The sequence below is a fragment of the Pseudopodoces humilis genome, chromosome 6 (assembly GCF_049639895.1).
Source record: "Pseudopodoces humilis isolate 2021_Gansu_Grassland_sample_001 chromosome 6, ASM4963989v1, whole genome shotgun sequence".
Lineage (NCBI taxonomy): Eukaryota > Metazoa > Chordata > Aves > Passeriformes > Paridae > Pseudopodoces > Pseudopodoces humilis.
Window position 1 is genome coordinate 19,954,038 of NC_142205.1, and position 576,716 is coordinate 20,530,753.

General features: G+C 34.6%; 1 protein-coding gene and 1 long non-coding RNA gene across 3 annotated transcripts; one reads left to right on the top strand and one right to left on the bottom strand.

The window, feature by feature from the left end:
- Positions 1-28,146: 28,146 nt before the first annotated feature.
- Positions 28,147-293,707, top strand: PCDH7 (protocadherin 7). Of its 2 annotated transcripts, none has more exons than XM_088057037.1 (3): positions 28,147-32,909; positions 151,634-151,850; positions 289,362-293,707. In XM_088057037.1, the coding sequence occupies exons 1-3, from the start codon at positions 29,739-29,741 to the stop codon at positions 289,739-289,741; spliced, it is 3,768 nt and encodes a 1,255-aa protein (XP_087913163.1). In that variant the 5' UTR covers positions 28,147-29,738; the 3' UTR covers positions 289,742-293,707. The 2 variants fall into 2 exon arrangements, with proteins under 2 accessions (XP_087913163.1, XP_087913164.1); XM_088057038.1 differs by having other exon boundaries at positions 151,634-151,826.
- Positions 293,708-303,274: 9,567 nt separating this feature from the next.
- LOC148184122 (uncharacterized) lies at positions 303,275-320,484 on the bottom strand. Its single transcript, XR_015772815.1, has 3 exons — positions 320,377-320,484; positions 306,098-306,162; positions 303,275-303,400 (listed from the first exon to the last, which is right to left on the bottom strand). It is a non-coding gene; the product is annotated as an uncharacterized LOC148184122 (long non-coding RNA).
- Positions 320,485-576,716: the final 256,232 nt, after the last annotated feature.

Here is a 576,716-nt window from a genome sequence, read left to right on the forward strand (position 1 = left end):
GGTTTTTTGTGTTCCCTTGCTTCCTGCATTAGCACACAATAAAGCAAATGGGCATGAAATTAAAAGGTTTGCCTTTTCTGTGAGAGGTGACATTAGTATTATTACACGTCTTAATATATATAATTAGTATTATACTGTATGTCTTCATTAACCCCTGTTATTATGAAAAAATATAAATATATTTTTCATACTTTAGAAGAATGTTGTATGGTATTAGATGAGAACACATGTAATAAAGTGAAGTTGCATGCTGCTTACCTGTATGAATAAAGGAAAGCAAATAAAGGATATAACCTTTCTCCCCTTTCTTTTTCTGAACTCTGTGGTATAAGAGGACAAAAGTTGTGAAGAAAAGTTATTTTGTTCATTAGACATGAAGTGGGCAAAGAAAAAGAGTAGTTTTTTTCCTCAAAAACCTTTCTTCAGATATAAGCACTGAAACCTCTTTCCCTGAATTGCTGGCTAGGGAGTAAAGAATGTGAAGTGTTCCTTTCATGCACCCTGTTTCTGCTACTGCACTCAAGACAGCAAGGTGTAAAAGTTTTCTGTAAAAGTCACCCGTTAAAATTATACTGTGGTATTGCAAATATTAATGGCTGGTTGGTGCCTTGAAGGTACAATCATCCATTCTGTTGTGCTTCCACTGAACATTATGAGTCCTCTTGAGAATGGCGACCAAAGGACAGTCAGTCTCAGCTCATGTCTTCCTCTCTGTTGTCTGCTTGCCCCAATGCCTGCACATCTTGTCAAATTTAATTCAAGTCAAACAAGATGGAAACAGGGGTTAGAACCGTGTTTCCTAACCCTGCACATTTATTTCAGTAATGAACAATAGCAAGCTTGTTTTATAAATATATTTGATTCTTGTTATCAAGAATATCTTTCTATACAAGTAGAAACAGGTACATACTGCCTAAAAGCTTTCCCAAGATCCACATGCATGCAAGTATTCTTCAGAATCTTTTCAATTGGCTATTTCATCATATTTTGAAAACAAATATTTGCATGCAAAATATGGCTTTTAAAGTCCCATGCAAGACAAAGACATCACAGTCCAGTCTTATATAAGGTGTGATAATCACTGCCACAACTTGGAGCAAACCGTGCTTTAAGATTCTAAAAAGTGTCAGGACAATTGTTCCAATTAAATTTCCGTTATGTATGGGACATTAATCCTTTAATTCCCAAGAACCAATTTCACACCAAAATAAGCACAAATACTATCCTAGCATTTTTTTAACTATACTCTCTGTTTGATTTTACCCCATTTGTTGCATTATATCTAAATCTAGGGACATATTGGCTCTGTGTAATAAAAATAAATAGAAAAGAATTCCTGAGATAATAATCAAATGAGTTTCCTTTATTGCTGAGAACCAACAAAATACACTGGATAAAATTACATTGCTATAACACAAGCATCTGAAAGGTCTAGAGTAATTTGTACTCTAATTATCAGAGTTTGCAGAATGATACACCATGTCTTGTAGATTATTGAAGATATCTTCAGGTTTTATCCTCTGATAGAATAGTAGGAAAGTTCAAACAGGTCCAAAATTCTATAAATAACAATACTGTATTACAGTGTTCTGAGAATGTGTCAAGTCTTGAAGAGCCAGATTGTGATCCTGGCTTTGTGCCCACACCAGGAATTATGAGGCTGTTCAGCATTCATACTGCCTACATTTGCTGCCTATATAACTGCTAGCAAGTATGGAAGAAATGAGCTTCTGTAGAGCCATTGGTTTGCCCTCTTTGCGGGTGGAACTAGAAAATTGACCATAAATGGTGTAGAACTCTCCAGTTCACAGGAGTTCTGAAAAGTAACCCACTCTAATTACAGGACTGATACATACTGGCACATTTCTCTACCTGAAAAAGAGAGTGGGGTAGAAGTGTGAGAACACAGAACTCTGTGGCTTTGAGTCATAATGTGATTTTTTTTTTTAGGCTTGTGTATTATCATTGTTGTTAGCCTATGAGTCAATGCTTATTTACTCCATGCACTATGGGCAAAGAACCCTTTCCTGACTCCTGGTATCTACAGTTCCATCTGTCCTAAAAAATGAAAGAGGAATGTTGTTTAAGCACTAGACCTCTGTACATCTATACCTGCTTATTTGATAATTCTTTCCCTAGTTATGCTTTAGACTGCTCCAAATACCTCTTTTTAAGACAAGACCTGCACAGGCTTCTAGAAAAAGTTTTCTTCATGAGCAAATCTCAAAAGTGTATGCAGGTAAAACTCAGTCAGATTTCCACCAGTTTTCCCTCCATATATTTTACAGATATATATATTTATACACATATATATATTTTACACATATAATTTATATGTCTTTGAATATGGTCCTCACAAAATTATCACACAGACATTCATCACAAATCCACATGTCACACCTCAAAACTTCCAATAAAAGGATCTTCTCTGTTTCTTCATAGAAGTTGCTAGTATAGGAAGCTGCAAGATAATTTTCACATTAGTTCTGGCATTTTAATCTGGGTGAAGATGGGGAAAACCCACCTGCCACTATCCCTTAGACATGTAAATTAAAGATGATCTCTCAGGGCCTTCAGGGTTTGGCTAAGAGAGTAAATCGTGCACTATGTAGTGTGGATCAGGTAAAGCTGTGCAAGACTGGCTGTCTCTCGTGTGGAAATGAGCCAGTCCTTTCCACTTGACCTCAGAAACTCAGAACTCTCAGCCCTCAGAAAGTCTCATTCCTTGACTGTTTTTACATAGTACTGTGGGCATAGTCATGTTACATTCACTGGCCATTACTATCTGTCTTCCCCCTGTTCTTTGACTACTAACTTCTTAAGAAAAATATCATTACTACAGCACTGCCCTGAGAAAGCAATATGGTGAATGTGGGGATCCATAAATACGATCCATAATTTTAAAAAGTAGTCATTTACATCATTTTGGGATTTTTTAGACACTGTTTATCATATGCTTCTTCAAATGCAGTAACAGATGACTGTAACAACTTCTAGTGCTATTGTGAAGGCAGACCTCTCTTTTATAAGCTGAACACTCCAGTCGTCTTCCCACTCATTACATCCTACATGTTGTCAATCTTAGTTTCAAGAGCTGTCAATCAGAAATGCAGTGGATGATATGTGCAGTATTTTTTAACAACCCTAAGGTGGGCATTTCTTTGATTTTTCTTTATTCTCTTGATTGCAAAGTGCAGTATATGTCTTGCATACATTCAAACACAAAAGTACATGGAAAACAGTATTTTGAAAAATGGAAACAGAACTTTCGTACAGTAACCCCTACAGCTAATCAAAGCTTTATTGTTAGTCTTGATTATTTCATATAGTGGTTCCTGATATTATAATTACCTCTTTAGGCTTAAGGTTATTGATTTAGTAAGAGCAATTATGAAACATTAAAAAAAGAAAGAAATGTCAAAATAATTTGTTGAAGCACATTGTAACTTTTACAGTTCTATCAGTAATAATAATCAAGATGCCAGAAGAAGGGGAAGAAGAAGAAGAAGGAGATGGAGAGAGAAAGGAGAAAAAAGGAGGAAAGGGTGGCACAGGAGCGGAAATAAAGACAGTATTAAATGTGTGATTGACTCAATATCTGATTTTTTATTTTAATATTAATAAAATTACTGCTGCTATCCTTAGAGATGTACAGATATCTCATATAACAATAAACTACAAGAAAAATGCTGTTCTTATGTAATTCACCTACAGAATTTCTGTGAAAATTGTTTTTTTTTACTGTTTCAGGGAACATATTTTTGACAAACCTTTCAAAAAAATCTCAGGAGACTTACCTGCTGCCATTCGTATCAGAAAATGACAGTTTCACTTATCCTTATAAAGCCTCTGATGACATGTAATTTAAATAACTTGCCAGACTTGCTGAGCTGGTTTGTCTCAAAAGCATTGAGACTGACCAGTGGGTGATCTATTATGGTGTTATGGAATTGATACTGATATTATTTCAGCAGCAGTATATACAGAACAAAAAGCATTTGGTAGGGAACAAATGAAAACAAAATTGCATGCTCTGTTCTGGTGCTAAAAAACATTTTCTTTCTGTCTTCCCAAGTAGCTTGACTTTTTTCCATGACGATTCATGATGATTCAGTGGGTATTTCAGCAACATCACAAATTTCCAGTTCAGACCTGAACAACTTAATGAATTTTGTGGGGTGACCAAGAAGTTAATCACTGATGGTAGTATTACAGCTTTAAAAAATACATACTTACACAGCTTGAAATAGCAAATGTATTGTCATGTCTGAAAAACGTTGCTCATAATGAATATATGTAGATACTCCTGACTACAGAGACTATCAAATGTTGCTAGAATTGCCAGTGCTGAACAATACTGAAGGCAAAATTAAAGACTGTCAGTCATTCTGTGTTCCAAAAAGCCTTATCAACTCTAGCTTCTCATCTTTTTAAAACTCCTTTCTGGGTCTCAAAAAGTACTGATTTTCTATAATGGAGCATTATAATTTCTCGTCCAATACTTGACCCACAGGATACTAGCAGAATTGACTAATTTTCAATTTGTCTGACTGCTGTTTTCTGCAAGGGCTCTTTGGACTATAATCTATTTTATGGCTAATTCTTATATTTTATTCTCTATCTATGGGTATAACTGATGAAATGAAGGCAGCTAAATAGCTTTCCAAGCTCCTCACCCTATTAAGTGGTAAAGGAAGGTAAGTACACAGAGAATGCAGATATGATGCAGGTGAGCTTTCACACACCAGCTTTTTTAACACTTTTTTGAACCTCTCCAGCATTTTTATCCACAATTTGATTTTCAAGGTTTCATTGCTTCATTTCTAGTAAGTAGCAGATACCTGTTTCCCATCTAGGGCATGGTAGATGAAAAAAATCCCCTGATTATACCTCTGTGTCACCATCCTCTGCATGTCACATACAGGAAAGATGGCCAATTCTAATAGTGCTTCAAAATATAAGGAAAATAATAGCTCATGTGACCAGAGTACATACTAAAAGTGTGGACTGGAGCTAATTTATGAACAACTGTTCAGAGGCTGTACCTTTTTCATACCTGTTCTGAAGTGTTCCTGACCTTACTTCGCCTTGCCTTTCTTACTTTTGAGAGCTACTTACAGATTTTTTAAAGAGGGCCTATGTAAGAGCTAGATTTTTAGTTCAGTGAGATTCCCATGCATTGCAGGAAGGGAGATTTAAAGGAATACAAGATTATGCAAAACTAAGTGTATGTTGCACATTCTTTAACTCCTTCTCATTCTAGAAGGCAAAGATGTAAGATGAAAAGGATCATCATCTGCCTGGAGTTGGTGAATCGAAGTAGGAGTGAGAAATATGACTTTAATTTGTTGCTGGTAGTTGTAAGTAACAATCCCCACAAATCTAGTGCCAGTGGGGAGCAGAGCTGATTAAGGCTTCCTAGAACCACACACATACCCCTGGAGTGCTTAAATAGGAGGAATTCTTGTTTCCGTTTACTGAGTTGTGGCCCAACCTAGCACTAAGTTAACAGATAAAAATGGCAGTTTCTCAAATAAGTGTAAATAGGATAACTAGAAATATATTTAAAGTACTCCACAGTTAAGTTTTTTCACAAAAATGAACCATAAACAGCACATTAAATTTTCACTTCATAAATAAAGAAGGAAAAAAGTAAGAAGAAGTAGCACTTTTGGAGGAGAAGGAAGAATAGCTCTTAGCTATCTGTCCAAATCCAATTGCAATAAGGTATGATTCTTCTTGACCCCTGAATTTCTTCCTGTTTGTATTTCCTTTAAAAACATGGTTGTACAGATACTGAGTGAATACACTGAGACACAAGTTATTTTCATTTTAAAAATCCAGTGGAAAAACATGTGCTGAGAAATTGATTAAATCATGCAGGTGACAACAAATTCAGAAATTCTATAAAAATTTCATATTTATATAATAATCTGTTAGCATAGGCGATTTTGAATCTTTACCAAAATCTTTCAACATTGTGTAGATTGCGAAAAGGATATCCTACAGATCTTACAGATATAGACTGTATGCCTTTCTGCACATTTTTGCCTCTGACAAAAACACCAAGTAAAAGAAGGTTCTCCCAAGTACTAAAATAGGCTGTAGGAAAAAATTGGCAAAATGATGAAACACATACATGCCAGATGGCTGTGTTTCCATGTTCCAGTAGAAGGGTGTTATAATTCCATTCTTGACTGCAGTTCTTTACATAAAAGACACCAAAAATAGAATGTATTGCAAAACCATATTCAACCATGAGTATGAATTTTAGGAGTCCCAGTACATAAAAGGAAATGACTGCTACATCACAATTTTAAAATATATTTAACACCTCTTTAAAATAAAGTTAAACACAGGCCACACAAAACAAAAAAAATCTCTCTAAAGCTATCTAACAAAAAAAACCAACTGAGTCTGAGCTTGCAGTGCTTTTTTGAGATGTTGGGTGTTTTGTTCAATCAGAGCACTCTTATCTCTTGAGACAGCCTAGAACAAAATTTTAAACAGTGGCTGGTTGTCCTGTTTTGCACGAAAATTACATAGAAATCCAGAAAGGGGTTCAACAAACCAAGAGATATTATAAATTCATCTTACATCTTAAGATGTAAACCTTATTACATCTCAGACCTATACTTCCTATAAAGGCTGTAAAGCCACATATGCAGGTATTTCCTGACCTAAACAAGAGCATGCAATTTCTGTAGCACAGCAGACAAAACATTTTGCATATGGCGTGAATTTTGAGATCATTTAATATCAGAGATATTCTGAACTAAAAAACAAATTAGAAAAGGGAGTTTGGAAATTTAGCAGTTGGGTTTTCTCCTGCCTGTTCTGGCCAAAGCCTTCTTTGTCCCTCTTACACAGCGTAACAGAGATTCAGTAATCCAAAATAAGAGTTTCTCCATTATGAGTTATTGCTAATAGAGACATTCTGAAGTGTTGTTTTGAATGTAGAAGTTTAATTTGAGCTTTAAAGTTCACTTTGATTGTCCAATACTAATCTGACCGTGAATGCTTTATTCCAGTGCCTGAAAATTCATATTCTACTGCTAGACATATTCTTTCTACAGTATTTTAAGAAGGTAGAGTTTGAAATAACAGGACTTTCCAAAACACAGAAATACTTCAAATTTATTAGAAACTTACAATTTCTTATGGTTAAAGAACTTGAAAAAGAAAGATTTATGGTTTACAGTTGCATGTTCCCAAAATATAGTTTATTTTTTTTCTGTCTAATCTCTACAAAGTGAATGAGGAAAATATTTCTGTTTAAAAGACAACTACAAATTATACATTCCAAGATGAATACTGGTAAAATTTGACACTCTTGATGAAGATTCTTTTAATGAAATAAAATTTTTTATATAATTCTGGATAAGGGGAAGGTAAAAAAGAGAAATACAATTTTCAAATAGCTGGTTAAAGCTAGATAAAAGTAGGATTTGAGAATAAAAACTGTGAAAAAAAATTAACTAGGAAGCTAAAAATACAATAAAACTAATGGAAATAGTCACTTTGAAATTTATTATATGCAGAAAGAGTGGTCTTTGAAAATAAGGCTGCCTTCTGGAAATAATGATTCACAATAGAAGTAAATTCTCCTTTAATTTTTCTGTGTTGTATCAGAGTTGCATTGAAAAATGAAAAGTAAAGTATTTTGAGGATAAAAAGCTGAGTAAATACATGAGATATGAAAGACATTGACAGCAAAATATCTTCAAAAATGAGAAGGCGCACACAAAAAAAAGCCTAGTTACAGTATGCATGTCTTTGTACAGGAATCTTTGCAGAGTTAACTCGAGATACGAGAATGGTGTTTCAGGGTATGTCTCCTCAGGACATCACTGCCATACAGATACAGTTGACAAGCTACATTGATCTAAGTCACCTTTGCATGCTGTCAAACAACTTAGCACTCCCTTTCTCTTCACTCTGCAGTTCATTGACAGTTCACACTGCTTGTATGTCTGTTTGCTCCTGGGCTCTCTTTTGAACTGTCACAGCTAATTTTCTCTCAGGGAAACTCCAGGTGGGGATAATTTACTCCAAAGTAAACCTATAGACAATATGAATAAGACCACAACAGTTCTGTCTGCACATCTGCACCACCACAGTCACACATGAGCACACCTGCATGGTACACACCAAGCCCTCCACTGTAAAGCCAGACCTTGGCTGCTCAACAGTTCTCTCACATCATACTGCCAGCCATACAACACACATATTTGGTACAATTTTATAAAATTACCTCTTGTGGAATAAACGGGGTCTTAGCTTTCCTCTGGCACCCTAAGACCTTTGGGGATGGATGGTGACAGCAATGTAGATCACCAGCCATACCAGAAGCAACACAGGTACCATTAGTGAGGTACTTAGTCCAGACCAGAAACCCTCCTACTAGCTGTTCTTCTACACTGAATACATTCATGTTTAGAATATCCACTCCTGTGCCTGAAGCAATATAGCAGGGTTCATAGAAGAAGACAGAGGGCTTGCTGCATTCTGGCCTGCTCCATGCTGTGCACAAACACTGGTAGTTCCTCAAAACTAATATTTAAATTTAAAGGTGTAGAAGTTCATTATTCACCCAGAACGTGCTCCCAGCACAGATGTACTTGTTGGTGGATTGTTTCATTTTCTTCAGCTCAGAACATAAAAACTTCACACTGTCAGTGTCATACATATAATACTGTATAACATTTTATTGAAATACATGTCAAAGTTATTTACAAAGGAAGCTACTGTCTTCCAAATACTATCACTACCATAAGAAAACACTATTGAGTGCATGATGAGTTTTTCATTCTCTAACTTATTTTCCTATTCACAGCACAGGGAGCTGGAGGATGCAGTCTGAAGAGTCTGAATACACAGTTCATTCATGGAATGAATTTCTTTAAAAAATCAGGGTGTATATTAAATATCCAGGGTCACTGGAAATAATCTTTAACATGATAATATGTTAAAGACATCATGATAGGACTAAATGAAGATTCTGAAACTATTTCTATGTGTGAGTACTTATCTCATAAATTATATCTTCTATTGCTGTTTTATATTTATTTTTAGCTAACACAACAACCTTGTTATCAATGTCCTCACTCAAATAAATATACCTGAACTAAAACCTCAGCTTTATAATAAAGGCTGTCTTTTTCATAGGAATAAGATTATCAGGCTCAACACCACATATTTATACCTATAGCCAAAGAATTAGTGTTACTTTCATTTCTTTTCAACATTTTTTCATACGAAAATGACAACAACCTGAAACTAGTTATATAACTGAAATACTGCCAAAATATATTTGAAATCATTTGGATACTTATCACATTATTTATCTCCTTTCTCTCATTGTAGGAAAACTTTACAATACTCAGACAGTAAAAACAGATGAGGGGAGGAGTACAAATCAATAAATATTTCCGATAATGGGACTGAAATATATTCTACTGTGGTTTTCTGTTTCCTTAGAGGAGAGGGGGAAAAAAGAAGGGAAGCAAAAAACCCCAAGCCAAACTAGAAATAATGATGAGAAAGCAAAAAGTAAAAATGCTTTAAAAATAAAGTTTCAGTCTTCATGGCTTTGACATAATGCTGGCTTTCCCCCAACATTTCTGCAGAAGTGTGTGGAGGCAGAATGTTCTGCACCCTCACACAGACAACACATGGTCAGTGTTTAAACTTTACTCTCAAAAGATCCACTCATTAAATTCAAGGGAAATCAGTGCTCACATCTCAAGGAAGATTTCACTCAAACCTAACTCAGGTTAAATCATTGGCTCAGCAAATTCAGACATTTCCATTATGTTTAGAACGTTAAGCCACTCCTTCCAGCAATGCTTGAAAGAGACATTTCTTCTTCCTTTCTTCCTTTCCTTTGAAATCAGTTCCTTTCACCATAAGAAGCATGCTGGAAAATTGTGAACTGCAAAGAATTATTAAGATAAGTTAGTGAAAGAGGTGGGAATAGAAATCAGGAACTCTAGGCCTTATTCATGTGCCTTGAGGCTAAAAGAGAATTACATAATATGAGTTTTCCTATATCAGACACCCACTATTATACATTACAGAAAAGCATGCCTCTAAGAAATTTTTATGGTAATCCTTTTTTCCTTGATTGGCAATGTCAAGACATCAGCATCTTTTAAAAAATGAAAGAAGAAACTACTCTATATTCCATGCATCTTAGTGTTTCAATCTATATAAAGCATTCACTAAGTTTATTATACCATCTTGACTTGAAGGGGGAGGAATTAATAAAATGACAAAAATCTAGTAAAGCAAGTCTCAAAAACTTACTGATTAAATTACTTGTTCTGTCACTGCAATGATAACATTTGTTAAAGTCTTTACTGAGATAAAAGAACATATTTCTTATCACAGAAATCTATCTGTGGGAAAGGTAAATTATTTGCTATAATCTATATTCAATATATTCTTTCACAACTAGAAAAATAAAGTCATTTATAAAAGAATCCTTTAAAAACAGAAGGTAACAGGAAAGACAGTCATTCCCAAAGCAGTAGTTGCTTCTGGTCATTTGGGCTCAGCATAAAATTAATCCTTAGAAGAATTTCACACTACCCTGTAAAGATTAGAGTACATTTATATATATATATAAGACTTACACAGAGATGATTTGGATGTTTTTTCTTCCTTTGACTTTATTGGGGTCCTTTGTAAGGCCTTTGGTCTTAAGATGGAAAAGTAGGGAGCTTTCTACTGCCATCTGTTGATGAATTAGGAATAGAATTGAAGTCCATGGGTGAGCAAGCTTGGTCCCACCGTGCTTTGGTGAGCATGAGTAATTGAAGCTTGGAAAATAGTCAGTCTGCATTACCTTTCCCTGGGAGGCCCTCCAGGACTCATCAGAACAGCATGCTAACTCCCAGTGGCATGGAGAGAAAGAAAACGTTCTGTTTTGTGGTTAGGACTCAAAGGTCACCTGATTGATCCCATCTTGTCACTAAAAATTTTGTGAGGAAATGATACAAATGTGATTGTAGGAAGTCATCTTTGCAATAGAAGAGCACTGTGTTAAACTGGCAGAAGGTAGCAATAGAAAATCTAATTATGGCTGTTAAAATCCATTCTGACAGGTCCTGAAGACTTCAGATGGTAACCTAAAGGTGCACTGGATTGAAGCACTTTTTCAAAAATCTATAACGTCTCAAAGTTACTACATCACAAAAAAGATAAAGCAGCCACATATACTCAGACTCAATACTTAAAGGACAGTGATTCCAATGGATTAAAAATGTTTGGTAGATAGTTTTTGCAAAGCACACTGACTGAATATGTCTACATTTGTATTTGTTACCAATTCTGGACAGAAATATAGTAAGATTACTACTGCAGCCAGTAATCACAGTAATGAAGCCAGTAGGAGGAGGGTATTTTTATAAACATATACCCTTAATATATTATTTTTGCAGAGAATTATCAAAATATTTTCTGTATTAAAATCTGAGTTATAAGAAAGCACAATTCCTAAAAGAAGACTAATAAATCTACTTTTGTTGCTTGGTTATAGAAGCAAGTCAGCTCCTGTAATGCTTTCTTCAGTATTCACTGTAACCTGACTGAACATCTGAACATTCATTGGTACTTCTACATTTCTAGGGAGGATTTAGTTAATAGCCCATTTCTTTAGCCTTTCTGGGGAAAAAAAAAAAAAAAAAGCTTTACATAAAGCTTTTTAAAATTTTAAAATTAACTGAGGCTAGCAGAAATCTGCCCCAAGTACCAGTTTAATAGATGTAAGATAGTAAAAAAGTTGATATCTAGCTTCAACTTCTCATTAATAGAATAAAGTATATTGTGTTATTCTTGAGGGAAGTTTATTAGTTTCTGTTCTGCTCTCTGCTGCACTGGTGATGTGACACATATCTGCAGACTTATTGGCTGGGAACCAATGATTTAGAAAATTCATGGGGTATTCTCATAAACAACGAGCTAATTTGATCCTGGGAAACTTTTTCATGCCCAGTTGTCAAAGCTTTGCAAGGCTTATAGAAACCTAGGTTTAATCAGTGAAAGAAAAAATTAATCTCGAATTAAAATTTAAGTTCTCTTCCTGAAACTCAAATACTTCACATAAAACACAGAGGACTGATAATTTTGAATGTGAATGATCACTCATTCTGTATTGCAAGCTGAGTACTGCTGCCCTTGTAAGCTGCTTAGACCATGTGAAGATTTGATCAATAATGCACCATCACCTTAGCGTAACTCAGCTCTCCAGGGTAATACAACGTGCCAACACCAAGCTTCAACTAGCATTAGGAAAATGAGTTCTATGGCAAGGGATGTTAGCTCATTTAATCTATTTTACTGTGAGCAGAGAGACGAATCACTGGTACCAAGCTTTCCTGGACACTGTGGTGTCTTTTTCTCCACCATTACTCTTTTTTCCACACTACTGTACTTGACCATCTTCTTTCCTTCAGTTTGCTACTGCTGGCAACGCCACTCTGGGCACAGAGCCTCAGCTAATACACTCATTGGACTGTACCCTGTTCCGTGCTTTACCTTTAATACTGCCACAGCTCTCTAGTGAGAGCAACCCTACTCTTTGGGAAACATTGACCTGCAGGGCTAAAGTGCAATTTCTTCTTTTACAGCACATAAACCAGTGGCTGATGTATTCTTCTGGAGCTTTCCCCATATAACTTACTGGATTCTTTTATGCAATGTTGTTATATTTGTCTCTGGCTTATATCTCATTAAGTACTTGCATCTGAATGAACATTGTGAGGTAACAGGCACAGAGAAGGCACTTAATTTTCCTAGGCCTTTTAAATGGAGGTTGAATTTAGATGTCCTTGCAAAGGCCAAGTAGAGCTCCATGAAATTTCTTTCAGATAACCTGATAGAAAGATGAAAGTACTTTTGATTTTGAAATTCAAGTACAAATCCCGTAGTAAAATATGTTTATTGAATTTCCTTCATCATTTTTCTCCAGGATGATTTTTCTTCAAAAATTTGCTTGATGATGGGTCTTTCTAGAATAGAAGGTACATTTCTTTGCAATGTCTAATTCTTTATTTGTCTAACAACTAGAGCAGTGAACAGCCCAAATTTGATCCATATTTCATGCTTTCCGTTATTGTATGTGAAAGGCATAGTCTTGCACTATTTTCCTTATTTCCTCTACCACTGCCTCCACAACACAGTAACCTTCACACTGAATGAGAATAGCTGGATACAGCTTCCTGCATGGCTTCTCAATTGCTGGCAATTTAGTTGGCCAGATGGGGTTTCTATGGAGAAAGGCTAGGCTATGTGAAGGCTAAGTGTGCCCCTGCAGAGCTCTTGGCTCCTGCTGACTCAGCAAGTTAAGGACACAATCAAATAGTAAAACTTCCACCTCTTTTCTCCCCTCCTTTCTAACCCCTTCTATTTTTCCTTCTTCCACTCATCCAGGACTGTGTCTGTACTACTATTTCAGGTGACATGCTTTTTTCCCAATTAGGATCTGCAGTATCTTGCAATTAAGGGAGTCTTTAGCAGTGTTACTCTAAGTTCCTACAGGGAAACGGTGCAGTCATAGAGACTACAGAGAGGCATGAAGCTTTAGCAGACACACAAAGCAGCAGCTGTGTGTGTAGATAATATGAAATGGTAGGACAGAGCTCTTCAGCCAGGAATGGAGGATAGTGCAGTGTCTGCATATTGTCTCTGTAAGAGTATCAGAATGAGGCATCAGTTGGTTTCTGCTCTTACTGAGACTAGGAAAGCATTAAGAGCAGGAGTAGCAGCTGAGATATATTTTTTTTTCCTAGAGAAGCCTTAAAATAGACTAAGTGAGGGCACATATTGAGGGAAATGAGATTTAAGCTGCATTATAAATGGAAATGTCTTCAAATGGTATAATTTTGAAAATGTGCTGAGGCACCAGTCCTTTTAAAAGTCATGGGAACACAGTCATTAACCACACTAAAGTAGAGGAAAGTCCCATAATACAAGCTTACATTTGCAACTGGTTGACTTTAGAATGCCTTAAATTGGCACATAAATATTTTTATGAAGGAGAGACAACTCTGGGAAACAAAACACCAAAGAAAGTCAGCCAGTAAAACCACACACCTTATCAAGAACAGGCTACCAGCAAGTGAGATTTTGGCCACAATATACTTGTACATCAGATATGAGAGTTTCACTCTCCGTCATGCTTCTTTAAAATGGAAATATGCCCTCTGTTTTAGAAATGTAAGTTTTTTCTTCAAAATTTTATCTCAAGTTCAAAAAAAAAACAGCCACAAGATGGGAATATTTTTGTCTCTGCCCAACTTACAACCAGATTTAATGAAGAATCACTAACAGAAATATTACTGTTGTAATTATAATGCACAAGCTGAATATTTAGAAGTTTTCCCTTTATGGAGAGCAAAATATGATTTTTAAAACAGTATTTCATGATTGATTAGTCCTCACTTTGGCCCAGACTTCTTTTTCTTTATTTGAATTAGCAAGTCAAAGTGACAGAAGCCTTGAATGGTTTTGATGAGAGCACGTGTAGTGAGAAAGCACTACTACATGGGCTGTTCTTCGTCTCAGACCATAAATTTCCAGCATGAATGGGGATCAGTAATTATGTTTGCATTCTTCTACACTCATTTAGTTGGCATCTAATTTTAGTTGGCTTTCTTATTAAAGCCAAAACTATTTTCTAAAAACTACTCCTGCTTATGAAGTATATATAAAAGGAAAAAAAACTAACAAAAATTATTTACTCCAATTCTTTGTATTGATGAATCTGAGAAAATTGACCATATTCCATGTATTGTTGATAAATAATCCCAATGTCTTATTGACAACTCTTGCATTTTATGAAATTTTACAGCAGCAGCTATTTGTCAAATATTTGCTTGCTGTAATCAGGTGACCATATATATAGAAATACATTTAAATATACACATACAAGCATATGTATATATGTTATGCAGGAGCCTCTGAAATGAGGTCTAGGTAAATTAATTTTTCCGGTATGACTTTATTCCATTTACCTAGAGTGGAAGACAAGAGAAATAGAAGTTTATTTCCATGTTGAAGTTTACTGACCTGCTTCATTAAGGTACTTTCTTTCCTACCAGACATATACTGCATAGTGGATATGAGGCTTGCTGTAGGTTGAAAAGGTGGAAGTTCTGCTGTAACCTAATATACCATTTAATTGAATATATGACTTTAAATTAGTTTTCTTAACTGCTAATATGTTTTATGTTATATATATATATTCATTTGAGAAAAGCAGAGATATCCTTGAGTGAAGAGAATTTATTCCTGTCTTTTCTTTCACAGAACAATATTTAGTTATTACATCTATGGATAGCTAAGGCCTCTCTGGACCTGACCCCTTCCTTTCAGGGAATACATTTCATGTCTGAATCTTCTTTCTTTCAAGACTTTCCACTAAATTACATTCCATCTGTGAAGCCTACAAACCCTTAATCATGCCTTCTAACAAATGTTATCACACTTATATAGCAAAAGATGCCCAGAGAGAATCATAGAACATTTGGGAACTTCTACCATCTGTGCATCTCCCACTTATGCTTATTCAAGAGTTCTTCCCCACACCCCAGTTCCTTCTTCTCCAAAGTGCTGCATACCTAAGTACATTTCCTTTTGTAGAGATAGAGATCTGTGTCCTCCTGTTTGCAACAGAAATTACTATACGCCACAAAATTATATTAAAAGAACATTTTTAGGGTCAAAAAATTAAGTGTTCTTTTTGTAGTTATAAAATTATGAAATGAAGCTATATGTGTAATCATAGTTCCTGTATAAGTACCGTACTTGTGAAGTCTGACATAGTCTATCATTAGAGCCATATTTTTCTTCTCAAGATCCCTACTTGCTGCCTTGTACAGATCTGACCTTCTCCTATGTTAAATCAATGCAAAATCCAAGATTTCATAGTGTTGGAATGTTTTGTTTAAAAGCTGGAGATTGACATTCAATTCCAGGATAGAATTCCCCCATGATATCACAGAACAAAGCATTTTGATTGTGATTTCACCATATCTGAGTTCTTACCTGAAACCATGAGACTGTTTGGCTGAAGAGAACATTTCCAGACACACCTTATGTCAGTGAGAGTTGGGCTTGGATATGTAAAAACTCTACGGATTTTTTTTACCTCAATCCCCATAGTACCTTCCCATTTTTAATATTGGAATCATGATAGCCTGCAGAATAATACAATTTTCCACAAATTATATAAAGTTTATAAATTTTTTACACAATGCAGTGATACACATGATAAAAAATTCCATTTAATAATTCTGTGTGCAGGATACTGTTCTAACAGTGGGCAATAAGGCCATGAGACAAATACTGAACATGAAGAAAAAGTTTATTAATAAGTCCAACCTTATATATTTCTGCTGTATATTAATGTTTCAAATATTTTCTTTATTCTATTTTTTATATGCACTTTCTTTTTCTTTCTTTCTTTCTTTCTTTCTTTCTTTCTTTCTTTCTTTCTTTCTTTCTTTCTTTCTTTCTTTCTTTCTTTCTTTTATATTATTTTATTATAAATATATATGTAATTGAAATTCAGTGCAGAAAGAGTACATGAACATGTAATTAGATTGCAATCACTGAATTAAAGGTGCTCTGAAAGTATCATTCTGATATTTTCTGACTTCTGTGGGCTATATTAACTATTCATATATTAATATTAATAACAATATTAATATTGATATTAGTTTGGGGGGAAGGTTTGTTTGGGTTTTTTTGTTTTGTTTCTTTTTTTTGCTAGGTCATTTCCCAGCCAAAACAGCAATAAAAAAAAAATGAACGAAAAACAAAAGTCAAATGTTTTCTTATTGATACTTATATGATTGGTCCGTAGCAAAAACCTTTGCAATTTGAACTAAATATATACAGTGTCACCATTGTTTGGAGAGAGAACGAATGGGATAACTTCATAGCAAATTTCACAGCTACTTTTTGACATCACTGATACCTGGAACAGTCAATAGCATTTCTTCATCTTTTTCTCTCTGTTCAGGTCTAACTTTTATCCTTCTGTGTTCAAACATGGAAGCTACCTGCTAGCATTGTTATGTCCCAGAAGAGAGGTCATGGAATATGAGAGTATTGTAGTTTCTGGACAAAGAGATTAAATTGTCAACAGAGCATTAGCTCAGCATATTTTGGGATACATAAAATGTGAAAAAAATATTTGAGGAACTTATTCTCGATGAGTGTCAAATCCTTAACACTTATGTAAATGTAATATTTCAGTGCATTGCAATTTCAACAAATTTGGATGGATAGATTTTTATATTCAGATGAAAAAACTCCCAAAAGTTAGACTCTTAAAAGCTCAAGTTCATAAAAATACTGAAAATATTTAAATAAGATTGCCTATAAATTTCATCATGGGTAAATCTCGCCTCACTATCAGATATCATTGAATCAGTCTGACTTTTTTCAAAAATTTGAATATACCTTTGGACTTGTAAAGAAGTTATATGCTAAAACTCAATAAAGTAATAAGCAACTAAAAAAAGGGATCTATTATTTGAAGTGTCATGAAGTCATAATAGTTATCATCCTTACTTACAACTTTCAGAGGAATAATAATACCAAGTTAAGCTAATAACTTCTTCTAAGAATGACAAATGATGAAAACTAAAAAAGTTTTCTTATCAATACTTTGTGTTTATAAGCTTTTTGAAACTGCAATAAATTAAATATATCCTTCTTAAGTCATGCTATGAGTCATACAGTCCCCCTTGAAAAAAACAATAAACATTTAGTACAAAAATACAAAAATCATTCTAAAAGAAAAACAAAAAATTAATAAATAAGATACTAATAACTTAAGAATTAGCCGTGTTTATGCAATAAAATTGGTACTTCATCAATTTATGGAATCTGTTTTTTCTCATTTCTCCCTTATAAATTTTTTACTGTATTAATTCACAAAATTTAAAACAAACACTTCCTATCTTCACCACCCTATTATTCTATTTCTAATTTTCTCATTCTGATATATCTCTCTAAACTTTCCTAAGGTATTTGATACAAGATTCTTTATGAAATATTTCTCATCAAGGACTTCATATCTATATATAAATATACACTTTCTTTATATTCTGCTTGATAAAACCTGGCAACTGATAGTATTGCTTGTCATTTGGATTGACTATTGACATTCTGGATGGTTCTGTTCTTGTAAGTGCCAAATCCATGTTTTCAGATTCTTTTATATATCTGTGTATTATTCAACTCTTTTAAAGTGCAAACTTCCTTCTGGTCAGGTATAGCTTCCATTGTTCTGGAATGATCTAGTTATCTTCACTTTCATTGCCCTTCCTCCAATATAAAGCATTCAGACATCCAAAATAATGAATTTTCAGAAGATAATGTAGATGATATACAGGTAACACATGGAGATGACCGACAAGAAAACATGCAGTAGCAAAATAGTCAAATATGTTCAAAATATTACATCTTGTACTCTTTAATGAAGTGTCAAATGTAAACCTTTAGATCTTATTTAAAAAACTTCTAAAAAAACACTGGCTCCACTTTTGCAGAATGTGCAATAAACTCAAAAATACAAAAATTATAATTATTTACTTAGAGATACCCAAATAAATTGTGTACATTGTTTCAGGATTGATTCACATTGATTCAGGTTGTTTCACAACCCAACAATGATTGTGATATGGAAAGGAAGAAAATGATTAATGAAAGCAAAGTCATAAAAGAAGAATTATCACATCTGAAATGAAATTAATTTAAAGACTACAAAACATTCTAAGTCAATAGTCCAATAACCTTTGCTGCAGAATTTGGAAGGAATTAATGCATTTATCTGAAGAAATTTTAGTAAGGATATCTGTTTCAAAAGGGAAAGAGAGGAAATAAATAATGTCTCATTAAGATTTTTTGATGGGTTTAGAATGCAAACTTTCAAAATAAATTTTGAAGGTAAGAATGAGTAACTGAACAGAATCACAGAATAATTTAGGTTGGAAAATAGCTCTGAGATCATCAAGTCCAACCTCTGACTGATCACCACCCTGTCAACTAGACCGTGGCTCTAAATGTCACATCCAGCCATTTCTTGGAGGAACACCTCCATGAAGGACGACTCCACCAAGTTCCAGGGCAGTCTATTACAATGTTTAACGCTTTCAGAGGTCCAGCCTGAGCCTCTAGTGGCACAGCTTGACTGTGTGCCCTCTTGTCCTGCAGCTGGCTGCCTGGGAGAAGAGGAACCACCACCTAGATAAAACCTTTGTTCAGACAGTTGTAGAGAGCAATAAGGTCCCCACTGAGCCTCCTTTTCTGCAGGCTAAACCCCAGTCCTGTGCTCTCTTTCTTAGCCACTCCTCACAGGACTACCCACTAGACCCTTGCCCAGCTCCATTGCCCTTCTCCAGAAACGCTCCAGCCCCTCAATGTCTTTCTCGTACCGAGGGTCCCATAACTGGGTGCAGTACTTGAGGTGTGGCCTCGCCAGTGACAAATACGGGGGGACAACCACTTCCCTGGTCTGCTGGCCACACCATTCTTGATAAAAGAATTACAAAGAAGCATAAAGCAAGCTTAATAAAATCTATCCAAACATATTCCAGATATAAACTACCATATATCAATATCTTTAATAATTTATCATTCAAAGCAAGAATTATTTATTCAAGGCAAGAAATCTCACATATCTTGACTTGAAAACAATTTCTGACACAGTACGATACGAAAATAATTACTTAAGACAGAGAAGATAAGGAATCGGCTAATCAGGAGAGGACAACAGGTTGTGTTAGGTGTTTGCATAATTAGATGGAAGCTTCTAAGGGGTTCTTTATGGAGTGTCTTGCCATAGAATTTTCTGATATTTAAGTGAAAAACTAGATCATAAAACCTCAGAGCTCACTGCTGAAATTTGCTGGTAAAGCAAGTCTGAAAACCATCAAAATGACCATCAGATGACTTGGTGACTTTCATAATAGAAATGGAATTATGTTTAATAGTACAAAGAGCAATGTAACTAGATTTTCAGCTATAAACTGTAAGTTTATCACCTGAAAATGACAGAGAAAAAAAATATGCAGCCAATCTACTAAAGAAGGGCTACTAGTCAACAAAACATGATGTAGCTATGAAAAATGCTAATATGGAGTATTAAACAATATTTCTGGGTTAAAGAAAGAGATGTTTAACACTATCACATGAGGTAGAGTACATCTTCATGATGAAAATCATCAAGCACTAGTGTCCTCCATATTTACCAAGGATTCACTGAAAACATCAGTAAAAATGGAGTGGAGGGAGGTGAAGTGGAAGCTCATTAACACAATGTCAGGAACACAGAACTTAGATCTGAAAGGAAATTGAAAAATCTTGTATTATTCTGCAGAAAAAAACTCCAACCCTAAGATGAGAGAAATTTGCTCTGTAAATAACTGAATGGGTAAAAAGACCCTGCAGATGTTTATAATGTATTGAACTTTGCAATTAGTATTAACATAAGAATTTTACATACATATATACAAACAAATATTTTGAAGATATGCTTTTCATGCAACATGAATTCTTGAACTAATGGAGGATAGGACTCAGTGCCCAAGAATGTCAGTTTATTCTGAATCATAAAGATCACCTCTGGGATCAGCAAAATAACATTTACACCAAGTGTTTTAATGGCATTTATTTTTATTCAAATGCACATAATTTTCTTCTTCACACATCTGTTTAAGATCTACATGAACACTTTAAACATCATTCACTCACTAGGTGCCTAATGCAAAGCTTATTTAGTCAAAGTGCTTCCATTGACTTCTGTGTGCTTTGGATTAGATTCTATATCCTTACCCATAGCCAGCTGCTGCAGGCTGCAGTTTTATCACAATATTAGACTGCTTTTCTCTTTTCCCCATGATCTTAAGAGGGAAAGAAAGAGGTATACTTTGGCTTGCCCTGTCTGTTCTTTAATGTGCTTAGGTTGCAGTTATTTCCTGCTGAGCCCTGGATGAGGTTTAGTTTGTTGAAGAGCAACTTTTTAATCATCTCACAGAATGAATGAACTAGAAGATATGTCAGGTTTCTATCAGAAGATGAAAAATGTAGAAACTTATCAGTACCTCTCTTCCTCTAGATATATTGTAGGTCATAAAAACCCACTCTGTACAGTACTTATTACTCTTATAAAGGACACTAAAAATGTAATTATGCAAAGGATGATCACCAAGAAACTTTGCAAAACAGCTAAAGCAGACATAAAAGTATGGCTGTCTCTGCATGGCAAAAAGTGCAAGTGAGACAGCAGGAGGTCAGATGATTTCAATGTCAGGCTATATCATCTTCCTCACAGGAAGGGTGCCTACAACCCCTTCATTCTTATTTTGGAAAGTTCAGATAGCAGTGCAAAACATTTTAGAAGCAAAGCTGATCAGGTATGCACCAGCGCTTAACAGCCTAAAATATATTTAGCTACTCCTATTGGTTCTAAAAGGATCCTGTTTTAGGGTGATAGAACCAGGGCCTTCTTCAGCTTCTAATTGCCATTTTGGCTAAATACCAAAGCTGTTCAGTAGACCTGTACAGTATAGGCATGGATATATAAGTTTATGTTTTAATGTAAGGCGCAAGGGACTCCACTTCTTCATACTTTCTCACCATTAACAGTTGATTGCAGCAGGGGAATAGCCCTTACTGTTTTTCAGTGAATAGTCATGTTTCTGATAAGTCAAACAATGAATTGAGGGAAAACTTTGTCTTCTTCTCCACTGTACAGCTGAATAAGGTTTATAGAAAAATGACCTCTAAGGATTCTAATGCACTTTTCATATGAAAAGAAAGGACAAGACTAACATTATAAAATACCTAGTAAAGAAGTTTTAAACATTGCAGAACAAAGCCAACTAGCCTGTCCAATAAGCAATCAACAGCTTGATCCCATTCTAAATTACTTTCCATATTTATTTCCCTAATATAGAACAACTGTGTTCTATACCCTAGTTGTTCTGTACAACTATTACACTTTTTTTTCCTGCCGGAGCAGTAATTGTTTTGATGAAGCAGACAGAAACATTAAAGATACCGACTAAGTGAGTATATGTGTAGATTTATAAATTTCATCTCAGATGTAGTCAATAACATATATTGGCATTAACTTACAGAAAGGAATAGAGCTGCACAGCATTCAATTATCTGTAACAGTTTGAATTATAATATCAAAGGTTCTTCTTCAGAACTTCTCAGAGTTGCCATCTTGCTTGAGTATTTTATCTTCTGCTCAACAGGCAGCTGACACAGTACAATCATGAAGACATGCCAGATCTTTTATGCTCTCCTGAATTATATTAAAAATAAATTAAAGCTGTACAGGATGCACTTAGAATATTAGACAAAAGATTTTACGCTCTCATGATTTTCATTTAAAAATGAAAGAAAACTTTAATTCAGAGGAAAATTATTTGTAGCATCCTTAAAACCAGCAAAAAATGTAGGGCATAGAACTGAAAAATCACACTAGGTCAAGAGGTCTTCAAGACTACATTGAAGCAAAATGATTTTACGAAGTCTGTGTACTCAGTTTGGTATATAAAGGATATCTGGCAGAAGAAAGTGAGAGCACAAGCTAAAAAGCATCTGTATTTTAATATATCTCTAACAGTTTAGTAACATTCTACTGGTATCCATCAAATTTCATGACACAAGATTTTCTTGTATGTGTAGTTCTCTGGAATACAAACCTGTTTTAAAGGCTTCAGAAAGAGAGTTCTTTGACTTTCCAGCAACCCACCAAATAAAACAGAAATGATTGCCACATATTTAAAAACAAACCTTGATGCAAATCCATATTAAAATAACATAAAAAATCTTGAAAGAGTAATTTTTTTCAGTGGTTTGCCTGGGTGACTGAACAGGTAGGTCATACCACTTCTTTTTATCTCATGGGGCAATTTACAAAGCACTTTGAGACCTTCAGTGTGTTCACTACCGATATCCACCTTGGAAACATTTTATTTTTAAAAAATCCCAAAATTATTTCCCAACTTAACTGTCCTGTTCTCCACTAGTGAATCTATATACATATCAACTGTACACATTTAATATTTTCAGTGACAATGAACATATTTTTTCTTTCTTTGGCAGTGCTACCTGGCTCTCATACGTTTCATTTAAATAGAGTCCAGCTTTAATTATCTCTCCTGAATGTCTCATTGTAACTCTTTATGTAGAATATATACTAATGACTCATAATTTCCTTCTATTTTTACAGGAACTCATGAAAGCTCACCCTATTTTTTCCTATAGTTTACTTTGCCTTTAGAGAACTTGAACAATAGTTTAATTTAAAAATAAATTTATAAAATAGTGGGGCTGGGTCCAGCACTCATTTACATCCCTGCAAATCCGGGAAAGTGAAACATATGCATATGAAACAAATTTAACAAAAATGTACTTCCCCTCATAAAAATTCATATGAGTTTTTAAAGACCTTTCAGTAATATTTCCTCCTGATTTTAAGCATATTCCATCTGTCATTTCCGCATGATTATGAGTGGTTAGACTTTTTGAGAAAAAGAAAGAAAGAAAGAAAGAAAGAAAGAAAGAAAGAAAGAAAGAAAGAAAGAAAGAAAGAAAGAAAGAAAGAAAGAAAGAAAGAAAGAAAGAAAGAAAGAAAGAAAGAAAGAAAGAAAGAAAGAAAGAAAGAAAGAAAGAAAGAAAGAAAGAAAGAGAGAGAAAGAAAGAAAGAAAGAGAAAATCTCAATAATTGTGATTTGTAAGAAATATATATGCACACTGAAAAAATCACTATCTCTTTGGCTAAATATTATTTTTCATCACTCTTTATAAATGTGAGAACTCAGAAATTCTGGTGGAATCATGCCTACGCAAGAACCTTTGAACAGACTTCAGATATGAGAATAAGAATAAACGATTATAATCATAAGAGATTTAACCACTGTTATCCAACACAGATTAATTCTGCTCTGTCAGTAACTTTTATGGTGCATAATCTAGCTCAAAATTCTCAGAGAGTAAAAGACAGAGGATTTAAAGAAAGTAACTGGTTTCATGCTTAGCTAGCATTCAGTTAAATAAGCACAGATGTGGGTTTTATCTGCTTAAAAGTGAATCTGTGGTTTTCTTATTTAAACTCTTACGTTTTAACGTCCATCAGAAAGGCTGTTGCTGCAATGAATTATTTAATCACTGCTGCCTATTACATGCTACTACACAGCAGGCACATTTGCAAAGCTGTGAAAGGCACTGGCCAAGTGTCAGCACTCCCTGTAACTCAGCCGGCCTCCCAGTATATTCACTGCGAGGAATTCAGGGAGCTCCGAGGCGGCCAGAGGGCACTTGTGGTACGGAAGGGAGTGAAGAGGTCACAACAGAATTGCACCAGATCAGCAGGACACTTTGGAGAGATGAAAGGTCACCGCGGGCTCCGTGCTGCTGTGGTGTCATTTCAGCTGCTTGTCCCTTGGTGGAGTTCTTGAGTTAGTTTCGCCTTTCCGGCAAATGTCTTTAAATGCTTCATGTGGGGGTTCTGTCCTTGTTTTTACCCTGCTTTCGAATTTTCTGTCCTGTTTACCGTACTTAATCTTTTCCACGTATTATCATGAATACATTACTTTCAAGGCAATTATTTTTTTTTTCCTTCTGAAGCTTATTTTTCCTTTGTGAGTGCAAATAGTAACATGCAGTATGTATTTGTTAATGTATAGAGTGGTATGAATAGGTAAATAATCTGTCTCTCTTTAACCAGAGACTGACTCCCACTGCAGATCCCAGAAGTAATTTTCCAGTGAGAGCCACTGACATTCCTAAACTGTGAAAACCAAATTGTCGTGGGCAGAAAGCGCCAACTGCGGACGCGAGTTCGGCTGCCGGCGCCAGAAGCTGGGCTCAGCCAACACATGAAGATAAACCAGCCATTAATTATATCTGCATATTTTTACGATGACCCCTGTCTTTCCAATCAACAACTACAACGACAACAAAGCCCCAGTGCAGAGCACCGGGAGCCTGGGGGATACAGAGAGCCGGGGAAGCTCCCAGGCTGCTTTAGGCTTTCCCCACGTACAGCAGGCTGCGATTGTCAGCAAGACGGATTCCTTCCCACACGCAAGATGCCACTTCGGTGGCCTTATCAGATGTTCCCTTTAAGGACACAAGCTCCTATTTCCCCTCTATATATCACCAGCATCTCGGGCTATTTTATTTATTACAGACGATTACATTTGTGATCCCTCTTCCCACTTGATCTCCCCAGATCAGGAGGACAAATGCCGTGTCGTGTCTGAGCGCGTGTGGGCGTCTGTGTGCATCGGAGGGGGGGGAGCAGCCGGCAGCGGGGGGAGCTACACTGCGCAACAGATTTGCCCGGGAGGGACAAACCTCCCCCGCCTGAAACAGCTGGGCTTGCTCCTACCGACACCCGGGAGGCTGGGGGTGCACGGCTGAGGGACCGGGACTCTGCGGTGCCGGGGAGGCGGAGAGAGGGTGCGGGGTTAATTCTACTCTCTCCCCGCTCGAAGGGGTGGGATGCGAGGGGGGAGCGGGGGACGCAGGGCCAGCACAGCCCCGTCCTCCCCCCGGCAGCCGGGGCACGTGGATCGGGAACAGCGCGGCCATCCACCATGCAGCGCACGTCGGGCCCATTTCCCACGCCGGCCGCCTGCCCTGGGGGAGGAGGGGAGGAGGGGAGGGAGGAAGGGAGAATGATAGAAAAGGGGGGGCCGTTACCTCTGCTCCGAAAGAGGAACCAATCCACTGTGAAGGACGCAGCACTCCCGAGCAGGAAAGACATTGCACATTCAGAGAGAGATTGCATGTGAAGACACTGCAAAAAAGAAAGAAAGGAGGGGGGGGACTGGGGGCCGCAGACCGCGTGTGAAAGGCATAGTGTGTGTAAGAGAGGCCAGCGAGGGTAGGAAGGGAAGGGGGAGCAATTGCACATGGCAAGAGAAAGAAATCACTCATTCGCTTGAAAGAGGCACTCGCAAGCAGACCGTAGTAGGAACAACGGGGAAGGAGACGCAGGCGAGAGGCGAGCGTCCATGCCGTGCAACAGCCCGGAATCCGATTAAAGTTTATGGCGGGGAGGTTAAAAAAGCTCTCATCCCGCCCCTTCCCTGGCGAATACATTAAGTTTCCTGGCTGCGTTTAAAAACACAAAGGACGGGAACAGCGGGAGCTGCCGTTAGCAGTTGCATTTCCTGCGCAGGGAGCCAGTGAAATGCAGTATGCTGGTATTCCTACGAACTGGCATGTGTGGATCTTACACTGTGAGCAAAATTTCCTCCTCACGGAGCTCCAGAACAGCGAGGGGGAATTTTGATAAATTCAAGTTGCTCGGCAAATATAATAGGGATTTGGTACTAATCCTACTTAACCCGCTGCGAAGATGCTGCGCTCCCGAACCCCCCTCCTCCGTCCGGGACTGCGGCGGTGAGCACTGAGCCTGCGCCGAGCTGGGCTTTCTCGCTGATGCTGCAGATAGAAAGACGAGTGTCTCCAGCATCGGCGGGGGAGGGTTTTCGTGTTCTGGCGAGGCAGAGAGAGCGGCCGGGGCCGGTGCCAGGGCCGGAGGAGGCGCCGGAGGAGCAGCTCTGCAGCCCTCCGGAGAAGGGAGCAGTCCCTCCCTCCCTAGCGCCGACTCCATGCGGCGCGGCTCTGCCCCTCTGTGTCTCTGGACTCCTCAAGGAAAGAGGTGGAAACCTTCCCTCCCTCCTATAATCACTCACCGCCCCAAATGACAAAGACACGCTGTGACCGTTGCTTTGAACCACCTCAACATATCCGGCAGCTTTCCGCTCAAATATATCATCTCGATGAGAGAGACATTTCATTACATTCGTCTGCATGCTTTTTTTATTCAAAAGAGCCACATATAACGAGGAATGCACACACAAACACATACAGAACGCGCAACAACTTGTTTTCCCGCATGTGCTCACAGAGGGAGACGGAGCAGCTGGATTCCTGCCTTCCCCTGGCTGCGCGCACGCACGCACACACATGTACCCGCACACACACGTGCGCACACCCGCACACACACACACCCCAACACGCTCCTGCCCTCCCCGCTGGCTGCCCCAACCTAGCCTGCCCCCTGAGTCTCCCTCTTTTCCCTCCGGGCTCCGAGCAGAAAGGACAGGTAAGAAGCCAGGCAGCACCAAGGGTAGGGCGGGAGCACACAAAAGCCATAGGCGATTAAATGGCTCAAAGTCAAAAGGAGACACGAACTAGGGACGTCAGAATAAGCAAAGTTGAGCCGGAGAGCTTTACCATTAAAGTTTATTTCCCACTTACCCAGGTAGGTGACGCTACATTTTAGCAATCATTGAAGCAGCAAGTCTCTGTTCGGAAATAAATCTGTTACTTCTTACATGTGGTTATTCTACTAACCCTCTCGCTCCCATCCTGAACATCTCCGAGGATTTTTTTTTTTTTTTTCTCCTAGGATACCCACAAACATGCTGAAAAGACACATTCAAAACACGGTAATAGGAAGAGCACAATCACAAAGACCGAGAGGCTGAAACAGCACTGGGAAACAGGACGAAAGTCTGAGATCTCAGGCAGTCCCCCTTCCTCCCTAGAGTTTTATGCAGTTACAGTGACTGCAGCTATTTCACAAAAGCACGGACACAACAGGGGAAGGTGGGAATCTGGGAAACGAGTTTCCTTACCAGCTTGATTCCGCAAAAGGCAGAATAGAAGAAAAGAAAGGCGAACAAACATTTGCTCTAAAAATCGTTGCTCGATTCACGGTCTATAGCGGACGTGGGGAGGGAAAGGGTAGGAGAAAATCACTACAGATCACGGGTTTGAGAAAGCAAGAGAAGCAACACTCGGGCGTGAAATGAGGATCGGTTTTGAGGACTAAACTGGTGCTTTGTGATGAGCAGCTATCCCACTTGCAGCACTAGCAGCAGAGACAGAGGGTAAGACTGAGCTTTCTGGAGTGCAGCGCTTGACTCGTCCTCCCTCCTCCTCCTCCTCCTCCCTCCCTCCCTCCCTCCCGCCCTCCCTCTCTCTCTCGCTCTCTCTCTCTCTCTGCTCTCCCTCTTTCTCTCTCTCCCTCTCTCTTTCTGTGTGTATGTAGCGCAGGCGGCTCTGCTGCTGCAGCGTCAGGGAAGAGCTACCGAGAGAGGCTTCAGCAGCTCCCTCCACTTTGGGCAAACTTGTCGGTTTACCGCTTCTTCTTTTTTTTCTTTTTTTTTTCCTTTTCTTTTTTTTTTTTTTTCCTTACGAGTGGGAAGCTTCTCAATTGCCATTCAACATTTTAAAGCACAAGCCGCTCTGCTGTGAAAGCGCCTGATCCACACTTCTCTGAAAGACACAGGAGGGAATACACAATTGCAGATTTCACCCACTGTGGCGGTGCAGATCACAGGAAACAACTGACCGATACAATTTTATTTGCAAATAGAACTCTGTACTATTATTTTTTTTTTTAATCGCGCCGCGGCTCTTTTCCCCTCCCCTTTGCCATTCCGCTTTATATGGATGTAATTCAGAATCTGTGTTAATTCACATGGGGGATCCAGTTACATCTTGTTCCGCTCCGGGTATAATTACGAGAGACCAATAACCGCCTTTGGACACATAGTTTTGTTGCTAACCTTTGAACTGAAAGGATCAAGTTCAGATCTGGTTACCTGCATTGGGACGGGAAGGAAGAGGAGAGAGAGAGAGAGACTGCAATCTCATTTGTGAATCGCTTTCAGTGCTGCAGATCCAGATTGCTATAACACATGCAGTGCAAATGCAGGTAAGGCACACACACAAACTGCGGATGCAAAAACAAACTTGGAACTGTTGTGTGTCTATGTTCTTATCTTCAGCCTTGCAAATTCTGGGCAAACGGCTTATGCAGTTTCTGTATCGTTGCTTTGTGACTAATGACCTTGCGCAGAGTTGTTAAAAAAAAAATCCGCTCCGGAGAAAGAGCTGAACATTTTAGGCGATCTCTGAAGATGGATTTGGGTGCTTTTCTGCCAACGAAAGGGGATATTCTGTGGACTGCACTGTAATACTCGGGGTTCTTCTCCTATCAGCTGTGCAGCTACCGACATTATTGGGATTTTTTTTATTTTTTTACTTTTTTTTTTTTTTTTTCAGAACTGCCCATTGCTAAGAGGATTTGGTATTTTCCCGGACCCAAGCCCTTTGAATAAAGCGAATCACATTTTTTTTTTTTTTTTTTCCCTGTGTGTGCAGAGAGGGGGAAGAATAAAGCTAATGCCTTGGTCGTAAACGGCTGAGCGAGAGGGAGAGAGAGAGCGAGAGAGAGAGAGAGAAAAGAGAGAGTGTGTGAATTGTAGTTAACTCTAGTGTTGAAGACGACGACCTGGGGGGCTTCGAAACGTACAGTACAGCTCCTGCTTTTATTGCAAACCTTGCAAAGTGATTACAGTAAAATCAGAGAGGAGGAGGAGGAGGGGGAGGAGGAGGAAAATCCCATGCTATCTCCTGAGATGAATCTTGAAAAAGCAAAATACACTGTCCCGTGAACTGTAAGTATATCGCAACTGGAAGGCAGGGAGAGCAGCAGAGGAGCCAGCAGCAGGATTTTGACCACCAACTGCACCAGTCATGAGACAATAAGTTTCCAGAAATAGAAGGATTTTATAATCGATCACCTGGACTCTCAGCCGCTCTCTTAGCTTATCGGGGGAGTTTACTGGGGGGCAGGTGGGAGTGAGAGGAGGGCGGGGGGTTTCGGTACGAGGAAGATGAGGAAGATGAGGACCCTCCTTCGCTTTGTGCATTGCTGCTGCTGCTGCTTCTTGCTCCTCCTGCCTCCGCCGCTCTGGGTCAGCCTGGCAGCCGCTAAGCAGCTCCTGAAGTACCGGTTGGCAGAGGAGGGACCCGCCGACATCCGCATCGGCAACGTGGCTTCCGACCTGGGGATCGTAACGGGCTCCGGAGAGGTGACATTCAGCCTGGAGTCGGGCTCCGACTATCTCAAGATCGATAACATGACCGGGGAGCTGAGCACCACAGAGCGGCGCATCGACCGCGAAAAGCTGCCGCAGTGCCAGATGATCTTCGACGAGAACGAGTGCTTCTTGGACTTCGAGGTGTCGGTCATCGGCCCCTCGCAGAGCTGGGTGGACCTCTTCGAGGGCCGGGTCATCATCCTGGACATCAACGACAACACCCCCACCTTCCCTTCCCCCGTCCTCACGCTCACCGTGGAGGAGAACCGGCCCGTGGGGACCCTCTACCTCCTGCCCACCGCCACCGACAGGGACTTCGGCCGCAACGGCATCGAGCGCTACGAGCTGCTGCAGGAGCCCGGCGGGGACGGCGGCCGGCGAGGCGGCGGGGGCGGCTCGGCCGCGGCGGCCCCCGAGAGCGCCCCCTACCCCGGCGGCAGCAAGCGGCGGCAGGAGGCGGAGGCGGCGGCCCGAAGCAGCGTCTTCGAGCTGCAGGTGGCCGACACCCTGGACGGGGAGAAGCAGCCGCAGCTGATCGTCAAGGGGGCGCTGGACCGAGAGCAGCGGGACTCCTACGAACTCAGCCTCCGAGTGCGGGATGGCGGCGACCCGGCACGGTCCTCGCAGGCCATCCTGAGGGTGCTGATCACCGACGTGAACGACAACAGCCCCCGCTTTGAGAAGAGCGTCTATGAGGCTGACCTGGCGGAGAACAGCAGCCCTGGGACCCCGATCCTGCAGCTGCGAGCCACCGACCTGGACGTGGGAGTGAATGGGCAGATCGAGTACGTCTTCGGGGCAGCCACTGAGTCCGTCAGGCGCCTACTGCGGCTGGACGAGACCTCGGGCTGGCTCAGCGTCTTGCACCGCATCGACCGGGAGGAGGTGAACCAGCTTCGCTTCACTGTCATGGCCCGAGACCGGGGCCAGCCCCCCAAGACAGACAAGGCCACTGTAGTGCTGAACATCCGGGATGAAAATGACAACGTGCCCACCATCGACATCCGGAAAATCGGGCGCATCCCGCTCCGGGACGGGGTGGCAAGCGTGGCCGAGGATGTGCTGGTGGACACCCCCATTGCCTTGGTGCAGGTGTCAGACCGGGACCAAGGTGAAAATGGTGTGGTGACCTGCACCGTGGTGGGCGATGTGCCCTTCCAGCTCAAACCAGCCAGTGAGGGTGAAGGGGAGCCACAGAATAAGCGCAAGTATTTCCTCCACACTTCGGCCCCTCTGGATTATGAAGCTGTCCGTGACTACAATGTGGTGATTGTGGCTGTGGACTCAGGCAGCCCCAGCTTGTCCAGCAACAACTCCCTGCTGGTGCGGGTTGGGGACACTAATGATAACCCTCCCATGTTCAGCCAGGCTGTGCTGGAGGTCTCCTTTCCAGAGAACAACTTGCCTGGTGAGAGGGTGGCCACAGTGGTTGCCACAGATGCAGACAGTGGCAAGAATGCTGAGATCACCTATTCCTTGGAGGCTTCGCCCCTCTCCTCAGAGGCACCGGGCAGCATCTTCAGTATTGACCCTGACTCTGGGGATGTGTCGGTGCAGGCAGTGCTGGACCGCGAGCAACGTGACACCTACGAATTTCAGGTGACAGCTCGGGACAAGGGGGTGCCATCACTGCAGGGCTCCACCACAGTGGTGGTGCGAGTGTCGGACCGCAATGACAATGAACCGCGCTTCATGCAGGATGTGTTCACCTTCTATGTGAAAGAAAACCTGCAGCCCAACAGCCCCGTGGGCATGGTGACTGTGATGGACTTTGACAAGGGCCGCAATGCTGAGCTCAGCCTCTCCATCCAGCCCGGAGATCACGACCAGGCAGCTGGCATCTTTTCCATTGAGAATGACACCGGAACCATTTTCTCCACTGTCTCTTTTGACCGTGAGCAGCAGACCAGCTACACCTTTAAGGTGAAGGCAGTGGATGGGGGTGAGCCACCACGCTCTGCCACAGCCACCGTGTCTCTCTTTGTGATGGATGAGAATGACAATGCACCCACTGTCACCTTCCCCAGCAACAGCTCCTACACTGTGCTGCCACCCTCCAGCAACATGCGCACCGTGGTGGCCACAGTAGTCGCCACCGATGCTGACACCGGTCTCAATGCTGACCTCAACTACAGCATTGTTGGGGGTAACCCCTTCAAACTCTTTGAAATAGACCCGGCCAGTGGTGTGGTGTCACTGGTGGGCAAGTTGGCCCCCAAGCACTACGGCCTGCACCGCCTGGTTGTGCAAGTGAATGACAGTGGGCAGCCACCCCAGTCCACCACTGCTCTGCTCCACGTCTTTGTCAATGAGAGCCTGTCCAACGCTACTGTGGTGGAGAGCCAGGTGGCCCGTAGCCTTCACACCCCACTGGCCCAGGACATTGCTGGTGATCCCAGCTATGAGTTGAGCAAGCAGAGGCTTAGCATAGTCATTGGTGTGGTGGCTGGCATCATGACAGTCATCCTTCTTATCCTGGTGGTGGTCATGGCCCGCTACTGCCGATCCAAGGGCAAGCATGGCTATGAGGCCGGCAAGAAGGACCACGAGGATTTCTTCACACCTCAGCAGCACGACAAGGCCAAGAAGCCCAAGAAGGACAAGAAAGGCAAGAAGGGCAAGCAGCCCCTCTATAGCAGCATTGTTACCGTAGAGGCTTCCAAGCCCAACGGGCAGCGCTATGACAGCGTCAACGAGAAGCTCTCGGACAGCCCCGGCATGGGCCGATATCGCTCGGTCAATGGTGGCCCGGGCAGCCCCGACCTGGCCAGGCACTACAAGTCGAGCTCACCGCTGCCCACCGTCCAGCTGCACCCACAGTCCCCCACCGCTGGCAAAAAGCACCAGGCTGTGCAGGACCTGCCCCCAGCCAACACCTTCGTGGGCGCTGGCGACAACATCTCCATCGGCTCGGACCATTGCTCCGAGTACAGCTGCCAGGCCAGCAGCAAGTACAGCAAGCAGGTAAGAGCGCTGCACACCTCGGGCCCAACACGCACACACACGCACACAGAGCGGGTGAGGGAGCCGGGATGCCCGTCCCCCCGCCTCCCACACTGGCACAGGCACACACCCCGTCAGCTTCAGTGACCCGTTCAGTCTGGTGCCCCCGCCCCCTTCCTCCAGGCAGTCAGTCAGGTGCACAGACCAACAAGCAGCTGAAAAGGACAGTCAGACATCTTTATTGCTATTACTATAATTTTTTATCATTCCCTCCTCTTATCAGATCCGGCAGCCAAGCAGCCGGACGGCGCTGCCCCGCCGCAGGAGCAGCGGCAGGTGGCCGCGGTGGCCGGGGGTTCTGTGGCCAGTCCCGACGGCGAACTGCACGGCAGCCTGAGATGCCTTTATCAGCCGCGCTCACGGAGGCCAAACCCGGCGGTTTTGGAGGGGTCTAGGTCTCAGAACCCCCCCACCAGGCGGAGCCGCCATCCCCCTCCCTCCCCCCGGCCCCGCCTCCATCAGCCCGGCCCGCAGCTTCCCCCGCCGCGATGCTTCCCCAGCCTTAGGGACGTGTCAGCTCCGGCTGAGCAGGAAAGTTTCTCCCCGGTAGCCAGTTGTTTCGGGGAAAGGGGGGTTGCTGCCTGCCTGGCGCTTCCTAAAGCTGTGGGTGAGAGTGGATTTGCAGCCGCCGCGGTGAAGCGTTAATGGCTGTAATTACCGTGTCTTTCATTAGCACCAAAATGCTTAAATAATCTGCGCAGCCTATCCGCGCTCTAATTTACACCACAGAGATTTGCACTCATTGCAGCAGTTGCTCTGAATACACATAAGAGTTAGTGAGTTTTGAATCACATCTCAGTATGTTATGATTTCATTGGTTTTGGGTTTTATTTGGTTTTGTGGTGTGGTTTTTTTTTTGTTTGTTTGTTTGTTTGTTTTTTATGCCCCTCTTGCCTATCTCATGAAATTTCATTCACGCTGAGAGGCCCTAATTTGCTCGCCCAGCTGCCGCATAGTTGTGTTTGTAGTGTGACTGCCGTGAGTCCTCTCGGAGCCAAATGTGCCTTCAGGGGTGCCACGAGTGACTGGCTCTGGTCTCGACTGTGTTGGTGGAGCTTGGTTCAGTGAAGCTCCAATAGCCTAAAACTGGTGATGGTAGGGACAGTCTTTACAGTCCTTGAAATAAGATAGGGATAGTACAGAGGGGAATTCAGCTTCTAATTGAAGGCTTCAGTTTATTTTACAAGACACAAATATACCCTGAACAGAGGTCCCTCTTTTTTTGGTGGAATACTTTTTGGGTGATAGTACGTGTAGGTTAATATCCTGAAAGTTTTCTCAACTACAATTCGTGTTGCACAAGAAGCTAGAGGCAAATGAATGCTGATTCATGCAACTACACACCTAAATCTGGAACAGAAAAATTCTGACTAGTTTGACAAAAACGTTTTCCACTTATTAACAAGCAAATATGCTACATGATGACATTTTTTTTATACTTTGAAGTGTTTGCTAGTTTACTAAAATTGAAGTTTTACAAGTGTTGCCTGCTCAGAAATACTTAAAATATAGTAGCATAAAACAAATTGTATGAGCCAGCCCTTCCAGTCTTTCAGGTCACCAAAATAGTGTGATTGTACTATCCACCAGTGCTTTTGTGTATGTGGTTTTGCAAGTGATACAGACTTATAGAACATTTGACACAGTAGTTTCTGTGTGATACATTTCATTAATGCTCTCCCAGAGAGCACATCACAATTTCAGTTTGAGAATAGTCTGTATAAAGTACAAATTACTAAATTCTTTATCTTTCATCTCCTAAGGCTTGCTAAGCACAGAGTAGATTATGCCATTTTAGCAAGCACTGGAATAAAAGTAGCAGTGGAATGTATGCTAATGAGATACCACTTCTTTCTTAATGCTGCAATTCATCTAAACATATGGATTATAATCTGTTAAAGTGTAATTTAATTTCAGTGTAAAAGAATGATTTGCATTCTAAGTGTAGGAATGGTAAAAGAATACACATTACAAATTACTGTTTTGCTTGACAAAAACCCCCAAACTTATTTAAGGTTATAATACAGAATTACCTAATATTATCTAAGTTTTTTTTTTTTTTTTTTTTTTTATATAAATATATGAGAAAATATAGGAAATTGCTTTATTGCACTTTTGCAATGAAGTGCACCTTGAATTGCTCCATTACTTGCTTGCTGCAAACCAGTTTTTCAGTGTTGATAGTTCTCTTGTTAAATATTTAGCCTGTTATGAATGTTCACTTATTCAAGTAGTTTATAGCCAGTATTCTGATGCCTTATCTATTCATTTTTAAATATGTAGACAGTATTTTCGCAGTTGTAAAGCAGACATATAAATTGGAAATTGTCCAAGAAAACAGTAAAGGTAATGTTAAATAACAGACTTTATGGGAGAGTCTAGCAGTCACAAAAACCCTCTGTTACCACTTTCCTATGTGCTCTCACCAGCTTGTTGCTGAGTGACATTTGTATACTTTTGTTCATTTCATACAGTAGTGAGTATATTAAGACTTGCATAAACAATATGTACACTTTTCACATCTCAAACATTGACAGTGCAGTATTTCTCAGTTTAGCAGGCAAGACACCTGTAGCTTTTTAATACCCAAACCATGTGGAGCTCTTGTTCAGCACAATTGTTTAGAGAGAAATGTGAAGCGGATGCAGATAAAGGGTTCTGATGGGGTGTTTATCAGATTGTTTCATAGCTCTGCTGTACATGTGGAACAGAACCAGTAGCATTATGGTGGGGCTATGGTAGGCAGACCTGCTTGAAATATCTAAGACTGCCTTTATTTATTCATTGTCACTTCCTTTTGTTCTAAGGAGACATTAGACAGTGTATAAAATTTTAGAGCAAATAAGTGGATGCAGCAGAACATACCTGCTCTAAGTTACTGGAGATGAGAGTGATGCTGATTTCCCATTAGTGTAATTAGAACTGGTAACTGATACTTTCCTATATCCACAATACAGCAGTCAGGAAATAAAGTCTCTGCTTACATGAACGATTGGTGTACCCCAGGGAACACAAGTTGTTTTCATTCCAATGTTTTGATACTTCATTTTTAAGGTGATGAATTGAATCATGTGAGTTTCAAAATATGTCATACAGGACTGTACAGGAGAAAACTGCAAACAATTTGTAACTGTCCTCCTGACATGTCTTTCATATAAAGTTTAAAACAAAATTCTGTATTCAGTAGATTTCTGGCATTTCACAGTCACCGTTTTTTTAGGAGGACTTTAACATGTTTAACTCTTATCCTTGTCTTTCTTAGCATGGTATTACTCTGAAATATTCTTCTAGCCTCTCACACATTGTCTCCTTTTCAGTAAAGCAGTACAAATGTTTAAAACACTTCGTATTCCACAGGTCTTAATCACTTGCCAAAAGTTAAAGCTGTATAGAAGTGTTTAACTGAATGGGGATGAGTTTAAGTAAGTGTTTTTCTGGATCACGGATTTAAAATTTGCAACCTCCAAGTGCTGAACATTGCCTGTGAAGAGCCTGAATATTGGGATTTCCAGCAAAGACAGCCAAAGATAATAAAAGCTCAGTGCCTAAGGGGAATCACTTAACAGCTTGAAGAGCTACATGCTTAATCATAGATCTCATAATAAATTTTAATTGTAAATAATAGTTTATTTTATCATTTAGTTACAGATATGTATTTATAATATATGCTTCTCCACCTCTTTGTCTCACAGTGTAAAATAGTGGTACATAAGCAGTTTTATTTCAGTGAAACTGTTAATCACGAATCTGCCTGTTACCAACCACTCTTTGAAGAACAGGCCTTTTAAACACTCTTCACATGCTTATATTTCTTGGCCATCATCTTGGTTTCTTTTTTACTTGCTCTACTAAGCAATGATTATTGACTCTTTAAAACACTCCAGTTATGATGCTGAGGGCTTTTTTGCTTGTTATATTTTTAGGAGATATTGGTCACTATCAGTAGAACTAGTAGAAGCAGTAAACAAATTTCTGAGCAGAATTATTTCTGTACTTCAGATAATGGCTTCTTAGCCAACTCTGTAACTCTTTATGAAAAATCCCAATGCCTTTTCTCATTGAAAATGTACTGTTTCATGAAGAAAAATGTTTATCAAACCAGTGTGCAGACACTAATCAAAATTATATGCCTTTCCTGTAAAGTCTTACTTCCCTGAAAATGAAATACATAGAAACTAATTTCTGAAAAAAAAAAAAAAAAATCCTTTTTCAGTAGACAGTTAATTTGTTTCATAAAATTTCAAACATTAATCAGTCTGCTGAAATATTGCAGAAGCATTTTGACTAGTTGGTTATCATGTATGTCAATTGTATCTATAAACTAAATGGATCAATCTCCTCATAAATATGCACATATACCCAGCAGCCTCTACAGGACCCCAAATTGATCCATGAAGGAGGCAATCAGTTTAACCATACAGGAAGGCATCATGTTTCCTCCTGTTTATATACAGACACACACAGACGCAGAGAGGCTTATCTCAAAGACTGTTTTGTATATTCCCAAACATAAAAATAACAATGTCATGGTGGCACTAACTGCCATATCAAAAAAAAGAGAATATTGTTATTGTGTATAAACATTTACATTGGTGACTTCTTTCACACATTTAACTTTCCTACTGTTCACTGAAAAGTGCACAGAAGTATTTATGATTTTCTGTTCTCATTTTGCATGTGTTAAATATTTTACAATTAGTTTTAAAATTGACCCACATTTGACCTTTAGTACCAAATTATGATGAGAGAGGGGCTAATTAAACATGAAATGGATGTATCATTGATGCTTTAATTAACTTTATTTAAGAGAAACTGTTCCACTGATAAGTGCAGCTTTTATTTCTTTCCTCTCCAGTAAAATCATCTTGAACAGTGCTCAAATGACAAAGTTACCACTGAATCATTCTGCACTCCCAGGAGATGTGCAGAGCCAAAAGGGACAGGATCTGAGTAAAGGAGGATACATGCTCTGAATAAGTAAAGAACAGTACTATTATAGGAAAGGGGTAGCAAGAAACATGTTTAAAAGGATAGAATCTGATTTATCAACTCAGACAGCTCTCTGGTGTTGTACATAGCAAGCTTGGGTTATAACCATGGTTAGCAGCTTTACTATTGCTCAGAAACAGTCTTCTGTTTCTGAGTTTTTTCCTCTTTCTTTTTATTTTTCTTTTTATTTTTTTTCTTTTTCGTTTTGTTTGTTTGTTTGTTTGTTTGTTTTTGTTTAGCTGTCTGGTTTTCTTGTATTTGGGATAGTTGCTAGTTTAACCATCAGTACAGCTTTGTTTCATATCTGCAGCTTCAGACTCTTTTCCCTTTAAGTATTTTTTTTTCAAAAGTTTTAGAAGGTTTATGTACTTAGTAATGTGTTGGGCTACTCTGAGAGATAAAACTAATCAATTTGGTTTTGCATTAAAATATGAAAGAAAATCAACAGACCTCAGAAGTAGTTAGCAATATAAATCAACTAAATCTTTGACAAGCACCGTGAACTCTTCACAAGTCAAAATCTCAAAATATGATTATGCTGAAGTACCAGTTAGTCAAGTTCCTGAATTATGTCAGTGATACACACTGAAGTTGTCCAACTGTGTGGACATGTGCTTAGTATGAATCATTTGCTCAATCTTACGTGGCCATTTTCCCTGACAAGAGATTTAAAATTAAAATTAAGAACAACTTTTGAAGGTACTAAAAAACCAAGGAATTAGCTATATATATCACATACGAGCAGTGTGGAGGAACCACTTATTACTATTTTCTGTGAAAGGGGAATACGGAAAAGCTTGAGAGTAAATCTTGGAGTTTAGAAGTTCAAACTTCCCCATTTAAAACTGTAAGGTAGCTAAAAGTGATGTGATTTCTGTTTTCATTGTTTATGCCAGTAAAAAAAATCCTCTCATTTAGGCAAAAGGTTGTTTTAAAATCATTAGTTTGTAAAGTGATGCAGCATAGCCCCAAAAGTTCAATTTCATTCAGAGTGGATCACAAGCAGCACAATTATAGGAAGCTGAAGAAAAGCATTATCTTTGTATTCCAAAACCTAATTTACTTTATTAACTACTGACAAGAGTATATTTTTTAAAGGCAAACATATTTCTGTCAGATGAGATTTTGCTACAGATTTAATGTTCTAATGTCTGAGTTTGTAACTGAATGAGAGGAATGTGTGCTTACAAATATCATTCTTGCAGTATTAGGAAGCAATAAAATTGGTATTTATCAATCTGTTCAATAAAAGGTCTTTTATTATCTACAGATAATTATCGATAATGTAAAGTTAGTTTTTAAGGCTAACAGGTACAGAAGGTAGGTACTAACTGAGGCTAAAAATTGCTCATAGATAGAACCATAATGAAGAAATACTGATTCCACCTGCCAAAAATTCAGAGAAAATATTATCTTTCAGTCACATCTGAACAAATTCCTTTATGGTACCACCTTGTAAGTAAAAAAAAATTGCCACTTGACAGCATAAAAATTCCTGAATTACATGGTCATGTGATGATTATGAAGAATCTACCATAAACTCCATGAAAATTATATTCTTGACTGGTGGTGTGGCCAGGAAATTTATTGTGTGTTATGTGTCAAATGTTTTATCTTCTGTAGTACTTCTGAAAGAGAAAGGGAGGGGCTGCTGTAATTTATTCTGTTTATCCATGTAAAAATGTCAAGGTCTCTTCAGCCCTGGAGCAGTGTAAAATATGAGAAGTAGCCCCTACTCACTTTGGATACCAAATCTTTAGAGGCAGAATTAGTTTAACACAGAGATTTTTCCTTGGATAAAAAAAGAAATAAAACCCTTCATCAGGACAATGCTTTTAAAAGGGATGCAATTTAGGGTAGAATTATGTTTCTGACTTCAGTGTTGTGCTGGAAAATGAGCTAAAGAAAGTTATGGAGACTATCATGACATTCTGGTTATGATTCAGCTATCTAAGGGTGTGCATCCTAAAGTCAGTTTAGGTACCTGAAAGTTCCTGCGCCATCTGTACAGAGCTGCACACATAGGGTGTGTGGCACAAGACCTGGGTGTCTTCTGTGACACTCTTGTAGCTGCAGCTCAAGGCCAAATAAAAAAAGCAATCACTGAATCCTTTGGTTTACTTAAAGGAACAATACTTAAAATAAAATTAAGCAGTCTGTGCATGTAGTGCACTTTGGCAGGGCTGAAAATTATTTTTCCTGTGAGAACTTCATCACAATCTTCAAATGTGTGTGCCATACACATGCCAATTAATAGAACAGAATCTGCATGTGCAGATATCTGATCAGATATAAGCAATTAACTAAATTTCCATTCATCGTCAGACCTCTCAGGTTGGCGTTTATCTCTGGTGAAACTACAGGTAATTCCAGTAAAGTCAATAGAATTTAACTAGTATTAACTGCAGAAAATAGTATCAGGTGTTGTAATATTCAGAAAATGCTTCATATTAAAATAAAATATAGATAGAGAACACCAATTTATCAGTTTGGATATTAATCCCCTGCATTTAAGTTATCAGCATATAATAATACATCAGTATATATATCAGTATATAATTTGTAAAATAACAGTGTAGGTTTTCATCATGTTTTACATCCAAATGTAAAATTATCTTTCTAAAAGGGTCTGGAAATGATGTGGCTTTAATGACACTTCAAAAAAGTAAGATTTTACTATCGAACACATTCTTGCTCAAACTAATGGTACAGCAGTACTACATATGTCAAGCTACTTTTGTTGGTCCCCAGTAGGTCATGGTGTTTGTTCATGGACCTGTGCGTTACCCCTCATAGGCATATTTACAAGTAAGGCTTGGCCTTAAAGTTCTTATCAATTTCATAATGCAAAACTTTGCTTCAGATGAAATCTGGCCATTTGCTTAGGAAAATCTGCTTAGTTTATTGTAGGTCCTACTTAAAACACTAGATTTCACAAGACAAAATACTTCTGTAATTTGCAGTCTTTCCAAAGGTGAAAGACAAAAATGGAAATACAGATAATAAAACCAACAGAAAACTAAAGCATTAGCTCATCTGCTCCTAATATTTTCAGAGTGATATTTTAAGCCCCTATTATACACCTTTGCTATTCACAACTTGTATGGTTTTGCTGGTTTCAACAGACATCTGATCTCATCATGTCACACCTGCTCTAAGTGAAGTTACATTGTCATAAAATTTGAGTAATGAAATAGTTAATCAGTTTCCTTATCTCCATCCATGTATTCCAAATTGGTTATAATGACATAACGTGTGCCTCGTGTGATAGTGAGAGAGGATATCCATCATTCTGCTGGATTAGAAAAGTGCTATTTTCAGTGAGCATGTAATTATATTCCAATTGCAAAACAAGTTTACAGAAGAGCAGTCATTGATTTACTTGAGAGAGAAATATTTGTTGAATTTTCAAGTATCAGTGTTGCGAGTTCTTATATGGAGGGAATAATTGAACTGGAAACTAGAAATATCTACTTAACAGGGCACTACATGCTCAGCCTCTGAACCTCAGCCCAGATCTTGGGTAAGATCTGTCACACTTTAATAAATTTAGAAAATTCACTCAGATGGCTCCTCTGACTATATACTGAATGTTTTACTTTTCTTCCTGCAGCTTAAGGCCCTGAATTTTAATTTTATTCAGAAAATAATTCCATCTTATTTTAATGGATTTTTTTCTGAATATGAGTAAAATTCAGCTATTTCTAGAGCAGGTAATGATTCTGATGAGTAAAAGTGACAGCAGGATGAAGCAGAGGGCAGTACCTGTTTTCACAGAGTCTTTAAAATATGAGTGTTTTTCCAAGGAATTGAAAAACACAAAGTCTGGGTCATGTATTTTGCTCTATTTGTTACTATATGCATATGAAACAGATTAGTATGACACATCTGAACTAACTGCTGTGCAGAAGTGAGTAACACTTTATAGCCTGACAGAGAACTACCACTGAGGCAGGGTGGGTGTTTCACCAGGGTTTGTGGGTTTGTGTAACGGGTGGGCACACTCAGTGGGTTCAGTCCTGGCACTGGAAGATCCTTGAGCAGACATGAAATCACTAGGGCTTGGTGCTCCAAAGTCATTCGTTCTCTTTAAATTCACCAGCTTCATGGATAGAAACAATAGGTATGCTACTAAAATACTTGCTGCTTGTGGTATTTTTCTGTGCTTTTATATAAGAATTAAAAAAAAAATGCAAGACTGCTCTAGTTTAGAAGGAAAGGAAACTTATGCAAGTGTTTACAAAATGGCTCTGCATTTTCCATCCTGTGTTTTTCAGAGATCACCAGACACTTATATATTTTATCCTTTTTTGTGCAACATTGGTTTTTTAAATAATTATTTATAGTGTTGCTAATATTCTGGATCTTCCTGTTTGTTCTTTAATGCAGAGGAGAAGATAAGAACCAGTGTGAAATTCCTCTGTGCAGCATAAATTAAGAAGATTTTGTTTTCATTATATTGCAAAATGTTTTATCACTTATGGTCTCATATTCAAGGAGACTGGGTGATGTTTTATTCAGTTGGCCCTTCAGAAGCTGCTGAATGAATTGAAAATTTATCTTGGACTTTCTAATACTGCACATTAGTGCACCTTTCTAGGAACCTGAATACTAAATATATGTATTTTTTCTATACTAGTTCTTAATTAAATATATGAAGGGACTGAACTCTTTAAATTATATGGTAAACTTCCTGGAGAATTAATGTTACAGAAATATGAAAGGGCTGGCTAAAGCATCAATCTACCAAATGTTTCTAAAAGGCTTTATATATTTATAAGACTTCATGATCTACTATTGATGCAAATTACTAAGGATAAAAGAAAATCCATCTGTTATCAAAGAAAAAAATAAATTAAATAAGTCCAAGGATTTGAAAGACTTAGCATTAAGGACTAAGTATTCATACTTTGTGATGGGTTTATAGTAATTGACAGTAGAAAAGACTTCCTTTTAGCATTTACAATAAGGGGTTTTTTTTTAAACTAAAGAAAATGACTTTGCCATAAAAGCTTCTCATGTAATGTATCCTGTCTCATTTTATAATTTCCTATCCTTCACTGAAATGTCTCAATTAAAATATGAACTAAATCATTTCATGTTGTGTTGGACATTACTAGTTTTATTATTACCCTTACATTTAATCAAATTGTCAGTAGCTAAATAAATAGCATTTCATCAAGAGCTGTTGGTTTTCAATCAGCTAGGAAACAGATTACAGGCCTGAGAACAGATCTAAGGCTAGTGTCTCCAATCTGCAACTAATTGTGCACTGATAATAGCACTGCCCACAGGCAAATCTTACTCACTGTCCTCAACTATGATAGATTTTCCTGTATGTTAAGATTACATCAGATGGAGTAATTTTGTTGCAGTTCCCACATTTAACCTTTACTTTTTAATTGGAAATATGTGTTTGGAGATACTACCTTCATGTTTAATTTCTGAAAAGAAATGCATAAAAGAGAAAGCTCAAGGGAAACATTATAGCCATGCTTTTCTCTTTAGCTTCTCCTCTTAAAATAGTTGCTTCTTTAGAAGATAAAGTACTGTTGATACTTAAGGAAGTATTTACATGTAATATTACATATTCTATGGCTTATCAGCAGCAGGAAGTGGTGCTTCACCCTCTCTTGGTGTGTGTGGACTAGCTGTTAGGGGTGTGGATGCTAGAGTTCTCTCTGGGTCAATTGCAGATAACATATTAATGGTATATAGTACATGTGCTGATTACATTATTAAGACATTATGAATATTCACATTTTTCCAGCGTGAACTTGATGAGAGTGATTAAATACACAGCAGCCCCAGTACTGTGTCAAGACTGCATCATTTCAGGTGCTTCACAAATACAGAACACACTGTAAAAGCTGCTTTTAAACAAGCATACATAGAGGGTAGAATAGCAAATACTGTCTGTAGTCAGCACATTACAGTGTTCTGGAAGAAAACTGTCTTCTGGGCTGTGTACATTGTTCTTGTGAAATGATTCCAACAGTTTCAAATCTTTTTTTTTTCACCTTGCTAGTTATGCAAACAGCTCTTCACTTTTTTCACTAAAGCAAGTGGGAATTGTTCACTGTCACAAATAATAAATAACAAGAGCACCCGATCTGCAGAGCATGGAAGTGATAAAAACACATGCTTATGAGTGCTTGAGATTTCACAGCTATTAATTTTGAACTTTTTGATTGCGATTCTGTTTTACAAGAGTGGATGCTGTTAGGTCAGCAGTACACAGTGACAGTGAAGGATTATGACAACATGCATTTATCACTGTGAGCTTGATAAATTCAGTGTAAGAGATGGTCAGAAAACCTGAAGTCATAAAATGTGTCTTGTCTTTACTGAAAGTTAGTGAACATTTTCGTGTTACTTCTAATGATCTTTTTTAATTAGCAATTTAACATTAATATGAATATGCTTGAGAAGGTTTCTTTGTGCATAATGAAATGTGTAGCTCTTACCAACATTTGTGAATTCTTCAACATGCACACAACTGAGGGAATCCAGGAGTTTTGTGCAGAATTCTATTGTATATACAACATGTAATAACATACAAAAGGTCCTTTATGAAAGGTCAGCAAATACTATAGCAAGTTTGGCATTAATAAAAGTCAGAAGGACTTTTCAGAATGCTTTAAAGCATTTTTTAAAGTTATCTAGCACTTAAAGTCTAAATAGCAAGTTTGTCTAAAAGAATACACCCCAACTACTTCTATGTAAATCAAAATGTGGGAGATCATGTCTTCCATTTTGAGATTGCAGCATTCAAAGGTAATAGAAGTGTTTCAAATCTGAAACCACATCTGAAATATTTATGCTCAATTTTCAAAGTTATAAAAGAGAAAATAAATCCTAAGTTATACAGTAGAAAGTCCTGAATAAGGGAAGCAATTGAGTAAGAACATGTCTAGAAATGTTAGTACTTTGTTTTTTAATCTTTATCATTCTAGGGAATTAATCTTCAGCCTTTCTGAAATCCTCACTGAGCTGGTAATTTTTTTTCACATTTTCAGGACATCATCAAAGCCATGCTAATCTGGACCAAGGGCATGTCTCAGAGTCCTTGAATCTCTGAAGAAAACATTTTGCTGTCTTTCCTATTTTTAACATAATCAAGATTCACTTCAAACTTTTATAAAACCTATAGAGACAAGAGTTTGATTATTTACAAGACAGGTTTTATAGGATGCAGTCAACAACTTACAGTTCATTGCAAGATTAATAAGGAAAAGTTGCAAATCCAGGGGCCATATGTTCTTACTGAATGTCTGGCTCAGTAATTAGAAAATCTGGCTACTGAGTGAGGTACGTTTGTGATAAATTGTAATGTACATCCCATGTTTAAGGCATTGTAAGCCTGTAATCTGGAGGAGGAAAAGAAAAGATCTCATGAGAAAAGGAAATCCAGATTTTTTTTTCCTGTAACATGAACCTGTAGGTATTTGTTTTGTCTCTCAAAGGAAAGGCCTAGCATTTGAGCAAGATTTTTCTCATAGAAAAGGAGAACAGTTGGAGTTGTCATTTTAATTTTTCTTTAACTCTAGAATTTCTTTTGTAATGAAGAAAATCTAGTTTTTAATCATTCAACATCCTATGTTCTGGCAAAGTCTTTCATTAATTAATATTTGTATATAACTTTGTCAAGAAAAATTTATGCTCTCTACCTTCCTCATCATCTTCATCAAAAGCAGTGTACTGGGGCAGATAGAGAGGAAAATTTAATCTTTCTATATTTGTAAGACTGCCTACTTATTTTTTCTATGCTTATATTTGGAATGATTTTGAACAGACTTTACAGAAAGCATAGACTAAATAACTACTACTGAGACATAAAGGAATAAAATAAAGAGAACCTGTGATGGAAAAATTGCTTTCAAAATATTTTTCCCCCCTGTTATTCTTTTGTTTAAATAGGAAGATTATGGTTTAAAAAAATCAACCTAGTGAAACTTAATTTACTTAATTTAATTATATTTACTTATATGTTGGCTTTATGGAAAGCTGTTTTGAGAACCAGATAAAATCAATCTGCAAAATTGTTTGGAGTTTTGGACAGAGAGCTTTTAGTGAGGAGGCAGTAGAATACATATGCTGACATAATGAGAATTTCACTCACATATATCATGGACTCCTATACTCTGTTCTCTAGTTCCAGCTTTGTGCTCTGCATTTATAGTCTTATTGTCCCAGTAGAAGGCTGAAGGTTTTTGGATTTTTGTTTCAGTCTCTGTTCTTCCCACCAAACCAGTTTATTTTTCCACATTTTATCCACAGATACCACAATAAAAGATCAAATATTATGAAAATGTGGAGACTGAATATTATTTCAATTTTGTTCCTTTGACTGGATTATAGAAGGTGTTGTAGATCTATACGTATGTTACTATCAGTTTTTTGTTGTTTTTGTGTTTGTTTGGTGTTATTTATTTTTAATAATTAAATTATATTCTAAAACCTTAAATATTTGAAGATCTGAGTGTATATGGTGAAAGGTAAGACAGTGAAGACAGTGAAGATCTTAATTTACATATTTTCCCTGTCCCATGGAATAACAGCATGTCTTTATGACTTCTTGGATACTGTTTTCCTGAAGAGGGGATTTATTTTTGTTATAATAATAAAACCAAGGGAACAACAAAAAAAAATTTAAAAAAATCCTACAAACACCAAAAAAACCCCATATCAACCCAAACCTCCAAAATTGTTCCCCAGCTCAGCCTGATTTCTGTTTCCATGAATCAATACCCCTAGTCAAATTCACAGTCAGTCTGGCAAACACCTATGGCTGACCTATGCTGTGGAGAACAAACACAGACGATGTCAGTTTTATGACTAATCCTCTGTCTTTCATGAAACCTTTTCTTTCCAAAAGAGGCTTAAGTATTTTGAGTACAAATTAAATAGAGCCCATGTTCTCTACTTTTCCATAATTCAAGAGCTAGGAAGCCTGATTTGTGAGAAGCTTATTCTGTGACTTTGTGTGTAATTGACAGTGAAGGGGGAAAATGAGGCAATGTTACGCCTTTGCCAGTTCTTTTTAAAGGAAGGAATATACTTACTCATTAATGATCCAAGCTATGAATAGATTCATGGTTTATAGCACAGCCTTAGAGTGGGTTAAGAGAATTTAAGGGTTTATCACACAGTCTTAAAAGAGGCTAAGAGAATTTAAAAGAAAGCTATTCAGACTGGAAAATTCTGGGTAAACATTTACCTATCTTCTTGGCAGTTCATTATTAAATTATATGTTGGCATTTTACAGGCATAGAAAGAAAAGAGAGGTACAGACAAAGTAATAGAAACACTCTGATGACCTATTATTAGAGTTTAAGCTGAATAAATATTTAGCATCTAAAGTATGGAGCAGAGGTAATAAAAATCATTGCAAACTACTATCCACGGTGCATAATATCCAGTAATAAAATTTAGTTCATTACATTAATACATGATGTAGTACTGTATGGTGCAGAATTATCACACTCTTTCTATGCCCTGGGCTTAAATTTGTTCAAAGTCTTAGAGTAGTTCTAAATAGTAGATGTTTCATGATGACTGGCAGATAAATGCGTTACTACTATAGCTGTAAAATAATGAAATCACATCAAGATGTGTGGGGGTTAAATTTTTATTTTTTTTTTAAATCAAGTATTCTCATTTGTATTTAAGGAGAGCAGAGGAAGAATCTGTGTGAGAAGGAATCCATGTGAGAAATACAGAACCTTGTTAACAGTGTGCTGTCATAAGTGTCCTTTAAGATATATTCAGGTCTGTCTTATTATAGACATGCCCTTAATATCACCCTTCTTGTTTCTTGTCCAATAGGAAGCAGATAATAACATTTTTTTTTTTGCTTCATGATCATGTTACAAGTTTGCAGAGAGGTCAGTAAATGAACCAGTGTTCTTGTTGCATGCAGAATTTTGTCCACAACCTGGATTCTAGTCTGCAAGTCGGAGTCCAACACGTTGTGAGAGTCAGGTTCTCTGATCTGGTTGTGCTGTACATCCTAAGGGAAGTGCAAACAAGCACAAATTGCTAGGTTACTGTATTCAGCTCTTAGAAATGTTGGAACACATTTTGTAGGACAGTTTGAAATTACCCTGGTGAGATATCTCATATATGTTTATAGAGATGGCTTGCAATACACTGAAGTATGAATTGTAATGGATCATCTTAACAGGGTTTAAATTTGGTTCTCTTGAGAACATAGTGTCTTACTAAATTTCTTTTACGTTTTACTTTATTTAATACATCGAAATTAAATTCCTATTTACTGATGTTGATAGTAGGATAATAGATCTCTACATTCTTTATATATTCAGTTTGTGTTTAATTATTGGGATATAGTAGATATTCTATCCTGATATTAGAACACACTGGCCTTATTTAGTATTATTGAAATAAGCTTAACTTCATACATTTTGACTGAAGAGGGATCAGGTTTTCAAAATTTCCCTTTATTAGTCTAACTCTGTGTTACCATGAAAAGATTTAAATAATTTGGATAGAATTCTGCTTAACTCATTTCTATGAAAGTATTTCAATCAACAAAACAATTGTTACATTCTTATGTGTATATCAGATTTTGGTCTCCTGACAAGAATGAGGTAAAAATGCCAATTATAATGAAGAACATATATTTTAAAGTTTGTTACTGAAAGGTGTATTTTAGCCCTTAGGGCAATTTATGTCACCTCAGCTTGCTGGTCATCTAGTCCAAGTTATTTATCTAGGGAACAATTCACATGAAGAGGAACAGATGCCATAAGAAGTCAAGCTCTCCTCCCCGCTTTAGCTATGTACTGTCTCCTGGTCCTCTCCACTGACCATAGCAGAAGAGTAGTTTTGGTGGCTTCTAGGTCACCCACACGGATTGAGATTCCAGCTGCCCTGTGGTTTTTCAAAAGCAAGTCTAATTTTTGCCTTTTTTTGGTGGTATATTTCATCTATACATATGATGACACAGATCTATAATAAAAATATTTTAAGATATTTCTGTGTGTTTTGACTTTTGGAACACAGACAAATGCATTTGGTAGTGGAAGCAGGTGATCAGAGCACAGGGACTAGGTCTCCTAAAGGGGTGTAGCTGTGCATCCTTCTGCCCTCTCACCTGTTGCCTGTATGTACTTTCTGGAAATGTGGAAAATGACTGGGAGAACTAGGAAAGCAGACAAAATGCAGATGCTCTATAGATACTCTCTCCAAATACTGGTCATATAATTATTTCTGCACATTAGAAATTAGCTTTTTACCTTACTTATTTTAAGTAAAAAGTATAAATGATGGAAATGAAAGCACTTAAGGGATGGTGATACAGGAGATTGTGAATTCGTCACCACCAGGATATATGCATGCTTAAATTTCACCTCACATTTGCAGAGAGTTTCGATGCTTTGCTTTGTCCTCTTGCCCTAGGCAATTTTTATAGTCAGTAAACATCAAAGTTAATTAAAAAGAAAAAAAGTCTTGTAGTGTTCATCACATGTCATAAATAGCATTGATGGATTCTGTTCTCTCTGTATCTAAGCCTAGAAAATGGGGAATATGCAAACTGATATTCTAGAAAGTATTTATAGCCTTTCTAATAACTAAGATAACATGCAGCAGCCACAGTGTCTTAAACTGTTTTATGTTTTGTCCTCTATTTGTCATTTATTTAACAAATACAGCTTGAACTGTAATAGTCAAGAAAAAATAGTAGGTAGATAAATTTTGTATCATGATACAGACATAGAAGTTGTATATAAATGTGCCAAAGATGGGGATTGTATTTTGTTGACATTGTAGGAACATCAGATTTTAATAATGCCCTGGTTTTTTCTTCATCATAGTGTCGGTGCTGAAGATTATGAAAGAGGTTTGGTAAATTTTCCTATAAGTTGAGCCTCTTCAGGGAGAAAAAGAGAAACAATAATGAATTAGAAATGTTAGCAATGGGCGTATCCAAAACTTAATAATTACAACAACCACAAACTCAAAGAAATTGGAAAGGTAATTTAAGGAAGTTCAAAGAAATAAAATTCCTGTTTGCAAAATTAACCCTGTTTTTTTTGAAAAGAACTTTGTGACAACTGTTTCTTAGAACAAAACACTGTCCTGGCTTTGTGATAACACAATATAATGTTTTGATATAATTTCTTCAGTGGTATTTATATGGCAACTTTATATAAACTGTTTCTGCTACTGATCTTTCTTTATCCTTAAAATACATAATATACTTGTAGAAATACAATATGAAGTAAAAATAGTAGTGCAGGTGTTCTAACAAAGCTTTAGGCTTGAAACCAGAACTGTAGTGTTCTGAGTGTCAGATGAATATATTCCCAAAATCTGTGTCTGTACAAAGTTATTCCTGTTCTCTCTTTGCTGAGAAGCAGCTGATGTTTATGAGGTAGAAAAAGTCATGAGGCAGATCAAGGAGATTCTAGTGAGAAGATGAAAAGTATGCATTTTTTTTTTCACTAGGATGAAAAAATCACAAATGAACTTGGAAATACTGGCACACAGGAATATAGTGGCTGAACAGGGAGACACAGAGACAGGGAGACAGGGAGAAAGGGAGACAGGTGCAGCAGGAATTTCACCTGAAATGTTTTAGAGAGATCCATCCAACTAGGATGGATTTGTATGTCCTTGATAAGCGTCTACCAAGCTGCAGATGAGGGCTATATGGTTCATCAGTGGATATGTCTTTGTGAAGAATAAGATGCTGTGACAGACAGGCCCTTCCAGACTCTTGCAGGGTCTAAGGTAAGAAGCAGTAACTCAGTACCATGATTCTTACAACAGATTCTGTAGACATTTAATTTCACACAAGTTATGCAGGATACCAGGATGTGGTTGTTATATTATAATTGCTTATACATGACCTATAGACCCTTTATTAACCCTTATTTCTTCAAATGTATTTCTCACATAGACATGGTTATGTTACACAAATCAATCTCCTCTTATTAGTCAGCTTTCACAAATGTTTTAAGTCTAGTCTATGAATTTTTCGGTGTCTATAGAACACAATCTGATAAAAAGAATTTTATAAACTGTGTAATTACTTCCTGTGGCTGGTTTCTTTAACATTACAGGACATTAATGCCAATCACTGCAAAAATTTGTAAGGCCACATCTTAGTTCCTGTTCTCCTGGATTTGTCATAGAGACATAAAACAGGCAAAGAGCCAGACTGAGCACATAATTAGAAATGTCATCACTCTTATGTTATTAGTGCCTGGTTTAGTGGATTTTGGAGAAGTCATTGAAGATTTAGTTCTGCTTGTCTCCAAGCTATTGCCTTAATGCAGGCTTGACTACTAGCAAAAGACCATTTGGGGAGCAGTGCACTGCTGATACAGAGCTGTGTCTGTCACTCAGGCTGGGGGGAGGTGACTTGTAAAGTGAAGATGGTTTTTGAAGTGGTTTGAAGAGATATTTTCTATTCCATTCTCTGATCTTGAACTGCATGTATTTTGAAAGGAAACACCAGTGTATCAGTGGCTTAGTATTTTTATCTCCCAGTTTTAAAAACAAAGAAACTCAGTTTGTGTGTGAAGCATACAGAAAAAAAATAAAAGGCACGGTCCTACATATTCTGATAAATATTGTGTTTACAGGACCTCGAGTTGATATTTTTATATGCTGTTTATTTTAAGACTTACTGTTAAATCAATAGAGTTATTTTCAATACTTAAAAACCATGTCTTTCATTACTTAATGTTTTGTCCAATAATAATCAAAAGGTAATTTTTATTTGGCACCTCTGATGTAATTAAAAAATTTTGTTTACTTTATAAAATTAATTATTATTCTGCAATGTTTAATTTATATTCTGCATTACAATTTAAATATTAATTATATAGAATTATAAATAAATATATTTAATTATATAAATATGATAATATTTTAATTACTTAAATTAGAAAAGGAATAAAATATATTTTTTAAAACTTATTATCCTGGATTTTTTTCCATTAGCTAACAGATTAAGGAACTTTTGAGACTTAGCGTCTCCACATGCATATAAGCTTGTTTATTTCAGTATAACATTTATTTTTATTTAGCATTTATTTCAGTAGAACATTTCAATTCATTTAGTGGATAATTTAGAAGAAAAATTATTTACTATATGTATTCGAAGTGTATTAATTTTTTATTTATATCGATATTTTTCCATTTAAAACTGTATTTTTTTAATCAAACATGGCATTCATGCAAAATGTGTTATTTTAAAGAAGAGTACTCAAATGATGTAAACAAGGTTAAATGGTTGTCTGCATTAAAAAGAAGCATGAGAAATATCTCAGAATAGAGAGAGTAGGAGCTTGAATGGATTTGCAGTATGAGTGTTTTTACAATTGTATTAAACATCATTTAAACTAATATTTTATAGGACTGAACATTGATGTTACTTGATCACCAGGCAGGGTACTCCCTGTTTGTTTTTTTTTTTAATTTGTGGTTTTTGTTTTGTTCTAAGAAGCATTATATACCTGAGCACAGGGCTACAATTTTATGCACTATTTGATCACTGCTGTGTTTCATTGGTTGCTGGTGACACAGTGTTAGTGCAAGGCATTGAAATAATTCAATACTTTCATAATAATTCATAATTTCTAGCAGCTACAGAAAAGTGTTGTACTTTGATATTTCTCTGAAAATTTAAAATTTTTTAACATAAAAATTCTCATTGACCTACCTAAGGAAACACTCTGGCAAGTCATAATTCTATAAGTGTTTGATTCAACAGCTGTGAAAGTGATCGGGGACCAAGTACCTTATGTGAGAGTCTGTCTGCTGGCTTTTGTAAGTGATCGAAATTCGCCGTGATATATTCAAGAGTATCCCATTCTTCACCAGTAATCCCAGCAGACAAAGTCCAGTAGAAGAGAACAGCTAATAGAGTATCTGTGATAAGGAGTTACAAATGTCAGCATAGTCTCTTCCAAGTTATCACATTCCCAGAGGATGCCAGAGAAGTTAGTGTATTGCTCATTGCAGTTTCAGTATTTATCCTCTCATGAGACCTACTTGAGGACAATCTTCCTTATGTGTTCTGTTTAGTACCCTGCAGTGTAATATCAGTGTAGAATTTCATTTTGATACTATCTTGGTAGAAGAAAGGTAGAGATTTTGCTTTCTTTTAAAGTAACCTGTGATATATGTAATTTGTTTCAATTTTTTTATTAAAAGTTGACCTTATATGCTGGGCTTTGATTTTTTTTCTCTCTATGCATATGAACTGTGGCATTAGTCAGTATTTCAAGGAAAAATACAGGTCACATTTTTACATAAATATGCAGGTACACTGATAAAATATGACAATGTCTACTTGCTGCTTTTATCCCCAGGTAGTAGGCAGATAGCTAATGCTATGGTTGCAGCAGGCATTTTGAAACCTTATTGCAGATTTTTTTTTCAGCTTTTTACATTTTTATGCCAAAAAATATTTAACTAACATAATTTAACTCATATGATCACACCTGTTCTTTGTCAGACTGGCTACCATGCTTCTCTTACCCTTCAGAACAGAATGACTGTGTTCAAACTATGGATTGGGAATGATTTCTAGGCAGTGGTGTCTGCTGAACTGTGGCTGAGCACTCTTGGGGACCAAGTGCTGGTTGGCATCAACCAAAATTGTACTAAAGGTCATGCAGATAATTTAGTGCTATGGATGCTCACTTATCAGAAAATGAGAATGTGCCATGACCCTGCACAATTTATTACTATAAATAATACTTTACTGTCCTCTCAGAAAGCTTTTAGTTTATTGCTGTAATGGAATTCTTTAAAAATAAAAAAATATTTTTTGTATTGCAGCTACATGCTAAGATGCTAATGTATAACTATATTTCCATATGGAAAATAAAGTTTTATGTGATGACTGAATATAGATATACTTAAAAGATCAAGTAGACTTTTAAGTGACTGCATTCTCACTTTTTTTTTAATGCAGCATATTTTTTGCATGAACTTAGAAAAATGACTCATAAACATCAGGCTTGGGATTTTGTACAGACTATTACTTGTAAGATCATTGTTTTTCATTTCAGATCTCAGCTTAAAGAAAAAGTAAAAACAAGAACAAAAAGCAAAGTAAAAATATACCTATAATATTGTTTAGTAAGTAAGATTATTCTTAACTAAATTTACCTTGGTGTTTTGAGCCTCTTTTAAAAGTTTAAAAAAGGTTGGTTTTTGATTTTTTGTTGTTTTTTGTTTTATTTTTTAAAAAATCTTCCTAATGTAAATATCAGCATTGCTACTCTGATTACAGTGCTCTACAGAATCAGGATTCTTTTGCTCTTTCCAATATATGACTATTAAATAAAATCTCATGGGAAAAATAATGCCCACAGCATTTCCTACTACCCACTTGGAATGGTTTTCTGTAGGAATATTACCAATGGAACTACTAACTCTAATTCTCATTTCAGCTTAGGTATAAAAGCACACTAGAAAAAATATTCTAAATTTACATTTATATAACTGAAAGTAGAATATGTCCCGTGATACTTTTACATCTATTCCTGCAAAGTGGCAATTGAAACATTCTCTCAACACTAAAAATGAAATCCCTACAGTTGTATAGGAACTTAAATTCCTGTCACTGGGAAATACATTATCTCAGGATGGCCATGGGTACCACAAGATGCTGAGAGCAGTCCCTGAATAGGATGTAAGTAGTTATCAGCAGGCATTGGTGGCATTGAGCGAACCTCAGGAAATTCTTACAATGTAATGTTATGACAGGTTCCTGTTCAGTTCTTGAGGCACAATTGGAATTTCCCACTGCAATAAGCTAATAAAAATGCATTAGGGTTAATGTAGATATAAAAGCTCTGAAATGGTTACTACCAGTAGAAAAATATAGTACAACTGCTAATATCAGGGTTTGATGCATGCTTAAATACCTAAGAAAAGAAGTATTAAATCATTTTTTAAGAGGAAAAAAACCCACTTAAATATCATTCTTTTTCACTCTGGTAATTCCGAGATGTCTTGAGGGGAAGTAGTCAAATTAGGGGGAAAAAATCTGCCCAAGTATGAAAGTTTTTAGAACTCAAAATACATCGAGGATTAAATGAAAAATAGATGCTGGGAATAAAAGTGCTATTTCAACCTCATAATGGATAAAACTCACAAGAGCAGTACACGAAATACAGATAATTCTAGCTACATAAAGCAGTTCAGTGAGACTATTGTGCTGTGCCATTCCAAGCCCCATGATGCACAAATTCAAATACTTCTGGTTTCAATCAATCTTTATTATCCACTTATGTGCTTGGGATTGATGAAAACAGTTGGCAATGCTTGAAAAAAAGTATCAGGTGTGTGTGAGCTACTAGCCTTTAACATGGTTCATTAGAATATATCCTGAAATCCCTTTTGCCTTATACAAGATAGGCTGTTGTACACACACAAGTCATCCATCAAATAGCTGGAAAATTGACTGTAACATGGCAACTGCAGTAGTGATAGAAGCCCAAATGTATCACTTCATTCTTTTTTTTTTTCTTTTAAATGGGAGAATATGTTTTATTTCAAATTGCTTGAAATCTAAGAGGTTTTCTTTTCATGAGAGTTATTCATAATGCATTACATTACAAGCTTTTAACAGGAAAGAGATTGTCATGCAATGTAAGAGCATTTAGTCTGAACAAAAATCTTGACAAAATCGGGGTATTTTTTTGTCTGAAAAAAATTAAGATCACATGATAATTCCCTCCTGGAAATTATATTAGATTTAAAAAGACAAGTATTACACGCTGATATTACAAGTAACAAGTATCACACACTGATAAATTTTCAGTAATGCAGGAGTTCTTATGAGGTTTACATCTTTAACATTCATTGATTTTTGTTTAGTTACAGTAAATTATTATAAATGGCCATTATTGCAAGATGACCCCAGACAGCAGTCAAGCACCCACATAGCTGCTTACTCACTCTCCTCTCCATGGAGAGGGAGAAAATAAAAGGAATATGAGAAGACTTGCAGATTGAGATAAAGGCAGTTTTGCGGGTGAAGTGAAATCTCTGCACACAGAAAATGCAAAATAAGGAATTCATTCACTACTCCTCATTGGCAGACAGGTGTCTAGCAACTTCCCCAAAGCGTGCCTGCATCACACGTAGTGGTTTCTTGGGAAATCACATGCCGTAACCCCAAACTTCCCCCTTTTCTTCTGCTTTCCCTGAGCTTTTCTTGCTGAGCATGTCATCATATGACATGGGATATTGCTATTGGCCTATTTAGTCTGCTGTCCTGGCTGTGTTTCCTTCCACCTTCTTGCTCACCCCAGGCCTACTTGCTGGCAGAGTGGGGAAAAAGAGAAACTCAGCTCTGTGCGAGCTCTGCTCAACAATAGACAGAAGATTGGTGTGCTATCAACATAATTTCAGTCACAAATCTGAAACACAGTACCATATGTGCTGCTGTGATGAAAAGGAAGTCAGTCTCAGACAGACCCCACACAGCCATCTAATTATTTAATTACCTTATATTTTAAGATTTTTTTTCTAAGGAGTTAGGTGATCTTTGATTTCCTGTCATTTTTTCCTCAAGTTACTAAGTCGTAATGATAATTTCATCATAATAGTAATAAAAAACTGCAATTTAAAAGTAATGAAATAATTGGCTCAAATTAATTGTTTTGGCTAGTGTCATGAGGCAGCACAGAGGATTCGATGGAAACTGGTGATTCTGTCTCAGAACTTAATGTAGTTTGAATATTAAAACCATTGGAAGTCTGAACACTGACCTGAAAGTCAGCTGGATAAGCACCTATTTATAAGTTCTCATGAACTCAGGACAGAATGTTCATAATTACACATACTTACTGATAGCAAAAAAGAGATTTATCAAACTATTTTTATTTGGACTGACTTGAAATGTATTTTTTCACATTTATTCAGTGCTAGTAGCTTCTATGTTATGCTGAACAACATCTGTAAATTGTTATTTCTGAAGTTACATCAAATGTCAAATTGTATCAAATGTAGTGATAGAATCTTTTATAACAGAGTTCCTGAAGGCTTCTGTATAACCTACAGTTGGACAGAGAAATATGTTACAATCATACAGAGTAATGATAAAGAAAATCTAAAAGCGTGATGTATATTCACTGGTTTGGATAAGCAACATGATGATATATGATGATGATATCTTAATATGTCACAATGCTGTCTACAATCATATATGAAGCCAACTGCATAAGACAGCATGATATGCTGTAAAATATGTCAATATTTGATTTAGTAGAAAAGGAACAATTTATTTACCTTCAGATGTTCCATATTTTAGCCCCTGAACATTAAAGAATGAGTCTTGGAAACCATTTGGGAAGTGTAAATTGATTATCATTGTTTGTCATTGTTAACAGAAGCTTTGATTTCTGAACTTTAAAGATAAACTGCCTCTAGGACACATTCAGACAAGCAATTCTATTTTAACTTAAACACTTCCTAAACAGATATTGTTTGGTTTATGTTTTGTTGGTTGGTTGGTTTGGTTGTTTTAGGTTGTTTTTTTTTTGTTTGTTTATTTGTTTTGAGGCTTTTTGGGTTTTTTTTGAAAAGGAAACCATATTGACAGAACTGAGTTGAGAAGTGCACATATGGCTCTCCTGTCAGATGTGAGGAGCTTCTTATCTCCAACAGCAAAGAGTCAGGAGAAGCAGCTGGTAAAAACAGGGGGCAGTAACCTCCTGGCCCAGAACAACATGCTTAATTGTCATCCTGTGGCAGAGATTTCAAAGTGCACATAAACGTAGAAATGGTGTTCTGAGGAAAAAGGAAAGGAAATAAGGGATTGGATTTTAACTGGGTATCATGCTAAATACTCTTTTTATTATATACATTTCTGAGAAATTTTAAAATGTTGAGATTGTTTGTTGTATAGATGACTGCAATGCCTGGTTTTGGAAGCTTATCCATGTATAGAGTCCTCTCAGTGTGAAAGTAGTAATTCAGTTAGGCTTCTTAGAATAGGGATGTGAAAGAACTTCTTATTTTCAAATGTTCCTAAATGGCATGTTATGAACATTGGATAAATTTGTGGAACAGATTTCCAAACAAAATAGCTGGCTCAAGATCACAGCAGCAAATCACAGGACTGATAGAGTAAATGGAGATCTGTATTGAGAGACTAGTAATACAAAATATATAGCTGGACTGTTTCCCCCCAGGCTATAATTATTAACTAAGAGAGTTTTATCTATTAAACCAATAACTTTACGAAACTCATAAATGAGAAGCCATAAAAATCCATTCTGTTTATGTTTACACTACCTAAAAGGAACAAGGGGGAAAGGCTAATGGAATATATATTAAGCACATGCTGAATGGTGCCTTTTTACATTTGATTTCCCTCATAAATGTTTATTCATTAAGTGTTTTAGCTCTACTTTTTCATAAATTTAATATAAGGTAATGGATGTTGCTTTAAATACTTTTTATACTTTGCTTTGACCACAAACTTGGAAACTCAGAATGAACAGGAGAGGCACAGGAAACTTTGATGTTACCTAGCATATTATTTTCTAGATATTTTTGTCCAAAGATACAAAACTTGCAGAATTATTAGCGGTGTAGTGTCAGACATCTTGCATCTATATTCTTCAAAACCTTTAAAAAAAGGAACATTCAATGTCTGTCTAGGCAGAATGTAATAGAATTTATAACTGTATTTTTTTTTCATAAAAGCTTTGCTACTGCTGTTGTGGTTCTTTGTGCTGCTTAAGAGTACTTCACCTCTGTCCCTAATGCCTTCTCCATATCTGTAGGTCACTTCTGTTGGCTTTTTTTTAATATTCTTTGAGTGTTTAAAACAAACAAAAAGTGTTTAATGGAAACATTTGACTGAGAGAAAAAAATGTGAGAAATAGAAAGCATTCAACAAACAGCAGACAAAAAGAGTAGTCAGTGAATGGGGTGTGAAGAAGGCAACAAATGCCTTAATCAGCATATTGAAGTGGAAACCAGGGTAGTTTCATTTTTGCCTCTCCTTGGTGTGCACAGAAAAAAAATCTTCATTGTCCTTTTATAACAATTTGAAGAATCTTATGTGTTTTTGTTATGTTTTGATAAGGTTGCATCAAGAAAGGGAGATTATGTTTCACAGGCTTCTAATTATTGTCCTCTGGGTTCATTCTTACCTGTCATTATGTCTGAGACCAGGTGCCAATACAGTCAGAAAAATTCTACTGCCTAGCAATGCTTTTTATTATAACTGAAGTCTTATAATTTCTTAATAGAAAATCAGTTTCTTGGTGTCCCATGTACTACCATTCCTTTTCCTGCATTCTCAGTGTTTGACTATACATCTTGGCTTAATTTTCATTGTCATTCTGCTCTATTTTTTGTTCCATTGGAACAACTCCTGTCTGTGAGGCAGCATAAAATAAGATTTCTTATGTATTTGTGATTTTTTACCCTTTTTTCAGTGCTACAGTTCCATTACAGAGTTAGTCTGTGGATTTGTCAAGGTCATTTGGATTCAAATCCTGTTCTTTTCCTGGTGCTTACAGCCTTTCCCTGTTTTGGGTCATCCATAGTTTCCACAGGAGTATACCATTGTTCAAGATTAAAGAAATATTGAGCCAAATGCAAGAAATATTCCTATAGCATCTCATTTGCAGTTTCATCTTTTCCTGCCAGAAAAATGTGGATAGCTACCAAATGGCATTTTTTTCAACTAACTGAATATCAATGCCATGGAGAGCACTAATACTGTGGTTATTTCATCTGGGCAAGTTAATATTGCGCCTCTGCTTTATATCCTCTTTCAGTCACTTAAGATTATTTTAATTCTGGCTTTAGATCAGATGGTGTTTGAATAAACTAACCTACTTACAAAGAATGACTGTTAAGCAAAATAAGCTAAGCTAGTACAACCCTTAGAAAATCCAAATCAAAACACCTCCTAGAAAAGAATGACAGAGTTTTGTATTTTTGTATTTTCACTTCTAATCAAGTGAAAATCTGAATGTTCTTTGAAAAAATGTATGAATTAAATTTAAGAGAGTATGGTTTAAAAACACATTAACTATCAGACACAGAGACAATTATTAGATACTTAATACATTGATTATATTGTTGTCATACCCTAAATGGGGATATAGCAACATAGCCAGTTTGTTTAGGTAGTAATGGCAGTATAGAATTCAGAATGAACTGCAAAAAAAACCCCACAAAAATACGTGTTCAGTGTTTTTGTAGTTGCACACAGCCATACATTGCTAATCAGTTGGTTAACACTGTAACTAAGCTAGTTCCATTACCTACACAATCCAATCTCACTGGGCCCTGCAGCATAAGCCTACCTGTAAATCACAGAGAAAACTATGGAACTGCTGCCAAGCTTGGCAGTCACAGAGACACTGGCCTGATCCTATGGGCTAAAATACTTACTACTGCTATAAAGCCTATTTTTATTATTAGTTCAGTCATATGCTGTCCTGTTGATTCAAACTCTTTTGTTTGTTTGTTAGTATGAGTTAATTTGAGTTCTTCTAATGTTGAAAAACTAACTCTGTATATAATAGCTGATAGTTAATTTTGTGTATCAGCCATTAATCCAGTGGTCTGGACTTGCTAATTAAATCCATCTGCATTGCTGCTCTTCTGAAGTTAGGAGAGCAGGAGTGAAGTAAATCAGCTGTAGCAATTCTAGTTTCTTCCTGCCATGGAGGTAGGCACGTCATTGCTATTACCTTGGTTAATGCAAGGCTTCCTTTCCAGTTTGACTTCTTGTAATGGAAGCTACAAGGAATGGATTTATTTGTTCATGGGTTACGCTCATGGGCTTCTATGACTCTCTTGTAATTCCTAAAGGAGATATTATATTTTATTCATTATTTTTCCTCTCATTCCCTTCTGAAAATTTTCATTGTCTTCAGAGAGAGATCTTAATGCATTTACAATTTGTTCAGCTCTTAGCTGATAGAGAAGAACGAGAAAGAGTTTTGCTGTTTTGTTTCCACATCATTTTTGCTTTGCCATTTATTCGATTGTCAGCCTTTTTTATTCTTTATACCTCTTTTGAGCAGGAAGTGACTGAAGGAGAAAAATCTGACTGAGAAGACTTTAACAAAGCTGCTCATAGAAAGAAAAGGAAAAGTAATATCTGCTTCAAGAGAGAAGAGAACCAGTGGAGATACCTCAGTCTTGTGGGTACATACATATGTGATCAGGATATCAGTATATGCCTCTTATTCGTCAGCTGAACCCTTTGCCAAAATGAGGTCTTAATTCCTGTGGGCATGTGTTTGAAAGTAGTTTTCAAAATGGAATTTATTTTTTTCAAAATCACATTACCCTTTGGAAACACATGGCTTTGATTTTTAAGTTCAACCATAGAAAAAAATTTTCGTTTAATATACTGGATTTTTAAGTTCCATTAAAAAAAGTGTGATTTAAAAGCAGCTTTCAAAAATGCTGCATAGATGTGTTCCTGCACTTTTTTGCTATTCTTTGAGTAAATGCAAATGCTTCTATATTTTGTATTTCATGATCTACTGAAACAACAAGTCTAAGATTTGGTCAAAGAAATGGGAAAAAAGAATCACTTTGTTTCATTAAGAAGAAAATACTCAAATATTTCCTCATACTTTTCACAATGAGTATTTTCACTTACTTTTTTTACCTTATTTCTCATATTTATATGAATCCAAAGAACAATTACCTTTATTTTTACTCCATTTGATTGGACAACTCCTTTAACACTTTTATTAAAATTTAATGTTTGTAATGAGTGAAAGTAGTCCAAACCAAATGACCAACAATGAGAAGGAATCCAAAGACTAGAAGAAAAACACCTGTTATTTGCCATATTGGCATAATTTACTTATTTCTATTTTTTCATTTGATCATAATGTAAAATTCAAAGTAAAAGTGAGATAATTGAGGAAATAGAATTTAACTTAAAAGTACAAAATTGCTAGTTAGAAAAAATAGTTTATAAAATAAAGTTGCATTAAGCTAGGTCATTAAAACCATGCTTTTCAGGCAGAAGAATAAAGACAGTTCTCATTACAATTGACGAAGAGCAGTGGGTGATTAGTGCCTCCAAAGGTAACTCCTGCAGGCTAGATCAGATCCATGTTAATTGTTAGGATGAAAGAATTAGAAAAGGAAAAATATTCAGAGCTGGAGGAAGAAATGTTTACTCCAGAGGTCTGTACCAGTCAGCTGCTCCATATTCCATCTACACAAGATTTTATTGAAGGGAATCTTACAATGAATATCTTCTGTACAATATATTTTATTAAAAAAGAAATAAAAGGATTTTGGAACACAGCCTGAAATAGGGATTATATTTTAAAGTATTTTCTGTATGGAACTGGGACTAGTTTAAATTTTCAGGCTGGGGATGTAAAAATTGCTTCTTTTTGTTAGTTGAAGAAGCAGTTCAGTATGCTGGAACTGTTCCTTAGGGAGGAAAAAGAAGCAAGTGCAGACTCCTGGCTGGAGCCCAGCTGCCTGTTAGAGTTCCAGAGCATGTCCTGATTCACTTCTATTTGTTCTTCTCTCACTTGTTCATTCATATCCTTTCCACTGAATCATGAAACAAGAAACTGTGAAATCTTTGGGTCAGTGGATTTTGGTATACTCTTAGATCTCCAGGCATTCTGTGATTGAATGTAGTTGACAGTGGATTTAATACTGTGTTTCCTTAGAGTTTGTTTTTTTTTCCCTAATGTGGGCAGTACTATGTGGCAGACTTTTTGTGTCTAGAAACACTGGACTGAAATGCTGTCACTGATATCAACAGTTTTTCCAAAATACTAACACCATCAAAGAAAGGATAAATAAATACTCCTACATACATTTAATAATGTATTTATAAACAAGATTTACAAAACAAATCTTTTAAAATCTATTTTGTAAACTAAATTCAGATCCATTACTGCATAAAAAGAGTAGCTCAATTTTCATACTGCAAACTTGTTTATTTGTCATTTGTCTGTGACAACAGTCTGCAGGACTGTTGCTGGTTGTGGTGTAATGAGGCATGGACCTGTAGAACTTTGGATCTGCCTGAATCTAAAAAATAATTCCTTGGCATTATCACAAAAGTCTTGAATTTGAAGTATCTGAGTACATGCTTGAAAAAGCAAGTATATAGTTTATGTTAAATGAAAAAATAATTGTTTTCTTAATTTTCTAGTTACTAATGAAATAAACATATAAATGTATAGAAAATATTAAGGAAATAATATATTCTTAAAATAGAAAGGAAGATAGGTGAAGAAAGTCTGGATGGCTGGTATTTTGAGCCTTAGGTCTAACAGGTTTCCAAAGTCTGGTCATGTTTTCTTGAATTGTCATTCTGTTGGACTCTAGAAAATTTAGAAGCTAAGTACATGTGGGTATAAGGGAGAATAAAATAGTGTAATACTGCTTCTGCTTCCTGAAAGCACATTACATTTAGAGTTCATACCCAGTCCAACTTAGAGGTCTGATTCATGGGTGTGAATGTCTAACTTTGTGGCACTTACCACCTCTTCTATCACTTTGCTGCTCCTGAGCAGAGGAATTGCACATGCAGCTGTTATTGGGTCAGTGCAAGTTGAAGCCCAAATATTAAAGAATCAGTGCTCTTTGGCCTCACTATATCAGGTTGTAAACTGCAGCTGTTAGCTGCCGCCTCATAAAGAGTTTTGCTTTTCTCGGTGTGGGTGTAGATACCTGTGAGGAGGCAGAATGTTGGAGAGCTGAAGCAAAGACAACTTCTATCTGCCTCCAGGAAAGCTGCTCTTTTTCTTGAAGCAGAAGCTCTCAGGGCTCAATTCAAGCCCACATCCAGTTGGAAACATTTTTTTGCTACTTAGATTTGCCATTTGATTTTAAGACAATGCATACAGCACACACCTACAATAAAATGCACAGAGAAAGTCTGAAAGAATGTAGAAAGTAACAAGTTTGCAGCCATAGAACAGACTTTTCTGTTTATCCCTCTGATAAGTACCCAGTGCCAGTGCAGGGAACCACCTTTCCTCTCCTCTTCTGCGTCAGTTTAGCTCCCATGTAATGTCTAACATGAAGCTCACAGTGGCTTGCAGAGAACTGATCTCATGAATTCAGGTCAGAGTTGAAAGGAGTTTTCCAAGTTTGAATTTACACTTGTGTTACTCTGAAGTCAAAATCAGTTTTTATTTTAGTCTGGTTCAAAGGCATTGAAATCAAATCCATCAGGATTTTCCAGAATATTTAGACTTTGGGTTTGTTTTTGGCTGGTTTGTATTTTGTTTGTTTTTTCTTTTTTTTGTTTTGTTTTGTTTTTTCCAGAGTGAGTGAGACAATTATAAGAAATTCCAAGTGCTCTTGGAAGGCTCTAGAGGTCTTTTGTGGAGTTCAAAGAATCCCTTGGGTACTGAAATAAACTCTCGCTTTAGAAACTTCAGGGTGTTTAATTTGTACTCCTTTCTTTGTTCCTGGTTTGCAACAAAGACTCTTTGTCAGCTTTGGGTTAAACTATTAATGAAAAGGGTGTGTTAATTAAACAACTTGCTTATTTCTAATTGGCAAAAGTACTCTCCCGAGACTTACAGACAAGCGCAGCAATTTCTGCTAAGAGATACTCATAAGCTTGTGAGAGATGCCATAGAAAATATTAACACATCCAGGAAAACTAGCAATAGTAACAATCTTGTGTGGGAAATGCTTCTCAAGAGACAAAACATGGATATTCACATTCTCAGGGATATTCCTATTTTTTTCTTTTTTATTCTTTTCTTTTTCTTCCCAGGATGCAAGTTGCATGACTTACAGCTAAAACACATTATTTGGTGGGGCATATGCAAAGTCATTTGAAATTTTCAGGTTTTATTGCAGCATGTAGAAACAATATTCAGCTTTTTTTTTTTTGTGGCTGTTTTTTTTTGTTGTTGTTGGGGTTTTTTTAATCTTTGCTTGTTTTAGATGTCATTAATTGAGAGAAAAGAGAGCAGCAGATGTATGGGAACAACCTCTGAGATGGAATGCAATGATTTGACACAGCAAAGTTGCAGCATTGCTTCTTTTGAGGTTTTTATTTTTTTTTGTGTTTATGGCCACTAATGTATTAATGGAAAGCCATACTGATAATCCCCTCAGTTTAGTTAGTATTAGGCAAGCTGGCCAGCAGCTGGGTTGACAGGATGACACGCAATCAGCCTATCACAGTATGTTATGTCATTACAAAGAAAAAATTCATGGGATTCAATAGGTTTTAGTTTATATTTATTTGAAGAAAAAATGTTAACTTTTATCTCTCAGTGAGATGACCTATGCTGCTACCTTAGAAACACATTAAATATTTTACATGTACTTTTTTTACATGCAAGTGTTTATTACAATTTCAATACTGGTACAATTATTATCTCACTTATATAAATCATTTGGAGAATAATATTTATAAAAAGTATTGAAGAATCCCATTTTTACAGCAATATTTTGTTGTATACTAAAGCATATTGTAATGAATAAAACAACACTAAATTTCATAAGAATCCAGTTAGAATTTGCTGATCTGTGCTGGCCATTTGCTGTTTAACTGAGAAAATAACTAATTTTCATATGGATTAGGAAGACTTTATTTTATGAATTTAAGTAGTTAATGTACCTTAATGGAAATGTGAGTATTGAGAACTATAAATCTTTGGTTTTTGGCAAGGCTTTGGAAATATACAGGAATCAGGTGTGCAGTGTGTGTTTCTGTGTGTGTCAAATGTACATAGCTTTGAAATCCAGAGGTTGAGAAAAGACAGTGATCTTTCCTCTGCCAGCTTCACAGCAGCTGAAGTTTTTAAAAAATGTTTTTTTTCTGTTAAACATCCAAGTAATCTCAGATTGGCCAGTATGTATTGCTTATCCAAGGGTGGAACACAAACAATCAACACTTGTTATAGATTTGGAAAATATTTTTAAGATTTAATTGTGAGAACATGCTGATGGGTTTTTCTCATCTGCAATTTTCCACTGATGTCAGAAAGGTTAATAACTTTGTCTCCAATTCTTGTAATGTGCTGCAGAAACATTTTTTAAAAATAAGAAATTGTCTCCCTTGTAGCAGTCCCAATATTTAGATGATCATATGAGTAAATGGATGAAGTAATCTTTAGAAGAGATTTTTGTACCTGAGATTTGAGATATTATTGTTTAATTATACTAAAATTTTTATTTTAGGTTATATTTTTATTTTTTTATCTTATCCTGAAAGATTTCATCAAGGGCTGTGTGAGTGATGATCTAGGTGGGAAAGAGTTGTCAAAAAAATCTTGAAAATGTGTGGTAGAATTTAGAGCAGTGCATATGCAAGTGTCCTTATTCAGAAGGGGACAGCTAAATGACTTTTAACTTCTCTGTTTACTTCCTATGTTTGATTGAATGAAATTTGAAAAAAAACCATTTATTTACCTAGGACTATTTCCTTCTTAGTAAGAAACTTAAAATTGATTTTAACTTGACACATCTCTTCCCTGAAGCAATACAAAATCTTTGTCTAATACATGTATACAGAGGCTTTGTGGCTCATCAGGGTGCCATGACATTCCAGTGTATTGATTCCGTGGTGTTAAAGGGTGACATACTTGGTGTTAATGGGCCATCAGAGTATTGGGATTTGAACTGTACACAGTAAGCACTGACTTTCCTGTAACATGACAGGTTTTCTGAAGTAGTAGGGGTAGCGTTAGTCTTACACAGTTCCTCATGTATAAACTTCAAAAATTAATATGATTTTTGTATAATTAAATTAATAAAATCAGAAAATATTTTAAAAATTCCACAAATAAAATTTTAAATATTTACTGGTTTGTAAGAGCCACCACCATTCTGCATTTTTTCATTTGAAAAATTTATTGGCATCCAGACTTAAAAGTTCACTCTTGAAAGAAACATCTTATTTTATACTGTGTTACATCTCTTTTTTTTCTTGCTTTTTTTTTCTTCTGCAAAATGTAATCTGTCTTAGGTAAAGATCTTAACATATTTTTAGTGTCATTTTTAGTGCTATATAGGATTTGTTTGCATTTCATGTAATTGCTGTTCTCTTTATATTGGAGGCTAAAGACACCTAAAAGCTGTTCCAGTTTGTGTTATCTTGCAGGGCATCAAATACAGACCAAAAGAGCATCAGAAAGAACCTCAGATGCTTAAAACTGAGCATCTTTTGGTTTTCTGTCTTTCAGATTAAGTGTTTTTTAGTTTTAATGACCTAGTGTATTTTATTTGGAAATAGCTTTTTGATTATTTTATTTTATAGTGTTGATTATAATTACTGTGAAAAAAATCAGCTAAGTAAAAAAAAAAAAAGTGAGCTAATTCTATCATCTTTGGAAATTAAACAGATTTATGGTTTAAAAGGGTGTATAGGACTCAAATTACAGGTGTTTACATATTCATTCTGTTTTGTGTTTGAATACCAGTTATCCTGCAAAGAAATGTAGATTGTATTTTATGTCATATGTTTGCTCTGTTTTCTAACATAAGTATTTTGCTTAAGCAGATTTGCTAGGAAGTGACAGCTCTGAGAAATTGGACACAGTGATGGCTGGAAGTATTTCAGTTCCCAGCAATCTAAATAGTGCAGAATCTAGAATAGTGCAGAGAAGATGAAATATCACCATATTTTAAAGATGGCAGCTTTGTCAAAGATTGCTTTTTGCTCTTAAATAAGTTTGAGTAAATCAAATAGATCTAAAATGTCTGCACTCATTGAACACGCAACACCTTTTTAGTTCCTTTTATTTTTTTCCTTCCCTCCTCTCTTTATAAGCATATGGTAGAACAATGACTTCTTAAACATAAAACACTCAGTGAGCAGCATAATTCTTCTGGTTTAATTATTTTTAGATAGTTTTGAATCAGAACATGCTCTCATGAAAGACAGTTGCATAGAGAAAATCTATTTAAAATTTGATAAAATTAAATTGAAATGAGGTCTTACAGTCTTCAGAACTAGATTTGTAAATAACTTCAGAATGATATTTTTGCCAGATCCAGTTTTCTAACCACTCAGTTTCATGGGTTCCTGCTGCACTTCTGTGGATCATGAATCAGGAAGGTGATGTGACCTGCATGTTTCAACCTTTTAGAGTATTAGCAAGCATCTATAAGGACATGTTTTGTAAATACTGTCCTTAAAATAGGGCAGGGGAAATGTTTATTGGGCATGGCTCTCCACTTGAGCAGATATAAATGCTCATGATGAAACTCATGTTCATCCCAGCAGCAGTGGGATAAATTCCCAGTGTATGTTGCTTTTCTGTTACTTTTAAATGTAGCAAGAAACTTGCTGCAAGTGTACGTTCCCTTCACATTTAACTCAAAAGAAATAATTTGCGTAAAGACTTTTCTGAGGTTTAAAGTTCTGTTGGGAGTGGAACTCACTATCCGTAAAGCAAAAGCCCTGTGTGCTACCCACAGTCTGTGCAAATACTGACAAGGAGACACCAGAGTTCATGCTGATGCTGCTTGCTTCGTGTTCTACAATGAATTAGTCTTATTTGGAAATCTGCTCCAACACAGCTTAGCAATTGTATTATACTAAAACCTGTCAAGATATTTTCCTTCTTTTTAGTCCTTTCTACAATATCGCAAAATGAATTAGCATTATTTTAAATGTAGCACATTCAAACAAAAGATCTACAGCCTTGAATTTCTCAAGTTCCTGCCTGATACACAGAATGGACTTAAATATTTTTCATCCTACAAAGCAGAGGGTATTTATGGTCCTACACCATTTGTTTCTAGGAAATCCAGAATTTGAAGTAAAGCATTAATGTTTTTTACCTCAGGTACATTACATGAAGTCTTTAAAAAAAATATCTTTGAAGGTCTCTTAATTTCTTGAAGAAACTAAACCATTATTTAGAAATTTGTCAAAAAAATTCTACGTTTGTGAGCATCCAAGGGAGGACTCAAGTTACATGAAATAGCTACTGAAAAGGCATCAGGAAAAAGATCATGCAAATTTTAAGATTAAATCAGCTCAGGAATCTTGCTATCTGAAGAGAGACCTTTCATTTGTAAAATGCTCTACACTGATGCAGAAAACCAAGTAAAATATACATGAAGTATACACTCATTTTTAATTTCTGAGGCCTCCTTCTGTTTGAAAGAGAAACCCCACAAATCAATATCTAGAATTGTAGCCTATCATTCTTGGCTTGTGTTCTCTGCTTGCCAGCCAGGCTAGGCACAGTTTCATTGGTGTACATGTGCCTCCTAAAACTTAACTGGAAAATTTTGTTTTCATCCCCTCTCCAAGATATGGGGCAGCCTTTTTAACATGTCTTACTCCTGAGTACTAAAGCTGGTAATATTCTGAGTAGGGGCAGCCATGTAAAAATAAACTAGACTGTCCTTCTGTAACTTGCCTGGACAGAGAAAAGCCTTTTCCCTCTGCATATTAGATGTAATTTAATACAAAAGTGGAGATGCACTTTAGACTGATTTTGGGTCCTACAATAAAAATTTTGCTGCTTTTTTGTTGTTGGATACAAAGTGAGTCACATGGACACAGTTTGAGGTGTGGTGAAGGAAAGAGCGAATTTTATTTTTCCTTTCAGTATTTATAAATTTCTGACCATGGCCAGGGATTGGATAGTCAGGTTAACACCTTCTCAACCACACTGGCCGTGAGAGATGTCCATCAAAAGATATATCTTTAATGGAATGTACAAACACTTATTTTTATAGTTACTTTCCTGGGAAAGTGGCTCGAGCGTGTAGAAAACCAATACCGAGGGCCTGATTCTCAAGGTGACACTGCTTCAATGGAAAAAGTGATTATTTTTGATCAAATATAAGAAAAAACCCAATCCTAAATACTAAACTAAACCAATTTATAGTGTTAATTTAATGCTTCCATTTGAAAATTCTGTACATATATTAATTGGCCATGAGGAATTTATAAGCAAAAGGATTAGTAGTTACCTAAAATCTATAAGTGTGTAAACTGTGCTATTGTACAAATCACCAGAGTGCAATCTAATGTTAGGTAATTCAACCGATCTTACAAATATTTGAATGCAACATGTGTTGCTTTGCACTGTTCAGATATTTTACATGTGAATTTTAAGCATGACAGCCTAATTTTGATATATGACATTATTTCACATATATAACCGTTGTCAAATCTAGCTAAATTCTGGTCTTTTTAGATTTAATTTAAGAGTGTGTCTAAGAAATTAAAGGTCACATCATTAACAGCTTCTTTTTTTTTCTTCATTCTACATTATCTATAAAAGATAAAAATAACTTTCTCTGTTTCCATTAAAAAGAAAGTGAATAGAGAAGAAAAAGCAGTTATTTGCAAAATGCAAAGAAAAAAGTGTGATAATTTGACAGACTTCAGTTAAAGCAATCTACCATCATGTACTCATAAGGCACACTATAAATAAGTTCTCATTTGTTAGGAAACACCATACTTCTCCTTGATAAAGGACTTCAAAAGTTGCAAGTGGTTTAGAAGCATAGAATTTATGTTACCTTTGAAAGGGAAGACATAGATACCAAAAAACCCTTCTTGCTTTGAATTTAATTTTAAGAAAGCGAATAGTTGAAAATGCAGACAGGCTTATGGTAATGTTGCAACAATTTAGTGTTCTGCATGCATATAGAATCTCAGAATAGCTCTATTCCTTATCTACTTAGTTTATCATTATGACGCTTCCATAACATAAGTGATTTTTTTAGATGAATGTACAGAATAACCAAGAATTTGTACCTTTTAAAATCCTTTTGATTGTAACTTGGAGGTACAGTTAAGAGGGATTCTGGAAGCCTAATTCTATGTTTTGTTTACTAATGAGCACTCTCCTTTAATGTAATTTTTTGAATCTGTACTTTACATCCATATTTTCTGTGATCTGTTCAAGCAGTGGGCTCAACCTATGCCTATTGTGACATTTCTTTTCACATGGCTGGTGTGCTGGTAAAAGTGCTTTCTTTCATCTTCTGACATTTTCTTCATAATTTTTTTTTTTTTTTTTTTTTTTAAACTGAAATACTGAAACATCCCTACCAGGAGAAGTATTGCTGTGATCAGTGAGTTTTTTAGGTGAGAGTGATATCTGCTTGTACTTTGGAATTTGATATAAAGGCTGATAGGTCTGTCATTTCCTGCCTAAAGATCCCATATAAAACAGTTCAACCAACTTCCCTACATCTTTTACTCTCCCTGCTTTCCATAACTTTTTCTTTTAGTTTTGGCTGCTGTGTAGTCTCTACCTTCAGAGCCCTACTGTGCCTTTGGGATAATCACCTTTGCTGCCTGATGGATGGAGTTTTATTCACCCGAGAAGGAGCAGCAGGTCTCTGCTTCACACATGCATTAGTGCATTTTGACTAGAGAGGGGAATAAATGCCTCTCTCATTCAAGGGCAAGCAGGGGGGCTGGGGAGTGGTGCTGGGGCAAGAGAAGCCCCTGGAGTCTGCTGTAGCCCAGGTGGAGTAGGAGTGTCTCTATTGAACAGGGATTACTGGCACCGTGTCTCCAGAGGCTGAGGTATACAGCTTTCCTGTGAAGTCCCTTGTGCCCATGAGATGAAAAATAAGACTTTCCTTAACAAAGTAAGCAATAAATGCATCATCTTGCTATTTTACATCACAGTATTATGCTTTGAATATATCTATAAAGTATTTAATCCTTTGAGTAATTCTTCCGCCTCATGAACATTTCACTAAAAGTCCTTTCTGGCCTTGTTATGTGCAAATGGAAACCTTAGGAAGAAACAAATTTAATTGGCAGCTACCATTCTGTGTAGATTATATATCTGGAAATTATTTTAAAAGTCACCTTTAAAACAACCAAATATGAATGTCTCTAAAAAGTAAAATTACATTACCAAAAACATATTTGTCTTTTACCTCAGCTTTTTTATACATTAGGCACTGAAGTCTTGCCATTCTTAATTTTCTTTCTGTCTTGGTGAGTACAGTATGATGGCTAGAGAAATTATAAATAAATATAATACTATGTTTGAAATTACAAAGGGTCATTAATAGAGAATACAGACATTTTGCCTCTAGGCAGATTAATTCTGGGACTTGGAAAAGTATGTCCCCTGTTCAATCAATACAGTTTATTCTCCTCAGCATTGGCCTTCAGTAGCAGGGGTAGGCAATGACTTTATATACACTGACAGATAGGAGGAAAGTGGGGATTTTGATACAGAAATATTCTTCATACTTCTCTGTGAAGTAAGATATCTCAAATTCCTTCTCAGAGTCTCAGCTGCACAGGTGTCTATTCCATGTAGATGCATGAGAAGATTTTTTTTTTTCTAATGGAATAAGTTACAAGATCAGGAAATTGCAATGAGTGGGAAGAAGAGGGAGACAGGAAGTCAGATAATCAGAGATGTACACTGTAGGGGTGTGGTCACCATCAGGATAAAGTGCTGACAAATGACAACTGAGACATTAAAGAGATGATTAAAAAAGAACTTTTTATTAAGCTATGAGAGCAAGGGAAAGAATCAGGGTAATTATTACCCTTAGAAGTGAAATGTTATGTAGGTGTGATAGAGAGGTACTTGGGAGGCAAAAGCTGGAAGCATCTGAGATTAAAACAAAACCAGGAGTCTGATGTAAGTATGTCAAGCAGGACCAGATAGAAGTCACCACAGAGTTCTGAGTGATATACAGCAAAGCATGCCATGTTTTCTTTCAAATAAATCTGTTAGGGGAAAAAAAAAGGTACTGTTTTGGAGGATAATAGCAAATAGAGTATTTATATTTAAGTAGTGGAGAAGATGGAAAAGAAGGGATAAAGGTCTCAAAGTGCGACCTCACCTTTTATCAAACAGTAGAGCAGAGTTTATATGAAAAACAATTAAGTTTCAGACATACAGAGCGAGGGAAGATAGCATGAAAATTGAAAATGCCTTTACTGAAAAGAGTTCATACAAACCAATCTGATAACTTTCTTTGAAAAGATAACCAATTTTCTAGACAAAGAAAATTTAGTAATCTCTCTCCTTGGACTTCAGCAATCAGTTGATACTGTGCCACCTGGGAAATTATTTGTGCACCTGAGGAAGATGGATACTACTAAAGGAATCAAAAAGTGTAGAAAAAATTCACTTAAATGAGATGACAATTGGTTTTCTTGCAAATGTAAGCATTATAAGAAGTTACTTGAGTCAAGAATCAGTCTCAAGAATATTTTTGCTTTATATTTTAAAGCAAAATTAGTGTAAATTTAATAAGGAGACTTGATTATGGAGCAAATGTGATAAACATCATGAATTTGTGTGAGAATTAGATTGTATTAGATGAAGGACTAGAAAACATTCTAGACTTTAGAAGTTAAAACAAGAACAAGTTGTAAATTCAGTTATGAAATAATTTTATAGGAGCAGTAGGAAAAGAAGAATTTGATCAATTAGGCAAGAGTTACTAGGAGCACTAGTGACACAAACAAATTTATTTTTGCAGTATAAGGCTGCATCAATTTGGGTGCTGCTGTGAGAGAAACAGACATAGTCTGGTCATTTGAGAAGTCATTCATGAGACTTCCTCTGAAAAATCATTCTGTTATTCTAGTCAACCATTTTCAGGAAGAATTAAGCTTGCTTTTAAACATTCAGAAAAAGCTGTTTAATAACCATGGAATATAGACTTAGCTGTGGAAGAGAAGACTAAGAGGGCTTTGCTTATTTTGACTTAAGTCTCTGAGAGACGTGCTGTGGCAAGTTAAAATTGGATGGCAGAAGTTGTTACTACCCTCAAGGCATGAATACTTGAAGCTCCTTTGAATCTTTGTGAACCACCTAATAATGTATATTAGGGTAAACCAAAACTGGAATTCTTTTACTTTAATACACCCAGCTGAAGACTGCAATAGTACATGAGTTCTTTCACAGGCATGTCATATAACCCTGCCCTGAAGGCTTTAGTGCCCATCAGAAGGGTGGAGCAGATGGTAACTAATGGTCTGGCTTTAAGCCACTGCTACGTTTACCTTAGAGCCTTAAGAAAGTAAGTGGGGAGAGGAGATGTGATTGCTGTTCATAAATATATTAGGTATGAATATCAGAAGTACTTTTTAAAGAACAATATTGTCATAACAGCAAATATGTATCACTATATATTTATTTTAGAAACTGAAAAAAAATTCAACTCTCTGAGGTTGAGGAAACATAAAAATATCTAGATAGTTTTAAAATAGAACTTCATCTGTTTAGAATAATAGGATTACACAAATATTTTCCTTCCAGTAAGTCCGTGTATTCCTAAGAAATAGGGAAAAAGAAAACAGCAACAAAATGTGGGCCATGTTTTAAGGCCCTCATTCCATAATGGTGGATTAAACTGTTAGTAGCATTATCTACACCAAGGTCAAGCTATGTTTTGTAAGCTGTTTAAGGAGCAGCACAAACTTCTCAGTGTGAGATTTGCATCAACACAGGCACCTAAGGATATAGGTACTTGTGCTTCTGTTTTTCCGTGAACTTTTTTTTCTTGACGTGACAGTATTGTTCAGTTTCTAAGGAGGTCCAGAGTTTCTGTGGCTTGATTGTAATAAATAATTTAAATAGGTGTCATTCTTATCATTCCAGTGCTTCTTAATGCAGTACATCAATAAGCAAGGTGACTGAATTTTGATAAATGTTTTACATAAGTCGAATGCAAACCATAGGGAAGTTTGCATTACTGAGACTTTTAGGTAGGTTAATGCTATATTATTCCACTCTGTGCCTTCAAAATACTGTTAGCAAGTTATATTCTGGATATGCATAGGTACTGAAGACAGAACACTGATATTTTTATAGGGGATTGTAATGAAGATAGTTCTGTGCTTCAGGAACGGCAAGTCATTCTAGTAAACAGTACTAAATAAGCAATTTTTTAAATTTTATACTGCTTCTATGTGAGTGGATTAGAGAGTTAAATGGGTTATATCTTATTTTAGTTTTCATTCCGACCTACTACTAATAGAAGGTACATGCTTATCATAAATGAACAATATTTTGTGTTTGTTTAGGAAGAACTGATTACTAAACATTTAAGTGGATGCATTTTTTTTTTTTAAATTCTAAATTCTGAATTCTTTATTTTGTGGTGATGAATTAATTACTTTCAGGTCAATGGCATGTTCACAGTTCTTCCATCTATAACCACTGTCTTTGTGAGCCAGTAGTCTTCTAATGTTTAACATCAAGAGTGGTTGATATGTCACCATATCATTGCAAAGTGTGACAATGAAAATAACATCAGTGGTGAGATTTTACCAATTCCTAAATGTTCAAAAGTAATTTATAAGCATAGTATGAGAAAGAAATCAATAAGACAGGAAGTTTGTAAAGATAACGGATGATAGATGTTTATTTTATCAATTTTATGCTTGTAATGATGGGTTAAAAGGATAATTTTTTTTGTTCATTTGTTTTTTGTTTTGCTTTTGTTTTTGTAAGGACTAAAGCTATTACTTTTGATGGACTTGATTTACATAACATGCAAGACTCAGAAGTGGTCACACAAAGGAGATGAAATATTTAATTTGTATGAGATTAGATGAGAATACAATTATGTTAAACTGTGTACTAGCTCTAGGTGTGTTTCCCTTTAAAAATATTTTCTTTGATTTCTCTTTTTTTAAACTTCTATTTTCAGGATTATTACATTTTTATATTAATTTAGACCATATCTACTACAGAAATTTGAATTATCAAAATCTATACATCCCTTTGTGATCATGAGTAGAAGTCCTTGTTAATTTCTTATTCAGAAAAAAACCTCATGAGTTCCATTTTGCCTATTTTTTGCTCTATATGTGGCCCTTACATGTGTATAAAAATGGTACAGCATAAAGATAGTGAATATTTTATTTACTGATTAATTTTTTTTGTTTAAGATATGAGAATTAGCTTTCCTTGTGCAACATGTACATTCTAAAGAAATATAGTCAATACACTTTCTGTAGTTCCCCATATCTTATTTTTATTTCTGCCACAAACTGAAAATGAAGTTACATGTGTATAATAAGTTTAAAAATAAGTTGGAAGTATCTTGTGAAATGTAACAGGAAATCTACAGAGATATATTTTTATCTGGCATTTTCTGTAGTGGGCAAAAATGAGCATGTTGTGCCTTTCAGTTCCGTTTAAGAATGTTGGAGAAACTTGTAATCTGTCACATTTTTAGTCATGTGCACATGTCAATCAGATGAATATATAATATATATTGCAATCATAACATATTTACAGACAGAGATAAAGTTCTAAGAATAAAGTGAAATGAGTGGCAAACCCCCCCCCCCCCAATAAAACTGTACTTGCAGAAGTTAAGGATTCTGAATTTGCATGCAGCAGTATTTTATGCCTGGGTCCACTGTACTCTGTTAAATTGAGTGGTTTCTCAGTTATTTAATGAAAAATAATTACAATTAGGAGCAAAGATACATCACTAATACTAAAAGGTTGCTTCCCAATGGCAATGGATATGTAAGTTAAGGAAAAAGGAGAAGTAGAAATAAAGATCCATGAATAAATTTGGGATGTACTGCAGCATTGAAATTCTAGAAACAATTTCCCATCTAAATATTCAGGGAAAAGAATTTTAACATATCAAGAAATTATGTGAAATTATGCCTGTGATAATGCAAGTGTACTCAGCATGTAATAAGAAACTTCCAGGCCTATATTTTATTATTATGGACTGGATTAATGGAGAACTTCAAGCATCTTGCTCATGGCAACCAAGTAGTAACTCTCAGTTCCTCATTTAACTCTGCTCCATGTGCATTTTTGTGCAAGGCGATGGAAGGAGGAACAAGACGGTAGTATCAATTTCATGGAAATTAGCAAGATTTTTCAACTGCCATGAAAAATGGGGAAAACAGCATCTAATTTAACATATTTTTGGGGAGAAAAGATAATTTTCTAATTATTTTCTGTCTATTATTATGTATGGATGCATCTACTAATGAGACAGAGCATGGGAATGTGATTTGGGTGTGAATTTCTCTTCAGTCTATGTTTGGAGTCCTTCTGTACATATTTCTGCGCACCACTGAGCATTTTGAAGCATTGATTTGTTCCAGCATTGTCTTTAGATTGTCATGTAATGCACAGCACTTGTGGTGCAGGTTCAAAGCCTTCCATCATTTTGCTCTCTATGCCTGCACAGTGTGTGCCAAAGATTGTCAGGTAATGCAGGCTTTGTTGCTCGTTAGGATATAATGGATAGGGGCACAACAAATTGCATGGTCATCCTTCCCTTCGTATGCTGCATCAGGTGTACTGCAGGTAATACACACACACACACACACAGACTTCCATGACTGCTTGAAATTTAATGATGTAATATATTGCATTTGTGATAAAAAAGATTCAACATTTTGTCTAGCATGTGCCAGGTAATTTGTTTTGCTTGTTTTAGCTTTTCTCTCACGATTTATGACTTGATTTGTTAACTGAAAAGAAAAAATATTATCAGTATCTGTCATACAAGAAAGCTTGAGTTATAGAAGGTTCATAGATGTTACATCTATGAACTTTTTCTGCCTCAGAAATATCTTATGAATGCACTGAATGCTCACTACTGTGTTTATATTTTAGAGAAAGATATTTAAAATACATATTAACAGATCCCCATTTATTGCATACTGGACAAATCTACGATTACAGTGAATGTACTCTCCTTCAAGTTAGCAAAACTTAATTTTTATACAAATTCGAATAGCTGGAGTTTTGAGGTACTCAATGAACTTAAATGAAAGGTACAGATAGAGCAATAAAAACAGGTAGGTTGGTAGGTAGGTAGGTAGGTAAGTAGGTAGATAGATATATAGTTACATTACTTGTATTTTTATTGAATGTTTTGTCCTATTTAGTGTTTTTGCTGTTTTTTCAAGTTAAGTCAGTGTAAATTGAATAAAGATATTTGTGTATAATTTGGCTGATGATGATGAAGAATTTTACTGAGGTGTAAATATATTTCTTCTGCAACCAAAACAGAATGTTTTGCTTCCTTGTCCCAGATGGCTTCCTTTAAGAAGATCATATTTAGATTGAGGAGCAGACGTTATTATTTGAGGACATTTGGGAGTCTTTTATGGATTATGTTCATAGAGTAAAAGATGTTTTATAGAGATGCTTGACTTTGCTATCCTTTTGTGTAATTTGGTTTTAAATTTACATATGTGTAACAGATTAGAAGAAATGATTCATTAAAATAAGGATGCAATAGTCAGTGATGTAAAATAAATATAAATTATTAATAATTCAACAGTACTATAAAAGCTGAAAAGACTGATGAAGGCAAATGAAATGTGTTATGTAACCAAAAAATAATGGGTTAATGTTTTTTTTTTTTTTTAATGTGGATGACCCAAATCCAAGTGATATTTTAAACACTGTTTCTGAAGAATATATTGGACAGAAACCTTCACTGTTTATCACTAGATGTGCATGTCTCTTTAGTGTCTCAGTTCCTTCACAAGCATATTGATCAAGGTGATTCAAAGGGAGTAGGTTCTCCCCTAGTTCTCCATTTCATTATGTCCACCTTAGGGCAAGATAGTTGATATCTGACATTTGAAGAACATAGATGTTCATAGAATTGTCATTGTATACTGTATGTTACCCTTAAAATCTGGCTTGCTCACTCCATTTTATCTGGTGATTGGGTGAGAGAGATGAAGGAAAAGATGAGTTACCTGTTTGTTTTCTTGTAAAATTATTATTTTTTGCTTATTTCAACTCTCTGTACTGCACTATTTACCCCACCATTTAATGACGAAGAGTTATGCTCATCACTGATACATCTGTATTATTTTTTTGCTCTGCAGTAACTCTGAGTAAGAAAAGGAAAAATTTATAAATCACTCCAATTTGTCTATAATTTAAAACCAGCCTGTTTCTGGGCATAGTTCACTTAATTTCTTCTTTTTCTTAAGAAATATGAAACAGTACATTTCTGTTCATGTCTGTATGAAACAGACAGTTCTAATTATGTTTAATGACAAAATAATTATTCTGTGGAATATATTTGGACTTAAGGCAGAGAAATTTTTTGCTCACTAGTAAGATCCATGGTAAAGGATTAAGTTAGCCAAACCCTACTCACTGCCCGGTAAGCAGACATATATTTCTGTATTTTTTGTAGGTGGATACAGTGCAGACTACGCAGCACCCTGGCCACATTGAGGAATCATGTAAAATGAATGTATGTGCTCGTAAGTGAATTATTTATGAAATGACACTCCAACTCTAAAGGATGTTGGATCACAAAATCCATGAACTCTCTTTACTCTTATGTTAAGACATTGATTCCTAGGGGACAGGGTTACTGCAGAACTAAGTGGACCTTTAAAGCAAAGCTATTAGGAAAAAAACCATGATAAATCACAATAAAAAATGCTGAAAACAAGAAATTCAGATTACATTTTGGATGCATTTGGAGAGATATTAAATGGAGTAAAGAATCCAAAACAGGAAAACAAATGGTACATGAGAAAGGTTTGGTCAGCAGAACTGATTGTAAGTAGAGGAAGAAGATCAAATACCATCTAATTCAGGAATTTGAATAGGATGAAAACACTCACCATTTTCTTCTTTGTTCCAACTTTGAAAGGACTGAAATTTGATTAGATGATTTGTTGAATTAGTATCAGGGACATGAGTATGAACAAGTTTGAATTTTCAGTGTTTGAATCAATGAAATATTTGTGGTTTGCTAAAAAAAACAAAAAACAACCCTGATGATATGCTAGATAAACAAAGGAAAAAAAACATACCTCATGACTAAAATTCTGGAAATGCAGAAAGGGTCTTAGTATTTGAAAATCTTTGTCTTGCTTGGGGGCATGACAGCGAGTGTGGAAGAGGATTCGAGTCAAGCAGCATTGTGTCCTTCAGGTTGTGCTGAGAGAAATGGCTCGACAAGGATTTTGAGGTAGATACAAAGAAGAAACCAAACATGCTAAATGACTATCAGCAAATAGGGAAATCAAGTCACTCACATGGGACACATAAATTTGGCTGCTAAAGACAACTGAATTCACTTGGCTAGAGTGCTCCGGACCAGAATAATTGCAACAAGGATTGTACAACTGCCAGTATCAAAACCATATATGCAGAAAACCTCTGACTTTGCAGTCACTACTAAGCTATATACATCACATAAAAACAAAGGCTATAGTGCCAAGTCCAATTACATATATATATATGTGTGTGTGTGTGTGTGTATTTCTATATGTACACACCAATTTTTATATTCATTTTATATATGTATTTGGATATTACTCTATATATCATCTTATGATTTAGAGAAAGGCTGAATATTTTCTCCCAAATAATTTGTTTAGTCATATCCTTCATCATAAGAAGAAACAAAAGAGGATATTTGAATAATAATTTTCCAACAAGGTCTTTTTCTTAGGAATAACGTATAACTTCAGCCCATTGAAGTTTGTGATGCAAATCTGGTATAGCTGTGTGAGAAAACTGCTTTATATTTGTAACAAGACTGTATATTGTGACTTGTCTTTATAGTATGACTTTTCAACTGTATGAACAAAAATGCTGAAAAATACTTTTTCGCTCCTGATTGTTATGTATTTATGTCTGAATTAGCTCATCCTTTGTGTTTATCCCTTCAAAACTGATAGTCTGCCACATTTTTCCATTTGGAGTAATTAGTTCTGAGTGGAGGAATTTATGATACAGTAGGGGCTTTGACCTCTTTATTGTACTGAGATATATTATCAAACTTCCAAGTCAGTAGGCTGCTAACATATTGATTTTGTTTTCTGTGAACAAAATCAATGAGCAAAATTAAAATAAAAAAATCAATTCTTTCATTTTTGAATTGATTCAGGTTTTCTGCACGTACATGGTTTATTTAAACTTGATTGCTAGTCTGGAAATTTAGTAATTCTGCATAAAAATAAATTAATAACATATACAAAGAAAGAAAATTGCAGTAAAGACATAGAGGGATGAGAAGGAAAAAGATGCAAAAGAGATCAAGAAAAACACAGTTTTCTATTAGAATGCATTGTTTAGGAATATCAAAGAACTATAAAGATTGGTACCAACAGCTCTGTCAAAAAAATCCACACACAGGTTTTGTCCTTTGCATTTTCCATCCCTTTTCTTTAGTTCAGCTGATACTTAGAAATGGTGTATTAAATATCTACAGTCCATGCATATTTTGTGAGTTCAAGTTTGCAAATCTTACCTAAAGATGAGAAAAAAATAGGAAAAAACCACCAAAATATTTAAGATGTAGCATTTTTCAGAAATAAATCCATTAACTATGCAAATATATTTGTGAAATTTTCAGCCTTTTTCTGAATATAGACATTATCTTAGAAAAAATTTTAATCTGGAACATGTAAAGGCATTGTTAAATACCTCTGATCAGATTCTTATCTCAAATATAGAAATTTTATTTCAATAAATTTTTTCTTCAACTGGAAATGAAATCAAAATTGTGTCTTCTGTGTTAATTGCAATTTCATTCTTTTGTATTTAATTTTCTGGTCAGAAGCAATTGAGAAGAAAGTACCCTAAAAAAAATAATTGTGCAACTATTGTAATTTTCAGATTTCAGAGAGTTTAGCAGTCAAGCAATTTGTATGGAATAAAAGCACTTTTATATTGCCTCCTGCTACAATACCAGTGGGGAAAGGGCACCAAAACAGTGGGAGGCCAAATGAAGAGGTTTTTTCTTCTGTTGCATTAACTTGCAAGATACTGCGAGCTTCAGAATTGCAAGTGGTAATATAGCTTTTATGAACTATTTCTTTCCTCTTTGCCTCCTGCGGCTGCTTCGTTGTTGGGTAGTTGTTGCGTCTTTTTTTATGTCAGAAAGAGGGAGTGAAAGATATTTGTGACGAGTGGCATCCTACTTTCTGTTTGCCGTTGTCCTGCTTGGATGAAAGAAAAATACATCCATCTGACTCATTTTCCTATCTTTTAGGAAGAGGTTAATTTAAAGCTTTTAAAGCCAAATCTGAATTGTCTTACTCATATGACCAGGTCACATATAACCAGAGATTGTAAATATACCCAGCATCACTTTATTTTCAATTGTTTTACACAAGAACACTAAAGAACTAGATATGTCAGTAGAAAGCTATCAGGGAAGATGTGATATGTAATTTTTTTAGCTAGTTATAAAACAAGTTAGATAAATTATTAATAGGAATATAATATGAAGTGGCAACCAGTGGGAAAGGGGGCTGTATGGCACAAGATCTCTTTTCCTCCTTGGAGTCATTCTTTTTCTGGTGAATGTGGGCTGTTACAATTTGTAGAGGAACTCTCAATGGAGCCAAACACAATTTTACACATAAATGGAGAAGTAGATATGTTTTTTGCAGTAGTACTGAGCTTGCTAAACTATCTGTCAAACCTAGACTAAAGGATTAAATTAAGTAAACTTGCACCACCCAGATCACACATTAGTCTCAGGGTGAACAATACAATTCAGTTCAAGTAAATTGTTTTTGCAAAGGCTCATAAACAATTTAAAACCTTCACCTGAGATTTCTCAAGCTTATAAACAAACTTCTGTCTCTACTCTTCCTGCAAGCTTCATGTAGGCCTATAAGCACAGACTCTGATTCACCCACTCATCATTTAAAAACTCTGGACAATCTATGCTTTAACCCATTACTCATTTTATTCTTTGAGATTCATTCAATTGACTGAATTTTGCTGAGCCAGTAAAAGATAGCTTTGTGCTATCAAATGCACTGTCTAGATTTAAATTTCCAATGTATACTTAATTATGCATTCTTACAAACTCTGTATTATCTCCCTTTTCATTGGGGAAAAATTAAGCTATTGTGCCTGCAGATGTTATATCTGACTTTTGACATTTCATTTAGGGAAAACTATAAATATGTGAAATGCTGTTCCATCTTCTATGTTCTCAATATTTTACCAGAATCGACATTAAGAACATATATGATGAATGTGACAAATATTTTAATTCCTTTCTATCACCATGAACATGCTTACAATTTCATTATTTAGCATTAAGCTCTTTGTTTTTGTTGGAATGTGTTCATGAAATATCAAGAAGCCACAATCAAATTTTATTCTCTGTCGTACCCTAGTAGATTATTATTTCAGCCATGAGTTTTGCTTTGGTCTGTAGTTCCTAGGAATGGCATCTATCACAGGAAAACAGTTTGTTGCCCTTTCTAAGGAATTTATGGTGCTAATGAGGAAAAAACCAGAAGGTTTGTTATGACCCCTGATAGTCACCACAGAGCCCTCAATATTCTTCAGTGGTGGAATTAAAGAAAGGCATTAATGTTTCTACATTTAGTTTAAAATTAATTTTCTTCCAAATCAGATTAGTTTTCACATTTAAACAGCCTTAGTCTAGCCCAGTAACACTATTTTGAATTGCAAGTGCCAATTAAGCCAATTTAAAAAAATCCATTTTTTTATTATTTACACATATAAATACTATATATACTTATATATTACTATGAGAAATATGACAGAGAAAAATGTTCTACAAGACTTTAATAAACCTGATTATGCTCTATAGCCTATTTTATCAGGCTTAATTATCTGTTTATGTTACATTTTGCAGAGTTTTATTCAGGAAAGCAGGATTTTCAATTGGCTTTTGACACAAAATGACCTTTCTTTAAACTATGAAACTGTGTGCAGACAATTGTTTCTGCATAAAAGGCATCACTTCTTGAATATTGTCTAGAGAAATTTTATTTTAGCAAATAAGAGCAAAAGAGTGGTATATAAAGTAATTAACCTCATAAGAAGTGTGGGCAGAGTTCAATATCATAAATGTCCATCTGCTTTTCCTTTTTCTAAGAGTGATCTTTTTCTGTTGCTATCCAGCCCTGAACTGTGAGAATGGAAGAAGCATACAGGGAGTAAAAATAACTCTAGCCAGTCTCGTCTTTCACCTCTGAGAAGGGAGTTAGCATGTAGCCTGTTATCCAGGTGTTAACAGGTGAATTATGATTATTGTTAAGTTTGACATCTCACTTAGCTTCACAATCAGTAGGAAGTAGGCATATGTAGGGACTCTTTCATTCAGCCTAAGTTGTTTTTCTAATATTTAGGATGAAACCTTCTTTGGTGTCTCTCTGAAAGTCTACAGAGAGACCTAATCTCAGAGGAATTTTATGTGTTCAAGCTCAAAATCTTTCTGCATATAAAGTATATATGCCAGTTAACATGGAACACTTTTAAGTAGAAATGTCTCATCTCACTTGGTTTGTTTTAGCATACATCTAATGATGAAGTTGTATATTTGACTTTACTGACAACACCATTTGTACAGAGGGGCAGAAAACCAACCTACCTGTTGAAGGGCTAGAAAACAGGAAATTCAGTCTTTGTTCCTAGATCTGCCACTAGTATTCACTTCTTTGGGGTTACACCTGTGAAAAGAGTAATTTCCCTTGTCTCAGTCATAGAAAATTCTTTGATCCATTTTTTACTGTGAATTAGTTAGAAGGTGTAGTGAAGAGGTACATAGAAATGCCTGTAAAGAGTAGGACGATGTTGTAGAAATGCTTCAATGTCTTCCATTTCACTAAAGATAGGAGAATTTTTTCAGAGCAAATCCTTTTTTTGCTTAACAGCTGTGAACTGCCTCCTGGTCAAAGTATTTGAAAAAGATATTAATTGTCATGACTATGTATATGGGACAGTTACACACACACACACATATATATATATGTTTCAGTGCACTTTTGTCAAAAAATGCTTTAGATTTAACCATTCTGCAATTAAGAAAGAAAAAAACCTACATTTTTCATGTTTAAAAAATTAATATTAAAATTTATTATTAAATTAATATTTTATGTTGGTTTTGAATATAGATATCACATCTGTTTTTATACAAGTATTTCATGACTGTGAAGTATGACGATATTGACATGGTTAGTGGGTGAAGTCTCAACAAATTGGAGAGAAGACATGGGAGTAACTAATTCAATAATATTGTGAAACCATTGATTAAATACTCAGTGCTGGCAGTGACACAACAATATATGAGCTTTGTCCTGAGAAACTTACATTATAAAGGGAAAATTAGACAAGCTATGGGTGACTCAGTGTTTTTCTTGTTGCCTTCATCCCACTTCCATCCCTCATTTTGAAATACTCCCCGTGGAGGGCATTAAAAAGTTGTGAATTAAAGCTCCAGGGAGCCTGAAAGAAGCAGCTATAGGCAGTGTTGTGGAATAAAAAAGATAGATTTCCTGATGCAATTAGTCAGGTGTTTCCTATGCATGATAAAGAGTTTACACTGCAAAGAAGATGGTGAAAGGAGAATGCAAATAGTACAGTTACTCATGTCTGTAAAATTTATGTCATGTTGGGACACCATGTCATGCTCACCTTGTATGTAAAGGTAGGTGAAGTCTGAGCATCTTGCAGTGATAAGGAGTTGATAATTCCTGATTACCTATTGAGTTCAGTTTTTGATCTTTCAGGGAAGATCAGTTTGAATATTTTTATGAATCTGACCATAGCTCTTGAGCAAAGCATGTGCCTTTCTCATGTACAGACATTGGGTCATTCCTAAAGAACTTGAAGTGTATGCAGGGAGCTAAACCAAATAAAATGTCTTGAAGCAGCCTCTAGTTTTCCTCTATTTTTCTTGCATTGATGGTGTTGATTTCTGGCATTAATTTTGAAATAATGAAAAGGTAAAGACATAGGGGAAATACTAATAAAGTATTTTTAAATTTTTAATCTCCCATTTAAAAAGTAAATTTAATTTTTGAATATAGCATTAGGTTTTTAATATGACACCATTTTGTACTGTGGTATGGAGCACTTCCATGCAGCCTTCTGCACTTTGCTTTTGATCATTCTCACTGAAATTAGAACTGTCAGTGAGCAGCACCAGACAGATTTTGATTTCACTCAAAGAGTTATTTTGGACAGGATAACTTTTGAAAAACACATATTATTTTTATACATGTTTTTAGGGTGATTTTTATAGTAATTTTTTGTACATTTGAGTTTGTGGCTTATTGTAATATATTTCAAGGTAAAAAGTGCATTTAGAAAAATAGGATTTATAACTATGGGAGGTCAGACAGTAATGTTAGAATCTCTGCTTTACAGAATTCATTACTGTAAGTAATGATAGAAGATGATATATTAGCAAGTCTTGAAACAAGGCAGAAAATTTTTGAACTGCTATTTAGTCCATTAACTTTCTAGGATTCCCTTGATATTTTTTCTAGCTATCTACTTATGTGTAAAACATGCATACAACAGGACATATTTTTATCTTACTGCCTACTTCAGTAGAGGCTGCATTTCTACCATGAGCTGCATTAATTTCAAATAAATAATCTGTTTACTATGTAGAACTGGGAAGTGGGAATTGGTGATCTTTTTAATGACACTGACCTACTATCCTGAGGTGAAAGAAGCCACCTTAGACCTCTGTGCCTTGACTGGTGTATTAAATACATATAGGACAGCTTACATTGTTAAGAATTGCATAAAATACATGTTAAGAATTGCTTAAGGAAACTCTATCCATGATACATGAGTGTCAATGGAAATTTGTTGATTTTTGCCCTAATATAAAATTTAAGGAAACTCCTCATCTGCACGTGTGCAGTGTTTTATATGTTGAAGCTAAAAAGTAGAATCATGAGGTCTGGCAAAATAATTTCAGCTTTGCCATTCTCAGAATAATCATTTTTTTCTCCTACTAATATGATGGAAAAAAAGGGAATTGTCCTTAAAATGTAAGCATTTCATTTTTTGCATAATTTTTTGGAAATATAATACAGCATTTCTCTTATAGTGCACTGACTCTGCTGGATTTCTGGTATTCTGGCCACGTTGAACTGTGCCAGTTGAGACTTATAATGGCTATTATAGTCTCTGTAGGAAATAGTGTTGAATTTTCAAAAATCTTTCCTATTACTTCAGTGATTAACTCAGAAACAATATGACCCTTAAGTGTAGCTACCAGACAGATGGACAGATGGTTATCCACATCTTATGACAACAAGCAGTGTGAATTCAGCCAGGTGTCAGGTGGGAAAATTCTGGACATCTGTTTCATCTGTCTGGCTTGTTCATCTGTCTCTCAGGACCTGTACAGGTGCACTGGCTGCTTCCCTACATACCAAAAGCAGGAAAGATAAGGCAATTGGAATTCTTGTTCCCAGACACGGATATCAATGGCTGGAACATAAGACTTGATTCATAACTCACCGTGTGCACTTCATGATTTTTGCACATCAACAGACTTTATGTTGCACATACCTAATACCTCAGTGTACATATCCAAACTTTCATAATACTTTGAGCTACTGCATGTTAGGGTATAAATATGACAAATCTCTATTTTTAGGGAAAAGTAGAGTGAATAATGTTACATGAAGAGGTACTACTCTTTAAAAAATGGAAGATAAAATTATCACTAAATCTTTTGATACTTAGTTCTGCAATCCATTGAAATTCTGCTGAAGAGATTTGTACTTTGTGTGGATGGAATGGCTGCCAATCATTCTTTCCTCATCTATTATCTTATTCAAATTAATACTGGTAAGCTTGAAAAATCATAAGTAGCTTTAGCCACTCTGTAATCTGCTTTTAATAGGAATAGGAATGGAATATAGCCCATATGGTAACCTGGATGATCTATCTTGAATTATTTCTGGGATAAGATCAAATAAATACATACCTGAGTTTTGGTTACATGCCCAATCTCAAATTATTTTCATTAAAAAATAAGATCTCCTTTAAATACACTTGGGCTGAGGCCATCTGTTAATTTCATAAACCCTAGAGCCTCATCCTAGGTTTTTATACTGAATAAACCTTTCCTACACTATCTTACCATGGAGGTCATAGCATCAGAGAAGGCAGTTGAGAGATGAGCTTGGTGTGCTGCATACTGGAGTGAAAGGATGAAGAGCATTTGACTTTTAAAAGACTTCTGACTCAAGAAAGTAAAAGGAAAGTGTGAGTCAGTGACTTCAGGAGGGTTTAAATCAGGTTTTAATGTGGTAAACTGTCAAATTGTCTGATGTTATATATGACTAGGTGGGGATAAACAGTATGCTACTTCTGAGTAAAGGCTTTTCTAAATACTGGTATCAACCTATAATAGAATATTAAAATACTTTGTATTTTTAGTAAGTGATGGGTTCTGTTATTGCAAGAGTAGGTGATTTCACAGAAAAAAAGGTATTTTTTTAAAAAAAAATCGAATATTAATCTAAACTTCTAGGGGTTTCAGGCTTGTGTTTAAAACAATAGTCATACGTTCCTGTTTCTGAACTAATTGTTAAGAAGAATATACAGCAGAGAAATAATAATTTTGACTTCACTTTATAAGTATGGGCCCATATCTGTATTACACTGTTAAGAGACTACTATAGCTGCTTAATAAAAAGAAGCCTTGCTTCAGCAGTGAAAAAGCAGCAAATCACGATTAAAGCTAACAGCAAGCATGCAAATCCTAAAATGATTTATCACCAGGGTAGTGTTGGGGCACTTCTAAAACAGAGGGTTCCAATCAAGCTGTGTGAAGTCTGCAGTGATACAAAGGAACATTTTTCTGATTGTCAGATGGTGCTACAGCCTCAAAGTTTGCTTCTGCATTTCAATGGCAATATGAAATACTGTGAAAATACAGAATCTTAACATGTATAAAAGTTTCTCATATTTATCTTTTTTTTCCATGTAAACTCCAGCCAGTTTAAAATGCAAGAAGAAATTACACTTCCTTAAACTGTTTCATTAAAGTTGATTGATTTCCCAGAGATATTGCTACCTGTCACTGAGAGCTGTTGCTGTGACAATTTTTTATTGTGGTGTAACAATAGCATCACATTCCATAGAGTAGTATGTGAGAATTGGATAACATAATGGACTTCCAGGGCCTTTGTGAAACACCATTTTTTTTTTTGCTGATTTTGTATTAGATAAGTACCAGCCTGTGTTTGTGGGTTAATATATGCATACCATTTGGAATGTACTTAGTGACATTATGTAATTCACAGATGTTTTATTATTCATAGTACTGTGCATTCATAGCTCTCTGTAGTCACTATTGTGCAAAAAATCTAATGAGGGAGAGTCTGTGTGTGTTTTGCTGGTCCTTTAGTCTTTTTAAATTCTCATTTACTCAATTCACAGAGAGATGTGGTACCTTTTCCTGCATTTTGACTCATAGAGTGGAAAGGATTTTAAATACCAATTCCTCATAATATGTGCATGTTTATTTCCCATTGTAAAAATACAGGGCAAGACAAAAAATCCCAAGATCTTATCTTTCCACTGTATTTGGATTGTGCTGTAATTTATCCCTTTGAGAGGAGGTGGTTAGTCTAAGTATTAGATAAGGATTTTATGCACACTTTTTATAGGCATAAATGAAATCACACTGTTACAGCCAGAAGTGAACCAAAGAAAATGAGAAAGCTCCTCTGTTTCTGTTTTGTTGTCTTAAATCATATTAGAAATGCCTTCTCCAGCTGGTTTACCAATTCACTTGCCTTGATTTCATCATCTGATCAGCACCAGACCACTAGCTGATGAAAGAGAAAATCGTTGTAACTGATTGCAGTGGCATTAATCATTTTCTATTAATAAAAAACCCAGTGTCTCAGTGCAGTAGTTCTACTGAAGAACTAATAAATCACAAGGATTAAATGAACTTCAAAAATCCTCATTGGAATCAGAATTTTTATTCAGAATTTTTATACCCTTTGTTTTTAAACATCTTTCTTTGTTTTTTTTATGAGATATCCTTTTATTTCTTTTGCTTTTTCCTGTGACTAATGCATTCTTTGTCACACATTTTTGAACCAGCTTTTATCTTTATCCCTGCTTGGTTGGACTTTTTGGCCTGTATAACCATAAAGCCTTTAATTTTTTTTTCTACCACCATATTTATCATTATTTTATTGCATTTTATATTATCATTTTAATTATTACCGTGAAATGCAGTAATTGGTAAAAAATTATTCTCACTCAAGCATTCAGTTCTTTAGATTTAGCTTGTGTGTTTTTTACATACAGTGGCAAGTTTTTGGGATACTGTTTTTTCCTTTTTTTCCTGTTTCTCCATGGGGAATTTTTCTTCCCTGGGAATGTTTTTGGTGAAAATTGAATCTCCCTGTGTTTAAGTTCCGTGGTGTACAGCTCTGTCACCTCTGACTACCTGACTTTGTGGAAAAGAAAGTTGTAGTCCTATGTAGTTTAACCTATCTCTGACTAATATCTTGCAGGAAAAACAAAGCAGTTTTCAGTGTCCCAGCTTCCTTTGTTGGGCTAGTGCTAGCCTTGTCTTTGCAAAGTCTGAGATCAGGATTAGGAAATTAAATACAGTGAATAAAAAATTTGACAGTTTTGTAAATGTGGTACCTTTCCACTTTAAGTCTTTTGAATCTATGCTTTTTGATTTATTTAGTATTCAGTCATTCACTTTGAAGTTCTATTCATTTGTATACCACTGCAGTAAATACACATGTAAAGCCCTTTAGAGCAAAACATAAACTTCAGTCAAAATGCTGATAAGGAGAGTGCTGACAAACCCAAGGAGTGCAAAGACTAATGTAAAATCTGAGGCAGAGATGGAAAAGTTGAGCTTTCTGTCTCATTTAAGAAGAGTTATTGTAAGAAACCCTTAAGAAAGTGATTTCTTTTTTAATCACCTATGTGCAGTGAATTTTATTAATATGAAAAATGCTCCTGAAAACAGCCTTCATTCTGTGCTGCCATTCTGGCTTCCCCTGACTGTGTTAGTGATTGACAAGCTGCAGTCTTCATTCTGGATGAAGTTATAATATCCCAACTTGGTTTTCAGAGCTGTATCATCTTTGTGGTATTTTCTAATAAAACTTTGATAATGGGGTAGTTGGGTCCAAAGCCCCACCTTGAAGTCTAGCAGTGGTCCATGTTTAAAATTTTAGGATGTTTCTGCTTTCTGAACAGAAGGGGCAGAAAACACAAAGCACTGTTCATTTTGATTCAACTGACAAAATTTATGGAATGTCAAATGAATGATGTTTTGGCAAAATGGCTTACATAAGGTCCCCCAAATCGTGAAAAAGGCCATTTTAGGAGCTCCAGGGGATATCTCAGAACAGGCTATGCAATTAATACTAATCGTGTGCTCTCTTTCATTTTGTGTTGACTTTGTGAAGAGTAATGGATTAAAGCTTTTAATGGTTTAATATCAATACTTGAGAAGCAACTGAAAATATTTGATTAATTCCTATTACACGCAAGAAAATATTTTAAAAAAAGTATTTCTTTGTGGACACTGGTATTTTCTAGCTTTTTAGTTCACTCCCCCTCACATCAGAGTTCAAAACTGAAGGGATGTTGCTAACCTTACTCAGGCAGATCGATACCATCTTCACACTGTACAAGGGTACCAAGTAAATTTCCAGTCATGGCAATAATACTATCATACACAGGAGCAGCACAGGAGTTAGATTCTGTCTGTGGTTCTTTGTCGGCATAATAGCAGTCTCCAGATTTAGGTCTGATGAATATAAATGGACAAGAATATGTATTCTACACAATGTATAAAGCAAAATGCCCAGGGCAAACTCGCTGCTGTTTGGCTTTATGTAGAGGAATATATAAAAAGCAGCAGTTAGCTTCTGCCTGTGTTTGTCCCTCTAGAGTTTCTTCTTCATTCACTAAGATCACCTATTGGAGACAGCTTGGGATTTTTCTGTTTCAGATTTTTGTTTTTATATATGTAGAGAGCACTGCAAGGAAGAAAAACAAAGAGAATGAGACAGCGGATACCTTGAAACAGGGCTGCTCACTGTAATGCCAAAGGAAGATAGGTGGAAAAATACAAATAATGAACAAAGCTCAACACAGAGCTCTCTAAAAGGAATAAATTTTGTCTTTTGTAACTAGATTCCAGTTACAGAATCACAGAATCACAGACTAGTTATGGTTGTGAGTGACCTCTAGAGATCTCAGTGTCACTTAGAGCAGGTTACAGGAACTCATCCAGGTGGGTTTTGAATGTCTCCAGAGAGAGAGACCTCCACAACCTCCCTGAGCAGCCTGTTCCAGTTCTCTTCCATCCTCAATGTAGAGCAGCTCTTCCTGCTGTTGAGATAGAACTCCTTGTGTTTTATTTTATGACCATTGCTACTTGTCCATTCACTAGCACCACTGAAAAGAGTCTGGCACCATCCTCTTCTCTTGATACCAGATTTTAAAATATTTGTATGTTTTGATGAGGTCCCCTCTCAGTCTTCTCTTCTGTAGACTACACAGGCCTGGTTCCTGCAATCTATCCTCACAGGGGAGATGCTCCAGACCCATCACCATCTTTGTGGCCTCTGCTGGACCCTTGCCAGTAACTATTTGTCTTTCTTGGACTGTGGAGATCAGAACTGAGCCCAATACTTCAGATGTAGCTGGTAGGGCAGGGCAGAGCAGGAGGATAACATCCCTGAACCTGCTGGCCATGCCCTTCCTGGTGTACCTCAGGACTGGCCATACTGGCTGTAACAGCATTGCCAGCTCATGGTGACCTTGTCATCCACCAAGACTCTTGGGTTCTTTGCAGAGCTGCTGTTTTTATTCATTTTTATATAACATATTTTTTAATATGTGTTAAATTAAAAATCTAAGACAATAAATGTCCCGGAGCACAAAGTTAGAATTCCTTGATGGATCTTCACTGTTGATGATACACATTTCAGGAGGACAGTTTTGTTGTACTCTCAATTGAGGTGCTGGGAAGAAGCCCAATACTTGAGTAGAATGAATAAGAGATTGCTACATTTTGGTATAATACATTTATCCTTATATAGAAACAGAAACTTAAAGCAATTTATTTGTTTAGGGAGATGCTTGGAGACAAAATATTCTATAGATTTATGACTTGCCTAATGGTCTCTTTCCAATTACTTAGTGTTCTCATTTGTATGAGGCTAGAAATATTATTCTCTTCCCAGTACTGCCAAGGCAAGCAATCTCTAATGTGTTAATATTTTTAATCCTGAGCTACTTCTTGTCCTTAATGCATATAGGGGTTTCATCCTCTTAACATGAGTTTTCCTCTTTGAGGAGTGCCTGTCTCAATAGAGAAGCTGGGTCTATTTTGTAAGATCAAAGAACTGTTGTCTATTTTTGTTTCCCCAAAAGGGCTAGGGCATTTCTAACTGTTCAGAAAGCTACTACATATCATGTATGGTTGTATCCCAGAGCTGCTGCTTTAGGTTTTTGGTGGCTTTTTCCCTTCTTTTATGTTTTTGATGAAGATTGTCTGCTGAAGGTCTTCAGGAAACAACAGCGAAACCCAACCAAATTCAAGCAAAAGCATAACTGTCATGGTATGTGTATTTGGTTAAAATAAGACATCCATGTAGTGACCAATCAATGTACATAAATAAAACCTGCTGTTATTAATATTATGCTCATTTTTATTACATTATAATAATTATTAATTATTTTTTATTATTTTATTAAGTTATTATTAATAATATTATAATTATAGTTTTTATGTTTGTCAGGCTGGTACACATAGTAGCAAATGTAACTTAAAGGTTTGCTTACCGTCTTTCATGTCTTTTGGGGGATGAATTCCAGCCTATAAATCTAAACATATTATACACAACGTGATGTATGAGGGATAATGGGATGAAGCCCCTTTAGTGTACACTTAGACATGAGTATAAAAAAACAGAAGAAAAGAACTAAGGAACTAGGTGTAGGAAAATTAAAACTCATCACTGCACATTCTACAGATGTTTCATACTTAATTCTGTGGTTTTTTGTTTGTCTGTGATTTTTACCCACAAGACAAAGATAAAGCAGCTGTTCTAATTGTTACGAATTATTTACCTGTTTGTTTCAAAAGCACTGATATTTGTTCTTTAGGAAAAAAAAAAGGAAAAAATGTACTTTAAAAGAAATGGTAAGCAGAATACTTTCCTAGTCCTTACGATGAAATATTTCCTGTTTGTTGACTATATGACAGCTCTGGCAACATTATAAATCTTTCTAACCTTCCTCTTCCAATTTAGCTATACTTGTGAGGATATATGTTGAGGGCATCTTAAGCATAAAGAAAACAAAGATGGTAAGATATAAAACAAATATGACAACTAGTATTTTTAACCTGTGTGGATTTGGAAAGGATTTATACTGTAAATCAAAGGGTAATTTCTTTGTGCCTCGCTGCTGTTTAAGAAATTCACCTATGTTCCTCAGTGCCAAGATTGCTCTATTCTGTTTCTCAACTTTTATATTCCAGAAATGCATGGATAAGTTGGTTATTTAATAAATTAAAAGTATTGTCCATGTTGGCACACATAGGCTCTCAAAGTATTTGGCAAGTAGATTCATGTGCTAGTGTAATGATACAGAAGAATCTCACCACTTTCATTATGGAGCATCAGGGAAAGCTATGGAAGTAGCATATAAGGCAGCCAGGAGAATTCACCCTTCCTTTGCATTCAACTGCAGCCATACTGGTGAGCCTGTAAGGAGGCTGAAGTCTCCCTTTATGACTTTATGCTGGACTTACAGAAATTAGAAGGTTTTATGGTTGTAGGAGGCCAGGTCTTTAAATAGATACAGGAACACAGTGAAACAGAACTTGAAGTGAAGAAAAAACTACCCTCCACTCCCCATGAATAGCCAAAGGAAAGAAATAAAGGCACCAATAAAAAATTTAATAAAGGTGTATAATATGACAAATAAAGTATTTTTCTTAGATAGTGTTTAAATGACTTTGCAAAAAAAAAAAATCATTAAAAAATGAGATGTTATTTTTGGTCAGAATAATAAAAGTGAAGTTTGAAACAACCTCCTATATGATGATGCAAGCACAAACCAAAGAACAGAAAAAGGCTTCAAAGGGTCTGTAGCTCATGGAGCAAAGGAAGTGGTGTATTTGTTGATGCTTCTCCCTAGCCCACAGAAACTCTTCAGTATATATACCTCATAATTAGGGCTTCATGTGCCTGCGGGGTGGGTACATAGCCAGGGAGCAGCCTTTATGCACAGCATGCTATCCTAGCAACCTGATAGATTTCCAGCAGAAATTTGTGTGGGAGTTAATGCTGATCTTTGCAGAGTTAACCCATTTTTGGAGAGAGAAGTATGCACAGCTGTTTTGGACTAGACAGCAGAGTTTGCCTTCTGTAATCTATAAGAAAAGAACTTAGTCACTATGTTCATATTTGGATATGTACCTGGAATTTCCTTGCTCATCTACCAAAACCCTTTGTGAGGAATAACGTGGCATCAGCCACATGGGATGATACCCACGAACTGTGCTCTTGACATCTCTTAGGTTTGGCATTTATCTGTCACCTAAGCGTGATATGAGTTTTGAGTCTGTATTTTGCTCAGTCATACCAAAATAACCTTTTTAAAAGTGAATTTACCATCTGAAGCTGAGCTCTGTCAGTCCTAGCCAGAGCCCTAGGACTAATACATGAGAGCATGTAAATGAGTACACAAGTGAGTGAGAAAAGGATGAGGAGAGGAATTATGTTTCACCAAGAACTCCAACAATAGATTTTTGGGACCAGAATATTTATATCTCTTGTTCTTGTACTTAGGCCAGAGCTAGAAAAACATTACTACTACAGAGTGAATAGCATATGTGTCATGTGGCTGTGTTAATCTCATGCAGTATTTTAAGAACATAGAGGAGAATATCCCTTTTGGTTGTGCAGAGAGTGGGAAATTGCCTCATGGTCAAGTGTCAAAGAGTAAGGCTGTGGAAGAGACAGATTTCCGAATCTCTGATAAACTGTAGGGACTATTTGCAGCTTGTATAATTGAATTTTGAACCACTTGAAGAAAAATTTATGTGCACAATTTCTGCTGCTTTCCATCACTAGAGGAAAACTTCACTGCATCACAGTCTACCCAATCATCTGATATCCTCATTACTCAGCAGAAAAAAAGATCTGTGTGATAGGAAGTGCATGTTTGCATAAAGTCTCAATGACATTAAGCTGTAAAAATTCTGATTTTAGCTGTCCATTTTATTGTTAGGGTAATGAAGAGACTTTCACCTTTCATACTCAGGTGCAAAGCTAAGAGAGTCACATAAAACAGGGAGCTAAGATTCCAGCTTTACTAAACTTCAGTGGGTTTATCAGAAGTAAAGTTGAGAGCCTCTCACTGAAAGTTTCATCTTTCCTTTTCTTAGCACATAAAATCTTAAAATCTTGTCAGTGCATTGCTATTAGGACTGCTGAATGGTTTCCTTGGATTTACAAATCTAATTTAAGTGAAAATTGTTGAAGAAAATTTGACCTTATATCCCCTGCTATTTTCACAGAGAAAATTTGAAATTGGTTTATACATTAAGCTTTTTTGGAGCTCCAGATCCTTTTTGTCTGGTAATTGACTACCTAGTATTACTTAAAATACCAGGGCAGAGTAGTAAAACCTGAACTTGAAGGGAAACAGACTGGTCTGTAAGAAGTTTTCTGTACATCTTCCTCATGTCCTTGGGGTACTCAACTCTTCTCCTCACACAAGAATTATACAGGTGTCCACATAACCAATGCATAAAGGACTGTTTATTTGGCCAAAACCAAAATGAAGCCGAGGATGAAGAGTCCCTGTGCTGTACCAGTCTGCCACAACTCAGATCCACTGTGCTTAGAGAAGTCAAAGGTATTCCCCCTCTTATGCTGCACTGGAAAAGAGGTAGTTCTGTATCACTTTAAGGCAAGAATGCTGTAAGCAACACGGTAGAATTTTAGTTGTTTTATAGTATATTAACCACAATTTTATTTTATTCACATGGAAGTGTGGGGTTGGTTTGAACTATTACAATCAGCTTTATAGATAAATACATCTTTTTTTATTATCCAGTTCCCTATCAGTCTTTCTAGCCACTTTGAAATTTTATATTGATACCCTTGAACACTATATATTTTTATCATTTTCCACAATAAAATAAATAGCTTTGCTGAAACCCCTGCCAGAACTGAAGGACTGCTCACTGGAATAGCAAGAAGGAAAGCTTTACAAGGTTTTTGAAGATGTCTGTCTGGATTTGCTGGATCCATTGTGGAGCATTATTGCTAGAATTCATAAAAATATCTTATCACTTGGACCACACTACAAAGGAACCATGACATTAAGTTTTCATTTTGCACCTTAAATACTTAAAATTAGAATTCAAAGTGATATTTTTCTCTTCTAAATTTGAAAGGTCCGTGAATAGATTCTAAATGAATTTTATCCTGGTGGAGGGAGGCTTTTTGGGTGGTACTCATCAGTTGCTATTCTTGTTCAAAACACTGATGAATAAGAATATAGTCATTATAATTTAGACTAGTTCTGTCCCCTTGAAAATAACACATTAAAGTAAAAACTCTTCATCTCACACCTGGATAAGATCACCAGGCAATTAAACATGGAAGATACAATTAATATTTTTCCTCTTCAACATGATTTACATAACTGTTAAATTAATCTCTCTTTTTTCTAAATTAGGACAGGTATCTTAATAATATAAAGTTAATTCTATATGTTTCTGAACTGGGCCCTTATATGTTTGTTCACATTAAGCTTAAAGTCTTCCATGCCTGCAGCAATTAATATATACAAAGAGAAAATTTTACTATTTGGCAAAGAGGGTCTAGAAGCCCTGAATCCCTTTTGACTCCAAATTTATGCTAGTATGATATCAGAATAAATCATATATATTGTATGACCCCAAACTGAATGGTTCCTCATATATTCAGTCATTACAGACAAATTATCACCTGAGTTGTTCCATTTCTCATATATACCCTTAGGAAAGACTGCTTTGCTTCTTTCCCAGTTCGTTCAATCTTAAGAAATTGACTTCTGTGTCCAAATTTTGACAATGGTTTTCTGTATTTCACAAACACCAATAATAACCACGAAAATTTATTAATTACCACTGTGGAAACGGCAGCTGGATACTCATGCTTTTCCACTGACTCCCATTCAAATTCCAAATATTTTAAAAGCTTTTCAAACATTCATCTATCTTCATTTGCTTTGCTTCTCATCCAGTTCCTCCACCACCTGCCCCATCCTTCCTACAGTAATGCCTGCTGGTGTGAAAATATGTTCTTTTGCATAGTTCTGTGAAGCAGCCTACTTGCATTTTTCCTTCTGATCTAGCCTTAATTGCCTTTCTAAGCTTAAAAATCTGCATTTTTATTTTATTTTATTTTATTTTATTTTATTTTATTTTATTTTATTTTATTTTATTTGTCATTTCTTTCTCTAATGCTGTTTTGGGGGTATGTTGCATTGCACATACTCCAGTCTGCTTTGCTTTTGTAATACATATATTTTTAATAGTGCAGAAAATATATGTGATACAACCTGGGTCCTGTGTCCTGACTCTGTGTGTGTATTCTAGTATGGCTGGACTTATTTAAGTGTTTAGCAAATACTTACAATGCTATCTATGCTTCTATTCTGCATGGATATAGGATTTTGTGTGACAGAGTATGTATCATATTTTGGCATGAGTTTGTCCACTGTGGCAGCAGTGCTACGTGTGCTTTTACCTTTGTTCATGTCTTTTCAAACTTATATTTCATAAGTCCATATTGCAACAGAAGAAGAGATAATGGCATAGAGTTTGAGAGCACTTTAGGACACTGAATAAATCACTGAACCACTTCAGCCAAGGTTATTGATGCAATCAAACAAAATTTGTGATTCTGCGCCTGTACTTTGCTCTGGTGAAACCCCACCTGGAGTACTGAGTCCAGCTCTGAGGTCCCCAGTGCTATAAGGACATTGAACTGTTGGACTGAGTCCAAAGAATAGCCACTAAGTTTATCAGAAATTTAGAATGAAGTGGTAACTTTACTTACAGCATGATTCTGAGGACAGAAGAGCAGGAGTAAAAACATTTAAGATGGATTCAACTTTCTTTTTCAATTGTATTTAGCCAGTAAAATTTTCATCATACATATATGGGCACTGTGACAGAATCACAAATACCTTTTCAGTACTTTCTTGACAGGCATTTGCAGCAAACTTGGCAGGTTTCCTGTAGGACTTTTTTTTCTAGAGCTGGTGTGTTGCTTCACTGTATTGCAGAGACTTTTTCAGAGTGGCAATATCCTTCTCCTTGCCCATACCTGCTTTTGTTCAAATGCTGTCCTACACATCTCATTTTACACAGAATGGTGATCAGGGTATCCCTGTCGTAAGACATTTGAAATTCTTCATGCAGTCTACACTTTGAAACAACATGCTGTGAACTGGAGGGATAACCCTGTGGTCCATATTTCAGCTGGTGGCATACTTCCTTGTTTTTAGGAAGGCTGACAGTTCTTGCCCTAAATCAAGACTGGCTCTGCTGCTGAATAATGACATTGTGCAGTAATTTGGGTGTTTGGTTCCCCTGGAACTGAAGTAATCCTTTCCGTGACAGGTTATGTAAGTGTAGTTGGCTTCTGTTCCTTTTTCAGTAGGTACAAAAACCATAATTATTTTATAAAAGTTAATATTGTTTGTAATTAGTTATTATTTTTATTGTTTATTTTTCCCCCCAGTTGTGTTCCAAAGTCTGTTACTATCTGAGCTTTTGTTGAGAATATAGATCTTATAGATCTTATTGTCAGGTGTAGTTTCCATCCATATTGTAGTTCCATCAATATCAAATACACTGTTTTTCAGCATGTTATGGGATTTTCAGGATAGAAAGAGACTGTGCATACTGATGTTTTTCATATGACAAAGTACCATGATGATGCTGTTATTACAGAATGTTTCAATAAAAATATTCATATATAATATTATAAAATTCATAACTAAGGTTCTTTAAAATAATTTTCTGTGTGAAGGTTTCTATAAAGCTCTGAAGTAATATAATCTTTTTATACTGTATTTATTCTAGGTTTTTCATATAGGTTTAAGTATTTTAAGTATTATATTGCCAATGATGTATATCCATCTGATTGTTAATACTTCTGCTGGCACTAAGATGAAATGCAGAATCTTTTCCTTAAGAGTCCATAAAGAGAGAGGACACAGGCAGCTGTTTTTAGATAATAAGATCTTTACTGACTTTAAGCAGACATATAGATTCACATAGAGAGGAACAGGCCTATAAGATCAGTTTTGTCCAGGAAAAAAAAATAATAATTTCTGTTTCTTTCACTGTGTTATTATTTCTACTGTACTCTGCTTACAGATCTGAGGCAATCACTGCTCTTCTCAGTAATGAGTAATTGCAAGAAAAATTTAAAAGCTGAAAGAACTAGTTATGGCACTTAATTTGGGATTGAGACAATTCAAGATGAAAGGACTAATAAAAAATATTTAAGAAAGAAAAAAAAAAGTAAAATAAGCCGGGGTTTTTTTTTTTTTTTTTTTCCCTTCATTGAAAGCAATAAAATATGAGTGTCAGCAGAAAATTCCCACTTGGTCTTTTGGATTTATGTCTTTTCCATTGACTTGACTTCAACAGCATCAGACCTACTTGCTTCTTTAAGCAAAATAGCAATAAAGCCCATTTTCTACTTTATCAGATCTTTACTTTCTTGGGTATTGCATTGTATGTTTAAATCTGTGTTTAGCTCAGTTGGCTTCCATGTGGCTGTTCCCTTTCTGTGAATTTAGTACATATGCAATACTGGGTCTCTGTTATTTGCTTTAATAGATTTTCATGGATTAAAAAGGAGGTGATATACCTGATTTCTCAAATTTAGTAAACCTTCCCATACAAAATTATCCTAACTGCTATAAATTTAATCATACTTTTGATTAGGAAATGAAGAAGATGTTAATAAGTAATAAATTAATGATGCAAGGTACACAAAAGCAAGTAAAATAATGAAAACTAATTGCAGTGCTGTGAAAGAAGAAAACCTGCTTTATATTGATAAGTATTTCCTGCAATGTAAATAATTTTGCCTTTTAAGCATTAAGTAAATGTTGGGTGAGGAACTTTTTTTCCCATGGGGATGACATTAAAGTGTGAATTCATTTAAAATACTGCTTGTCTAAAATGGAATTGATTTTTTTCATCAAATGACAAGGGAAAATCTTCCAGATCTTCTAAAGAATATAACCTGCTGTCTGACCTGACAGACTAACCACATACACTTCAGTACCAGTTAGAGATGCATAGTAATAGACATGCATATATGAAATGAAGGTATGAACTATCATGTTTATTGACATATTAAGGCACATCTTGGTTTCAAGGAAATCATGAATCACTGAAGTGTTGCAAAGGATTCAATGACAAAATCCATTATTTATTATACATATACTGAGAATGTTTTGTTGTGTATACATTTATCCTCCTGCAGCTTTCTCCTCCTCTGTAACTTGAAGATAATCTTCCTGCAGTACCACTTTTTGCTTCCTGCTCATTAAATGTCTTTTGTTTTGTACTTCACTGCATGGTTTACGTTTGAAATGCAGTTGAATTTTCATATAATCTGTCCCTTCTTCTCTGACAACAACAACAACAACAATAAACAATAATAATAATAGTAATAATATTCAATTTTTACTTTTTATACAGTATCTTCTGCTCAATTAAGATTTTCTCTTTTACATTTTTGGGCTTTTATTTGAAAACACACACCTTGCAGTTGATTATCATACTAGAAGTGGTTCTGGTTCGTTTTTGTTTTGTATTTTTTTTTTTCTTTTTTTTCAATGTGCAGGTGCAGCATGTTTTCAATATATAAAATTTGTTTTTAAAATACATCTGTATACTAAAAATTATTTTAATGTTTATGAAGAATTTCTGTAAAATATATAAACATGTATTTCAGTAAACCTAAAAACTTTTTAGTTATGGATTCCTATCTTAGGAATTTTGTTGTTTGTTTCAAGAAAACTAAAGAAAAGATGCTTTTAAAGTATGAAAAGTGAAACTTAAAAATTTTGCATACAGTCAAAATGAATGAAAGCAATTTTAAAATATATTTATAAAACTATCTACTCATATAACAACTAGACTTTAGAATCACTAGGAATATAAAAGAATTATGAACATATTCAACAGCTATTTTTTAGTTATTTTGTGTCTTCTTTCTCATTATGTTTTAAATTGTATTTTACCTTTCTTTCCTTATCTTGTATTCTACGTTTTTGAAACCTTCAATGCATGTCATATTTACTTGACATTCAAAGAGAAGTTTCAACAAGCTCTATTGACATCTTTTAATAGGATTTCAGCAAAAAACCTTTTGAATATAGAGGGTGTTTTGTGGGTGTGGAAGGTATTTTAAATAAATAGCTACATAGGTTTAATTTTCGTCTTCTCAAGAGGGTGAGATGACATTCACTATTTAATATACAGATTTGTAGCTGTCAGGATTCCACTTACAATCAAACATAAATCCTAAATACTCCACTCATTTGTGCAAATAGAATTATTACAAAGCTGTATAGATCTAAATGAGAAAAGAAGATTTAATATGATTAAAATAAAATTTATGTAGATTTAAATAATACAATATAATATTTAAATAATAGAATTGTTAGACTTTTTCAGTGTTAATAAATCACATACACAGTGCTGTACTCTGTCTTCATGGTAGCAGACATAGCCAAAATAGTCAAAGCAAGAAACATCTTTTATTTACAGATGAATGAGGAACACCTGTACACAGCTGAAGAGTTTTATAAAGCATATTATTCCAAGAGAATGTTAGTTTATATTCTACAAGAACATGAATTACAGGAATTAAAACAATTCAATTTTTCAATCGACATTTTCACGCACAAGTTCAGAATGCATTTTAAAACCTGTGTTTAAATCCCTTTTATTTCCCTACCCTGGCTAATTCTTTCATTCAGTGTAAAATTCAATGAGCTCACTTTTACCGTTTTTCTTGATTTGGAAGTATTCAGTCATAGACTGGCAGCTATTATTGCAGGCATATTAAAACCAAGTGCCTTGTGGGTAATGAAGACATTCGAAACTGAGAAATAAGGACCATAACTTAATATTTTTTTCCCTAATAAATTTATCACTACAACTTGATATGGTTTAGAAAAATCAAAATACCGAAAACATAAACAAACCTTTTAAGACAAATTGTTCTAGTTTTCTAATAGTTGGGGTTTTTTTCCCCCAATATATCTTGTGGCAACCTGAAAACAGGCATTCTTTATGCTCCGTAAATGTGTGTAGAGGCTATTCAACTAAATCAGGTGTTATTATTAGGCTGTATGTGTAGACCTGCATTCAGTTTGGAGAGTCTAGTGTTTATTTGGGTCATTACAAAAAAATGTTACAGGGTATGGTTTGGTTTATATAAATCAAAGTTGCATGTGAACAAGTATGAATCAATTCCAACTGCACTTAAGATCCAGAACTGAATTAAGTTAATTCAATAGCTTATGAATTCTGTTGAAAATTATTAATTTCTCTTCCCTAGCAAATGGATGAGTTATAATAGATTTTTGTAACAGATTTTTATAACAGATTTTTATACTAATGGTAAATACCTCAGCCTCTGGTTTACAACATAGTGCTCTATCTAATATGTGTTTAAAGAAAAGGTATAGAAATATGCACATTTTGACTGGAAGACTTGTAATGAACCTTTTAATATAACAAAACATCAATATCCATTGAAAATTAGTTTTAATTGGAATGATAATTCAATTCAGCAGTAAAAATGCCTTTTATATTGTTTTATTGGAGACTGGAAATCTGACTGAATTGCCTCATAAACTAATCAGGAATACAAAGGAATAGCTCATGATAGCAATAAAGGAATAGTTCATTATATAAATTTCACTAATTTTTGCTCTTTAATATTTTTGAGAAATAGCTATCGATTTCACCCTCACAACTGTTTTCTAAAAGAGAAGTATTTTTATTTCCTGTGCTCTTGGCTTGCCTTATCCCTATGAATTCCGTAAGGGAGTCAAGTGCAACATCTGGGAGAGTATGTAACTGTCGGGTTAAGAACTTTTATAGCTGACATTCTAAAATGGAATTTTTAAATGTAAACCGTACATTGATTATACACCAGTTAATACACCCGTCTTCAAGAGTCACATGGCTTTCACCATGAACATTATTTCAAACTCTGGATGGCGAAATCCTATATTTCAGCATTTTCAGATCAATCTCTGACCTCAAAACCTTGTCTTTAATGAATGTTTCATGGGTAAGGGGAACTTCCTTCAGCAATATATCCCCATTAGATTAGCATTTTACCATAATTGTTACTGATTTCCATGGAATGATAGATCAAGTTTATTTGTCAGGGTATCAATTTAGTGATATAAATTTGGAATTGTGCTGGCCTGATGATGGTGCGGGGATGGAGTATGTGAAGAATTAAAAGCTTATTTTTGATGGTAATATAAGAGTTTCGACTTGTTGAAATGGAATTTAAGTAGACAAAAATAGAATTCTGTGCCTTTTCTAAAAAGGACAAATGAAATGATTCATCTGCAAATTGCATGTACCCAAAGTAACTGAAGACAAAAGTTATGTTCTGTGAATAAATAGGTTCAGTGTGGGTTACAAAGTCTTTCTTTTCAAAGGCAAATTGTAAAAAAACCCTATGTCAGAGGGCTTTCCTGACTAATTTTGGTCACTGGATGATTCCTCATGAGCACATTCCCTCTCATATGCCATCATCTGCAGTGGTTTGTGCAGTTATAAGTCCGCTTGATATATCCTGCTTAGTTCTGCAGAGCAGTGTGCTGGAGTTCTCCACACTGGTGTGGTGTTCCAGTATGCAGTTTGAAAGATTGCAGGCTAGTCAGCAATCCTGTGGTGCTAGTTACCTCCTCCTTCATTCATCACTGTTCAAGTGAAAATGAAGTATTCATAGGCAACACAGTGACAAGGACATATAAGGACATATTCACACAGAAGTGCAACACTAAGCATGCCTGTATATACCTTCTATTTTTTATTAATTCCTGAGGTCAATTGGCTGAAGATTGAGTTCTTTTGCCTTCTTCTGCCTTAAATGCCAAATCTTCATTTCATTTTCATAGACTGCAGACCTGCACTTTCTTTTGCACATCAACCCCATCTTTGATGGTTATTCAGTTATCCCTATAATTCTCTATTTTCCATACTTCTCTACAAAACATGATTGTAACATGACCAGATTTGCATAAATATTCAGTTTTATTTTTGGAGAATATATATATCTCTGTCAAAAAAGTAAGCAGGTGGTTCCAAGCATTCTGAATATGCTTGGAATGTACCTTCATGAAAACAGAGAAAAGTAAAAATATAATCAAAATATGTTTATCAAAATTATTTGGTATTTTTTCTGACAGCATTTATTTAAATACTTAATAAATACTTATAAATACTTATTTACATTAATACTTAGATAGATTAGCAAGTTTATTGTTATTTTTACTACACAAAATGAGACAGGGATGGAAACTATTTTCAACTAATTCAGTTAAGACCTATTTACTTTCCAAGCTACTTCATAATGGTGGGAGAGAGTATTTCAATCATGACATTTGTTCTGATGGCCCTTGCTCTGAAGTGCTTTTGCTCTTTCATGTAGACACTGAAGTAAGCAGCTGGTTGTGACTCTTTAGCAACTGTGATTGAAACATTATTTTACAGGAAAGCAGGAGAGAAATTCTCTTCCCATGGAATGAAAAGTGAAGTTAGTACATTTTAATTGTCTTGAGGGACTATTTCCAGTTCTTTCTCATCTGTCTCATTGTGGTAATGATTTAATGTTATAATAACACAATGCAATATGACAACCATAGTCTTAACAACAGGCTTTATTGTGAGCCTCCTCTATGGCTGCAAAATTTGAAATGAAGATAACACTGTGATGGCCTTATCTATGTTTCAAATCTTCATGGAGGGTGAATATTTACTGATTTTTATACAGATTTTATGTCAGTTAAATTATTTTATATAGGAGCATGATATTTTTTCCCAATGGAATTGTATAGCATTAACATGTGTGCAGTTATACCAGCTTGCAATAATTGCTTTGGTGATTGGTGATGCAAAAGATATTGTCCCTTTCCTTAAAGCTGTAAGGAAACCTGAACTAGATCTGGTTTCTAATATCAGAATCTTACCTACAATCAAGGTAAGCATGGCTTTAAGTGCCACGAGTATTTCCAAAGGGGTCAAGCTTTGTGTGTAAATAAAACCAGTGTTTTATCAGGAAGAAGGATCTTCTCCCGCAATTATGTCCCAGCACCTCTCTGACAGAAGAGCTCACTCCAGGAAGGTGCACTTTAGAAGCAGCCAGTACATCCTCAGAAACAGAGTTCTGCTCTCTGCAGTACATTAGACAGTTTTTTTGGTTTCTGATAATACATGATTTTTCACACCCCTCTGGCCTGATTTAAAGGCTGAGACAAAATGGAACCGGGAACATAGCTTCTCAGTGACTAGCTTAAAATGATGATAAATTACTTCCTCCTGATTCAATTAATCTAGAGATTGGTAATACGATAACTCTCATTTTAATTAAAACCACTTCCTTTTTCTTTTTTTTTCCCAAATCTATTAAGAAAACAAGAAAGTCAGACTTTCGGTGGTGAAGATGCATGTATTATTATATTTAAGAAAATATTTTAAAAGTTTCTTGTTGCTTCTAAGCAATCTAGATAGCTTTACAGTCTATTTCCTAAATAATCCCGTGGCCTGGACAACATAACACAACAGCATTAGTAAAACAGTGCATGAAGATCTTTTCAAATTTGCTTGTTTTTAGGTAAAGCATGTATTTGTAGAAGTCAGTAGCATACTGAAGTGCCAGTTAAACATCAGTGAAGGACTGTATTTTGCAGAGGGTTAGGCTTGTTCCCTGAATACAGCTGCTGGTATCGCTGAGGTGGCAGTAAATCATTACAGCCATTTTTATAGCCTGACAATATTTTCCAGAGGAGGCAAGATCTTCTCCACAGTCTTGCTATGTAATCTACATGCAGAAAATGACAAACAGAAGCAGATGGCAACCTCTTCTACTTTCTTCCTGGAGCCACAAACTGGAGTACAACAGGCATGCTGTCTTAGTGCTACACCTTTTGCCAGATGGCACTAACATTGTTTAGCCTGTATATATGACAGTCATAACAGAAATCTGTCCAGTTAAGAGAATATTTGATGTGGCAATGATGGGGCGTGCAGTACATTTCTAATGGTCTCTGGCATCTCTATTTTCTCCTTAGTTGACACAAACAAGGGAAAAAACCAAACTATGTAATAACATTCCTTTTCTCTGACCTGTGCTGCATCAGAATCTTACTCAAAAATGTATGAGTAGATCAGTCCCTGTAGAAATATGAGAATTATTGAAACAACAATATTGAGTAACAAAATCTTAATAAAGCTTTTTTTCCAACAAAAAATCTTCAATAGGAAACTTCAAAGGATGAAATGATACCTGTACAGAATCTGTTAATTACTGTGGTATTGCAATCTTGTCTGGAGTTAAAAGCATCTACTGTTCTAATACTACTTAACAGATTTTAGGATAAAGTGTGAGTGAGAGTATAGCATGCCACAGATTTTTAATGGGAAATATTGTGAAATATAATTAGCATACTGAATAAGAGCATAATATTCCTCGTAGTACTCCTCATGCACCCTTCCTTGCTTATCCACACAAATGAAAGAAAGTACAAAAGAGTGCATTCTCAGCACCAGTGGTTTTTGACATGAGTCTCTGTTCACATGAGTACCCCCATTGACTTAATGGGTCTATTCATGTCAAAAAAGAGATTTCTCATGTGACCATGGTTTGCAGGGCTCCTCTCAGGTTCTTTAAAGCAATTCAAATCATTAAGTAAGTGAATTATAGGTTGTTTCTTACTACACAAGCCTTTGATTTCAATGATTTGGTAATCTGAGACAGGTTGAAACTAATTACTTGAGGCTTACTTAGCTCAAAAATGTCTAAGTGGTAAAGAATGCTCATGAATACAAGTGACCGAGCTCTTTGAAAACACACTTGCCCTCATCTTCCTTATAAATGAGATTCAGGTGTAATTATTGTTTCCTAATACAATTAATCTTAATGATGAATGACACACATTAATTGACAGAGAATAATTTCTAATTAACTTATTTCTTGTAATGGTTCTGTGTTTTTGATGGTTTAAAGCAGGACAGGAAGTATAAAAAGTTACATTATTCAGGGATATCCCACTGAAACACTCAATTAATAGTGTAAAGAGAAAAGGAGGAATGGGAATTATAAACTGCATGTTCCAGAGGACTACTTATGAGGTTTCTGATGTTTCTGAGCTGGCCTCTGATGTTTAGCTTGTATAAAGTAGCCAATTAAGAGAACAGTGTAATGGCACATAATACAAAAATGTGCTTTGAAACATTTCTTCATCTAGTAATAAAGCTGTCAACTTTTTGGTAAGTTTTAAGGACATAAAATTAATATTTCAGAAACCCACTCTAACTCTTGGTTTCCAAGATTTGGTACTATAGATCTAACTCATCAAATTAACATTGTTCTGAAAGCCAGCATCAATAGAAGCCAATGGAAAGACTCCATAGATTTTGTATTTTTATTAGCTTTTTATTAGACACATTTCACTAACAATCCTGACTAATTAAACCCATGATAGTAAAACAAAAGATCCCATTAGCAGCATTGCAATTTAAAAGAGTGCAAAGTTAGAGAGCTACTCTTGTGTCTGGCATTTGTTAGCTTGTTTTTTTCTTAAGTAGTGACTCAGCTCAGAGTCAAACTCATATTCACAGACTGGAATGAGGGAGAGGGAACCCAGTTTTTTTTTTGTCCTTAAAACCAACAAATGTGTAAGTGCAATATTCTCTCCGGTAGATTAGGATGCACTTTATGCTTTTGTGGAGAATTAAGATTGATACTTTGCTTTGAAAAAAAAAATTAGGAAAACGTCTACTAAAATTTTATTTTGCAGTAGGTTTTTAGAAGATGTTGTAGGTCTAAAAACTTATACGTGCTTCATTGGTTATATGTAGCATTTTATTCCTATCTGGAATTAGTGATAAAATTTTGGTAAGCAGAATTTTAAACTGTAAATACTATTTCAGATGGAAACAGATTTTTATCTGTGCATAATGTGACCAGCTAGAGTACTTCTTGCTGTAAGACAGGCATGCTATGAAGGTTTCGTAATCTTAGCGTTTCTGAAGATCTCAAAGTCTCAGTGGTTCTGGACAGACTCCCAGTTTTAGGAGGAGAGAAGCTGATCAACACTTTGCCAGTGGTAACAGAAGTCTTTAATCAGAGTCTGGAAAATTAGTTCTCTGTAAAAGCATCTGGATGCTTTTCCTGCCTTGTATTCATCTTCTTTTGCAGTATTTTATGTTTCACTTGTGGACTCTATCATAAACTGAAGTTTAAAAAAGATAAGCTAAAGCAAACTTGCTGCCATCAGCAGAAGACAACAGATGCCTTTGTGGGAAATGAGTTTCAAAGTGAAAATTAATACAATGAGTGGTACAGCTACAACATGTGGAATATAGAGTGAATTACAATAAGGAAATTGCTCTTTCTACTGAGCAAGCTTTTTGCCGTATTTTTATTCATGCATTTGATAACACTGTTATCCTAACATTGTTCTGCCTATAAAGCTTTTCCAACCATAATATACAAGGGCTTTGTTTTTTCCTTCACTGTGATGACTCTGTCCTTTGGTATTTTTCATAGCTTGACATGAGGCAGTAATGGTTCTATTAGCTGCACTGTATCTGCTGAGCTTGCTGTTTTCAGGGAGCATGTCATCACCAGTGCCTTTCTGCAGCTTCCTTATTAGCATGTGCCCTTTACTGACTCTGCAGGAGCTATCACCTAGAATTAAATATTTTCTGCTAGACCTGTCCTTACTCTGTGCAAAAATGATTACAATCCATTACGCCACCCTTTTGCTGACAGGCAGATACCACTGAGATTGCAATAAAATTGCTCTACATTTAAATATGACACTTGCTGCACTGAGTATTTTGATAAAAGGAAATGTTGGAAAACATTCTTTCAGTTCACTAATTGGTGATGAACTTTTGAGAAGGAAAATGTGGATACTTATTAAAATTATTGTATCAGCTATTCTGTATAGTTGTGATAAACATAAAAGTGGAAAACAAACATTTTTACTTCATTAAGATTGCTAATAAGTTGTAGAATAGCACAGACATTTAGAAGGTACAGATACTATAATGGAAAACAAAAGCTTTGAAATAATTCATACTTAATTTTTTCTTTAATACAAAAGACAAATGAGGCAATATTCAGCATTTTATAGTACAGGTTCTTTACACATCAAAAAAAATCCTTTATGCAGCCTATTTTTAAGATTTTTCAATGGAAATTCTATCATTGTCATTATTGATTGGAATATAAACACTTTTTTTTTTATATATCTCTCTTCCTTTCAAACCCTATTCCAAGGGTGACACTGTACAGTCACCTTTATTTTTAGCAAGACACCACCAGCAGCATTGTAGAAGATTGTGATGTGAGCTTCTCTCAGTGGGTGTAATGCTCTTGCTGCAGCTTCTTTAGAGCTGGTAGGAATTGTTGCTGTGAACATGAGAGAAAGCAGCTAAGCTCCCCCAAAGTTGGTGCTTTCTATTTGTCTATTTTACTTATGGAACAAATAAAATACTTTTGAATTTAAAGCCTCTTGCATCACTACACTGCCAGATAGGCAGGTCTATTCTTACATGGCTCAGTAAAGTCCTTTTTGAATGTGAAAACCTAAGGACCCATTCTGTAATTCCAACACTCATTGCTTGTATGACCATGTTGCTTTCCTTTATCTACATCTCCCACTAGCCTTAATAATTTTAACTGTGATCGGACTCAGACCTTCTATTTGTGAAGAATGGCACTTTATAGGTGCAATAAGGAAAGCTGAGGATTTTATCATATAACATATCTGTACATTCCTAACCTATATTTTGTAAAATGTTTTACATTTTTAGCCTCGAGGGCTAAAATCTTAGGATCTTTAAGATCCAGCTGCTTTTTCATGTTTTACACATGAACCTGCATGCACCAAAAGGAAAGACAGATCACTGTCACATTAAAATTTGTGTGCCTGTTTCATAAAAGTCATATGGTTTATTTACAAGGGGTGATCAGCTACAAAGAAATACATTGTGTCATATATCACTTCAAAATTAATATCCATTTTGGAGAACACCTGTCTTATTATGACATTGCTGCTTATGTATGAAGTGTCTGAAGCCAAGAAAGGGACCAGTTTGAATAGGTCTTCATAGGATTTGGCAATGTTTAAGGACATTTTCACCACAGCATTTTTGTATCTAAAAAGGAAAAAAAAAGTGTTATATCAGAGATTCTCTGAATTCCAAAAGATAATTAACTTCATGTGTTTTCTGCCATCCCATTTTGCCTGTGAAGTTTATCTGATGAATCTCTGTATATTTCTTTATACTGTGTTTCTGATATCAGTGCCTTACTAAGACTTATTTCCCTATTTTTTCCTGAAAGTTGATTTGCTTTTTGTTGAAACACAGAACTAGAACTATTAACTATAACCACTTTATATTACAATTACAATTAAAAGAACCCCCCAAAATTCAACCTATATATTATTGTCTCTATTCTTCTGGATATACAGTATGTTTCAAAGAGAGACCCTGCATCCCATATTCACATTTAAATCAAGCTGAAATTAGGGTGAAATTAAGTTAGCCATTCTTAACATGATTGGGTTATGAAATTAGGGTGGACAGCAAGGCTAGGTGGAATATACAGCTTAAACTAATTCGAACGCGGTTTCCTCATAGGACTCATGTCAGTGGTAGGAGACCTGTACTGAATCAGGGTAGTCTGAATCAAAGACAGTTGATCATAAACTTCTCATTAAAATGAGATTAACAACAATTCTGGGACCACCCTGATGCTCAGAAAGTTCCGTTCTGCACTTGAGCTTCCAGGAAAGACTCTGAGGCACCATTAGTTAGTTACTGCCTACCTGTGAAGTATGAGCCTCCTCTTCGACCACTGAACATATATTGCACGTCTCTTGGTCAAATGGGCATTTTGGTATAGTCTGTAAGGTCCTACACCAATGGCACAGCATGGGATCTAGAATCTCTTAGTGCTGAAGTTCATGGAAAAGGGCCATTAAACTCAAGGACTCCATATGCAAACATTCTGTGTAATATACCTGAAAAGCCTTTTTGTATCAGCTAGGATTTGATGCCCTTTACAGAAAATAATCATGTAGATCCAGCAAATCTCTTAAACCAGTACTGCTGTGAACATGCACTAAAATGGAGCTAACTGCCTGCAGGGAGGCACCGACAGAAGCTGGGACCTGCTTTCCCATTATATTTTCTGGCAGCTTCCAGCTCATGTCTTCCAAGTGTGTAGGAAGATATGTGTCTGGATTTATTTATTTATTTTCCACTGCACCTGTTTTGTAGACTGTTTGCTGCTCCCTGAACTACCAGTTATCTGTAGACAAAGCTGAAACAAGAATGCATTAGTGGAGCTTGGTGTAAGCCCAGAATGTGGCCATGTATTGTATCTTAGGTCTCAAATTATTTCTTTAGTTGGGAAAAGCAGTGAGATATGCTCACCATATTGAACCACTAGAGACAAATACTTTATTGAGATATTCTAGGAACCAACACTCCTAAGGGCCTATATCAGTGAGGCTTCAAGTTCTACCTTCACTGAAGGGAAAACAGGGACAAAAGTTGTAGCAACAGAAAAGCCTGTGAGACTGGAACTAGCACATAGGGAATATGTAAACATATGGATCCAGCATGACCCGAGCACAGATGACTGTCCAAGTCAGAAAACTCCAACAGAGCTGTAAGTGTCCCCAGTTATTTCTGCAAAGTGGAGAGTACACAGTAGATTAACTTGTCCCTGTGATAGATTCACCTGAATCAGAAATGATTGACAGGTCTTGTCTTACATAGAAATGAATATCTTAGCTCCAGCTTTATGTTACTATTCACAGGTCTGTTAGTTCTACATATAGTCTTCTCAGATTCCTAAAGCACAGTCTTCCTTGGAGAAGGAAGGATGCATCAGATATTCTCAAACTTAATTACTAAGGTGACAACAGCTCTTCTGCCTTCATTCAGTCATCTGTTAAATTTCTCTAGTTCTGATAGCAAAACAAAAAGTTTTCCAGAGTAAAACACTTCCTACAAATTTACCACTCTTACTTAAATGTGCATATTCATGGATAACACTGTGTTTATTTTCAGTTTCTCCTTTTTGTTTTTAAATGCAAAACAAAACAAAAGAAGAAAAAAAAATGGATTTCTGTATTTGATTTTGGTCTAGATGTCATATACTTCCTGATGTGACAGTTGCTCCATTGACGTTAAGTTCTTTATAGGCTATATATATACACATATATATACATATGTACAATCATAAATATTAAACACAGGCTAATGATAGTTTTTGTACGTCTACCCATTTAGATGATATGGCGATGGTTGAAAGGTTCTGACTTTTTTTTATTTCTTTGTATAATTCCATGGGGGAAAAATGCCTAGGATCAGGAAATCAGAATTTAGAAACAAGGAATTATAATACAGTAAAATTTTAGATATTTAAATAAATTTATTAAAACTAGCAATTAAAGAAACCATTAGTCTGTTAGATGAGTTTTACCTTCAGTATCTGTTACATATGAATAAATAAAATGTGAATTGTATCAAAATTTTTCTACAAAAGAAAAACTACTTTGCTTTCTAGTACATTCAATTGTTTAATAATCTTATACTAACCTCAGTTGTGGTGACATTCAACTACACAAGATTTTCCTGTACAGATGCATCCATAACAAAAGGTTTACAAACCCCTATCAATTACAGGCAAAATTTTCAGATGACAGGTTTGTAATGTCACATTTAGAATTAGAAAGATAATTTTCCATTTAAATTTTCTGAATGCTATAGGGGTTCAACTCATCCATCATTTTTTTTTTAGTATTTAACTGTATAGACCTTCCAGAAAAGAAAATTTGCCCTTCTGCCCAAGAAGTGTTGACCAGACACTGTGATTTTCTCTATATTTTTAGGAAACTTACAACAGTAAGGTCTAACCAGGAGATACTTTTCTACATTACCCTAAATATTGCATCATTTACATAATAGATTAACAGTCTGTTTCACACCTTGCAATTCTCTGCATAATTTCCACTTGAAGCTTTAGAGTTTTAAATAGCTCATGGCTTGAAATTAGATAGAACTGCATTCTGGATGTGCATGAAGTAGGTACATTGTCTATGGTTTCAAAAACGAAGGCCTGCTTATGGAAGTATTTCCTTTAATTTCGTACTTTTTGTGCGTGGATAGTTTCTGCTCAGAATTTTTCACCTTTTATAGGTTAATTTCTACTGAGCTATACCTTTCATTAAGAGTAAATAAATTGAATGGCAAGCGACATGAGGTATGTTCTGACTGATATCTAATCCAGAAAATTACTATTTTTTCAAAGAGATACTCTTTGTAAATAATTTTCATCCTAAATTTTTGGGTTCTTATTGTGCATGAAACAAGGTCCAAAGTATCTAACAAGGAGCAACTTCATGGTTTCAGTGAGGAAGATGTTATTGTTCTGAAACCATTAATTATTTCTAGTCCTAAAAATAAGGAACTTCTGCCTTTAGAGAATGCATTTGTAAAAATGAAAAAAAGTGCAGCAATGTGTATATGTGCATAATCTGCATACTTACATGCATTTGAATTTAAAGTATGTAATTTGCTTTATGTTAGACAAACAAACAAACAAACAGCTTACACATTTCAATTTGCATTTTTATTTAATTTGTAAGCACCAAAGAAGAAGCACAGGGGTATTTAGAAATCCAGATTTAATTTTTTGTATACAAAACCCTTTCCAAACTTTTTCTCCACCACTGTTCAGCATCATGTTTTATGAAAGAAAATGCAAAAGAATGGGAGAATTGACAGAAGAGAGAGGACAGAGCATAATTAGCTTGTCTTTTGCAGCAAGTTCAGCAGCAAGTAAGGTGCTTGGTGTCTGCTGTGTATCTATGACTGCCAGTCCTGGCCCTGATTCACTCTCACATGGGAGTAAGCAAAGCGAAAAAAAAGACAGTTTATTAAAGTGCTTTTCACCATGTTTTGAAGTAACTCTTAACATGCAAAGGAATAATTTAATAGCTCTTATTTCTTTTTCTTATATCATATCAAAGGTGAACATTAAAACCAAGAAATATAAAATAAAGTGTGTCATGCAAAAGACATTTCTGCTTTGCTCTCTTCAGTAAAACATGCTTTGTAAATTCTGTTGATTTATAAAAACACCTATTATTTCAGGTATTTGTCTGTACTATTATCCTTGGATTTGTTTAATTTGCTGGGAGGATCAAGGTTGTTTTATTACATTTGAATAGATGTATAGTTGTTCAGGTGATCCACGAGTCTCACCTAACATTCCAAAACAGTGATTTTAAAAGAATGACCTCAAACTTGCTGCCAGACAGCCTTTGTTACCTCAGTGTTACTTCAGTTGGAATATACTATTACTGTATACATGCAGCTCTTGCTTGTGTAGTGTGAATAATGGACATATGGAACTGTAAATACTACAGCAAAAGTGTGGAATTTTTTTGTAGTGAAATCTTGCTCAACCCATAGATAGACATCAGAGATAGCTGTCTTTCCACTCTATGAATTAGAACTGAAATTCTCAGTGTCCTGTGAGAGCTGTACCTTGTTTCTGCAGGTGACAAGAGTGAGGGGTAAATTGTGGCATTCCTGTGTTGTCATGTCTACTTACACCGCTGATAAAAATGCCAGCCTGATTAATGTGTCTGTTCTAATGACCCTCCTTTTGAATAAGCTTCAAAAGGTCTTGATGTTTTACTTCAGTGCTTCTTGAGGCTGATTGTATCTGACATACCTCAGGCACAGAGGGTTGGTTTGTCTGCTTCAGCACACTGGAATGTTCTTGGCTACTTGATAAAAAATTAAGATCTTTAAGGCGTAGAAACAAGAATTCAGTGCAACCTATAGTGCAGGGAAGGGAATCATAGAGGAAAGCCTTTTTTTGCTTTCAGATGTTTTGGGAATTTCCAGCAGGAGTCTACAGCATTCTTTGAGCAGAGTGATCAATTTTGTGGTAAAGAAAAATGAACAGAGAAAAAAATATAAATATATAAAAGGGGGAAAAAATCCCAAAGAAGACTTTAAATTGATCTTGATTGAGTGGATTTAGACATAATTGAAGAGCTGTTGTTGCTGGTAGCTGCCTGCAATGAAAAGTTATGCTTTTATAGCTTCCTACAGGGGCATGAGAGTCATTCCTGGTTTCACATTAGACAGTATCAAGAACAGACAGGAATGTGGAGAAGGGGAGGGAAATTATCGAGAGTTATTCATTACCAAGCAAAGTTTTTGAAGACTGATGATCAATTTGCTTAACAGTATGAATGGCTGGATAGCTTTAAAAATGTGCTAATTTTTGTTTGTTCCACCAGGTTTTCTGTAAGTTTTGAAAGAATATGCATTTAATATTTAGAAAGCCAGAATGCTTATGTATGCTGAGAAAAGACAGCAACAGCAACATAAAATTTCCAGGGAATTAAAATAAAAAAAATTATTTTTTTTTATTAAGAAATCTTAGAATTTACTTTGAGATAAATTTCTACTGTGAATCCTTCAAATTTTTATATTTTCTTCAACATCTGTTTCCAGATTTGTTTTGTTATGTGACTGCTACATGTGACGTGTTATAACAAGATATTATTGGTGTATCAGTGTTTTCTGAAATGACTAATTGTTCTCAGCAGTCACTCACTGATAAGAATAGTGAAAATAAAACAAAAAAATTGAACATCTATCAAAAAATTTTCTTTGTTTGATCCTCCAACTAATTTTTCCTTAATCTTGAAGTATTTTCTAGTTATTTCTAGTTTAAATAATTAAAAAAAAAAGTTTCTTCAAACAAATTTTTCAACCAATTGCACCCAATAAGTAGCAGAAATTAAGGACTTTTCAGAGTTGACAATCTCAATTTTTATTTAATTCCTCCTTAAAAAAAAAGAACTTGCACAACTGAGAAATTTATGAAAAGACAGAAAAGATGGAACAGGTAACAAAATCACATACTTTTTTTCGTGTCAAGAATAGTGGAACTTTTTTTGAATATTTACAACAAATCAGAATATTTGTGACAGAAAAATCTTTTATCTCTTCAGGAGCTTTGTATAGTGAAATACTGACAGACTTCTGAAACTATATCTACTACTAAAATGCTTTGACTATAATGAGTTTTTTGATTAAATATTTTCTTATTACACTAAAAAAACCCAAAAAACAGATGTGTGATCAATCTTAGTGTTTTATGGTACTGAATTTACTAAATTTTAATCTGAAAATACTACATTCTGAAAGAGTTACTGCAGATGATTTACTATGATTGCTTCAGCTGTTAGATTTTTTTTTTTATAACTAAGTACTAAGAAAAGTTGCAAGGTTTTAGGAATATCACTCTCTCCAGTTTATTATCCCTAGTGTCAACAGTGCAAACAATGTTTAATCATGTACTTAGTCTCGAAAAAAACATATTAAACGTGAGTAATCTTTTATACCTAGTATAGACAATGATAAAATCTGAATTTCAGGGGATCAATACAGTTGAAAGAGAAAGTTTTTGCATGAAATCTCTCGAATCACTGTGGATAAAGAATCAATTCTTATAAATAAAAAGGTTATTCCTATAAAGATTCAGTAAGAAACCAGTATTTTTAGATATTGGTTACCTGCAACTCTTCTTCCTATCTGAGCTCTGCTAAATTGAGTTTAAATGTAGGAGTTGGGCTACTCTTGCAAAGAAATGCTAGGGTAGACTACCTAAATATAGGCCACTTAGATCAGCGATTAAAATGAAAAATGTTTTGGATTTTAGTCATAGTGCTCAATACAGGAAAATGTGAATGTTTTTGAAGTTGAAATCAATAGATACTCAGTTTTTTGGGGGGTATTTTTCTTGTTATAAAGGGGCAATTGTTATCAAAATATTCTTACAGATATTTATTCTAATTAATCCCTGGAATTTGTATAATTCCCTCTTTATTTATTTGTATTTTTAACCAGAATCAATACTTTTAGGTATTTTTTTTTCCCTCTTGAAAACAAGCCAGAGCTACCATTGTAACACATTTTGTGTAACATGGGCATTTTAACAAAAAAAGTTGCTGTAAACCATCATGATCTAACTGTCAAAATCATTTGGGTTGATTCTTGGATTCTTACTCTGCATAGTGTCTTAGTCTTTAAAAAGTCATACTAATTTAATCGTGTAAGTATTCTGAAAAATAACAGTCTGCTGCTCAGATTTAAATTTATGGAAAGTCTCTGAGAAATTTGGAAAACAAAATGAATCATTAACACTAGGAATAGAATTATCATTCATTTAGATTTTAATCCAAAATAAGCACTCCAGGAGAGAACTAAGACTTTGAGCAACCTTGGCATGTATTTTAAAATATAATGTAGAGACTGAAATAAATAAAGCTTCCAAAAAAAGCAGCAGTCTTCTGTCCTCCCACTCTCTAACACCCCATTTAATTCCTAGTCATAAGACCTGCACACCTCCATCGCACCTTCCCACGAGATATCCCACCCATTACTGCCTCAGTCAGCTCACACAGATGGACCTTGTGGCATACCCAGAATGTCAACAGTTTATGGCTATTTTAGACCTTGGCAAGGAAGAGCATTCCAGAGGAAAAGTCCCTTAAAAAAGAATGCTTTGCCAGCAGCTCTGCAGCCTTTCACAAAGAGGGGAATCAAGTTTGAGGGCATCTGCAGGTGTCACAAATCTCAATGTAAATTGTACAGACAAGTGCTGACCACAACTCACATCAGCATTTTTGCACAAAAATCTCTCTACTCTGTCTAATTGAGGACTTTTGGATTTGGGTTCTTTTTCCCTTTGAACTGAAGATTGGGTCAAGATGCCAGTTTGTTATATATTGAGAAAAATGGTCTCATTTTTTCAATGACCTTTCTACCTATGCTTTGATTGTTACCAGCTGCTTTTCATTATGTTTAATAGATCATTTGCTTTTCCCTCCTATTATTTAATATAATAATATTTAATAATATTTCCACTTGTGATGATGTTAAGCAAAAATTAATAACTGATTAAAATAAGCTATTCCAGAAATTCGTATTTTCTTCTAGATTGTCATTGTGTCCATTGACCGGTTTCCTATTGTTTTTTCTCCATAATACTACAATTTATGTTAATCATAAAATTTTCCTAAATCATACTCTACTAATATTTGTTAATTTATAATTAAATTGAAAATTATATGATATAATGAAACTACTGTCTTTCAGAGATATTTATGAAGCCTTGATATTCATTGCTTAAAGGTGAATGTAGTGCTTAAGCAGGGAAACTTTTTCATGCTTACAAGCCTTTTTAGGATTTTATGTTAGACCTATACATGTTAAGATAGTTTATTCCTAGAGAAAAATTTTGTGGAAGATATCAAAGACCAATACAAGTCTACTGTGTGGGTCTGTATGCATTTTATGAGTGCTCATAAGAAAAAGGTACTCAAGATTCTAGTGGGGAGTTGAGCTGGACCTTTCTCAGAGGAGTCAGTAACAAGAAAAGGAATAAGTCTCACAAGCTGCAACCAGAGGAATTTTAATTAGATATTGGGAATTTCATCATGAAGTTAGCCAGAGACTACAAGAGGTTGCCCAGAGAAGTTATGGAAACTCCATTCTTGGAAACTTAGCTAGTCAAGACCTTAAACCCACTGCTTTTAAGACATCTCAGTTTGGGGCAGGAGGATGAACCAGGGGGTCTACTTAGTCAAATCATGCTGCGATTTACTGTGTAATACAGACAGCAACTGGAAGTTCATGTTCACTACAAATGAGACACAAGCTCCCTGGAAAGGCAAAGAATAAGATTTTCATTTGACATAAATTGGTATCTGAAATTATTAAACCCTAACTAATTTAGTGTAGGTGAGGCTCTGCTCTTGTATCCTTTGAAATATAATTTGTGGATCACATTAAGTTTGATTTCTTTTTTGTTGGAAGTGGCTAATCTGAAGTTTTAGGAAATACTCTGTTCTCATCATGCTGTAATGTTATCATGCTGTTCCACATCAGCCTTTCAATTATAGAAGGTAGGATTTGCCCATGAAAAGCTATGCTAACTTCTTATGCTTTGTCCCTAAAAATTCTTGAATTTTTGAAAGAACCAGGTACTCAGATCACATTGTCATTCTGCTTTGACATTTCCAGGCTAAATTCTCTCCTGACTTATAACCTATTGATTTAATTGGACAGTTTGGGCCCAGAGTTTCTCAGCACCAGTTGATTAAATTAATTATCCCTCTTGCCTTTTATTTTTCCATTTCACCTCTGCCTTGATCTCAATAAAAACTTTTCTTCATTACCCTTACTCTAGTACCAAACTCGGGCTAATGGTGAATCACATTATGAATTTTAGGTTGTTTAACTGAGGAAACCTTTGTCTCTGGTTTCTCTGCTCCTTTTTTAGGAGAAATTTGTCCATCTAGGAAGCAAAAACTATAAGGGAAAAATATTTCTGCAGTAGGTTTTTTGTTGAGAGTGTGTATGTTTTGGTGGGGATTTTTGTTTGTTTGCTTGTTTTTCAATTGTCAATGATGTATGATGAAATATATGTTCAGTCTGCACTTTCAGGGAAAAGGAATGCCTAAACAGTTAAAATATTATTATTCTGTATTAAAGCTCAGAATTTATTGCAAACTCTGAAAATAATTAAAGCACCAAAATACACAACAGTTAAAAATTTAGTTCAATCATTCAGATTTTTATTACATGATTTCAGAGATCTATGAACAATTTGGGAGACTGCTTTTGTGCAGGCCATTACCACACTGTTATCAGACATTTGTGCACATAAGTGGATATATTGTACTAATTAGCTAAGACAGTTTTACAAATTTGCAAATGGTTCACCACTGAGCATGGAAAAGTCCTCATGAAATTCAGCTCTTACAGAATGAAAAGCTAATCATTAAATTATCAAGCATAGGTTTCACAACATAAAAGCAGTAGTATAATTCTCATCATTTCTATAGTAATAGTTCCAGTTTGTCTACATGAAAAGTCATATAATAAAAAATTCAATGTAAGAAATATCTCAGTTCTCAAAACCTAATTAAAAATTAATAATAAACCATGCAGAAACTGATGATAACAGAAAAAATGCTGGTGCCATTTCACTCCAGTCACTGATCTGGAATGACAAGAATCTCTGGAGTGATTGTATCCTTTAGCTTCTTTCCTGACACAGAAGAATATACTTGAGGACGTCTATAGAGGGTCTGGAGTATAAAAGGAAACCAGAGCTTTCAAACAGAGTTTTTCCGCTTACTTAAGAGTAGGGGGATTTGTTATGACAATTCCTAGTTGTAAAAGGCAATTCAGTTCACATACATAAGAAATACAGCTGGAAAAAATATATTCTGTCACCAAAACAAGTCCCTTTTCTTGAAGCCAAATATACAATCCCATTTACCAGTCACCAAATGCCATCTTAAAACTATTGTTTTCCCTGACTCTTCTTAGTTGAAACAAGCTATTTTATCTTCTAATCTGAAAATTTAGAAAACTTTCTGGTTTCTAAGTTTTCTTTGTTATTAGGTTGAAATAATTTAAGTTTTTGGGGTTTTTTTTGAAAATAGTTTTGTTTGTTTTTTTGTCTTTTCTCATTTGCTATTTCACTCGATATTTGCAGAACTGTTAGGGCAGTTTATGTACTATAAGCTTTTATATGAAGTAAATTTTCTGACTCTGGGACACACATTTACAATAAAAAGATGGAGTTTTTAATATATAATATAATATGTTTTTGATATACTGTGACTTTTTCCTGCTCTGGAAGTAGAACATGACTATTTGATTTAACAAAGTTTAAGGAAGTGTGACTTTGAGAATACAGGAGTTACTGTGGTTAATTTAAGATTTTTACAGTTTTATTTCATTCAGAGTTTTGCACAGGTTGTTGGTCTTCACAAAAAATATCAATCTGCTCAGTACCTTCTAAAATATTGAAAGAACACCTCCTTTTAAATTAGCATTAACAAAGACTCCAGTATTCAGCCATGCACTTAGGAGAAAACAATAAAAAGCTAATATGATATAGCCTATGAACATTAAAGTCGAAAGTTCTTGTTTGTCAGTTTGCACATTGTTATCCATTGTAGGGAGGTATACAAATAAAAATCAATCAATCAATAAATAAATAAAAGGAAAAAAAAGAAAAATCCAAACCAGTTTTCTTTTTAGTAATGGGAATAAAAAGTATCCCTTTCTTCAAAAATCATTATCAATTTTCTGGTTTAAACACATTTAGTACACTAGATTCTTTCAATTATGATCACTTTAAGAGCAAACTATTAGTTTGAAAAAACACCTTCCTTGATATAATTCCTGCTTTTTGGTAGTCAATATCTGTCCCTTTGAGGTAAGAGTAGACCTTATAAAGTAAGAATCAGAACAAATGTTTTTTCCTCCTTGTAGACCTTTGACAAAGAGAAACATATTCCCATATTTAAGAGTAAGATAACTCACAGTAAAACATATCCAGAAAATTACTACAGGAGAAAATGTCAACCAATATTTTGTGTTGACTGATTTATGGAAAATTTACCTGAGGAAGAACTAAAATTTGGTGTGCTTAAAAGTATCTTGCTTGTCTTTTTTGCCACTACAGGATATTACTCAAAAATTAACAAAATAATAATTCCGCTAATAATATATTTATATTCTTTATAGCAGAAACTTATTGGAGAAATATATAGTAAAAAATAAGCTAAAAAAATATGTGCATCAGAAAAACCCAAAAAATTTCCAACATTTATGTATCTTACAGTAAAAAAATAAAATTAATATTGGGATTTACTTTTGTGTTCTTCTTGAGGAAAGAAACTATGTATTTTTTCCTTATGCTGAAGTCTTTCCACAGACAGACATAGCATAATGAAATAATCCTAAAACCTCTATGTTTCTCATTTAGTTTATGAAACCAAACAGTTACCACTTTAGTGAACAGGTCCCCACTGTTTCAAATTCCTTTGTCAGCAGTCCTTAGAGCCAATATTGGACCTTTCGTACTCAGATACCACTCAAATTTAGGAAATGGTTCATGCTGGTTAAAACTAGGGCATGTAGGCAATGGGGAAACAAAATCTGTGACACAAAAAAAATCCACCAAAACTTAAAACCCCAAAACAGCTGAACTATCTGATCTCTTCTTAATATTCAATATGCATTAGCCTGAGGAAATAGTTTGCCATCTTAATTTTTTAGTTGGTTACATCAGTTTCATGTGCTGTATCTCCACTGAAAATGAAAACAGCACAGTCAACAAAAGTAATAAAAACAACTGTAAAATCTAGAATTTGATTATTATGATAGTAAAGAAGCATTAATAAGTTTTATCAACTTGTTACTATGTTCATTAATTTTTATATTATTCAGTAGAGTAATTAAATGCTTACCATTAGTGTTTATAGATCACTCGAAAACAGCAGATAATTTGTCAAATGGACTTCTGTAGTAGTTAGTAAAGCTACTAATAGAATTGCTTATAATAATGGCACCTATAATTCTGTTACATATTTATGTAGTTCAATTTGGAATGTAGATTCTTAGCCTTTAATTAAAATGATCAAGACTTCAGTTAAACATTGAAAGAAAATTGATTTTAAACACCTATCAAATTTCTTGTGCTCAGAACAAACCTGTATTTCAATGATCTAGCTTTTAGTATTTTTTAGCAGTTGTATTTTCAAATTTTACTGTTTATATATTCTATGCAGTCTATTTTTGTCAGTATTACTTACAAGCATTGTTTGCTAACGTTTGTAGGCTTCCATCTTACATATTAGATTCTGTATTACTGATTTTATGATTTAACCTATCTTTTGCTCTTCAGTTTGTTACAGTAGGAAGTTTCCAAATGTCAGACTCAGCATGATTCTTCTCATAATTCAGCTCTATAGTAATATTTATGTAGAAACTGAAATGCTTCCAAGCAAGTTCAGTGAGAAATTTTGCAGGTAATTTTACGTTTATTTACTCACCAAATTTTTTTCCCAAGAAAAATTCAGAAATATAGACTTAACAAAGATCCTCCAGTAGTTAAACCTCCCTTGCTACATGGTTATGCACACAAGGGCTTTTTTTTCCTTTGTCATTCTACAGTAGAAAGAAAGAAGAAACGACAGAAAATTATTAAAAATAAAGAGCACTATTTTGAATGTGCTTAGAATACAGATTATCCTCTTCTTTTTCATCTCTTCTTAAAAGAGCTGAGATAGGAATTCTAGTTTTCTTTCAAGAACTGTGTTAGAGTATGACCAAGAGACATTCAAGACGCTAGAGATTAGGTCTGTCAGCAGTTCCATTTATAACCCCACTCTGTCTCTCCACACTCTTTTAAAAGTTTTTAAATTGATTTTTAGATGCTTTGGCAGCATCCATCTTATCACTGGTTATGAACAACATATAAAAATAAAATTAAAACTTAATGAGGTTGGTGATAAGTGAACAAGTCCATTGAACTTCACAGAGCAATGCCTATCCTTACAGGGTATTAATAGCAGCTTCTCCTCCTTCAGCAGCTGTACATTCAGGCCATTAACAAAGAGTTTATCTGAGGTCAAAACTGATTCAGATATTTTAAATTTTATTTCAGAGGTACATATATATGTTTATATTTACCTTCAACATCCCAGTCATTTTTCATAAAATTAAGGTTAAATTTTATATGGGAAACTTACCCTCAAACAACTTAGTGTAGTCTCTGATAAATAAAGAGGTTTATGGACCATATCTTACTCTGTTATTTTGAAGCCTCACATGAAGAACTTTTCAAATTTGTCTAGGAAGACAGTCATTTATGCATTTTTCTGCTTAGCTCAGAAGCACAACAAAATGCCTGTTCTTAGATATGCCAGTGTCTTCAGCCTCCTGTGGAGTTTTGGATACAATCATGAGGTATCCAGCACGGTACATCAAATTTAGGTATTCAGTGCTTTGTATTGATTTTGGACACTGTCAGAAATGCTTAGCTAATGCTAATGCTAGCAGGCAAGAAGCCTGGATCAGCATATGAGGTACAACTATTTGAAATCTATCTGAAGTTCCAGGTTTATTGCAGAAGAGCTAAAATGTGACCAGTCTCATTCCGGTATCCCTGTGAAACATGAAGGCTGTACTAATTTGATGTAGATTACCTGTGTGATGAATTACCTGGTTTTGACATAGTTTGTAAATACACTAGTCATTTGTGCTTGATCCAAAATAATTTGGTTTTCCAAATTTTGATTTTAAAGACACAGACAGTGAGTCACTTCATATCAAAGTGCTTTAATCTAGTAAGTCAGAATGAACACAAACCAGGAAATTTCTTCTTTTACAGATCTAATTAGAAATAAAACTAACCTGTAAGTCAGGTGTTCATTTAGTAGTTTCCTATCTTTGTAACTAAAAATATATTTTTCTTTTTTTTTGTGACAATGATGATTAATATATTGTCTCTACAGAGAATAAGCAGTTTGCTTTTTTCTTGTCTTTTGTAGAAACTGTTTTGTTTTTTTTCTAGAAGATACTGCCAATAATTCATACTTTATCCTAAGTATTAGCTCACTGAATTTTTCAGCAAAGCTGAGCGCAAGGGTTTTCAACAATTCTTGAGAAGGTAAATGTTTAGATGGAATTATTTTGCATAAAACATGTAATAAAGTAGTTACTCCAGATGTGGGGAGAGATTCCAAAGGCTTAGTCAGCCTCAGAACTGTGCTAGCAGAGAATGTGTCTTCCTGTGTCACTGTTCTGTCTAATCAACTTCAATTCTGAGATATCTCTGAGTGTACTTGAAATTCAGTAAACTTTCTGTGAGTACTCCAGATGCAAAATACACCAAAAGAACAGAAGGTGACCAGCCAGAAAAATGCCATTGCAGCGAATGTGTCAAAGATCAAAGTAGCAAAGATATTGCTTGTAGCCAAAAAATACTTGGCACATATTTTCATCTACTGTTCAAAATAATCAAATGAGTAAAGCTAGTAAAATATTATTGTTGTAAACATGACCAGAAAGATTTATGAAGCACATACAGTGAAAGGGTAAAGCACACATTTTTGTTAAGCTCATTCATGTTTCTTATATTTTCATTAATGTAGTTATTTTCTTTTAAAACAAGCAAAAGTTAATAGATTTTCAAGATTTAGGGTTTTTTCAAGGTTAAAAGATTTCTTTTCAATGTTATTTCTGTCATTTGGAGATAATTTTTCTAAGGATGTAAAATACAAAATAAAACCCAAAAATAAAACAAACAAGCTAAAAACTAAAACACCAAACCAAAACAAAAACAAAACAAAAATCCCAAACCTAAACCAACAAAGATGCAAAATTTTCTCTTTCATGTCTCAATTTCTTTGGATTATTTCTACTTTAAAGATAATCAAATACTGGTGTATGATTTCATGAAGCCAAAAGTCACCAGTGCTGTCCCCACGTTTTGTTTGGTGTACCAGTGCAAAATCCAAAGGGTGATAGATATCAAAAATGAGAACTCTAGGGAAAGTCCAAAGAACAGGCAAATTTTTATGACGAAATAAATTAGATATTTGCTATGTAAGATTATAAAAAGAAGATTTTTCTTATATTATTTGGAAAATTCTGGTTTGCCTTAGTTGGAACCATTTCTAGGTCTACTTCAAAAAGCTTTTGTTTTTAACAAACATTTGAGAATAATGAGATATCCTGCTTTTCAACTTAGAAAATAAAAGTTAAATGCTTGACTTAAAAATAACTTTTCATTCTGGAAATAAGTTAGTAATAGTAGTACAGCATATATTATAATGACACATTTTGAATATGTAAGATGAAATTCTGATTGACCTCTTTTTACTTTTTTCCCTCCAGTTATTATTTAATAAGAAACATCTGAAATTTATCAGTTTTTTATTCCAACTTGGAATGGGAAAATGATATCAAAAAACATTAAAAAGGAAGAACTAAGTAGCAACACCATTCTAGTTTATGGCCTACATGTCTCCAGAGAAATGAATGAGGTTTACCATCTTCGATTATATATTCAAAATATATATAATAAACAGTATTTTCAGTACATTGCCTCAGAGAAAATCCTAATCAAAGTAAGGTAACTATAAAGGAAAATACTCCATAAACTTTTAACTTAATTAATATTTCATTACCAGAAAATGTCATAAACTTAAGTACAATTCCATGCGAATTTTTCCATTACATGTTTTCATATAGAAGTATTTTACATAGTAGACTTTTTTAAATTGTGCTAACATTCTCAAGAACCTCTTTTGCACAAAAGAAGCTAAATTGCACAAAAAAGTGCAATTTGCACCTCTCTGTGGTTTATGATAAAACACATAATGTGACCAGTCATTTTTTCCTTTCAATAAACGTTGATTAGATAAAAGACATATGAGTTGCCCTCTGTGCTTACGTGGCAATATTGTAGGATAATGTAAACTTTTGATTAAGTCACACTATCTTACAATACAATACAAGGAAAATCAAAATATATTTTATTTCACAGTGTTTCCTAAAGGTTTCTGAATTGTCTTGGTCCTTCAAATTGCTTTGTTTCCCCATATAACTCAGTTTGCGCTGCCTTCTTTTGCAATTTCTCTTATTCCCTTTTCTTGTGTGAGCGTAAGGAGGAATTTGATTTCCCACCTAACCAGTAGGATACTTCTGATTTCACAGTTAGAACCTTCCTGACAAAATGAAAAACATTAATTCTGCAATAGCATTAATTACCTGTGGAATAAACCCTTCCAGGAAGTCGGTTCAATTGTGAATTGCAATTAATGCACCTTTATGAGGAAACAAAATGAGACTGTATAGTAATACATTTTTATTTGCTTTTTATCCCTAAATAAGAAAAGGTTTACATTCACAGTCTTTGGATTATAGTAGTAAATTTATTTATGTGGCAACATGAGCTGCAAATATAAAAGTCCTTTAGAGCCTAATCTTACTCCTTTTCTTCTAAAAGCAACGGAAGAGTAACTTGTTGTTTGCTTTCAGTAGAGAAGGAGGAAGCTTCTGAGTCTATCATTTAAAAGTATGAAGATATTATGAGACTAAATCTACACTGACTTTTGATCTGTTAGACAGTCATTGCCATCAGTAAAATATGTCAACTTTATTAATGCTGAAGACATGAATCAGGTAATCAGCATCTGGAAGCAATGACATAATTTTACCTCAGTGTATACATAAAGATTATTATGTGTGTTTGGGGTGTTTTTAAAATATATTTATTCTACCTCTTTAGTTCCTGTTTGGCAAAACTGATTCTGTTATTTTTGTGAAATATGTATCACTGTTTACTCTAATTTCTGGTGTTTCATGATCCATCAAGATACAGGTAGATTCCCAAGTGATTTAATACCAGTGATTTGAAATATCGCTTAGTTCCCTCATTGTAACTCCTTCTTTATTCTTTTTTTCCTCATCGCCATTTTACTTTTACTCATTGCTATTACTGTTCTATTGGAGATATTGGAAGTTAAACCTGTCTTAAATTGCAGAAGGACAACATCAAATGGCATGAGATCAACAAGACTAAGAGTGTAGTGGGTCCAAAAAGTACAGTTGAACAACTTGATTTCAGAATGGCTGCCATCAAACTTTCGTTTTTAGAATGAAGTGTACTAATGATAAGAATATTTATCTTTAAAAAAAAAAAATAATTCAAAAGTTCCAGAATTTATCTATGTCTATTTATCAGGCAACTTGATGACAAGTATATCTGGTGAGGCTGCCATAATTTTTGTTTCCAAAAAAGTTAAAAATCTTGTAACTGACCAGGAGAAATCAGCATTGTAACCACAAAGTTTAATTATTAAAAAATTAAAAAGTTTTTTTAAAATGAAACATTTTTACTTCTGGTATTTGATGTCATTTTCATGATGCTTAAATTCCATTTATTTAATTAATGTTTAAATTATAGTGGGAAATCTGTGCACGTATAATTTAGAAACATCTGGAATGTATGCTGTTTTAAAGCATTAAATCTTACTTCATTTTTTTCCTTCAAAATTTATTTTGATCAGAAATATTTTCAGAAAAAAATAGGTTATTTGTTATTCAGATATACAAATGTGCATATGAACACATAGGCAATGCTGCTGAAGTGCTTATAGAAATTCTTAGGATCTGTCTGTGAGAACGTAGAATGTCAGGGAAAGGCTGAATTGCATGAAAGACTGAAAAGGGCTGGTGCTTAGAGCAATTAAATCTCAGGTGTGTTGGTTAATTCTGACTTGGATGTGAGATACAAAACAAGAAACACTGAACACTAATGGTTCTGTTGCTTCCTTGAAAATTATAACACACAGCAGGGTGTGTGATTCTTGATTAATAAACAGGCACCTAAAGTGCAAGATGAGTCACAGGCTAAAGCCAAATGTTTTCAGACACCCTGCTAAGCGGTTGCATATCCAGATGCCAAGATACTGAGAGTGTAAGAGTATAATCGAAATTGTTCCGCAAGTAGTTAAGAAAAACCAAGCACCCACAAACCTTGTTGTGCTTTAGGTCGGTCTGTGCAGAACACAAGTGAACATTCAGTTTGTGGTAGACAGTGGGGTTTTTTAAGTAGTGGTGTTTACTGTTGATATGCATGATGTTTTCTAATCCTCATACTCTTTTCTGAGAGCACTCATGACATCCCTCTCTCTCTGTTGCTCTTTGCTGCCCCGTGCCAGTCAGGGTAAACTAAAGGATGTCCCATCTGCTACCTTTAATTTTACTTCGACAGCAGAAGACTTCTTGTGATCTGCCTGTGCAGTAAAGCTTCTATTGCTGGCTATTTTAGGTGAAATACTATGGCAGACGTAGCAGTGGTTTGTTTGTTTTTTGGTTTTTTTCTTCCATTGGAAAAACGTGTCTTGGTAGCTAGAGTCTTTCTATTTGAGAAAAATGTGTCTCCTAATATATAGCTTGAATTTTTTGTTTTCCTGAGGACATGAAATTATAAAGGACACTTGCTTCAAAATTTGAACATGATATTGTTGTTTCACATCAAATCTGTGAAAAAAAGACTGGTTTTATTCAATGATAGGGGCAAAGTCATCAGTAACATTGAATCCTAGACACTAGTACAGCAATTGATCTGAAACAAGTGGGCCCAGGAGCTCCACTTCAGCTCAGACATAGCTATTTATGAATAGATTTTTCAGTTTTCTGGGCTGATCTTAGCTGGCATTAGCCCGATGCTCCTTATGCTGTTGGTGGGACCTGCTGGTGTCACCACCCTTTTCTTGCCTGGCTGAGGAGCAGTGGGGCTGCTCCCACTCAGTGCTGTTACTGCCTGGCCTGTGTTAGAGGCACCCTGGGTTCCTGGCTCACTTTCCTGGAGGGATCAGCTCAGATCTTGCTACTCACAGGTATTAAGCATTTCTGCTGGAACTGGTCTGAGAGGCCTCCTTTCTAGTTGACTTCAGAGACATTCTGGAGTACCTTCTGGGCAGAGTGGGATTGCAAGGCATTATTTAAACTTAATTGCTATACATTTCCTAATGGGATTTGGCAAGCACTAGTGGAGTGGGTGGGAGGCAGTATTTCACTGTGAAGCACTGAGTCAGCATAAGAGTGAATCACAATAGCTGACTAGCCAGAATTACAGTGGTATGTATTTGACATGTCACTTTATCCATATTGATCCAACAGGATATACTTACCCTATTTATCTTGTTGGTATTTTTATTCCCTGTGTTCAGCAGAAGACCAGGCTACCTCATTAGACCATTGACATAGAACTTCAGGCCCATAACCAATGGTAAAGCATTTCCAGTTTGACACCTATTGTTGCAATTTTATACTGTTTATTCTCATTGTAATGCTATTGATATTTCTTACATGCAAAAATTTCTTCTACATGCTAGTCAGATCACCTACTTTTGATAATATTTTTTTTCCCAGGAAGCATGAAATAGCATTTTAATCTTTCTCAAAATATTACATTCTTCTTCTCCTTATTTTAAAACTTTTTCAATCAAAGAAATAAAGGCACTTGAGGCATTCAAAACTAAATTTTACTTATACGATATTTTGCCAGGAGAGCACGTTGCTGAAAGATTTTATCCAGACAATGGTTTCATACTTCCATTTGAAGAAAATCAGTATACCTCTCTTTACCATAGCAAAAAAAGAATAAATCACAAAAGTACAGGTCAGTGTTTATTTTATGAAGAGGACTTAGCCATTATGATTTTGCATTATTTTTTTTCCTAAAGCCTGATTTAGAAAATTGGCTAATTATTTTATTTGAAAGAATGACAGCAGATATCATGTAGCACACATTTGTGGTTTATCAGCTACATCTCCTATATAACTGGCTAGCTTCACTCAAGTTCAGATGACCACAACTGCCTATGTCAGAAATCTGCCATTATAATTCAGTAGCTCTTAACAAAGGTTAAGCTCTTAAGACTTATTTTCTGGATTCAATAACATGTACAGAAGAACATGTTGCAGCTTCTGATTACATGAAGAAGCCTGTATTCATGTCTGCCTTCCCAAATAGGTATGCATTTCTCTTCACCTACTGTGCTGAACTCAGAAAAATACTCAATCTGCTATGCATTTAGCACATAGAGTATTTTGTTTTAATGTTAAAAATTGTTTCTTTGATAGAGCAAGCTGTCAGTATGAGCCACATTATTAATCCTGTTAAGAATCCTCAGACTGTGGATTGAATGAACAAGTAACGGAGATTTTTAGACAGAGATGGCTATGGATAGTGTTCATATTCTCATCTGTCCACTATTTATGTTTTTTTTCAAAACTGTGTGGAACTACAAGGTGTATGGGTGGATGTCATAAACAATTTTGTAATAAATAAAATTATTTTCAGTGACTAGATAGCATCTTTGTGGCATTACAAAGAAGTGACATCAAGTGGAGCATGTTCCATTTTTCACATGGAACATTTTGCTATTGGAAATAAGTTTAAAAGAGTTTAAAGAAGTGTCCTAATACTTGTTTTTCAAGAAAACAAAAGTCTGATTTTTTATTTCTATTATTAAAATAGGCTGGGTCTTTTTTTTTTCATTTCAATATTATAAATTAAAAAAGAAGCATCCTAGCCACTTATTCAAACAATATGCCTTAATTTTTCTGAAACAAAATATACCAGAATTTTCTGTGGAAAATTTATTCCTAAAGGACAACATGGTACAAAAATCAATGCAAATCTCTGCTATAATTAAGACTGAGTCAATATGTATAAAGGAGATTTTGCATTATTACATTGAAACAAGACTGAGACTGGAAGTAAGATGTCTGTGTCCAACACTTGTAAAAATTTCCAAATTATTCATTGTAACTTCTTTTAGATTTGTAATTTGTCCTTTTCATGTTTCTAATGAAGACTGCAAAAAAACACTTCCATAATTCAATTTTGTAAAAAATTTTCAGGTCTTTTGTAAGCCTTCTTTCATGATTCAAGATCAATAACACTAAGGATGCCTGGACTTCTCTTGCTGTCTTTGCTTCCATGTGCAGCTATGCTCACTATAATTTCAGTCATATTTTTGATGCTGCTTTACCCTCAAATGTATTATTGCAGCTCTGGGACAGAATGTGCATGCTAATGTCTCCAAAGAATAGTAAAAGAAATCAATGTTACCATAAAATGTGCATGAAGAAGGAAATAGAACTGAGTAGGAAGAAAAAGAAAACACAGGAAAAAGACTCTGAAATTGCAGCAGAGTTAAACAAAAAACTTAGTGCTGTTCTTAGTCATTCTTCTCCAAAACAAAAACAAAAAGATAATTCCTGGAGGAAAATCATTGACTACTCTTTTCATTACACATTTTCAAATGTCTCTCTTCTAGAACTACTTATCTTTGAAGGTAGCTCTTCTTAAGACTAGCACTCAGCACCTCAGTAAATGATTTTATTTCTCAGCACTGTTTGTCTTCCTCTCCCCTTGAGAGCCTACTCAGACACCCACCCACACAGAGATATTTTCTGACCTTGCGAATTTTAAGACATGCATTCTAAATAGCAGAGAATTGCAGTAGCTGAGGTTAATAATTAACTATGCCCCTTAAACCCCTAGGAGGCATTCACTTGCTCACTTACTAGAGACCCATCACCCCCAAGAGACACCTGTTACTGTGCTTGCTCACTTGAAATTTAAGTGTTCCTATTTCTGTCTCAAATGTTGGAGAACAGGTTAGTGCAGACTCAAGGCATATTGCTGCCAAGGGTTTACTTCCAATTTACAATGACTTGGAGAGAGAGAGAGATCTGGAAAAAACAAATAACGTTCCAGATTGCTACTGCAAATGGATTTCAGTGATTTAGAATTCAGTTGCGCAGTTGGCCTTTTTTCTCTCCCTTTTAAAAAAAATATTATTTATAGCTATATTGAGAGGCAGGGTTAATGTTAGATATGTCAAACCCAAAAAAATCCCTCTACCTGGAAACCAGCTAGTGAGGCTTCAACATATGTAGTCTGGCACATGGAACTAATTTTCTTTTGATCCTAACCTATTTCTGTATAAACTGGTAGGGAAAAATTGTGCTGTTAATTATTGATTATTAGTTATTAAGATGAGTACAACCTGTACAAAGATTTCTCAATTCTAATAGCCCTCTGTGGTTTTTCAATGCCATTGTAGCTCTTCAATCTCTTGTGAGGCTTGAGTGTAATTCACTATTTGTTGTAATCAATGTGCTTTTCATTTACAGCCTGAAGAGGAAATCAGCCTCCTTTAGCCATTAGTCTTCCATGAGAATATGAATGGAAGCTGATCCTCCTCTTTTGACCTCTAGACTGTTCTCTGATGCCTTTGGGAAGAACTAGCTGTACAGCCCCTAACTCTCCCCTCACATTTTGGAAAGCTGGTTAAAGAAATAGAGAAGCCTTGTAACTACCCTTTCAGTCTAGCATTGTCAAGTTTACACTGAACAGAACATATTAGGAAGCCTGTTCTGGAATATATATTCTGGTAGATACAGGAGGTTAAATAAAGTAGAGATTCTTTGCAATTTGGAAGGCTGATTTTGACCTCACTCATGCTCTTGTAACAGGATTGAAGTCACCCTCTGATTTAAATTGCTCTGAATTCCAGAATCCCTTTCTAAAACTGTCTCCATGTTCCATTTCTGTCAAGGATCCTACTCTAGGATCACAAAGGGGTGATTTTTGATATTTATCTTAACTAATGATGCCAGTGACTGAACAGGAAGAGAGATGTCATTGACCATCTGTGAAAGACCACAGTCAGAGCTAAAACTTGGCTATTTATCAACTGGCCTGGAAAGAGGAATGCACTGTGGTACTGTGCATGTGGTACTGAGAAGTAATGTGAATCAAAGTACCTTCTACTGCTCTGAAGATTCAGGCAACTTACTTCATATGATTACTTAAAAAAAACAAACCAAACTTACTCATTCATATTCTGAATTACTTGCAAACTACAACATCATGGCCTTGTCTAAAATTATAACTTGTTCAGAAACTTATTGTTCAGAAAGTTTAAGTACTGACAAATCTCTTGATTTTGACACGTGGGTACTTATTTACTGTGAAAAGCTATGTCCAGGGTTATCTTTATGGTGAAACACTGAATGCTAAAAATGTTGGACATAAATGTTGGATATAGGAAACTACCCATGATTATGCTATTGCTGAGTAAACAGGTAACAGTTTCAAAGAGTTGACAAAATGTCTGAAAGTATATGAGTGACTGATGAGTTTATATTTCAGAACTATGAAAAAACATTGGAATGATAAAGTTTTCTGAGCTTCCTTCCTACAAATATTTCTGCTCTGACTGAATGTCACTTTAACATTTTTCAGTATTTTGACAGCAAACATGGCCATCTGCATTGTTAATGTATGTTCCTGTAATACAATTTTTCTGTCAGTACTTTCTTATTCTTTTTTCAAGTCTAAATGTGTTTGAATCTATTATTTCCTTGTCAATTATACTTCCTCTAAAGTCTAATTCTGGGTTTGATTGTGAAACACCAGTTCAGCAGCATCCAAAATGGAGAATAATATGAGTCAATGGAGGTTATCTGTCAGACACACAGTGGGTATAATATAAAAGTAAGAAGAATCACAGAATCACAGAATCACTAGGTTGGAAGAGACCTTCAAGATCATCAAATCCAACCCATGCCCTAACACCTCAACTAAACCATGACACCAAGTGCCACATTCAATCTTTTTTTTAAACACATCCAAGGATATTAACTCCACCACCTCCCCAGGCTGACAATTCCAGTACTTTAATCAATCTTTCCTTAAAAAACTTTTTCTTAATATCCAACCCATATTTCACTTGGTGCAGCTTGAGACTCCTTGAGATGAGAACTTCTCGTTCTGTCAGTGGCTGCCTGGAGAAAGAGACCAACCCCACCTGATTACAGCCATCCTTCAGGGAGTTGTACAGGCCAACTCTGAGTCTCCTTTTCTCCAGGCTAAACAACCTCAGTTCCCTCAGCTGTTCCTCAAGGGTTTGTGTTCCTCACAGCCCCTCACCAGCCTTGCTGCCTCCTCTGGACGTGCTCAAGTGTCTCAATGTCCTTCCCAAACTGAGGGCCCAGAACTGGACACAGAACTCAGGTGTGACCTCACCAGTGCCCAGTACAGGGGGAGAATGACCCCCCTGCTCCTGCTGGCCACACTTCTCCTGATCCAGGCCAGGGGCCATTGGCCTTCTTGGCCACCAGGGCACACTGCCGGCTCGTGTTCAGCCTGCTGTCACCAGCACCCCCAGGTCCAGCCACAGCATCCCCAGCCTGTAACATTTCAGGGGGATATTGTGGCCAAAATGCAGGACTTGGCACTTGGATTTATTCATCGCATTATTCATGCAATTCGATTCTGCCCATCTATCCAACCATTCCAGGTTTCTCTGCAGAGCCCTCCTACCCTCCAAGAGATGGACACACGCTCCCAGTTTAGTGTCATTGGCAAATTTACTAATGAAAGACTCAATACCTTCATCCATGTCATCAATAAAAATACTGAACAGGACAGGCCCCAGCACAGACCCCTGAGGGACACCACTGGTGACTGGCCCCCAGCTGGATGCAGCCCCACTCACCACCACTCTCTGGGCCCGGCCATCCAGCCAGTTCCTAGCCCAGCACAGAATGCTCCTGTCCAAGCCCAGGGCTGCAGCTTTTCCACGGAATGCTGTGGGAGACAGTGTCAAAGGCTTTGCTGAAGTCCAAATAGACAACATCCACAGCCTTTCCAGCATCCACCAGGTGGGTCATCTGGTCATAAATGGAGACCAGGTTGGTCAAACTTGACCTGTCCCTCCTAAATCCATGCTGGCAGGGTCTGATACCCTGGCTATACTCTAAGTGCTGCATGATGACACTCAGTATAAACTGCTCCATTACCTTACCAGGTACTGAGGTCAGGCTAACTATAATTACCAGGATCCTCCTTCCCACCCTTGTTGTGAATGGGTGACTGCTTCCTGTCATCTGGAACCTCACCTATGAGCTAGTACTGTTGGTAGATGATGGAGAGAGCTTTGCAAGCTCATCTGCCAGCTCCTCATCACCCTGGGATGGATCCCATCTGGGCCCATAGATTTATGAACATCCAAGAGGCTCAGCAGTTCTCTGACTGCCTCCTCCTGGATAACAGGGGGAACATTCTGCTCCCTGACACCATCTACCAACCCAGGAGAGCTGTCCAAAGGACAAGACATCTTCCCACTAAAGACTGAGGCAAAGAAGGCATTAAGCCTAAAATGAGAAGCATGAATGAACAGTGAATGTAGTAAAAATGTTTACACAAATGATTCTTTGTGTAAATACACTCATGCCCAGGGTGTGTGTGCAGATTTATGAAATTTCATAAAGGTTGTATGTGTATACTTTAAATAAAGTTGTGTGGATTAATATCTCTATAGGATTAAGTAGAGAGGGATCTTCTACCCAAAAAGTCTCATTACATTAGTAATGTAATGAGCATGTGAATTCTGTGAAGGGGTCACTGAACTATAGAGGTTCTGACACCTTACAAAATCAGTAGTGTTCTTCCACTTATAAGCAGTAAGGAGAAGAGAAATATATGGAAAAGAAAAAGCATTGGATTTATCTGAAAAGATACTTTTTTTTAATCAAAATGTTTGGGGTAAACACAGAGTTAAGAAAACTGTTGTGAAAACATTTATCTTTTATAAACATGTATTCAGAATGTATGTTTCTCAATTCAGCATAAAACCCAGTTAAATTCAGAAAGAAGAAATATTTTATTTTTGAACTTAGTGATTTAAATTCCTTCAAAATCACTTCCTTATCTTTTCACAAAAACCTGAATAAAGTTTGCCCTGATGTAACATTTTGTTGACCAAACCACTTGCAGAGGAAATTTGCTATGCAAAAAAATGAAAATTCAGCTTTAATGTAATTAAATGTCTCAGTGTTACAAAAAATTATGTTCTTAGCAGCAGATATACTTTAAATTGTTTCAAGGCATAGAGATTTACCAAAAAACTGTAAGTATTTTTATCTATACAGGAAATATTTCTGATATTCACATACCTAATAGTAATAATAATTTCTCCTTTTCTACATTAAAATGGGATAGAAAAGCAAGTAAAAAAAACTCTTATAGTTTTCTTGGACTTTGATAATTTGTTTTTTTTTTTAATGAATAGTCTTTCAACACTTTAAATGTTTTCTTTCCTTTTGATTTACCATTTATTTTTGTATACATAAAAATATCTACTTGTGCCATGTTAGATGCTTGTAATGTCCTATTTAGGTAGTGAAATTAAAGGACAGTGACAAAGGATATCCGTGAGCTCAACCTTGATCTTAAAATTAGAATTTGAAATATTATCATAATTGTGCAGCCACAGAAATTGTAGGTTTAGGTGGTTTTGTAGTTTGGTGAGCTTTTTTGAGAGCACATATACTCCACTGAGGCAGAGTAGCCTCAGAATGTATTCTTCAAGTTGGGACACAGTCAGTGTTTGTAAAATCCTGGTGATGTGCCCCTTGCTTTTAGTTATGCTTGCTGTGCTTATTTGCAGAAGCTTATTATTTGGAAACAACTGAAAAAAATTTGCATAATGGTATACTGTATTGGAAACATTTTACCAGGGATATGTTTGCATATTTATAGTAGTGTTGTTGGCCAGAAATTGTCATAGATGTTTGTTCCAGTTCCCAAGAAGATTCATAGCATAAAAAATTCAGTAGTATCCGCCATGTTCTGGACTCCTAGGGTTGTGGTGGCCCCCTGCAATGTCTTCAGTTATTTGAAATCCTGTTTCATTAGCTTGTGCAGTTTTTCCCATCTGTGCTCCCAACAGTCTTTACTATAGGCTTTCAAATTCTTCTCATGAGGTCAAGGAAATCATTATACAAAGGTAAAGGGTAATCCTTGTCTTGAATCTACAGATGGGTGAAAGACGTTGCCAAAGCAAAACATGACATTTGTGCAGAGCCAGGAATTAAACCCAGACGTCCCAACATTCTTTTCCTTTCCTTTCAACGTCCTTCCTTCTAGCTGAAGAGTGCTGTGGTAAATGCAATTACATGAGCATCACTTAATTATTTTACACTTAGAAAATTGTGCACTTTCTGTTACCTTTTACATAATGACTTCAACAGGTACAATTTCATCTTTGAAGGCATGAAATTAAAGGAAACAAAAAGTTAGTTGGTCTAACTGCTCCATTTAGAGTTCTGAATAAGAGCTGTACATTCAATTCTACACAGACTGTGGCTTTACATCTGTTTTGATCCAATAACCTATAATCATCTGGAACAATCTGAGAAAGCCATGTTATTTAACATGAAGACATCTGCATAAAATCAATTATAATTTATTTATTCAAATCTGTCCAAAAGTCACACAAGTATTGAATTTCTTTTTCACTGTAATGTTCTTGAATTAAGTTTCTTTCCCCTACATCTGCCCAGACTTTCTATTTTGTTTGTCCTGAGCTGGAAAGAGAAATATTTTTTCTACCACTTATCTAGGAGAATTTTTGGACAAAACTCAAACATAAATATTTGTTCTTTAGAAGTTACAGACATAAAACTGATGCAGTGCTAAATAATTTTGTTGTCCAGATGGCATAGTGGCAGCAAAAAAAGCAGCAAAATGGGAGAGCAACATTTAATTCTGGACTTTGCAATAGAGGTCTGCTCTTGGTGAGATTGATACTGTTTTATTTTTAGAGGGCATTGACCAGAAAGTGTTTTGTTAATGCCAGCTGGCTTTATGAAGTACATGCTGCCTCATGCAATCAGGATCCAAGACTGTCTGCAACCATGACAATGCTGTTGCCTGTTATGTTGTTTTGTTTGAAGAAGAAAAAAACATCCTAGTCTAACTAGGAAAAGAACAGACATCTGGAGTCAGACAACAAGAGTACATTGATTTATATCAGCCAAGGGTTTGACCTCTGTAATCTTATTCATTCACATGAGGTAAATGAAGAATAAATAGTGAAATTAATCCTGAAAGTTGCAGCATACAAAGTGGAAACTGAGCACATTCTACTATATGGTATTGTATAAATAGAGACAAAAAGCCTTTAAGAAGCTCACAAGTAGCCTTCCAGTGCAATTCATTAAGAGCAGGCTAGGGTGACTTCTCACAGCAAAACAATTTGTGGTGTAGATGTATAGCAAAGTTTAGACTGAAGACCAGATTCCTTGTCAGAAAGGCTCTCTCTGTTGTATACAGAGAGAAAATTGAAGCGTTGCTGTTGCACTGCTGAATATTAAGAATGACCATGTCCTGTGAGGATCCCAGTATTTGCTGTCCATGCAAGTACACTGTCCCCAGCCTATGAGGTTGCAGGAGGGTTTTGTGGCCAAAATGCATGACTTGGCACTTAGACTTACTAAACTTTATCTTATTGGACTCTGCCCATCCATCCAACCATTCCAGGTCTCTCTGAAGAACCCTCCTACCTTCCAACAGAACCCAGTGGAAGATGTGATTCTTTTCTAAATTACATGATATTTTCAAGATGTGATCCTAATTTCTTTCTGAATGACAACACTATAAAAACTAGGTTTTAGGATGAAAAATTCTTACATCACATTTGAATTTCATGTTTGCTTCAGTCAAATGTTACTCTTTTTTTTTTGACACCGAATTATCCCAAAACTTTATGTTCTTTATCCCGCTTTATGTTCTTCATGACATTGTACAATAAAAGGATGGAATTGCATCAAGTGTCCAAAGAATTTCTTACTCTCACTGCTTCCCATATTTTTTTTATTTTTTGCAAAGAAAGAAAGATGGTTAAGCACAAACACTCCATCTGTATATGTCATTTTTAAATGGTAGAAGCAGTGAAGGTTTATTTCGCCTTGGCACATTTTTTTAATAATATCTTAATATTTAAAACTTCTTTGGAAATGATAACAAGCATCAGAATGTCTTGAATTACAGTCACAGCATTAAAAACATTCCTAGATGAATATTTGAGAAAACTTATAGTAAGAATGAACTGGGATGTCTGAAAAGACAACATGGATTTCTTTTAATCATCTTTCAATCACAGCATTGTTCTCTGGGCCTGTAGTTTCTTACAGGAAATTCATCAGGCTGTTTCCTTGTGATGTTCAAAGCTACCCATTTGGTCTACAGTTGTGAAGTGAAAGAATATGAACTTCAGTTTGTGATCTCTTTTTAGAACTTTCTAGAGACTCAGTGTATTTATGAACAATCTTGATAATGTTCTTATGATCAAGAAATATCTGTAAAAATGTGATTGACAGGGATGACTATGCAGTGACTACTAAAACTGTTGGGTTTTGTGAACCATAATTTGGGCATATCCTTCATCAGTCACATAAGAAAATGTATCATGAATCCTTTTTTGTCTATTTTATTTATATGAGACATTTAATCAAAACCAGTCATTTATTAAGCTAAGAGTATTTTTCTTTCCACTGTCTTACTTTCAGAATGCCTTAAAGTGATTAAAGGAGCATGAGATCTAGCAAGTACATGTTCCTGTTAACAAAAATTGGTGCATCTGTCTCACAAACAAATAATCAGTCTGAGTAAATGTCTGTGAATATTTCTGCAGTTGAGCTATGCAGAAAAGGTTTTGGAAGGGAAGGAAATGACCTGAATCTTTTAAAAGAGAACCTTTGCACCAGTCTGTGATTCCACTCATTGAAGGACAACCTGCATTCATCAACAGAAGAAAGTATTTTTGCATAACATATTGCTGTATAATGATGGTTGTCATACCTGAAGTTTTATCCTTCAACTTTGTTAAATTGTTGGTGCAATCTGACATGTATAGCCAGCCATATTTTTAATTGAGATGTTCTTTTTTTTTCATGTGAACCAGTTAGACAATATTTCAACTAGCATGACAATTAAAACCTATTGATAATAACACTCCATGAAAAACAGATTTATAGTTTTACCCATGAGTAATTTGAGTTTAAATATTTTTATTATAGCTCATGCTTTTCTGTTTATATTTTATATATTTTATGTATGCATATTAATTTGACTTGTATTCAGATACATAAGTTCTTTGATGATTTTTCAAACTGTATGATGAAAATATTTTGAGCGATTAGCATATGTCTTTCTTGTTTGAGGCCAAATCTGAAGTGAAAGATAAAAGTGATTTTGACATGAAAAAATGAAAATGAAACTGTACATGTGAAAATCAAGTCCTCGGGTAATAAAAGTAGTTACATTCAAGGACTTAGTGAAGACCATGCTTTTTTTTTTCCAGACAATTTTCTCATTGGTTTTTTCAAAAGTCATACCTCTAATATTTGGCTAGAGCACGCATTGACAAACACATGCCAGGAATGTTTTTATTAGATAACACAAGTTAACATTTGTTTTAATAGAATTTCACTGCCAGACTTTCGAAGAAAAAAAATAAAAATGAAATCAAGCCACAAAGATGTTCTTGTGTGACATTACACTGTTTTCTCACTCAGAGTTGCATAACAAGTTGATGTCTGCAATCAATTCCACAGGTGAATATATCAGTACTTTTATAAGGTTGCACATATAAAATATCTTTAATATGTTAATTACATTCTCAAATAGTTAGGAACATTTTGAGTCCAGTGTAAAGTAACAGTTTAACATTTCAGTATTTTTAAGCAACTTGCTTTAAACAATGTTGCTGACAATTAAAAGTAACTTTTAACCTACAGCAACAGGCATGGTGTTCCACATGGCCATAAAAGAAAATAGGCTTCATATCTGCAGTTTTTTAATTTATTAATTTTAAAAAATACATATTTTCCTTTTGTGAATTTTGGATATTTTTGCAACAATTAGTTTATTAGCACCTAAATGTCTTCTCTTAATTATTTTTTTTTATAATATGCATTGCACTTCAAACATTTTCTTACAACAGAAGAAAACGCATATTCTATTTTTTCAGCAATGTAATATTTAAAGTATTTTTCTGTACAAAATGTGAAAAAAAACCCCAACAATTAACAAGTATTGCCACATCTTTGGCAAGAGTTTTAATTATACAAGGTGGCTGTATAGATAAATATGCTTGGAGTGTAGTTCTGGACATGGACACTGCTATTTTGTCTGTATCTACCTTTTATCAGTTTCCTCTTCAATTACCTTTTCAAATGTATTTTTTCCAACAATTTTTCTGTCACAATGAAAGTGTATGTAATCCTGATTAAAAAGTACTAATGGAAAAAATTGTATTTTTACATTCATCCAAGTCTTTTTTTTTTTTTTTTTTTTTTTTTCCTATATAGCAAAATCTATAGTGCTTTTCCAAATATCTAAATTCTGGAAAAAATTAATAATTTTTCCTTTCAAGGCCTTGTATTTTGAGCATGTGTTATGTTTATTATTATAACTTGCATAGCTACAGTGTTTGCCAAGATGGCATTTGTTTCATCTGACTTGAGTGATCTCAAATTATGTAGCTAACTTAAATTCCTCAATATGTAGTGAAGAATATTTCCATTCATTAAGTGTCTTCCAAGAGTTCTGCCCTTTCATTTTTGCAGAGATGTGTAGTTGACTATCTGATATTTTATGCCTGAGCTTAGGTAGTCCAATTTATAGAAAATGTATCAGTCCTTAAAAAATCACTGTCTTTGAAATTAAGACATTTAAGCTTAAAGAATAATTTGGACAACTTAGATGAATAAACAGTAAAAAAAAAACATTGAGGACTAACTTGTAGATAAAAATAATACAAAATATTGAATATATTACCTAATTTTGGAAAACATTTCAGCTGCAGATTTTGGAAAATATGTCATCATCAATGAAATTTTGATGACCAGTGCAAAAGTCCTTATCCTTAATCACTCAGAAAATGAATGTGTCTTTGTATCTGTATTGAATATATTTACATATCTTCCTTATTAAACTGGAAATATCTTGTTTATGCATTCATATACATATAGAATTTGGTCTGATTCTTCCAGGCGTTATTGCTGAATTTTCCTAAAATTTTATGCTGTGACACTCATGTTCATATTGGGCTAGAGTCTTGTGAGTAGTAACTAAAACTAAAATATTCCAAATAATATTAATCACTGGTCTTTTTAACAGTGACAGCACGTAGGTGAGACTTAAGACAAAAAATTCTACTTTGATTCAACATATGTATTAATAATTCAAGACTTTTCCAATGGCCATTTATTTTCTTTTATTTTTAACTAATCATTTTTATATAGAACACCGGTGTATTTTCTATTTATTTAAAATATTTCATCTCAGCAGCAAGATTTTTTTAAATTACATAGAAGACATTACTTATGCATCAGTGATTTGCTAATACTACGGTTTCATATTTTGAAAGGTTCATATATGCTTTATTTATCTGTATCTGTGATTTCAGTGGCATTTTGGCAGCTTCCTTTGCAGACAAGCCTCTCTTTGAGCAGGAAAACAAAACAAAAAGAAAGCAAATTTTAAAAATTGTCTCTGTCTAAAACAGAAATAGAATGGCTCAAGAGGAATTGATTAGCATGGTGAAACAGTGGGCTCTGAGACTTATTTACTATATGTATTCTGTGGAGACTCACTGCAGAGTATCTTGTCTGATACTGTGAAGTGAGCTCCTTTTAGTTCAAACTATCTAGAGAGGCTTTGGGATCATTTCCTTCTTTGGAATTTGATCCAAAAGGATCCAATATATTTGCTTCGTGATACTTCTTCCAAGGATAGCAAAGTACAAATTTGGAGATGGTAAGGAGATTAACTTCTGTGTCCATTTAGGTGAACTAAAATACTATAAATGACTTGTGAAATAGGTTTATGAAGCCTTTCCTCCATTCTAGGTCTTGTAAGTGCCTGATAACTAGTGTTAAGAAGTGTATTATTTTTCTTTTCTACACATTGAATTATTTAATAATATTCCAGATTCAAGAGAAGATGATGATGTTCACAACCCAAACATTCGGGTGATTGAGCTGCTAGGATGAAAATGAGGGGTTTGTTTTTTTAATCCAATTAAAATCTTAAATGAAACTTTATTATCTTTTAGCAAATATAAAGATTTCTTGTAGTGAAAGACAGGAGCTGAGAGACACAACACCCTATGAACTAATATCCCTGGAGTAGTTTCAGGCAGCATATTCTCTGCTGAAAACCAAAGAAAACAAAACAAAGTCCTCCAGGAAAGACAGGCATTCCAAATATTTCAGCAAAAGATAATGTCACAGAAAAGTTTGAGAGAACTTAAGTCAAGAATGTGAAGGTGTGAGTAGTGAATAGTACCAGATAGTATTTTAATGTTAGATTTGACTCAAAGTGTTAAGAAGATTTGAAGGGAAATAGTTAGAAAGAGTAGAATACTGGAATCTAATGCATTAAGTTCAGAAAAAAACCTACTAGACACACTGAAGTTCTGTTTAATCTTCATGAAAGATATAGGAGAGGCTTCTGTTTTAAGAAAATAGAAAGAGATATGATAAAAATCTTAATTCATGTTGTAATTGTTCTTGGTAAGAGATAATGCTACTTCATCCATTTAATTTTGCAGTAGAATAATAGGAGAGCACTTCAGTGTCATAGATGCTTTGTGTTTATAATTTTCAAACAATTGGACACTGAAGTGATAACAAAAATATATTTTTATGAGCAGTCAAAAGAGTATTCTAAAATTATTTTGACTGTCTGATGCAGATTCTCATTTTTTCTTGGTTTCTTTATACTCACATTTCAACAGTTAGAAAGATCTCTTGTGATGCTAAGAATATTGGTAGACAAGTCTTCTAAATTTTATCTAATTTTTCTGAATGAGCTTGTGTTTTGTATTTTGATAAGAAAATTCTGTCATGAAAGAGGATTATATATTTGAGTTTGAGAGTATCTTAAATAAGAGGTGTTCTTCAAATTATTGGTTCTTCTCTGGTGATATTCACTGAAATAAAGGAATGCCTTTTATTTATTTACTTAGAGACAAGAATTAATATACATTTATTTAATGAATGTAGCTAGATGAATAAAAATAATTTTGTCCTGCTCAGAAGTCTTTGTTGTGATTCAGAAAGGGAAATTTGGATAACAAGAAAGAAAATATATTTGAGAAAAGCACTAAATTTTAAACTAAACAGGAAAAAGGTATGTTTGAATATTACACTGTGATATCCATAATGTAAAATTAATGATGAAATACTATTCTTGAATAGCAAATCTTTACATGTAGCCTTGGGCTTAAACAAATAGATATTAGTGGATGAGTATTTCAGCTTTATACAGAACAAAAAAAATGTGGTTCTGGTTCATGACCAGAAGAACACTACCACAAAAAAAATTAATAAAAGCGAAGCCAAAATAAATGAAAGTAAGCTAATTGCAGTTCATCACAGGCAACGTCTGCTGTAGAGATGTAATATCAAAACTTTTTTTAAATTTTATTTAAGTCCTGTCAAAAGTTACAATTCTCACTGCATTTTGCTAAACTAAAAAAAAAAAAAAAATTCTAATCTTTTAGCATGCTACTCTAATATTAATCTCAGGTGTTTCAGTCTTCTCGTTGAAAAAATAATGCCTGTTTAATTTAATTTCCTGCCAATTTTATATTAACTACAATGACAGAAGTTTAGAACAGTAGAAATATGTCATTTGAATAGGAAAAAGAGCTGTGTGGGTTGAAACTATTCACGCAGAATAGGAATCATTCATTAGTATTTTGTTTGTCTTCCAACAAGCTTCCAGCAATTAAGAATGAATAGAAAGAAAAGGATAATGACATGTTGTATCAGAATTCAAGCGCTAAAGAAACACTTTGAATTTATGTGATCAGTTGATTTATATCTTCTGTTTTTCAGATATATCCTATACAAACCCCAGAGTCACTGTGTTAGTCTTGCAAGCAGTTTGACGTTGATTGACTTTCTGAAGCTAACAGTAATTATAATATTATTTTGGCCTGACTCATCACTGTTGCTTTTCATGCTGGATACAAACAGAAAATACAGAAATTCCATTGAAACTTAAGAGAAACTTCCTTTACTATTATAGCTGCAAAACTGTAGAGGAGCTTGCTCAAAAAGGCCATGGAGTCTCTGTTCTTGAAGATATTAAAAACCTAAATGATCACATCCCTGGGCAAAGTGGTCTAGCTGGCTCTACTTTGAGCAGGAGAGTTGGACTAGATAATCTCCAGCTAGCCCTTAGACCACCTCAAATTCCTGCAAATACCCCATGATATCATACACTGTTAACTTGTGGAAAGTCATCTGATTTGAAAGTCAGGGAAAAATAAGAACCTTAATTCCTTCCAGGGTTTGGGTAAGGTCCAAACGAATAATGAACAAACTGTTAGAAATACTTGAAATAGTAAAGCTTGCTTTAGCTTGGTTCTCAGTTTAGGCTAATTTTTTTTATGCTTCTTTAAATGTTAATATACATCTTGGACTGCATTTTACAGTTGATTAAAATGTTTTCAGTCCTTATAGTTTTGAGATGTAGGTATTGTGACCTCAGGAAGGCCTGGAAGTCTTACAATTTTTGTCCAAGTATTAAATAACTAAGATAGTTATACTTTAGTGCGTACACTTCGTACACAGAATAAGTTGAGGAGCAATAGGCTGAGAATGGTTGATGGTTGCAAACTTATCTCTCTAAACAATTAAACATAAAAAGGATTTACTCTGCCACTCTGCTTCTACGGTTCAAATGCACCAACATTTTTGAACGTTTATATTGAACATTGAATGTTTATAATGTTGATAGCAACTGATACATGGTACAGAAACCATGAAAGAATATAATCCATGAGCAGTGTGATATATCAGGAATCACAATGCAAAACTTTAAACTTCAGGATATGAAAAAAAAAAATCTCTCTCATAATGATGAAAAAGCGTCACAGTTAAGCCTTGTGGAGCTGTATGGATATATTGCTTTTCACCAAGTCTATTCAAACTCTGTCCCTAAAGTCCAGCTCCAAAACTAGGATTCTTCATGTACTGAAAATATCATTTTAGCTTCCAGCTGGGATAAGGGAGAATTATTTAATACAGGTTAAGGTTATAAACTCTGTATCACAGAATAAGTTAATAGAGCTAAATCACTACAGATAGCAGGAAGATTGGCATTGCAGTGTTTTTTGTTCTATGGATGAGTGGAAAAGAAACTATCCCATTTAAGAAATATAGTTGATACAAGGAAGAAGTGGAGGTTTACCACTAAGGTATAATGCAAAGGTATACTTTTTCTCTGTGATGAGCTCATCTCCAAGATAGACACAATTAGGAAGAACTCCATATGCTGTTCACAGAAAATATGATCTCAGTTTTCAGAGGGCAAAAATGATCAAACCTAGTCTTCTTACTAAACCTACTTACTAAATCTGAATATCCTAAGACCCTACCAAAAGGCTAATAAAGGCTTAAGATTGCTTTTTTTACTGGGATGGACAAATTCAACTGTTGTGGTCTTATTTGGGTAAAAGTAACTTGACCATGTTGATTCACAGTGGTGGCAGATGCAGCTGTGTTAATTTTGTGCATTGAAAAATGAATAAAGTTAAACATAACCCTCTCCTCTCATATGTAGGTGCCTTAAATTGTCAGCATTTGGAAGTTTCCCATCTCAGTTTTTTCTGAGAAATTACTGATGTAATTTTATAAATGGTAGAACAAAATTTAGTATGTAATCTGTCTTTGCTTGTTAAAGTGAACCTTATTATCCTTTTTTTCTGCATGGATATAGATGCATAAGAAGACCAGCATTTTGCCACTATTTTTTTGTAAATATTAATGCTAGCATTCTTCATCTTTCCCTCTTGTTTGTTTCATTAATATACAGTTTTATGTGAAACCTCAACTGTTTTACAGATTAGGATATAAACAAAGATTAGAGTATATGAAGAAAGTTCTTGGTTTTGGAAGGGGTTTATTGCATTTATAAAAACTAATGCATAAGTAGTATTTGTTATGTATTAGTATTCTAGACTTCATAACTTACTTCATAGGGATTTAGACTCAACTTAAATGCTCTTATTAGTAACAATTAAAGGACTAATATGAGTTTCATGACCAGCAACATGTACATGCATATAAAGGGTTTATTCAGAGGCAATTTAGGGCAATCCCTTACTTACTGCTGTGTTTTTATCAACTTTATCTCTAAGATGTCCTAGTTCTTATGTGTAAAAATGAGGAGACATAATTCACTTAGCCCAAATATTCAAAGTATATAAAAACTCAGTATCTTTTATAACAGATAGTTCTGCTTTGACACATTTTTATCCAGATTATACTGTCTAAAGTATATGGTAATTTGCATATCAGAGATGATGACATGTGGGAAACAGTCAATGCAATACAGATATCTACTTTTCTTCTTAAAATTCTTTATATTAGTCTTTAATCCTTTATATTAATCATGGAGTGTTTCTAACTATGCAGGTAACAGACATGCATTATGATCCAAGTCCATTTCTTTTTATTGGAAAAGGACGGGCCATGATGTTATTCCATGAGGCTGGATGCATTCAAAATTTGCAATAGATTTGCCTGAGAATGTCTGGTTGTCAGAGGTAATGCAATAGAAAGGTCAGAATTCTGATGTTTATACTGAAAGTAGAAGTGTAATAAATCCTGCAAAATAACTATTAACATGCACATCATTCTTTCAGAAAGAATTTTATGACCATTATGTCATTCTCATTGATATTCTGCAGAAAGGGCAGAACTGGCTTTACTGAACTGAATACTCTGTATTAGTTTTGTGTTAGATAATTCCTATTCAGTACTGCATTTAAGAAAAAAATCAAGATTAACACCCAGATCTGCTAAAAAACTATTATTAACAACTTAGTAAAAGTACATAAATTTATTTTAGTTTCAAGGATATATAGTGATGTTCTTAGGGAATTTTACGCCTCAGCTATAAAACAGCCCAGCTTTGCATCTGTCACATCTCTTCCCTACATGCCAATTAGGTAAGGCATATAGCTTTTAAAGAATATGTGAAAATGAACAGGATACTCCTATATCTTTTACAGCTTGTTCCAAAACTTACTTAAGATAACTTTGCTATGATTCTTGTGGTAGCTACAGATATGATAAAAAGGTGTTCTGTTCTTGTGATCTAGTTAAGACTTATTTCTAAGAAATCAATAAGAAGTGGACCATAAAGTTCCAAATATTTGTTGGCTTTTTTTTTTTTTTTGTAATTCCCATTTTAAGTTACATCACTGTTTTTGCAGGAATTGTAGATGATGCAATGTCCTTATGATGCTGAGGAATATAGTCAGTGTAGGTAGCTTGGTGAGCAGCTGCAGTGGAAGCTCTGGGTGTTAGGAGTCAAGAGTCCATGGACCTCTAACCCTTTGCATAATAAAGGTCGTGGGGTGCCCTGTGCCCATCCAGGTGACCAGACACTCAAAGACACAGCAGCTGAAGAGCCCAACTTCCATGCACTTAGACTGGGAAAGTATAAAAGCTCAGGTTTTCCTCAGTTCAGGGTCCCGCCTCAAAGGTACCAGCTCGAGCTTATTTACTTTTTTTATATGGTTATTGCGCCAAGATTAAATCATTTTAAGGATTGGGACATCTAAGACACTGCTATAGGGAATTTGGGTTTGAGACAGTAAGGAAACCTAATATGACTGTGTGAATTTGATGTGTGTAGATGCCAAAGGGCCTTGCTCCCAGCTCAGCTGGTCTAAATGTGACTGCCAGAATAGTATGATATTCAGGAATAGTCTGTGTGATGATCTAAGTGAATTCAGATCTCTGGGTTTCACAGTTTGTGTCATCGACCCACAACTAAGTAGTAATTGATGCATAATTACAGATTACAACATCTCATTGCATGAAGTTTTGGTCCATCAGTTACAGTAAAGTATTTCTGGTAACTATCACCTGTTTAAATTTTTGATCTACTTGTGCCAGGAAGGTTTAGCATTATATTTTTTGTCCAACCTGTCCATCATCAGCACTAATTACCTTTATAACTTCAAAGTTTTGTACCCTCAAAAGAATTTTGTACCCTCAAAATGAAACTCCACTTACCCCTCTGCTTGTAAACCTGATGTGGACTTCTGTTCTTCAGGGCTTGTGTGAGAGGTTGCAGTTGCTATTTTCTCCCTTCTGTCCTGCATATAGATTTCCATCCTATAGTGATTACAGTTGCAAGTGGGAATGATGTATGCTTATGTCTCATTCTAACATAGAGCTTGAAACACATTTTAATCCAAATGACAGCACTGTCAGACACCCCATTTTAAACACAGGAAAACTTGCATGGTGTCTTATGAAATGAATCTGATGGTGTTTGTTTCAGAAGGTGCTTTCTAGAACAACAGACATTTTTCTGCAGTTCTCTAGCCTTGTGAACAGCAAGTTATTTAAAATGTATCATTAAATTATTTTAAATGAATAATTGCTGCTTGAGTGTAGTTCAAATCCTAGGAGAATCCCCTAACATCTCACTGAAAATCCTGCACATCCTAATCGTCCTCTGAAATGTGAAGGATTGACTCTTCCACTTCCTGGGATTCTCCTTGGTGCCAGGGTTCAGCATGTAGGCTTCCAGAGCAACAGTAATATCTGTCATTTTGAATGAATACAAATCTCTAACAATCCATGTTTGTACAGTCCCAGTGGAAGCGTGTTGTGTCAGCTGTGCTTGCGGTACTTTAAAGGCTTTATTAAGTCAGTTGGCAACACACCCTGTCTCCAGGCACCAGCTTTTATGGCAAAGGACCTAAGAGACTTTTTTGTCCCTTTCCTTTTTTTTTTTTTTTTTCCTTTTCCCCCCCTCCTTTTTCATGTTAACTAGCTGTCAGAAACACAGGTAGTGAGTTTATAGAAGTCTTATGGGTGTGTTGATATGTTTGTAATATCCACAATATAGTTTGCAGATGAGCATTTTTACCCACCCACACAATCTTACACACACATGTGCACACACTGTCAAGTACCTTTATGCAGTCTGATATTAATTCTGATCAACTTATTACAACTGATTAATAGAGAAACTGTGCAAAATTTATAAAGAATTATAACCAGCTTTCTTAGCCCATGTAGCAATTTGGAAGGAGGCTAAAATAAACTGTGGGAAGGTTCTGGACCATGTATTACAGTAAAATTCCATGCATACTCAGTCCAGTGGCCTTTTATGTAAGAACTGTACTTTCTGTTTGCTTTAATGTAGACAAAATTGTTTAATTGGTAAATGTTAAAATATGAGTTTGCTTAAGTCATGTTTTGAGAATCAGATGTTCAAAGACTGAACTTTCCAGTGACATTCAGAATCTTTTCTCTTGCAGCCGTTTCGTAGAGTGACGTTTTCTGTTGTGAGTCAGCCTCAGGACCCGCATCAAGGGTCATTGCAGAGTTGCTATGACAGCGGTCTGGAGGAGTCAGAAACACCAAGCAGTAAGAGTTCATCAGGGCCAAGACTGGGTGCCCTTCCACTCCCAGAGGACAACTACGAAAGGACTACGCCGGATGGCAGTGTTGGTGAGGCAGAGCATATGGAAAATGGTAGGGGCAAACACAACATTCACACACATAATCTCACTAGCAAGTGATACTAAGTAGACTTTTGAAAGGTCAGTCCAAAACTATAAATAAATATATTAAATAATTAATATTACAGTTATTTGATTTTAAAGTTTGTTAAAATGCAGATATACAAAATAATGGAACATAACACCACTAATTATAACAGCACTTTCTATTTTCTGTCATGACTTAAAATCTATACTGCAGAAGCAGTTAAAACACTGAAAAAAAAAATTATTAGTAGAGGTGTGGGGAAATGGTAATTGAATAAAATTACATACTTTTCATTTTAGATAAAGGACCATAAAGGACATATATTTTCATTTCTGTCCATTTTTGAGTCAAAACCTACTTATAAAATTTCCCAGAATGTAATAGATACATCATCAGGAAAAGAAAAGAGCATTTTAAAACCACATTCTAGAGAATTCTCTTTTCCCAAAAAGCGTTGTATAGACTGTTTCCAAAATAAAACCCAATGTCAAGTCCATTCTTCATTTTTCAGAACAGAAGAACATTACTTTCCTTTTCTTCACACTTTATTTTGTACAGTACTTTTACAACATCTCATTTAAGTTTGGGGTCCATTTATGTAGAAGGGGAAAATTTTAAATACTTATTTATTCCATAGTAATTTTCCTATTATTAAAAACCAAAAATGTTAATATAAATCTCAGGTTAGGTTCTGTTTTTCTTTCTATTTAAAACTATTCAGGATTAAAAAACCAAAAATACTTATTCATTTTGAAATGTACTTTATAAAACATGGATATTTCACTATTTTCCATGTTTTGGCCTTGATCTAAAGTTTTATGAAGTCAGAGACTGACTTCATTGTAACTTCATTTGCCCATAAACAAGAAAATAAATTAATACACGTCAAAGTGTACAGATTTTTGATAACCAAAGAAATAATGGGTTTTCTAATCCAATTGTAATCAGTGGGTACATGCAAGAAGGGTGGTGTTTTTTTGTTATAGAATGAATTAATTAGTTTGGCTAAGTGCATGTTAGCTTTTCAGAGATTACAAAACAGAATAATTGTTCTTGGGGTTTTGTCTTATCTGAGTTAGACATGTCAACCCATTAAAACTATGTTACTTTTCATGGTAAGATACTTCCAAATCTAGTATATATTACTGAAGAATGGCTACAGCAGTCTATATATTCCTAAGATGTATATCCCAATAGCAAAAAAATTAATTCACTAAAAAGAAAGACAGTATTATCCATCTAAAGATATATTAGGTAATGTATGCTTATACATTTGCATTTATATATTCTCCTTGGTTGTTTATATGAATATATTTGTTTACATTTCATATTTCTGGGGATGTGGTAGGGGGAAAAAGTGATAATGGTATTACTGGAAAAAATTTCAGAAAAAAAAGCTTATAGAGTTTGTACCTAAATTGGGCTGATTATTTTATTGTCTGTTTTGTTGTGATTAGGATAATTAAATTATTTGTAAATTCCCTTGGACATCCAACAATGAAAAGAATTTGTAGACATGAAATTCAGAGTTCAAAAAGTATTTTTACATGGGATATGCCTGATCCATGCTGGAGAAACTGTAGAATCACAAATGAATATAAATTTTAATGTATTTGGTAGCAAATAAAAAAGAAAATCACACTAACTGAAGTGCAATTGAAAATGAAAAGCACTTAATCAGTGTCATAAGTTAAAGCAAATTAGTTTAGGTTTTCGTATTGATGTAAAAAACTTGGCATTGCATTCTAATAGCTAAGAATTTTTTTAATAGTTTATTTTATATTTGGTAGAATAAATTTCTTGGATTTGGTTTTGAAAATAGTATTCTAAAGTTAATAGATAGATAGATAGATAGATAGATAGATAGATAGATAGATAGATAGATAGATAGATGGAAAGATAGAGGTAGATATACATTAGTTCATTACAAACAAAAAAAAAAAATCTCCAGTAAAAACTTTTGTTTGGGACATGCATAGGATTTCCTCCTCCTTTAAAAACCTTGAAGAGATACCTTTAAAAGATCGGTGATATTGTAGTGAAAATTATACTCTACAGACTTCTAGATTTTGCTGTCACATTTTAAAGACAAGATTTCAACACTGACATGCCAACTACCTCCAGAAATTTCTGTTAACATTAATCTATAAATACTGATGGAACAGGATGGAATGTACTTTTGTTCCTTCATACATGTGATGCCTGATATTTGAGTGAGAGTTTTCTGTCATATGATTCTTAAGTCCACTTGTATTTTAACTATTGCATTGTTGAAATTCTGATAGTGTAGTTTTCAACATTAATGGATCATTCTGACAGAAATAGAATTTAAATTTAAGTCTGTCAAGCATTCATTTGTCACATTTAATTGGAATCTAGGTAATCTGCAGTGTTTGGCTAAGTTAGGTTTTAATCAGGATTTATACTGGATTTTTATGAAGATTTTCCATGGAAACAGCATTTTGGAAGTGATTTTGGTTAAAAATTTTTACTTCAAATATTTACCATTTAATTTCAGCTGGTGTGAAACAATACAGTTATAACTAATTGTTTTGGATTTCCTTTCATTTTAGAATTTAAAATAAGAATCTCCAGCACAGCATATGAAACCTTCCAATATGTTTCCTTCTTATTTTTTCAAGCCCAGATGACTAAGTAATCTTTATAGTTAAGGCAAATTTAAGAAGCTTCAGTTCACAGGCAGATTATATAGGAAATTCAGCTTTCTATTTGCTGTTAGGAGCTTCTTTAAATTTTCTCAGTTGAGAATAAAACACTGGAAAACTGGAAAAAAGGGGTAAGGGCGTTGATTTTCTTAGAATATGGTGTACATTGCCCACCAGCCTACTGACTGTCAGATGTAGATTGAAGTTTTATTCTGCTGATTAGCTGTGGTGTCAGATGTGGGAGAAAAAAAAAAAAGAAAGAAAAAAAGAAATGTTAGCAGATTGACTGTGAAAATTCAGTATGCAAAGATCTTGTTAATTAGTAAAATCTGCAGAACCAAAAGTAACTTCTGAGTTAATTTATCCCCTGCCCTTGGAGCTTTCCTTACAAGGAAATTCTGCTCATATGTGCAGCCTTCTCTGATTTTGCTGTTAGAATTGTACTGTCTTAATGTAAATTGCACAATAATTTTCTGAAGAACATTTCCATTACATACATATTTGTATATCAAGGGCAAATACATTACCATGCTAAATTCGTTTCCTGGTCTTTTGTCATAGCTTTCTAGTTCTGATCATGCCTAATACGACATCTCAAAAGAAAATTTAAAAAACTCTGTGACAGAAACTTCCAGAATTACCTCTCCTCCTGACCCTAACAGTTTATAGTCAGCATGTGATTTTCTAAATAATAATAATAGTAGTAGTACTAAAAACCCACTAATTTACCACAAGCCAAGTTACTGGCCTGAAGGATGTCTTTCAACAGCAAAATCCTCTGAAGGCTACCAAAATTGTTTGGTTTTGTTTATTTTTAACTCGTATTTAACTGTCTTAGTGACTATTCATTTTTTCATTATGAGAAGGACCATGGAAGCGTTCCATTTTAGTTTTTAAATGTTATGGATTGTTATGTTTCCTTATAATTTTACTTTCCTTGGAATTATAAATCTTCCTAGCATCTATTTCTTGTAGCAAAGGTAGGGATAGCTGGAGATGTACTCTCACAATTTGAGAAATGGACAAGACAGTCTTTTCATACTAATTCCTATGTTATTAATTACAGATATGATCTTTAAGCAGAGCTTTCATTGTTCTGTTTCATTTCCCTTCACCTGGTTCTACTAGGTCTATCTCAGATTTCTTGCAGCTCACAGAAATATTTAATTATATTCCTTCTCCCTACCCCTGATTTCTGCATATCTACAGTTTATTTATGCATGTAGTGGGCTAATCAGTTTTGTTTCTTGTTTAATTTAGCTAGAAGACCTATAGTGGTGTAACTGCAGCACTGCAGGTTATGGCTTGTATGATCTTCCCTCGAGATTTGTTTCAATGCAGTCCTAATTAAACTGTTTGCCACACCTGAGATACCTGCCTTCTAGCTCAGGTACTTCTACATGAACATGTCTTTGATCTGCAGCACAGAATTTTAAGTTAGCCCATGTTTCAATATCAAATAGGGTTGGAGAAGAGCACTCATCTCTGTGAAAGAAGGAATAAAAATGAATGGTTTACAGCTTCCATTTTTGCAGGAGGAAATGGAGTAAAGAAAGATTAAGTGGCATGTCTGAAGTCACAGATAAAGTAAGGAGCAGAGCTTAAAAAGGAGCTCAGAATTTTTGTGATTCAGTTACTTGACTCCCACAAAGAAATCAGTAGATAAATTACTCTCTGACTGACACATGAAGAAATAAAAGCCAGGGAAGAGAAGTGCATTACCTCGGTTGAAACAGTCTGATAACATGCTCTGTTTTCAATGACAATTTTAGATTTAGGTTGCAAGTGTCAAAGTTCCACCCTCAGTATAGAGAAGGGGTTCATGATGATGAAATGAAGGCTTGAAAATGTGAATTTTGACAATTAATAAATGTAATTAATTTTATCTATAAGAACATTTTCTCACTTTTACTTGTGAAACAGATTCTTAATCCTTTTTCTGGACCAAAGTGTGAAGAAAAGAACCTATTAATTTAGAGAACCTGTGTTTACAGAATCTATTTTCCTTTAGCTTTTTGTAGGGCAAATGACACAGCTTAATGTTCTTGAGGACTTAACTGTACTTATTGTATAATGACAAACAGACACTCATTGACTTATTTCAGAGAATGACTACATTTTTGCAGTTTCCAATATTTTCAAATGTTCTTTCCTCTTGAATTCAGGTCCTAAAATTTCATGAGAGTAATTTTGTTTTAAAATTGTGTCCTGAAAATATTGATGTAAGTAGCCCATCTGAGAGGGTGAGTCAGTAAAGGATTTCAGTGTAGTAATTAGACAGTAACAGCTCCTTTTTTGTTTGGTTGGTTTCTTTTTATTCTGTCATGGCTTCCACATCTACTTTTTCTTAAATATCACCCTGCATGCATGAACCTGAAATACAAGAAAGTGCTGCAAAAATTATTATATAATGCAAATACATAAGAATTCTTATCCTTGTTTCTGATGAATCCTAACCTATAATTAGGTACATGATGAATTTTGGATTCTGTAACACTAGCAACATACATGGGTAATGTTTTGGAACACATACATATTCAGTGATAAATTATATCTTGAACAAGTTTTTTTTTTTTTGAGAATACATTATTCTGATAAGATCTTGAAAAGACATTTTATAAGAGGAAGAAAAAAAGCCCAGCTTGTAAGACAGAAGACAAACTGTGCAGGAGTCCCTGATACACTAGTGCAGTCTTATATAAGGCAGAGAACCTGGCTGGGAAGAACATTGGCTGCTTTTCTCCTTGATTTTTTCTTTTCATTTGTCATCTTTTACTGTGTTCCTTTAGATGACCCTACCCCATATGTCTACGAATTTTTTCAACAGAAGAATAAATTTGATAGCCTTTACGCACATTAATATTTTACATTTCAAAACTATATTGGGCCTGTTCTTTAAGAATTATATTTTGAAGTGTTATGTATATATCCTTGTAATAGAAATGAGGGAAAGATATTTTATGTTAAATTCCTAGTGCTGATACATATTTTTTACATATACATTTGCTTTATTAACTCAATAATTTACCACACAAAGCTGAGAAATTATTTTAGGTTGTCCATTGTATATCATTGCACTAAGGTTTATTGTATATTAAGTACTATTCTATGTTTATATTGTACTTCAAATGCACAGTGCATAGTAAAGCTACAAATATACACCAAATACGATCAGAAAAAGCTCTCATTGAAGACAACAGAATAGCATTTTTCAATACCTTCTCTATTTTCTTTGGCTGTCCAGACAAATATCAACAACTTCTATGTTCTGCTCATGAAGCGTACCTCAGTTTTCTGTGAATGGTTTTGTGCTTGATCAGGATTTTAACTGCTCAGAGAACATATGCTTGGATCCGCTGGAATCAAAGGAATGCTTATTTCTATATTGGAAATCCACCCCCACACATTGGTAGCAAAACAAATTATTCAGCACTTTTCTGATTTTCTGAATAGAATTGTACATCTCTTCCTGTTCTCACTGTTGCTTTCTCATTGTATTTGTTCTAGCTCCTTTTGTGCTGCAGAGTGAATAGCATATGCCTATTTTCTGAAAAATCATGAGTTCTTCCTCCACTCCTGATTTCTGTATCCTGCTCTTAAAAAGAAAATACACACAGCAATAAATGTTCACCACTGTTAAAAATAACCTATTGATAACAGATAACTTGAAATGCCATGTACTAAAACTTTGATTTCTTTTATTACCCCTTAAAAAGGAAATCTATGTTTACATTCCATCATTTTGCCAGTAAGGTGCAAAGTGGAGTAAGACTTTGGATTTTTAAAGAACCATACCTGCAGTTATATCTATTAGGATGAAGCAGTGAGGGAAGAGTTTGTATGTGCATGTGGGTGTGCACACTTGTACACATCTCAGTGAGTCAGTTCTCACTGCAAATACTCATGAGATCAAGACAGTTGCAGTTATATAACCTTCCTCATCTATGAATTTCAAATCAATTCACTGAGGTGGATATGAACGAACTATACTGACAAGTGGAGAACTAAATGATCAGAAAGTAAAGCAGTATGTCCATTGTCATGCTGTGAATTGATCCAAACATTGTGTACCCCTCAAAAAGTAATAATTTGAACATCAACTTCAAGCTTGATTAAGGTTTTGCAACTGACTTAGTGAAGTTAGGCTTTTGTCCAAGTCTTCCGTGCCAGCTGCTAGCTCAGGCAGCCTCCCACTGATGCAGATTGCAGAACTCCCTTTGATACTGTCGCAGTCCTCAATGTAGATGGAAGGCAAAATGCATTCCAGAATTTACAGACTCAAGGAAGAACAGACATCTGGTTTATGAATGGAATATTTAGCAACCTTTGCATCCAAGGCAGGCTCTTTCCTGAAAAAAATCTAATGCTAAGATTCAACGGAAATTTATTTTTCCTCTGTTCCAATGAGCCCTTTCAAGATACTCTATTTCCCAGTTGGCTGTATTTAATGACAGATTCTTCAGTTTCCTGGACAACATTAGATCTTCCTATCCCTTCAAATCTTCAAGTATAATGAAGATCCGAAACAAGTACTTTATAAGGCTATTTAATCTTGATTTCAGTGAAAAATACTTTTTCCTCTAAATATGGGAAATCTAAGTAAGGTATAGGGTCAAACCAAAGATCATCTTATGACCAAAATAAGGTGCTCAGGGAAAAGTATAGCAGGACAAATAAGCTGATTTGTTTTCAAAGTAATCTTCTATACATCCGCAGTTGGGAATTCTGATTCCCTGAGCCATATAATGTGCATTTAGTATATTTATGGATTTACATGTTCAAATTTGTCCGGTTTCCATTGCATGCAACTATCAATATCTCTTTTTTCCCAATGAGGGTTTTCAAAGTGATTGTGTGTCCCTTTAGTCTTGGATTAGACAAAGGAAAAATAAACTTCTGAGCCTGCAAAGGAACAGCAGATAGGAATTTTTTCATGAGAATGAGTTGATTTGTACCCATACTAAAATTTACTGTTATATAAGAAGTCCATTATTCAGTTGTTATTGCAACCCCAAAGATCGAAGGGAAGTGTGTTTATCTCTTACGTATTTTAGCAAATACGCTAACTTTAGTATGCCAAAATCTACAGATTGGTATTTAAAGGAATTAGAACCTCCAGTATGATATGTGTCATCTGTAGTTCTGAAAATTCTATTTTGTATTTATATTTTATAACCGATTTTCAGACAAATGGAACAACTTCTATGATGACAAGAGGATTTAAATGAAAACATGATATGAATTCGATATTTAAGTATTTCTGAATATTACTACAGTATCACCTATATTGCTCTTTTTGCCTCAAGAGCAACACAGCATTTCTTGTGAATGCCAACTCCAATGTCTTGAATAAGTAAAAAAAAATTCATGGCATATTCTAGAACAAGACATACATTAGAATTTTAAAAATTACTTCAATTTATTAGTACAGTAACTTAGTATTTCAGGACTTCTTGATTTGTTTTGAGCAAGGAACAACAATAACAACAAAAGCCCCACTACCAAAAAACCCAGGGGTTTTATGCTCCAACACAATTTTAGTGCACAGATAAAAGCAAAAGTAAAGACAGCATTTATTATGTAAGGAAATGTATTTTAGTAATCAGTATTTTATAAGATTTTTTTTGTTGTTTTTTTTTCCTGTAAACTAGAGTAATAAATTCTGTTAATATTAATTGCAAATCTTTTATTGTAGATAACTTGCCATTCATGTTAAAAAGAGCTGTCCATGCTTATACAGCGTTTAGGAAAGGACAAAAACATCTCTCAGTAAATACAGTTTATAAAGATTGTTTTGATGGATTATTCAAATCTGTACTTTTTTCTAACATCTAAAATAGAAAATTAAGTCATAAATGTAAACTACTGTTTGGATGATAGGAAAGGTAAAATGTAAAGGCAGTGAAGGAAAAACAGTATTGATAATTAATTTGTTTTGATTATTGGGTACTTTCTTGCTATCATTCTAGTCCGTACTAGCTTCCCCAACTTGCTGGTTTTAACATGTTTTTTAGCTGTATCTAAGGAACAAATCAGCCCTGAAGTGCCCTGCAGGGGCACTTGTTCTTTTACAAAGCAATCTGCATTTCATCAGAAAGGGAAGAAAAATCAAAGTGTATCATACCTAAAACTGTATGTAAACAAGACATAGGACTGCCTCCCACCAAAGTGTTTGCTTTCTCCCTCTATGGTTTTATGGCAGATTTATTTTCTTGATCCATGGATTTTTCTGTCTTTTTCTGAAACGGTAATAGTGCTATAAAGACCAGTATTGTCCATGGAAAGAATTCTGGGAAAAGGCTTTTTAAATTAAATCTCATTAATTCAAAAAGTGTGTGGTGTTTGTGTCCTGCTGTCCTACTGTCTTTAAATTATTTCAGCTGCACAGTCAGTGGTTTTCTTATGTAGTTTCTCTGTTCAAATTAATTCATATACTCTTTGAAGAGGAGAATAGGTCCCTTTTTGGGGCAGTGTAATGATATTCACATCATCATGAGATATTAAAGTAACATTATCAGTGGAATATGACACTGCAAACTTTTATTACAAAGAGAAGGCCAAGAGAGCTGATGTAATTTTATCTTCTACTGTTGTTAGTCAATAACAGAAACTTCTATTCTCTGAGTGAAGAATAGAAACCTCTTAGTTTTCTTTAACAAAATCTTTGAGAGATAAACTTATATATGTATGGTATGGGTTAGGGTTAGGGTTAGGGTTACTTTTTAATATCTCTCAATGTCTAATTCTATCAACAGTGGCCATCATTCCCTGCTACTGAATTAGAAAATTTGTTCCAACATTCTTTTCATATTATGTTATGTATTGCAATAATATTATGTGAATTATTGTAATATGTCAGTAGATTTGACAGCTCTGGAATTATGCTTGTTCTAGGTATCTTATACACAGCCATTATTCAAGTGTGTGAGAGAGTAGTAAGATAGTTAACTTTGTTTGTTTTATAGGTTTCTGGTGGTTTCCAGGGCTAAGGGGGCTAAATAGACAAAAGTGGAATAATTTGTAACTTATGGTTATATGGTAACTTACATATGCTGATTTTTAAAATACAAGAAATCTAAGTATTTCAGTTGTGTTTGAGGATGTCTGATTCAATGCCCCACAGCATATACTGTAGTTAATGAAGTTTAATTATTTAGTTAAATTATTTTTGGTAAAAAAAAGGGTGGTCAAAGGTTAATTATCTGTACAAAAAGTTTTCATGTTTATTGAAGGCTTGTAATAACACGATAAAAAACATTTTATAAAGACACCTAAAGCATGTAAGAAAAAATTTGAACAGTCCTGGAGAACTAAAAAAATGGTGACTGATCCATTTGACAATATGCAAGGAACCTGCACAGTATGACTCAAAAGTCATGAAATCTGCCTGGATGACTCACATCCTTCCTGAAGCCCTCTCTCCAATGCGGTGTTGTACAGAAGTACAGCGAAGAGGCAGAGGAGAGAAACAACATGGACTTTGGTTCTACTCTTAGCATGCTCCAGATAGCCCTCTCATATTCTAACAATTAACATTGGCCTGAGAAAAGTTGTAAGAAAAATGAGGTTTAATAATTTTGACACCATACTATCTTTTCTTTTTCTTGGAAGAAATTCTAAAATAATATATTCTGCCTATAGTTCTTTACTTGGATGACACCAAGGATGAAGGCTAAAGGGTGATAGGAAAAAAATCAAATTTAAGTTACACTGAAATGTCTTTATGTTATTTTTATTCAGCATGAGGGAGTCAACAGCAGTGTGTAAGGAGTATGAATAGAATTGGTTTTTCCCAGCCATATTTTCCTCCTGTACTGGAAATGGTCATATCCGCAGAATTAAACTTTGGGAAATAACAGTGGCATAAGAAGCTGGCTCACAGAGAACGATGAAGCAAAATAGTTGTGAGTCAAAGAGGAATACATCCTAGATTTTATAAGTGACAATACAGAGGACAAGCTCTATGCTGCCACAGCACACCATTCCTAACAAAGGATGTTGCTTAGAGGCATAGCTCACTTGCCAGGAGCATAGATATGGAAACTTGAGACACAGTCAGATCTAATCTCACAAATAGTAATGGGAAAATGCAGAAAAACCCAAGATGCCCCCAAAGGCTTAGATAAGTGAATATTTTTCTCTTGCTTTTCTCTTCAAAAGGAAACAATTGCCTTTAGCTTTTAGCAGGTAGAGTCCCACATGCTGTTGTTCATGGTATGAATTTTAAATGGAAAAAACTTTTCCAAAACCTAAAAAAAGACCTTATCCTGAAGTTTCTTGATAAATGTTATCAAGAATATTATGTTAATTGAGGAACGTAAGGAATTTATAAAACCAAAATATTCTCTCTACTGCCCCTCCTGTCTAGTACTGTTGTATTTTCTGTCACATGGAATAGACATTTAGAAGGTTCTTTTTCAGAAGGGCCTAAGCAAACAAACTACTGACAAGACAAATTTGTTTATTACTGTGAAGATAAATAGTAAAAGAATTGAATCAAGTTCAGTTCAGTAGTGATAGAAAGTCATTACTCTCAGGTGACAGTTAACTGGCTTGTATAAAATGAGTTAGCACTTTGAGAATATTGCCTACTGGAGAGCTGCTCTTGCTCCCACAAGCATTAACTAGCATCCTGTTGAGACTGTCAGCTCAGGAAAGAGGAGAGCAAAGAACAACTAAGGTAAAAGGATCTGATACAAAGTCCATTAGTCTTTGGATAGCAATGGCTGCCAAGTGCTATTTTTTGGGCTGGCTCTGTCTGCTCACAGTCTGGTACTTCCTGTCAGCACTACGTTTACGTGGACAGAAGAAATCCACCTAGGGTTGAACTTCAGCAGTGGATTAAAATATTTTCACACATAATTATAGTGAAGGACACTAGTCATGGCCTAAGCTTCAAAACAGAATTGATTCCTATATTTCTTAGTACCTATATTAATCTAATTTTAAATGTTCTTACATACACTAGTTCAGATCACCTCATTGTAAAGAGGTGTTTAGTAATACTAAAATGTAAAATGCTTACTGTCACCTCCTAGAAAGCAATAGTACTTTACAATATTGTAACGCAGGAGTGCTTGTGCTCTATTAGCTGAAAATAACATTAGTTGTTCTTTGTGAAGGGTGGAAAACAGAATTAAACAAAAAAATTTTCTAGTGTCTAGATTTTCAACCAATTCTAATATCCTGCCAAAAAAAATGTTTCTATTTGCTCTCACAAATATTTCTTGAAACTCTCTTGTTAAGTGAATTTCCCAGTTCCTTGATAACCTCTTCAAAGAATAACCCCATCATTTCCAATTATACAAATTCACATATAAATTCACACAAGTGTATACAATATAGTTTCCAAAGAGATCTTGAAAGAGAAACTGAATATAAAGAAATTACATTAAAATTGCCTTTTAAAGTGTTTGTTGTTTCATTGGTTCTGTTTGTTTTTTTTTTTTTTCTTTATTCACTGACAAAACTTGGAGAGCAAAGAGTCTCTGTTATGCCTCCTAATTTGGTGTCAAAATCTTAAAATGCCTTGAGCACCGAGAAAACATTGTGGGACTTTCTTGCATCATCTTTTTTACTAGTAATCACAAAAGGATTATCAGTTTACAACAATTAAACAACAAACTCATTTAGACAGCCTAGATCTGAGTTATTCTTGCCTTGATATATCTCACACAGGACTAAAATTTCTTTAGCATAATGCTACAATAGCTGCTTCTTTTTCCAGAGGAACTACACTCCAAAAAAGGGATAAAATATTTGAGCATACAGTATTTCTGAGATACTGTTATACCAAAATAGATTAAAAATTCATTCACATTACTATAACTGTGTAAAGAAAGGATTTACAACCATTATAAACAGCTAAATACAGTTCATTCCTTAAGGCCCTATATTTTGCAAATGCTCTTCACTTAACTGGCACTTTATACTGAGACATCATGAAAACAGTGCAAGTAGTATATGTTCAACCAGACATCCCATCATCTAGGAGTTTCAAATTACAAGATTGTGACTAATGCTATCAATAGGGGTATAGAATTGCAGTAAATATCTAAACCTGTTATATTTTATGCTTATGGATTCCAGACACTTTAGATCAAACACTGTATGCTTCAACACATTGCTTAAATCCTAGAAGTCTAAAGATGCTCATATATATAATAGAATATCGCTGCCAGAATTGATTGAAAGCCCCCATAAGAAAAACAGACATTAGATTGATCTCAAAGCAAAATACAAACATATACAAATTTCTGATAGTTTTTATTTAACTTCACATATTTTTGTATCTCTTTTCCATATTTCTGTGCTTCATTCACAGCCTCTGAAGGTTGGATCTTTTTGTATAACTTTCTCCTAACTTTCATAAACATGACTTTAGAAAAATAATAAAGCTGGGCAAGCTGGTACTTCTATTTGTGCAAAAAGACACTCCCCTGGGAAGCAGAGAAGAAAAATATGTATGAAGTTGAAATGAGTAATAAAGATAATTATAATTTTTTTACTATAAAATAATGTAATACTTCTTTCTATACAGACTCCTTATATTTTTTATTTGTCTTATTTATGCATACAGTCAGTTACAAAATAATGTGACATTTTCTCTTTTAACATTATATTAAATGCTGCTGACCTTAGTGAGAGTTGTGATGTTTTGTGACATGAAATATCTGACAAAATATACAAATAAATGTGCCTTTCCAACCTCTGATCCCTAAGCAAATTGTAAAATTATTTTTAAGTAAAGCACATAAAGAACTATTTATTTAGATTTTCCTCAATTTTCTAGTAGATAAGAGTTTTCACAAAAGTTTTAGTGTATTTCTTACTCTCTGACATCTAAACTTGAATAGCCTTTGAAATCTTTGCATTTGCTACTGTAGCTAACTAGAGAGAACTATATTTATCAGTTTAGCAGATCTGTCTTGCAAAGACCCTTCCTTGGGTGAATGAGAAAATAAAACCAGAAATGTTTCTGAAATAGGTCCAAATAATAGGTTTTAAAAAATAAAAAAATTTCAAAAATAAAAAAGAAACAGTTTACAAGTAAATAAAATGGCAGCTATGTTCAAATATCCACGATTAGTCAGCAGCTTGGGTAGCCAAATAGAAATCTTTGCAGGAGAAGCTCTTGTATAGTGCTGCATCAGCAAGAAATAAGCTGTTTCCACTTTGGAGTCCAACTTAAGAATTCATTTCACAGCATGATTTGGAATAGATATTGGGAGATTCTATATTCTGCTTCCAGCTCTGCCACAACCACTGTGAGAAAGTGAAAAAAAAATTCTTTATGAAACGTGCAAAATACATTTCATAAATGAATAGGAAGTTCTTTGTAAAGATCAGTGAGCTAAAGGGAAAGCTGCTGATAATTGTCAATTTCAAATTACTTCCAAGTTTTAGTTTCATTGAGCTCAACCTTTACTCCAACTATTCTCATCTTCTGAAAAATGTCTTTATATTCATGGTGATTTGCAAGCGCATAATTTTTCAACAAAAGGAGAAAAATATTAAAAGTGAAGAAAAGGGTGCTATACAGGGTTAATATGGACCAATACATTCATTTTCCTAAATAAGTATTTTTCCTCAGAGTTGAGAGAACTGTATTTAATAAGCTAAGCTTTACATGAATATCTTGTTGACTTCAAAAATCAATTGGCAATGTTTAATTTCAATAGAATTGCTCTGACCCTTTTCAAGCCTTGCTGGTCTTTCCAACCCCCACTAAGTAATTATTTGTTGTTAACAAGTACATCTGATATCTGGAGCAGGAGGGAAGAGATTTGCAAAGCTTGCACTACTCCAGCAACATTTGTGAAAGGCCTTTCCTTTTTTGACTGAAACTTCATGCAGTGGAGTAGTTTCCAGAATTTGGAGAAGTGTTTGAATTTAGATGCTCAGGTGAAAACAACTTGTTGAGCCATAACTTACCTTTGGTGTAATGTGTAGTAATGTAAATAGCTAGCAATTTAGTGAAGGTTGTTTTGCTGAATATGGTTAAGGCTTAAGGCTTAACTACCCTTTTCTTACACATGAATAAATAGTTAAAATTGTAATTAAGGCAATCCTAAACCATCCCTCCAGATGTTTCAAAAATATTTTTTAAGCTTTTTAGCAAAGTGGTGGACTATTTACGGATAATGTTGGAGTTCAAAGCAAAAAGTGGTGCCTTTAGTGATGATGTGTATTAGTGAAGATGCCTCTTTGTGCTTCAGAAAAGCAGACAGGTTTCGGTTTGGGTTTTTAATAAGTTCAAAGATACTATTTCTTCTACATACCTTCCAGAAACATATTTTCCAACATAACTGTATCACTTAAATTTTTATATTTGCCATAAGAAATAAAAAAAAACTTGCAGCAGATGATTATGTGACAACAGTACAACCACTAATGTGAGAATGATTTCAACAAAAGTAGCATTCCAGCATTAATTATAATAAATGAGATTCTTTAGCTGGAGAGAATGAAAAGGGCATTTTATATTTATGCTAGAATTGTACTTAACTTCTTTCTACATTTTAAAGTGTTATAAATCTAGCATTTTAAATTATTTTTTACATTTATTCAAAGGTTAAGTTCAGCTTTTTAAGAGTAATGATAATCCAAATTAGAAAAAAAAATGCATTAAATGCTTCCTTAATGCAGTTTTTTAAAAGAAAATGGATTTTAATTATTTCAAGCACATAAATACTTTCATGTAGATTGCAAAGTTTTTCTATTCTATCTTTCTCCTGAATTAGAATAGTCTGTTTTCCTTGAGTGATAGATAGTGCTCTGTTTCCAGAAGATCACTGAGAGCTTCTCTCCCAGTGTGTCCTTACCCTAAACCTATCATTGTATAATTATTTATGGAAGTGCTTATCACAGCCCTGGTGACAAAATTACAGCTGTTTTCATGTATATGAAATCGCACTTATCTTTCTATATTTTTATGTATATAAATTCTACTTTACAAGATTTTCTTATGCTCAAGGTGGTAGTTTTTAATCCTTCTGTATAGATACTCCAAAAAAGCCACAAAAACCAAAAAACCCAGGAAACAATTATAAAAAATTCCCTTACAAAAACCCAGAATTTTTAGAACATATTGCCATTCTAGAATTTTGGGGCTTTTTTGTTTTGTTTTTTTTTAAGGGAGCGAGGTTTTGTGGGGTAGTGGGTCTTTTCAGGGGAAGTATGGGGGATTTTTGGATTTTTTTTTCAGAAAAAAATAGTTTCAGAAATTTTGTTTTAGTCAAAGATGATTGAAATAATTATTTTCTCTAGAACTTAATTCTATGTATGAAAAAATTATTCCTCCTTCATATTTCAGGCAATAATAGCATAGAGCATATTTTTTTTCAATACCTTGCTTGAATATGCAAACTTTTGAGGACTTAAGACTTTCCAATCCTTTCTTTTTCTTTTTTTTTTTCTTCTTCTGACAGGATTTCAATAATTATGTGGATTACTCTTTTGCGAAATAGCATAATCATTGGTGTTAACTTTACATTGTACAATTACTTGTAATTTTTTTTTTATTATATATGAATGAAAGAGTTAAGGGTAAATTCCATTATTTTTAATGTACCTTTCTTTGCAAAACAACTGTTTTTTTTTTTTCTCAATTTCCAGTTACATCTAGCAGCTTTGTAGCTTTCTTTCCTTGTTCTAAAAAGATTTTTGTAGTCAATAGTTGATTATGCTAATAGTGAAGGAAATGATTTGGCTTTGAGTATAATAAATAGCAAAATACTTTGGTTTCTCGTCAGTGTTGCCCTCACCTCATGATGATAATATATCATGTAGCTTATTAGCCTTGCAGGGGTACAGAAATAAAACAGCAGGATATGCTGCAGGAGAAATATTTATATCACTGCATGGTGGTTTCCTGACTCATAGTAAAATGTCATGCAAACCACTAATATCAAATCAAGGCATTCATAAAAAATAATTTTAAAGTTATTTTACCTATTGGTTTGGAGAACTGAAAATTAAAACCTCAGAACAAAAACTAAGGTAGACATAATAGCTTTTCCTTCCTACCTGTCCTAACCAAATCTACCACGAAAAGATACTGCTATACATGAGACCTAGTAGATCACCTGATTCTTTTCTCTGTTGGATCATGCCCTAATGTCTATTTTTAGGAGAAAAGGAGGCTGAGAGGTGAACCTTTTTCTCTATGCAGCTTCCTGGGGAGGGGAGGTGGAAAAGTGGATGCTGATCTCTTCTCTTTGGGATCCAGTGACAAGGATGCATGAAAGTGTTTCAAAGCTGTGCTAGGGGAGGTTTAGGCTGGGCATTAGGAGGCAATTTCTTTCCTGTGTGTGTAATCAAACACTGGATCAGGCTTCCTAGAGATGTAATCAATGCCCAGGCCTGTAAGTGTTAAAGAAGTCTTTGGAGAATGCCCTTAGCAACATATTTTAACTTTTTGTTAAACTGGATGATAATTGTAGGTCTATCCCTTCCTACTACAACTATTCTATTCTAATTACAAAAAATTTAATGTAACACAATGGAATATTATGTATAAGGAGGGGGAATAAAAAGGAGAATAAAGAGGAAAGAAAACCAGATCTAAACTCTAAATTGCTTTTCTGGGATTTTATTTTATTTTAATGGTATGTTTTCCAGATCTCTTTGTTAAGGATGTCTGGTTCAGAATACATTTCTAAAGCTCAGATTTTTTTAAAATTTCTCATCAAACTAGGAAACTTACTCTAATGTGACTAGTGTTGATTTCAATATAATACATACTTAAAATCTTGTCAGAATAATTCTCAAAACATAGGAAAGATTTATTTCATGCTGCATGGATTTACCAAAGGAAAATACAATAATAAAAAATTTTTTAGATCCAAATAACCTTTTAAAAATATTATATTTAAGATTTATTTTTTCACAAAATAGAGGCTGTAGGGACTGGAAGAGGCCTCCCACTCAGCAGTTCCATTCTCTCATAAACTTTACTGTATATTTGACATTGTGAATTTGTTTTATGAATTACTACAAAAAATAGAAAATTGTTTTTACAAATTTTGCAAGTTCTAATTTAAAGCCATTATCACAAAAAGAAAGCCAATTTCTACAGCTCTCTTGTAAGATAGACAGGAACTACAAGTTTGAAGATGAAAAATATCAGTCTGTTCATTCCTTTTTTTTCCTTATGTTTTTAGATTTTTCCATTCCAGGGCTATGCGATATTCCAAATTTCTAAGTAAAAAATGTTTTGTTGTTCAAGCCTTCCTGGATCAGCAAGCATCAAACCCATGATCTTCCCCTGTGCCTATGACACGTGAGATCAAACCATCCTTTTTTCTCCCCTTATGTTTTTCTTTTGACAGCTAACATGGAAATTCAGTCTTGGAAAATGGTTCAGAAGGTTTTAGATGAAGAGTTACACGTGCAGTTTTTTAGCTGACTTGTTATCACAGACCAGTCCATCTGTGATGTGTAAATATTGGTGCACGTATTTAGATATATATTTATAGAGATAGAATGTATATACTAGAAAAAGTGTTTCTATTGAGTAAATTAACAAATTAGAAAGATTTATTTTTTAAAATATGGACTGTGAGACAACAGCAATCACCAACTTGGAGCTCAGATTACTACGTGTGTAAGTGGATAATCCTACTTTGTTCTAGCTGTGTTGCCAGTTTCTAAAATCAAGCCATTTAAGAGAGATCATTACCAGAACTAAGCAGGTTTATTAACACAGAAAAAGCACATAACTTTACTGAAAGATAATAATTGCACCTGGCTTCTGCCCACAAAAGAGTTTGAGTTGGGTTGTTTTTCCAGCTGTAACATTCACCTGACCACAGAATCAACAGTAACAGGCGGGGCTCAGCCAAAACTTATGCTGTGAGGAAGCCAGATTCAATATTACAATATAAGGAGAGCCAGCATTCCTTTATGTTCTTTTCCCTTGGTTTCAGTACCAGCTTTTGTAATTCATTCCCTCAGTACCTATACCCAGATCACTGGGCTTGCAGGAGAATATTCTTCTTACTTGTTTATACCAAATGTTGAGTGTAATCAGCCTCAGCTGTCCCAGTGAGTCATAAGTAATTAACCTGAAACTCCCTGGAGGGTTCTAGCATCTACTAGTAGGATAATAATTTTGCTGGTTTGGACTTATATGTTTCCTCCTTTCCTTCCTGAAAAAGGTGAGAAGTAACAGTGGAATTTCACATTTTTGTCAGGCAACATTAGAAGACATCTAAAGAATCATGTAAGTTTGGTATCAAAATAATGGTCATATTTAAGATGTGTGAGCAGGAACAGTAACACACTCAGGTCTTTCTGGAAATAGTATTACTAATAACTTTACTTGTAATAAACTTGGTATGGGAAATATTCAGATAAAAAGACATTGAAATGAAGTAGCACAAACTAGGTCAGTGACATGGGAGCTAAAATCTATAGGAGACTCAGGAACAAGATCTACTTGTGTATTTTTCTCTTCAGGCAACCATCAAGAGTAGACTTCCAAACTCAGAGCTTTGTGTTTTGTGAAGGGAAACCTAAACAAATAAATTAACTAGGGAAAACAAAACAAGCAAAGAAAAAAAACAAGAGCAAAAAACCAAAACAACAACAAGAACCCAACCAAAGAAACCCCAAAACACCATATATGAGCCAAGTGATCTCTCCAGAACTAGTCAACATAAAACTCTGGGCACATCTACAATGCCTCAATTTTTTAAGGTTACACTAGTAAGGTAAGGTGGATGACAAAGACATTGAATTTTGTCTTCATAGTAAATACATTTTTGGTGGGTTTTGGTGTTGTTTGGGATTTCTTCATAAAAACAGATTATTTAAAAATAATAGCAGAGAATGGTATCCAAGACCATATTTTATATCACTATAATAATATATATTTTTACTGAATGATTATTAGAGTATTTACACAGGAAATAGAGAAACTCTTTTTGGAGTTTCCTCAAGTTTGTTTTCTTCTTTTATGGGAGGCAGTAGGATTGGATGAAGTATCTTCCTTCACCTGAATGTGTGACACAATGAAGAAAGGAATACAAAATTCATTAAATTGGAGGAAATAACATACAAAAGAAATGTAATTCTGGGAGGTAGGTTTCTTGCACAGGTGGTGGGAGACCTGATTTCTGAACTGCACATTCAGAAACTAACAATTTTAATATGCAAGTTTTGATGAGACTGTTGAAAAATCAAAAATTACACATAAAAAATATGATTTTTTTTTAAGTTCCTCAAACAAGAAGCTTCAATAAGTCATTATGTTGTGTTTGTATAAAATAAATGTCAGGAAAACTTGGAATTTTATATTTCTAAAAATATAGTTCAGATGTGCTTCTAAAGCCTTAAAAATGGGTACTAAAAACCCATTCCATAAACCAAGACTGACAGAATACTGACACTTTTAAAGGCATAGGGGTTTTCTTGTAGAACAAACAAGGGCATATAATGACAGAAGAAAGGATAATGGTATTAAATTGAAAGACTGAGTTCAGATTAAAATATTAGAAAAAAACCCCACCTTATTTTCTGCAAGGATGGTGAGGCACTAGAACAGGTTGTCCAGAGAACTTGTGGGTGTCCCATCCCCGGAAGTGTTCAAAGCCAGACTGGATGAACCTCTGAGCAGCTGGGTCTAGGGAAAGGTGCCCCTGCCCCCGGCAGAGGTGCTGGAGCTAAATGCTTTTCAAGGCTCCTTCCAACCTAAGCCATTCTAAGATTCTAAGAAATACTTACATTTTTTTAATTTTGTGGCATACTGAAGGACTGCTCATAAAAGACAGTTATTTCTGAGATTATGCTCCAATGAAATGGATAAAGCACAGAAGTATTTCAGATGGTATTGAAAACCCTGTGTTGAAAATTGTTGATTACATCTGAAATGGAAAGGAATTCGATTTTCCTGGATTCTTTGAGGATATCTATGTAAAGCGCCTCTTATTTCAAAGTAAGAAGTGAAATACACTTCTATTACATAATCTACTTTTAATTTTCTTTTTTACTTTATCAATTTTAGCTCATCTTTAATGTGTGTCACAGGGAGGGTGAGCACAGAGAGGGTGGTTTTATATGTTTAAAAGATTTACATTACCCTTCAAACAGCATATTTGAACATTTTTAGTCAGTCAGGCTCTTTGAGTAGAAAATGAAGGATTTTTTTTTCTATGAAAATGTCAGAAAAGACTTAATATACTTAAAGAACAGTGGAGAAACCTTCCAGTCACTCTTAGTGCTTAAAATCTTTGTATTCAGATCAAACAGCATATGCAGTGCTCTGCTTTTAGATAACAACATTTACCAAAAGTCTTTCCATTTTAATGTCAGAAGTAGTTTAGGGCAATGAATCCTGGTATATGCTGACCTTTGAAATTTTTCTCAGTGTAGATACATATACACATATATAATTCAAGTAATACTTCAAAATACATACCCACATGTTGTTTAAATTGAAAGTTCAACTATCAGAGTTTGAAAAACAATGACTTGAATTCGTCCTACCTAAAAATTCAAATCAAAATACGCTCTTTGTAACTCTCATCATTTGTGGAACAATATTTCCATGGCAAAAGTTTAACAAATTAACTTTTTACTTAATTACTTTTATCATATCATTAAAAGGAAATGCTTATATGAAACTGCCCATGGAAGGACAATTGCAGTGGTGGTTATGATACTTAAAGACCAGAATTATCAACATGGAGGAGATGACAGCAAAGGTGCTGCAGTCCCTTTAGTATCTCCCTGTAGTATGGTTATGACCGTGAAGATACAAAAATTACTCACAGTACTTTTCAAAAGGGCAGCTACCCTCCACTGTGGAATAAAAAATTAGTTATCTACACCAAATTTTTGTGGATAGTAAACTAGGAACACCTTTTAGTCTTTCCTTATGTTAAAGTATGAAAAGTATAATTTAAAATAAATCCTAGTATTGCTCTTAAATACAAAATGGTTATGATGTTTCAAGATAATTTCATATTAGCAGCTTGTTTTCGGATTACAGAAATTAGTCTCAGACATAAGTTTGTCTTTTTTGGGTTCTCAAACTGCCCAAATCTACTTAATTTTTTTTGTGCAAGTTTCTGTATTTGAATGCTCACTAGATTTTTTTCTTAAAAATTTCTGGTCTCAATGATACATGTAGCATGTGACATGCCTGTTGAAAAATATTTAATGTCCAATAAACAAGAATTCTGAAAATTGCAAGTCAATTATGATATACTGTAACATCTTTTTTTTTTTAAATTCAGATAGAAATTTTTTGCTTATATTGAATAAACAGACTATTAAGTTACTGCTGTTTCACCTGTGATTTGAACTGTTCAGGTCTACTCATGGCATAAACAAGAATCTAATTATGCAGCTGTATTTTTAATTTACTCAGATACTCTCAGATTCAAACTGAAACCTTTATGAAAGGAAAACAAAGACTTGGAAATGCAGAAGGCATTCTCTTCTGTAATTGTTTTAGGCTTGACTGTTGGTTGCAATACAGAAGGAAATAACATGGGTGAGACATGTGGCTAAGTTAAAAAGTGCCCTAAATTAAATTTGAAAATCTTGTAGTCATACTAGTAATCTGATTGGGATTTTTGTTGTTGTATGACTAGCAATGTTTAGATCTCCTTTAAGGCAGTTTCTATTTTAATTACATCAATAGTCCAGGCATATATATCTGTTTTCTCTTGAAAGTTACATTATTGTTGTGGCTATTCACTGTGGGTTTTTTCAAAATACTTGAATGAATAAAGTAGTCCTGATGTAGAATTTTCATGGAAAAAAGAAAAATAAAAGGAAGATAACACTATGCCAACGTTTTCCATGATTAGAAATTATTTCCACTGTTTCTAGGAGAAACCTCTTCACTGAAGTATCATCTCATTTAATGTACTCCATTAGCTATTTAATATATACAGTTACTACAACTTAAATTTTAACCAAAATATGACTGTGTTAACAATGGAAATTTCAATTTAGTTCCATTACTTTTAGGTGGTTTTAAACAAGCAGCTTCTCTGTTTCCCCAGCTTTTGATGTAATGATATCAGATGGATGAGATGCAGAGTGATTCACCACTTCTTTTGGCTTTGTGCCTAAACTGAATCAGTCAATACTAAGTTTCTAAGTGCAGAATATCATGCCAGATGTTGACTAAGCTGTTGTTTTGAGGCTAAAAGTAATTTGATATTTCATATTATCAGTAAATTTAGCCAATTTTTATTTTCTTTTGAAAAGAGAAATGAAGATAGATTTTTTCCCATGTTTTTGTCTCCAATTATTGAAATGACCTATTCTTTACTCTTTTTTATGAATGTGATTTTCTGAACTAGTGATTAATAAATGAGTTAATTGATTGCATGATGTTTCTAGGTTACATACTGCCGTTGGGCTTTTTTCTTGTTTTCCCTATAGTTAGTGATAAACTGAGGAGAAATTTATTTTATGGAAATATGCTTGTACTAGTGTTCTAAGAGTTTTACAAAACCTGTCAGATATGAATACAGGGATAAGAATGTGCTTGGTTTTTGGTTTGGTGTTTTGTTTTGTTTTGGGGTTTTGTTTTTTCTGTTTTTTATCTCAGAAGAGAATTATTTCAGTGTGACTCTAGGCAGCTCTAGCTTACATGACCCACACTCAGCATATTGTTGAAGGTCTCATTGCCCTTGGCATCAAAAGCCAATTTACATGGGTTAAGCTTTACAGGAAACTTGCACATGTTGTACCTAGCATACACTTTTTTCAGAAAGATATATGCATGTCTTATCTTTCTACCTAATTACTTCCTCAGCAAATACTTTTATTTTGGTTACTGAATGGAAAATTAGATTTTTCACTGAACGCTTGAGTTTGCTTGCATATTATATCATGTTACTGATTGAGTAACAGCCCATACTTTGCATTTCTCTTTTCTTTCTCGCAACTCACTTTTTAAACTTTACTATTCAAAATTTTGGAAAGGGTCACTGGTGTTATGCAATATTCCTTCAGTGAGTATCCTTTATCAGGACACTGAGTTTCATTGTTTCTAAGTTTGCAACTCTAGCAACAACATACAAACTAAAATGTTTTCGTGCGTAATATCAAATGATTATTTAGGTTCACTCTTCTTCCTGATAGAGAAAAATAAAACAATCACCAAAAATCTCAAATAATCCCAACAACCCCACAAAGATATATTTTGAAGCATAAAGATGTCACTATCGAAGGCATCATTATAGGAAACTGCTCAACTCCTCTAACAAGTCAATTTTATTCCTTAACTTTTATGTGAAGTTTAATGAGTGTGAATAGATCTATATATATATATAGATAGATAGATAGATAGATAGATAGATATTGTCTAGTCACCAAATGCATATTAGAGAACAATTTTCTATCCTACAGGAATACACAGTGGTCTAAAATACACATACCTTACATTTCTCCCACACACAAAATTTTGTCTGACAAGATTGTCAGAGCAAGATGCAATTTTATTTCTATTTTTATTTTCCTGAACTACATTGAGTGAATCAATGATGAAACTTTGCAATTCAATTCTTTGTCCAATGTATAGTAAGAAGTCTTAAGCAGCACTTCCTGAAAGAGATATAACAGTATCGTAATAGTTCTCTGCTTTAACACAGGTATATGTAGTAATGTAAGGACTCTATACTTTGGGATGGAGGCAGGCACTTTGTATCTCCATCAATTAAAATTCACATGCTGCTTAAAATAAGCAAAGGAATTTTCCAAGATGCTGTCAAATCATCATTCTTGCTTTGGAGTTTTTGCAGTTAATAATAAGAGTAAGCAACAACTTTTTAGCTGTACACATAATTCACAGATTTTGTTAACACTCTTAACATAGTGAGGGGGAGAATTACAGTGCAGAACTAACTTACTCTTCATCTAATCCTTCAGACTATTATGCAGATGACACTAGAATTTATTTTAAGATTATTTTAATCTTACAGTTATGCTTAGTAAAAGAAATCATCTCCCCAAGTTGTTCTAGAACTGGAAGGAAGAAATCTTTCTATGTTAACACGAATGTTTAAATATCTTTATTTAGGAACTTTAATATTAAAACAATTAGAAGTAGAATATGTTTTCACTTTATAAAGCTTGTCATCATTTTGATGATCATTCAAAAATGTTTTAAATAATCCTCTTTAAAACATAACAAACTAACTCAAGTTATTTTATTAAGTTTATTTGAAGATGTAGTTCAGTTTTTGATTTGCAGCATGTGGTCCTAGTGTCGAAAATCATTTCAATGCTGCACAGGCTTAAAGCTTCTAAGATTTATAAACTGAGTTGGTAGTAGCCATAAAACTTCAAAATAAGATTTTCAATTAACTGTCATGCAAACTAATAATAAGTGGGCAGAAAAGCCTTTATCTGGGAAGTAGTTTTCAATTTCTACTTTAAATGCTTTCCTGGGTAGCCAGTGTTGATGCCCAGAGAGGAAAAGGAAGTTCAAAATAGTCTTTTCTGTTAATCTTTATTGAATGAGTGTAATATATTAGAATACCATGTATTATTCAGAGGAAACCTATTATACTTGAGATGGATGCTAGGAAAACGTAAGATAAATATCTGTAAATTCCTTAAAAAATAACATTCAACAGTGTATTTTTCTATAGAAGATTAAAGAATAATATGAATTTTCCTTTAGGTTTATTGACATTAAACCTGATCTCAACTAGAGAAATAGATTAAATTACTTCTTAGTTTTATTATATATGGAAGCAAATGAAAGACAGATCCTTGCATTGCATCTCCGTGTTTTTATGTATGTGTCATTTAATTCTCCTGAAGTAAATCTGTTGATAATTATGACAAATCCAACTGTAGCATATAAGTTCCAATGACGATGAACAATAGAGCTGAGAGTTTCATGGGAACAGACTGGCTGTAAAGGCTTTTGTGGTTGGAACATCTTTTATCTTAAACCTCTTTCCTCTTGTCTTCCCACCATGCAGCACTATGTAAAACCTGTCTTGAATATCTTTATTATAATAGATGCCTTTTATTAGGATATCTGAGCAAGGACTTCCTAAAAAATACAATCAAATATCGTAGTATAGAAGCCTTTTTTAAATAGTTATATTTCAAAAGAAAAAGGGTAGAGTCATATCATTTAAAGCCCTTATTAATCAAGTAAAGGAACTGTATTATGTTTTTAAAAGGGTGCTTAAAAAGGTTATATGAAAATGTCCAAATTTACAAGAAATTGTTTAGAAAATTCATGAGACCCTTTTAACGTTTTGAGACTTCATGGCAAAAGTAGCTTATTTTAATATTTTGAAAATTGTCGTATTTCCATATGAAGGATTCCCACATGATTCTGTTCTTGTTTTCAGTTTGTTGGGGGTTTTTTGGTTGAGGTTTTTTTCCTTTTTCTTTCTGGAAATCTGATAAATGTTTTCCATTTCACAAAATACTTAGTTTCGAATGTAACATAGTAGTAAGTAATATATTAGAGATGTTTGCAGTGATAGCAAGTATATAAAAAAAATGGATAATTTAGGGAACTCATAGGAGTTAGAGGGATGATAAGTCTTTGATTCATAATTTTCATCATATTACATTTAGACTTTTAAATAATTTTAACAATAGGTAAGATTTAAAAAATATATATAATATTTCACTGGAGCCAGAGGTGCCTGACAAATCAGGGTTAAATTTACATTATATAATAATTTTTAAGTCCCCTTGGAACTGAAAAAAAATATTAATGCAATATTTTTTTGCAGGCCAAGATAAACTTGTGTGGAAAAAGACATACAGACTCCCAGAACCTGAGAATATCTTTAGACCTACAGTAAAATATTGAGTGAAAAATTTACTAGTGATACAAATTCAGTCCAGTAACATTTAAATTCTACAGCTTTGTTATAGGTTGTTTTTTTTTTTAAATTAAGTATTTTATATGTAAAAACTTGGTGCTTACTTTATCACTGTAAATCAGCAGTGTAAAAATCATCCTGCCCATTTCTAATTTATTATTTATCATGTGAATTGTCTTTGTTTAAAATTGAAGTAGATATAAGTGTTTCTGGCTATTCCATAACAACATGGAACTTGATCATCGTACAAAACTTTTCATGTGTGAATTATTCTCTGTAGGAATCTGCCTTTCTCTGTTGAGAGAGATATCCCACATTGAGCTTATGTTTCCTTCTTCCTTTTAAAAAGTCAAAATTATACAGATAGATAGATAGATCTAACAAAACAGAATTCATAAATTTATAAATTTCAGAAGTCTTTGATTGTTATTCCCTTGTTCACAGAATCAATTCACAATGGAAGAGCATTTGTGAAATCCATCTTTGACTCAAGGTTTGATCAGCTCTGAATTCAGTCCTGATCTGGACTGTGTTCAACTGGATCTTGAAAATCTCTTAGGACAGATTCCAGAACCTCACTGGGATACTTGCTCCAATGTTGATATCTTCAGTTACATTATTTCCCCTTTTGTAGTCAGAACTTTCTCTGTCTCACTATATAACCACCACCTCTTGGCCTCCCACAGCGCATCTCAGTGAAGAGTCTCACACTTCTCAGTAACTTTAAAATCTCCAGCAAATTAACTAATGGTTTTAGTAGCAACATTTCAATTCAGTTAGCTATTTATTATTTTTAACTAAAGATTTTGTTCTGAAGTTCAGGAGGGGAAAAGTACTTAGTTTATGGATTAAACCATCCTTGGACTTCTTCAGTCAAACAACTTGCTGATTTTCGGTAATGTGGATTGAAGCTGGGATGAGAGGTTTTCTTTCCTGTCTATTCCTTGCTTCTTGTGGATTGTTAAAGTATCATCTGTAGCATATTAAGCAGCAGGTGGTCAATAGGTTATGCACTGAAACACATCATCAGGTTGCTACAGTGCAGAATATTCTTGGTCATCAGAGAGAGCACAGATTTCAGAGTTGCTTGTCAAAAACCCCCACACATTTAATGAACCATGTTTCAATTTTCATGGTCTTCACTGCATTAATACCAGGTAATGGGTTACAGAAAATTGCAGTCAGATTATTTGTTTAGCCAGACCTGATCCTCATTCAATATAGTTCATGTTGGTTTACTGGGAAGCTCAGATGGGCACTTTCTGAAATGTCCTTATTATATCAGCATCCATTGGGGTAATTTTGTCTAATAATATTTTGGGGTTTTTTGTTTTGTTTTGTTTTTGTTGTGGGGGGTGGTTTTTTATTTTTGTTTGTTTGTTTGTTTGATTTTATTTGACTTTATTTGGTTTTATTTGGTTTTGATTTTATTGGTTTTTGGGGTTTTTTTATGATACTTTTGTTTGGTTTTTTTGTTTGTTTTTGTTTTCTCTGTGGGTTTTTTGTTGCTTTTTGGTGTTTTTTAATATTTTTTAAATTATTAATAAACCTTCATATGAAGGAGATATGAGTATGAATGTAGTAGTGACAACAAATTATTGTAATCTGATGTAATAAACATTAGACAAAATAAAATTTTCTTAATCTTTTTGTGTTATTCTAGTTTTCCTATTGAGCCCATTAAATTAATTATTATTATTATTTAAGAGTTATAGAAAAAGCATTTCCTTATAGATTCTAGAGATGGATAACTAGTTACCATGACATAGGTGGCCTTCAGTTTAACAATTTTTCCTCTCTATAGAAAAAGAAAAGGAAAGTGAGTAATTTATTCTTTAGTTAAATCATAGCACTTCTTCATCTTCCAATCTAGAGATATCAGAAGTCACTTTGAAATGCTGTCCAAGGTGTCTGGACGATGATCTCAGGTGTGTGGTGCAATTCCTGGGACTGTCCTGTGTAGAGACAGTAGCTGGGCTGAATGATCATTGTGGGTTCTTTACAGCTCAGGATATTCTCAATTCTTTGATTTTCTGGATGAAAATTTTTCAACTCATAAGCATGAGAAGATAAATCTTTCAGGACCATATAATGCTGACCCAAGTTTTATCTGGTTAAAGTCACTGTGTTGCAATTTTTATATAACATGAGTTAGTGTGTTAATACAAATTCAGCCATCTCCTGTTTTGTCCTTTTGATGAGTTGGCAGCTAAAAGGCTTGAAATTAGGTGTGGCAGATGCAAAGTAAGTTCTTATCATTAAATTAAGAAAGAAAATTAACTGCCAAGATTTTTGTGCTTGCAGATAAAAAGTAGAATATTCTTGTGAAAGAAGAGATAGAGGCCTCATATGAACATTTGTAATTGTAGAGTAAGGAACATTTCTTGCTTGAAGGCTATTTTGTTAACCCAGGAGGCATTTCTAGAATTATTTTATGATAAATAGTTATATCTAGCAACCACTGCTAAGATTTTTCATAGATATGTAGTTGTTTATCTCCCTTCTTTAAGTGCTCATCTATCATTTAAGTGTCACTGATAGCCTCAAAACAACTCAGCTGAATCTAATCGTTCAGGCATTTACACTCTTATTGGTGGCTATATACAAAGTCATTATACTGTTGCTGCCTTCCTACACCCTTAAGCTCTGGTGTTAGACAAAATCCCAAAATTGCAAAGAAAGATTCTCAGAATAAGTGTCTTCCTTCCCTTTCTTTTCCCTGATTCATTTAGCTTGCTTTAAGATCTTCTAAGTCATCTGTATGTGTTTCTCCTATGCCAAATGACAAAAGAATTCAGCTGTAAAGACAATCTGGGATTCAAGTATTTTTATTTTTTGCCGAGTCTTGAAATTCTGACTCCCACAAACCCTGGGAATGTCTAAACCACCAAGTGTTTACAAGTGACTGTCTTGGGTAAAATGAATTAAAAAACTCCTGGGCTGCGATACAAGATTCCCCATCTTTAACTGCTGTAATCACAGGCAAATTGTAGTTTCTCTTCCCAGGACTGGGTCAGTAATATGTGCTCAACAATGGTGAGATGAAATAAAGAGAATTTCCAGAGAACAAGGGTTCACCCAGCTGAGAGTCCAGCACTAGGACACTGATTTCTGCTTTCTCAGTCTATCTAGCCTTTTATCTTTACTTCAAAGAGTTTTTATTTTTACCATAGAACAACAGCATTCAGTGGACTGTCCCTTAGAGTTTCCTCAGATTAGCTTGTACCTTCATGGTTAGCAGAGCTTTCTGTGGTTGTGACAGATCTTTATGAAAGTAAAATATTAAATACTGGTGGTTAGGCTTTTACTTTCATACAAAGGGTCAATGGGAGTTTTCCCTTTAATATGTTTCCTTTAATTGATTAATATTATAATTCCTGAAAAAATGCTTGCTTTCTTTACACAACTTATGAAAGGCTTTCCTTATCATAGAATTATAGCATAGTTTTGGTTGGAAGGGATTTTAGAGGTCATCTAGTAAATCCTCCTGATGAAAGGATTTCCATCATAAACAGCTGGAAAATCTGCCCTACAAAGGGTTTGGTTGCAAAATAGATGCCAAATTTTTCAATCTGTACAGCCTGTGGGATGAACTGTGTTTGTATTTGCTGATATCAGGCCTGAAGAAAACACTGAGTTTTGTAAAAATAAAAAGGAAAAGAAAAGGATGTAACATTTGGAACAAGAATAAAAGAGCAAAAGTTGCATCTGAGAAGAGAAAATGTAAAAAGGATAAAGAAAGCAGTCGTCTTTGGTTGATGTTCTTCTATACATGGCATAAACCAGAAGTAATCATAACCTTGTGCCATTCTTCTTTAGTTTTGCATTTTGCTTCTCTCCTTTTGATTTTAGTTTTCTAGAATGATTTTTCTAAAAATAAACTTTTATTTGTTAATTGAATTACTTTTTTTTTTTCTATAGTGACATATAAAGTGTAATTTCCAAATTCAGTATTGGATTTCTTATTTTACAGACATGACAGATGTTCAGCTTCTCATCAGGCTTAGCAATACAACTCTTTTTCAGTTAAATGAATCTCTTTTAGTTATTTTCTTTTAAGAACATGTTGTTAAAGAAAGTTCCAGCAGATCTGAGTATATTTTTGGTAATTGAAGTGTTCCTCATGTAAAGACAATGTTAATGTGTTTGCTCTTAAAGGATATAATTTTGCATTAAATGAATACCTATTTGAAAATTACCCTTCTGTATTATTTTCCAAGACAGAGTTCTGGAATGGGAACTGATCTTGTCCTTTTTAGTAGTACAAATTGGATAAACAAATAATCAGTGTACACCCTGAAATTATTAATGTTGAATGCACTTTAAAATGAAAATAAAGCTCTAAAGTGCATAAGTGTTAATGCTTAACTCTGAATTATAACTTGCTGACTTCAAACAAAGCAGGGAGTAAGCACCTGAAGATAATAGATTACTATCCTTTGTATTAAAAAAAAATTAATAAATCTACCAACCAGAAAGATCAACATAGAAGACCTCAATCAAATCAAAATAGCATTCACTTGCTATTCACATTGCTATTCTAGCACCCAGAAAAACCTCAGTCCTTATGAGCTTCTCTTTATTAATCACACCGCATTATCTGGCCATCTGCTCTCTCTGCCAGAAGAGCAGCATTCCTTTGGTGGTCATTATTGGAAATCAAACAGATTTCAGTAGCTTTGTAGTTTATTTGTGCTGCCTGCTGTTGCCTACAAATCTTTCTTTCTCAAAAGAAAAGGGGAGGAAACAAAAATGGGTGGAAATCCCAGCAACCAAGGAAGATTAGCCCATATGACTAAATGATGCCATGTGAGTTATTGAAAAACTAGTCTTTTTCCTGTTGATTTATGGTCAACATTTTGAAACTAGTTATAGCAGAAAGACTGCCTTCAGTTCACACCCAGTGACAGAAAAAAAACCAGTAAGTTAAAGAAAATCGTATGTCTTGTTTACTTGCTCTTTCTCTTGCATCTGTTCCCAAGGAATCTTCATAGCATGTACATTCCACAGGCGCTTTGCCATTTCTGGATGAGCATCATGTGCTTAATTTTTCAGCTCTGCTGGATGTTTTCTACTAAACCAGTAAACTAGTTTGTGCATATGACTTGCAATTCCTCTTTGAAAGTCTTTTTCTCTCATGGGAAGCTCAGTGCACTAGAATCTCAAAGGATGAAACTAAGCTGAGTATATGAAGAGTCCATACCAGTGCAATTACTTAGACTGTTGTGAAAGTTAAATGTGAAGGAATTTGGCTTTTTACTTTCAGGCACTGTTACAAGTTCCTCTAAACTACAACTAAACTACAAACATAATCATTAGAACAGCTCTCTGGCTTTTGTATTTGTTATGCTATTTCACTTCCATTTTCTTGATTTTTGGGAAAAAAAATTATGTCAGAAGATAGCCATGAGTATGTGAAACATTAACTCACATCTTGTTTGTCGTTTGTCTAATGTAGTTTCCTTCTAGCTCAGTGTGGGTTAAGAAACTTGAATGTAATGTGTGCAGAAAAAGAATCCTTCATGGCATTCATACAGCTGTGCTGTCGACAGACAGTGGTTTGTACTTGCCAGCTGGATAGCTAGCAGACGGATTTCGGGGGCAGACCACCCAGCACGGTTAAGTAGATAGAGGAAACAGAATAATTTACTAATCCTCTTTTACAACTCAGCTATTTTGTCCTCATCCTTTGGGGGTGTAAAAAAGAAAAAAAGACAAAGAATGTTTTACAAATTAATTATTTTCAAATTGTGTACATAAAAGTTTGGATAAACTAGCCGTGATACCTCAGCACCTTCTAATGTTTCTGCAGCACCTTGACATGTACATTAAGAATTTATGCTGTGCATGACAAACACAGATGAAATATTTATTTCATCTTTATCTGAGTTGGCAACATAATTTCTCCTCTGATTCACTAATATATCAGACTCTTCCCCAATAAAATGCATTTACAGTGCTAGTCCTCAAGACATTACTAGTATAAAGAAAAAAAACTAGGTCATTTAATTTGATCTGATTACGTTAGTTATTAAGCTTATTTAATTTACTACTATAAATCGTTTGGAAGCAGGAGATGGGCTTGGATTAGCCTTCAGATAAATGACATCCAAATCTAGCTCACTGAATTTGCCAAGTTCTTTCTTCATGCTAAAGTTATTATGAAATGCCAAAGTAATAATATTTATGAGCAGCTCTGTACTTGCATGTGGGAAGGGAACATCTCAGATTATGATTCCTATCCCTATGTCTATTTTTACTTCTGTGTCCCACAGTTAGTGGATAAAACACTAAGTTAACATGCAACAAGATCCCCTTTCACTTCCATTCTTGCATGTATGATAGTCAGATGTTTTAATGACTCATATGGAACTATGTTTTGTGTGTTTGTTCTTTCTCTTGCCCAGATTGACCATAAGCAATGTCCAAAGTTTAGCAAGAGATAAAAGTTCTAGAAGTAGAGTAGACAGAGTGTTTGTGTGTCATCACTGTGGAATGAAGACATGGTGTTTAAAGCTCTCTGACTAAGAACTGAATGTTTCTCACACATATTGGAGTGAATGCTTCCCTTCTCCTTGTAGGTGGAACGCCTGATTTCCAGAAACTGATAAGGTGCAGCTATACACTTAGCTCATACACACCTAGCCCTGTCAAAACCAATGTAGTTCTGAGTGTGACTGGAGGTGTCTTTTAAAACTTTCTAGAGGCTAAAAAACAAAGTGCCGCAAAAAGACAAAACCAGGTTTTGCTCTCACAGCTCTGGACTTTGGGTATATCTATGTATAAATTCTACTTTGTGCAAGAGCATTCTTTAAACTGCTGACGGTCATGACTTAAAGAGGTTTGCTATTGCAGAGCAGTGTTGTAGCATGAGGATTGAATTCCTTTTAAGTGAAGCTAGACAAAATATACGTTGCAGAAAAAATCATAACATATCCCAACTGGCAGTAGGTATTTAATTCATAGGACCAGCATACCTGGAAATAAAATTCCCCAAATGTTTCATTGTAGAGTTCTCATCAGTTATGAGTTTTCCTTTTGCAAGTGTGTAAAAATTTTGGCTGTACTTGTTTTGATACTGTTCTGGCCCACAATTTCATGACTTTTATTTCTGTGGGTTTCTTTACCTAGATTTTGATTAAATATTTAGTTAATAAAAGTCTCCATGATTTTAGCATCATATGAATATCAGCTCACTTGGATGCCTGACTAATTTAATTACACAAATTCAGTATCTTTAAGCCATGTCTGTAGAAAATAAAGCAATATATGAAGTGACATTTTGCTATTATGGTTCCAGTCACTTTAGTGCACATAAACAAATGTAGCTTTTGTGTGTAATTTATTAGTCATATATAGAATTAAGTGATCCTGTTTCTTTTATAATGGGATGACTTTATATATTTGGCTCCAAGTTGTACTGGGCTTTTGTTTCATGACATGCATTTCTTCTGCTATTATGTATTTTCCAATATTTTTTTATTAATAATATTCCTTTCTGAGTATTTTTCTTTCTTTTACATTTTCATGCTGAATCTTATTTTCCAGTGTTCTGTTCTTGTGACTAGTTGTTTCCTAATCCTAATGATTATTTTTCCCCCAAGTTTCTCCATAAGAGATTATTATTATCTAGCTCTTCAAAATAAATAGATAGATCTAATCCAATCAACTGATAAAATATTATAACTAAGAATAATTTGTAAAATGAAAAATCGTAATCCCTCTGTATCTGTGTAAGAAAATTGAACATGAATTTTTTATTTCAAGGTTTTTAAAAAAATGTTAAGGAAACTGCATTCTCTTGTTGAGACAATTGTTCAATCCTAAACACAGATTAGTGAATTGAATCAAAAACCTTAAAGCTTATATTTTGACTGAATTGTCAAGTCTACACTGCATGTGTCTGTCAGCTGCCCACTCTTGTTTTTATTTTGGGAATAAAAATGTAACTAAAAAATGTAGCTAAACCAGAAGCAAAATTTAACCAATATCTATTTAACACTATAATAGTTCTTCCTAATACAGAGTAAAGAGATTATTGTAAATGTTGGCAATTAGAGGATAACTCCCTACAACTGCAACAAACAACAAATACCTGAGCTTCTGCAGGCTAACCTTATCAACCCATTCCTTGTCTAGTAATAGATTCCTTGAGGTGAACACCACAGAGTCCAATTTACATTATCAGTTTTTAATACTGCATGCATTTGGCAATAGGATTGATCAGAGATTAACACAATGATGTTAAATCAAAGGACTGAAAAGTTAAGAAAGGCCTATAAAGTGCCTTTGAGCAGCACATGGTAACTCAGTGAGTATACTCACTCTGAATAAAAAAGTGATTAGGAGCTTAGTCACTCTCCTTCCTGAAAGGAAAGAATCAGGTAATAATGGCCAATTGCATGCTAACTTCTCATTTAGCTTGCTTGATCCTTTGCTTTTCATTTAGATATTTTGTATATTCTATTACCTGTGATCTGTAGTTCGTCATTAGAAAAGAGAACAGCTGCCACTCACATACGAAGAGTTGGCTCTACATCTGCCCACCCTTCAAGTACACTGCGGCAGCAGGTAAAAGAGGTAAAAGTATTCTTATGAACAATAAGAGTATTTAAATCCATCAACGTAAAAAATTTCACTCAACTGTGAACAGACATGAATAAGTTGTAAAAAAAGCTAGTAATATATGCTGGCTTAATGAATTGTCAGCAGTATTTTAAAGATTAAACCTTTTTCTCCTTTTTATAAAAAATTAACTGAAGAAAGATAAGTGGAATAAATAAAGGAAGAAAGGATAAACAATGAGATGTTTTGCAAGATTAAAAAAAGGGGTGTGTCACCATTTTATCTGACTGTAGAGTATGATATGCCTGCTTCCGACCAGATCATAACAGCAACAAAGTCATAGCAGTGTGAATTTGGAAGGGAAGAGCCAACACGCAGTAAAACAGAGTCTGGGACTTGAGCTTCTAGTCTCTGTATTATGAAAGGTGATAAATAAGGCCTAGAACTTAGCTATGAATCTTATAGTTTACATTTTTTTCATTCTGATGCCTTAGTGCTACAAGCTCATACTTAGAATATTCATTGAACAAAACTAAACATAAATTTGAGAATGTTTTTATGAGCAAGTGTAAATATGTTTTGGGTGGAGTCTAAGCTTAGCTTCAGTAAAAGAGTGAGCTTTGCATGGTAGACAGTGCTTGAGTCATTGTGAACCCACAGTCTGTAGATGCCACAGATTTGTGAACAGTGAAGCAAACCCAGATGGAAACAAAATAGTTGACTGATCATTTTTAGTATCTACCACATGACTGTATTAATACCACATGACTGTACTAATACAGATGACTGTATTAAACTCATGAGTGTTACAAGTTTTAATACTGGAAAAGGAATTGATTAAATTGAAAGCAATGTGAGTTTTCTGATCTGAGTTCCAACTAAGGATCTAATAGTAGCAAAGGCTCACCTTCATAAGTCAAATCACAAGTCTTTGTAACTCTTTGAAACACTCATACAATCTGCACATGAAGAGCAGTAAGTAAAGATGATGTATTTTAGCAACTGAATAATGAAACCACTGTGTATGCCTTTGCACTAGTGTCTCTCAATATGAAATGCATGATATTATGGTGTATGGTAGGTTATTTCCATCACATAAGATGGTTATGAAACTGTCTTGAACACTCATGGGAGTATTACAACACAAAAATTTTTCCAGTTCAACCCTGAGGCTGTATTGGCACCAGGGGGCTGCCCAGACCCAGGTGCAGCATCTTGCACTTGAACTTGTTAAAGCTCATGAGATTCCCAGGAGCCCATTTCTCAAGCTTGTCCAGGTCCCTCTGGTCGGTATCCCATCCTTCAGGTGTGGTAACCACACCATTCAATCTGGTGTACCTGCAAATCTGCTGATGGTATACCCATTTCTCTCATGTATGTGATTAATGAAGGTATTAAATAGCATTTGTCCCAATAAGGACACCTCTCGCCACAGATGTCTATTGATATTTTGAGCCACTGACCTCTGGATGTGACTATCTAACAAAATCCTTATCTATCTATCAGTCTACCATTGAACCCATCTCCCTGCAATTCAGAGAGAAAGATATTGTGAGGCAACAATGTCAAAGACTTTACAGAAGTCCACATCTATAGCTCTTCCTTTGTCCACTAATGTAGTGACTCCATCATAGAAGACCACTAGTTTGGTTAGGAAGGATTTGACCTTGGTGAAGTTGTGCTGGCTGTCTCAAATTGCCTCCCTGTCCTCCATGTGCCTTAGTACAGATTGTTAGGAGTGTCTGATCCATGATATTCTCAAGAACAAAGGTGAGGCTGAGAGGTCAGCAGATCCCCCGAGCCCTGCTTTCTGTCCTTTTAGAAGATGGCTACAATGTTTCTTTTTCCCCAGTCACCTGAGCTGACTGCCATGACTTTTCAAATATTATGGAGAGTGACTTGGCAGCTGCCTTGACCAATTGCTCCTCAGGACTCTGAGATACATCAGGTCCCATAGGCCTGTGCACATCCAGGTGCCTCAGGTGGTAAATGCACCCAATCTTTTCTTACCATGGGAAGCATTTTGCTCCCCCAGCCCCATCCGGCTGTCTAGCCACTTGAGAGGTGGGAATATCATTGAAGACTGAGGCATAAAAGTTGTTAACTATAGTTAATAGAAACCCTTCTGTTTATTTTTAACATCCCTTGATAGGTTCAGTTCCAGCTTTGCCTTGGCCTTCTCATCTCATCCCTACACAACCAAACTGCTTCTCCTTTTTCTTCCCAGGTTACCTGTCCTTGTTCCCACTGTCTGTGCATTTGCTTCTTTCCCTTAATTTGACCAGCAGGTCCCTACTCAGCCATACTGGTCTTTTGCCTTCCTTGCCTGATTTCTTGCTCCTGAGGATTGCCAGCTCTTGCACTCTATGGCTTTCCTTGAAGTTCTTCCAGTTTTATTTCACTCCCTTATTCCTGAGGGCAGTTTCTCAGGGGATCCTGCTGGCTATCTCCTTAAAGGTTTGGAAATTTCCTTTCATAAATTGCAGGGGCCTAATTTTACCCTTTGACACACCCATATCCCTCATGATTGCAAACTCCATCAGTGCATTCCAGGCTGCCTCTCATATTGACATCTCCATTGAACTTGCTTAATTGTGACATTAGATCCAGTATCACCTCTCTGGCAGGGCTGTCTATTTCCTGGCTGAAGAAGTTGTCCTCCATGCACTGCAGGGCTGTCCTGGGCTGCCTGCAGCTCGCTGTGCTACTTTCCCAGCACATGTCGGGGTAGTGCCCCAGCAGGACAAGAGCCTGTGAGTGCAATGCATCCTGTGATGGGACAAAGAAGCTCTCCTGCTTTAGGTGGCCTGTATTAGACACCAGCTATTAGGCTCTCTTTGTTACCTTAATATCTGATTTTTACCCACAGGCTTTTGTCCTGCTGATGGCTCTTCTTCAGAGACAGCTCCTCACACTCATTACAGCTCTTATTGTTGAGGACAACCCTTACATCTCTCCTGCCACCCCTATCTCTTCTGAATAGGCTGTAGCCATCAGTAGTTGCACTCCAGAAATGGGATTTCTCCCACCAAATCTCAAATTCTACCCCACTAATCTTAGTTACAAAATTATGCAAAACACTGCTGATTATTTTTATCTCCCATTATTATTTTCTTTTTTTAGTGGCCATTTCCATTGAATTGGAATTGAAGTCATTAAGTAAAAATGAAAAAAAAAAATAAAATTGTGTGTTCCAGGTATTTTAAAATAATACAGGACTGGTTTAATTTCATAAGGAAATGGTAACGGTGTGGAAAAAGTGCTAAGGTTTCTAAGAAAGAGTTTTTATTTTTATATCAAGTCCTCCTAAAAAAATAATAGAGGAGTTTTACCTATTTTTTTTCATTTTTAATATAGTTTGCAAGATTAGTAATACTGTAGTTTGTATTTTTTCTTTCCAAAATATGCACTAATGGATACAGTGGACAGCAAAACTGAGATCTCAAATAACTGTTTTTAGAAAAATTTAACCCCATAGATATCACTAAAGATGAACCTAGTTTTATTTCTAGACTTAAGAATAAAAAAATATAATAGATCTTAGTCACACAGTTACTGAAATCTTCCACAGGTATAGAAAATATTTTTCTCATTTTTCATATAGGAAAACTAATAGGTTAGTAAATTTTATGCTATATATCTATCCTTTTATTTATTTTTATTGCATTTTGACAAACTTCACAACCTGCAGTAGTTTAATGTGACTATTTTGATTTTATTAGGCCCTGTATATTCATAAAGTAGCAGAAATTAGTATGCATTCTATGTGGAACTGTAACAAAATTGACATTTTGAAATATGCAATTTCATATCCAAAAGTGTTACTGAGCATGCTTTAGCCATTTTAAGATCCTGAAACCAATTACTGTGACTTCATTTATGAAATAGAGCATACTTGCATTTGTCTGTAGATATACAGCATTACAGAGTTGTGCTATACTGCTAATGCAATGAAACTGCTCCTTCTTGTGATTTAAAGTAATCATAGATGCTTTCCATGTTGAGGAAGCTTCTGGGAGCTGTAACATACACTAAATATTATTAAGACAATGAAAGTCAAAAGCCCCAATACATAATGTAAATATGTTCTGGCACATGGTTGTTTTTTTTATTTTTTTCTTAAAAGCAAAGTTAAACATTATATAATAGGGTAGCTTTAAGCAGTCATGGTAAAGTTGTAAATACATAAAGATTTATGTGTTTAATAATACAGGTCATTCATAAGATAGAAAAGTAATAACATACAATAAGTTCTTCTTTCATAGTGAGACAGATAATTTTTTTTTTCAGATAACCCTTCTATGAAGTCCCTGAGTTACATAAAAAAAGGACAATGTAAAGTCTGCCAAAGTAGTCATAGTCTATCATAGAATATCTTTAGTTGGAAGTTTCATTCAATTCATAAGGATCATTGAGTTCTAGTCCCTAACAATAAACCATGTGACTAAGAGCTCCAGAATCTTCTGTGAGCTCTGGCAGGCTTAGTGTCATTACCTCTTCTTTGGGCAGCCTGTTCTGGTGCCCAACTCCTCTGTGTGAAGAACCTGTTAATAATCTGAACTTCCCCTGATGCAGCTTTATTCCATTTCCTCGGGTGCTGCTGCTGCTCACTGAGAGATGAGTATCATCTTCTCCTCTAATCCTCTTGGGGAGATTGAAAACTGTGATGAGATCACCCCTCAGCGTTTCCTTAGAAAATTTGATCAGATTTTACCAAATAGTGTTTTCACAGTGTGCAAAGTTCCTGCAGTTTAATTACTGCTTCTTTGTCATACAGATATTGACCCAAAATCTAGTAATTTAAAAGATTTTGTAAAGAATTTGATGCATCCTTTCTATTCTGGTATTCAGAAATATGAAGGGCAGAGCCCTGTGTGTCACCCAAAGCCCACACACCGTCCAATTGTGTGGATTATTGCATTGAAGATTATTTGTTGATTTTAAAGAAATATTATATGCTATTTCTCAAAGAACAAGGTAGAATAAAAGACCTGAACTCAATTTTTATGCTTTACCACTCAGCATACATAATTTACTACACTGCAGTACACACAATCAAGAGAAGACTCTAATTTTCATGTTTTCAATTACTTATAAGGTTTGGTGTGATACTTTTCCCCTATTTATTTTTTTGTTTTGTTTGGGTTAGGGGCTTTGTGTTTTTTGTTGTTTGGTTTTTGGGGTTTTTTTGGCTTTTGCATTTTTTCTTCCCTTTTAACCTGTTTAGGACTTTTGTGGTATGTTTTTAGAGCTCTAAGGCATTCCCAAATGCTCATTTAGTTAGTGAGGGTTCTGAGAACTAAAAAAACCTGTGAAGCAAAGCTTAGTTCCCAAATTAGCAAAAATGGGCCATTCCTAGATTGAGAGCCCTTAAAACAAGAAACTGTTTAATATAATTTTATTTTATATGAATAAAATGATAAAGCTGCCAGTCACAAAATGTTTTAAGGCACACCAAATTGCTTTAAAGAGGTTAGTCATTTTAAAAGAGCTTCCTATAGACAAATCTGAAGAATTGCTAATAGAAGCATTTAATAAACAAAACAAAACCCTGACTCATAAATCAAATTCTGTGCACACCACTGTACAATTAAAATAAAAGCATAAACAGCAGTGAAATTTTTTGAACTACGTAAAAGATTACTTCTGACACTCAATATATAAAGACTGCAACTTTTCTAACTGTTCAGATCTAACTTTTTAAAACACTCTAGTCAGAATTAAGTTGAAACATAGTTCAGATAGAAAAGGAAACCTAATATTTTCCATATGCACTGTCATATTCCATCCCTTTTCTAATATTCATGTTCCATTAACATTTAGTATTGGATGAATCTAGGCTTGAAGATACAAAAGATAAAAAAAAAAAACCTAAAGTATTTCTTACTTGTTTTGATATTTGGTACCCATGCAGTATTTGCTCAGCCAAAGCCATTTTGTTTTATGACAAGACAGTACAAATTCTGAGGCAAATAATCAAAATATTGATTTTTTATAATATTGGATATAGAACTGCCACAGAAGCTTACCACGTTGACAAGACTGAGATTTGCAACACTAAAAACTAATACAGCTTTGATAATTTCAATGCTAGAACTTAGTGTTGGAAAATCCTACCCTCGGCGTTGAGAGTTAAAGATATCAAATGAAACTGGGAATGGAAGACCTCAGTTTACCTGCAGGCTATCTACAGCAATGGTAGTGTTAATGCATGTTTTTCTGTGTTACCCCTTAAACTAGCTCAGTCAAATCACTGTCTTTCCCAGAAAAAAGTTTTGCAGAAAAGCAAATGTGTCTTGTGAAATAAATAATTGTTCTTTATGTCTTTGTACAATAAAGTGAGTTATATTAGACTGTTATTATTATTTTCCTGTTTTAAATGAACATAAACTACTTTGACTCCACTGATAATTTCCGATTAATTTGAAACATATGTTGTAATATTTGGTGGGCACAATTTTTTCAAATGGCTTTGTATACCTATATTTCATAAAATTTTGCACGATTTGGACAAAGATAAAACAGAAAAATCAAGAAATTGCAGTTAAAAGATGGCTGACATTTTCATACATTAGAAATACGGAGCTATAAATTCTTCATATTTCTGAAATGCAGAAAGCCACAGGTACCTGGCAGAAAACAACAAAGTAGCAGCCATCTAATGAGGTGGCTTATTTTTCTCCATGGTTAGGAATTTTCATTTATTAGAATGTTTAATTAGAAATGGGCCAATTTCTTACTTACATGATAAGCATTAACTATAGCTGTAATACCTACCAGCTGTAGTGTGCCTGCATCAGTGCATGTTGTCTGTTTTATATGCAAATATTGTACGTCTGTAGTGTGTCTACAAGTTTCTGTGATATATCTGTAAGTGTATGTGCTAACTAACCTTTCACAGGTGCTGCAACCAGCCTTACCAGCTCTTCAGATTTTATCATGAATCTCACAATATTGGTGTGTGTGTGTGTGTTTCTTTTGATTTAAGTTCAATTTTCAGTCCAGTCTCATAAATATTGGTAGACACCATAGATACTTTTTCTAATTCCTTTTGAATCTGTCTTCCATTATTTTAATTTGGGCTAGTCATCAAGATAAGTGATTTTTCACTGTGCTTTCTGCATTAGAACTGAGGTTGCCCTGCCCCAACATGATCTTCATATTCTGTTGTTCTCAGACCCACCTTTATTTAGATCATTAAATATTCAGGGAAAAAAGCCTGGAAACAGAAACTTTCACACTGGAGGTGAGTGCTCTAGATATTTGAGTAAAAAAAGTTAACACACTTCCACTCTAAAAACCTACAGAAGAGCTGGTCCTTCTAAAGAACAATAGCAAGGCAGAGGCATTACTTCAGTAAAGCTCTCTCTTACTCCTGTGATTTCTGGACCATTAAGTGATGACCACCTGGACTTCCCTTCAAAAAGGGCATTTCCCACTGATATGGTTGTCCAACCAAGAGCTCCAATGAGCTCTCCTGTGAAGACAGGCTTAGAGGGTAGGATTGTTCAGTCTTCAGGAGAAAAGAAGGCTTCAAGCAGACTTCTCCAGTATCCAAAGGGGGACTTTTTGCAAGAGCGTGTAGTGATAGGACAAGGGGGAATGGCTTTAAACTGAAAGAGAGTAGGGTTTGATCATCTGTTTGGCAGAAATACTTTCCTGTGAGGGTTGTGAGGTACTGGAAGAGCTTGCCCAGAGAAACAGTGGATGGCCCATCCTTGGAATTATTCATAGCCAGGCAGGATGGGGCTTTGGGCACCCTGATCTAGTGAGATGTGTTTCTGTCTGTGGCAGGGAGACTGGAGCTAGATGATGGCCTTCCACAGGAAGAAATTATTTCAGAAAAGGAAGTTCTTTTATGACTGGTTGATCTTATGAAGATGACCTCTGGTAGAGTCTGTAGGCTTCTTTAGTGTCAAATGTAATTGAATCATACTGCACTTTGCTTAATAAGAGGAATTCTTTGGTCTCTCTTATGTTTTGGGAACATATAATCTGTGAGAAAACAGCCATATTGTCAGATTAGATGTAGATTAACCCCAGATTCATTAAACATTAGATCTTACAGAGTGAGTATATAAAAGCAAGCTCTTCAAGAAATGTTTTCAGCTATTTTTCTGTGTATCACCAACTGAAAGCATATTCCTTAATTATTTTTAATAATTTTTTACATAAACATTTAGCCAGAAACATAACATGATCAGTGAGTAATAGAAAATAGACCTTATTTAGACATTTGAGTAATTTATTTTTTTGCCCCACTCTGGCAAGACAAGAGGAATAAAATAAAATTTTTAAACTACAAAGAAATCTGCATTAGTAATGCACTGAAATATATTCTAAATATTTTTAAAAAATAGGTGATGAGAAATGGCAGGTGGGTGCAAGATATGGTTTATATCACGTAAGAAATTTGTGTGAATCAGTTCAATATGTTAAAATGTTTGGCTTTGAACTTTTTTGAGACTCAGTCTTAATGACAAATCAAATATATTTTGTAATTCTAGATAAATTTTCTGACCCCTCCACCAAATTTTATTTTAGTTTTCCATGGATTTAAAACATTTGAAAAAAATAAGTACAAGATCCCTTGAGAGTAGTGTAAGGAAATTCACAGATATACTAATGAGATGTGACAATAAAGGAATTATTATGCAGGTGCCTGGGTTTCACTGCTGAAGTCATTTGTAGGGATCAAATAAATTATTCTGAAATGTATCTTTTCTTCAGGGAGCAATTTGAGTCTCAGAAATATTACAGACCTTGCAGAAACAGCTGCATTTTCTTCTTTATTTATTTATTTATTTTTTAAATATGAATTCTCAAATTAGATGACTATTATCATCATGTATATAGCATTATGATTACATGTGCAGTCACAAGAGGTGTTCGTAGTCATAGCTATGGTAGTCATTTTAAGAGCAGCAAGTGTTATTTGAGCTGGTGGCTATATTGACTAAAGTTTATTGGGATTCTTATAGTCTGATAAAACAAATAATTTCATGACATATCATCTTTTCCCTGGAATGGTTTTCCCAGTGTTCTGAAATACGAACTCATTGTGGATATAACAACAACAAAAAAATCAACAAATGAACTTTAAACAAACAAACAAATAAACAAACAAACAAAAAATCAAAAACCCTATGTCAAAGAAAAACTGAGGTGGTCCTGCATTCCTACCTTAACTAATAAAATAAATCAAAAGCCAAGATTTTTTTTACATATCCATACTCCGTTCTTTTTCTCTTTTGGTTGGATATTTTCCTCATACAAATATTTGTCTTTTGATGAAGAATAAAGATTTGCTTTTTATTTTTCTGAAGGAATAAATTTTTTTTGTTTGTTTTTAATGTCAATCTATGAGAAACTTTAAAAATTATTTATAACTTTTTAAAATATTTGTAATGTACTGAGTATGCATTCTTTTTAAAGCCAGCTGTTTTAGGATGTTCCAGATTTTGAGGCTTAAATTGTACAAGAGAGCATTTCTGAAAATGGAGTCAGTATTGACAAAATAGTTGATACAATAGAAGAGAGCATTTTTCATATTTTGAGACTATAAGCAATTTCATATTTCAAAAAATAACAGGAGGTAAAGAGAATAAAGAATGAAATGAAAGATGTTAAAAGTACAGTTTCCCTCCTGTTCATAACTTATGAATTATAAATGCTACCCATGGGATATTTGCAGTCGCTGGCTATTACATGTGTCAGTATTGCAAAGGACATTATTATACAGTTGATGGAGTGACGACATGTAACAAACCTAAATATATTTTGTTAGTGACTTGGGAATAGAATATGATGATACAAAAGATGCAATGAGATGTTAGCAGAAAAATTAGTGGTGTGAAATTTTTGACATTTATGAATGAATAGATATCCATAAAAATTAAATTTGTAGAAGTCAGGAAAATACAATGCTGTTTATTTTCAAAAAATATCATCATGGTATGTAACAAATGCTGACTAAACTAAAAGTTGGACAAAGAAATATATTAAAACCAAAGCAAACCCAAAAATTCTTTTGGCTGCTTAGGACCTTATGCTGGTCTCTGACCATCCTGGCAGAGGATGAGTGAGCAGATGTGAGGTGCTTGGTTACTGACTGGGGTCACACCTTGAAAAATCTGCATAAAATTTCAGACAAACAATCAATTAAAGAAAAATAAGTGTTCAGTAACTGAATTATTTATTTTATGGATAAGATTCAGGAGTGATGCCCTAAGTGTTCCCACCAATGCAAAGCAAGGTCTTGCTTCATACAACATATAGGAGAGAACCCAGAGTGCTTTCACAGAAGTTAATGAATTGTTTTCAATGGAACAGCTTCACTTGCACTGTGAAAGTTGAAAGAAATTCCAGGACTAAAAACAGGTCTTGATGCTCACTTTTAGTGGGTCTGAAATGACCAGTGTTATTCTTGCTCCTTATAATCAAAAACTTAAAATCAAAGATGTTGGATAGGAGCTTTGTTTTCAGTCCAGTGGTATTTAATTTTAGTAGTGGATGTCAGGTACTTCAAAACAAGCTCTTGATTATTCACTAAGATACTTTCAAAACTCTCAAAAGCAAAGTTAACTCTTTGACATTGGTTAAGTTTTCTTAGATGATGAAGTGATAATTAATTAGAATATTTAACCTTTCCATTTTCCACATAATGACATCTGCTCTACACCATGAGCCCACAAAATAATTAATTTCTAGTACATGGATGTGCATAAGAGGCTTGCTTCTCTCTGCTGAAGTAACCAATTTTGAATTTTATTTATAGAGTGATCCCCTCCTGCTGGTAACTTAGAAAGTCTTTCTTGAATCTTGATTCGAGAGACTTTCTCATCATCACAAAAGGAAGTTTTGTGTGTGTGTGTCTGTAGTTCCTTAGGCATTAGACATGAGGCAAGTAAGACAATGTCAGACAAGGAGCCTTGGTCTATTTTCCAGTCCCTGTCTTTATTAAGGCTGTGGATTGATTTCTTCCGTTATTCTTCCTCTTTTGTAGGACTCATTCATAGGCATAAAGGCAAGGGAGGTTGTGGAGGTTCATTTCTGATTCAAAACACTGAAGATTCCTCTGATTAGGGAAGTAATGCAGGGTCTGAGGTTTCTTAGTTGTCTTCATGTAGTGTAACTGTAGCTTCTACTAATTTTCATAGGATAATTTTAAAACATAAATATTTATCTAAATAAATTGAAGACAACCTCACAATGTATTTATGCACAAGGTTAATTCAGCATTGCTTGAATTATTTTCTTTCTTTTTGCAGTGAAAACAACTTAATTTAGCAAAGGGAGAACAGTTCAATTATTTCATGCTCTGGCCATAACTATCTGAGTTCTTAATTGCCAGAGAGAACTAAAGTAATAAAATTAGTGATTCCTAAATGGACTGCTATAAACACTAGGGAAGTATTTATTTATTTCACCATGAATACTTACTAAGATTAAAGTAGTTTCATTTTCTCCAAAGGATTCTTCATAATTTTCTTTCTGTTCAGCCAATATTTCAAAAGGATGCTGTAGAGTTTAGCTTTACATTTGCCTCAGTAAAATATCAATATGAGATCTGAAAGACTATTTTTTTAGAATACCACCTGAACTACCTGATTTGAAGTAAAACATTTCTTTCTAAATATTGAAATAATTCTCTGTTGGAGCACTGAGGTTTAGGTTAAGGGGCATGAAATATTGCAATTTATTTTAAGGTTAGGGAAACACAGCTTGGGCATTACACTGAAGCTGGCTTAATTCATCATTAGGTTTGGAAACGTGCTTGTACCAAATAATAATCAGCTGCCCAGATAATTATCACTATTACAAAATCTAGGAGCATACTAAATGCAGGCAAATTAAATAATGTACTTATGTATTTCACAGTGTAAAAGACATAAGGAGAAAGTTCAGTGTTTTTGAAGAAAAATGGACAGTGCATGTGTTAAGGAAGGTTAGTTCCCCAAGGTTAGAATTCACACTGCAGGCATTCTTTTGCCCTAGCAGAGTTAGATACAGCAAGGTTTCTTGGTAAGGTTTATCTTTTAATATACTCTCATGCAGCCCACTGCACCTCCACAGATACCCACTAAAGTTCTGGATGTAGGTGTTAGGTAATGTGAACTGAATACTTTGCCAGATCATCAGGATGAATGGACAAAATACAATCTGGTTTTAACTGGACCATACTATGTCCACAAATAAGTAAAATTACTCCCACTGACTACTTTTTTTATCACAAACAAAAAGAATATACAGGGACAGTTAGCTATCATAGAGCAGACAGGTTGCAGGACAGAACCTTTCCTGCACAAAGAAATATTAGTGATGTACAGCGTGCTGGGGGAGATTTTTTTCCCACAAATGGCATCATGATGTGCGTGATACAGAGTGATTTGGTTTTTTTGTTTGTTTACTTGCTTTTAAGAGGAGTTTTTGCTTTTCTGCTTTCTCCTTCAACAATTATTCTGTGGAAGTTACTTTTGTGCAAAGAACTTAAAGCAGACTCTGAAATGGATTTCATATCTTAATATATAAAAACATACGGAATAAATATTTAACACCTAATGATAATTTGACAATGGTAATTGAAATTAAATGTAGGTAGTAATCGCAGTTTCTCAACATTTTTTGGAAGGCTTTATTCTTTTAAATATATTACATTGTTAGGTAAGATCCTAATGACATATTGACACATTCTGAACTATACCATTTAAATTCTAATTGTAAAATAATTTTGATTATACTGACTGAGGTGCAGCAAAAGTTTCTTTTGGGGAAAAATCATTAATAGAATGCTAGACAACCCTGTACTGGCATTAAAGACATAAATGGCTTAGTAAGAAGGCTCATGCTTAATGAATTCCCAGAATTTAAGCATGCAACAATTGAAATAAGACATAATAATTTTTATTTACCAATGAAAAATATTTGTTAAATATATGCATGATTTTTTTTCCTGGGAGTTAATTGTCAGCACAGTTCCCAAATTCTATGTAGTAGTGTAACTGTAAAGATAAAGATGCCATTTTTACATGGTCAGTCAAAGTCCAAAAGACTCCTTTTTAATTCAGTTATTTTTCAGATTAGACTTTTTATATTCTATTTTGTTCATATAATAGTTGTAGTCCCAAAAGGGTTAGGTAAATTGTAAGTCTGAGTGTAGGGTTATTATTTTAATGAATCAATTTTAAATAAAAGTAGCTATAACAAGGTATTCTAAAATATTTTTTATAGTAGTTTGCTAGATAACTACTAAGATGCAATGAGTAGTCTCAGGAAACTTTGGATTAATTATAAAATTTATCCAAACCTACATCAAAACTTACTACTAGAAAATAGTTTGGAATTAAGTGCAAAGTGGAAAGTCAAAGAGAAGTGGAAAGAGAGTCAAGATGCTCCATAGTGGAACAAATTCAGAAGTACTATGGATTTTTGTAGTTCTCCTTCAATACTTGTGTTCTCTAACCTGTTGTAATACTTTTCTTTCTGTGTTACCCCTGGAAGTATCCAAGGCATGTTGGATGGGGCTTTGAGCCATCTAGTAGAAGGTGTTCCTGTCCCTGGAAGAGGGGTTTGTTAGTTGTAACTAAATGATCTTTAAGGTCCCATCCAACCTTAACCATTCTGTAATTCACTGGGTTATATTCTAACTTGGTTTCTCTGATTGCAGAAAACATATCCTTGGCCCAGTCAAAAACCCCTGTTGCTAAATAGGTATTGCATGAATTCTCTCATTTACTCAGTCAGAGTACACTGAGCTGGATTATTGCAACAGAAATGCCACAAAGAAACCAGACATACAGATAAAGAAGTTAGGAAGTATTCATGAATTAGGAGTGTTTGATTTCTGTTTTCCTTTTTAACACAACAAAATGTTACTTAGATGTCTAGGACTAGTGCAGTAAAAATATTTTTTTTGGCTAGGAGAAATTATTTTCTTTACATGTGAACAGGGCTTGCTTGTAAGCTAAGTACACCCAGAATAGGTTTTGGCTTCTTTGTACACTTAGAACATGCTAGGTTTAATAAGGTGGTTATAGCTTTGTGAATGTTTTTAGTTTAAAGCTTATACATAAAACTGATATGTATAGTCTCAGAGCAAAATCATATAAGAGTTGTGATTTTTGCTATTTTGGTATTGTATTTTTTCCCTATGTGCCTTCTCATAAGAATAATTTTTTTTCTTTTTACAAATAAAGCTACAATTCAGAACAGTGATATAATGTATACACAATACGTCTTTAAAAAGAAAAGTTTCTATTAAAAACAGGTTCACCTAGATGTACAAAACTGCACTGAGAGGCAAAGGTGGTGTTCTTTTAGGGATATAACATGAATCATTCTGACTCAGTTTTCAGAAAGCACTACAGGAACAGAGCATTGTAGAAGAGGCATCATATTTCAGTGAGACGTCTCTTAAGGTCTGTGAAGTTTCAGGACTGATACATGTTATCTTTAAAGCAGACAGGTAATTGGAGGGTGATGTAAACAGCTACAAAGACCTAACCTGCCTGGGCAAATGCCCATTAACACTGTGTATGTTGTGGGGCTCCCAGGGTGCAGCACATGAACTTGAAAGCTTAGCAGTAAAATAATTAAACTGCCAGCTACAAGGAAGTGAATTATGGAAGGGAGATAGGATTTACCAGCCCCATGAGAAATGTAAGAAAGTTGCTAAATCATCTAAGATATTTTAGCAAGCTGGCAGATGACTTGCCCAAAGGCAGAGGCCATTGCTACATAGCAGGCCTGGTGCAAGATAAAAGAACTCACAAACATCTTGTCTGCAGGCAGAATGAAAAGAAGGAGGTTCATGGAACAGTTTAAACGAGGCCTTGAATTGGCTAGACTTTTTCTAGTTGGTATCTGTGTAAGCTGTCCCAGGAAAAGTAAAGGATTTGATCTCCTGATGTGAGGTGTATAAAAATTTCCTATTTTTAATGATTTATGGTTTACCTTTGTTAACTTTTAATTTACTTTTTTTCTTATGTTTGTGCTTTAGAATATTTTTTTCATTTAAGACAGATATATTTTATTTATATATTTCTAGCTTATACCAGTGCAAAACAGCATTACATTAACTCTGACTCAATGTTGAGAACATCTGTGAACATAGTCTGGCCATGGACAGGAGTATAAAGCAAGCAAAATTACCAGAGGAGGTAGATCCATATCCTTTACCTTTCAGATCTTATATTTCTATGTACAATATTGCTTCAAATCCAGATGCTCAAAAATCAAGGGTAAAATTGAAATGTAGCCTTTCTTATCAGACTGATAAGGTTCTGATGTCATATGCTTGTCTGAGAAAAAGGCATATAGAATTCATCACAATTTATTTATGTAGTTTGAGAAACAGTGATGTTTCCACAGAACATTGTAGCAGGCTGGGTTATAACATTCTGTTAAGCATGTAATTAATTTGATACCAAAGTATTTCCAAGCTTAACAGAACTAAAAATCAACTTTTGAACATTAATAGAGAGCTAAAAAAAATTTACAGACCAATTACCATGAGTGTGTACAAGGGAATTAGAAGAACCACATCATGGTGTCTATTACAGTGATTACTAAAGGTCCCTTTAACATTTACTTTTATTGTTAGAAGATCATGTTTACTACCTGATATATTTTTTTCTTTAAACCCCTATTTAATTGTAAAATATCTTTCATTTATTTGAAATAAAATTTCCCACCACCATAACACCAAAATAGTACTATACTAATAAGTCAGATTGAAAGAAACAGGGAATTTTTGTTTCTGGAAGATTCCTTTTAGAGATTAGTGTCGTTTTAACCAGAAATTCTTTATATAAATATATAAATATATATAAATTATTTCTGACTTTCCTAAAGGTGTATTGTTTGCTTAGCAACCTTATCTGTAACATGAATCCAAGTTACTATTTTATAGTTGTTCCCACAGTTTATGAAGAAGTTTTCTGTTTATAACTCTGTTCCCTACAGCAATTATATTTTCTTCTGTTTTTTTCTCTTTAAGCTTAAGCTCCACATATTTTAAATATTTCTTGCTGAACTGATTATAACATTTATATCCAAACTTAAATTCCTTTGCTGGAAATCGTTTGAGCTTAGGTGAAAACCTGAACACTTTCATATTTCTCTCCTGAATAATAGAATAAATGTAGAGTTATCAGGTGGCTTTTGATAGCACTGATGTGCCAACAATTTCATGACGCACCACAAACAGAACAAAATCTATAAGTGTGAAGTAAAGGAAAGGGTGAGGAAAAGGGCTCTTGATCATGTTACAGGAGTACCTTGAACTTTTCTTTCAGTTTTATATACTATCATCCAGAAAATGTGGACTTCTCTTTTGATGTATTACTTGTTAGGCTATTTCTTTGACAGGTTTCCCCAAGAATCAAATTTAGCCTGTAGTGCTTGATATTGACTGTGTTATGGTTCAACAGATGTACTACAAGAGTATTGCTTGGGCTTTGTCTTGTTCAGGCAACTTCACCTCCCTTTTCCAGAGGCTCTCCAAACCTCATGATTTGCTTGCTATCTGAGACATTCCTTGGACCTTTAAAAGAAATTTGTGTGCAAGTACAATAGTAGCCTGCTATCTTACTGAAATTTGGGGGATTTTGGTTTTATTTTTTAAATTTATGAGGTTTTTGTTGGTTTTAGAGGTTTTTTGGGTTTTTTTCTTGTTTTAGTTTTTTGAACATCTGACATGATCAGGGGAGGAGGAAAAGTACTTTAAATGATAATTAAACTAAGTTATAGTTCCAGTAGAATTATACAACTGAGTTTTTCTGGTCTATACAGCCCTGGAATAGGTCAGGAATGTTACAAACAAAAAAAATATATTTAACACTCAAGTGTTACTTTCTCTGGGGGCACCTTCTGAAGCTGTATAGGATGTTATTTTCAGTGCAATTGTTTCAGCTGCGCTTACTTCCTTTGCCCTTTTTGACTGACTACTACTGTAGACTACTAGAGCCACTACTCAAAAGAAACACTTCTGAGAACTGATGGATGCCAATGGCATTTGTCTTTCACACCAACTGAGAAAGTAAGAAAATTATTCTCTTTGTTGACTTGTTTTCACTTATTCAGGGTGAGCTCTAGTTGTAATTTTTTTAGCCTGCATTGAATTTTCTGCTACACTAAGGGATATTATGTGGGTCTTATTTCCAGCTGATATGCAGCTGCTGATATCCACTGGCCAAATTTATTAAGGTATGATTCTGTCTCTGAAACATAAAATAAACCATTTGTATAGTATAAAATATTGTGTTCCCATGTGAGCTCTTCAGTGGGGCAATATTGTTTTGTATCCCATTCTTTATTTTCCTTTGCTGCTTTCAAATTCTGAGTGTATACTGGATGCAGCATACCATTATTGAATTTCTAGTTCATTTTGTGTTGACTTGTGGTTTTACTCCAACAGGAGAAATTATTGGTTTATTTTGTAATCTGGGAGAAAAACTGGTGGCAGTCCATTGTATCAGCCAAAATGGTCAGAGCTTTGGGCTTGCATTCAGTTCCTTTTGTTTACAATAATGTTTTGGAAAGCAGGCAAATGTAGTATAAAAACATTCAACAAAGAATTTTTGAAAAATAGTGGGAAGAGCTGAGAAGGAAAAGAAAAACATTTTGTATAACAGTTTAATAGAAAAAATTGGAGAGTACTAATAGATAAAAATAAGCTTAAGGAGTTTAAGTTCTATCTAAACATTAGTTGTAAAGAGAATTAACAACTTTTTTCTTTATTATGCACCTATAAAAATATATATTTTTATTGCTTCCTGAACCTTTTAGGTGATGCACTGCTATCAGGATTAATTTAAAATATAAAATATGATGTAGTGCTATATATAGAAAAACTTTTCCAACAACAGAACTTTGCATGTGATCAGGCTGGGGACAAGGTCCAAATTCTGTCTTTATACGGTCTTGGTTCATTGCCACATAATTGATGAAGGGGCTTGTGTTTCCAGATATTAGTATAAAGACTTGTACCTTATTTTAAAAAATTGGGGTTTTTTGCCTGACTTTCTCAATTCTAAATTGTTTGTCCACTCTCTCATGGTCTGGCACTGCTGCACTATCTTTAACCTTATTCACTGCTAGGGTTTCAAACTGTGCAGTAATTCTCAGTAAATAAACTGGATCAGTTTTCCTAATCTTACCTGCACAGTCTGACAGAGCTTTTGCCTCCTGACCTGTCCAGTTACTTTCTGTTTTATCTTTTTACAAATACCAGGGAAAAAAAGAAAACTTTTTAATCCTAGTCTTCTGACAAGTCTTTAAAAGTCTTTTTCCCTCTGCATACTGCCTCCCCACCCCCTCTCAGTTATATTGTTAGTCTATCTCAGTTTTATTCAGTCTTGAATCCTCTAGAGTCTAATGCTGGAATATATTTCTGACATACAGATAATGTACTGGTCTAACACATAATTCTATAATCAGTCTATGCCATACTTTGAAGTTCCCAGACATTCATTTAGAAAAATAATGATAAAAATTAATAAAAAATATTAAATATTATCAATGAAAGGATTAGCACACAGATAATAAATGTTTCCAGTGGTAAGATAATAAATGTGCTTTGATTGGCCCATCCTCTTTATTCAAGTGATTCCTGGAAGAAAAGCATAACAGGATGGTTTTCATGGAGTTGTGAATCAAGGTCAATCCACTGCTTTTGTAAATGCAGTAAGAAAAATTTAACTGAAGAAATTTTTGCACTGATAAATATTAAATACACATGAGCAATTTTTTTTAATGGTTTATGCAAATACATAAATACCTCTGGCTTTAACGTTATGAAAATGCTGCCCAAAATATGTGTATTGTGATATTAACTGAAACTGTTTTGTAATCCAAATGCCATTCTGTCTGGTCTAGCACAGTTCCCACCCTCTGATGGAAACTGCAGCACTTCAGAAAATAACTTCCTATCTCATAGCACATTTAGTGCTTCAGTGCCATGTGATGCTGTCCAATTCTCAAAAGATATCTTATACCTGGAGACTAAAATATACAAATTCATATCAATATATCCATGTAAGGAGAAAAACATGATGAACACGTTCCCCTGTACTGTAGTAAATAATTCATTTATGATGAGGATCACTCCAAACTGCATCTAATATAGGTCACTTAAAAAAGCCTCTCTAGAGAAATGCTTTTGAATATTTCAGTGATGATGACTAAGCTATATTTATGACAAAGGAGACTTTAAACCTGAAATTTTAAACAGAGTTCAGGAACAGGTGCATACAGGCTGTATGTGATTTAGTAGTTACATGTTTGAGAAGTGTCTGTAAATTACTGCTAGGTCTGCCAAACTATATCCTGAAGGACAAAGGATTTATTCTCTCCAGGTACTGTAAGCACTTGTAGAAGCTTGTTTAAGACTTATTTACTTTGAAGATAATAGTAGAATAGTATTTTAGAAAACATTGTGGTCATAGAAATGAGAAAAAAAAGACAGCCATATCTATATGTATTAATTTCTAGAATAATGTGCATATAGAGATGTGCAAGTAAAGAAGGAATCCTTGGTACTAGAAAGGAAACATCTGAAAAATACTTTGTGGTTCAAGCAAATATTACAGTAACTTTTCTACTAGGATGCAAACCATGTTAATGGACCTGTAAGAGAAGTGAAATGACATTTTTCCAATATTGAGCTCAATTACCTCATTGTTACCAGTGTATGTCTAAAGATACATTGATAAATATTCCACATGAGAAATTAATCAGAAGTAAAACAAAGGAAATATTTTCTTGGAAGACAGTGTCATTTCTAGCTGATATATTCCATAATTTAACATGCCATTTCAAACTTTCTCTTGGAATTTCTTTTATGTTGCTTTTATCTTCCTTTATTTTTTTTTTCCACCTCTTTAAAATGTATGTTTGAATTTTTGAGTACTCCGCAGTAAGGCTACAAAGACATGATGCTTGCCCTTCTCCGTATGTTTTAACTGGAGGAAGACATTTCCTGGCCTCTTAATTGAATTCAGTATGCCAATTAGGACACACCTGCACCAGATATAGATAAAAAGAATTAAGAAGTGTTAGAGTGCACTTCTTTACAGACTTTGCAGAGCATCATCTTTAATCCTGCCTCATCATCTCTTGCTAGGTAGAATGTAGTTGTAATTAGTGCTGTATGTACCTGGGCCAATGTGAGAGGAGTAAAATGTGACAATTTCTGAGACACCTGATAGAAAGAGCCATCCCTAAACCGTAAGAAAAGCAAATAGAGGCTTCCTCTTTTATGCAAGGAGACTTGGATAAAATGTATCTCCTATGGTGGAAGTAATACTGCATAATGATGGGAGTAACATGGAAAAGTAGCTGGGCAAAGCAAGTATGTACACTCATTCTCCAGTTCTTCTATTTATTGTTAATCCTCCACTTTTACTAGGTTGAACTACTTCTTGTGGAGTGATGGTGGCTGAGTGGGATAAGGGTGTTGTTTACCTTCTTACGGACAATTTTGTTTCCTCTGTTTGCCACTGACTGTAAATCCCTCCAAAGACTGAACAAAGTGCTTTTCTTGCCCTCCCCTTACTTAGGGTAAGACAAGAACATATGGAGTATTGCTCAAAGTTATATTAGACAATGGTTTCAGATGTGTTTACCTGTACTTTAGAACTACAACCCTGTGGCTGTTAAAGGGAGCTGGAGAGCCCACCAGGTTATGTGGATATAGACTGGATGTTTTAGGAACTGTACTATCTATTGTCAGTTCCCTGGTGATTCTGGTTCTGTATTTTCACTTTGTTGCTTCCAAGAAAACAAAAATTGCAACAAAGCAAAGAGAAAAGGTAGCCAGAAATTATACTACTAGTAGGGGATGATTGAATATATGTTTAATTGCTTTCTTCTGTCACTACTCTGAAATAAAGAGGGAAATAATTCTTCAAGGATTTTCAGTATATGGCATTAAGATCTACAGTTTGTGTTAAGTTTTTTAGAGCAGCCAAATTAAGAACTGAAGTTCACCCAGGGAACAGAATAATTTTCCCACCCCTGTACTTGAACTAGAGATGGAAGAGAAGTTTTCTATTACTTTTTTATACCTTTGTTTTAGGTTAATTCTATTCATGGTGTAACCTAATTTGCATGAAGAACAGTTTTCCCTGAATCTATCAGTTGCATAGGAAAATGGATATTATTCATTCAAGTGGAGCTTAAACCTCCTGAGACTGAAAAATGTTTCTGCGCAACAAATAATACTTAACATGAGCACTTGAAGTCAATGGGAATTGGGATTACTATGCTCTATTTAGAATGTGAATATGGTTTCACAGGACTAGGACCACATTTCATTTGTACCCACCAGAAGAAACAAAATAGTTTGTAAAACTTCATCTGTTATAGTCTGACAGAGCTCAAGTTGTGCTCTTGAGATTTTTCGTTATGGGGGGGTAGAGCAGTTATTTAAAATTAAACTCTTTTTTAATTAAAACAATGCATTCTTCTATCCAAATCCATGCTCTGTATTTACTTATTTGTTTAGAATGGAAATTGAGATTGCCATCACTTCTCAGTATCTATTTGAATGTGTTTCAGATTTGAACAAATGTTAGGCTATGATTTGTTTTTCCCCCCTCAATTTAGTCAAATAAATAGTGCAGTTAAAAAGACAATAAGGATAAAATTTGAGCTTTCTCTTTTAGTGTTCTTCTCACCACGTACTTGAGATTTCTTTGGATAAATAAATCAGTTTCAAGCTTTAGAATCTAAATTATTTCTGTACCAAATAAAGTAAGCTTGGATTAAAAAAAAACAAACCCAAAAACAACAGAAATAACTGTTGCTGATGCTCCTCTAACTAAAGTGAACAGTTTGTTTTTTTACATGTCCTGAAGTATTAGATTTTATTAATATTAGTGACAGTATTTTTATTTTTATGACAGCATTTAAAGACAATTTGTAATCAGATCTGAATTTTATTATGGAAATTCTATGGAAATACTAACCAGTAGTATTTATTTTAGCATGGTACGTAGTCCTTGCTCATGATTAATTAATATTTCTCCTGGTAATATATAATTCAGTGAAGCTGTTTGTGGCTATGAGTATCCAAATCTGTGTTTCAGTGAAATTGTGATGAGAGGAGGGTGTAATCTCCCAGGCTTTGTCCCATGATGTATTGAATGGCTGTCTCACAGCCATGCACTCTGAGGGGGCAGCTCGTAGCTGTGCCACACACTTTATTTTTCTGTTGGTTTTGGACCATTTAGAGGAAGAAAATCACAGTACAAAGCACCAGCTGGAAACTACAAGAATTTTCAGCACTGTTATAAGGAGAAAGGAAGGTACAACTTTCATAGTCTCCATTCTTATTTTGTGTTGTCCTCTGACTCCCTCTCCATATAAACTAAAGCTTCAATATCTTCAATATCTGACAATTTCTTAAATCTATATCAAAAACTGGGGGGGGGGGAAAGAACATTACTTGTATATGTATACACAGGTGTTTCTGTACACTAATGGTGTATCTGCCATTAATAATGTGGTAAAGGAAGTCAATATAAAAAATTGAAACATCTTTTTCAGTGAAAGAGTTTTCAATACCATAATTGGATATATCATACTCATTCTTTATATGGCTGTTGAGGTTTGTATCAGATTACACCATTTACATGTGCGCTTTATTCAGAACTGTTTGTATGTTGCTCAAATGCAGTAACTTTTACTCTGCTTTCTGGTTGTGTGTCTCACTTAAAGTGTGTCTCACTTTAGCAAATCTGAATATACTTTTTTTTTTCATACTCCATGAGACTCCATGAATGTTAGGCTTTATTCACATGTATGTTAGGACTACAGACTTAGGCAAGATTTTGCTTTGTTTTGTTAATATTGCTCAGCCAAAATGACAAAAAAACTAATCTTAAAACCCATTTAAGTATCTATAATATTTTTACATAATTGTTTAAAAAAACACTCTAAAATCCAAAAGAAATCCAAAAGATTAAAAGACAACTTTTAAAATTATAAATATCTATATGTACTTTTATTTAAAAGTGATGATATAATGAATAATAACTTTTGTCAGGGGAATACATGGCAATGTAAAGACCAAATTTTCTTCAAATCTGCTAATTCTAAATTCTACTAAAATGTATGTGAAGACCTTAAGTAAGAACATATTACTCTGCAAGGGCAACAGCTATGGTAAAGTATACGGATTAGGTATATTTTTTAAGAATTACAAGATATATAGAACAAGAAACATCTTGATTCAATCTCTGCAACTATAATCCTAAAAGTTTAAGTCAAATTAAATTAAGCAAGACACTTGCCTGTTTATAGTAGTATAAAATTGCACTACCCTGTTCACAAAACACTAAAAATGAGCAAATGCATTTTGCCAAGACTTTTGCAAGAATTCCAAATCAGGTTTGTTTTGAGGTTTGGAATAAAAACAATCTAAAAATATCTGAAAGAAAAGCATTATGACTGTAATGTATGTAAAAATATTGTAGAGCAATGAGAAGTTTTAACAATAGACACTGAAACAAGAAACATATGGCTTTAGTCTTTTTCCAGAGAAACAAACAAAGCATATTCAAACCTGTGAAATTTCTCATTTATAGTTTTCAAAATGAAATTTTGGGTGAACTGAACTAAGAAATCTAAAAGAGTTCAGTAAGTATTTAGTGCTGCTTCTCTAAAGTGAGATTTCCTTAATCATTAATTTCTGTATCTTATATAGGTTGCTAATATTCCTCATCTGTACTGTATCACACTGCACTATGGTATGTTGTACTTTCCAAGGTGTGATGGGTTGGCCTGAGTTTACAGAAAGGTGTTTTTTTTTTTGTTGTTAGAATTTGACCCATGTACAGACTGATGCAGTGGCAGAGATGAGTTGGAACAGGTTATATGTTGGTGTGCAATGTTACAGGCTGCAGAATATCCAAGACACAATATAGTACTTCCCACATATTTAAAGTCAGAATCACTTAAAAATATACTTGCTTGAATATGTTGAACCAATGAGGGAGCCAATGACTTTTAAAGCTTGTTTCATGTTTCTGGAGCTTGCCAAACTAAGATCATTTCCACTAACATTAGTAAATTGAGCGTAGGTGTGGTTAATATTACTCAGTAGTACACAATGGAGAGTCTTCTGTGAACTGCAGTAGATGTTGAATTTGAATTTGAATATCATTAAATCATTTTAGTAGTATGAACACAGAAAACAAGGAAATATACTCTCATGAATTAGGGAGCTTATTAGTATCCTCGTTAACAGAAAAGGACAGTAACTTGGAAGTGGTATTTGCTATGTTCAGTACAGTAAACCTCCACAGTTTCCAGTGTAGTCAATGAGGATAAGGTCAGAGTAAATTAGCCTAAGGATTTGCAAGTCTTAGCTAGCACTGATATAAGTGGTGACATATTGCCATTTCTGTAAAACAACAAAAAAATCCACTATCAGCCTGGATAACAACTATGCTGCAGTATTTAAACCATTTTTTAAGAACTTGTGTGAAATAGTGTTTCTTAAAACATATTATACAAATGTGAAGAAATCATGCCATTTATTTGTATTGTTTGGGTAGCCTGCAGGTCCTTAGGAGTAACACCATCTTCACAGTTAATCTTCAAATTCTTTATTGATGTATTTTGGAAAATTACTGTTTAAAAGATAAATATTAGTGGATTTGGCTAGTAGAACTGGATCCCAGCCCTCCTTTCAATGAATGCTTGATTTAAATTTATATATATGTGTGTCTATATGTACATATATATGTATGTATATATATATATATATATATATATATATACACATACATACATGTATATGTATTTGATCTGTACATTCCCTCAAAAGAATTTAAGTAAGTCTTGAAACTAGGGCATAGTAAAATCCCCCTGTTTTCCCTAATGATTTTATGTTTTCTGGGAAGCAGATAGGTGTGAGCAAAGAGATTATGTCGCAAACTTTGTAACAGTGAGAGCGCTCTTTAAGTTTAGATGTGTCAATATGTATCTACTTGGGCAGGAAATGACTGTGGTAATCCAGGGTATTGTATGTTTAGCAATTTAATAGACAGATGAAGAGGATGGTGTTTGTCTGACACTTCATCCTTCATCCCAAATCCTAAAGGCAGAACATAAGAAGAGTTTAGATACCTCCATGCTTAAAATTATTTGTCTTCAGACTGGACTAGAGATAGTCACTGAAGTCACTTCAAAACACTACTAGTAGCAATTTAGGTCACAGATATTAAACTGCATTTTAAACATTATGTTTACTTCGCAGGTAAGTAAGCAAAATCCATTTAGTCCTTTTTGTTTTCTTTGCTCTTGGAAGAACTTAAAGTATCATAGGTACAAAATAATGACTTATACAAACTGAGTGGACAAGATAAAATGGAAATGTAAAGGAATGTGATGAAGTCAATGGGAATAATGAATCAAAAAAATAATTACATGAGCATACAGATCCATCCGTAATCTGCCTTTTTAAATCCAGTGAATTATAACACTGATAGACACTCTTCCTATACTTGGATTATTTAAAGTTTCTTTTCATAAATCCTCTTGTTGATGGGATTTTTTGTTGTTGTTGACATATTTCCATTTTGCATTGTGGATTAGTCATGGTTTTGGCTGGAATGGAAATTTTTCTACCTAGGAGTTGATACAATGTTTTATTTTGGATTTGGGATGAGAATAATGTTGATAATGCCCTGATGTTTTAGTTGTTCCTGAGCAGTGCTTACACCCAGTCAGTCCCTGACACTGCCCCACTAGCGAGGAGGGTAGGGATGCACAAGCAGTGGGGAAGGGACTCACCAAAGGACAGCTGGCCCCAACTGATGAAAGAGATATCCTGTGCTGTATGATGTCATGCTGAGCAGTAAAACTGGGGAAGTTTTGGGATTTGGAATGGATGGCAGCCCATTGCTCAGGGCTTGGTTGAACATCAGTCAGTGATTGGTCACCAGCTGCATTGTGCATCACTTGCTTTCTTTATGGTTTTATTACAATAATTGTTATTATTATTTTCCCTCTCTTTTCTGTCCTATTAAATTCTTATATCTCAGCCTTTTTTCTGACCCTTTCCCCATCCTGCTGGGGGACTGTGAGTGAGTGGCTCTGTGATTTTACTTTACAAGATTATATTCTGCTTCAATATCAGATATCTTTGAAGGTGGAGACTGCCTCTCAGGAAAACATGTTTTTTTGTGCATTCAAGGAATGTTTTTTTACCCTGGTAGCAGCTGCTATTCTGCTTCCATCAAGTCCTACTGGAGGACTAGCTGTAGTCAGCTTGTGATCCATTGGGGCATAAACAATCCTCATAGCAGATTAGCTATTGTAGTTCACTGACCACAACTGTCACCCAGAGGAAATTGTTTAACACAGTGTAAATATTTGGTGTGCTCTTCATATAGCTGGGTGATTCTTTACTTTGGTAAGTAACCTTAGTTTGTACGAAGAGTAAAATACTTACAAAAGAAGTTTTTATGCAGTGGTGAAGATAGTTAGACTCTTGTCAGACATGTTTGGGACTCTAGGTGAAAGGCATTCTGGTGGTTGTGAGTTTAGTGCTACACTGCAAATGTCATGCATGTATCCGTCTGAATAACTTTTGTACCATGTCCTTACGGCTTTTATATTTTTTTCCCGAGATTTAAGAAGTTACGTCCAGATAAAGAGACACTGTGTCAGCCACATCTGCTGAGCACATTTAAATGTTTTCACCTCCCATAGAATCTGAAAAAACATCACTCACTTCATTCCATATGTCTATTGTTACTCTAATGGTTCCTGAGTAACAACAGGAATTGAATAAAGAGAATCAGAGAAACTCAAGAATAGCTGCAGCAATTCTGGTCTAATTTTAAAATGATTTTCCAATTACTGTTGAATAAAAAGTCATTCGGCACTATTGGCTTTCTACTTCTGTGGGGCACCGTGATGTTGTTTTTTTTACGTGTGTTTGGATTGTTCATGCCATGCTGGAGTGTTCAGATGAGAACACAGAGATGGAAGCTGTGGTAGAGAGAGAGAGAGAGAGAGCTCTGAAGTACTGGCATGGCTAACATCATACTGCCCTTTATAGATCACATTTTCAAAATAATTGCAAGCCACAGACACTTAGGAATTGATGGTACTGGTCTAAGCCTGTTCATCTCTTGTCATTGTTCTTGTTTCTCTGAGGAAAGCTGACGTGTCATACACTGTGAGTTTAAGCAGCAGACTCCAAGTAGGGCTGGCAGTCTGAGTGAAAGGTTTGCACAGTATTGTGCCCAACAACGGCACATGGGCTGGAAGTCCCATGTCCTTCTGCTAGACATGGGCAAGAGAATTTTTGCTCCTCCAAAAGCAATAAAAAGCTGTCCTCCTAGTTCTTACTGTTTTGACTGCCCAACTTCTAACTTTGGAAACAATCTTGTGCTCAAAAGACAACTTGAACTGCTTGGGTGTGTAGTCCCCACCCCACCCCTTGCATGTGTTGTAACCAGGAAAACAAAGATTTTGATTTTTGTTGGCCAGCCATTTATCAAGATTTGTATTTGAAACTAAATTAGTTTTTTGTTTGTTTGTTTTCTTTTCCATTTTTAATTAACAGGTTACTGCTGGAAGAGGAGATAAATGAAAATTTTTCAGATAGTATCTAATAGCCCTTTGTGCATCCAGCTCAAAATAATTTTAAACCTCAGACGCTGATTCCCTAAAATTCATTAAAGGAGGAAGCAACGACTCTAAATTGATTGTTTCTTTAAGGAAAGGGGAAAATAATAATAATAATAATAATAATAATAATAATAATAATAATAATAATAAACTGAGAACCCATATTGGAAGAAGTTAAGTCATTAAGTAACAAACAAGACAAAGGATATTGTTTTAGTATGAAGACTTATAATCTGACCTACTCAGTTTTTGTAAAAAGCTTCAGATAATTCTTTTGCAAACTAAACTTTTTGTTGTTGTTTTTTTTTCCCTTACAAATTGTATTCTCCTTTTGTGTTAGCAGGGAAACAATTTACAACCCTCCCATTCTTCCTTACCTCCCTATTCCCTTTGAAATAGTTCTTTAGGAACCCCAAAAAATTTCCATCCATTCTCCTTTGCTTCAGTTCTTATTTATTACTTTCAGATTCCGGGGGAAATTCCTTGTTACAACTGTGGTAGACTAATGCTTTTTGCTCCCAGATGAGTTAATTTCACTGCCAGTTGTACTTGAAAAAATACTGTCTCCTCCCTTTCCCTGCATCTGGTATTTGTGTGGTTTTCTGTAGGGATGACTCAATGCAATAAGCCTCCCAGTAGGATAAAAAATCCCTGGCAACTACACCTTCCTAATTTATAGAATTAAAAATAGAAGTGAGAATTGTATTAAATTCTTGATGCAGCCTCCTTTTCCACGAACTCCTGAGTTTAGAAATGTCCTTGTAATTAAAAAATATGTAACACTACCAAGAATCATCAGCATGTATTTTAAAAGTTATTATTTCTGGGTCCTTGGAAAATTACTGCAGCAATAATGTGGTTCTAACAATGTGTAAGTTCTACTGTCTTCTGGGAAAAGTAGATATAGGTATAATAGAATGTTTAGGAAGAATATATGAAAGCATATAAAATATTTTTAAATTCTTGGTAAGAATAGCAAATGTTAATATACCATATTTTGATGTATTTGCACCGATTGAGATGTATTAGATAATAATAAATAGGAAAATATAAGACTTGAAATGATAAAACAGGACATCATGAATACAGTGTTTTTTTTGTTTCTCAAAACTATCAAAATTCATATATTTTTAACACAGAAAAAGACTACTAATTTAAACACCTAGTAACTCTAAGGGTTTTAAAAAAAAAAAAAACCTGATGAATTATCTTTTAAAGAACAGGTAGAGGCCAGATGACCTGATTGCACATATGTTACATTATTGTTAAGTTGCTCTTCAGAGTTCAGGGAATTCAATTCCACCTGGAGGTAAACAATGCCAGTAGCAGATACTGTGGACCACATCCATCCTGTATGTAATTCTTTTGAAGTGTATGAATTATACCACAAGGAACTCAATGCCTTGAAGGTATTTCTTAGTAAAATATATTTTAAGGGCAGCTTTGCTGGCACAACAAAAATTATATGAAGTAAAATACATACTGCACACACACATTAATCCTTATGGAGATATTATAGGAAGATTATTTTTTCTTTGACAAGAAAGTACTACAATTTTCTTTTAGTTAGAATTACAGCTTTTTTCCACTTTAAGTCATTGCTGACCTCCTAGAAATATTACACTAAGACATTAGAAAGTGATAAGTGGGGTAATGTTGTATTAGAAATTGTTATAACAGCATTGGTGACTGAAATAGGGTGGATGTACTTGTAGTTTTGCCCACTGTCTCACAACAGTGGTTTAACTAAATATTTTGCATCTGAGAAAGCCTTTATTTGGGTATCTTTCTATGTAAAATTATATGTGTATAAACAAAAATGTATTTCATGTAACCATTTGTGCTCCCAAGGCCATTTGTATAAACATACCATGCTGTGTAGATTGTGCCTTCTTATCTGTTGGCAAAGGCTGCAGCAAGTGTGACTTTAAAAAACTTTGAGTGTTAACTTCTTTCTTGTTCAAGTTTTGTGGTATGCCAAATATGATACCACACTTTAATATCTGTGTAGACAGACAGACAAGTGTAATGTGTAGGTTATAAACATCTTGGAAAAAGAAGCTAGCCTAACCTTCAAGATGCCTCAAGTACACAATCCTCAAGTCTGGTTCAGAAAAGTTTGCTGGGAAACATTGTTTATGTTAATACTAAGAGATGGTTTTAAAAATATCAACTTCTCCTAAAGGCTGGCATTAAATGTGCTCTCTTGTATAAAGATCTTGTTTACTCCTAGAAGAAACCCTTTTCTTTCAGAAACCAAAGTTGATCAATAAAAATGGTTTAGCACAATTGAAAATGCCATTCTGCCTTAATAGGAGCGCAGCTGCATTATGACATGTCATAAATCTATTAAAATTAACTAGAGGCAGCAGTTGTTTCAGGCTACAATGTGGATGTTTTCACAAGAGGCTGCAGAGATTGAGTCTGCCTTTAAGCTCCTTGTGAAACCAAGGCCTATAAAACTTTAACACCATACACTTAACAGCTTATTTAGCTAGTTGTAAATGGAAATGTCATGGTGGATTACCTTGTCCAAAACAGGTTTTTGCTCTTTGTAAAGGAAATTGGAAGCCAAAACTTGTTGTTTCCCATCCTAACCACCTTGATCCCCTTGAAAAAGTCTTTTGGACGGAAATGAGCAACAATTAATGCAGACAAAGATTACCTGGTTCAGAAAAAATATTGACATCAGCAGATGGCTTTATTTACAGCTTTTCACTGGTCAGTTACTGGAGAAGTAGCAACAAAACCAGACACTCTGCATATAATCTGTTTCTGTAAATAGATACGCTTGCCTATTAGTACTGTCAGACTATGACACCTAAAAACTACTATACTGACTCACCCAGCCCAGTGTGGCAAGTGCAAAGCTGTGAATGGTGAGGAAACCATTCAAATGCTCATTGGTACAATAATGCTCTTTCTCAGTTTGTAATTCTTTCTAATTCTATTTGCTCTTTAGTAATTTATTAAGTAATGAGATGGTATAGAGAAAGATTTATGTCAGTGTCAACACATCATTCCTGAATCCTCAGCTTAAAACCCTAGCCCATTAGTCCCACATACAAGTAATATTTTATGTTCTGCTATTCCCTTATCCAGCTTGATTTTCCAAGGCTGGAAAGAAAGGGTAAAGGAAACATTTCTTTCTGTGTGTCTGTTACATTAAGCTACCTGCATGAATAGTAATGACTTTTAATATGTTTGTGTATGTATTTATGTGTGTACACATACATACATATGCATATATGAACAAATATTATAGAAATATTTATGTGTTTAGTGAAGGATTTTGAAGTAATTCCAAGGTACAGGAAAACCATAGCAATATGCTTCTTTCATTTCATTTTGTATAAAGTTGTAAATAGATTTGATGTTTAATTTTAAGTTAGCCTAAAGTTACTCCCACTGACAGTGATTAAAAAAAATAATAATGAAAAGGATATAAAGACATTACTGTTCATTTTTTTTCTTCTTGAATATGGGAGCCTTGATAACTTACTTCTCTTCTCTTGTATTTGATGGCTTATAAAAGACTTTTCTGCCACCAAATAAAAGAAATTTTATGAACAGTTTTATAATATACTTGTTTCTTAATATACTGCAGTTTGAAACAGATTTAGGAAAAAAAAAAGAAAAAAAGAGGCATTTTATTTTTTTAATTGTTTTCAAATACTTGGCATTCTTTCAGATGATAATATTTTCTTTTTTTCTTTTTTCTTGGCTGTCAGAAACTTGCAAAACAGCCTCAAATCAATGAACTTCTATTACAATATAACATATTACAATCTGAAAGGAGATGAAAGAATTCAGAAGAGTTTGATCATTGTAAGGGAAAAATCAGCTCCTTTTTTTTATTTTTCTGCTTACAACATATGCAACAGATGGCAAGATTTGACAAAACTACAATGTATATGTTGTCTGCTTAGGAATTAGTTATGCTTGATTATTGCTCAATTTCCATGTAATTGTGCTTTAGTTATGTTCCTTCTAATGTCTACACAAGCACAATTTATCATCAGAGATGCCTAATGTGGACAGGGACACTTACCTAGCGTGCATCTCTTGGGCCATTCTGTGCAGTGATACTTGCAGAGCAGGAACCTTGTTTTCACTGACCTTAGCAGTATTGCAGTATTCTGCTTCCACAAGACTGAAGTTGGTACTAACAATATCTTGAAGCTATTAGGAACAAGTATGCTTGCCTTAGCCGTCTGGAATGTGTATTTGTTTGTACATGTTTTACTGCCCCAGTGAAAGAAAACAAAAATTAAAGCAGAACCCTCTGCATTGTAGGCTACCTTTTGTCTCTTTCCACACATATTTTCATGTAATGATGAGTTCTATTATGGCTCTGTGATATTTGTTCTGAAATTCCAGTTCTGCTTGTTTTGGTTATTTTTTCATTGGGTTTTGAAAGCTTCAACCAGCTTTGTTTAAGGTCATATCTTGAGCTGTGTTCTATTTCTTGGTCTCCATCTGTACAAATCACCTCTAACTCTCTGGTTCAGGAAGACAATTTAAAAAAATCTAGGTGTAGTCTGAACTAACATTTTGTGAGTAGCTAATTTGTACATAATGTGAGAGGTGGCATTTACTCAGGCAGTATGCTTCACATCTGCTTCCCTCTCAGCTGCTCTGGAATGGAGAAACCTCTTTGAAACTGAGTCCACCACAGGGTGTCTACTCCAGAGAGTAAAAGAGAATGCTTAGACCTGGTTATTCCTTCATAATGACTATGTTGAAATGATCAAATCTGAAACTGCTTTGAAGTAAGAATCCTGGTATACATTTTAAAGTTGTGAAGAAATATTTTTTAATCTGTCATTGTGTTATTTTGTTTTTCTTTGGGAATTTTGTGTGTGTTTTAAAGTTGCTTGAGATCTAATTATATGAAACTACCGTTTCTGCATCAGCTTATCTGATATGAATATAATTATATGAATATAATGTGATGGGGGAAACACTAACCTTTGCTACTACTTTCAAACTTTGTGATGTAAGACAGTGGGCGTTGTCAGGGAAAACATGAAGGTGTTAATTAAAGTGCTGAATTTTCAGGAGAGCAAGGTAAATATTTAATGCCAATGGAGCTGCAAAACCAGACTGAATATAGTCAACCAGTATTGTTTGTTGCCTTGCTAAAAATACTCAGAATGCAGCCCCCTCAGTAGATTTCAGATAAAGAATAAAATAGAATTCTATCTTGAGAGTTACATATGCTAATACCTTAATGCAAACGAATGTTCATACTTTATTTCCTAAGTGGCTAGATTCAAAGCTGAAGAACTGTGTGTGGATTCAATTTGTTTTAGGTCATATTTTACCTGAATAACAATTGGAAGGAGTCTATTTCATCTTTACCTGATTTCTACACTGTGGTTATAACCCATTTAAGTACCTTCCTTCATCACTCATGTGACTGAAGTAAGATGCAAAAATTCTAGAGCATACAGTATTATAAATATAATTAGAAGGTATTAAAAATTATTTGTAATAAAATCAGTCTTCCACAGTGATGAGAACATATTTTGTATCTTACACAAACTGATTTCTGTTTGTGGATAGCCTTCAATGATCAGTGTATTCCTGCATTTTGTAGGAAGAATGAGGTGAGATACATGACCTATATGGTACCTAAAGTCTGTATCCTGCTTACAGAATTGAGAGTATTGTGCCTCTGAAATTGCTGAGAAAACTTATAGGGGGAACAAGAGAAATACTAGCCTTTCCTGCTTCCTTCCAACCTCGTGTACGGTACAAAACAGTGGGAGTTTCAGGGAAATGACAGTCATTGCAGTGTAAAATTCCAGAAGCAGATAGCAAATATTTAATAAGAATGAAGTAAGAAAAGTAGGATCGATGTAATCAGATGACTACTAAGTTTAAATTAATTATGAAAATTCAATTTCTTAGATATTTTGCAGTAGAAGTGTTATAGAGGTTAAAAGACATTTACTAGGCAGACAACAGTTTCAAAAGATTAGGACTGGTTTAGAATGTAGTTTTTACCATCTTTTGTAGGATTAATTATGAGCGTATTTTACTTTGACATGAGACTTCGTACACGTAATCACACAAGATTTTCTTCTTACAGTAATTTAAAAAATGTAATTTTTTAGAACTTTTTTGCTTTTTTTGCCTTCCAAGCTTTTACTTAAGCTTGGAAGCCATGGCCTATTGGCTCCATTCCTACATCCTCACCCTAACTCCAGCTAACTGTGTAGGTATATAACATCAGTTGTTACCTGGGAGGGCAGTTCAAGATGAATTTTCATTGACCTTGTTCATAAACCTTCTAGATCAACAGAGCATTTATGAATTTATTAGGAGACAGAATTTCTTACCTGATTAAAGAAAACACAGCTGTTGTGCCAGTGCAGAAAGTGCCTGCTTTTCCACTGTTGTATCAGTTCATGCCATCTACAAAGGCAAGATACCATTAGTTTTCTTTCTGTAGTTCAAGACAACTGTTTGTTCATTTAAGGCTATTTATTTGGTTTGGGTTTTTGGTTTTTGTTTGATTGTTTGGGTTTTTTTATTTTTATTTTTTTAATTGAGGAAAACTATGCACCTTATTCTGGTGTGCTACCATTTTTAATTTAACTGTGTGATAAAATATTACAGCATGTACCTACAGTGTCTTTATGCTGTTCATCTAAAACAGTGGAGTTAGCAGAACCACTCCCTTCTTAAAACATGTGAGTTAACCTTAGAGACTTTTGAGATGCTAAAAACAGCTATGTCTCCTCATTTTCATTTACAAGATCAACCTGATATTATATAGCTTGCAGCAAATGTGATAGAAACAAAAATATATGGAGGAATTTTTTTTCCTGAAATATATAATTTTTCTCCATTCCAAACAGTTATATATGTAAAAACACAGCAGAAAAATTCTGAGGAACATTTCTGGTTCCAATTATTTATAGATCGGCATCAGTACCTAAGAAGCTAATTTGTCCAAAAATGAACTCTCCCTATTGCTGAGGTAGATAGCATACAGTATTATAATACCCAACACCAGCTACTTGTTCCAGTCTTTGAGGAAGTTGCTGTGAATAGTGTTTGTCTCCGACATTATTTAAGCTGATGAATATTACATATGGCTTGATCTTAGAGCAGTGGAACACAAGATCTGACAGGTTAAAATGCATTCCATACAGCTGAAGACTAATAGAGGTTAAGGAGGTTTGTGTGTTGCAATTTTCTTCACACAACTGTAATGTGGTAGTCAAGCTACAAATAGTATGTCTCTTAAAACAAATTGCTTGTGTGAGGAGTATTAGCATAGCACACAAATAGGAAGCCTAGGAAACGCCCTTTTTTCTTTCTTTATGTAGCAATGCAGAAACATGAAAGAATGCAGAAACACAAAAGAATGCAGACAGACAAATTCAAGTCCTTAATTAAACATTGTCTAAAAAGATAACATCTATTTTCTTTTATTCTTAAATAGTTTTCCCTCAGAAAAGAAAATCAACAGTGCTCTTCTTGGTAAATTTCTCTGTAGCAAACTAAGAGCTGCTATAATTTTCCACTCTAACTTATTTTCTTCTGTATTTTTCAATAAATATGACATGTAAGAATGTAATTTACCAAAAAGATCAGTTCAAGTTATGAAGAGTTAACCTACAGCTTTTTTATTTATTCTTAAAACAGTTATTTTATTAATAGTGAGTAGGTAAACTGGTTTGTAGAGAACTATGTACAGAAATCAGCCTGCTCTAGTGTTGCCAGGATGATTAGGTCAGGTTCAGCATTGTACAAATGCAGTCATGATGCCTTCAAGTTCAACTTCAGTCTAAAATAATCTCGCTGCTTTAGTATAGCATGAGACCTGAGCTAATAAAACCTGACAACCTGCAAGCTTGCTTGCTTACACCAAGTCATTTCTACTGAGTACCTTGCTTTAAGTCTATTTTGATGCAGTACACAAATTATTTTTACAATTTTTATATTTATTTTTACTATTGTAATAATGATGAGTCCATACTAGGTATTGATAATATATCAACTACAATAGTTTGGTGCATGTTTTTTTTGTTTATATGAGCTCCACAATTTTTTGTTTTACTGGTGTTGCATATACTTAGGTATCCCTTGCACCCACCAGTCCTGGAATGTGTCTTAAATTCATTTTTCTAAATGTAAAAAAACAGTTATCAGAAAGAAGCACAAGTAAAAATTTCTGTAGATTTGAGTCACTGCAACTTCAGTCCATGTTCTGAAAACAAATACTATACTGCTGGAATAATAAAGCCAAAGAGAAAAAGGAAGATATGTGCTTGGGAAGATTTCAAGCAATGTGGACTGAAACTAGGAAAGTAGTGTGGTATGTAAACCTTCAGAGAATGTGTTACTGTGTTCGCAGTCCTGTGTGAAACATCTCAGCCTCCTATGTAATGAATAACATAGATGAATAAGAATGAATTCTTGAACAATTAGCAGACAACAGTCAGTCAGCTACAGAGTTAGCTGATAAGAAATTCAAAGGATATTACTGAGACTTGAGTCCTGGACTCCTTTAAGAGCCTGAATGCCTGAGCTACAAGAAGTAAATGCTTCTGTTAAAGTATTACAGGTTTTATCCCTTTGCAAGGGTTAAGCTCTGTCAGTAGTAGAATTCCCTCCCAGCAAAACACAGATGAAAGAATATTGTCTTTTTTTTTCACTAGTTTGTGTTGAGCTATAACTCTGTGAGTTTCTAGCTGTTGGCTACTTAGAATTTTGTGTGCAAAGTAGTTAATGTCTCATGTTTCCATGATGTACTTTCCTGTACTGAGATCTACACACACAAAAACCATTTCAGGGTAGTGAAGATAATATTTCTGAAAATACCAGTGCAAACAGGAACTTTGAATGCACTTTAGATTTACAAGCAAGGATATAAGCAATTTTGGTATATGCTATGCCACCTATTTTCATGCACATACGAAAATGGTGGACAGGAATGTACCGAAGGTAATTTTTTTCTCCTCTTAGATTTGTTTTAATTTTGAATTCAAACTACCCATTGTCACAGAAAATAAAATTTAAGGTTGGAAACAGTTAGACTTGTGTTAAATTGTTTCCAGAAATGCAGCTTATGAATGTCCAAGTTTCACTAGAAGAGTCTTGCCTACCAAAAATATCACAAAATTTTTTTTAGGAATTGCTACTGGTTTGGGAGGTTCTGTTTTTGAGATACCCAGTCAAGGATGTTGCTTATACACCTGGTTTCTTTAGAGAGTACTAAATACTTGCCCTCTAAAGACTTCTTTCCCTTCTGAAACATATTACAGATATCTCTGTGGACAAAACTGTAGAGTGATACTGCCTCACTCTCTGTATTTAATGATGCAAGGGTGTAATTCCTTCCTACACAACAAAAAGAACAAAATAAAGAAAGAAAACAAAGCCTCTAAAAATCACAGCTGGGATTAAAATTTCTTTCCAGAGAGTTCCTCAGTGTTGACACTGATATTCCAAGGTACCTGCAGGCCAATGTGTTCAAATATACTGAAAAAAATTTCATTAGGCAGGAAAAAAGAATCACAAAAAATATTGAGCAACAGTGCCTCTAAGAGGACTCATGTGCAATGGATTTCACCAAAATATATAGGTTCTGGAAGCAAAGCTCCATGTGTTGCATAGGGTTACTCTGTTCTACTCAGACATGACAAAAAAGGACATGAAAATTTTGGCTAATTAATCTGCCACTGTTTATCTTTCAGCAGTACTTATGATATATACTGTACACAAAATTGTGTTTCTGGTTTGCTTGAGAGGTGTTCTTCGAGAATGATCAATGATGCTATCACAAAGTAGGTCTTTGAATCCTGATAGAAGTTGTAGTGTCCAGATTACAATACAGTGACTCACTTTTCCACAGCGTGGAAGTGTGCTGAAACCAGGAGACTTCTCGGAAATTCTTCTCATTTTTAAGAAGGATGATCATGTTTAGCATGTCAAAACACAGTCAGTACTAAGTACTATGGTCACAAATCCTCGACAGGTGGATAGAGCACCACATTCCTCAGTGTGCTGTAGGCTGCACAAAAATCCCTTCTTGAAGAGAATCCATGGAATGATGGAAAGAGGATTATGCTAACTGAAGTCACCACTGACCTGTCACCAACAGTGTTTTAAAATGCGAGTAACAGCCTGAAAACATAATTTAGGCTTTGCTTATTTACTAGTTTGCTTGTACTATTAGTATGTAAGTACTGAAAAGAAAGTCAAAACACCTATTGAGAGAAGATTTACATGTTACATGTTAAATGTTACATGGCACAGGCTTATATCATATGAGACTTAACTTTAAGGTATGTGCAATCTCAGCTTGCACTTTGTTTTGCATTTCAGTAACTTAAGAAAACCACAGGATTAAGAATGTGCTTAAAAAAATTAAATAATTTTAAAAATTCTTATACTTTCCCCCTAGTTTAAAATGTTTCTGATAAATGAACAAATGAATGAATGTATACTTAACAAGGTAGAGCATCTTCACTGCTATTTGTGAAACAAGATTTTGTTATCTGTGATAATGTGAGTGGTTCATCAGGATATAAAAAATAAAAAAAGAAATAAAAAACCTAATTTAAAAGGTTGTGTTGCCTTTGCTGAGCCACCATTCTTCCTGATTATCAAAACTCCTCCCAGTTAGGATACTGGATCTGTCAGCTTTGTAAGTATTCTGTTGTGCGATACCAGGGTAAACCAAGCCTTGGCTGGTAGAGCTGTTGAACTATTAACACTTTTCTCCTGTGTGGTTTCCATCTAATTTATGAAATACAAGACCAGAAAGCTTGATAATGATTACTTCTTGATAACGATAAGCTTGATAATTGTATTTCTCTGTTAATTGCAACATGATTGACTATTTGTCTGCTTTTGGCAAGACAAGGAAGGATTGTATCTCTTCTATTCTTCTGTAAGCATGATATCACCATTTCTGGTTTTAATAAAGAAGTTGTCTGACAAAGAATAAGTCCTTCTTTAGTAAAGAATGTTCAGTGAATAGTAAGAGCAAACATTAAGTGCATTTCATAGAAAGGTAACCAGAGTCATTTTATGTTGGGAGTTTAGTAAGACTTTTCTCTTCTCTTTTAAAAGTGGAAGCTATGGAAAGCATGAGGCTTGATGTTGCGTTTTTTTTCCTCTTGTGATTGTGACAAGGGTTAGACATTATGCAAATGTACAACATTTAGAAGACATATTTTGATTTCAAATAGATGCTACTTGTATATCTTGAGGGTCTGTGTGTTGATTGCAGTTGGAATAGGATGATAAAGTGGGGATATTTTGTTCATATTATCATTTACAGACCATGAATTAGTTCCAGATGCAGAGTACCAGTTACTAACCTTCACATTAGTCTGTTTTTAAAACTTTAGAGCTTTGTCATCTCTATGTACATGTATATCAATAGTAATGCCATTCAAAAATTACCTGCAAATCTCATTTCCTCTATGCTTTATGGAAGGTTATTATTATTTAATAATATTAATATTATTTATTATCTGGCAGAAGATGCATTACATATGAGAACATAAATATCCCAATACTTATAGTAGTGCAATTTGCTGTTCTAAAGACTATATTACATGTTCCCCACTTCCATAAGACTAGCCATTCTCAACACTTGATTCTAAAACTCTCAATATTAGTCACCCTTTTTTACAATGTTCTCTGTTTTTTTTTTCTTGTGTTTGCAGTGAATTTTATGTTTTACCTTTTCCATTCTATTTAGCCATTGTCGTATTTCATGTGTTTTATACTTCTGATGAAACTTCTTATATTTCTTATTGTTTTACTACTGTTCTCCTAAATCTTGTATTTCTGCAGGAAGTCTTTGGCACTCTATTGACATGCTGGCCTTTAGTTTTCAAAGCAGTTTCAGTGAAGAAATCCATCTGACGAAAAATGTTGTGTTCAGTGTTTTTATTCTTGCTCTTATCAGTTTGACATTGAAGACACCTTATGAACACCTTGTCTTGATTTGGCTTTATTGAGCAATAATTTCCAGAGATATTTGTGTGTCAATATGGCTGAGCATCCAGCAGTAGATTTACAAAAGTGTAACATACCACCCACCAGCTTGTTTGAGAGCCTGATGTCTGTGGAGCACACCTTTTATCATGTCTAAGCTATTTATGCTTCTCTCCATGCAGTTGTCTCCTAAGGAAGGAAACTCACAGAAGGCAGAGTTCTGGGTGAAACTGCCCTGAGTTTGTCAGCAGGAAATTACTGGGCGAGGAGCGGGGGCAGGGCTGGTCTAAGATTTGGTCATCTACTGCAGCATTCACCACCTTGAATTAAGCACTTTAACCCAGTCTTTCAATTAATGGATAGAGAGGAAGATGCATTCTTCTCTTTTTTTCAGTAGTCAAATTGTCAGAGGTGTGAATTCCTTTTGGAGAAAGTTTATTTTATTTTCCACTTTATTCTCTCTGTGTCAAGCTCTCTTGTCCACATGTTGATGATTGAAGTACTTATTTAGAGAAGAAAGCCAAGGATTTCAATGGTTGCTTTAAATCACATAATTATAGATTAAGCAAAAGCTGTTGAGTATAAATCTACATAGGTAAGTACTTTACTTTTCAGAATTTAGAGCTGTAAAAGACATAGCAGGATCTTTTATCTGGCTATCCTTAGAAGCTCCTGATGTTCTATATTTTTATGATGATGATATATGAAACTTTTTTGGGAAAGTGTATATATATATATATATAAATATATATATATAGTTTGGCAATGTTTTTTTTTTTTATTTTTTACCTTTATTTCAGAATATATCTTGGTTGTGGAGACATGAATTTCTTCTACAAATTTGTTCATATTCTTCTATAAATTAGAGAATACATAGACAGGAAATTTTTAATTCTGAGGTAGTTCACTGATTTTTACAATTTATGGACAGCATAATAAAAATCTTAAGTCATTATAATATCATCATCAATTATGACAATTTTCAAGAGCACCAAATACTCATGGTATCTTAAGACATGGCTGTGTTCCATATTGATCGGGGACACATTGGATTTTTGTAGTTTTGGAGTGGGTGGAAGCCCTAAGTTAGTGTTGAAGTTTGCCATATGTAACTGACAACTTAAAGAATAAGAAACTCCATCTAATTGTCATGTACTTTAGCTCAGTGAGGTACATTCTTCAATGAATTCATAACTTATTTCCAAAACTTAGTATACGTGAGATAAACCTGATGTGCCAGGTAGCTGTGTAGCTGTTCAGAGGTTACATACAAACAGGCTGGAGAAATGAGCCAACAGGAAATTCATGAAGCCAAATGATGTTTAATACCAAGTCCTGCAGCTGGGGAAGATTAGCCCCAGGCACCAGAATAGGCTGAGTGCTGACCAGCTGGAGAGTAACTCTGCAAAGAATATTTGTGAGTCCTGGCAGATAAGCTGGACAAGAACCAACAACATGCCCTCGTGGCAAAGGCAGCCAGAAGCCTTCTCAGCTGTATTAGGCAGAATATCACCAGTGGGCTGAGGGAGGTGATCCTTCCTTCCAGCTCTGGTGAGGGTGCTGTGTCCAGGTCTGTGCTACCCCAGTACTGAAGTGAGAGGACAAAGGGACAGCAGAGATGATATGCAGTTAACTTTGGACTGTGAGAGCATTGAGATGCAGCCCATATGGTGTGGGTATTTTTATGATGTCAGTTTAGTGCTTACTGTTTAAGTATTTAACCCTGAATGGCATCAAGTTCCACTCTATGTTTTGCCTACTTTTGTCGACTGTTCTATCTTAACTGTAAGTTTTGCAAGACAAAAAAAGTTTCTTTTTGCATAATGCCTTGCATTTTCAGGCCTCAGTCTTTTGGTTCTGTCCAAGCTTAAATATATTCAGGCTTCTACTTCTCCTTATAGTTATGAGGTCACTTATGGAGCAGGTATGTAAACTTTTATACAAATGTCCATCAATTTGGATGTACTTTGGGTGTCTAAGAATTTAAAACCCTTACTTTGGTTTCCAAATGACTCCTGCCAATGCAACAATTAGAGGTAACTGTAAGAATATCACTTCCAGTATTTTTCTTTGAAAAAGAAGAAAGCAATAACACACCCTGTTAGGAGGAAAGGGTTCAAACAAGAAGTTTTGGTGTGGGAGGGAATCCCACCTTGCAGCTGGGAATGCAAGGAATGTGGGTAAATAATTTCTGCTTAAGTCATTCCTAAGTCATGCCTAAGTCATTCATCCTTTGCCTGTTCAGAGAATTTAAATTCCTTGTAGAGATAACACAGTCTCACAAGCATGCTTGAGCCTCCTGCTGGGAGGGAGATCATAAGAGCACAGCCCTGTGATAAACCCTGCTTGCAAGAAGATTTTGTTACATTGGGGCAGGCAGCAGGCTTGCCTCCACCCCTCCTGGGTGATAGGATAAACTGAGCCTAAAAAGCCTGGGTCCCCATGTTTCTCTGAAGCCAGAGATTGTTAGCAAGGTACTGAAATACATGATAGCACCAATACTGAACACTCAAAATGCTGTATTTACATGATGTAGAAAGGAATGCTTCTATACTATTGTGTGACTGGCCATTGTCACGGAGTTTTTTACTGTTCTGCTATTTCTAAGGTCCCACACATATGCGGACAAATAAGGAGAGATTCAAATCAGGAATGTCAGCACAATTGCAAAACATGTTGGAACATGCACACAGTTAAAAGAGTAACTTGGCATGCCTGTCTTGTTTGTCTGATTGCTGCTTCTTTCACAGTTAAGTCAATTCATCAGCATTAGAACCTAGTGTGAGATTGACAGCATCAAGATCTATGTGTAAAACTCTGAAATTATTGCTTCTATTAACAGGGATTGATGCTTTTGGCCTGTTTTCCCAGCAAGGGTTCTTAGACTTCTTTCAGAAGAAGTCATCTTGTCTAGAGGGCAGCATTTTGATTTCATGTAAATGTGAGATGTTATCTTTAAAAGTAAAATTATTTTAGATTCATTATCGGTAAGTATTGATTTGTTCTTTTTCACAATAGCTCCAAAGAAAGACGTGGGTAGATTTTGTAGTTGTGGATATGTATTCAAAATTTGACTAATGTGCATATATACTGTGTACATGTACACACAATTTTTAGCAAAGAATGTTTCTAAACCAGGATAAAAATAGAACAAAAAAAAATCTGAAAGAAAAATGGACCTTCTCCTTAGTTAAGATTTACCAATTAATATTACAATTTTACCATAAGGGATTATGCCTACTCCTCAGGCTTGATGCCAGTAAGAATATTTCCATGTCAGTGGACTTCAAGACTAATTTGCTGTGATTATCAGGGAATTACTTTGTCAGCCTTCCTGTTCACTTTTGCAAGGACAGACGTGTTAATTCCAACTCATTTACTTTATGTGGAATGAAAGGTAAATTCAACAGAAGTGATCATGAGCCTCAAGCTTTTACTAATAACAGTTGATCTTAGTTCTACTTACTGTACTCATAGGATAAAACATCAAACTGTGCTTTAAAAATGACAGGATGCCTAATTCATCAAACAAGGGCATTATTGCACTGCAGCAGAGGGAATGCTCATAGCCACGTGCACACTGAGTTTTTCTGCCAAGAGATACAGCAGAAACATTAAATCTGAAGGTTGTCTTAGCAAAGTATCTTCTACAGACATCAACAGAATAAGACAGAGTACTCCTTTAGAATTTTGAAGGCAGCAGCACACAGGAAGGACAACCAAGTACATGATGTGTGTTTCAGATTAAAAACAGAGGTTATAAAACAGAAAACATTCAAGAGCACAGATTTTAATTTCAACTGTGTTTAGAATTGCATGTGACATAGGAGAAATGCAAGCAAAATGCAGATGAATTATTTTTAAGTTGTCAGCTAATTTTATGTTGACCGTAATTATTCATCTAAGTAATCCTTTTTTTTAAAATAATGACACTGTGCAGTGATGACATTCTGCATCATCTGACTAGCACTTTCCTATATTTTATAATTATTTTTTAAAAATCAAATTATTTTTAAGCTGAATTTATATCTCTGTTATACTACTATGCAGATGTTGGAGAAATGTATTTTATATATTGATATATTATTCATACAGTATGGAATTTTTATTTTCAACTTGATTTAAAACTTCAGTGGTCAGTTACTTTCTTCAAATAGTGAGACAAAGAGTTGGAGAAAAGTTTGGTGATTAGCTTTTGAAAGTTGTTGCTATCTGTGGTATATTTCTCCCATACTAAAATGCATAAAAAGATATCTATGTTTTATAATTGCAATAGTGATTGCTTGAATTGACAAATTAATCACATATTTGAGCTTTAACACACAAATCATGAAAGCTCTTATTGTGAAAGTTTAATTTTAATACAGATTAATAACTGTAAATAAAAATCAGAATTTAAAATGAGATTAAATATTGGTTATGTGTCATATTTTTGCTTTTATCATCAGTCTTCAAAAATGTGTATAATCGTGAGCAGAATAAGTTTTTTTATAGAAGTCTAATTTGCAGCAGAATTAATTAATCTGTGTTCTGTTTCACTGAGGTTAAATCTCCCTGCAGTTTGTGTTATCAAGGAACAGGTTTCAGTAAACAAATCTTGTCATCCTTGTCTAGGTTTTAGGAGTCTATTTGTCTTTTTATTTTTTAAAGCAAAATAAAAATTGCTTTATCTCTGCAGTGATTTTTTTGTTTTGTTTACTTCCAAGCTGTTGTCATAGGCTCATGAATTGGGAGGAACAATTAAAGGTCATCAAGACCAACCTACCTTCAATGACCAGAGACATCTTCCACAAGATCAGATTGCTCAGAGCCCCATCCAACCTGACCTTGAATGTTTCCAGGGATGGGGTTTCTGTTACCTCTCTGGCCAACCTTTTCCGGTGCTTCACCACACTCATCATCAAAAATTACTTCCTTTGTCTGGTTTCAGCTGGGATAAGGCTAATTTTTTTTCTTTGTAGCTGGTACAGTACTCTGTTTTGAAAACAAGCTTATGGTTTAGTTGATGCCAAGCAGTGGTTACTCTAAACCAAGGACTTTCCACTTTCCCCTGCTCTGGCAGTGGGCAGGGGCATAAGGCACTGTGAGTGCCAGGACTGCTGACCCAACCGGTCAAAGGGATATTCCATAGCACAGAACATGCTCAGGATACAAACTGGTAAAATTGTCCAGAAGGGGCTAATTGCTGCTCAGTGATGGGCATTTGCCAGTGGGTGATGAGCAACTGTATTATCCATCACTTGTTTATCTTGGGTTTTATTCCTCTTTCTCTCTACTTTTCATCAATCTTATTCTAATTCTTCTAATTTTAATTCTAAAGTATTCTTAGCCCATAAGTTCTACTCTTTTTTGTGATTCTCCTTCCTACCCCTCTGGAGGGAAAATATAGAAATGAGGTGTGAACAAGTGGCTATCTGTGTGGCACTTAAGTGTTAGCTGGGGTGGAACCACTACATCCTTCTATGTAGCCTGATATGTGATGCACATGGAGGAGAAAAACAAATAGGTATCTTCATTCTGAAGGAAGTGATGCTGAGTCATACTAATAAAAAAGCTAGGCAAAGATTTTGTGTATATTTCATTTGATATGCTAGTTATAAGTTGAGAGAAAATGTAGCAAGAACTTCAGACAGGTCATGACAATAGTTTTTTTCCTTTCTTCCTGGTGTTGTCCAGTCAAACTTCAAACATACCTAATGCTGGATATTTCACAATATAATCCTGTACATAATTACAGGTCCTCCAATTATTTGTCCTCTCACTGTGACTTTTTTTTTCTAATATCCAGTTGAAATTTCACTTGCTGCAAATTCCATCCCCTACTTCTTGTCTTTTTTTTATTTGTTTGGTTTTTCGTTTGTTTTATGTGCATCTTCCGGCAGAATCTGACTCTATTTCCTCCATATTCCCTGTTGTGTAGTTGTGGCACCCCACCCTGAAGGAGAAGAGAGCAGCCAAAATTCATAGATTCTTGTGCTCAAAAGCAACAACAAAAGTCAAAGGGCCTGCAAAAGCTTGCCCCGTTTATATTCTAGGCTTCTTCAGTAATGGAAAGCTGCAATGTAATCTGTTACTGATCTTTACTTTTTAAGACTAGATGAACCAAAGTCTTTAAGTCCCTCTTTGGCACCACGTGCTTCAGTCCTCTAATCATCTTGGTGCCTTTTCTGAGAAAAAAACAATAAATGACTGTCTATCATGTACTGAGGAACTGGCAATCAGACATATACACCCTCCTATATAAAATGCTGAGTAGTAGAGAATGATCACTTCTCTCAACCTGCTTTTAGAGTGGAGATGGAGATGTGGTCATATACTGCTGCTCTGGCTCAGCTTGTCCAGAAACACCCCTCCCTCTGGATACTTTACTACAGATTTAAGTGAACATAGCTTAAAAATACAATGGAAAAAAGGTAAATACTCTATCTTAAGTAAAACAGGAATTTTATTGCTGAATGCAACTGCTAGCGTAATTGTATGAGGACAGGAAATTTCTATACTGCTGAACACAGGACTTATATGACCTTATCTGCAATGATATATGCTTGACTGCTTAATAATCCATGAATGTAAGTGAAGTAGCAAAAATTTCAGGAGAAGATAGAAGTACGGAAAAAGGAATACAAAGCATCATAATAGCAGGAGAAATGAGACCTGTAACAGACAAAGAAAAGGATGTTGCTGCTTGCAAGTGCTTGAATTGCAGAGCTTGTCAGGGCATCTTTATGTAATTGTTTGCTATATTAATTATCTTTTACCATTAGGTGGTAGTATAATAGCAGATATCCTAAAAATAATTTAAATAAATGCATTTACTTTATATAGATATAAGTTATATAAAATATAAATTATATTGCTAGTATTCTTCCTTTCAGACATTGATATTTCGCTTAAAATGCTGTTAGTAATACCACCTATATTGGTACATCGCTACAGTCTTCAAATGCATTCTACTAAAAACATATTTTAGAAATTGGTAGATGATAGAGCTTCCATAATTCCAAAGTGGTCTATTTAGGCATCTTATAATACCCTGGGCATAAGTGTGTGTATACTGGTTGTACAGTGAGAAGTGTTAGGATATGCAAATCATGAAGACCAGAAGAAAGTACTGGAGAAGAAAAGCTGCAGCAGGAGGTGGATAAACACATTTTCAATAAATATTCTCAGATCATAGGAAAGTCTCTAAAATGGTAGTAATAAATCCCTAGTTTATATCTTATGTCCGTTACCTGTTTATATTAATCTTTGTGGAAGACATAGCCCACTAATGTTTTATTTAGAGTGTGATTTAAATTATATAAAGTCTGAATAAAGTGTTTCCAGTTGTGCTTTGCTCTCAGGAGCTAGCAAAAATACTCTTTCTTTGTTACTGCATGAAAATAATATAATAACATTGCATTTGTCTCTAGTCTAATATTACATTTAGCATTAACCTAAAATAGAACCACATATTAGACTGGAATAATAATTTTTTTTCCTATCAGATTTAGCCTTTTGTGCTGCTTTTGACTTCAGACTAGATGCAATCTTTTCATTGTAGTATTTTTTGCAAGCTCCCTGCTCTGTCTTGTGTCTGTAAAATCTTGTAGAATTGAAGTGAGGAAAAGATATGTTTATTTTGCTTATCTCACATTTATTGTGTAAGAAGAAGGTGCACTTAGAATGTTGATTCTGTGGCTCAGTTTTATTATCATCTTGGTAATTTATCATCTCAGGTCTGTGAACAAGTTATCTTTTTTTAAGTCCAGAAACACTTTTCCTACTTTGTTATAATGTAAGCTTTGATTCTGTTCACATGCTTTTTATACGATTCCAGGTTTCCCAGTGGGGTCTTATATCTGACTACAATTAGTGGATGTTCTGAAACATAGCAGTGTAGTTTTGACTTGATTATTGGCACCTAGGCAGTGAATCATCCTCTGTAACGATGTACATATCTTGTTTGATTTTATGAAGCAGACTATGCTACCTTGATTGGTTTGTCCTTTTTTTCTAACACATACACATACACACACACCCCTCCCTCCCTCCCTAGGCAGTTTGCTCATTTCTTTGCTTTATCAATTCAATTTCTTGTGAAGTAAAGGAGCATATTCTATACATATTCTCATTCTTTTGAAAGTTTTGGGAGTCCTTACTTTACTCAGAATTCTGTTTTCTGATCCACAGCTTGAATCTGAGATGCAAATCTGAAATGATTATTTCTATGCTGTGATAAAGATGAACCTATGTCTTAAGATATTTCTGTCATGGGTAAATCAACTGCATCATGTTCATTGTGTATCTTGAAATATACAGAAGAGTTAGCCTTTCTACATCCATAAGAGAAGACTCAGGGTACAGCAAGCTTTTCAGGAATATACTAACCTTATGTATTAAGTCCATAATGTACAGCCTCACAGAAAATGTTCAAGAAAAGTCGAACTATTCTGAGTTCAGAATTCTAGGTGGGATTTACAATCTTTTTTGCCATGTGGCATATTTGAAAAGAATAAACAAACAAATTAAGAAAAAACAGAGCAGTTGTTATCATAAGAGGAGCACTACTAAGTTTTTTTCTGATTAAATAAAAAAAATGGATGCCATGGAAAATTAAATAAACAAATAATTTCTTAAAAAAACCCAAAAAATTTAAACTTTAAAAAACTTTAAAAAAAACCCAAACTATTACAAGTGTAGTTCTTGTTGAACTGCCAGGGAAAATTTGCTTGATAACATGTAGTAATAAACTGGCAAAGATGGAAATGCATGAAAAATAATGTACAATCATAGAGAAAAGGTTATGTTGTGTAGTGTGTTTTTTTATGCATGAGTTTACATAGTTACAACAGCATAATTTTACAGCTATCCATGCTAATATGTGTTATTTATCTTCCCTGAGGTGTTTTGTTGAGTTTTTTTGTCTTGTAATATGGTTACCCATTATCTATCTATACTGACACTAATCTAAGTATTTTGATTATACCTTAAGTTTTCAACTGAAATGATGCAGACAAAATTAAATTGGTTGGTTTTGAAGTCAAGGAGTTACTTCATTTCAGAATATATTAAAAAATAGCACATGCACACACTTTCAGTTCCATATGAACTAATGTGCTGCCAGAATATGAAATGGTTGATCTGTCTTGTCAGCTTGTCTTACTCCATCTAGCGTGTTTCCCACCTTGAAAATCTTGAACTAGTTACAATTCCTCAAACACCTCCAACATGAGTATCTCATATTGTTTCATTAACACTCTTTAAAAGTGTTGCAGCTTCCTGATTTATACTGTTATTTTTCATGCTTTCTCAAAAGTATGGCCGTGCTTTGTAAAATCTACAAAAAATATGAAAATATTTTTTGTTAGGAAAGTTTGCTGAATACCTGTGTTTATTTACAGAATGTTCAAAGGAGTTCTCCCACCCCACCCCTAATCTCCATCTATATAGTCAAAAGTTGGAAGTATCTGTATGAAAATATTTTACAAGCTGTCAGGTTTCTTCCTGCTTTGCGGCTCATCAGTTTGTCTTTCAGGGAAAAAAAAAATAATGATTTATGTAGTCTTTTTTTTTAATCCACTGTCATGTTGAAGCTAGTCAAAATGTGGTGGAGTTTCCCTCCTCAAATGAAAATAAACTCAGAAGACTGCAGAGTATCCTTCCTTGGAGAAGTTCGAAATCCATCTGGAGGTGTTCCTGGGCAACCAGCTGTAAGGTGGTTCTACTTGAGCAGGGGTTTATGACAAGAAGATCTCCCAAGGTCCTTCTAGCCTTAGCCAGTCTCTGATTCTGTGATTTTTGCAGTTTTTTGATCACTGTTAGGTGACAGCTTATCAGGCAGTTTCATCATACCCTCAATCTGTGTGGTGAAAGTGTCTGATTATTTTCAGTTTCATATTTAGTTCGTATTGATATATGTGCGTTATGGTACTTTGTATAATTTCAAGAGATTGTCTGAGAAGGAGGGAAAACACATTCCTAAATCCAAAATGTTAAAAATCTAGATGTGAAATGCAGCTAGTACGTTTTTGACAACACTCTTGGTAAAAACTTTGATTGTGATCCGATGCTAAATATCTTTGGAAACAGCTGATTGCTCTTAGAGTATAGCACCACGCATAATCACCTGGCTGCAACAGCTGGGCCAGTCCCCAGCCGCAGTTCCTTCAGCCTTACACTGTGTCACTTGGAAAGCAGAGGCATCACTCACACAGAGGAGTAGACTATTAAACACTTCTGCCTCTGATTCCTTTTCGCTGTTTTAAATAGATGCATTTGGCACAGCTTGAATAGTCTTGAATTTAACTTCTAGGCACCTATTTATTAAAATCTTCTAGTTCTAAAGTGCTCTGTGACTTTTGTTTGTTAGTTTTCTTTTCTTTTTTTTTTCCCTAGACTTGTGAATGGGAGTCCAAGTTGTTTTCTCCTTTTGTCCAGTATTTATATCTACCTTTTAGGAAGTAGTGCACATCTTAGACAAGGTGATTCTGAGTATTTTTCATAGAGTATTTCTGAGTATATTGCACAGATGTGATGCTTGGGGAAATGATTGCCAAAGGGAACCTCATCTACTTAGATGAAAAGCACCTTCTGTATTTAGAAAAAAGCAGTGTGTTCAATTCTTCTTCCTTTTTTTTTTTTTTTTTTTTTTTATTTTGAGGGAAGTATTGTGGTGTCCCTACCCTTGTCCTAGAAAAAAAATATTAATAAATAATTTATTAATACATATTTTAATTTATAAATATTTTTTAAGTATTAGTACATATGTGGCACAGGTTGCAATACTTGTCTTCATTCTCTCTTTATTCACCATGGTGGTCGTTCATGATCAAGGGATATCCAGTCAGAAACCTGAGAGACAGATTAGATTTTACACAGAATCAGAGACTATTAACTTCTTCTCATAATCTTGATCATTAGGGAAAATTGTGTTAAAATGAAAAATTTCTTTAGTTTCAGGTATACTTAACTGAAGTCTTCTTATATTTCAGTTTCTTCTGGTTAGGAAGCATACAACTCTCATGTTAAGGACAAGACCCCATATAATTTTCGGTTCAGTTATTTAGAAGTGTTACAGGTAGTGGATTGTGTACTGTTTCTAAATTGATGTCTAAAATTTTTTTCTTTGACTTGTATTTGAAACTGAAATTTAAATTCTGCACAAGAACAAATATAGGTTGTCTTTTTCCCCCCTAAACTTTTAAATTCTATTGTTGTGTCCTACTGTTAAGAAAGACAGTGAAACTGCAACCATTTTATAATAAAGTAGAAAGGTAATAGAAACAGGAAAAAACCCAAACATCTAAGAGATCAGAAACAAAGCTATTGCATTATAAAAAATAAATTATACATAATGCATTATTATAGTCCATTATGAATTGTTCGAATTTCAAATGCTTTCTTGCAGATGAGACAATTCATTACACAAAACTGATGAATTTATGTCTCACTTCACAAAACACTTCACAGCAATTTTATCTCACCAAGTTTCCACTGGCCTTAGTGGAATTATTCTCAGTGTACATAAATGTAAATGAGGATACAATCAGGCCTTGGGTCTGAGTCTTGGTCTTGCAGAGAAAAGCTATCTGCAAACTCAAGAATGCAAGGAGAATAGTAATTATCTGTTGTAGCTGCAGCTCTTTAATGTCTCAGGTTTAAATAAGAAAAGATCAAAGAGTCATTGCACTATATCCTGATAAACCTGAAGGCACAGCAGTTATTGCAATCTATCAGCATGATCCCAGCTCAAACTCTTCTAGCAGATTAAACAGTGAAAGGTTTGAAAGATTCTCCTGTCCAGTCCAATGAAGAATTTTACACAAAAAAACCCACTATTACATAATTTACTTGCTGAAAAAGGCTGCACATGAAAACATTTTACTTTATTCTTTGTGTTACGCTTAGCACAGTGGGATTCTAATTCTACCTGGAAGTAAAATACTAGTATTAGTATTGCATATAATAAGGGGATGGAACTGGTTCTGTTTACTATTCACACTATATGTGAGTTTATATCCATAATTTTAAAGGGTGTTTTTTCCCCCATTTCCTTTAATGCAGATGCTTGATGTGATTATTATTTTTATTAAACTACTTCTCCTTTTTATTTTGCTGTAAGGATTCACACCAGGACAATGCTAGTAATTATAGATGAGAAACAACCTTTGCCTGGACAGTTTGCAGAGACCCTTGATGACGCAGAACCTGCTTTTTATAAATATAATCCCTGTGTTAGGAGCTCCTTTGCTCATAACGAAGTGAAAATCAATAGAAACAATTTCCATTTCCATTCATGATCCACTCTTAAGTGGTTTACCCTTTTTATTTTCTGGATCTACTTTCTAAAAATGTCAAAGGATCCAGACAAAGTGAAACAATTTATTGATTCATTTTTCACCTCTGACTGAATTCCTAGCACCCAATTCTGTTTTAAATTTTTAATGTCTTTGTGTCACTTTGAGCATGCAACATAAATAAAATAATATATATTTCTTCGTGGAGTGATAAATTCAGAATGTCAATAGCTGTTTCTCATCCTTTTGGTATAGATTTCAGGCTTTTATGTCTGGGTCATAAGAGTCAACAAAATGAGGTTAAGTCAGAGCCTGCATACTTATGAGGTTTAGAGAGTATATTTGTGTGACTCTGAAGGGAGATAAATGTGCTATTATGAGAAATAGATGCACGAATTTGCATTAGTTGCAGATGTTTATGAGCTAACAGAAAATAAAAATCTTGAAAATACACTGAAAATCCCTACTTGCAGGAGACTTCATGAAGTCCTATTCAGTACTTTGTATGGTATAAAATGTTTCTGTATATTACTAATACTGAACCTCTGGATGCCCAGTCTAGAAACCGCTTTTCTTTGACTACTTCCTCCTTTGTATCAATTACCAGCTGGTACTTGTATATTTTTCCTTGGAGGATATAGGCTTTTTGGAATCGATATATTTAATAAAAAAATAAGCAGAAAAGTATCTTGTGGGAACATGAAGTGTGTATGCCTATGATTCTATACATATATAATAGTTGTTTGTATATGTAAATATTTGCAGTAAAAAACACTGCTTACATGATGAATCTGTCAACTGGAGCTTTCTACAAAGCAATTGGGATGTCAGAAAGGCTTGAATTTCTTCTTTTTCAGTTGTATTCTGTTTAAACACTAAAATGGCTGTGTTCTAATCTAGAATTTTTTAATAGTACAAGTTTCCAACTGCCTGTTTTTTGGTGAGTCATTGTGCTGCACAAAAAAGATGTACTCAGGAGTGGAATCAAAGTTAGTGATGTGATATGTGGTGAAAATTTGGAAGATTATAGTCTTCAACATTAATGGGAAAGCATCTACCCTTTGTTCAAGCATATAATTCCTGGGGTCTATTGGAAGAGGTGTGTTTTCTGTAGGCAAGATGAAATCAAAATAAGGCATTAGTATCAGAAGTAGAGATTTTGAGCACATACTTGGAGAGTAACTAAGGTGACATTTTCTGTAAAGGAAATTTAAATACAGTAAATATCCTGCCTTTGGTAAAGAAATTGTTTTTTGTTAGATGGTAGACTGTCCCTTGTAAAATCAAATTGATGTGGTAAAAGATTATAGTGGTAAAATCCCCCAAAATAACATTTTAAAGATATGGCAATAAAAACAAAATAAAACAAACCCCAAAACAAACCAGCACTGAATGTTTTATTAATATCAAGAAACATCTCCATTGTTAAGACTTCTGCTTTTAGTGTATATTCTCTGTTTATTTTAGCATCTTTCCAAATGAAAAATTTTCTCTGTAATCAATCATTTAAATGTACAGAGGAAGTAATTTCCTGAGATTATGAGAGCTACAGTTACTAGTTAGAGAAAGAGTGTTAAGAAACAGTTCACATCCTCTGGCACTGTTCTGTGGGGACAGTAAGTCACCAGCAGATTTCATTGACACGTCAGTGAGAATCATTGCACTGGCTATGAAGTTTCCCAGATTTCTGTGGGGATTCTTTGCACAGTAAGTGTCGACTTTTTATTGACAGTCCCATCAAATTCATAATGGAAGTGTAAACCTGCAGAGAAAACAAATGAGACTGTTCTTGAAACTCAGTGTTACCTAGACTGGATAAGAAATAAGTACTGGAATTCAAATCTAACTAAGAAAAGAAAATTTTCTTCTCCTTTATCGTCCTTTTGTGTGTTTACCACTAGTATAATTTCTGCAGCTGCTGATTAACATCAGATGGAGTTTCCCCCCAGCTTTTCCTGAAAACTTAGCTTTTTTTTTTTTCAATCTGGCTACATTTGTAAAAAAACACCAAAACCAAACCAAAACCAAAAAAAGGAGTCTCACATAAGTTCATATATTAGCAGTTTCAGAACTTCATTGTGAGTTTGGGGTACAAAGGTATACGCCTCAGATGGAAGGGAAGTGCTGTACAGGAGAGACAACATTTGTTAACACCTTAAAGTTGAAGTTGAGTTAACACCTACTGGCTGCTAGGTAATGACATGCTAGGTGAAAAAATTTCCTATTTCCTTCGCCTCCTCCTTCCTTCAGCACGCTCTTTCCCCCTGGAGACACTGGGTGAGCAAACATGGCACAAGGTGCTGTTGTTCCTGCTGTGTACATGGTTCACCTCCTGCCATGGAGTCTATTAACTCCTGATCATGACAAGCACAAGTGGAAGCTGGTGAATGACGATGCTCAGCACCTGCCCCATCTGCTAGGCAGATGGCTGCACATATGAATCTATTACTGCATTGATAAAGGACTTGCTCTGTAGGTAAGGAGTTGCAGATGACAAGGTGGGGAAAAGGTGAAGGGACAACATCTGCATCAAGACATACCAGTGTTGTTTTAACCTTTGTACTCCTCCTCTGGAATCCCTCCATTTATATGGTATCTATTTTTTAGCATTATGGGATCTTTTACTCTTTTTTCTCCTTTTTTTTCTTCATTTTTATTTTATCTTCATGCCAAATAATGCACTTCAGCTTAATGAACTGCTTGAAGCAGAAAAAATCTCTCCTTATTTTTACTTTAAATCCTGCCTTTTCATTTGAGGAAGGGAGAGAAGCCTGAATATTGAAACTTGATGGAACCTTTTACAATTTGTCTTACATTTTAAATATGTAGATATTGTTTATGGAGAAAGGAAGGAAGAAAACTTGGCAGAGGGACTCAGGTCATGGCATAGACTCCATGGGACAGTAGTTGAGCTGCTGGATCTGCATCTTAGTGGAACATTGCAAAACAGGCCCAGTAGGGGGTAAGAAACTAAGCTTTATACAACTCCAAACAATTTACAGACATGCAAGACTGTAGATGCTCTGCCCATTAATGAGATGTTTGCTATTTAAAATTCCTTCCTTTCACGAAGTTATGCCTTTGTGCATAGACATACATGTTTTCTCCTCTTACTTACAATTTGTCAGCTGAACTAAATCAAGAAAGTCATATTTATAGTTCCCATGAAAATTCTAAAGCATAATCACTCTATTACAAAGCAAATGATGAAGAATGCAGTTTTTATGTAGGTTGGATCTTGGCTAAGATTTTTAATAAAATTTCTTTTTCATTGAATAATTTCTAAAATGCCCCAGACATTTAGGTTAATCCTTTATTTTTGTGCTACCTAGTTGAAAAAAAATCATCAATTATCATAGTTTGGCTTTCCAGATAACAGAATATTGTCAAAATACAAAAATCAGATAATAAGAGAAACAAACTTGCTGAATACACAGAGATGATTATATGTTAACAACTTTTCTTTGCCTATGCCTTGCTGTTCAGTAGTAACATAACAGTATTTATTTTTTCTCCTAGTATATAAATATTAGCTATTGGACAGAATAAAACACAATATTTATACACCAAGTAGATTTATGTGTCCAGAAAATGTTACATCTCATGTCTGAGGAGCAGAGTGCTGTGAATAGGGCAACTGTACTGTGTCCTATATTTATTTAAAAGGAAATTTTTTCTTGCTCCTACTGATTATGTCATTGCAGACTGCTGATGGCAGCATGGAAATTTGTTAGATTTCAGGTCAGTTGTGACCCTCCTTCAAGTAAGCCTCAACCTCTGTGCATGTCAGATTGTGCAAGGGAGAAGCAGCTGCTAGCTCCAGGCTTGTTGCTCACATAATTTATGAGAACATTTTGTTTATGCAGTTTTGCTTTACCTGTTCCCCTGTTCTGCACTCTGCAAACCCCTTCCCAGCCTGGCATTTCTGTGGTTTTTTTGTTTTGTTTTGTTTTGTTTTTCGTTTTTTTTTAGTAAATTGCTTTGTTTTTTTTTTTAATTTAAAGAGTGAATATATATAGATATTAATTTATAAAGTACCGCTGGAAAAGTGCAGAGTTTTATATATGTAGTGTTCAATGACTCCAATGTAAAATCTGAAATTCTATAGGATTACAATAGAGTTTGTGAAAGTAACAAGGCTGTTATGGTCCTATGAAAGACATAAGGTGTTTTATTTATATTTATTTTACAGTTCCCTGGTTAATTAACCATGATATAGTCAAAGTTTTTCTTCTAATTACCAAAAAAAGGAACAGAAGTTTTGTCATAGGTCCAGTATGCTGCTTTGGTTCTAGGTACACTCCAGCATGTGTTTGTCTGGCAGGGTAATTGATCTATCATACTAAAAATCAGCCAGCAATATAATATTCAAACTGTGGTCATTAAAGTGACATTTTTCTAAGTATTTAGGAATGCATCTGATGATCAATACTATTCAAATTAGTTTGGGAAAGTTCATCACATTCAGTGATCTTATATGATGAAATACTTCGAGTTTAAATTAGGTATCACTGTAGGATATGCTTCTCTATTTACAGAAGGAAATTTTCAGTGTTTTGGATTGATCTTTTCAAGGACATCATGAACCTAGAAGTACTCACAGAAATGTACATAATACATTGAAATGTGATAGCTATTTCAAGGGAATAGATTTTCCCCCAAGACAGTAAGATATAAATGGTCATATTGGTTAAATTTGTTAATAACAGAAACTATATTTCATTTGTTCTTAGCCATAGTGATGTTGACATTTTAATATGGTTTAAGTATTGCCAGTAAAAATGAAAATCACTGCAAAATATGCAAAAACATTTCACATCTATATGTCTTGAAACTGGAATTTCTCTAAGTGCTGGTTTAATAGACAAAAAACCTCAAATCAATAATCCTAAATTAAGTTCCCATTATTGCAAGGTCAAAATGAAAGAAATGGAAGCTTCAACAAAGAGAATTATGCAGTGTTTATTGAGCTTGTATTAAGTGCTATAAATGTGTTCAATCTCACCTTTTGTCTGTGAGAAAAACCCAGTTCTATTGAAGTGAGTGGAAAAACCTTTCTTCTCTGTGTTTGCTTTTAAAGATATGGTCTGTGTGGATGGTAAATGGATTTGACAGAAGAGAGGTAATTCAAAGCCTGTTCACAAATAGAATTGTTTTACATCCTTATGAGGAGAAAATATCCCTTCATTTTCTTTATAGAAGGGCATTAAGAAGCTTTAGCATTAATTTATTTGGAGCAAGTTATCCATTCACATAGTCCATTCAGGCTGTAAGCATCCATCTGTAAGAAGACCATCAGCTCTCACTGGAATATGTTTCATGGCATTAAGTAGGTGGTAGAGAGTTTTGCTTCTTTACAAGCAGGATGACATATCGATTATCTGAAACAAAATTTGCATAGAGGTGAAGGAAAATCGTTATTACTTGGTGTGGTAAGAGACAGGCGTTATGGAAAAAGCTATTACACAGTATTAGTTGACAATCATTGATTAGTTATAAAGCTGATCACATCCATGATGATATCACTCTATAATTACTTTTGTAGACAGAGAAAATAACCCAGACATTCCAGGAATATGCAGGCAAATCTTAGTAATTCATACACTGCAGCTGATGGACTACCAATAAGTTTATTATAAATTAAAGGATATTATAGAGTTTATGTGGCATTCAAGTTTTGGCAGCTGACAAAATACCTAGTTCATTCAAGGTCAAAATTAATCCATGTTTCAGTCTATATTCTTTCCCATTAATTTAGCTTTTAAATTCTTTGAGGTTTTTGAATATTTTCTATGTTCATTGAGGGTTGTAGAATGATGTTTTAGTTTTCACATCTGTGGAGTTATGCTTACAGTTATACTTATCTTTATGCTTACAAATACAGCTAATTCATTACTTGCTCTGATGCTGAGTCTGCGTTCCAGATTTTATCCTCAAGCACACAGATGCTTGTGTTCTTACAGGCCAAGCCTGAACTTATTGGAGGATTTATTCACAGGGTTAATTAAGGTAAAAATGAGGAACAATTTATTATTTATTAAAAATAGAAATAATATGACAAAAGGAGCATAAAAATTTCTGGATGACTTGCAACTATGACCTAAAAATGTATTCAAAGCCCTTTTAGGTAGATGAGATAGTCTAAAGCACACTTGTTCACAATAAAAATGTCACAGTTGTGACACAGGAGGATGTGCCCTCCTGTGGCTAAAATTTTCAATATTCTGTTGAATACAGTAATGATTGTATGTGATAATTAATATATTTAATTCTGAATCACAATGACTTGACCAGGGTTTCAAAATGTCAAGTTGTGGAAAGATACTGATTGAAGACAGCTCTTAAATCTAGTAGAATGATGTTATATTGGTATGTAGTGACTGTAAAGTCAAGGAAAATATATCTAAACAAGAAGTAAAATACTTTTCTTATGCAGAAGGTAAATCAACAATTGCAAGTGTTTGTTTGGAAACTTACTATAATCTCTGCCACTTGATGTTTAACTCCTGATTCAAGCTCTTTTATTTACAAGAATAGTAATGCTTTCTTCAGAATTATTTATCAAATGAAACATCTTTAAGGGTTCAAATTATTATTGTGTTAATCTAGCACAATTTTTGGTGGGGTTTGTTTATTTGTTTGTTTAGTAATTTCAAAAACAGAAGAACCAGTTAATCAGAGAATAAAAATGTCAAGGAAGATCTAAAAGCCTTTTTTTTTTTCCCCTTATGCTAAGAACACTGTAAAATATTTTTTCCTCTCACTCTTTATTCCCCGTCCTATGAAAATATTTCCTATTGTATATTGAGAGAGAGTGTATATTGAGAGAGAGAGAGAGATGTAAACTTCTATCCCTCCTCTCAACTCCTGCTCTCATACATTTTTTCTTGATGCTGTTCCATTTCAAATAACTCTTAGTAGTGTGAAGAAGTAGTCAGTATGTCAGCATTGAAAATACGTAAAAAACTTTTACATGTGTGGGATCTGGACAAGCACCATTTTTGTCCCCAGTGAAAGACTCAGTAAAAGCCACCTGCCAAGAATAAATGTTATTTTTTTCTGGTTTTATATTACTGAAGAAATACCATCCTAAGTTCATTCTCAGTTTGATTGTCAGGGTCTCTGAGACAGAGGCTTTGAGACTGATTTCTCTTTGATCATGGCTGACTGGGGAAGATATTTCAGACACTGGCATCCCTTTAAAATTCCTAGTTAGAAGTCATAATAATAGACCCTCACCTACATAATATCAAGCATAATGAGAGATCCTGATAGAAACAGTGGACTGAGCTCTATCCCAGATTGTGAATCTACTCCTGGGAATAAGTCTAACATTATCTCTCTTTAATTAGTAAATAAGAAGCTTGCCTTTTCTTTGAATTTATGTTTAAAGTTCTGTAACTCAAACATCAAAAGACATAAACCTTTGTTGTTAAACAAATTAAAAATTTGCTGGTACATAGAAATATTTCTATAGTATCTCTTTCATGAGAGTTTACAGGCTTAGACACAGTAAATGGTGTGGAATAATTATTTTGAGAAACATAACAAATAACTTGTAGCTGATAAAAGCACAAATTTTTGGTGAGTTCTAGTTATAACTGGAATTGGAATACAATTAATTTCATTTTCTCTTGCAGCAGAATTTTTTTTTCTGTTGTTTTTGTGGGCAGTCTTGAAACTTGTAATTTCTTCTTGTGACTTTAAGAAAAAAATAATCTTAAATAAGTAAATAAGTGGTAAAACACTCTTGTGAACTGGTTTAAGATTTATAAATATATAAATATAAATTGATTATATTCTGAATAAAAGGAAAAAAATAATAGAAACTCTCCGATAATGATAAAGAATAACAAGATCCATCAGCTGGAAGCTAAATTTGGCTGAGATGTTCCTTACAATGATTAGCCATTGAAATATATATGTTTATACAAGTTTTATCTTAATGGCCAACAGTAATTTTGAAAAAAACTTTATCTCACCTTTAAATTAGATGTACTGAAATGCTAAAATTTTATTGGACATTAAGATAGAAATTTTGTTATTGTTGATGATACATTGATATTTGTGAAATACATTTCATCTAGCAAAACTGAAGGTTAAAAATGTATTTAATTATATATTATCTTTTTTTAATGTACTTGCTTAGTAAATGAACTAGAAAGAATAATTTTTATGAAAATGTTATGAAGTAGTTTTATGAGTTGCATTAATGTGTAATGCAAAAAAACATTCATCTGGATTTGGACAGGATGGTGGGGGGGAAGTCTCGGGAGTGTTACTGACTTGTGGCTTGTCCTTTATTATTCTGATACTGAGGGTAAAAAGTTCTGAATGGGTTCTTTTCTGACTCCTTGTGCTCCCATTACTAAAATGGATGAAGAGGCACAGTCTCTCTCCTTGTTTCCAAAGAGTCATTTGAATAGCAATAGGAGCATGAAATGACAATGAGCTATAGAAGGATTCTTATCCTGTGCCAGGATCTAATTCATTACAAGAATCAGAAAATTGATTTAGTTAAGATAAAAAAAATACAAACCAACTATTTCTTTTGAAACCAAATATAGATTTGAAACTTTCTTGAGGTTAAGGAAAATGTATTCTTTTAACTCTATCTTTTTCTTCTCTTCCTGATTGCAAGAATAAAATGAAAGAGGTGGCATATGAAAAAATATTCCAAAGTTATTTTACGAACAAAACCATTTCAGAATGAAATTCAGTGGCATAGAATGGTCTTAATTCAGATGAAATTAAGGAGTTTCTAAACTGTCTGTTTTGAAGAGACTTGATCTTGTGGCCTGGTTAGAAGAAAAACTGTGCCTTCAAAACACTTCAAATGATTCTAAATATTTGTCATGCATTTAATTGGGAATGACTGTGCCTTACTCTCCAGCTCCCCAGCCAGCAGATGAGTCTAAAAGGAGTCTGTGTTCCAGTTACTGAACTCACTATTCATTTTTGCTCCAAAATTATTAATGATCTGTAGTGTCAGCCTGAGTTAGTCTTCTGCTTTTTCTTCCATTCTTATTTTCTATCTAGTGCAAGTTGTATGAGCTTAACTGTTTTAGATGCGCTTTTACTGATGTTGCTGTGAATTTCCTTTTTTATGCAATCCCTAATGAACAGAAGGAATACTCTTCATGTTTGTGTTCTATCATATTCCTAAATATATAAGAAGGTCATACAATTTCATTAAATACCCTGGTTCCGCTTCAATTAAAACATGGGGATGGATAAAATGAGATATTTAGGCTAGAATATAGCTCCTTACCTTTTATGTAGCTTGTTGCAGAGGAAACCTACTGCTCCTGTAACAGGAAACATGAAGTTTCCCAAAAAGTGATCGTTTCAATCCATTTCCAGTAACAGGAGTTGTGCTTGAATTATTCAGGTTAGGGAGACATAAGATTGAGATACATGTCTCTAATAAGTGTTCAAAGGCTTGAATGCCTTGCCTTCTGCAAGGTCATTGTTCAAGGCAACCATCTTGTGCATTTTTTATCATTTTTAGAATATGATGAAAGGAGAAGGCATTTCATTTTCCTATTACAGCTTTTGGAATACTGATGGCACGAGTTGACTTCCTGTTTCTGCCTTTGTGGCTTTAAAATAGTCCTTTAGTCCTTGGGAGCATAGCTAGCAGGCTGGTTACAGAGTACACTTATAGGGAATAGTGCAATTTCTTCTGCTGCAACCTTACTATATGGCTGAGAATAATTCATGTGATTGAGCTCTGGAGCTATATCACATGTCATTGTAGCCCGGAATTCTTACTGTGAGGGCAAAAAAGAGAAAAAACAACAAAACAAACTTCTGCTTCAAGCCCAATTTCAATATGTATTTTGTTATTTTTCATAAGAACAAGGATATCTTCACTAGTAAGCCACAGAGGCATACATTTATTCCCATGAGGGCCAGGGGAGGAAAACAATGAATATTTTTTTATGTAATACAGAACATTCATCAGGTAGGAATATGAGTAAGTGCACAAACACTAAGTTCAGAATAGCTGAAGGCTGGAAAATAGGGTTGTGTTTTGAGCAGAAGATGTAACTGAATGTGGTTTTACAGTGGTATTAATAACCATTGAAAATACTGAATTGAACAGGGAAATGTGCACAGTGCCACCATCACTTTTTTTAGCTGCAGATGTGCTCTGAAAATGCCTTGATTGTGCTTTGTTGTTGCTATAAGGAATGTTTGAAATGTATGGATTAAACCTCAGCTAGACCTCCAGCTGTTTATCCTGAGGCCTGTCACTTTAGGAACAGGAGGAGATCTCAAGATCGTGTTGTTCTTGACCACTTGACTACCTACTGACTTCTTAGGCTAGTTAAGAGCCAAGCAAGGGACTTTTTAGAGTTTATGATTTAAAGCTGAGTATATAAAAAATGTAGAGGTATATGAAAGACAACTATATATTTTTTGTATACTTTGTATTTATTTAAATACTCTTATATTCTGAGGTATTTCCTAGGATATTTCCTATCCTGCATTTAGTATCCTGCTTTTCTGTCCGGAAAGTACATTTATTTATACAAGTGATTTAATACCTTTCTAGATAGCTTTCAGATGGTTTATTAAAACCTTTAAAGCAGAAAATACAAAAAATGTCCTAGTTATTGTGTGATTAATTAGCGTGTGTATGTACAAATGTTAATAGAGCAGATGGGAGAATTTAAAATGAAAAACAAAATTTTCAGCATGGATACATAAAAAGTTGTACTGATTCAAACTTTGTTCCTGTTTTGTTTTTGCTTTTTAGCTGCATAAAATGTTATTTTAAACCTTGTGATACTTTGATGGACCCAGTCTATCAGACAATTTAGAGAGAAAAACAAAGTAAGGTATTAATATATTTAGTCTGTTAATAATGATACCTACTTTGAAAATAGTCATGAAATGCACCAATTTTCTGGAAACTTAAGATCTTTTTAATATCCTCCTGTTGTAAGTTCTCTCAAGGTGTTAATATGAAATAATTACCTTTGTGTCTGGAATATGGGATATTAACCTCTTGCAGGAAAAGTATTTCTCTAGAGGGCTTATTTTTGTATTTTGTTTAACTAGCTTTTTACTCATTAGTGTAAGAAAAGGAAACAGATGAATGGAAAATATGTCATGTTCTGATAAATAGGAAAATTTCTTTTATGAGTAAAAGAAAATGAGCACATAAATATGTAATCACTGATATTTTTTATTCTTCATGGTGAAAACATTAAGCAAGATAAATTCATAATTTAACCTAATCTAGATACTCTGCATTCCAAATATTTTGTTGGAATGAAATAAACTTTTAAAAATGTTCTTAGAATAACATTCATAAATTACTTCTTGCTCCAATAAGTGCTCTACATGTTGAATTGAAAAGATTTATTTCACAGTCTAAGCAATCCAGTTACTCGGATACCGAGGTTTGCCAAATCAAAGCTCAGTCCATGGTACAGCCAGAAGTTAAAGCGGGGTCTCTGGACTTAATCTTTGCCTCTATAACAGGAAGAAAAATAGAGGGTGGTTAATTATTTTTAATATGATTAACAGATATCACATTTGTGTTTTCTGTTATTATTCACTATGCCAAGTCCCTATGGTGTAGAAAGTTTTAGTACAAGTAATCATTTAAGCAAATATTTTGTAGGCAACCAAATATAATAAAACAGGGCATTATCTCAGCAAGTTACACTGACACTAGTTTCTAGAAAGAGCCTAATCTTCCCTTTGTTATAACAACCCAAACAACCTCAGTAATTCTAAGGATAGTGAGAAATGAGCAAAAAGTAATGGAAAGGCAAATTATCTTCTTCATTATACAGGGGCTTTAAATGTACAATAATGACACTTTTTGTGTATGCTTTAATATTTCCAAACACAATGATACTGCAAGCTTCCTAATGGATTTATATGAAGAATCGCTACTGAGACAATTATTTCTATCTCTTTGATCAAATGAGATGGTTTTTATCAGTTGAAGGTCGTATGTGTGCATCAGCATGCTTTATTTTGTATCATGAGATCATACAATAATTCAGGTTGAAAGAAACCTCAAGATACCTCTAGTCCAGCATCTGGCTCAAAGCAGATCCAGTTATGAGGTCAGATATGTTATTTAGGTGTTTATGTCGAAGACCAAGTCTGGTCTTGAAAACTCTCAAGGACAAAGACTGCATAACTTCTCTGTACAGCCTGCCCACTCTTTGACTGTCCTTGGGGTCAAGAGGTGTCTACTTACATCGTGGTGGATTCTGTCTCATTCCAAATTCTGGCCATTATCCCTTGCCCTCCCTCCATCTTTGTTAGCTGTCTGACTCTCATGTTTTCCTTACCTCCTCATAAGTACTTGGGGGCTGCTGTTAGACCCTCCAAAATTTCTGGCTTCCTCAGTCTCTCAGCACAGGTCAAGTGCCCCAAGCTGGAGCTCACTTCAGTTTGCCAGTGTCTCATATTGAGCAAGGGATCCAAAACTGACCCCAGACTCCAGTCTCACGAGGGCTGAGGAGAGTTGCTAATCACTCCTGTGGCTGTTGCTGCTCTTGGTACAGCTGATCTTGCACTTCACTGTGCAGCCAGGACACACTGCTGGCTCACCCCCACCTTGCCATCCACAAGCACCTGCAAGTCCTTCTCAGCAGAGCTGCTCCAAAGCTGCTCCGCCCCAGCCCATCAAGTCCCAGCCTGTATCAACTCAGGGGCTCTTCCTTCCCAGCTCACACACTATGCATCCTTTTATTTTGATTTTCATATGGTTCCTCCTGGCCGGCTCCTCCAGTCTGCCTGCATCCCTCTGAATGGCCGTCCTGCCCTCAAGCATGTTAACTGGTTCCATGGCTGGATTTCATCGGCAGACTTGATAACTGTGCACTCCACTCACATCCTCCAGGTTACTGAAAAAGTGAGAAAATTATTTGAAGACAAACCTCTAGAATTTGTCAAAAATCCAGTTCTGATTATATTAATTAATCCATTATTACAGTTTTCAAATGGGGAGATTCCAAAATATCTTGCCAATAATGAAAATCACAGTAGGTAACAATAGTATTGCGTTTAAGACCTTTTAGGCAAGAATGTAAATGAGAAGAGTTCAGGTTTCTAGCTGGAAAGTCTAAAAATAATGAATCCAAAAACTGAGTTCTGAAATATTCACTAAACAAGAGCTGAAACTCAAATGCCATGAGTTCTAATAGAAGCTGGCAAGCTGCACAGTTTGAAATGCTCTATTTTTGCATACCTGAATAATGATGTAAAATGCCTTAGGGATGATGATGATGATGATACTTAACATCTCATCGGAATTATATGATATGTAAAACAATAAGAAAATATATCCTTAAACCATAAATTATCCTTGTGAATTTTATTCCATGGTGAATAAAAAAATTTCAGTTGAAACTTATGAATGAGAATTTTTTCCTGAAGTAAGCAAAATTTCAAACTGTGAGTGGGAAAACCCAAAGAAATTAAGTGATTAATATAGAGATTGTCTTTTCTAGATGTTAATAGCTAGAAAGAGTGGCTTCTGTAGAGTCTTAAGTGATAGTGCTCCAAATTTCAGACTTTTAAGATCTGTAATATGCCTGCAAAAAAATCCCAGAGTCTCCAAAACCTCTAGATTTGTCCTGTTTAGATCTTTAATGAGATTATACACACAATGTGGAGCACACTGGTTTTGCAGATTTTCCATAAAGCTAATTCATTACTAGAAATCTGAATACTGAAGGCTAAGTAATAGTGATTGTGCATGGAATAATGCTAGTTAATGATGATAGTAAAGTTCATTATGTTGGAAAGTAGATTTACTACCATAGGACTTAATCTAAATAGAAGAATACACTACAACAAATATTGCAAGGAAAAAAATAGAAAGAAAAATAAAAAATAATTCCTTCTCTGTAAACCAAGTGTTCAGTGTTTTCATATCCCCATTCTATATCCACTATTGTGATCACAATTTTTTTAGTTTACTGGATCCCTGTTTTGTCAAAGCAAAAGTAAATTTACTCTTCTTAGTCAGCAAGGAAGAACACAAAAATCCAAGGAGGTATGACAATAATGTTTCTTAAAGTATTATATATCATTAATAAGGGTAATAATTTTACAATTGTAGTTGTTATAATATATAATTAATCATAAAATTATTTTTAATTTTTCCCACGATTTACAAACAATCTGACAAAATGACATCAGGAAACAGTGCTAGGATGATTTTTGTCCTCAGATAGTATGTCTCACATATATTTGTTCATTAAATCATTTCTCTCTGTAAAGAGGTGTTTCTTTATGGATTTTATGAGATGCCCCTACATTATTGATAAACTACAAGCATGTACACGAGTTACTTTTAATCATAATGTGGTTTTAGAAATGTTAAAAAACCAGGTTTGTTTCTGACACAGAGGCTAACATTTTTGTCTTTGCCCTCACTTTGCCGGATTGATTTTACCACTGGCATGAATAATATTAAAAAAAAAATACAGAAACAAATAACTCCAATAAATAAAGAAAGCAAACCAAAACCTAACAAAAACAAACAAACAAAATCCTAGAATAACAGCAACCACAAGAAAGTCCACCTTGATTTGGTCATCAATATGAGCATATTCTGCTCTGCCTCACGGTTTCCTGTATAGACAAAAGATAAACAGGACAATTACTGTTGGTGTCATTCCCATCTTATTTGAAAATAACCTTGCTCAAGAATCTTAAAGAAAAAGTAAGCATCAATGTAAACAAGATACTTACAAACTTTGTTCAAGACATCTCTCTGGATAATATGGTTTAGAGTAGTATTGTTTGTGTTGTTTAAAAGTGTATAATTATATTTTTTTTTCTTTCTACATCTAGGTAGTAGTCAGTTAAATAAGAAGAAAAAAAAAAAAAGAAAAAAAAAAAAGAAACCCCACCAAAATTTGATATACTGTTACAGAAAGCCCATAGATTCATTCCTCCATGTTCTTCATATTCAGGAATTAAACTAAGTTTCACAGGAAAAATTTTTCTCTACAATATGATTTTGTCTTTTGGTTTAAAAGATCAGCTGGCTGAGGGGGCAGATTTTCAACCTGTAGTACAGGTTGTCGAACATGTTCTGACAAAGAAATAAATATTAATTCTTTAGAAACTTAGACCTCTCTTCTTCTCTGCCTGTGTTCAGGATTAAAGAACAGAGTAACAGTCTTCCTCCTTCAGCCGGCAGATCTAAAGTACACATCTCAGAATTATGTCTGAAGGTGTCAGTGTTCACTAAAGGTGAGTGAGAACATCAGGAATGGTACCTGTCTGATCAGGACTCGTTTGCTAGTTAGGAAGTGATTGGCAGAGAAAGGGGTATTAAGCACTCAGTCTCAGAGAAACCAGAAAGAATGTACAGCCAAGATTACCATCTGTTGAATATGAAATGCTTGGATCAAGACATTATAGATACATTTCCCCAAACAGCAGGGGAAGCAGTCTTTTTTGAAACACTATCACAACAGAGTAGGGAAGCATTAAGATAGAAGCAAAAAGCTCTTTTTTGGAAAGCAAATTACCTTATTGATGCAATTGAACTGTATATAAATTCTGCTGGATCTGTTAAGGATTTTACAACTTACCTCTAAATTAATTATTTGGATTTCTGACATGTACAAGATATTAATAATAATCATGATCATTAGAATTAGAAAAAGGAGTTTTGGGGATCTCATCCCAAGTGGCCTTTGACCTATGATATGTGATCTTTTAGCCTGAATATAGAGAGATATTTTTGCCATTTTTAAAGCTCCGTTTCCTGAGCTAGATGACCTTTGATAAACACTAAAGCAGTGGAAGTTATTCCAGTTTCATATTTAAAGAATCGTTGAAGAAAGTAGAGGGCAGCTCTAACTTAATAATGGTAATTGTTTATACAATTACTCTTTTCTACTTTCCTTCTTTAATTGTAAATTGGAATGTAGAAACTAGGACTAGATCTTCATCATCCAAAATTAATCTCATCTGTGCAGCCAGCAGCCCACAAAGTATCAGGAGCATTTAGACTTCCAGAAGGATTAAACTATCTATTTTGTTTCTTTCAAAAAGGTTCTTCCCACCCTGAAGTTTGATTTTTAGTAAAAAAAAAATAAAAATAATTATTCAGAGACCACTGCCTTTTCCATTGCTGAAAGCACTACCAAATAACTAGAGAAATGTAAAACTCTTAATGAGGGTGAAGGCTGTGAAATACTTCTACTTCTTCAAGGTGTGGTAGGACGACCTTGGCTGGACACCAGGTGCCCACCAAACCACTCTACCACTCCCCTTCCAGCTGCACAGGGGAGAGAAAATAAGATGGAAAGCAACTCAGGTTGAGATAAAGCAGTTTAACCAAGAAAAAGTTGAAGTCTGCATGCACTTAAGCAGAAAGGAAAGAAAGTTCATTCTCTACTTCAGCAAATGATATTCAGGGAAGCAGGGCTTCAGCACATGTAGCAGTTGCTCCAGAAGGCAAACTCTGTGAATAGCAAGCACCCCTCTTTCCTCCTCCTCCTTCTGAACTTTTAGTGTAATAATCTAGAGAGATTTGTCCTGAATCTGGACTTGATAAGCTATTTCACTAAAAAGTAGAATTAATGAAGTCTGTACTATTATTAAATATCTGATAATATTCTGAGAGAGACTTGGAATATTTAGAAGAAAGGAGTAGAAATTGAAGTGATCTTGGGAACAAAAGAAATCCCAAAGCAAACAACAAAAAATATTGTAAAGGCATGTGTAAAAAGATTTTCTATAAGATGTATAATGTAATTCTTCCAATCCATTTGTATTAGTAGATCAAGTAAGGTGCCATCATTTTTGTGTTACTTTTTAAGAAAGTTGTTAAGTAAAAGAGAATTTGGGGAAGAACAGCAAGCTCAGAACACTTAGAAATATAATGCAAGAGCAGACAGTGGAAATAAATGGGTTTATTCTAATCTAGAGAAGTGAGAGATCATTTAAGAGACAAGAACTTTCAACCGTGCAAACCCACAACAGAAGAGTTCTGATTTGAAACATGAGGTATTTACTGTTTATATTAGAAAAAATACTCCAATTATAAAATTACGCTAGAACTAGATGACTCAGGAAAGTCAAGTATGCTCCATATTAAAGATTCTAGAAATGAAACCAAATAATTTATAATAAAAATGCAGCTAGATATTTTTCTCTTGTAACAAGAAGAATAATCTTTGAACAATTTTGACATTGCAGAATATGTATGTATTGGTTAAAAATGTAATTCTTTAAAATTCAAGGTAAACAAAAGTTTTATTTGTACAAAGCATGAAGGTACTTTTTATCTAAGAGCTGCCAAACATAGTTCATATAAAGCTGTCCACAGATAAAATGAAAATTACTCTGTTGGGGAGGAAGGATAAAACCTTTCTTGTAAGTTTCAGGAATAGTGATAAGCCATGACACTGAGCTGTAGAAAAGTCCATCTCTACCTTCTTTCTTTTTTTTTTTTTTTTCCTCTGTATAACAATCCATGCCCTTCCCCTTTTTCAGCTTATTTTTTTTTGTACCTGAATGAGGGGAGAGGGGATAAATAACTCTAAAAATATCTTACTGATTCTATATGGGTTATTTTTTTTAGAATCTACTCGTGATGTAATAGAGGATGCTTCCTATGGTGAAAATTTTGGTGATCTGCACAATCTAGAAGAGCTGCAGAGCTCAAACTACAGAAATTACCATTTATGGGCAAAACTTCAGCAGAGTAGTTATGAGGCAATTTATGTCCTTATGTATAAAGCTAGTTTTGGGAAATGTTCTTCATGACACAAAGATCTGCTTCTTGATACTGAACTTATATAGAGCTGAAACTGTAGCTAAAAGGCAATGTTCTTCATGTTTTGGAACAAAAGTTCTGCAAATTTTTTTTGTTTTTTTATGCTTTCTCCAAAATTCAAAACATGTTGTCACCACAAGCTTATTTATTTTCATTAGAGATAATGAAAGATTTCAGACTAATCTTAGTTGTAATGCTTTCTCTTTGTAGGATAAATGCTGAAGTAATATTGACTGTAGAATATTAAGATGGTTACTGGTAGGAAAACTTTTAAACTCAGGATCAATGGGAACTCTTCTGCCTGCTGAAGGAAAAAAATCATTGAATGTTAGTTCCAGATGATAACTTGCAGCACGGTGGGCAGGAGTTTGGCTGGTGAGAGCCAGTGGGAAAGACTGAGTTTGCTCAGAGCAGGCAGAATGTATTTCTGCTCTAGGGCAGTCTCTCAGTATCTGCATTGGTGTGGAGTCATCTCCAGGCTAACACACCTCATTCCTCAGTATGGCTTCTTAGTATGGCTCAGTGCTATATTAACTCTGTTTTTAAGATTCCAGTGAATTCAAAACTGTTGGCATAGGGAGGCCAAATTTTTCTGTATCACAGAACACTGACACATTTGCAAACAGAAGGTTTGTTTCACTTAGGTCATCAAACTGTCATGAAAGTCTTCAGATTTATAAAATGCAAATTTTTGCTGCCATAATTACTAGTAAATCAACCTCTCAACTGCTAATGTTTTGAAATATGCCATGATTTATATCTGTGTGTACATAAGTTATAATATGACAGCAAGGTTTTGTTTTTATATGGTTGACATACCCCTATTCAGTTTATACTATACTATTTGATATTAAGAGTTTGTAGTATAATTAAAGCTCTTTATTTTATGAATTTAGAAACATCCATAAGTGTCTTCTTTTCTTTAACAAAATTTTGATTATTCATAACCTTTTATTATTTAAAATAGTTTTACTTCACTGTTGAACAGGCTGACAGTTCACTGGACGTAAAATATTCCCTTCAGGAAAAGGAGATGTGTGTTTGCTTGTTAGCTTTCTATATGAGTATTTGCCATTACCATTACCATTTACCATTAAATTCACATTGTTAAAGAGTACAGAGAATGAAGTGAAAAGCCTGGACCAAAAAACACATGGTGGCATTTCTAAACAGTAATGTTTTAAGGTAGCAGGTCATGGGAAGAACACTTACGGTCACTAACTTCCTAGCACTAAACATTTTGCTTACTACTGATATTATCTATGAGCAATACACTTTAGATTTCAATTTACAGTTTGCTCTTGATCCAGATCTTTATCTGGAATGAAGAAAAAAGTGTAACAGGTTTACACTAATGGAACAGAGACCTCATTATGCCAAAAGTGGTGCCTGATAACTCTTTGTTGCAGCTATAATTAAACATTTCCTGATTTTATTTTTGTCTGTGCAAAAGTTAAAAATAGGGCATTTAAGTCAATGGAGTTGGAGTTTGTGCCAGTAGAAAAGGAAGAAAATTACATCATTAATACCATCCTTTCCACCAAAAATTATTTATTAAAATTTTTTATTTTCTAAGTGTTTTTGTTAAACACATGAGGTATATTGCTCCAAATTTCACATTACAGTATGTTATCTTCTACATGCAGCATCAAGCAAAGTGAACATATGTTATTTTGTAAGCAGGAAAGAGATTATACTCTTGAGAGGAGTTTATCAAATGTGATTTGATCTATTAATTTTTACAGAGATCCCATAAGCATCAGAAAGGAAAAAAAAAAAAAAAGCTGACTCATTTAGTTTATTCATTTTATACACAGTAGTAAAACAGCTTCTCAAACTTTCCTCCTCTTGAAAAAATCAGCAGGACAAAAAGTAAAACCCCTTTACATGGAGTATCTGTCTCTATCTCTATTACTCGTCTTGAAATTTAAAACAACTCCTGTTCTCAAGTCTGTGGCACCTTGGTACTCTCAAAGTGTTGGAACTATACAGCTTTTTAGGTCAATAGAGTAAAGGTTTTTGGATGAAATCCCAAAAGAAAATAAATAATCCTGTTTTTTGGATATTTTACTAATGTTCTGTATTTTATTGACTTGTATTTTATTGACTTGTTCTTGTATTTTATTTATCTATTTTGGAAGTAATATAACCTGATCTTTATTTCCCTTTTTTATTTCTACATGCCATGCAAAAACTATAGAGAAAGCAACAGTAAAAGAGGCACTTTAAGTGAATAGACCAAAGTTAACCATCTGTGAGGTATGATGAAAGGGATGCTTCAGAAGGAGCTTAATACGGGCTGTTGTTCCATCCCTGTCCTGTGTGAGAAAGGAGGTAGAAATAGTAGGAAATGTGGTCCATTCTACAACATTTCTCTTTGTGCCATTTGTAGGACAATGTAGGACTAATGAAATGTTAGAACTAAATGATGCTAATCCATGTGCTGGTCTCCCTCTCCTGACAAGGGTTTGCATCATTTAACACAGAACCTGCATATTCAGGAAGAGTCTGCAAACTGGAGCTGGAAAAAAGACAGATGCAATAAAAGACCAGGAATGCTCTCTGAGATAGTAATATGGAAAAGTAACCATTTTTGTTACATATGATGAATATCAACATTTCTTGGAGATAAGAGAGCTTGGAAGATCAATTCAGAATTTGGGAGCAGAGAGTAGAGGAACTGTATTTCATGCAAGCCATTATTTATTCTTCCTGCTCTGCTTTTAACAACAGAGCAGTATCACTGGCTTCAGAAATCAACTGTGCTGGCAAGAAACTGTTTATTGAGGCATTTATGAGTCACGATCTCAAACAACACTGGAAATCAAAAAGCTTTATTTCTTTTAAAAGAAAGCAAAATCAGAAGCAGATCTGAACTCATCATACAATCATATGTAGATAACTAGGAAATTAATTCCCTTTGAGGGGTCAGGGAAGTGGCTTGGCCAGTGTAATCTCATTTACCTATATATTCACTTCAAGTCCTCTCCATTATTTCCAAACTCTCCCTAGAAGTTGTCTGCCCATACCTCCCTAGATCACACTGCTGAAGTCTGCAGGCATTCATCCAGACTACAGGTGGATTCTGTCATATCTGCCACCCATGTGGATGGATATATATCTGATATATGTATAAAACAGGCCCTCTGAGCATGTATAATATAAATTTTGTATATTTTCAGTGCATATACTCTTACTAAAGCAAATATTTTAACTCATCATTTCAATTTGATTGACATCTCTACAAATATGTATATTTTTTTAAAAAATACAAGATGATGTATTTCAGACTTATTTGTACAAATTGTGTTTTAAAGCCTTGATCTTACTAAAAGATGTTACTAAACCATTTGCTACAAAGTATAGAAAAGGGAGAATAAAAGTCATAGTGAATAAAATCTAATAGGATTTGAAATAAAGCACAAGTGAGTGTGATAAAAGAATAATCTGGTATTCAGTCTTAGGATGTATACAGATAGCATTTTGATGAATCAGCTTCTTTTGTGTGCCTGGACAGAAGGGAAATCAATATTTTAGCCATGATGCATTTATAGCATAAGAATGTTTTTCCATAAAATACATCTCTATTTTTGTTTCTCTATCCTGCTCCACTTTACTGAAATCTTATTGCTGTGTACATGAACATGCATGAACATTTCCAAATGCTCTCCTTTAGAAGACACAGCAGGAATAAACTGCAAAAGTCACCACACTGTACAGGCTCTAGTTCGGCAGCTTGTTTTAAAGAAGCCATGACACATAGAATCCTATCACATATACTTCCAACCCTTTGGAGACAGCTGTTGATGAAGTTCAGTCCATTATTCTCTGGATTTGTCATTTTAAGGTAGATATATCAAATTCATCATATAAAGCTTTTGTAAATTGTAAGGATTACAAGATGATTTTTAATAAAATGGAGGGGCCAAAGAGTTAGTGAGATTCTCCATGGTGATAAAAATATAAAAGATAAACTTCACTTGTGTGCAGTGGTGATCTTTCCTTTTTAACATTTGAAGTTCTGGGTTGCAGTTTTCTGGTTGGCTCAGCATTTGCACCTTCAATCACTTCACCACTTTGCTCCTTTGGTTCTTTTACTTCAATCAATAGAAAGAAAAAAAAGTGCTTGATTAGTAAGGCAGCATTCAAAGCTCCGGTGCAGAGTGTGTCGACCTGCCTAAAGGATTAGGGTCCCATGGATGGTCCCTGAACTCAGCCTTCTCCCATTGTCTATTTCACATATCTGGGAGACGGGTTTCACTTTTAGTTTGTGTATTGTCTCAGATTACTGTTTTCAAAATAGCTCATGCCCCAGAGTTCAAGCAGTAGTAACCAAATGCCAAGACAACAGCACTGTAAGAAGAGTGATCTAGAATGGACGTTAGTTCTGTTCCTTGAAAACTAAGAAGAGTACAGAAAAGTAAAATTAAATGTGGCACTGAAGTGGATTTTCTTAGGAAAACCTGAAACTCATTTGAATTCATGCCTTGATTTTCTCCCAGAGTTAAGGAAGAAGTAACTGATAATTTTGATCAGCCCAACTAGCATGGTGATATCTCCTCTAGGGTCTCATTGCCAAGTTCTCAAAGGGAGTGTGCACTCATTGCCAGACCTTTTGAACTCAGGTCAGTAATAGAATATGTGCATTACATTTCAGTTTAGACATGCACCATTTAAGTTTCACAATACTTGATCATTTATATTCATAATTTCTGAGTATATCTGCATTTATGTTGCCTTACTGCTGATATTCGAAAGGGAAGAAACTTCAGAATTGTTATTTCTTCACTGCCTTTTTTTTTTTTTTTTGCCATTTCAGGGTAATATTTTAGGAAAATCAATGAAAATCAGAGATAAGCTTCAGAAATGAAGTTGGTATGATGTACTATGAGGATGTGTACAATTTTTCCTTTTACTTTGGTTTAATTAGTACATATATCCAGAAATGTTCAGGACAGCTAGATTGGGAATCTGGCATGAAGACATCTTAATGAAGCACAGATAGTGGCAGGTACCAGTTCTTTGCTATGTAATTATGTTCACAGTATTACTCCAGCCTGACATGTTATCATGCACACTCCCTGCATTCACTGCAGAGTGTAGAGAGCAAAACTGGTTTCCTCATGGTGCCACTTGAGTTTTTAAAGGTACAGCCGTGAGAGGTAGCTATCCCTGGGTAATTTTTTTTTTAACTTGTTTTTTTCCCATAAGTGAATACTTTCTACTGGCACTGGAAAAGCTCTTCCACGCGACATGCTTGGAGTTCTCACACCTGTTTTCCCCTCTGCCTTCTGTGTTCAGCATTCTTAATGCTCAAAGATATTACAGGACCCACAGGGAGGCAAATCTGCTTTGTTATGTAACAAAAACATGTTACAGGAGTTCAAACAAAAAAAACCCAAATAAGCAAACAATAACCCCTCTTCTTTTTAAGAGATATACTTTTTTAAAATATATGTATTAAAAAAAAGTTAACAGTGAAAGATGCAGAAGAAAGAAAAAATTCTGAATGCTGGTAGTTCCCAATTCCCAATCAGAAAAGTTAAATTTATTTAGTATATTAGCTGGGGCATTCTGAAATCTCTTCTCACATTACACTTCAGAGAATATTTCCTGAAATATTACTGCAAACCAGAATTTTCCTTTCCATGTGTTTTGTTTTTGTTTTTTGGTTTTTTTTTAATTTAATTTTATTTTATTTTACCGACAGGAAAGGAGATAGGAAAGAGGTGAAAACCATAAGAGAAGTCCCTGGAGTAGGCAGTGTTCTTTGCTTACCTAGGTTTTTGCTGATGAGAGACAAGACATTGCCAAAGCAGAATTGGAAACTGTTTGAGATGTTAGTCCTTATGATGAAAACAGAACCTGTTTTATAGCAACAAATACAAAATCTGAGAAATCATTGGCTTGTTTAGTTTAGCTTTGTTTTTTCCTGAGTGCAGTTGTTAGGAATAGCCAAAGCAGAAAGTGAGATTCAATATAGACTTTGCATATGCTACTCATAAAAAATTGAATTAGTAAAATCATTGATTAGACATTAAAAAGGGTTTTAAATGTTGCAGAAAAAGCTGAGTTTATCCAATAGAGAAGAACAGCAGGTCAATTAAATTATTAAAGGTGGGGTAGTTTTGCAGTGTTCTTCTGCTTGTATCCTCTTACTGTCAAACAGGAAGGAGCAATGGTGAGACAGACTGACAGTCAAAGTCCACTGATCAACTTGAATGAATTTTCTGCTATTACAATCTAATGTTGCAAACAAAAAAATAAGCTTCCATTTTGAGAAAGAGGTGATTGAATGCTAAAAGATTTATTATCAAAGGAGAAAAGAAAAACTACAGTATAGACTAATCTGTAAATAATTTAAGAGACAAACTAAAGTAAAACTCAGCAGGTCTGAGAAACATTCACGTCCTGCTGATAACACAAGAATGACTGACTTTAAAGAGAGTTTGGGAGCAATTCAGTTCATTCTAGAGTATAAAGTGTAAAATTAACTTGAAGAAAATGTTGGAACAGGCAACAGGAACAGGCATTTTCTCCTCTATTTGGAAAAAATAGAAGATAACACTTTAAAAATAAATAAATATAGACTCTAGGAAGAAATTATCACTGTAGCTGATAAAATTTGTCCTGTGTAATGAATAATATGATTGTTTTCTTTGTTTTGTTTGCTTAGTTGCTTAAATGGTTGGGGTTTTGATAAATATCAGCACAATTAATTAGTAGTATTATTATTTATTAATTTATTATTATCAGGTATTAATTAGTATTATTTATTTTGAAAACTCACATTAAATTCAATAGGAAGAAAATGTCTTCATTATTATTTAAATTTACAACCAATATATGTCAGGGCTTTATATGTGACTTTGTTTACAGGACACTGATATGAAACTTGTCCTTTCTTTGTTTTTGTTGTGTTTTAACCCCAGCTGGCTGTTGAGCCCCACACAGCCACTCACTCATCTCATCAGTGGGATGAGGAGAGGATCAGAACAAGAAACATGAGAAAGCTCCTGGGCTGAAATAAATACAGTTCAATAGATACAGCAAAGCACAGCACATCTTTGTGCTGTTGTGGTGGCTTTAGCTGGGGTAGAGATAATTTTCTTCATGGGTATGGGTAACTGGTAAGGGGCTGTTTAGGATTTCTGTGGGAAACTGTTGATAATGAAGAGAATTCCCAGCACAAATCCAAAACACAGCCATGTTCTAGCTACTGTGAAGAAAATTAACTCTACCCTGGTCTAAGGCAGCACAGCTTTTGTTGGAGTTTTTTGAAAATTTTTGGTACCTGTATTTTTTTCCTGCTGTTGTTATTTATTTATTTATGGCAAGTGCGTATTTCTTTAACTTTCTAAAATAAGTACCTGGAAGTTGAATTTTTTTTTTTTTACTTATATTTACTTAAATATATGTACTATAACACTAACAATTTGAAAATGCATGTAGATAAACTAATTTATTCATAGATAGTCAAAGTGCTGGACAAATTCTCAAAAAAAAGAAAGAGGAAAATTAATTTTGAATTCAAGATTATAGTTGTAATTTATATGATCAGTAGAAAGAAGGTATGGAAATCTGAAGTCACTCAGTTTCAGTTGAACTAACTATGGATTAGGGTCAGCCAAATAGAGAATGTGAAGTTATATTTGAAGACAATATCCTTCTTTTTCCATTTTCTGTTAATTAAATGACATGTAGAAAATTAATGTGTACCAGACCTAAAGTACATCATTCTTAACACAATAATTTATTTACCTATGATCCTAGTGTCATAGAGTCAGAATTTATCAGATGAATTTTACTAACAATTATTTACTTGAAATTAACAGATCATTCTTTTAGATCATTGACTACTTACACATACGGCTACATCTGAAAGATTAGGGGGAGAAAAAACAATAAACCAAAAGCCCAGTCTTCCCCAGATGTTTCAGTGCTGGCTATCAGAAATAAAAGTAATTAGCTGTACTGGAGAAAACATTAAGTCAATTATACTCTTCCAAGATTTATAAGAACTAAAGTGATTATAAACTTGAATTGTCAAAGGAAATTTTACATGCATTAACCGCTCAGCTACAACCATCCCATATATTTAATTATGTACTGGATTTTGAACCACTATCTCCAGAGTAGTGTAAAATAAGAGTTTTCCTACACTAGAGGTCATAAGAATTGCTCTGCATTGCACATGTAAAAATCTCAGCTGATGTCACCAAAAAAAAGTTAATATACTTTCATTCTTCTCCTGGAGATGTGTGTTACAGTAAATAGACTTTACCTCATTCCCTTGAGTGTTCAACCAGTCAAGTGTTTAATGTTAAAAGATTGTTTATGCACATCCCAGAATATTTGATATTATTTTACTTACAAAGATATGCAGAAAATAAAATTTGGTAAAGAAGGTTGGAATGTTTGCATGCTCTGAAATGATGAAAATAATTTTAATCTGCAATTAATAATCTCAATTTTAAGACAATATTTTTTCAATATTATCAGTTATGAAACCTAAATGTTGCAAAAATATCATATGTTAGTAATGTAAAATGGCTTAAAGCACAGTGGAACTGTTTTGTTTTTTTAAAATTTAGAAATTTAAAAACTTGTTGCATTTATCTGTAATGATTAAAGATTTTCTTCTTTGTACAACCTTCTCACATCCTGTTTCAGAGATAAACATTGCAAGGACATTGCAAAACTTAGTAACGAGAATTGAAGTTCAGTCTAAAGATTTTTCAAACTCATCCTGTAATATCTTTTCTTTTGCTTACATGTGTGACCTCTGTGCTCTAAGATCACAGTGAAATGGTAACTTTTAGTAGCATTCTGCTCTGAAAAAAATTGCATTGATGCAAATCCAATTTCTTGGATTCATGGTAGTGTTGCAGGGTCACATTTATATGATGTGCTCTTATGTCTATTTTAAATTAATACTGTTCAATACTGGATGAGAAAGAGTGAGGAGATAGTTGCAATGTAAATATAGAATGAGGAGTTTATGTTTTCCTGAATCTTATATTATTGGTACAGAACTTGAAGTGAAGCAGACTAAAGAGGAAACAGGAAATTGTTAAAGGATAAGTTCAGCACAAACTGTGAGGCAGTACAATGCAAATTCAATTCACCTTCATCAGAACATTTTATAGAAACACACAATATTTTACGGAAATTATTGATAATAAAATTAATAGTTCAATTCCTAGACAGAATTCCATGTTATTATAGGTGAAATTCACCCAGCCTGAAATAATTTCCAAGTCTGAGACAAAATGTAGATTTGAAACTTTACATTCCTACATCCCGTGTTAAAAGGATTAAAAGCAAAAAAGAAAGATAAAAATTTAGAGCAGAAAGGAAACTGCTTGGCATTTAAGACAGACCAACTTTGTTTTCCTGGAATTCTTGGGACAGAAATTAAAAATTAACAATAGAAATGTATTGTACTCTTTCAATATATATTTCTTGGCAATTTAGCTAATGAAATTGCTTTCATGTTTTTATTTGTTCTGTATGCTCACAATTACATATACATGAGGAAATTAAGACAAGAATGATTTGGGTTTTTTCAACAGTAGACAAATGGTGTAGCAATAAAACGCTTGTGTCCAGTCCATCTCATTTATTACATTTCCTGTTCCATTTTCTCTTTTTCTTTAGACTAGCATTATTTGTATATAAAAGTGCATTACTCTGGATTCTATCTTCCAAAGCATTTTAAGTAGCTACTTACTATGATTTAATTTGAGAGACTCCTGTGCCTAATAAGCTTTCCATTTAAAATCTGAGCTTTGAGCATTATAAAAGCTACGTGGTCTACATGTAAACACTGTGTAAATAGCATCTGAATAAAAGGCAGGGGCACACATTAGGAGCTGCCAGAACTGTGTCTGTTGTGGCTGCCCTGGTTGCTGCCGCTTGAGCAGCTGAAGAACAAAAGTCCTGATTGACTGGTGCCAACTCAAGCGAAAAATATGCCAGCGAAGAGAAAAGTTAGAAACAAACACAGAAATAGGTTATAGGAAGTGTGTATATTTGTTGGTAGAGAACAAGAGAGAGCCATTTAAAATGTGGTTGTGAAGCATGTTTGCTTGTGTTTTAATTTAGTACAGGAACAGAGAATCCTGTTCTTAAATTTCGTATCTGTCAGATGACACTACCCCACATGGTTTTAGAGAATCTGATTGCAATGCTGTTTGAAAGAGGTTTTTTATGTTTATGCAATCGAATGCTAAACATTATGACTAAAATGCAGATTATTTCATGTGCTATAATACAACAGAAATGTGTTTGTGGCAGAGGGGTTGTTTTGTCTAGAAACTGATAAAAATGAATGTGAGATGACAATGTTCAGCATACTGTCTGGAGAACATTTATTTATTTAAATGAGAAAAATAGTTCTTAATTGCTAGTTATGAATTGAAAGCTTTTAATGGCTTTTGCCTTGCTGTCCAATTTTGTTATTTGCTGGAAATCTGCATTTTGTATTTATTTACTCTAAGCAGCAGATTGTGTTTTACTCAGTGAAATTGAAAGTAATCAAACATACACTAATGTCCACAGGTAAAAATTAGTGTTTTATTTATACAGGAAATTCTAAAGGAAATTTGAATTGAAAGAAAAAAATATTTCTGGATTTTTTAATGAGGTAGATAATCATCAATTTTTTAGGTATATCATAACATCCAGATACCATGCCTTTCATAAATGAAACTCCATAGTAAATCCATTATACTGTGAGTATAGTAACAGTGTAATAAGGCTTTCAGACTAACCAGTGACAAAACTACCACTACCCTTCCTTTTTTCTTTTTTCTTTTTTCCAGTTGGTAGAGAACAACGGTAGACAATTAAGAGTTGCTAAAGTCTATTGTCTATCGTGTAAGCTGTTGTGGTAGCATGGTGGAGCTCAGACACAGCAAAGGAACAAGAAAAATAGAAAAAAACAAATAAAAGTTGAAAAAATATTTCAAGAAGGTTTGTATCATAAAATGGACCATTGAGATGTTGATTTTTCCCAAATAGGAGGAAAGTTTTGGTTTTAAGGAAAAAAAGTGTTCTAAAGATCTTCAGTTCTGTTGGAAATAAAACAGAAGCCAACAATGTAGTATTTGTTTATAAATACTTTTTACAGCCAGGAAAACTACACCCACACCTCAAAATTATTTTCCAGGTTAGATCTTTCTGCTAACCTAGGGAAATACATTACAACTGATTCCTTTTCAGCAATGATAATCTTTTAGAAGAGCAGAGCTTCTTCATTAAGTAATAAATTAAAGAGGAAAGGGGAAATTTACTGTAATAAGTATATTTATATGATAAGACAGGTTTTTCCAGTTTTGTATGTTTCTGGTACACGTAGACAAAACAAGCTCCTCCAAGGAGGAAGAGAAAGGGTAATTATAACAGTTCACCAGAGGGATTTATTAAACTCAACATTTCTTGGAGTCTAAACTGTATTAGAAGACATACTTTTTATCTTGCTTCTGGGAGGGGGAAAAGCTTCAATTCATACCTTCAAGGAGCAGTCTGGAAGATCATAGTAGCACCTTCTGGACAGATAAACTGACACTAAGTGTTTTTGAAAATATTTGTTTCATTTAGTTTATTTGTATCAAATAAATATTGACATTACAGTGCCTGCAAGTAATTGAATTAATGATGTTTATAGAGGTTTAAATGTACATCCTGACTGGTATCACTAAATTATCTGACAAAATTTGAAGCGTTAAAGTAATGAAAATCTTGATGTAATTTGTCTAGCAGATTGATGGGAAATATTAAATGAATATCAGTTTAGTCAGACGTCTTCTAATGCTTCTGCAATTCACGTTCAGTCACACTGGTGAGTGAGATGTTAACTACTGTTGGAAATCTTGTGATGAGCTGAAGAATCTAGATGGTGACTGGAACAAGGTAACAATTGCTTTTCATGAGCTATCTTGATGGATGCAGATCCCTCAGAGCCTTTCAAAATGTCTAGCAAGAAGCAAGGGCATTGGTTCACAAAAGAAAAAATTGGCCAATCAAGCGTTTTGCATTCGTTGTGTTACTTTTAGATCATGTTAACAAATGAATGGCAGCTTTTATTTGCTCATAGCTTTCACATTGTGGAAAAAATGCAAGAATTTCATTTGTGCAATTATCAAAATAATGGACTTGAAACTCAGCTAGAAACAAAGTGTCAAGTCTTCCTGCGCCAGTTGACAGATCCCTAATCAGTTGTCATCTCATATTTACTTTAAAAGACTTTATTGCAGAATATTGAATATTTTGCAAGGAGAGATGATAGCTGTGGACTTCATGCTATTAATCTCTTGAGAACAAGGTGATAATAGCTAAGTTTCAGTCTTTTGAGGGGCAAAGATTTTATTAATAAATTCAGCTGAAATTTAACCACCACTTTTTTTGGAAAAGTTATTGAAGGTATCATAGCAGTTAATTAATTGAAATAAGTACTTGATATTGAGCCCTAGAGAAAATGTTGGTAATTATTGCAGTTCAAAATTTAGTATTTGCTTTAGAGTTTAATTAACAACTTTATGATTTGTGTCATAGAGCAGCTCTAGACCTTGCCATTTTCAAATTAAAAACCTTAGCCCTGGTTTGACAGTTTTGGTGCCAGACAAAGCCTTTTTGAATGGTTTGTTAAAGAAAATGGGAGAGTTCAAGATGATCTATTTTTGGCTCTGGCAGTGGTGTATAGGTAGATGTGCCTAAGGAGTTTCACAAAGATAATCCCTTGCATCTACCTTACTCTGTGTTTTGAATCACAACGTTACCTGTGAATCTAAGCTAAGATTCACAGTTACAAAACCATTTCATCTGGTAATCTGTGCTCTGGTGACATCCAGATATCAGGCCAAAAAGAACAGTTCAGTTCTAAATGCTCCTCCCTTAACAGATGAACCCAGCACACAGGTTAAAATCAGAGTAGAAAGCACAGACATATTCTGTTAAGCAGGCATTTGGAAGTTGCAGGTACTATATTTCATTTAAAGGGATTCACATCTAGAACATTTCTTGGTGGGAGCCACCATCACTCTGTAGCTACGATAGCATACGCAGCATAACCTCTATTAGGAGCTATTACAGGAGAGGGAAGCAAAGTGGCTTTCCCACTTTTAAACATTCAGCCAGGGACAGAAATATGCTTTCTGAAATCTGACCACAGGCCCCTACCTCCTCTTCTAGCAGAGGGCTTCTCATTCAACAAGAGCTATAGAGCATGCTCTCCTGATCTCTTCCTTACTCAATAAGAGAATGTCCACGTGACATTATTTTTGAGGAAGAGAAGTGGTTTATGAGCACTCAGTTTCGAACACTGGCATAATGACTTGAAATATCAACTGCATAAATAAGAGATAAAGTAATAAATGCAATTCAGGTCTCTATTTGGGAATACGAGCTCTCTACATAGATTAAGCTAAGACACCACATTTTGTTGGTGCAACTTTCTTATCGGTAACTCTTTCTGACTATTGTAAATCAGAATATTTTCTTTGCACCCTTTCAATTTGTTTTGAATCTGGGATGATAACATCAAAATCTTGCAGATGATCTGTACTGAAGGTCATGGCAGAAGGTATAGTAAGAAATGTAATAATGTAAACTGTCATAAATGTTTTTACTTCTTGAAATATGCTGACACATCTTTATGGATATAAAAGGTTCTCTTTAACTGTGTTGTGCATAGCAAAGTTCTGAAGACATCTACTTGCAGAACAAGTGAAATTGTTTCCAAAGTGAGGCACTACAACTTTTTATAGAAAAAGATGTAAGTCTGAAAAGGTTTGATTTGTTTGGCACTTTTTTCTCCCCATCTTAACATTTCCACACAAGTTATTTTCTGCATATGGCAAAAAAAGGTTTCTTTTTACTTCTACTTGTGACATTATTTATTTCATACTAATCTTACTATTGAAAATACTGGAAATTCAAAATATGTCTGTTAGGCAGATGTTAGAGAACGATACTTTTTCACAGATTTCATTTGGTCAATAAAAGACTAATTTAATTTTTAACATATGATTGTCAAGTTAATTATAGTGAGAAATTAATTTCAGAAGTTATTTTGAAAAGCTGTTTTCCAGACACTTTTTACCTAGAAAAGGTCTGTGTACGTGCCTGTTGCAAGCTGTGAGGTGCTAAGATATTCTGCATTTCAGGATGTATGACACAGAATTCTTCTGATGCTTGTAGCCTTTAAAATAAATTGTTCCAGTTCTTTTAGAATTGCTTCCTGCAGAGAAGAACCTCATAATTAGAAAGAGTAGGATAGAGCTGCAGTGCAAGTCCTTTGATGTATTGGTTACCTGAAAGATTTTTTTTGAGATAAGATGAACTATAGCTATTGATAATACTTCTCTTTTTAAGCCAGATTTGCAGGACTACCTAGAATTAGCTTGCTTTTAATTTCATTTGATGAAAAACAGAATATTAAGGATGAAGCAGGTAATTATAGTATACAGACTAAGTCAGGTTTACTAACTGGAATGCTTATTCAAAACATTACAAAAATTTCATTATAATTGCTTATCTTCTGTTTGCATTGAGTTCTTTCAAATCTAATGATTTATTCTGTTTTTCTTTTATTCACTTTTTTTTTTTTAAGGCACGCATACTTTATAATCAGAAACGCCTCTTCAATGTTCTTCTTAGCCTTCTTTTGCTGTCTTTTAAAAAATCCCAACAGATAATATCCTCCAATCCAAATAATACCTGGAAATATCCTAGAAGACCAGAAAAAGTTCAAGGTAGAATAGCATGTGTAGTACACAATTTGTATTTCAGTTTCATAACAGGCAGAAAAAGTTGGTGAAAATTAGTCTTAAAAGTTTTCCTATCCTGTAAAATTTAGTTTTGTTCTTTTCCATCTGATATCTCATTATACAGTGTTCTTCTAGAGCCTTCTCTTGTGTTCCACATGTAGGCATAGATAACTTGCCATTGGTGTGTTTCATAGGATGAAGCATATTAATTGTAATATGGCAATGGTAAATCATAGAAGACATCTGTCTTACCAACTAATTTTTCCTAAAAATTATATGCTGAGCTATGTGTAACATTGCTTTGTGAATAAGGATTAGATCAAGTTTCTTCTACACTAATCCTTTGGAATCCTATATTAGCATTGACAAATTAATCACTTCAGTTTTAAAGCAAAACATTTTTTAGTTAGATCAGAATTTATTTTTTTTCCTCACACTATGTTTCTCGGTTAGTGAGCTTTACATATGAAACACTAGGTAAAGCAAAGTTGGTATGGCTCCATAAGTAGCTTCAGGCTCATTTTTTGTTCTATCTCTTTACAAATTCATACTTGTTGACTGCATAAGATTCTTTCATTTATACTTTTGTTTGATAACCTTCTTGATTGAGTCCTGATGGGTAAATAACACAGCAAGAGATGTCAAAATAATAATATTCTCTATAGCTTTATTTTATTAGAACACTATGTAATAAACTAACATTTTTTTGTTGTTCTTAATAGTGGAAGCAAAGATCTTATGAGCTAGACAAAATATGAATATCTGAAACATGTATTTTGCCACTTCTCTTTAATATCCTTTCCTCCCACATTACGTAGTCAAGCAACCTTCACTAGATTCCTATGTGGAATAAACTCTAGTCTCCTTGAAGTATCATTCTGTCACCAATAAATTTAAAGGCAGGGGCACAGATTCCCCACTGAGCCATAGAAAATTCTCTCAATTATACAAGTTTAGTTACTCTTGAGAATCGAGCAATCTTTCATTTTTCTCAAAGGAGTTCCACTTAACCTAAAACTCTTCAGTCAGAAAAACACACACACTGAAGCTGAAGAGCAGCTTGGTTCAGCAGCTTCACACTTTTGAGCAGAAAAATACATTATGCAGTAATAATATGACAGACTCCAAACACATCTTTAAATTGTATTTTCTATCATGGTGTTTTGTTACCTCTGTCCATGTGAAGTTAATAAATAAGACATGGTGAAATAGAGCAAAAATTTTGGTGCCATCTTTAATGTACCTGTTATTTTTTTTGAGAAAAATTATCTATATTTTGGATATGCTGCTGAGTGTCAGTGTCTTAGAAAAGGGTTTAAAGTTTGCAAAATCTTCATCTACTTTATAATAGTTAAGAACACAAAACAAATAACCTTGAGAGACCTTATTTCGTCTTTCTGTTTCACTGAAATTTTCAGTTCCTATTCTTGGAACAGATCTGGATCATACTTTACATTATTTTCAGATGTTTGGCATGCCAACAGCTTTAGTTGTTTATTTTGATTTTGCACTTCTCATTGATGACAGAAATAATTTATTCAAAGGATATCAGAGCAGTATGAAGTTAGTCTTTGAATAAACCAAATATTTATGCTTTTTAGAAATTTAAATGAAATTGGATTGACCAGACTTCTAAATCCTAGGTACTAGTGATATAATGCATCTTGTGAAAGCTATGACTTAGGTGTCCATTATTTTTTCCCTGAAAGACAGATTAGGTAAAACTGAATCAGAGAGAAATTTTCACAGATGATTATAATTCCTTTGGCAAATTTGTGTGGCTGAGATTTTTAAAACAATTTAAAATTTCCTAAGAGAGTCTTCAAAATGCAGATTATAGTAGGAATCTGTATGTTTTGTTTTGCAGAACAAGCGATACCTGCAGCTAGACAAATTTTCATGGACTGAGGCATAATAAATGAATCTAACAAAAGAGAAAAGTGAGACTTTGTTTAGCAAGGAAAATTTATTCCAAATTTACTCTTCTTTTCCATCAGTTCACCTCTTAAAATTTGAAATCGAAGATATGTCTGTAAATCTTAATTCAGAAAAAATCTCCCTATGAATAAAATTATTGTAAATAAACCAGAAAAATTGTTCTCTTATAGCATGATGACATTAATAAAAATCATAATAAATTTCTATTTTGTTATTCCAGAAAAAGATATAATTATATTCAGACAGTTTCAATAAGAAACAAGATGTTTCTCTACTGATTTTCTAACAGATGTGGTATTAAATACATTAGGTCCATAGAATCACTTAGTGACAGACAAAAATGTTCTAATCTCTTGAAATTAAATTATATGGCATCTATTCAATGACTTTTAATCTTGTGGGATTGGAAGATGCTGTCAGTCAAAAAAAGCAAAGAAACTTGCTTTTTTGATCTTTCCTTAAATATAGCATCCAGCATTTTATATGGAAGAAAAACAGAGAGGTAAAGCTGTTCCATTAAATTACATTGGTACAGATTTATACATTTACTTGTGGACTTAATTTTAAACAGAAAAAAACATTAGACAAAGGTTTTGTGTCTAGTGATTATTTAGATGGTACTTGCACTCTGATAATGTTATCTGTAGAGATATAGGAAGGAATAGGTGTGCTTGAGACAATAAATCCAGGGAGGGAAAAAGGTATTCATCTTAAGTATTGAAGTTTGTGAAAGATGAGATAACAGATTTTTTCCAAGAATGATTGACATGAGAAATATAAGCGGAGAAGTAAAATTCAACCTATTAAGTCTGATTCCTTAAAGTAAAATGTCTCTCTCAGACATTTTTTGAAGCATGAAAATTGTTTAAAGGGCATCCTAATTTATCCAGTTCACAAAGCTATCTATGATGGCAGGAAAAGATATTTTCTTGAAATGGATGCCTTATTCTCTTTCTCCCAGTAGCTGTTCAGAGCTTTGTCTATTTATATTCATTATTGTTGCTGTAAGAACAGTGCTGGTTTTCATTATCTCATTGGCATGAGCAGCCCTCATTCAGTTCTGCTGTCAATTTTGACCTCTTTCTGTATCTCCTCTACTTTCAGTGACTAAAAGTACCAGTAAATAGAAACAGAGAAAACTCTGCAAAATAGTTTTGCAGCAGAATAAAATAATTATAGCAACATTCAAGATACATGTAATTGTAGTTCACATGTCTGATAGGGTAAAACATGCATTGAGATTTTATTCAGTTGTTTATTGCATTATTACATATGTAGAGAGTTTTCACACACCTGGCAGGAAAGAGATTTGAGAGTATATATAAGTAGTCTAATAAAAAAATAGGAGTTTCAAAAGACCTTCACAGAAAGATCAGAATAAAATCAATGTTAATTTTAATGCTGAAAAATATTTTTTGTCAAAATATTTTGAGAACATATTAGTTTTTCCATTTGATTTTTATCTGTATCACTTGAAAGTAAACAGATCATTTTCAAATTTAGCTAGCTAGACATTCATCTCTTATTTAAAACAGAATATACATATAAATATAACAAATGCTCTACCAATCCTTTTAAGTTAATTATCTTCAAGTGTAAGTTTAATGAACTAATTGCCAGTCCACCACTGTGGACTGTGGATTTATCTGCTGTGCTTGGTCCATACCATAATGAATGGATCACTTTCAGAAATGCTTTGTTAACAAAAGGGCATGAAATGATCAGCCATCTCTGCTGATCGTTCCTGTACAAAGTCCAAGCAGTTATTGGTAGGACTTCATTCAGCTCTGCTAGGAGCATGTCATACTCTTTGAATAATTCTGGAATAATTCCCCCATCTGACATAAATGTAGCTCAGGTGATTGATATTTCAGTACACATTTCTTTGCCTGAAGTTGCAGCTTCATAGTAGACACAAGTAGAAAACAATTGTACCAGCCAATATGGAATCTATTACATGAATAAATTAGCTATACTTCAATGCACAATGCTTTATATTCACAAGAACCACAATCCCAACTGACACATCTATTATGATCTCAAAAAGGAGCCAGAGACTAAAACACTGCAGAGAGAACAATTTTCTACTAAACATTTTTTCTGTCAGGAAACAATGTTCAGAATGGCCTGAAAGGAAAATATTTGTACAAAGTATGCCCCATATGGCCTAGCTATGATATATCATGGGGGCAATAGTGGGAAATAACCTTTTAATAAAAGTAAATTAACAGTTTATTAAAATTTCTCTGAAATAATAATTGCCAAAATACCACATTACTTTATTTGCTTTAACAACAGTTGCCCTTCAAGTCAGATGAAATCCACAGATTTCATATTTCTTTCATCTTCCACTTCTTTATGTTCTGTCCAGCTCTTATATTTGACCCTTTAACTTGGTGTTTTGTGTCTTTGGCTTTTCAAAACAGTCCAGCAGCTGCTAACTGATTATGACAACTCCAATTAATATTGGGTAGATTAGTAGAAATTACTCTGTGGATTTAAACTGGGATTAATCAAGAGGATTATTTCTTATTTTCCTCACCTCCAGTCAATACATTTAGAACACTAATATTTTAAATTTTCTTCAGTTGAATATGTACTCTTAAAAGGAAGATAATTTAACCTCATTGTTAATATGTTTTGCTTGGCTAAGTTTTATGTTATCCTAACAAACATAATTGGGCGTTTTTTTCTACTTATTGTCAAGAATTTAGTCATGCATTGCCAGTGAAGCAAGCCTAACATTGTCATTTTTACTGAAGTGTGAGTGAAAACATAAACTAATAATTTACAAAATTTCTTCATATTCAGATCAATGGAACAAGCTGGAAAATATCTAATTTATTCTGGAAAAAGTAGATGCTAACTCTGAAGCAGTAGCCCAAAATATATATACTGCAAGTCTTAAGAAAGCTGCAGATGTCACAGGCAAAGGAACAATGGAATATTTCCTGAGATTTACAATTTTATGGGTATGGCAAATGCTTTGGCAACCATGCTAAACAGAAATATACTGACTAAGTTTAATATTGTGCTGCACAACATAAGAGGAGATTAGTTGCACTATTGAACATTCTTAAACCGAAAATAGAATTGATTCACTAAAAAAATACTTCCACTGCAGTTACTTCTGACAAAAAACACTCAATTTTTACTTTGGAGCTGGGAAAGATTTCACAAAATTTGGAGGAATATCTCAAGCAATCTGTTGCGGGGTATGCTCAACTCAACTAAATGACTTAGGAAATTTGAGGACAGTGTTACCTAGTCAGCAAAACCCCAGTATCTTCATTGCAGGGATGGGATAGCTCCGGACTAACATGCTTAGATACCTCTGTTCAAGTCCGTTCTCGCTTTTAACATTCATCAATCCACAGTTCTATTTGTAAAGTAAAAGCTATACTTCTTTACCACCTATAACAGTTGAATAAATGAAACAATGTCAAATAATCATGGTCAAATAGCTATGATACACACTGCAGTCCTTGGTAAATTCTACCTCACAGAAAGGATTGACACTACTGTTTCCAACAAGCTTAGACTTTGCAAGTAACACTTGATTGCTTTTCCTTTGTTTTGTTTCATTCAAACTACTTCTATACTTTCTATTGTTAGAAAAAGAATTTATCATTATACTGTTTCATTGCATACTGAGATGAGCACTGATACTCTAACCCATTTTCGTATAACATCCCTATGATTCATGTGTAGGATTACAGTCTTTCAGCTATATGTGCTCAAGAGGAATTAGTGCTGTGCTTAATACTTAATTACTAATGGACTGTAACCCAGATGAATCTGTCATAAATATGGAAAAATTCTGGGCTGATGTTTGCAATTAATTCACTGTAATCGCAGACACAGCTGAAAAATCAATAAAAAAAATTAATGGAAAAAATCCCTTTGAGCAGGACATAAATCACACTGAGAGATTCATTATCTTTCTGTATTTGTCTCTTCATTTTTTGAGGTGTAAAGGCTTTTCCACATACTATAAAAGCGACATCAACAGCAAAAAAAAAAAAAACTCCCAAAACTCCCTCTTCCCCACAAAATCTCAATAAGAAAGCATCAGTACTTATAACAGAAATAAAAATTTAGGGGAATTAATTGTGTGAGGTATTAAAAACACCTGTAGGATAATGCAATCATCAGTCTCAGCTAGCACATTTTCACGAGGGCAAAGTTCTGCTTGTAAAACTTAATTTGCTTTTACAAAATTACCCACCTGGTTGATGAAAGGAAGCCAGTTGATATAGTATTTTTGGATTTCAGTAAAGCTTTCCATACTGCTTGTCATGGTGCCCTCCAGACAAAAGTTCCAGCATACAGCTGGATAAACACATCGTGGGATGGGTGAGCAGCTGGCTCAGGCACAAAGGGTTGCAGTGAATGGAGTGACATCAGAGTGGTGCCCTGTCACTAGTGGGGTTCCACATCTTGTCTTAAACTATCCTATCTTGAACTATCCTCAGCTCTGAGGTCCTCAATATCATCATAAAGGACACAGGACTGGAAGGGACTGAGCAAGTTTACAGATGATACAAAGCTGGGAGGAGCTGTTGACTCCCTCAAAGGCAGGGAGGCCTTGCGGGGAGACCTTGACAAAACAGAGGGCTGAGCAATCACCAACCATGTGAAGTTCAGCAAGTGAAAGTGCCAGATTCTGCACCTGGGATGGGGTAACTCTGTGTATGTACAGACTGGGGAGTGAAATGCTGGAAAGCAGTGCCAGGAAAGGCACCTGGGGGTCCTGGTTGGCAGAAAGTTGGACACGAGTCAGCAGTGCCCTGGCAGCCAGGAGGGCCAAGCGTGTCCTGGGGTGCACCAGGCCCAGCATGGCCAGCCGGGCAAGGGAGGGGATTGTCCTGCTCTGCCCTGAGCTGGGGCAGCCTCATCTTGAATATTGTGTGCAGTTTAGGGCACCACAGTGTAAGAAGTATCTAAAGCTACTAGACACCATCCAAAAGTGGGCTATGAAGATGGTGAAGGGTCTAGAGGCCTAGACGGTAAAGACACCATACAATGAGCCACTGATGTCACTTGGTCTGTTCAGCCTGGAGGACGCTGAGGGGAGACCTCAAAGCAGTTTGCAACTTCCTCATGAAGGGAAGGTGCAGACACTGATCTCCTTTCTGTGATGATCAGTGACAGGACCCAAGGGAGTGACCTGAAGTTGTGTCACCGGAGTTGGATATTAGAAAAAGTTCTTCAACCAAAGGGTGTTTGAGCACTAGAATAGTCTCCCCAGGAAAGTGGTCATGGTCCTAAACCTGCCAGAGTTCAGGAAATGTTTATACAATGTTATCAGCACATATTGTGGTTCTTGAGGCTGTCCTGTGCAGGGCCAGGAGTTGGACTTCAATGATCCTTGTGGGTTCCTTCCAGCTCAGAATATTCTATTATCCAACTATTCTACATTTCCGGGGTAGGTTTTACTTCTTCTTGAGGAAGAGCTCAAGGTCCCAAAGTAATTCCTATAAAGAGGAGGCTCATGCTACTTACATGGAATAAAACACAAAACTCTGTAACTAGTTAATCAGTAAATAATTTTCTTTCTCAGTGACCAATGGAAGTGTTATCATTTATGGCTGAGTTTTATTTTATATTTCTGTTATTCTTCATAATTAAAGAGGATGAGCAATATATTTTATAAAATTTAGCCCATTTCTTCTGAATTATACTTACATAGACAGGGAGAATGTGATTTAATACAATAATGTTTTTTATTTTTTTTTTTAACATTCATTTCAGTCTTTTGTTATGTAGAATTTCTCTTAAAGACATGAAAGTGCATTCTTTGTACTTTCCAATTCACTGCACTGTACTAAATTTTGTTCTATGTCCCAGATCTTCTAATATCATAAAGTAAAATTACAAATTTATATGTGCATTTGTGAGAGAAACATGTATGACATGAACAGATAAGTGTCTATTTTTTTCATTGTATGGGGTAAGGTTCCCTTCACGTGACACAAAAGGTTAAATGGACCCTTCACGACTGCTATATTTCTTCTTACGGTACGACTTTCTCTTGACAGTTGCTAAAAAGGGAAGTAGTCACAAGTTATTTGTTTCTGCTTCATGCTGAGCTCTACATTATTTAGGTAATCATTTGCATGTAAAGCATAGATAACTGTTCTTTGCCCCATTTGAAAATAACATGATATAAATTAACAGAGCTTCACCTCATTTTGCACTTACAAGTTTAACCTTTGAAAGTCTATGACTTGTAACAAAATATACCTTACATGAGTCACACAGAAAACCTCTGGAAACCCAAGTAATTCCCTTTTTATGAAAGCAGTAGTACTATTTAATACAGGTTACTATATCATATTTTTTTCTGTGTATGCAGGTATAAAATATGATCCAGAATCTAGAAATGTTTTGCTGCACAAAGTGGAAGAGTATGAAGCATTTAATTTTCACAAATGCAGTGGTACTATCAACATGAACAGTTCAAGTTACTATTTCATGTTTCAGGATAATTCTGTAAGGAAAAGTAACTCACTGAAAGATATGAAAGGAAAAAAATCAGCATTTTTAAAGCCAATTCTTAAATATATAAGCCTTCGAACAGAAGCCTCAAACTTTAGTTTGAGTTCTTGTTGACAAGCACAAGTGGTTCAGTTTTTCTGTTTATTGATTTTATTCCTGCTATTACTTGTGGCAATTAACCAGCCATGTGCTTATTGGGGTTTATCTTTTTAATCAGCCACCATCTGAAGCTAAACCTTAGCCATATATAATGCATTTTTATATTGCTTCACCAAATATCCGTCCATGTGATTATTTTTTTCTATGTATTCAACTTTCATTATCAGTTCTATATATCCTTGAAGATATTTGTGAGATATCCATGAGACCAAATGACATCAAGCATCTTTTGGGGCCATCTTTTGGGGTGTTTTATTTTCTAAACGGAAGCAATGTTGCATTCGTTAGTATCCCTTAGAAAATATTATTTGGATTATCTCCAAAAATAAGTTGTATGTTGAATGAGATGGGCACAAATTGAAGGGAGATGAGGGGAAGTCATGGTGTTTTTATCTTCTGTGGCACAAGCACTCGTTTTTCTACCTGGTGTCTATTCCAGATGTGAAAATACATTAAATCCTAATCAACAGAAAATAAAATAAAAGGGAGGAACAGCTGAGTGAGCTAATAATGGCTGCTAGCTACCTGATTCCCTTAGAGCTCCTGCAGTCCCATCACTTTGGCAGGAGTATCAAGGAAGTTATGGTGACTTTTGAGCCTCAATTCAGATTTTCGTAAGTCATCTGTAGGAGAGTTGACATTCTAATTGCTCCATAAATTGTTTCAGCTCAGAGTTTGTTAAGCACTGACACATTTTACTGAAAAAAATAAAGGCATGTAATTTGACACAGTGACAGATTAATACCTTAGCATTAGATTGGCAGAACAATTAGACAGCTTAAATGTTTCCTACATCTTAATGTCTATGCTTCTTCAGGAAGCCACAGTAAGTCCTGCTTTTCTGAAGGATATGTTGCCATTTCACTGATAGAAACAAATCAGGCTATCAAAGGATTTAACAGGATTACAAGAAGTCTTGCAGCAATTACATTTAAATGTAGAAAATTAAAATCTGGGGAATTTAGGTTCAGCATGGTGCATTTAGTATGGTACTCACCACTGGTATCCCATAAGCTGGTACTTAGTTCTCATTATATATATGCAATTGGTTTTGTGAAAGAAAATTAAACAATACAGTTTGAACTACAGGATAAATACAATTTAAACAAGAGAAAACTTTGTGTTTCTACTGGCCTTTCCTATTTTATAATGTAATCAAACTAGTATTTGTCTAGAATTAAGCCTGTTGAATTTGATTTCACTTAACCATAATGTTGTAACAATTTATGTTATTGCCTTCCACTGACAACCATCAGATCAATATGATTTTGATGCATGAAAGCACAAGTATGGTTTTTTTTTGTGTAAAAAACCCCAAACACATAGATCTGTTTTTGATATAAACTGTCTTTATGTAAGTTGTGATATACTGATGATCCATTGAAGAACAGAGGTGCGATATTATTGAATTGGTATAATCACTAATTTAGGCAAGATTTTTTTTTTTTTTATCAAGTTGCGCCATAATTAGGGAAACAGTTAAAGAATATTATACTTTAAACTGCTGGAGGTACAATAGAAGCAACTATGACTATGTGGAATATCAGTCAGAAATATTATTGCTTGGGTAATATTTCTTTATTATTTGGGTGATACTTCTTTGGTAATGTCTGAATCATTTTAAATAGCTATACAGACTGGTGTAGTAGGCTTAATAAGCATAAAAAAACCAATCAAAATTTATAAATTCATTATCTTATATGGCTGCTCCTCCCTAAAACACAGACAGATAATATTCAAGGGATGCAAAACAAAAATATCATATAAGATGTAAACACTTGTTAAATTTTGATTCTCACATCGGTTTCACATTTAATGCACTTCACAGGTGTGACATGTTTTGCACCACTACAGGTAGAAACAATATTAATTCTTTAACTTTGTGAAGAAATTAATTGTAAAATAGGATGGACATGCTTTTTCTCAGGAAACAAGATTTTATAAATATTAAACTATCATGTTGGAACTTGGGAGTGGGTGAGGTGTTTTTATCATTATGGGCATTATGTTTCTGTATTCCTTTGATCAACACCTGAATTAAGCAGACCAACTATTTCTGGGTTTTGCTTGTAGTTTTATTACCATAAAATTTTAAGGAGGATTCTAAAGTGGATTTTTGGTTGAACTGAGGCCCACTGTCTGAGGCTGATTTATTACTGAATAAGAGTCTCAACTGAGAAGCAGTTAGGAATTGGATTGAGGCCAAAGTACATGAGAGCTGGCAATCACACCAACAGAACTGTGGAGCTGAAGGGAAACTTTTGAGGTCATTTAGTGCATCTTTCTTTTCCTAGGTTAGATTAGCTACGTTTATATTATCCTCAGGAAAAAAAAAAATCTAGACATTTGTAAAACTCATTCTGTAACCTTCCATTACTACTTCATTCATCCTCAGAGATTTTTCTAATTTCTAACCTGAAATCGAGACCTTACTTCCGGTCTTTTTCACTATGAGTGTATAAAACAGATTGTTTCCACTCTTGTTTTTTTGGTTTTTTTTCCCTTGCTTCTTAGGTACTTCATGTTCTTTTCTACCAAATCTGCTTTCTCTTCTCACTAATTCAGTTTCATTCATCTAGCATGAACTTTTTTCAAATGTTAAAGAATCATTTTACTCTATTTCCTATGTCATTGCTTTCTTTGTTTGTTTTATTTTTATTAGTTTTAATTGTAAAAGACTATTTAGCAGCATGTGTTTCCTTTAACATGTCACTCTAGTTTCTTCTGAAATTTGTAAGTATTAGGACTTTGGACACATCACAGCAGTGAGTCTTGCTGGTTTTAGGGATTGTTTAAGAAGAACTATTATTTTCCACCATTTTTCAAGTACTGAAAATTCTCACTTTTATTCTATATTCGTCATTCTTTATTTCTATATTTTTTTTCTTTGCATTAAAAAACCAAAATTTTCAGAATTCATTATTTTGTATCATTCTGTCATACCTTGTCTCACAATATTAATCATTCCATCAATATATATAAAACCTTTCTGTGCTTTCAAGCATTTTCTTTAGCATGGAAAGGAACTTTAGAATTAGGCATGATATACATGAAATTATTCTAGTCCAAAATCAATTAATGTATTCATTACTTCAGTGTATTTGGCATATCTCAAGCAGTGGATTTGTGTTTGACTTTATTCAGGAAGACTGTTTTAGAGATGGCATGCACTATCTCTGCAGTACACGATAATGCCACATTCAGAATGACAGCAGTCCAAGCCTCGGGGCACTAAATGCTTCTTGAGATATGTTCAATTGCTGTTTAACTGTATTTAGCCTAAGGTACAGAGAAAGAAATTGCTGATGCTTTCAAACATTTTTAAGTATTTTTATAGTGTCTTGGCATGTCAGAATATGCCACAGCACAGACTGGGGTGCAGTTCCTGAATTACTTCAATTAGGAGGCAAGAATTTCAACAACAGTACTGTTGTAGCTGTATATCCCTGTAGACTAGCTTTCCTTTTTCCCCCTTAAACAGTGATTTTCTACAACATGTACTCTCTTAGTGTTTTCTGCATTATTGTTCCCCGATCATATAGTCAATACTTGTTATGCTTTAAGAGCTCTATTATGCTCCTGATCACACAGCTCATAAGACAGTCATGGCTTTTAATATAAAAACCATGTAAATGTACTCCACTTTAATCATATAATGGTATTTTACTTGCATTTTGGACTGTCTTCTGAATGAAACATAATTGTGTACAGAATACAGAAAAAATGGGGCTCATCCAAACCACGGTCTCTTTACTATATAACTGTTCCTATTTTTTTTTTCTTTTCCCACAGTAGCTGGAATTACTCCAAATGCACTCTTCATAGGTCCTCAATAAATGGAACCATGCAGGGATATTATGGGCCTGTCAATGTGGAAAGCAAAATCTGCATGTAGTCATTGATTTGTCACAGATACTATTTAGAACCCACCTGCCAATGACTCCTCAGATCCTACAGACACAGCTCCACAGTTTACAGTACTGTTGCACTGCTGTCATACTAAATGGCTACTGTGGTTTTGTACTCCTCCAAAAGAAAGGGCTACAGCTAAGAATGTTTTAGGCAAATGTTCAATTTTTGTGCCTAGATATAGTGTCACTGTTGATTTGGAAGGTTTTCCACCTCCAGGGACAGAACTTTTGACAGCTTAAATACATCTTAAGTCTATTGTTATCATCCGCTTTGTGTGTGGTTTACAAAAATGAAAAAGTGAAAAGATCTTTACATTTTTCTCCAGTGTCTGTCTAGAACCATGTCATGACTAGATGTGGTTCTATAAAATATATTGTACAAGAATGGTTGCTAAAAAATGTGTAGAGTAAAGCCAGAGTGAACATTCTTGACTATTATTTCTGCAATGTGTGTGTAAAATAAAATCAAATAACTTGAAACATGTAGAGTCATAGAATGGATAGGGTTGGAAGGGGTCTTAAAAATCATCTAGTTCCAATCCTCAGGTGTACTAGTTGACTACTGAGTTCATAATACTGTTTATGTCCTTGATGAAATATATTAACCTCTTTCGATTAGGAATAGGAGGACAGAAATTAGTGGAAAACTGTTTGGTTGGAATACTTGAGCTAGTTTCTTTGTCATTAAACTGGAGATAGAACATCTTCTTTCCCCTGTCCAACCTGCAGTGGCAGGTGCCTTCCTGTTTTGATTATAAGCAACCCTACTAGCTCTAAGGGAACAGTCAGCTACAATCACCAGAAACATTAGCATACATATAAGTATTTCCAATCACTTAAATTCTTTTGTACAAAGTTTTATGACAATCATAAAGCATATCACCATCTCAGAAATTACCTGAAAATGTTTAAGGATTAGTTGGATGAATAATTACTAAAGTTTTAAAAAAAATCTTTTATCAGATAACTTTTAAAAATTTGTTGTGGAAGGTTCTATCTGATACAATGACAATGCAAATTTTAAGGCCCTTCAAATTACATTTTCCAATTTTTTCCCAAGCTGAAGTCTGTGATCTGTGTGGACAACTCGGTGTATATCTGGTGTATGTGTGTGCTCTGTGTATGTGCCTACTGGAAATATATCTTCATCTTTGCTAATGTATGGACTTGGAGGTACGGAACAGCAGCAGCAGCCTCGTCTCCTTCAGGCTGTCAAACCCAGTGCCATATACCTTTCTCTGAAACACCTTCAATTAAGATTTGACGCTTACAGTTAATACAGCCTTGTACTTCATTGCTTTCTTGCATCTGTTCTTAGAACTTGAATCACTACAGCATTTGAGTATAGATTTAATCCAACATGGTTAGAAACTTGTTGCATTCTAATTGATCTTCAGTTTAAAAGATTGACATACCTAAACTTTGGTTAAGGGAAAATGGGGTGCTTTCTATACACTGCACTTGATAACAGTGATTTAACCCCTAATTTGGATAAACTGCTATGCCACTTCAGCTAGAGGAAGTAACTGTATTTTTGATAATTCACTGAATCAGATCATCCTTCTTTTGCAGTGCAGGGACTGTATGCTCAGCTTTTTAAATTACCTAGCCCATGGAGTTTTGAACAATCTCAAAATTTAAAAATAAAAATAAACTTACTCATGTCCTCTAGTACAATTTGCATTGAAACATAAGTGAAATGCTTTTTTAAGTGCTTCTCAGTGTAAAAGTTAAATACTCCAGTAGTGACCCCACTGAGAGCTGACAAGTCTAATGGAATATGGAACAGCAAACAATTTGTCAGCACAATTGGCAAATCATCAAGGACCAGCACAACAGATTCCTACTTCAATTGCATATCTGGGAGCCAAATTAAATTTGTGTTTAAAATGCCCCTTATTAACCAGAAAAAATTATCACAATTTTAATTAGTGAGAAAGATATGTGATATCTCTTGTTATAAAGAAATCTACAGATTTGAGATTAGGTTCTGAGAGTTTATGTAGATGAGTTAAATTCAACCTTTTATCTGAACAAAAAAAGATCATCACAAGATGTCATCAGAAGGTATCCTCTTAGTTATTTTCAAGCATATCTTCTGATGGTGTCTCTAGATCAGAACTAAGTATTGCTTGACACAACCATTGTAAACAAACAGCACCAGGGGCCTCATTCTGTCCTCTTCTCTGGCTGGTCAGGATGAAAGACTGCTAGTGACAGTGTACATGCCCATATCCATATATGCACTCAGAACAGAGAGCCTACTCCCAGGAACGAGTTAGAAAGGAATTTAATAAGAGCACAGGACAGGTGGTGTTCATGTGGCACAGAACATAACCAGACAAACTTGTTACCCAGCAAACTATTTACATGTGTCTGGCCTTTTTTTATCACCTAATATCTCTATTTCTCCACTATCACCTAAACTCCTCACTTGTGTTCCCAATGGTTTCTGCCCTAAACATCATCTAAACCCTTTGCTGTCCCAAATTTCTTTTCCCCATATCTTATAATGTGCTCTACATACCTAGACAGCAACCCCCAGAATTACACAGAGAGATGATATTTCCTCCTGAATCCTTATTTTGAGTTCCTATCTGCTACTATGCACACATGTGTCCCTCTGGGCTTGGACAGACGGACCTCTGAGGGTCTGATTGCCCTATGGTGTGCCTGGGTATGTCTGCCAGGGTATTATTTGGGCTAGTATTGTTCTTCCGGTGTCTCTCTGAGCTCTTCTGCGGGTATGAAAATAAGGTTTATCTCATAACCCCACAGGACAACTTGCAGCAACACACTGTCTTGGGGGTTTTTGCTTCTTAAAACAGCATTATAAGGCTGAATTGTACATTAAGTCCTCATGCTTTACAATAAGGAATTCCTTTACTTGTCCAGAAGTGAACAGAAGTATTATAATGTAAAATGTTACATTTTCAAGTGCATGATTCAAAGGCCCTCAGCAAGGAGACAATTTTTATGAGACCATGTATTACTGACTGGAAATATTTTCGAGCTAAAAGATTCCATCAGATATGAGATGCTAATTGTTTCAATCCAAAAAAATCCCCAAACTCAAACAACAGCAAAATAAAATCTTTTCAATAAATATATATTCTTATGTTTTAAATAAAAGTCAGACTATATTGCCTTGATCAGCAGTTGCAATAATAATAATTAAATGCAATAAATAATAATTAAAATACTTGAAGCAAGCATAATGTTTAATGGTTGTTTTTTTTCAGAAATAAGGTATTGGTTTGTCTAGTTTATGGAGATTTAAGGGAATTGGCCCTTTTGTAAAAATATGAATTTATGCTTAAAAATCAAAGCACATCAGGGGAGCTGAGCAGTCAATTATGCTTCTTATCTTTAGGGAGAGTCAGAATAATGCTGATTTAGCTGACAAACAGAGGATTGTCCTGCTACCATTCCCACATTCTGTGTATGTTTGCAGAACACAGCCATCTGAAAACTGATAAGCTGACAAGTTTCCACAGTACTGCATTCTTCTCTGGGGAAAAAAAAAATAGAAAAAAAAAAATGGGAATTGTGTCTATGGGAAAAAGTCTTAAAATAAATTGGGGGAAAAAATTAAAAAACAAAAACAAAAAATTCCCTCAGGTCCCTCCTCCTGGCCTTACACATCTTAGTTACAGGGTTATTCAGTTATCTAGACACCAGGGTTGATTCCTCGTGAAAGTAAGTGATATTTCATTGAAATATGAAAATTTATACAGTATTCAGAATACATACAGTAGATTCTATAAAATGTTGACACCTGTCAATACCAAATAGTGTACAAACTCTTTACAATACTGTAACAAATTATTTATTACATTGATGTTTAAATGCCTGAAAATAATCAGGACAGGGTGAAGATAAATCTGACTTTCAAGAGCTTTTGCAATTCTATCAGGATTAAATCCACAGATGTTGAAATTAAATATGCTTTCTCTGCAAGCACCTGTTGTAAATATTTTAAATTAAAATGGCTTATTCTGGAAGAGAGAAGAATTTTTGGTTCTGGGGTTTTGTTTGTTTGTTTGTTTGTCTTCAGCCGTGGTCTTTTTTATCAATTTATAAAAAAATCCACCATTGGAATTGTCATCATTTGAGAAGGTACTCTACCAGTGAAAATCAAAGAAAAATAGGCAGAACAAACAGAATGAAGGCTGAGCAGACCTTTGAAAGAGTTTTTATAAGGCACACTTTATTACAGGCAAAAATTACTGTTACCAAGAACTTTGTTGTTGTAGTAGGAAGGTAGAAAGATGCCACGGCCCATATGAAGTACCTGATTATGTTTCCATGTTGAAGTTCCTTGCTCCCTTCTAAAATAATTGATTTTTTATAAAACAAAACCAAATATTTCATCAAATAAGTCTTATCATATGAAAGTCATATCAAACACACTTGAAAAATTTTTTCTTTGTTTATGTTCTTTTTCAACTTTGTTTGAATATCATGTTGTTACTTTGTAGGCAGTTTCAGTTGTTCCTTTAGACCACAAAATACACTATACCTGAATAAAAGCAAGGTTTAAGAATCTTACCCATTCCTTAAATTAGTTGAGGTAGCTTTTAAATTCAGTTGTATGCAAGTATCAAAATACAAATACAAATATTAAATATACTGCATTACAGATAGGTAGCAGTCAACTCTGCAGGCCCCTGAATTTTGCTGGTTTTCAGTGAAATCTCCCACAAGTACAGAAAAAATAGAGATGCACAGCAACAGAACACCTTCTAACATAACAAACAACATATAAAATATTTCTCTTAGGCAGCACTCAGAATCATCCTGTGTCTTACCAAGCACATATACACACAAAATGGCTTTATTTGTACTACTGATAAAGTTTAAAGCCCATAGCAGAGGTTTTGCATGCTTCTGCAATTACTGATTGTACAAGTTATGTAACATATTGTGGACTAACAACTCAAGTGCCCAATCCTCAGAAATGAAAGCAGAGGTTTACATTATATGAAAATTCAGTCCCTTTGTCAATAACAGATTTGCTCATTTTCAGGGCATTAAGTATGGTTGTAAGTATTTGCAGGGTGCAGGGTTTAAGGATCCTTCCACATAAATTCGGAGTATTCTGTACAAAAAAATTCAAGGAAAGGTATTTTTAATAATTTCTAGAAAATTGGCAGTATGGAATTAAGTGCTTCTTTGACTCTTTCAGACATCAAAATTAATTCAGTACTTAATGCCAAATGCTTCTGGAATTAATTTACAGGCACAGGAAGAGGATTAGTAGCCTGGTTTTTATTTCAGTTATTAAGGTTGAGAATAACTGTACAGATCTGCTTGTTGCCTCTGGGCACATGCACTGTGAAAAAATTATTACTGAGGAACTTACTGCAACATTCCCACCAAGACCTTTAAAAATACCTTTTGTGAATTTCAGGATTCTCAGTTTCAATGGCAGTCACTGTAATATCAATTTGTAAAGACAACTCTCTTTTATTTTCAGATTCACGGCCTCTACCAGATGTAGCCCTAACAGGGAAGTGCACCCGAGAATGTGATGAATATGGCCACTCAGACTCCTGCTGGATGCCAGTCCGTACTTCTCCGGAGAGAAAGCAGAAGAGCCAGCCAAAACTCTCCACTTTCATGCCTGTAGATGAACGGGGCAGTCAGGAAAAGCTGGCCAATGGAGAAGCCTCCCTCATGGGTGATCGCAACAGAAACCTCCTTAACAAAAAGTTGACCTCATCCTATGAGACCTTCAGCGCAGCTAGTTTCAGCAAAAATGAAGAAGGCAATCCAGAGGATATCCCCCTTACACAGACAGGGGAATACAAGCCATCTCCTGTCAATACTCTAACTAGAAGAGAAGTTTACCTGTAGGCTAAAAAGCAGCAACAAAGTTCTTTCATAATATAAGAAAGAAATGGGGCAAAATTCTTAAAATCACAACAATTTTAAGAAAAAATGTGAAACAAAAGAAAGGGGGCCACCAAAGAGACAAAAGATCTGCCTGCCACTTCTGCCTCCCTAGCAGGCATGTAATTATACTGTCTGCCTGACTATACTGTACAATGTAGAAAACATTGTTGTTACTTGCATGTCTAATTCCCCCTCGCTGATTTTTATTTTCCTAGATCTATGGTTGCAAATTACTCCCATAGTAGCAAGCTTGATTAAAAAGAACACAACACACTGTTGTTTCCCCTCTGCAGAAGCATGAATTAAGCCACTCATTTTGTTTGTTTGTCATCTGGCTTGTTGAGGATAACAGGTCAGGGAAAATGTATTCAAAACATACCATCTGAATATTGCTGATCCCCATCAGGGACAATCCTTCAGAAACCGTAAAGATATAGGATAAATATAAAGGAATAATCATTAATAGGCACTTTGTGAAGACCACAGCTTTAATATTCTCACCTCTCATCTGAGGCTGGAAGCAACAGAAATATATTCAGCCTGAGACTGCAGTCAAAACCACGGCATACTTTCCTGTGATTCATGAACTCTGGTTCTGTTTTATCCATAGAACAAATGTGTCTTGCTGTGTCTCTTTCTCTCTTTCTCTCTCATTGTCTGTAATGATTATTTCAATGTAAACACAATTACTAACACTTATACCATAGGATAGCAATGATAAACTGTTGAAATCATTATTTTGGGCAAGACTAACATTTAGCTGGAAAGATTGTAATAACAAAAAGGCCAAAGATCACACAATGGATCAGGGGAACTGTTAAGTATTGGGGCTTGACTTAGAAAATAAATGTATTCACAAAAAAACCACATGTACTCATAACACAACTTCTGTTAAATTCTACGCAGCAGCACAGTTCACAAGCCCAGATGACAAATTTTTTTTCCAGTGTGGTTCAGTTGAATGCCCAAAGGAACTGATACTTTTTTTTTTGTAATGACATATTGCAGCACATGCTGCATATGATATGCTGCATATGCTAGTTCCAGGGAATTTTTAAGATCAAAATTAAAAAATAATAGTAGAAGAGAAGGCTGTGTTGGTGGGAATGCTTGATGGGAGGGAAAAAGGTGGACAATGGGATAATGTAGTAACAAGAGAACATTACAACTTGGATACAAAAGCTTCTATTCAGATTGCAAGGCATGGTTGCTAAGTCTGGTCATCAATGTTGCAGCTTATCAACTGCTTCAATTATGTCAAAGATGATGATAATGAAAGCTTTCTTGAAACCAAGTGCATTAAAACCAAGCAAAGTGCAATACTAAATGATATCAAGATGCAGAACATTTAGCATTAGTAAAAAATGATCTCATAAACAGTGGTATGATACCTAGGAGGTCAAGATGACTTAAAAGGAATCCAAGCTACTGTGATATGCAAGAGCTGTAACAACTACCATGGTGAGTGCTTCTTGGAAGGAAGAGGAAATGAAACAGGGTTTTGTGCAATAAAAGCAACAAAACATGCAGAACATCAACCAATTGCTCTGTAGTTGATGTAGTAATAATCACAGACCAAGCTCAGACATTCAGACAAAAGTGACAATCAAACAACACAGCAAGGACAGCTCAAGGACGGGGAAAGCGTTCAGATCCCTGGCTGTTGAATCTGGCGTGATGGCATGGCTAGATGGCTCTCTAGTAACTGTAGTCATAACGTAGCTTTGGGTAGTTTCTTGCTTTGAAGAATTGCATAGAAATAACGTTAAACAGACTAAGGTAGAGGTTGGTAAATCCAAACAGCTCATCACATTTATCCTTTGAGTTCACTTCTCCATTTAGTGGGTTGTGCCATTACTGGCCTTTTCATTCTCCTCTCTAAAGTTTACTTCCTTCAAGTAACATTAGTTTGTGTATAGCAGTTATGATGAATGGGACATTTTAGAAAGAAAATATTAAAATCAAAGATTAATAATGATTGAACATTTTTATGTTTAATTATTTAAGTAATATGGAGAGATGCAAGCTAGTACTTTGTTATGAGACTGCGTATAGCAGTTACTGCTTTGTATAATCTGTAAGTACCTGTTTAAAAATGCTTCTAAAAATGCTTATGTAATGTAAACACATTTTTCTTGCACGTTTCAACAGAATACACAATTGCATAACACAAATGTTCAACCAAACTTCCTTTAATAAGATTTTATTTAATATTACACACAAGAAAATAAATTAGGTAGCTGGGTTCCATATATTCTTAGACACTTTTTCTACAAGGCTAATAATGCAGGTCATAGTAGACCTCCAGATTAAATGGATCAGCAGTCACTCACCAATTTTTGCACCACATAAGACAGTCATGAAATAATTTTCTTGTGTGCATCTCCTTAGATCTAAAATGTGTGTGAAAGAATTTTTTAAAATTCTATCTACTGTAAGTATTCACAGTAATTCTTGTGGAACTAGCCACTATTAATATGCTGATTACTCTTCTGACCTGGCATGACATACAAATATATTTTGTGTTTGTATTTTTCCTCATTATTTGAAATAGGTTAAATCTGGTGCCACTCCATAAATAGAGTGCTTTTGTATAAAAAACAAACAAATAAAGCTATAAAAAAATAATTAGGGTGAATGCAAAATATGCAACTGTGCCTTTTATACCTATTATTATGGTAAAGCGGTAGTTGGGTTTGGACACTGAGGGGTAAGGGGCTATTCCCAACTTTTTTGAACCTGTATATTTACCTGTGTTTATTTTCTGAGAAATTATAAATGATATATTTAAAAACAAGCCTTTTGCCAAACTCAGTTAATGGACCAGTCTTAAGAATTATTAACACAAGGCTGTGGTTTAAGTAGGTCTTGAGGATTTTTTTATTACTATTTGTGCGGGGTTTGGGGTTGTTTTAATTTGTTTTTAATTCTGCTGCCTGGAAAAGTATGATCAGTCTATATGATGGTTATTTAGCAAGGTGTCACCAGTTCATGTTACCAGGAAAATTGACAATTTTTTTCAATTGCTTTTAGCCTTCATAACATTTTAGTTGTACAGAATAGAAATCATCTTTTTCTTTCCTTCCATGGGAAACTCAGATGAGCTTTGCATGTATTTTACATTAGGACACCTTTATAGATTGATGCGTTAATATATAACTTTATATGTATTAGAAAGTTCAATAGCTTTGGTCTAAAATCTAAGGCTTATTCCAGATCTCAGACCCACTATGTTTATTGAATATGGTTTCTGACTGGCCTGCTGCCTGAGTTTCAGGAAAAAAAAGCTAAACATTATTTTTATGTGGGGGAAGAATTTAGATGGGATTGAAACGATTGGCTGAAAGGCTACCCTAGAAGTTGTCAAGCAGAAAAACAATGAATATGGATAACAATCTTGCCGTAAATCCAGCTGTCACCAAACACTTGTAAGGAACTTGAACAACAAGATATTTTTCCTTCCGTTTCTTTGGTGATAAATATACAGTTTCCTTAAGAAAAGAAGCAGATGAAAAAGCAATAGAAATGAAAGCCCATCAGTTAAGTTGTATTACTGACTGAAAGAGCGTAAGCACTAGGAAGAAGGCAACATTCGCCAGCTACCTGGGGTATGCTTTCAGACAACTTTTCCTAAATTCTAAAGCACTTGCATTCAGTGTGGTACGATCTGTTTGTAATAATAATCATTGACTATTGTTCTGCAACTTGGATGTTGATAGTGAAGCAGAGAACAATTTATCATTGTTTATTATGAGTCACTATGCACGCAACTATGCTAAACATGGCAAAATGTATTAAACGCTAGTCCACCTCTATTTATGAAATATTTACATAATTTAATTTGCTTTTGTACAGTTTTATGTAAATAAATTGCTTGTCATTTTTGTCTCTGCAAATTAAAATATAACATGTTCAACTGGTTGCCCATTTGCCAGTTTACTTTCTTGGACAGTTTATTCCAATTTTACTAGATTAAATCACGTGCTAGTTTCAATATTTAATGTTATTTTGAATGGCAGAGATGATACTGCCTTAGTAACTGGCCACAGATTCAGCTGGAGAAGCAGCTGAGCTTTTACCTGTCTTCAGGGTGAAATTTGATAGAGGCAAGGCTATTGCCACCCAGGACAGAGCACATCTATTTTCATAGCAGAAATAGAGTACTTGTAACTTGAACAGCTGTCTCTGATTACTGCTCAAAAGGGCTTATTTTGAAGATGTGTTCAAAACCTTTCCTGCTAAGTGGAATAACAAGTCTTTAGTAAAAGTCCATGTATTTCCATTATGGAATGACAACTTTCTTATTATCAGCAAGGCTGCTATTTTTTCCAAGCTTAGAACTATTAACAAATCCTAAAATGTCAGTGGAGCGTCTATACTGAGAAAAACAAAACAATTAATGCAGAATTTCAGGGGGAAAAAAGAGAAATAAAAGCCTTCCGTTTTCTCTGGCTGTGAATCAAATTATCCATCTCAGCATAACTGCAGATCAAGAACAAATCATCCTCCATAACAAGAATCTAAGAAGAAAGAGTTTATTCCTCAGCTGTCTGGATTGCGCATAGCTTTTTTTGCCTTTGTTTGGTTGCTTGTTTGTCTTAAGAGAGGAAGCTCCAAAACAGCCATTAAATTGGAAAATAAATAATACTTGAAAAATGTGTTTGTGGGGAGAGGGATCGAAGGTCGAAACTCCTCTCACTCCCTGCCTCTGTGTTATGCAAAATACAGAATTACTATAGAGACCTTGCAAACCATTGAATACAATTTCCCACTAAACATCACAGAAAGTGCCCTCATCTCTATCCTTTTACCTTAGTTACAGAGTAGGCTTTGATTTTTCAGAATAAAAACTGGCCAGAACTTTTTTAAAATAAACTTTACATTGCAAATTTTTTTATCTGAATGTGCTTTCAATTAGCATTTCCTAGTCTTCGCTAATGAATGTGTCTAAGAAGATTCTTCCTTCCACAAGCAGAGGTCTGAATCTACAAGCCAATGGAGAGTTTAGCTCGCCACCTGACCCTGGATCTCTCACACTGCACTTGAATGAGCTACCCCTCCACCTTTTTCAGCAGTAGCAGTATTTTAATGAGTAACTTCAATCAAGCTTTCAAGTTTGTTTTATACTAGTTGTAGTATGCAAGGCATGACCTTATGTTTGTTTATTTTGTCTTCTATCTACATTTTCTTGTTTACTCACTGCATCCAGAAAGGTGATTACAGGAAGATAAAATGAATTTCCTGAACCACTAAGAGTGGCAAGAGAGGATGATATAAACTAGCAAAAACGAACAATTTATGCTCCCCTTTAACCCTGTCTTCATTTCTCCCCCCTGTGTTGCAGTAAATTGTAAATCTTATGCAGAGACTGAAATTAATAAATGTGACCTAGGCAGAAATAATTTCATGTCTTTATTGAGCCTCCTGAGGGGAGTGTATAGAAGATGCTTAATAGTTCATAAATATGCAAATCATCTAGCCTTTGCTAAAAAAGAAAGCAGCGCTAGCATTAGATGAGTGTATTCCTTAGTAAAATTGTAGGATTCTAGTCTGGCAGTTCATACGGCTTTCTTCTAAAGCAAGTATATCTGGTTTAAAGACTGACATACAATTACCAAGAAACTGTGGGGTTGGGGGGTCAGGGGGCAGGAAATGTAAAATACCTGTTCTGTACTTGTTTGGGAAAAAAAAAAGCCTCTGGGGGAAAAAAAGGAACAAAGAACAGCAAATAGGTATAATGCAATTGGTACAGGATTGATAGAAATATATTTCTTTAGAACTTTCAAACTAATTTCAGGATTCAAAAATAAGGACACATTAATGCATAATTTGTATGTATCTATGTTATGGTACTGTAATTTATAAGAAAGGGCTCTTTCTAATTGTAAAGTATGTGATTCTATTTAAGGTGATGTCTCTAAATATTTAGGTAATGGTTAAAAAATGTTTATATCTTAGTATTCCTTTTTTGTAAGTTTACAAAAGCAAATTTCAGCTGGCTTCTATTGCACTCAATGTAGAAGACAGTTTTGGAATAACCAAATAGGCAAGATATAGTTTTCATAATTCTATTCTATTTTCAGGATAACAACCAACTTTTTCATGTGCATGTTATAATAACAAATGAAAAAAAACCCCAACACTTTTCAACTGTGCTTTCAAGGATAATACTGAGGGAACAAAGAAGCCAAAGAAGTATAAAAGCAGGTTTGGACCATGTTTACTACTCCTTTGGTAAGTTCATACTCAGCAAACTAGTGTCATGAAGAGGGCAGCTTAAATAACAATTAACCACTTAAGTTTCTCCCAATCATATGGGCAGTCAGAGAAGATGGATAGACTAGGATGAAAGGAAAAGATGCTGTGTTTTTTTACTATCTACCTCTCAAGGATTTCCAGCATCTAGAGAATTCCCCAAACAGCAATACTGGACTCTACCATTTTGCCACAAAATTGTACACTTTTACTTCTTCCAAAGGTACTTTCAGGTTTTATAACTTGTAGTAAGTCTAGTTGAGGAAAATCATCTTCCTAACTCTTTTTCCTCTTACATAGTAACTTTGTTACATGATTCCAGAAAATGAAGCTGATTCTAACTGTGGTAAGGTTGGTAGTTTGTTTAAAGTTATCTGAATATATATTTGATAAGACAAATAGAAGTGAAGAAATCAGAGTATGATATTAGTCTGAAAAGATCCACAAACTGCTGCACATGCTGTAATGGTTAATTATTTAGGCCTGATCAAAAGAGAAGTGGCAGAAAAATTCAGAAGCAAAAGTGGAAGAAGGATAAAAAAAAGTTACAGATGGACAACTTAGGTGTGTGTTTGTATGTATTTATATGCACAACTCTTGCTTTTGAAGTAGATTTTAAGATTCCAGAAAATTCTTTGTCATTATCCGATGAATCCAATCCAGAATACTGGACAATAAAGACCTTCAGTAGGAGGTCCTGTATTTATTCTAAGGTTTAGTAAGACAGAACAAATTACATAAATTAACCTCTACTGCTTAGTGTGGCAGTGTATGGTGACCACAGAGTTAGACAACTGGATAATTATTGAACCTGCTTCCACTTCTGTCTAGTTTCTTATCTCACATAAGCTACTAGAACAAAAGTCAAAGCATTTTTTTAATCTTCATCTCCTCTTGCTGGGATCATCTTGGCACCTACTTAGCTTTTCTCCACCTTGTACTGAACTAGAAGAGAGGTGATTTCATATTCTTTTTCAGTCTGACCTCTAAGTATCTGGCAGGTATCATGCTGCCACCTTTATCTTTAGGAGCATAAAATTATGGTCAACTCAGTCACACATAACTTCAAGTTCAAATATTAAAAGGTGGTAGAGCAAGAAGTATGCCTTGAATTTAGAACATTCTGGTATTATGCTGATAAAAAAAAATATCCAGAATTCCAGATAGTATTGAAAAGCTGATCTGTGTGATAAAGAACCAACCACATGGTAGGTACAACCCTACAGTAACAAGCTGTACATTTCTTCTTAATCTAATCTGTGCCTTATGTAGAGATGCAAGGAAAATGCACGAATGTTCTAGGTCCCTCTGAAGTATAGTGCTTTATACATGCAAGAAAGAAGGAATCATCTTTTGCCTAACCCTAGTAAGTTAAGCCTGTTTCCAATCAGTTTGGATCCCCGGATGAACACTCTGATTATGTTTATGTGTCATCAGTGAAATGATGATGGGTAATTAATTATACATTTAGTGTGACATGCTCATTTACGAGGGCAAAGAATTAGTAGAGAGGATATGATGTAAAATTGCTGGCTGGAGAACAAGGTTTTTGTACTGTAACTTCTATAAGGTGCTATAATATATTGGCTACAAATATTATTAAATATCAATTTAAAATTTAAACATAAATTTTCAGTCCAAAGAAAATTCAGCTAATCAAAATGAGATTTTAGAAAGAATTAAGGGTGAGAATTTGGCTTGTCATGGACTGGGGTCACATCTGAAAGCTACAGAATATTGTTTTCTATACTGAGTGACTGCAGATAAAATAAATTTAGTAACACTTAGAAAAAAATACATCTTGTCCTTCCTTAGCAGTGATGGGATTCCAGAAGTTTACTGTCCACTGTCACTCAAAAAAGAAAACAACAAAAGAGAATGAAGGGTTAGAATTAAGGAAGGGTTGTCAAACAGAATGAATTCTTCTGCTGAAATAAAGGTGCAGGTGCATCATTAAGATTTTTCACAGTTCTGAACATTCCCCTCTAAATAAATAAAAATATAAATACTAGAAGATATACTGATCAGGGTGACCAAAATTATACAATAAATGAGGTAGGATTCTTCAGCCTGGAGAACTGAAAGATTTGACAGTGATATATATGAAGCCATGAAACTGTTAGTTTTGCTTAATAAATCAACTGAGTCATCATAAGAAATCATGATGCACTGGATTCAAGATATATGGAAGTGTTTCCTCACACTGAATGAAACAAAATTTTTTGTTGGAGATCAATTTCTGGGATGCACCCATGAATTTGGCTCACATAAATAATAATAAAATAAACCTCACAATATTTCTAGTTTCATTTTTTTTATGAAGGATGTGAGAATAACATAATATTAAGTCTCTGCTTCCTTCCAATCTATTATCAAAATAAATATACTAGCCACTACTGAAAACCATATTGCCTTGAAAGTCCCTTCTCTCTCTGAAAAACTCTCAACCAAACACACACTGAAACAAAATTAACAAAAACCTCAGCTCTTAACTATTCTGTTAGCCAAGTAAAAAGCTTTTCTTGAGGAAATGCTTTCTGATAGTCAATGCATTTGATGTTCTTTCTCCAAAAGAGTGATGAAAAATAATATTTGCATAACCACAATCCTTGGAAATCTACTTCTGCAAGTCTTCTACTGAGAAAACTTTCAACAGAAAAAAAATTAGAAGATAAGGAAGAAAGATAGATTTTTGTAATCCAGATTGCAATAAATTTACCAATTAAACATCAAAACTCTGTGCCCCAGGAAACATATGGCTGAACTCACAGAATTATGTAGGTTACAAACACTAGAACAGACTGTTACAAGACTTATTTGGACATGTGAAGAGACACAGGTTTTAGAGGGAGTAATTTATTTAACTCAGTGACACGTGTTTACCTTGTGCACTCCTGACTGTGGAGATTCATACAGACAAAAATGGATGGCAAAACAAACCAAAAGCATTTGCAAACACGTTTCCAAGAGTTTCTGTTATTTCAAACTTTATACTTGTGAACACAAGTACAAACTGAAGATATTAGAAAATAGTTGAAATATACAGTAATATAGGAGTTCTTACCAGATGATGTTTGAAGTTTGGATATGGAATATATCTGTTTTATCAAATATGACACCTAAAATATTTAGCATCAGCGATGTAATAAAAACTTCTGCTGTGTCTTCTGGTATTAATGAAAAGACAGAACACTTTTTCACCTCAAAGACATTAAAAAAAAAAAAAGGTGTTTCTTCTCCTTCACATTCAATTAGAGAAAGCAACTGTGTCTTCCCAGGACTTCATTTTGAAGTCATTAGGATCTGAGATTAACTAAACATTTCTTATTTTTAAAATTTTATTTTAAACCTAGATTGATACTCATGAAGCTAACATGTATTGTTTGTATGGTTTTAGTTTAAAGAACTTAGAATCATGCAGTAATTTTTTTCAAAAACACACCCATTTAACATGGCAGGAAATCAATAACAAGATTATTATATGAAAATGCATTTGTTTCATTACAATTATATTCTTTAAAGAATTATTCAGAATACCAATGGTGTTCATCATGTAGCACGAGTTACAAACTCGTGTGTATACTGTTTAAGCTTAAAAAAAATAATTAAAAAAATAAAAAGATAGCACTTACATAGAATTGCATTAGCCTTTAGCAAAGTGAATTCTGGATACTGAAAGTTGAGAAACTGGACATTTTGATTGGACTTAATTAACAACATAGCTGAAAATCTATAAAGACAGAAATGAAGTTAAGTGATCAGGATGAATTAATACTTAGCTCTCAAAAGGAGACAAATATAACTTTATTCTTTTTCTTTTTTGGCTTTTCCTAAACATGGTGACAACCAGTGCTAAAATAAAACTACTACAGAAGTTTACCTATGGATGAAAATAAAAAGGCTTTTTTCCCCAGCCAGATCTCTCAAATCTCTCTGTGTTTGAAGTTTCTTGTACTATCATCAGTAATGTCATTAAGTGTCAAATCTGCCATATCTATTGAGAGATAAATTCTGGTATTTTTCTCCACATACAAATGGGAAGGTTACTATCTATCTTGGAGGATATTGGTACTGTAAAAAAAAGCAACACAGTGCAGAGGTGATAACCAAATTATCCTACATGTAACTGCTATGTTACTCAAATAATTCAGAACTAGTTCCTTTATTTTCATATAGCTTGATAAAAGATTTATTTTCGATACATGAAGCAGGGCTCTGGACTGTGGTACATTCTACACAAAATGAGGTGGGAGACTCTAAATCTTAACTCTCTAAACCTGAGGAACTTAGAGTGTACTGTCTGGATGAGACATACTCCAACTCCAAAGATGTATTACCCCCTTTGTGAAATCATTGATTTTCTGTAAAAAAAACAAGGATCGGATATCATGCCTCAGTGAGAGATCTCTACCTCTGAGCACCAGAAAGCAAACTTTGCAGGTTCTTACAGCTTCTGTCCTTTGTTTTCACACTAGAACTGTGTAAAGGAAAAGAAACAGATGAGGGTAAAAATGTTCATTTGCAATCCTTGAATCTGGTTGCCAATTACTTTTGAATAGATCAAATTCTTACTAAAGTTTTTTAATAACAAAAAGTCTGTTAATATAATATGTAACAAGTTATGCAATTTTTCATTCTCTACTCCTAAGAAAACTGAATTATCTTTTAATCATAGAAAAAAACTCCTTGCCTCTGCATCCTTGCATCAGAATATATGTACAGAAAAATAATTACTGAAATTCTGGTTCAGTTTACCCATGCAACTGGAATTAATCTGCATAGGGATAAATCTGTATAGAGTTTTTCCCAGTATACTCAAATTTTACAAGCAGGAAAACAGAGGCAACCTTCTTAGTATTATTAAATTTTTTGCTATAAATTTTATTCCCTACTGGATATCCAGATTCTAGTGCACTCTAATATAGACTTGGTTGGAATACTAAAAATTTAAAATGTCTCAAATCTTTCTTCTTGAAAAAGAAATCTCTTAAGACTGAATTGCACTGATTTCAGAGCTGCAAAGGATCTGCCCAAATGCATGATTTTATTGTAATTTTGACATATAGGAGTGTATTATTTCACTGTTTATTGATATACAACATTGTTACCCCAATTACACTAAATATTCCCCAGAATACCTTTGCACAAGAGGCAAAGGAAAGCTATCTTCCTTCGACAGGTTTTTGTTAATTTTTTTCCTCTTCAAACTTTCCCAGAAACTTCTATTTTTTTCTTGTTGACCTAAAAGTCATTACAGAACACTTACCCTCTTGCTCTCAATAGTACTTAAAGACTTATAAAAGTTTTTCCTGGGGAGAAAAAGGAGCAGTCAATGTTGGATTAACACAGCAAAGGTTGACCATTCATGACAGCAGTATCTCAAGCCTCCCCTTGCTCCGCCTTCCCAATCCACAAGAAAGAAATATAGTGACCTAAGAGCAGCAGCAATTTAGTTCAAAGAAAAAGTACAGTGAGATTTAAAACCTGTCCTGAGAAATTATAATACCTTCCAGTGCCTATTGCAACCAAGAATGCTTATAGAGGTGCTATTTGGAGATTATAAAAACATATATTTTTAATCTAACAGGAGTGGCATGGAGGTTTGTTGACCAAATCCTAAGGTACAATAAATCAGCACATAATCTATAGGGGAAATCCATTCTCCTAAGTGTTCTTTTTTGTTTAGATGATATTGCCATATATTGCATTTAATAGCTGGTTCATCACAAAAGTCTTCAAAATATAATGTTATTCAAGGAAATTGATTAGAAGCTTGTGTAGCTGATGTCTTCAAAAGCAATTTTGGATTTAGACCACAGGGCCCTCCTTTGGAGATCTGAGGACAAAGCTGTTGAGAGCAGCTTTTCCAGCAGACTGGTCAACCTGCTGAGTAGAGCTCTAACCTAGGAACTGATGTGGAAGGAAATTACAACCCACAGTCTAGCAAAGAAGTGGTGGGCAGGTGGCAGGTACAGGAGAGAACTCCAGAGTAATAAAACAGGGTGAAAGGAGGTACATCTCAAGCATATTATATGAACAGAAATATACACAGCCAGGGAAACAAACAGCAAAGACTGGAATTTTGCATGTGTTTACATATCTACATCATTTTGATTACTCAGCTGTCGTGGGACAACTCGTACAAAAAGGTTATTGCAATGGATGGGTATTGCAAGAATGTGTGGATACACATTCTTCATGGAAGACATATCAAGAAGATGACAAAGCAGGTAAGGGACAGGTGAAGGAGTAGCTCAGAAGTATGCAAGCCCTTCTGTGAGACAGACAACAATTTAACTGGGTGTTCACAACTCAGGATCAAGGGAGAGGCCAGCAAAGGAGACCCAGTGGTAGGAGTTTGTTGCAGTTCACCTGACCAGGGTGACGATATGAATGAAGTTATTTTGGAATAAGGAATTTTGGATGACAGACCCCAGTTCTCATGGGGGAATACTTTGCCATTTTCTGGTAGGTCACTATGACAGGATTTTTGTCAGGAGTAACTTCTTGATGCAAATACTGGTATTAATCAGGGGTTAAGTACAGCTGGATCAGCTGCTCAGAAACAAGGAAGAACCATTTGAGGATATGTTACTCGATGTGTTTGAGTAATGTCAAAGGTAACATTTGACCGGAATAACCATGAATCAGTGGAGTTCCTGAGGAGAATGAAGGAGATAAATGGAGTCTTAAATCTGTACTTAAGGGGAGCAGCTTTCAGCTTATTCAGGGAACAGGTATATAGGATCACGTGGGAGGAGCCATTTTAAAGGACAAATATGCTCAAGAAGGTTGTGAAAGACACCAGCCAAACACAATAATAGTCCATCCTGACTCCCAGGAAAACAAGCAAGTGTCTCAGGTGGCCAGTCTGACTAAACAGAGAGCCCATGGTGGAATTCAAGTGAAAAAAAAGAGGGAAGTATACAAGAAGGTTGAGGAGAAGCTACAGAACCTACTAAAGAGAAATTTAGAAGTATTGTTCAGCCATGCAGGGATGTTGTTTAGAGAGCTGTAGGTCACTTGAAAACCTTCTAGGGATGGCAAGGGCAACAAGAATTGCTTCTAGCACTGCAGTAGTATGCAAGTATAGTGTTGGAAGGGGTCAGTGATTTTGTGACAGCGAATGTGGAAAGATGAGGCGCTCAATGCCACCTTTGTCTCAGTCTTTGCTGACAATGTCTCCCAGGCACCTGAGCTCAGTGAAAGGATTCAGAAAAAAGAACAGAGAATACTGGATGAGGATAAAGATAGTGTTTACTTCAGACAACTCAAACCATGAAAAACCATGTGTTCAGATGAGTGGCATCCAGGGGTACCAAAAGAGGTGGCTGATTTCAGTCATCTTTGACAGGTCACAGATATCTGAGAACAGGAGAAAGGAAAATATTGCAGTCATATTCAAAAAGACCAATGAGTCAACTTCAGAAAACTACAGACCAATAAGATTAATTTTTTTTGCCCGGGAAAAATCAAGGAGGAAGTCCTCCTGAAACATAATTCTGGGCATATAAAGGACAAAGTTCTCAGGAAGAGTCAATACTTACCAAGTGTAAACGATTCTTGAGAAACCTCTTTGCTTGCTTTGACAAAACAAGTAATTTTATTAATGACATTAAAGTAGTGAAAGTAATTTACCTTCATTTTAATCAATGCTTTCAACACTGTCTCCTGCCTTATTCTTATATCCAAGTTACAATATTATAGTCTGGTTGGATGAATAAAAAAAAAAAATTCTAAAGGTAAAAAACACCCCAAATATGATAGAAAATAGGTGATCTTTAAAGTGTCTTCCCATACCTAGAGGCCAGTAACAAGGGGAGGAGTTTATCCTGCAACTTGTCCTATTTAAAAATTTTACCATCTTTTTGCCTTGTTCTGCAAACCAGCCTTCTGCCTCTATGTCTCTACTTCCTGTCTTGTTTCTTGTAAACTTGAAATAAGATCATACACTTTGGTCCTTTGCATCCAAACTGTACAATGTTGTTCTGAGCTGAGATACAAATAAGTAGTGCTGCTGTGCAGAGGTGGATAAAGGCTATTGCTACAATGTTGTCAAAGCTCAGAAGTATCTCTGCACATCACCACACTGCCTTTTGTGAGAAATCCACTCTTCTCATGCTCAATGTTTTACTGTCTATACTGTCTGAGGAAAAAAAACCACTGCTTTTCCATCAAACATTGTGCCAGCCTAACACAACGAAACCTTCAATTAAAGATACAATAAAGTGCTTAAGGGCAAGGTTAACTTTAGTTGAAAAAAATGATATCAAACAGCACTGTATATGTGTATATCAGCTCTCTGACTGCTGATCTACTGCTTGGCTATTATTCTCTCATGATAAACTCTTAAATCCATGTTACATACATACTTAGCATTACTCTGGCATCCACAGATGCTGAGTTACAGGATATCACTGGCTTTGAAAAAAAGCTGCATTTGCATTCATTAATCAGCATTGTGATAGGCAGTTTGCATGCATGAAGACACAGATCATGCATGTGAATTTCTCTATACACCATCAAATAAATGTTCAGTGAGCAGGTATGCTCACAAATGTATAACCAAGGAATGATACATCAAAATCAGGTTCTGAAGAGTTATAAGGGTGAACTATTACAGGATCATCAGTTTTCAGTACCAATTATATTGCACAGCCCTTTAAGTGTTGCAGCCACACCCTCTTAATCATATTCTTTGTTTACATCTTGTATTCAAGTCCTAAAATCTTCTGGTCCTGGAACAGTTTTTGAAGTAGTCTGTTTGATGGGATTTTCTTTTGGTCATAATTATTGATTTCAATTTGTTCATTATCAGCATATTATGCAGGATATTTTTAATTTTTCAGTTCATCATGTGTTAGAATCTTTCTCCCTCAGACCACCAGTGATGCATTTATGAATATTTCAGATCATCCATAAAGAAAATATAATCACAAATTCACCTTTATACTATTGTAAGATAAAATTGCATTCAAGAAACTTATTCTCTAACCTTCTCTGGATTTATTTTTCAAGGTCATATTTACACTTCTCAAGAGTTACCAGTTTTTATACACCCTTTCCCTACCATTTTTCCAGTCAACTATTTTTAGTTTACAAATTTAAATCAAGTGAGACTGTCTTACTCTGTGACATATCAAAATACAATTACACATTCTGGTAGTCAGCTGAACCTTGTCCCTAATTTGCATCCTATCTTGAGCAATTTATTTTCCCACTTGTCATGAAACTTATGACTTGAGCTGATCTTTTATAGATAGCTTGCCAAAAATGAATAATTAGAAATATAGTTCCATCTGCATTAGAATAGTTTTTCTCCAATTTTTTTTATTTAGGCATGCTATATGCCTCCCTAAAACTCCCCAAAATGATGGCAAAAGGTAAAACATTAAGGTGAGTACAATGAACTACAGTCTTGGATATTAGTGAACCTTATACCTTCTAAGGTATAAAATTATTTTATTCTCATTTAAGACTGATTTTACTGATTACTCTCACTTGAACTATGTGAACATTTTCTAGTTCTAAGGAAATTTCATTTACTCCTATCATGATGCATAAAATATTATATTCTTTGAGAAGAGGGTCTAAGGTTCTGTTTTTATGTTAAACTGTACTTAATAAAGCAGGTTTGAGAAAATAAATCACTTACTTGTCAAGCATAGCAAACCTGCTGTTTTAAAGTAACATTTACAAGCCACTTACTGATTCTGTAAAGCAGGTATTAGAACTCTGTACACACAGCTATGCTTGTCCTAAATTCCAGGAGCACAGCAGTGTTCAGGATATTCTAAGAGTTTCAGAAATGTGACCAATTATGTAACAAGATATGCCAAGAAACTTCATAACTAAAAATCAGGGCACATGAGGCATAATTAAAATGCAGATCTTCAGCAACACATTTTCAAAAAATCTCAGTAAACTGTACAAAAAAATGAAATACCATAAGGTTGCCAGAGACTTGAGTTTCTTGTGTGTATAATGAGGAGGGAATATACTCTTGCTCAGATCGATCTACGCAACAATGACAATTAACCACCTTTCTTAGAACAAGCGTACCTTCCTGTGATTTCTCCAGGTCAGAATCGGGCATGATCAACACCACAGGGTGGCACAGGGAAAGGCTGCAAAATCAGAAATTCACAAAAATAAAGCTAGCCAAGAAAATTCAGTGTCATTCACTCTACATCCTTTGAATTTTTTTACAGAGTTAGAAAAATTCAGAGCATCCTTTGAGCTGAACTGGAAGAGTTTGTTTCCCTGCTCATAAAAGATTACATAGCTGATATTGACTGTCCTAATACAATTTCATTTGGTTTAGAAAGGACTATGAATAGCATATCTCTGTTATAAACCTACCAATGCTGCCTTAATATGCCTCAAACATACACTTCCTCGCTGCTTTTGTTTTTTCATGTTCCTACTAGACTACAGAACATTTCTTATTTGGAAAGACAAGGACAGAGTGGCCTAATTACAAATTGAGTTTGGTTAATGAATACAGAAGAGGTTCTGAATTCTCTTGTTACTTACCATCTTTATGTCTCTTCTGCCAGCCCCATAAATTCTATAGCTTTATATTTACAATAATTTGATGGGAATAAAAAGATATTATAATAATTGTACCTCAAGCATTAAGAGGGAAATTGTTTTTTCCCTTAATATCACTTTGACTTAGAAATAGTGGTGCAAAGCAGGTGAGAACATAAGACAGGAACAGGTCTGAGATTGGGGCCACTAGGAGTGTTTGAACTACAGGGGAACTTGGTGACAGATAGCTGTCATTACCATTAGCAATGGTGAAAGACCTCCCTTTTATTTCTGATGATCACCACTTACAGTGATTATCAGACCAATACTTTTTCTTTGTATTGCTGCTTACAGCCCTCTGAGCTCAATGATCCAGGCTTTCACCTTATTATCCATTTATAAGTGCACAACTATATTCAACTTGGATTTCAGAATACCATAAGGAATTAGATAAAAAGCCTTACTAAAAATATGTATACAGCATCTCCTGTGATCTCCTTTTCCATTTAGCCAGTCATTTCATCACAGAACATTTTCCCTATCTTCCTCCACAATACAGAAATAGCTTCTAGTCATCTCATATAAATGAAAGGGGCCCAAAAGTCCTTGGGTCACACCTGTGAAGTGAAATCTGGAGGATGAAAAGGCAAAGGGGAGAGGGGTGGGAAAACAAGTGGTGGAAGGGATTTCAGGCCTTCAGTCTTTTCCTTGTCCACCATCACCAACCACTTCACCTGCATCACTAAACCTTATTTTCCCTACACTTCCTTTTGCTGCTGAGCTAACTACAGAAACTCTTAATACCTTTCACTTGCTCCCTAGGTCCAGATAAGCTTTGGCTTTCCTAGGCCTATTCCTGCATGCTCAGGCAAAACATTTACATTTTTTGTAAAAAAAAATAAATATTACTACCCCTTTCACTTTCTATGAGCTTCCCTCTCATGACTAAACCCAGTGGTTGTGACTGATGGTATCACTTTTGATCTGTCAGTGTGTGCATAACAGCATTAGAGTGCCAATATTTCTTAAACTTTTACATTTACAACAATAGACTGAGTAATAAATTCAGGAGATCACACCTAAAGAAAGAATTCAGCCCACACTGTTTTGCAGCTTAATTATTGATTAAATATCTGTCCTTGAAATTTCACATTTTCACATATGTAAAAATCATTCTTGTTCTTTTTTTTTTGCTAAAATCAATTTACGAGAGTGAAATATTAACATAGATACAGAAGGTATTTGAACGTGAATTTGAAATAAGAAAGTATGAGGATAGAGTAAAAGGAGGGAAAAGATTTTCAAGTGATGTATTACAAAGAAAATTGCCTGAAAGGCAGATTCCTTTCTAAAGCAAAAAAAAAATGAAAGCTGCTGTTTCTTGTTTCTGTTATTATGGTTGTAATTATTTATAACAATAAAGCCCAGAGGCATGTTATAGCAACTATTGTGCAAAAGCACAGTTCTGTAAGACGGATCCAAGAGCCTGAAAGTACATTAGTGCAAAGGGATGTAGAGGGCCACACTCCATGATGGGTTATTATTCTTTTATTTATATCCTTGTTTTCTAGTGGTTGGTAATATAAAATGTTTATAGTTCAGAAACTGTTGTCCCACATCAGAAGATGGACAGTTAAGGACTGAGACTTTATAGCTGAGGGTTCTGTATAGACTATCAAATCTGGATTTTTCTCAGAGAACACAATATAAAGTTGATACCTCTTACAGCTTTAAATCTATTTGTCAGAAGTTCAGTCCCATGTTTCTTCCTCCCCTTTCCTGTGGTCTTCATTGGACCCTTTCAAATGTACTAGATAAGTCAATCACACAGATACAAAAAAAATGTAACAAAAGCCCAAAAACTGAACCAACCCCCCCCAAAACGTTCCACTCCAAACAAGAGAACAAAGAACCTTCCAAAAACCACAAAACACACCACCCTAGAAAATAAATGCAATTAGAAGACAAAAAAAGCCAAATGAAATCCAAAGCTATACAAAAAACCCAACCAACCAAAAACCCCCAAAAAACCCTGAAAAAAAATCCCAGAAAAGAAACAAAACAAACAAAAAAGACAAACAACAAAACCAAACTACCAAAACCCAAAAAGTCAACAACTAGCTGACAAAACTGACTTACTGTAAAGAGAGACAAACAGAGCCACAACAGATACAGCAGGAATAAAATGCTTCTTCTTTCAACATATTCGGGGCATGAGTTCAACTCAAATCATGTCATGTAATACCAGTCTGGCTAAGTTTTAGAAAGTGTGTAGACAACTGAAATAAGATATATCCTTCAAAGACTTAGGCCTGTCCTGGAGCTTGGTGTGCATGACAGTTATTTTTCTCCTAGCAGAAAAATAAGAACTCGGAAAGTAACCATAGTATACTGTTAACAGACACCTTACATGCATGCACCCTTGCACTAAGTGCTGGCTACAGTACACAAAATTATATTATCTCAAGGCAACAAAGACACACATGCCTTGAAGTACGCTGCTGGTTTGTTTTTCACATGGTATCTGTCAAGGAGCTGGATAAGCAGGGCAAGAGAAAAGCTACACTTGCAAATTTTCCACAGACAGTTCTCTGGGAATAACCAAAGCCTCTTCATTATGTTTACTTCACATTACCCTAGTAAAATTAATTGGGATATTTTGAATAAAATAAAACACAGCAGAAATTAAGGCTATATAGACACCATAAAGCACAGGGAAGAAATTGAATATGTGTACCTCTGGTACTGAGGAAAAAAAATAAAAACAACCCACATACATGAACATAACTGCAGAAAGCAAATCCCCAAGCATCTAGCCTTTCAATATCTGAAAACATAATTGCTTCTATGTGTTATTTTTCCCTGCTTCTAACACATCTGGAAGATGACCTTAAAAATTAGTTGTGCATATTTGATATCAACCTGTGGAAAAAACCTGTGTACTAAAACACACCTCATGCTGCGTTGCTGCAAGCCACAGGCAATTGGTGTTATTTAGAGGGCCTGGAAGAATAGAATTTGAAAGTGGTTAACTACACAAAAAGAGCCCACGCATCCATGTACAGCTTGAGTATAGGATATATGGTGTCATTCTGTCATTTAAGCTGTCTGCAGAGATCCGGAGGGTCCTTTGTCACTAAATTTCGATATTTCACTAAGACAGATGGGATCTCTGTGCAGCCCGAGTTCAAGCTCCTCTTGTAGCAATATGCTGGCATATAAACTAGAAGCACTATATCTTTGTGGAGAAACACTAATAGTTTTCCCTTGGTAAAACAGCCTGGGTAACAATATATGATAAGATAGGAATGTGCGTGTAAGCAGTGTATATGAGTGGAATATTCAAAGATGTTTGAGAGGATACTTCCAAAAAAAAACCCAACCAACTAACCAAAAAAGTAACAAAACCCAACAGATAACCAACCGACCAAACAAGAAACCCCAAACCACCCAACAAACTAAAAGCAGCACTGATGGCAACAATGATTAATATCTGGTGGGAAAAAGAGTCATCTGTGAATGACCATGAAAATTTCGGGTAAGAAAACCAAACAAAAAAGATGAGTCATCCTTAAGTGAGGTATGAAAGAATCTTTACCATTTGAAAAAGTGAGAAGAGAGAAGTGCACCCAGAATTGCATGGTGCTGCCAAAGACTCCCTGTGGTATAATGGCCTTTGCCAGCGTGGAAGGAGCAGCTCCTAGTTTAACAGTATGAGACACAACACACTGGGATCCACACCTTTTGGGGGCTGAGGTGACACTTGCCCTTCTGGGAATCTTCACCACCTGTGTGTACACTAGTGAGCTGAAAGAAGTGGGCTGTGTGGGTACAATACCTCTGGAGCACCCACATCTCCAGTTCAGGAGTGTGGAAGTAGGGTATCCTATAGTGCCCTAAGGGAGATGGAATCTGGTCTAGTCGTAACCTGAATGTGTCTATGTCATCAAGAATTTGGAGGATTGTCAAGAAAAACCCTTCACAAATTTTTGGTCATATTTTAACATTTTATAAGTGTTCAGCTATTATAGTCCGTTCTATTGCTGACACTGATCCTCAATGTACAGTTCCCTAATCACTTGTTAATCATTCATTGCTAAAAAACAAAACAAACCAAATAAATCAAATAAACTGCTCATATCTTTGTCTCACATGTTACTGTTTCATGTAGTTACCTAAATTCTCTGAGCAAGCCTGTTTTGAAGAAGCAATGAAACACATAGATAGCTGTAGTTTATTTTTTAAGTTTTCTAAAGTTACTAGGATCATGACCTTGCCATTAAGTAAGACACTGACAAATGAGTATTATACCTGCTTACATCTCTTCAACTGGACAAATATCACTAAGGTTATCAGTGAGCAGAAGGAAAAAAAAACAAAAAACCAACTGACTTTATTATTTAGACCACAGATTTAATGCAATTTGACTGGATATAAAAGCAAAGCCATCTAATGTAACAAACTGGGAGCATACTTACTGCCAGCAAGCTAGCTGCAATTTCTGCAATGATCTCAAAGCTAATTAATCTCAAGTATTAATTACCAAGAATAAGAAACAAATGGCTGATCTAGACTTCAGTGAATTGAGACATTTGTATAAAGCTGTGAAACTACATTGCTAAGTCATCCCTAGAGGTACCAAACTGCCTACACTTCATCAGCATCTTCCTAGGTTACGATGAGAAGTGATTATCTTTCAGGAGATTAATCTCCGTGTATTAGCTGAGTAATTCTCAGTTATGCCCTATTCTCATATCTGCGCTGTTGAAAAATAGTCATGCTTCTGTTGTCACTCAAACTTTTAACAAATCTGTTTTGCAAACCTGTCAGAATTGAATGTTATACACTTTACTCACTACATAATTGGCTAACTTGATAATGTGATTTTTTTCATCTGGGTTCACTAAAGTAAAAGCTTCCACACTAAAGTCAAGGTCTCATGTTGCATACTTTTAGAGAACTTACATACATACTCTCATATATATTTATACATACATATCTACATGCAAGCGAGAAGGGGAAAACCAATCAATCACTGTAAAATAAACCTAGTCATATAGAAAGGCACCTCATTGCTACTGAGAGATCTTTTATTGTGGGAATAAGTTTTTTTCCAGAAGTTTATAAACCTTCTGAAACAATAAATAAATATTTCTACTATTAATACCACTTCAGGAAATTTCAGCAACTTTAACTGAAGGCTTCTTATTCCTATTTTGAATGCTTAAGTACCTCAGCCAATTTGAAAAAATATTCTGAATACAAAAAACAAACCAGGAGGGAGGCTTTGTTTGACAAATTTTAGCTTTTGAGCCACTGTTACAAGCATGCTCCCACAAATTCATGTAAGATATTTAAGGAGAATGCTGACGCAGCTGAAAAAAATTACAGTAAAAATCAGTTTTCTGTTATGCAGCTTAAATATGACAGACTGAGTCAATAGAAGCATTTAGCTCACCAGACACAAGTTGAATTTTAATAGGGAAATAAAAATTCTTTGGAACAGATTTTCCATATATCATCCAGAATCATTATAGCAGCTTTCATTTCCTTCAAGGCAAGTGCTAAGGCACATTCCCATCTATTAGAGCAGACATCCAATGAGCAACACCTGTTCTGCATCTTAAATACTATTTTTCTTCACACCTATCCAGTCACAAACTGTTCTGCAGTGAGTTACTCTGACTTACTCCATTGAAACTTGCAAAATTGAATATTCATAAGGAGAGATAACAGTGTTTCTTTCTTTCCTTAACTGTCCTAGCCAATGGAATAGTATTAACTTCCTGTCTCCTTTTACATAAAGGACAGGAGAGAAAGTTAATTTCTTTTAAGGAAAAAAAAAAAAGGAGAAAAATACTTTCCTTTGTCTCTTTTAACTTGATGAGTGTACTCCGTTACAAACTAACAAATGGCTATTAAAATTCTGCCACTAAGGATCAAATAGAATTACAGTTACTAGTTCCTGTGGAAGTGCTCATATGAGTGATTCTTGGAATACTTCACACAGATTCTGGCTTCCTAGGATCCTGAAATAAGGTGGAACAGAACCAATCTACTCAAACCAGAACACAACAGAGAAAAACAGAATACTACTCAAAAACTCTCAGGTTAGCCCAGAAAACAGGATGTTGATTTTTTTTTTTTTTTGTGGTTTGGGTTTTTTAATTTTTTTTTTTTTAATTGAGGGGCATGTTGGGGAGCAAAAAAAGTAGGGAAAAGGAAAATCAGTCTTAAGCAGTTCTAACTGATGATGACTTTCTCCTTGCTTGACTAAACAGGAAGAATGCAACAGTGAAAACAGACTATCAGAACACCACATAATTACCTTTTAGGCTGTTATGCCAATGCAGTGAACACAAGGATGCAGAAGGAGTAATTCTTAGGTACATAACAATAACAGTAAAACTCAGTTTCTTTGCCAGACTTTGTTTAATGTGCACTGTATGTCACCTTTGCCTCCTTCCTTTGGGCTAAATATACCTACTGCCACATAGCCTAGCTGCTTCAGCACCAAACAATTTAATAAACTTGAGCAGATTTGCCTTCTAGATAAAGACGAAAACACACCAGTAATCTCATCTTTCTGTCTGCAAAAGGAAACTAGCCTTTAATTCATAGAACACACAGTTCCTTAGGAAACAACTAACTTAAGAACCATCATCTTATGGAAAAACCTTTTGCAGTCTATGAAGCCTGCCAGGTGGTAGAGAGACACAGAAATGAGACCCCCCCCTTTTTTTCTCTCGTCAGAAAGGAATCAGCAGCTTTTCCAGGGCTTAAAGGGCTCCTATGTATCTTATATATATTCTGCATATCCGTTTTAAAGTAAATCTTGATTTGGAAAATCATTTAGGGCAGAGATTAACAAAATACCCAAACCAAAAGAAAACAGAAACCGAGAACAGAACTACCAACCAACTGAAAAACAGACCTAGAAGTGAGATAAGTATCTGGAATGGGGTTAACATGAACAAAACCGTCTTTTCAAACTGACCTGCAGTCACTATGAGTAACAAGCTAGACAACTATACCCATTTAAATTATGCACTGCATTGGAAAGTTGGTTTCTCCAGCTTCTCTCCAAGAATTCTTAGGTTGGAGATAGAAACTTGTTAGCTAAAAACATGTTAGTTAGAAACCTACTAGAGTATCCTGAGTGTTTAAAAGTAAGTTGTCTGAAGTGAGAAAGTAGAATATTGAGAGACAATGAAAGCATACAGTAATTATTTAAAATCACTTAGGGGAAAAATAGAGAAAAATCTCACATTTTCTCTAAAATTAAGGCAAAAGCTTTAGTCTGTTTTCAATGACAGATTCTTAACTTATTTAGGTGTTTTATTTAGGAAAGCCTGTACATGTGCCCAAATGGCATACTTGAATATAATTGGAAATATGACACCAAATCATTCATCGTCCCACAGATCATGATTTTACATTTCTGTCTTTTGGCTTCACAATTAAAATGTGCCTTGATGTATAACTAATATATCTCTTAATAGAAATAATGAGAAGACTTGCTTAATTTATATGAAAATAGAGAGTAGAGGTAAAATTAAAACAGAAAACTGATTTAATTATAAAGACCTTTCAGAATGAAACAGTTTCTTTTCTGTCTAGAAAAAACAAGAAAAAAATAAGCACAGATAATTACTGGAATAAAAAAAATCCTCCAAACAATGCCATGTATAAAAACCTTTTCAAATGACTACAACTGTTCAAGATTTGCATTACATTTTTCTGGCATTCATCTTCAAATTTTAATGCCATTTGGTAGAACATTTGAACAACATAATTATTTGCCATTTACTGAACTGTGTTTTTACCTCTGTAAAAGCAAAGCAGAAGGGTACATTGAAGAAACAGAACGAATTACAAGAATGTGATGTGACTTTTTATAGTATTTTTGATAGTAGATATTTGATGTTCATTATGCAGCAAAAAGATTTAACATCGTTACATAGGAAAGAATCTAAATTATTAAGCTCATGGTACAACACTGGAAAGAGACAAAGAATCTACAAGCTCATAATCTGATAATCATAATCTTGCAGATATCTCACAATCTGTTAGCAAAACACCTATATGAAGTCAGTGAGGATGAGAGCAGGGCTGGATTTTGGCTCCCATTTCCTGAAAGAATACTTTATTCTCCTGCTGTAAGTTAACTCTGACAGGCCCAGACACCAGAAAGCTGCCTGCTTACTTCTCCCACTCTGCCAGAGGAATGGAGGAAGAGTAAATGAAGGATAAAAAAAGAGAAAATTTATGCATCAAAATAAACAGTAATGGTAATAATAATAAATGCTTAATAATTGAAGAGTAATTGGAAGAGGGGAAAAAAGACAAATCAAGTGATGCAAATGCAACCACTCACCAATTTCCATGGATAGAATACTTCCCAGATAATTTCTGATCTAAAGATGGCTGATCCTCCTAAATGCCCCTCTTTTACCTTTTATTTGCAAGTGTGGTGTTATATAGTATGGAATATCTCTTTGATTAGGTCAGGTCAGCTCCCTGGTTGTGTGTCTTCCCAACTTATTATGCACCACTACTTACCTGCTAGATCTATTTATTTTGGGGACAGAGTGAGAAACAGAAGTCCTTGATGCTGTGTGAACACTGCTCATCAAAAGCTAAAACATTAATGTGTTACCAGTATTGTTTTGGTGAAAAGTCTAAAGCATGGCCCTATATGATCTACTAGAAGGAAAATGAACTCTATCTAAGCCCAGACGGGTGCACCTTTTTCATAAAAAGTAGAAGGCAGAAAGCTTGCTTTTCTCCTCATCTGAGTTTAAGACAAGGTCACTGTTAAATCCTTTGAGTAACTGGATGCAAACAACAAACACCTGTCATCTTGATAAAATCAAGTTTGCAAAATTGGGTGGAAAAATGGCTGTAACATTCCTTGATAATAATCTGAGCTATGGTACATTGGCTTGCAAGTCAAATTTGAATTCTTGGCTAAGGAATATTTGCCTGCACTAGGTAAGAGTTGTCTGGTGTAGGAGTTGGTAGTAGCAGTCCAAAATTCAGTAAAAAAGCAGTTTCTTTGACAGTCTGTACCTGACTGTGTTGTGTTTCTATTCCCTTTCTGGGAAAAATCCAATGAATTACTCTCCAATGTCTTAGGTGATTTCAGTTAATGCATCAGAGTTTGCACTTAAATAGAACAGAAACTTAGCCACAGACCGATCTCACCTGAGATCTGTGACTGCAGCTGACAGGGGTAAGAACAGCTTTCTATGCTGCCTCTGCTCTGTCAGCTGCAGGAATAGATTCTTCACCAACTTTATTTTCATCCATGTGGGAAATGTTTGTCCACATTCCCAGGAAATCTTAACTGCGGTAGCCCTTAGAGCAGCCTGAAATCAGTGCATTTATTGTGTAGCTAGTCAGCTTGTAACACAGGCATCACAGCGCTGAGCAACTGGAACAGATCATGAGTGCTTAAGACAGCTGGAAGGTCAGTGTTCTGTAGTATGATCCACTTCTAAATAAACTTCTGGGGAAATTATTATTATTTGGGTAATTATTATCAGTTATTTGTTAGGTAGATTTTGGAGGTAGTAATTTTAAATTACCTTGCTTTCATTTCGTAGATTAACCTATGCACCTGACACAGGGTTTTAGGCAAGGCAATGCCTAAAAGGTAAATAACATGAAATCTGACCTGTAAATGCCTATATACTCTACTTTTATTTTTTAAAAAGAAAATTATTTTTATTGCAATGATAACAAGGTTTTGATATTTGAAAGAAAAAAAACAACCCAAAAAGATGTATTGCAGTTAAATCATGACCAAATTTCCCTGCCATGGCCTCACGTGAATATCACGCGTGTGATGACCTTAGCATGAAAATATTCTACTTCTTAAGCAGGCTTGAGTAAATTCTTAATATTGTGTCTTCCCTTTTCATTGGCAAACTCTTAATTACTCAATTCAGGGTGAAAAGACAGTAATTTTTTTTCAGTGTAAAAAGAACTTCCTTGCATTCTTTTTAATTATATACTAGTCATTACTGTTTTGCTTAAAAGCTTTCATAACTGAGATTAATGTGAAAAGGAGCACATTATTAAAAAGACTTCATACTCAGCGACTGTTTGAAGAGGGCTCATGTAACATCAAGGGCTTTTAGCTTCAGTGCTTTTAACATAATACATATCCATGTTCATATATTTTCTTCCTTTTCAAATTAAACAATTCCTTTACCTATATAATCTTCTTTTCAAGATATTTCATAAATAATATTTGGGATATTTTTAATTGTGGGGGTTTATCTATTATTTTTTTAAATGTTTTTGGGAAGGTGAAGGCTTTACATGAAGTACATAGAACTGCCTCCATTATTTAGAAGCCAAGCTTGCAGCAGATATAGTTTGTTATATTTGTCATGTATACAATTAGTGAGAGGAATAAGTTTCAAGGACAAGAAGGAAAGTAGAAATTTAGAGCACTGCCAAGTCTGACAGCCCAAAAGGCTGAGGGTGCTGAAGCTCTGTGTTTCCAGGTCCAGCAAGTTGAGTGCCAGCAGACAGACAGTTACTCACAGTACATACACACACATAACAAGTCACAAGGACAAACACAGGCAGAAATTAATTTTCCTTTTCTGCTTGCATGTGTATCAGAATAGCATCTGTGTTTTTGTAAATGAGTTAATATAATTCTAGTTTTTTTAGCATGTGAAAAACCTCTATTCCTCTATAAGGAATAAATTTGTGTTATAGACTATCCAAATAATTGAAAGACTTGATACTTATATAATTGATGCCTCAACATGGGGATACATTCTACATATATATTTGCAACTGAAGGAAACATTGCAATTATAATATAAATTAAGAGTTAAAGAAATATCTCTGCTTGCTAGAAGATGTGGGTGGGAAGTAAACTTTTAGAAAGACTCTCAATGTCAAATGATGTTTCCGTATGTAAGGATTTTAAATACATATATTGATGCCACAATCATTGCGAGGGCATTAACAGTTCTGTAAGAATACCTTTGGGCTAAACGATCCTGGAAATTATTAAGCCAAAACATCAGCATCTCACCTTCTACAACTTAAACCAGATCAAGTAGAACTGATTCATTGTGTTCAAAGATGTTTCTAGACAGGCAAAGGTTGGAATTTCCAGTATGACTTGTTTGTGTCATTTACAAATGAAAAGCCTTTTCAAACCTTCCTTGCCTCTGTCATGCTGAATAGTCTGGCTGTCACTCTTGGACTGGATTACATTGTTGAAAGCAAATCTGTGTCACTGACCTTTCCAGTGAGGCTGAAGATGCCATGGAATGTCATCACAGGGGACAACATTCAGAAGTTCTCCATGAGAATTGATGTCACTGACACACCAACTATGAGCTACCATTGTCAGAATTAATGAATGCCGAAATATACTCCAAGAGAAATTTTGTATTTGTATTGAGGGCTACAGAGAGGCTTAACAGATGGTTAATCCAACTGATGCTATTGCATGTATATAATACATGAAATAAAGTTTAGAAAGGAGATGGAACATTTTTGGATTTTCGTTTGGAAACTTCATTTCCAGCATCTAGCAACTTCAGTGAAGCTTATTCAGTGATTGTTCAGTACTTATGAAAAGTAGCTCATTAATGTACATAGCTAAATAAGGTTTTGGGATTCTCCCCTGTTTTCTTATTGTCATAATTATTATTAACTTCACAGAAGAATTTCATATTTTTTAAATTTTTGAATCAGAAAATTTAGGAACAAGGCGTATACCGCATGAGACTGAATCATCATTAAAATCTGAAGAATTTCTAGAGAGAACAGAACATTAAGACTTTTATCTCTGGTGCTGCAGAAATAAAGAGGTATCATAAAATTTGGTCTAAATTGTATAAGGTCTTTAACAAAATGAAGACCTTATATCTAACGCACTATGGAAGGGGGCATCAATGCCTGGACTCTTCATTGATGTGTTACAGAAGAAATAAGAGATGAGGAAGATAATTACAGTAGATGTGAATCTAATAGGTTAAAGAGCTAAAATTAGCATCATACTACAGGAGAAGTTGCAGTAATCGTGGTTAAATTTAACTCGACAGTCCTGTAACTAGCAATGGGACTAAATAATATGGGACTAAATAATTCAGTAATTTCTTCAGCATTTAGATTTTCAGTGTGAAGCTTTTACTGTAGCTTATCTTTAAGGACATTTGTTCACTGCCATTACTTCAATTATGATTCTTAGTGTTTATTGGAGGATTGCATTTAAGGATATCAATATATAATTGATTTCATTTGTGGTTATATTGTAATGGGGACATGAGCACTGGTAAAACTAGAATTTCCCAGATGATGCCACAGCAGGCCAAACTTAAAAAATGAGTGTTTCCATATGACAAAATGACTGTGTGATTACAGTGCATGTTAATCTACAAGTACCACCTTGATTTCATTCCTGTAAACACCATAATTATCAATGAAGGTGTCAGCTTAAACTCGTGCTAACAACCCTAGCAGAAAGTTGCCTGACCATTATAAAGATACCTCCCTAATGTAATCATCTTGTCTCTTTACTTGTTCACTTAAGCTCATGTAAGTTTCGTAGCATTTTTTGAAGTGGTGCTGAAGAAATGCTCGGTACATTTCACTGAGTGATATTCCTTTCAGTCAAAGAATCACTGACTGGAGTCACAGCCTCTTTGTATCACTGCCAAATGCAGAGACTGCACTACCATGCCACACTGACCTAAGGTGCTGAAAGACCCTGGCCAAAGGGATGGCCCTTCTTGCACATCTGCATGTCAGCTGAACTCTCTGCCTCTGTCCAGCCTCTCCTTGTTCTGTGGCTGGGAGAGGCTTGAGTAAAAGGTCTGGTTTGTTAACTCCTTCCAGATCAAGATAATGCTACTGTCTAGCAGCAGTTTTAACACAGCTACAAAATGAACATATTTATAGCTAATACATTTATAACACACTCAGTTCTAACAAAATCTATCCTTTTGTTCAGTATGTCACAAATACTTAGGATTTCACAATGCATATCACAAATACAGTTTTCTCATTCTAAGCTGCTTTCTTAATAAAATAGAAGTTATATTAATCCCTAAAACTCTTTTCCTCTATTTCAAAGCACATCAAGCTGAATGGTTGCTACTTACACTCCGGAAGGTTTGGAGTTTATTAGGAGGCAAGTTTGGCAATACTTGCAGTTTGTTTCCTAACATCCCCACCTATAAAAACTAGCTCTAGCAGCTAATATAATGTAAATAAAAATATCTTCTTATAAATGCTTTCACAACAGTTTTCTTTTAGTTAGAACTTTTGTTTAGGTAGTACATTTAGAACCTGAGATCTGATGCAATATCAAATGTTTTACTGGCAGCATGATACTAACATGGATGAAAAAGCACACTTTGTAAAATTCTAGAAACTCTTTTTATCATTCAGCTCAAACAGAACTAAAGAAGCTTTATAATTGGTGTCTGTAAAACCTCTTCACTTGTGAACAAAACAATGACAATCACGAATCACATCTCTTGCCCCTCTTAACTGCCTAAAGCCATAAAGAGACACCTCTGCAGGTGCTGATATAGCAACATCAATCTCTCCCTTTTTCACTGGCTGGAGCTTACCCCTTTTCACAGCTCAGCTGGTAAAGTGTTTCTGGCAAATTCTGTCTAATCCACACTCAGAGCAAAGCCAGTGAAGTTTCCAAATGACACAGAATAACACACCAGGCTGCTTATAACAGAGATTAACACAGAATCTGCTACCAACAGGTTAACAAGTGGGCTTAAACTGTGCATACACAGATCTCAGCTTGCCTGTCTTAGAAGTAGTCTTGAGATAGCTGCTACTTGGTTGGACATCCTGAGTGGCATAGCCTCCAGCACAGAGATGACTAGGAACAATAGCTGTCAGCACAGCTAGATATGAAAGAGAATGTCTGTCCTGAGCCTCAAGCCAACCATTTAAATTGTCCGTGTTTACCTGGCTGCTTTTGCCTGAAGAGGAAGGATCAATCACAGGAACCACTCTGCTGGAGGTGACTGCCCTCCCAGTTCTGCTGGCAAAAGGGTAATAATGAGCAGCTGGAGGGCATAACTATAACAAGGGTCTTCCACCTGCAAGCCAGCTAGGGAGATTGCTGTCTACAATCTGTTTGACTGATCTAACTCTGCTAGCTTTAGTGCATAATATAAACCTAGGTTAATTAAAGTTGCTTTCCAAATTACTCTGTGTATAAATCCTTAAATTTCTGTGATTTAATCTCTATTTTTATTTAGCTATATTTTCTGGGTGAATGTTCCTTTATATTAGTTTATATTATTAATAAATAACATAGTATACTTTGTCTTTTTGCAGAAAACCTTTAGATAAAAGCATAGTATTATTACTTTTTTCCTAAGCTTAATATTTCTCCTCTACTTCTGGTTCACCTTTTGAACTAAGGGGGAAGTTGATGCTTACAGGGGTGTGGGACTTGTGACTGGTTGCAGGAGAAGGACTTTTGGGGATTGTACAAGACGATGAGATGTTCAGAGAACAATGAAAGGAGAGGAAAGGGTGCCTGAGGTGTTTTGAGGAGTAGCTCAGGGAATCACTTAGGCTGGAATAACCTAACACTTCTAAGTCCACCACTATGCCATGACCCTAACCATAATACCTACATGTCTTTTAAAACAGCTTCAGGATGTCAACTCAGACACTTCCCTAAGAAGTTTGTTCCAATGTTGGATAACCCTTTCAGTGAAGGACCTTTTTTTATGTCCAAACTAAACCTCACCTGTCACAGCTCTAGGCTGTTTCTTCTTGTCCTGTCATTTCTTTGCTTGGGAGAAGATGCTGATCCTCACCTTACTGCAATCTTCTTTCACGTAGCTGTAGGGAGCAATCTAGGTGTCTCCTGAGGCTAAACAACCCCAGCTCCCTCAGCTGCTCCTCATAAGGTTTGAACCCCAGAGGTGTAGGAAACAGGAGAGTATGGTTACTTGCACAGTGCTGGTCTGTGCCCTTACCTGACCATGCCGTATACTCCATCACCACAGTCTGTATTATTTTGTCATTAAATTCTAACTAATTTCTTGGGTGAATTTCTTCTTTTCACATGCACGTGTATGTGTATGGGAAGTCTAAGAGCCAGTGACTGGAGTGCCAGAGTCCGTGTGTCTGGGTCACCAGCGAGAACGATGAGTGTACACAAGTCAGTGTATGATCACAAACAAACATCAAGTCAGCCTCACTGGTGAGTAGGTGGGACCAGATACACACACGAGGGGGATCTGGAGATTGACTGTGCCACCTCCTTGTGTATATGAACATCTTGGTGGAAGGTAACGGGGAAGAGGGATGGTCCAGGACTGGTGTATCTAATACCTCTTTGTTTGAAGGGATACATGTATCTACATGTGTGAGTGCAGGTCTGAAGACCTGCAGCTGGAGTGGGGCTATGGCCTTCAAGGTGGCATGGCCAGATGCTACCAAGTGGGAATCCTGGCATCCAGGGGCAGCAGATCCCAGATGCTGGATGAGTGAATATTATTTACTTATACCTGTTCCCACTACTGGCTTTTTATCCTGGTCAGCCAGAGAAGGGAATGGGATGAGGCTGTTGGTGGTGTTTGTGCTTGTGCAAGTGCCAGCATGTGTTGATCAGCGTGTCTGGCTCAGTATACAAGGTAGCACGTAGTGTACAGTACATTTATGTGTGTGCTGACTGAGAATACAGGCTACTGGTTGTACCCAGTGACAGCCTTGATCTCTTGATACAGCTTTTGGCAACTCTCTATCAATGTGCGTAGCAAATGGCATATAAAGTCCTTGAGCTTTAGATACGCTAAAAACTACTTATCTACACAAGTTGTATGCATGTTATATCAAATGTATATATTAATTTTTGAAGAGAATATGTAAATTATTTTTTGCATAAAATTATTCTGTGTTTTTTATAAAATATTTCTTACACAGAGTGCTCTCAAGTACATGGTTAAGCAACATAAGTTCTTAAAGCAATATGTAACACTATTCCAAAGATGTAGGCCCAGACAGGAGATACTTTACTGGTAGTAGTAAGGTGCTCTCAGCAAATGTCATGAAGATGGATAATTGAGAAAGGACTGACAGCCAAGATGGGGATTGTATCACCTGAATTCCCACCTGTCTTACTGCCACTAGAAGACTACGCTGATATTAAGTAGCAACAGCCCCTGGAAGAATGCCTGTCTTCAGAATTTTCATCACAACAAATGACAATGCCACAGGAAATGAAGGTACACTGGAAATAATGTGAGGAATTGAAGTAGTTTTACTGGATTCTAGATCCAAGTCCCTTTGGCCAGTAACCAATCAAAATGAAATCTAATTAGGTGTTCTGCATACACGTGAGAGAACATAGCAATATTTCTATAAACATTAAATATCAAATTATATTTATAAGTTGATTAAAGACAATAATTTCCCCTTGAATAGGTGGAAAAATATACTTAATTCAATGAGCATTGTAATTCTTCTACCACAAGGTAATCAAATAGCTGTCTGAGTCTTTTCAATTGTGAGCAATTATTATGTTATTTTAAAGTCAATTTTAATGTTAAAATATTTTAACCTTGCTTAGAAACAAGTATGTAACTATGAGTTTGTTATGTTTTGAGGGTTTTTTTTATGTTGCTTGTTTAGGAACCAGCTTTTTATGGAAGACCAAACCTTAAAATATTTAAATGTGATTAAACTGATTTAATATATGATAGTCCCACCTGTATGTCGTTTCTGATGTACAGCTGCCACACAGAAAATTGAAAGATAAGTAACATGATTACAATCAGATTAGTGAGTCTGCACAAGTAAATGAGATTGTAAATCCATATGAGTGAAAACTTCACTTCCTAGTGAGACCACTTTGCATATCATTAGCTTTAAATGAATTTTCAACACTCACATAAGATACTGACTGGCAAATCCAACCTTTTTAATAGAACTTTATAAGTCCAGAAAACCCCCTATCTTCTGGGACACAGACACTATTCCTTTTTCCTAGGAAAAAAACTCTTAACTATTTCCTGCTGGAACTTTTCATGTGATATTTAGTTCAAAAGGAATCATTCATGTAGATTGATCACTGATGAAATTGGAAGAAGTGGGGGACTAGGGCACAGAGAATTTTTGTTTTCGTTATGTCTGGGCACCAGGATAAAGAGAAATATCATCATTATACTGACGAAATATCACATATATAGTCAAATAACATTACACATGTTCAAAACAGTATGCAGCTGCATGGGGGTGCAGTAAAATAAGGGATGGTAAAGTGTGTGTGTTTATATAGGTATTTGTAGATATAAAATTATGCTTCTCCATTAAAAACTCCATAAACCAAAGGAGTGTATTCAGTTTGCAGAGGAGACTACTTTAAACCTCTGAGAACTTGTCTTTCAAGTATGAACTTCTGATTAGCTTCAGTATTAATTCCAGAACTTTCATGAATCTGTACATGTAATAGTTTCAGATATCACAGCTGGGTTTAGTTTATATGCTGCATAAAATGAGTCTAGCTGTGCTCCAGTGACACAGAACTCTGACAGGAGCAACAAAAATACATAACTAGAGAGAGCCTGAAACTCTGACCAAACAGAAAAAAAAAATCCTGGGGATTTCAAACTGCAGTGAAGCTGAATTGTACCCTAAGTTCTGGTAAGGAGCAGCAAAAAGGAAATCATGTTAAGTTTGATATTTAACACCCACTCTTTTGAGCTGAATGCAATCTCCTGAAATTTGGCTTGATAACGCTTTTTGCAGAATAAGTTGCTTCCAATAGACTTTGTTATTGCAAATAAAATGTGTTTAAAAAAATGGCATTTAAACAATCACTCAAAATCTTTATATCAATATTTGCTTTTTTGGAATGATCTGCTGTAGGCCATCAAATATTGCAGGCTTGACAGAGAAATTATAATGGAAGGAATTTCTCCTGAATATCTTCATTAAATCATCCTACTTTAGGTTATGAATTCTAGAAAACACATTCAATTTACTTGGGGTCATCAAATTATTAAATCTCCAGAATGTTTTGATGTACCTTATATAAGTATACCCTTTTTTTTCCTTTTCTTTCAAGTACTTATCTGTTGAGGACACCATATATTCACTGCATTTTATTATTGTTTTACAAATTCCACGTAGCATGAGCATTTAAAAGCCATTAAACCCGTAAGTGGACTAGAAGTGAACACCATTATGAGCTTTAATGGATTAATTTATGACAGTTTTATCTTTCTTAGTGCAAAAGAATAATTATTTTTAGTCTTAAAGGAATATCACATTATTAGCAAACATTTTATTATTACTTTCATATTATATTATATTATATTATTTTTCTTTCAAATGATTCAGATTTATTAAAAAATGTGGATAAGCAATAACATAAAGATGTTTCAAAAGCAAATTCTTTCACAAAAAATAGAATTTTAAAATTTATTGATATGTAGGCAAAGTATAGACAGTAGCTTTGCCTTTTATATAGTCCCATACAACTAGACAATCAGGAGAAATATTAATCAAAATGTTTTTTACTTTTAGAAATCACAGTGTAAGGATTCCTGTGTCATAAAGATTACTCAGCAGAACAGTTTGAATATTTTATGGGAAACATCAATTTTATGAAATTTGCATTAAAGAGAAGGCCTAAAAAGAACATAGTCCCTGCCAAAATCAAGAAAGACAATGCAATATCTTATAGGCATTAAACTTAAAGGTAGGGTATATAACTTAATTTTTTTTTTTGGTAAATATTATACAACCACAACAGTTTAGATTTTTATAAGTAAAATCCATAGCTATGCAAGTATTACATTAGTTTTTTGTCAGAGAACATAATATCAATGTCTCTAAAATCAATAACATCCCAAAATATCTTAGGAATGAAGCTTTCTAAAGGGTTCTTCTAACAGGGAAAAAATGTTTACATGTCATATCTAATTCAGCAACAATATCTCTCAAACGCTTCACCAGCAGGTTTTCTCCCTTGGAAATATATATCAAGACAATCAGAATAATTTATTTTGCTATGTTCCAAGATCAGAATCTTCATACCATTTCATTCCATTTCACAAAGGCAAGAGAATAACAATTAGAAGAAATACATGATATGCAATGTAAAATCATCCAGCTTCTTCATTGGCAGAAAGTTCCAGATCATGCTACTATCAGGGTGATATAAGTGTGATTTGCTTGCAGCAAATATTTTATATTTAAAGTTTATAATTAGTAGGCTCATAAAAATCAGTCAAGCTAGGTTAAGAATCAATTTTTGTTGCTGATGTATGAAGACTGACAAGGTTTTGCTTGTCACCAACAGAGGGATATTATACAAAGAATCTTTCTTGTGGATCAGCGGAATTTTTTAAGAAAGAGATTAAGAAATATTTAAAATAAAATCAGAAGGTGGGATAATAGTTAAAAAATTCTGACACAACTTTTCAGATGAAAGATGTGAAAATCATGAGGGAAAAAAAGCTTAACAAGTCTGTCTGATAAAGGAAAAACAAAGTGAGGAAAACCAAAAAATTATAGTATGCTGAGAAAAGTTACTATAATTTCAAAGCTTACATGAATTATTTCCTTAAAGGAGACCTCTACTACCTTCCTACATTGTGTCTGTCAATGACAAACTCCTCTCTTTATTTTCAGTCTCATAGCATTTTATTCAGAATTTCTTAGCTTCTAGGGCATAGGGATTAAGGGCAAGTCTTTTAGATGTTTTGTCACATCCAATAATTCTGCATCATAACTTATAGAGTTTAAGGAATTATTTATAATTCCAGACCATATGATTAGAAAATTTATGATATTATAAAAATCACTCACTCAAATTATCTTCCCTGGGATCTGGGTCAAGGTTAAATAGGAAAATATCACTTGTACAGATGTGACAGTTTATAGCCGTTCCAATAGGGAAAACCCTTAGGCAAGTAGAATTTAAAATGGGCACAGACACTTACCTGAAAAAAATCCCATTGAAGTTACTGGGCTGCAATATGATGTACAAATACTGGAATACAGGATGTCAAGCAGAGTTCATTGCTTGATGATAAATTGCCTGGAGCATCTCAGAAAGAGAGGAAAGGGAGTAAAGTTTAAACGAAGTTTTCCAGTGTTTGTAGGGAAGAACAGTAGGCTACTGTAAAGTGTTAAGATTTGGGGTATTAAAGGATAGGAAATAAGGCACTAAGTGTAGTATGACTTTCAGAAGTTGCAGAAAACATTGGAAGATAATAGTACTGTGGAAACAGCAGCAAGAAAACATAGCTTCAGAGACTTGGTGAAGTTCTTCAGTTTAGCAGTGAATGTTTAGTTCTTTCCATATCTATGTTGTTTCACATATTCAGACCTGAGTTTTAATTGACAACTGTCTCTACATATTGAACATGTGGAATCACATTAGGCTATTCTGGTTTGAGAACTTTATTATAGATAGGTTCCTTTTATGTATGAAAGTTTGGGTCTGTTCCAAACCAGAATTAGCATGAAAAGATGTCTGTATCTTTCCTGTGACTCACTGAACAAAGAGCAGTAAGATGGGTGAGAGAAGCATGAGTTGTTAAAAATGGAGAAGTTCCCTCACATCTAAAAAGTAAAACCCAGATCACAAAAAATATTTTTGACATGAACATTAATGAAGGACTAGACTAAAGTCTCTGTGACTAGTAGATGGTAAAATTCCTGGCCCCTCTGAAAGTAAGCCTCTACTACTGATGGGTCCATGTAAGAGCCACTGGGTGGCCCTGGTTCAACACAGTGGGATTCCCACTGGGTCTTGCACACCTAAAGGAGATATTTCCCATGTTTGCACCCACTCATCACCACATATTTTTTAGCTATTTTAAATTTTTTTTATTATTTATTTTATTTTTTAGCTATAATCTTATTCAGAGAGTTTATATGGGAAATATAAACCACGATCTCCTGGGCTACCAAACCCAGTTCTGCAATAATTGTACTATACTTGATTTTTTTTTTCCCCTTTTTTTTTTCTTCTTTATTTTTTTTTTTTTAATCTGATGAAGAACTGTCTTAAATCTGGCTTCCTCTGGGGCTTCTTTCAATCCCTGTATAAGATTAATGTAGGGCCAGGAGGTTTCTTATTTTACTTGGTTCAATTTCCAGCATATTCCTTTTATTTCTGGAGAATGCTGTCTTCACAGACTCTTGTGATTCTGTAGTTTGCCTCTTAAAAGCCCAGCTGCAGTACACACTCTGGTTTTAGTAAAGCTTCTTAAAAAATTTTGTCTCCTTACAGATCACTTCTCCCCTTGTTCTGTCTGGAGTATGATTCATCAGAAAAAAAAAAGATTTAAAGAATAATTTTTTTGTATGAATGGTATTCTTGATCTGTTTATTGAAGTAATTTTTAGCTCCACTTTTATTTGGTCTTGGCCTTGTACTTCTGTTCTCTCAATGTCCTCATTCTTTATGTGTTTAAATAATTAAAGCTTTTATTATGCTGTTTTGCAGAAGTTAGATTTCTGTTTCTAAGGAAAAATAATGTGTTCATTGTTAATTGAACTATTAAGTTCAATTAATACAGTTGATTTGATAATTAAGGTAATAAAATCTGTTATTCAGCTGGCACTTAAAATGAGTCAGTTTTTAACTCCATTTTGACTGCAGTTCAGAGGGCCCCTCCCTGTATCTGTGCAGTGAGCAATAACAAAGTTCTTACAGCCACTCAGACATTTCTTCTCATGACATCTTTGTGTGTCTCTCTCTTTACCTCATACAATTTCTTGCAGCATGCTTACTTAGCATGCCTGAGAAATGACTGAGAAATGCAGGTATAGCCATCATTTTCTTCATATACTTTTCCATCTACTGTGATTTTCTCACCAAACAAAACACAGAGCCAGAACAAATTTCTTCACCAGTCATGTTGAACTGTGTTATTCTTAGAAAAGAATTTTAATAAATTTGTGTTAGAGAAGGAACCAATGGTGGAATAACACCTGAAAATGGAAAAAAAAACCCAACTTTTTGGCTTGGTATAAGTACATAAATTCTATATTGCCCAAATAAGAACATTATCTCCTTTTATTAAGCTATGAATTGTAATAAGAAAGATCAGAACCAAAACTAATCATGTAGCCTGACTGACAGTAGACGAGTTTGCTTGTTAATACTTTATGAAGTGTATAAAACAAAGGCAACTGTATGTATGTATGTATGATTCTTCCTAGATAGCTTCCTAGCCTTTAGGAACTGAAGCTCATCGATCTTGTGCCTGAGACAAAAACATTGTAGGTAGTTTACATAAGATACCACTTATACTCTGAGAATTGTTATAAATTGTAATGGGAAAGATCTTGGTGATTCTTATTTCTCTACTATGTGTCTTGCAAAAAAACCTCATATATGATATTAAATTAAATTAGTTTACCTTGGGAATGCAAGATCTAAATATCTTGTTACTTAGAAAATTTTGGATCCAGGTCTGATGTTCCTTACAGTTCACCTGAATTATTTAAACCTATGTATTAGTCAAAGACTATTGACTTCCATTCTGTGGGAAAAACTTCTAGAATTTGGGATTTGAGAACATATATCCTTTATGATTTTTTGCTTTAGGATACAGTAACAGCCTCTGATATGAGCCAATAAATATTCCCAACTTTGAATGTTATCCTCAGCTATTGCCAGTCTATTCACAGTCAGTATTAACTTACCATCATTCAAAAGATGCTCTTGTACTTTTCCTCTTTCTCTTGTTTGAAGGCTGTCTTGGAGCAGTAACACTTTACTGCTTTTGTTTTGATTGGTTTTCTCTTTAGTAAATTTTCCCATTATGTCAATGTGTTTTAAGACAATTGTGGCCTGTTACAATATTTAATCTTACTTCCTAAATGACTTGGAATGAGCTAATTGTTTACAATTTTTACTGATATCTTGTGGTTGAATCAAAACACATTTTCAGGTTTTTTTCCCAATGATTTGATCAAAATTATTGATATAATAGAAACTAAAAGTTTTGTATGAATATTAACTTCTGATTGTTGTTTTTCAGATCAATTATACAAAGTTCTTACCACTGTCTCCAAGAACATATATCTGATATTTCAGAAAATTAAATATTCAATGTAAACACTTGCATTAATTCTAATTTCAAATCGTTTAAGTTTTTAAGGATTTTTCTCTACTTATATTCCTGGGTCTGTATTAAGTCCTTTTACAGGGTACATTTTATAAATTAGGACAGGACATAGATTATTTTTGGTGCATTCTTACATAGACAAGAATGGAGGAGGTGGATTTTCTATTCCTTAGACGATAATTTGTTTCTCACTTTAGTATTAATTTGGGTACCCCTGCTTGCAAATAGACATTAATTATAAATGTATCACCTCTAAATTACTCCTCTGAAGTCAGGGATTAGTCACTGGGCTATTCTGCATTCATAAAAACATAAAAATTTAGCTCTCAAATTCTAACTGTGATATTAGATTTGCTAAAGAAGGTTGTTTTCAATCATATCAAGCCTTTAAAATGTAACAAGTAGCACTGGACAGAACATGACCTCTTATCCCAGATTATCTTTTTTTTACCCAGATGTTACATAAGAAAAGAAATAAACCTCATCAAGTCTGCTATACACATATAGCAATTTTCTTCCTTGCTGTCAGGAGAGTAGTAGTATTAAGGACAGAGTTCTCCAACCAGAATTGTGACTTAATAATCCCCTTTCAAGTGTAATGAGATAAAAGGACATTATGAATTTCAGAATTTTCTTATCAAAGTCCTGCTTGTCCTACAGGTAATAAGAAAGACAAAAAGATGAGGTTTTCTATATACCAGAAATTATGCGATTGCCACAAATACTCAAACCACAACTGTTCTACATTTCTCTATAAAACCTGATGTCAACAAACTATTTTTTCCTTGGGTCTCAGCTACCATAGCTCAAATAACTTCAGAGAAGGCTATGTGTGTGTGCATGTGAATAAAACTTGTGTCTTATAGCTTCAGCTGCCAAGGCAGCATCTTCTTATGCATTTTTATTTTATATTTTGTTGAGTGTACACTTATGAAGGACAGAACCCCCTCTGTGCATGCACAATTTATATATAGTTTTGTTCTTTCAGCTAGGCTGGTTAAAACTTGTCAGTGAACATTCAAAGGAAGCATTGTAATATATAAAATAACCCCAGAGGGAGGGAATAAATGCTGTTTAAGATATTGAATTGTTGGAACAGAGCCAATAATGCAATTCTTATTCAGTTACATTTTCAGATGACTCATCAGATCTTCTACTAATCCATGCTTTGAGTCTCGAGGAGAATGATCTTTAAAATCTCCTGAACACAAGAAAAGAAATAATTTTAAAAAACACAATAATATTGAGGAATCCACCATTTGGGTCTACTTCTAATGTGATGCAGTAGCTTGTACCAATGATAAATCTGGAAAGATGAGTAAACACTGTAATCCTATTTCTTATTTTCCCATGAAAAATGAAATGGAAACAGAAAAACTTGTGCTGTTCTGTAACAGTGATAAGGAAAATGGCCCTTGACACTAATTTAAATAAATTATGTCTGGGAAATGAAAGCTTACCTATAAAAAGAATTTATTTTAAAAAATACAGACACAATATAATTTAATTTTTTGCAAAGCCATTGCTTTTATTTGTGGCTTTTATTTTCCTTCCAACTGCTGTTCCATGGTAATGATTTCTACGTTTTTTGTGTGCTCTTCCATTGTCTTTCAACTCAGAGCTGCAAATGAAATACCATCTTATCAAACACTAAGCTAAAGAGACCTGTCCTTGCCAAAGTCACTGTCAGCAATATTGTCACTTCTGTGCCAACAAATTTACCCATTAATGATATAAGTGATAAAATTGGTCTTTCCTTATTACTTTTTTTCATTCATCTTTTGTTTATTTATTTATTTGTTTGTTTTAAGGCACCCAACAGTATAAACAAACTCTTCCATAGCATTGGACTTGATACGGGAAGAAGTCAGTCTAATCCATTAGTGTTATACATTTTACAATAAAATGAACAAAAGGAAATGGGCTTCATTAGTAAAAAAATAAACAAAACCGCAAAAACCACAATAGTGAAGAACACTAATGGCCTCCATGGAAACAGTGTGGATATTATCTTTTTAATTGCATTTGTTTCCACCTTAACAGCAACAATGTACAATGCGGAAAGTAATGTGAGCCTGAGAATGCATGATGGCAAAGGCCAAGATGGAAAATATCCCTAGGGAAAATTTCCATTATTTTTGACTTATTAAATGGTTTCTGCTTTTATTCATGAGTAGCAGAATAAAAGGAAAGCTTGCCTGCTGAATTTAACTGCTGTTTCTTCTCTACAAAATGGAAATTTTTGGTTCTTTCTATTTTAAGCTGCTGGGTTAGGGAGCGGGAAGGAAACACTAGTTCAACAGTGAAGATCTTACAGTAAACTTCCTTTTAGTACTATGTAGATTTTGATTGGTAAACTGAGTTTAATTCACCTGTTCAGTTGGGAATTTATTGGAATATTAGTTAAAGCAGTAATAGAAGTAATAAGAAGTAGTTAAGACACTGGCTTTTTTTTGTTTTTAACATATACCTCGCTGACTCCCTCCATAAATCTAGAACTTCAACCATAGTACTGATGAATTCATAGAATGATTTGAGTTGGAAGGGACCTTTATGGATCATTTAGTTTCAATGTCCTTGTCATTGACAGGGATAGCTTCCACTACATAGTTTTCTCAAGGTGTTCTCTGTTTCAAACTTCAGCACCTCCAGGGATGGGACATCTACGATTCCTCTGAGCAACAGGTTCCAGTGCCTTTCAACACTGCAAATAAAGAATTTCTTCCTTATAGCTAGTCTAAATCTATTATCTTTCAATTTAAATCCTTTCCTCCTTCTCCTATCAGCTTTCTTGTAGGCTCCCTTAAGGTACTAGAAGGTTTCCATAAGGTCTCTCTGGAGACCTCTCCAGGCTGAACAGCCCCAGCTCTTTCAGACTATCTTCATAGGAGACATTCTTCTGTCCCTTGATCTCTTTGTAACCCTCATCTTTACTTCCTCCAGCAGGTCCATGTCTTTATTTTTCTGGGGGTTCCAGAAGATGATACAGTACTCCAAGTGGAATCTCATGAGAGCAGAGTAGAGAGCAAGAATCAGCTCTCCTGGCCTGCTTGTCACACTTTAGATCCAGCACAGGATATATTTGGCTTTTTGAGCTGTATGTCCATATTATCAGCTCATGCCTAATTTTTCACCTGCCTCTATCCCCATGGTCCTCCTCCACAGGACTTCTCCCAGTTCATTCATCCCTCACTCCATGCTGCTGCTGGGGATTGCCATGACCCAATTTGGAGTACCACTTTTGCTATTCACTTAGCTTTGTTGTACTTCATGAGGTTCACAGTGTTCTACTTCTCCAGTCTGTCAAGATCCCTCTTCATTCCCTCTAGCATGTCAACTGCATCACTCAGCTTGGTGACATCCAAAAACTTACTGAGGCTGCACTCAATCTCATTATGTTATTAATAAAGATGCTGACCTGCACCAGTCCCAGTACAGACCCTAAAGGGAGAGCATTTTTTACTGATCTCTATTTGGGCATTGAGACCTTCACTGAAACTCTTTGAATGCAGTCATCAAGCCAACTTCGCACCCATCAAAGAATCCACCCATCAAACCCACGTCTCCACTTTAAAGACAGGGATGCTGTATCAATCCTTGCAGAAGTCAAGGAAGATGACATCAGCTGCTATTCACTTATCTACCAAAGCCGTCACTCCATGTAGAAGGCCACTAGATTAGCCAGGCGTGATTTGCTCTTTTTGAAACTGTGTTAGCTATCTGTAATCACCTCCTTGTCATCCATATGCCTTGACTCAGCCCACAGTGCTAATTAACTGCTAACTCAGATTAATCCTTCTTTTTCTAGTCTCTGCCACAATTTATAGTAGAAATATATTGCAACAAAATAAAAATTCTACATCATCAATTAATATATATTGATATGATTTTTCTCAGAATCATATCTTAATAAATGCATTATTCACCCATACTTGAAAAAGGTGGGAATGTGCTGTTACTCCAGCTTATCAGTTGAGAAGCCATAGCTTATTGTATCCTCTAACAAAGATTACTTCCTCTTTCCAGTGCATTCATTTCTGATACTGATCAATGTCTGTCAACACAAAAATAATAAAGAACCCCATCTTGGATTGAGAATTCATAATTTACTCGTCTGCTCCTAGTGTCACCTATGAATCATACGGTGACAAAAGAATGATGATTGAAATATATGGACAAAAGTAAACCAATGAAGTAACGACATTTTTCTCCCAACATACAGTGATTCTAAAAGAATTGTTTCAAGAAAAATCCTATTTACACAAGGATTTTAGCAGACAGATCTAGATCAAACTCAGGACTGCAGAAGGCTATAATTCAGAAGTGACTGCCTTCCCATCACAAGGAAAACCTAGAAAACATAATATGCATTATTTCTACTAAGAGAACTACAAAAGACTAAAGAAATTACTGGAAGTTGATTGAAGAGAAGACTTGATGATGCCAAATATTTCTAGAGTAAAAAAGATATTGCCTGTGTTCGACACTACTAGTTGACATTCTCAATTAGTATTGTTTTCAGTACTCATTATTGAAAAATAGGATGGAACTGCTATTAAATGAGCTTTTAGTTAGTAGTCTACTATCCATTTCTATTCCTTTGTCTGTTATAGCTTTAACGGACTATAGAATGCTTTAACCAAGTTCTTCTCTTTGTAAATGATTTTCTCTTATTTCTTTGTTGTAGAAGCAGGTTGTTAATATTAAAAATGAGCCATAATTAATTTAGTTCTTAATATGAATGAGGGCCCATTTTTCCCAAATTTAACTAAGTTATTATATCTATATACATATTGCACTGAGATGGTTAAGAAAGATTGTTAGATTAAGAAATGTGGCTAGTAATTTTGGCCCTGCTTTACAACTTTAAAGTTTTATATTTAGTTCTTGGTTTCCTCACAGTTTTGCAAAACTTTGGACAAGTCCTTAATAGTGCTGCCATTCACTTTATTCTCTATACAACCTAATGTCCTAGGGTGACTTTATGATATTGGTATGTTCCTTCCTAATTTGCCCTAAACTAAGACACCTTCCTATTTAGGGAAAAAATTCTAGTAGAAACAATTTAACATTTACCTCTTTGAAAGTGCTGTTAGGAAAGTCCATACATACCATATCTATAGATACCTTTCTGAAATACCTTCTGAAAAGAGGAATATATACTATGGATGAAAAGAATAAAATCACCTGTTACAGGTATTACAGACAATTAAAAACATATTTAAATATCCCCCAGGAAGAGGATTTATATGCACATTAGCACACCTTACAGAGTAGATAAACTCTGTTAACATTTCTTAGTTGCCCAGTAACATTTGAAAACTGGACAGCTTTCAAGCACTTTCTACTGGCAAAGCAGGTGGATTTTGTATATGCTGAAAAAGTAGAAACAAAACATTTTCAGAAAGCCAGTATGAAAAACATCCTAAATAGAATTAATATGTTCTATGAATTAATAACTGACAATAACAAATAATATTTTAGTTATAAACAAATATACTGAGCCCTAAAATTATATAAATCTTGTTACAAGCTTCAATGCTTATATTCTTTATTTCTCACCCCTTCAAAATTCATGTGCTAAATCACTTCTATTCCCATAAAACCTACACATTCTGTTTATGTGTGTAAATGTATGGTTCCACTAGAATACTTCATAAAGTATGAGGCAAGATGAAATTCTTTCTTGAAGAGATTCTCTTAATTCTCATTTCAGTAGTTTAATTGTAACTGTTGGCAGCTGTTGTTTATAATGTACTCTGTGGTGCAGAAAACACTCCTGGCCACAGTCCCTGAAGAGTTATTAAAAAAAATATATGGAAAGTTATAAACAAGCCATAAATACCTGGTTAATTTATTATTGTTCAGATTTCAGACATACGTTTGAATAGGCTAGAAAATGTAGTCAATAATAAACATACTCAACCATTAGAACATGGCTGTGGTGGAATTGGTATAACTGTGCTTAGAAGCATAGAAAAGGGCAGAATTTCTGGTACTCATAATATCCTGCTTTTACTGGAAAAAAAGAAAAGCAACAAACCATAGTTTCCTGTGTGTGATATTTCCTCAGAGAATTCCTTACACTACAGTATGTGTTCAGTACTATCAGTGCTTATGTCAGCTACCAGCTTTGGGTTACAAAATCTGGGTTTTTTTCAAAACAGTGAAATGAAAAAACAAACATACAAAGCTTCTCAAGTTATTTTAAATGATTGTGAGGTGGATCTAGACAGTACATTTGTCTAAATTAATGGGATTGAATTCAGTTTGTTATATAACTCCATATTTAAAGGATTTTATTATACTTTTCAGAAATTATTCTGTATCTTTGCTTTGTTTGAATCCTCCTGAGAGGATTAAGATGTTTCCCTCTTTATACTGAGGCATCCTAAGTATTACTTATTCTTCTGGCACATTTTCACCAAAGAGTTAGCCCTAGCATGTAATACCAGTAACATTCCTCTACTCGACACACAGAGCTCTTAGATCTAATTTGGTTAATAGTTTGCCACTTAAAAAGCTACAATAGAGTTAGTCTTGTCCAGCAGCCAGTTACCCACTCAGTAATTATCCTACTCACTATCCTCTTCAGGATGAAGGGTAAAAATAGGATGAGAAAGCTCATGGGTTTAGATAAAGTGAGATTAATTACCCATTATTGTCATGGGCAAAACAGATTTCAGAAGAGGAAACATAATTGTATTTATTGCCAAAGCATATTCAGGTACTGAGGAGCAAAACATAAAAAGAAATAGGAAAAAAAATAAATAAAAACAAATAAATAAAAAAACCAACTATCAAAATTTTACCTCTCCCACACATCTGTCTTCCCTGGGCTTAGCTTCTTTCCTTCTCAACATGATATTTGTGACTGCTCTCCCTACCTTTGGCACCTGAGGTAATGGAGTACTGAAGGCAATGGTCAGTACGCAACTGTTCCTCTCTGTTGGTCCTTTCACATACTTTTCCAGCTGGCTCAGCAATCCCTGCCATAGGATACAATATTTCAGGATGAGACTGCCTCTGTGTGGACTTTCACAGGCTGAGGATCCTTCAGGAAGTGCCTGCCTGTTCCACCATGGAGTCCTTCATGGCCTGCAGCACAGATATCTGCTCCTCTCTGTGGACTACAGGGAAGCATTTACTCCAGCATCTGCAGTACCTTCTCCACCTCCTTCTCTGATCTTTGGGTTCACCATTCTACACTGTATTCTTTTCCCTCCTCCTTCTCTGCCTGGGTGGGTTTTTTCTCATTCTTAAAAACATTCACAGAAGAGCCACCACATTGACATGTCTTCTGTGGCAGGTCTGTTATAGAACTCACTGGAAATGGATGGAATTGTCTGTGTCTGGCAGGGAGCAGACACAACCTATTTTCCAAAGGCCATCTCTGAGGCCCAGCACCACAGTACCTTGGTGGCCCAGTGCAAAAGCTCCCCTTGCAGTTTGGTTGACTGCAGGTTTCTTTTCCTCTTTAACCACAAAAAAAATAAAAGTAATGTTTTCATTGAAGAACAACACAAGTTTGCTCTTGACACTCGGATGTCAATTTTATTATTTTAATCCCAAGGGAGTTGAACTTCAGTGCTGCAGCATTTTGCCATGTGCCTAGAACAGAATAGCTAGTTTCTGAGAGTTGTCATATTGGAATTCTATTTTCATAGAATTACAGAATAAACTGAGTTGGAAGGGACTCATAATGATCACTGAGTTCAACTCCTTTCCCTGTACAGGATACCTCAAGAATCATACCATGTGCCTGGGTGTATTTCCAAACACTTCTTACACTCAGGCAGGCTTGGTAGCATGGTCACTTCTCTGGGAAGCCTGTTCCAGAGCTCCTTGGCTCCTACCACTGATCATCACAGAGAAGAGATCAGTGTCTGCCCCTCCTCTTCTCCTCAGGAAGAAATTGTAGACTACTTTGAGGTCTCCACTAAGTGTCTTCTACGTGAAACAAACCAAGTAATTTCATCTGCTCCTCACAAGGCTTTGATTTGATATCAAATATCTGTGACTGAGTCAAAGTTTCAATGCTCATCTTGGTCATTCTTGCTGCACGCATTAGTGTCGAAACATTTCAGGAGTGGTACCTTGTAGCCAGCTTTTCATGATGCAGGTTGAGGGATCCCATTAGTGCTCATTTCCTCAGGTTTTGACACGCTACCCCATTGTTCATCACTAGCAAGCCTGGTATTTTCTTTTTCCCCTCTTCCAAGTTAGTTTAAAGTTCTATCAACAATCACCCTGTGCTAGGAATCTTCTTCCCCTCCAGAGAGGTTCTTCCCCTATAGATCCTATCAAGTGTCAGTAGACCAGGCATTGAATAGATGGTCAAAAAACTCAGACTTTTTCTGCTTACACCAGTCTCAGAGCCACACACTGACCTGATGGATCTGCCCATTCCTATCAATATTATTCCTTGTTACTGGAAATATTATTGAGTTTTCCAGTAATGGCCCTTTACCCGAGACCCGAGGAAGAGAGCAGGATTTGAGTCCAGAGAGTTGAGTCCAGTTTGCATATTGGGCCCTCCATTCCCCTTAGAAGGGAGTGTCCTATTAGAGCTACCCTTTTTCTCCTCTTAATAGAGGCTGTTGTGATGCAGGGTATGGATGGTGTTGCTTTCAAAGACCCCTCTCTCCCAGAAGGACATTTGCTTTATTTTTATTGCACAAAATGCTGTCATGAGGCACCAGCACATATCAGGCATTCATGAGAATTTAAGGTTTACAAAGAGGCTTACATTTGAAGGTCAATTTAACTGTTCAATGGAAATGTAGGTTATGAGGGGATATAAGCTTCTTCCAGCTTTGCAAGCAAAAATTAATTTAAATCAAAGTAATCTTATTGAGTCAAATGGATTTTATCAAGGCAAATTTTGGCATCCAAGTTTCCTGTGCTCAAATTTAAAAAGGAAAAACAGTGATGTGCTTGACTGCCTTTGGTAAAACTTGCAATATAAAATGCTTGTCTACTGATACAGAACCAGATGTTTCTGTAGCCTGGAGTTTAGAGTGCATAGTTGTGAAAGACAAGTCCTGTATTCTCACATTATAAATTGTTAAGTAGTTCAGAGCACCTATACAGGCTCAAACTCTACACATGAGTTAGGAAAATGGTCAGTTTTTTTTTTTTTTTTTTGTGAATGGTACTGGTATATAGGCTTTTTGGCATTGATCTGCTTTGCATTTTTGAGACTTGAGAAATTCTGTATACTCCAATTATGCTGTAATGTCATTGTTCATGGTAGTATTTTTAGATTCCTTGGGAATTTAGGCTTCTCTATGGACTTTTAATTGTTTGCAGGTATAATTTTGACTTTAGATCTTTGTGTCATTTCTTAATTGGATACTTCATGTTTATTTTCCATGTCATAAACCTTGACCTTGTAATATAGTAAATTAAAAATAGAAGATTAAGGATTTCATAGTAGTTCTTGCAAACATAATAGCCAGACTTTATAGTTAAACTTTTGGACAGTGCATCATCTTAACATCTCCTCTCATAATAAGTGATATTTATTCATGCAAAAGTAAGTTCTATTTGTTTATTTGGTAAGTCAGTACCACAGGAATTATATCTCCCTGCTATTGATATTTAGTACTTTTCCTGCAGGCTAATCAAGACCTAAGTCTGATGGATATCTTCACTACATGTGAGTACTACTACTGACACGAATAAGAACTCTGAGGGAAAAAAAAAACCAATCTCTGAACTATACCAACTCAGTATAGTTCTCAAGTTTGTTGTACAGTTTGGGACAATAGGAGGTTCAAATGACCTCCTTGGTCAGCCCTTTGTAAGTGGAATTTGTATCAACACAAGATTAAGAAATGTGCCTGAGGGCATGCCTGGGTGAACCTAAACAAACAGAGTCACAAAAAGAGACAGCTAATGCGAGTCATCAGAGACACCCTTGTAGCTGCACAAGAGGATATTACTTCTCAGAACCATTCAAAAAGTTTTTCAGATACTGATGAATGTCTGAAAACAATTCTACATCTACACAGAGACTTTGCTCTAGCTGATGTAAGTTTTTTCCTGTATTACTTAAACTTGAACAGAGCTAAAATATTCAGGAATTAGAAAGTGTCTGTCAGTTAAATGGTACTTGATCTCCTGTTGTTAAAAAAGCCAAATTGATGCATAACACTCTAGACATCACCTTAAATGTAATAATCTATTAGGCTCTTTACACTTTTTAAGATATGATCAAATAATTCCTGATAGTAGCATGAAAAATGTTATACATTCCTGCATGCCACATATGGGTTCCAGAAGAGATAGCAGAGATAAAAGTAGTTTTACATAAACGTAGATGCAAATTCTCTAAAATGCTTTCAAAAAAGGTGCTTAGAAGAAATAAGATTGAAGTTTTATTTAAAATAGAATTTTATTTATTTTGGCCTGTTAAAAGCATGTGATTTTACCCTAAATAAAATTGCTGTAGGTCTTCAATTACTTCATCCAAATTTTACCAGAATAATATATTGCTAGACTAAGTACAAGGTAAGACAGACAATCTTTCTATTTCCTCTTTGATAGGAACACAAAAGAAGTCCCTATGTACCCATGATAATCTCTGCTTCATGCTGACTGCCAGTTCTCTCACATGGATTAGAGACTGGCTTTATCTGTAAATCCTTAACTGGAAGTATGTTTTATACTATATTATGAAAAATTATGAAGAAATATCCTAATTTGCTGCTTCATGCAATGATGGATTTCCATTCTCGTCTGCTTTGCTGGTAAACAGGCTTGAGAAACAGAAAGTATTAAAGAATTGTTTGGATGAAAATACCATTTTGTTGCCATCATTCCCTTATTCATCTAGTGTGCTACTTTGTTGCTGTACAAGGATGGGTTATTGTTTGGAATGTTAGTCTAGCACGCCATCATAATTTTGTCCATAAAAGCACGATGGTGAAAGCACTAAAAGTGTCTGAATAGTATTATATATTTATTCATATTTTATTGAACAGAATTAACAAAGCCTCTGTTTAATGTAACAGAAGACAAAAGTAGAAATAATGTACTCACTAAGAGACTTCTGCTCTTTTTAAATAGCAGAATTTTATTACATTTTTTTGGTCCCAGTTATTTTCCAATTTTCAGTTCAGCATGATCTTTAGTGAGTCCCTCCTGAGGCTTGTTAGCTCACAGAAGTCCTAAATTCAGTGATTTCATTCAGATGCCTTTTTAATTATCTCTAATTTCTTGGCCAGATTTTAAACCTATTGCTGTTTGTCAACTTAGTTGGCATTAGAGGAAGAGGGAAGCTGTAAACAAAAATGGTATGTTCATGTCAGGACCAGACCTATATCTAGTATTCCTGAGAGCTGTTAAATAACTGTAGTGTTCACTTGGAGAATGAATTTACTCAATGCAGTGAAAGTAGCCTCAGCAAAATATTCTGATAAAATCCAATAAACTTAGTACTTATGGAAGTTGATTTGACATTTAGCTAAGTAGTGTTTGTATTAAAATCAATAGTCAAAGAAGATGAACCAGCATGAAATAAAAGTAAAAAAAGAGGGAATTATGCCCTATGTCTTGTTACTATAGGATCTATGGTATAATAGTACTTAAAAATAAAAGAAACAGACACAAAGTAATTTTTGTTTGATACAGTTTTTGTCACCACATTCCTTGTTCACTTATAATATAACATTGTAATTTTAAATGTTTTGGTGCAGAAAAAGCAGCATATGAAAATTTTGAAAAAGCTTTCCCTGCCTTGTTACCTGTCACAGCTTCTGAGCTGTGATATCTGTTATAGGCTAAAAGCTGATCCTTCAGTCAAGCATGAGCACTCATACATACACAGAATCTTACTCTTGGTAAGGATATATGGAAAAGATTATTTAAAAAATTTCCCCACGTCCTTGTAACTAGACTGTTAAGACTAGTAAAATACAATGTGGAAATACCTGGTGAAGAGAACAGAAATGTCCTGAATTTTAAAATTAATTTCCTAACATATCATTGCTGAAGATAAAAACATCTTTATTTTTAAGTGGCATTTTCTTTGCAGGTACTTATGTACACATGCCTGTATTGGTTCCTGGCATTCATAAAAAATGACCTTTAATGTACAGATCTGTGTACTGAACACTCTAAATCCAGAGAGGAACAAGTGCTGAACAAGTATCTCAGTAGGAGACTATTGTATAACTGCCACAAAAAAAAACCCTTAGTGACAGCAAATATAATAGAAGTCCTATGAAAACACTAGCTTAGTGACAGCTCCCAAGGTAAGGTGCTACATTAATTTTATTACTCTAACTACCCATATGTTAAGAAACATTACTAAGTTACAACAAACAAAATGTTAAATTGTACATTCAATGCAATGACATTTAAAAGGATGACAAAAATTAAGCAATTACCAATGAAGTAATCAAATAATAAAACAAGACAACTGAAGGCAAGGTATTCTTTGACTACCAAGAAACTACAATTATGTCTATACACAATAGAAAATACAAATTTCCAGCTGCATGATGTTCAAATGCACCACTCTCTCCACATGAGTGGTCACATCACCAAGCCTAGCATAGCTCAAGAACTGCTCTTAGGCACATGATGTGACTCTTGGGGGTCAAGTTTTGGACTTGATGATCTTTGTGGGCCCCTTCCCACTTGGCATATTCTGTGATTCTGTGAAAAAAAAGAGCTGCAAACACTGCACCCCCCCCCAAAAATAAAAAAAAAAAGGGTCTTGATCCAAAAGACCAAAAGACATAGAGGAAGTCTTTATGCTACAGAATTACGTAAAATATCACTGGTGATACTGCTTTTACAAATTCATTATATATTGATAGAATTTTTTCTCCAGTGAAAAAATTAAGACAGAAGAAATATTCTGGCTGTCAGTTGATCCTTAATCTCTTGCAACTCTCAGTAATATTACTAGAAACCAGTGGAAATGAAGACATACTCTAAGAGAAAATAGTTATCAAATCCACCTTAAAATAAAGAAGAATATGTTTATGTCATAATAGAAAAACAACAATACTCATACTGACTTCAAAAATTTACTTAGTAGATACAGAAGTAAAGCTATTTGGTTTCTATGAAAAATTGCTCTGTCTGTTTGAGATTCTTCCATAAAAACTTACCAGGTTTGGGAAATATTGGCACTGATTTATTCCAGTGAAATTTTCTGCTCACTCACTCTGCTGTCAGTCTGTTGTTGATGCTGATAAGCATACTGTTTTCCAAGTGCTGAATCATTCATTAATATCAACTCCTTTTCCAAGAGAAACCATTTTACAGGTTTCAATGTTTTTATTGTTATTATTGCTGCCAGATACAATGCAATCTTAAAAAGAAATGTAAATCCTTTACACAAGGCAGCTTAAATCAAGTGTTAGAAATTGTGAAATGCTTATTTCCACACTGTCTGGCATTAAACTTTCAATGTTCACTTCTGAAACTATTCCCTTAGGATGTATTGAATTGCAAAATCCATGAACTTGTACGTTGTTTGCAGTTTATTTCAGTAGCTTTCTTGGTAGCATTATCATTTGTAACTTCATTGCTATCCTTGCATCCACTGTTTCTAAATCCCAGGTGCATAGTAAATGCACTGACTTTTGCAAGGTTCTTATGATCCCAATAATCATGCCAGAGTGTTTCTTCTTCTTCTTCTTACACCTTCATGTTTATTTAATTTATTTATTGATTTTTTACCAACACCTTTAGGCTGGTTAGACTTTCAACCTCAAAAGTAAAACTTCCTTTCCAAAACTATGGAATATATTTGCCATTTGACAACTGCAAATCTGAAGAACATCTGAAGTCAATAACATGTAATTACTACAGAGATCAGAACCTCTTCCACAGTTTGAGGCATGATGCTGCACATCACAAACACTTAAGTTTGCAATGTAAACCACACAGCTTTGCTCCTGAATTTCCTGTCATGTATCCTTTCTGTTTCACTGACACATATATTTTGAATTTTGCCTAGTGTAATTTGTTTGTTTATCATTTCAACAGATCTGAGTCCTCAAATCTATCAATACATAATTCTGTCCCTGATAAATTTCATGTTTTATTAGTAATAGTTCCCTATGTATTTGAAGTCCCACCTATGAAACCACATGTGACATTTTCCAAACTAGCCAACAGTACGCCATTCCTTCTCTTCTCCCAAAATACACACACTTTTTGACTCAACTACTTTTGTACTCCCTATAACCATCTTTCAATATTAAATGAGACAGGAGTTAAAGAAATTTTAAAAATAACTGTTTTGACGGATTATATTTTTCATTTTAGTCTCTAACATTTATGACTTCTTTTGATCTTCTTTTCTTTGTAACTCCAAATAGAGTCATATTCATGTTTTGGGAAAGCAAACATTAAACCTTGGGAAGTAAACAGGTACCATGGTGGTAGCAGGTAACAGGTAAGTGGATAAGAAATGCTTTTTGTTAAGTTTTGTTAAGTTTTGTTAAGGAATTGCATAGTTTCTTCGTATTTTAACAATACATTTTGGAAACCTGACTGTGGCCAGACATATAAGAACTGAGAAGTTCAGAGAGTCCTCTCTCCATATCTTCTTCTTTGTTCCCATCCCCTTTGAACTAACCATGCAAGTGTTCATACTCTTGTTCTAATGGAATCCTAGTAGTGTCACAATGTAAAAGGAGAAGAGGCCCGAAATTTCTCCCATACCAATTGAGTTGATTCCGGAGAATGTAGAACTTCTTTTTCCTAAAGGAAACTCTCCCTTTTCCTGAAACTCCATGCAAATGCCATGGAAAAATAGAGCTGCACCTTTACATTAATTAACTTTGGCTCACCTCCACAACAATACGCTGTATATACCATCTGGATGGCAAGAGGATGTAGATGGAAATCAAAAAGGCCTAATAATTGCCAGCAAAGTAATGCTTGGTGTCAAAAATATAATTTCAGAAATAATCAATCATACCAACTCAACACCAATTTTACCAGAACTATGTTTCCAAAGATTCAACTTTCAGTTAATTTTTGTTTCTATATTATTTGAAATATGGCCTTTTTTCTGTTTTTTAAATCTAACAGTGAAAAGTAACAACACACCTGAAGTGATTCATCTTTCAAGCCTTTCACACATTAATCATCCCCACCATGTGCATAGTTTCAGTGGATTCTGTGGGACTAGTTACATGAATGAAATTTGCAGGATCTATTCCCCTGTGACAGTATTTATATTATTTCTAATTGGGGAAGATTGACATTGTCTTGAAATGGTTTGATTTCATGAGCTTTTGAACATTAAAAATTAATTTTAAACGGGATAATTTCTTAAATTAACCTTTTAAATATTTTTCAAGCATTGTTTACCTGAAAAAGTAGAATAAGGCATATAATTTCCCTACAGTTCAGTAAGTGAATTATGTTTGCCACCGTTTCAGTTATACAGAACTTTATGTAGCTTGATGTTCATATTGAGAGCTGCTGGAAAAAATTCCCTAAAAGATAAACCAAAAAAATTAAAATAGTTTCTGTGGAAAACTGCAGTATTCGCAGGTATTTAAACTCACAATATAATGCCTCGAGAGGTAAGAGGTAAGAACTACACTGGCATCCCTGCATGGGCCATGCATTCAAGAGTTAGACTCAATGATCGTTTGGGTCCTTTTCAACCCAGAATATTCTCTGAGGGAGGTTGCTGCTTCACTTGTTTAAGATTGGCTTTGGCGACACTTTACCCCATGCTTATTTGTACTGTGATTAATTTCTTTATGCTACTGGGAAACACTCTCACTGTAGCCAAAGCAGAATGTAAAAACACACATTAAAAGACCCAAGTATTTTTTCAGTTTCTCCACTCTTACTCTCTGCTTTAATGTACCTGGAATTATGCAGAAAAGTAATAAATTGGATTACAAAATATTCCAAAACACTTTTATTTTTCCTAAAATAGTGCCAAACTGTGATGTTACAGGGCCTTTTCTATTGATGCTTTGGTGAAATTCAGAAAGCCATTCTTGCTTAAATGTCAAGTTGTGAAAAGCCAACTGCTACTAAAACTTGAGTTCTGGAGGGACTCTTCCTAGGTACAGACTTCTGTATTTGGCCTGAGCACTGCATGATTTTCCACCCTGGTTTTACCTATATTTACTTAGAATAACATAGCATAGACTAGAATAGAGTAGACTAGACTAGATTAGAATATAATAGAAATTTCATGTGGAAAGAACATAAAATGATCATTTAGTCCAAATACCTGACCACTCAGTATTATTTTCCTCCAATCCAGTGCTGTAGTCTCCTCTAACACACACCCACCACACATTTCTTCCATATTAATCTGGAATCTTTCCTTTCTGTTAATGTGTAGGAGGTATGTCATTAAGCCACCAAGGAACTCTAGACAAACCTGGATATAAGATCAGAAAAATCCCTCTGTCTGTAGTGCTGCACAACAAAAGAATGCCCTTTTGTCAAGGAACTATCACCTTTCTATACAAAAATATCCCAGTACGTTATTATAGAGGAGGCTTAGTCCAAATATCTATAATAACAGCAAGTGATATCCTTGACTGTGCAACTAACGAGAATAAATAGGGCAAATGGCATAGTGAAGTAGAGATATAAAATACCTGAAAAAATATTTGTAGTGTAAAATAGTTCAGTTACTGAGAAGCCAAAATAGGCTCTACTATTACAACTGAGGTGGGTCTTTGGGATTTTACTCTAAAGACACCTGACAGACTATTTTCTAGTATATTACTTTGTATTTACATCAATCTTGTTGGTTTAAATGAAAACATAAACCTGAGCTGAAAAAGCAGAATTACTAAGTAACTTCCTGAAAGAGTGCAAGACTAGTTTGTAATAATATTTCTATATAATTTTAATTTTCCTAATTTTCTTGCATCCTCTCCAGCTATACTAAAATTTTATTATTAAAAGGGGCATTGAAGCATTTAGTCACAGTGCCCACTTCTTCAGACAACTGGCATGAGTCATTCACGTAAGCTCTCTCATACAGAGCCAGTATGTCTGCTGTTGCTGAGCAATTAGGTTGCTCTCTCTGATCCATGCTCACTCACAACAAAGGAATCCCACTAGAATTCAGTGAACATGCCCATTTAAGCACAAGCCTCCGGTGTCAGCTGGTGAGCTGCTATCGCATTAATGAGTTAAAACTCAGCTACATTCTCAGTAATGACCAAAGGGCATGCAGTGCCAGCTGAAAGGTGGAGAAGTAAGTGATTGCACACAAGAGACATAAAGCTCAACTTTGTCATTGCCTAATTCTAGGACACTGGGATATCTTCCAAGGGCTAAAATGACTTTTTGAATTAATCCACATAATGGCCTCTTAGTTGTCTTTGTGTCTCCTTGGGCTGTACCTACTAAGCTTTCCATTTCCTGAAAATGTTAGAGAAGTATTTAACCTGCCCTCATGTACCCAAAAAACAGGTATAATAGCTGTATACTTTTGTATAAAGGATAGGAATCTTTCATGGATTTTGTCAGAAAAAGATGTAGATTTGAATAAACCACATGACTTTGAAAGTATTACTGGGTTAGCATTTTGACCCCTGCTGCATTTTTTTTTAGTTAAAGTAGAAACTTTATCAGAATGACTAAGGGACATATGACTTAAATTTAAGTTGTGTATTATACACAATTCCACACAAAATAAAAACTCACAAAAATACTTTTTTCTCCTAGGTAACTAAGATACCATTTTTTACACTGAGAAAATGACTCATAACAGCTCCTGTTGAAAACATGACTTAATAGCAGAAATGAAACAGAAGGAATTGTAGATATCCTTACATGCATGAAATTCAACATGTCTTGAAATCAAGGTACACAAAGATGACATTTGAAGTAAAGCTCAAACATCAGGAATAAATGTATTTTTACAAATACTTTGTAAATGTTGTTTTCCTGAAGAACAGTTGTGATGTGGAAACAGAGAACTTGATGTTGCAGTGTGATGAAGACATAAAATAGAAAATACAAGAAAAACTACATCTTGCTATGGCCATTAGGTATGAGAAAACAAAGTACATATCAAAATATTATTTTTAAAACATAGGCAGTAATCTTTCTGTAAGAAAAAACATACTTTGCATTAACATTCAAATGGTATACGTTTGTATTTTCACCTTTTGTATATTTGCAGTATGTTGAATGACATCATAAAAGGGAGGAAGAGATACATATTTACATAGAAACACTTAGTCAAAATGTCTTGAAGGAAAAAAACCACACGATGAAAATTGTCAAATTGTGCCTGTATTGAGGTGATGAAAGAAGAAAATAGGCAGGTACATAAGTGTCTTTTCAGAAGGTAAATTTGTTGAATACAATAATTCTGAAAGGAAAGGAGTATTTGGGTCTTTTGTACTGCAGTCTAGAACTATTCACCTGTGTGGCATATACTGTTGAAACAATACCATATTTCATCAGAGAGATGATGGCTAAATAGATACAGTGGTTACATTCACTATCCACCTGAATGGTTCAGAGTTTTGTGTTTGAGAAAATGTCTTTGTGTCAATTCATTTCTCCTTCACTTCTCCAACTGCTTTTGAGATCAGTGCACTTTTTTCAATTTGATGATGAGGATCCACAGTTAAACAACTTACAGGAAGGTGGAGCATGTCAGAATTGTACAGTATAAAAAGGAAGAATTATTAAATTTTCTGTCAAATACTAAAGAATAAAAGCAAGCATATTTAATGATTCAAAACATAACAGAAGAAAGCTAGAAAAGATGCTTCTTGTATTTGACAGCTATATTAATTGTTGCCATTTTTCTTGTCTACCATTATTGTCATAGTTATTCCTTCTGGGTTTGAAACTGGGGGAAAGAAAAGGGGTTGCAAAACCAAATGCTTTCAGTATGAACTTGGGATGGAATGTGGTGCATGTATGGAATGTGAAAGTTGCATAACCTCCGAAAGCCCCCAGCCACAATGTGTCATGCAGTGCTATAGTAATACTTACTCAAGCAAGTAGAGGAGTTTGCAGCATCTGAATGAATAAAGACATTACTGTCAGCCTTTAATGACAACAGAACTAATTTCTCTATATAGTTTCACACTACAGACTTCATCACATGAACTGTGTGTATAAAAGTAGGGTACTGCTTAACACAACTTACCACAAACTGTGTATAACAAGTGAATGCTTCTCAGCTGAAAACCACTAAATATCTCCAGGCAAATGCACTATTCATATAGCAGCAATTAAGCTCACCATAGGAATAATAACCAAGTTGAAAACATGCAGAAATTTTAATTAAGCAGTTGAATAAAGCTTTGCCTAAGTGTGGAGTTCTCAAAATATTGGCCAAATCCTCTTCCTGTTACATATAATGAAAATTTACCTCTGTCTTCAGTGAAGGTAGAATTATGGCATTATTACTTTTGGGAGATTCACCTCTAAATGACTACTGTTTCTTTCACTAATAGTAGAAGTGCAATACAAAAAGAAAAAAGTATTTGATACATGATTTGAATTCTATTTACAATAAACTATAACGTTCTGCATGGTATCACTCCCAGTATAGATTAAGTATTTTTTTGCAAAATCTTCAGTGTGCAGTATATTAATTTGTTACTGATCAATCCAAATACTGAGGTATCTGAAGGATAAAACTGTCCAGAGAATAGAGATGTTAAATATAGAGCTGTAAAATGCGATGCTTAACTCAGGATCTGCTGCCAGTTTCTGATCTATGATCAGTCTGTAAATGGAAGTCTGTGTTACTGTTGTTTGTTGTAGTTGCTGTTTGCTGGTGCTGTTGTCATCTAAGAAGCAGGTAATTTATAATGAATTATTTAAATACCAGATTGTAAAGATACTGACGGGATTTTTTGAGAAAATAAGTATATCTCTGTAACTCTTGTAATTCTCTTGACAATGGGCAAATAATACTACTGAGAAGACTTCACATGATAAATATTATTCACCAATATAAGAAGTAACATAATAATGATGTACTAATTATTTATTTAGTAATAACCTCTGATAAAATATTATATAAAAGCACCCCAAAGTAAATTAAAAGAACACTTTTCAAACACCAATTTTTGTGTTTGCTACTAATATATACTCAGAATGTTTCTTACAACAGAGCTGCCACTCTGACATGCAAGAAGCAACAAGAATTTTCTATAAATTGTTGTTATAATCATCTGTCTGCTGAAATTTGTTACAAAAGACCTCTCTTAGAAAGACCATTAACATTTTCTCTTAGTCTGGAAAAAGCTGCCTGTCTACTTGCCAACTTTCACATGAAAATAGCAATTAGCACTAAGAAAAGGTACACATGAGTGATGGATTCTGCTTGAAGTATCACAAAATTAAGCACTATTGAGATACTGGATATAGAGTCAAGATGAAAGATGTTATAAAAATGTAAGTTATTTTTTACCATCATTTATTTAAATTATTTTTTCCAATTATTTGTGCATCATAACCTTCTAGCAGAAATTGTCTGAAAAATTAGAAGCTATGAGCTGAGAACCTATCTTCAGGAAATTCATCAAGAGAATAAAATCTGACATAGTATTAAACATAATATTTGCATAGCTATAGTATAAATTAATTGATTCATAATTGATAAACATCCATCCTATCCACGACTATCTTCCAAAACCTAGGCAATACAATTGATTTTAGAGAGATAATAATGATGACAGATTAACAGATCAAGGTAATCTCTCTTAATAACTTTTCAGGCTCTAGTAAAACCTTTATGTTCTCCAAACGGCCACCATTAGTAATTATGAATTCCACTCATTATACTGAATTAGGAAAATTTCAATCCCTAAAATGAAAAAAAGTGACCTATCAATAAAAAATTTAAGAGTATGTCCCTCTAAATCCTACAAATACATGTGCAAAGATTGAAAAAACACTAATATTTCCATGGTGTTTCCAAAGCTGACTGCTATGTTTCTAACTCCCAAAATCAACATAAATAACTTGGAAGTCCCAATTTTCTTAAGAGTTCCTAAGCTCTCAAGCTGTCTGTACTGTGATGCTTTTAGATTCCTGTGAAGGACTGTGTATACAAGGAGTTCAGGTTTTATGAGGTTGTTCATCCTGGAGAAGATTCCAAGATGAGGTTACAGTAGCCTTCTTGTAACTCAAGGTGGCTGACAAGAAGGATGTGAAGGGTCTTTTTACAAGGGTATAAGTGGTGGGACACAGGGGAATGGATTCAAATTGAAAGAAGGAGTTTAGATGAGATAATAGGAAGAAATTCTTTATTGTGATGGTGGTGAGACACTGGAACAGGTTCCTCAGAGAAGCTGTGGATGTCCCATCCCTGGACTGCTCAAGGCAGTGGAAGGTGTCCCTGTCCATAGCAGGGCAGGAACTAGATGATTGTTAAGGTCCCTTCCAATGCAAACCATTCTACTATTCTGTGATAACAAAGGGCAAAATAATTTAGATATCTCCCCTTTTTAAGTTTAAAAAACGCTTCCAGTTTTTTAATATTTGCTGGCTTTTCTGTTGCTCAAAGACTCTATCCTTCCTGGAAAATGTACTAATATGAATCACCAAGAATCATGGCTCTTTGGAAATGGACATCTAGGTGTTTTTTTAGTTCTGTTTCATGTTTTACTACTCAAGTGGGACTTGAGTCTTATTTTTTTTGTCAGAGGAAGTAAAGAATTGATGCCTATAATAGACATCAATGTGTAATTACATTGAGGGCACTTCTGCAGTCATTAGGAAGATGATTTACAGATAACTTCCTAGATTTCATTGCAATATATGAAAATTAATGTCTATTCCTATCATAGTTATAACTTATTATGAATCACAGGGAACTTTTTGGTTTTGATTTTTTAAAAGTTATTTAACTGCTTTTTGAGGCATTTATTAGAGTAAAATTAATAACCTTCATAATCAGAGTGTAAACTACATAAATGAATGCATAAAACCTCTATATGTAATAAAAAAAAGACATTTTTTTACATCTGCCTCTAAAAATGTACCCAAATAGTAAGAGACAGTCCTTTTCTACCACACACACTAAAAGCAAAACCAAACAAAAAGACCACCGCTGCTCCCCCTATTCATTCATATACTCATATACCACAAATTAGGCTTCATCTTCCCAAAGACTTCATATTGATTACCTTATTCTTTCTTTTGAACCTGTTACTATTGGGCCAGATATTAATAATTGTACTAGGTTTGCATGGCAGGGTGAAGGATTAAAATTACAGACAAAGGATTCTTAACTATTTCAAGTTAGATAGGGTAAGTTTATTACAGCTGGGCGACACGATGGAGTCATCTTCCAAAGACATGTGTGCCCCTCACTGCCCCTCATTCCGTATTTATTCCCCAAAGTATTACATATGCATAGATTACACAATATACCTATACATATTCATTGCCTGACTCTGCCTGCTCTCGTATGGTAATGAGCTCCACCCCCCTCTGGGCATGCTCAGTTCTTCTTCTGAAATGGTCTGGGGTCTTTTTAATGAAATCTTTCTTTTCCTCTGGCTTGGACTTTTCAACTGTGTCCTGTTGGCAGCTCTCCTGGTTCTCTTGGACATACTTCAGATCCCTTGCTTGCAGGTGTAGACATGATTCCTTTCTTTTCCACAATAGTCCATCCTTGTCTCCTGCAAATACAGCTTAGGACAAGCAGAATGATAAATACCCTTGGACTATTCATTTAATTTTGGCGATTGTTGGCTGCATGGTATTCCCTTTGCAAGTGGACCTGCATAGGCCTGCTTTTAACCAAGCACACCCAGTCTTACACTACCTCTGTCCCAAGCACTCTTTTATCTCCTCCACTCCAAATTTTCTCATAAGCTGCTCCTATTTTAGTTAAAATCTTAATTCTCTAATTATCTTAACTCAGGGGTTTTGGTAGACATAAGAACAAGGGAATGTTTTCTGTGAGAAGCTGCTAGAAGCTTCCCCTACACCTGTCAGAGCCAATATCAGCCAGCTCCAAGGTGGACCCAATGCTGGCCAAGGCTGAGCCCATCAGCAATGGTGGTAGCCCCTCTGGGATAATGGATTCAAGAAGAGAAAGAGCCTGCGCAGCTGCAGCTGGAGTAAGCACATGCAAGAAACAGCTCTGAAGACACCAAGGTTGGTGGGTTGGGAGCAGGAGGAGGTGTTCCAGGTCTATGGGGAAGCAGGGATCTACCTGCAGTCTGTGGAAGACAACATCAGAGCAGGTAGATGCCCAAAGGAGTTTGTGACCCTGTGGGAAGTTTATGCTGGAGCAGGTTCCTGGCAGAACCTGCAGCCTTGTGGAGACAGAAGCCTACCATGGATGTGGGTTTTATTTTGCATTATCCCACTCTGATATGATTGGTTATAAATTAAATCAAATCCCCCAAGCTGAGTTTGTTTTGCCCATGATAATAATTGTTGAGTGATCTCTCCTTATCCATGTCTTGACCCATGAGCAATTTTGTTATAATTCATCTCCCCTGTCCGGCTGAGTAGGGCAGGGATTGGGCAGACCTCAGGCTTCGGAAGCACCTCTGCCCCTGCTCCTGGATCTCATGCCTGAGATGTTTTACTATGTACATGGCTCTAGCTCTTTCTTATGTCTGCACATGGCTGGCTAGGAACCCTTTTGGTCTGACCCTTGACCTTGACTTTTTGGCCTGATTTCAGTCTTACTCCATCACTGTAGACATGTCTGGCAATCACCAGGTTATTTCTGATGCCACTGCTGGATTAACCCTGAAATGTGGTTTGACTTCATGGCTTGACCCAGACCTGCATCATCATCACAGACATGTATGGTGATCTGAACTCTGGCCTGACTCCATCTGCCACTCCTTGAGCTGCCCAGCTTACCTTACCCAGGTACAGTGGCATAAGGTCGTTGTGGACTGGGTCCTGACACTTCTGGCCTTGTGCCTGTGCTCAGCTCCCAGTCTGTTTCTGAACACAGAAGCATTGCCAGTAGCTAGAGAGAAGAGATTATTCCTTTCAACTCACTCCTTAGTAGATGATAGAGCATGGGGACCAGATCACCAAAGAAATTGTAGGAAAAGACCGAGAAGACAAAGGAGTTTCTTTGCCTCCACATCCCTAAATTATTTTTCTGTACTCTGACAAATCTTAGGAGATTCTTCTTATGACAAAAACCCCTTATGAAAACAAAAACTTGCCAGATAAATAGTGAGACTACTCTCTTGTTTTTCATAAGATCACACCTACAGTGCATCTCAACCATTGCTTGTGGAGGCATACTGTGATGTATGCCAGAATAATGTTGAAGGATTGTTGTGAACTGAGAGGATGAAACTTTATCCATCCTTAAGTTGTAGCAGATTTACAGGGAGAAGATTTTGAAGACAGCTATCCTTTCAGTTCATTCCCTTGGGAGAAGTAATTTTGTTTTATTCAGATGGAGCCTTGGGATCCAAGGAGAATAGAAACAGTGTGGATACACCTGGAGAAAAACAGGGAATGAGCCAAACTATTAGTATGGGAAAAGTAGTGAGACACTGTTTCAAAATGTAATATTTATGCAGAACAAGACAGTTATAAATGGAAAACAAAGGGCAAAGGACCGCTAGATATTTGTTTCTTGAGCCAGGTGGCAGATGCATGAATGACAGGTTTACATTTTTGGTATAGTGTGATGACTCAGGTGGATACAATACAATGATACATGATAACACATGATAATATTCTGCTTTTAAAACAGTGTGGTGTATGTAGTGGGACTGTTTCTTTTTAAAAAGAAATGGAAAAGATTCTGTGATTTGCTGGCCTCACTTCCTTATCCTCTGTGTTAGCTACAAGAGTAGTGATTTTTTCTGTTTTACCTCAATATGTTTGACTACTTCCTATCTTCACATTACATGTCCAAATTACCCCAAATTTATCTAGCAATATACTAATTTTTGTTATAGAATCATGCCTGTCAAATTTAACAGGGATGGTCTTTTCACTTACACATGACTAAAAGAAAAGTTTCAGGAGCTGACATATGACAAGGTTTGTTGCAAGAATTAAGCAGCATCTTGACAATAACTATAATTAAAGTTGCCACAGCTTTGACCTGATTAAACACTGAACAATACAGCTGCCACTCTTTGACTACCTTAGGCTGGTAGAGCATCTGATGGTATATAATATCTTTTGGCAGCCAAGTTAATTATAACATAGTTGACTGCATTTCTTTGGAGGGAAAATATTTAAAGAAATTAGTGGGAGACTAAGTGTAATGAAAGCTGTCAGAGTAATTCTAAATATTGCTAACAAGTGTACCTGATATCTTTGAAGTATCAACTTTTTTGCATGTTATTATGTTTTTTTAACCTTTTTATCAGATTATATAATAACTTTACTTCCCATATACAGACACTTAAGCATACTGAATTTTGCAGTGTCAGAGCTTATAGTGTTTCCTGAAAGGTTCATGGGAGATGAAAGCTGAGATAGTCAGGCATTCAGGGCACTTGGATGTTAATTAATGGGAACTGAACATTCAAATCTCCTAGGTGGCACTGGGAATCATAACAAATGTGTTTGTTTCAGCCCTCTGTATCAAGATGCTGACATTGGTGCTCCAAACCCATTTCTTACACTGGTATATGAGTAGCTGCTTGGATGAGGTATGTACAAAGCAATTATATGCAAGTAGCACTAATGACTATCATTGTAATGTGTGTGGCACTTTTGCTGAAACACTGAAAACTTAGGAAATATACATCACACCTAAGTATGGCCAGCAAAGGTTTTTAATACATGCTGATGAGAAGCAGATTAAGAAGGATCTCTTCCTTGTCACTGCATCTATGAGATAAATAGATGCAGTACTTTGTGAAATATAAAATATCTTCCATACAGTCTTCATAAACAAGAGCTTAACCTGCAGCTTCAAATGTACTTAATGGAAAGTGTCCTATAGCATTTTCTCAATCACTTTGTCTCTTAAGTTATCGTTCCAGGGAACTTTAGTGTGGTATGCATAATTTTTATTAACATGCGTTCATTTGTATTTCTGCACCTGACTAAATTTCTAGCATATCTCAGACTGGGAACAAAATCTTCACGACAAATATTTCTACCATCTTTCTTGAAAACCAAGAAAACCTTTTAGAAGTGATTTATAAGTTGTCTCAAAATTCTCATACCATTCATTCAAATATTTTCTGGAATCATATTTTTGTGCATAATAAGACTAAAAAGTGCTACTTTGTACTTGGAATAGGTAAGCTTTTTGGTATGACTACACTCCACACTTCCTTTGTACAGGTATCAATGATAGCCCAAAGAGACAAGCAATGGAAGTTCAAGATCTCTATAGACAATGCTCCTTTGCTTTGTAAAGAGTTGATGCACATTTTCTATAATGGTTATGCTTTGTAGCTCTCAGCTTATTATGCTGAGGTGAAACTGATAAAAGTAGTTAATTTTGTCTTTTCCTTGTTAGACATGAATTTTAGGAAAAAAATTAATACTTTTTATTTATGAAAAAAATTATATTTAATGAAAGGACTTAAAGGAATGTGTCAAAACTGTGCACTTTTGGACTACAGGATAGCATGACTTGCTATGCACAATGTTGCACAAAGTTATTTGGCTTTTATAGCCACTTTAGTTCAAAGAGTATTTTAATTCTATAGAGTTATTTGTTGTTCTTTGTGACTTCTCCATCATGACACACCACTCTATTCAAATGGTCATTTTTATATTTTTTATTTAAACGTGAAACAAATATTTGCTGTCTTTCATCCTGAAGCCCTGATTAAGAGGAAACATACAATGATCATAATCATATGATACTATTAATGTTATAAGTTACACAGAAAATGTACTCTATCAATACCTTAAAACTATATATCATATATCAGCTTTGAGATCTGTGTGTCCTCCTCAACTGATTTTATTTCAGTGCCACTATGATACTAAAGCATACATGTTCTTCTATTTCCTTTCACCTCACACCCTTGTTTTCATAGAAGCTGAAAATGGGTTTGAAGGAGCAGAGTCTTCCCCAGAACTTGTCATGTGTTACATAACAGTGCACATCTATGCTTGGAGTATAACACTGGGAAAAAAGGTATTTCAATATCCAAATTGTTACTTGTGATTCCTCCTTATTTTTTTGTATTTAATGCCATCTAGACAGTTTAAGTTCAATTTGTCAGAAATGTGGAAGCACATAAGTCCTCCCAGGTATTCAAAATGCTGCAAGTGCTGTAGCCTCATGTTGGAGTCTGGAATACAGAGTGTGTGCCCTTGTTTCTGATACTTAGTTATAAGATCTAGAAAAACATTGAATTTCATATAATATGAAATTCATGAGCATGTTTTCATGGTGATGCATGAAAACAAATGTTAAAGTTAGATGAAAAAAGCTAAAAGTGTAAGTGTGTAGATTAGAAAGTTTTTTAAATCACTGGGTGAAAGAGTAGTTTAGAGAACAGGAGACAAGATGGAGGATTTAGGGTGTTGTCCCTTGTCCCTTCTTCTTTCTTCTTCATGTTCTTCTCCTAGAGGTTTTTGGGTAATAGTAAGTGATTAGACAGAGAATGCCGCAGTGCATCAGAGAGGTGATGGGTCATTGGGTTATTAAGAAAAATAATATACGTGTCTATTGTTAATTGGGTAAAAATAGGTATAAAGATAAAAGAACTGCGTAGTTCGAGGCCATTTTGTGCATCAGACACGAAGTGTGCCACAAGGCCTTGTTTGTACCATCAGAAGAAAGAAATGTGCCAAATTGCAAAGATTAACCTTGTAACCAGCCTGGAGAGACCTGTCAAGTTTTGTGACCACCTGTTAATAAACACGAGAAACAAGATTTTAACGAGCTCGGGAGTTTTCATCGAATAATAAGGACTGAGAAAAGTGGGACTCCCCACGAGGGAGGATACCAGAAGAATTCAGCCCAAAGGAGGCTGAGAGACTAGAGAAAAGTTATATCCACAGAAAATTCAGCCCAAAGGAGGCAAAGAAGAGAGAAAATTACACCACAGTGATGTAGAGGAATTGAGCACAGGAAGACACACAGATGATCTGAACAGGTAGAGCAATATATGTAATATAGGAAACTCAATATCCAGAAGGCTTTTGTCTATTTGACGTGGAGTCAAAATCCTTCATAACTCATCTTAATATTCCTTGGTAGAGCAACTCCAACAATGGGCTCAGGAAGAGACAATAAACAAATACATTTTACTTGTATCTGTCCCAAGTTCTAGTCATGAGACCTGCTTGATTCACATTTTATAAAGGTCTTACATATCCTATTAGTACAAGAGACAGAAGAATTACTGCACTATCTCTGCCATAGGCAGCCATGGTTTGCACAGAGTAGCTGTGCCACACCTTGCTGGCCAGCAGAACTAGAGCCAATATAAGAAATTTACAGTAGCTGGCAATAGTAAGACATTTATTTCTGATATCTAATGGAGCCACAACAATGACAGAATAATTAATAATCTGAATGTAATATCTATGATCTCTTGCTTTTGGAGTGAACACTGAAGTTTGATATTATTGTGGATTCCACTGGATTTTGATTACTTCTAGAAAGGGGGAAAAATATAGTAGTGTAATCTAGAAGCAAATAAGGAACAACATAATACAATTTTTATTGGTTTATTTTCAAATATATTGATGATGATTTTTATGACATTGCCTGCAAAATTTATCACAGTGTATTTATTTCAAATTTATATGAAAATAATTTTCCCACTTTGATTAATTGATAAATGCTATTTATCCACATCACAGAATTTTCTTATTGCCAAGTTTTAAAAAATTGAAATATTCTTCTTCTACAACAGATAAATTACTTATACAGCTTTTAAAATTTCATTTAAAATATAAAGGAACATTATGTGAAAAAAAAAGTACAAGACAGGAATAGGAGTTTTCTACCTTGCCTTCTATTTCTTCCAAATTTTGTGAGAGAACAGGTTTCCTTCTGTCTTAGAAATTACCTGTCTTAGAGATTGTTTGCTTTTGTTTGAACAGAAATATTATGAAGTTCTTCCAAAATCTATCTTTCTATAATGAGCTTCCAAAACTACTTCCTCAGACCATGATGCAAGACTGTGAGTTACACTGAAGTCTGCAATGAGGTCAATTATTAAAGTGCTTTGTTTTCACAGAGGAAATGGGTATTACAAGATATTCAGATTCATATGAGTTTGTCGTATGAGTGTCATGTCATATGAGTTTGCATTGGTTTGTCTTCTAAAACTATTAAATTTTGTTAGCTGTTCTAGGTAGTTTTTGATATAGTTTTGCACACAAATCTAGGTTACTATACATCAAAATATGACATTTAAAAGAGGACTAATCACAAAAAATAATACACAGATAGAAAGTGAGAGGGATTTTGTCTTTAACACTTGCAGAAAGAGGATCAGAATTGCTGGCTGTCTACAGCACTTTTCTAGATTAAATTTTTGCCTGCAATTGCTTTTATAACATAAGACTGACCGTTGCAGTCACTACTTACTTCATTGCTAGTCTAATGATGGTGTTATTGAGTTTTTTCTCCTTTTTTGAAATTACAATGAGAATCAAAATAAGTAAGTCTAATGTAAATAGCAACATGCTTTTTTTAAAAAAAATATTTTCTACAGAACCACTGTGAACTCTGGACACTTATTTCCTGTTGAAAATACATGGGCCATAGGGAGATCTGTACTCAAACATCTTTTTTTTTCAGGCTCAAAAGAAGTATGTCCAATAAAGTTATATATCAAATAAGTGAGGAAAACTATTGCATTTTATGTGTCATTGGAACATATATTCAGAAAAGAATTTTATGTGAATAAGACTTATTGCTTATTTTTTGTGCTAAATTCTCAGAAATTGAATAACTCTAGAAAACAGATTTTTTTAATATGATTTTAATGAAAATAATCAGTCTAAGAGTATTCTAGAACAGTTTTCTATACTTGTTGAGAAAGTAAATAATAATAAATAAGAAAGCCAGTTAAATGGAACAAGCCCAGAGTTACATCCGTAAATTTAAAACAAACAAAAATTTAAGCTACAAGAAGTTTCACATATGGGACATTTTACAATATAATATCAATCTGAGTAATGTTTGTCACATAGTGCCTCATGCTGCCACTTCTGTGTATTTATGGTAGGCTTTTACCTTTACTAAATTCAAACTGATTATGAAATTAGTTTTCACTATTCATCATATTCATTGGAGTCATAAGATTCCTGGAACTTGGTAGAAATTAATAATTTCACTCAAATCATTCCTCTGGGGAGGAAAAAAGACAAAATACGCTACATTTATAGCTGTATTCTCATGCTTATATTGTAGTTTTCAATCATACCTGGAAGAATGAAAAAAACCATCTTTTTAAATTACTATTGCTCTTACGCCTGATCTTGGGATGAGGTCCATCCATGATAATAATTAAGTGTCAAAGTAGACCAAGAAGGATGCTTAAGGAAGGAAAATATGTTTAAAAAAGAAACTGAGGAGGGCTTTATTCACTTGAAGAAGCTACAATTACTGCTGATACTCAGAGGAATAATAATAACTGCCTTTGCCATTCTGATTTCATCTCATGACCCTCCTCCTTCAACCATATGAGATGGTGCTTCATCAAAACCACCTATTAGGTAAATGAAAGTGAATGAAATTAGTGTGCTGTACGTGGGAGTAACCCATCACATTGATGTGTCATCATATGTTTGCCTTACAACAATTCCCTTTTGTAAAATTTGCAGTCTCCTTTACCCACAGATCCTTCATTTGATTCAGTAATACACAGTAATTCAATTTTTTAATATATTTCGCAGTTGCTCTATTTCAATGTGAATTAAGCCTTGGGTGATTCTGGGATATTTGAATTTCTTTATTGTCCTGGTTAGCAATAACACCAGAAGAGGTCAACTTCATTAGCAAGAGAGTAATTCAGCTTATCGTGACATTAACGCATTCAACAAAACATTGCTCCTGTACAGTCACATTGCCATGGGCTCTGATTGTCAGGTCCTATAAATTAAGATTGGGTTGCCAGTAGCTGGATTCATGAATTCATGGATTTTTATTTTTTTTTTTAAAAAAAAAGAGTGACAGAACATGAATATTTTGGGGTTTTTTTGGAATTTATATTATTAAAATTTTAATTTTAAGGCTTTTGTTAACTGTTTATTGCCTTCTACTGGCTTTCTGATTAAAAACCCCAATGTCAATTCTTTCCATCTAATAAAAAATAATGATAAAAGGTATTAGTACTGTTTCTAGTAATTACTTTCTAGGGAAGAAAGAACATTTGAAAATAATGTTTGAATAATTAAAAATTTCTGTGTCTTAGAAGAAGAAGAATGTACCATTTTGAAGTAAAATGATGATTAAAATGAAAATTCAGGAGAACAGCTAGATGAAATACCTGTGGAAAAGAGGTTAAACCAGATTTTGTCTTGATCATTTCTTGTCTACAGTTTATATTTTCAACAAAAAGAAAGAGATAGCTATAAAGAAGATGAAATAAGCTGATTATATGCAAAGGATGTGTTCTATTAAAGTCCATTTCCTTAATTTTGAAGTAAAATTAACATTTCTACAAGGCAGCAGCTGAAAAACACATATCTTGTACTGGTGGAATAGACAGGTGGCCAGTATGTGCCAGCTGGGTTGAAGGAGATGAAGAAATTAGTTCATAAACCAATTCATGCCTTTCACTACCCTGTCAGGGTTTATTAATCTTTGTTTTGAAAAACTTCTTCAGATGTATAAAATAAACACAAGATAAAGTATTGCATAGTGTTTCTCATTATGGTAGCTTTTCCTGATGTTCAGAATAGTGGTAGGTAAAATTACACTTACATCTTCAAATAAATAGAAACATATTTGCTTGTAAAAAACCCAGCATCTGGCCTTTTGTTTTTTCCACATAATGAATGCTCCCAGCATGGTGCATATGCAGTAATAATATTCCAAAAGTTTTAGCTATATCTCCAGGGAATTAAGAGGTTATTTGTTTGTTTATTTATTTATTTATTTAAGTATACAATTTATCATGAGGCATTTGCATTGAGTTCTTACACTATGATATTGTTTGACTTATAAAATACTGTTTGTTGCTTATGATTTGCAAGGAGAAAATAGATTTTTTTTTTTCCATTTTCATTGTGTATTTGTTAATCCATTTCAAAAAGTATTATGCTAATTATAACAGTGTGCTTCACATTTAGCATCTGAATTGCTCATTTTTAAGTTGCTTTTTTTTTTTTAAATTGTAATCTGTTAATTACTTGTTTAATGGAGTGTGTAATTACCTACTTTAAGTTAGAAAACTGCTTCCATTTCAAAGCAAGAATCCCTTTCTAGAAATGGAAGTATGTAAACGCATTCCTTGCAGATATAGTATATAACTCGTTTGCTTCAATAATTGTTTCATTTGTGTTTGAAAATAAATTGCTTCCTACCCTCTGTCTGTAGTAATTATTGACAGTGTGTTCTAGGGGTTGAGTCCTAACATAAGAAAGAAGCATTTATGAAAACATGGAGGATTAATATTGAAAAATGTATTATTTTAACTAAAAATGTGCAATAAATAATTTTCTAATCCTAAGAGATTAGCTGTCATGAAAAGAGAGAAAAAATACAATTTGTAATTATTTGATCATTATATTTGTTTCTAAACCCAAAATGAGATTGAATCTTAGTTTCTAAACTAATAGTTAAATATTTGAACAAAAAGTAATTAAAAAGTTAAAAGTTATTTCGAAATAAAAATTAGAATGGTAGTGTCAGCATCCCACCACACTTGCTTAGCTGTCACGTGGCTTTGGATGAACAAGTCATCTTCCAAAGACACATCTTATTTTTCTTTAATATAAATATATTTTTTTAATTCTTAAAAATACTGAATTCTTTCACTTTTGAGAAGGAAGTCACTCAATTGAAGGGCCAAAATTTGTGATTCCTTCCATTTACTTCATGTCCAGAGTTGTTTGCCTGCTGTCAGTCTTAGAATACCCTGTGAATTATGGTTAGTAATCATTCATCATCTCAGTGTTCTCTTGTTTGGTAACTTGAAGCACTCATCAGAGAATTGACAGATCCAGTGTGAAGACGCTGAAATTTAATTTTTTCTGGACACTGCTGAGAAAGCTTCCACTATGTGGGAAAATCTATGGTGTTTATTTTATCAGTCTTTCCCAGTAAAATGATTTCTTTTTCCGTTCTATAGCCAAGAATTATTTGAAGTAAAGTAATACAGGTAGCAAAATCTTACATACTCACTAGATAAAAATTCAGAAAGCAGATTAAATTTCTTCTCATATAACTGCATCTAAGATAAATTTTAAAGGACTAATGGAGTCCATGTCTCCCTTCTTGAATGAAACAACAGGATGACTATTTCATGAAGCCTTTCTCTCCATTATTGGAAGTTCTACTCAAAATAAAACAGTCCAGTATGATACAACAGTTATTCTCTTCAACTCATTGGAAGTCTTCACCATAAAATAGGAGTTATTTTACCAGTTTCTCAAAATTTCTTAATTTTTCTTTTCTTCTTGAAATAGTTATTTATACTGTGATTACTGAATCACTTATTAAATCCTCATGAATCTTTGTTGCTGGTGGAAGCAAAATTCTGCAGTGGAAAAATATGCAGGAGACATTCCTTTTCAATTTGTATTCATTAACTTAGGTGACTCCTTGCCAAAGATTCAAATTTTTCAGTTTTGTATCTCAGACCTGTGTGCTTAATTTTCCACATATATGGAGAAAATTTAAATCTATGGATTCTCCTAGGCCTCTGAGAAACAGCTGAATTCTCTTTAAAGAATTAATGCACTGCAGACTCAAATACAATTTTGCACACAGGTTAACATTTGTGTACGAGTTTAAAGAGCCAAGAAATATTCTGAGAAGAAAAATATCATCCCTGGATCTGTAAGTCCAGCTTCAGTGTTATGCCTAATATGATCTATTGTTTACCATTTCTGGATATAATCTCCTCACTGGATTTTTCCTTATCTTTGTTTCAGGAAATGGAACATGTTAACTACTTGCTCTTCAAACTATTAAGTAAAATAAAGAATTAATAACAATATATGAAAATCTGCATTTATTTTTCCTGTGGTATGTGTTGCAAACTGTCTCATAAAAGCCAAAATACATCAATAAGGGTAATTGGCAAAGCTTTCAGGCGAAAACAGTTCAGTTCGGAATGTCTTCTCAAACATATTGTATTTATAATGAAGAAAGTGTGTAATTACATGTGTCAGAACCATGCTTCACTAAAAAAAATGTTTTAAAAGTACAGTGATATTATATTTTGTCTTGATTATATACATCCCTGCTACTATTTTGTTCAATTTTGTGTCTCTGATCTTACCACAGGCACAGATAAAAATGTTTTAATGTTTTTTGGTTCTGCTGAAGTTATTAAGAACATTTGGGTATATCTTATTTGAGCCAAAATCATACCTATGTAAATATTTATGATCTTCTGTCTCTGTCTTTTGCATGATCTCTTTTGTGATTTTTTGTAGGCTGTTTTTTGTTCCTGCATTCCAGGATTTTTTGCTTTAAAATACTTAATTTTTTTGAGTTTCCTTCCTGTTAAAATTACTGTGTTTAAGCCTCAATGTCATGATGTTTTCCCAGTGAAGGAAGATTTGAGAAATAAAGTTCAGAGCTTAGTATGAATAGCTGTTTTCTGAATTAGCACAAAATCATGAAGAATGTTGAGATTGAAAGCTTGAATGAGGCCAAGTGTATTCCCTCTGGTTTGCTCGTAGCAATATAAAAGGGCTGAGATAGTTTGTTTTCAAAAATATCTTCTAAAAATACAGTTGAAGGAAACCACCAGATAAATTAACTAGACTTTCACTCTGAAGTCTCATATTCCAATCCTGTTAAATTTATAAATGAGTGAGTTTGGTGGTCTCTGTCTCATTCTCAGTGAACATCTGTCTGTGTCACTAGGCTGCTCACATGGTTTAGCATGATTGGCAGCTCTGTCCAGAAGGGATTCAGAGTATGACAGCTTGAGCGCTGCAGATCAGGCTGAAGGTGCATTGAAGGTGTATGGAACTCACGAGTGATTTATCAGTGCCTTGATGTGCTGCATAAAATCAAAAACATGGAAACCTCCAGGAAGATACCTTTTGCTATAGGTGACCATACACTTTTTTTTTTTTTGCAAGGACAAATATTTTAGGAAGAAGATCTGAGGGAAGGTTGATGTTAGAATGTTAGCTAATCCCCCAGTAAATTTCTGCATATTTTATAAATCCCTAGATTTGTTTGAAGCAATTTGTCTGTGTGGATATTTTTGCTGTCAACCATGTAACTCAGTCTCCTGTTCTGAATGTTCTGATGCAGCAGCAATCATTCTATTTTAATTCTTAAAACTTTTAACATGATCCGGATTTATAAGAACTGCAAAGGAGAAAAAAAACAAGTAAATGCAAACTTCAGTTTAAAAATTATAATCAAGATATTTAATATTTGTCAAAACTAAATGAACATGCACAGAATTGTCAAGTAAAGACCTTATATTTTCTTTTCTTCGTTCTCTTTTTCAGGGGAAGAAAGGAAAGGGATCTTTGGGGATTTCTCTCTTTTTTTTGGCCTTCACAAAGATGGATGTTACCCTATATAACTAACCAAGTAACTTGGCAAAAACAATATAACAATAAAGCTATATTTAAACAACCCTATTTTCAAGTACAGACACCATAACCAGTTTTCTCTTTGTCCTTCCTGAAAGAGAGTTTTTTGACCTAAATGTATATTTTAAAGTAACTTTTACTTCATAACAATGGGAATTCTGCTGGTTGTTTACACTCCCATCTTTATAATAACTTGTTCCCTAGTGCTGATAAAACTTGAGTAATTTATATTACAGACCTCTTGGTAAATCTGTCATTCTTAATTGTGCAAATAACCTAATTTTGTTATTTTAAATAATATTTGCAAAGTGATTTTTGTGTTAGATAAATAGCATAATATAAAAACTATTTTTTTAACATCCTTATGGATCTAGGGAGCTTATAGTGGCCAGTTTTACAAAAGCCCTTAACTGAATTAAGAACTTAACTCCTGCTGACCTTGAAAATACCTCACATATTTATTATGCATTACCTTCTAATATCTTGTAGCACTCATATGTTTATTTTTAAATAAAGAACATTCTTGTCAACTGCTTTTCTGAATTAGGTTTAAACACTGATTTTTTCTTGCAGCCACTTGTGGACAGAGAGAACAACAAATGTTTTGTAATTTTATCTTCAAAAATATTTAAATTATTTAAAAGGTTCTTATTTCTAGAAAACTTTAAAACCCACAAAACCAAAAATTCTTCAAAATCAACATCAAATCTTTACTTTTACTAGAAGAGTTTCCAGTTCATCAATTTTTATTCCATTTGCTTTCTCATTAAAGGAATGTTGTGGTTTTCTCTTACATTTATACAATTTCATATGGTTTAAATGACTCCTAGAGAGCAGAAATTCACCTGTTCCCTCTTTCCAGCAAACTAGATTTAGCTTTTTATATATTCAAAATGCTAAATGTAATAATTTGTTGCTCATTACGAAAATATGCTCTTATATATTTATACTATTTATCTTCTTGTTCTAAGGACAAGAAGATAAATTGCTCCTAAAGCAATTTTAATTCAAAGAGGTTTGCCACCTTATTTAAAATATTCTAAAGTAAAATTAGTTGCTCCAGTGAAATTTAAAAAGGCCAGAAACCCTGGTATTTTGTACTTATTCATAAACTTTTGAATTTTCTGGGTCCTGATGTCAAATTTGAGAAATACCTTCTTATTTTGCTGCACTGATAAATAATTTTACAATGTATTCTTATTACAAAATTCCTTAAAACTCTATAAAATATATTTTGTGACACTTGCTATGTAATGGTAAGCCATCTCAGTCTCTTACATTCTCTGATTTGTGACTGAACTACTGAATAGCATTATAAAAATATTAAATTGAAGTAGGGTGATCTTTGCCATTCTTTTTTCATTGTTTGCCTCTTAAAAGAGCAGATTAAAACAGAAGACCGTGTTTTCTGCTTTTCCTTTATGATAGAAGAATTAAACATAACAAGTGAAAGGATTCACACAACTATTATATAAGAATAAAGTAAACACTTTTTTCTTTATTTTATAGTTTTTAAAGCCACGCAGAAGCATAGCTACCGGGACAAAACTTAAAGCTTTTATAAAAAAAGCTGCTAAAAAAAAAGAGAAATTATTTTATACTATGCATTAGGTTGCAAAATTTAATTCTTGCATATATGTTATTAATAAATGAGTTTGGGTTTGCATTTTGGTTTTTTGGGGTTTTTTTCTTTCTCTTTCATTGGAAGAGAGTAGGCTTATTTGAGAAGAGGCATCTAAAATTTCCATTATAGAATAACCTAAACTGACAGGCAAAGGTACATAACTCTGAAAAAGGTCATAAAAGAGTGGAGTGTCAGGAAGAAAATGTAAGGAATAGACAGTAGAGTGTTGAATAAGATGATAAGGCTAAAGGCTAGGGAAGCACCCTTGGTAAGATGTTAAGGATGACATTCTTAAGAGTATGGTGAAGCTTGAGAATTGGTATGCAGGTCTACAGGTAGCAACTGTACAGTCACGGACCCTTCAACATATTCCAAATATTTTTTTGGCCAATGACTAAAACAGAGATATCTGGCTGTTTTGGACTAATGAGGATAGGGAGCAGTGTTTATTTTCTTTAAAAGATGTATGTGTCCCCATGTGTTGATTTTTTTACTTCACATAAATAAATTAAAGTAACAAAACTCATAAGTTGGATGTATAAAAGAAAAATATTTAAAGAAACTACAGAATACCCAAATTAAATTATTACCATGGTAATAAGAGCTTTGGTACTGTCAAAAATAGGGTATAGAGGTCTCCTTTTTAAGAAAGAAATTGTGCAAAGAAATTGGAAAGAATCTAATTAAAAACATTTATTTGTAATGTGAATAAAACTCTATAAAGTCAAGGTCTCAGTAACTAGATTATTGCTCACTTTTTGTTCAATTTAATAACCAATTTCTAGTTAATTCATTGCTATTGTTTTTGAATCTCCTTTTGTGTTTTAAATAATTTTTTGTGTATTTTTTATGCAACTGGATGTATTCCATTATTCTAACCTTTTTTTAAATCCATTTTATGTTGAAACAGGTATTTTCTTTTCTTCTTTTTGTCATCTGTGTAATTATTAATGTTTTTCTCATTATTTTACTCCAGTATGCTTTTGTATTGTACACAAAACATATCATTGAGATTTAGTGAGGGAGAATGCAAAATGAGTTATTTATGAACTAAGCTTCCCTTCATCATATCTTTGGATAAAAAAAAAAAAATGAAGCATTAATGTAGCACAACAAAAGAAAGAATTTACAGTTTCTTAAATCTCTGTCCTATAAAGCAGAGCTGTAGATGTAACAGAGGAAATCTTCCAAAACAGTTTGGAATTCTATTTCTTTTAAGACCATGAATCTAAAAAGGCATTTATGTTTTCACATAATTTCCAGTTAATTTTCAATATTCTTTTTTGGGTTTTGATGTGAACATTATTTCACTTCTTTAAAAAACCTACCGTACTTCATTTCCTGAAGAATCAAACCCTAACCTCTGCTTTTTTTTTGCATAGTTAGGAAATGGATGGCACATAAAACATTTGCATATATACTATAGAGCTGGTGTCCCCTCATGCAAAAGAATTTGCATATTCACCACGGTATCTATTTTGACAATAATGTTCTTCAAAACTTTCTTTGAAAATATATCCCTGAAAATAAAGTTATTTTACCATAAGAGTCTAAAAATATTGGGTTTTAATTAGACTCACACTGCAATAGATTTAAGATTCCTACAGAACCTTCCTGCTATTATACTGCATGCAGGCAAATTAACCAAAACCAAATTTAAATTTGGGCTTTATATTGTAACTGCTGAGCATAGATAAGATTCTGTAGTAACTTTACTTGATTTTTTTTAGATTACTGAGGCATAACCAGAAGTTTTAAACACAAGTTCTGCATAACTATTTACCTGGTTTAAACATTCCCAAAAGGTTGTGAAGTTAGCAGACAGAAATAATACTGAGTAATCAGAAAAGGCCAAGATCCTCTTAAATATATGCTATTTAGAAGATATTCTACGCTATCATATTTTATATCCAGGTATGTTCAATATTAGAGATCAAATAGAAACATATATTACTGTGTGATCTCTTTATCTGTGCTTCATCCCTGGTTATCCCATGCCTGTACTCCTCTATGCCACATCCTTTGTCTCCACTTTTCCAGGCCTCTGTTACTGTACCAGGTCTGCATTTCTCTACTGCATTGTGTTAGAGCTAAAATATCTCATTCTATACAGAATAACTGTTTGCTAGCCTTTATAAAGCCATGCTTGCACCACATCAAAATAAAAAAAAGTACAATTATTTAGCCATAAATATCTGGCCAAATACATAAATTGTTTTCACAGTGAAACAAATTTTTAAGTTCAAGTAAAGTTCAGACAGACCAAGTCTGACAAGTCTCAGTCCTGATGTTTAGCAATCTCTGTACAAAGCTTATGGCCTGTTAATAGCCATGCAATATTTATTACTGGCCTACATGGTCACAGCTTGTTGTGCTTGCAAACATCTAGTCATATACTGCACATCCTCATTGTTATACAAGCCACACTTTAGCAAAAGCTGGTGGGCTAGTTTTACTTGAAAGCACTGTATTTTTATTCAGATCTATTATTTTCACATTATTTTCTGCATAAGACAAATTTTCTTAATCTACAAATGTGTATTTTTTATTTTATAAATATATTTATTATTATTATTATGACTGGTAGTAGTAATATAATACCTATATAGTCTCTACAGAGACTTCTAATAGGGAGTGATCTGTGACATTTAAGCAATGATAGCAAAATCTTTAGAAAAGGGTGCTGTATTTCATACATCACAGAAAACCAGATCTGAGATATTAAACTTTAGCTTATTTTGAAATGATAAATAAGTAATTCATGCCTAAAACACACCTTCACTCCTTCACTAAACTTTTAAGGTACAAAAAAGTCAATAGAAAAAAAATGCTTTGAAAAAACCTCACCAGGCTCTGCAGCTGAGGGATGCTGCAGGAGAAATTTATTTGCTGAGAATCTGGTGATCACAGGTAAAAAAAAAAATGGACATTTTTAGCCAGTGTAAAAGGATTTGCTTGCTAGAATTTCTATCTCTTGAGAACAACTCAAAGCAGCTCAATATTCTTTGCTGCCAGTTGTTGCTGATGGCCATTTTCTCTGTCACAGTGAATGACAGAAGGTGCCTTTAAGAAAGATTTATTTGGTAAAGAGGGCAGGGTTTTTTTCAATACACAGGAATGTGGGATCTGCTTTCTATTTCTTTCTTTCATAGCTGAGACTTTTCTCTCTGAATGCAGTTTGAACTAATATAACTGATGGATACATCCTATCAAGCTGTATTTGCTAACTCATTTAATGTGAAACTCATTTAAATAAATGCCCTATAAAAGGGTTGCATTCTGTGCATTTGACACCAGAGCTTAAAATTTATTTGATTTGTATTTATTTTAACACCTTTTAAAACACCTCTTCTCTTTTTTTTGTTTAATAATTTAATTTCAGTAAATGGATACCTATCCTCCCTTCCACAAAAACCCTGTTTCAGATTACATCTATGAGACTGGGCAGTGAAAATGGCTTCTTACATGAGACTCAGTAGCAAATATATCACTTTACTGAGGTCATTCAAGCCCTCAGATCACTATGTTCCTTCAGTGAAGGATGTTTGCTCGAGGTCTGTCACTTTGTGCAAAGATGTACTCACTATCAAGCTCCTGAGTGATGTTGCAGGTCTCTTCTAATTGTTCTTGGTGAAGCTTCACAACTTATTTAAGAGCAGAGTAGTCAGAAAACCAGAAACTGATTATGACAGTGTAGCCTCATTAGATGCTTGGCAGTTTGAATCAATGCTTTCTGTTTACAGAAAAATTATTTATTATGAATAAACTCTTGATAAAAAAAATTTAAAAAAACGGAGGTTTCTACAGCTGAAAAGGAGAAGATAAAGAAGATGTCCACCTGTCCACTTTAGGGTGCTGTTATGGGAGCCTGTGGAACAGCACCATGAATGACAGTGCCCAGGACAGGCACCTGGCAGCTCACCTGAGCTACAGATTGCTCCCCAGATACTGCAGGAGCAAGGCAGCAGACCTGTGTCTCTGCTTCTCCTCTCCAGAGTGCCCTGTTGACACTTTAGTTTTCCATTTACATGGAATTTGGAGTAAGATTAAGCACAACAAAGCAACAACTATTCTATGGGGCTGTGTAAGATGATAAAATATACATGGAGCATTCAATATCCCTGTGCTAGAAAAGAGATATTTGAAGATCTCAGTGTTAAATTGTTAGATGCAGAGACCTAAAGTGGTACCTCAGGGCTTTATTTTCTTTGATAAAACAAAAAACACCACACTTTCTATTCTAGGAAGAGTAACATCTAAATCCTTTCAGGACCTGGATTCCTATGTACGTGAATAATTGCCACAGAAAATGTTCAGCACCATTGCTATCTGCTGTTTTTCATTTAATTTAACTTTGAAAAGACAAAGAAACCCCAGTAGAATTACTTGAAATCAGAAGCTGGAACTTCTTGCATATGTAGTCCCCAGAAATCCCTTATTCTATGTAAGTTAGTTGCCAGAATGCTGAAAATTAATTCTACTGATGTAGAAAAGCTACTTATCAGAATACAGATAAATAGGGTTGCTTTTGTGAAATTGCATGTGTGAACCAATTTTCCATCTTCTGTGATAAAGGGCACAAATCCTAGATGTTTTTTCAGTAGTCAAGTGGCCATACAACTTTCCTGTGCATTTTATTTGTTCATCTTGCGACATCTTTAGTCCATGTGATTTTCTCTTTCCTCTACTTATTTTGAGATAGATCCTTCCCCTTGTACACCTTCAATTTCTACAGAATTTTACTTCTTTAAATTCAGATCCAGATGGCAAGCAGAGTATTAGGGAAAAGTTGTACAAAACCAAATAAGATTCTTTCACAGAAGTCAATGGCTTATAATTGTTAGCAGATTTTTTCCAGATGAGCAGATGGGAATTTACAATTAATGAAAGTATGAAAACACTTTGTGAATTATTTCTTTTTAATAATTTAAGATGTAGAATAGTTTATTTCTTCCTGTTGTATCAAGAGAAAAATGGTATAAGAAAAAATAAAGGCGGTCACCAGAAAAGAATGGTGCTGTTGTTAGCATGCTGCATCTAATCACAAACTGGAGAGGGATTCTGAAATTACAAAATTTCTATGTAAGAGCACCATGAAAAATAGAGAATCAGCCTGCAACAGTTAGAATTCTAAAAATGCCTCAGTATCTATTCCTCACCATTTTTTCTTTAGAAGTGTATGTTTTTTTGGCCAAAATAATGGTTACCAATTTTATTATTAGTAGTAGTATAAATAGTATTATTAAAGTGGGAGACAAAACAACAATCTCAATAACATGAGAAGATATTTAAAAAATAAATGTGCCATTTTGTTTTGAAAATTGATATAGTTTTGCTCCATTTTTTCGACTTAAAGAGATTAATTAACCTAGTTTAGTTCCATCTGTGCTCCCCCTCAAATGTTTGAAATGAAGTTGTCCATCATACAAATGACCGACAGATATTTTGTAATTAGTTCTTTCTTTTTTCTTACTCATTTGCCTTGATACCAATCAAACTACAACTGCAAGTCCATGAGAGTTTTGTCATTTATTTCACCTAGTGTCTCATAATAAAATTCAGTCATTTACAGTGAGTCTCCAAGTCATTAATGTGAATTAGTGGGGCTCTTTTGCATTGCAACAAAGGTAATGAGCTTATGCCTCAGAGTATTTACAGTTTACTAAACAACTCTTCCTTTTTGAGCCTTGCATATTAAACATTTCCCTCTCTGAATGGTCTTTATTTTATTCATTTAACATAACAATGAAAAACATATAATTACATCTAGCCATCTGAATTAATGGATAAGAGCTGAAATTGAATTAATTAGAATAAGACTGGTCAATTCCCTTTCCTCATGATGGTGGGAAAAAGAATCATTCTAAAACTAAGAGAATGTTCCATCACTACATTCTATATAACCTCACTGTCTTGACAAAATTTCTATTTTAACATCACTACTATCTGCCTAAATACTTCTCTTTCTCTCCATAGAATCATAGTCTTGCCTTTGGAGGGACCGGAAGAAAAGAATTTCTTCACATAAAGAGTTAAGAATTGGGATGGACTACCCAGGGAGGTGGAGTCACCATCCCTAGAGATGTTCAAGAAATGACTGGACATGGCACTCAGTGTTATGGTCTAGTTGATGAGGCAGTGATAAATTAAACATTGGATGTGATGATTTTACAGGTGTTTTACAACTGAAATGATTCTGTGACTCTGTGATCTTAAAGATGACCTAGTTCCAATGCCCCTCATGAGCAAGGACAGGTTTCACAAGGCCAGCTTGCTCAAAGCTCCGTCTAACCCAGTCCTGAATACTTCCAGGGATGGGGCATCCATAACTTCTCTGGGAAACATGTTCCAGTCTCTCCCCATCCTCACAGTAAAGAATTTCTTGCTAATATTTAATCTGAACTTAGTCTCTTAAGTTTAAAACCATTCCTCTGTCCCACCACTACACGTCCTCGTAAAAACTCTCTATACTAACTTTCTGCTAGGCCCCCCCTTTAGGTACTGGAAGGCTGTTACAAGGTTTTCCCTGGAACATTCTCTTCTCCTGGATGAACAATCTCAATTCTGTCAGCCTTTCTTCATAAGGAGAGGTGCTTCATCCCTTTGATTATAGGGGTTTCCTTCTGCTCCCCAGTTCAGTCTTTCAGATTGTGGGCTGGATACTCTTAGGATAACTTCCTTAGGAAGACAGAGGCAAAAAAGAAATCAAGTATCTCACCTTTTCTGTATCCTCTGTCATCATATTTCCCCTTGTATGCAATGAAGGATGGATGGAAATTTTCTTTAGCCCTTCTATTTTTTATGATGCATTTATAAAAACATTTTTGCTGCTTTTACAAAAGTGGACACTTTTGTATGAGATTACTAGATCAGAATTACTGATTGCTAGATCAACCTTAAAATTATTTTCATGCTAGAAAAAATATAAATCATAGGGTTTTTTATTTATAAAGCTGCTCAAGAAGAGCAGCACAGAAAACTACATATAGGGGTCAGAAAGGCCTTCTAGACTGTTTCAAATCATAGGGAGTTACTATTTCAAATACAGTAGAGGGCTACATTTCATTCCAGAAAAGGACTGCAGAGCTATTCCCAGAACTTAGAGATTCCTTCATTTCCATGTACTCCTCCCTAGCTGTCTAGTAACACTCCTACTCTTGGCATGACTACCACAATGCAAAATAAAGAATAAAATAAAAGCCAGTGCTAAAACAAAAGGAAATTCAAGGTCTGTTTATTGCATTTCAATTATTAATCATTCAATGATGCAGGAATTAATTTTAGTATAACTGTTTTTTGTTGTCTAATTTTAGTAAGATTGTTTAATAAATATGCTTAATAGGGACCTAAAATACTTGTTTACAGATAAATGCTTAACCACTTGCATAAATACAGTTGATATCAGTGGTAGATGGAAGCCAGAAGGAAAAATATTTTCTCTTCTTGGCTCTGTTCTGCCCTGACTTTTCTATTTCCATCTCTGCAATGTTATCATGACCTTTAATAAGCACATTTCTGCTCAGTCATATCACCTCTTTGACATCTGGTGTTGCAGGAGTGTGGTTCAATGAGGTGGCCAACAATAGAGTGCAGAGCACAGAAAGAACCTCTTGACAAATACCCTAATTTCTTTTCTCTTGTGTATCTCTTGATCACATTATGCCATTCACCTTACCAGGGTAGGGTGAATGGTATAATGTGATCAAGAGATATGCATAAGAAAATTAAATAAATTAAGAGATACTCTTTTAGGACCATCACTTTATTTATCTTACTCCTATTTGCAAACCAATGAGCTTTTTTATAGCATCCATATAGTATTTTTAACCTTTCAGAATTTTCAGAAAGTAAAAATCTAAATACTTCGGTGACTGATGACATAGAAAAATTCAATAATTTAATCAGGCTAGCAACTATTTCCTGTAAGTTTTTAGAGTTGAGTGTAAACAGGCATCTAAACATGAAATTATTTTCAGCAATTTCTATTTATACATGCACACACAGAGACAAAACAAATCAGAAAAACCCCACCCAACCAAAACCCAAGCAAATCTGCCCCCATAAGCTTCAGATAACATGAGTTCACTGTCTGAAAAACTTGGAGACAAGAAACTTGTAATCTTAGGTATAGCAGACTTATTAGAAAATACTCTGTTTTTATAAGACATTAGTTTTAATCTAATTTAATTGAAGAATTTAATTTATAGAGGACATGTTAAAAATAAAATCCGATAATTCTAAACGGTTCTGTCTTGTCCCTCAGCTTGTCATAAAATTTGCCTGTTATACATGAATTTTCCACACACACACATTCTCACACAGAACTGTCCTTTCGGAAACACAATACTACAAGCAGCCAGAGTTACATTAAAGGAAGCATAGAAGTGGAACATTCATAAGGGCATGAAGAATCATTGAGGACCTATACCTTGAAAAAATGGTATAGAAAGCTCATTAATGACTCCCTTTTTTCAGAGACTCATTTTTCTTTGATAAAATGGATTGCCAAGAAGTTTGACCCTCCTAAAAAAGGGATGTGCTAGTACTGAAGTCATACATGAAACACCATAATGGCTCCTCCTCAGTTGTGAACGTCTGCAAACCTTTCAGCTGAATGTAATGACGAGCCCATTGACAAGATGACATTCATTCAAGCAGCAGGCAGTGTAGATGGACAGATAAGTCAGATACTTTCAGCTGACACAGGCTAAATATGCAGTCGTAATCAGTGTTTCAGAACAGTATCTCTAATTTGACACTGATGCAGAGAGGTTTCTATGCAGCTTTCTAAAAATGGACTTTGTTGTCACATTGGCATGCGTTTGTGTAAAACATGCTGTCACTCTCACAACCTCTAGTCCTGACTCTTGATGGAGCTCCACTTATTTTCAAGGCATTTATGAATAGAAGAGAGAACCACACTTGCAGATTTGTCCTGAAGTGTCAAATTCAATGTGTGTTGGACTGTCTTTTTCAGGAGCATGAACAAGACAAAGCAACCAGCAGAAGAAACTCCAGCCTTTCTGATACTGGCTATGGAAGGAAGAAATCTTTTGCTGAAGGAATTTTGTTATCTCATTCTCTGAAGTTCAGAAGAAGGTTTAGGGATTAAGGGGGGAAAGAAATGTTAATCTTGTCAGTCTAAAGAACCTCATGAACATTTATAATGGTGACATATTCCATGTTTTTCTTTATGAAATAAGAGCTACAGTAGTCAAATGCTTTTACCTTAATAGGTAATATTTTGATGAGTTCTAGTACTTTAATTAGAAGGAGAACAACTGTTTAAATGTGAAACATAAACAGGGAGTAGTAAAATTAGAGATAAGTATATTCGAAATTAAAAGCAACAGATAAGCTTATTTTTAAAAATATTATTTTTTATGTTATTTTCAATAGTTTCTTTCCTATTAAAGTACTAACAAGTACATTAAATCTCCAGCATATAGTTTAGCAAACAATTGGATGCAAGTGTTGCTAGAAAGTCACAGAAAAATTGTGGAATCTATGACCTCAACAGTTGCATCAAAAGCTGATTGTGGAAGTGACACTTGAAAAAGAGGTATCCTATTATTCATATGCTCTCTTAAAAAACGTTATTTTAGAAAATTAAGTTCTTAGAACTTTTCACATTCTAGTTTTAATCTTAGAATTAGATCTTTCAAATGCTGAATATCATAGCAGAAAATAGCATTTTTCATACACAGAAGTTCCTCGACCTCAACTCCTCTCAAATTTTGGGCTTCAAGAAAGAAATGTAGCTAAAAGGAAGGCCACTTAAGAATTACAGGTATAACAGTAGTTTTCTTGTAATCATCTTGTGACAAAGGATAACAACATAAGAAAAGACAGTAAGAAAAAAAGTAAGAATTTCTGGAGAGAGAAACGGTTGAAACAAATTCTGTTTGCAAGTGTGTTTGATTTCATGAAAGATTTTTTATTTAAAAAAAACCAAAAAAACCTATGTGAGATAATTTTTATGTCTGAAGTCATGAAAAAGAACAAACAATACAACAAGCTATCTTCTGTGCCTGTAGATTTTCAGCAAATTTGAAAGTATCATTAACGAAAGGCCAGACTTGACACTTTCAAATGAGTTATTTTTGTTGCAGGTAAAATCCAGTGGACAGTCTGTTTCTACACTAATAACATATGGCCTATTCCTGTCCTCGTGTTGCTAGAGAACAAATCAGACAAATCATTGTTACATCTATACTTCTCAGGTGCAAACACATGCTACAATTAATAGATTTTCATGTGCATTCTTAACGGGTTAACACTAAGCAGTACTCTGTCATATACAGTGTGGTACTATGATGCTTGGCAGTTTTATGTACAAACGTGTTAGGACTTTCTAAAGGCTAAATATGTTGGCAGGTGCAGTGAAACTATCATTAAAACAAAAATGTAACTTTCTGCCCAACCAGAGTTTTGGGGATTTTTTGGCTGTTTTTCTGACAGTGAGGACACAAGAACCAGCCAAATTATTTTAAGCTGCAAACAAGTGAAAACTGTAATCAGAAGGTTTCAAACTGAAATGTTTGAGTGTTGGGGAACTTTGGGGAAATAGGGAAAATAATTTAAAAAAAAAATTGTGCATAGATCTTCCCTCTGGACACTGAGTTTATTCACTGAGTCTTATTCACTGGTACTGTCCTCAGTTCAATAATATTTTGTCTCCTCTGGGCTGTAATAAACTTCATCCAGCTTCTGGGCATTCCTGGAAAAATTGGCTTCTGTTACTCTGAGAATATGTGCACTTGTGTGCCTTCTTGCTGTGTTTGTCTCCTTTCTACCTGCCTGAGCACTACTCCCCTGAAGATACCCTCACTTAAGCATTCTAATTTGATTTTTCTAAATCCTATTCTCTGAATTCATAAGTGTCCAAGGAGAGCTGATAATTTTATATATATATAAAGCATTTTAAAAGGATGAAATAGGAAATATGTTAATCTGATTGGTAAGAAATGGGATAGAAATCTCTTAGAGAAGATGGTTTGTACCTTCAGAAAAACAAAGGCACAAATACAGATGCTCTAAGTCACTGTATATGAGAATGTGTTATATTCCCTTTGCTTCAGGATCATGAACTGAAAAAGGAAATATTAATTTACAGTGAAGCTTACAAGTATATATATAAAAAAAATTGTGAATCCTTAAATACCAAAACAACTTTAAATATTTTAAATGAAGTTGGTATTTGATCTTGTTCAATCAAAATATGAAATTTGGGCCAAATTCATTAGTAAGCTCGACTGCTTTGAATTTCTTTGGTTTTGCAAAGGGTCCATTGTTTATCAATGACTCAGAATTGTATCTGAGTTTCGTCTTCTATGATTTCTGTCACAGAATTACTGCCTCCTCAGTTTTCATTATGTGAACTAAATTTTACAGAGCAAAACCTTTCAACCCAGTTTTGGAGTCTGAATTCAATACAATTTGTGTTCTTGAGGCATAATCTCAGGTGAAACAATAGAATCCCACTTCATCAACTCCCTCAGTGGTTCTGACTAGCAGCTGAGGGTCTGAAGTTGCAGCTGAAAGAGGCTCTGAAGTATTTATAAAAATAGTCTCAGTGTTAACAGTGATAAATTGCTGTAGCAATTATAGCATGCTTGCTGATAACAATGCAATTGCTTTAGCAACTTTTAAGGTACTATAAATTTTATGAACTTCATACTTTTGGAGTTTGTTTGTGAGAAATATTTATGGATTAAGAAAAAAACGAAGTGTCAATCTTTTTTATGGAGTTCATAACCTAAATGTTATTTGGCATTTATCTGAGGATTTCAACAGTGAAAAGAAGAAAATGAATGTTGTGAAATAAAGTTAGTGTGCAAAGACAGGAAAACATGAGAAGGAACTTTTATTTTAATACCATCTCTATCTGAAGGAAGTCATGTGCCTTTATTATGGAATGACAAATATTATGGAATGACAAACAGAAATTAAAAGGCTAGTACTCTTAAACTAGGGTGGAATTCTCATTATCTGAGAACATCTCTGTATCTTCTCCTGTGACCGAGTGTAGTTACATAAAATTGGAAGAATAGGATACAATTGGCCAGATCATAAAAGTTCCTATCTGCTACTGATTGGTACCAAAGCAATTTATATTTCTGAATAACATTCCTAGGATCTTAAAAAGCCATGAGAAAATGAAGACAAAATTAAGTTGAGTATTTTTCTCAAATTTAGGGTAGCCTTTTAGGTCTGACCTGATAAATGCAATCAGATTCTCTCTGGACCAAATTCAGTGGCAAATATTTAAGCTGCACCTGTAAAAATACTGTATGAATTATGATTAATAGCTGACTAATTTAGTTTACATGTGAACTGTTCATTGTTGTATAGTGAATTTTTTTTTCTGTAGTGTCTTAAAAAACATAAATTTTCTACAAAGTGCAGATTTTCACAGATAGAGTTGACCTTTTTCAGATAACAAAGGAAATCCTTGTTTCCATTTCTTCTGAGGACCACAATTTTATGTGACATTCAGTATCTCCTTTGAAACCAAATTTATTGCCATTAATGATATTTTAGTGTCTAATTCTTTATTAATGAAGTCCTGAATTTGGATTCTATTACTTTTTGCAAGAATGAATATCTAGTCTGTCATTTCTGGATCACCCTTCTAAAATGCCAGACATTAGAAAATGTTATGCTGTATTCTGAATAAAAATAAATTTTAAAAAACCCCAAACTTTAAACCTAAAAAATAAAAATTATACTGAAAAACATAAAATTAGCTTCTCAGCTGTTCCTTCATATGTTCAGTGTAATTCAGTATACATACCTAGTAACCTAGAGAATTTTCATTTAGAAGAAACTTATTCTGCAACCTTTTATATTCATAGCCAGCATTTTAAATTCTTAATGTATCATCTTCATTAGTCTAATCTCAGATAAAGGACATTTTCTCTCCTATTAAATATCAGTATTTGGTTCTTGTTCTGATATTTCAAAAGTCTTTCTCTTTTAGTTCATTTTACCTTCCTAACTTTTTTGATCTATCAGATCATTTTTCATTCTTATCTGTCAGCCACATTCTTTTTCTCTTAATTCTGGTATTTTTGGACTTGTCTTTCATCAGTACATCTCCGAGGGTTAACAAGTTTTAGCTTGCATAATTAAAACAGTTCTGTTTATCATGTCCTCTGAAATGCTTTAAAACCACTGTACTCATGCTGAAAGTTCAGAAAGTTTTTGTCTTCACCACTTGTATGGAATATTTCTACAAGGATCTCAAAATAAAAACCTTTTCATAAACAGATCTCAAAACACTGATGCTAATTAAGCTTATTTATCAGAGGTCTAGTTCTCAAGATATTCCAAAGACTAATTTTTAAATCTGGTTTAATTATTTTAAATATCAAAATCCAAGTCTGATTTAAAATCTAATAAAGTTTAGTGGGATTCTAAATAATGAGTAGGGCAGGTTATTGTTACAAAACACCTGCATTGGCTAGGAAGGTTGCTAACAATCCAATAAAATATAGCACTGCTAAACTAAACCAAAATCAAAGTTTATGTCTGCATTTCAGAGACTCGTTTGACAGACCATTTCAGAAAAGAATAAGGACTTAGGTATTACAATAAAATCTCTTAAATGGGTAATGTCAATTTTTAATGAAAAGGATAGATGAAGATGTTGAGGAAGGAGAGAGAAGGCTATATATATTTATAGTTTCAGGAGATCCCAGACCTCCAGCAACCTTATTCACACTCTGAAGAGGTGAAAACATGATTTCTGGGAATAATAGCCTTTCATCAACTTAAGTATTCTAGCCTTAGCTGGGGCTAGAGGAGTGCAAATAAACCATCTTATTGAAATGAAAGTTGGGAAACAATTTGGTCCATGTGCATAGGTACAATCACCTAGAAAATTGTAATGGGAGGCTTTTCAGCCCTTCTGATTGAGGTATCAGAGGATGCAAGGATCAAAAGTCTGTTCCTGGCACTGAGGGTTGACTGCCACTACAATAATATGGCAGATGAAAAAAATAACAGTGTTCAAAGTCCTTTAAAAAGAGGTATCTAACCTTTCAAGAGATGTTCTCTAAAACAGTTGTGTGAAAAGTTCATCAGCATTTTTGCACAACTCTCATTTCTGGCACTGGTGGTTAGGAGCCCTGGAATCAGCATCTTAATTATTTTTCTGCATGCCTCAAAGAACAGAATTTAATGTGTGTGCTATATGCTTATGACAGTTGCAGCTCATAGTTGAAACAAAAATTCATACTTCAGCAGATCAGCTACTACCCTCTGAGTTATATATCATTTGTGTGTATGATGCACAATCAGGTTGTTGTCATCTACTCTCCCATTGGACAGTGGCTATGATAAAGTCAAGAAAAGAGATCAGTAATCACAGACTGTTCAAAGAATGCTTTTCATGTTGATAACTGACTGATGTTCACCTCCTCAGGGACATACTGACAGCTAAATTTCAATCGGAGAGATTTCTTCCCACCACTTCTAAGAAATTTTGAATAAATTCTCTTCTGGACTTGTTCTCTCTGTATTCTTCATTCCTTTTTTTCCTCTTCACAGTGCATACATGATTCATCTCCTAGAATAGGTCTGTTTTATCCAAATGATCCCCTGCTATTACAAAAGATATGGATCTTTCATCCTTACCTATTTTTTGGAATATTGCACAGGAATAAGTTTTCTAAGAATGGATATACTTTGCTTTTCAAGTTTAACACTTGGTAGAAAATAATCTAATTTTAAAAATAAAGTTTTCTTTTAATTATATCATTTATTGGTCAGCAGTACATTCTGACAACATATGTTCTACCTCATGATTTGGAGGTCAAATAGTAAGAAAACAAGCTATGATGCCACACAGAAACATACAGTGGCATATATATTCATAAGAATGACCTTTTTTAGCATTGATTTCCAATGTACTGGTACATTTTGTACACAAAAATAAGCTATTTCCTGTTGGCTTAATTCTTATAAAGCAAAATGATAGCCAGGCAGACCTTCTAGACTTCCAGGCAAAGCAAAACTCACATTGTCCATTGTGAAGTGAGGCATTTTCTTCAAAGGTTTTGAGCCTTTGAGAACGAGCTGACATGCAGAGTCTTGAAATAAAGCTATCAAACCAAAACAATGAGGATAAATAAGAAAATACATACCTCAGGAGATATTCTGTATAATAACGTTAAACTGTCAGCTTTGTGTAGTACTAAGTCTGTAAAACTACTCAATTATATTTGCAGTGAAATCCTTTTCTACAGATATGGCATGATTCAGATAAGCAGAGTGCTATTAAATTCTCTTTTCCTCTGTGTATGTAGAATATTAGAAGAAAATGAGTGAAAGTTTCAGTAAACATATAAGACATTTAAATCATTCTATAGCTACAGTAAGAGAATAGCAAGAGAAGGGGAATAATTTATTTACAAAAAGTAGAATAATGTGCTTTTTTTCTATGATTTCTAAGGACAGGTTTTTTCTTATTAAAGTTTGGTGCATTTAATTAAAAACCTAGATGCTGAATTGAAGATGAAAGCTGGCTGATAGGATCACATCAAAATAGTCTTTCTGAAGAAATAAGTTGTATGTTGTACCAGAAAAGGAGCTGTTCTATGTAGAAATCAAAGTTGGCAGGTCATAAAAGAAGCTGACCTGTTGCAGAGAGCAACAGTGATTTTCAGAAAGCTGGTAATGCTCTGTGACTGATCCATAAGAGGCGATTCTTAGTTTATTGACTACAAGATACAGTTAGGAAAAATAACAGAAGTGATTATGCAAAACAGCAAGATAAAACTGCAGTCTGTATTAAGACTAGAAGAGATATTGTGTATCCTAGAAAAGAAAATGTTACATTCTCAAATAGAAAAAAAAATAAATTTATGAGTCAGAAATAAACAGCAGGAATAACTAATACCACAAAGACATTGATGATAGATAGATAGATAGATAGATAGATAGATAGATAGATAGATAGATAGATAGATACATAGATACATAGATACATAGATAGATACATAGATAGATAATATGTTGGTTGGTGTTCCTTTTCCTCTGACAATCTCTTGTCAAATACATAAAATCTCATGTTATGAATATCTTTGGATACTTCAGTCTTTCTGACTGTTCATTCTCTTGTACATGCAGATGAGAAAATGTGCTTCTCTAAGCAAAATGCCATCCCACAAAAATGGTTTTGATTCAAATGTTTTAAAATCAACTAATTTGTTTTTAGTTTGTTGTTTTTTTCCTCAATCGATTCACAACTTCCTGAAAAGCCTTCTAATCTATGATATTAAGTATTACCTCAAAAGAACAAATTTAGGGTGTGTATACTTATAAAGAACAAGTAATGCAAGCAACTAAAAAAATCTTCCTTACATTTCATAAGTTGGAAAAAAATCCATACTTTTTCACACACAAGAGAAATATTGAAACATAAATAGAAAAAGACATCAAGAAAAAATTCTTTAAGTAAATTTTCAGACTACAGTTCTTGCAGTGTGCATCTAGCAACACAAAACCAGTTAAAAACAAAGCTTAAAAACACTACATACCTACCTCTTCAAATAATTTATAAATCTTTACTATTCCATAATTTCTTATGTTTGACCAAGTATTCTAAAAGTGTTTGATTTTACAGAATGAAATAATACTGTAAAAAGATGAGAATACTGTAAAAAGACAGAGAGAATGTGCTAGAATCTATGCTAAATAAAAATGACTAAAGAGCTTTTTCTTACTAAACAAACCTAATCAGTGTAGTTTATTAATATGATTAGATGAAGCATATTCTCCAATTTCAGCTATCAATTTTCTCTTAGACAGTTTTTGCTTTACTTAATCAAATGGGGAGATTTTTCAAGCTATATAATCAATATGTAAATTAAATTGTAAAGAAACATAAAAAGAAAAAAATATTTTATCAGATTTATTTCTATATGATCTATCTACAACAGTCTTTATTCAAAAAGAGAAGAGAAAAAGCACACTGGATAATATATATTTTAATTTTATTTTTCCTTTCCAGAGTATTGCTATCATTAACATTATAATGGCAAGCCAGTAAATTGCTATTTTCATTTTGAGACAAGAGGCTAATACTTATTATGGGATACAAGTGTTTTAATGGGAAAAGATGATTTGATGTGAATGATAAACAGATCATTTAGTACTGCTAATGCTCCACATTATGTGCTTCATTAATTGAATGTCCTATGCAGCTTACATTTAAGTATACACAATTATGTCAAGCTCATTTATTTAGCTATATGTGCTGGCACAGTATATAGCTAATATTTTTCTAATCTAAAATCTGAATTCCATTTACCATTCTCTTTGCCTTTCAATTTATACTCAATTAGAATAGTAACTGTATATGGGATTAATGCAGAAAAAATGAACACTTACATGACATTTCATCAAGGAAGTTCAAGAACAGTTCACTTAGAGTTTATTTCAAGAACTATTGAAGGTTAGTGAGGAACACAACATGTGAACCATTGATCTAACAGATACACAATCTCACCAGGATGATTATGGCTATGTAGTACATTTCCTTAAATACTGATATTCTTTTTAAGAAAACTATTGTAGCTTCCTTTTAAAGCAGTAATTTAGGGTAGTATTAATCAATTATTCAAAATTTAAGATATGTTTCTTCCATGGACCATGTTACAGACTAGATCTTGAAACGTCAGTTTCTTGTTCACATTATATATCTCTGATATTAAAAATTTTACTTATTTTGCAGCAGTGAAACCTGGTATAGGGACAAAAAATTTGAGTTTTTAAGAAATCTGCAGCTGACACCTAATTCTGTACTTAGAAGCAGTGGACATTACAAATATTACAATTTTATGCACAGAATTCTATATCTCATAATCTCCATAATTCAGAAATACAGCCACTTAAAAGTACTCAAAGAATGGGAAAATATTTCTACCTTGCGCAAATGATTCTGATGGAAAGCTAACAAGAACTTCTGATCTTTCCGTTTTGAGGGAAGAGCTCAGGTGACAAATTTCTCCTTACATTATCTTTAGGAGGTTTGGAGGCCCAGTGTTCTTACAGGCCCAACATTATGATGCTGAGAGAAGTCAGAAAAGCATTTTAAATTCTTACAAGGACCTGGTGAGCCATGAAAGTTTTTTACTATCTTTCGAGGAGACTGAATATAATTAGTTAACGATATTTTTTTAATTTCTTTAAAATATTAAAATATAAATTATTTGGTTGCCAAAAATCTGATAGATCTTATGAATATGAAGAACAGATGAATGTGAAATAAATGGACCCATTTCTTTCCCTGTGTTTATGGGTAGGAGGTAGGAAGAGGGAATAAGAAGGAGCCAAGCATTTCCTTTCTGAACATAGTGTTTTGAATGCAGTCACAGATGGCTTGTCCAAAGAACCCAAACCTATATAACAGACTTGGAAACAGAACTGTGTCTGATCTAACAGTTCAATTCTTATCAGGCCAGTTTCTTATATTTACAGGATAGCACTTTGAGAATTAGAATCTCAGAATTTTAGGGAGGGGTTTTTTCCTCCTTACATACACTTACAGATTTTCTACATGGTTCCTGCTCTATTGAGTACTCAAAACAGATGAAAGAATATGTTGGTGATATAAAACATTTTTTTTAAAAAGCCAAAAATCAGGGTTAAGTTGCCTTCACTGAAACTTAAGCAATTTTCTCTCTGGTCTCAAACTCAAATTCAAATTATATACTCTAGTGTTCAAATAAGTTCATTATTTCTGAAACATCTACTCAGAATCTAAAAGGGCATTTCCTCTATGATCTTTTGATTTAAGCAGCTTCTATTACATCACCTAGGATTGTCCTTTTCTTCTAAAGATGTGATTAAACATTTGAAGTGTTTCATATCTAATTCTGAGTGAAACTTTCCTGAATATGAAGAGGTATCAACATTTTCTGAAAGAGCACTGCATGCCTTTGTAATAACCTGACAGTTTATATATTTGAGATTAATCTCAAGTAAGTTATCTCAAACTAACTCTGTAAAACAGTCGATCAAAAATAAAAGCTAGAGAAATCATATGTGTTTCTGTTATGCTTTATCAAGTCTTAAAAATGAGTGAATGTAATTCAGTATCCAGCAAAAAAAAGATAAAATAAAACACAATCCATTTTGACATTTTATATCATTAGGAATGACAAATTCCTTTCAATTTGTTTATCATTTGTCTTTATTAATATTCATTGCTTTTGAAATGTCTGGAAAACACTGGGAAAATATCTTTATTCAAAATCACTTTAATTTGAGTAAATCTGTGAGTTCTTTGGCAGATGCAGAGAACATGTATTATTTTAACTTTTGTGCAGCATAGCCCTAAGGATCTTTCAGCTTCTTCAGTTAGCTGTTATTCTATCAGTAAAAATATCACTTCAAAGAAATGATGCTGCAACATGGAAATTCAAAGTTTTAAATTGAAAGATAAAAACAATAAATGATTTTATATTATTTAAGCAAAGAAAGGTTTCTTAACAAAATAAGTTATTTTTGAAATTAAAATTATAAGTTCAAACAGCATGAGTTATTAATGAAATCTAGTTTCACGATATTACTTCCAGTATTTGCTTATTTTTGAAAGCATTTTCATCACATAGGTGAAATTCTGAATGCTGGTTTTCATATTTAAAATTCAAAGTGAAGGTAAGTGAATAAAGACCACTTTTTCTTCTTGTCAGAATGTGTATTTTTATGTTGGATTCATTGAAATATTTTTACAGCTGACATACCTTACCATTCTACTTTTTCTCTCAACACTTTTCAACTGTTTGGCTGGCACAGAGATTTTCTATGTTATGTTCTAAGAATGGATCATATAATTATTTTCTTCACACATTTTCTTTCACCACTGTTAGTCTGGAGAAATAGTAATTGCATTAATTTATTTTTTTTAATATACTGACCAGCTGATAGGCAAGCTATTATTAATTTAGTACTTTGGCTTTTCTTTTAAACTGATCTATCTTGGTGACTTCCAAGACTACCACAGAGCAGAAAATTCATTAATATCCTTTAAACTTTTTGTTTAAACTCAGATATTTTGGATAGTATTGACCTCTACTTCTCTTCCCAGAAGAGTACACCTTGAAAACATGTCCTTATCTGTGCAGATTTCAAAATCAAAGCTGAGAAAAAAGGAGACACAATAACTGCTTTCAGAACACTTGTTTTTCAGCCTCATACATCTCCAATTCCTTCTGCAACTGATAATACCACCTCACCCCTCTCATTTATTAGATCAGCAATACCCAAACAATACCAGTTAATAGCTTAAAATCAATAAGCCAAACATTCCTAACACCCAGAAAACTTTGTTGCTTATCAGAGCATAAAGTTATTTTACAGAGTCCTCTATTGAAGACTTGAAATATGTTGATAGTAGCTTGACTATAAAGAGATAAAGAAAGTAGGATAGGAAAGACTATTAGCCTGCTATTTGTTTGCTTGTGAAGACTAAGCCCCAAAGTCCAATCATGGGATCTGTTTAGAATCAATTATTCAAATTACTGTCATTGAGGTGATATGTCGTTTTGTGTTAAGGGAGGGTAAAATATCATCTTAGTTAGGTCTTGCCATATTTTAAATGCAATTCAAGCACTAGTTTTGCACTAAACATCTCAAACCCCTGAATTGGGACAGGTGGTAGAATGTCTTTTTCTTTTCCCAAGAGCGTTTGCATGGTGAATTACTGATTGCTTTTCAAATTGAAGCAGAAAATTAGTGAATGTAGGTCCCTGTGAAGCTTAATGACCTCTGGTATGTAGTGCTTGCTGAATAAAAGTTTTAAAGGTTTACATTTTGAATATTTTGCTTAAATAGAACTGTCTTCATAAACACCTCTTTGTGTACAGCTCCATTGCTTTCTGAAAATGAATGCAGTTCCCAGAGCTAGAGAAAATATATTATCAATTATTAGACTCTCATGTTCTACAGAAATGAAGCCTAATATAGATAATTACAGTTTACATGAGGATTTCACCGTTAATCAGCCCCTGACCTTTTCCTCTTCCATTGATAAAACTTTTTATTTCTAGGGAAAATAGGAATACAATTTATTGGCTGTAGACAATGACAATGCCAGCTTTTGTTGTTTGTTTTGGTTTGGTTTGGTTTCTTGGGTGGGATTTTTAATGCAATATGTTTCTACAACTACCAAAAATTCCACAAACTGCCATAAATTTAGGCTTTCTTGAATGTCTCCTGCTCTTCTTCTCAGAAATTTAGGTCAAATAAATATTGATATCTTCCCATAAATGCACCCAGGTTATCTGGCCTAAGCACAGTTTGCTTGGAACAACCTGAAACCAGAACACATCCACAATACTGCTGTACAAGTCTTATTTATGTCAAGGAATTGGAGATACATACAGCATGAACAAAAAATTGCTCTAGGCATGAAATGATGTCTAAATCTTTCAGGAAACACTGAGGAGAAATTCCACCAGGAAAAATAATCTAAAAAAACCCCAACTAACCAACTAACCAACCAACCAACCAATCAACTAAAACCCAAACCAAAAACAAAACAAAACAAAAAAATCCCAAAAAAGAAAATCACAAAAACAAACAAAAAATACAAACAAAAACAAAAACAAACAAAAAAAACATGTAAAATTTGGAAATTGTTTGGTATAAATGTATTTTTTTCTCAGCAATGCTTATTAAAATATAGAAAAATGTGCACATAAGAATTAGTATATTTCCTTAATTTTATCATCAGACATTTATAAGTTAGTTCTTTATTGGTTTTAGTATCAAATAAATTGTTTTCCATAACTGATGTATATACTTTTCTTTCTATTTTCTTTTCTATTTTATCTCAACTTTTGAGAATAAGCTAGGGCACACAGTTTTCTCCTCTGTTGTTTTTTACAGTGACTTAGCTTTAATATTCTTTGCAAGTTCCATGAATGGGAATGCAACAAAGAGTTTTATGGAAATTTGATTTAGTATTTTGAAAATGATGACACTTTATTCAAGTCACACAACTTCTATGAAAGTACAAGCAAAGGGATCTGAATAGGATTTGTTTCTCACCATGTAACAAAATCTACAAGACAATACAAGGATATTTCAAAGGTGAAAAATCTGTCCAGAATTTTCAAAAGTTAGATAAAAGGAGAAAAGCCCTAATTTTTCTATATGATTGAATTATTCCATAGTTATTTTATAGGCACTTCCTTTAAGAGTGTACCTTAACTATTAAAAAAATAGAAATGTTTGGATTTTAATTACATTCAAATGTAATTCAGTCTGGGAAACACAAGTTTTGCAAACAAGACAAAATGATATAATGAAGAAATAAACTATTAATAAAAATAAACTCCATGCCACTGTATCAATTTATATACTGATTTGTTTACTGCAGATCAATAGAAATCAAAACAACACAGAATACCAATGCCTTTTACTTTTCTTCTTTCTTTTCTTTATTTAGACACTTTTCAGCATAAGCAGTATTGTCATCCATATAGGTAATTTTCAATGCATGCTAAATTATTTCTAATTCTAGAATTCTAATTTCTAGTTTATATAATTTCCCCTAGTAAATGAGATATCAGCAATTTTTTATAGTCTTTTTTGCCAGTTTTAAAAATGATAATATGTATATTTTAACCTAACATTAAAATAATTGTCATATAAATTCCTTAGACAAAATGTAGGAATAACCTGTCTGCAGAATGAGGAAATTTACCAAAAGATTTAAAGTTTCAGATCAGAAGTTTTTTCAGTGGATGTTACTGCATATATGTCCACATCAGCTGAAAAGATATATTTACACTCATATACAAATATCATATGTATGCCTCTTTATCATACAGATGCAGATACAGACCAACATGACCATGTATATCTGCAATAGTTCATTATTTTAATTCATTTCAGTTATAGCAAAATTTGAAGAGAAATAGTTCACTTAACAAGATTTTTTCCCAGATCTTTCATTTGATTCTTCAATATTGCATTGGAAGTGGGTAGGCTTTTCCAGTTCCCTTTTTAACAAAACTTTTCAGGTAAGCAAAGTTAATTTTAAATAATTTGCTTGGTTGTCTTCAGTCAAGTCTGTGGATCTAAGCAGAGCAATTCACTAATTGTGAAGTTTCTCTTACTGCTGTTTGTTTTTTTGTTTGTGTTTGTTTTGTTTTCTTTTTGTTAGGTTTTTTTGGTTTTTTTGTTTCTTTCTTTCTTTGGGGGGGTTGTTTTTGTTTTTGTTTTTTTCCTTTGGTTTGTTGTTTTTGGCTTTTTTTGTCACTCAGCTATAAAATACAGGATGCAGTAGTCATTTATCTAAATATAGTTCCAGAAATATATTTAACAAGTTTTTACATACTTAACTTTAGGTACAAGAGAAAGGAAATAAAAATTTAATAAAATACTTTGGTCTTTTTTCAACACCCCCAACTTAGTGAGGTGCCTTAGTTAGGGGAATAGGTAGATTAGTTACAATCAAGAACTTGTCATCTCCACTGCTCCCATTTTTATTGTCTTTGATATTGAATATTTGCAGTCTTTGTCAAGAGATTCTGGAAGAAATCCCACTGTGCATGCTCGTCTATCCTGATGTGAAGGTTGAGCACCACTTTAGTGCTTCCCAGCAAAGAGAGATGTCTGTACAGTAAGGAAGTCTGGGAGGCATCATCAGGTCCAATAGCACCCCACTTGTGGGCTGTGTGCAAACAGAAAAATGAATACTTAAGGATTTTCAACACTTTAGGAATAGCCACATCAGAGATATTTCTGTACTTAGGGCACTACTTTGTAAGACCTCCCTGGAAAAACTGAACTTGATCTGTTGGTGTTCTGAGCAGAAAGGATATAAGCCAAATTCCTAGTCAAATCATAGTAGTAGTACTATGTCAAACACAGACTATAATCCTCTGAAATATCACTGGGGTAATTATTCTGGTATGCTTCAGACTTAAATGTCCTAGCAGCTTTGGTTGTCTCAGAGCACAGGGTCTGAGAAACCCTGTGTCTGATAGTAATGTAAAATGTCAGCTAAAAATGGTCACATGCTAAAATGCTTTGATAGTGAGGCCATAGTACATGATAAATCATGTGAGAGGATAAGGTTCTTCATCAGAGGTCACTGTGGAAGTATTTAGTAACACTTCTTTTCTGTTAAGATTCAATTTAATATGGACGTATGGTGAAAACACCCTATTGTTCTTTTACTGCTGATGAGATTTTGTCCCAGTGTAACTGAACATGCTGAATGATCATTAGTTGTATTATTTTATATACTTATTTCTAATGAGTGAGCCTATAGTTAGGATTAATAGAAGTTCTTTCATGAAGTTCAGAGCTTAATATACACACATTAGGGTGCCTAGGCACCTATGGAACAGCAATCGCATTCCACAAGTAATGAGAACATCTCTTAATTCAGCTGAAGTCAAAGCCACAAGTAAGTAATAAATGTATTTGTTCTCCAGTTAAATCGATTCCATGCAGTGCTGCAAGTGCTTATTATGAATTCTGTTTATTCCACAAGCAGAAAAATAATAGTTCTTTTCCTATTCTACCAAAATACCACAGTACAAGGCATCTTATTTGGTCTCATTTTAACTATACCAATTTCACTTCTAATCAGCTTCTGTGCAAAGCTTACCGTGATCTTAGAGCTGCTGCTGGATTATTGATTTCTATTAGGAAAAATGAAAGAAGCATTAGTTTGCATGTCTGACACTATTTCGCTATGTAGAACAGCTGTTTTGTTAAGGTTTTTTGTGTTTTGTTGGTTTTTTTTTTCCAAAAGAGACCAGAGTGTGCATTTCTTACAAGTATATATATTACTTACTTTGTGATGTGCCTCACTGAGACAAGATTCAGGATCTTACACAATTTTTTTTTGTCAGTGCAGTTCTCAGCAGATAATGTCCAAAGATAGCATATGCTTCTACCAGAAAGGATATTAATAGGCTTTACGGATGCTTGGAGAGCCTATATTGCAGTTCCCTTAGACACTAGAATAACTTATCCAAAAAAACCCCCACATTTGTATGCTGTTTCCTCAGAATCAGATGACAGAAGTAGAACTGATGATAAATTTACTGTGCTGTGCTTTAAAATCGTGATTCACAGAAACCTTATGGGGATATTGTGCAAATGGACCATTGGTTGCAAAGATGCATATGCTGGTTATAATGCAAAATGCAATAAAAGCAAGCAGTGTAGTAGTACTTATTCCTCCTTGCCTTGGCATTCTACACATCCTTATCAAACAATTAATGACTTGAATAAATGTTGTGAGAGGAAAGAAAAGAAAAAGAAAGAAACTATAAATTTTAATTTTAAAATAATCTCAAGTGGATCTGAATAGGCATAGGGTTATCAAAAATCTTTGACAGAAACACACAAAATATTGGAACACAAAATTAAGAATCGAGTTATAGATATTAAAACAAGCTGTATTTTAAAAATCTAGTGCAGACCACTCTACCTATACATCCTTCCCATCATTATTTCCTATCTAAAAGACTTATCTTGAAAAATTATAAACAAGTTTCTAATGTTGCAAAATATTTTTGAAATTGAAGTAATCAATCACTTTCAATATTTTTCAACCTGCTTTCTGCGAAAGGATTCTTTATCACCCACCATATCTGTTGTACTAGATGCTTTGCTGGAGCACTCAGAGTATTTGACCACCAATAAAAAAAGAGATGGTTCTGGAAAAAATCATCAAGCTTATGAGGAAGATTGAATTCTCTCCATACCAAATTGTCCTCCAGACACATTGAGATTTCTTTTGCTAGAATTTTATTTTAATTCACTCACTGAGAGGGAACCTGTTTCTTTTCAACTTAGACTTCAGATGTTATGTAATATTCAATATCATTCCCCTATTAGTTACATTTGTTTCAGAAACTGCAGCAGCCATTTTACATGGCACAATTAAATGAGTGACTCTTTATGCCCTTATATAAAATAAGAAGTTGTCTGAGTATCTTTAGTGACAGAAAAATAAAATAAAGTCAGGCAAAACAAAGGGAAGAAACACTACCTTTGAGAGGATAAATACTACATCTTATATAGTGATTAATAGATTAAGTAGACTTGCATACAATTTCTGAAAAGTCTAGAATAAAAAATTATGTTTTACTATGAATCTGAATAATTCTACAGAACACTGCAGTGCAGAGAAGGAAAAAAAAAGAGTGAATAATTAGTTCTTTGCGCTCCTGCTTTTCAGAAAAGACAAGAAATTATGCATCCAGGTTTACAAGAGGATGTGACTTTTGACACTGCTTGAATAAATCTCATTAACGTACTTATGTTAACATGGTGACTTTTATATAACTTTTTCCTCTCAAATTTATGTTTAGCAATGTCCTTAATATAGTTATGCTTTGCTGTTTGTCAGCTTACATGAACTCCAAATCATTCTTGAGAAGTTCTTCATTCACTAAACATACTTTTCATTGAAGTTCTGTATAAAAATAGTAATTCAAGATAAGTTAGTTGCCAGCTTCTAAGTTTGTCAACTCTTTTGTATGCATTAGCAAGGGTATCTTTGCACAGTCATATTCTCAGCTGCTATAAAGCTGTGTGATTTAATGGAATCTATTTAAAATCAGGACAATTTACAATGGACAAAGATTTGGTGGAGGTGAGGTAATAAAACAAAAGTAATATAGAATTCACATTGGTGGCTACTAGACAGTAATAATGATTCTTGAGCACTTTCTCTCCTTTTAACCTCACTCTTTCCCAGAGTTCTGGGTATTGCCATAATGTTTAAGTTCTAGAAAAGCTGGGGAAGAAAGAAGAAATCAGATGAAATGTTAAAAAGAAGAAAACAAACAAAAAAACCCACAAAAACAAAAAGTTTATACAATTTTGATATGGATGTCAAAATTTCTATTAGTTTTTTGCTTATTTTCCCAGTAGACATTCTGTGTCTTTGTGTTTATAATCTGTGAGGGAGCAGATTGGCTCAGTCTATTTTTTCTGCTTCTCTTGTCTTTCAAGATTGCTTTGCTTCCTTGCTTTAGCAATTTTCATGTCTTTCTTTACTCTTTAGTTTAATGTCTTTCAGTAAAAAGACCATTCAGGATTTCATTTGTATAGATCACTACTTTGATTATAAAACAGAAAAAACCCTCAAAGATTTACTGGAAGGAATAAAGAAAGGGAAGAATAAAGAAGATGGAGAGAAAGGATGTGAAGTGAGAGATTTCATGTGTAAATGTGCTTGTAATTTCATGTCTAAAACATTCCCTTGGATAACATGAGAAAACCTGTATTACAGATCCACTTATGTTAGTACAAATTAGTTAGATATTGATTGGAATAATAACAGTATTTCTCTGTTATAAGTTGTCTTGCCATACTTGCATTTTTCTCATTCAGGAGGGAGCATCAATAAAGGGGAAAATCAGCACTGTACCATTATTATTATTGTTATTATCATTATTATTATTGTTAATAATAATAATATTACTCTGACTTGTCTCTAGTGAATTCAATAGTGCCCTTCAGAATCTCAATAACTTCACAGGTATGTGTGAAGTAGTTGCTATAATCTTTCTCCTTGGAGAGTAAGAGATAATTTCTCATTCCTATTGGTGAAACAAAACAAGTTAAGTAGCATGAAGTGTATCACGAGAAAAACTCAGTCTCAGCTTTATGCTCATATCTTCATAAATCTTGTCTCCTTGTTCAGGTCTTATTACTGAATAAAAGAGATAATAATATATCTCTTTGGGAGGTTTTAAGATCATTTCTCTACTAGTCCACCTAATTTAAATGACCAATCTCTTCTGTTAAACTATATGCTGTAAACTGCTGTACATGATGAAAACATTAAAATAATCAGGTCAGCATTTGAAGAGTCAGCAGTCACTGCAATGTTTGAAATCCTTCTGTTTCATTTTAAACAAGAAATAACCCTGTCGTCTTTGTGCAGCCAATGATATTTTAATGATGACCACTGCAACTAAACCACTAAAATACTTCAAAATCTTCAAAAAAGACTACTGATTACACTTCATTTTAATGAATACCATAATCATCCTGTAAGTTTCAACCCTTTTTAAGCAGAAGCATTTTATGATGTCATATTCATGAAATAGAGATTTGATGGTGCAAGCATTTCTCTGACTCGTCAAACCCACATTCATTAAATTCTCGCCTTACTCCAGACAACTGATATGAGATATTAGGGGTCAAGATGGTTTCAAGACAGATGGAGTCAGTGGCTCTGGATACATCAGTGAGTACAGATGGAGTCAGTGGCTCTGGATACATCAGTGAGTAGTGCACATGACTGGAAATAAGCTAAAGACCTGAAATGCACACTGTATATATTGCAGGAGCTTCTGACTTTGAATTATTTGTAGGCAGGTCCCATAGACATAATCTATGTTTAAACCTAGCATTGGTTTTTAGTTTTGAAGCATTAGTTTTGCTCTTCTATTTTGATCTGAAAGGGATCCAGCTCATGCCCCCTGAAACTGCACCACAGTACAAAGGTAAGTTTGAAGCCTTTTGGGAGATTTACTTTAAAGTGCTTGGCTGGCTCTCATTGAATTATCTGTGTAGAAGCACCCATATTTACCATGTTCACCACTTCCATGCTTCTGAGCAATACTTATATACTTTTAAGTATTACTTGATGTAAAGATCCATCTGCATCCCTCAACTATTTGACCATTGTAACAATAGGTTTGTTCTTTAATTATTTGTCTCTCATGTTATCTTTACATCTGAACAGACTCAATCTAAACAAAAAATACTGAATGCTGAAATACTGTATGGTCAAGACGAAGGCAATCTATTCTTTGCAGATACTTTGCTTTGGTTTTTTTACTCCTAAAAGCATTGGTAGTAGAAACTCCAACCACTGTCAGTACAGACTTTGTTTCGTCCATAACTGGGAGCCTTAGGGAAAAAAAAAAATGCCCTTAGCAGGGCACTCTCCCTAAGAGAATAAAAGAATATGTCAAAGTTGCAAAACTGAATTTTTCATCTTAAGTACGTATCAGTTTTGCTGACTGTTCAAAGTATATTCACCAAATCTTCAAAAGTTACTCTTCAAATGCATTTAATAGTCTATGAGGACAGGGTGACTCATACATTGCAGAAACGGTCTCATAATAACTTCTTTTCTTTTTCTTAAGCAGATGTGATGTTACATAAAGGGTGACAAGTTCATTTGATCCCATGAGAGTATTAAAAAATCCCAAAGCTCACAAAAATTGTCTCTAAGTATTTAATTTCTACTTCTTAGTAACTGTCAGTTGCAGTTCAAGTTTATCTTTTTTTTTAAATAATTTTCAATATAGGCTACACTCTTATATGTTCTTATATTGTCAAAAATGTGATGTATCAGGTACTAATTAACAGATACACAACAGAAAGATGATTTTTACCTCAAACTCTATGTACAAACCATAATTAAAAAACAGAACAGGTTGCTATAACATAAAACATACAATATCTAACAACAAACATAAATATCTCAAATTATGTGAGGTAAGAACCACCCAGAAAAGTCAGAGCTCACTAAGGATAAAAAAACCAAAACAAAGCAAATGATAGGTCTGATAATCCTTAACAAAAAAAAAGAATTTTTTTTTTATTTCTGTAGCCATCCACAAGTTTAAAGGAAAAGTACATACCAAAACTAACTTTGTTTTTTACTGCTCAGAGAGAAAAAACAGAAGACTTGATCTCAGTACCAAACTATCTTACACTTGATATCTTGCTTGAAAGAATCTGCAGGGATTTTCAGTCATTCTGCAAAAGGTTATTAATCTCTTTTTATTTGCTGATTAATTTTATTTGAGAGGAAGACAAGGTATAAGAAATACAGTGGTGAGAAAAATACTTTTTTAGAGGGGTGCTTTCAGAGCATCACCATATTTTAAGATCACATGACATCACTATGACATTACAACATATTGTCAAATTTTGTATAGGACAAATGTGCATATATGTGGAAAATGTATAGATTTACATAATTTGCCATGTACTACCATTATTTTTGATTGAAACTACCACAACCAACAAAATTCAAAGCAATTTCTGTTTCTATAACAAAGGTAAGTGTATGAAAATTCTTAATTATTAGTGGGATAATCTGGATATAGTTCACATCATCTTGTCTCCATCTCAAATACGTGTACTAAAATACTGTAATCACGAACAGTCCTACCTGTATTTTCTAATACTGTGTTTGCTTAGCTAAGAAGATTACATAAGACTGTGAGCAATATGGTCAAGAGAGGCAAAGGTGTGTTTAATGTGTGTAGGAATCATATGAGTATCATAACTTGAAAGAATACATACATACATATATACATACATACATATAGATATACAGCTGGGTGCATGACACAGTTGCAATGCTGGTACAAGCAAAGCATACTAACCAGGACAACATTTGTAACTGCTGTTTAATATCAATGACTTCTGACCCTCTTTCGGAGTCCTGAACAGTTAGAGTGTTAGAGAAAGGCTGTGGTGTCCAAAGTCTACCTTAGCTTGCTACTTCCTTGTCCCTGGTACATTGATTCCTCGGTATCTGTTCCAGAGATATGAGGCATCCAGTCTTATTGCCATCTGTGAAACAGAAGGTTGTAGTGTCTTTGACAGGAAAAGTCTCCTCTGCTCATATCATCACAACTGTGGTCCTCCTTCTCTGCATGATATGTTGAGTGGAATCATACAGCTCGGGAGCCTGACTATTCACTACCTGATGAGGGAGTAGAAATAACAAAATAAAAATATAAATAACATTATGTTGTCATCCTCATATTTTTTGTCTTTTCTCCTACACCATGAACTCTTAGTTAATAATGGTAAAGTAAAAGCACAACTACAGCAAGAGACACGATCAACAGATTGATACAATTCTTAATTCAACATTTTTAAAAAAAAAAAATTCAGAAAACAAATCTACAGAGAAAATGTAGAAATTGAAATTCAAATGTGATGCAGCATAAGCAAAGCCATTCTTTTTCTCCCCAAAAAATTATGAGCCTGCTAATCATTGGAGCTTTTGTTCTTAAAATATCTTTGGTGGGGTTTTAATTTGCATAATATCAGTGTCTCAGCCAAATCTGAATTAGGATCTTACTTTTCATACATTGTACATAATAATAAGCAACCTTTGTACTTAGTATCTGATAATCTAAAAAGACAAAGTAGTAGGAGGAATAAAATTACTTTCATTTTTTTGATGGGGGCATTAGCCACCAAGAAATCCAGTAGCTCAGTCAAAATCACATGAATAAGCTGGAAAAAGTTTCAGAATCTGAAGTCTCTTCCTTCTGACTCACAACTTTGTCCATTAAAAGCATTGTTTTTTCTCCAAATATCCATTATTTAATATTTTGTGTTATGCTCTAAATGTTTCAGCTCCAGCTTCATGTGTTAGTATCTTTGATATCACTGTTGTAAGTCATTTGTGTATGGAGGATAACTGCTATGCATGCCTTTCATAAGTACTTAAAATACATACTTCAGAGATAAAGAATGCAAAGACGACAAGAGAAAAGAAATAAAAATATTGAATCATTTTTCTGTAACTTCTGAGAGATTTTGGTATAAACTATAATATAAATTATTACCGGTGGAAAGGATTTTAGTACAAACACAAAATTGATTACAATTTCTAAGCACGGATATATTTCTCATAGAAAAACAACCCAACTATTGAGATGAAACAGAAACAAAGGAAATCTATCTGTGCACCTAGAGGGTGGAAGTTTTCAGGATAATCTCTTTAAATTAAGATCCAGAATATTTTTATATTTCTTACATTATTTTAAAATATAATATTCTCAGCCAGACAGAATTGATATAAAAGAAGAATATACATTTTATATTACTCGGTAAGTATTTTATTAGTTACGGTGATTATTGTTTTGAAGGTTGTATATAACTTTATATTTATTAAAAATATAGTCATGATTGAGAATAAATCAATTATGTGCAAGACAAATTCCCCACATGACTATAAACTAATATTCTGATTTAACAGAAAACTCAAACCATGAGATACTCTTGATCCTGGATTCCTTGCAAAGGTATACCTGATGTGAACAGGTTCAAAATAATAATCTTTTGTAAAAAGACGTAATTATTTCATTCAAATGGTAGCATGAAGTAAGTGTAAAACAGCATGTACAACAAATTAATAAAGGACAGTTTGGTGTGAATCTGTCCTGAACACAACCTGTGAGCAGAATAAAAAAAAAATAATTGTAACCTCAAACATTGTTGCAAAACAGAAATGTTATCTTTTGGTCAGCTGTTATTAAATAAGTATCTAGGAGCTGGGACCTATCTATTTACTTGAAAAAAAGTGGAAACAAAGCAGGAAGAACTAAATGAAACTACATTCAGCATTCAGGCCCTCATCTGAGAAAGCTTCTGACCTCATGTGTGTTTATTCTGACTAAATTCTAGTGTGAGCTTAAAATTAAGCTCCAATTTAATTCCCAATGACTTCATTTATAAAAGGCAGTTTGCTGCAGTGAGACCCAGGTCTCATTGCACAAAAGGAAACCTTAAAAAGTGAGCAGTGAAATAAAGGTATATACATGGAATCTAAATGCTCAGAGGGCAAAAACAGAAATAATGAGCTGAATTTGTGGTATGAAAAAGAGTGTGTACAGAAAGGCAATGGTCATTGTCATTAAATGTAGTATAATTTCTTATACCTGATGATTAATATATTATGTAATTCTCACATGCCAAGCTTGTTTAAATTATGCCACTGTAAGCCAAATATAAAATATAAAGAACCAATGGGACAACACAAAATATCTCTGTTGCACCTTTCAGGAGTTATCACCCACAAACCACGGTAACTAGGGCACATAAACATTTTCATCCTAGTTTTTTTTTTTTTAATTTTCTCCTACTAGTAGTTTGGGATTTCATCGTTCCTCAGGAATGACTTTGGTCTTTTGAAAAGTCTTGACTGTGTCCTGGCTTAAAGGATATATATGCAACACATTTCACAAAACATAATTAGATAGTAAACATGATCACTTCTACAGTGTGATTCAGAATGCTTTGGTTGTTCTGAAAAAGATCATGCTTCTTAATGAACGTTAATTATGTTTTCTCATGTGAGGGACCACTTAGAAACACAGTTCTCCTTTGCCTGTATAGAATTTCACTTACATTTATATCCTGAGGAGCTACTTATACAGCTTAATATATAATTGTGAACATCTGTTGCTTTCTGATGGAGACTGTTTGAAACAGAATAAATTCATATTGTGTATTTTTCCCAAATTAAATTATGAATGCAATAAAGTTCATGCTGCATATATTTACTAAGTGAAAACAATTGCAATGTATTCTCCTCGTGTTTTTTTTTTTAAATTCTGGTGCTTTGATTCAGCACTCTGTCAGTTTAAAATTTAAAAACCATTTAAAATGATTCATTAGAACAGGATGTGTCTTCTTATTTTTCTTTAAATGTATTTCATGACTGTCCCCTTTTTACTTAATCTATGGTAAACTAACAGATTTGTACAGCGTAGCATTTAACAAAAAACTTACTCGACTTGTCATCTATAAATATATGTACAAGAGGTTTAAAAAAACATTATTTCTTGCCTTTCACATAGCAGTAGGCCCCAGCTAAGAGTATTTTAAAATGAACTAATTACCATTATGATCTGAAAAATTGGTCAGTCTAACATGGCATGTCTACTTTCTTTTTTTTTGCCTTCACTTGTCTTTTTCTTGATAAGATTCAGCTCAACAAAGATTTATTAACTAGTCTACTTTAATTTTATTTAAAATACACATAATGAAATTATAACAGAACAGTAATAATTGGAACCTTACTGGAAATTGTATAAGTATTTAATTTTGGTAACCTCATGTCCTCCTTTTTATTATTTTTTCAGAAAAAATAGAACAACATCTATATACTGGAATTTTAATTTGCTTCTCCATTTTAAAGGTTAGCAAAAGATCCTTCTTAGCTTCTCCATTTCTATAATGGACTCATATTTTTTTAAAATTATTTCATTCTTGCTTTGATCACTGAAGCTAATGTATGCACAAGCTCACAAGCTGGGAGGCTTAGAGGGACTGAACTCTTGTCTTCAGTACAGACAAAAAGCCATGTCTGGACAGTCTCATTTACATTAATTATAATGTTGTTCCACCATAGTTTCAATTACTGTTTTTTAATGCTTCAGCTGGTTTTAGTGGATTGCTTATGCCCTTACTATATTTGTTATTGGTCAAGGACACATGGAATAGAAATTCTGCCTGAATTCACCCTCTTCACCTAGCTAAGAAGGTCATTAGAATCCTGTCACACAAAACACAGAGCAGCTCTGCCACCACCATCACCAGCAAATCCTATTTATCACCCAAGAGTCTTCCCAATATCTGGTGTAGATTCCAATGACACAATATAGAATGGATCACATAACTTCTTCATCAGAGCAGGACTCAGAAAAATCTTTATAGTCTCTGATACAGATGAGAAAAATTTTACCTAAGTGGGTGTTTCCACGTAAAAAGGCATTCTCAACTCCACAAGACAGGTGACTAGTAACTCACAGGTCAGTTAGTTATATTCCTAACATGAAATTAATGGATTTTGTTTGCCTAATTGAAAGTTAATACCATAACACTATCTTTTTAATATTTGTTTTTCTTTTTTTCTCCCAGAGAAGTTATATGTGATTTTGCATTTCTGAAGACACCATAATTTTGAGTTTAATGATGGAACCAGTAAAAAACTGGTTATTATTATTACTGTTATTATTACTACTACTAATAATAATAATATAGGAATGACAATAATAACTGTTATTATTGTTATTACTAGCAGGTTTGCTGGTAGGACTTGTGACCCTCTGGCGGACTCAGACTGCAGCAGTCTGTCCTTGAAGGGCTGCACCACGTGGAAGAGTGACCCACATTGCAGCAGTTTGTTCCCCATGGGATGGACTCATGTTGGAGAAGCTGATGGAGAGCTGTCTTGCATGAAAGGGTTCCCATGCTAGAACAGGGGAAGGACTCCTGTCCCTGAGCAGCAGCAGGTAAAATGTGTGATGAACTGATCACAACCCCCATTCCCTGTCTCCCTGCATTGCTGGGAGAGGGAGCAGAGCTGGGAAGGAGGGAGGGGTGGGTGGAAGGTCTTTTAAGTTTTGGATTTGTTTTTTTTTTTTTTCCGCATTATGCTTACCTGATTTTTTTTGTAGTAAATTCATTTACTAATTCTAATTCTAGCTTGTTTTGCCCATCATGGTATTCAGTGAGTGATCTCTCTCTGTCCTTATCTCAACTCATGAACCCTCTGTTATATTTTCTCTTCCCTCTCCAGCTGCTCCCAGAGGGGAGTAAGAGAGAGGCTTTGGTGGGTGCCTGGAATCCAGCCAGGGTCAACCCATTACAACAATAAACAGATTATTTAATCCAAGACAAAGGCAAAAGCAAGGATGTTGAAGGATAAGGATTTTGGCAAGTTATTATTTTGGTATATTAGGATGCAAGAAGAATGTAGAAGACCAGATGGCTCTTCTCTTCAAGCCCAAGTGCAGAGGCGAGCAGTCAGTTCAGGGATCTGATTTGTAGCTGGAATAACCAAAAGATCTTCAAGTCATGAAAGGAGAAAAAATGGATAGATGATTTCAGGGCAGTACTTCAAAAGAAATAGACTCTTTTGCCCTAAGAAGGACAAAAGAACATGGGAGGTCTCTCTCTTAATCTTTTTTGCCATTAAATGCAAAGTATATGCTATTTTGTTTGTTGAGCTGAAAGCAAAACTCTGCTTAGAAAATATGTATGAGGATTTTTGGTATAGTTGCTATAATTGAGGAATTTTTGTATATTTTGGTATATATCTTGTGGTGTCAGCCATAGTAGCATGATGAACTTGGGCAATGAAGGAGAAAGACCAGAGACTTGTGTAAACAGGTATATTTCTGAACCAAAAAGTTTGAATTAACACTGCTTTGTACATTTCATATTAGGTATGATTTTTTTTCCAGTAGAAGAACCTGCTACTGAGAAGTGAGAAATGGGTGACATTCTAGAGTGTACAGGAAATTCAGAAAAATAAAGTTATTTACTTTTTGTCATCTTTTAGAATTACATTTTTAAATGTTGTCTATGTTTCATATTTTAAAGTCTTGAAATTATTAAGATCACTTAAACATTGAAAGGGCAGTAAATGTGGGTAAGCCAGCACAAAATCTCATTCACAAAGACACGTGGAATAAGTTCTAAACTACCGGTAGCAAACTCTTGATTCAAGAAGAAACACTTCTAATGCTTGTTTAATTAGTGTCAGACATGCTAAATTATGTAAAATTAAGCATTTTGTATGAAATTAAATATGTTTAAGTTCTTATCTCATTCAAGTGCAAAAAAGAGCAGATGATCTTGCCTGTCAGTGTTGATCTGGATCTCATGCAGTTCACTTTAGAATGGCTGTTGATTTTGTCATATTTGTATTGTAACGTGTTCCACAATTTCTGCATAGTCATCAAAGCTTTATCTACTTCCTGGAAAAATATATAATCTGGGAGAATGACATTTCTGTATTTTATTACTAACTTTCACACTTATCCTTGAAAAGGCAGATTAAATCATATTTTTCATTTTATTTTCCACACTACTTACATGATAAAAGCTATTTAATAGATTTTATGAGGACAGAGAACAGTATGACAACCGGTTTGTTTGATCCTGAATAAGAAAGACTATGGGATTTAGTGAGGTTACACACTTAAATAAGTAATCTTGTGCTACCACATTTTTTCATGGGGCTTTCAGAAATTTAAGTGAAAAAGGACAATAATTTTGTATGTGGTTCTTATGACTAGTTCAATAACAAAAAACAGCAGAAAAAAATTGGACTTTAAAGAATATGACATGTGTAATCTGAGCTTCTATAGAATTTAATACCTTAGTCAACATAGGTAATAAAATGAGAAATATTTTTTCCATTTAGATAATGGTCAAGTTCCTTCTAGTTTGATAAACAACTATTATCTTTCTTTGTCTCAAATACTGATGCAATGGCTGTCAGGCCATCAGTAGCAGTAGCAGGGCTGGTTCTGAGGGATGGGAGGGTGGCCCAGGGCAGGCAGGGCTGTGCCAGCCTGAGAGAAGCAGAGCAGGCTGTGGTTGGCCACAGCAGTGCACAACCAGCACCGGGCACATGGGAGGTGATGAGAGAGGCTGAGGATCTGTCTGGGGAGTAGAGTCAGCACATCAGCACGGGCAGGAGCAGGACTGAGCTGGGGGCACCCATGGCAGGGCTCAGGCAGGGATGTGACATTCAGATCTGAGCTTAACTCGAGCCTCTGAGCACAGGGACTGGGGCATGTGTATGGATGTACATGTGTGTATTTAGGGTGATGTTCAGGGGAGGCTAAATAGGGCTAATACCTTTCCCTGAATATTAAGGCCCATCTGTGCACTCAGGACCCTTATTTCTCAGAATATTTTTGTAGATGTCTTCTAAACTCAGATTTTCAGTATCTTTTACGACATGTGGACATTAGAACTGGATCCAGTATTCCAGTATTATCCCATTAATTCCATATTAGTTTAAGTTATCCCTCTATCAATATAAAAAACCAAAATATTCAGCCTCAAAGGTATTATGAAAGTAGTTTCCTAGTGTTCAGTACCTATGTATGAATTTCTAATATTTTTCTGATGCATAGAATTAAGGCTGCAGGATGCATCCTCTAGGTGTGAAATTTGTGTTCCTGATTGTATCATTCTTTAATAACTTTGCTAAAATACACTATTATTCATTTATACCCCTTTCATCTATCAACATCTGTCTTATTTACAAATATTATATATGGTCTGTGGTTTATTTATCAGAGAATTTTAATATACCTTGAGGTTTTTTTTCATGGGTTCATCCTTAGGATTGTTGTTGATTCATGCATTTATTTGGTATAAGAAATAAGACAAATCATGCTAGTTTTATGACTTGCTGGTACCCTAAGATAAGGAGAGGTTTTAGTACTTATCTGATCTGCAAACATTTCTTTTTCCAGTGGCAAAGGCAGTCTACCTGCTGGAAGATAAAGCTGATGGCGTTTGTGTCCTCAATTCAGCTCTAAGACTTAAAATCAATTCAGTTAGGGAAGAGTGATGAAGTCATTCCAGTAAAGGTAAGATACCATGGATTTCCACATGTATTTGATCAAGCCCCTAGCTGCTAGTGCTTCACAGGGATCTACACATACATATCTTCTATAAATAACATGCAAATATTGTTGACTATTAGTTACCTCTTCTGTAAGAGAAGTATGTTTACAAATTGCAGATTTGTGCATTTTTTTTTGTTTCTCTTAAACGTTTAACTATGAATTATCTAAGATGCCCACAAACATAACACAAAACTAATGGCTAATATATTGATTATCCAAGTAAAATATTAGTACAGAAGATGCACAGGATATCTATAACCATGAAAAGCTGTATGAAAATGACAAAAAATTACAAATGTTTTACAAAAGCAAATTTATTAACCTCATTTCACTCTTTTAAATACATCTTTGTAAAAGGGTCATGAGCATCAGTTCTTCTTTCTTCATAGCTATGCACAACACAAAAATACTTTTTGTGTTTCCACATATATGAATTGAAATGGATTATTTGAAACTAACATAAGGCAGTAATAAATAATATACAGTGTATAATATGTCACATACTTTGTAATGTAAGACATATGTATAGCATACGTAGTTTATAATATATGATATATTAAACTTGATAAACTTGTTGCTAGTTAGTTTGCAATTTCTGATTTTTCCAGAAACCTTACTTGGAATCATAGAAAGGTTTAAGTAAAAAGGAAGATTTGAAGTTCAATCTCCCTGCAATGAGCAGGGACATCAACTCAGATCAGGTTGCTCACAGCCCTGTCCAACATGACCTTGAACACTTTGTGAGATGGGGCATGTAACATCTCTCTGGGCAACCTGTTCCTGTGTTTCACTGGGAAAAAGTTCTTCCTTACAGCTCATCTTAATCTCTTCTCTTTTGAGGTATGAATAAAGTGATCCACTGCTAATAGAAACAATGTTGATCATAAATGTAGCTGTATGGTATGAACAGAGAGAATGTGGAAAAAAGAAGAATGGGATGAATGAAAAATAAAAGTGGGAAAAACAGTATGAGAAATAACAGAGAAATAATATAGGAGAAAAGAGATGATGCAAGCTTGAAAATAGGAGAGAAAAGTCCAGAAGTGATCATTTCAAGAAGAAATGTCTCTATTTGATGCCTAGTAACTTGGTTTTTTTTTTTGCCCTTTTAGCCAAGGAAGATATAGAAGAAGTGAAAGCAAGAGAAAGAGACATTTTCATGAGAGACAAGCAATTTTTAACTTGGTCTTAGTGAAGTCACAGTTAGGAAGCCTTACATCAACTGTTCTTCTGTCTAGAGACAATATTTCCTTCACCTTTGTCTCATGCAAGAGTTTTTAGTTTTACCAGCTTCTGCAATACATCCTCTTTTAACTAAAGCCTGATTGGAATCAACTTACCAAAAAATCAGGTGCATTTAGACTCAGTACCTCTAATACTTTCAGAATAATAAATTCTGAATTTAATAAATAAATCAGAATAATAAATAATTTTATGTTTCCAGACCAATTATTCCAAGTGAGTACAACATTACCTAATTATCAGACATCAAACATATATGCTTGCTACTTGATTTTATCAAGGGCACTCAAGCATGACAACAGAAACACACATAGACAAGTTCAGTGGACTAATTAGCAATTGGTAATGAAAAGAAAATATTGTCAAGGACTCTTTTGTACACAAGCTCATTTGCTGGTGAGTGGAAGGACACTCTGTTTCTATTATAATATTAGTTTCTCTTCAAGAAAGTATAATAATGTAATTGAAAACAATTAAGAAGGTAGTTTAGAATGCAAACAAACTCCTTGTTAGATTTGCCAAATTTCTTATTGCAATAAATATGCACTACTTCTGAATTTTATAGTTTTCTCCAGATTGAAAACAAGAATAAAAAATAAGAATCCTACTGAAATAATATGATAACTAGGGCTGGTGAAATATGTAAACAATGTTATGTTTAGCAAAAAAATGTGCTTTATTTTAACAGATTAAGGACTTATTTTATACTCCTCTTCCAATAGGAAGCCTTGCATATAATATGAAATGAAGGTTGAGATGCAATTTATTTTTATAAAATTTGATTTGTTGCTAATATGCTATTGCTATACAATTTCTCACACAATACTAATTCTCTGACAAATCTAACTAAAAATTCTTCATAAGGTCTTGTGTGAATATCTCTGCTGAAAAGTCTTCCTTTTATTTCTTTTCTCTTATAGCGACTATAGGTTAGCAAGAACCAAGTTCACAGGTCAGTAGTCTTAGCTTTTACTTTTCACAAATCAGGCTCCATTTGAAAATATTATCTCACTATCTCAACATTCTGTACATTTGCAAACTCATATCTATCGAGTTGCATTCATAATATTGATACAATTGATACAACTGAGTTCTGCTTCATAATAATTTTCTGAACAAACTGAAATTCCACTGCCCATAAACTCTAAAGTACAAAAAAAAAAATTTCATTTTTATTTTTGTGTTGGTACATATTTTATCTCCATGTACATCTTAGAGATGTTTTGGTTTTTATAAATTTGTTTCTTTCTAAACAAAAGAAAATACAAAAATGCTGCTGACAACTGCACAGAGTTGTAAAAGGAACCCGAAGGTACATTGTACATTTCTGAGGACAAACTGTAGTTAATGTTTGTGAAGAACAAACCTGCAACAGACAATAGTTTGTGTGTCAAGCTGTATGTATGAGGAATGTATAGCCACAGGCAAGCCAGTGTCAGCAATGGCACCTGGGGACAACAATGTATCACTAAAAAAGGAATCTGAAGAGACACTAAGGCCCAAATTGTGTACTTGTGGCTTAGAGGCAGCAGTCAGCCAACAGGAGTGTTTAATTCCTTTTCACATGGGGCAGAAGAAGATGAAAGGCTCCACAACCACTTTCTCTTTCTGAAAGAATCGCTGATAATGGAGAGAACAAGCGAGACAAAAGAAAACAGATGTCTTTCTACCATGCTCAATAAATTTGTGTTATGCATTGTCACCAGGATACTGGTAGTCAGGTTTTTAGGATGTAAATCTTGCAAATAAAATGTAAGCAAATAGTCCCTCTTAAAAATAAAAATGTACAAAAGTACAATAGATGTGTTCTAAATTTCAGTAGTTGCCAGCATGTTGACAACACACTTTCCACATGCCCCTCTTCTAGTGGGCATCATAACATTCTTAAAAGAATATGTCAAAATCAAAATATTATCTAAGGCCATTCTTCATATAATTATATATACATACTTGCATTTCTGTTCTCATAATAACCAAAGAGGTTTGGAGAAACCCCAGGTCTACATGCCCTGAATTACAGGAAAGTCATTTCTTCAGTAGTTGTTTTAGTGAGTTTGGCTCACTATTGATGAGAACAGCTGTAGAGGTGGCTCGGTTAGAAGGTGAAACTTACTGAGCAAAATAACATGACTGTTGAAAAGTACTGACAAGAAAGGACTGACAGAGAAAGGGCTCCCAGGCTGAAACTGCCAGCCTGGGATCTAGGCCTAGGAATGATAAACTTCCTTGAAGTACAGCTTGATACACAGAGACCTGACACATCCCGAGACACCACTGACAAGCACAAAAACAAGGCACTGTAAAAGCAACTTATTGTCTGAAAAGGTGGAAAACTGTCTGGAAAAATAAAATTACTCTGAAAGAACAGAAAATACCATCATCTACTGGCTGTTAAGGTTAAAAAAAATCAAAATTAAGTGCATCTACTGCCTGCTCCAAGTAGTATGTCCTATGCCCTGTTATATCTCTATAACAGGACATTTATTTTCATCTAAAGTGGAGCCTCTCTCTCTGAGAACTCCTCACACTAGTCCTGCTTTCCCTTTCTTAAACAGATTGAATTATCCACATTAACTTTTATGAAATCTTGAACTTCCACTGAGAAGTCCTGTCTGACTTTCAGGCTCAGAAATAGATCATGACTGAAGTGAGATTCTGTCTGTTATCTTGCTGTACCCCATTTTTGGGGTTCATTTGGTTTGCCCTCCTACGTCTTGGATGGATGGTTGGATCCCTATCTGGAGTCAATTTGTCCTCCCTTTTGGGATTGTTTTTCCTCTTCTGAAATCTGTCTAATTCTAACTTGATAGTGTTGAGATATTTATCTCCCAATTAGAACTCTATTGTATGTGTTGTTGAATTGTTGGTAAGTTGCTTCAGTAATGATAAAATTAAGTAAGAGTATATGTCTACTTGGCTATTGCTGTTATTGCTTGTTGCTACATGATCAATTACTATTAATATTGATTGTTGACATACTTTTGATTGATCCTATATCAATATTAATTTTTAATAGTTTGAGATATATATACCCAGTTTGTTAATCACAGGTATACTTGTTACTGGTAAATTTTGTGATCGTTTACATGGTAATGGTGATTCATGTGGTATTTGTGGTAACATATATTATAGTAGAGAAATGTAAAGGATAAAGTCTCTGTGTGCTTGTGTGTTACAAAATCCTACTAACCCTTTGTTGTAATCTTCATACATCTGAAGAGCAGTAAGACTTTAGATTTTTGACAGTCATTAAACTCAATGGATAAAAGCGTCTTTGTCAAAAGTACAGAGTAAAGTGAAATGAATGATTATTTAGACAGCATCTCTTCAAATATTCACAAGTAACTATTAAAACAGAGATGTGTTTTGTTTTTCTTTGAGTTGTCAGAGGTTTGAGGATATATCAACTGTTTCATAGAATCAATAAATATAAGTAATTTGAATACAATGTTTGGGTTTTCAAAGACAGGAGGAGGGAGAGGGGATGTTAATCAAATAAGTACTGGAAAGGGTTAGCTATAGAAAGGATGGAAAGAAGATTATCTATTAACCTTTGTAGACATCTACATCTAATGTAAAAAAAGACAGGATACTTCAAGTCAGCATGGAAAAAGGGTGTTTTTCCTGTCCTAAATTGAAATGTAAGTCAAAATTTATTACAACCCTTAACTAAGTAAATCACATATTACATAAGCTCTCAAATGAGAAGTCTAAAAATATTTCTTACATGAAAGATTTCAGAAAACAAGGTTAATATAATTTTAACATTTTCTTACAACTTACACATGTTGTTGAGGTCAATTTTTATGGGTTATCTAGACTGTCATATTTATGTCTGAAAAGAGCAAATTTCATTAAGTCTTAATGATTTAAAAAAGTAAAAGGGACAGAATCAGCTCAATTGTGCATCAAAGAAGACATTGTACACTACTACCAGCCCTGAGACAATGTCCCACTCAGTACATTAATGTAACCAAAAATTGTCTGCATCATGAATTCAAAGGCAGGACAAAAAATTCCAATAGGTATTTAGAGCAAACTTTAACTCATACATTTACATGTATGTGTTTGATTATACTTCTGGTTAAATTTGTGAATTTTATGGTTTTGCTCTTGTTACATTTACAGTAACTACATATGTGTGGCTTGACAACTCAGTACTCTCTAAAAGGCCTCTATAATTCTTTCATGTTTACAAGAGGGCTCAGAAGGACTTTTTTGCACTTGCTTTCATGTAAGTTTATGGTATTCTACAGATCATACACTATTTATCTGACACTACCTCCACTTGAATAAAACCGAATAGATGAGACAAAAAAAAATCATAAGAATCTATGATAAGGTTAACCTTGAGTGGGTGGTATGAAAGTGGTGGTTGCAACCTTCCTCGATTTTGGTAAAACTTTTAATATGGTTCCTCTGTGCAGGTTTGGACTGGGACAGATTTTTTTTTTTCACAACAGCTACTATGGGGATGTGTTTTGTATTTGTGCAGAAACATTGTTGATAACACAGGGATTTTACAGCAATTGCTGAGCAGTTCTTGCACTGAGTCAACACGTTTTCTGTGTCTCATCCCATCCCACCAGAAGTAGGCTGCGGGTGCACACGGGGTTAGGAGGGGGCAGAGCTGAACCTGACTGACCCAAGGGTATTCCATATTGTATGACACCATGCTGAGCAACAAGTCCAGTAGAGAGGCTGCCAGGGTGGACACGCTTCAGGGGCTGGCTGTGCCTTGGTCAATTGGTGGTGAGGAGTTGTTTTCATTTACGTCATGAAGCACATGACCAATGAGCAGGCTACTGCAGGGAGAGCTTTCCAACACTGTCTCATCAAAAGTGGAGAATTTCTCAGAGTTCACCATGATTTCACTTCATTTCAGTGCTACAGCAGGCAATATGAATTAGTTGAATGTCATAAGTCCATGGCCCAAAGTACTGAATAACTAGTCAGTGTCATGGCAGATCTCTTGATCATTTACCAATGGTCTTAGGAGGCTGGGGACATCCCCACTGGTTGAAAACTAGTCAGCGTTGTTCCAATTTACAAGAAAGGCACAAGGAAATAGAACAGAGGGAATGGAATGGAATGGAATGGAATGGAATGGAATGGAATGGAATGGAATGGAATGGAATGGAATGGAATGGAATGGAATGGAAAAAAAAAATCACATGAATATTTCTTGAACTTGACTTTGGTAAGGCTTTGACACAGTCTCACACAAAATCATTGTTGTTACTGGTTTGATGAATGACTTCTAAATGGGTGGAACTGGCTAAATGGCTGCATCCAATGTTGCTGTTCCTGGCTCTGTGTCCAAATGGAGATCAATTGCAAGTGGTGTCACTCAGGCTTTTGTGTCAGGACTGATACTTTTGAATATATTCATCATTGACATGAAGGGATTAAATACAGCCTCAGCCAGTTTTTGGATGACACTAAGACGAGTGATACAGTTGATACACTAGAAGGAAGAGATGCAATCCAGAGAGAACCTTGAGGCGTGGTAAAATGTGAACCTCATGAACTTCATGGGAAAGTGCCAGACCCTTTCTCTGGTTTGGGCAAATCTTAAATATCCCAACAGACTGGGGGCAGATGGATTAGGAGCAGCCATGCTGAGAAGGAACACTGGTAGATGAAAAGTTATATGTCAGCTGACAAGGTACACTTGCAGGAAAGAAAGCAAATCATGTCCTTAGCTCATGAAAAGAGCTGTAGCAGCTGGTAGAAGAAGGAAATTCTTTCCTTATACTCTGCTCTAGTGAGATGTCAGTTCTAGTGCTGCATCCAACGTCAGGGCACCCAGGACATAAAAACATGGATCTGTTAAAGTGGACCCATAGTAAGGCCATGAAAATAATAAGGACGATATACCTCTCCTTTGAGGAAAGGCTGAGAGGTTTGGGGCTGTTTAGCATGAAGCAGAGAAGGTGACTGGGGGACACCTTATTTTGGCCTTTCAATATGTAAATATTAAAAATTTATTATAAACCATTTAAATATTTAAATATTTTATATATATATATTGTTATAAAATAAAATATAATTATTACATTTATATTTAAAGATGAATACTGGAAAGATATTTTTTTTCCTTTTAATAGCCACAAAAAGACATCTAGGACAGAAGTGAATGGATTAAAAGTGTTGTAAGGCACTGGAACAGGTTGTCCAGAGAAGCAGTGAATTCTCCATCATTAGAAATGTTCTAGGCCAAGCTGGATAGGGCTTTGAGAAATTTGATCTAGTGGAAGGTGTCCCTGCCCATGGAAGGAGTTTGGAACTGTATGGTTTTTAAAGGTACTTTTCAAGCCAAGCCATTCTATCATTCTACAATTCTAAGACCTAAAAACATGAAGTTCATTCTTTTTGCCCTTTCCATACTAATAGATTCCATTTCCATTCTCTTTCTCTGTGTTGTAAAATGCATTATAAAATAAAAGTTAGAGTTACAGATTTCAGTGGGCAAACATTCTAAAACTGTGAATTTACTTTTGGTGTCAATGGTTCATGTTAGCAATTTAACTATATATAGTGTATCTGTTATCACTTCATGTAATGTTTCAAGTACAGTTGAAAAGATTACACTTAGAATACTCCAGAACTTTGACACTTTGACTGGTACTTGGAGCATTACTGTACTGTTGTTTTCACAAATATTATTATTTACACTGATACCTAAAATACTCACTCTTCTCATAATGTGTTGCAAGATTGTACAACAAAGCTTTGCTTCTGTCTAAGGAGAAATTTCAGTGTAAGATGTTAGCTGAAAGCCACTGTATCAATCCGGGAGGGAAAAAATAGTATATAAGATAATATGTAGAATCTCTTCTTTAACTCTAGTGTATGCTAATTAAATTTCTAAATTTAAAACTCATTGTATTGCATTTAATACTCACATTAGCTGAACTATACATTATAATTCAATTACAGTTAAAAATTTATTCTAAAAGGATGCATACAGAAATGTTCAAAATAATACAAGTTTAATACACAGTTTAACTTTTCTGAGCTATGTTTATTGCAGAAATACAATCCAGCTTCCCAGTCTGCTATGAAGATCATTAGCTATTAGCTATTATTCTTGAAGACATCAAGTCCTTAAAAGGAATTTCAACAACATTATGCAATTAATTTTTACATGATATTTCAAATAAAAATCTAGTATTATTTTGTAATCTATGTTAATGAATTATTTCATATGTTGTGGTATCAAAAATCAGCACGTAGTAACTACAGAAGGTTAATAAATTACCAATTTGGGTTAGAATGCAGTGAATTTTATTCATTGCAGATTGTATGGTGCTATGGTTTTGATTTGTGACCAAGACAGTGCTGGTTTTAGTGTTTTAAAACACTCTGGTTTTAGTTGTTGTTAAACAGTGCTTACTTTAAGTCAAGGACTTTTCATCCACTCATTCTGCCCAACCAGTGAGTAATCTGGGGATGCATGAGAAGCTGAGAGGAGACATAGCTGGAACAGTTGACCTAAATTGATCTAAGGGATACCCCATACTGTATCACACTGTTCTCAGCAACAAAAGATGGGGGTGAAAAAGAAGGAAGGAGGTGATGTTCTGAATTATAACATCTGATTGCCCAAATCCGTTTGTCTGATGCCAAATCAGAGGGCTGATCATCTGCCTGGCTATGGTAAGCAGTGAATGAATTCCTTAGTTTGGTTTCTTTCATGCACAATTTTTGCTTAATCCTTTAAACTGTCCTTATCTCAGCCTTCACCATTCAGATTCTTTTCCCCATTGCGAGAAAAGTGAGCAACTGGCTGTGTGGTGTTGAGCTGCCAACTGGGGTTAGGCTACAACAGTCCTTTATGGAACCCAACATGAGTCTGGAAGGGTTTGTGATAAGGACAGATTTCAGTGTGATAGACTGGATTTACAGCTGCTGTAACTCTTCAGCTGTTAACTGCCAGTCTCCTGTGCTTGCCATAGGGCTTGCTTGCCTTACTGTATATAAAAGTCTAGTGCTTGTTAGTGTCTGCTTTCACTGTTTCCTGTATTGTTCATCATCTTACCGCGCTATGCCTGGGAACATTTTGGTAACAGCAACAACAATCTGCCTTGGTTATCAGATGGACATTTCTGTTCTTCCTGTGCTGTACTGGACAGGCTGGAACTTGAATGAGAGCTCCAGTTAAAGGGACTGTGACCTGTGGATAAGTCTGCATGGGAACAGGGATAACTCATAGGCATTTGTGTCCATTGAAAATGCCATTTCAGAGCATTCCAATGTCCAGAGTATAGTGTTTGTCTTCCCAAGTAGCTTCTATGCTTGAGGAAACCCTGCTTTTCCTTAAAAAAAAAATCAGCCTGCAGTAAGAAGTAGTGAATTAATTCCTTACGCTGTTTTTCTTGTGCATGCAGCTTTTGCTTTAAGAAGTTTAAGCAATCAGGGAGTGTTCAAGGAGCTCTATGGTGTTTAGCTGCCTACCGGGGTTAACTTACAACAGTTAACAGACTTTTAAGTTAGAATACTTCTTTATTTTCTGTTTTCCTATTATTGTTCAAATTTGTTGCTTTATTGGTAGATATGAGCTTTCACTCTCTTGATGTCCAATTTCTGATAAAATTGCAATGAAACAGTGACCCTTGTGTTAAAGAGATGAGTTTGTTACTATGGCAATGGTCGAATAATTACAAACTAAGAATCTGAGTTCATTGCTAAACTGAAATTTTAGATGTTTTATAAGGCATTCTGCGTGTATTTAGACATCTCAAATAAACTTTTGATCTTATCTTCTGTGAAAAACTGATTTGAAATGTTTACCACATATATCTTTAGTCTAAACTTGTTTAACGGATGAGTAATGATGGGAGGAAAGAAAAATGCTAGCAAAGGCATTTCACAAAGCCTTCCTAGGCATATTCAGGAAGTTTGTAGTACAGCAGATATTTGAACTCTAAGACTTGCAATCTAGAGCCAACTCTAGTATAGTGAAATGGTTTTTCACTGTAATATCCTAAATAAATTAATAAACAACAAATATCTGAGTTTGCCATCCTGATACTACTTTCCCTGAGGCATTTTTAAGGATTCTGAGGAAAAAGGATATAGAGTTTCATTGTTACTGATTAAACAAATGTATAATTCTTTGTAAGTTATTTCAGGTGTCCATATTTTTGGTTTCATTTGTATTTTGTTAATATATACATTTTAAAACAACAAATAAACTGTCCTTATCTCAGCCTTCACCATTCAGATTCTTTTCCCCATTGTGAGAAAAATTGTCTACAATTTTTAAAAATTCTCTGTGAACTCAATGTAAGTGGTTTTAAATTATTTCAGATCATATGAATACAGAAAGATAGGTAAAAATTGTTGGGAAGCTGTGTCTATCAATTGCCAAAAAAGTGAATGAATGTACATTATATGTAAAACCTCCTCATTTCTTTGTTATCATTACACTGTACTTAAACTGATCTGCATACCAGGGAGCATTAGATGAAATGCAATTTTCAGTATTATGAGACAATAAGACTTAATAAAATGTAACAGGATATGAAATACTTTGTTCTTTTGTATCAGCTGTGTTTTAACCTTATCAGAAAGTCAGATCAAAACTACTATTCAATAATTTGAAATGCATATAGCATAAAATAAAATGCAAATGCCCCTTTAGGGACCTAGAATTAGTGTTTTCAAATAGAAGATTAAAGACAGTGAAATGATGCCTTTGAATTCAAAGGCTCAGAAGCAATAACACTGATTTCAGTTCTGGTATTTCAAAGAACATAATTCATACTAATTTGAACAACTGTGTTCACACGTAAGAAAGGTTTTTTAAAACTGTTGCAGGATTTTTTTGCTTTTTCCATTAATAGTGCAGACAAATTTCTCAATCATTATATGTCAGATACTGAAAGAATATCAATGTTTTTAACATCTGTACTTGAAAAACAGAAGCAATCAGAATTAAATAAGACAAAAGTCAAGATGAAGCATGAAAGTCTGTTTGTCATCTGTTATCTCCTCCATAACTCCAAGAGGTATGATTGGTATATGTAAGGGTTTGCTTCCTTTACTTGTGAACAAAATAAAGAAAGTATACTATAATTCTTTCTATTTTGGCTACATATTTCTTTCCCACAAGTAGGCTTTGATTTTCTTGATTTTTTCACCTTATGAGAAATCAATACAGCAATTGTCATAGGTGAAATAAAAAATTTCTCTTCTTTGAGTGTTATACCATGTTTATTTTTAAGAACCTACCAAACTCACCTTCCCTGTTATGATTGCTACCCCAGTTATTCACAAATACTGAGGAAACCCAGTGTTCAGTCAGATGCTATTACAGTACATATTCTATAAATACAATTTTTAAAAATAGTCTCTTCCTCAAGTAGTTAATAAACTTCTAGAACTGTTCTATAGAGGTGAATGTCTATGGAACTCTTGCATGTGCACCTGATCTGTTTTGTTCAAAGTGCTTTGCAAACGGAGAACTTGAATGATGGTTGGGTTACTCAGGCTACTTCTCTACAACTGTACTTAGCTGTGTATATCATTTGTCTTAACACCTAATTTTTCACTTTTGAGATAATAATTACTCAAATGCTGAATGCTATTTTGACATGGATTCCTGAAGACTAAATGTGCTTTCTGTGGTTACTGATACGTTTTACCCTGGCAGAATGCAAATCATTTAACTGCTGTTTTCAATGTCTTGTTCCAGGCTCTGGTTGCCAATGTGACATTAACCAGGTATTTTTCTATTTAAAGGTTCTCCTCTCATTTAGGCCTCATGAAAGAATCAAAAGGCTTGTCCTTATGGTAGTTTAGTTCTTTTTACTGAAAAGTTGTTTTTGTTTGTTTTTCTATTAAGTATTTCTTTATTTTTTTATTTTACTTGTGTCTTCACAGTTTACCTATTTATCTTTTCTTTCTACACATTTGTCTTGTTTATGAATTTGTCATTAATATTTTTTACATTTAAAATTAAGGTATTGACTGAAAAGGAGGAAAACTTTATTATCTGTAAAACTACAATATTGTGCTCTCTTGTACAGTACAGTATTGTACTGTACAATATTGTACAGTAAACATTTTTTTCAAGTCTTACAGATTAATTAAAAAAAAATAAAGGGAAAAAAACAACTTTGACATTTCTAAGTATCACAATTTTTTTTTTTTTTTTAATTTGGTAATGAGGGGATCCTTTTAGGTTATCCACATGTGTGTATTAGAAAAGATGATCCCATTAGGAGATACTGTCATCTCTTTGACTGTTGTCTTCAGAGGAACATAAATTCAAGCTACTACAAGTTCAGCTTCTACTTAATAAATATTTCTTCACTGTCACAGAAATGGAACCATCACTGTGTCTGCTCCGTACCTGGTCTAGTGGGAGGTGTCCCTGCCCATTGCAAGGGGCTAGGAGCTCAATGCTCTTAAAGGTCCCTTTCAACTGAAACTATATGATTCTACATGCTGTCACTAACTCTTTCATTTTTGTCTTGCAGATTTTACTTTTTACTCTGGAAATCCAAGCTTAGTGCACAAAGAAAGTGAACAGAAGTTACTGAAGTTCATTATGAATATCTGATAATATGTGTCAACAGGGACTTGATAATAAATAAATGTAAAACATTTATTTTCCAAGAAGTTATAATGTCATCAGAAACAGGAATCAATGGGGAGTTTGAGCAGATTTCACTGAAAGGATAATACTAAGAAAAAAAGTATGCTGAGAATCATCATCATAGTTGGCACCTCCAACTATGGGGAGGTGAATTTGGGGAAACCTTATAGGGGAGGTTGTGTATACATGTTCCCTCTTTCTTGTTTGTATATTACTTTTACAATTTCCTGTAGGCATTTTCCCCCTTAACTTCTTTCTGTCTTGTGGATGCTAACTCTGTAACAGAGAGCTTGTGAAGCTGCAGGCCATATAGCTTCTCAGTCTTGCCTGAGAAAGTAGCCTGAGAAATTCATGGGAGGATTCAAAACAATCCTCAAAGACAGGGAACAGCCTTGCAGGTGTTGTTGTCTGTCTCTTGTTTTCTTTGCAGGAGAAAGTCAGGGGGTGGTGTGCACCACTGACCAATGATGGTGATGTAGTAGTTTACTAACCAATAAGAGTTTCCTTTCTGTACTTTCCACGTATCAGTCTATAAAACAGAGCTGAAGTAATAAACTACGAGACATTCTCCTGACTGACTCCATGAGAGTCTGTGTTGCTCAATCCCAGCCGTTCCTGATAGAGCAATACTGTCTCCCTCCCTCTCATTCTCTCTCCTTTAGTTACTCCAAGGTAACCTTCATAATTAGTTCAGGTATGCCATCAGCTACATATTCTGCTCATAAATGTTCATATATATGAACCTGACTTAAAATTCTTTCTGCAAAAAGTATATATTTAGTTAGAAAGTCACAATAATTTTGTGAACTAAGGGAGAGGACAGAAATTTGTGGTATGTATTGTTATTAATTTCTCACCAGCCTTTTAATACAGTCAAAATGGGTAAGTATTGGTTCTAGCTGTCTCAAATAACTAGGCATTTTAGTTCAGTTTCATGCTTTTAATTTTGTTAGAACAATTTTGTCTATTACACCCCTGAAGCAATAAATCATCCAGCTTCCCTAATTGCCCTTCCTGTCATTTGAGAATTTCATCAGAAAAATAAGAAACACCCACCTCTTTTGATCAGATCAAAGATTCCTGCAAAAGTTTGTATACCAATTTATCACCAGGAAAAGACATGTTTTCCTTCTGTATTTTATAAATTATTTGGTTATTTAGCTCTTTATGCATTTTTCAGAAGGTCTTTTCCCTCTTTTAATATCTAAGGTCATGCCTTGTTAAAGTGGAAAAAAAGTTCTTAAAATAAAGCTTTATATATCTAATCTATTGACTTAAAAAGAATTTTTACTGTAATTTATGCAGGTATATTTATTTATTAACTTAAAACATAGTTCCATATTTGATTTATATGATGAAAAAAGTTGAGTAAGGAAATAAATTACCTCCTAATTCTGTTAGGGAAAGATTTAATTCCATGATTATTAGTATTAATTAGTACAAGGCATGTATCATACCTTCACTTTAGAACATATATTGTTTTTCAATTAGTTTGTAATTGTTTTAAATATTTTTGGAATATGTTTTCTCTTTCTCTTACCCCATCCCCTGACTTTTTTATCTGCATTTTTGTATGAGACCTCTTGTTGTGACTAAACAGTATTCTAAAGCTGCAAAAATAAAATGCAACAGTGTTTCTAATTGATCTACAGAAATACACATAGAAATGTTACTTTCTAATACATTTCTATGGTACCTTAAGTTATGTAAACTAAGATAATCCAATTAAACAAAACACAATACATTATGTAAAATTACCTGGACTTCTTTGGAAGCGAGGTACTATATGTAGTGGTTTTAGTACTATATTTATGTATAAGGCTATGAGATATAACAGTGGTTAAAAATTGCCAAGGTGTATCTTTTTAAGTATCTACTAGAAAGATGTACGGATAACTTATGAATCATAAGGACATAACATTGAAATGAAAGTCTGTCAAAATAAGGGGAGTAAGACACTGTGTAATTTGTCTTGCACAGGTGAAACCCATCCTTCTGGTATCTGAAAATAATTAAAAACTGGAGAAAATGAAAGAATTCCATCTACCACTCTCTGGAAGAACTTGAAGCAGGTGAATAAGCAGAATAAAGGAATGTCTATCTTGGTGAAACACTATCAAGACTGGTCAAAATTAACTTGAACATTCACTCTATGCATTTGAAAATTCATAATGAGCAGAAATGAATCAACAGTAAGTGTGGGAAGTATCACACCAAGATGAATTAAGCTTGGATTTCTACAATTCCATTCTATAACAGATCTATTGTCTGCAAACTTGGAGAGCTACCAGCTACCTGTTTTCAAGAAAACCAGACCAGGCTTCCCACAAGCTGACAGTGCAATAGCAACAATATGGATATAATCCTCAGAAAAAGACTAAGCAGTTTAATACTTATTTCAGGACATATTTGAGTCTGAATTCTTTTATTTATTTTCTTTTATTATTTTTTTCCTCCTGATCTAATTTTTTATTTTATGATGTTTTTGTTTCCAGAGATTCAGTGTTCAAAAAAGTAGAAACGTAAAAGATAAAATACAAACCCATTACCATTTCTTTTTTGTTAAATGAATTATTGCCATTTAAAAACCAAGCAATAATCCACAATGTCACTGAGTCCTCAATAATCATTTGTTCCTTCACTTGCTCTTAAGGAGGATCCATTTCCCAATGGAGTTGATGACTAAGCTGCAGCTGTTTTCAATGGAAATAAAAGCAGGTGTCTTTAGTGTCCAGGTAGTCATATGTATCAAAAAATGTGGAATGAATTTTCAATAAGAAAAAAAATCTAGTCATAAATATCATCCAAAAGGTATACCCAACATCTATCAAAACAAACAAACAAACAAAAACCAACCAAATAAAAAAATCCCCAAACCCAAAAAACCATCCTTAAGAAACCAAAACAAAATCACCCTATATGATCATTTCCGTCCTGTCTTACTCCAATATAGCTTTTCCCATTTCCTTTGTTTCTGTTGATTTGTAAAGAGATAGAGATTAAATGACTATTTTTCTTATTAAAAGTCTTGAAATTATTTTTTTAAACTTCTAAATATTTTGAATTTTGTCGTATAAAAACTTATTTTAATACACCAACAACTAATAGGAAGTGACACACTTGAAACAAAATTTTCAGGTATTTTATTTTTTTTCTTCACATTTATAACTATTTTGCAAAAGAGATATCATAAATACATATCTATGATATATCTCTATTTGTTGGATATTTATGAATAAATATAATATTGTATATTCTTATATATAAAATATTTATTTTATAACTGCTATTGGACATGGGAGTTCAAATTAAGCAATAATTAAGCTTGACAGAAGCATAATCATAGTAAATATTTTGTTTCATCTGTCATTTGCTTGAATGAATCTTCAGCATAACTTTACCACTACAGGTTCATCATCCTTAATAAAGAAATATTATAAAATATAAGAAATTAATATGAAAATGCAAGAAATTGCCTCTTTCATGTATCTCAGAAACATTAAAATAGTTCATATTATGATGTTTATTTTTTTGTTGCTGAATATATATAGCAACAAAATATTTTAACAAGCATCAGATCAAATAATTTACTTCCAATATCTTCTATTATTAGACAGTACAAAGCACTAAAAAGAAATCATATAAATGCAGTCAGTATGTACATATGTACTGCAATAAAATAACAGAAATATTTCTTCTTTCAAATCGTTACAAATTACTTAATTTTCTTTCAAAATATCATTATATGACTTAAAAAAAAATACAAAAGGTGAAATCTTTCATTTAGAAAAAATGGGGCAGACCTAGTAGCTGAAGTAAAAGAATCCAAGATTATTAGAAGGAATAAAAACAGAAGATGCATGTGAGAAATGAAAGATACAGATGGGTTCTGGTAACACTCTCCTAGTTGAATGTAATGGTGGCCATTTCCCCCACAGCATTTTAATCATACTCTTATTTATGAACAACTGTAGCAATAGTGTTCTGTCAGGCAGTTCTATTTTCCATTACTGCAGTCTCTCATGGACATTTTATGATCATCTGTGAAATCAGTTGTGTCTGAAAGAAAGCTGTCTGTAGTAAATTTATTTTTTGAAAGGTCAAGGCTAGGCTTTCTTTAAAAAAAGAAGGATAAGTTCAGGAAAGGAAAAAAAAAAAAAAAAGAGAGAAAATAATAAAGCCTTCCAAGCCAGCAGCTACTGCTAGGCTTCTTGCTGCTTTTAGCTGTAAAACTCAAATCTTTCTTTCAACGAACAGGCTAACAAAAATAAGACTTGAAGGTTTTTCAGGTAGTGCAACTGACTTGTTTGACTAACTTGTTCTGAAGCTGTGGAAAGTAACCTGCAGTTTCCTTCAGTTTTACAGACCAAAGGATACTTGTGTTCGCTCTCGATTTAGAAGACCTAGGCTCCTTCAGGACTATATATGGGGAAGAAAACCACCTTCATTTCCTATCTCAAGCTACTCCTGTAAACAAATATTACAGCATAAACAAAATCAAAACACTTGGAAATACTGATTTATTTTTTTCTTTACATGTTATCATTTTTCTAAGACATTGAGAGGGACCAATCTGATTTTTCTCCATGGCTCACCGTGCGTTACCGGAGGTGCAGAATTACTGCAGGGGCTGTGCCCGTGCTGGGAGCGCTGTCCCCGGGGAGGTTTCGCCTGGCAGCCGAGCAGGGCAGAGAAAGCTGCCGCCGTCGGGCTGCAAGCGACCCCCCTGGCCGGCGGGGCAGATCCCCGTGCCCGGGACAAAAACGCCCAGGAAATCGGGCTGCGAGAGGGGCTTTAGCCCATAAACCCGGTGACCCGCCCCGCCACATCCCGGGCTGGTTTGATTTGGGTCTCTCGGGGGGAGCGGGGGCTCGCCCGGAGGCTCAGCTCGGTGCCGTCCTTCCCCCCGGAGCCGCCGCCGCCGCCGCGCCCCGGCCCTGAGAGCTCGGGAATCGCGCCTCACCGACAGGAGCGGATGTACAGAACTGCAGACTCAAATATGAAAATTCATGAATTTCAAATGCTTATATTAAAGCCAATCAGTCCCTCATAGAATCATATAATTATTTAGGTCAAGATCATCAGGTCCAACCTGTACCCTAGGACTTCAAAGTCTACTGCTAAACCACATCTCTCAACATGTCTTTTAAATACTTCAAGGGCCTGTGACTCAACTACTTCTCTGGAAAAGTGTTGACAACCTTTTCAGGGAAGACATTTTCCCTAATATCTATTCTAAACCTACCTTGGGGCAACTTGAGGCCATCTCCTCTCATCCTATTACTCGTTACATGAGAGAAGAGACTGACCTCACCTCGCTACCACTTCCTTGCAGCAGGTGCATATGCTTTTTATTTGCAGGGCTTTTTGACCTTTTTTCTTTAGTTTTTCTCAGACATTTCAGTCTATTATCAAGTTATAATTTGCCTTTGACCAAGTTATAACCTGTCTGTACTATATCACTACAATCCATTTGTCTTTAAAATTTCTTTTTATTAAGAACTTGCATAGGACTAAGGACTTTGAACTGCCATAGAAAATGGTTCAAAGGATTATATATGAAAGAGAGGCCAATACTGGTGTGATAAGTTAGGGGAGAAATGCTCATCTGTTAGAGACAGATTGTACCAGAAAGACTGAAATATGAATGACAAATCATGTATGCAGAAAGAGATCCCTCACTGCTCTCCTTACAAGTAACTAAAAATCCCTAAAATACTCTTTTTAAAATTTTTTCCCTTTCATAGGCTCAGCACTTTGTGTCTGAGAAATTAGTTTGACAAGGCATTTGAGTTTACATATGCCAGATGATGCTAAGTGGGCAATGAATCTTATTTCTGTCTTGGTTCATGTATTTTTAAAATATACTTTATTAAACACATCTACCTTTAAAATAGAAAATACATAATTTATAAATGTATGTACTTGTAATGGGACAGTAGCAGAACAATCTTTAACAAATGAGAAATATTTGTTCTCTCTGCAACACAAAATTACTCTTCTCCATGGAGGGCTCTTCCCATGTAGGTGCATACCATTGGCTGTCAGGACCAGTACTTGGGCTGGATATACAGAATTCCTGTTATGGAGAGCCTGATTGTCTGACATTTACATGTTCTATACTGACACTAGCACTTAATGGTAGATGCAGACAATACCTCCTCACTCCAGGGAGATAATGTCCTGCAAGCACTCCACTCACACACTTCTGCTTAATCTCTGACTTCAGCTTAGAAGAAGGAAAAAACTGTACAATGACATATTAATCTCTTCATTGACAAAATATTTTGTTTTCTTAATTAATGTTTCATCGGTCCACTTTACGTCATTAAACAAAAAACTCTTATTTATTGCCTTGTTCAAAAGGCTGTACTAAAGATCCCTCATGTTGAAGGTGGAAACAGACTCATCCATCAGGCGGGAACAGGTATGCATCAAAAGGATGAAGGGCAAAAAACCTCAGTTCTAACAGAGTTTCTGATTAGACCTTAGAGAAAAAATGCCTACCACAATTAGAATTGTCAAACTCAGCAGGGTGAGGGAGGTGATTCCTCCACTTGACTGTTCTGATGAGATGCCACCTGGAGTGCTGAGTCCAGCTTGGACATCTTAATACAGGAAAGACATAGGCCTGTTGGGAAGGAGGGCTGCTGGGTGGGACCATCAGAGCCCAAAGAAGAGAAGGCTCTGGGGAGATGTTATTTGTAACATTTTGATACTTAAAAGGGGCTAGTAAGAACAGTTTTAAAGAGTGTAGATTTAGAATAGATATAAGGAAGTCTTTCTTTTACATTGAAGACGGTAAAACACTGAAACAAGTTGCAGAGGGGTGGCAGACACCCTATCACTGGGAATGTTCTTGGTCAGGTTGGATGAGGCTTTGAGAAGGTAACAGGTGCTCCAGAAATGAGATAACAGTGAAAGAAAAAAGCATAATTCAACTCCTCTGGCATCAGTCTCCAAAAAGGGATACAACCCATCCCACCCATTAAGGAGGAATTACAGAGCATGAAGAAAAAAACCAAACAAACAAACACCTGGAAGGCAATTAGGCATCTCTGTTGGCAAGTGGAGGCTTATTGAGTGGTGATGATAGCCCATAAATTTTAATTAAAGTTCATCATGAAAATATTTTAGATTTCAATGTTTTAGATGGATGTACCTGCCAAATGCTGATGTGTGATCCTTAGGTTCAGACATCGATCCCAGCCTTGGTAGAAACTCAGAGTCTACTCTGAGCACTGTGTGTACTAATGATTGTAGCCAGTGCACTCCCTCACTGAAAAATTAAAAATGATTTCTGCTGTGGCACAAAATGGAATTTCTGAAATCATGACTGGGAAACAACAAATAATCTCCAGAACTCACTCCCCATATAACTCAGCTGTCTGGCCAGCTGGGAAAGCAGACAGGAGGTGGTATTTAACAATTGATTATTAGTATCTGAATGCTAATACAGCCATGCTAACAGATGCTGTACCAAACATTGCAAATTTGACTGCTACTTTGAAAGCAGCTGCACACCCATTGATGGTGGTGTTAGATATAAAATATATGTTCTTTATGGTTCCCTTGAAGGAGGATAAAGAGAAGTTTCCTTCCATTTGGGAGGGAATACAATACCTTTAGCATATTCCCACAGAGATATAAATATTCACCTATAATTGTTGATGCTGCACTTGCTGAACTTTTGCAGAGAGATTCACTCCCCCAAGATGAGAAAGTGTAACAAGATATATGGATGATATTCTGATTGGAGAAGCTTCCCCCGAGAAGGCGGGGGCAGAGGCAGCAGCAATATCGCAATCAGTAAATAAAGCAGAAATTGAAATTCCATCTGGAAAATATCTGGGAGCAAGTAAAGAAGGGCAAACCCTGAGTGAGGAAATTGAGCATAAAGAGGCAGTAAAAATTTTAACTGAATAATTAAAATACATCAGTCACTGGGACCACTAGCCTCACACACCCCTATTACATCTGAATGGGGCTTCTATGTTTTATTATAGCATGTATATAATTTAAATTACTGTTTTCTCTTAGTATATGAAGAAATTACCATAATTTTTATGATCATAAATATGACTTAAATGAAAAAAATATGTTTTTTCCTCTTAAATTAGAAGAAAAAAAAATAACAGAAATCTGACAAATGTTTGACCTCAAGTTAGTATGTTTCTTTGTGTAGAATTAGTTGCTTCCTCTTCCTCCTCTACACCCTTTTATTTTCTTAAATCGGAACTCACTTAGGGAAACGTAAGTTTTCCGAATAGGTGAATATTTACAAGAATAGGTCTAGATTTTCCTTCATGTAAGGAATTTGTACTTCTGCATTTAATATCTCTTGTCCAGGATTTTATTCTAAAATTATGTTACATATATAAGAAGCAAATTATAGTTATAATAATATACTGAGTAATGTATGGAAGGCCGACATACAGCTTGTATTTTTACCCTTTCCATTTTACTAATTGATCTATTAGAACAAGATGCCTTTTTTTTTTTGCATGAAACTTTTTTTTTCCAAATCTCAGATAACAAATAATAATTAAATAATTATTAGCAGCATACCTAGGTATTTCTGTATTACCTATATTGTGACTCAGATTTTATCTAGAATTTTGTATTTATTCACTGTATAAGGCTTTTATACCTGTTTCTCTTCTTTATACCCATTGCTCTGCTTTTGGATCTGTTTCATTTCTTAATGGACCAATGCTTAAACAGAGCATTTCTATTGAAATGACAAAAAGGCTTAGCTTTGGCACTTAACAAACTATAATTAAAGTGACACAGTATAATGAATAACTCCTAACTTGCATAGAATTAGATTTGGAACAGAGAAAAATATGGAGGATAGAAGCAGTATGATTGAATTAATACCCAACTGATCTATCTGAAAACAAAATAAAAACCAAAAATTCTTACAAAATAAACCATCATATTCTATCTATAAATGTCTTCAGAAAATGTGTTTAACAGTAGTTTAATATCATAAGTCATAGTCTAGCCCCGTTAACTATGCTGTGAAGCAGTGAGAGGGTGAAAAATCTGTATGAGTCTGGTGTGACAGAAATGACATTTTTAATAGGTACATAGAAGATAAAATGAGGTAGAAAAAATCCTCACTGTTTTCTAGTGTCCTACAAGAGCCAATAATTCTAAAATTTCCAAACTATGATTCAAGCAACCCATAGAAATTATGAAGACCTCCTCCTTGCATTTTTTATTAACTGTGAGTGAGAGTAATTTGGTAATCCAAGACATCTGGCAACACAACAGGCATGTACAAATCCCATCTGCAGGTAGAAATGTTTCTGTGCTTACAAATGAAAATATGCACTTAATTGTGGAATAAACACATAATTATGTTATTATTTTTTTGCCTTGTATCTGAGTTTGTAAAAAGGATAAACTTCACCGGATTTCTTATTCTTTTTTTACAAAATCAGTTCTTAAATGAACACCAAGTGATGGCACTTGAGAAAGCACTTGAGAAAGGAATGGTATGCTTTACTTTTACTCTATATTCCATTTTCTTTGCTGTTTTCATTATCCTTTGAGAGTATTCAGTATCACGAAAACCCAGGTCAAACATAAAAAAAAAGAGAATCGTAACAATGTATGCATGAAATCCAGATTGCAAAATGGTCTGACAGCAAAAGATTTGGATTGGAACTGGATTTGCTGCACAGGAAAATCACCAGATTTAACCTAACATAAATATTAGTATCTGCTTCTAAGAAAACAGAGTATTTTTAATATAAATAATAAATGATGTTGAATAGTTTATAATTCATATTTACTATATGTAACACTTTTCATTTCAGGAAAGATCTTGAAGCTCTACACAATGATATGCAGCAAATATAGAATACACTCATCTCACTTAGGCTGTGAATCAAAACAAAAATTCAGTGGGAGTACATCATGCCTCATAATGATAAAATCATGATACAGCCTTAGATACATGATTATTTGCGTGCCATTTCCCATTCTGTAAAGTGAGTTCTATTGAATAAAACATAGTGTAAAATCTTTTGAGGCAACAAGAAATTGCAAAGTTTCTGGACTGCATATGAAGGAAGCCACTCTGTTTTCACAGAGGGAAGCTACTGAAAATATATTATGTTTGCACCTATAAAGGAAAGAGGAACATTCTCTCCTTGATATAGAACCTAATAGTTTGGCATCATGCTCTAATGTCTGTTTCTGTGTGTACAGAGAAACATTTAATATATAATCATTGAATTCTACAATCCTTCAGGCCATAATACAAGAGCTGTAGTACAGAATATAGATTTAATGTACTTTTCTTTCTGTGTCTACTTAGTCTAATACATCCCCATCTGGAAAACAAACATATGCAAAATATTTTTTGTCTCCAAGCAATTCTATTGTTTGTGGATCATGACTGGAGTGCAGCCAGAAAACTATTTGTATGCAGACAGGTTATGGACAGCACTGGTGGTGCCACTTTTGAAATCTGTCCTTTAGGGCAATGTCCTTCCAGAGGACATTCTTTAGAAACAATGCTTTAGTAAAAGCACAGATTTCAGCCTCATGGGGCTGAACAGCATCTGTTCAATATACTGCTGGACAATACCCACTTCCAAATTGTATTTTTACCTGTTTACAATAAGTAATTGCAGTAAGCTGGAGAAATACTAAAACTTTCCTGTTCAGAAATGAGGCCTACACCCAGCATGTTCAGTCACCTTGTATTCTCTGGGTGCAGTTGAGAATCAGTCCCCATGCGTGCATTCAGGATCAACTATAGTTTTCTGCCACTTAATTAAGAAGCTAAACCCTATATTTTTGGCTGGCATGCCATACCACAGGAAAGAGAGATAAAGAGCTCAGTTCTATTTTCTTGCAATCAAAAACTTTGGCAGAAAACAAGCTGCAGCAGCATATTGGGCATAGACAACTGAGAGCCTCTATTGACTTTCATCTCTTGCTAGTGAAAACAGAGGCATAAAAAAGGAACAATACATATGCCTTGTCAGACCTCAGACTAAGTTTGTATAACTTCAAGTGAAGATTCCCTTATCTTTGTGTTTATAGCCATTATGTTTGCTTTGGAAACAATTCTGGATTGATAAATACAGCCACATATTTATTCACTATTTTGCAGTATCGTTTTTGAAAGTTAAACTTTATTAAAGAAGTGTCTCTGGGAAAAAAAAATATACTTGAAACAAATAGATTATTCAATTTATTTAACTAATTTTTAAGCATTTATTTACAGTTCAATACTACTTGAAGACTGTAGAGAAATCTATATAAACATGTGAGATATTACGGAGGAAAAAATTCAGTCTCATCCTAAATTTTTTGAAGTCAAATAGAGTTTCTTGACATTAGACTCATAAATCACCAATTGATCCAGAAGTATGATGGTATCACTTTGGCCATGAGCTGAGTTCAGTGCAAATGGGCTAAGTATGGTGAGCCAGGGTGAAGCAGAACATGCAAACAAGAGCAGAGAATAAGGTGCCTTTGTGTGAACGACAGGTTAAGAATGAGCCGAAGAGTTAAAACTGAAACTGCTGGAAAGGTAATCACAGAATCATTATGAACCAACCTGGTTGGTGCCTTGGGCTGACACCTGGTTTGAAAGAACTGCTGAGAAAGGCGCTGAAGGAACGTGGTTACGTGGGCATGGAGCACAGCATGAGGAAGGTGCAGGAGACAGAGCCATCGGATGTCAGAGCCAGACATGGAACCTGTTCAGAGCATGCCCTCGCAGTCCCTGGGAAGTACCAGCAGACGGGGCAGGAGCTGATGGTTTTACTTTTTACTGATACAGACCCTATTGTTTATTTGTCTGCTTAGTAACAGTCACACTATTTGACGCTCTTCAACTTTAGCTCTGACAAAACTAATTCCAGTTCATGTAAGTAATTTAAAATAGCCTGGCTATTTTTTTTCCCTCATTCATTGTGGTTTTTAGATTCCTTTGAAATGAGAAGCAGAAATTATGAAATGCTTTGGTATGCAGTGTTTTTGTGTTGTTGATATTCTACAGCAATGAGCTTCCTTCACAATCAGAAAATTACTTCCAGATTAAAAATACAATAGTTAGCAATTCTCAAACTGTTCTTTTTCAAAAGGAGTTGAAATCTCCTTGAAGGTTTTAGAAAACTATATCTTGCATCAGTGAAAGAAAAAAAAATATAAGCATTTCCAGAAACAGACTGAGTTTTTATATCCTCAAATGAAGTAGCTTGCTTTTGTTAAACTTACACTTGAATATTGAAATATCATACTAAGTATAAACATCCTTATCACAGCATCAGGACATTTTGAGCCTGATACAGTGCATTTTTCCTTGATTTTGAAAGAAAAATAACATCTGCTACATCCTCATAAGGGTTTTCTGAGAATTGCCATGTTAGCTTAAAGCATTTTAGTTTCAATTAATTCATATTTCTTAGTTTAAAACAAGAACTACGACAAGCCTCTTTGTTATCTCACATAACTGAATGCTGTGTAACTACACAAATTTCAGCTATGCACTTGTGTATGTCCTGCTTGAAGAGCAGGTATGCTAGAAAATAGAAGTCCTCTGGAAGTGACTGTTCTTACAGCATTAAAACTTATCATTGTTTTCAGAAAAAAATATTCAGATAATTTCACGTCCATCACTGTGGCTGTGTCTGCTTTTTTTCTTTTTTCAGGTGATTAGTGGCTACCAGAGAAATCTTATGGGTCCACCAGCCTATTTTGAATAGTGGCAGTAGGATATATTGTTTAGAAGACATGATTCTTGATACTTGTATGTGGTCAATAGCACTTACACCTATCGGGCATTCACAGTAGTTGAATTAGAACACTGCAGAGTGAATTCTACCAATTCCATTGGGTTTTCATTTACAGATAATTTAGTTTACCTCAGTTTCAGTGATAGTTGAACACACAGAATTTTTAGTTATAAGATATGTTTATTTCTAAAACTTATATTAGGAACATTCATTTATTTATTTTGAGCATATACAAATGTACTTGATCTGTAGTAGCATTTCCTATGTCTTTTACAGTGACAATTTGCTGTACTCTAAATTTGTCTTCAGCTGTCAGCACTTCTGTTGTCTCCTGCTATAAGATACAAAATAGAAACAACACAAAATTTGTATGGAAACTCAAAGTCCATGAAAATATTTGGGTCTTGTCAAGGCTTATTACAGTGTAGAATTACTGTTTAATGTGACTGACAGCCATTATCTATAAATATGTTTTACAGTCTTTGCTTTATCTTATTAATTCACATTTTGTATGCGGTTAGAACTATCTTTGCATCAGAAAGCTTGTGTCTGTTCTTGTTTGCATGGACAGCTCACCTGACATACATTTGTGCCTTTTGCATTGGACTGTTTCTCTTCTCTGATGATGAAGACATGTGAAATCTTTATGCTGGAGTCAGTACAACAGATCAAATTTTTTACCCTTTGCACACTGTTATCTTTTCTCACTCTTATCTTTTTCAGTTTCATTTTGTTAGCAAAAGAAATATAGTCATATATCATTACTTTTGAAAAGGAAGCTAAATCATATCTTAGTCGAGCTTGTTTATTTGACAATGTGGGAAAATTTTTTGGTTTTGTTTGTTTGTTTGTTTTCTTTCCCCTGAATGAAATTGTGCTGTTTTCAGCTGTGGTAGAGGTAGTTTCCTTCACAGTGGCTGGTATGGTTCTGTATTTTGGATTTGTGCTGAACACAGGTTTGATAATATAGAGATGTTTTTGTTATTGCTGAGCAGGACTGACACAGACCCAAAGCCTTTTCTGCTTTTTGTACTGTCGTGCTGGCAAGGAAGTTGAGGGTGCCTGGGAGACTGGGAGGAGACACAGCCAGGACAGGTGACCCAAACTGAAACAAGGTGATTCCACACCATGTGACATCATGCTCACTATTTCAGGTGTGGGGAAGAAAGGACAGACAGAGTCATGGTGCTGGTCTTCCCAAATTCTTTGGGGATAGCTGAGCTCCTGCCTGCCCATGGGAAGTGGTGAATGAATTTTTTACTTCGCTTTGATTGTGTGTGTGGCTTTTGCTTTTCCTATTAAACTATCCATATCTCAACCCACAAGTCCTTTAGCTCTTAACCTTCTGATTCCCTCCCTAATCCCACTGGTGGGGTAGCAAGCAGGTGGCTGAATGTGACTTTTACATAAAAATGAAATCTTTGTTCATAGATTTCTATGTCTTTCTCTCAAAGAAAAACTGTCAATCATATGTGTAATAGGTGATCTTAGACAGGGCAAACTAAGATGTAATTATCTCCTGGTCTATGGTAGGATCCCCCACAAAACAAAAAAAAAACTAAAAGAGCAATAAAACTCCTAAATAAACTTATGATTTTTTTTTAATTGTAATAGTGACACACAATAACACACAGTTCAAGAGGTTTTTTTTCAAATCAGTGTGACTATATATACAGTTCACTTGGAAAAAACCCTTATTTTACTGAAATACTCTTGGTTAACATTTTACATATATATATATACAAACATAGAAACACATAAAAAACTCTATGCAATGCATAAGTTATACACATTTTGCAATTGCATAGAATATAATGTGTATTTAGTATAAAACATAGTATGATATGTAAAATATAATTTTAAATCTTTGAAAAACTTTCACAATGGAACAAAATCTAAGCCAAATTGCTGAGCTTAAATTTTGAAATTTTGAATATGGTGTCTGTGCATGAGAATGATTTGAAATTTATTTTAAAAAAATATAGCATTTAGATATGTTATACAGTAAGATAGATAAATAGCAATGATTATGATTGAAATATCACCTTTCTCATATTTCACTGGCTGGATGCAAACAATAACAAAACCTAACACTGTATCAGAGATACAATTAAAAACCATGGGTTGATTAGATTTTTTATGAATTCTCTGATAGTCCTTATTTACACTTTATTTTTGCAATATATGTGAACCAAGGGACTAGAATAGCAATTTTTTAAGACCGTGTTTGAGCCTCTGAAATGTTTATATATTTATTAGCTTTCTTTTTCATTACTGTCACATTTAAACCAATTTTAGGGTTTGGATACAAAGTTTAAATTATGTTTTCTAGAAATTTCCAGAGGAACTGTGAAGGTTTGGGAAGCTGGACAAATCTCTGCATAGTACATAACCTATGTCAGGTATAGTTTTTAAGAAAATATAAACAAATATGTATACACATTGAAATAAGGTGAATTTTCTTCATTCAGGGTATTCTGTTTTTCTATTTATATATAAATATTTACACATACAAATTGTAACATACTATCCTTAAAAATATTATTTATCTTAACCACAGAACATGTTTTTAGAACCATAGAATTTTTAATATATATTTTTAATAATAGACAACATATAATATTGTATGTTAAAAGACACAAAGTTTTTTTGTGAGTTTATTACTTCGAAGACTACTTTCAGGACAATGAGACTGCCTCAATGCTCTAGAAATAACCTTCTCCACTTTCACTGATTTTTGCCACTAGACAGAGAATAGAAACACCAAATAATTGAAAGTCAATGAAATGAATGAATATACAAGCAGACTATGCTAAAAAATTTTGGAAAATTAATGTGAATAGATTCTAAGACTGAAATGGAATAAAGTACCTAGATCTCTACCTTGCTCTAAAGGAAAGAGGAAACCCTCCTTGGTAGTGATCTCACAACTCTTCTGGGAAAATTTCAGGTGCAGCAAAACTTTCTCCACCCTGTCCAGCAAACACAGTTTTGGGAGTTGTGCATGGGCAACCTTTGCATAACATCACCCAGCAGTGCAGCAGATACTAGGAAAGCCTTTATTCAGTATTTTAAACTGGTTTATCAAGGCTTGTCTGTGTTGGTTTGGACTGTGAATATACAATATTGGTAACTAAACTAATGAGTCAGACTATAAAGCTGTTAAAACTTTAATTGGGCTAACTGTAAGTTATTGGTTTCACATGAGGCATTTTCCTGTTTGTTTGCAGCAGGACTTTCAAGGTTCACATTTTACATAAAGAGAAGGACATAATTATTGTCTTCAGATTCTAGATTGAATATGTTCAATTGAAGTATATTATAAAATAAAAAATTGTATTTTCTTCTGCTGTTGTTTTTCAAAGATATGTGTTGAATTTTTCTACTCCCTGCTATTTGCAAGGATTGCTCCATAAAACTTCCTAAGTCTGACTAGATGTGTTTGTGAGTTGGGTGAGTCTTTTAATGGTATTTGAACACCTTCAGGAAATGCACCGGTATATCAATGCATAGAAGCAAAAAAATGTCATTTTATAAGTTTTGGAAAGATTAAATGCCAAGAGTTTCATTAAGCAGAGGAAGGATCCCAGAGGAGCAGGAACCCATTTGTTTAAACAAAACTAGAAGGTGGACTGCCAGATTTGCCAGCTAAGCATTTACACCTGGCTGACAATATGTTGATACAGATGGTATCTAATGCAACATTTGGCCATGTTCTACATTGGCTGGAATAAAATATTTTTCTTTGGGACATCAAGTTAATATTTTATTTAAACTAAAACCCACAATGTTAAATAAATAAATTGACATAAAAGATACATTTATGCATATCTTGCCTTTACTGGAGAGCATCCAGTAAATCCAGTAAAGAATCTATCCAGTCATGAAAATGCAGATATTTGATTAAGGTTATTAAGAATGACTGCTTCACATATACTTTCAACAAAGCCTTTGTTTTCAATATATTTATTTATGAAATTATTATAAAATAGAAAAAACAGCAGACCTGTTTGTTGTTTTTTTTTTTTAATTTTCTAGGTCTGTCTGGGATGGAGTTAATTTTCGTCATAGCAACCTGTGTAGTGCTGTGCTTGTGACAAAATGGTGTTGATAAGAAACCAGTGTTTTATCTGTTGCAGAACTGTTTGCACAGCACAGAGGGTTTCTTCTTCTTACTCTGTCTTGCCTTCTTCCCTTGCCACTGTCCATTGAGTAGGCTGAGGGGGCAAGGAACTGTGAGGGACACAGCTGTGAAAACTGACCCCATTTGACCAAAGGGATAATTAGCAACATATACTCCTCACTGAGAATATTGCTTTTCCTAGATAGCCTTTGCTCAGACAGTGGCTGGGAATCAGTCTGTGAGTAGCAGGTGGTAAGTGGTTGACTTGGCTCTTTCTCTTTTTTTTGGTTTTCTTTAATTATAAAAATATCTTAATCTTGATCTATTTTTCTTTCTTGATTTTTTTCCTTTTGATTGTCACCCTCTGTCATGCTAGACTGGTTGGTACTTAGTTGACAGGGTTCAACCCACCACACTAAACATACCTTTATGTATTTGCTGTACACAAATGTAAGATTTTTATGCCATTTTTTTCTATTTTTTGTTTGTTTTAATAAATTTGAAGGTTTATTAATTTTATTTTAATTTTACTGTGTTGTTTTTGCCTCCAAGCTTGCCATACTTTAACACATCTTCCTGTCAGGTCAGCTCCAGGTTTGTAATTGTTCCATTTCTCTGAGACCTTAAATCCAATAGATAAAATTATCTGCCATTTAAAATACAGTTATTTATACTGAATAAATTATTTCAAATTTCTGAAATGTCACCTATATATGGCAACAACTTAGTGGTCTGACTTCAAAGTGATTTAGCTTTCTCTTCCTAATGCAGTTCTTCCCCTGAACTAAACCCAGTGGATGTATGAGATACAGTTCTAATTGTTTGACAACTGTTTGATATGTCAGATGTAAGATGAATCTTCTTTTGAACATTGATTCCCATGTCAACAGACAAGAATGTCAATAAATTAAGTCTCAATTTTTCAACATATAAATAAAGTCACCTAAGAAGTGCTCATTTTCTAGGATTTATTCTTGTTTGACAGGTAAGACTGTGAATATTCAATTATTTTAGCAATAAATTCTTGGCTTGATATGTAAAGTTAGTTTTCCCTTGCCTATAAACACAATTTTGAGTAAAGCAAACAGGCTGGCTTAAAATACTGCTAAAGTGATTTGCACCAGGAGGTGTGCTTGTGTGTGACAAACATCTGAAAAACGGGCTAATAATATTTGCTCATTATTTTTCTTGATAGTTCATTTCTACTTGATTTTCTTCTGATTTTCATTAAAATGGAAAGTCTGGATTCATTCACTGAGACAAAGAAGAGGTTCTTTGGGAGCTAAAAAGATTTTTTTCTGTGGTTGAAAATATTGATAAGGTCTGCATACTGAGGTTTTACATGTACATGTCTGTGTAAATCACATCTCTTTTATATCACTCTGTTCTGTACTGCTGTTGTATTCCTTCTGTTTCCATCTGCAAGACTATTTTTTGAAGCCCATTGTATTTTAAAGATATGAAGTGTACTATCAAAATTAATCCAGATACTTCCCTGCATCATTCAGAAAACTCAGTACAGAGTGAGAAGAGACATAAACTACCCCTTTTAGATGTATCAAGTGCTATCACTATGGAACAAATGAGCTAGCTAAAAGCATTAGTCATTACAAATCTGAAGAAAAACCTTGAAGACATATTCAGTATTTATATTTATTTCAGGATATTTCAGGAGCTGACAAACAGTTGCATTACAATTTGAAAGAAAATTGGCAGAAAGCTGGGAGTACTTCAAAGAACTGCACTCAGAAAAGGTATAACAGGAAGAATTAAAGTTTTGTTTTCAATTTCTTTACAAAATAGGCTTATACAAAAGGAAATATCTGTATAGCAGAAGTATATCTCCTCTCTGAGAATAGTCAGTACAGCAGCTGATTCAGGAATCATCCTTCTATTTCAGTGCATGAATTTTTGGAACGTCTGTGTTAACTACATTTGAAATAGACCAAGTATGGTTTTAACTATCTTGTTTTGGAGCAACTACTTTTTTTTACTTCCACTTTTTTTTGTTTGGTTGGGTTTTTTTTGGTTTTTTTTGTGGTTTTTTTGTTTGTTTGTTTGGTTGGTTGGTTGGTTTTTTTTAATGAAAAAAATGAACATGGCCAGACTGGAAAGAAATTGAATTCTCACCCCTCCTCTCCTCAGTTAACAGTAAAAAAACATTTACCTTGTGTTTGTAAGTCTCTGCATATTCTAGTCTTTTTACACAAACTACAGTTTCTTGTGCTGTCAGGTATAAAACACCTTTACTTGAAAAACAAAATAAATCTGTTAGGTTGGATACATGATATAGAACACTCAATAATTGTTTCAAAGGTTCCAGGCCAGATAAAGAGACCCTAAGATGAGGTTAATTGCAAAGGAAAAAATTCTGTGCTAATATAAATTTGAACATGTACAAAAATTTACATGGAGTTAAATTATCCACTGAAATTTTACTTACACATGGCAAGACTACACAGAAGAGAAATTGCTGTCTAAGCTAAAATCTGCACACAAGAGAATTTAAACAGCTCAGCAAAAGGAAAACCATTTAGTAGCATTTAATTCTCAACATGGGTCAGGCTAGAGACTGTTCCCAAGGCAGGTCAGTTGTGATAATCTTATTTTAGAGGATAAGAGAGCTCAATAGTATGGATAAGGCCTATTCTGTATTATTTTTCGAGATGGATTTTTTTGTTAAGTTTGAATAGAGTTTTATTGTTCACCCATAGTGAAAATTAAACCTGCCTAGCCTTATGGTTTGATGTGTTTTGCATGATCAGCTGGAGTCCCAGTCTATATTATGATTTTCCTAAGATCTTTGGATCCTAAAGATTTCCTAACTGTGCCATTAATAGCAGACTTCAATGTGTGTTTAGAATATAGTAGCAGATTTATTGTGTGATCCATAAAACCATTGAATGGACTTCTGGATTTTATTAAGATGATAATTACAGAGTACACTGCCTTGTTGTTCCTCTGATACAAAATGTATCTCTTTAGCACAGTCCAATATTAACTTCATTCTTTCCATGTTTAATATTGCCCGTGTCTATTTGCATGGTAACAATCATTCTTACTCACACAGCATCAAGAATAAAACATAAACTTCCATGCAAATGTGCTGTACTCATACAAAATGTTCCTGACTAAAAGGGCTTATTAAGAATAAATCAGTTCTTGTTCATATTGTAACATGAAAAAAATATAAATAAAGAGCAATAGAACGCAACCTGACATGAACACCTGCTGAAAAACACTCTCTTTAAAGTTTAAAGACCATATATCTTACAGATCTGTTACAGCCATCCTGCACAAGCATTTGGCACATAAACTTAAGGCATTAGATGTCTAGAACTCACCCAGACTTGCAGATATGAAAATATGTAATGGGAAACATTCCTAGTTTGAGAATTTTTCACTATTTTTTGAATGGTAAGTCAACAAAATTTGGCAAGAAACTAACAAACTAACTGTAATTCGGAAAAAAATAATTTTGAATAGGAAAAAGAAAGGCAAAAAGGGCCAAATGTGTCTTGCAGTGCATCAAGAAGAGCATTTCTAGTTGGTCAAGGGAGGTGATTGTTCCACTCTGCACCTCAGTGGTACTGCCCAAGTCAATTTCTCTGTGCAGTTTTAAGTACTTTGCTATAAGAAGGACTTTTTAGAAGCTACTGAAGTGTGTCCAGAGGAGGATGACTGAGATGGTAAAATGTCTCAAGGGTAAGACTTACAAAGAGTAGCTGAGGTCACTTGACTTGCTCAAGACTGAGAAGCTGAGAAAGATGAGGCATGATCTCATTGCAATCTGTATCTTCTTTAAGAACATCATCAGAAGGTAAGCATTGATCTTCTCCCTCTGGCAACCAGCAACAGGACACAAGGAAATGGAATCCTGGTGCATAAAGGAAAGTCCACGCTGGCCATTAGGAAAAGCTTCTTCTCTGAGAAGGGTAGACAGTCACTGGAATATGTCTTGCAGTGAAGCAGTCATAGTATCCAGCCTTTCATTGTTTGGGGAGCATCTGGACAGTGCTCTCATTCATGTGCTTTAATTTTAGGTAGTCCTGCTACCTAATTTCTGCATTTGATTCCATCAGAACTCAATAACTTATAATTGCCAATGGTTTTATATAGCCTTGTATGATATGGACATCTATGCCAAAAAAGTGTTACTTATAAAATATTTTATTGAAAAGAAAAATGAAAAAAAATAAAATAAAAAAAAGGAGTTTGATTATAGTATACTTGGTCTTCTGCCCCTTCTTGTGTTTGCTAAATTTATTTGAGGTATACTAGAAGTACAGTACTTTCACATATGTGCATTCAGGCATGAAATAGAATCATGCATTTTTAAGTAAATTGCTTTCTAACAAATTTATTTCAGAATATGCACATAATTAGAGTCACAGATCTGCATACTAGTCAGTCAGTATTATATCACTATTTGCCAACCACCACTTTGTAAACAAGATGTTCCGTCTCAGGATGTGCATTCCATTTCAAAATTTTACTGGTGCTCACTCAGAGATAAGATGTATTTCAAGCTGAGACATTTTATTGACTAACCTGACGTCAGACTTTGATCAAAGAATCATGTTGACAGTAGGAAGTTTTATTTCCATGTATCCTGGTTAAAATAACAGAATTTTAGTAACAACTGGAATTGTGTCATTGCATAACAGGTAAGATGCTGCATTTGTCCTGTTATTGTGATGTGAACTAATCAAGACTTCAGTGTATTTTTTTTTCTGAAGCTCTGTTACACAGCAGATGGGATGTCTAACATCCTTTTCTATTTGAAACATGCAAGCTCTAATAAACAAGAGGGTTTAGAATGTTAAACCAGCCAGCCATACTAAATATGTCACACAGTTTGCTGTCAACCTAATTAATTAGATAGCATTATTTGCTGTCCCAAATGAACTCTGATGAGCTCAATGACTGATAATAGCCTCATTCTTTTGAGGGATTTTTCTTTTAATTTTATTCACTTTGATTTAAGAAAGAATGCTTAAAGAGGGAAAATAATTCCTACCACTATGAAGAGGTATTCAGAGATACATACTTGTGACTTATTAATACATGCAAACATTTGGCCTCTTACTAAGGTCATTTTAATTTTAAATCTTCCAGAGCAATGTTTCTTGAATAATTACTATTTCAGTAATTATCTTGCACTTTTATAACACATTTCTGGACATGTTTTGTAATAGAGTTCTTGCCCTTCAGACTGTAGAAAGTCCCAAATTATGTGAACACCACTTATAATACAGGACAAATAAAATCTTATGGTTAACATAACATACGTGTCTACAAATCAATCTTAAGTAGAAAAGGCTATTTTCAATCAGGAAAACATAATTATTTTCTTTTCTTGTAATTTTCATGTTCAGATTTGCACTAGAACAAATAATTTGATGAACTTTTTAAAGTTCCACCTCCCTGCAGCACCTCCCTGCCCCACAGTTCCATTTTCAGCCATGCCACTGGTTCTTAAAGAGACAATAATAATCTTAGGCACAGATTGTTGAAGAACATGATAATATTTTAGGTTACCCAGAACACTATGAGGAAAATTAAAAGCTGGTCAATAGAAAAATCTATAGATAGTGAATGTAATAATTGGACTTTATTACTGTAAATGGCAGTTTTACTATTGCTTCTAGTAAATATATTTTAGTGAAGTATGAAATTCCTCAGAGGAAGAAGAGACATAAAATTAGATTGGCTGATCCTGGAAAATTCATGTCCACATATGAGGATGATTCTGAATTTTTAGGTGCTTAGGCTTTATAATTTGTGTTGTATTATTTTTGTCTGCACCCCTGCCATATCATAATTTTATTAGTTTTGTATTGATTGATTGATTTTAATATGCAGCTATATTAAATTTGCAATTTTGCATGGCTTTTAACTAACTAATGTACATTCTGGTGCACTTCTGAATGCTGACATGCAAGTAGTGTTACATAAACAATCAGATCCTCTCAAAAGGGAGAAACCAATTGGTATCCTCTTTGGTAATATTGTTCACATTTACAGCAGTCAATATGAAGAAAGATTGCAAGAACACATATCTTTCTGAGGGAGGCAGCATTTAGTTATGCTTCATAGCTTTAATGAATCATTCCTCAGTACAGAGTTCAGTCTTACACATCATGCCGTAACAACATGTTCTATCAGTCATCCATGAGGAAAATTCTCTCAAGTTTAACATGACTGATAGCTTCATTGGGTCTTCCTGGTAAGAGAAATGTTTTTTTTCTGCAGGATTTATCTAACTAGTATTTCAGTGTTCTTTTTTTTTTTTTTTTTTCAGACTGAAGGAGCACAGGTGTCTTTTTGCCTGTTCTACAGGAAGCATTCCATTCCCTCATTCCCTGGACACACGGTTATAGTTCTATGTGCACTTATTCATCTGTGTATATTTATGGGATCACCTAGCAAAAACTTTATAAAGGGTTCAGTCTGAAGGTATATATACCTTTAACAAATTTCTCTTCAGACTCTTTTCTTTCTGGATAACGGTTTTTGAAAGATCATTTCTGTATTAATGATTAATTAATGACCAGATTACCTTCTTATTTTTCCTTTGTTTATGCTGGTTTTTGAAGAGTGATTTAGAGTTCACATCTTTTATTCTGTATCTTTCTGGTCTCCCTGATTTTTTTGGGACATTTGGTTGAATGTCACCACATTCAGTGAAAATAGAAATCCAAAAGCACATGTTTCCCATCTGATAATAGTTTAAAAAGTATAAAGATTGCAAAGTACTAATAATGCAGTTAACTTCTTTGATTCAATTTATTTTTAAATCTATAACACTATTTGTCCATTTGCCTAATAAAATATGAATAGAATTTCAGTGGCAACTTGAACACTTTTATTTTAGCCTTTTCCACAATGTTTTCTATGAAGTGTGTGGCTGTAATACACATAATTCTTAATGATGTTCTCTTCTTCAGTTTCTTTTTCCCTTTTTCAGCATATTTTTCTTACTCTAAGCTAATTTATCTTGGGTGTTACTTCTTTTTAAGTTTATAGCTGCTGGTATAGAGTTAATGCACCTGTGTCCTTTATTAAAGAACTTAAATGAATGATGAATAAATAAAATAATGAATGTTTAAGAACTATAAAATAAGATTAAATGCATTTCACTCTGCATAATTCCTCCTTTGTATCAGACAGGAACACTGATGTTGGTAATTTCTTATTTTCTCAATGAATCACACAACTTTCCTAGTCTTTAAGCATTACAAAAATGTTGGAATAAAATAATCAGGAATTAAATATGATTTTTTTTAATTTAAGGATAATTCTACAGCCAGGATACAGTTTAAATCATGGCTTAAGAATTATGAGATATACTTTAATAGAAGCTCCACAGACATTTGTTGTGAAAAGCTTAAATATGCGTTGGTTTGATGGAGGAGTTATCTCCGGCATAAATCTTCATTAAATCTAAAACTTCTGCAAATATTTTTTATGATAATTCACTAGGAAAGCTCTCAAAGAAAGTTTTAAATATACAAGAAAATTTTTTTCTGTGTTTTTCCACAAAAAAAATCACCGATGTAGGTAAGCAAAAATATTTTATAATTTCATTTAAATATCTAGCTCATCCACTAGCAACAACAGCAAAGGAATGGTAGTTACACAGCACAGGGAACATCTTCCAAGAGGTGTTGGTGCAGCTGTCTATGCCAGGGCAGAGGCTTTGACCCAAACAAATCTTCAGATGATAGATCAGCCCAGCAAGTTGCAGTCTGAAGGGAGGGCCTGAGACCTCTTCCTCTGGCTGGAAGAGGTAAATGAAAAAGACTTGTTACTGTTAAAATTTAAATGCAAACACACTCAGGGAATAGAGCCCGTGCAGGTAGCTTGGTGGGGGCTGCATGTGGAGCTCTGGCTGGTGCCATCCCAAACGAAGAGGCTTGAACTGCTGACCCTTTGCACAGCAAAGCACACAGGTACCTGTGGCCCAGCCAGGTGTCCAGGCACTCAGAGATATGGCAGGAGCTGAGGATTCAGGAGGAAGAGACAAGACTTTTGTGCATGTGGAATGTGAGCGTATAAAAATCCAGAGGTTCCTTTAGTGGGGATCCCTCCTGGGAGAGACTAGCTCCAGCTGCTTCTCTTCCTGTGCCTTAGGAAAACCTGGGGTTGAACAAGTTAGGGAACTTGGTGTGACTGTGAGAGAAGGGTGTTGTAGGGAGTCAAGACTGGCACCTGTCTGGGCACTGGAGCCAGCAGCTGTGAAGGGGCTTTGGTCCCAGCAGTGAGAGCTTTGAAGGTGGGAGTGTGACTGCCAGAGTGGTTCCTCAGTGGTCAGAGAAGGAAGTTTCCTTAACACTCACTGTAATAGATGGAGTAAGATGTAGATTTTTAAAAATTTTGATTAAGGTTTTATTTTTCAGCTTTCCATCCTTAATGAAAGGGATGTTTCTAAAATACTGTGAATATTATAGCTGTTCTAAAACATCAACTCATGCACAACGTAAGGTTTTTATTTAATTTAAAACTTTATTTGAAAATTTTTGGATTGCAATCAAACTTTTGCTATGACCTAGAATGAAGAAAGATGTCAATGTTTTTCTTCACAAATAAAAATAAAGTCTACCTTGAAAATCTCTAGTGACATGTTCATTGAATGTTTTTGATACCTGAAATTTTGGATACAGGACTGAAACTATTTATTTGGTTACTTTGCATTTCTAATTTATCTAAATCTTAAGTATGGACTTCTATTAAAGCAGTGACCAGATGTTAGGCAGCAGGATACAACAAAAAACACGTGGTGAAGAGAGACAGGATCAAGGAGAAACACTTGAAGTGATTCTTCCAGTTGTGACTACCAGCAGTAACCTGGATGAAGAGTTATAGTCAGGCATCTATGACCTCCACTGATCATATCTTTCAGCGCCAATAACATCTTTACTTTAATTGGGGAAAAAACTATTATAAAAATTAAACACTACGGGTGAGTACATAAAAAAATACACCTCTTTTTCTGTAATCAGTATCTTAGGGTAAGTTAAAGATGACTTTTTTAACACCTCAATTACCTCTACCTTCCATAAAATTAGTTTTGAAAAATAATAATAAATAATAATAAATAATAAATAAAATAAAAATATTTTAATGATTTTTTTGGGGTAGGATTCCATGCATGAACATGTGAGACTTTATATGTTACATGGCTTGGATTGTTTTGGGTTTTTTTTTCCTTTTCTTTAAATAAAAGCTTTTCCAAGTAACAAGTGTTAGGTCAATAAGATGTGGTCTCAAGTACTGCCAGGGGAGGTTTGGATTGGATATTAGGAAAAATGTCTTCCCTGTGAGGATCTTTAAGGATGGGAAGGATTTTCCAGGGAAGAGATTGTTCAAGGAGTCACTGTCCTTGGAAGTATTTAAAGTATTTAAAAGTAGCTGTGACACTTAGGTATACTGTATGTGTGGACTTGGCAATGCCATGTTTATGATTTGACTTGATGATCTTGGAGGTGTTTTCCAAGATAAATGATTCTGTGATTCTATTAACCTTGAATTCTTGGTAGAAATTCAGTAAGGACAGTGGTTTCCACTTAGTCTAATTGGCAGCAGTGAGGACATATTATCTGTACTTTGAAAGCCTTGAAGTTCTGAGGGAGCTGGATGCTACTTCCTCAGTAAATACTCTGTAAAATGCAGAATGAGAGAACCTGAAAGTGGCAGTGTTTTAGGGTGTTTTAGGGTGAATTCAATAGTTTGTGTTTGATAGGCAGGCTTTATATACCGTGCATGTTTGGAAATTAGAATAAATGGGGAGCTAGTCTGTGTGACTTCTCTTTGACAAAAATGCTGAATCCAAATAGAAAAAATCTATGAATTAATGGTTACAGGGTCTGATGTTGGGGATTAAGTCAAGATGTCAAATGCAAAACTTGAAAATGTTCTACAAACCATTTTATGGAAAACATAGATAAATGTTTTCTAGTGAAAAGAAATTAAAAACCACCACAAATAAACCACCAACCCCTTCCCCCCCGCAACTAACTAAAACTGAAAGAAAACCAGAACTAAATTCCTAGCTTGCATTCCTCTCTCATATTTTTTGTATAATTTCATAACATATATGTGTTTAGAAAGTACATCACTATCCCATACATTTCATGGAAGTTTTAAGGTGCTGCAGGAGTTTGGAATGGATTTTTCAGTCATTGCAGCAACACTTGAAATAATGCTTTATCAGTGGCTTTATTATTTTTTCTTGTAAACACTAGACACACTGCTAAATCTCTTTCTAAATCCAGAAAGAAAAAAAAGAATATAGTTTTTTCTGCTGTCTTTGAAAATTCAGGTCAAAGTTTCCTGACGCATAGATTTTCTTGAAGGATATACAGTTAAGATCAATATAGTCATTAAAAAAATACATTTCTGCTGAGTCATCTGAAAGAAGCTTAGGAGTCTTTGTTTTTAGCAAACACAATTATAGAGTCTGGATATACTCAGTGATCTGTGAAGGTTAATATCTGTCCATAAAAGTGATGTGCTGGGTTTCTTTTGTCTATTCGCCTACATGTGAACAGGAATTTTCAAATATAATTGAATTCTTCACCTTATTATAAACTAATACTGACTATAAACGTTTACTTGTGGGTCAATGGGTGGATGCCTAATGATTTTTATAAGCTACTTCAGCTTTCTTTGGATGTCCTTATGACAAAAAATTTTCACAGTTGAATCCCTCCAGGGACAGTTTTCAAAGGTGTTTTATTTTTTTAACAGCTATGACAAGATTTTTATAAATGGCTACATACTATCTGTCTGTCTGGATATTTGGATAATACCAGACACCTTATTTACTTTATTTAACCAGAGCAGAAAAATTCAAAATATGCATACATACATACATACATACATATATACATACATATATATATAAATACACATGTACACGTGTCCATACATGTATATATGTGTATGTATACACATATGTATGTATGTGTAATAAAACATATTTTGTATCTATATTTTATATAGATAAATTGAGCAATAACATATGTACAATTATTAATTTTTTCAAGGATCAGTTTGTCTCCTGATTTGTCCACCTGTACAATCTAGAAATGAAATCCAAAAAAAAACCCCCATACAAACCAACACTATCACACCTGCCTCCCTCCCCTGAAAACAAAAAAGCCAAATCAAAATAAAAGCCCCTAAACTCTTCACCTTGGAACTAATATGCACTACAGGAACAAAGGATTATTATTTCAGATATATGAAAAGAAATCTTTCTAAAGTCAACTGATTCTTTTCCCCTCTCCCTAAAGAGAATATTATATGAAAAACCATGATTTTTAATAATCAGAAACTGTTGTTTCTAGAATTTAGATGATGTAGGAAGAATGCTGGTCTGAAGAATTCTTGGAGGAACACTAACACTGCTGTTGAAAAATACATGTCTTAGAACGTGTTATGAACAATTTATTAATGAATTTAATAATTAAATTATTATTATTATTAAATCTCTCCCTTTTTAGGGATATTAAAGCTGACTGAAATATTAGTATTATTATAATGACAAAAAGATATTCCCTGCACAAAACTGAAAAGTGCTGTTAGAAAAATACTTCACCAGGCTACATGAAGCACTAGTGGCTTTGCTACTATGGAAGAAAGGGAATAATGAAAAAAAAGAAATAACCAAAAAAAATTTCATTAATTTTGTAGAAAGAAAAAATATTCAAAGATTCCTGCTACATGAGAGAAACTTGTGAAAAAAAAGAAAAAAATCAGTGCAAAGAGAAGGTATAATGCTGTGAAAAATTGTAGCATATTTTATATATATACTATTCAAACTTAATAATTTTGAAAATTTTAGTACAGTTTAATAGAATTAGCTTTGTTCTTATACCATTCCAGGGCCATTTTCATTGATTGAAAGAAAAACAAATTTCTTTTGCCATTAAATATATGTAATGCAAATAGGAAGTTATCATCTTATTTTAGTATTGACTCTTTAGTTAGGCTGTAGAGTGGCTGTCATGTCCTAAATGGCATTATTTGATGTGCAGTCCATTAATCTTTATTGAGTAAAAACCATCATCAGTCTTGGGTCAGTTTGGGAGGTTTGCAAGAAAACATGTTAGGTAGGACAAGACCTATGCCCAACACTAGAATATATTTTTGGTGGGATTTAGTATTTTTTTATTTACTATTTTTTTTTTATTTACTATTCCAGCAATCAAGAAAAGTATTCTCTCCGAATGTGTGATTTGATACAGTGCGTAAGAGGAAGTAATCACTTAGCAGACTAAACAGGGTGAATTCTTGGTAACTTTTATATTAAGGAGACTCATGGCATTGAGTTTAGCATTTCAGTCTTTTTCAGATCTGGAGGAAAGGTGCAGTAGTCAGAGATAGTACCATTACAGTAAGAGAGGAAAACATTTGGTTTCTACATAAAATCTAGCACAAACTCCAAGGAATAACTGGGCTGAAGAATACTCTATCAAAAGGAAGTGAAACATTCATGACCTGAGTTTTTAAAATCTAAACTTGATCAGTTGTATTTATTTTATAGCTAGAGACTCATATTGGCAAGGAGAGAGACAGATGACTTATACAGGTCCTGCTCAGCTTTAATATCTATTAAAGCGTGGATACATTCCAGGAATGAACTGACTAGGTTCAGGGAAGTTCAATAGCTCCCAGCATGGAGGCACCTGCCTGCCTTGCTACCTGTCCTGGTTTAGGGCAAATCTGGGAGAAAACCTCCAATGGGGCTCCCCCTGGGAAGCAAACCCACGTGGCCCTTTTCTCCCACCCCCCAACCGGTTCAGGAAGAGATTTCTCTGAGAGAAGTGGAAAAAACCTGTTTATTTCACAGGCACAGCACTACCCAGCACAAAAATGAACGATATCAAATTACAAAACCTCTCGCCCTTCAGAAAAGATGACAAACTTCAGAGGGTCTCTTTCCTGTGGGTGTTCGCTCTGTTATCAGTCCCTCTGGCGCTGGAAAATGCCGCTGCCCAGGCTGGGCTCCCGGTAGTGCAAGCTCCCGGTGCTCCCCCGAGTCCCCAGTCCAGAGCAGGTTCGATTTGTTTCAGAAAAAGGGAAAGAAAACAGTCCAGGAAGAGCTCTCTGCTCCGGCTAGTTGGAAAGCCAAGGCGATCTGTGTCTTGTTGTCTGTCTGTGCTGTAGTCAAAACTCCCGATGCAGGGGGAGCAAGTACAGTCTCTGATAACAGACTCGGTGCTTCTTTTCCACTCTCTTTTACTCTGAGATGGAATTTTAAGAATACAAAACCTGTGTCTGGGTTAGGTGGACGAATGGGGATACAATTTAACATCATCAACCGAGGACACTACCTCAATTCAAACTAATTTGCAAATCTGTTCTTCACAAAGCTGCTGATTAAATGAGCTAAGTCATTCATTATTTTTTTTTTTTTTCTGTAAGGGAAAGTCTGACAAAATGTGAAAAAATAGGTGCAGAGGCACATAATAAAATTAAAGTATTCGGAATACTGCAGTGCTAGCATGTTTTCCATCTGCTCCTTGTGTGAACGTGCAACTTTTTGCTAATACAGTCACTTGAAAGCAGGGAGATTTTGTATATTAAATAGAACCTTGTTTTGTCAAACAAATTGTTAATGAGATTTCCAACCAGGGTTTTTAAGGCTTGTATGTTTTCATTTGTTAAAAGCAGTTCTGGAACAGGCATGCTAGCATTAGTGGATATTAGTCTCCAATATTTAGTAAAATGGGCTGGGTTAAAATGAATGAGCAAGTCTTGGAGATTGTCCCAAAGACCTTTTACCTTTAAAAGGCTAATTAAGCAGGAAAGTCAGGCATCAAATACATTCTAGGTATGCAAAATCTAGGTAAAGTTACACGATGGTCTACTTTTTATTATAGATCTAGATAGTGGTAAAAGAGATTATAGAAGGGTGTAAATGAAAATAGTCTGGTCTGTTTAGGTAAACACTGAAACTGTTTTTCCTTCCATAAGAAATTAAATAGGAGAGGATCTGTGTGATTCTCCATCTACTCAGCTTTCATGTGACCCCACCTGGAATAGTGCATACAGTTCTGGTGCTCCAAGATAAAAAGGGCATAGAACTGTAGGAGCAAGTCCAGAGGGACGTGAGGTTAAGGGAAGTACATCTCCCTATGAAGGCAGGCTGAGAAAACTGAGGCTGTTCAACCTTGAGGAGAGTAGTGGATACCTCATAACATTCCAGTATCTGAAGGGAGCCTACAAGGAAGCTGGAGAGCGACATTTCATCAGGAACTATAGTGATAGGTTAAGGAATAATGGGTTCAAATGGAAAGGGGGGAAATTCAGTTTAGATGTATGGGAGAGATTATTCACTCTGAGATTGGTGAGACACTGTAATAGGTTGCCCAGAAAAGTTATGAATGCCCCATCCCTGGCAGTGTTCAAGGCCAGGTTGGATGGGCTTTGAGTGAGTTGGTGCAGTAAAAGGTGCCCATGGCAAAGTGGTTGGAGGGAGATGATTTTCAAGGTCCTTCCCAACCCAAACCACTCTGATTCTGTGATTTTATATTGTAAGTGCATTGGAAAAATCTCCTTGTACAATGTTCCAAAATTTAACCTTGCATTTTTTGTAATGACCTGCCTTTCCACTTTGCTTTTTAATATTGGGGCTTCTTCAAACAGAATGATATGTATTTTTAATTTTTTTTTTTTTATAAGAAAACCAATTTTGACCTTTGGTCTTTCTCAGTGAAAAAATTCAATGCTCTATTTAATGAATATTTTTCTTGCTTAAAATTGTACTCCTTAATAAAACAGACTAAAAAGTACTAATTAAATGAATTGCTTCAAAAAGCAGGATAATAGTAGAGTTAAAATTACAATGAATGGTATATTTTAAATAGTGATCAGCTGCATGCATAGTTAGATCACAAACTGTCAAAAGGAAGGTCACATGAGTTGACAAGAATAACACAAAGCATGCGAAATATCAGTGCTATACAATCATAAATATGGGTGATTTTCAGATTTTTAAATTATAAACACTTGCATTCATAATTAAATCAGACACTGCTGAGGGAAAATGTCAAAACAACTGTAAATACTGTCCAGAGCACTCCTTATAATGGAGTAGAGAACTTTGGATACAGTTTTGAATCTCAGCCATGATTCTATGAAACCAGTAAAAACTGTACACCTTCATCTTTCAATAATCCCCCATTTAGTTATCCATGTGAGTTGTGGTGTATGTGCTGCTCCAGGACTTCTACAAAACCATGCCACATATTTTTGATCAATTACAGTATCCAGTAATGCTTATATTTATGTAGATTTTATGTATAACTGTTGAAGAAAAACAATTACCTGTTCTACTTATTGATGTCACTTTTATTCTAGTACACCAAGTGGGAATTTCACTGATGGCTTGAGTGGAGCCAAATGATTTGATGTAGTGAAACAACAGTTCTCTTTTAATAAGCTGCCAGACCAGCGCAGAGCAATGTTACCTGATTATATTTGTGCTGTTTTCTCTGTTTTGCTTTACAATAGTTGTAAATACAAAATAATAATTGCTTAGCAACTTCCACATGCAGCTAAGGAAGACCACTTCCTATGTTCAGCAAAGGAATAACCATTTTTAACAATCTGTTGATCATACTGCAGGTGGTATGGAAAAGAATAGACAGTCTTCCTGCTTTAGGATCACCATAGAAAAGAAACGGTTTCATTTCTGGCAAAATACAGTTTTACAGAGACAGTAAAGTATAGGTCTGACAGTGAAAAAAAAAATGAAAGATGAGTTTAGATCTTTGATCTGATTAAAGTGTTACCAGAAGTGAGAAATCTGGGGCTTCTAAATCTGCTAACAGGTTTAAGCTTGCCTGCATGTTATCAGCACTGCATTGAGGTAGTGTTCCTTGAAAAGCCAAGAGAAAAGGTAGTCTTGACTCCCTTCAGTCCTGAAAAATTCAGCACTGAGGATTAGCACATCAGAGAGTCAGCCAAAAAGCCTGGACTGGAACAAAAATAGAGAAGGAATCAAACACCTAGGCTTTCATGTTTTTGTTTTCCTTTGATTCCTGTAATGGATATCAGATTTTGGATTTACCATCTGTGAGTTATCTTGCTGACTGCTGTCACACAGTTTTTGAGAAAGTAATTTTTTTAATGGAATGAAAAAAAAACCCAGTTAGCTCTGGCCTCTTCCAGGAAAATGAGAACTCCAAAGTAATCATAGAGTTCAGTAACTTCTGGCAGCAGGCACAGACAACAACACAGCAAGTAATAATTTGGAAAGTAAGATATTTTCCTTTTCATGATTCTTTATGAAGGAAAGACGGAAGACTTTAAATATCAGTCTGGGTTTTTCTGTCTACACTGAAATTGGTAAAATTAACAGCATATTTTGTGATGGAGGGATTAAAGTATTTGAGTTAAACACAACCAAAAGTGGACAAAACCCCATTTCAGGCATTCTGCTGTGATCAGTTCCAAACATGAAAATCGAAATATGAATGAAAACATGACTTTGCCATTACTCAAATATAAACCTATAATTAAAGTTGTAGACCATAATAAGTTGCAAGAGTATACTCGCTATCAATGCAAGAAAAAAATCAGAGTTATAGCAGGAATAGTAAACAAATACTTTACCCAATTATCAGACATATCCTTAGTGTACTTCTAGTTACTGGAGCTGAATTCATTATATGATTTTTTTTTCCCACCATATTACAAAATTTCTGCTTGGAACATACTTTTTGTTGCACTTTTCACCTCTAGATAACCTCCCCAGCCCCCTACTTTAACAGTATCTTTCTTCAAAGATTCTGCACACTGCTTATGCCACTCTCAGAATTTTAATGTGAATTTCTGAGTATATGGAGTGTTATGAAGCATTAACACTTAAACCCACTGCTAATCCCCACATGGCTTGCTTTATTCTTTTAGATCTGTATATTGTAGGAGCTACAGAGAACAATAAAACTGAATAAATACCTTGGAGAGAGAGCAAGAGCCTGTGTGTGAAACACACTAAGTAATTATAGTGGTTCTAGTCGAAGAATGATAGTCAAGGCCATATTAAATATAGAATATCTTCAACCAGATGATTAGCTGTTATAAAAAAGCAGTTTGGTGTCAAAGTTTGTCTTGAGGCCTTCTGTTGCCCAGGGGTTAATTTGGATACAAAGTGAATATCAAGTTTGCTTCAAGAAGCAAAAATATGAGGTTTTCAGCATATTCACGTGCAATTTTGAATTAGTAACATAATAAAAAGGGTTTTAATAGTAGATGTTGTTTGCCAATCTTGAAACGCCAATCTTGCCTCATGTTTACCCAATGCAGTAGAAAAAAAAGTACTTTAAAAGCTTTTAATTCATACTAGACACAGAAACTTAATATTTCTTTTCTAAAATGAAAAATATATATATTAATAATTCAAATCCAACATGGGAAATCAAAGTACAGTCTGTTGAGGTTATTCACACAGAAATAGCATATTTCTCTCTTTTTTTTTTTCTTTTCTTTCTGTTCTGACATGCATATCTTCAGATTTTGTGATACAACCAGGAAATGGCATAGAAGATTTTCATACACCCTTTGTCTTAAAGTCATCATTTGTTTTAATGTTATGGCTACAAATAACATCACTAAGAAGAAATAAACAACTGCATGACATATAAATGCATTAAGAGAAAAACAACACAGAATCCTCCCATTATTGTCTGATTCTGAGTTTACATTATAATCCAGATAAATCCAAATCCAGTGCTACAAATGTAGCTGAAATTCTTCAGACTAATGTTAGAAAAATGTTGATTTATATAACTTTTGATAGCAATGTGTAAATTAGCACACATTGTGCATATAAGTCTATCCTCCTGACATCTATTTCATAATGCAATTTTAAGATTTTCAGTGCTGTTGAATGATGGGGGTTTAGCTTGCTAAATTGAAAAAACACAATTGATTTTGGTTTGTGCAAAAGAAGTACTTGAATAAATATATTTAAGAAACTGTACAAATAAAAAGGTATTACCTTCAATAAACAGCGTATTTTAATAGTGGACATCTCTCTTATAATCTTAGTTTTAACTTGTCCTTGAAAAGAAAGAAAATAATGTACATAAGTCTTGTCATTTCTGGAAGAAGGAGCTCCTTGGTTTAATCATGGTAAGCAGAATTTGAATAAAACACAAAGCAAACAACAACAAAGCCACAAAAAATGTAGTCAGTAAAGTGAAAAAGGACATTTATAGAAAAGAAACACTTTTAAATAGATAATCAAAGGAAATCTGAAAGAACACACAAAACCTAGAAAAGTTGACTTTATTGCTGTCAGTTAAATATTTTTCCTTTTACATTTCCTAGTGCTTGATAACTAATCAAGTCAAACTAGTTCTATTTAAAATGGTTTTGTTGCAGAGAAAAGAAGAGTTTTAATGTGTACATATACACTTCAGAGCAGAAGTATAAGGACCAACATAAACTGCAAAAGACCTCATAAAAACACACATCTCAAAAACTAGTGCAGAGAACAGATGAGACCAAGAAAAACAAATTAATGTGACTAGAACTTCTTTGTGGATCAGTACTGAGCATACAGGCTCACAGTGCGCTCTCATTTGAGTATAAAGTGTAACAGATAAATGAAGAAAAAAGCTCTAAGCAAATTATATAAAAACAATTTACATGAACTGTTTAACTGAGCTTTTGACAATAAATAAAAAAAAACAGAAAAAACAAACATAAAGTTAACTTACAGTTAAGTCATAGAATCCCAGACAAGAAGTTAGATAACATAAGATATTCCCCTGCCAACGAGAGACATAAGTTGTTATAAGTATTTTTAAGGGATATCAAAGCATAAAAGATTAGTTAAGTTAAAGCTAAGGCCAGAAATTAAGGAGAAATCCTATTTAAAAAGGATATTTTATGTGTATCTTAAGCTCTTACACTTGAGGTTTAGTGTACTACCTATTATGCATGGAATGATACAGAATTTTGTTTATTTAATATTTCTAAGCAAAAGTGCTTTTCACACTACAGAAAAGAAATTGAAACTTCCAACCTGAAGAATGGGTTATTTTAAAAGGTGAAATGTTGAAGTAAAGATGGAAAAACAATCAAGTCATATATGAGTTAAAAACAAAAGTACTATACTTTGATCTCTTGTATATAAGCTAGTTTATTTTATACTTTATATTTTAAAAGTTATTTTAATCTTGATTTCATAAACTTCTACAGTGACTGTGGAAGTCTTTTAGGGGTCTACATAGTTTGGCTTTTTCCACAGATACTTTCCTTCGATTTTAAATACCAAGTCAAAATTTTGTTACAGTTCCTTAATGTTATAAGTCCCTACAAGCATGTTTTTCCAAGGAAAAGTAAAGAGATTTCCCATCTCCCCGTAATGCCTTTTATTTGACAGGAAAGTATTTGCTGTGAGTCAAACATCTGCGGTCTGCATCCACACTTCTCAGCACTAAGATGTCTCATCTATTCTATAGGATTAGATCCTGCATATCTATAAAAGACAAATACATATGCTGTCTTTTATAGAATTACTTCTGCAACAACTCATAAATGGATCATTTTTATTCTACAGAGTTTCCTTTTATGATATTCCAAATGTTTACAGTAACTCAACCACTGCAATGCCACCTTCTCTCTAACTGGACTCCCTTACGTGCAGCTGAATATATAGAACTGTGATAAGCAGTTACCTAGTTGTTATTTCAAGGCTCATACACCTTCCTTTTCTTCCTCCTTCCAAGACACAACCTCCAACATCACCAACTTATTTAGTTACCCACTGGCTTATATTAAGGAAGTGTGAGGACTCTCCGTAACTTTTCACTTGGGATCCCACTGGGATCCAGTGGTTGAAGCTCTTTAACTTTGTGTACAACACAGTACTGCTGACTGCAGCGTAGTTTAAGTGGTTCAATGTAGAATTACAGAAATAATTACAATAACAGCTTAGCTTCAAGCTTCTCTGCTGCTGTGATATGCTGTCCTCTTCCTACAGACTGGTATTTTCTAGCAATTTACAGTCACATGTAAGCATTAGTGCCCCTGCTTGAATCTCAAGTCTTTAATTGGGCTGTTGAAGTGCAGACAGCTCAAGCCTCAAGTGACTATTTCTTTTACAATTTTGGCATCTGTTGTAGAGATATCTGGCTGCAAAGAAAGTTAAAGGACATCCTGACAGGATCTATGCACAGTTCATTCACTCAATCACAGTTATCTTCTCTTTTATAACTGTAATTATTTTTGTTCATTAAATGATTTTTAAAAAGCAGCTGAAATTTCATAAGCTTGAAAACAGATTCAAATTGTAAATTGAAATTCAGGTCCATGTTCTCAATATAGAAGTCATAAAGTGTACAACAACAAATGTCATAATATGCAAACCCTCAGGAAAAAATGAAGAGTTTTCCAGCTTTCCTACTTTCCAGACATACGGGGCTAGTTAAACACCTCCTTGTGAAGCAACACTTCTTTGACAACACCCCTATTTAATTACTCTTGCTTTGTAGCTGACTATGATTTTATAAATACTGAATTTCTAGAGAATGGATAATTAATCAAGATCATGATTTCTGAAGTTATTGTTTGTTAGATCAGTATCTGACCTATCTTCCTTAAGTGAAACATGCTTATTCTAACTGATTGATGTATCTCTTCAAACTTGAAAGTTCATAGTACTTTACTGTCATCTTATCCAAGCGAATCTAGAGCTAGTGGCAGAAATTCCAACTGTAGGAGGAGAAAACAATTGCAGATATGTCTGCATTCCTATTAATTTATGCATACTTTCTTCTGGAAAGTCTTTCTGGAAATATGTGCTGACAATCATATCGTATCAGTCAAAAAAAAATCCAATTTATTCTTAAATGTTGACTTGTTTTTCTTGTTTTTTTTGTTTTTGACTTGTTTTATGGCCTAATTCTATGCACTGTATATACAGCAAAACTCAGATCCATATGTTTAGTGTTTCTTAGTCTGTTTTATGCAGATTTATTGTATTAAATAGATCAACTTTCTAAGGCACTCTGCGGGCTGCTCCTGAAATGCATTTACTTATCTGACATTTTTGGAACTTTCTTGGTGGCAACTTGGGATTTAGGTAGGCGTTTCACCCACTATACCTTAAATTAGATTTAGCTTTTAGTTTATTTTCACTTTTACCAGTTAGTTCACTTGTAATTTATAGTTCTTTAATTTTTGCCTTTGTGCATCCCCAAGGCAACATACAACTCAATAAAGCTATTTGTTGCTATAGGCAACAGAATTGTTTTTCAATATATTATCAGACTGATGATATCATTTGAATTTTGATGCTTTGCTGCATTACCATCTTTATGATTGTTGTCTTGGAGTGGGATAAAAAATATTTTGATTGGTTGGCACATTGTGCATGTGAACTATCACTGGTTTTTGTACTGCTTTTTAAGATGAAAATGATAAATAAAAGACTAGTCCCCTCTGAGTTGATCCCTGGGGAGAGATAATCCTTCAGTTTGATGGAGAATGGCCCTATTTGGAACAATTTCTTGGGAATTTAAAATACCAATATATGAGCAGTCACACTGTATTTTATAACATGAGTGCATGCAAACACTATCATATTTTACTGATTTAAGCACTGAGAACACAGGGTAAAAGCCTACGATTTATTTCTTAAAGTTATTTTTATGTAGAGTTATCACCAGAAATATCAGTCTGAATATTATTAATAAATATTTGGGTGACTGGAGACAATAAATATGTGAAAATATGTCATAAAATTAAAAGGGGTGCTAACGATGTGAATTTTTTTACTGATTTTGGACCTCAAATATTTGTTTTTCCAATTTGAAGCATCAATGACGAGCATGATCACTGATAAAACACTAACACTATCCCCTTCATGAAAATCCTTTTACCCTTGAGTAGGTCTCTTATGTACTAGTAGAATTGTTTGTTTGCTCTTTGCATGCATTTTATCTCTTTTTTATTTTCCCCCTGAGATGTAAATTAATGTTGCCCAATGTTTGGCTGTTGCTAATTGTAGCATAGAAAGTAATCATAGTACAAAAAAGTTATCTTGAATATTAAATAAGTATCTGTCCTGTTGCATCAATTTAGTGAATTGCAGAGCATTAATAGTATCTCTAATACTAGTTTGTTAGAAAAGATAAAGTCAGAGAATTGTTAAGGCTGGAAATGACTGGAAGTTTGGGTGAAACAGATAGCCTAGTACTGCCATGTTCACCACTAAAGGAGGTCACATCCACATGCCTTTTGCACACTTCCAGGGATGATTCTACCACTTTCCTGGGCAGCCTGATCCAATGCCTTCCTTTTCAGTGAAGACATTTTTAACTCATGTCCAATCTCAACCTTCTCTGGGCTGACTTGAGGCCATGTCCTCTTATTCTATCATTGGTTGCTTGAGAGAAGAGACCAACCCCCACCTGGCTACAATCTTGTCTCCCTTGAGCCCCCTCTTCTCTGGGCTGAAAAGTCCCAGCTCCCTCAGTTGCTCATCATAAGACTTGTGCTCCAGACCCCTCACCAGATTTGTTGATTTTCTCTGGACATGCCCAATGCAGGGTGAAGAAGGACTAGCAGGATGCCACAGGAACATTGTGGTGGTGATATCTTTCTACTTAAGCTCTCTCTCTCTCTCTCACTTCCCTTCCCTCCTCCTATTTCCTTCTTTCTCTATGCCACATTTACTATTTAATAAAATCCATATTGACTTTAGCATATGGTCTCATTCACAACTCAGTTCAGGCAGAGATATATCTTATAATCAGATCATAGCACCATCAGAACCCTCAAATACTGTCTCAGTCTTGTGTTAGGAATTTTTTTCCTCAGCTAACAAGGATTTGTTGATCAGATTTTTGCCACTGGTGTTCATTGAAACCAAAAGAGATTCCATGTTTATGGAATATTATGCCAAAATGTGGAAAGACAGTAAGAGACAGAATGGAGTTTACTAAACATGTCCATCACATGTACAATGACAAGATTGTCTGATTTTGAGCTTATTTTACACCTTGTTAATCTCTTAATTGGTAAGTATGAATGATTTGCTGGCTGTAGCGAAACTGGACTACCAAAACCCTGAAGAAATTAAAGCCTTCATTAAAAAATAAAACAGTCTAAAAAAACTCTTTTTTTCCTTACAGATACTAATGATAATAATTCAAAAGTACTCATTAGAAGGAAGCCTTCAAATGATAAATAAATAAATCAACCAAAACTGAAGCAACAAAAATGTTCCTTTTGTAAACTGCAGTATGTTAAACAAGATGGAAATAAAAGAAGGTCTGAACAACTACATTATTTTTAAATATTGTTTTTCTCTCATTTGATCAAAGAAAGACAGAGAGAATTAGGATTGTAGGAGTTTCTCAGTGGATTGTGAAGCCAAATAACTAGGCTGAAACAGCATGGTGTTTGGCAGGGCAGATGTTACTATTGGGGAACAGAAAGGCTAAAATGAGATGTCACTGCAGCCTCTTAAAGTTTAAGATGTTAATCCAGAATCTCCCACTGAAAAGACTGGGTTTATAATGAGTTTTGCTATACATTGTTGCATGTAGAAGACATAAATTATCATTATACATTATGTTTTAGATTTGGGATGAGAAGATAGCTGTAGTTTCTAAGAAGTTAGTAAAAATGGACTTTTCCCCTGAACTATACATCTGCACTCAAAAATGTCTGGGAATTATAAACTACTCTGAATAATAAACTTTATTTCTATGTGTGACCAGCATAAGAAGGCAATGGAATATAATTATTCACCTCTTTATATCATCTAAGTCACAAGGAGTAGATAATGCTCAACTTCAAGAATAGTAATTGTGTTTGTTCGCAAAATAAGAATAGTCTCTATGCATTCTCCTTGAGCATCTGTTCAAGAAAGGCCAGAAGCAATTCTTTCATTAATCACTGAATGTCATGTGCAATAAATCTACCTCAACTCAGCATGATATAGTTTTTCCAGGTACTCAGTTCATTTGTAAATGTTATAGGTATGTCAGTCCAGCGTGGGTTAGCCCTTTCCTTCATCATGCTGCTTAAGAGGTTATTCAGCTCTGACAGAGTTGCCAGGACACTACCAAGACATTGTTAGCAAGCAAATTAGTGTTGACTGTCCTATGTTTACATACCAGAAACTATTTTGTAGATATAAAAAATGTAATATAGATATACAAAATATAATCTGCCATCTTCAACTTGGCATGTGTAAGAAAATATTGTCATTTGAATTTTTTCTTCTCACTTTTAGTTTTGTTTTGTTCCTAGATACAATTAGAAAGAATATGGAGTAGTTTCTATTGAAAGTCATCATGCAGCACTTACAGGATGGCCAGGGTATCAGACCCATCCAGCATGGATTTAGGAGGGGTAGGTCAAGTGTGGTCAACCTGGTGTCCATCTATGACCAGGTGACCCACCTGGTAGATGATGGAAAGGCTGTGGATGTGTCTGTTTGGACTTCAACAAGGCCCTTGACACTGTCTCCCACAGCACACTCCTGGAACAGCTGGCAGCCCACGGCTTTGACAGCAGCACTCTGTGCTGGGCTAGGAACTGGCTGGATGGCCAGGCCCAGAGAATGGTGGTGAGTGGGGCTGCATCCAGCTGGGGGCCAGTCACCAGTGGTGTCCCTCAGGGGTCTGTGCTGGGGCCAGTCCTGTTCAGTATTTTTATTGATGACATGGATGAAGGTATTGAGTCCTTCATTAGTAAATTTGCCGATGACACTAAACTGGGAGCGTGTGTTCATCTCTTGGAGGGTAGGAGGGCTCTGCAGAGAAACCTGGAATGGTTGGATAGATGGGCAGAATCGAATTGCATGAATAATGCAATGAATAAATCCAAGTGCCAAGTCCTGCATTTTGGCCACAATATCCCCCTGAAATGTTACAGGCTGGGGATGGTGTGGCTGGACAGTGCCCAGAAAGAGACCTGGGGGTGCTGGTGACAGCCGGCTGAACATGAGCCAGCAGTGTGCCCTGGTAGCCAAGAAGGCCAATGGCCCCTGGTCTGTATCAAGAGTACAGGAGTATCATGTACAGGAGTAGTGTGGCCAGCAGGAGCAGGGGGGTCATTCTCCCCCTGTACTGGGCACTGGTGAGGTCACACCTGAGTTCTGTGTCCAGTTCTGGCCCCTCAGTCCAGGAAGGACATTGAGACACTTGAGCACGTCCAGAGGAGGCAGCAAGGCTGGTGAGGTCCTGGGAACACAAACCCTGTGAGGAGCGGCTGAGGGAACTGGGGTTGTTTAGCCTGGAGAAAAGGAGACTCAGAGGGGACCTTATCACTCTCTACAACCTCCTGGAAGGTGGCTGTAGTCAGGTGGGGGTTGGTCTCTTTCTCCAGGCAGCCACTGACAGAACCAGAGGACAGTCTCAAGCTGTGCCAAGGGAAATATGGGTTGGATATTAGGAAAAAGGTTTTTATGGAAAGAGTGAAAAGTACTGGAGTTGTCAGCCTGGGGAGGTGGTGGAGTCACCATCCCTGGATGTATTTAAGAAAGATTGGATGTGCACTTGGTGCCATGGTTTAGTTGAGGTGTTAGGGCATGGGTTGGACTTAATGATCTTAAAGGTCTCCAATGTAGTGATTCTGTAAATATTTTGTATTTTGAGCAGATCGGTGGAAAGTACAAAAGAATTGTCATGTTTTCCAGAATGGTGGGTGCAACAGATGAATAACTGAAATGAGCAAGGTAGCACAGGACAAGAATTTCTCTTTTGTTCCTGATTTTCATTTTCCCTGTGCTGAATTCAATGAATAATTAGCAAGTGTTGAATTTCATGGTGCCAAACCACAACAAAAAGGAATTAATAAAGCACTCTGGGAGTTACAATACATTTCAAAGTACAGAACTCCAATTACAGACTTCAGATTTTAAATGTAGACCTTTATTAATCCAGTCACAGCGCATACAGAAAACAATTTGATCAAGTTATAGGGTATCATAGAACAATATTCAAACAGAGGAAAAGTTATGATCAGTAGGTTAATATCTTATTCCTCTCCACAGCTAAAGAGGGAAGTCTTGTACTGCCAAATCCCTAAAGACCATAAATTTGAACCATAAATTTCTTACCAGAAACTAAAGGTTCCCGGGGGGCAGCATTGACCCCTGGAAAATCTGCACTGTAATACAGCTGAGGTCAAGAAATTTTTCCTAATTATCACAGGTTACCTAATCACCTGGATTTAGAAATTTTATGATAACACAATAAAAGGAAATTAGTAATACCGAACAGAATTGGTATGCAGATTTTGTTTCCTGATAATAAAAAATGATAATGAATTTTTTAGAATTCTAGGGGTTTTCTGAGACTATATATAATAATAGGAATAAATGAAATACAGATCCTCACTGAACAGGAAATAAGAGATCTGGGATCAACTGTTCTGAATTTTCCAGATGTCCCTATAATGGTAGTCTGTGAGGTGTACTGAGAAATCTTGATATTTTCAATGATTTCTTAGTTTTTAAGAAGGCAAAAAATCATATTAATCTGGGTGAAAGGGGAATAGTTTTATAAGGACCTCTGTCCCTTCTTTTGTTAAGTTCAACTTCATTCTTTCATGAGAAAATCTGAATAAATTTTAGTAGTCATTTCATGACCTGCACATAAATGCACCCTAAATGAAAGCACGCAGGCAAAAAAAAAAAAGAAATCTGGGGGTAAGAAAAAAACCAGTCAAAGAACCTGTAAGAAAAAATTCTAGTAGTCTTTACCAAGTGTAAGGAATCTGCACACATTCATCAAAAAGATACTGAATTATATAGTTTTATATTCTGATATCTACATCGAATATGATGGGTGGTGACTGAAAACTTTGTGGCAATAACTTCTAATGTGTGTTATCATCTTTGCAATTAAAATTTCCCTCAATTTGGTACAATATAATTTGTTTAGTAGATGTCAAGTACGTTGTATTAATCCCTAGGAAAATTAATTAGAATTTATTTAGTAATATGAAACCACCACACTGGTAAAGAAATTGATGATTCTATATTCTCAGAATAGTTTATTTTTGTATTCAAATACTGAAGGATTGTTTAAAATGCTGGTTTATGTATGCTTATTGCATACATAAAAACATGAGATACTTCAGCTGTCTATATCTGATTTGAAAATTAAAACAATCTAGACTTCCCACTACTATGAAAAGGAGTTGTCAAAAGAGATTGAGAAAAGTACAGAGTAATTAAAAAGAAGGGATAACACTTAATATCATTAATATTATAAAATCTTGAACTATTACAATGGTTAGTAACTCAATGTTCCAGCATGATGCCCACATTTTATTTGGAAGAGCTGTTGATGGTCAAGAAAATATAATGACAAAATTTATTTACAGTTGTTTTGGCTTTAACTTAAATAACTGCTCCTTTATCTAAAAGCTTGGGATTTGTAGGGTTTTTTTTTTGTTGTTGTTTTTTTTCAATTCACAGGCTATTACAGAATTAAGTAGGGTGTCATATAATAAAACATTACAGCAATGACTAAAATACATCAATAATTTCAATATTTTCATAATTTTATTTGGCATTTCACAGTAAAAAAAACGTTTCCTACATAATTTACTCTTTGGCTACTTCTTAGGAAAAGAAAGAAATTTGAATTTCAAAAGGCATTTTCATTTTTGTATTAAGTTTTCTAATCTCCTGAGTTATTAGAATTCTCCCACTTGCCTAGAGTTATAGATATTTGTGTTGTCCTTGTCTCTTTTAACTTTGGCCAGATTTAGCTGGAGTGAAACAAAAATTATATTATGTTCTGTGTTCAATATAATCTCTAATTGTAAACTGAGTTTATCCTTAGCTATCCTCTAAATCTCATTTCCAGTATTCTGATCTTTATGATATTCTGAAAAAATATACGGATTATTTTTGTTTATTTAAGTAATTACAAGTCAGATACTGCACGTTACATTGAAATGTAACTGTAAAAGTCACAGAAACATTTGCTGAGAAAAGTTTTCGGTGCGTTAAGACACTTTTGTAAAAATCTGCTTTTAGCTCACGTCTTGATTTGTAAAGTAGCCAATCTAACACCTGAAACCTTGGCAGTGAGTTAAATATGTTAATATATTTTTTAAAAAAATTGTTCCTCTACAAACAAAAGAAGTGCATCTGCTTTCTACAAACAATAAATCACAGTGGGGAAAGATATCTTTAGAAAATTAGCAGTCTCACTATGCATATTAATAATTACTGACACTGAACTTGTGCTGATCATACTGCAACAGTCTTATTATTCATATTCCCTGCTAACACTACAATGTTAAGAGCTCCACAGATACTGGAATTTACCCAATTTTTTAAAAGACCAAAAAAATAACATAAGCATAGAACATAAATTAGAAGCGAAGAAATAACCTTACCTCTTTGAGAAATATAGGCACACACATCTTGCCTACATTCTCAGTATATTGTTATCACTATTAACATTTCAGAAAGAATAACTTGTTCAGATTTTGCTATCTTTAATTAACAACTAATGATTAAAAAGCATGGGGATTTTTATTTTATTTAACTGGACCAAAAAAACATATTAAGGAATGATTTTAATCCATTAAAACTTCTATCAGAAAGCAAACCAAAAGACCTTCAGTTTAGGAGTCATAGATAATAAATAATAATTATCAAATGCTATTTTTTTTTTTTATTTTATTTTATTTATTCTGGTAAGTCTGAAATTTAGGGGTGTTATTTCAGAGAGAAATGACAGCATAAGAAGGGCAAATTCAAAAGCAATTTAATTGATATAATAAGATATTTCTTATCACTGTCAAACTAGACTTACATGATAAAAATTTTGTCCTCCTATTCTTCAAAAGCTCCATTCCCAAATTACAAGGTTGTTTGTTTTTTTTCCCTTGAAAAAGTGTAACCAAATGAATAAACTAAAAAATTTAATTGTAAGTTGAAATTATAAGTGTGTAAATTTTTCTCTACTTCTGTCAGTCTTGCTGGTAGGTTGGATTTCAAAACACTGAATAGCGCACTTGTCTGGTGGCAATAGGCATGGATAGAGCTCTATGTATACCACAAACCCCCACAAACCCCCACAAACAAACAAACAAACAAACAAACTTACTTGTTATCTTTTGAACTGCAAAAGTCCTTAAGTTTTCAGTATTTTGCACTATAAAAAAGGTTATACTTCTAATAAAATGCACATTATATTTTGGTGATTAATCATTAGAACTTTTTTCATCTATCTTTTTATAACTATACCCATGACCTGGTCATTTTTTTGTCTATATACAGTGTTCTGCATTATGTCTACTCAAATATGACATGATTGCAAATAATTTATAAACTGATCTCTGAATCTGTATTTAATTCTTGTTTTATGGCTTAGATTGTTGTTTCTATGCTTCTGGAAACATATTTCAAAGAGTTATTACCAAACCAACTTATAGATAAATTTTCAATCTCTTGTGGATATTGAAAAAAGAAAGCCAAAACATAGAAATAGATAAAAATTGCTTACCCTGTTTTACACATAGCTGTGCCTACCATCTCCATGAAACATTTTGAAAGGGAATTTCTCATGGAGATGGTATGCATAGCTGTGCATTATCTGGTTTTATCCAATTAAACTTCTTGATGGTAGGCAAAAATCTTTATCCTTGAACTTCTGTCAGAGACAAGAAGATATTTTCTGAATGAGCTCAGAACTCCATTGAAGGCAAAAATGAAACACTGAAATGGTATAGTTTTATGGCAGGAAGACTCAGGTAAAAGGAAAGGCTGGTGATGAGAAAGGTGGATCAGACTGGAAATATTCTCTTACCAATAGCTTTCAAATGATATATCTTGCTTTCATTTCTGGTAGAATCCTAATAGCAAAAGTCCTATCTTTCCAATGCTTCAAGCCCCACAAAACATAAGCAATAAATGATAATAAAACATTCCTAATACCTCCAGAAGCTAAATATTAAACATTTCTTTTCTATGAAGACCTTTATTGGAAGGAAAAAAAATGACCTAGTGACAAAGTACAGGGATAAAAGATATAATATAATGACAGTGTGACTTTATCCAAGTATTTAACTAATTTTTTTTAATTTTCCTATTAATTTTGGTGAGCTTTTGTCTTTTGAAATTGTTAGCAGCACCACTATCTATATTACATCTTTTTATCATTTTTTTAAAAAAATTATATATAATTCATACTGTGCCATAACACTGTTTATAAATTTGAAAAGTAGAACAATTTAATTTGCATGATTATTTATTTTTTAATTTTCCTCCTGGCTCCTGAATCATTCTTCTTTGCTTTCTCGGTGTCTTCAGGCTCTTTATGAGAACCAGAGGTACATTTTTTGTGAAAACTGAGATTCTGATACCGTTGGTTTTCTTTAAACACTGGACTATGTGACAAATATCTAATATTACTATATTTGTGAAGAATGGCAAGAGCCAACAACACATAGACCAGAATTTTACGAGTGGGTTTTCTTCTTCTGTTGTGTCAGATAAATGGATGAATTTAAAAAAGAGGGAACATAATATCTTAGTTCTGGCTGGCATACCCTTCCTAAAACTTAACAAGATAGAGGAAACATTTCAGGAACATGAGATGAAAATTTCTCTAGACTTGAAAATACTTTCAGGAAGACCCTGACAAGTGCCATAGTGCTGCTGAGCAGATGTAGTTAGCATGGACTCCAAAGGCATTCTGGCTGCTGCACTACAGAGTTATGTAGGCTATTTCCTTTTTATAGAAGCAAAGTAAAGGAACGTGCAGCGTGTGGTGCACTGCAGCAGTTATGCTGCATGTTGTACTAAAACACATTTAAACTACCTCGTGATTTGTTACATTAGATTATAACTGGAGGCAAGCTTACACTATATTTCCTATTCCACATGAGGGAAAAAAATAAAATGGTATAAAGACAATATTTTGTGTGTGTGCCTCAAATATCACTCAGAGGTGCACTGGAGATTCAGAGCATATAAGTGGGAAGCTGTTATGAAACATAGTGAATATAATGGCATACAGGAAAATGAAGTGATAGAGTTTGCATCTTTCTTAAATAGGGTGGGGAAAAAATTAACATTTTTAAAAATATTTAAATTTAAATGGATTATTTTTTTCCTTTCACATTTTGAAAGAATTCCAAAGATGTTTGACCTTCTGTCAACATCTTACAGATGCTGTTTTATGGCAACCTGGTGGCCTGTTTCTCAAGAGAAGGCACAGTCTGAGCATGTGTGAAGGGGAATGTGAACAGCTGTATACTTGTTTTCATAGTTTGGAAATTATTCCCTGACACAACTTTTCTTGCCTCAGAATCCTTTCTGAGGCCTGCAGGTGAATCCAGATTCTTCTGTTTCAAAATATCCTGCCTGATATCCTGCCTGAAATTTTTGTGTTTCTGTTCTAAACTATTAAGTGCACAGAAAAATTGCAAAATAGCTGGATAGATGTTAACTATGTTAAAAATTCATGATTCATACCTCAGAGACCTTGAAAAAATTGAATAAAACTGCTACACTTTTCATTCTTTTCATTCATGTTTTCATTTTTAAACCTTAAGTTGATATAGTCACTAACTTATACATTATCTCTTCTTGATATTCTGTAACTGTAAAGCATGCAATATATTCTGTACAAGCTTTATCTACATAGTTCTAAAATACAACAATATTTACAACATTCTATACAATATGCAGTTGGTATCATTCATTGCTAGGTAAAATATGAGTTAAAAAAAAATTATGTCTTAATGTGTCCCAAGTTACCTGTCAATAAATATGTCCTTATTGATTAAAGTGCACTAAAGATTCCTACTAATACCTTGTTTTCTTCAGTTCACATTGCTATTGTCATTTAGACTGACATTTAAAATATGCCTTATATGGCTTGTAACTTAATAAAATTATTTAATAGGTTTCATTTTACTAGATTCAATTATTATAAACTGACTAGAGTTTTAATACTTTGTTTAATTAATCCAGGCAAATTGCATAGAAAGTATAAGTCAGTAAATAAAAAACAAAGAAAATCTTCATTTAGAACTTCCTAATTTTATTTTCCATTGTTTTTTATTACCTTATTTTTTATTAATATTTAACCTTTAAACTGCATAAAAATAATGTCACACAATGGACAACTAATTTATCTCTCTGTTCATTGCTGAACAATTTGATATTTTTGTTCCATGTGAATTTTATAAGTTAACTCAAACTTCCTTTAAATGATCACTAAGCAAGAAACATTGATAATTAAAGATATTTCCCCACATTATTATGTATATGTGTTATACCAGCAAAAGCTGGATTACAGGAGTGAATTTTATTGCAAACAAGAATATTTGTCTGATTTAATTTTGAGGTAGTTTTGATAGAGTGAAAATGCAATTACAAAGTGAACCTATTGAAATGAAGATAGACCTTACATATTGCATAAAAATAGTATATAATTGTTGACATCTTTCAAAGTAGTAAACCTGCTAATCAAGACATTATCTGCAAAATGGCTTCAGTCTCTCCATTTCATTTTAATTTGAACCTTATCTCCCAGAAAACACTGTATTGTTCCTTCAGGCGATAGCCACAGGAAATCACAAATGCATTTTCAGTACAGGAATACAAAAAAAGGTGTCATTATAAAGCTGTTTAAAATATCTGCATTTGTTTTTAAACATAAAATGTTGTCCTTAGAATTAGAAATATAGTGCAACTATTACTTATCCTCCAGAGGAAATGTTTCTATGTTCTCTAGATAGTCCAAATCATGAATTTGTGGTGCAATTGTGTGTACTAAATAGCTTCAAACATGAATGAGAGGAAGAAAATCATGAGTGCAAGCAATTCACTGGTTCAGACAGATCTGTATGTGAAACACTTAAGATATGTGTAGCTGTCTAACAGGGGATGCAATATCAGTGTTTCAGCACACTGTGTTTCAAATCAAAATACAAAGTCAACAAATTAATTAGGATTGAGATTAAAAAATTAAATATTGTTTCTGAAAAATCACATAATTTGCTCTTTTTTTTCTTCATTCATCACTTGTAAAAATGTTCTGAACCGTAGCTTTTCCAAACCTCATATATAAGAGGAAACATTCTCAGGACATACCAAGTCTGACCATCCCAAGCCAGCCTCCACAGGGCTTTCCTCAGCCCTGCCCATGGCCTAGAATCCCATTGCATCCCAGCCCAAGTCCAGTATTGTCCACCCCAGTCATGCCATAGAGTGCCCCATTCCTGAACTGATATTTTGGTTTCCTCAACCTGTTATCTTGCTTTTACCTGATGAGCACTGGACTCTTAAGAGGAGCTGTTTCTCTTCTCACCAGCTCTGTGCTGTCCTGTTCCATGACCCCCTCTCTTCCCACATCCCCAGGGAGTAGTCCAGTTCACTGTTCCCTGACACTGTGTGTATAGACACAGATTTACCTACAAATCCCAGGTGCATTCCTACTCCTGCCTGCTGCCAGCTCTCCTCTCAGTCTGGCTTTGCTTCCTCTCAGTTCAGACTCTGAAGTGGTGCAATGGAGGTCAAGCTAATGGCACCGCTAACAGTGAGCAGGAAGAGCATTCTTTGGAAATCTGAGAAAGAAGAACTGGAACTCCTAGCGGTAGCTAACTCATCCTTAAATCTGGCTTATGAAAGTTTTATTCACATTGTTGTTTTCTGACTCAGAAAATTATAGATGGGGCTCAAGGGGAAGGTGTAGGGTATTGCTTCAGATGTCCCAGTGGCTGACAGCTGTTCTGGGCTGGGCTTGAGGCTCCAGGGGCATGGGATGTGTGTGGAGCAGTGCTTCCCTCACTTTCCACAGAACTTGCCTTCAAACCCCCCTTCCCCCCACCACCTGAATTGCTTTTATCCTGTAATAATTTTCTCCCTCTCTTTCAGAGTCCATCCTCTGCTCTGGCTCATGAGATGTTTGGTCAGTGTTGTTCCAGGTCCATTTAAATTCTTCTGTGATGGTTTCACTATCAGATAGTGTATAAGCAAACAAACATATTTCAGACTAATGGTGCAGAGTACTGGAGCTTGCATAATGAAAAACAGAGTAGGGGCTGAGCATCATGGCACCTCCTGTTTACTTAACATAACTTTCTAATTGTTGTCAGATACATGGAAAATCACTAAAGACCCCATTTTCTGTGAGGACCTTTTTCTTGCTCTAAACTTTATTTTTACTCTTCTGGTTGATTTGAAAAAATAAGTAAATACTGTGACAAAACCAGGCATTCCCAAGGATTTTTTTTCTGCTTGTATTCACATTTCTTCAGATTATCATGGCTTTGCTGTGAAATGACAAGTTGCATTCTAAAGCTGAAAACCAGAAGAAAGATAAGAGAGTACATACAGATGTGCATGGGAACTAACTGAGATAGTGCATACTGTTATATTTAAACTTTACATTTGGCTCCTGCTTCTTTTTCTCTGAACTGCAATGTTCAGCTGAAATGTTCTTTGGCAGTCTTTTTTTGTCCATTGTTTGTGATGCCTAGCACAGTGGGGTGTTGGCTTGTGACACCGCCTGTTAGGCAGCCCACAACACAATAGAAATGATAAAGCTAATTTAGCATTGCTTCTAACTCAGTATATAGACAGAAATGGCACATTCTTTGGGTTTAATTATGCATATTAGAAGGCAAGAATTTTTTCTTCTTTAAAATAAAATATGTTGCTCACAACATTTTCACTATAAAACCCTGAGGAGGAATTAAAATTTTAAGGACAAACAAGAACTGCCACCTACCCCTCTCCTCTCTCTCCACATTTGTTCAGTGCTGCCAAAGTAGAAGTATTTTTCATTTCCTTTTAAAATCTGTAGTGTTAACACAAGCAGAGGAGAGCAGAAGGTAGAGTTAGAGCTGCCTCTGCCACTGATCACGAGTCCAAATCCCTAAGCCATCAATAATGGGACATTTAGGATGCTCCAAATTAGAGAATATGTTTGATCATGTCTTCCTGCATTTAAGAAAGAGCCTAGTAGAATCCTGTCTAGAGACACACAATGTTTTTTATGTTGTTCTTTTTTTTATTAGTAGCATAGCATTTTTCCAATGCTCTTATGGACAAGCATTTGTGCCACACATGTGCAGAATTATATAATAGTTCTGTATTGTGCTTAATAGTGCATACCTTTGTACTGTACAAGTACAATGACAAGGCTGTTGTTTTCAAATAGCCACAGAAGGGTGGTGGTGATGCAGGCAGCAGAATCACATCAGCTAAGGAGAGCTCCAGCGCTCAATTCTAATCATGCCTAATGTCTCTGGTCTGCTGTGGGGGGTTGCACACTCTAATTAATTGCTGAGCACTTTACTGTAGGGACATAGTATAGGAGCCAAGGACTAACATCACTACAGAAGCATTTTGCTCAATTTTTCTATTGACTGTTTGGAAGTATTGCTTCTAACAACTAGTTCATCAGAGGAAAAAGCTTTTCTGATTAAGCAATTGCAACACCAGATTTAAACAGTTTTCAGGCCTAATGTATTTTCATTTCACAGAAGTGAAAACAAAAAGGGTCAAATTGATCTGTGCTTCTTCACTGCTTAAATGTGCAATGTCAGAGGTTGTAGATCAGAACTTGCCCCTAACAAAGCACAGTGTGCCATAAGGATGAAGGTGTCTTCAAAAAATCATTCTTTGACCTCACTGTTGCAGGTAGTATTTATTTATAATTTTTTGCACTGTCTGTAATTTCAGTATCACAGTAGTGTCCAATAGTGTTCTACAAATAGTGTTCTACAGATACTTCCTAATCTGATGAATTACCTTTAGCTTCATGTTCATATTGCCTTGTCCAATCAATTTTTTTTCCTATCACTCAGTCCTCTGACCTAGCATAATCTGCTTCATGACCCTGGCTTATTTATCTTTTATACTACCCTTCTCAGTTCACTTTTCTCCTTTTTGCTAGAACGGCACACAATCTAAAGTTCTGCAAATGATATATTAATATCATCAGAATTCTACAGTGTCTGGACTCAGTAATATCTGGAAGACTAGATACTAAGGACCTGTCCCCCTTAATTTAGAAGAGAATTTTATTTTATGTACCCCTTCGTATAATCTTAGAGTCCCTGGAGGGTGGATGAAGGAAGAAGAAATAAAAGTCCCTATTCTCACTGTCCCACTGCAGCAGGCTTTTGACAGTTTGAAAAGGCATAAGTTCAGAACATAATGACATGGAGTCATTCTTAAAGGCTCCTCTTATAATTTAAAAAGGGTATTTCAAGTTAAATATCTTTCAGAAGACAGTGGCACTTTTCAAGTTTTCAGCACTGCACCTGTTTTAAACTGAAAGAGTCTGTCCTCAATTTTTAGGTCCCTTCACTTGTTGTTCATGGTTCAAAACTGCACATCTTTACTTTTGTATATCTTACACAATCCCAACATATTCATTCAGTATGAATATACATCTAAGAAAGTGGCTCCCATACATTTTAAGGTACTGTAAAACAACATCAATCAAACAGTAATCAATAGAATGATCTGTCCTACTACTTCCCTACTCTGTCACCTGTGTCTTTGCAAATTTTCATTAAGAAGACCTGAGGAAAAGCTGCAAACAACACTACCACAGATGGAAAAACTATTTCACACCAGTTTCCTACTTTGAGGAAAAAACAATGTGTAGAGTATAATGGAGCACAGGGTGTAAAGACCTGCATCTCTCAGAGGGAGGGCTTTCTTTAATTATAAAGAATTATAATCTATATTTATATCTATCTATCTATCTATCTATATAAAATTTAATTATAAATTCCTTTTGAAAGATCAGTTTTTTAAAGTGAGCTAGAAAAGTAAGAAAAAACATTTTTGCACCACCATGAACTCATGATATTCAACATTACTGTTTTTCTCCTGCATTTATCCCTAACATCTCAGATTTTATTTTTATTTTATAGTTTATTAAAATAGCAGTAATATATAAAGTAAAACAGTGTGAACATTATTATGCCTCAGTAAATAAATAACATTGGTTTATACCCATTTGACTAAAACTAGGAAAGTATCTGCAATTATGTATTTCTCCTAAATCTGCCATATCTGCTAAAATGCTTCTGCAATTAGAGTTTGGAAAAGGACCTTTAGAAAAGCTAGAATTCTTTCCCATGTGAACAAATTAATACACAGAAATATATTTTAAAAAATATTATACACAAGCTAACTCTTAGACATATTCCACTTTAATATTCTCAAGGCATTTAAAACTCAGGAAACATTCTTGTTTCAGCCCATAGTATTAAAAATTACATAAGGCACAGACTTCATAGGAAAACTGGGTGAAGGAAATATTTTGATGAAGTATTATATCATTCTCTACTGAAAAAGAGAATGAATGCTATGGTGAAAGAAGAGACTTTCTTTTGCCCCTTATCACACACACCTGCTTACAGTAAAGGAAGGCTGACACTATTTTTGACTCATGTGATCTCTTCATCATCTTCTTAAGTACACAACACTGAGATAAAACTGATGACAAACCTTTTGCTGTCTTCAGTTAACGGATGCCATTGGAATAGTTTATTTCAGCATCCTGTCCCCCTCTGTTCAAAAGGTTATTTCTGAAATTTTACTAACATCTATAACTTCCTGGGTTTCAATAGACTACATTTTCTGGAGAAGAGTAACATTGTTTCTGGTTTATAAAATATAACTGAAACTGTTCCCTGAATGAAGCCATTTACTTTGAGTGCACCTGCTATACTTCTTGTATTGAAATACATATTTTCTGGTGTGATATAATTTAGAAAAAATATCATACCTCATCATAAGATTCTACAGCATTTGGTCTGTTCTGCTGTAGCTTTGATGTATCTGGAGTCTGGAGTCAGCTATTTTCTTTGGAGTTGGGGTTGCTTTTCCCTGTAATGAATGACTACCTAGTGTTTCTTTGATTTTTCTACTCTCCACAAAAAAAAAAAAAAAAAAAAAAAAATATATATATATATATATATATTTATACAGAGGAACTTTTAGATGACATGAGAAGTGACTTCAGGTCAAATTCAGGGATTATTTACACCAAAACAGTAAAATACATTGCATTTTATAGTGGTTTAAGACTGCATCACAATATTTAAGCTATTATGAAAGGAAACTACCTGTCACACTGCACTACTAGAGATCCAGCCTTCCATTGTGTTAGTTGTACAGACAAATCCTCCTGCAATGGGCTGAATATTTCGTTTTAACATTTGTGTGATGTTCAGTAGACCATTTACAGGTTCATTTTATTTGAGCAAATGCACCATCATTTATCTTATCCTGTGCAAGTCCTGCATGTCTTATGACAGTTTTCATTTAGATGGTTATTATTCACTTCATATTTGACTTCCCATTCTTTGCAGTCCTGTCTGGTGATGGAATTTCTCCCTTTAGTCATTTTTTTCCTTTTTGTAAGGATTCCATTCCTCTGCATGATTGAATTTATCCTGTTTATATACAAACTAATCTTGGCAGGTTAACTCTTTCATTACTTTCATCTGCAGACACCCAAAGCCTGCAAGAAGCCTTTGCTTCTTGTCAGTTCCCAGAAATTTTATTTGGCACGTGCAAAGGGCAATACTTCCATTTTTATTCTGGACAAATATGGCTGTGACAAAAAGTCACAGAGCATTAAAAGAGATGAGCCTCTTTGTCAGTTCTGAAAATATAATGACTATTTTTTTGACAGTGGCTTTTCTTTTCAGATGCAGCACTAGCTCCTTTATATGTTTGTGGTGCATGTACATTATTGAGCTTCACATGACTTTTACAGTTCTTGCTTTTACATGTAGCTAGTCATGAATGTAATTAAAAGACACACCTCTGAAATAAGAGACATCTTAATCTTTTACATTTGATTCAAACTTTACGCCTTAATTTTGGGTTTTGTTTTGTTTGTTTGCCTTAAATTCCTAGCTAAGGTTTTTTAGTGTAGCCTAAGATATGCTTACTCTTTTTCATAGACTCTATTAATAAAGTACAAGCCTTAATTTTCTCTGTGAATTTACTTGGTGTTATACCAATACCATTTTCAAAATGCTGCTGGTGTTATTTTTCTTGTGTGAATTCATCCACGTGGTAAGTGGTTGGAACAGGATCTCAGTAAGGTTTGGATCACTTGTTTGAACTGCAAGGTAAACTGTAAGCAGGTTGGTAAGCAGAGGAAAGTGAGTCAGCTTTTCTGTAAAGAGACTAGATTAATCAATAAAGGGGTTCCATGGATGTATGAAAGCAGAGGATGGGATTCACCTCATGTTTTCCTCTTTCTATTTAAAAAAATTAATTTTTCCTCACCCCACTCGCATTTGTCTCTGCAAAATAACCCATCAGTTGAATGCTGTTATGAAAAGCTCTAATTTTCTTATTGATCAAAACTTTCGGTCTTCTTACCTAAGCTTTTTGTTCTCTTACTTAGAAGTTATGTAGTTTGCTACTTCTCCTTTTGCTAAGGATTCTTGACGTGGTTGCTAGGTGTCAGAGGAGGATCAGGACATAAATGTCCCCTTTGCTTTACTGTATTTCCCTTTTCCGCTTTCTTGTAGCTTTGGAATGAAAGAAAGCAAGAAGTTCTTCAATGAAAAAATCTATTCTTTGAGTACTTATTTTCCATTCCTTACTTCACTCATCTGGCATATGAATTTCTTAGCTGTTGCACATTTAGCACTTCCCGATCTGTTTCCAACTATCCAGATGTTATTAATTAGATCTGGAAAATATGATGCGAAACCCTTTCTCTGAATATTAGCTGGAATTTAAATATGAATGAGGATCCCTACTTGACCTTGCTGAGGCAAAGTGTGTTAGTAATTCTGCTGGGGCATCTTACAGCTGAATTTAAGGACTCTTCTGCTAACTGAATTTGTGCTAATTTTTTGAAGGAAAACTGTCTAATTGCATACAATTTTTTAAAAATAAAATAATATTATTTAAGCGAATAATTAAAGTATCATAATACTTTTTTGAAAAAGGCAGGTAGAAGTGAATTTGGGAAAACTAACGATAAGCTTCATGGAGGGTATAATTTGTTCAGCTTTTTCCTAATAATTGCAAGGATATTTTTAAAGGGAAAGTCTGAGAACAAAGACGTAACTTTCAGGTTTGTGGAGTTTTTTTCTGTTTTGGTTTGGGGTTTTATAGATGAGAAATTTAATTGTGGGGAGTGTTGAAAAGTGTGGAATAATTCAGGTTAGGCCTCTTTTCATGATGTTTAATGCTTTGCTAAAAACAGATTGGTATAATATACAGAGCACTTTTTTGATAAAGGATCTAATATATGTATAGTAAATGGAAAATACAACATGTACATTCATGTACATATCTATTGAGCCATTGAGAGAAATCTTATTTCCTAATGTCGACTAGATGGGGAAGCTGATTTGGTGACCTCACTGTGCCAGAAGAATGAAGGGGGCTTTCCCCTGAACTTTATTAAAATGGCAAAAGGCCCTAGCTCCCAAAAATTTCTGCAGTTCAGTTTCCAGCTATCATTTTGGGTATGATTTTGCAACCTTTATTGGATACACCAGATCTACACGCATTTGAGATTTTTATTCTCCCTGCCTCAATAATTCAATGATAGACTGATCCTGCTACTTTTTATTGGCTTCATTTTATGTGAGATGTTGGAGTACTCACATGCTCATGATTAATAAGAATGTAAAATCGTTATTAATACTTCTGTTACTTATTTAGTACTGGGACACATTTCTTGTCACACCTTCTGGGTGTCACTGGGTATTTCAGGCGGTGATATTAGAGTAAGCAACTTTGTTGACACATTGCTGTTTTTAGGGTTTTAATGATCTAAGCTAATATATTAGCAATGCAACACAAGAACTATTATTTAGAAAATTTTATTACTTTGATTAATGTGAAAATATATTATTTTTAAGCTCAGAAATATGTTAATCTAGATATCATCAATAGAAAATGCCTTAAATCCAGAGGAGACTTGAAATTTTTATTTTTGTCATTCCATTCCATGATACATTATAATTTTAAACTTATTACAAGTCAGTTCAATACTTCAGCATGATGTTAGTTTTCTGCTTAAAAGCTAGTTATCTGTGCTTCAAGATGGCACATTTCTAATACCCTTCTTACTCTATCAGTGTTAGAATCTTGCCTTGTTCTTTTCTTAATATTCTCCAATTGTCCTTTTTGCCTGTATGTGCATTAAGTCTTAATTAAATAGTATTGAAGACTGCTGTGGCTATATATAGACTTTCATATTTACAATATCAGTAGTGGTTATCTGCGTACATAAGGATTGAGATTTCTCTTTTTTATCTGTGTATTTATTTCTGTAAAAAATTAGTGTATGCATATCTATGTAACTGTACATATGCCTCATGATGATTCTTTCCTCTCTTGTCAGGTTCACAGGTCATAACTCAGAATTTAATCTACATTATGAATGTCTTTTTGGATATGACATTGACTAAGATTTCTTAAGGGTAAATAGTTACACACTAAGTATATAACTATTGTTATAATGTATAATTGCATTATATTTTTTCTTCTTATGTCCTCAGACTTTTTATGTCTTTAGATAAGCTCATAATTTTTGCAATATAATAAAATTAAAAATAGTGTACATAGAATCATACAACCATTATTTAAGTTGTATCAGACCTGCGGACTCTTTATAAACCAGACCCTTACACTGAGAAGTTTTTATTAGGTTTGTTGCTCAGTACTATAAAAAGATAGTCTTTTTCCAAAGATAGAGATTTCAGAACTTCTTGAGAGTTTAACCAGCTTTCTAAATTAAAAAAAAAACAAACAAAAACAAAAACACAAAACAAAACAAAAATTAAAAAAAAACACCACAAACCAAACCAAAACAAAAAACCCAAACCACCTTACTATCTAATCAGTATTTTCTAGAAATGAATTATTCCAGGAAACTATGCACCTTTGAGGGGAGTATAGTTGAGGGGAATATAGCCTCATTTTCTCTTTATTCTCTGATCAGATAGTTGTATATATACAAGTACATACCTGATCTCCTGAGCTTTTTCCTCTTCAAGCTAAACAGACCCAGCTCTCTCAGCCTGTCCTTATATACTCTGTGGTCCAGATTTAAATCTCTGGGTGGCCTCTACAGATTTTTTTTCTAGTATACCAGTATCCTTCTTACACTGAGGAGCCCAAAACTGGACACAGGATTCCAAACGGAGTCTTACAAGTGCTGAATAGAGGGGGAAAATCACTTTCCTTATTCTATTGACTATACACTTAGAAATACAATCTGGGATGCGTTTGACCTCCCTCACAGCAAGAGCTGGGATATTTCTGGGACATTTTCCACTTATTTTTCACCTGGATCCCAGATTTCTTTCTGCAGAATTGCCTTCTAGGCAACTCTCACCCAGCCTCTACTGCTTGCCTGGGGTTATTCCAACCTGGATGAAGAATGTTGAATGTATTTTTATTTACCTTCAGGAGGTTCTTGTCAGATCATGACTCCAGCGTGAACAGGTCCCTGTGAAGAACAGCTCTGCCCTCCAGGAAATTGTTTTCTCTTCTCAATCTGCCATTGTACACAAACTCGCTGAGAATGACCTTCATTCCACACACCAATCACTGAATCCCAGAGCAGGTGGTTGTGGGATATAAGACAAGCATGTTTCCCAGCATGGGTTTTCTACTTTCAAAAAGTAGTACAGATATTTCACCAGCCTTTTAGGAATAATACAAATTCAGCAAAGAAATTTCTCTGATTAAAAACACCAAGGTGTTATTAGATATAAATTGTTGTAAATTTTACATTTCATTGTTTTTTGTTGAACAAAAATATTTTAAGAAGTTCAGATTTGGTTGCAATTAGAAAATGTTTTTAGGTAGTTCCTCTACAGCATGGAAATTCCTCAAGAATTTGAACTCACTGAAACAGTCCTGGTGATACAAAGTTTATTACTTGAATTCATTGGTTGATCAAGTATGATTTAGTGTATCAAATAGGATTAAATGAAAATACTCTAAGTTTTGGATTATTCTTGTGGATAATCTAATAACCAACATTGTTCTGTTGTAGTAGGCTGATTGTTGTTGAATTTTTGTTTATTTTGTTAAACCCAAACATTTAGACTCTACCTTTTCACCCTTTCATCTCTCAGAGTCATAAGGACACTAGAAGGCCTCAATGACTTCAAGAAGGAACCTTCAGGGGTGTCCATCCACACCCTGGCCCATGCACCCAGCTGGGTTCAGTACTGGGCAGCCAGTTCTTGGTGAGCTGTGCCCAAGGTGTGCCTGTGCCCAAGGTGTGCCTGTCCCCAGCCCTGTCTCTCCTTGCTGTGTGACTTCGTGCCCGGAGTGCAGGCTCCTTGTCTCCTGAGGTACACTGTAACTTGTTCCACGCTTGTCTTTCAGTCTGTCCCTTGCTGCTCCTGACTGTAGCCATTAATTTGACTTCAGAACTGCTTTTTTTCATTTTCCCTAGTCTGGAATTGTTGCTGGACCCAGTTTCCAGCAGTTAGCTTTGGTCAGAACCTTTGAAGCATGGCTTGGGCTGGTGTCACCAGCTCATGGCTAACCATCACTTAGGGAATGACTTCACTTCTTTTGTCTATGCCAATAGCGTAAAAGTCTATACCAAATTAACCTTGAAGACATGTTCTTATCATCTTTCTGGCCAAATTTTAATTTTACTTGGTCTCTTGCACTTTTATTATCCAAATAATTTTCCATTTAGCATAATTGATATTTCTCCCTTATCTGTAAGGGCTTACTGGCAGATCACAAGCAGAACACAACGAACACAGTACAATATAAGATAATGAGGCTGATTTTGCTGAAGAAAACTTTCTTGCTACATAAAGTCTTTTTTTCCATAAGTCCTCATAACCAATACTTTAAAGACAGCAAAAATAAAAACAAATTCTCATTAATTTTTTTTTTTTAAATAAAATTTCTATATTTCCACACAGAAGAGAAGACAGCCTTGCTGTCAGCTGAACTAAAACAGAATGATTGTACAGTAGGTATAAAGAGCCATGTCTGATTTTACTGAGTTTTATATCAACTTACATTTTGCGCTGATAGAGAGACATAAACAGAAAACCAGGACTGAACTGAGACATATATCAAAATGAATTTAGTTGAAGCTTAGAGGAACTTCATCCATGGGTCTTGGAGTATTTTAAAAAACTTCACATCTCTATTCCTCAATCTTTTATGCACTTCACTTGAAAAACAGATTGCTTTGTATTATGAAGACTAAAAGAAAGTAATATTGCAATTTCTCTTCTTTCTTATCTGAAATAAGGGAATTCTAAGTTTCTTTTTCCATGTGTGTTATAAAGAACACAGCATAACAAGAAGTGAATCTCTTTCCCCATCTTATTGAATCTGTTTCTATTTTACTTTGCACTGAGGGTTATGTGACACGGTTAGAGAACAGACCTATTTTTGAGAATTAAACTCTCTAACTAGGTCAACAGGAAAGAGTGATTTGTTCTCTGAAGCAGGTCCTCCTCCCTGGTTTACCTTTTATTAATCTCAAAGGGCTCATTCTCTCCTCACAAACGAACAGACAGCAAAAATGGAATTTGTAAAGAGTATTTCAAGTCCTCTCCATTATAAATATTTACTGTTCTTTCTAGATATTGCTTTATAAAATGTTATAGCAGAATTTATGTTAGCTGTTTATTTACAAGTATTTGTATTAACAGTGCTAAGTCTATTATATGTTTTTTTATTTATCCTTTTAAATGATTTAATAACTGAATCCAAGTGTTAGAAGTTAATTTTATCAACTTTCTATTAGACTTCTTGGCAGTCTTTGTTATCTCTAACACCTTATTACCTGCTAGCTATTTTAGTGGTTATTCTCTTGTTATCTAGTACAGCTCTTCTACTGTTTATTTGGGAAGCATCTGAGCTTTGTGTTACTCTAAGGTTGATTATAGTAAAGCATTAAAATACTAATCCTGAAGGTCACAAGGAAAACTTGAAGATAATAGATAAGTAGAAATACAAGTGTTTTGGAGGGGGGAGGGTTGGTTGTTGTTTTTGGTGGTTGTGGGATTTTTTGGTTGTTAGGTTGGTTTTTTTTTTTATTTTTCAGGAGAGGTTTTTTTTTTTGTTTTTGTTTGTTTGTTTGTTTGTTTGTTTGTTTTTGGGTGGGTTTTCTTTCAATTTGGGTTTTTGGGGGTATTTTTGGTCTTTTTCTCCTATTTTAAAAGCTGTCCAGAAGAATTGCTCTATTTTTAGGACATATTTTTTAAATTCTTTCTCAATGTGATTGCAACATTAGTTTTAAAACATGGGTCTCCTCTCTAGCACCCAGGCTAGGAAAATGGAGACCTGGCTATTATGTCTCCCAGCTAATCAAAGTCACTTAGAGACCTTATTTTGCCAAATGCACGTATTTCAGAATGAAGGAGATAGAAGGATACTGCCATATTCCTGATTACCTGTACCTGATGACCAAAAAGTTTTGGATGATGAATACTTTTTTTCTACAGTGATACTTTCCTCCCCGAAAGTGAGTGTAAAATAGGATGTGTTTATTGAGCTTCACCAGTTAGAGGATCTAAAGTGTTATTTCAAGGCAGGAAAAATGCCATGGCTTATAACAAGGCATAAAGCAGTAACAAATTATGTTCTCTCTGTTACTGTAGTTTTTCCTGTACTTGGCATGCCAGACAAACTATGCAAGTTTCCTGGCAGTTTCAGTTATAAAAAAATACCTCACCACGTTGTTAAATACTTGCTTTTTAAAAACAAAGTATCTTTTCACCCTCTGTGCGAGTACTTCATTCCACATAGGGTGTTACTTCATGTGAATAATGGTGAGAATACTACTGCAGATGGTAATTGATGCCAAGTCAGAGAGAAATTCTGGAGAGGAATTGATATCTATAAACAAACAACCAAACAAAAAACCCCACATTGTGCTTATGTGACAAAGGAGTATCATGGATTACTGAAAAGTAGGTTGTCCTTGCTCTTTGAAAATCGGTGAGTCTTGCCTCTTGCCATGCTGTTGTTAATCCTTTCTGATTGTGTTTGCTTGTTGTGCTCGTGTGCAATGTTCAGAAAAACTGAGGTCTGGGAGTATGGCACCCCAAATGCTGGCACTAACACTAACACAAACACAAGGGTGATGCTTAGTCATTCTTCTGCAAGCAGACAAAGCTTGAATGAGTACACTACCTGTTGAATATATCTGTTACTCAAAAGAGAAAAGAAACAATGCAACTTTGTCTTGGTTCCTGACTTCTGCTTTCACTCTGTTTCATCTATCCCAGCTCCATGTGCCTTGGCACCTAATGTTTTCAGACTCTGCAACCATTACAAGCCCAGTACAGAAGTTCTTTCTACTCTGCTTTGCAACCTTGTCAGCCCAGGCCTTGCAGGCATTTTAGATCCCAGCTTTTCATGCTGTGGCAGTCTGAGTTCTTTAGCCTTTTTTTTTTTCTTGAAGACATACAGGTCTTGGCAGCTAAATTTCCTGCACATTTAGAGATCACAGATTTCAACTCACGCAGTATGCAAACAGAAAAGTGAAAAGAGTGTTTGGAAGTGGAGTACAGAGGGATAAAAAAAGAAAGAAAACCACAAATCGACGAGGGGGACCAGAGTAGTTGGCAGAGCTGCTATGCTGGATTAGGTCCCAACAGAGGTTAATAAATTATTCCTATATTTTCCTGCAAGTTGTCCTCCCTGTTCAGCTAAGAGAGCAGAAGGGCTGGACAGCCTGTTTCCCAGACCTTACACAGAAATATCAAATAGGAAACTGCTAGCATGAAGCAGTCAAAGAAATAATTGAAAGGTTTCTCTCATGGGTCCTGCATCTCAGTTCAGGAAATGCTAGCTGAGAGCAACTATCCTGAACTTTCTGGGAGGCAAAGACTTTATGAGCTGCAGCAGGATTCAGAGATACCAGGAGATGTAGAAGTCAGTGAAAGAACAAGGCTCTGCTGGTGATGCATCTGATTCCTCCCAAGCATCTGCACCCCAACTGAGACAGACTAAATCAGGAAAATACAGGTTTAGTCCCTAAATGAATCTTAATAAGTCTGCATCAAGAGAGAAAAAATAAGGACTATTTAGTCCACTTCTAATGCATATATATATATATATGCACATATAGCTCTTTATTAAGAAATAGATTTTTATTTTGTATCTCTACAGCTTTCAAACTTAATCAAAATTCTGTGCAGACCAGAAAACACAGAGGTATTCAAAAAACATTTTGTTACAGACAAATTAGGTAGCTCAGAACATTACCTGGCAATGTTTTTTATCTGAATGAGTTTGAGCATTTTTACACTTTTATATTTTTTAGGAATACTGCATGAAAATGCAGAAAGTCATTCAACAACATGAAAAAAAAAATAAAAAAATCATATTTTTCCTGTGTGGGAATTAGCTGGTAAGCCTGCTAAATCACCGATTAATCAATCTTATACTTCAGATTTCAGTTTTCTTTGTTTATAACTGACTTTGATGGATACCACATATTTTCACAATCCTTTCCACAGACCAAATGATTGTTCAACAGGACATCTTTTAAAAAATTCTAAAGCAGCTCTCCAAAGACCTCAAGTAACACATATGAATTGGCTATCAATTTGATTGAAGAAAAAATTTGTATGGTACATCTGGAATAGAAAATCTCTTCAAATTATTTTAATTATTTAATATTGTATGACTTTCAAATGTTAATTACTTTGTTTTGAGGGGTTTTGTTTATGGCTTGAGTTATTTTTTGTTGTTTTTTGTGTGTATGTACTTTGGTGGGGTGTTCTGTTGTTTGTTGGGTCTTTTTGTTGTTTGGTTTTTTTTTTTTTAATTATAGATGCGTGGAATTGAGCAAAGTAGAAAAATATTGCATTTATTTAAAAAATGTAAGTTAATTTTCATTCAGATAATTAGTACATTTCTTTAAAAGGAAGGGTCCTTTTTAGCCAGTAACTATATACTATATTTTCTCCTTTTTTTTTTTTGTTTGTTTGTTTGTTTGTTTGTTTCTTTGTTCTTTCTATGAAAGGCATTTAGACAACTTGAAACACGTTTCATTAATTCAGAACTAGATTCTTAAATTTAGTACATAGCTACCTAGATCAGGTTTATTTTGGATGTGAACTGTCACTGCGATCTTAAAAACAAAACCCCCAGACCATCCTTCCAGCTGTCATTGAGCCTTACAACATGCAGACACCTAGATAATGTCCAGCTTCAGTTTTAGGTTCTCTTGGAAGCTACTCTTGTGCCTGTGCACATATCCAGACTTTCAGAGTCCAATTATTTCAAAATCAATCCAGACCTAAGCTTCCTCTGGACACAGAAATTAGGCATTCTTTCACCAAAACCTCTTGAAAGAGTAGAACTCAGACACAGACTATTCCTGACCACGCATGTATTGGGTTTTATGTGTTTATTCTCTGTTCAACTGGAAAAGCCATGGTCACCCATGAGTGGTGACCTAATTGTTAGAATTTTATATTAATATTTTGGCAATGAGCCCTTTTCACTGAGTTTAAACATACACACTCAGAAGAACACTGCACATAATGAGAGTATGACAATTACATTTTCAAAATTTCAGTGAAATATTCTGTTTACAAATGGGAAAATTTTTCATCCTCTGTTATCCTCAAGGTTTTTTACTAGCTAGCTCTGCTTAGCAGCCAAGTTTCCTTGGTGTCATCCTGATATAACATGCTGATTATGTTCATATAACTGATAGCTGGTCCAGGTTCTTGATGTTTTTCTGAGAACAGAAATATATAATACCTTCTGATATTAGTTACCCATTTACTGTGTTTTCTGTACTTTGGACATTCAAATAAGGGGAACATTAGGGATAATATAGTTAAAGACTAATAACAAAGCAAATATATTAATATATTATTTCATAACAAAATAGAGATCTACTGGGATTCCCTTAAAGCTACAATTTCTTTCTATCTAGAGAAATACTTTCTCTTTTTTTAAGCAGTTGCTCATAAGATCTTAAAGGCTTATCTTTTAAAAACTTAACTCATTTCAGAAATCATCTCAAACTCTTTTAACACCTTGATTTAAAAACAAGCACACCAGATTGTATTTGCATCACAGAAAGATAAATAATAATACTCCTACTGCAGATAAAATCAATGAAAATGCAAATAATTTCTCTTGTTTCTGTCATAAATTCTTAATAGAAGCAACACAACCATTCGCATATGAAAATAAACAGAAACAAGGAATCTAGCATTTTGTTTTGAAAAAAAAAATCATATGGCCTAAATTACATCTGAGTTCCTTTGAAGAATGTTTTGAAGTTCATGACTAAATAATTTTTCTAGAGACAACTGTTAAGAAACATCAGGGATAAGTATTTCTGGTATATAATCCCTTTGACCATAGTGCTCTGTGTATGTTTGTCACCTTGGGGTTTTGTCCTTTGTTTAAATATGATTGTTTGCCTTATAAAAGCTGTTGGCAGATGAAAGTTTTGTTTCCCCAACACAAATTTATAAATGCATATACTCCTCCACCCCCCACCAACAATTTTATGTAATTCCCTTGTCTGATGGATCATGTTGAAGGTAAAACTGTAAGTTCCTTAACCCTATATCACATTTATAACCACAATGAATAGGCTGACATAATAGACAATGAACATATAATTTAATATATTATATATATCTATAATAGGTACTTCATAACATAAGAGGTAGAAATTTATGTTAAAATGAAAAGGAAAAAATTCAGTAATTTTGTTGACTCTGTAATAGCAGATTTGTAACTAATTCAAAAATCTCTTTATAGCTCCTTTTCTTTTTTTTCACCAGAAAACCATGTTACAGTCATGTTAGTTTTTAGTCATGTGTTCTGTGAAAGCCAAGTTTTGACCTGACACAGCTCTTTTAAAGGACTTACTTCAAATTCAAGTACGATATTTTAGGGCTTAGTAAACTCTGATCAATATCTTGTTGCAATCTCTCAAGGGTTCTTAATTTCTCTTGCCTTACCACAAGAAGAATGATAAATGTCGGTTGTAGATGGCACTGAAGCGTCAACACTCTACTTGTTTCACCGTCCTACTCACAGATATTCTTAGTCATCCAGGATTCAGATGTTTCAAACTGGTGTTATTTTTCTCCATTCCTTCCCCTTTAGTTCAAACAAAGATTGTCAAATAACTTATAGAATGGTTAGACTAGAATAGTGTTAGATTAATAGGTGAATTATCTTGAGTTGTTTTAAATGAAGAGGAAGTAGATATAGCACTTATTCATTTTTTCCCAAACTAGTGTATGTCACCAAAAATATAAATATTTTTCTAGAAGATGTGTAGCAAAAACTGTAAATGTTCTAGCTCTAACATCACCAATAATGTTTATGCAAAATTACTTTTAAATTACATTTTTTATTACTATGTATCTTTACACAATATTTCTTTATTGATCTTTATTTGTTTCTTTTTTCCAGACAACAGCAAAATAACAAAGTATTATTTTATATATAATGAGACGTAATTCAAAAGTTGTTAAATTTTGTCTTGATAAAGTTTGAGTGCATGTTTGTACTACTACACTGAATATAGCTAATGAAGAATATTCTAAAGTGGAGTTATGCTCTCTATCATATAGATTAAATTTTCATTTTGTAATGAAAAATATAGTAAATCTACACAGTGTAGCTACCCTTACCCTATGAGAATACAACAAAGAATAAAAATTTTCAAGGTCAAAAGTCATGAGAAATAGCAATAAGATAATATTTAAGATAATATCAACATTGAGTATTATTTGGAATTCAGACAGAATTTTCAAAGGTTAAGACAAAAAAAAAACAGTTTTGAAATAAGATGCCAAAAGAATAGTGAGTGTCATTGTGTAAAAAGGGATAAAAAATATATTTAAACAAGTGGAAGAATCGTGAAAAAATAGGGCATAGAGGTGATATTCTTCCATTTACTTATAGTAAAATACTATATTTTAGAATTTCAGATGAAGAGAGCTTTTGCCTTTGAATAACTCATCCTTAAAAATGACATCCCTAGACTCATGACTAGTGTAGTGGATCTTCACAAAGATGTGCATGACTATCATGTGTTTGAATAGTGGAAAAATATCAAGTTCTTCCAACTTCAGTGAAGATGAAACATATATCTAGATTATTTCAATACCTCAAGACAGTTTAAATTATGTATCTTACTACAGCACTTACTGCTCCTTGTAATGTGGTAGCTCAGGTTAAGTACTTAAAGAACAGTGGTAATTTCAGGATTTATTAATCAAATGAAGGTTAAGAACCTTCAAGAATGAGCTTTTTCAGAATTTTTTTGTACATATGCAACTGAGACCTTCAAGCCACAGATCCCATAACAAATGTGTATAACATATATGCTGACACATCCTTAAAGATGTGACTGAAAAACCTAAATCAAGTAGTATTGATGTACAGTGGGAGATCTGCATGTAGTAGAAAATTGTGGAGGTTTCAACTGAGATGTACATTTGTTTCAGGAATGAAGCCATTTATGAAAGAATTTTCCTTTTAATTGTGAGTGTAAAATAATGGAGGTATAGAATCATAGCAAAATATTGGTCTATAAAACACTGCTTTTAATATTATTATCCCTTGTAGTATTCTTCTTGTCTAATCAAGCCTCCAGAAATTTAGCATACATTGTTGCTTCTGTTGATTTCTTTTTTTTTGGGTTTGTTTTCTTTCTTTTTGTTTCCCTCCCTCTCAAGAATTATGTAGTTTTCCAAAGTAAAATCTTCCAAATCAAAAGCATTCCAGTGGGCACATTCTTAGATTTCCTAGAAGGTCAATATTGGTGAACTTAAGAAAGAAATCTTACAACTGTTTGGTTAAGGGAGAGAAAGAGGAAAGAGTAGAAAGAAGGGAGAGAGAGGAAGATAGATAGAGAAACAGATTCTGAAAGTCTTAATAGAAATTACTATGACTGAGAAAACTTGTTTCTCATCCTGAGAACATAATCACACAATCTTGAAGAAAATCAATGAACAAAATGATAAAAGAAATTGGCAGGAAAGGGTACTCATATGTGTGTGCAACAAACCAGAAAATGTGTGTGTGCAGTAAAACAGAAAATGTGGCTTTCCTGAGCAAGTGGAAGAATTATCACTACTCCCTTTTTCTCCTCAAAAGAGACAAGGTGCTGCATACCAGCAAGCTGAGTTGGATTCTGAATGAGCAAGTTTTGAGATAGGTTTTAAGCATCTTTCTTTCCTCGCTTGTGTGGTTTCACTCCTAGTTTAAGCAATTCAGTTTCTCCCTCTTTACACTTTAAAACAGTAAGTCTCAAATCCTCCTTTTTATCTTGAGTACATCAGTTGAATGGCAACTATCAAGAAATATATTTTGAAACAGTCTCTGGAAACATTTAAGTTTTGTTCCCCAATATACTGCTTCTATTGCTCCAGTTTTTACATTATGACTGGCAATTTTGTTTGCTGACTGATAAAATGCTTATCTTGCATTCTTGAGCAGAGCTAAAAAAGTATGAATTTGAAAAACCTAATAAAGATTCTGTATCAGTGAGTTTTACACTTAAAAAATCTGAATTAATTAATACACTGGAGTGTAAAATGATAAGATGTTAAATTTTATTACAGTTGTAAATGTGATTAAACAGCTTTTTACCTTTTATTTCTATGTTGAAGAAAACCATTTACTGTACCTTTAGAAAATTTGATTTTTAACACAAAACCCAACAAATGCTACAAGTAAAATTTACATCTTAAAAATGTAAAATCAATAAAATCAGTTAATGATATGATGCAGCTATCAACCATTTCTGTATTAAACAGTATTTTTTTTTACAGCGAGTAAGACATGGTAATAATTGACAATGTCACAATGACGCTCCAGACGTGTAGCTGTAAATATTAAAACAAATAGAAACTACTTATCTTGTTTTTAAATGAATATTTTTTGTAAAACATCACAGTAATGTTGCTCTACTTATTACAGTGAATTGTATGACACATTTTTAATTTCATAGTCTCAGCATAGCTGAATTTTTTTGCTACTATTTTTACAAATCAGTTATAATAGCTTTTTTTAAAGATCTTTGCTCAGACCTAATAACTCAAATCTGTGTAACAAAAATTACAATTAGCTTTTATTTAATAAAATGTCTCCTATATGAGCTGATTATTAGCAAATTTGCTGACCTTGAATATAATACATGCAAATGAGATACTGCTGGTTTTTTAAGTAAATGATATATACACAAGGAGACAACAATAACAAATTCACTTGCTGACATTTTTGCTATTGACAGGCCTTGCTAACCTCAGATAGATTCAAAATTCCAGCAGACCGAATCAATAGCATACATGAATTCCTGGGGGAATACTTGGAAGAAATAGAAATCTGCTATTTACTATTCTGTTATGAAAGACTTCCACTTTAGGCCATCTCCTTTATTTGCTCTGGCAATGATGAAATGTTTTTCAATTTACTTTATGCCTCTCATGCTCTTCTGTGTGAAGAAAACCAGCCAAAATTGTATTCTTGGTATCCTGTGGCAGAGCCTTTTTACGTGCCCAGCAAGTGGCCAAGGAAGAGGTTAGTGCTCAGTGCATTTTTTTTTGTGATATCTTGTATTCTGCTTTACAAAGGGAGAGGAATTGATGTTTGCAAGATAATTGATTTCATTCAGCTCTGCTTCAAACCAACTGTACTGCTGGAGTGAAAAACATTAGTATCTCTGTCCCATGTAAATACTAAGCTAGTTAATTCTCATCAACATGCAAATGTCACTAATTTTCACTGACACAGAGTGCTCTATAAAGGTGCTTAGAACACATTTTGTCACTGAAGAGAGAAAAAATATGCCTTGGCATGTATCTTGACCTTTTAATTGGGTTCAGCATCACTTGTAAGTCATACGCAACATCGTAATTGTGGGTGTGGCAGGAAGTAGAAACGTAGGGAAGGAAGGTGCAGTAAAGACATGTTGTGTAGATCTGTTTGCTATGGTTACCTTAACTTCTGCTTGGGTACCATAAACCTGTGAAGTATGAATGAAAAAATGAATAACAACTAAGCTGTTGTTCATTTTGAAAGCTTTCAGCTGGACACCAGCTAAGCATTAGTAAGGATAACACTTCTTCCTTTCTAAAATGGTGTTCTTTATTTCCTGTGTCTCATGGACTCATTTTCTAGCTTCAACCTGGCCTGAACTTTTTCACAGAATATTATTTTATGCCATATTTTGAAAAAAAAAAAAAGTCTAAGCAATGTCTTCTATTATTTCTTCTTTACATCGTTTTGTGGTGAGATACAAATACACTCAGAGCAGTATGTTGCAAATTCAAAGATATTCTATCCCCCTGCAGAATAACAAACAATAGTCTTACTAAAAAGCAAGAGACATCTTGCAAAAATACTATTTGATTTTAACATGATCTTCCTTCTGCAACGATGATGGTGTGGAAAACTTTTATTTTTGTAAGATATTATGTTACAGAACAGCCCTGACACAAAATGGAAGAGGCCCTGTTCATGTTACTTTAAACAGAAGATCCTACATATGAGATTTTATCAGAGACCATAAACTAGAACTGTCAAAGCACATTTTCTTCTTCAGAAACAAAGTATCCCTTCAAAACAGAAAAAAATAAAAAAGGTAATGAAATTAATTTATGTTGCTTTAATCAGAACTTAAAGGCTTTCAACCATTAACTGAAAGATCAACATCTAGAAAATGCTTACCGAAAATATTAGTTATTTCAGCATTTCTCAGGTTTCCTTGATAATTTCCTAAATTAAGATGAATAGAAATCTTCTCATGAATAAATTTCAGTGTAAAGAATTGTCTAGTTGAGTACAAAATATTCCATTCCAGATATCTTAACTTTGACATTTTCTGAGTGTAAGGCCAAATTTTCTCACTTCATTTAAGTTTTCATTTAAGTTTTCATTTTCAGCTGAGTTTTTCACAGGCAGTTGTATGTGTTTCTGACAAACCTGGTCTAGTGGAAGGCATCTCTTCTCATGATGAAGAGGTTGGAGTTAGGTGATGCTGCCTCCCAACACAAGCCATTCTATAATTCTATGTAGAAGCAAGGATGTTAAATGATTTGAGAGTGGTGACAATAAAGCAGAGAATTCAGGTCAGAGAACCTTAATAATAACCCTAATTGCACGCTCATGGGGATTTGGAAGCCTGCTAAATTCCCACTAATACTTAGTCCTCAAGGGAATTGAATTCTATTCAGTATGAGAATTTATTACAACTGATTAACATTATAGGAAGAAAACTATGATAATACTCTGAATAGTAAGTGAAGCAACTACTACAACTTAAAGACACTCTTAAGGATGTAGTTAATTATAAAATTTATTTTGCAAACTTTGCAAATGTGTTGTAGAGAACAAAAGTCTGGATTATTTAAAAAGGGAATTTCATTATCAAAATGAAAAGAATACTTGATAAAAATGAAGGAATTCTTCTTTAAAAGTCATAAAATAAAGAATTCACACTTTTAAATATTTAGGGAACTTTTAGCTACAACTATAAAACTAGTACAGAAGAATATGATACTACTCCTTATTGCCATTCATGAACTGAAACTGTTAAAACAAAGACAGCTCATGATGATACTGCACGAGTGAGAAGGTAACAGCAACATTTAAAATATATATGTCTTCAGATAAAGGGTTTCAATTAAGTTGGCGGAAAAAAGATGATAACTTTTTGAATTGTTAATGACACTTATTTTGTTAACAACCTCACAGCTCTCCTCTTTGCTTCTCTACTGGTCTTACTCAATTTTACCAAGGCTGTATCAACAGTGTCCAGAACCACATTTCTTTCCTTGCAAATCCTGCCTACTCTAAGCACTCTTGTTTCTTACAGCTGTCACTTCTGTACCTTTTACCTGAACCTTCAGCATCTTCTGGCTCTTGAGCTTGGACTTGCCATTTCCTTCTCCACCATGCAGTGCTGGCTGCTCCCCATCTGTCAGTATCAAATGGACTGCATTGCCTTTCATAAGCTTGTGAAAGTACCAGTGATAAATACTGTTAAATTAACTGTTGTATTTGCATATGAAAGATAAAGAGAACACTCACTTTTTCTGTTGTGTATGAATAAAATATTTTAGTGAGGAGACAAAAATTTTAGTAAGAGAAAGAAATTATCCTCAAATTCAATTTTTCTATTACAGGACCCCAGGTTTTTTTGCTGACACCACAAACAGTCCCCCTTGCCTGGCCCTTCAGTCTTAGTAGTGAGAAAATCTTCTAATAATGCCTTGTTATGCAGAGAAGATGACAAGTTTTAATATAAATTATCTGATCACCATCTCTTGACTGCATCAGTCCATGCCATGTTGTATCATTATTTATTCAGTATCAATATTCCATTGTCTCCTATTCCTATTGCAAATTCTTCACACTTCTAAACTGCTCTCTGAAATGCCTGCAGAATTTGAATTAACTGAACAGATGAACCTTAAATAGAATTATTATGCAATAGAACTCAGGTAGTCTGATGTCAAGTACATGCCGCAGCCGATTTTCTCCTTTACTGTTCCTTTGCTTTACAACAAGGTTGTACTTTTCAACCCAAAAAAGGCATCAAGATATTCAGTCCAAGTTTTAAAGTAAACAGCTTCATAAGATGTGATAAGATGAACAACTGTTCTTGTATTTGATCTGGACCATTTCTAATAGTAGCAAATTACTTGGGTGTGTCACATTAGATTTTGTGTTGTTGAATAACAATTGTTAATTTAAAAGAAAGAAACTTCATCTTTCTTCAAATTTCTTGAATATCAAAATGAATGCTACTAAGTTGTGGGGTTTTTTTTTGTTTTGTTTTGTTTTTGTTTTTAACCTGAGAAGCTAAGGGAAATAGATTCCCTTAAGCTCAAAAAAAAAAAAATAAAAAGAGTTAAAGCCAATGACATGTAAAAAATACACTATATGGGTGCAAATCAAGTCAGATATTTATAACTGGCACACCTCAAGTTCATTGCTAAAGTCATCTCCAGCTAGAATCTAGGTCTCTATATATATTTAATGAACATTTTGCCCAGTCTTGAATATAATAAATAATTTATTCTCTTTGAACTTTCCATGGAAATGGTGTTAAGAGGTAGTCTTTACCTACAAAATGGCACTGCTTTACTATTACGAGAGCTGCTCAAAACAACACTATTTATGGAAGAAACACAAGTTCCAGACATTTAAATGTCTTTTATGTTTCAGAGAATATTCAGAAGTGAGGAAAGAAGCAGATGGTTGTGCTACTAAATATGGTGTGCAACAGTGTGATCTGATGACCGAAAAAAATAAAAATAGATACACACCACCCTACCCCATCTTCATCCCCTGCTCTCAGTTTCAAGCTCCTTTCCTCATGAGACAAGAACTCAATCTAATTAAATAATGGTCTAGGAAATAGAAAAGTCCTGTAACCATTCTTTTTCTTTTCTTTTTTTTCCAGATATGGAGGTAAAAAGAGTATGAAGGAGCATGATGGTGTGGAATAAAATCTTACAGGAATGTTAAAGCAATGTCAGAAAGAATGAGGACAGATATATGCTCAGAGGAAGTTATGTAGTGCAAGTGCACTGATCAAAGTGGTTTCAACACCTGCTGTAGCACACTTCATGCTCCTCAGCAATCCACGCTGAGGATGATAGGAAAGGAGAGATTAAAGATTAATGTGACATCATGGAAAATATAAGGAAAGTTTTTGCTTGACCAGTATTTTATTAAGTATAAAATATAAGTTTATAGAAAAAACAAGAGACACACAAACAGCTCAGAAAATACGTTGAATAATTTAAAGAATATAACTTGCACATTAGAAAATTAAGAATAAAATGTCAAAAAATATAAAGAATAGATTAACTGTGCTATATAGGGTGTCTTCTCAGATGTATATTTTTTCCTAGTACTTTTGAAATATATTCTGCTTGTAGGTCTTCCACTTTCTGGTTGTGTGGCATTGCTCCTGACTCAGCAACAGGATATGAGAAGTGTCTTCTCTCTCTGCTGCTTACAAGGACGAGTGGCTCTTCTGTGACTTGTTGCAGCCTACCTCCTATATAGGCACCATGGACAAGAAGATTCTTATTATGATCTTGTGTCTGTAGCTTATGGATCTGAAAGGAGTCACATGTAATCTGACACCCTTTTTATTTTTTTTTCTTTCCTACATATTTATAAATAGAATTAACCTTCTGGGTTCAGTGAATTAGCAGGACCAACCACTCAAAGTTATATCTTTTAAATGCTAAGGATAACAGATGGCCAACACAGTTTAATGAAAAAAAAAAAAAAATCAGATAAATGGTTCTACAGAAAAAGAAGGAAAAAATCCAAAATATTAAATGAAGGGGGGAAAAAAAATACTGCATAGTGACCAGAAAAAATTGGGAGCTGTTGCCCCCAAATCACAAAGCTTCATAACTAGGGATCATCAGGCTTCATTCCTGATACTCAGACATGAAAAATAACCGTGATCCTGGATCAGAAGATACTATAAATAAAACATCATATTATCATTACGAGGTAACACTGAGTAGGTGTTACACACAGCACTGTACCACTGAGAAGGACTGTCCTTTCAGACCTTGATTTGTTCTGTTGAACCTAAATACTGCAGGATCTTCCAGACTCTGAGGTTATGTCCAGACTCCTGCATGTGCCAGACATCATCCCATAGCCTGTTTCTTTGCAGAGTTAATCTTCTGGATCTTGATCAGAAAAGGAAATTTAGTCTGTAACGTGTAAACTTGCAGGTTATTCCATATCAACGTTGTAATTACTATGCCTTACTTATCGAAAGTCTGGGATCTCATCACGCTACATAGTTATAGCATTAGGAGGGGCAGAAGAGATCAACCTTCAGAATAGGTAGAAGGTGAAGTTTGCATCCTGTTCAAGACTTGCAAATATGTAATTTTGAATAAATATTGAAAATTTATGCGTTAAGAGTTCACAAAAAGAGGGAATTATGCTAATGGAAGGGAATGATGAAAATCACAAGGGAAAAATAGAAGGGCCATACTAAACATTGACTATAAAATTATCAATAGAGAGAAAGGTAAAAGAGTGAAAGCTGAAAAATAATTCTTGCTAATTCTGCAATGGGAAGGATCCCCATTATAATTATATTGGATCCTCAATAAAAGTAAATAATCAATATTTTATTATAATCCATTATATAATAAAATTCAAAAACAGGCATTGTATAAAGTTTTTCATTCATTCATCACTCCTTGTCCTATTACTACATGCCTTTGTAAAGATTCCCTCTCCTGTTTTCTTGTAAGACCCCTTTAGGAACTGTAAGGCTACCTCTCCAGAATCTTCTACCTCTCGTAGAACTTCTAGTGCTAAACAACCACAACTCTCTCAGCCTGTCTTCATAGGAGAGGTGCTCCAGCCCTCTGACCATCTTCATGGCCTCCCCTTGGAGTTGTTCCAACAGGTCAATGTCCTTCCTGTGCTAGATGCAGCACTCCAGGTGAGATCTCATGAAAGTGGAGTAGAGGGGCAGAATCACCTACTCCAGCCTGCTGGTCTTTCTTTTGATACAGCCCGGGATAGAATTGGCTTACTGAGCTGCACGTGCACATTGCCAGCTTTTGCCCAGCCTCTCATCCACCAGCCCTGCCCGGTCCCTCTGCTCAGCCTTCAGCCTGACACTGGAGGCTGCCCCAACCCAGGTGCAGCACCTTGTACTTGGCTGTGTGAACTTCGCCAGCATCCCATAGGTGCATTTCTTCAGTTTGTCCAAGTTCCTCTGGATGACATCACATCCATCAGAAATATGTTACCCGTCCTGACGGTAAAGAAAGCGTAACAAAATGCTGTGTGCAGTGTCATACAAGAAACTACTTCTCTTTTAACAGAGTGGGACATAACTGTGCAATCACAAAGCAAGCATAGTGGGAAGGGAAGAAGTGTTGCAGCAGCACCATAGTGCTCTACTAACCTAAGAAGGAAAGAACAAACTAAGATGAGAGGGAGAGTGACGAGTATGCAGAGGATGACAGACAGTGTAGCTTTGGACACAAACTCTGAATGGAACTCTGACAGACTACAGAGTCTAGACATGACTTACAAGTAATGTAAAGTCTTTTTGGGTGCTCTCAGCTAGCTATTTAAACTATGCTGCTGAAAACATGGACAATAGGAAAGAAACCTATCCTGAGTAGGGCACTTGAGATAGCAAAGTTTAACATCAAATCTTTCTTGGTATATGTTTCTTTATATAAACATTATACAGCCAGAACAGTCTCCTTTCAGCAGCAATGAAAAATTGCTGCCTGGTAACAGGAGGGAAACTCAAAGGACAAAAAACCTCAAAAACCTAAATCCAAACTAAACCCTGAAAGACCTCAAAACCTCACATTTGAGAGGGATGGTGAGCTAAACCACATCTCTTTAACAAGATAGATTTTTTTAGATATTAAATGTGCCAACATAAATACAAATTTCAAATAAGTTTTATCTAAGGAATTTTTGTTCTCAAGGAAGCATGATTTTCTTAAGCAATAGCTGCTATGTGTACTCTGTGTGAATATTTTTGTTGCTTTGTTTCCTGTGTCCTTCAATGGCTACTAGCTATGACCTGCAAAGCAGAACTGTAGGAAAGTAGAGTGTATATTATGTGAGTAATACTTTCACTAATGATGCTATTTCCCTTCACTAAATTTTGTTTACTATCCAATTTTAAAAACAAACAAACAAACAGCAACAACAAAAATGTAATTTTATGTTTTACTTGGATACAGTTTGATTCAATACAAGAAAAAAAAGTAGCTAAATTACCAAAGATTAAATGCAAAAATATATAAATTATGAACACCATTTTATTGGGGAACACAGTGAAATATGAGTAACACCATTAAATTATTTTATAGAACTGAAGCCAGAAATAGTTTTCATTTGCCTTTATTTATTCTGGAAAAATAATAACTGTTTTATCTCTCAGAGAAGACTGATGAACATTTCCTGCAGATAAAGGCAACATACACACACTCCAATTCTTTAGTGCTGTGATCCCTTATGACTTTATGAGTAAACATACAAAAATAGATGAAACATGTCCAAAAGCACTCCTAAAATGTCCAAAGCCATGCTAATGAAAGTGTTTTCATGTTCATTATATCTTTCTGTGAATTGTCAACTAGAAGTTGTTTTCATATAATTTTAACTCAGCCATGATACTGTGTGGGGAAATATAGAACGGCTTGGGACAAATACTCATACCAGCTGTTAATGAAGATGTGGAGTTTTTTCTACCACAAAGCATTAACTCCACCTGTTTAAATTCATTAATAGAAGTACAGGTCATGTAAGAATCTATAGCTCAGATAGGGTTGGGGTTTACTTTGCAAACCCAGTTCATAATTTTGTAAGAGAACATGTACGATGTTGAATAGTTTTTCTCAAACAGTGATTCTCAAAAATATTTTTAGAACTGATTCAAATGTGTAATCTCCCATGCAGGATGAAAATAAGAGAATTTATAGCTGCTATTAAGTGTCTTCAGAAATTCTGTAACTTAAGGGATGTACATTTGGCTTTGTTTCTTATGTTAGCTTTGTTGTTTCTGTTATTCACTGATTTTTTTCAAGAAATTAAGTAAAATTTAGAGCACTCTATTAAAAAAAGTAAATATGTAAGCAACTTTTAGAAGTGGCTTAACAAAATTTAATACTGAGAGTTCAAATATAATGAAGATGGACATAAGCATGTACAATACATATATGTAATGATTTAAATTATAATTGCTTTTAACAAATTTAAGTTTAGATTATCTTTCTAAAGGTTTCAAAAATATGAGAACAGAATTATTCCAACAGTGAAGATAAAAATCAAGGGCTATAAATATGAACGGATTTTTTTATTGATCCGCGACCTTACTTCTGATAGAGGTAATTATTTCTCTCTTGATCAACCTGTGTTCAAAAGTCTATCTCTTTTTATATGTGGTTAGCAAAGAATCAAGTAAACTTTAGGAACAAACTTCCCCCCTTTTCTTTTCCCCTCTCCCCTCCTTTTTTTTTTTTTTTTTCCTTTTTATTCTTTATTCTTTTCCCTTCTTTCTTTTTTTTTTTTTTTTTTTAATTCCTTCCTCTTCACTTTTTTTCTCCTTCTCCACCACCATTCTGGTGAATGGTATTTCAGTTTATAATAAATGCAAAGCCATGTTTCTCCAAGTGATTTTAAATTTCACACATCTGCAACTGGCTGTCCTCCCATTGTACACGGAAGTAACTTCAGGGTAAATTGTTCACACATGAAGAAGAAAGTTCAAAGTAAAGGTGAAAGTTTATTGTAAAAGACTTTTTGCTCAACAGGAAGTTCAGTTTACCTTGCATGCTTTGGGAATTTGATAGGTATTATTATTGATTTCCTTCTTCCCTTCACCATAAAACTGCTTGCCATAAAAAGGGTTTTGAAGTCTCCTAGATCAAAGTCATCACTAGGAACTTGGGAAAAACCAGTGGAAATGTTTTCAACCATCTTGATAGCAGCAGTAACATGAGACATCACAAATATCTGAGCATAATCTTCTCTTTAAGCTAGTTATATTTTCCTTATTCTTCCCTTTTTTGCATTCAGGTCAAAATAGAAGGCCTGTATAATTTCTGTTCTCTTTTAATAGATATGAAAGAATGTATTACTCTAGATAAAATTGTTCAACTCATTTTAATGTTTCATTTCCCTGTATTTTCACCTTAGTCATTCCTTTTTATAATACTATGATTCATGCTTTGATAATAATAGCAATTCATCAGACAAAAATCTATGAGATATATAAATTGTGTTGCATTTTTAACACATCTGTAGGGGTATTGAAGGAATTAATAACTACTTTAGTGGAATTTTGTAAGAATGCAAAACAACAACTGGGCAAAAATTGAAACATAAACTTTAGGAGTGTATTTATGGGCTTTTATGGCAATTAAGAAGTTTTGTGGTTGTACTATAGTCTGTCAGAAAGTTGTTTTATGCACAGCTATGCATTAGACTATAGGAGTCTATACAGTTTACATATATTATAAAAATGTTTAATGGCAACACCTTATCTGAAACTGACAGCTTTCTTCCTTCAACTTGTTACAATATAGGTAAAACTCATTTATGCATAAGACAGAACCTCTACAAGGGAAGTTTTAAGATTGTGAAATGCATACTCATAGGACCAACACAAGCCTAATGAACTCCTGCTTATAATGCAAGCTGTTTCAATAAATATTATAGAGTATACTCTGTTCAAATAAACTAAGAAAGTTTACATATGAAAAATACTTCATTTTATTTCTTTCCATGAATTTCAATATGAGACATTCACAAAAAATATAGAGTTCTCAGTGTATCTATGAGTTTCATGTCTATAACTTGCTGTAAATGTAAGTTGTCATGCTGAGCTGTTGTCTAGTGCAAAAGAGAAGCAGCAGCTAACATCTAAGAACTATTATTTTCCTAAACCATGCTACTCTGCTTCCATATCCTATTTTACCTACACAAGAGATTTCTGGAGTGTTCTGAAGACAACTAGATCAAGCAGCTGGTTAGGAAAAGTATTTCATTTAACCTTTTACTTAAAGCCAGGGGAAAACTGGTTGCAGACATGAAAATAGGGAGCAGGCTGCTGTAACAGTGATTTGTGGGTGCTCATGTTGATGCGTGACCAACATGAGAGGTTGAGGTGAGAGCAAGGCAAATAGCAATGTCACAGCCCAGGACCATCATAGACAGTGACCTTCAGGGACATTCTTGGAGGATTCAGGGGAGCATCATCTTGGAGAAAATGGAAGAGTTGGCAGGAGAGCTGATAGGTTTTCCAAGTGTCACCTATTATCTCAAAAGCAGTCCACTTGGGCATACAGGAAGTCAAGAAAAGGTTGCAGAAGACCTTCAGGGATAAAAAAACTGCTGACAAATTTCAGAACACAGGGAAAAGAGAGGTATGCAAGTGGTAGAGGTAAGCACAAGAGAGTGATTTTATCTATAACACAGCCATTTCTGCTGTTAGAGAATTTGCTAAAGATCTTCTTCAATTTTGATATCAGATGTGTCTCTTGTCTATTCAAGTCGAAGCAAGGTCGGAGCAAGAATGCTCATTCAACATGAGTTAACAGATCATATAAACATGCTTACAATATTTTCAGTGCAATATTACAAGCATTAATATATACCACATAACTCTATTCAGTGAGTTGCTGTATGATCTGTTGTATTGGGCTTGCATGGCCAAACTTTGGTTGTGGAGGGGCTACAGGGATGGCTTCTGTGAGAAGCTGCCAGAAGCTTCCTCTATGTACAGCAGAGTGAATGCCTGGCAGCTTCAAAGACAGATGTGCTTCTGGCCAAGGCTGGGCCAAAGAGAAATGGTGGTAAGACTTCTGTAATAACATACTGAAGAAGAAAGAAGAAGAAGAAAGAAGAAAGAAGAAAGAAGAAAGAAGAAAGAAGAAAGAAGAAAGAAGAAAGAAGAAAGAAGAAAGAAGAAAGAAGAAAGAAGAAAGAAGAAAGAAGAGAGAAGAGAGAAGAGAGAAGAAAGAAGAAAGAAGAAGAAAGAAGAAGAAAGAAGAAAGAAGAAGAAAAGAAGAAGAAGAAAGAAGAAAGAAGAAAGAAGAAAGAAGAAAGAAGAAAGAAAAAGAAAGAAGAAAGAAGAAGAAGAAGAAAGAAGAAAGAAGAGAAGAAGAAGAAAGAGAAGAAGAGAAGAAGAGAAGAAAGAAGAAAGAAGAAGAAAGAAGAAAGAAGAAGAAAGAAGAAAGAAGAAAGAAGAAAGAAGAAAGAAGAAAGAAAGAAAGAAGAAAGAAGAAGAAAGAAGAAGAAGAAGAAAGAAGAAAGAAGAAAGAAGAAGAAGAAAGAAGAAAGAAGAAAGAAGAAAGAAGAAAGAAGAAAGAAGAAAGAAGAAAGAAGAAAGAAGAAAGAAGAAAGAAGAGAAAGTTATTCCATAGTTTTAATTGCAGTCATAAAAAGCCTGGGTGAGATGCATTCATGTTGGAGAAGTTCATGGAGAACTCTGTGGGAGAGACCACAACACTGGAACAGGGGAAGGACTCCTATCCCTGAGTAGCAGGGAAAAGAACTTGTGATGAACAGACCATAAGCCTTGTTCCCTGTCTCCTGTGCCACTGGGGGAGGAGGTAGAGCTGTGAACGAGGGAGGGGGGTGGGAATGTGTTTTTAAGGTTTTATTTTACTTCTCATTATCCTGTTCTGATTCTGTTATAAATTAAATTAATATCTTTAATTCAAGTCTATTCTGCTCATGATGATATTTGGTGAATGATTTCTCCCAGTCCTTGTCTCAACTCATGAACCTTTTTTTTTATATTTTGTCTCCCTGTCCATTTGTGGACAGAAGTGATAGAGCAGCTTTGGAGGGTGCCTTAAAGCCAACAAGGGTCAACCCACGACATCTACTTGTCAAAAGCCCATATTACCTTAAATAGCCTTTGCTATCTGCCATGAAATATCCATGCCTTTTGGATGGTAATTTTTTATGTTATTTATATTGGCATTTCCATAAAAAAAACAACTTTTTTTTTTTAATGGTTACCAAATCTGTAAGGTAAATAAGCATCGATTACAGAAACCATATCAGAACAAAATTCCGTTAGAATATAATTTTCCTAAATTTATTTTCCATTGTCATGACATCAATTCATTCTCTTAATTCAATTTTGTACTTATTCTCAACTGTTAACAAAAATAGTATCAATTTCATGTGTGATAATGAATTTAATTTTATTGGTATGATAGAATAAGCTGATGCTATTCATGTAATTCAGTTATATAAAATTAATATACAACACACATCTTAAAAGTGGAACTAAGTTCTGCTGGTAGAATGGAAAAAAAACCAAAAAACAAAAAACAAAGAAAACAAACCCAACCAATACAGTTTTTTCCTAGTTTAGATAAATTACTATGGCTGAAACTGAAATTCATGGATTCTGAAAGATACACACCAAAATAATTACATTTTTATTTCTGTGCATGGAGTGTTCCTGAGATAAATTTCTTTGCATCATAAATTTAGTCTACAGGACACCTATACATTTCTGTGGCAAATAAAAGTTTGTATTTTGTTGAAAGAATATCCTAAGGGTTGTTCATGAGCACAAAATGTCTTTAGGGCTGGCAGGAACATCTAGTTATGCACTTCTTACTGTTATTGCCAATGGCATTCTAATGAACAGCTTGTCTTATCAGCAACCTGTTCTTTATTATAACAATAAATGGTACCATACAGGGCATCATTCTTCTCTGCAATAAGCATTAGGATAATATATTCCTTTTGTTCAGAATCTGCAGGGAGAAGTAATTCTTTTCTTCTTTTATGTTTCAATCTAGGGTTGTTGACTATGCATAGAGAGCTCTAACAGCATTTAATGAAATCTTCCTTGGAAAAAGAAAGAATCCCATAAATTCTAAAGCAGAGCTATGCCAGAAGCAGAACACCTGCCACTGACTCCTTCCCATGGATAACAGTAAAAGCCTCACTGCTTGTAGGGAACAACCCACTGGCAGTAAGTGTTCAAAAACAGCTTTTGAATTAGATAGCTTTGTGCAACATGACCTGATACAGCTAGTTATATGTGCTACATTGTACCACCAGCTTAAAGAAATTAGATGTTTTGCAGTTTTGTTTGGTTTTATTTCACATACTCAAGGATGTTGTTTCCTGAATAACATATTAAGCTCATTCTGATACCCACTTTTAAATAAGAATTTTGGCCTGACAGCTCATAGATTTAAAGATCTAATAATATTATTTCAAAGACTCAAATAAGTTCTAGAAGAAAGAATGCTTGATACAATCCAAACACTTTTCTGTACTACTTTGAATTATTTGACTGATATATTTCCCAATTTATTCAATCATATAGAATCAAATAGAATCAAACCTGATTCTAACAATGTTTTCCTTACATTTATGCTCTGAATCTTTCCACTTCACAGCAGTATTTTCCAGTGCAGTTCTACAATGTACCTAATGTGTGAAAGATAATCACTGAAATAGAAAAGATGTAATCCTACTGCCTTAACATACATAATGAGACTTTTAAATTCTTGCTTTTTAAAGTGATCAAGTACATTCAAACCTGATTACATAAATTCTCTCAAAGTTTTCTTTTCTTCTTTATCCATACATATACACAAACACACCTTGTTTAAAAGGTAGGAAAAGGCTACCACAGAGCTTAGGGAGCTATGACAAGGAATGTACAAGCTGCTTTTTCCAATTAAAACTATGTGATCAGATAAATCATTAACATAGATACATATGAAGCAAATTGTGAAGCAGAGAATTACAAAAAGATATTAGGTTGGTACTGTTTCCAAAACATGAAAGAGAAACCAGAAAGCCTGCAGTTTGGAGATCTTTTTAGGACTAGGTCACTTTATATTACTTTTTTTTTTTTTTCCATTAGTTGCATAACATAGATAAAATTGCCATTTGGAGCCATGACCAATACAGTCCTCTTTCACAACTCCAATCCAGTCTTTTCTCTCAGCTATGAGTGTTTTTTGATCCTCTCACGTCAAACTTTTAACATATTTTGAATTTTTTTCTTCTGTTATTGATTTTTCCTTCTTATCTGTTGATCCTAGCTTCTGCATCTCTAGTGATTTTTCTTTCCCCTTAAAGAAAGAGTATTGGCGTATGTTTGAGTGTTTCATACAGGGAGTACAGCAACTTTGCTCTTGATCCTATCACCTACAGACATACTAAAATGTTTCTGCTTCAGTGTCTTTATTTAATTCAGCTCCCTCAACCATCTTCACTTGTAACTTGCCCAAAAGATGTCATGACAACAAACTTTCAATTCTGTTACTTGTAGTCTGAGGGCATTATGGCAGGTTATGTCAGGAACATCAGCTGCATGACCATAAGAGTAAAATTCTACTCTATTACCTGTTAATTACCTGGTTAACCAGTAATTACCTGATTGTTTGCTGGCACAGTTCACACTGAAAGTAAAATTTGATCCTAGTGTCTCAGTGTTTTAAATGTTTGTAACTTTCCACTGTAAAGGAGAGAGATTGATTACAAACATGACTAAAAAACTTCTTGACAGTCCCCGTCGTTTGAAAAAAAATTGAGAAAAGTCTACAGGCGATGCAAATTACTTTAGTAGAAAAACTTAAGTTTTCATTATCTGTTGATCTAATCTCTTAATGAATGAACAGTCTGTGCTTGCTCTGTGTTGTTTTTATTCCCCCACTATAGCAATGATAACTTTTTCCTTTCCCACCCTCACCTCTGTTGTTGAGAGAGATGTAACAAGAATCTGAGATTTCCCTCCCACTAAGGTGAGCATTTCAACAGGCATAAGGTTATGTGGTTAAAAGCTTTATACATGTGACTGTGAGTCTTGGAAATCTGTTTTTATAAATTGTTAATAAAAATTGAATTGTTAATTAGGCATAGTCTTTTGTAGGCATATACTTTATCAAGGGAACTTCATAAATTTGAGCTTCAGAGGGAGAACATTACAAGAGTGCAAAGGTAAAATGGATTTTCAGAATTACAGGACCTGAGCAGCAAAGTCAGCGGAGTCATGGAGAGTGGGACAGCGTAAAAAACTGATTGATTGTTTTTTTTAAATTTTATTTAGTGTTCTTAAGTATAGGGTGACCACAAAGAATGCTGAAATATATTATTTAAATGGTATGATATAACTACCTGGCAAGATGAAACATTTATTTTAACTTTAATGGAAAGATTGAGGGGAATCCTTTTTTAACAAAATTCTGTAGTATCAGTTTGTATCTGCCTGTGTAGTTCACAATATACACTATATACAACATCTAAAATGGCAATAAAAATTTTATGCATTTATTCTAATTTGCTAGCTTTTTAATCATTGTGTGGTGGTGCACAGATTGTATTAAAGCAAGTGTATCAATAATTATTGTTAATGTGATTATTTAAACGCTCAGGTACGGGTTCTTATGTGAGAGATATACAGTATTTCCTCACTGAACTCCAACACTTTGTATTTTGCCATCTGTGTTTTCAGAAACTCCCTGATATGGCTAACAGTTCTCTAAGAAAATGAATGTATAAGTGGTGCACAGAAAGTGTAGAAGGTGAATTTCCTCATGACAGAGATTTGAGACTCAAAAACTGACATAGTTTCTTTGGAAATTTCTGTACAAAATTCTTTTTCCATATGGTTCAATTTAATTTTATCCATTTAGGGAATTTTGCCGAACCACTACCAAAATTCTCACACAAACTGCCTGTTTGATTTTTCACTAATTCATTAATTCACTATCTGTATTTCCCATGCTTCAAGAATTACTATTTACTCTTCTTGACTAGCAAGGATTCAGATTCAAACATATCTTTCTGTTGTGTAAAATGGAAGAGCAATTAATAACAATCCAAAATGTCAGAATTACTGTAAACATTTGCCTCAGAAAATATTTCACAGTTTCCAATAAATATAAAGGTATTTAAATTATTTTGCAACAGATATTTCTTAGTAATTAGAAATTAATGATTGTAAAGATTTTATAGGAATTTGGTGTACTAGCAATGCTCAGTTTACTTGTTGAAATGTTGCTTGGAGCTTTTGTAGCCCTCTAAACAAATCATAAATGCACATAAAGTTTAAGAATTTATTGTTATAGGAGTGTGTTCTGTCCAGCTAATTTATATGCATATTTTGTGAACCAGATGAACCAGACATCCAACAAAAGATAAAAGCTGGCCTCCTCTGCAAACTAGGCACATAAATATCTCTGAGTATAGATATCTGAATCTAAGAAAAGAACAGGAAATGTGCAGCAGTTAAGGTCAAACAAACTGAAGAGATCTGATTCAAATACTTCTGGCTTTAACAGTCTGAGAGAAACTGCTGTTTCTGATACAAGCGAGCACACCATCAAAATGTTACAGTCTCTGTTCCTGGAGCTAAATGACAGTTTCGTTAAAGCTTTTTTCGAGCTACTCTGGGCTATATTTTTTACAGAATTTTGTTCCTTGGTAGGAGACGCAATCAGCAATTTCTTGCATTTGCAATCAGGCAAACAGAATATTGATGAATGAGCATATTTAAAAATATGAAGGAGTTGTTTAAAATTTCCTTTAAAAAACAGTAGCTTAGTAATTTTCCCTTTCTTTGGAAAGATGTTTTTTTTTTGTTTGTGTTTTTTAAATAATAATAATAATTACCATGATAAGAAATATTTTTATTTTCCATTTTTTTATATTATTTTGCAACACGAGGCTTAGACAAGACTCGACAAAACTGTAGATTACATCTGTCTTGGTCTATAGAAAGCAGAGATTTTACCATGCAGGAGAGGTTACATAAAACAATCTGAGTAATGGTGACCAGAGATGCTGTATTTTCTGAAGGTATATTATTAAATAGGCTGGGCAGCCTTACTGCTGCCTGGAGATAGCTCAGGGTATCTTTGCCAGTGGCCAGAGGTGAGATGAGTCATAGCCAAATTCTGTCTCCGATAGCCCATCAGTGTTAGATAATCCTGTTGGAGGCACTTTCTGACTGCTTTTGCGGTGTATTCCTGAGAACCTTTAGATGGATCACAGCTTTTTCCTTTTTCTAAGACTCTCTCTCAGGTTGTAGTATCCCATTAATTTATGAATGAAGGCTAACCAAAAATTGGCCCAAAACTTGAAAAAAATCTTTCTAATTAATTTGAGAAATTCAGTTAAAAATGATGAACTGAATGAATGAATAGCATGAAGGGACTTGGCACAAGCAGCCAGAAAAGAGGGAATTCTTGAGGGCATTTTTTTTCTTCTAGAATTACAGATACTCCTTTATAAAGAGCTTCAGACAGGCACTTAAAGACTCCAAAACAGAATTTTCCACTGTTGACACATCAGGGATGGATAGGATTTAAACAGGTTATAAGGAATGTGATGTTTGTATTGATATCACAAAGGTGAAAAAAAACTGCATTAACAAGGAAATTCCCCAAATGCAATGAGAAAATATTTTATTTCTCTCACAAATGAATGCAGTATTTCTACATTACTATCTTCATTACTACACTGTAAAGCTTTCTATGTTTTATGTTTTTTCTATGTCTCCACAGCATTTTATTTCAGACTCCCTACTTGCAAGTGAGGATGAATTGCCTATTGAAGATATCAAAAGAATGTATTTATTTTTAGACATCTCAAGAAAATCTGATGTGAGGCTAAAGTTAATGGTATTTAATTTGAAGAAGGACTTACAGCTTTTGAACTTTGCTGTTATTACTGCAGATAATAGATAACAGATTGGATGATTAAATAATAGCAAGAAAACCTCTTTTCATTCCAGGTAGCAGCTATAATTCCTCCAGAGGTTTGGATTAGGCATGAATGGAGGACTATTCCTTGCAATTCAGCTCTACATAATCAAAAATTTATAAAATAGCTATTCCACTATGACTTAAAAGATGAACAATATTTAAAAAGGAATATTAAAACAAGTTATTCAGAGACCTTATATATGAGATCCACACTCATTTATTTATTCAATCAAAAATACATACCAAAAGGATTTTCAGCTATTTTAATTAAAAGTTTTGAGGAAATTTACCTGAAACTGCAAGAAAATATGGAAATTGGTAACATAGTAATGCTGCTTTAATTTTATGAATCACTTCCTTTCATAGGATATGTAAGTTTCTAGTTCAGACTGCACAATTACTCAACTTTTTAATTTTTTTTTAGATGCTGCTCTTTTCAAATGAAGGCATTTTATGTCAAATTCCAAGACCTCTTCTTTCTGTCACTGTGTAGTAACTAGTTGGATGCCTGTGTTGCTGGTCTGATACAATGCAGGAAATTATAGTTCCATGTAAATTTCTAATTTTCTTGAATTCAAGTCAAGAAACTTTCATTCAAGGCTTAATATCAAAACTATGGGCCAAGCAGCTGTTCAGTGGGAGAACAGGACACAATACCTCAATCTGGAAGCTGCTCAAAATGTTTTATGTTTTGTATAGCAATTCTACTGTGTCTTAATTGAAAGCAGATATTGATTGGATAGAAAGTAAAATATTACAAGTTCCCTATAAAAGAAATGCATTTTTCTTTCCATTTCTATAGTATAGTGTTAAATATTAAAATTATTATAATAATTTAATATATAGGAAAATATTTGTAATAAGTATTTTCAGGAATTTTTCTTGAAATTGTACTTCTGTTGGCATCTTCATGCACACTGGAGAGATATTTTTTTCTGTTTTATTTGCTGAAGCCTTTAATCACAACATACTTGGCTTCATCTCATGATGACAATTACATAAGATAAAAAAAAAAAAGAAAGCAGTCAAGTTTCTGCATACAGGTAGAAGTGATCCAGCATGATTTTGCGTTATGCCTATGTGTTTCCAAAGGACTGTCATTTTCTTCTAATGTCTGTTTCTCATTCTTGATTAAACTGGTTTCCTACAGTCTTTCATCTTCTTTCTTACACTGAGATTTACACTGGTAATCTAAATCCAGCCTTATCTCCATATCGGTTCTGGAAAAAAAATAAAATCTGATTTATTTATTTGCTTGTTTGCTTGCTTAATTAATTATTCAGGGTGTGCTACTCTTGAGATGGTATTTCTAGATTTTTCTTGTGATCTTTCAGAGCTAAAGTCAGATGGGCTAGAGCTGATCTGAGGTGGGTTTTCTCTTTGTTTGTTTATATTTTTTTTGTTGTTGGTTTTTTACTAAAAGAAAGGTGTATTCAATCCTCCATACTTTTCACTGAAATTTGCATATCTCATGGCAACAGAAATGGCCAATTTCCCATAAACTCAGTTGTCCCTAGCAGTGCTTTTCCAAAGTATAAAGAACAATCAAACAGGCAGACTGCAAAAAAACCTTTTTCTTTCATTATTCAAAAAATGGAGGGAAGTGAATTATAAGTGAACATTTCAAAATTAATTTAAAGAACACAAAGTAAATACTATTTTGTTTTTGTAACAACATTTGGGCTAAAAGAAGTTGTAACATTTTGGCAATATTTGAAAGCTGATATTTAAGGAGACCTCTTTTTATCCTTGCATGGGAGCTCCTATATTTGGGAATACTTGGATAGAGATTGTGAAAAAGAAACAGTATAGCTTGATATGCAGGGCTCCTGGTTTGGTTTTTTTTAATTTATTTTTATTAACTCAGAAGTAGAATGATGATGTCCAAAATCCATTTTATTTTCTGTGCTGTATTTCCACCTGTACAATCATGCAAGTTTTTTCTGGCTTCTCAGCACTGAATATATTAGTTAGCTAACATTACAGTACCAAATTCAGGGAAGTGTTTTCCTGAGGTGGTGGCACCACTATAAATAACTTCACATTCAGTACTGTGGGATATGGGTAATGACACTCTAGTTTTCTCTCACACCTCAGTCTTTACAAGTGCACAAGTATTAAAAAAAATGTTAGCATTGATTTTGCATAAACTTGTTGCATAATTTACTAAACTACATCTCAGTATTAAAGCTACAAAGACACTGAGTTCCCTGTCATTTACCTGGTAGGCAGGACTCCTCTTTAGAGACACTTTCCCAACAGAAAGTCATGGTGCTATTGCAAACTTCTCTAAGCTTACTTGTTTTTTTGGAACACTGAAATTTAAATAGGATTTCTTCTTTTCACTTTAGTAAATCTGGAATCACAGACAAAGAATTAATCTTGTTTTTTCAGGAATTTACAATAGGAATGCAAGCAAAAAAGTTTAGTTGTCAGAAGTGCAGTAGCTACTGTGAAATAACCATCAGCAGAGCAAATAAAACCCTCAGTAAGAGCATGTTATTCTTCCCAGAAGACCATGTGAAAGCCATGTTATTATGAAAAACCCTGCACTGTGAGCTCATTACTGTACCTGGGCAGCCAGATATCACTGACAGAACAATCTTTACTGTACCTGTGCTATCTATTGAGAGAAAGAGGCACTGTGCAATAAATGACCTGAAGACCTTGAGAGAAAAAAATTTAGAAAGACCATCTCTTACTGTTTTTTAAATAAAAATATATCTGTACACTGGAACACATTTAGCCACTTTTATGGTGACTATATGGAACATATAATTCAGAAATCTCTTTAAAAAAGTCAATGGTCATTAATAAAATTATAAGGGTAAAACGTGTTCACCCTGTGTTATTTAATGATTGGTCGCAGAGACAACTTTCAGAAAATAGTAGTGGAAGTCCTATTTGTGCCTTATAATTCCACCTGCAGAGTCCTCTTACTGTATCATGCTGTTAATCTAGATTACCTAAATTTGAAGTTTGAAAGCTGATTTTATTAAAGGGTACCTTCTCAGGAAAGAAAGGCTTGAAAAGAGCAGGGTTGAACTGCTGTCTCCAGTATGACCTGATCTGTTCTCCACTGCTCCTCAATGAAACAATTGACCAAGTTTCAAGTAAGCAATATAGATGTGAATATGTCACAGACAACCTAATTTAAGCCAGAACTAACAAAACAATATGGGTATCTGAACCCCACAGAAGACAAGGCTTCCATGGAAGCAGACAGAAATAATATACTATCACCCATGCTGAAGCACTCTTTTCTGAATGCTAGGATATTTTCCAAAAAGATTGCCCTTCTTATATCCTATAGCAAAGTGCCTTGCAGTATCTTTAGCCCTGATTGCAAATAATCTAATAGATTCTTTTTTCCATTCCCTCATTATTTTTTATCACTTTTAATTATTTTACTACTTTCAGCAAACCAACAGTAACATCAGAAAGATTTGTAAATACCTATGAAGGAATTGGATTCAGGATTGTGTCAATATTTTTAGGCTAACAACATATTCACTGTATCTTCTATAAATCACAAACTAGCTCAAGCCTTCAAGGTCTGCAAGTGCTGCTCTGTGTTGTATCCATAGTCCCATAACCTTCATAAAATTTTTAATGGCAAATTTTGGTTTATCTTATTCTACGTATGTTATTAGCCTATCTGGAAAAAATAAACTAACAACAACAAAATTTTAAATAAATCTATTAATATCTATAGTCTCCAGATACTTCTCTTGTTTTCAGACAGGTGGTTATTCTCTGATTGTAAGAAACAACTGATTCTCTTTGGATCCACTTAAGGATGCCAAAAATGTTCTGGTGGAGTACATGTTATTATATCAACTGACATACCCTAGCTTTTTCTGATGTTTATTGGGGATAAATCATGGATAAGAATACAGCTGTGAGACTGCTAGGAAATAAACCTGAACAGATTGATTTCTCTGAAATGGAGTTGCTGCTGATACCAGGATATAATCAAGTGATTGGTAGGGTTGGCTCTGACAACTTCAGGTCTTCTTTTTCATGTTTTATTCCCCCGGTAGTTTTTCATTTACCTTGTTATAGTTCATTATTGCATTTTCCTATAACTGATATTTATTTCAGTATTATCTTTGTTTTTATGGCAATTACAACACCATAGATACAATTCTATTATGCAGTTTTTTTCTTGTTACTTGCGCCTGGGGACATGCTATGCTCTCAGATAAAAAAAGACAGCTGTTATCAGTCATGTTAAGGAAATAAAATGGTGGAATAGGTCATGTCCTTTTCTAGAAATCCATCTCTTTTTATTTGGAAATTTTTAGCAACAATAAATCTGACTACTGGAACTTAAAATCTTTAAAATCTTCGTATTTGGAAATATTTGCCCAGTTCAAATCACCTCTGAATCTGTTGCTACTTATACACACGAAAGACGACTGGTAACAGCCATTCTGAAAAGTCTACTCAAAGAGATAGTGTATTTAAAACCTTGTTGCAGTATAACATGACAATAAAGACATACTTCATATTTGCAACTAATAGTGCAGTAGACATAATCTGCTGCTAAATTCTTGAAAGAAAGATGGGTGACACTTTGTGTTCAATGACAAAACAGGTTAACCTAGCTGCTGGAAAAAAATTGTGACTGTCAGAAGAGATCATTCTGGAGGTTTCCAGTTTCTGTAGTCAGCTAGGATATGATTACTGGATGTCTGCAATAATGAGCATTTTTTGAAAAATAACTTTTGAAATTCTTAGTAAGCTCCCAGTTCACTTCACTGTCCTCTGGATTTAATTGCCTAAGTCTTTGCATTTTTAATGTAAATTTAAATGCACTGAAACTGCAGCAACCAATTGTATAACTGGTTGCATGTATAATTGGTTAATGTAGGATGATATAGCACAAATACATAAATGTTACCTAACAGCAAATTCCTAAAGAGTTGAATAGATTTAAACCAATGTTGCTTTGGAAATTTTAAATTGTCAAAAGAAGGGAAATATCCAAAGTCTAATTTAAATACTATCTTCCTTAGAAACAGTAATATAGAATCTCATTTCATTACTACCATGTGATGATTCAGAATATGAAGGAGACATCAACTATTATAATAATTCAAATGAGCTTTCAGCAAATAAAGGCATGAAAATTTTCATAGATTTTGACACATATTAACTTTATTTATTCTAATGCGTGTGTTTACATTGATTACCTTGACCTTGATTGATTATATAGATGTTGAATATGAATTAATGAATATGTGAATTGAATATACAAAGGATTTGGAATATTAAATGATTGCATAACTGTTAAGTATTATGACGTAAATAAGTTGCAAATCATTCACTTGATAAATGCTGCAAATTAATTCCATTTGATTGTGTAAATATATATGCATCTATATATATGTATAAATGAGAAAAGTTAATGTTTAATGAAATTTATGCAATGCAATTTGAAATATTAATACAGATCAAAGGCAAAATTTCAGTAATATTGTCTGAATAATAGTTACAGGGGCAGAGAAAGGGCAACCATTTCCATGGCCAGCTGGGATTATGGCCTTTAAAAATATATTATATCCACATCAAATTTTTTGGGCTGCCTGACTCTAGGACCATCTGTTTGGATGGCAGAATGCCCATTCAGAAGTTGGTGGAGCTTTCTCCATTAGGCAGAGATGCCAGGTATCAATAGGATTGAGGTAGGAAGACTTAGAGAACGCTGCAAAGGACATCTGTTCTCCAGGAAAAGAGAAGTCCATCTTCTGTGACAGCCCCACTACACTGACACCACATGCTTCCTTGCACCTATTGACACCTGTTCATAGTTATATGCCAAAATAACAAGGAAAAAATGAGCCATCTCTGAACAATGGAAAATGGGTAGTGTGGGCTGTTAAAGGCCTCTGTGACTGCCAGGAAAATAGGCTTCACTGTGGTAAGCATTTGGGAAACCAAGAAAGACCATATGGGACATCAGAATCAAAGTCCAGGCATTTTGTATACCAACAAGCCCCTGGCAAACAATATTTCTTGGAAATAACCAAAATTACAAAAAACAGTAAATGAGGAAGATCTAGACATAGCTTTTTTCCACTTTTTATTAGAAGTGCAAATTAAGGATACTAATAAATCACTGGAGGTATGTGCTATTTCTCTGAATGCCTTATAAAGAAACATTATAACTTCTAACCTTCTGAGTTCATGAAAACTGTGGATTACACATTATAAAGTAAGTAAATGCAGGGTAACTTTCTGTTTTATCTTGCTACCCTGTCAGATGAATGACCAAATTGATCATTCTTCCAAATGAAGTAGCTATATGACACTTTCACTGAGACACTGAAATTGTTGTATTGACCTGTACATTATAATTATGGTGTGAGACTTTCATATAAAATCTCCAGTTTTAAAGATTAAGTATATTAAAATTTATTAGCAACTTTGTCAGGGAGAGCACAAAGTCTCTTTGAGACAAAGTTGTGAGTACTGCATGTAGGTATAAAAACTGCCATTCTAAGGCATAAAAAATGAGATTTTAGTCCAGTATACCAACCTGGAGAGTTGTCAATAAAAACACTTTATGGTGAGTGTGACTAGGGCTGATTCTACAAAATTATGTGTGTAAAGCAAAAATGTCTTTGATTTAGAGATATTTAATACAGAGCAAGCTGAAAACCATTACTTATCTGAGAGCCTAAACAAAAATTAAAAAATACATTATACATTCAAGAACTTCCTTAGGTTGTGTTTTCCCTTGAAAATTAAATATTCCTTTCTTTTTAAAAGTTAGGCACTAATTAGTTGATATTTGTTTTGCAGAATTAGTTGTTTTCTCATTGAATAATGGAATATTGTATGTTAAGGATACATTTCTGAATCACAGGGAGCAATTAATATAAAGCCATCATTTGTACAAAGCAGGATAATTTATTTTTATGGGTCCAGGATATAAATCTATATCTTATTGCAATGAGTTGCATGGAGCTGTCTTGGGAGGTATCAGGGGTCAATTGAGAGCTTATGGGTCAAAATTAGAGGGCAGACCTACACTGGCACTATTGCAGTGTATATTTGCTACAGACATGATGATTAGGAGTAGCAAGTAGAGGAGCTTTTCTTCACACAACTGAAGGAAGCTGTAAATTCTTTGTCCTCACCGTGATTTTAAGCACCCTGGTGTCTGAAATATAATATAGCAGTGCTTGAACATATAAGATATTTCTTGACTGACAACAGGATAACAGCCCTGGATTTCAACCACTTCAGATATTTGTTTAAAAGAGTCATATTTGATTAAACACTGGAGAGAAGAGGATTCAGGAGAGCTAATTGATATTAAAAGGTAGCTTCCACCAAGCTCAACAACAGTTCAGTCTAAAAAGTAGGAAGTTGACAAAAGATGGCAAGAATCTGTATGGATGAGCAATGACCTCTTGTCTGAACTGAGACATAAAGGAGGTGTAAAAGAGATAGAAACAGGGCAAGTGGACTCAGGGCCTAGAATTTCTGTCCAATCATGAAGACTTATGGAGTTAAAAAAGCCAGAACCTGGAGATGAATTTGCCAAGGGTTGTAAAGCATTCTAAAAGTGGAAAAAAAGAGAGGGAAGACTAGAAAACAAGTGCCCTGGACTGAACAAAGTAGGGAGTCTGGTGACAAAGAACACCAGAAAACGTTGAGGTCACTAATAACCTGAATTTTGGGACAAAGTGGACTCTCAGCAAGTTTGCAGATTGTAGAAAACTGTGAGTAATGGCTGGTACATCAGATTGATCTGATTTCAGAGGGACATGGAAAACCTGCAGAAATTACTACAGAGGGCCCACGTACATCTGGACAGCAAAAGGAGCACCAAGTCCCAAATCTGGGGAGGAACAATCCTGTGCACCTGTGGGTACATTTCTACGATGGTGACTGACCAGCTAGAAAAGAGTTTTGCAAGAAAGAGCAGCAAGGTGACCGTAAGCCAGCAAGTAGTCCATGTGACAAGGAAGCTTAGCAGCCTGGGCTGCATTAGGAGGAGTGCTGACAGCAGGTCAGTGGAGGTGACCCTTAACCTCTACTCAGCACTGATAAAACCACACCTGAAGTGTGTGCCCAGTTCTGGGCACTCCAATACCAAAGAGGTACAGATTTACTGACAGGAGTCTGGCACAGTGTCACAGGGAGGATTGAGGGGCTGGAGCATCTTTTGTCTGAGGAGAGGTCGAGAAAACTGGGATTCTTTAGCCTGGAGAAAAGTCAGGGACAATCTGATGAATATGTACAGATTAGCTGAAGGAAGGGTGCAAAGAAGCTGGAACCAGTCCGTTGTCATTGGGACACACTGAAAGGAAAAGACACAATAAATACAAATATAACTGCTTGCAATCCCACCTGAATATAAGCAAATGTTTTTCTACTGTGAGGGCGGTGAAACTCTGGAACAGGCTTCCAAGAGAGGGGGAGTCCCCAGTCTGGAGATACTTTTTCTAGCTGACCATTTTTCAGCAAATGGTTTGGGAGAGATGATCTCATGACACCTCTTCCAATCAAAAAATTTCTGTGAATTTTTTGATTCTGTGGATATTAAATTTTGTGAATGGAATAAACAATTAACAGATGTGTTTGACAAAAATGCCTAATCATCTGTGTTTCATTCCACATTTTTTTATTGCATTTTTTATATTTTTAAAATGTTTGATGAAATTGTTTTAAACTTATCTTAAAGGTTCCTCATTCTTAATTCTGGTTATTCCCTAGAAATATTTATAAATAGGACACTATTATTGATAATAATAATAATTATTAAAATTATATTTTATTAAATATTCTTTTCCCTCCGTTGTTATGAAGAGGAGACATTTTTAATTGGTTCGCTGAAGCATCTTAAAAAGGAAGACATTAAATGGCATATGGTATTCTGAGAGAGATTTACACATGAATATTTATTATTAGTTTGGAAATATGGAAGGAAAAAAAGCTTGAGCTCTGTACCCCTCATTTGTGAACAAAAAATAATGTGATTTTGGAATACACAAAATCAAAAATTTCCATAAAATGTTAATATTTATTACTATATAAATTGTTAACATGTATTGCGATGAAAATTTAATGTTTATATTTAACAATATATAGCATGAAAAAAAACTATTTCTAAGGTCATAGAAATGGTTTTCTAATAAAAGTGTGAAAATTTCTGACGAGTTGCTGCAATGACTACTAGCGTAGTAGTGATCAAGTTGTCAAGCAGAGTTTAAATCTTGCATGCGTGTGGTTATTATGCTCCAACGAGTCTTCCTGACTTTATCAGATTAGACAAACTTCCACATTTCAGAAAAACATGGCCTCTTGTGTGACTGTCAGTAGGATTCGTGAGAAGTTCTTTGCCTAATTTCTGGTCTTTTCCTCACATTATTTTTCAAACAGGCAAAGATGGTTTCATGAACTGTAGATCTTTACACGTGTTTATTATGTGGAAATGAATTCCAGTAGCTGTTGTATGTTCAGCTGTTCGTGGTGATAGCCATCATGGTTTAATAGGTCCAATTTCTTGTCTCAGGAACAAATAACCTCCCAAGGATACTTGTAGGAGATTCAAGATGACAGGCAACGTAGTAACGGCATTTTTAACTGGCTGAAAAGCAGACATATTTCTCATTCCAGGGAGTTTCTAGGCAGAACTTGAATCTCCCAGCTGAAAGGCTAAATTTGGTTTATAGTGCATCTCTATTAAGTTTTTATATCATATTCCACCAAGTTCATGTGAAAAGATAAGTTTTTAAGCCCTATTAAATCGCTCTTGTAAGGAATGTGAATTTTTTGCTGTTAATGATAATAGTATCTGCAATGTAAATACTAAGGAAGTCCATTTCAAATGAAAGTCCATTTTATTAAATATAGAAGCTTTTATTTTCATGTAAGAAGCCTTTGAAAGAATATTTTTAAATGCATAGTACATAATTTACTAAAATTGGTTAGAAAATATTGATTGTTCAACATATGGCTTTTGTTCTGGAACTAAAACTGCATCGTGAAAAAATAGTAAATAAAGAATTTTAGTAATAAAGAATTATTAGCTCTGCTACACTCAAAATTGCATACATTGACAGTTATTTTATTTCATTCTTTACTCTAGGAACACAGTGCTACGTCCAAGAAACATTTCCACTGAAACATATACAGAGAGAATTAAAAATCTGTAAGGAACTTCTGCTTTGAAAAATCAAGCTGTTCATAGGAACAAATAATGTCTCCATATTTCTAGAAAGAAAAATAAGGCTTGCTGAGAAAGCTTATTATTTAGTGCTTCTTCATTCTGACTCAAGTGTTACTTTATATATGTGTAGAATTTTTTAATTATTCTTTCACAAAGGAAAGACTATACAAAAGTATTTAACATCATAATTAATATTGTTTTCATAAATACAATGTGCAGGAAAGAATATATAGTGGAAAAGGACATGTTTCTAAATTCCTAAAATGAGCTAAGCATAGAAGATTCACCTTCTGCATTATACAGCTGATATGAAGGTTCAACATACTGTTATCAACCAATTATATTAAGAGCTACTCAGTGAAGCAGAAGAAATATAAAGTTTAATATATATGACAAATTGTTGTCAGAGTACTAATTTTTCATATTTTTCCATAACACATTTATAACAAAATTCAAAATCATATATTATGTTTACATCAAAATTTTGTCATCTTCTTTCAGTCTACATTTAGTTAAACATATAAATGCTAAGATGCAAGGTAAGATTACCTCATCTGGTAATCTTAGTTGGTGATCTTTTCTATGGTAGGTCAAAAAGATAGATCAAAATTAATTTGGGCCAGAGAGCAGGATAGCACACACTCTCCGTACTAACTCTGCATTAAGGAAAAAATCTAAAAGTTACAATTTAATTACGTTTTTTTCCAAAGATTGCATGTCTGGAATGTCTGTTTCATATTAGATATGCAGACAATGAGTACAGCAGTTGAGCACTAGTGGTTCAGAATTAACTGGTAGGATTTTTTACAAATTTATAAATTCAACAAAACCCACATGGGATTTTGGTTCCTACCAAATGGCTATACCTCTCATTTGTCATTTCTTGGTCCCTTTGGATACAGTGATGACCTGAAACACTGAAAGTATTCCTTCTGTAAGTTAGACTTTTGTGCAGTTAGATTTATATCTTTAGCAAGTAGCAGGTTAGGAAAACCGACTTTGAAATGTGACCTCCATAGCTGGTTCCTCACATGTTCCTCGCTTGAAACTCTATCTTACAGGAAAGGGAGTCAGGCGACAGTAATTTAACCAACATCCTTCTGAATAACACACAGTTTTTCTCTGACTTGGACTGACTTTCTGGGCATATGCATTATTATTGTACATGAATGTGTGGTTATCACACATAAAGAAATTATTTTAGAATTAATTTTTCATCATGATAAAAAGAAAAATTATAGATTTATTTCTTTCTTGTGGAGCTTTTTAAAACTTGCTACCTTATTTAAATAAAGATGTTTGGCCAAGATAATATCTACTGTTTTATCTTCAGATTTCTAATTAAATGGTCTTTGTTGTCCTTTCTTCTCAGGTTCAGAGCTATCACTAGGAAACGTATTTTTTTAGTCAAAGTTTGGGCTTTCATTTAAAATGGCATTAATTTTAATTACAATGGTAGATTTAAATCTCTAGGTACTGGTTTAAGATAAAGAATTCTTAAAATATATATATATATTTTAGTTGCTGTTTAAAAATATATATAATTTTATTATTTTTATTCTTCCTTTGTGTGCAACATACTTATATGAAAGTATAGATAATCAAAGATCAACACAAGTCTCAAACTTCTGAACTATATCACCTATGCTCCGGAAAATAATCTTTCTGTAATTGAAAACATGAACAGAGCAAAGATTAAGAGAAATGTGGCCACAAGCTGGGTATACTACATTAAGCATTAGTGTGATATTCAATTAAATTACTTGGGTTTCTTTTTGGCCTTTTTATGGTTAATAAATAATGCACACTGGTAAGCCAGACCAAAGCAGAAGGTAAAGATTAGTCTGAATTAAAAAATTCCAAGGGAAAAACTGTTAATTCTTATGTTTTTGGAGAATTTCAGTAATATTCAATACTTAAAAACAGTAAGATATTTCTTAGAAACAATGTTGTATTGATCTTAAATATTGAAGAATAAATTAAACTTCTTAATTTAAATATCTCTTTGTTAAAGTTAGCATCACAGTTTGAATAACTCTTCAGACAGTCCTTGGAGAAAGAAAAATGTATTTCCATCAAGAAAATATTCATTTTCCTCATTTGATTGTTTAGGGAATTTAGAACAGCTTTTCTCTTTTTGAGACATAACAGGTGCCAAATATTTGATAAAGAAATCCAGACATCAATGACTTTATATGTAAATCAAAATTGCAATTTCTCTTTCCAAGAAACAAATGTTCTTCTATTTCTTTGTGGTAAAGCAGGGTAACTATTTCCTCAGCAAAATAAAGTTAAAAGCTGATATTAATAATAGAATAAATGTGTATTTTTATTATAAAATGACTAATGAATATATTATTTACTCACATGTTCTTAAATATCTCTGAAAATGTTTTGTTGAAAAAAAAAAAAAAATTCTTTAAGAAAAAAGAAATGGGGTGGCTACCAAATCTTCATCTCATCTGATGACTACTTTTCAGTGTTATGAATGATGGAGAAGATGGTGCAGTAGGGAAAAACAAATAGATTTGACAGAGAGTAGCAAAGCACAGAAATCAAAGTCTTCTAAAAACTGTTGCAAGAAATCTCCACTCTGAGAAAATCATTTATATACTGAAAATACATTATGTCAATTAATAGAATAAATGTTTTCTTCATTATGTCCACAAACAAAGTAAGAAAATGGTAGATTAAGCCTCGGGGAACAAAATTTAATATGAGCATGAAAAATGTTACAGTTCTAATGCAGTTTTTAAATGACAGCATAATATGTTATGGATCATTTGATTTTTTTGTATGAAAACGCTACTCGGCGCCCAGAAAGGCATATGCTGCTAACGGCATGTATTGCAGTCCTTTCCTTATGACAGCTGGCAACTAGCAAATGCCAGTCAAAACACAAAATGTCAAGCAGAATTTTTTCTCAATAAATGTATGCTTTTAGATAATAGTACCTAAATAAACTTTGCAAAAATATTTCTATTAGATTTGGACTCATCATGAGCAAGATCAATTTCAACAGTACACAGAAATATGTGATTAAAAAGCTGAGAAATATATACCTTACTTTACAGGAATTGCTGTTGTTTGCATTATTATTTTTAAATGAATGCAACTTGAACTTACCTAGTCAAAATATTTAAGGTGACAGGAGAACACTGACTTTTTTTACATAATAATAATAAAAACAGTCTCATTTCAGAAAAGATTGTGACTTGCATAGATTATTGCTACCTAAATTTTTCCTTTCTTAGAATGTAGTGAATGACGAGATATTTAGCTTAACAGTTTGTACAGAAGTCACCATTTGTCTCCATCAGAAGTGAAAAACTACTCATTCTGATTTGTTTCCTACAAGGTAATTTGTCAGCAAAATCCATTGTTTAAGAAATTATATTTCTCCTCCCCTACAGTTTTTAATTTTTTTTTTACTCATAAGCAACATTTCAGTGTTGTCTTTTTTATTCTGCTCCATTATATAGTTCACTTGTAATTTGGGGCCTTTTGGTTTATTTATTTGTAAATAAAGAATATTAATTTCAAAAATTTATTAGAGATAGAAAGAAACAGGAAGTTTTTATTAAAAAAGAAAAAGAACAGTCACATTTTAGTAAAATTGTGCATCAAAAATTTGATTGAAATTTCATTTGATTTTCAAAAAAGAGAGAAAGGCTAACTACTAAAGAGCAAATTATCTAGAATGCCATCAACTTAATTTAAATATTGTTTGTGAACATATATACTTCCCTTTCAACTTCCTGGGTTATGCCGGGTAAAATTTTCTGAATAGAACCCTGTTCAGAACTGAGAAATTGTTTCAGTCATATTTTTTATCTAATATCAATTCAAACTGATTAATGTGTTTTCATAGTCTATGAGAAATTTTTGTGTCAGTCCATGATATCTAAAGTAACTATGAAAAAATGACAATAATAGACTTAAATGAATGGTTGGGCTTCAAACCCTATCAGCAGAAATATTTTCCAAGATGAATACAAGAATAAATAATTACATTAATAATTGCATAGGATAAGAAGTCAACTTTATACATTCAAAAAGAGCAGAAAATTATATGGGCATCATCATATAGAGATGCTAGGCCAGAGCACAATGGGCCAGACTCATGGATAATTGTAGTGGGTTAATCCCTGTAGGTAGCTATGTCCCGTACAGACTCACTCACTCACTCACTCACTCACTCACTCACTCACTCACTCATTCCTCCACAGCAGAATGAATAAAAGGCAGCTAAATTATTTTTAAGGGAAATGATCAAAATTTTATTTTAAAAATTAAAATATGAATGTGGGATTTCTGAATAATGTTTAAAAGTATAAAGTGTTTCAGAAGAGTGTTCACTATATGACATGCCTATATTATCTACAACTTGCTTATTTATGAACAGGCTTTGCTTCAATACAGCAGTAACTTTTAAAATTGGGCTGCTTGACTTGTGAAAGCGAGAAATTTTTCTCTAGAAAAGAACAACAAAGTTGGTAAATGGTCTGGAGCACAAGTCTTAAGAGAATCAGCTCAGGGAGTGGAGTTTTAGCCTGGAGAAAAGAAGACTCAGGGGAAGCATAATTTCTTTCTACAACTGCCTGAAGGGAGGTTGTAGTCAGGCGGGGGTCGGCCTCCTCTTCAGGTAACAAGTGACACGGTTAGAGGAAATGGCATTGTGTTGCATCATGGGAGTTTAGGCTAGATATTAGGCAAAATTTCTTCATGGAAAGGGTTGTAAAGCTTTGGAAACAGACTGCTCAGGGAAGTGGTTGAGTCACTATCTCAGAAAGTTTTCAGTGGATGTGATACCTGAGGACATGCCACCACTTGGTTTAGCGTAGAATGTGATGGTGGTCCTATGTTGTCTCTGGGACTTGGTGATTTTAAAGACATCTTCCAACCTTAACAATTTTGTGATTCTATGGTTTAGTCCATGAACCCACTGATTAGAAACACATTAGTAATGCCTAAGGCAGGAATATATGTGAAATTATATTTGTGTACATATATAAAATATATTTAAAATCATGTTCTATTTTGTGACAGTTAGAAAATCCTTTTTTCCTAACTATTGTGAAGTTATTCCTTCCGAATTTCAAGCCCCTGCACTTTTGGGGCTTTTCGTAAAACATAATTTACATACTACAATTAGAAAAATCATGGCTTAAAATTTCAAATTTTTCAATGTAAAAGTGTATGATATGTAGTGATTACTTCTTTTTTGAGATATGATAAAATTTCTACCTGATACCAATTGATTTGCACCTGCTTTGTGTATGCCAAATATCAGTCAATCCTTTGAAAATATTAAGTATAAAAATAACCTAAAAACCCCAAAACCAACAGAAACAGCTAATACTTGGTTCCTAATATAATAGTGTCTTGATTTCAGCTGGGATAGAGTTAATTTCTCTTCAGTATCTGGTATCGGCCTGTGTCTTGGATTCAGTATAACATTGATAAGATACTGATGTCTCTGTTCAAGGGCATTTTCTGTGTTTCATGCTCTGCCAGTTTGGAGGTGCAAAAAAACCCTGGAAGCCAGAAAAGGTGATCTGAAATGGTCAAATGGGTAATCCACACCATAGGACATCATGTTCAGTATGCAAAGAGGGAGAGTTATCAGGAAGAGGGAATGACTGGTGGGTGGGGAAAGGTCTGGCATCAGTCAGGAGGTGGTGAGCAATTGATTTGTGCATCACTTGTTTTTCCTTGGGTTTTCTTGGGTTTCAATCTTTTCCTTTTATGGCTCCCATTATTATTATTTACTATTATTTTACCTTTGTTTCAATTATTTAACTGTTTTTATCTCAGCATACAATTTTTACTTTTGATTCTCCTTCACATCCCACCAAGGTAGAGGGAATGAGCAAGCAGCTGTGTGGTTAGTTTAGTTTCTGTCTGTGTTTAAACCATGACAAAGAGCTATTACAAATAAATATTACAAAGTTTAAAGCAATATTCATACCTGAATCATAATTCACTCTTCCCCTTTGCTAGTGTTTAATGTTTGGTTCCCTTTAAAGATCTCTAAATGTATTTTTTTTCCTTTTTCTATTTTTGCTAATTTCCCCATTTCAATGTAGTTCAAGGAATGCCTGTAGAGGCAAAAATGATTGCAGTCTGTTTAAGAAATGATTGAAATATCCAAGAAGAAAGAAGAAAATTTCTAATTTCTCTTTTAACCTCTGTTGGAGAAGTAACACCTAAAAAAAAAATTCCTGTACATTGACTGCCTCATCAATCCTAACTAAATTAAACCTACCTAATTGAAAGGTAGAACTAGTTGCAGCTTAAATTTCACAATTTGGTTTCTAGCTATATACAAGTTTAAGGAAATGGGAGAATGGGAAGACTTTGGACTACAAATGGGTAGAGATTTTGGAATCAGCTCATAAGAGCAAAAGCACAGGGAGATTCTACTGGCATACTAATGTTCGGCGCCAAGTACCTTTACGTTATCAGGTGGTCCAAGTGAAAAACTGAATGTCTTTAACTGTGTTTAAAGACACCTATTCATCTATATTTTAATAATATTGAGTCTTACAGGTAGTAAAAAAATATTATCTTAAATGACATAATTAATGATGACAGTCCAAAAGTGGTCTTAAGTGTTTTAATGAATTTACGGAACTGATCCAAGAAGTGAAAAAAAAAGCCTAGAAAGCTCTTATCCCCACATTGGTAAAACCATTAGGCAATTACATTGATTTGATGCTCACACATTATTATTTAGAGAGGAAGGATGCCCAGTCACATAGGAAAAAAAACAATATATGAGCAAGTTTTGTAACAATCCAAAAGAAAGGTTGAACAGAATAAGACTTCTGATTGTAAATGAGAAAAGGTCTCTGATGATATATTGAAATGAAAACACTAACAACTGTTTCATAAAAAGCTCACATAAATAAAAAATAATTAGGATATATTAAGACAGAAACAAAGGAGCTTTGAAATAGAGAAGATGTATCTGTCAGGTAACGTAGGTCTCATAAGGCAGTCTTTCTCCTATCCAATGTTTCTTCCTGTTGTGTGTAGCTCATTCTGACTTTCACCATCGGGAAACTTTGAGTCACTGTTGGGTCAGAAGTAACCACACAACTCTCACTAGATTCCAGGAGAAATCTTTAAAATAGTCTAAAGATCTGAATAATGAAAGCCTACGTGCTCCATTCAAGTCACCTACATGGGCCTTTGTAACTACTTCAATTGTACGATGTGCATTAGCATGTGAACTAACTTAATGAGGAGCTAAAATAACTACCATACAGAAAGAAAATATACCCTGAATATACTAAAGCCTGCCCTTACTATTTGCTACATTCACTGCTGCCAAGTTCAGCCTTTCAACAGAAATGGAACAGTGGGCCGTTTTGGTTTCTGGACATGTTACAGTTTCACTGAATTCTGCATCTTCTTACTGGCTGCCCTTGTTTTTCACAGTATAAATGTTTCCTTAACTGAACATGCTCAGTTACTTCCAGGGGAAATCTCCTCCTTCTGCATTATGATTATTATAATAGACTGCATTGCTGCCATGACCAAACAAATTCAGCCTTCAGTTCATACAGTAAGCTACTCACAAACAAAACAGATAACATCTCTCATAGAATGCTGGAGTATGCTTAACACAAGTCAGCATCTCTTATACAATATAAATCACAGCAGCCATAACCCCTGTTCCTCTGAAAATGTTCCTTTAATATTGAATCTGACCATCATACTATATTCTTCAGTAGTGAGTAGGGAACTTACACTCTAGGTCCCTGCAAACTAAGGATAACAAGGGGACTTGACCTGTGATATCAGCTGTTAAGGTATCAGAAATCTATTATAGCAAAGTTAGCATCCTAGAAGAGATTATATTTGATTTGAACCGATCAGTCAATTTTGGAACATTAAGGGATCAAATCCCTAAAATAAGCACATGACATGAAACAGAAAGCTCTGCAAGAGATCATAGAAATTGACCTGTGATGAAGCACTTCAAATTTCCCAAGCAGAGGTCATCAGGTCTAGAGAGAACCTAATGAAAAAGAAAAAATAATCTGACACAGAGAGCAGGACTGAGAAGAGAAAGCTGAGGGATAAAACAAGTAAACTAAAAATCCTTCAGTTCACATACGAAAAGCTTTGCACATTGTGTTTGTAAGTAGATTATCTCTAGTACATAGAAAAAGCTGTGAGAATGTAATTAATTAAATAATATTTATTCTGAGAAGTTCAAAATGGCAACAGAATGTGACAATGCTTTTTCTAGTCATGTTATAAATGGAAAATATTAACTCAGCTGATTGTTGAGTTAAACTTGGTTGATTCTTAGATGGTTTCCACATCCTTTAGTCTCATATGATTTCAGCACACAGTCTCACAGTACAGGGAGAAAGCCTGCAGCTACCTCCCTACTCTATCTTGAATGGATAACTTCTCACAGAATGTTGTTTAAAATGGTATTATGGTATTTCAGTCTTGTTTACCTGAAGGCAGAATATCAAAAGCTTTGGCCCTAAACCAAGCATGGTCATTAGTATCCTCAGTGTCTAGATGGTAGACGTGCTGTAATTTTTTTCTACATCTTATTTCATTGTATAAGAATTATTTGGGCATTTATCTATCACTTACGTTAACACCTAGATAGACATGTAGTCAAAAGATCTTAAGAACTGCCCATCCTGACACTTCATCTCACATAGAGAACAGCACAGCAGAATGTATTTAAAGTTTATAAAGCAAAATTACTTTTTTAAGAAAACATGAATGCAGTACCTTCATAAAAACAAACTGAACAAAAGAAATAAACTTGAACTGTGCACAAAAATAAACTGCCAGATAAAGCTGATTACAAAAATCACAGGTTAGTGAAGGTAAATAGGCAAATCATGGGGACTGTATCAATATGCTTTTCTCCTTGCTAGAGAAATCTAGCTGCTTGAGAAAAGAATCTGAGCATATTACTGTGTAAAATTTCACATTGATGAAAGGGTGGGTTTAAGAAACTGGTAACAGAGTTTGAACCTGAGACTGTAGAGTCAACACAGATGCAAGTTTATCCTGATGGCTTCAAGCAGCAGATTCCTCTTCAAAAATGACCAAAAATTTGGACATTCAAAAAAACTGAACATGTATGTGTTTATGAAAATACTTTTTTAAAAAAAGTTCTGTTGTCTTATGAAACAGATCAAAAATATATGTCATCAAAGGGATAGGTAAAAGACATAGCTCTTTCCCTGAAAATGTGTCTTTATGGTCTGTTTTGAAATGAAAATGTGGAAAACTGGTTATTTTTTCAGCTCCTGTATATAGCAAAAGCTACTGATATAAAAACATGAAATGAGAAAAATCTCTGGCCAGCTCCTTATTCTAGAATAATTAGTGAAGCACTTGTTTTGCATAATTGAAAATAAGTGGTGTCATTTGCATTAATTTAGACTACAGAAAGCATAATCAAACTTACTTAGCATATATAAAGTATGCCATATTCTTTCAAAATCATTATATAGCATTATGGTTTAGGCTGGAGGGGATCTTAAGGATCATTTAGTTTAAACACCCCTGACATGGGTAGGGACATCTTCCACTAGACCCGGTTGCTCAGAGCCCCATTCAATCTGGCCATGAACACCTCCAGGAACTGCACACCCTACAGCTTCTCTGGACAACCCATTGCAGCGCCTCTCCACTCTCTCAGTAACAAATTTCTTCTCAATATCTAATCTAAACCTAATCTCAATTTGAATCATTTCCCATTTTTATTTTTTTCACCACATGCTCTTATAAAAATTCCCTCTCCATCTTTCTTGCAAGCTCATTTAAGGTACTGGAAAGCCACAAATAGGTCACTCTGAAGTCTTCTCTTTTCCAGGTTGAGCAAATTATTTTCTCTAAACCTTTCCTCTTAGGAGAGATGCCCTATTCATCTAATCATCTTGGTTGCCCTTCTCTGGACGCTCTCTAACACATCTTTTTTGTGATGAGAAGCCCAGAACCAGACACAGTACTCCAGGTGGGGTGTCATCAGCGTGGAGTAGAGGGGCAGAATCCTCTCCCACAACCTGCTGGCCACTCTCCTTTTGATGCAGCCCAGGATAGGGTTGGCTTTTGGGACTGCAAGTTCACATTACTGGCTCATATTTAGCCTCTCATCCACCAGCACCTCCAAGTCCCCTGTGGGGCTGCTTTTGATCTGGTCATCCTCAATATGTGCTGATACTGCTCTGACTCAGGTGCAGCACCTTGCAATAAAGGTCAGTGGGCCTTACATTTCTCATTAGTCATCATCCTTTAATTGTACATACTGTCAGGTACAGGCAAGGCTGGCTGCTTCTCAAGGAATGGTAAGCCAGCAGCCAGGAGTCCCAGCGAGCCAGGCTGGGAAAGAGATCTCACCTGCAAGGAGACAGGAAGCTGAGCCAGCAAGTCATGGTCAAGATTGAGTCCAGGAAAAAGTAACAAAGGTCAGCTGTGGTCCAGTGGCCATCCAACAAGTCATTAGTTATGAGCAGTTGGTTATAAGCAGTTAGTTATGAACATTTCTAATTGATATTGCAAGGTTCAATTGGAAAGTCACATCAACAGCTCAGGGTCATTTATATACAAGGCTGCATGCAGACACAACTGCAGTGCCAGTGACAGCTGCCAAAGTTGGCTGAAACATGTCAGTGGGTCATATGAAAGGCTTAGACTTCCAAAATTATATTTTTTTAAAATGTTATTGAATATTATACATGGTAATGTACAAAGCAGGTGTAAATGTTGAACATGCTAGTGCTAGAAAGTAAATTTTTCATCAACACAGAAAAGTATTATTAGGGTACTACTTTAAGAACTGAATAACCACAAAGACAAATTAGTAGAAGTGGCAGCAAGTTAGACATTGATAAGATAAAGAAAATTATGAAAACACAACGAAAAAGTAGCAAAATGAAGTCTAAAAACATGTTGTAAACCAACTGGGCAATAGAAGAGGAGATGAGAAAAGACCTATTTATATTGAAAAATTATGTGGGTGCAAAAGCAAATGAGTGAAATTATCTGCAGTGAAATTTACCTTAAAAAAATAAGTTGTCTCTAAATGTCAGAGGAAGAAGGTCCAATAACAGTAACAGGTGAAGCAAGACTAATTATTTTCAAAAGAGAGTTTGAATGGTAATATTTCCTAATCTGCAAGAACAAGGGGGTCACAAAGTCATTTCCATTCCTACGCCATTATCATTTAGGTATAAATAAGCAATAAATATGGCACAGATGCATACATTTTAGAACATTTGTCTGCAGCTCTTACTAAATATCTCCTAAATGGCAATTATTCATATAACTGCTGATCATATTTTAATGATTTCATATCTTTCTATGCATCTTACAATCAAAGTCTGATTTTTTTTTATACCTTGCAAACATAGTATTTGGGGGTGTTTTTTTTATGGAAGGTAGACATTTTCTATTGACTTAAGTGAGGTTTTGATCTTATGGTAATTTTGATTTCTGTAAGTAACTGTTAGATGACTTCTGTAATAAGTTACTGTGAATAAAAATCTCAAGTTTTACATGCAGAGATGGAATTCTAAATGTGTCTTTCACAGTATGAAATAGTGCTTTTGATGAATTATACAATGCAAAAAATTCTTGCCTTTGATTTCATTTTTCAGTCTGAAAAAGAGGAAAAGTACTTCACATAATTCTATATTGTCACTCTTTATATATTTCCAGACTCTTATAATGGCTTTGGTTTGTTTTTTGTTTTTATTTTTTTTTTCCAATTCTAATCCCAAATTTGGTTTTACCATCCTAGAAATGAAATCACAGGATTGAACCAATTTTAACCCCTATCAAGCTTGAATGACTCCAAAATACAGTTTTCCATTTTAATTGAAAGTAATTGCATAGAAGGTGTACTAATTTTTAGAAACAAAAAAGCAGTCTGAAACAGAAGAAAACCTTATTCAGTACATCTGAATCCCATTCAGTATTATACGGTCACAAAGCATGTCTCCTTTTTAGCCTTCAGTAAATTTTTTGTTCAGCAAGACACGGAAGAAAAGGAAAAAGGTTTAAGGATCTTTGTCAATTCTCTTGTGAATTAATATTGTTCTATTTCTTGTATTATTTATCTACCCTTTAATCAGATTCAGCTTCCTAGACAGCAAGGTCCTGTGATAAACTGTGTAAAATATCTGGGTTATAACTGTACTCTCAACCACCCACTTCCTATTATTAATAGTTTTGAAGATTTATAGGTAGAATATCTGTCAGAATGCAGTCAATGTTTGAGCTCCTACATTAGTCAAAATTTGCATTTTTCCATTGTAAAGCTGACACTGTATTGCTACATGCTTTTAAAAGTACTAAAAAAGGTAAGTACTTATATAAATGAAGTGATGCAGTGTAATGTTTCTGCAAGCTACTTAACAGCTGGAAGCCTTATTTTTGAACCACTGTTACGAATGAGAGAGACATCTTATTTACTGCTATTTTTTTTTCACCCAGAAAAAGGGTTTTGATCTTTCTGCATTTACTTGACATGCCCCAAAGTTTTTAAATAAAAATATAAAAATATTTAATTGTGTTGGCTGACTTTTAGAAATTGTAACATCTAAAATATGGGGGAAAAAAAAAAATACTTGTATTATTTTTACATCATGCTCAAGCATAGATTACTCTGTAAGTAACATTATCCTGTTGAATTACATCATGTCATGTTGCTTTTGCTTGATTTGCCCCATCTTTAGCTTCTCTAATGTTGGCATTTTTTGTTTGTATGCATAGCAGTTCTTAAAATTTTGTGCCAAAATTCTAGTTGAACATGCAAATGATCTGTATGTCTGCCATAACATTTTCCTCTAGGGTACCTTTGAATGAAACAAGCCAAAAATATTTTGTGCATTTTTGCTAGGAAAAAAATTAAACTGAAAGGAAGAGTTTACATGTGCATTTCCACTGCTTAAAGAAAGAAAATAGAAGACATGCAGTCCAATGGTTGGTTTTGGATATACATCTTGAGGAAATATCTCTTAAACTCTATAAAATGCCAGCTTTAGTTACTTTGCAATGCAGGGTTTGTTTTGATCAAAGGCATGAAATACCATGATACATGCCATTCTTACTGTAATGATGTTAAATTTTTTTAGAATTTTTAATGTCTTTGGTATGTTGTGATATCTCCTAATATTTTTTCTCTAAGGTTATGGTGTTAGAGTAATATTTGCCAATTCTTGACTAAACAACTCATTAGGAATATTGTTTGTTTCTTTAGTGTATTATATTCCCAAACATAAAATGAAAACAATAAATGCATACTATTATTATTATTATTATTATTATTATTATTATTATTATTATTAATAATAATAATAATAATAATTATTATTATTATTATTATTATTATTGTTATTATTATTATTATTATTATACATTCTGTCAACACACAGGCTCTAATACCCAATAGTATTTCTAGTTTTTTTATTACCATATTTATTCTCTAAAGTATACCACATTCACCTATTGAACTGGACAATTAGTTGCTCCTCCTGTTTGTCCAGAACAGCTTACAGGCTGACATTAGAAAGGTACTGCAGTGAGAGAGAGGCTGATGAGATGTTAGAAGAGTAAGAGATCCAGCAGACTGGGGAAAAGGAGTTAGAATTAGTTCTGAAAAATAGACTTTTTGAAAGATAAGAAAATAAAGAATCTCTTTAACAAGAGAATGAAGCTATATCCTCTAAGGATAAACTGCTATAATGTGACAGACACAGTACAGTTAAGGCCAAGCAAGATATTTGTCATAGACTTTTTCTGCATCAAGCCCTAACTCAATCTTTCAGCATAAACAGGGCAAGAAATCTATATGACAAACAGCACCAGAGGTAGCTGTAAACTGTCCAGGCTCTTGATAGAGAAACAGAAAGCTCCCGTATATTTTGCTCAGGAAAAAATAAAACATACCTAACATTTTCGGTGAACATTGTATGACATTATTTATCTTCATTAAGAGCAGCCAGGTGTGGAAAGTTATGTGGGGACACATATCCTCTGAGGAGCCCTGGCTGGCACGAATATGTGATGGGAGATTGTAGACTAATTAACCTCTGTTGTTCGTTGTACACAGGAAGAAATTCATATTCATGCAGAAGACCTTAAAAAGATAAAACAGCTGGAAAAAGTATATTGGAATGACGAGCTTCTAACTTGTCAGTGTATCACAGGACATTCAGACCATTTAGATAGACCTAAAAAGGCTTTTAAATGCAGATATTGGCTCCCTTTGCCCACACTCCAGCTTGACCTGAACTCCCAGCAGAGCAGAGTAACTGCTGTGTTATCACAATACATAATGCAAGCTACTGTACTTGTCTCTCATGGGGGATTACGAGATTCATGTGTGATAACACACTGAGGAGAGCAGTGCTGTTCTCCATCCAGCAAGAGCAGGCAAAATAAACTTTATTTGCCTTTCAGAAAAACCACATGAACATGCACACAAGAGTTTTAAAAAAAATAAATTGATAAATCCCAATAAATTCTGAGGGGATCTGAGCATTGTTTGAAATTCTCAGGTTAAATGATCCATACAGATTTTTTACTGTGGTAATCTACCGTTAAGTTTTGGCAATTACAGGTCACTGCTTTCATCCAAAGTTCAAGCCTAATATCAAATGTCTCAGCTCATTTGCTTTAAAATGAGCTGGATATATTAGTAAAGATTTTCTAGGTGGTTTTAGGACTCCCTCATAGGATTTTAAAACCATATTTGAGTCTATTTCTCATTATTATTATAAATACTAACATTAGTACCACATTATTTTCTTAGTGTTTTAGAGTATAGTTAAAAAGTTATACACTTTTTTGTGGTCATCTATCAGGTATTTTTAAAGTTAAGAATGCTGGATTGTAGGTTTCAATGTTAGTTATTTGGATTGTTGTTGTTGTTGTTTTTTGTTGTTGTTATCATTATTATTGTTATTATTATTACACAGGACACTGAAATTTACATATCTGTACAATTTTATTAGATAACAAAAATAAAACGTGAGAGTAGAGGATTGATACTTTGTAGAAATAGAAGCTAAATTTATATACTCAATAAAAGAACATAGAAGAAAAGGTTGCAAGGCTGGTTTTGTTAGTTAAAAAAAGATTATATTTTGTCATCATTTAAACAAAAATCATCTGATGGAAAACAAGATAAAGCAAAAGTTCAGGAAAGACTCATAAAAATTCTCTATTGAAAGGAAAGTGTTCAATCAAGTAATTTGCTGTAATCATCCCAGCTCCTTCCCTGTTTTAATGCAAGAGCTGAACTACCATTGTAATGACTATTTCCATTAAATGGAAGACAATAAGGAAGGATAGCGTGAGTCTTATGCAAACTTCCTATGCACATCCATGTACATGAAATGCACTGATGAGACTCCAATCCTACCTTCATTCAAGAAGCTAATGATCTCATTCTTATCCAAAGTCTATAAAAATGAAACTCCCTGCACTAATGAGCAGAGGTGCTGTGAGATGTCTGTGTTTGGCACATGTCCCCTAAATAGCTTTATGTGCTCAATCTCAAGTGGCCTGAGGAATGTTCCTTGCATGCACAGATCACCTCCTGCACAGAAAACTGTATTAATATGCAGAAACTGTGCCAAGGGGATGGCCCTTCTCCTTTATTAATTTAAACATTTTAATATTCTCTATATGCAAAACCTAATTAGAATTAATGGACTTTAGCACTAATGCACTGCCTGAAGCTAGCTAGAGCATCTATCTTGTGCATGTGATAAACATGAATTCGGATACCTTACCACCAGCAAGGCTGGGAGCTCAGCTCAGTCTGCTGATGTATTTTGTGTCCACATAAAGATCATATCAACTGACAGACAGAGGGAATTATTGTCCTTTTGATGAGATAAGCAATTGGTCCTCCAGGGAGGAAGTAAACCGTGACTGAATTGCACTGATTGTTAAACAAGATTATAAATCTATAAAGACACTGTAGCTGGATTACAGTAGCATAAATCAGAGAATAAATGTCAGATTTTAGTCTGTTGTGCCCAAACTGTTTATAGTTTCTTTGCAAAAAAATCACAAATTCCACATGTGCCAGAATAGAAAATATAATTTACATTCTGTATGGTATTTCACATTCACTTAAGAAACAAAAACTTATCAAGGAAAATGGCAGAATATTTGATTTGAAAGTAAGCATGTGGTAAATGTGGTAAAGAGAAGCAAAAATTCAGGATGTGCTGGATATGAACTTTCAGAAATTACAGTGACTATTATTAAAAAGCCAGAACAGCTCATGCACTGTTTTTATTGTTTTCTCTGAATTAAAACAACAATAAAATAAAAGAATTTGCTTTTCCCAGTAGTACACCCTGAGGAAGAATGAAAGAGTCTTCAGTCTCTCATGGTTACTTGTTCTCCCAAATGTGTTCTATTATGGGATTGATGGGGAAAAAAATTCCACCAAAGCAAAGGTCTGAATTCAAGAGCTACTCACATGTACCTTAATCTACTGTAAGTCTTCCTTTACTGATGTTGTGGTTTAACCCTAACAGGAAGCTTATCCAAACAGAACTGCTCACTCATTTACCCTCAGTGGTATGGGGAAGAGTGTTGAAATGGTAAATGTGAGAAAACTCATGGGTTGAGACAGACAATTAAGTATGTAAAGCAAAACTGTATGCATAACAAAACAAAATAAGAATTCATTCCCTTCTTCCCATCACTAGGCAACTGTTTAGCCATTTGCAGAAAAGCAGACCTCCACCACGCAAAACAGTTGTTCGGGAAGACAGGTGCTCTAATTCCAAAAGTCTTTGTTTAACAGTTCTCCTTCCTCTTCTTCTTTCTCTCCTCCAGATTTTATTACTGATCCTGATTTCATATAATATGGAATATCTCTTTGGTCAGTTTGGGTCAGCTCTGCTGACTGTGTCCCTTCCCAACACTCCCAATCTACCCACTGGCTGGGTAGTGTGAGAGAGATCGGCTTGACCTTGTGAACTCACTGTTCAGGAAGAGCTAAAATACACCAGTATTATTATCAACACTGTTTTGGTCACAAATCCAAACTATAACACCATACCAGGTGGTATGAATGAAATGAACTCTATCCCAATAGACTTAATTTTAATAACTTTAATAGTGTTAATAGCCAAACCCAATAGTCATTTTTGTTATGATCTGCCATAAGAGACCTGATCTCTTTTTCTTGTGTTGTTATCATACAGGCTTAAGTGAATTGCTTGAGTTTATTATAATTTCTCCAGTCTGACATGATATCTGGAAGACAACTGTACAAAATACTTTGTGCATATAAATGCTTTTATCTCTTTATTGTAGCAATATGCTAGACAATACTTGAATTACATTCTTTCTCTGTATGTGTCTCCAAAAACATCCTACTTTGCATAATTAAAGTTTTGGCAGTCCAGTGACTGATCTTTCTGGATGTCCTTGTCCTCCAATCTTTAATGAGTACACTCATGAATTTATTTTATGTCAATATTAAACACTTAGGCTGATATTTCCGTAACTAAATGCAAGCTAGAAACATGCTCAAAATAACAGTGATTTTTAGATAAAAACAGTATTTTTTAAAGAGTAAAAGTAAATTGTTTGGGTAGTGAACTATGAATCCTCAAAAATTGTTGAAAATTCCTTCTGTTCAAACTTTTTAAATAACTGTCAATAGGTGAAGACAAATATGTAGAGCAGCATGAGAAAATAATAGTGCTGATTTTTAGGTTATGTGTACCTGATAAGCCTGATAGACTATAAGGAAAATGAGGTGAGTGAAAAGGATTTATCAATAAGGTAGAATTTCTGTTCTGTTTGGGTTTCATGCTAGGAACTTGATGTTTGTCTCTGTGAGATCTTTAAGAACGCAGTCGCATGTTTCAAAGCGCTGTCAAAGCCACAGAAGGAGCCTCCTGTAAGATAAGCCACCAGACAAATCTCCGCTGAGATAAACACAGATGACAAAACCAGCAAGATGCTCGTTCCAGGTGTGGTGAGGCACATCTGAGTAACCTATCCAGAAAAACATTTGCACAGTGGCAAACTGTTGGAAAATAAGCAACTGCTTATAAACATGGCAGCCCAATCCGTGAGAGTGACATCTTTGCCCCATCGATAAATTTTTCTGGTATCTCCAGTAAAATGTCTCTAGGACCCCCACCACTGAAAAGACCAGGGGGAAGAAGACCATCAGGATTCTGTAGAATCCATGTGGTGATGGTGTCTTTATACTTAATCTTTCTCTTGCTCTCTGTTTCTTTCCCCTATCCCTCTCCTATTTCTTTCCATCTCCCTACCTCATATTTATTGCTAAATAAAATCTGTAGTATTAATTTCAGCATATGGTGTTTTAAAATACAATCTTAACAATCTTCAGCTCACATTGTTAAAAAAATTATAACTGCCCCTGTAAAAAACAAGAACTCTAAACTTGAATAAGAAGCTGGGATCCCTGCTGCAAAAGCTGTTTACTCTTTCTTCTCATTAAAGAAACCTGTAGATCTCCCGTAGTTGTGCTGCCATTGTCAGTTCCAGAATTACAGCTCTCTCACGTATCCATCCCTATTTGATACATGGTAATAACTGTGTGAATTAAAATTATGACAGAATAATCATGATACATGCATTTGAATGAATGGCTTAGCTATTAAAAGAAACACTGTCAAAGATTAAAAGCAGGGTTTAATATGAATTTGTGAAAATGTGACTTTCCAGAGTTTGATGGCAAGGTTCTCTCTATTACTAATACACAAGTTAAAAAATACAAAGGGAGATAAAACTAGAAGCAATTTGGAATCATATACACAGAAGCCAGGAATGCCAAAGAAGGCAAGAGTGTAAAGCATAAGGACGTAAGATAAGGCTGTGAAAGGGTTTAGCAGCACTTAATCATTGAATACTTTAACATTTGCAGAGTGATTCAATAGAATTTACTAAAATGTTAAGAATGATTTAACTATAGATTTGACATAGTGGCATTCATATCATAATCAATTCACACATGAGTAAGAATGTATACACCTATTTCCTGTGTATAAGGGTACCTATCAAAAATTCCCTTTGGGTTCAGTGAAATACAGCAAATCCTTCTGTGTTTCCCAACAGGCAAGGGCTGCATCTTGAAAAATGTGGATTTGTAGGGGAGGGTGTATCAGCTTAGACTTCTCAGGTTGGGGGCTCAGGGGGCAGAGAGTGTTGGAGCCCTCCAACGTGTAAGTCTAATAGGAAGAAGGAAAAGAAGAACTGATACAAAAGTATTGAGAAATGTTGTCTTAGAGATAGTGGAAGAAAGACAAGACTTTATACAAATATCAGATTGAAAATTATCTACCAATGTTTGATATATTACACGGTATAGTATTAATTCTAACATAATACAATAATTTAAAAAGTCAGTTTGTGGGGGCTGTTCAAAAGTTTTTTCCTTCCTTTTCTTCCAAACACATTTTTACTGGTAGCCCATCATTTTGCCCAAATAGAAGAGGTTTGTGTTCTTGCCAGTTGGAAAGCTTTGATCTGCTTTCCTATTTCTCAGTGTCTTTAGGTAATATTTTCTATGACTATTCACTTTTCAGCATTGCTCAGGCTTGCTCTCATTCTCACAGGATGAAATCTTTCCCAAAACATCTGTTCCCAGAAAGAACAGGCTACAGTAAACTTGAATACTTGCCAGCTTTCCAGAAAGTTATCTGTTGGGCTGTCTAAAATATTATATTTCCCACTTGAGTAAGTGAAAAAACCTCATTACTCAGTATAATAATTTTGTGGATAATTAGTAACTCTCCCATTTCCTATAACTCATTCTTCCCCTTACATTGTTAATGTTGCTAGCTATAACATCTACTGCAATAGATTATAATCTTAAGGACAGATTTTGGATCTGATTTAAATTTTCTTTACCCTGATGATTAAGTGAACACTTTTACAAGACTGATTATTTTTCAGGTTAAAATATGAATGTACTTATAATATCAAGTGGCATATTCCTGAATCTTTCCCTGTTTCAAGTTCAATTCTCTTCAATAACCACACTCAGCTTTAAACCTTGAAAGCTGTTTTCCCAGAGCATCAATTTGGATCCATTTTACCTCTGATGACAGCTCTTGCTCACAACCATGACCACTCAACATTAAGTTGCACCAGGTTTGAAACCAGTCTGATTTGGGTTTATTCCATGGCCACAACACTGTATCAGCAACTCTTTTCCTATGCCACTTATGACAGGGAAGGAAAGGCCAACAACTTCCTTCCAAAAATTAAGGCTGTAATCTATGCTTCAAGCAAGAATATTTGAATTGATGAAGTCAAATGATATCATCACCCATTTTGAATGAATTTTCATTAAAACATCAGAAATGCCTCAGAAATACAAATTCTGTGACATTGCCATGTCTGACTCTGAGATAATATCAAATATTGAGGTTTTGACTAGGAAAAACTAATGAGATATAGACAAGGAACTGCAATAGTAGGTGTCTCTCTATTGTTTTGTCTGGAAAACACTCTGTAAAACCATCTTTTTGTATATGTGGGGATTTTTTGCTCTGTTTGAAGTTCAGAGGTCTCAAGTCTTTAATTTTTTTTTTATTTACTTTGCATTACAAACCACTACATTTCACAAGTGTACCTAAATAATTTCCTTCTACAATTAGCAATCCAGTGAATAGATCTTATTTTGTCAATAATAATTGTCACATAGATTTTGGTGTCAAAGTATAAGAGCTTCATTCCTGGTCTCACATAGAGCTATCCAACTGTCTCTGCACATTCAGATGTATTTCAATGCAGTAACTGTTTGGATACCTCCTCTACTGTTCCTCTTTATTTCTTCAAGTAGTATCTGCCGTGGAGACAGGAAAGATCTTCACAATTTAATTCTTATCTCCTTTGATCCTGTAAGCCTGCATGATCCCCAGTGCATGTCTGTCAATCACCAAGTCTGAATCGAACATCCCATCTTTTCCACTGAGCAAAGGCTATTGCACTAACTGCAGATTTGCATAGTACTCAGTATCACTTTTTTGGTTTTAATGAGATTTTGATAATAAATTGAAGAAGGAGCCAGATTGATAGCTGCGAAAATGTCCACTCTGATGGTACCATTCCAGATATGAAATTGAAGATTTAGAAATTCATGAAAAAGTATTAATTCTCCAGCTTTTCTCAAGAGCTCTCTGATTGGTTAAGAATTCTGCTGCTTTATTAACAGTAATTTGCAGTCTAATATTTTGTTTAGGCATTTCAGACACAAAAAAGGGTCTGTTTTCTTTCATAAGCAGGTAATGCTTCCAAATTTCCACCCCACCTGCAAAAAATAGGCATATATTCTTCTGAATAAACCTATGCTGCAAATGAAATTGTACTATAGTGCCATACTTTCTGAAAAGACAAACTTAATAAAGTAGTTAATATTAATAAGGATATTCAAAATGCTGAAATTCACAATGGATATGAGCCCTAATATCTTCTTTTGTTGTAGGCAGACAAAACTCTGCCCTTAAGCTTGAAAACTATATTTCCTTAAGCTGTTCAAAACTCATTTTTGGCAGCAGTGTCTACATGTCCTTAGAATATTAGAGAACAAATGATAGGCTTTTAAAGCAGTGATATTAAACAATTAAAATTCAAGCTGTTGTAGGAGATATTTTAAGTGGTGAATGGCCATACTTGGAGAGCCTTTAATGATGTGTTCCAATTTTTTTTTTGCCAGTGCTTTAAATCCTTCAAATTATTTATTTTAAATAGGGATAATTGATCTTTAGAAAACTCATTTATTTCTGCTCATTTTGGAGGTCAAAAATTCAGATTCATAGACAGTAATAAAATACAAGATTTTTTTCCTTAACATTGAAGAGTGCCATTGTTTTCAACAATGGCCTCTTCAGCCTTGGTCCATAATGACTGTGAATCATTATAATCAATAGAGACTGAAAACGTCTTAATGATTTTTTGCAACAAAATATAATTGGCTATATGTTTTTAGAGGCATGAAAAATAGGAATAATATTAATGCATATGTTACAGCCACAATTTCACTTGAATCATTAGTTTGGTGTATAGCATTATTAAATTGCAATTGCATTAGCATAATATAGAATTGTCTTTAATAATATTTCTGCATGTTACAATAGGGACTTAGAGATTGAGGTAGAAAAATGTTTGTCAGAAATATTTTTTATGCCATTATAACCCAACCCTCTCCTTCTCCCCACCCCCATTCATTTTGTTGTTTTTAATTATGATAACTTTGTAAGTTCTCATTTATGAAACTCTCCCATAGTTTGTAGGTGTTTATTTCTGTTTTGTCTTTTTGGGTTTTTTTAATCTGCTCTCTTTTACTTTTTCATAATATATGCTCTGTGTAAGATCCAAGCAACAGTTAATTGACAATCAGTCTCAGTAAACATTACAAAACTTCATTTAAACACCTATTTGAAATATTTAGAAGAAACAATTTTCCTTCTAATCATTGTTTGTAACAACTCCATGTAAATTATTAATTTTTTTGTAAAACATTGTGATGGAGTTGTAAAAGCTGGAATGTTTATTTGAGTGACAAATGATACAATTCCAATGGATGTATTTTTGAATATCAACACCAACACATAAAATTATAGTATTTTAGGGAAGTTTAATTTCTAGAATCTAGAAATATCCATACTGCAGATATTTTGAACATTATTTTTAATCATTCTTCATTTTTTATACAGTTTTGCTACCTGAAAAACTTTCAGAGGTAATCAAATTATATCACAATCTAAGATTCTTTATTTTATTTTGGGTTTTCCTATGAGTTTTTGGAATAGCCTACATGTGAATTGGCATAGACCTATTCATTCCTAGATTTCATTTTGGTAAGGGTCAAAGCTTACCTAATTTGCTTCTTTGAACCACATAATTGATTTCCCAAATCAACAGGAATAAATGTCAATAACTGTGAACATTGCAGATCTAAGTAATTCTAAAATTATATCATTAACTATAGCTTATTACAGATGGGAAATAGTATGTCAAAACAATTATTTAATTTCTTCACTTGTTAGTGAAAAATTCACAAATGGCAATGGAAACAAGTATCCTGCAAACAAGCCCATTCTTCCAACCTTCCCCCTCATCACTTTAAACACTGTTGATTAAAGAATTTGTTTTAGAAATCATCTTAGTAAAATTTTAGGTAACATTTAGGTAGTATTAGTAAAATTTAAACTTGGAACTGAAAATTCTTACAATAAATGGAAGAGTTAATTCTAAATAAACATAGTCTTAATCTAATTATAAGGCACAGGGGAGCATATATTGTAGGTATCTTTTTAGATGGGCAGGACCATGTACATGGACATACACACAAAATTATCTGTAAGGATATCTAACCTAAAAAGGCATGATAATAGCTATAAGATAGCTATAACTGCCAGCTACAGCTGGCAGATGGAAATTTAAAATCTTCTATTATATATATAGAAATCTATTCTATATTGTTGGAATCACCTATAATTCTTCAGCACTGTAGTATGGCACAAATTGCTTTGGTGTGATTTGGCTGAAAAATCCCAAAGATAATGAAGAAAAAGATGCCTGAAAATAGTGCTGTAATCATCTGGATGCATTTGGGATGTCATGGCAGAATGCATTGGATTTTTCTTTCTGATTCTTTGGAAGGCATGTTATCTGGTGACTTTTTAACTTTGAAGAAGGATGCTACAGACCTTACATACGCTGTCAACTGATTACAGTCTAAGCAGGCCTGAACTTTTTAGGTTATGTTGCAATATTCAAAATAGCTCTTTAATAGTTACATTCTTTTTCTTATAACTTTTTGTCCATCCAGAGCTTGGTTAGTGGTTTTTCCCTCCTCCTCCTCCTTGATCAAGCCACTTTAGTAGCTAAAAAAAATGTGCTTAAATTCTTTTCAATTATTAGATATAGACTTGCCTAGTAAAAATTCCCAAGTGCTTACAGTAGATCTTCCCAGGTAATATAATTTGATTTTGCGTTTTCAACTGATTCTAACAATTATACTTCAAAGCTTCTCAATAACTAAATCAAAATTGTTAATAAATTACTAATAAAATTTCACATTTATGACAGAAGAGATGAGAAAATATATTCATAGGATGATATATTTTTACATACCAAACTTTCATGCACCTTACTTCATCCATTCCTTCTCCTGCACATGTAGAAGCAATCAAAAATAATCGACTTTCTACAACAGCTAATTATAGTTTTTATTTGAAAATATTTCTATGGTATTATACTAGATTTATTCAGTAATAGACGGATGACAGGAATAATGAATTTGGTTTTATTGCTGGTTTTTATCTATGAAACAATTACTTGAAGCATCTGTTATACTGTCTTACCATGGAATAGCTGTTTCTACATTCCACATTCAAGTCTTGGAGTTTTACAAAAACAAGCTAATATAATATAATATAAATGTAGGAAAAGAAGAAAAAAGTATTAGGATGCTGATGACATAGGCTCTTGATGGCCTAATCTAAAATGGAGGAAATGCTCATTGAAAAGACACCCAAACTTCTGTGACATTGCCATTATTTTAAAAGTGTTGGTATCCATTGCATCTGATACAAAGGAATCCTTTGAAGTGTGAAGTTGTTCTTTTTAAAATATTGCTTCGGTCTATTGGTTTAGTGTGACAGGGCCTTCTGAAGTAATTTTAAAGATACCAGGTGGGGGAATAAGCAGGGAACTCTATATCTGCCTAAATAGGTCAAATGAGAAAAGGAACAGATGAAGGAGTACGATATAATTTCTAAAATGAGCTCTGTAGTTTGAAATATCAGTTTTTCTCTGTACTTTTAAGGACACACTGACAAATACTGCCCTGACTCCTCTCTCTTTCAATGCAAAAACATGAATAAAATTACTAAGTATAAAAAAGCAGAAAGAATTTGTCTTTTCATTCTGCCACCTTTTTTTTCTACTTACCCCAAACCTTCATTGGCTACATTGAGCATAATAACACTTCAATTACGCTGAAAGTGCATACTTTAAACTAAGGTGTAATTTATGGTACATTTTAGAGAACAGCTACTGAGACCTGGGCACAGCTCCAGCGCTGACACTGCAGTGCAATTGAAAGACACTGAAATATCACACATGTTGTTTCTTTTCTAGTAGTGATTATTAGATCGTCTAAATTCCAGGACTTTTTCACTTCTTCATTTCTTCTTCATTTCTTCTTCATTTGTTCTTCATTTCATCTTCAATTCCTTCACTTCATCAAGTGAGGTGTCCTAGTAATTTTTTATTCTAATAAAACAGATTGCACTCTTTCAAGGTATGTCTGAGGTATTTCTGAGTATTTCATGACTAGCATTCAGCAATATATTTGCATTCAAAACTGTACCTAATTCTTTGCTTTGTGGAGCTTGAAAGTTTCTTTATGCTTATGGTAAAACAAAACCTATTATAGATAACTTTCTGTAACATTTCTTAATCTTTCAGAGTTACGCATTTTTTTATTGCAGTATGAATCTGTGTTTATTTTATTATGTATGCAAAACTACATATCAGTTAAGAAAAAAACAGGATGAAAATAAATAATTTAATGGATGTCAGTGATAGCTATGTAGAGAACAAACCTAGAACTGAAAATTTTAAAAGCAAGTATCAAAACTGACTGGAAACATGATAGGTTTCTTTTTCTCTTTATTGTATATTGGATGTTTTACTGTATGTGATAAACTTAAAACTTTCTTAATAGCTGCAGAAAAACTTGTATAGACATAAAGAGCTATTTATATACGATTCACTGAATTTTTGCTATTAATATTCATTACTATTTAGACAATACCTTCATTTATTGATAGTTTCAACTGTCTCAAATATGTTTAATAGAAGAATGGAAGTGTTCAAAAAAATCACATTCTTCTATAATTTGGAATTAATTTTCCAACATGTAAAAGTCTTATTGTCCCACCTGGCTCTGTGCTGTGATAAACTGTTAAAGGAAGATTATTACCTCTTTTTATTACAGAGCCACAGCACCAGTGCCTTGGCCAAAAGCAGCACCTATGGAGATGGAGCTGGCCCTGGCACCATCATCCCCACAAGGAGCCAAGGAGGCCCTCCCATGGCCACCAACAAGATAGGGCTGCCCTTCCCCATGCTGGCGCTAAGCACTCACCCAGCTCAGGCAAGCAAACTCTTGTGGGTACACACTTAGGAACATTTCAGTAAGACTGGAGGGTTCATCCTGCACATTTCCTATTCTATTCTATTCTATTCTATTCTATTCTATTCTATTCTATTCTATTCTATTCTATTCTATTCTATTCTATTCTATTCTATTCTATTCTATTCTATTCTATTCTATTCTATTCTACTCTACTCTACTCTACTCTACTCTACTCTGTTCTGTTCCGTTCCGTTCCGTTCCGTTCCGTTCCGTTCCATAACATCATTGGTCATTTTCTCGTATCCCATCACTTGTTACTAGGGTAAACAGACATCCACCTCACTACAATCTCCTTTCAGGTAGTCATACAGGGTGATAAATCTTCCCTCAACCTCCTTTGTGCTCCTATTGAGTCTTCAGCAGTTTCCTTGCTCTTCTTTGGACACATCCACATACAATTAAGTGTATATTTTTGAACATGCATTACCTCATTTATTTCCTCCCTTGAATCATTCATATATTTCAGAACTGTATGATTAAGTTCAATTATGTAATGAGAATACATTAAGGCATTATATCAGTTAAAATTTAAAATTATCTCACAGTTTTATATTCCTCAAGATAAAAGTTTTTTCCATTTATTGTAAAATCATAGAATGGTTTGGGTTGAAAAAGACATTTTAAAGATCATCTAGTCTGAACTTACTGACATGAAAGGTACTAAATCAAGTTGCTCAACGCCCTGTCCAATATGGCCTTGAACACTTCCAGGGGTGAATCATCCATGTCCTCTCTGGGCAACCTTTTCCAAATTCTTACCACAATCATTGTAAAAAACTTCTTCCTTACATTTAATCTAAACCTATCCTGTTCAAGTTTTACACCATTACCCTTTGTTCTGTCACTACAGGCTTTTGTTATAAGTCTCTATCTTTCTAATAAGTGCCCTTTAAAGACTGAAGGACACAACAAGATCTGTCTCCTCTAGCTGGCACAACCCCAGTTGTTGCAACCTTTATTCACAGCACAAGTTTTCATCCCTCTGATCATTTTTATGCACTTCCTCTGAGCCTGCTCAAGCAGGTACGTGTCTTTCCTCTGCTGAAGGATCCAGAGCTGGATGTAGTAACCCATTTTGGGTTTCACTAGAGCAGAGCAAATGAGAATCACAGAAGTGTTAGTATAGGAATGGACCTCTAGAGATCATCGAGTTTAACAGGATGACAGATTATCCCTGTCAAGGCATGGTCACCTAGAGAAGGTTGAACACCCAGGTGGGTTTTGAATATTTCCTGACAGGGAGACTCTGTGGCCTCCTTGGGCAGCCTGATCCAGTGTTCTACCAACACTAAAGTAAAACATGTTAAGATGGAACTTCTTGTGTTTTAGTTTATGACCACTGCTCCTTGTCCTGTTGCTGGGCACCACTGGAAAGAGTCTGATGCCATCCTCTTGGTATCAGATTTTTAAATATTTGTATGTATTGATGAGGTCCCCTTTCAGCCTTCTTTCTAGACTAAACAGACCCAGTTCCCACAGTCTGTCCTCACAGGAGAAATGCTCCAGACCCCTCATCACTTTTGTGGCCTCCTCTTGACCCTCTTCAGTAGAAAATAGTCTTTCTTGAACTGTGGATACCAGAATTAAACACAATACCCCAAATGCAGCCAATAGGCCAGAAGAGGGGGTAAGGATCATCACCCTCGATTTGCTGGCCACACTCTTCATGATGCAGGATATTATTGGCTCTACTGGCTGTAAGAGCATTGCCAGCTCATGGCAACCTTGCCATCCACCAAGTCTCTCGGGTTCTCTGCAGAGCTGCTCTTTACTAGATGTCCCCTAACCTGTGCTGACACTTGAGGCTATTCATCCCCAGGTCCAGGACCTTACGCTTGCTTTTGTTGAGTTTCATTAGATTTCTCTCTGCCCAACTCTCCAGCCTTTCAAGGTCCTGCTGAACAGCAGCACAGCCTTCAGGTGAATTAGCCAGTCCTCCCAGCTCTGAATTGTCAGCATACTTGCTTAGACTGCACGCTATCTGTTGGTCCAGGCTGCTGATAAACAAGTTGAATAAGGCTGCACAGAGTACCAATCCCTGGGGCACACCACAGACTATAGGCCTCCAATTCTACTCCACTTGTTGATCCACCTCACTCTCTATTTATCTAACCCACCTGAGCTTACCTATGGGAATGTTATGGGAGAGAGTGACAAAAGCCTTGCTAAAATCAATGTAGAAGACATCTACTGTTCTCCCCTTATCAACCCATACTGCCATGCCATCTTAGAAGGATATCATATCAGTCAGGCAAGATTTCCTCTCAGTAAATCCATGCTGACTACTCCCAGGGACCTTTTCTTCTACATACTGACCTCCACAATGATCTGTTCGATCACCTTTCGGGGGCTGGAGGTCAGACTGACTAGTGAGCAATTTCCCAGGCCCTCCTCTTCTCCCTTTTTGAAGATGGGAGCAAAATTTTCTTTCCTCCAGTCATCAAGCATTTCTCATCATGTTCTCCATTATTTTTCAAAGATGATGGTGAGTGCTCAGCAACATCTGCCAGCTCCCTCAGACCCATGAATGCATCCTGTCAGGGCCCGAGGTGTTGAATCTCTCTAGCCTATCTCTAACCATTAAGAGGTCTTCACTTCTTCAGCCTTCTTGTCTTAGCCTCAAAATCCATGATTCCTGACGGCCAGCCTCAGCAGCAAAGACTGAAGCAAGTAAAGTATTCAGTAATTATGCCTTGTCTTTTTCTTCCATCACCAGGGTGTGACCTCCTTGACTTTCTGGGGTGAAAATACACATTGCTGTCTCATACACAAATTTTCATCCACAGGTACCCCCAAGTCCTTCCTGGCAGGGCGTCTTTCAATCTGCTCATCCCTCAACCTGTACTGATATTGGGGATGCTCAATATAAGTGCAAGACCTTATAGTTGATGTTGTTGAAATTCTTGAGATTAAAAGAAATTTACAAAGTAACAGCCACATTAGGGAGTTTGATTGTTATTTTTCTAGTTATGTTCCACATATTAAAAACAAATCCTATGTAGATCATAGGCATTACTGACATTTTAATATTTTAAGGATTTATGACACCATATGATCACTTTAATCCACCTGGTTATGGTACATAATTTCCTAATACAATGCTCCAGAGAGATGTTTGAATTGCATGCTACTCTAAGATAAATAAATAGTTCATCTAACAGCTCCATCGTTGCTACGGTCAGTTAGTAGCATCATTAGAAAGCAAGAATCAAACTGCTGGAAATAGCCCAAGAAAATAATGTTGGATGGTTTCCAGAAAGACTTTTCCAAAAGACATTGGTTACTCCATCTCTGCCTGGACTGGCAGTTATCCATATAATGTCCTATACTCTGTATGGTGTTAGTTAGTGACTCACTGTGCATTATCTATGCCCCACTGCATCATGGATTGTCCTTGGGATCTGACAGCAAGCAACTGGAAATCTCATAATGATTTTGATACAGATTCTTCTGCCATTTTTTTGTGTTCAGATACTTGAGGGTTTGCTTAAGGCTGTATTTTTATCACTAGCAGGTTCAGAGGGGGATTCCATGACTCCCAATATTTTCTGCAGGTCATTATTTGGGTTGAATTGGAAATGAAGGAGTTGTCTCAAGACCTAAAATTATAATACATCAATCACTCACCACCTGAATAACAAGAAATAGTATCAGAGAAAGTTTTAAAGAGATGAAGCAGAGATAACTTTGAAGAGGATTAAAGTAGTCCCAGTTGTATTAACGAAATTAGATAGCATTTAAATTACTGTTTGAAGGACAGTACTGGAATCCTGAACCAATTCTTATTTTTAGAATTTTGTAAGTTTTATTGCACATTCTTTTCTTGGATGATATAAGAGAACAATTGGCAGGTAGATCTTCAAATGTTTTTTTCATTTATTCAAGGCATTTTTTTTTCATAGAGAATGAGTATTTTTACCTAAATGATGAGTCAAGAATAAAAGTTATATATATAAACTGATGAACTTTATGCCAATCAGCATAACAGCTCTTTTACTGGAACTGCATCAGAAGTAAATGGCTCTCATGATTCTCTCTGAACTAAATCCAAGAACAAATTCATTTTCTGTTGTGTTCCAAAAAATCTGTCCCTCTGCAGAGTAGAGTACAGTGTATAAAATTGCATAGTAGAGTTTTGAACATTTTTCTTCATACAGTGATTTAGAAAATTGATTTTTTTTTTCATTCCTTTTTCTTATCTCCTATGTTGACTTTAATTTCTCAAGTTGTGCTTTTTCTTTTTTCAAATTACAGATCAAAGGATTCTGTGATCATTGGAAAGAGCAATATATTTCACTGGCTTCCCTAATTTTCTTGTTCTTATAGGTTATATATACTTTTCTTAAGTACCATTTAACCACTGCAGAAAATAATCTCCAGTTATTTTAAAGAACAAGACTTAGTGTATAGGTAATACTTAATTTTTTTTTTAATTAAAAGCATAACATTTTTTAAATATATTATACATTTGTCTATATTCATCATTTTCATGGAAACAAATGTAATATTATTGTTAACAGCTGCAGTGTATGAATTCAAATTTAAGTAAAACAAACTCACCAACCAGCTTAGAAAATGGAAAAAGAATCAACTGCTCACTAGTCAGTGACACAAGTGCAATCCTTTGAAGTATATTATATCTTCTTGACTTTCATTTCGAGGCACAGGTAATTTTTTCCACCTGTACTTGTTTAATGTGGCTACACAAATATGCAAATGAGGTCTGCAAGCATACTTTAAAACAATCTGGCTGTGACAGAATCAAAAGACTGCTCTGATAACTCATTCTAGAGCTCTGCGCTTTGTTAATCAATCTGATCCTATAATCAAAAACATTGTTGCTTACCCCTTGGCATAGGTATTTTTTTGGACTAAAATATCTCAAAGCAGAGGTGGGAGGTATTAGCAAAGCCATGTTATGTCTAAGTTAATTATTACTGTTCTACTTATATGACTCTGCTTGGTGATCAGATTGATTAAACTCATTTAACAATTCTGGGTTTGGTTGTTTTTTTCATAAACTGCAAGAACGATCATTTCACTTGGATCAAAAAAACAGACTAATAAAATCTTTGGCTAATTTTTTTTGCATCAATTAAAAGGGGACATTTTAGTCTTTGAGTAAAATGCAGCCTTTTTAAATTACAGCTGAGGTAAACAGCAAGCTGAATTAGATATTTTCATTTATTCAGAATTGTTTTCAGCAATAAAAGATAAATTAGTACTCGTATCAAATCAATTTGGTGTTGATTTTGCACAGGCACTCTTTTGCAAAATTCATGGCCAAAAAATAATACTGAGGGGAAAGTTCTTTCTCTTGCTTTTCTTCTTTTCCATCATATTAAAAAATCTTGTCCTTATTCATGAAATATAAAAAATAATTTCACAAGTTTGCTTTATGTCTGTTTTAGCTTGCTTTGCTTATATACAAAAGCAGAATTTCTATGATCCCATGCACAATCTTCATATCAAATCATGTCTGATGAAAACACAAAATTGAGATTGCTGCAGTTACACAGTTTTATTTGGGACTTTTCTTAATATTTAATTAGCTGTGAAAGTAGAGTTCTCTCCAGAAAATTCTGCTTTTTTCCTAGACAGGACAAATTACTGCTTGTCCTGGATATTGAATACTGTTCTTACTTCCCTGGCTCTAGCAATGTTGTCTCTTCATTTCCACATTTGCCCATTGAACTGTCCATTTTATGGAACTTGCAGTAAGATTATTTCAGCCCCTGGATAAAATTATGGAAGGTCTTAGCAGTATCTGAAGGACTAGAAAGTGTCTGAAAATACATCGTGATAAATTGTGTTTGACTAACTTGATACTTTCCTATGAAGTAGCAATTTATAACACAAAAATATGAAACAGTAGAGCTGTGGATGTCATCTACATCACGTTGATTTTAGCTGTTTAGGTGTTAAACTGATAAGATATAGACTGACAATAAGTGAAAAACTGGCTCAACTACCAGACTTAAAAAAGGATATTGTAAGAAGGAGAAAAAATATGGAAGGAAAAGAATTCTTAAATATGTCATAAGCTGAAAAAAGATGTTCACGTTTAGGAGTCTCAAGGGATAAAGAAAACCTACTGTGTCTGTCAAATTCATAGGACTGTGTAAGAATTCTGCACATAAAAGCAGGAAAAAAATTGGTGACATTAATTAATAGAATTTAGCATCACTATTCATCTGAGGGTTCTGTCTGACTCAGGAAAAATAGATACTAGTTTTTTGCTGCTACTATTGCAATTTCACTATAAGCAAACATGAACAGGACAAAATATCTGTTCAACTACTTAAAACACTTTTTCAATGCTTCAGGTTACAAGTTGATATTATTTTTACTGGTATAATTGCATAGTTTAAAAATTAAGATTATTATATCAGCTACACTTCCAGATGAAAATGTGCAGAAGACTGTCTTTGGCCAGATATATTAACAAGTTGTGTGTTTTTTAACTTATAAGTCAAATTTGTAGTTGAAACAAGAACATAATGGATTTTGGTTTCATCGCCCCAGGAAATTGCACCAATGTGGTTATAGAATCATAGAATTATTTATGTTGGAAAAAGTCTGTAAGATCATTGAGCTGTAAAGTAGCTGTAAACTAGCACTGCCAAGTTCACCACCAGAGTATTTTTATGGCCCTTGGGGACATGTGCTTGTGTTTTAAATTCCCCAGGCAGTCTGTTTCGATGCTTGGCAACCCCTGTGGTGAAGAAATACTTCCTAATATCCCATCTAAACTTCCTTTGGTGCAACTTGAGGTAATCTCTTCTCCTTCTGCATTTTACTTGGGAGAACTGCCCAAGCCCATGTAGCTGTAGAGAGCAGTGACCCCCAAACCCCCTTTGCTCCAGTCTAGACAGCTCCAGCTCCCCCTGCTTCTCCTCACAGGACTTGTGCTTTAGCTTTTTCATCAGTCATTGCTGTTGCTGTTATACCAATACTTTGCATTTTGGTACATCCTTGGCTATTTACAACAGTTTCAGTATATGTGCTCAATTTTCTGAGATCTGGTAATTTTATTTATGAAACCACAGTTACAGTGTTCTCAGTGTGTTAGGGAAAGTATTCTCAGATTTCTGTTACTGACATGCATTTTTGCTCTTTAAATGCCTTGTTGTTTCTGAAGTCTGTAAACAGTCACTGAAACCACTGTCTCACTGCTTTCAAATTCATTTTACTTATACCTAGACCTGATGTGCAGATTAAATGACAGAACCTGGTCTAACATGCATTCTCAGTTTTGATTATGAAAGGAAAATTGAAAGATGTTCAAGGTACTATTACTCTAATCAATAAGCGATATAGTAGCTGGAAAATTCCCTTGCAAATCTTTAATATATTTAGAAAAGTGCCTTATTGTTTCAAAGATTCCCAGTCATCTAGTAGCAAGGAAAGTAATAGTTTTATGGGTATAAAGTATTTCAATATCCATCTCCAAATGTCCAATTTGACATCTCCAAATGCTTCATGTGTTACAAACATTATGAACATTATGATATAGATGCTGAAGTATCTAGATGACAAGACAGCAGATACTGTCACACTGAATATGTGAAAGAGGCATTTGGTGAAGGGCAAACATCCATGGGAGAGACAAGACTATGGCAGAGATACTGTTAATTCAGCTAGAGATATCGTTAATTCAACCAACCTGAGGTCTTGGATTTTAAAGCTATATCTAATACTGCATCTGAAATATTCTCAGCAGCTGGTTAATCTTTTTTTTTTTTTTTTAATATTTTTATTTTCATTCTTCATATTTTTTTTTCACTTTTACCTGTGAAATGTCTTCCCTTTATTCTTCTCATCAAAGATGGTTTAAATGACCCTTTTGCTGATGTCTGGGTAATTTAATTCTACTAGATTATCATAAGTATATGATTTTCACAATTAACTGCTTCATGCATGCCTTGAGAACTGCAGTTTCTAACCTTTGAGGCTTTCTAGTCAGGATATTATAAACTTACCTATAATTACTTATTTTCATTGACAGTGAGTGGTGTAATTCAACTCGTTAAATATCTTGCCTTTCTGTGGAGCAGGAAAAACTTATTCAGAACTCTAAGATTTAAATGAAGAAAAGCATAAAGAAGCAGTAGCAAGAATAACATTTATATTCTTGTAAGTAACTTATCTATTTTTCAAGTTGCTAAAAATAATTTCAAAGATGGTGAACTATATTTTAATGCATTTGAGAACATTCCTCTACATGGTGCAGGTAACACTGTATTTTTTTCATTTTTCAGATCAGTTTTCCTGGCACTGTTGAAATATTGATTTTAAAGATTTGAAAAAGCATATTTTGATTAAATCCTGATGACATATTAATGGTGACCCTTTAATTCTTTTTTATATGATTGAAATATCAGCATTTACAAGGAATGACTGACTATTAAAACATGCTCTATAATTAAAGGCCATATTTACACTTCTTTATGGCTAAAATTCTAGAAAACATATTTACAATAATGAAAACATTTACATGTAATTAATGAAGTGCGCCACAAAATATTTTTATTTACTATTGTACAAAAACAGTGAGTGTTGGCATACTAACATTGCCATGGTGAGTACACTACAGTCATGTAATACGAGATGGTAATCAATAATATAGTCAAAGTCATACAGTTTACCTCCCAGCTGAAGATACTTGCTGTGGCAAATTCTTTCTTATGAACAAATAATAAGACTTCTAGAAGGCCACCCCCAAAAAAAAACAACCCAAAAAATATCCAAACCTCTCCCCCTCTCCCCCCTTACTATTTTACCTCTGATGTATCTTTATATTGAAATCTCTGAAAGTTTATTTTTTTAAGGTGGGGCACATTTAGGTTAATCAAAGCAACAGTTTTTCTTGCATGGGAAATACTCCTACCAAAAGAAAAATGTAGAAATGAGATTTTAAACAAGGAAGCTAAAGAAATTCAGCTTTACTTAACTTTTAAGCAGTTCTGATGGTATTCACAGGTTAATTTAGCCCTTTGTGTCTTTTTACAGCATTTCTCCAAGGTCAGAAGCTAGAAAGAATGTTGTTAAAAGCAATATTTTTAGAAGGAAAATTGGTTTGAAATAGCATATGCATCATCTGTAAATTTGCTTGAATAATTGTACTTTTTCCTTGAATCAGACAGGTTATTTTGAAGCTTTTGCTGAACCAAAATCAGAAACCAACATAACACCCTTGTCCAGTTACAGATTCAACTAAAAACTGACATCTCCTGGCAAGATCTGAATCAGCATGAAGCCTCTGTGTTTACTACAGCCTGCAGGGCAGCCTCATGTTCCACCTGCCTTCTCATCCAACCATCATTCTTCCTGTTTTACTGTCAGATTTGCCATCATGTACACTATGATCCTTCTCTTTTTTACCTTACCCGGGTATTGTATTGGTCTTGTTTCTAACATATTTAAGTTAAATATTCCAAGTGAGTCGTTACTATTTCTCAGTGGAGAGCTAGTTCTGTTTCTAGCAGTAGATCCTGCAAATGCCTGATCAATCTAAAGTCTGTCCTAGATCTCACAGCAGTGAACATCACTGTGTGTGTATGCATGCATTGCCAAATTCATGTGCTGTGCAAAATGCAGAGTGTGAAAAGAGATTTGCCTCCTCATCCCCCAAGTCCCCCCATTTTGTTGAGCACTACTATGATATTGATAGATATGTAGCACCACAGTCCAGTGTTGTTTATATTCCAAAATATTGTGTGCTGGATTCAGGAAACTGGAAAGACGTTGAAAAATTATTTTGAGAAACATTGAGTTCTTGTACTCAAGCACTGATGACCCCCACAAAGGCTTATCAAAGCAATTAAAAGAAATTTTAATGTTGTGAATTAGAACTCAGGCCAGCTTCAAATAAAATTACTTTAAAACAACACTGAAATGAAAACAAATCTCTAAAATTCACAAAAAGGCGGGAGGAAGTCTATTGGAGAAAATAATTTTTAATAGAAATCTCTTGTTTGAATTAGTGAGCCAAAAGGGTAACTGCTATTGAATGTTTAGGGCATACTAGAAAATACTGTCTATTCTTCACATAACAAGGATGTAGGCATCTGAACCTAATTTCAAGTCCAAAGAAATATATCAGGTTTTTTTGTGAGGAATTTTCAATTTCCAAATTCATTAGGTAGCTCTCTTAGATTTCTAGTTTCCAAGGTTACTATGAGCAATGTGTTTCATGAGTAGCTTGTTCTTCAGACTAGATTTATATTGCAACATAAGTTTAGACAGACAACTGCCTAAATTCTATCTCAAGAAGTAAAAATAAACAAGCAAACAAGAAAACAAAAATCCCACTGGAAAACCAACCAACAAAGTAAAAAAATTAATAACCATCATTTTAGTTTTTAATTAGGTATTTATTATCATTTTGATGAGTGTAAGCATAAGGTCAAGCAAATAGGTAGGTGCAAATAAGGTATTATTGACATATACATCCACTCCAGAGAATTTTTTTACTTGTCTTCCAGCATTAAACCTACTTTCTAAACAAGGATATGCATCTTTATTTGTATTTGGTGCAACAAGTGCAGATGAATTGAAGATGTCTGTCTTCACAGTTAAGCTATGACTTTTGATACTTCACTGACATATGCCTGGTGCTCTGCCATTAGCCTGGTTGGTGTAGGCTGGCAAGGTTACTTTGAATGTATATATTTATATTATCAATTCCCTTTATGCCTCTTCCTTTTCCTCCTTTAGGTTACCTCATTCCATTCCAGCCATGAAATTTCATTTGTTACCTTTTAAATGCTCATTGTATTAAATTAACCTTTTGCAGGTATCCATAAAAAAGAAAACAATTTTTACAGTGAATTTGAACATAATTTTCTGGGTGACTCACTACATATATATGAACAAAAAGAAGTGCAAGAAACCTTGTTTAGCTCCACAGCTACTTTTATTAGAAAATTTCTTTGAATTTGATTATCTTTTCTTTTGATTATCCTGATCATCTTTGACCTCTTCTTTTTTAGTTTTCTTTTAAATGTTAAAATCACTTTTATAACTGCTAAAGTGTATTGTACAAATCAAGGATATTTTATTTTTAATGCAGCTGTCTAACAGAATGACATCATGGATATTATAAGGTAATATAAGGTTGGGATACCACAAGGATTAAAGCAGATTATTAGGTCATTTTTTCATAAAAAACTGTATATTTACCAAAAGAAACAGAAGACTGAAAGTCACCACAATTTAAAGAAAATTCAAATAGCTGCAAAAATGTTTTTCACTGAAATCATTAACACAAAAGAAATTAATAATTTTTTGCTTGAGATTTTGTTGGAAAACAAATAATAGCACCACATGAAAACTTGTTATGAAATTTTTAGCCTGATTTAACCAATGGAAAAGCCAGGATCTCTGAACTAAGTTAGGAAGTTGAGTCCTCAGAAGACAATTGTTATGGTGTGAGAACTCTCTGAAGAGAAATGTAAGAAATGACAAAAAAGCAGAAAACATGAACGTTACTTTTATGCCCATATACTTTTTGTTGTCTCCAATATCCTGCTCACACAACTGTGTAAAAATAGTAAAGATTTTTATAAACTATAGGCAAACACATTAACAGAGTCAACAGGAAACTACATTTGGCAAAGCTTTATTCTCATTAGGAGAATGAGTGTGTTTTACAAGAGTTCACTGATAGTTATTGCAGTATCTCTCTTGCATTTTCTAGATTAAGAGGGGTGACAACAAAAAAAAACAGGAATTAAAAACCTCAGAGCCCGACTGTCAGAGCCTGGAGCACTCAGGAGGCATCAGGTACAAACACTACATAACTTATTGTTGTGAGTGGTGTAGAAAATATGCCCTGAAGTATTCACAATCCCAGATCACTAAAGACCAGTTCAAACTCAGGTGAAGTGTCACCCACTCATTCAAAAAATCAAATTACATGTGATATTAAGCCTGATAAAGAAGAAATTTGAGAACAGTTCCAGAAATTAAAACCTACCATAAACACCATCAAAAAGCAATCAATAAAATCTCATCATGGTCTTCTTAATTCATAATAAGAAAAATAAAAATTTACAAGTAAAGTTTAGGAGTGAAAATAAAATGGTATATAATATTAATAGTTTTTTCACTTTGTAGTTTTTAATGACTATGATAGTATTTAAATTATTAGTTTTCCTATAACATCTCTTGATTTTCTTCCTTCTCTCTAACTTGGTATGATGTAAATTAAAAAACACTCATTTTCTTTCTGTTATTCCTTTAGTAGTTTTTCTGATTATAGACACAAAAGGGTCTAAATGGATGTCTGACTTAGAACTACAAAAGGACTTTTATCATCCCATATCTTATTCTATCCTTTAGGTAATTATTGTATGCATTCTCTATTCTTCTTATTCTTACTGAAGCCCAGGGACTTGGACTGGAGTCCAGTGGCAAGAAAAGTCTTATTAATTCCAATGTTTTTTAATTAAACTCTGATTACTGTACCTTTGTGAATTCAACACTTTTCTTGTCTTTATTTAATAATTTCCCTCTACACCTTTATTGCCACATTGCTATATGTCACTATGCCAGTGAAATTGTTGTCCACTCTGAAATATTTTCCTCAAGAGGCAAATTACCCTCAAAAGGGAATTATTATTTTTATTCTGAAAATATAAGCTGAAGTTTTTTTTAATATTCTAAGTAAAAATTCCTATTTTTGGTGAAGTTTGATGTTAAAGCAGAAATACACTTTTCAGCTGAAGCAAGGGTTCTTCAAAGGTGTGGTTTTACTAGTAAAATTAAATTTAACTGCTCATAAGATACTGGTTTTTCCAGTTTCTCTATGTGGAAAATGCTTAATTAGATTGATCATATGCAAAGTAATATCAATCAGAGGTCAGATGCATGCTGACTTAAATTATCATGAGAAAGGCAATCAAAATAATGTAGTTTCTCATTTCTTATCTAAGAAAATAAGAAAGCAGAAGTCTATAAAGTAAGTGAATGGTAAATGCAGGATTTAATTTAATTTAGTCTGTGAGAGAAGTAGCAAATTTCATTTTCTGCTCTCATCTTCTGAGTACTTAACCAGTTCCTATACAATCATACACTATTATACTATTATTATACTAATTATTTACTAATTTAAAACTAAGTAAACTAAGTTTACTAATATTAGTTATTAATATTAATAGCTACTAATATTTTCACTTGTTTTCTGATGGGACTTAGAGTAATTCCTGCACATTTGCAATTTTCCCCTCCCTATATCTAAAGTCTCCTACAGATTTCACCCCTTTTAAACTCTGTAGAATTTTTTCCAATAGGATAGAAACTGTCTTGTGTTCCAATATTCTGAACACCAAAATACTACTAGTGATTAGTTTTATTTTTGACAGTGGTTTGAAATAACTTTTTTCGATGGATCATTAACGTAAGAATCTTATTAAAATATCCCTGAACCACAAAAGGAACATTTCCCAATGACACAGTCAACTTGTTCTAGTGAAAAAAAAAACCCAACATTCTACTAAATATTACCTCTCAAAGAATTAAATAAGGATGACTTTGTAAGTTTAGGTTCCTATTTCTCCCACAAAGTTACAGAAATTAGTCACTTCTGACAGTTTAATTTTTTCTTAAGACTATATCCAGATGGATTCTGAAAATATTTGGGAACGCACAAGAAAAGGACCAGAAGCTAGAATTATTAAACATGATCATTGTACAATGATCAGTAAAAGCTTTGCATCATAAAAATTTCATACTCATTAATCCAGTCTGTAAAGAAAACAACCTGCCTTATTTCTGCTGTAATAAATTAATAAACTATGATTGCTTTCTTTTCATTTTTTAATTTTATTTAGAACGCAAATAAATCTGATGTCATTTAGCAGGTTATTTTATCTTCCCTAAAACTGAATAATTTTGCAGGTTACTGCTAAAATGAAATTATGAATTTTTTTGTTATCTCCTGCTGAGTACCATTTCCTGTGTTACCGCACTTCTGAATATGTGAGGGATACTCTACTGCTACTCAGAAAATCTGCTGTCACAATTATTTTGGACTGAGTTTCAGCAACTGGTTTCTAATTTTGTTAAAATAACCAATGTTATTGTTAATCCTTTGGCAGCTTCTCAAATGCTCAGTGTGATTTTGTCCAAAATTCCATTCTCTTTAAGCTTGTTACATTGCTCAGCATATGCATTCTAAATATTCTATCTTGGTATTATTTAACGTACTATAAAAGTTTTGTCAGGAAAAGACTAAGAATATAATATATTGGGATTTTGGCTCCATACAGAATATTAAGGATTAAAACAAAACTATTTCATACTACTGGGTGTGCTATAAATATTCCATGAATACGCAATACAGGAGTAGTATCCTTTTCAACTTCTCCCAGGGAAAGTGTAATAGTTCACTGTGTGGATCTATTAAAGAAAAAAAACAATATAAATAAAAAGTCCAACCCAATGTAATTCCTAAGGAGCTTTGCCCCAAGCAGTTAGCTCTCCCAAGTCATGGTTAGTACCTTAATCCTTAGGAAAGGGAGTAGGCAGACTTTCTTAAATATTTCTAACTAACATTAGGAACTGTTTCACAATATATCCACACAGAAATAAGAAAATAATCTACTTCTTGGAAATTAAAATTTCTATATTTTATAAAAGAAACCCCCAAAAATAGAGAAAATTAATAATGTTATGATTAATCTTTCTTTTATATATTTATATTTATATATTTATATATATATAAATATATATATTTATATATATATTTTATCTATTTATTTATATATATATTTATGTCTCTATTTTATGTTTAGAGACATATGCTTGAAGACAATTTATTAGTAAGAGTAATGTTCTGGTGACACTGGTGATAGAAATGAAAGGGTTTATTTGAAAACAAATACCAGCACACTTGAAAAATTCATTTTGGTAATGATGTAAGTGATTCTCTGGACTTGTTTTCAGAATCAACATTATCCATTTTTTCACAATCTTAGGGAAATTTCAATGAAATACTACATTTCAAACCTTTCTATTTTCATTTCTTCTTCTTGACATTGCAGGCCCAATACATTTCTATTTCTTAGAAAATTCCAGTAAAAAGTTACCTCTTTGAACTACTAGCTTCTTCTTCAGCATTTCTCAGCTCAGAAAGGGACTGATAAACAGCTAATACAATATCAATATCCACTTTATATAGAAAAAATTAACTTTCAGCATGTGTATTGAATATTTATGTCATCCTCCAACAATTTTCCAGGAAGTCTATTAATATTCACCAATAGATAGCTTTATTATTTCATATTCTAAAATTCCTTTTGTTTAGTAATCTTTAGATTTGAGTACAAAGATTTTCAGACAATATACTTTTCTCTTTCTGATTCTAAGGAGAATATATTTAGTTCTAGTGATTTCTTGTTCAAATTCATTGTGCTAGCTAAGAGACAACCCATCATAAATGACTCCCAGTCTGCCCTCTTGACCAGACTCAGGTAAAGTGAAAAACATCTCAGACAATATTGGGTTTGAGGCATAGATGTACCAGTGGGAATTTGGTCAGGCAATTTTAAAAAATGAACTGATTTAAAATATTCACCAAGCCTAATTTGAGATGCAGAATTTATTTTAATCTTGTTTCAGTGCAATTATTGCATATGCTTCAAATCAGCAGCATATCTTTGCTTCTACCCCATGCTGATTATCCATTTCTGCCTTTGTTTTCTCGTTGGACTTGTTTGATTGTTGCCCTATTAATCCAAGCATTTTTAAAGTCTGAAACTTTTGAATGTCTGCCAAATTGAATCTCTATTCTCCTGATGCCTTTTGCCAGCAGAAGAAAGATCTAATCTTTCTCAAAGCTGGATTGAGAATGTAAGCTCTCAAAAATTAAAGATGACAAACCAGAGGGGGTTTTCTCTGAACAGTTTTGATGAGACCCATGGTACAGGACACAGAAGGTGGATCACTCTGTTCTCTCATTTAATAAAACAAGCGAATTCATAATATATATTGTATGTTGCACAGTATAAACTCATGTCATCCTCCCATTTAGATACTATATTTTTCTCATCTAAATTCACCAATTAGCAACACATACTTGTACACATATATTTTTTACCTATGCATGAATGTCTTTCCCAATGACTAGAACTAAGAGAAAATCAAAACTTAACTGACTGCTGAACTGAATGCACCATTCTAAAAAGAGTAAAGCTCTACAATGTAGGCAAAAAAAAGAAAGTCAACTGAAAAAAATTTTGTAGGATTGTACTTGCTGAATAACTAATATTTAAGAGAAAATTGCTATGAATCACAAAGATGTTGAGTCTCTTGTGAGAACTTGAGATGGTTTTATTTCTTCTTTCAGAAACATTGTGGATTTTGTTTCTGCTTGTTGATTTAGTCATGTCCTCTAAACTACTACATGAAATTTTCACAAAGTTTTACGATGTGGAAACTGAAGAGACAATTATACCTTTCAATTATTTTAGTCTATACCCAAAGTAATAATAATATAACTTAGAGCAGAATTTAGTCATGAAATCCCATGGCTATGAGTAATATATTCTTATTTTTTTATGCACTTGAATAGATTTTACCCTATATTTTCTGAAAACACTACTTTTAAAACAGATGCAAGGTGACCATTAGAAGTGCATATCAACAAAACCATTACCATTATTATTATTATTATTATTATTATTATTATTACAACAAAGTATTACTTAATGATAAGTGGTCCCATAAATAAAAGTGAATGCTTTAAAGCATTAAAATAGAATAAAGAAATCATCACGCTCTTTTTGGTTTTTTTTTCATTTCCTTGAATCATTAGCCAAACACTGCTATTAACTTTCCTGACTAAAAGTGTTGAAGACAAAAAGATTGGATTTTCTCCTTCTGAGCCATACAGATGAATTTAAATGCCAAAAAGTTTTTCTATATAAAGATAGAACATTATTTTACTTTTCCCATGACTGGAACAGAGCTGTGATTGCAGAATGGAAAATTCAAAGGCATGTATTCAAAAATCAAACCTCAGGGCAACCAGTAACCTTTCATTGTCAGAATATGAACAGACAGGTTATCAGAAAAGAAAAATGTTAATAATGGAAACAAAATAAAAGTTTTAAATATTTTTCCTTATATGCATAAATAAACAAGAAGAATAATACAAATAAATATTTGCAACTGTTCTTCTTGAAAGAACAGTTCTTTCTTGAATTTCTTGGATAAATTTCATGTATCCATAGCTTTACTAGTGCAATAATAAATGCTGTAGGATCTCAACATTATTTCAATTTTTAAAAGTTGCTATTGGAAATTTTTTGCATTAATTTTATTTCTTTCAAGAATAAGGACAGATATACTAATAGATTGTTCTATTTTTAGATATTCTCCAAAGTATACAGCAAGAAATGTTTAGAGGATGTATGTTTAGCTTTGTGGGGACAAAATACTCAGTGATCATAAAAGACATAGTGATCCACTTTAGGAAAGCTCTTACTTCTGTGATGCTACTGACTGTGCTTTTTATTCATGTTTTGATATTTCATAATAAATTCCATCAAATTATCTACACAACTAAACAATATAATGCTTTACATAGAATTAAGAACACCACTTCTCAAAACTGTATTAGTAAAATGATAAAGACAAAATTATGCTGCATATTAATTGACTGAATATTGAAATACTTCTAATTTTAACCCAATCCTTTTGTCAGGGACTGAAGTAATCCTTAGCTTGGGACTTTCAAAGTGATGATCCCACAGAATTTAATAGATACAGTAGTTCTACAGGGCCCAGAAGCAGAATGCTAGTGTATCCACCAGTGCAGGGCTGAGGTTTGGCTGGGATATCTGCTGGGGGTGGGGATCAGGATCAGTCCCACTGCAGGGAACCTGTGTCAGACACAGCCTTGGGATATCCAAGCTGGACTGTGGAGATAAGGATGGGCTGGGACATCAGTCCAGAAGTCTCTTTACTCCCTCTTAAACACCTCTGGAATGTAACCATCCTTTGTCATGCTCATGTAATTTTTGTGGGATTGTACCATATGTGTTATGCTCAGAAGTGTCTCTTCTCATCTGCTGAATTTTCTCAGTCTCTTCCATCAGCTAAACCTCCAGGAAAAAAACATTATATATTTTCTTATATATTTCTTATATATTTCTTATATACTGTCTTATGTTAGTATGGTGTATTTGTCTAACAAATATTGTAGCAAAATGCAGGTGCCATAGGTTGCCTTCTCAAGCTCTAAAAATACCTCTGTCTTATTTTATCTTTCATATAGAATTTCTATTTGCAAATGCATTTGAGCTGGTTGTTTCCTCATACCTATACCAAGTCCTATTATTTTCAAAACCTCTATGATGCTTTTTGCAATACGACAAATATAGGGATAATGTACCATCAACAAAGATACTTTTATGCTTGCTCTAATGCGTATTTCACCAGTTGAAAAAGTTTCAGCTGTTATAAGTATTTAAGTAAAGGTGCCTATGTTATGATTCTACAGATCAATGCCTTCTGCTTCTGTAACTAGACCAAAAAAAAAGCTTGCAATCTATGGAGCAGCTCCTCCCAGCTGCCACCCACATCCTAAGCAGTACTGTCTTCAGAATAGGACTAATTGGAAATTACCAACTTTTGGGTGTTCAGAAAATTGCCTTGACCCAAAAAATTATCAGGTTATATCAACCCTCTATTGTCAGCTCACTATTCACCCTGCCATGTGAGCTAAGATGGGTACTGCTCTTCTGAGGGTAGGCAGTAGTTGAGAATTGTATCAATCCTGGTTTAAAATGCAGCTCCCTATATGCACAGAACAGAACATCTTTAAGGGTCATCCTTGATACTAGCTTGATAAAGATTGGGGTCTCTGGAATTTAATTTAATTCTTCTTTTCAATTTCATTTGACCAAAAGCTCATAAGACAGTAGAAGAGATGCAAAGGTTGAAAGAATACTGAGAGGTTCACATTCTGTACACACAAAGAATCCAATGTAAGGACTATAGAACCACAAATTTCAAAAAATTCCTAACTGTGCTTATCAATCCATGTTAGAAATACATCTTGGAAGATGATCCTTTCTAGTAGTGGGTTGTTGCAAATTTCACCTTACAATTTGTCAAGAAATTAACAAAAAGTTTACTAAATAGATTGGTTTATGGTAGAATGCAGGACAATTCAAGATGTTGAGTCAAAAGTATCTGCACATTGTTAATATTAGTGTTTTACAGGGAGATAATTTTCTGTAAGCCTTTTAGTCATGTAGTTCTACACAGAAAAAGTGTAAGTGCATACGCACATGTACACCCTTACAGCTACAATAGAAAATCTGATGAATTTCACTGACATTTTGTAAAGTTTCTTCATAGAAACTGACTCCATTATTTTTCATTTATTTTTCCCATAGTTATCATGTTTATACATTTCTAAAATATAAGAAGTGGAAATTTAAACCAGTCCTGTTTTTCAAATGACAAAGTAAATGGGAAAAAGAATGTAATTTATTTATCACTAAAATAACATGGAGCTTAAACATAAAGTCCCATTTTTTCACCTATTTTGCACAAACATGAGCGGAGTTTGTCTTTATATTTTCCCATTTCAGAGCAAAGCATGAGTTGTATATAAACCACAGCAGGTTTTGTACTATTTCTTTAGAGTTACTTTAAATTTTAGCATATGATTAGATCTTTGGAAGAAACTAAGGGAGCATACTGAAGCTGCTGAAGGAGAGATTAAGTAATTCATTAACTGTGCTTTCAAAGAGTGGATCTCTATTTTTGTAATCTTCTTAAATATAAAGGGACAGAAGTCCAGTTTCAGTAATGCTGCCTTTCTTTGGGAATAGGCATTCTGTCTTACGTTATGACTTCTTGATGTACATCTGCTCAACAAGTAAGGCAGAACTCATAACCACAAAGCAACAAAGAAAACATTCAAACATTTGAAATCTTTTCTTTGTTTACTGGGAAGAGTGGGGTGTGTGTTTGAAATTTCAGTTTCAAACATTATATTTACTGAGATTTACTGGCAGCAGAAGGACAACGTGAAATGAAATGCTTTTGGCTTTATTTTATTCAAAAAAAGTAACCTTTTCCAGAAGGCAATTTATACAATAGAGAGAATTAAAGATTTTAATGAAATAAATTTTTTCTTTTTAAAAAGTGTCTCAAATATATAAATATTTTTATTAAAAACTTATAATGAAAGTATTTAAAGGATTAAATATACTATAGGTTTCCCAGCAGAAGCACAGGTTTAACATCTATGGCCAATGTATACTAGCATCTATTAAATCTATTAAAGTGCAAAATTTCTTCCCACGTCTGTTTTAGCATCAACTTTTCATACTTAATATGCTGTGGAAAAATCATATATTCAAGTGTCCAGGTGCCTTTGTAGGTGTCATTTTTCCAAATTCACACATAAATGAGCCTTTATAGTAGTAGTTTGTACTATTCTGATGGAATACACTTTCAATTCAGAATAATGGATTTTTTGTTACAATTTTTTAAATGTCCCTTTTTCTTTATTTGTTCATCCACTATCCATACACTACATACCTTATGTTTTACATGCCATGTATTTTGTTTTCGTTGATCAGACCACACAAGGTTCAAGAAAATGGAGTCTTCAAAACTGTCAGCACGTAATTGTAAGAAATGTTATCTATATTGTGAAAAAGTCCTGAGTTTGATTTAAGTCTTCACACACACAAGCAACTCTGCATACTGAGAAAATAATTAAAAGCGCTGATAATCCATCTGGGTTTCAGTACAATAAACAAAGAACAATTCACCCTTTTCAGCTGTGATCATATAATGAAACTACTAAAAACTAATTTTGTCCAGAAAGCACTAGATGTGCCATTTTTATGGTTTATTTATTTTAAAAGGTCAGGAGAGAGCTTCAACCTAGGACACAGAAACTCAATTTTTGGGTTTTCAGCTACAGCTTAACACCTCATATTGTTAGAGAAATATGGAAAAAACTTCGCTCTCCTATCTTCTTCTCTAAGTTTAGTGTGGAAAAGTTCCTATTTGACCAAAGCTACAGGGTAAAATTCAGTTCTTCTAAGTAATTTTAGATTTTGAGAAAAAAAGAAAATGTTTTGTGAAATTTATATTTGAAAACCTCAATAAACTTCCTATACTACTTCTTACTTGCCTAACAACTAAAATTGTACCACTTTTGAAAAATATTTCCCTTCTATGGCCACATTGCTCTCATGCTTATATAAAATGCTAATGTATTGTATATGGCTACTCTGTGAAAATGTTACTAAATTCTGTTATTAATTCCAACGCCTTGGTCATACTTGGATTTAAGGAAAGCTGATATTAACAAATCCAATTAAATAAGTAATTAACATTTTAAATGGGATACCTTAAAGCATCCAGGTGTCAGAAGGCCCTGCTTTGACTACATTGTCCAAATGGGAAATTACATTTGGTGGTTTCTAAAAGAAGGATATTTTATTGTGATGTTAGAAGTAATTTAAAATATACTTATTAACACTAGTGGAAAAGTCTTTAGGTTTCATTACTTTCCATTGTAGACCTGCAGTAGATTATTCAAAATCCTGCTGAGTTAACAGAATTCTTTGTCTATTGTGGGACTGCAGGTTTCATGCTCCAGTTTCTATCACTAAGGGTTCTGTGTGATGCCTTGATCCAAAAGCACACATAATTAAAAGGAGTCACCCACCCCTGTCACATATGCCATGTTGAATTTCATAATTCCACAGTGCCCTTAGGCACACAGCAGGGCTTACTCTTCAAAACCCCATGTCCTCTATGTTATTACTTATCTAATAAGTAACATCAGTGCTGAATTCTGCTTCAGGCTGCTTTACATCAGAAAACTACCATTCAACACAATGGCAAAGTGGCATTTCCTGAGTTAACAATAATAGTTCCTAAGTAAGGTAGCTATTTCCTTCATCTCTTCTCATGCAAACAACAGTAGGCATGATGTGATGGTGCTGTTATTACTGTTCTTTGTGCTGCTGTAAAATATGTAGATATTTAGAAAAAAATTACTGAAATACAAATAATAATAGAAAAGTACATTTTTTCACTTTCCAACCCAGAACTTGAAGCCCTCTTCTGGAAAGTTAACAGTGCATGTTTCAAATGAAAGGCTGGACTAGATTCTGAAATACACAAAAGGTTAGATGTTGTAGTGTATCTAAAAATCTTGGTACCTCCCAAGGGTAAAACTCACCTCTGGTTTGTGTAATGTGAGTTCCTACCTGAGAACCTTCTTTCCCTTCCCCCTTCCCATTGGCTGTGACCTCCCTGCATCCCCTAATCACCCCTGCCCCCTGGTATAAGAGATGAGACCCAGAGCATTTCGGTCTCTCTTGCCCCGGATGGACTACAGACAATAAACCCGGGATTACTCCAGCAAGTTTGAGCCTCCTGTGTCTAGATACTTTGAGTCCGTGTTGTATCCACTCCAGGACCCCCTCGGCCGCCTGTGCCTTGAGACGAGCAGGCTCTCACCACGGGGGGTGGAACAAAGGGGTCCCATCGGGGAGAAGGATTACAATAGTTAGAAGAACTAAATAAACAATTCCCTTATTTATCACAGCTCACACTTAACCAAACATTAGGCCCATGACTTTATAGGTTTCTAGGAATCCAAAGAGTTTTGCGAAGTCTTCTAGGATTAGAGCTACAAGAATGTGCAGTTTCCAGGTCTGAATTCCCTGAAAATGTTTTTGCTTACTTCTAAGACAGAAACTGGACTAATAAAACCCTGAAATTATTTGAAGATTTTTGGAAAACTAAAGTTCAATTTTGAGCCGTGGATAGAATTCTAAAGCCTTTGACAACTAGACAACCAAAACCAAACAGAGTCTGTCTTGTCTAAACGCCTTGATCATGCATGGGTTGCAGATAATTTATATACAAATATCCTGACTCCTATCTCAATGTGTTTTATTACAAACTGATTTCTGTTTGAGTGGAAAAAAGGCACAAAGTAGCCATGATCCATATCATTAGGCCCCCATCGCACAACAGGTCTATCCATTCTTCTCTTAATAACATACTTAGAGAAAACTGTTTCACTTCCTTTGACCTCCCTTGCAAGTTTCAAACTGAGTTTTGGCTTTCCTCCATCCATTCCTACAAGGGAAATACCTCTGCATTTCTCCCATGTAGCCTGTCCCCACTTCTGTCGTCTGTGCACTTCCTTTTTGTAGTTGAGCTCAGTCAGGACCTCAGTCTTCATCTATGCTGACCTTTTCACAGACTTGTCTGACAAGAACAGACTATTCTTGTGTCCTGAGGAGGTTGTCTTTGAAGATCAAACAGCACCTGTATTCAGAAAATGTTCATCTAAAAAATACAGACTGTTTGACTTAAAATAGAAAATTTAATATAATTTTTTTCTATGTCAGTTGTCTGGGTTTGCTTTTTTTTTTCTGGAAGCTTCATACCTTACTATCTAATTTAATTTTCCAAGATGCCAGTAGATATCTAAATACTTGAATATCCAAAAACATTGTCCTCAGCCTTGTCTTCTCTATTCCTGCTTTCCCAGCTGGAGAGCATGATAATCTTCTTTCAGTAATGAAGCACATGTTAATACTAAGAATGGTGGACAGATTATACTACTACCTGTGTGTAGCTTTAGTCTCATACTCTAAAATCCAGTTGTTAATTGTAAACTCTGTCCCCAGTTAACCCATAAATGTATGACCAATTGTTGTGCAAATGAAAACATTTAAATGTTAAAATGTTTATAGGTTCCAACTTTAAATTTCCTTTTATTTTTATTATGAGTTAATCAAACTTCAAAAAATCCATCCTTCCAATGGAGAAAAAAAAAAACAACAATGGTGAAAACCTGGAAAACTCACCTAGGATTGAAATCCAATTACAGCTTCTTGTCCTTCTTACATTACGAGAAAGTTATGGACAAATTTAGAATCATAGCACAGCAGCAAGCTGTGAATGATATTTGAAATGAAACAGTCCTGCTGATTATACTGCTGTGCTGTTTGCTATGACCCGTAGACATTCAGGTGCACAATATTCATACTGTGGACAGAAGAATAGCCATGCAATGCAAGACTTTAAAAGTGCTTGTCAGAGTTTTAAACTTTCAGTGTATACTCTATTTTCCTCTTCACATTATTTCCTTTAAAGACCCTGTTTCCAGACTAAAGCCCATGAAGAAAGAAATAAGAGCTTATTCTCCAAAAGAAGCTACTTAGTGTGGTAAAGATCCAATACAGGTTAAAACTTTTTTCCCTTTCTCATCCCTAGGCAAGACATAAAATTGTTTCAAGCATGAAGATGAATGGAAAGAGCTTGCAAATGGAAAAGAAAATAGTTTACAAATTTACTTGCCTAAATCTGAAGACTTATCACAGAGACCTTATGGATACTATCAAATACTCACTTGTGTTATCCAATGGGCTGGACTTTTACGCTAAGTGAAACATAAGAAGTTACCTCCTGATTGTGCAGTATCAATTAAAGAAGAATCAAGCCTACAGATACACAATGCTCATCACTAAACAAATAATCTCCCTCCAGAAATTACCAAATGTGTGCTAATTTTACTTATGATATATATTTATCAATTGTGTGGTGTGAATTTTAAATGTTTTTAATAAGTAACTTCTTTCTAATTCTTTTAAAATTTCCATCTCTTCAGATAATGGTTTTCAGGTAGTGCAGACATATTGCTAGGTAGCAAATTCATAAAATTCATTTGTCTCCCTAATCTCTGGATCCACCCAATTGCTGCGTTGCAATAACACTATTCCTTTTGGTGGAGAGATAATTTTAATTTGTGGGGATTTTCCTGATTTATTTAAGTTTGTTTAAAAAAGAAGTAGATTTTCCAGCTTGTTTAGACCTTTTATTTTTTTGCCAAAACATGGATTGGTTCAGAAAGCAGTGTTATGAGACAGCCATGCTGACAGAGCCCAGAGTGCCATGTTGACAGTGATGATCATGGAAACTGCAGTTACTGGATGGGTAGCCAGTAGAGATTACTGGCACAATGTCTAGTACAGTGAAAATTTGTGGATTTTCAGTTGGGGTAAACTTTTAAGTGAGTAAAAAAAGAGAAGTCAATTCAGAAAAATGTTTTACAAAATATAATAGGCTTTAAAGCTGTACTTTATATGACCTCTTTAGTATTTTCTTTAGTACAAGCTTGGGATATGCATAATTCATCTGCTGCTTGATAATATCTTCATGGAGATTTCAATGTTCTCCCTTCCCAGAGATTTCTGAAGTAGATTATTTAGTAATCTGTCTGACAGGTATTACAAGTAGCAATTGCTGCAAGATTAGAGAGGCTTTATCACTGAGGAAGCCTATGGTTAAGTTTACGCTCGTGTTTCAGACACTTCCAAATCCCTCACAGTTACAGTAAAGAATCTGACCTCTCCTTTAACTAAAACTATGGAAAATGTCTTTATGCTTTTTGCACAAAAGTTATCAGAAGGGTATACATGAAATGGCAGAAAATGTAGGGGAGCAATAACATCTCATTCCCAGTGCTAGGGCACAGTGGGGGCCGTGGCTCCCCGGGTACCAGATGTGGGGGGCGATGGGCAATCCACCAGGGCAGAGAGGGCATTGTCTCACAGTCAGAGCCCACCCTGCCATTGCAGTCAGGGAGCAGAACAGGCCTGGGGCAGCCTTGGACACCACGGGGGCACCTCTCCAGGGATGGGCTGCACCTGGCACACAGCTAAAGCTGGCTCAGGACATCCCCCTGTGAGTGAGGATCAGTCAGGCCTGGGGAGGGGAACCAGGGCAGACACAGCCTTGAGGTACCCAGGAGCCTCTACATCAGCATTTCAGCTTAGTTTCATTGAGAAGTGTGCTTTTGAATTGACTTGTTTCTGCTCTGATTCCCATTATGCTTTCAAATCGCTTTTACTTTCTTTCTTTCTTTTGAAAGAAATTATTTAGAAAGATGTTCTCTGATTGCCATTGGTTATCATGCTCAAGTTGCCAAAGTAGAATTAGTTCAAAGTTAAATTTCCTGTCCTAATACTGTTCCACTGCATGGAAACATAAATCCATTTTTCTATTCTTTACTTGTAACATGCACATAGACTTAGGCTAGCTTTGATTTCTGGGAATACGAGTGTCCTTCAATGAGCATAGAATGCATGCAGCAATCTGAGCCAATAATATTTTTGCATCACTAATTTTGCCATTAAATTCCTTCTTATGGCATTGAGAAAGCAAAAAAAGCTGGATAATTTTTTAGTAGTTACTAAAAAATTACTACCACTGATTAACTGCTCCTAGTCTTAGCATTACTTGTAAACTGTGGTCTGTTTCTAGCTCCTTCTGACAAATACTTTTTTAGGGAACGAAAGGAAAGCAATCAATTACTATGAGAGTTCTCATCTGTCTAATTATCTAATGGCCAATTTTCAAAATAACATGTAAAGGATCCAAAGTTCTCACGCTCTTTTACTGAAACCTTACCCAACTTATTTCAAATTACACCTTTTCATTGCATAGACTACAGACTTAACACTGACCTCTGCTCTTCAGGAAAGTGTTTCAGCTTCTATGAAGTAAATAGCTCATGACAGAGGCAGACTGCTGCTATTCAAGGAGTGTACCATGATGTCATACCTGAGGTTTAAAGTCCTTCTTCACTTTGTTACACAGTTGGCTTAGTTATAGCTTCTATTCTCTTTGCTAGTCTCATCTGGGAGCTCCATTCATACTCAACAGATAGCAGAGAACCTGAACAGACTAATACTGTCTTGCAGTGTGTCACTGTCATAATAATTTCAATTTGTGTGAAAGTCAGTGTCATGTTTTACCTAAATGATAAAATGACTCCAGATATGTCTTCTGCAGCAATGCTTAATGTCCAGCCCACTGTGGATTGGCTCCTGTGGTAGGTGACATATAGAAATATCTTAACTACTCATCCTCATCTGAAAATCTTAATGAATATCTTGCATTTATGCTGATTACTGGATATATGTGTAAAGAAACACCAACTTACATGAAGACATCAGAATGTTTGTCTGTTCATGTAATTGCTTTTTTTCCTTTCATAACTGTATATAATTAATTATCAACACCCTTAATTAAATCTAGATTTAATGTACTTGTCTGATTTTAAACTTTTTAAGTGGATCATTGATTTAAGAAGCCACTAAACTCTTTGCTGATAAACCTAGGATGAATACAGCAGTGAAGTAGTATCAGTGGATCTATGTATGACCAAGTTTAAACATGACTCAATGACAGAAGTAGAAATTCCTTCACTTCAGTCAAGATGATAGATTTGCCTATTGCATTTTCCATTATTATATGGCTTGAAGAATCGTGCATGAAACCTTCATTATCATTATAGAAACTGAATGACATTGCCAATTATTTAAGGTGGAATAATTTAGGAGCTGACTGAGCAGAAGCTAGTATGAACAGAGCCAAAAAGTATTACTATAGAAACAAAATCAGGGTCTCTAGCAGAGTTATTTAAATATTTTCATGTCTTATTACCAAAGTCAGAACAATTAATGGAGGTTGGACTTGGATTTTTTAATTGACATTTGCTTCAAATTTTCATTGATATCCTAAAATACACCAAAAAAATTTCAAATCCCAATGTTATTAGACATCAATTATGTGAGATTTGAATACTAATGCAGGTAAAAGGGTAAGCACAGGAAGTGACAGATTTTTTTAAAAGATACAGTTTTTCATTGTCTTTTGTGAACAAGACTAGATTTCTTGCCAAAAAAAGTACAAAAGAAACAGTATTATCTGCTGTCACTCTAATTAGGAACGGCTGGGTAGAGAACGACACAGACTCTCATGGAGTCAGAACAGGAGAATTCCTTAGTTTATTGCTTTAGCCTTGTTTTATAGACTAGTTCGTGGAAAGTACAGAAAGGAAACTCTTATTGGTTAGTAAACTGCTACATCACCATCATTGGTCAGTGGTGTACAACACCTCCTGACTTTCTCCTGCAACGAAAACAAGAGGCAGATAAACAACACCTGCAAGGGCTGTTTTCTGTCTTTGAGGATTGTTTTTAAATCCTCCCATAAATTTCTCAGGCTAGCTCTCAGGCAGGACTGAGCTCTGTGGCCTGTAATAGCTACAGGCACTCTGGTTCAGATTTAGCATCCATAATCTGCTACAGGGTTTTCTTGGTGATATATTTAACAATGTAGCCCTTGACTATTTTGTCCTGTTTTAAAAAAAGTAATTTATAGTTAATGCTCACAAAGTTTTCACCTAAGTAAACAATTATTTTGATTATGCAATACAGAGAAACAGCTATTTTGACTGACGTCCTCAAAAGTATTTATATTATACATGCACTATTTTCCATTTTTTTCTGCTGATTTGAGAGAAGTCATTGTCCCTGTCCATGGCAACGGGTTTGGAAGTCAATGATCTTTCTTGTCTCTTCTAACCCAAATCTATGGTTTTATGATTATTAGAGAGACTGACTGCTTGTGTCTTTATTAATTACTAATTATGTAAAATTCTGTGTGTAGTTGTAGTGTGGTTTAAAAATTGGAAGGACTTCTGTCGTTGTCTTTCATTTTCCTTAGCAACAATAATTCAAGTTGGTTTAGTTTCAGGGGTTTTTTGGTGAGAACTGGTTATTGAATTAATGCTACTGTTGCTAAGTTGGTGCAGTGTCTTTCCTTAGCACCCTATTTTGGGAACAGATATGTAGGTAGCTGAAAGTACCTACACTTTTTCAGGTCTTCTCTCTAAAATCTATCTTCTAGTGTTTTCAAGGTATTGTAGGTCATACATATCTTCCAGGATTGTCTATTGAGCCTGGAAAGTCACTAGAAGGATCTAAATGGCACTTATTTTTTTTTTCTCAAATCTTATCTTTATATTCTGTTAATGTGAGATATGTACATAAAAAAAAAAAAGGTGCGGATATGCTGATATCACTGCACAGAATGGTGACTAATAATGTCATGTGATTTGATTGACTCAGACTTTACACATATATATTATTCTTACTATTTTTTACTTGTGTTCTAGTGACAGACACAGACAATAATAAGAAAATACATTCAGGATCTTGGGAACTATATTTTTCACTTAATCATTTAATTTAGAATAGTTATGCATAATAATGGATGAACGTAAAAAAACCTGAACATCATCATCATCATCATCATCATCTGATATTTATTTTTCCTTTAGAGACTGAATAAAAGTATGAGATAGGAAAAGATATCTAATCTGGTTTTTAGGGCTCTGAGTCTAGTGGTTTTTTACTGGTATAATAGTGCTTAATTACCCTTATTATTAGAGTAATTGGGTAATTACCCTTATGTTAAGGAGCACAACTACATTCAAGGTAAAATGTGAACCTATTCAAAGTTATCACATTTTGTTATATCTCTGAATCAAATAATCAAGTACTCTGTCAAAGCTCTTGTCAATAAACTGATTAGACTGAGTTTATTGAGTCTCCCAGTGACTCAATGAAGCAAAGTGAATCTTGCTTTCTGTGCTTTGGATCTTTAAGTGTCCTTTCTTCAGTGTTCTGCAATCTTGGCAAATTCTAAAAGCAAAACCAAACACTTGACATGGTGATGTAATGTACAAGGAGAAAATCATTCCCCTTCATGTACTCTGTATTCTTCTTCTGAGCCCAAGGATCACATTTCCCTGCTCAGCCTTGGCACTACTTTCTGACCTTACGGTAAATCTTCAGAGGTGAGATTTTCCTTAAAGAACTTTTTCTAACTCAAACAATCTGTATAGGACAGAGTATTTTGGTTTTAGATTCTGCATTTTTCACTGCTACTGAAGTCATACATAATGAAAAAAATTTAAATGTTTTAATTTTTTCCAATGATTCTTCAGTAGTGGTCTGATAGTTGAGTGTGATGTGATATTCAGTGTGTTAGGCAAATGCAAAATAGAAGACTACAATATACCTTTCTCAGTTAGTGCCTGATTTTGAGTTGGTAATAAACACATATTTGGCTTCAAGATTTAGTTCCTATTGCCAATGTTCATGGCCAATAAAATGTCTATTAATGAAGATTGTATTCAGAAGTGTGCATGTGCAACTGAAATAAATAAATATTCAAAAATATCGGATGCTGGAGTGGCAGGAAGGGTAACTTTGTCATATATGACATATTGAATCACATAACTCTATCATATCTGTAGGCATGCAACAATGACTGCTTTTTCAACAACCAATGTGTCTGTTTTACTGTTCATCTAATAAATAAGTGCTAAAATACTGCTTCAGGCTTGTTTGCATGACAGTTGACATTTGAAAATACTGACGAAAATGACATATCTTGGGTAAGCCCTTCTAAATAAGTTGTCTCTTCCCAACATTTTTTTTTTTTTTCATAAAAGCAGCAGTAAGTATGCAACTGTGCTGCTGTCATTACTGGCATTTGAAAAAAATGTTTCTTTAAAAGTGGAAATTGAAACAAGATTACATGAAGTGTTACATCAATGTGTTCTATAGCTGAGAACACAAAACTTGACATTTACACTGGTTAGGTTTGATATGCAGAATAGAGAGAACTAAACACTAAACACTAAAAATGTTCAGATTTTACATTATTAAAGGCCAATACTTATCACTAAACAAGATTTTGCTTGTGTTTAACCTTTTATTTGTTCAACAGGGTCTAGGAGAAAAATGGGAGTAAATTTTATGTTATTTGACACCTCTTTTTCAAACAGAATTTTTAAAATGAATTAACATTTTACAAAGAAATGCTATATAACAAAGACTAAGTGAGCTCACATTTCAGCTAACGCACAGTTTAAGAGACAAGAATTTATTTTTCTGTATCTTATTTCAATTTGTTATAGACTTGATCTGACCAAAACAGTTGTTTTTTTCAAAGGACATAGTTGACAAATATCTACTTTTTTTTTTTTTTTTCTGCAACTGTCCTAATGTTTCTAGCATAAAATTTGTTAATAATTTCTTAATATTTGCCTAAGTTGCACTCCATGTACCAGTAACATGCAAAAGCTAATTGCAGCAAATTATCAGTTTTTTCAGAATCAAAAAGACAGTTCTGGGGAGTCTGGACAGAAAGCAAATATCTTCTGTCCTAGAGAATTCAGTAAGTGCAGTTTGGCTCACATCTCACATTCTCTAGGCTTAAATCTGGGCAAGAAAGTAATCTCACCTTGCTGACATGACAGGAGCTCTTGTTCTGCACTGACATGAATTCAAGACATGAAAATGTTCACAAAAATTAGACTCACATCCAAAATAATCTTACAGTACTTTATTTGGCTTTTAGCAATTTGTGTTCAAGACCATGACCTAAATCAGGATTATTATTTTCATTACCATTATCATTATCGTTATCGTTATCATTATCATTGTCATTATCATTATAAATATTTTAATATTATGATCATTATTCTTCTGCTTTGCATCTTTCTCTTCTTCTGTTTTCTTCTCTACAACTCTCTATGTGCTTCACTAGAAATTGTATTTTCAACGTGACAAATGTTGTCATACATTCAGGAAGAAAAGCATCCACTTATATAAAGTAATGATAAATCATTTAATCAGAACATTCTTGAATGGTTTATCCTACCTAATTTCACGCGCCAGCTTTCCTTGTTTCATGGGATAAGCTTTTGAGGTTTTATTTTGCTTTCTTATAATTATTATTACTTACATGCTTTTCGAGAGGGAATCCTTTTAGTCATAGAGGATGACATCCCACACAAATGCTAAGGTTTAAGATTTAGCAGCTAGAGAGTATGTTTCAGAATATCCCTTCTCAGATTGAAAAGGGAAAAGAAGTATCAACTCTCCCGATTTCCAAATAATATTTGTTGGATTCTTAAATTATATTTGTACTATATTTAAATATTTCAGGATTTAGTATTTCACCAGAAAACCTGCTACTCCCAACAGACAAAACAGCATCTGCAAGTTCTTTAATCACTGTGAATTCTGCAACTGCTTTTTTTATTCCTGTGCATTTCTTTCCTCCATTTCTTTTTTCTCTGAATAGGCACAAGAACAGACTACCACACTTGCTATATTTTTTAGTGAGAAGTATGCCTGTCTGTCTAAAGTAAATACCTTAACCTTATATTCCAATATGACACAATTTTTGGAGGTACTCTAAATGATACTTTCCCAAGACAAAAATATTTTGGGATTGAGTCTAAGTAACAGACACATTTTTAAAGTGTTGTAGTTTTCCCTTTTCTAGCTGACAAACTGTTTTTTGAATCATGTTAGCAAACACATTTTTCCAACATATCCTGTTTTCATTCTTCAAAATGTGCCAGAAAAGCACTTTTTAGTAGAGGTAAATTATGTATTTGGAAAATGCTTGGATAATGGGGACAAAACAATGGACTTATTATTTTAAAATGTATGAGTATTGTGATACTCTATAACGATGATTTAGACCGAATATTTTAATACTAATCCTTTCTTCATTTCCTGAATTTTCCAACAGAGCTTTTAGGTAGGGTTACTTAACTTTCAGGCTGTTCTCAAGTAGAATAAGTTTTATTTGTGGTTGTAGTATTTTGCAGGGTTTTTTTTGTTTGTTTGTTTCATTTTGTTTGCTTTTAAAATTTGAAGTAGTGTTAATAGCTCCCTTTGGAAGAAGGCAGCACATTAAAAACTGTAGTTTTGGTTTGTGTGTGGTTTCTTAGTGTTCTGGTTTTGGTCAATATCTAGTTTCTTCTGTGTATGATTCTGAGTAAAAATATAATTTACTATTTGAAAATATGATTGAACCTATTAATTGGTTTATGCTCCTATTTTTCTTTTTTTTTGCCCAGGGACAGAAATACTAACCAAGTTTCTTGAAACAACTAAAATAATTGAGAAAAAGCAAATGAGTGCCATATTCATGTACCTCTTCCCTTGTCCATCAGACAAAATATCCTACAAGAGCAACTGAAAATCTCAGTTCTTATATACAAACACAAGCATAAGATTTCTTCAAAGTAATAAAAAACAAGTACTTGCACGACTCTGCAAAGTGATTTATTTGACTTCTGGGATTAAGTTTTGCTAATATGGAGTTAGAAACAAGCAACGAAAACAATCTTCTCTATCTGTTGCTGTCTTCATCTGACACTGTCTTTATCTCAGAGGAAAAAAATAAATAAGCACTAAATGGAAACTGCTCAGTTTTGACACTGGTAGTGGATGTATCAGCAAAGCTGCAGGCCTATGACAACAAATGGATGACACCACTGGCAGGAAGGAATTCATTCTCCACAAAACTGGCACTTCTTCTGGACTGTAAGAGACAAAAGAACAGAAGATGGAGGACAACACCAGTGTTATTGACTAAATTTTGACTGGAGCAAATATTTTCATTGAGAACTATTGTTTTTCAATTATTTAAAAAATGCTGAAAATTTTCAGATGTAAAAGAGAAAGAGGGTTGTTAACTCCTGTTACTCTCTTTAGAAATCGTTCCAGGTCTCTTAATACCATTTAAAGAAGCTGAATTTATGATCTGAATTATAAATTGCCACATGTCTCACCACGGTACTTCAGGTTAACTTCAAATAATGGTTTCTTGCAATTGTGGAATGGAATAAATAACCTTTTGAAGAGGATGTCTTCTTGTTAAATTGGAGTAAATTCAGCTACAGTGGACCTTCAAAAATGAGAAGGGAAACATGCAGTAGAAAACAATGACTCCAAAAGTTTTTTGTTTTCCTATTTAATTATGGATGAAATTTAGGATTGATAGACCATTTATTTACATGCTGTGTCAGTTCAGTTGGCACAGAAATGTCCCTATGTTTTGGCTGTTACTCTTTAGAGAATCGTTTCTGAAAACAGAAGTAATCCTTTTCAAATATAATTGTGTTAAGTTGAAAGAAATGGAAAAGAGGACCCTGAAACAAGTAACAGAAGCTCAAAAAGAGAATGCCAAATCCAATATCTAACTGGGAAAAGGTTTCTGCATTTTTTATCAATACAATGATTGCAAAAATCATAACAAAGTTATCTACAAATCTAATAAATATCATGGAATTAAAAGAAGAAATTTCATCAGTAATCTTTCAAGGTCTACCAAGGAAGATGCAAGGAATGATTATCTATTTCTTTAAAGAAACCTGTCACATAGGTTAGTATAATTTGAAAAGTTCCCTGTTTTTAGAAGAGTAATAAAATGTCACTTTCAATAACAAGTTTTTCAGACTTTAAAACA

Excerpts from the sequence above, each read along its gene's own strand:
- PCDH7 (XM_088057037.1), top strand. The coding sequence starts at position 29,739 with ATGAGGAAGATGAGGACCCTCCTTCGCTTTGTGCATTGCTGCTGCTGC. Across the intron at positions 32,910-151,633 it reads GCAGCAAGTACAGCAAGCAG|CCGTTTCGTAGAGTGACGTT; the intron begins GTAAGAGCGCTG and ends TTTCTCTTGCAG. Across the intron at positions 151,851-289,361 it reads GGCAGAGCATATGGAAAATG|ATTCACGGCCTCTACCAGAT; the intron begins GTAGGGGCAAAC and ends TTTTATTTTCAG.